Source organism: Diachasmimorpha longicaudata, chromosome 5 (genome assembly GCF_034640455.1).
Source record: "Diachasmimorpha longicaudata isolate KC_UGA_2023 chromosome 5, iyDiaLong2, whole genome shotgun sequence".
NCBI classification, from domain to species: Eukaryota; Metazoa; Arthropoda; class Insecta; order Hymenoptera; family Braconidae; genus Diachasmimorpha; species Diachasmimorpha longicaudata.
The window spans coordinates 4,825,518-5,326,361 of NC_087229.1; the positions used below are offsets into that span (position 1 = coordinate 4,825,518).

The 500,844-nt window shown below is 38.3% G+C and overlaps 72 protein-coding genes, 3 long non-coding RNA genes and 1 other non-coding gene across 141 annotated transcripts; 38 read left to right on the forward strand and 38 right to left on the reverse strand.

The window, feature by feature from the left end:
* The first annotated feature begins 5,394 nt into the window (after positions 1 to 5,394).
* Positions 5,395 to 79,259, forward strand: LOC135162343 (1-phosphatidylinositol 4,5-bisphosphate phosphodiesterase epsilon-1-like). 6 transcript variants are annotated; one of them, XM_064120690.1, is made up of 14 exons: positions 5,395 to 5,476; positions 53,496 to 53,848; positions 54,877 to 55,022; positions 60,463 to 60,658; positions 64,062 to 64,538; positions 66,872 to 67,329; positions 68,179 to 68,464; positions 68,955 to 69,160; positions 69,405 to 69,715; positions 70,287 to 70,513; positions 70,602 to 70,829; positions 71,627 to 71,851; positions 71,930 to 72,233; positions 72,563 to 79,259. In XM_064120690.1, the coding sequence occupies exons 3-14, from the start codon at positions 55,000 to 55,002 to the stop codon at positions 74,737 to 74,739; spliced, it is 5,118 nt and encodes a 1,705-aa protein (XP_063976760.1). In that variant the 5' UTR covers positions 5,395 to 5,476; positions 53,496 to 53,848; positions 54,877 to 54,999; the 3' UTR covers positions 74,740 to 79,259. The 6 variants fall into 6 exon arrangements, 5 of the variants coding, with proteins under 5 accessions (XP_063976760.1, XP_063976761.1, XP_063976759.1 ...); XM_064120691.1 differs by lacking the exon at positions 5,395 to 5,476 and adding an exon at positions 27,983 to 28,006; XR_010298943.1 differs by lacking the exon at positions 5,395 to 5,476 and having other exon boundaries at positions 53,717 to 53,848; positions 72,563 to 74,791; positions 75,229 to 79,259.
* LOC135162240 (uncharacterized) lies at positions 9,147 to 11,189 on the reverse strand. Its single transcript, XR_010298921.1, has 3 exons — positions 10,932 to 11,189; positions 10,359 to 10,767; positions 9,147 to 9,232 (listed from the first exon to the last, which is right to left on the reverse strand). It is a non-coding gene; the product is annotated as an uncharacterized LOC135162240 (long non-coding RNA).
* On the reverse strand, positions 37,126 to 43,460 carry LOC135162345 (uncharacterized). The gene is made up of 15 exons (XM_064120693.1): positions 43,288 to 43,460; positions 42,577 to 42,778; positions 42,206 to 42,285; positions 41,912 to 42,120; positions 41,529 to 41,615; positions 41,226 to 41,340; positions 40,755 to 40,872; positions 40,561 to 40,681; positions 40,007 to 40,164; positions 39,905 to 39,936; positions 39,515 to 39,620; positions 39,161 to 39,292; positions 38,546 to 38,693; positions 37,567 to 37,761; positions 37,126 to 37,308 (listed from the first exon to the last, which is right to left on the reverse strand). Exons 2-15 carry the CDS (start codon positions 42,642 to 42,644, stop codon positions 37,249 to 37,251), a joined length of 1,629 nt encoding a protein of 542 aa, XP_063976763.1. The 5' UTR covers positions 42,645 to 42,778; positions 43,288 to 43,460; the 3' UTR covers positions 37,126 to 37,248.
* A 138-nt stretch (positions 79,260 to 79,397) lies between the features above and the next one.
* Positions 79,398 to 82,242, forward strand: LOC135162352 (N-acetylneuraminate lyase-like). The gene is made up of 8 exons (XM_064120712.1): positions 79,398 to 79,543; positions 80,156 to 80,214; positions 80,291 to 80,364; positions 80,758 to 80,903; positions 81,014 to 81,182; positions 81,261 to 81,406; positions 81,648 to 81,819; positions 82,035 to 82,242. The coding sequence occupies exons 1-8, from the start codon at positions 79,538 to 79,540 to the stop codon at positions 82,184 to 82,186; spliced, it is 924 nt and encodes a 307-aa protein (XP_063976782.1). The 5' UTR covers positions 79,398 to 79,537; the 3' UTR covers positions 82,187 to 82,242.
* On the reverse strand, positions 81,314 to 83,267 carry LOC135162356 (uncharacterized). The gene is made up of 3 exons (XR_010298950.1): positions 83,169 to 83,267; positions 81,563 to 83,086; positions 81,314 to 81,432 (listed from the first exon to the last, which is right to left on the reverse strand). It is a non-coding gene; the product is annotated as an uncharacterized LOC135162356 (long non-coding RNA).
* Positions 83,268 to 83,439: 172 nt separating this feature from the next.
* Positions 83,440 to 85,096, forward strand: LOC135162350 (leucine-rich repeat-containing protein 15-like). The gene has a single exon (XM_064120710.1). It carries the CDS (start codon positions 83,440 to 83,442, stop codon positions 84,748 to 84,750), a length of 1,311 nt encoding a protein of 436 aa, XP_063976780.1. The 3' UTR covers positions 84,751 to 85,096.
* A 1,339-nt stretch (positions 85,097 to 86,435) lies between these two features.
* Positions 86,436 to 87,854, forward strand: LOC135162353 (chondroadherin-like). The gene has a single exon (XM_064120713.1). It carries the CDS (start codon positions 86,495 to 86,497, stop codon positions 87,329 to 87,331), a length of 837 nt encoding a protein of 278 aa, XP_063976783.1. The 5' UTR covers positions 86,436 to 86,494; the 3' UTR covers positions 87,332 to 87,854.
* Positions 87,855 to 88,001: 147 nt separating this feature from the next.
* On the forward strand, positions 88,002 to 90,304 carry LOC135162351 (leucine-rich repeat-containing protein 15-like). The gene has a single exon (XM_064120711.1). The coding sequence runs from the start codon at positions 88,486 to 88,488 to the stop codon at positions 89,782 to 89,784; it is 1,299 nt and encodes a 432-aa protein (XP_063976781.1). The 5' UTR covers positions 88,002 to 88,485; the 3' UTR covers positions 89,785 to 90,304.
* A 64-nt stretch (positions 90,305 to 90,368) lies between these two features.
* Positions 90,369 to 94,023, forward strand: LOC135162347 (putative fatty acyl-CoA reductase CG5065). Of its 2 annotated transcripts, none has more exons than XM_064120700.1 (6): positions 90,369 to 90,717; positions 90,844 to 91,092; positions 91,373 to 91,586; positions 92,139 to 92,268; positions 92,330 to 92,937; positions 92,997 to 94,023. In XM_064120700.1, the coding sequence occupies exons 1-6, from the start codon at positions 90,517 to 90,519 to the stop codon at positions 93,053 to 93,055; spliced, it is 1,461 nt and encodes a 486-aa protein (XP_063976770.1). In that variant the 5' UTR covers positions 90,369 to 90,516; the 3' UTR covers positions 93,056 to 94,023. The 2 variants fall into 2 exon arrangements, with proteins under 2 accessions (XP_063976770.1, XP_063976769.1); XM_064120699.1 differs by having other exon boundaries at positions 92,330 to 92,926; positions 92,997 to 94,002.
* Positions 94,024 to 94,532: 509 nt separating this feature from the next.
* LOC135162361 (carboxypeptidase N subunit 2-like) lies at positions 94,533 to 96,011 on the forward strand. The gene has a single exon (XM_064120732.1). It carries the CDS (start codon positions 94,590 to 94,592, stop codon positions 95,919 to 95,921), a length of 1,332 nt encoding a protein of 443 aa, XP_063976802.1. The 5' UTR covers positions 94,533 to 94,589; the 3' UTR covers positions 95,922 to 96,011.
* A 150-nt stretch (positions 96,012 to 96,161) lies between these two features.
* On the forward strand, positions 96,162 to 98,353 carry LOC135162360 (leucine-rich repeat-containing protein 15-like). The gene has a single exon (XM_064120731.1). The coding sequence runs from the start codon at positions 96,975 to 96,977 to the stop codon at positions 98,307 to 98,309; it is 1,335 nt and encodes a 444-aa protein (XP_063976801.1). The 5' UTR covers positions 96,162 to 96,974; the 3' UTR covers positions 98,310 to 98,353.
* Positions 98,354 to 98,413: 60 nt separating this feature from the next.
* On the forward strand, positions 98,414 to 100,024 carry LOC135162359 (leucine-rich repeat-containing protein 15-like). The gene has a single exon (XM_064120730.1). It carries the CDS (start codon positions 98,569 to 98,571, stop codon positions 99,982 to 99,984), a length of 1,416 nt encoding a protein of 471 aa, XP_063976800.1. The 5' UTR covers positions 98,414 to 98,568; the 3' UTR covers positions 99,985 to 100,024.
* Positions 100,025 to 100,174: 150 nt separating this feature from the next.
* LOC135162610 (protein artichoke-like) lies at positions 100,175 to 104,472 on the forward strand. Its single transcript, XM_064121259.1, has 2 exons — positions 100,175 to 101,868; positions 102,551 to 104,472. Exons 1-2 carry the CDS (start codon positions 100,536 to 100,538, stop codon positions 103,918 to 103,920), a joined length of 2,703 nt encoding a protein of 900 aa, XP_063977329.1. The 5' UTR covers positions 100,175 to 100,535; the 3' UTR covers positions 103,921 to 104,472.
* A 245-nt stretch (positions 104,473 to 104,717) lies between these two features.
* Positions 104,718 to 110,730, forward strand: LOC135162358 (putative fatty acyl-CoA reductase CG5065). 6 transcript variants are annotated; one of them, XM_064120726.1, is made up of 7 exons: positions 104,718 to 104,984; positions 105,068 to 105,163; positions 106,341 to 107,331; positions 107,882 to 108,130; positions 108,550 to 108,893; positions 109,456 to 110,052; positions 110,120 to 110,730. In XM_064120726.1, exons 3-7 carry the CDS (start codon positions 107,131 to 107,133, stop codon positions 110,220 to 110,222), a joined length of 1,494 nt encoding a protein of 497 aa, XP_063976796.1. In that variant the 5' UTR covers positions 104,718 to 104,984; positions 105,068 to 105,163; positions 106,341 to 107,130; the 3' UTR covers positions 110,223 to 110,730. The 6 variants fall into 6 exon arrangements, with proteins under 6 accessions (XP_063976796.1, XP_063976797.1, XP_063976793.1 ...); XM_064120727.1 differs by having other exon boundaries at positions 106,369 to 107,331; XM_064120723.1 differs by having other exon boundaries at positions 104,718 to 105,163.
* Positions 110,731 to 111,534: 804 nt separating this feature from the next.
* On the forward strand, positions 111,535 to 113,391 carry LOC135162362 (alpha- and gamma-adaptin-binding protein p34-like). Its single transcript, XM_064120733.1, has 6 exons — positions 111,535 to 111,733; positions 111,804 to 111,970; positions 112,218 to 112,329; positions 112,540 to 112,701; positions 112,812 to 112,940; positions 113,013 to 113,391. The coding sequence occupies exons 1-6, from the start codon at positions 111,652 to 111,654 to the stop codon at positions 113,192 to 113,194; spliced, it is 834 nt and encodes a 277-aa protein (XP_063976803.1). The 5' UTR covers positions 111,535 to 111,651; the 3' UTR covers positions 113,195 to 113,391.
* A 54-nt stretch (positions 113,392 to 113,445) lies between these two features.
* On the reverse strand, positions 113,446 to 116,413 carry LOC135162357 (uncharacterized). The gene is made up of 4 exons (XM_064120722.1): positions 116,215 to 116,413; positions 115,214 to 116,014; positions 114,174 to 114,747; positions 113,446 to 114,008 (listed from the first exon to the last, which is right to left on the reverse strand). Exons 1-4 carry the CDS (start codon positions 116,299 to 116,301, stop codon positions 113,518 to 113,520), a joined length of 1,953 nt encoding a protein of 650 aa, XP_063976792.1. The 5' UTR covers positions 116,302 to 116,413; the 3' UTR covers positions 113,446 to 113,517.
* A 125-nt stretch (positions 116,414 to 116,538) lies between these two features.
* Mah (mahogany) lies at positions 116,539 to 119,694 on the reverse strand. Of its 2 annotated transcripts, XM_064121869.1 has the most exons (7): positions 119,418 to 119,693; positions 119,238 to 119,358; positions 118,970 to 119,082; positions 118,768 to 118,900; positions 118,457 to 118,701; positions 117,927 to 118,133; positions 116,539 to 117,799 (listed from the first exon to the last, which is right to left on the reverse strand). In XM_064121869.1, exons 1-7 carry the CDS (start codon positions 119,551 to 119,553, stop codon positions 117,063 to 117,065), a joined length of 1,692 nt encoding a protein of 563 aa, XP_063977939.1. In that variant the 5' UTR covers positions 119,554 to 119,693; the 3' UTR covers positions 116,539 to 117,062. The 2 variants fall into 2 exon arrangements, with proteins under 2 accessions (XP_063977939.1, XP_063977938.1); XM_064121868.1 differs by having other exon boundaries at positions 118,768 to 119,082; positions 119,418 to 119,694.
* Positions 119,695 to 119,831: 137 nt separating this feature from the next.
* LOC135162912 (DNA-directed RNA polymerase II subunit RPB1) lies at positions 119,832 to 127,107 on the reverse strand. The gene is made up of 2 exons (XM_064121861.1): positions 126,948 to 127,107; positions 119,832 to 125,889 (listed from the first exon to the last, which is right to left on the reverse strand). The coding sequence occupies exons 1-2, from the start codon at positions 127,023 to 127,025 to the stop codon at positions 120,247 to 120,249; spliced, it is 5,721 nt and encodes a 1,906-aa protein (XP_063977931.1). The 5' UTR covers positions 127,026 to 127,107; the 3' UTR covers positions 119,832 to 120,246.
* Positions 127,108 to 127,395: 288 nt separating this feature from the next.
* LOC135162918 (probable glucosamine 6-phosphate N-acetyltransferase) lies at positions 127,396 to 129,656 on the forward strand. Its single transcript, XM_064121874.1, has 5 exons — positions 127,396 to 127,683; positions 128,087 to 128,213; positions 128,704 to 128,766; positions 128,858 to 128,985; positions 129,067 to 129,656. The coding sequence occupies exons 1-5, from the start codon at positions 127,666 to 127,668 to the stop codon at positions 129,301 to 129,303; spliced, it is 573 nt and encodes a 190-aa protein (XP_063977944.1). The 5' UTR covers positions 127,396 to 127,665; the 3' UTR covers positions 129,304 to 129,656.
* Positions 129,595 to 134,038, reverse strand: Yata (yata). 3 transcript variants are annotated; one of them, XM_064121863.1, is made up of 13 exons: positions 133,893 to 134,038; positions 133,672 to 133,794; positions 133,391 to 133,537; positions 133,063 to 133,191; positions 132,741 to 132,952; positions 132,531 to 132,624; positions 131,950 to 132,432; positions 131,666 to 131,887; positions 131,299 to 131,551; positions 131,052 to 131,222; positions 130,567 to 130,835; positions 130,368 to 130,476; positions 129,595 to 130,084 (listed from the first exon to the last, which is right to left on the reverse strand). In XM_064121863.1, exons 2-13 carry the CDS (start codon positions 133,783 to 133,785, stop codon positions 129,951 to 129,953), a joined length of 2,337 nt encoding a protein of 778 aa, XP_063977933.1. In that variant the 5' UTR covers positions 133,786 to 133,794; positions 133,893 to 134,038; the 3' UTR covers positions 129,595 to 129,950. The 3 variants fall into 3 exon arrangements, with proteins under 3 accessions (XP_063977933.1, XP_063977934.1, XP_063977935.1); XM_064121864.1 differs by having other exon boundaries at positions 133,876 to 133,933; XM_064121865.1 differs by lacking the exon at positions 133,893 to 134,038 and having other exon boundaries at positions 129,595 to 130,081; positions 133,672 to 133,866.
* A 277-nt stretch (positions 134,039 to 134,315) lies between these two features.
* Positions 134,316 to 139,798, forward strand: LOC135162913 (GPI ethanolamine phosphate transferase 1). The gene is made up of 7 exons (XM_064121862.1): positions 134,316 to 134,800; positions 135,981 to 136,201; positions 136,516 to 136,735; positions 137,103 to 137,388; positions 137,568 to 138,030; positions 138,242 to 138,578; positions 138,840 to 139,798. Exons 1-7 carry the CDS (start codon positions 134,586 to 134,588, stop codon positions 139,651 to 139,653), a joined length of 2,556 nt encoding a protein of 851 aa, XP_063977932.1. The 5' UTR covers positions 134,316 to 134,585; the 3' UTR covers positions 139,654 to 139,798.
* A 142-nt stretch (positions 139,799 to 139,940) lies between these two features.
* On the reverse strand, positions 139,941 to 143,799 carry LOC135162915 (splicing factor 3B subunit 2). Of its 2 annotated transcripts, XM_064121867.1 has the most exons (5): positions 143,438 to 143,799; positions 141,385 to 142,900; positions 140,665 to 141,170; positions 140,351 to 140,456; positions 139,941 to 140,241 (listed from the first exon to the last, which is right to left on the reverse strand). In XM_064121867.1, the coding sequence occupies exons 2-4, from the start codon at positions 142,892 to 142,894 to the stop codon at positions 140,388 to 140,390; spliced, it is 2,085 nt and encodes a 694-aa protein (XP_063977937.1). In that variant the 5' UTR covers positions 142,895 to 142,900; positions 143,438 to 143,799; the 3' UTR covers positions 139,941 to 140,241; positions 140,351 to 140,387. The 2 variants fall into 2 exon arrangements, with proteins under 2 accessions (XP_063977937.1, XP_063977936.1); XM_064121866.1 differs by having other exon boundaries at positions 139,941 to 140,456; positions 143,438 to 143,798.
* A 137-nt stretch (positions 143,800 to 143,936) lies between these two features.
* On the forward strand, positions 143,937 to 145,874 carry LOC135162917 (putative OPA3-like protein CG13603). 4 transcript variants are annotated; one of them, XM_064121873.1, is made up of 3 exons: positions 143,937 to 144,262; positions 144,440 to 144,642; positions 145,285 to 145,874. In XM_064121873.1, the coding sequence occupies exons 2-3, from the start codon at positions 144,501 to 144,503 to the stop codon at positions 145,821 to 145,823; spliced, it is 681 nt and encodes a 226-aa protein (XP_063977943.1). In that variant the 5' UTR covers positions 143,937 to 144,262; positions 144,440 to 144,500; the 3' UTR covers positions 145,824 to 145,874. The 4 variants fall into 4 exon arrangements, with proteins under 4 accessions (XP_063977943.1, XP_063977942.1, XP_063977941.1 ...); XM_064121872.1 differs by having other exon boundaries at positions 144,455 to 144,642; XM_064121871.1 differs by having other exon boundaries at positions 143,937 to 144,185.
* A 1,024-nt stretch (positions 145,875 to 146,898) lies between these two features.
* Positions 146,899 to 163,673, forward strand: LOC135162597 (metastasis-associated protein MTA3). 3 transcript variants are annotated; one of them, XR_010298991.1, is made up of 11 exons: positions 146,899 to 147,871; positions 149,449 to 149,516; positions 151,527 to 151,620; positions 155,146 to 155,328; positions 156,995 to 157,246; positions 157,721 to 158,454; positions 159,021 to 159,756; positions 161,087 to 161,242; positions 161,614 to 161,869; positions 161,961 to 162,118; positions 162,288 to 162,428. XR_010298991.1 is itself a non-coding variant. In XM_064121242.1 (10 exons), the coding sequence occupies exons 1-10, from the start codon at positions 147,748 to 147,750 to the stop codon at positions 162,439 to 162,441; spliced, it is 2,757 nt and encodes a 918-aa protein (XP_063977312.1). In that variant the 5' UTR covers positions 146,899 to 147,747; the 3' UTR covers positions 162,442 to 163,673. The 3 variants fall into 3 exon arrangements, 2 of the variants coding, with proteins under 2 accessions (XP_063977312.1, XP_063977314.1); XM_064121242.1 differs by lacking the exon at positions 161,961 to 162,118 and having other exon boundaries at positions 162,288 to 163,673; XM_064121244.1 differs by lacking the exons at positions 155,146 to 155,328; positions 161,961 to 162,118 and having other exon boundaries at positions 162,288 to 163,673.
* A 713-nt stretch (positions 163,674 to 164,386) lies between these two features.
* On the reverse strand, positions 164,387 to 166,034 carry LOC135162605 (stress-associated endoplasmic reticulum protein 2). The gene is made up of 3 exons (XM_064121252.1): positions 165,898 to 166,034; positions 165,265 to 165,337; positions 164,387 to 164,944 (listed from the first exon to the last, which is right to left on the reverse strand). Exons 1-3 carry the CDS (start codon positions 165,979 to 165,981, stop codon positions 164,907 to 164,909), a joined length of 195 nt encoding a protein of 64 aa, XP_063977322.1. The 5' UTR covers positions 165,982 to 166,034; the 3' UTR covers positions 164,387 to 164,906.
* Positions 165,898 to 167,823, reverse strand: LOC135162602 (uncharacterized). Its single transcript, XM_064121249.1, has 3 exons — positions 167,518 to 167,823; positions 167,226 to 167,392; positions 165,898 to 166,969 (listed from the first exon to the last, which is right to left on the reverse strand). The coding sequence occupies exons 1-3, from the start codon at positions 167,582 to 167,584 to the stop codon at positions 166,700 to 166,702; spliced, it is 504 nt and encodes a 167-aa protein (XP_063977319.1). The 5' UTR covers positions 167,585 to 167,823; the 3' UTR covers positions 165,898 to 166,699.
* Positions 167,824 to 167,963: 140 nt separating this feature from the next.
* LOC135162595 (GATA zinc finger domain-containing protein 14-like) lies at positions 167,964 to 172,417 on the reverse strand. Of its 3 annotated transcripts, none has more exons than XM_064121238.1 (3): positions 172,167 to 172,417; positions 171,925 to 172,024; positions 167,964 to 171,651 (listed from the first exon to the last, which is right to left on the reverse strand). In XM_064121238.1, exons 2-3 carry the CDS (start codon positions 172,013 to 172,015, stop codon positions 168,272 to 168,274), a joined length of 3,471 nt encoding a protein of 1,156 aa, XP_063977308.1. In that variant the 5' UTR covers positions 172,016 to 172,024; positions 172,167 to 172,417; the 3' UTR covers positions 167,964 to 168,271. The 3 variants fall into 3 exon arrangements, with proteins under 3 accessions (XP_063977308.1, XP_063977309.1, XP_063977310.1); XM_064121239.1 differs by having other exon boundaries at positions 167,964 to 171,627; positions 172,167 to 172,415; XM_064121240.1 differs by lacking the exons at positions 171,925 to 172,024; positions 172,167 to 172,417 and adding an exon at positions 171,819 to 171,838 and having other exon boundaries at positions 167,964 to 171,665.
* A 750-nt stretch (positions 172,418 to 173,167) lies between these two features.
* Positions 173,168 to 182,348, reverse strand: LOC135162594 (uncharacterized). Of its 3 annotated transcripts, XM_064121236.1 has the most exons (9): positions 182,200 to 182,348; positions 181,346 to 181,755; positions 180,185 to 180,904; positions 179,720 to 179,843; positions 179,326 to 179,476; positions 178,010 to 178,965; positions 175,566 to 176,695; positions 175,076 to 175,264; positions 173,168 to 173,926 (listed from the first exon to the last, which is right to left on the reverse strand). In XM_064121236.1, exons 2-8 carry the CDS (start codon positions 181,746 to 181,748, stop codon positions 175,104 to 175,106), a joined length of 3,645 nt encoding a protein of 1,214 aa, XP_063977306.1. In that variant the 5' UTR covers positions 181,749 to 181,755; positions 182,200 to 182,348; the 3' UTR covers positions 173,168 to 173,926; positions 175,076 to 175,103. The 3 variants fall into 3 exon arrangements, with proteins under 3 accessions (XP_063977306.1, XP_063977307.1, XP_063977305.1); XM_064121237.1 differs by having other exon boundaries at positions 173,168 to 175,264; positions 179,326 to 179,473; XM_064121235.1 differs by having other exon boundaries at positions 173,168 to 175,264.
* Positions 182,349 to 182,582: 234 nt separating this feature from the next.
* Positions 182,583 to 186,581, forward strand: LOC135162596 (uncharacterized). The gene is made up of 6 exons (XM_064121241.1): positions 182,583 to 182,819; positions 182,949 to 183,043; positions 183,186 to 183,340; positions 183,437 to 183,567; positions 183,663 to 183,798; positions 183,993 to 186,581. Exons 1-6 carry the CDS (start codon positions 182,741 to 182,743, stop codon positions 186,214 to 186,216), a joined length of 2,820 nt encoding a protein of 939 aa, XP_063977311.1. The 5' UTR covers positions 182,583 to 182,740; the 3' UTR covers positions 186,217 to 186,581.
* LOC135162603 (protein FAM177A1-like) lies at positions 186,502 to 188,307 on the reverse strand. Of its 2 annotated transcripts, XM_064121251.1 has the most exons (4): positions 188,168 to 188,307; positions 188,000 to 188,079; positions 187,794 to 187,916; positions 186,502 to 187,423 (listed from the first exon to the last, which is right to left on the reverse strand). In XM_064121251.1, the coding sequence occupies exons 2-4, from the start codon at positions 188,069 to 188,071 to the stop codon at positions 187,157 to 187,159; spliced, it is 462 nt and encodes a 153-aa protein (XP_063977321.1). In that variant the 5' UTR covers positions 188,072 to 188,079; positions 188,168 to 188,307; the 3' UTR covers positions 186,502 to 187,156. The 2 variants fall into 2 exon arrangements, with proteins under 2 accessions (XP_063977321.1, XP_063977320.1); XM_064121250.1 differs by having other exon boundaries at positions 188,000 to 188,297.
* A 25-nt stretch (positions 188,308 to 188,332) lies between these two features.
* On the forward strand, positions 188,333 to 192,059 carry LOC135162606 (DNA polymerase epsilon subunit 2). Its single transcript, XM_064121253.1, has 4 exons — positions 188,333 to 189,073; positions 189,137 to 189,680; positions 190,185 to 190,877; positions 191,541 to 192,059. Exons 1-4 carry the CDS (start codon positions 189,006 to 189,008, stop codon positions 191,814 to 191,816), a joined length of 1,581 nt encoding a protein of 526 aa, XP_063977323.1. The 5' UTR covers positions 188,333 to 189,005; the 3' UTR covers positions 191,817 to 192,059.
* A 2-nt stretch (positions 192,060 to 192,061) lies between these two features.
* On the reverse strand, positions 192,062 to 201,959 carry Hph (HIF prolyl hydroxylase). Its single transcript, XM_064121245.1, has 5 exons — positions 201,149 to 201,959; positions 199,871 to 200,529; positions 194,462 to 194,581; positions 194,142 to 194,352; positions 192,062 to 193,638 (listed from the first exon to the last, which is right to left on the reverse strand). The coding sequence occupies exons 1-5, from the start codon at positions 201,453 to 201,455 to the stop codon at positions 193,616 to 193,618; spliced, it is 1,320 nt and encodes a 439-aa protein (XP_063977315.1). The 5' UTR covers positions 201,456 to 201,959; the 3' UTR covers positions 192,062 to 193,615.
* A 305-nt stretch (positions 201,960 to 202,264) lies between these two features.
* Positions 202,265 to 204,866, forward strand: LOC135162599 (26S proteasome regulatory subunit 6B). Its single transcript, XM_064121246.1, has 3 exons — positions 202,265 to 202,422; positions 202,905 to 202,994; positions 203,303 to 204,866. The coding sequence occupies exons 1-3, from the start codon at positions 202,390 to 202,392 to the stop codon at positions 204,422 to 204,424; spliced, it is 1,245 nt and encodes a 414-aa protein (XP_063977316.1). The 5' UTR covers positions 202,265 to 202,389; the 3' UTR covers positions 204,425 to 204,866.
* Positions 204,867 to 205,368: 502 nt separating this feature from the next.
* LOC135162593 (E3 ubiquitin-protein ligase lubel) lies at positions 205,369 to 222,083 on the forward strand. 7 transcript variants are annotated; one of them, XM_064121231.1, is made up of 21 exons: positions 205,446 to 205,481; positions 205,871 to 206,011; positions 206,354 to 206,761; positions 208,045 to 208,224; positions 208,536 to 208,766; positions 209,117 to 209,571; positions 209,843 to 210,738; positions 211,505 to 211,773; positions 212,033 to 212,134; positions 212,205 to 212,339; positions 212,784 to 213,155; positions 213,497 to 213,680; positions 214,005 to 215,599; positions 216,071 to 218,662; positions 219,114 to 219,311; positions 219,551 to 219,829; positions 219,979 to 220,068; positions 220,197 to 220,353; positions 220,421 to 220,751; positions 221,479 to 221,647; positions 221,941 to 222,083. In XM_064121231.1, exons 1-21 carry the CDS (start codon positions 205,461 to 205,463, stop codon positions 221,968 to 221,970), a joined length of 8,835 nt encoding a protein of 2,944 aa, XP_063977301.1. In that variant the 5' UTR covers positions 205,446 to 205,460; the 3' UTR covers positions 221,971 to 222,083. The 7 variants fall into 7 exon arrangements, with proteins under 7 accessions (XP_063977299.1, XP_063977302.1, XP_063977301.1 ...); XM_064121230.1 differs by having other exon boundaries at positions 214,005 to 214,187; positions 214,269 to 218,662; XM_064121229.1 differs by lacking the exon at positions 205,446 to 205,481 and adding an exon at positions 205,369 to 205,441 and having other exon boundaries at positions 214,005 to 218,662.
* Positions 222,084 to 222,127: 44 nt separating this feature from the next.
* On the reverse strand, positions 222,128 to 225,123 carry LOC135162601 (venom acid phosphatase Acph-1-like). The gene is made up of 6 exons (XM_064121248.1): positions 224,700 to 225,123; positions 224,221 to 224,331; positions 223,429 to 223,691; positions 223,043 to 223,326; positions 222,674 to 222,882; positions 222,128 to 222,269 (listed from the first exon to the last, which is right to left on the reverse strand). Exons 1-6 carry the CDS (start codon positions 224,787 to 224,789, stop codon positions 222,135 to 222,137), a joined length of 1,092 nt encoding a protein of 363 aa, XP_063977318.1. The 5' UTR covers positions 224,790 to 225,123; the 3' UTR covers positions 222,128 to 222,134.
* A 151-nt stretch (positions 225,124 to 225,274) lies between these two features.
* Positions 225,275 to 227,819, reverse strand: LOC135162600 (venom acid phosphatase Acph-1-like). Its single transcript, XM_064121247.1, has 6 exons — positions 227,662 to 227,819; positions 227,247 to 227,357; positions 226,609 to 226,871; positions 226,112 to 226,395; positions 225,607 to 225,815; positions 225,275 to 225,516 (listed from the first exon to the last, which is right to left on the reverse strand). Exons 1-6 carry the CDS (start codon positions 227,752 to 227,754, stop codon positions 225,376 to 225,378), a joined length of 1,101 nt encoding a protein of 366 aa, XP_063977317.1. The 5' UTR covers positions 227,755 to 227,819; the 3' UTR covers positions 225,275 to 225,375.
* Positions 227,820 to 229,247: 1,428 nt separating this feature from the next.
* On the reverse strand, positions 229,248 to 232,494 carry LOC135163176 (venom acid phosphatase Acph-1-like). Its single transcript, XM_064122430.1, has 6 exons — positions 232,298 to 232,494; positions 231,656 to 231,766; positions 231,020 to 231,282; positions 230,202 to 230,485; positions 229,576 to 229,784; positions 229,248 to 229,486 (listed from the first exon to the last, which is right to left on the reverse strand). The coding sequence occupies exons 1-6, from the start codon at positions 232,388 to 232,390 to the stop codon at positions 229,346 to 229,348; spliced, it is 1,101 nt and encodes a 366-aa protein (XP_063978500.1). The 5' UTR covers positions 232,391 to 232,494; the 3' UTR covers positions 229,248 to 229,345.
* Positions 232,495 to 232,643: 149 nt separating this feature from the next.
* LOC135163177 (venom acid phosphatase Acph-1-like) lies at positions 232,644 to 236,087 on the reverse strand. Of its 2 annotated transcripts, none has more exons than XM_064122433.1 (6): positions 235,885 to 236,087; positions 235,582 to 235,696; positions 234,726 to 234,984; positions 234,122 to 234,405; positions 233,503 to 233,708; positions 232,644 to 233,402 (listed from the first exon to the last, which is right to left on the reverse strand). In XM_064122433.1, exons 1-6 carry the CDS (start codon positions 235,972 to 235,974, stop codon positions 233,268 to 233,270), a joined length of 1,089 nt encoding a protein of 362 aa, XP_063978503.1. In that variant the 5' UTR covers positions 235,975 to 236,087; the 3' UTR covers positions 232,644 to 233,267. The 2 variants fall into 2 exon arrangements, with proteins under 2 accessions (XP_063978503.1, XP_063978501.1); XM_064122431.1 differs by having other exon boundaries at positions 234,726 to 234,988; positions 235,586 to 235,696; positions 235,885 to 236,086.
* Positions 236,088 to 236,534: 447 nt separating this feature from the next.
* On the forward strand, positions 236,535 to 239,110 carry LOC135163173 (venom acid phosphatase Acph-1-like). The gene is made up of 6 exons (XM_064122427.1): positions 236,535 to 236,704; positions 237,135 to 237,245; positions 237,527 to 237,789; positions 237,855 to 238,138; positions 238,433 to 238,641; positions 238,786 to 239,110. Exons 1-6 carry the CDS (start codon positions 236,612 to 236,614, stop codon positions 238,945 to 238,947), a joined length of 1,122 nt encoding a protein of 373 aa, XP_063978497.1. The 5' UTR covers positions 236,535 to 236,611; the 3' UTR covers positions 238,948 to 239,110.
* Positions 239,111 to 239,572: 462 nt separating this feature from the next.
* On the reverse strand, positions 239,573 to 241,723 carry LOC135163172 (venom acid phosphatase Acph-1-like). The gene is made up of 6 exons (XM_064122426.1): positions 241,504 to 241,723; positions 241,316 to 241,426; positions 240,573 to 240,835; positions 240,224 to 240,507; positions 239,863 to 240,071; positions 239,573 to 239,781 (listed from the first exon to the last, which is right to left on the reverse strand). Exons 1-6 carry the CDS (start codon positions 241,594 to 241,596, stop codon positions 239,617 to 239,619), a joined length of 1,125 nt encoding a protein of 374 aa, XP_063978496.1. The 5' UTR covers positions 241,597 to 241,723; the 3' UTR covers positions 239,573 to 239,616.
* Positions 241,724 to 241,891: 168 nt separating this feature from the next.
* Positions 241,892 to 245,221, reverse strand: LOC135163174 (venom acid phosphatase Acph-1-like). Its single transcript, XM_064122428.1, has 6 exons — positions 244,808 to 245,221; positions 244,286 to 244,396; positions 243,957 to 244,222; positions 243,501 to 243,784; positions 242,527 to 242,738; positions 241,892 to 242,450 (listed from the first exon to the last, which is right to left on the reverse strand). Exons 1-6 carry the CDS (start codon positions 244,892 to 244,894, stop codon positions 242,298 to 242,300), a joined length of 1,113 nt encoding a protein of 370 aa, XP_063978498.1. The 5' UTR covers positions 244,895 to 245,221; the 3' UTR covers positions 241,892 to 242,297.
* A 142-nt stretch (positions 245,222 to 245,363) lies between these two features.
* Positions 245,364 to 251,319, reverse strand: LOC135163157 (A disintegrin and metalloproteinase with thrombospondin motifs like). The gene is made up of 13 exons (XM_064122398.1): positions 251,178 to 251,319; positions 250,569 to 250,629; positions 250,280 to 250,488; positions 249,432 to 249,723; positions 249,273 to 249,369; positions 248,023 to 248,152; positions 247,551 to 247,711; positions 247,184 to 247,248; positions 246,946 to 247,072; positions 246,683 to 246,811; positions 246,219 to 246,354; positions 245,931 to 246,032; positions 245,364 to 245,500 (listed from the first exon to the last, which is right to left on the reverse strand). Exons 1-13 carry the CDS (start codon positions 251,229 to 251,231, stop codon positions 245,462 to 245,464), a joined length of 1,602 nt encoding a protein of 533 aa, XP_063978468.1. The 5' UTR covers positions 251,232 to 251,319; the 3' UTR covers positions 245,364 to 245,461.
* A 113-nt stretch (positions 251,320 to 251,432) lies between these two features.
* LOC135163175 (venom acid phosphatase Acph-1-like) lies at positions 251,433 to 255,531 on the reverse strand. Its single transcript, XM_064122429.1, has 8 exons — positions 255,307 to 255,531; positions 255,022 to 255,116; positions 254,633 to 254,752; positions 254,264 to 254,374; positions 253,703 to 253,968; positions 253,151 to 253,434; positions 252,388 to 252,590; positions 251,433 to 251,694 (listed from the first exon to the last, which is right to left on the reverse strand). The coding sequence occupies exons 3-8, from the start codon at positions 254,723 to 254,725 to the stop codon at positions 251,548 to 251,550; spliced, it is 1,104 nt and encodes a 367-aa protein (XP_063978499.1). The 5' UTR covers positions 254,726 to 254,752; positions 255,022 to 255,116; positions 255,307 to 255,531; the 3' UTR covers positions 251,433 to 251,547.
* Positions 255,532 to 256,213: 682 nt separating this feature from the next.
* On the forward strand, positions 256,214 to 259,771 carry LOC135163168 (venom acid phosphatase Acph-1-like). 2 transcript variants are annotated; one of them, XM_064122419.1, is made up of 7 exons: positions 256,214 to 256,313; positions 256,962 to 257,107; positions 257,336 to 257,443; positions 257,727 to 257,940; positions 258,128 to 258,330; positions 258,588 to 258,929; positions 259,328 to 259,771. In XM_064122419.1, the coding sequence occupies exons 2-7, from the start codon at positions 257,030 to 257,032 to the stop codon at positions 259,586 to 259,588; spliced, it is 1,206 nt and encodes a 401-aa protein (XP_063978489.1). In that variant the 5' UTR covers positions 256,214 to 256,313; positions 256,962 to 257,029; the 3' UTR covers positions 259,589 to 259,771. The 2 variants fall into 2 exon arrangements, with proteins under 2 accessions (XP_063978489.1, XP_063978490.1); XM_064122420.1 differs by lacking the exons at positions 256,214 to 256,313; positions 256,962 to 257,107 and adding an exon at positions 257,152 to 257,257.
* A 143-nt stretch (positions 259,772 to 259,914) lies between these two features.
* Positions 259,915 to 262,603, reverse strand: LOC135163156 (uncharacterized). The gene is made up of 3 exons (XM_064122397.1): positions 262,268 to 262,603; positions 260,848 to 262,049; positions 259,915 to 260,549 (listed from the first exon to the last, which is right to left on the reverse strand). Exons 1-3 carry the CDS (start codon positions 262,368 to 262,370, stop codon positions 260,130 to 260,132), a joined length of 1,725 nt encoding a protein of 574 aa, XP_063978467.1. The 5' UTR covers positions 262,371 to 262,603; the 3' UTR covers positions 259,915 to 260,129.
* A 149-nt stretch (positions 262,604 to 262,752) lies between these two features.
* LOC135163180 (phytanoyl-CoA dioxygenase, peroxisomal-like) lies at positions 262,753 to 263,941 on the reverse strand. Its single transcript, XM_064122439.1, has 2 exons — positions 263,643 to 263,941; positions 262,753 to 263,447 (listed from the first exon to the last, which is right to left on the reverse strand). The coding sequence occupies exons 1-2, from the start codon at positions 263,856 to 263,858 to the stop codon at positions 262,845 to 262,847; spliced, it is 819 nt and encodes a 272-aa protein (XP_063978509.1). The 5' UTR covers positions 263,859 to 263,941; the 3' UTR covers positions 262,753 to 262,844.
* Positions 263,942 to 264,318: 377 nt separating this feature from the next.
* Positions 264,319 to 270,207, reverse strand: LOC135163152 (cytosolic carboxypeptidase-like protein 5). 3 transcript variants are annotated; one of them, XM_064122387.1, is made up of 8 exons: positions 269,840 to 270,207; positions 269,496 to 269,637; positions 268,726 to 269,012; positions 267,544 to 268,556; positions 267,244 to 267,451; positions 266,831 to 266,992; positions 265,264 to 265,486; positions 265,030 to 265,196 (listed from the first exon to the last, which is right to left on the reverse strand). In XM_064122387.1, the coding sequence occupies exons 2-8, from the start codon at positions 269,608 to 269,610 to the stop codon at positions 265,177 to 265,179; spliced, it is 2,028 nt and encodes a 675-aa protein (XP_063978457.1). In that variant the 5' UTR covers positions 269,611 to 269,637; positions 269,840 to 270,207; the 3' UTR covers positions 265,030 to 265,176. The 3 variants fall into 3 exon arrangements, with proteins under 3 accessions (XP_063978456.1, XP_063978457.1, XP_063978458.1); XM_064122388.1 differs by having other exon boundaries at positions 265,073 to 265,213; XM_064122386.1 differs by having other exon boundaries at positions 264,319 to 265,486.
* A 170-nt stretch (positions 270,208 to 270,377) lies between these two features.
* On the forward strand, positions 270,378 to 274,152 carry LOC135163161 (isocitrate dehydrogenase [NADP] cytoplasmic). Its single transcript, XM_064122405.1, has 4 exons — positions 270,378 to 270,519; positions 271,164 to 271,498; positions 272,281 to 272,921; positions 273,450 to 274,152. The coding sequence occupies exons 2-4, from the start codon at positions 271,301 to 271,303 to the stop codon at positions 274,018 to 274,020; spliced, it is 1,410 nt and encodes a 469-aa protein (XP_063978475.1). The 5' UTR covers positions 270,378 to 270,519; positions 271,164 to 271,300; the 3' UTR covers positions 274,021 to 274,152.
* A 141-nt stretch (positions 274,153 to 274,293) lies between these two features.
* On the forward strand, positions 274,294 to 276,728 carry LOC135163179 (uncharacterized). Of its 2 annotated transcripts, XM_064122438.1 has the most exons (5): positions 274,294 to 274,758; positions 275,129 to 275,486; positions 275,722 to 275,829; positions 276,095 to 276,466; positions 276,527 to 276,728. In XM_064122438.1, exons 2-4 carry the CDS (start codon positions 275,134 to 275,136, stop codon positions 276,456 to 276,458), a joined length of 825 nt encoding a protein of 274 aa, XP_063978508.1. In that variant the 5' UTR covers positions 274,294 to 274,758; positions 275,129 to 275,133; the 3' UTR covers positions 276,459 to 276,466; positions 276,527 to 276,728. The 2 variants fall into 2 exon arrangements, with proteins under 2 accessions (XP_063978508.1, XP_063978507.1); XM_064122437.1 differs by having other exon boundaries at positions 276,095 to 276,728.
* LOC135163158 (sodium channel protein Nach-like) lies at positions 276,470 to 278,980 on the reverse strand. Its single transcript, XM_064122400.1, has 6 exons — positions 278,703 to 278,980; positions 278,250 to 278,465; positions 277,846 to 278,145; positions 277,162 to 277,737; positions 276,967 to 277,079; positions 276,470 to 276,843 (listed from the first exon to the last, which is right to left on the reverse strand). The coding sequence occupies exons 1-6, from the start codon at positions 278,963 to 278,965 to the stop codon at positions 276,713 to 276,715; spliced, it is 1,599 nt and encodes a 532-aa protein (XP_063978470.1). The 5' UTR covers positions 278,966 to 278,980; the 3' UTR covers positions 276,470 to 276,712.
* A 686-nt stretch (positions 278,981 to 279,666) lies between these two features.
* On the reverse strand, positions 279,667 to 283,765 carry LOC135163159 (sodium channel protein Nach-like). Of its 3 annotated transcripts, none has more exons than XM_064122402.1 (6): positions 282,856 to 283,765; positions 282,173 to 282,724; positions 281,539 to 281,838; positions 280,249 to 280,821; positions 279,865 to 279,974; positions 279,667 to 279,807 (listed from the first exon to the last, which is right to left on the reverse strand). In XM_064122402.1, the coding sequence occupies exons 2-6, from the start codon at positions 282,409 to 282,411 to the stop codon at positions 279,677 to 279,679; spliced, it is 1,353 nt and encodes a 450-aa protein (XP_063978472.1). In that variant the 5' UTR covers positions 282,412 to 282,724; positions 282,856 to 283,765; the 3' UTR covers positions 279,667 to 279,676. The 3 variants fall into 3 exon arrangements, 2 of the variants coding, with proteins under 2 accessions (XP_063978472.1, XP_063978471.1); XM_064122401.1 differs by having other exon boundaries at positions 282,173 to 282,388; positions 282,595 to 283,765; XR_010299080.1 differs by having other exon boundaries at positions 279,786 to 279,807; positions 279,865 to 279,971; positions 282,173 to 282,388; positions 282,595 to 283,765.
* Ttv (tout-velu) lies at positions 281,483 to 291,290 on the forward strand. Of its 2 annotated transcripts, none has more exons than XM_064122392.1 (8): positions 281,483 to 281,515; positions 287,155 to 287,527; positions 288,505 to 288,706; positions 288,792 to 288,911; positions 289,151 to 289,381; positions 289,784 to 290,050; positions 290,337 to 290,587; positions 290,810 to 291,290. In XM_064122392.1, the coding sequence occupies exons 2-8, from the start codon at positions 287,208 to 287,210 to the stop codon at positions 290,988 to 290,990; spliced, it is 1,572 nt and encodes a 523-aa protein (XP_063978462.1). In that variant the 5' UTR covers positions 281,483 to 281,515; positions 287,155 to 287,207; the 3' UTR covers positions 290,991 to 291,290. The 2 variants fall into 2 exon arrangements, with proteins under 2 accessions (XP_063978462.1, XP_063978461.1); XM_064122391.1 differs by lacking the exon at positions 281,483 to 281,515 and adding an exon at positions 283,984 to 284,636 and having other exon boundaries at positions 286,333 to 287,527.
* On the forward strand, positions 291,290 to 342,767 carry Lobo (lost boys). Of its 4 annotated transcripts, none has more exons than XR_010299079.1 (8): positions 291,290 to 291,373; positions 292,395 to 292,718; positions 294,560 to 294,685; positions 336,772 to 338,460; positions 338,637 to 338,873; positions 338,990 to 339,180; positions 339,431 to 339,703; positions 339,778 to 342,767. XR_010299079.1 is itself a non-coding variant. In XM_064122384.1 (7 exons), exons 1-6 carry the CDS (start codon positions 291,290 to 291,292, stop codon positions 339,167 to 339,169), a joined length of 2,640 nt encoding a protein of 879 aa, XP_063978454.1. In that variant the 3' UTR covers positions 339,170 to 339,180; positions 339,338 to 339,469. The 4 variants fall into 4 exon arrangements, 2 of the variants coding, with proteins under 2 accessions (XP_063978454.1, XP_063978455.1); XR_010299078.1 differs by having other exon boundaries at positions 338,990 to 339,121; XM_064122384.1 differs by lacking the exon at positions 339,778 to 342,767 and having other exon boundaries at positions 339,338 to 339,469.
* Positions 293,511 to 297,926, reverse strand: LOC135163166 (protein distal antenna-like). The gene has a single exon (XM_064122417.1). The coding sequence runs from the start codon at positions 296,791 to 296,793 to the stop codon at positions 295,567 to 295,569; it is 1,227 nt and encodes a 408-aa protein (XP_063978487.1). The 5' UTR covers positions 296,794 to 297,926; the 3' UTR covers positions 293,511 to 295,566.
* LOC135163162 (putative FERM domain-containing protein FRMD8P1) lies at positions 339,203 to 341,824 on the reverse strand. Its single transcript, XM_064122406.1, has 6 exons — positions 341,694 to 341,824; positions 340,769 to 341,209; positions 340,188 to 340,642; positions 339,795 to 339,953; positions 339,525 to 339,693; positions 339,203 to 339,395 (listed from the first exon to the last, which is right to left on the reverse strand). Exons 1-6 carry the CDS (start codon positions 341,782 to 341,784, stop codon positions 339,355 to 339,357), a joined length of 1,356 nt encoding a protein of 451 aa, XP_063978476.1. The 5' UTR covers positions 341,785 to 341,824; the 3' UTR covers positions 339,203 to 339,354.
* Positions 342,632 to 345,819, reverse strand: LOC135163167 (eukaryotic initiation factor 4A-III). The gene is made up of 4 exons (XM_064122418.1): positions 345,617 to 345,819; positions 344,961 to 345,296; positions 344,068 to 344,545; positions 342,632 to 343,214 (listed from the first exon to the last, which is right to left on the reverse strand). The coding sequence occupies exons 1-4, from the start codon at positions 345,759 to 345,761 to the stop codon at positions 342,962 to 342,964; spliced, it is 1,212 nt and encodes a 403-aa protein (XP_063978488.1). The 5' UTR covers positions 345,762 to 345,819; the 3' UTR covers positions 342,632 to 342,961.
* On the forward strand, positions 343,543 to 343,615 carry Trnae-uuc (transfer RNA glutamic acid (anticodon UUC)). Its single transcript has one exon. It is a non-coding gene; the product is annotated as a tRNA-Glu (tRNA).
* Positions 345,820 to 345,915: 96 nt separating the features above from the next.
* LOC135163183 (MAD2L1-binding protein-like) lies at positions 345,916 to 347,620 on the forward strand. 2 transcript variants are annotated; one of them, XM_064122443.1, is made up of 3 exons: positions 345,916 to 346,091; positions 346,172 to 346,715; positions 347,026 to 347,620. In XM_064122443.1, exons 2-3 carry the CDS (start codon positions 346,297 to 346,299, stop codon positions 347,363 to 347,365), a joined length of 759 nt encoding a protein of 252 aa, XP_063978513.1. In that variant the 5' UTR covers positions 345,916 to 346,091; positions 346,172 to 346,296; the 3' UTR covers positions 347,366 to 347,620. The 2 variants fall into 2 exon arrangements, with proteins under 2 accessions (XP_063978513.1, XP_063978512.1); XM_064122442.1 differs by having other exon boundaries at positions 346,273 to 346,715.
* Positions 347,621 to 348,196: 576 nt separating this feature from the next.
* On the forward strand, positions 348,197 to 348,924 carry LOC135163188 (uncharacterized protein). The gene is made up of 3 exons (XM_064122449.1): positions 348,197 to 348,443; positions 348,514 to 348,582; positions 348,730 to 348,924. Exons 1-3 carry the CDS (start codon positions 348,339 to 348,341, stop codon positions 348,826 to 348,828), a joined length of 273 nt encoding a protein of 90 aa, XP_063978519.1. The 5' UTR covers positions 348,197 to 348,338; the 3' UTR covers positions 348,829 to 348,924.
* A 366-nt stretch (positions 348,925 to 349,290) lies between these two features.
* LOC135163160 (uncharacterized protein DDB_G0283357-like) lies at positions 349,291 to 355,902 on the reverse strand. 2 transcript variants are annotated; one of them, XM_064122403.1, is made up of 5 exons: positions 355,725 to 355,901; positions 355,534 to 355,587; positions 355,029 to 355,298; positions 353,828 to 354,599; positions 349,291 to 353,633 (listed from the first exon to the last, which is right to left on the reverse strand). In XM_064122403.1, exons 1-5 carry the CDS (start codon positions 355,818 to 355,820, stop codon positions 353,401 to 353,403), a joined length of 1,425 nt encoding a protein of 474 aa, XP_063978473.1. In that variant the 5' UTR covers positions 355,821 to 355,901; the 3' UTR covers positions 349,291 to 353,400. The 2 variants fall into 2 exon arrangements, with proteins under 2 accessions (XP_063978473.1, XP_063978474.1); XM_064122404.1 differs by lacking the exon at positions 355,534 to 355,587 and having other exon boundaries at positions 355,725 to 355,902.
* A 29-nt stretch (positions 355,903 to 355,931) lies between these two features.
* Positions 355,932 to 356,995, forward strand: LOC135163186 (large ribosomal subunit protein bL27m). The gene is made up of 3 exons (XM_064122447.1): positions 355,932 to 356,138; positions 356,269 to 356,435; positions 356,708 to 356,995. The coding sequence occupies exons 1-3, from the start codon at positions 356,057 to 356,059 to the stop codon at positions 356,909 to 356,911; spliced, it is 453 nt and encodes a 150-aa protein (XP_063978517.1). The 5' UTR covers positions 355,932 to 356,056; the 3' UTR covers positions 356,912 to 356,995.
* Tsen34 (tRNA splicing endonuclease subunit 34) lies at positions 356,959 to 359,289 on the reverse strand. 3 transcript variants are annotated; one of them, XM_064122435.1, is made up of 7 exons: positions 359,045 to 359,180; positions 358,845 to 358,967; positions 358,578 to 358,712; positions 358,095 to 358,366; positions 357,802 to 358,012; positions 357,446 to 357,607; positions 356,959 to 357,299 (listed from the first exon to the last, which is right to left on the reverse strand). In XM_064122435.1, exons 3-7 carry the CDS (start codon positions 358,669 to 358,671, stop codon positions 357,097 to 357,099), a joined length of 942 nt encoding a protein of 313 aa, XP_063978505.1. In that variant the 5' UTR covers positions 358,672 to 358,712; positions 358,845 to 358,967; positions 359,045 to 359,180; the 3' UTR covers positions 356,959 to 357,096. The 3 variants fall into 3 exon arrangements, with proteins under 3 accessions (XP_063978505.1, XP_063978506.1, XP_063978504.1); XM_064122436.1 differs by lacking the exon at positions 358,845 to 358,967 and having other exon boundaries at positions 359,149 to 359,289; XM_064122434.1 differs by lacking the exon at positions 358,845 to 358,967 and having other exon boundaries at positions 359,045 to 359,185.
* Positions 358,650 to 368,432, forward strand: LOC135163149 (uncharacterized). 2 transcript variants are annotated; one of them, XM_064122378.1, is made up of 7 exons: positions 358,650 to 358,806; positions 359,753 to 360,216; positions 360,633 to 360,822; positions 361,089 to 361,258; positions 362,077 to 362,336; positions 362,689 to 362,920; positions 363,290 to 368,432. In XM_064122378.1, the coding sequence occupies exons 2-7, from the start codon at positions 359,875 to 359,877 to the stop codon at positions 365,975 to 365,977; spliced, it is 3,882 nt and encodes a 1,293-aa protein (XP_063978448.1). In that variant the 5' UTR covers positions 358,650 to 358,806; positions 359,753 to 359,874; the 3' UTR covers positions 365,978 to 368,432. The 2 variants fall into 2 exon arrangements, with proteins under 2 accessions (XP_063978448.1, XP_063978447.1); XM_064122377.1 differs by lacking the exon at positions 358,650 to 358,806 and adding an exon at positions 359,305 to 359,470.
* LOC135163187 (protein transport protein Sec61 subunit beta) lies at positions 367,458 to 369,089 on the reverse strand. The gene is made up of 3 exons (XM_064122448.1): positions 368,948 to 369,089; positions 368,238 to 368,437; positions 367,458 to 367,840 (listed from the first exon to the last, which is right to left on the reverse strand). The coding sequence occupies exons 1-3, from the start codon at positions 368,948 to 368,950 to the stop codon at positions 367,753 to 367,755; spliced, it is 291 nt and encodes a 96-aa protein (XP_063978518.1). The 5' UTR covers positions 368,951 to 369,089; the 3' UTR covers positions 367,458 to 367,752.
* On the forward strand, positions 369,075 to 371,100 carry Hspbap1 (HSPB1 associated protein 1). Of its 3 annotated transcripts, none has more exons than XM_064122423.1 (4): positions 369,075 to 369,201; positions 369,660 to 369,937; positions 370,156 to 370,537; positions 370,753 to 371,100. In XM_064122423.1, the coding sequence occupies exons 2-4, from the start codon at positions 369,696 to 369,698 to the stop codon at positions 371,083 to 371,085; spliced, it is 957 nt and encodes a 318-aa protein (XP_063978493.1). In that variant the 5' UTR covers positions 369,075 to 369,201; positions 369,660 to 369,695; the 3' UTR covers positions 371,086 to 371,100. The 3 variants fall into 3 exon arrangements, with proteins under 3 accessions (XP_063978493.1, XP_063978491.1, XP_063978492.1); XM_064122421.1 differs by lacking the exon at positions 369,075 to 369,201 and adding an exon at positions 369,208 to 369,551; XM_064122422.1 differs by lacking the exon at positions 369,075 to 369,201 and adding an exon at positions 369,413 to 369,551 and having other exon boundaries at positions 369,619 to 369,937.
* Positions 371,101 to 371,792: 692 nt separating this feature from the next.
* On the forward strand, positions 371,793 to 376,090 carry LOC135163153 (trifunctional enzyme subunit alpha, mitochondrial). The gene is made up of 7 exons (XM_064122389.1): positions 371,793 to 372,052; positions 372,278 to 372,387; positions 372,479 to 372,751; positions 372,977 to 373,227; positions 373,550 to 374,733; positions 374,880 to 375,082; positions 375,420 to 376,090. Exons 1-7 carry the CDS (start codon positions 371,980 to 371,982, stop codon positions 375,621 to 375,623), a joined length of 2,298 nt encoding a protein of 765 aa, XP_063978459.1. The 5' UTR covers positions 371,793 to 371,979; the 3' UTR covers positions 375,624 to 376,090.
* A 1,319-nt stretch (positions 376,091 to 377,409) lies between these two features.
* LOC135163171 (Krueppel-like factor 6) lies at positions 377,410 to 379,474 on the reverse strand. The gene is made up of 3 exons (XM_064122425.1): positions 379,223 to 379,474; positions 378,839 to 379,003; positions 377,410 to 378,697 (listed from the first exon to the last, which is right to left on the reverse strand). Exons 1-3 carry the CDS (start codon positions 379,280 to 379,282, stop codon positions 377,774 to 377,776), a joined length of 1,149 nt encoding a protein of 382 aa, XP_063978495.1. The 5' UTR covers positions 379,283 to 379,474; the 3' UTR covers positions 377,410 to 377,773.
* A 3,420-nt stretch (positions 379,475 to 382,894) lies between these two features.
* On the forward strand, positions 382,895 to 388,683 carry LOC135163148 (UDP-glucose:glycoprotein glucosyltransferase). 2 transcript variants are annotated; one of them, XM_064122375.1, is made up of 5 exons: positions 382,895 to 383,052; positions 383,141 to 386,508; positions 386,671 to 387,063; positions 387,183 to 387,197; positions 387,357 to 388,683. In XM_064122375.1, exons 2-5 carry the CDS (start codon positions 383,141 to 383,143, stop codon positions 388,285 to 388,287), a joined length of 4,707 nt encoding a protein of 1,568 aa, XP_063978445.1. In that variant the 5' UTR covers positions 382,895 to 383,052; the 3' UTR covers positions 388,288 to 388,683. The 2 variants fall into 2 exon arrangements, with proteins under 2 accessions (XP_063978445.1, XP_063978446.1); XM_064122376.1 differs by lacking the exon at positions 387,183 to 387,197.
* Positions 388,497 to 390,210, reverse strand: LOC135163189 (uncharacterized). 2 transcript variants are annotated; one of them, XR_010299082.1, is made up of 2 exons: positions 390,082 to 390,210; positions 388,497 to 389,700 (listed from the first exon to the last, which is right to left on the reverse strand). It is a non-coding gene; the product is annotated as an uncharacterized LOC135163189 (long non-coding RNA). The 2 variants fall into 2 exon arrangements; XR_010299081.1 differs by lacking the exon at positions 390,082 to 390,210 and adding an exon at positions 389,775 to 390,075.
* Positions 388,741 to 394,212, forward strand: LOC135163165 (proton-coupled zinc antiporter SLC30A2-like). Of its 4 annotated transcripts, none has more exons than XM_064122415.1 (7): positions 388,741 to 388,882; positions 392,223 to 392,416; positions 392,711 to 392,970; positions 393,055 to 393,206; positions 393,361 to 393,544; positions 393,625 to 393,865; positions 393,981 to 394,212. In XM_064122415.1, the coding sequence occupies exons 1-7, from the start codon at positions 388,851 to 388,853 to the stop codon at positions 394,121 to 394,123; spliced, it is 1,206 nt and encodes a 401-aa protein (XP_063978485.1). In that variant the 5' UTR covers positions 388,741 to 388,850; the 3' UTR covers positions 394,124 to 394,212. The 4 variants fall into 4 exon arrangements, with proteins under 4 accessions (XP_063978485.1, XP_063978486.1, XP_063978484.1 ...); XM_064122416.1 differs by lacking the exon at positions 388,741 to 388,882 and adding an exon at positions 389,652 to 389,809; XM_064122414.1 differs by lacking the exon at positions 388,741 to 388,882 and adding an exon at positions 390,378 to 390,568.
* On the reverse strand, positions 390,825 to 395,832 carry LOC135163181 (18S rRNA aminocarboxypropyltransferase). Of its 2 annotated transcripts, none has more exons than XM_064122441.1 (6): positions 395,558 to 395,832; positions 395,328 to 395,491; positions 394,786 to 395,173; positions 392,642 to 394,574; positions 391,172 to 392,471; positions 390,825 to 390,942 (listed from the first exon to the last, which is right to left on the reverse strand). In XM_064122441.1, the coding sequence occupies exons 1-4, from the start codon at positions 395,679 to 395,681 to the stop codon at positions 394,456 to 394,458; spliced, it is 795 nt and encodes a 264-aa protein (XP_063978511.1). In that variant the 5' UTR covers positions 395,682 to 395,832; the 3' UTR covers positions 390,825 to 390,942; positions 391,172 to 392,471; positions 392,642 to 394,455. The 2 variants fall into 2 exon arrangements, with proteins under 2 accessions (XP_063978511.1, XP_063978510.1); XM_064122440.1 differs by having other exon boundaries at positions 391,119 to 392,471.
* Positions 395,833 to 395,841: 9 nt separating this feature from the next.
* On the forward strand, positions 395,842 to 400,598 carry LOC135163155 (uncharacterized). Of its 4 annotated transcripts, XM_064122395.1 has the most exons (7): positions 395,842 to 396,024; positions 396,218 to 396,327; positions 396,597 to 396,876; positions 397,007 to 397,305; positions 398,190 to 398,414; positions 398,644 to 399,153; positions 399,238 to 400,598. In XM_064122395.1, exons 2-7 carry the CDS (start codon positions 396,291 to 396,293, stop codon positions 399,621 to 399,623), a joined length of 1,737 nt encoding a protein of 578 aa, XP_063978465.1. In that variant the 5' UTR covers positions 395,842 to 396,024; positions 396,218 to 396,290; the 3' UTR covers positions 399,624 to 400,598. The 4 variants fall into 4 exon arrangements, with proteins under 4 accessions (XP_063978465.1, XP_063978463.1, XP_063978464.1 ...); XM_064122393.1 differs by having other exon boundaries at positions 395,845 to 396,024; positions 398,644 to 400,598; XM_064122394.1 differs by having other exon boundaries at positions 395,845 to 396,024; positions 396,314 to 396,327; positions 398,644 to 400,598.
* Positions 400,599 to 400,723: 125 nt separating this feature from the next.
* Positions 400,724 to 404,508, reverse strand: LOC135163185 (ABC transporter F family member 4-like). Its single transcript, XM_064122446.1, has 5 exons — positions 404,371 to 404,508; positions 403,191 to 404,296; positions 402,105 to 402,353; positions 401,738 to 401,878; positions 400,724 to 401,619 (listed from the first exon to the last, which is right to left on the reverse strand). Exons 2-5 carry the CDS (start codon positions 403,347 to 403,349, stop codon positions 401,491 to 401,493), a joined length of 678 nt encoding a protein of 225 aa, XP_063978516.1. The 5' UTR covers positions 403,350 to 404,296; positions 404,371 to 404,508; the 3' UTR covers positions 400,724 to 401,490.
* Positions 404,509 to 405,624: 1,116 nt separating this feature from the next.
* On the forward strand, positions 405,625 to 407,912 carry LOC135163184 (N-alpha-acetyltransferase 30-like). Its single transcript, XM_064122444.1, has 3 exons — positions 405,625 to 406,276; positions 406,554 to 406,735; positions 406,895 to 407,912. Exons 1-3 carry the CDS (start codon positions 406,021 to 406,023, stop codon positions 407,210 to 407,212), a joined length of 756 nt encoding a protein of 251 aa, XP_063978514.1. The 5' UTR covers positions 405,625 to 406,020; the 3' UTR covers positions 407,213 to 407,912.
* Positions 407,913 to 409,359: 1,447 nt separating this feature from the next.
* Positions 409,360 to 432,112, forward strand: LOC135163150 (disheveled-associated activator of morphogenesis 1). 4 transcript variants are annotated; one of them, XM_064122382.1, is made up of 8 exons: positions 409,360 to 409,612; positions 423,563 to 423,670; positions 426,382 to 426,690; positions 427,111 to 427,335; positions 427,416 to 429,097; positions 429,329 to 429,765; positions 429,881 to 430,179; positions 430,344 to 432,112. In XM_064122382.1, exons 2-8 carry the CDS (start codon positions 423,629 to 423,631, stop codon positions 430,608 to 430,610), a joined length of 3,261 nt encoding a protein of 1,086 aa, XP_063978452.1. In that variant the 5' UTR covers positions 409,360 to 409,612; positions 423,563 to 423,628; the 3' UTR covers positions 430,611 to 432,112. The 4 variants fall into 4 exon arrangements, with proteins under 4 accessions (XP_063978452.1, XP_063978453.1, XP_063978449.1 ...); XM_064122383.1 differs by lacking the exon at positions 409,360 to 409,612 and adding an exon at positions 415,792 to 416,039; XM_064122379.1 differs by lacking the exon at positions 409,360 to 409,612 and adding an exon at positions 417,120 to 417,625.
* On the reverse strand, positions 432,106 to 475,539 carry LOC135163164 (visual system homeobox 1-like). 5 transcript variants are annotated; one of them, XM_064122412.1, is made up of 8 exons: positions 474,697 to 475,539; positions 473,425 to 474,447; positions 461,088 to 461,126; positions 448,237 to 448,327; positions 446,440 to 446,563; positions 435,472 to 435,646; positions 434,934 to 435,107; positions 432,106 to 434,505 (listed from the first exon to the last, which is right to left on the reverse strand). In XM_064122412.1, exons 2-8 carry the CDS (start codon positions 473,882 to 473,884, stop codon positions 434,315 to 434,317), a joined length of 1,254 nt encoding a protein of 417 aa, XP_063978482.1. In that variant the 5' UTR covers positions 473,885 to 474,447; positions 474,697 to 475,539; the 3' UTR covers positions 432,106 to 434,314. The 5 variants fall into 5 exon arrangements, with proteins under 5 accessions (XP_063978482.1, XP_063978478.1, XP_063978480.1 ...); XM_064122408.1 differs by having other exon boundaries at positions 434,934 to 435,182; XM_064122410.1 differs by having other exon boundaries at positions 446,440 to 446,569.
* Positions 475,540 to 500,844: the final 25,305 nt, after the last annotated feature.

Genomic DNA, 500,844 nt, shown 5'->3' on the forward strand with positions numbered 1-500,844 from the left:
TTAAAATTGATTATTGATCTTCAAAGTCCCATCGATTAGATAAATCGATATTATAATTGTGATATACTGAATAAAATTGCAGTTGACGAGCGAACTCAGTCAGAATTTCAAGTCCCAATTAAAACTTTCCTGATTTTGACTTGAAGTACTCGAAAAACTTGAATTGCACATTGAAAAATTAAATCTCAACATTTTGAATATCTTGATATAAGATTCCATATCTTTTTGGGTGTATTCCTGTCAGACTAGGCCATATATCATCCATCACTCATCTTGTAATCCCAGAGCCGACGCCTTGAGTAGCAGAGCTCAAAGGGCTCCCGCACCATAACGACAGAAAAGTACTTTAAAATTGAAAAACAGTAAAGAAGCAAAAAGCACTGACTATCGGACTAGACAGCACAATACACCCGCATTGCACTTGTCCTCAAGTGAGTATCACACAAATGTGTGCGAGTGAGTGAGGAAGAAAATCGAAGGGCTTTTATGGTGGCGCACGCGTGAGACATTCAAATTTGGCGCACGTTCTACCTCGTTACGTTGTCCCAGTTTTCGCGTGGAAAGTGCCTCATGCAATTTGCGGAAAGCTTACCCAGTGGATGCTGAAGTGAGACCGAATGATGAAATGAGGGATGAGAGGTGACGGTCAGGGGAAGGGGTGCCAAATGTATGAGGAAAAAGCAGCCGTTGAATCAGGAATTGTGCATCACTGGTGATACCATATCCGGAAATTGAGCGTATGTTGGGCATCACTAACAGTTGTAACCATAACGAATATTTTTTATGACAAGTACGTGATATTTGTCAGACATGAAAGCATTATTCGATTATTACCCACCATTTGCTTCAATCGAATATGGTTCTTTCAATGAAAATTTATGAAGGATTTTACTGCATTACTCACATCTGCTCGGCAACTGTAAAATCTAGTTAATGGGATTTGGTGATTTATTCGAGAATCCGTGAATAGCTTAAGTTACGAGTGTGATAGGGTCTTTTCTATTAATTTACATAAAAGTTATGACGGAATGGAAGATTTGATTGGATTTATCACTGGTATAATTCAGCTGTGTAAATTTGGGGGAATAATTAATATTCATTAATACCGACATTAATGATTTGTCGGAATTTTTCAATGGACTCGGAATTCCTTCGACTGGCTGACGCAGATTGACATGGACTACTGGATTTAATAAACCGATTTCCGATTAGTTCAATTGAAACACTTTATCAATAGAAACCAGACGAATATTCAATAAGCGCGCATCAATAAATGAATCTACGTATCTGGAAATGACATCCGATTGAATACGTAATTCATACTATCGGAGTAAGTGGTAGTTTACTGCTTCATCTGTCCACTCAGCTCCATTCAATAGCATTAAAATTCCTCCATGAATTTATGGGATATTTCAGTGGTGCTTTTACCTTGATAAAAATGGGGGAAATTGAATTTATTGTTCTCTCTGGTGAATGACAACAAAAGCAATGATGGTCTCTCTGACCAAAATAATTTTTAAATAATATCGCGTGATGCGAACACTTTATTTAAAATATTCATCAGTTACTCAACGTTTTTACCCAAAAATTTTCAATCAAATAAGAACTCTAATCCTTTTTCAATTAGGATTAACTCTTTTCACGAGTGTTCACGCACTCGTCATATAAAGTAATATATGTACATATTCAACTCATATAGTCCAGATGATACCACCCTCGCACAGAGGGCAGCACTCGCTTTCGACTCACGCTGCCTCAGTACTCGAACATATTTGAGCATAATTATCAGACCACTACACATATTGCATAATATACTATTCTATTATTGGGGCTGCTAATACTCCCAATTTATGATCAAAAATACCCCAGCAAAATGCAACACAAGTGTAATTCCCGTTCGTCCTTGAGAACCGCCCTAGAGTAATATTTCCATGAGCTGATAATTCACATTCACATCGAAGCTCAATCAGATAATTTACATTATTAACTATTTCCAATATCCGTCGATGAAAAACACTGAGGAAACCCGAAATAGAGAATCACCCAGCCCTACAATTTCAAGTCAAAGTTATTCTGTTAAATTCCTTAATTATCTTCCCTGAGTGGCCATTGAATTCAATCTCCTCGCATTAGCTTTCACCGTTGGACACGAAGATTTCACAAATATTCATGATTAAAGTGTAAATTGAGCCTCAAACATTGCATAAGACTGAGTGTCTCCTTGCGAATACCATAAATATTTCATTACCGTGGATGACTTCGAATGCATCCAAGCTATGCCAGACAAGACAGCACCAGACTTCTTGCATTTAAACCACTGAGATAGTTTACTAAGCCTCGGCCTTCTTCAGCTAATCCAGGGAATTCACAGACACAATGATTACGTTGTGCATCACTCATACCAGAATCTTTATTCCTCAATTTTCTTCCCCTCTGTTCTCAACTCAAGATGGATATAATCATGACAATGTTGAAGGCTAGGTAGCCTTACCCATACACCCAATAACTACATCATCGTACTGTTACATTATTCGATACCAATCGTGGTAAAACCCTCGGGTAATTTACATTGATTTATTCTACGGCAGAGTGAACCCAATCTTCCTTGTGGTTCAGTATGTACTATATACCATTTTCTTCCACTATTCAATCTCATACATACCGTACACTCGTGGTAGATATAGTTATTCTATGAGCGGTCATTTGTAGTCACTATCAATTTTCCACTGGATCGATAAATTTTCAGATTGTAATTATCAAAGTTCAGGTAATAATATTATATAAATTCTATTACGTATAGTTGATGTAATATCGTTGAAGCCCTGTTCTGTTTCTATCGTTTGGACATTCGATATTACGATGAAGCAGAAATTTAATGAGGTTGTACAGATGGCCTCGTGAATGGGACATATGATACGGATGAAAATGTGTAAATGGAAGTCTCAAATTCATAGTGAGTTGCATTAGTGAAGCTCATTAAAATTTCGACTGATAAACTTGTGTTGATGGAGAAGTGAACATTTGGCCGACTTTGGTAGAACTATTTGGGATAACTTTGTGATGTTTTACGGTCTTAATTTCAGATACTAGGTTTCATGGGGTATTTAATCCATGAATAAGCCACTGAATAGGTGAAGATATCGTGGTAATCATCGAGTAATATTTCCTGGTGGTTAAATTCACGTGGTAAATCCATTGTATAGTGGCACCTCGGGGCCAAACGCCTCGACAATTTGATGATGGTGTGTAGATTTCTCGATTCAAATACAAGCACACATCCGTTTCATCTAATTACCTGGTGGCTACGGGTTTAATTGCTCTGTCGTGATGACTCAGGGACGATATTCACTGAACTATATCGAATTGAAACAGAATTACGTCAACTGAAAACAAGGGGATGAATCAAATAAAGTTAGAACTCACCATTTTCGCTCAACATTTCCTGTCAATAGATGATCGATCATTGATTTTCAGTTGGTAGTCGTTTGGAGTAAATTCTGAATCCATTCAAGTGTACAGCGGTGTCAGAACTTTGGCTTCTATAATTTTCAGGCTGATTTCCATTGTTTGAATATTGGGTACGTTGATTTAAACTTTCCACAGAGTCACATATAGTGACAGGGTTTTACCAAAGTTTTTTTTTATCAGATGATTAATGTCACTGAAATGTTGATGAACAGTTTAACAATAATTGTGGGTAGACGATGCCATCGACGTGGTCTTTTTCGATTATGTGGATATGTTTAATTTAGCGTTATAACAGTGTACGACTGGCCTTGGAGAGAAAAATGGAAGGAATATCTTAGCGTTGGGTCTAATATTACGAGCTGTCTATTCAGAAAATACTCCACGGAATCGGAAACATGGCCTTTGAATAGGAGAAAAGAAGAGGGAATGAGAAAGAAATAAAGTAGAGAGATGGAAAAGGACACATCTGAGGTAATCTAGAGCGCTTTGAGACGATGGTGTACAGTCTCTCCTGTACTCCAAGTTTCTTTCGCATTAGATATTCATAAGATACATGTAGATACGAAAATTTTGGTATAACCAACGAGGGAATATCATATTCAATCCTTTCTCATTGAAGTTATGTCGGATGAATATAAAAATTTTCATTGTATTCACCGTTATGGAATTCACGAATGATTGTTATCCGTTACAGTACTGACATGACGTCTTCTGAATTGTGTAAAGATTGGTGAATACCTTGGGAATAGTATGTGATGAGTATTTTTTTTCACTGTAAAATTGCACAGAACAGAGGGCATGGAGAGGGCAATTGAGTTATGATAAATTATTTCAACGAATAAACAGTTTTTTTTTCTTACCTGTCTGTGAAATGGACATCTCCATGGTGGTCAGGGTAGCGGCTTTCAGAAATGACACAGGCCCCTATAAACTCGAGAGTCAACACTCGCTGAAAGTAACAAAGGACTTGATTATAGTTGTTAGAGATCTAAAAGAATGAAGAGAATATTGTGTTACGACGAGAGTTGTCTGTCTTTGTATTCTTTATTGACTTCTGAATCTAATTTAGCTGGTGGCTTTGTCCGGAAGGGAGACGGCAAACATTAATGGTGGAGTGAATTACATGAGCTTCGTGTGGTGGCTTCAAACTGCTTCTCTCATCTTTGTGAGGTGCTCATTATTAAACATCAAGGGATGAATATCAATTAGTCATTGGAGTAAATTTTGTAGGACTTCGGATTTGGTTGTTCTTATTCGGAGGTTACATAACTGAAGGGAAAATCATGTACAATCAGTCGAGTAATATTTTCGTAGAGCTGTGGTTCGTATTCATCTTTGGATTCCATCAAAAAAATTGAGAAGTTACTCTTTTTTGCGTTCGAATTGAAGTATTGGATTCGTTGAGCTTTGAAATTTGTATTTTTTATGCTTTATCGCCCGGTTATGATTTCACAAGACCGGAAGCAATGTGATAGCAGTGGCAAAACCATTTCCCTTGGATTTTAATAAAGGAATCGAATAAATTACAACCGAGTCAGGGAAGCCCGGTACGCAATCACAATAAAACAATATACTTTCAGCGAATATTGAGAGAAACAAGTGGCCAGATTAAACATTCTTTATTTCTTGTGGCGAATAAAACGAAAATTGGAATAATCCACCAATGTATTTACTCTCAGGTGATTAGCCATGCAAAAACGTGTCTTATCGCATAGAAATACGGCAGAAACGGCAAAAAAAAACTTACTCCACTGCGTCCATGTACATTTATTTCTTCGAACCACCTCTACTCTCCGCCTTTTTTACTCCTCTCTCGTTCTCCTTTATATGTATTTTCGTTGTATTTTTTACTGTACTTACCAATGGTGTACGAGCGAATAAAAATTTGTCAGTATTGTAACCCAGTTGAACATGTGTTACAGATGAGAGGCGGCGTTCCTGAGTTGCCAACGGAGTAAGGGAAGGACCTCCGAGGCCAACCGACAAGCCACGTATCGATCCTTCATTGGTAAGTAAGAGAAATCTGCCTCCCTCTGCATGTTCTATTTTCTCTCGTACTTGCTTTTCCCCTCGTCTTCGTCGTCCTCGCGAAACGAATTCATTCGAGGAATATCTGACAATCTTCAAACCCAGAGACAATGAGACTGAAAAATTAATGCGTATGCGCAATATTCGGTGTTTAAGGGACTAGGGAATTTGATGATAAATTTGATACAAACAAAGTCGAAAAATACAGGTGAATAAACGGTTTATAAAATCTTATTTATCTTGAGGGTAAACAATTCAGGACTCTAGACGAGACTGCAAAAAGCTCTGATTGTCAATGAATATTTAGATAAATCCTCCATAAAAGTATCACATCAATGTTATCTCAAGCTCAATTGCGGGCGCATATGCGAATTAAATGTGCAGGGCTCAAAAGTGATTGACAATAAAAAAAAGAATGATAGCGGCAACTTAATTCTTGATGAGGATTTCTTTTCCAAAATAGTTAGGAGAGATCGCAAAATGATTTTGAGCCGCTAAATAACCGCGACATACGTGATACAAACTATTCACAAATTCCACTTTTAAAATTATAAAGTTAAAAATTGATTGTGATAATCCATAACGCTCAGGGCCAAAGGACAGAAGACAAATGATAAATTTCTGTCTATCAAAGAAATGGTACGATAAATTCTTGGAAAATTTCCCGGTAATAAGCAACCCGGATAAATAAGCATGTCGGCAAAAGGTCAAAGCAAAACCGCCAAGTGTCTCTCCGTTGAAGAATTGTCGGTTAAAAACTAGACCAAAAGGAAGAAAAAAAAAAGTGAAAATGGTTGAAGAAGCATTCTTTAGGTTCTGGCAAACTTTTCTAGAGAAGATGTTGGTCCGAAGTTTCCCACCCCTGAGCGCCGCAACCAGAGCGGTTAAAATGAGTTGCAAACTCGTTTAAAACGCAACGATGCCGTCAGAGAAAGAGAAGAACGGAGGAGAAATAAAAAAAAATAGACGGGGGAATATATGTGAGATAAACCTGAAACGTCTTGTTCAGGAGAGAAAAAAATTCAACACCTTTGGAGAAGTCGAGGGTAGATTGTAGGCTGCCATCGGCTCTTCTTGATTTATGGTCCTTCATTCTTCTATCTCTTTACCCTCTCTCGTGAATTTTAATTGAATTTATATAAAACCCCCCGGCGAGTAGTTTCCTCAATACTGGGATCGCTAGCGCATCGGCGATGCACTTTTTTTTTCCCGCAGTCTGATATTCTACTTTAACTTTCTCTTTCAAACTTTTTTTTCCCCCTTCGGGTGATGGTATATCGGCCTTGTATATTGATAAAATTCATCCTTGAAAGTTGCACCGCACGTTTACAGCCTCTCAAAACCATAGTACACCGCATTATTTTCCTTGTACATAAATATTAAAAACTAACGGAATACTTCGTAGCGCAAATGAGTTTGTTGTTGGAGTTTTTTTTCCTCTGTTCAGCGTTGTGGATAGTCCATTGTTGAATTTTTAGGTAGTGAGTGTACTGAATATTCGCCGATTTTTATATTCATTTAGAAAAATATTTAGTAAATGTTGAAGACCTCGCAATTTACTTAATTCGAACTATTTAATTCGGGGTACGAGAAAGGAACTTTTCAGACAGTCCTCGGGTGCCTGAAACGAGGGGTAAATATTAAAGGAAAATATAAAAAAGCTTTTTCTAATGTTCTTAACTTTACTTTCAAGAATATGAAAACATTTTCCGAATTTACAATTTCTTCTGGTCGTCAGGAAAATCTTCAGAAGAGGTTTCAATGATTCCTTGAAACATTTCTCAAATATCCTCCTCAATCTGTTCGATTTAAATGCTGCACTGCCTAAGGTATCTTTGTTTGATTATATTTCCATTGCACAAATAGAAAATAAATGAGTGCTAACATCTGGTGACCCAATTTTCTTTTCATGGAATCGATTTCTCGTGATGTTTGAAATATGAATGAATTCACAACGAATTTGTGACATTTTTTTTCTGGATCGAGAACGTGATGTTTACAGATAGCTTTTCGAAGGGGTCGAAATCATTAATAAATCATTCTCATCGTTTTTGATGAACTCATTTCTCAGGTATATTCATTAATATGTTATTATTTATGTGAGACCCCCAAGGGCCACCCCCACAACAGGGGTGGTACCATGAGCTAGGTCATGACAACGATTTTGTAGATCGATTTTTGAGAGAAATGGAGGATCTCTAGGGATAAGTGGGACGTCATAATTTTAAACCCAAGAATTTCGAGCCAAACGAATGTGAACAAATTTATCCTCTGGAAATCTTTTTTGGTCATCAAAAAGCCCATCAGAATAATCTTCACAAGATTCCGCGGAATACTTGCAAGAGATATTCCAAAAAGAAATATTTTTCCCGCGGATTACGGAAACCGGAATTCTTACGAGAAAAGAAATACAGGAAGCATTCGGATGTGATCCTTCCAAGATGGCAACGACAACGCAAATTCCGTTTAACGATCCATATACCTCCCCCTCCCATTCCCTCAATCGTAAAAAACAAAGCGAACGAAGCTGAATTCCACTGTATTTTTTCTCATCCATTGACGCAAATTACTTCCATTTTACAAACTAATCGGTTGAATTTTAATCACAAAATAATTGGAAATACCACGAAATCCAGTGATACCGCAATTTGTTTTGATGAACGAATACAACTCATGAATGAGAATATTTTGTTTTCTCTCCCACTTTCATTCCGAATATTTATTGATTGTGAATAATTCTGATGCGCGTTGAAATGAGTTGGGGTGTATCAACACTGTATATGTGCAGAATGCACAGCCTTCATGAATATGGACGTGACTTTCGTGGAGAGTCTCGTTCTGAGACGACCAAGTCGCTCCTCCCAATCTGCATAAACATGTTCAATGAACAAGTACAGTTGTATATATGACGTCTAAACTTAGCCGAGAATGTATCCACTTCGCGAAAGTAGAAGAATTCTAGGAGAGATTGGAGTTAATTTTTTACATTCAGACATTCACGAAGACATTTTTTTAATTCCAGTGCCAGGGTAATTGACTGACAAATATGAGTCAGACAAGTCGTGATTAGAATTTGTTGTTTGGTAGAGTTGGAAGGATTAAAATGCACGATTGATTTAGGGGTAATTGTTCCCATTACTTCCGCGCAAAAAATATTTTTATTGAATATGTTTCGAAAATATCAGCCATTTTTTTTTTGGAAACGACCAGGAGAGGCATTTTTGAAGGTCTTCAGAATGTTTTTTTGAGAATCGGAAATCTAATCCTTGAATTTTATTGACACTTAAATCATTTGACTCTTGATTGAAAAAACTCGATAATTCCCCAATAATTAATTACCATTGATGACTCCTTGATGTATTTTAGTGGAATATCATTGGGTACATTGAGGTAATAATTCATGAACTGAATGTTCCATTTACGTCTGAGTTTGAATCAGTCTTGGATTCGATAATGACATCAAGCTTTCCCCTATCCTGGGCCTTCCAGCCTGGAAGAACAAGACTATTTCAAGATTGGATTGACATTGGGGGGAGAATTTAAGGTTCAAGTTGGATCAATATACGATTGAACGGTGGAATCAAGACACCTTCCACTCTGGATCTCCCAGGCTCGATCTCCAGTTCTGGATCAACTTTGTTTCCTTGCGCCAATTAGCTCGAAGAGGGCGGAAAGGGCTGGAATATAAAAACAAATCCTGTTTCCTTCCGCAAATGTCCTTCGGGGATCTTTAGGGCTGTAAAATCATCAAATTGCAGATGGAAATAGATTTAACTTTATTTAATTACATTCGTTATCGGAAGGATATCTCTATCTATTTGGGTAAAAATGAGGTCTCCAAGGGATGAAGTGAGGGATGAAGGCTAATTTTATCACAAAAATTAACCTCACAAGTCTAATTTTTCCACCAAAACTTGACCTAAAAACTGGTTGATTGTCATTTTGTCCCACGATTCTTCTACCACCACCCCCTCACATGAAAGGTCTACTTTTTATCAAAAATTTATTTCCGTATACAAAATTAAATTAAACGGGATATTGAAAACGATTGTAAGCGGTATGACAATCTTTTTCTGTTATCCCTGACATTTCAACAGTAACAACCGGTGAGTGGAGAAACTCGTTAATATGTCAGGCACTCACCGGCTTCAGTGATTTATGGATTTCCAGCTTACAACGTGTGCCAGGTGATGCTATGCGAACAACCGACTACAATGTTCACGTCACGAGTCTAAATTCGCATGGTTTATCCCCGGTTTCCCACGAATACGGTAAATTGTAATTCTCGCGTCAGTGATAATCATCTGAGAATGTACTAGGGTGTGAGTGAATAGGATTGAATGACTATGTGTATGTGTTGAATCCCGGGGTAGAAAAATTACTTTCGGCCAAAGGTCTCGAAAAAATCTTCAGAGAATTTTGGGAACTTCTTCAATTGTTAAATTCTTCAGAAAATTTTGGAATATGTGAGTGGAAAAGATTCTTTGGAGGATTCTTGGAAGACAATATTTTGTTTTGCATTTGGCTTTGAAAAATATTTGTGAAAAGCTCTTTTCCGAAATTGTGTTGCTGGGAAAATTGTCTACTGGTGACGTCTCTAAAAATATTAAAGTAAATGTAAATCCGAAGACATGAGGAGTGAAGTAAAAATCAAGTCGATAAGACTGAGTTAAGCCTAGAGGGTCTCGGCTTCACACGCATTACGGTGCTACGGAGTGTTTGCTTGCCAGGGGGATGGATTAAGCCAACCAAGTCAGATGCCTGAGGGGAGTGACTAATGGTATTTGGGAAAATGAGAGTCACAGGAGTTGGTAAATAATGTTCATAGGGGGAATGAGATGGATGAGCATCGATTGACTTACAGAGTGTCGATGCCCTGTCTTGATGATTAACATTGTCATGTATTCGCCACTTGACAACTGCCATATCACTGCAGTGAGAAATCAACTTCCGGAAAATTGAAATTCTACCACCGTTCCGAATCGTTCAGGGATTAAATACACAGAGATATATATTCGGTAATCATTACGTATCTTTTCCGTAACTCAGGAGTAAAGTGACCGAGGAAACTAGCAAGGAATTTTTCCTGCACGTTGCGTAATTTTTATTTGAATTTTTTGTGAAAAATTACGCTACTGTCTCATCAAATTTCCCAGTCTATTACGATATCGTCGAACGTACCGCGAGTTCCGTAATTTTTGCTGAATATTTCTCTCCGTGTAATTTTATCCCTTTTGTCCTTTTAGCCCAGTTACTTCTGTGCTGATAACACTGAAAAAAATCACACGATTACAAAGGTTCCGGTCAAAAGTATAAATGTAACGACTCATGATACTGTTACGTAGAACGGTGGAGTATAATTTTCATCAAAAATTTCTCTTCGTGAAATTTTTTCTATCAGTATTCGCTACTTTTGTAAATCGCTCTGGACTTACCTCTCCGATAAAATCATTGATTTCAATTCTTTCTTCGCCATTGCGAAAACTATTTTATTGGATCTATCAATTTTAGTCCCCTGAAACGGCTCGTGAAAAAGTTGCTGGAGTGACGAAGAATCTTTCGGAAATCCTTTCCCAATCCAGAAATTGATTGTCAAAACTGAGAGGTATCACCAGAAAGTTATTGAAGTGGATTGTGAGTGTTGAAACTTTTGTATCAACTATCTCACGTTCATTCTCCCAGTCCAAATGAAACCAACTGATGTGATGAAAAAAAGTACACATATGGGCGGGGCAAAGTTATGGGAACACCACCGGTGGTACCTTTTCGCCTGCTGCTGGAAATTGAAGGTTTGTAAGGGCGACTACGGGACTCCCTCAAAATTGAACACGACCCTGGAGACAAAGAGTCAGAGTGTGTACAACATCGTTGGTGAAAAAACACTGTAGCAAGGATTGTGAACAACTTCAATTTCCTAAGCCAGGAACTCAGAAATGACAGTCAGGTTAGTCTGTCTCCAAATGTGTGCTCTGGGAATGTTTCCGGAATGCTGTTGTCAGAGTTTTCATCTAGTTCAAGCAAAGTGATTTTTTTTTGACAGAAGTGATAAAGAACAGTGAGGGAATTCTTATCGAAAAAGTAGGGAGACGTGAAATCGCCATTTTGAGGTGCAGAATTTTTTATGCGGGGAAAAATATTCAATAAAAAGTACCAGAAAAGAAACGTTAAAATTACGTTTTCAAATGTAATTGGCGAACGATGAGAAATTCAATGAAAATTAGGAGTCAGAAGAGAAAATGTTATGTCCCTTTCGCGTAATTTTTACAACTAGATTCAGACTGAAATTCACATTTCCCGGAACGTAAAAAAAACGCGGCAGTTTCGTGGAAATTATGAAGCGTCCGAGAGTTTTTATATTTGAAGCCATGATATTTTGACATTATTATTCAATTTTACTAGTTTCCGGGGAATTACCTACTTTAGTTTAAAAAATATACTGACAGTTTCAGAATTATTCTCTTCCATTCCGACAAAAACTAGAAATTACGGTAATTGACGCATTTAGTTGCGTAATTTTTCCTAAATATTTCTTTCCGTCTCAAATACAGAATAACGACCTTCGTCTTCATCTTAGTGAGCTATCCCCCACTTAAAATTAATTAATCACTTTACTGGGAAATTGGATAATTTAATAAGTTAATCACTAATCGGTTTTATCTGAAAAAAAATTCGATTCCTTTCAAATTGAGAGAAAAATATTAAAAGATTATGGACTCATTAAAAAAATTAAATAAAATAATCGTATTGTCAATTTCTCATTATGAAAAATATTGTTGGATCCTCCATTTTTCATTATTATTGAGATAAAAAATCCTACAAGTGGATATAATACGCGCACAGCGCTCACTCTGTTCCAGTAGAAGAGCAAATAAATAACTTTAAGCCGCTTGTCTCGCAACGACTACCTCCACCAACTGTACTACATTAGAAGTAGTGTTATCCCTTTCAGGCCCTTCCCAAATACAAATTGTTCACAAACTCCAGACCATTCAGTCACAATTCCCTCAACCACATTTCCCGCGTCAATTTCTTCTCACCGAGAGGGGAAAGTTCTGATTCAATTCATTACTTCACATTAATCCATCAATGTCGACCAGATTACAAAATGGGTATAGTTGAAAGGATAGAAACTCACTCCTCGGGTAAACTTAAATAATCAGGACGATTGAATATTCAAAAGATAATCGATAAATAATGACGCTCCAAGGGATAACAGATAGATTCGTCCGACGGATAATAAGACAGTTGCAAGTAAACCGCAACATTGTTCATTAAGTGGGACACGGTGCATTAAAAAATTATTTCTATCGATCTATAAGTCTCGAATAGTCGTGTCAGGCGCTCTTCAATTATACGATGTGAGTGGCTGTTTGAAATATTTATCCGGTGCGTTCGTTGAATATTCAATCCGTCGAGAAAAATTCATAGTCAAATTGAAAACACAAATTACACGAGAAAAAATTTTGTAATTCAACGTGTGTCCACATGGAGAGAAAAATCTGTGAAAAATTACTGTGCCGGGCACTACAATCGTGGTACAACATACTACAATACTGAAATGTATTTTACTCACACATTATATGGGGCTTCGCAAAATTTACTAAACGTCACGATAAAGTAAAATCATTTTTTATTTGAGATTAAATGAAAAATTGTTAAAAATCTTTTAAAAATTCCTATCTAGTTTACTGTGGCACACAACAATTTTTGGGTGACTCATTGTGATTGACTAACGATGAGCACCGAATACAGCCGATTATTGCCGACGTTGAACCTCGTCATGGGTAATGTTGCATTAGACTTTCATGAATTTTTACAAAACCGATATCAAAGTTTTCTTAAGTCGATAATAAAATTTTACTATGCGGCATAGTAATTGTCCTCAGTCCTGCAGTTTACGCTGAGATTGTAACGCAGCACAGTAATTTTTATCGGAATCACACTATCAAAATTGTCAGACTTTTCTCTCCCTGCAGAGAGAAAAAATGCATTGCTGCAATGTACCGTACCCCCAAAAATGATTTCTCATCGCGGATTACGGGACTAGTTCCCTAATGTTAATTGAATATTTCTCCGAGTATGCAATATTCATATTCGTCCCTGTGTGACTATATCCAGAAAGGGGAAAATCCCGAGTCGACGAGCTCGCATGTACACGCAATCCCCTTCAACCCCCTAAAAATTCCGTACATACCTTAAAAGTCTCTCCATTCTATTTTCAAAACTTCAAATTGACCTACAAAATTTTCCTGCTCCTGAGGCAATTTCACTGGTAATCCCGGAATTACCCTGAACATGGAGTGGAAATTTAAAAAAAAAATCCCAGCACGTGCGCATGCTCACCAATTTATCGTTGAAATGAGGCCAAAGCAGCGAAAGCCAGTGGAGATAGCGATGTAACATACATCAGATTTCAGCTATTATATGAATATTGCACGTCAGATGCATTTACATTGTTGAAACATACGGCATAAGCTCCAGTACTTTCCACCAAGGTTGGTGGTGTATTTATATGAGTAACGATGAGGCATACATTCAAAGTAGCTCATACAAATGGCAAATGTGAGCGAGGTGAGAATGGGCTTTGTACGGAGAGCGTGTCGTCAACCATTCATAAATATTATTGGATAGCTACTATCGTAAGAGCGATGGTATCCATATGCTTCTCCGTTATACATCGAAATTACCATTCGTCATGACGATGAGGATGAGGTGGATGATCGAACGTGTAACGCTGTTTCGATGAAAAACGTGAGTGGTTTCCATAATTTGGCCTTGTCCAGAGGGCTGTCTACACCAGCATTGAAACTTATGATCATGTCAAGTGTCTCTCGTTTATTGTAGTTAAGATTTCCTATGAGGGGTGACCATCATTTGTAACAATTAACACTAGTCAATCTGACATGAGCTCATAAGTATTCTCATGTTGTCCTCATTACGCTCGTCCGTGATACGCAAGTGCAGGACAAATTGATGATTTTTGATTAGTCAATCTCAATTGAGCCCTTTACATCCTATAATTTATTGCCACGTAGTTTTCAAACTTCAGCTCAACTCCAGGACCAACTTGAACTTATGGTAACTACCGTTCACTGAGTAAAATTATCAACTTGATGAACATTGTTGAGGGATTGACAACAGTTGGTTGAAACTTTTGCCAGTCGATCGATTGACAGACTACAGAATTGATAAAGACAGTCATCCTGAGATTGAAGTTGAAAAGCTGCTCTACAGAAGGACTCTTCAACTTTCATTCTATCGCCTTTCGTATAAAGGGTAATTGTTTGCTTTTACTCGGTCACTGGATACTTACCACGTTCTTCATCGAATGACGAGTTCAGACCTTCACCAATTTTCTTTATTCTTCCCTATTCCCTATTGTCTCGGAATGTCAGAGGATCATGATGAATGACTTTCGATATAAAAAAAAAAGCGATCCACATCAGTCACAAGGATTGTCATCCCACTACCAAAGATTCGTAGAATGGGGTGAATTTTTTTATTGGACTCCCATCAGAGAGGAATAATGCTTCGGTTCGTGAACATTGATTGGCCGTCCAACAAGATGGTATCATGGAATCCGAAGAATTGCGAATTGTCCTGGTGATTGCTCATTCGATTCAATCGAATGTTAAATTAATAGCTGGAACGATTGCCTTCACTATGACTTCAAGTGCCTCAGGCCAACCGGATTTCCAAAGGCACTCTCGTTTGTCCAATTTAATCGGTCAAATGTCAAAAGATTGTCGATCCACAGTAACTCCATACAATGTACCTGCTGTCCTCATCAATGCAGTTACTTCCCACCGTTTCACGCCCAATTGGTACTGACTATTAATTATCAACTGTAGCATCATCAGTCTGATCCTACGAATTGCAACCGATCCATAGCCACGAGCTTCACATTCCATCTCAATGCACGCTTAGTAATTGTGCATGGGTACTAATTAGGTCAGGAGGAGGGGGGGAGGGGAGAGAATAGCTAAGTTGAAACGATCTGAGCTTTAGATTTCATTCCAGTTAATGGGGCACAGATTGCATCTTATTTATGTTCAACCATTTTCGGGTATTTTCGTCTCGCTTCCGAGGAAGATTTTCGTCTATTCAACTGTCATGAAGGACTAAGAAAAATTATTGATTTTTTCCGGCAATTTAAAGTCTCACTATTGTCGACGTAATGGAGGTACTGAACGGGACAATAACTGTGTGACTTCTTGAAGTGGTGTAGATTAGTGAAGACTGCGAGAGGACCGCGTGGAGAAAAATTTCTGTCTGTCGAAGATCGTTCAAAAGTCTTCAGAAAAATCGTCGAAAGGTCTTCGAGGATCTCCGCGATGACCTGTTAAGATTCTTTTGAAGATTTTCGGAGGGGAATTTTTGTTTGGAAGAGAGATTTCTTAGAACCTTTTGCAAAATCAAATCCAGAATATCTTCCAGAATATAATTCTCATAACATTCTCAGATGATAGAGAATATTTTGAAAATCTTTCAAAGAATCTTTTTGGTTCGCCAGGGAGATCTTCCCAAGATCTTTGAATAATTCTTCTGAAGAATTGGGGAAAATCTTGAGCAGAATCAGAAGTTTTCTACGTGGAACAGGCTCGTTCGGCAGAAGTAGCTACAACGAAGAATGACTCTAGGGTACTACATCGCCGCCAATTGTCCTCAGTCCAGTTGGAAAAAGTCTGCTCTCATTGGTGTAACAGCAAATGACAAACGATAGGTTCAGGAGACACTCATTGTCAGGTTAATTCAATTCTTCAAAGCCTTGTGCACCATCTCCAACGTCATTGGAACCAGATTCATCGAATTTTCAATCAAGAGAAGGAAAATTGATGTATCGAGTTGGCATCAGTTACGGGTTTTAGAAGACGAATATCTTCCTTCATTCCGCCGTTTGGTGGGAATCATCTGAATTTGGTTTTGCAAAAGGATCGCTAGCAGTGGTGGATAAATTGATCATTCTGAGTTATGAGCCATTGGATAGGCTGAAATAGTCGAGAACATTGTATAACCACCACTCGCCATTGCTGTTCTGGGTTTCCGATGGTATCGCAATGGAAAATTAACGCCATTCATTCGCGGTATGGCGTGTCAAAATCGCTGATTTTACAGCGTACGATGGTTAGGTATTGACAACAATATCACATGGCTGGATTTCATATGGTTTCAGTGTACACAGACGTGCTAGAAGCAATTTATGGTTCCAATATCGGAATTATATCGCATATCTTCACTGATAAAACTTGGTGGTAAACTTCCTGGTTAAATTTGTTGACGTAGGATTATCAAGTTCATATTTATGAGTCAATGTTGATTATGTCTTCGTTTATGAGCGAGATGTTTTTGGGTCAGTATGTGGACTGACAAAATAGGTTGTATTGACGTAGTGGCCGGACAAACTCGATACAATCTCATATAAAAAAGGCTAAACGCCCTCGTGACCCCTCGAAATAGTCTCATCGGACATAAATGAATACTCATAATCGATCATCGTGAAAAAAAGTCACTATTCTTGATGCTACATCAATAGCTCTCCACTCTCGGGAGAAATGTCAGTGAAAATAAGTGAAAAATGAAGTAATGATGGACGAGCGTGCAAAATGGACTGAAATGGCATCAGGAAAAAATTAATTCCGGAAACATGGAGTAATTTGCATAATGGTTAGAACATTGATAGCGACGACAATATTTCCCTCGGGTGAACTGATAAAAAATCCATCCTAAGAATTATACATACTGGAAGAGCTCGTGGAAGGGCTAGTCCACAAAGTCCGTTCATAATTCACCCGGAAGCGACACGCAACTCACCGATGATTTATATCACGCTTGACAGCTTCCTGTCCCTTATATATTTTCGGTACATTTTTCCCGTCTCTTCATGAATATTTTTCGTAAAGCCTCGTTCTTTGGAAATACCATGGGATACAAAATACTTCGGCATTTCAGCGGAAATAACTCGAAATTTATACAGAAAATATCAGGCCACAGAGAACCATAAAGAGGGCATTTCAATAACCGTGGAAGAAGAAAAAAAGGATAATTTCAAAGAGTGAACGAATGAGAGGGGAAAAATAATCTTGTTCCATTCATCCCGCCAACTTTTATTGCGATATATTCTCAGGGTCGTAGAGCTTTTCCATTGGTAAGGGAAAAAAAAATTTTTTTTTACCGCTCTATCGACGCTCGTAAAATCTACCCGTTTGCCCTCGTTTTTCCCTTCGTTCATAATCTACCTCTCAACTTGTCATCAGTTTGTGAGAGAATCAATGTTGCGATGGTATGAAAGATCGTAAACCACACGTGCCAAATATTAATTTCATTTGTCAGGTGGGTAATGCCTGGTTTTTTAGATCAAACACAACCTTTTGCATTGTTAAATGGTTTATGAATTTTCATGATGTTCATTACGAGTTCTCGGTGCTTTGGGGGAGAGTATTGAGGGAGTCGTCGTAGGGGTTATGGAGAAACGGAAATGAAGCTTCATGGCCGAGTGAAACGGGAGATTCAGGGAAATTCCAATGATCGATAACCAACGACTCTGATATCCGTGGCATCGGGGAATTACGATTGAGAAACTCTCTGATTGATGAAAGTGATGAAAGTTATATGGCCGCCTGTCGGAAAAATTAAAGAGCGTAATAAAAATTTTTTTTATCGTTGAGTTATTGATTTTTTTTTTCAATTGGAAATCGGTGAATGGAGATATCGTGTTGGGGTTTCGGTGGAGACGAGCGATGCGAAGTGAATAACGATCTTTTACGGTGTATTAAGGGTGGATTGGGGATTAGCAAGTATATTGGTGAATGGCGAAGCTTCAACTGGCGGTCAGTTAGAGGTTATAAAGGTAATGGAAGGGAGGAGATTGGTTTATGTCATTCTCGAGAAAGGGTCTAAGGAGATTGTTGGGCTTTTGAGAGCCGTAAAATGAATTTTTTTTCAAGTGTACAATGAGACTTTCGAGAAGTCTCAAGTTGAGCTGTCAGAATAGGAGAAAATACTCGAGAGCTTTTCCCGAGTCCTAATGTTTCGTTACTTGAATTTCATGTGAAATCATATTTAAGGAATCGCTCGCAGTCCTTCACCCCAAATAGAATTGAAGGTTGAGTTGGGGGAGTCGATTACAATGAATGAGTTGGGAGATTATGCATGAACGCGTTTAGGAAATACCAGTGCGACTGCCCCATTTATTTTTTTTTCTTTAGTTTTTAATTGATCATTCATTAAATTTTCTCTGATGTTTTCTGAATTAACAAAAAAAAAATTTCCATTTTTTTTTTAATTTCTCTTCTTCAATAATTTTGTTTCTTCGTGTTAATGAACATACCAATCAATTATACCTGAACCTTTCGGCAGAGTCGAACGAGCAGCCTAATTTAGACGAACAGTCATACGTTGATCGTTTTAATTACGAAAATCAATCCCATGATTTTCATTTCTCCTTTACCATATGATGAATCCTCGGAGTATATTGGATTTGGTGGTGTGTTGATACTGGATATGTCTATGATAGAGTCAATGTATCGAGGAGATAATCTGTCTCGCAATGATAATGGGCTTTGATTAGTCCTGGCCTCGCTGATGAACGCTAGCGATGACAATCACCCGATTAGCGATAACCGTGTGTTAGCGTCGATGCATTGAGGTAAATCAAACAACAATCCGAATGGTGGGTATTGTTCGAATGAATGGGGGATACTGGGGGCATGTCATATTCAGGGGAAAAATATCAGTACAATCGGGAAATTGACAATGGCTCAGATTGAATCGGTATCGGAATTTTCAATTTTTTCTAAAATTATCAAGTCAAGCACACGGTAAAATGTCCGGGGAAATATTATCATTTTCCAGTGCCTTATTTTTCCATTTACCGAAATTTTGTATTCCACGTCAATCGACTGTTTCAATACGTTTATTTTCAGATATGTAACACATATTCCATAATTACAATTCTCGTAACAGAATTTATTTTCGTAACGGGGCTGACGTTTTTTTTGTCACGTGTATGCGAGCACACGTTTACCGATATTAATGGTGATCGGAAATTTCTTATTATGAGAAATAACCTTCCATTATTTTCAATAAAACTGAATAACGTGAATTTTACATTATCGTATTATTCAAATTTTCGTACATATAAATATTTGAATTGCCATTGAATTGATTCATCACCTCTACGTGTTGCTTTTATTCATATCCGCGTCCATAGCACTCATGATTAATTGATTATCGAGCGAACGCGTCCTGCAAAATGTCAATAAATTTCCGATAATGGACGAAAAAGGACAATATAATTTTTGAGAACACGCGCGTGGATTTGCAGAGATGACAGTGGAGAATTAGAATTTTCAGGGCACAACTGTGGCCCAGATTTTTTACCTACATGAAGGACGGGGCAGGGTGTGAGAGAAAAATTGTTTTAAAAAACTGCTTTTGCGAGTTTTTACGATGAAGAAAAAAAAAATGGAACGTTGGGAGTGGAAAAAATCCAGCTGGTGCCCAGTGCAGGGTAACCCGGGATAATTCCACTCGTCTAGTTTTCCGTAGTCAAGTGCAATGCAAGCAGTTATTTTTTAATGCATCGGACTAGTTTGACGTTAGAATCATCGAACGTGGAATTTACATTTTTCCACGATCGTCGGGAAATATTGGAGAGAATCTGTTCGGGGGAATGGCTGTGATAGTTTTGGAGAAGTTCGAGACGCTTCCCTGAAGGTGTCAGCCCCAGGTATGCCAATACAACTACTTTAAGAATATCTGAATAGCTGCGAAGATGTAGTGACCCGAGAGGAGAACATTTCGTTAAACTGATCAGTAATAAAAATGAGAACACACAATTCACTTACATTTTAATAATTCAAATATGAAATTTCAGTGGATTAATTTCTACTCTCATTTTTATTCACATATTCAATTTTCGCATATAATACCACAAGAGCTCCGAAATTATCGGATATTTCCCGATAGGTTCGTTGCAAACAAATGAACGTGTCAAGTTTTCCAGTTTAAAAATCACGAACGCGAAGCGCGAGTGATTTTTCTGGAAAACTTGACAAGCTTATTTGTTTGTAGGGAACCTTGAGAAAACCGTTGAACAAACGTTTGGGAAATTGATTGAATGTGGTGCGCTAGCCGTTGAGTACTTTCACTTGAAAATTTCCACTTTTACGTCAAGCTGAATATTTTCCGAATTTGCCTGAAATACTTATGAATGTCATTTACCAATGAAACTGACAATCTCCTGATACGTACGTCATGACCCTCGTCAATCGAGCAAAAATAGAACAAAGGGATATTTTTGCTACCGTGCGAGTGCGCCACCTCGTCGGTATTTCACCGCTGGCTGTCCGATATATCGATGAGAGGTCCCAAGTTCGTGAGGAGACTTTAACCGAAAGCCCACTGTTGATAATCTCCTTCGGGCATGAGTTGGGTCGAGGAACTTCCAACCAGTGCGAATTATCTCTCTAACTCCTTCTGGTATGGGAATGGAACAAGCCCTACGTGATGCGAATGCCTCATGATGTGGAGTGTAAGGGTATGGACGAGAAAATGAGGAGAGCTTGATAGTCGATAGTGGCCAGTTTTGCCACTAGGGCTCATCATCGCTTCAAATTAAGGATTGGATCCCTTACCCAATTCCAATTATCAAATAGCAACTGTAAACTACCGGGAAGGGCAGGGTAATATGGACTTTTTTCTCTTCTGTGAATATTTTTTACAAGATCTTCAGAAAAAAATTATCCTTGTCCTTAAGGATAAGTCCTTTCGTTATACGAAATGAAAAGTTCAATGAAAATTATCCGGAAATGTTGGTGATCTTGGAGCGACGCGTAATTACGCGAAAAATAATCATATGGACTCGTAATCGTTAATGAGGTGGGAGAATTATGGAAAAGTGACCGAATTTTTACGGATCAGATTCAAGTTCATTTAGGGATTTTCTTCTGAATGACATTTCACGTTAGAATTATTAAATTTTTGGGTATTTTTATTTTAAAATTTTCTCTGCGTCAGATGTTATAAAGCAGAGTAAAAAAACGAATAAATTGCGAATGCTGGTCGAGGAATTCCGAGGAGAATTCAAAATCAAACGACGTCGTACCCAGATGTCTGGATATCTGCGCAATTTCTGACGAAGAATTCTGAACACGTTTGTCTATCACGCACAGACGATATCGACTATGTCTTACCTCACCCTCACTTTAAAGCACCACTGGTACAGATATACTTCATATTGGTGCGACGTCTGGCAGCATAAATTATGCGAAATTCAGGAGGCGCTAAAAAATTCCGAGCGTTGCCCCAAAATCCCCACGACAGAAACAGCCCAGGGTTCGAGATCTACCTGTTCTCACCTGTGTCGATTGTGATCAGTTTTCCATATAATAAAATTTCATCATATAAATAAAATTTTCTAACTTGCAGTTGTAATCTTTCACTCCCGACTCAAGAAAAAAAAATCCGATTTTGTTTGAAAACAATGTGGAAAGTAAACATATCACATTCTGGTGAAAATTACCAAAATTATTATTATTATTATTATTATTATTATTATTTAACTTACACCAAATTTTATCATCCAAGCATAATTAATTTTTATGTCAATTTCAATAAAAGTTTCAGAAATTCTTTGTGAGTTCAGATAAGTTACAGAGCATTCAGTCCAGTAAAAGACCATATGAACCGTACCGTAAAAATTACGTACTTTTCACTGTCCCTTCCGTAATTTTAACCCAATCGCCAATTTCACTTGTGAATTACAGAACTTCTGCGTAATTGTTACTGAATATTTGTCTCCATTCTGCATCACTGATTCACGTCCATCTTCACAGACTAAAATCAATTGAAATTTTATTATAAAATCAAGCTCAAACTTGATGAAGCTCTTCCGGCTAATGTTATCTCATCAATAAATAACCCACAGTGTTCCGGTATAAACGGCTAGATAAGATATCTCCACAATTCCCCAGAGTCGATATATTCTTGAAGATAGCGTGCGCACAACTTTTATGTTCCACCGCATTAAACCGATATCTATCGTATTTTTCCCCTTCCACTTGGAATAAGAAAAAAAATGTGAGGAAAAGTAAAAGCAGGAGAGACTGTATGTGCATTTTTATTTCTGAATCTACATGGATACATTGAAAATACTCCACTGGCACGAGTCAGTGGCTCATGTGAAAAATCCACATCTCAATTCCTTTGCGGCCGATACAAATCCTGACCTGCACCCCTTTTTCGGCGCAACTTCGCTTCTATTCTATTCGAAAATCCAAAGAGTGGAGTATCAATGTTATTTCTATTATTATCCCAAGCATTCCCTGACTATTGAGCACTCGTTGAAGAAAAAAAAAATATCCAGTCTGATTCAATAGAAAACGTGAGAGCGGAGCGAGTGGAGTTGTGATATCCAGAATATTGAATTGATAAATACAATAGACGTGGCGCGTTCGTTTGTTTATTTATTATGGGTTATTTTTGACAGTAAAACGAAATCAATGACTCGACGGCCGGCTACCTAAAGTGAACACATCACTGAGGCCATTTTTTTCGCATTGAATTCCGAAACGTGAAATCTCCAGCATCAGAATTCAATTGAAATGGAATTGTGATCGTTTAATTCAATTTTTCAAAAACAATTATTTCTACGGGGAGAGAAATTTATAATTTCGATTCCAATGCTAGCATAGGAAAAGTGGAGCAATTTGGTGGTATAAAAAATTGCAGGACATGGTAAAATATAACATTTTCGCGAGCTTCTGTATAATTTTACCGGAAATCTCGAGAAATTTTACATTAACAGCATTAGACATGTTAATAACAAAGAGATTAGATTTTATGAATAACTGATGAAAATATTTCCCTATATTATGATTTTGTGGTTTGAGTTGTAGTTCATTGAGAACTGTTTTTGTCTGACGCAATTCACTTATTACTACTAATTTTGCATTCAATATTCAATGGATTTTGAACACACTTTTATGGAAAGATGTACGTTTCTCCCTGATGAAAGGGAGAAAAGTGAGCACTTGCCGTCCTCGTGTGGAAAGTACCACTATTGTCACGCCCTTCAAATAACAAAATGCAAATTTTCCTTTGCAGTTGAGTTGCAAAATAACACGTGCACATCGACCGCGAAAACATGATTTTCCACTCTTGATGGACATATAGCATTTCCATACGTTGTTCTTCAAAAATGTCTGTCGACGAGTGACTTGCACTACTGTGATCGTTGTTTCTACTGTTTACTATTTAATTGTATGTTTGACGGTTTTTTCAAATATCGCTGTGCAGTTGGCTCAAGGGATAATTCAGTTGAAGATAATTTCAAGTTAAGTCACTTAATTAGAAGGTAGGAATAATTCGTAACACTCACATAGTGATTACAACTCGCTCTCATCCTTGACGCCTAAACCTAAATATACACAGACTTTCAGCTGTGAAATGACACGCGAGTATCAATTACTCACTAGGCTGTTTCTAACTTGCCATGCACCAGAGCCAAAGCACTACCATGAAATTATGCATCCAGGCCAGATGCAGATGACGTTATTACTACGGATATGGGGTTGGAAATTAGCTGTCTTTCTCAACTTTGATACGACACATCAAAATTTATATGCATCACATACAGATTTAATTCCCAGGAAATAATCTAACATTTTTGGGGGGGGTATATAAGTAGTTATTCGAACATTGAGGTCCCTAGAGTTAGGAGACTTCATCCCCTTCAATATTTTCCTGTGACGTCATCGTGGGCGACATTACTTTTCGGGGAAAATTCATCAAAGTTCGGGAAAAATTGTCCTGGGGACCAGGAAATTTCACAAGAACTTTTGGGGACGATTTTTGCGATACCTCCTGAAAATCAAGATCACTATGTTATCACAAATTCTGTAATTTTTTGACTTCATGAAATTGCCTATTATTTATTCGAAATTGAAGCTCACTTGGAATTTATGATTACAGTAAGGTTCATACGTTCGTGTCTTTTGGATAAACACATTCGCACTTTACAGAATAAATAATTAATGATAATAAAGCTAAATGTTCTGTCAGTGCATCAGTAAAATTCAACTACACTCCATACAATTTTTTCATATCCAAATATTGTCCGGGTATTTCATTAGCGATGCATTTAACAAATTCATCCGCACGTATCAAGACTCAGCATAAATTTATATAATCGATTGCGTTCGATAAATAACTCGTCTTAATATCGCATAGAATTGCAAATCCGGTATTATCCACGAAGATAAAACTAAAACAAAAGAACATGATGGTAAATCCGCTTATACAATGCAGCATGTGATGTGATTTTTTTTATCGATATTATAATATCTCCACTAGTATTTCTGCACAATCTTTGCTTATTGATCTCAATCAAGGTATCGACACAACTGCTATATTCTGACAGAAAAACGTTTTTACGAATGGAATTTTCTGTTATCCTGCCGGGTAATCCTCTATGAAAAAAAAACCGTGTTATTTTTTTTTACCAATCTATCTCGTCAGAGTTTAATTAAAAATAAATGAATTATTCAATTTGATGATTTCTTATTTTTTATTCACTTATATAGATATGTTTATAATATATATATATTTACATTCATGTATACATATAATGTTATAGGCATATATATAGGTATATATTTCTTTGTTTATTTTGTATTTTAAGCTCTTACAAGCTTCAAAAAAAAGGCTTTTCAGAGACTATTTCCTTGTTGATTTTTTCGTGAATTTTTTGGTTCCAGAAAATATCGTAACCCACGAAAAAGTTCATTCTGTCAGTTTAGTTTCTCTTCGAGTGAATGTTAAAATAGACATGGTCACGAATGAGTTTATGTTTTCAAATGCATTACTGTTGAATTCTCGGTAATAGGATTATAATAGGGAACTTCATCTGCTCTTTCACGTTTTGATGAGACAAGTGAGTACTCACCACGCGTTACGGAGTACTGCTAAAGGGGAGGGTGTATAGTGCATTGAGTGTGAGAGAACTTCGGGGTAACGAATTTATATTACCGTAATTTCAGGCACCATGACATTGAATCGAGTTAGAAATCGATTATTGTACCTGTAGCTGCATCAAAGACATACATGCGATTATTTCTCCGATGGTAGTAATTAAAATCTCTTCGGAGAAATTAATATCTTTGTTTTTAGGGTAAATTCTGGAGGATTTTACTTCTCCAGCCATTTTTTTCCGGGAATTCAATTTGATTTTTTTGTTTAATCATGACATGGAGAGAAATGTTAAATATATATTACGAAATTGGTTAGAAAAAATTTCGTGATGGTATCGTAATTTTTTGATAATTCTGGGAAATTTCCCAGGAAAATTATTGTCTATCAAAGCTCTTCAAGAATTCTTCAGGAGACTCATCGAACGATCTTCGGAAGATCTCAAAAAAAAAATCGTTGGAAGATTTTCAACAGGCAATATTTTTTTCTGAAGGTATTCTTTATTTAGATTTTCGAAAGAATTTTTTAGGACCACCCGCATGATCTTCCGAAAATCTTGCGATGGTTTTTCTGGATGGCTCCGAAATATTTTCGACAGACAGAATTTTTTTACGCGGGTCCTCTCTTCTCAGGACCAATGAAAATAAAAAAAATTTAATTGGAGCAGTTGATACGCTATATAATGCCGCCAAACATCATTATTCTTTACCTGAGTCCTGCATACACTCCAACAATAGATCCTGGGGATTGGTGTTGAAGCAAAATCCCAATTGCTTCTTCTCATTATTCTCCTTTTCATTTGAAAACTTTCAGAGAGTTCCACTGGAAACTTTCGCCGTTTGTTCTTTTTACCAGTAATGAATTCTTCATGTTTATGGACTATTCTTCGTCACTAGTTGCCTCGAAAAAAAACGAACTCGTCAATTGACAACAGGTCGTTGATTTGCGTTCACCTCGAAAATTCATAACTTCGATAATAAGCTGGCCATTGACAAAGTTTGTACTAAAAAAATCAATGCAACAAACATTTTTCATAATTCCCTTTGTACGTTTGGAAATCACTACGAGTCATGGATTTCTCCAGTCTATACTGTTCACCTGACAACCGGTACCATTACTCATTTATGTGTACAGTAACCCCGATAGAGTGCAATGGTTTTCCTTCAGAATAAAAGATGTATTCGTTTATTTTCTCGGGTGAATTAGAATTTCCAATTTTGTCGAGTCTATTTGCAGATCAAAGAACAATGACGAGTGAGTTTAAATTGCATACAGACAGTTTGTGAGCGCGTACACATGTCAACAATTTCGAAAATAAATAGAAAAAATGGGGGAATGAGAGGGAAAATGGGGGAAAAGACAAAGGATTAGAGGGAATGGTGTTTTGTCACAAAATAATGCACGAGAACTACCGGTGTCTAACGATATTTTTTATCACTGTCTCCACCATTGTTATAATTCAGTAAAATGACCGATGGATTGAGGTAGTAAGGTCGTTGCCTTACATGCTATAGCTTCCGAGTTCAAAAGCCGACTGTTCGAATATACTACACTGAGCAAAATTTTAATTGAAAATTTGCATCCGATCCGAATCTTTTGAAGACAAATTTTGTTTGGAGATATGTTCGCAAGAGAGTCTTTTAGAAATATTTTCCAAAGTCAAATTCACATCTTCAGAGAGGAATATTCTCCTCTGAAAATCTTCCGAAGAATTTTTTGGGTCACCAGGGAGATCTTCCAAAGATTTTTTCAAAACGTTTTGTTCTTTCCGAACAAAATAATTTTTAAAATGACCAAAACAAATGATTCCCGAGGGAGAAAGTATTTAAGGATATCCTAAGCTGATCGAATGAGGGTGCAATGACAATTCAAAAAAATCGAGAAGCGTATCGATCCAGTTCATCGAACCATGTCAATAGTTATTCTACTCAATAAACATTTCTCCACCGTATGTTGTTCAGCGTTGAAGATAAATTTTTAGAGCTTTTTACCTTCATCTACCATACACGGGAAAAATAATCAAAATTGATCGCGACAAAGTAGTTATGGTACCTTAGGGGGTGAAGCGGGTGGAAAGAAGTGGTAAACTCTCGGGACAAATACCGCGTGCGGTTTATTTCCACCCAGGGGCTCTCATTCTTGTTATCACAACCCACCACGAAAACTTTTCTCAACCCACTTTATATGTACTTTCTTTTTCTCACTGGGTTACCTATTCCAACTCCCCTCCCGCCCCCTTCAACCCCACCTCATTGCTGCTTTCCCTCGTCTGCCCGAGCCCCAACCGTCGCAAAATGTCAACTTCATAAAGTTGTCCAAGCGTCGTAAAATTCTCGTGATAAAAAAAATAACTCAGATTCAGATTAAGACGACTTCGCGTCTTTACGATGGGCTGAATTTGTTGGTATTTCCCTCGGTGACATTAGTGATATTGAATTTAAAAATGTGAGAAGTTACGCGAACGCATTATAGTTGTGAAACTTTAACGAGAATATTTTTATTGTTTGTTTCAGATGGAAAACATCGTCCGTTTCAACGTGCGGTAAGTTTCTCTCAAAATTAGAACGAGCAATTCCAGTTCTCTCTCTCTCTTTACTATTTTTTAGTATTATTTTAAATAAAATTTTTAAAAATTTATTAGGCTTCATATCGATGCCTCAATAATCGATACCTCTCGCTAATCCCAGCTTCGAGAACTTTGATAACACTATACCAGCTCCCTTACCACTACTTTATCTATCGATGTCTACATAATCGATATCTGACGCAAATGATAACTTCGGTAATTTAGATTTATAATAAACAAGTAGAACAAGGCGCGTTTCATGCGCCCTAAAGCTTAGGCCTGATGAAGTTCATAAACATCGATTATTCTCATAACTCTATCAAAATAAAAATCGATTGATCGCACAACGTCGATAATCCAATACAATACAATCATTTCACACATTACCCTTCAGTAATATATCGTTAAATTTTTCTTTCTCTCCCTCTCTGATACATTTCGCATCGAGGTATATCAAACCTGGATTTCCCACCTGGAAAAAAATTAGACCTCTAGAGGGCGAAAAGTCGGAAATGACAATAAACCACTTTTTAGGTCAAGTTTTGTTAGAAAAATCAGACTTGAGAGGTTAATTTTTGTGATAAAACTAACCTTTGTCTTGCCCCCCGATGGTCTAATTTTTACCTAAAATGTATTTCCGTGCATCGTGCCATGCAGATCTTGACCCCCCCGTCCCATTATCCATCAGTCAACCCTCAAAAATCCCACGAGATAAATTTCCAAATGACACACGAGTGCTTCGAAAAGCAACGAATGATTCATCATCAATTTTGTACATGCCCCCCTCCCCCTTCTCCCACAGCATTCACTCTAATCCAGGCGCATTAGATGGGGTTTCACCACTCGTTGTTCACCTGAAATATCAAAAAGAAAGTCTGAATGGAGAAGGGCGGAACAAACCGTGGGAGGGTGGAGGCGTAAAAAGTATGATATAATATAATATATGAAGCCCTGGTTTGTGGATGAAAGCCGGGGGAGGTCTCACCCCCTGGGGCATAAGTGAGATAGAACGGTACACATTGAGCTAGGCAACAACGGTGGATGCTCACGGATTTATGGTAGTAATAAAGTGGACGCTCGTGTGGCTCTGAATTTTACCAGAGTCAAGAGAGAATGAGATATAGACAAACTCACTGTACACCACTCTCATGTGACTCCGGTGCCATTGCCTTTCAAGTCATTTTATATTCAGTACTGGGGATTCCTTCATCACTTATGGTTTTTTTTTCCCATTAACATTGTCCCGGACCCCGCGCAATAATTATAAATAACGTGCATTGTCGAAAAAATCGTGAAGTTTATTAGATTTTATGAAATTTATTGACGCTATCGTGTGGAAGCGACGCGCGCTGTTAACACTGGGAAAATAATTTTTTTTTCTTAAGAATATATTATGTCGAATGTCTTCGTGGAAGTGGTAGAAGAAAATAGAAGAAACTTTGTCCTGTGAAAATTCTTCTCCCAAAGACAATTTGCTGAGAGTCAATTAATAACGAAGTGGTAATATCAGACAAGTTGACGAATTTCTAATTTGAGTTCTTCACTAATATCTGCGAATGTAAGGGCGATAGCAGAATTTTTGTTACTACATTTATTGTAGTGCTCAATTTGCTCTTCAAAAAAGTTATAATAAACAATTTTCTATCTTTTAAGATATTCACAAGAAGATAGTCAAGAGTCAACTGTGACTTATTTCGTATTACCGCTTGGCTACTGAAATTATTTCTTCGGTTCGCGTGAATGAGAATTTTGACTTTTCATTCGAATGATTAATTTATATGAATGATTTAAAAATCCGTACGTACATGCCACTCTTAAAAATAATTCTCCTTTGTATTGATTATTGCTTTCCGGTTGGTGGAAGAAAATTTAATATGAAATTATCTTGACCACCTCAGGCATTTTCATCATAAATGAAATTGTGAAACTAATTTTCTATAGAGAACAGCATGAGGGAATGACTGTCAATCTCAGAGTGAAACGTTGCCATAATATACGTGATTATAATGACTAACTGATTAGAGAAATTCCAATTAAAAAATTATGATGGAATACAGTCATAATTACCCCTCCGTCTTCTGCTCTTCATAATTCGTTGTGGGGAATTCTTGGATAATTACGAATTAATGAATCCTCTTCATATGCCTTCATCAAGAGAAAACCTTCAAACTTCTGTTCAATCTCATCGTGAGTTCTGGAATAATAATGAGTACGTCGAGTAATGGAATTCACAATGGAAAATTTTCAATTACACTTTGCATAAAATATTTCGTAATTAGTGAAATGTTAATATATCATTAAAATGTTTCACTGCCCTACTATTCCTCTACGGTTTCGCTTTAATTTCTCAAAAATTTTGAATAGCTTCACAACTTTGTGATATTGATAAAAAAAAATAATTTTTAATCAATTGGTTTACATAATCAAAATATCCCATAAATATTTTGAACAGTCTACGGTATTTTAATTTCTTCTTTTCGCAATTCGGTAAAATGCGTGACCACGTCTTCAGCTCGTGTTAATCAAGTTTTATCATACATCAATATAAATAAATACGAGTCCAGCAATTTTTAACAAGAACTCCATTCAATAGAATAGATCAATTTGAAACAGAAAATCCAAGCAAAAATCCCTCTATCAAATTTAATTGAACTAAAAACAGCTCAAAGGATTCAATCTTTCAAATAATTTTCGAATCGACTTTTGGCGAATGTAATCAAGTTCAAATGAACATGAATCCGAGTGATGAATATTCTCGGAATATTCACCCTATGGGACTGGACGAATGAGTTAATGTAGAGGCTGGGTACCTGGGTAATAAGCTTGATAACGGGTTTCTGCATAGGGCAATCGAGTGGGAGGACAACACAGCAGGACCTCGAGTAGCAATATATCTAGTGTGGAGTTTCGTAGTTTAGGATGGGTGTAGGAGCCGTTGGTGCCTCCAGCGAGTGCCAGGACAGAAGGGGCCAATGTCTATCGACCGACCCACATATTACCACTCTCGTGTCAAACTATTGCCAATTAAGACCTCTTTTTTCTAGTATCGGCGACCGCAGGAACTTTGTCTTTTGATTCTCCCAATTGCCGCAAACTACATAAGAAAAATATATAAAATACATGTCTCATATATTTTTATTGTATGTCTATTCTCTATAAATTGAGAGAATACATATATCAAATGGGTAAATTGTCTACTTGCAAAAATTAAAACCTTCATATTCTCGAGAAATATCAATTTTCTGCTCCCTGTGGATTTTCTCTTGATATTAATGACCCAATCATTGATAATACCGATCTCTAAAAAAATACTATATCGCTCTTATATTTTTCCACCGATATTTTCCCTCCATTTTCGTTCTATTATGTTCCCAATATTCGACACCATAAAATAGAAAAAGGGTGGCATAAGGAAGTACACGTGGATTATGGGTTCACTGACACTCAATTCTCCTCTGAAATTCACCTCTCGTGATCCCCTCGGTCCTCGTTTTGCACCTTTCCCCCTGGATGTGTCATATTTCCGGATAAAGCCGGCAAAAAAATAGCGACAGAATGAGGATGTAAAGGACTGGATACGAAGCGCATGAATGAGTTGAGTCGTTGAGAGGAATAACCAGGAAAACAAAAAACGTTGACTCAGAAAAAAAAAAAGTTGAAAATTCTCTCTGAGAGAATACGACCAGTCTTTCGGAAATGTGAAAATGTAGGAAAATAAAGAGAGGCCCCGTGGACGGAATAAATGGGGCAAACGAGCTGCTACCGCGTGTAACGATGAAAACGTTTTTTTTTTCATTTTTTTAATGTAATTATCGTGGCTCGCCAATTCCATTTGATGCCCTTCACTGTCAAATTGCTATATTTAGAGGCGATTTCATTGAATTGCAGTCCGTGGTCATGGAAATTTCGGGGATGAACATTTGTGAGTGGTATGGTTCTTAATTTTATGAGGAAAAAGAAACAGTTGGGGGTGTGCCACGTGTTACGAGTTCATCATACCTGGAAAAGAGTCGTATATTTTTTTATTTTCTTCATTGTCCTTCAGTGTGAACGAAAGGGCGGTAAAATCAGGGAAGCAACAAGGAGACACTCGTGGGCTGGGAGAGATCGACATGGGTATAAAAATAAAATAGTATGAGTGGTTCTTACTGCGGAAGATAAAATTTTTCCTCTACCGGAAAATTATATGTTCCCCTGAAGAGAGATTTTCGTGCGTTAAATGAGCTTAGTCCATGGAAATAACGATTCCATAAGAATTGCCTATCTTTTATGGAAATTCGGAATGAAATGAGGTCGTTGAAAAAATACATATGTATTAAAATATATTATATTATATCAATTGTATAAACAATTGTACACGAACTTTCACGACTGAAAAAATTGCAAATGCAACTGATAAAAAATGTAAAATACTTAGGCGAACATTAATGATAGTGTGAATAACGGACTACATCATTCTAAACAAACAATATAATTTATACGAACTCTCCTAATGATATTTCCGATGATGCAAAACCGCTCCCAAAACATTGAGAGAAAAATAACATTTTCCCAATGATAATTTGTTTTGGACAAACAATTGTCTAAAATTTCCATTGGAAAATCCACTTAAAATTCTTATCAGAATAATATTGAATTGGCAAAATTATATATTTTTCACAGTGAACTGTCTCCATTCCAATCGCCAACTCTTCCAATTATTAAAAAAAAATTCTTCAAACAAGTAGTCGACCTCATCGTATAGTCAGCCCACAGTTTTTCCAATTTTTCATCGGTTCAGGGCAAATGAATTCATATGGAATTCACGTGTTCTCCAGTCGTGACATTTTGGCCGACCCTTTAGGGAGACACCCACTCACTCTCTACGTCTCCTTTCCACATGTACTCCCACACAAACATCATACACTCACCCTCGTGTATCGGAGACACGTGCTCAGCTCTTCTCGAGTTACTGTATCCAACACCACCACATAGATGGCTTGAATGCAATCAATGGAGGGACTAGCTACATTGGGGGAATTACCCGCAGTTGTGACTAAGCGAATCGGTTTGCCGTTAATGCGGCCATTTGAATGCATTGGCTCTATTTTCATGGATAAAAGGTTCAGCAGGCGGGTGCAATTTAAAGGAAACAATACACTGATTCTCACTGGGTATGATACTTTTGCATGACGTGATAGTTCACTGGACGTTGGCTAATCCAATTCAGTTGTTGAGTCCCCGAAATATTCATATTCGTGTGTATCTTTCGATAAAAAAATTTCATACCAGAACGCCTCGTTGGACAGTTTTTTTGGGTCCATTGTCAGTGGAAAAGTGTTTTTCCAGGGGCTTTTGAATCAATGCGGTTAAAATGTCACAGAGGAAGTGCTGGAGATCCGCAGGGAGTGATGTTTTTGACTGAAATTTAGATACTGTTCTGTTAAAATGAATCCTGCGCTGTCTTCACCGCATTGGTATCGGGAAATTTGGGAAAAATTAGCGTACGATAATTAATTTTAATTGTAGGGTAGAGAAGTTCTAGTCAGACGTACAGTAAATTTTCTTTGGGTCCAGTATTTTTTATAGAGGTAACAACAATTATAGATCAGCTGGCACACTTTATCCTACTTGTACGATAATTTCGGAGAAATGATTTTCTTCACCGAGGAAAATGTTTCATATTTCATGAAAAATTAGCACCACAAAAATAAGGCATCGAAATAATATTAATATTTTTATACTAATATTAATATTTGTCCTCTCTGTAATGCCCTTTGCATAGAAAAATTATTGTCGCCCAGAGATCTTGTAAAGATCTTCAGAAAAATCCTCGAAAGATAAAAATCTTAAATTCAAAAAAGAGAAATTATTCTTCAGGAGTTTCTCTCAACCGCTGAAAAAATTCTGATGACGCAATAATTTTATTCACAAATTTTTCCAATCACCACTCCTTCTCCATTCAACCTGAAATGCATTAGTATAATTTGGGGTCAATGACAAAAACAAACTCTCCTAGCTGGTCTCGGGGGCACTGTTCGCCGATCGATATTGCATGTAACGAGTGAGAGGACTTTACCTGCCCTCGGTTTTATTATCCTCGCATGCACTTTACGTCACTCTAATGTTCATAACAACGAATCGAACATCTCTAACCCTCCATCGGATTAAAATTTATTATTCAACGGATACTGTTTTTATATTTCATATCGGATAATGAGAAAATCACTTGCGCACGCCTGAAACCATCTACCTCTGACATTTATTCTCTGAAAACCCATTCGCATGCTACGAATGAACATCCAAGCAAACTAATATTCTCTCTAATTCACTAATAAAGTAAATTGGGCACTCGTATAAATCAGGGTATATTGAAATAAATTGCTCTCTTTCCACAAAAATACGTTGGAAAATTGCGCTGTGCGATTTGTCCAATTGTCTTTCCACTAATTCAATGGTATTTGTTTACCTCTCTTGAACACTAAAACGATATCGATATGCAGCTTTGACAATTTAGCATGACCGTCTTCACTATATAACCCTTGAAGAATTTTCGATGTTATCTCCTCACATGGAAAAAAATTGGATAAATATTAGACCTCAAGAGGATTCACTCCACCATTTTTTAGATCAAGTTTAGTTCCAGTTTATATCAAAAAATTTGAGATTCTAATTTTTGCAATAATATTAATCCTCACCCCTCCTGGCCCCTTCTGAAGGTTTAATTTTTACCGAGGATTTCTTTCTGTGTAAAAATCAATGGACAGCAAAGGTAATATTTACCAAACGTCAGAATAAAATTTCTCCCAAGTAAAACTGAAAATATTAAAGCCTCAGGATCCGTAAATTATCACAGACGGATGGGTTACACCTACTTCGCAGTTTATCTCAATCTCGATGGAGGGAGAAAATTCATAACTCATTTTTACTGAACTCTCTGGATTTGTCATTGAACCCGATTTCACTCGCCAATTGCCTCTGGGAACGTCATTTTTACGCTCCTCTCCTGGCACGTTCTACGGAATATTTTCCTCAACGTAGTCCATTTTCCCTCTAATACCAGAAATTTTCTACCCTTAATATACGTGCGATGTCCTAGATCGTCCGAAGGGTATAATAAAATATTTTTCTTGGAACAGAATTAAAATTGTCGAACTGAGTTTTATCGTTTCCGGCAAATCTCTGATTACATACCACAACTTGGCCATTTTGCCGTTTGCTCTGGATTTTCCGGTTGGAAACTGCTTCCATAGACCAGAAGATACTCAGGAAAAGGGAGAGATGAAGAGTGAGTGAGGGTAAAGTGCGAGAGTAGTCTTATTTGGGTCGGAGTCATGGTCATCCGGAGAGTCTCGTTTTCCTGCGGTATCCCTGTCGACGATGGCATGTTTTACACAAGGATATGTAGCGGATGGTCCTGGCGGGAGAGCGGCGAGAGAGGGGGGAGGGGGATTACATTGCACCGGATGCCACTGGGTTCGTGACATTCAGGATGAAGATAAAGGAAGGGAGCGAAGAGGGGAGAACACAACACCCGTCCCACACCTTTCCCATTATTTTTCCGAATTTTAATTAATTATCGCCTAGTGATTAATCAAACGACGCAGTTTCCATTGATTTGTTGGTACAATTATTCGCTTTTGCTGACGAAGTTGAAAAAAAATGTCACTCAAGTCGAATTGGCCGACTTGCAGTTGTTGAATTTCCAGGACTTTTGAAGAGAATTTTTCTTATTTTCTGTTAATTTATTTGCGTTAATTTTTTATGTTATTATTGGGAATGGGATAATGGTTAAATGATCAGACGTGTAATACCCTGGACCTGATGCCTCTTATCAACAATGGTCCCACTCATTCACCTCCGCATACATTCAGGAAAATAGAGCATACACATCACCCCTAAACTCCCTAGAATTTTCTTTCATAAAAATATTTTCTACTCTCAAGTGGAAACACCAGAATAAAGGAAATACTAATCGTTCAAAGACCCTTTCATTCCATCTGAAAATTAATTTCTGACAAACATTCGAAATGTAAACTCCAATAACTATAATCTCGTTCGTTACTCTTGATTGTCATCTGGTAACAAGAGGGAAGGGGAAGGGTTGACATGAGGTAAAAGAATGTACGTGATTCCCCTGAAATTACCCTGTGACTGTCTCCCAATAGAAAGTTCCGGGAATGTTGTCCAATGTTAATTGGAAATCTTCAGCAATAGACAATATTCGACAAATCTCATTTGTGCTCCGATGAAAATTCATCTCGTGTATCTGATGAATAACCTCCCACCTGATCTATAAATTGGAAAATTTCACTGGTTGAGGTGTCTAGCGAAGTAAATCACATGTCATTGTGATAATCCGCCCAAGAGCTTTGATGCGTGACCCACGCAATTCTTCCCCATTCGCCCACACAATCGCCAGTAATTTTCCGACGTTCGCCAGTCAGGTCGGAAACGCCTTCCTGATCGGCTCAAACAATATGAAACAATATGAGAGGGGAAAAGCATAAAAAAATGGGATTGGTGAAGCCGTTTCCCGTTCAGAATATTGTGTGTCAAAAGCAGAATTTTTCAGAAAAACTTACGCATTTCATTCTTATTTTTAGGTTTTATCCGTTTTTTTTTTCATTTTGAGGGAGGGAAATTTAACAAAAGTGTTGGCAACACTCGGCATTGTTTTTCGCCCCTGCAAAATCCGGGTAAACTCTCACGCGTTTCCATTCTGCACTGGATTACCGAGTTCTGCATACGAAATATCCATTTTGTACGGGAAAATAATTATTTCCACGTTGGGTTTCGTAAATTCACTGGGTTTTTTATGTGTACGCCCTCTCGTACACAATTAACGTTGTTTCAGGCTAGTTCATTGGACAGTTGGATGTGCAGTATTTTCGGTTGTTCGACCGATGTAATGCCTGGTTCAGGGTGTGGTAGATAATGGAGGGTCCATTATTCTTGCATAAATCGCCCCCAACGAGACCTGCGATTTAGTTTTTTTTGGAAAGATCAGTCGAATATCGTGTTCTGCAGTTTCTTTTTACTTTCATTTTAATGTTGGGGCAGATATGATGCTTATTAAAATATTTTGGAATGGAGATAAGGGCATATTTTTCTCAGACTGATAAGAAGGCAGAAGAGAGCCAATTTTGGGAATGGCACATTTTATTTTTTACGACTAATATTACATAATAATATACAGTAATATACAATAACACACGACCAGTTGAAGGTCCTAGACTTTAAACGTTACACATAGGGATCTTCGTACCGACCGGGACGCACTTTTGACGATAACAGGCCTGTGAAACAATGGATTTCATTAGAAGAATATAAATTCCAGATTTCATTGAAAATTGAATTTTAAATGTGTGAACCACAAGAAATAAGACAATTTCCAAACTATCTAATCTAATCATCTGCTTTTTTTCTGGGAATCATTACTTAACTGTTAGTTAATTATACTTGAAATTACAAATAAAACAGCTTAAGAAATTTCAGCGGCATTACACATATCGATGACTCAATTAATTCGAAGAACAGGAACAAGAAAAACTCACCGACAGTGTATTAGACTTTGACGACTTGCATATTGTCCCATCTTGAACTGCAAGAAGATGACTATTAGCTGCTACAAAACCGTTATACATTTCACAGGTTTCTTTCATTCCTGAGGGAAGTGGTTGTATCTTGCAATAATTCATCGGTGATTTGTTCTTCTCAATACATACTGCGCCGTATTTACATGTCATATGCTGAAAAACGGAAGAATTCGAGTTAGTGGCAGTTAAATGGCTCGGGTAAATTTTCCCCTGGGAATTTTTCCCATTGAAATTAATCTTCGCAAAATTTATTAGTGTACATATGTATATACTATATAAGTGAGTTGATTTGAAAAAGCAATCAATGCATGCGACTACATAATACATTGATCATTTGGCAGAGGATTGTAATGATCTAAATTTTAAACAGATTATTTATAACTAAAAATGTATGACAACAATCATCTCTGTTTTCCTTGGCGGTTATTCAAGCAAGTTGTCATTTACTAACAAATATTGATCAATATAAATTTTAAATTCAATACAATTTTATCTCCAATCATATCAGTTGGGTTGCGTATGATAATTTATAGGCCATGAATAAAATGTAAAGAATTGAAAAAGAAATATCGGAATTATGAAGAAAGAAAAATTTCTGTCAAGTTTGATGTTGATAAAATTGATTATTTTCTAGAACATATGGCCTACTTTCTCGTACATATTTTACAATATTTCACAAGTTGACCTCAATTTTGTTAAAAATATATGTGTATTATTCCTGATGTTTGGAAATTATTGACTGCCAGAAAGTGAATGTCATATTAAATAATGAGGAATTGAAGGTGCGTTCGAAAATTTATCTCTTTTAATTATTTACGGAGATCAACCTCGGTTTCCGTATTTTTATTAGTTTTATTATTTAGGAGGCTCGATGATAGTTCTCGTGAGGGGAAGAACGAGGGGGGCAATAAAATTATGATAAAGATATAGTATTTACCCCTGAGTAAGCTTTCCCAACGCGTTGTTCGCATTCTCGTGCAGGCGACTTCAAACAGTCTGGCATATTGTCCAGAAAATTACTAGGTTGATTTCCACAATTTGGCTTTGTCTTAGGACAACTGTCGAGACATCGGCTCGCCTTGTTCCTGAAGCACAAATACAACGAATCAATATACAAAAATATTCTTCTTCTTCTACGTCTTTTGCGTTACCATTTCTTCATTGAGATTATTTTTCATTACGATCACTCAGAGTTAAAAATATTTTTGGATGGGACATAAACCTTCAGTTCCTTCACTGCCTTCAGTCTCTAAATTCACAATGAAGTATTTTTATTCGCCAAAAAAGTTATCGAGTGCTGGGTTGGAATTGGATTTATTCGGTGCGAGTTTATATTCCGAGATTAATAATTAGAGCTGCAGATATTTTGATAGAATTTTTACCGATTGCCTGTGGCGATATTGATTCGATGAACCAAGAGGTGTTGTCTTCAACACATGCAATTTATTTTTTTATCCTTGACCACGTAGAAAAAATTTTGTATAACGATTTTCGGGGGGGATTAGATACGTGGACGATGCGATAAATGTTCAATATATTTGATATAACTCACCTAAAAAATTTCTGGAAAGATGCTTTGGTACACGACGACCATTTTAAATTGTCCGGAGACCCAGTCACATATGCACCCATGATTCCCAGCATTTGCTTACACGCCGTTTCATCATCATGGTCACCTGAAAGACTATTCATAAAAATTAACATTTTGCGCTAATTAAGGGAAATACGAAGGTAGAAATATGTCTGACGTCTAACATCTCATAGAAATCTTCGAAAGAATCACTGAAAAATTCCAAGGGAGATTTTCCGGAAATCTTCTGATGACTATTCCGAAAAAATCTGAAAGATCTTTTGCAGGCGATAATTTTTCTACGGGGGGAGTGAAGGAAACAGAATCGATATTTACAGATGACCAAGTTCGTGAGCACCGACGACGTAGTTCTGCAGATCGTTCTGGAGTAAAGCAACTTGAGCGCCTCTCGAAGCACATGGAACATTGACGTTTGCCACTCCTAAAAAATATCAGATTCGATAAATTAGACAACATCAATGTAAATAAATTACCCAATAATTCGTGTAATGATTTTCACGGAGAGAAAAACAGATAAACAGTATTCAAAAAAAAGATAAAAATTGTAATAACAATTATAATCCTCTTGCACAATTTTAATGCATGAGTCACTGTAATCGTTATAATCCTGAAGCGAATATCTCATGAGAAAGTTCACGAAAAATATCAAAAATATTAGTCAAATATTATAGACAATTAGGGGACTATGATGACAGTGATAATTACCCAACATCCTGTGAGTTGCATCCAGAGCAATCCTAAAATATAACAAAAAATATAATGAATCGTATCGAGATCAAACATGTACTTGATTGTATATTTCCTTACCCGACGAAACTGAAGAAGTAGTCAAATGACTCTCTACCAAATACAGCCTCGTTCTCTTTAAAGTGTTTTCCTAGTGCCCTCAATGCTTTGCTACTATCGATGTAATCGGTAACATCGCGGAAGCGGGCTTTTCTGACCCAGGGTGTACAGAAATCATCCTATAATCATCATAATTTAAATTATTGCAATATTCAATGGAAATTATTACAGAGCTGGAATTAGAAAAATTTCGATTGAAAAATTCAAAATTAAATGATTCTAAATTCAAATCAACCATCTAAGACCATCAATCAATGAGGAATAAGCAGAACTGATTTTTAAGATACCAATAATTATCGATTTTACGTCTATGTATGGTCTTTTTAGAAATGTTTCCGAATAGGAAATAATTTAAATTTGATTTATGCGCAATTTTTTTGTTTATTAAGATAGTTTTGTAGGGAAACGTTGTGAATCTACACCGCACGTGCTCTGTATGGAATTTCACACCGCGCGATAGTAGATTTTCTTAAAGAATTTGATAAAAAAAAAAAAGAATTTTTTTCTGATCTCACCTGAGGTACTATGAAGCCGGCAATATTGAGCTGCACACGCGGCTGGTGTAGATCGCTGTAGAGCATGTCTATCGCATTCCAATACGCCAAAGCCTGTCTCAGTGCTTTCAATGGATCCTTTCTACAGGACATCCAACAACATTACTATTTACGGTTAACAGATGTCTTAGTTGTGGGATATTGTATATATTTACCGCACGTCAGAGCGCTCCAGTTGCATCAATATCTGGGGATAAACAACTTCGGGAACTGGATCTATGCGAAGTCCTCGTTTGCCGATGCGATGGTCTTTTTGGCCTTTCCTTCGTATACCTACAAATAATCTGGATTACGAAATGCCAATTCTTGTTTCATTGAACAGAACGAGAAGAATTTCTGTCCACTGAAGATCATTCAGAAATCTTTAGGAGAATCATCAGAAGATCTTTGGAAAATCTGTGACCGAAGATGATTTTTCAGAAGATCGTTCAGAGATGTTTTGAATTTTAATTTAAAAAATTTACTAAAAAATTCTTTCCAGAATATATTTCTGATCAGTAATTGTCCGTTGAAGACTTTCCAATGATTGTTGTTGATCTTCAGGGACATATTTCGAAGATGTTTCGATGATTCTGTTGAATATTTTTGGATCTTCCTCAGACGAACAATTTTGAACGCTGGATTACCTTTAGTGATTGGACGGGTATAGTTTACTGGAAGCAGTTTGTATCTAGTTGCTCGTCTTTTTTGTCTGAGTTGACGATCGTCGTGCTGGAAATAATAGTAGTCCAAGAATCCCTCCTGAAATTTGAAGGAGCTCGATTACTGCACTGAGGTATAAATTCATTGATTCAAGCAGATCACGAAATGATCGAGTGACCTGTCGGAGAGGGGGTCATAGATGAGACGCGTGCCGCAGGTAGAGAGTAGGGCAGTAGACACTACCCGAAGAGGATGATACATTTTAATTATGTTGAATGTTAACTTACAATTATATTCGTCCGATGGAAGTGAACAACTGCTGCCTTTGCTACGGGATCCTGATAAAAAGTGAATTTCCCCAGCATCTGCAAGGTCTGCAAAAAAATAAGTTAAAAATATAGATTATTTATGTAAATAGAAAACCCCCAGATGAATAGTTATATTCCTATCATTGAAATAATTTTTATGGAGTCGTGAGAAAATTTCGTGAAATTTCTTGGAAAATGTCTGGACCTGTGTGAGTTTTTATCTAAAAGTGCACATGTCGGCTGCAATTTCTCGCCATTCGGTGAAGCGAATTTGTATAAAAAATCCATTCAGCGTTATTCCAAATTGCAGAACAAGCAAATGGGATAAAAATTTCTAATTGCATATATGTCCAATGATTCACCTGGTCAGTAGCGTAGGTAACCTTTCCGTCCTGCGTACTTCGAGCGAACAACACAGGAGTATTTTCATTCGCCAAAATGCTCTCCGTCGCTTTCAAATTCATACACTTTTTCATGCCATTGCTGAACGGTATGCAAATACGCTTCGTACCACCAGCACCACGTTTATGTCTTTTCGGTAGATCTATGTCGATGAGCCCATAAACTGGCTCTGCACGGAGAGATGAAAAAAATAAATGAATAAAATAAACAATAAATAAAATAGTAAGCACGTGGTAATTGATGTGGAAACATACCCGAGTCATTCCTTCGTCCAAATATATTAAATATTTCCGTGGCTGTCAATCGATCCCGCTGCCCATGGCAATGACAGATACTACAGAAGTAACAAAGGGCGATTAAAATAATTATCTTCATCACCGAATCGATTACTAGGGCTTATTGATGAACAGTGTGGATACACCAAATGATCCCAATGTTATATACCCGAGAAAAAAATTGATGTCTTTTGATTTATTCAGTGCAAACACATAAATTCACCATTCACACTGACGTCCACATTTATGGAATGAATTTATAATGATGTGGGTGAATGACTTCTTCACCCATCGATTCTCAATGTAAGAATGATAATCACGAGAATTGTGTGAAGAAAAATTATACGCACCATTTAACACACGTAGACTCCTCAATAAATCCGCTCAACGACGTCAAGTCAATGGCAGCCCCTGGCATTCCAAGATAGCCGTACCTATGTCATCACATGAATGACACACGGTTATTACATGAATAATACAATACATTACATCAGTGATATCAGTAAGTCCGGCCTTTTCATGAACACGTTTTAGTGCATTGCAAGTGAAACTCTTGAACAAGTACATTAAAACCATTGTTTTCTCTTCGCAAGTTTCATAAAAAATTACGAAATGTTAAAGTGTGTTTTTTGTCAACTATTTGTTTAATCCTCGAGTGGTCAGACAATGAGCGTTGCACCGCTGTTTTTCAAATTGATGTGATGATTACGAAAACATTGTGGATTATCCCCTTTTCAAAAATACAGTGTATCGGTTTTTAAAGCTTTTGTGTTATTCTAGCCATGCTATGAATATAAAATATATAACATATAAATCATATATAGATAATATACAATTCTTTTATATTAAACTATGATTATACTATAATATAATAATAATTTAATTTAATAATTTAATGGATTAGATTTTACAAAAATTGAGAATTTCAAAATATTAAAAATGAAATCAAACAAAATTTATATTCCATGTTCCACGCGAAAAATTTGGCGACAAAAGCCAATAAATAATAATTCGAAAAATCGACTGCTGAATATTTTTTTATTTTAACCACAAATTCTCACTGTCAATGGTTTGTGTGAGTGATCGCGCAAAAAGTTGTTTTTGAAAATGTATTAAGAAGCGATAATAATTTTACAAATTTCACATATTTCTCCTGGTAGGATGGCCTCAGGAAAGTTTATAGGTTCAACGGATCTTATCGCACTCCACGTGGCTCACAAACTCCTATGAAATTTTATGGAGTTATAGACAAGAAATGAAATTGTTTTCCTGGAAAATCGTTACCATCACGAGCTCCTCTGCCCTCAAGCAATACTACTGACAAATACGATTATTATTCACTGATTCTCTATTATTTTCTATACATTATTATTACATAATTATTACATTATCACATAATAATATGTTGTATCTACAACATATATACATATATAATTAGAAGTCACATAGATTTATCAATTCGGAAACAATAATTGAATTTCACAAAACATGATTAATGAGGTATCCTTATTTGGCTGAAAATTTTCCTGGTTAATATAAATTGAATATTTAAATATATAATTGAACTGATATAATTCATAATATGCCTTAGAGAATTACTACATGATTTATTTTGAATTCACTGGTTTCCTGAGCGAGCTCAGTTATGATTCCAAAAAATGATTACAGTTTAAATATTTTTTAGCAAAGTTTAACCGAATTAATACTTGGCTTATCCATATCTGTCATCTATTTGATTTGAGATTCATTCGTAAAGATTTGTTTTTCCTCCCTCTGATTCCTCTGAATGCTTGTTTTTCTCTTTTTTCAAATATAAAATGGCTTTGCAATTTCGATCTCTCTGTGAGCGTAATACAGCCAGTCGCGAAGTACTGAAGACAAAAGCTCCTGCAATGCATGTAAAAAGCAGTAGCGATACCTTCAACTTTGATCAAAACAGCGAATAAAAGGTGTCGAAGTCCATGAATGCGAAGCGCATCTGGGCTTCCCTTGTGTCACGATTCTAGTATGGATTAGCTTTATGATGACGTCAAACTGTTTATTCCAGACCAACTGTGTACATTGGTGATAATGACATAACCGAGTGAAATTGTGAATTGATAGTCTAGACATAATTCTCCTGTGTGACTTCAACAAAATATTATCAATATTTGGAAGTTAATTAGGTGGAAAGATTGCAGATAGAAATAACCCCTTGAAATTGGAAATGAAAATACCTGAAATTTGTTGGTTGTTGCCTGTGGATTAGGTATCATTGGGATTCAAAGATTTTTTTTGTTTTAAATTTTTGGAGAGAGAGTTTCTGGAGTTCCTGGTAGCCTAATTGGATGCGGGCCTTCAATATACATTCATATTAATAATTAATAGGAATCTCCAAATTATTTTTATCCCTGAGATGATTGAAATATAATCGAATTATCTTCCAATGGGCGTTGATAGGTTTATCAGTGAGGAGGATAAATTCTTTGAATGAATTATCATTTTAGAAAGGAAAAGAAAAATAAAAAAATGTTAAATAAATTTTTTTGGAACAATTTTGAAATTCCTTTCGAATCTCAGAAATAACTCATCATAGATCGGTTGACAAATAATTTTCCATCATTAACATTTTTCCACTACATTCATGAACTATGGAAAGAAATTTTATGACAACTGTAATCTATAATGGTGCACGAATTATTTTTAATGTGATATAAGTCGTTAACCGAAAAAATCACTTTCTGATTACATTGCCAGTGGAGCACAATGTATTTTTCATGATATCGTTATGGGATAACTACAGTGGCATACATTTCTATCATTTATTTAATTACATATTGTACTAAAAAGTATTTGATGCTGGGTCCCACGCACCCTTGAAAATGGTTTTTGTTAAACGATCGGAAATTTTAGAGAATTTTGCTGGCATTGGAAAATCAGGAGTCCATCAATCATTACAAAAATCTTTCAATTGCTCCTGTAATCTATAATAGAATATAACCAAGTACTTAATGCTATTTAATTTTTTATTCTTTTCCTAATTACCTTTTTGGTTAACAGAGAGTTCCAGGAAATTTTCCATTATCTTGTCACATTCAAAGGCGTGATAAATATTTTCCTACTTCACACTCGTTATTACCCCTTCGCACTCGTATCAAAATATACTATTTCAGGCCTAATGGCATAAATTACTTTCTCAAAACTGTCCCAGAAATTTCAATCAAACACCTATTGTTGATAGTTATACTCTTGGGTGACAACAAAATCTGCTGGAAAAATAGAAATTTCCTCCCCTTTACGTCCTCATGATACCATTCCGCTTGTTCCACTATCAGACGATGTTATTTCACTAGGACTCGAGGGATGAGATCCGGATTCTTCCGTGCGACTGACAGATTTATTTCCGGGATTTGGCTGAGTTAAATATGTGATGGGATACTTTTCTTCCTATGAGATACTCTCCATTGTTTCCGCGTAAGATTCGAGAAGAGGTTCTCGACTATGTACCTAATACAGCTGATAAAGCCTTCGGGTCTCCCCAGTGAAAACTACACGGAAAGCATTTCTTTATAAACATTACCCTACCGTTCCATAAAACTTTTACCTAAGTCGACGTTTCCGCATTTCTATACGGTAATTCAGGCAAAGTTCATAAATTGTGATACCATTTTATGGTAGTCAAAATAATTTGTTCCTGACAAGAATGAAAATTATCTCTCCGCGGGAATTAAAAAATAATAATACGTGATGATAAAATTTTATTCTATTGAAAATATTTTTTCCTAATAAGAATAACAATTACTGCGCTAGCAAAATACCAAAATTATCAGTAGTATCCGATAGTATCAAACTGATTTTTTAATTAAAATTCTTCAACGAAACGCTCGACCTGGCAAATGTTGTTTTGTTTAAAAAAAAATTACAAATTTTCACGCGATTTTTCTTCAGAAATTTAATTTTGCAGATCATAATTATTGGCTGTCTCTCAAAAATGAAGCATTCATTCATCATAAGATTAATCACAGGGCAAAATATCCATAACAAATCACTAATCAAATCCCGCAAATCATTCGATATAACGCTAACGATCGAATTCGATAAATGTAATTGAAAAGTATTTAACTGAACTCACTCAGCGCCATTAACGGATTTCTTTTGATTGTGGAATTCGTTCTAACGACTGTCTGAAGGTGATATCTTTGAACGACCGCTTAATGATTTATAAATTCAAATTTTGACAATCGGTTGCAATCGAACAAAACCGCCTCGATTTCAAGCGCTAAGCAATAATTCAAGTACAATGAAGAAGAAGAAGCCTCTGACTTTCTTCTCGCGATACTGTTGCAGATCGATCGATGTCCTGCAACGGATGAAAAACGAGGTATAAGTTATGACATTCTGATGTAGCTAACTGATGCGTCAAGGTGAGCAGGGTACGTTTTGCTAACGACTCGTCAGGCTGAACGCAACGAGTCCAGGCGTTACCACGTGCCGGGAGGGCCAGACGCTAACGATTTCGCGTCTGATTGCACCTCGCCAGTACCTACGGCCACCTCCACACCCTCCACCCCACGTGGCCGCACTATCACCTGATAAGGTTCTTATGAAATTATTGAGAAATTATCTTATTTTGATATTATCAGTTTCTCAGTGAATTACTGTAATTGATTTTTACTGATAAAGGAATTTTCAAATGGTCAAAAAATCAAATTTTTTTGTAAATACTTCTTGTTTTTTTTCATGGTAGAAATTATCAATAAATATTTGAGACTTATATATTCATATATTGTTACTTCAGGAGAATGAAAAAGTAATTTTTTTTCAATTTATTTAGCTTTGAATAAACTTTTTTTCTTGACTGCCTTTTTATCTCTTTTCAATTATCTTTCGAGATATTATTCAAATGTCATGTCATTCAAAGTAATTCACTGATAACGTGAGATATTTCCTAATCCTCGGTCGGAGTTGGGATGGGTAGAATCTGAAGAAATAACGATTTTTTCTAATACATTTTTGATAACTTGACTTTTCAAACTATTTCCATAAATCGGTTGAGAATAAATCTTGAATTCTACAAAGTGATTGATCATAAATCAAATTCGATTTCTCCCAACTGAAGTAAAGATAAACAATCATTTGATTGTATTAACAATTCAAAAGTGTTCAAGTAAACGTTGAGATTAATTCTTTCCATGATTTTTCCTTATCTTCTTTTTAACAAAATATATCAGAATACAGAATTCCACATTAGCATTACAGTTCTGGAGATCGCACCTAATATTTGGCATCGCGTTAATATCATAAAAAATATAATCCGTAACACTCAATGTGGTACATCAGTTATTTATTCTCATTTATTGAACTCTCAATGGAATATTAAATACAGAAAGAAAAATGAATAAATCCACTCTAGTCTGTCGATAATAACGACATTGTTCCTGCTGCACTGCATTCACTCAAACTATAATATTCCCACTGATTTTCCCAACAGGATAAAAATAAAAACAATAAATTGAATCGTCCAAGTGAGGACGGATAAAGAACGTTGTTTTTATTAATCCATTTGAATTGGAAAAAAATTGAATTGTCCCTGATAGAAAGGATTTAGTTGAGTGGACAGAATAAATCGGGTTGGGTGAGGGGTTAGTGAGTTTAATGGACGACGAAAGCGTTCGATCAGCTACGATACTAGCTGCTGAAATTCGATTGATGTAGCTGGCTGATACCACTGGGCATTTCACACTAATCCATCAGGACTTGGTACATTGATTAGTATTTGCTCGTTGGATAATGAGGAATACACTCGAGGATTAGGTGGAAGTGTGTAGTGCAAATTTTGACAATTGGATAATTCAAAGTAACTCTAGCCTTGAGTAAATTGAAAGATTATCGAAAACTACAAAATTTTTTACAAAACTATTACATTTGGAATCATCATTTTTCCTTAATTTAATTATCGTTCCTGTTGTTCAAAGGAAAAGTTAAAAAATCAGAACCTAACGCAGTGTCTATTTTTGGTTGATAAGAATGAAATTCTTTAAGAAATCCGAAATTTAATTTAGATAATACTGACTATTTATGAATTTTTTCGAATTTCACTTATGCAACTGGCTGGAAAAGTAGCGTATCCTGTCGGTAAAATACCGCCCTGAGGGTAGAGGTACCAGATTTAAGGCCCAGGCTCAAGATCTCTAGACGTTATCCACACTTTTTCATTTGATTTTCTTATCTGCATCGTCATTTATTGATAAATTGATTTTTAATAATAATTTTTCCCGCTGCCCCGGAAAATTATTTGCGGTACCGTTCTGCATATGGATAAATTTATTGCAACTCCGATCGTATAATTTTTATGACGATAAATTTATGTTTCATAAATTATTTATAGAATACGTTCACCATGTTTTTAATTTCCATTTTTTATCGTTTCCTCAATCCTCCGCTGCAAGTAAAATTTCTATTTTTTTTTGTGTTAGAATATTGGAGTACATCGTTCATTGTTGTACCAAAACTACTCGACAAATATTTACGACACATTCGGGGAAGCAATTTTGGGAAAAATCTCTTTTATGATCGATTCTATTCCAAAACCGAAAGCCTTTTAATCTGACACATGTTCCTCAAGTACTTCAGTAACAATTTCCCAACGTATTTTTCTCCAAAATTTTCTCTATCTTTTAACCATGAAAATTAAGCAAATAAAGTCTGTAAAATGTCCGTAAAATGCATGATAAGATGACAAAGCACATGGACATGCTTTGGATGCTCAAAAACCATTAGAGAAATTTGAATTCAAGTTGAAAATTCAACTAACGAAAATTCGTAAGTTTACGAAAGTTTGGGGGACTACCTGCACGTCTTCCTAATGAGGATAAAACGACGTACCAACAAGTGCTTCCCCCTTCTTCTCCTCACCGACAACTTGGTAAATAATATAAAATCAACAATGAAGAAGTAGTCCTCGAAGGCACGGTTGGTGAATTCGTGCAGCATTGAAACGAGAGATGTTCGGAGTAATTCACCGACCACAGTGCCAAGGATCCTTGAGTACTCGAGGGAGAAATTTTGGATATCAGTAGTGCTCTTAATTGCTGTTTGCTCTTGCGGAGTTCATCCCGAGGCCTAGGATATGGCCCTGGAATTAATGCACGACTGCTGCATTGAGCGAACGGATGAATATTACCTTTTCATTTTAGTTAAAAATTTTATCTAATAAAGTTCAACAAATTTTCATGAAACCTACGTCACGTACTAAATTGATTCATTCTCAATTAATTGTTCGTTAACTCATTGAATATGAATATTGCTTCAGTAATATTATAAATTTATGTTCTGCAGCAGCTTTTTTTGTCTTAAAAGAAAAAATATACTAACAGTTGTTCCTTGTCGAGTTGGAAAATCATAACAGCGAATGCTTCGCTCGCAGTGGATGAGCACTTGACTGGTCAGACATTAATTTTCGAGGAAAGGAAAAGCAGTCTACGACGTCACAGATTTCTGAACGATATTCAGAGACAGTTATGTTTATTTACGGGTTATTACTAAATGGGTTCATCAATAAACCTGTAGATAAATAGAAAGTGTGTTAAAATTTTTTAAAAACGTGGGAAAGAATTCTCCAGTTGCAGTGGACAAAGGGGCCTCGCTGGTTCGGCTAACTATTGGAGGAAGAAAAATACACTCCACGAGCAAAACTTAAACAAGTTTTTTATGATTTTTATTGCGAGCAGAACCACAGTCAAGAGGCGGGAGGGAATACCTGGGCTGGGGGTTGAAAATTATGCAGTGATTTATTTTCCGAGTGGTGGAAGTACCGAGGTAAAAGAAGCAGAACAGTTCATTGAATATTTCAATAGTCGAGTAGGAGAGCCCCTCCTTTCCAAATACTTCATAAATAAATATTCCAACTTCATGGCTTTCATTAGCTATATTTAGACTTCAATACAGCTAAAAAAATAGTCAATATGTCAGACGTCAACCCTGCACTGATAGTAGAATTTTGTTGATATTTTTTATTATAACTTCGAAACCCCTAACAGGCTCGATTCAGCTTAAAGAAAATTCAAAAACATATAAAAATTTTACATGACATATTTGAGTACGATAATTTGTATGAAAATTTATCTGTCGAATATCTTTCAGAAATCTTCAGAAGAATCATTGAAAGATCTTCGCAAGATCTCCCTGGTGACTCCAAAAGAGCAGAGATTTTTAAAATATTTTCGAAAGTCAAATTCATAATCTCTTCAAAAACAAATCTTGTCTTCCAAAGAATTTTATTAAGACAGCCGGGAGATCCTCTCGAGATCTTTCAATGATTTTTCTGATATCTTTTGACAGATCTTCTTGATTAAAAATCATAAATAAAATTAATGAGAACAATTGGTAGGCAGTTGCATTATTCGGAGTGTGAAAAATTCACCCGTTAAATTCTCTCCATTACCGTCTCATTTGCGTGGATAATTGCCGTTAAAAATTTCTCCCAACACCAGTCTCGGTTGAAATATATCCACCCACCTCTCCCCCCTCGCAGTGGCCCAATGAGACCTACGTTGAGAGGAGTTTGCATTGAATAAGGTTAACGAGGCACAGAGAGACCACACGAGGCAATTTATACGTTTACGCGCCCATCTGCTGAGAGTCCAAACCCTCAGAGGCTTGAATTCACGATAAAGTGACTTTTATCGATCGACCCCTCACGCTGACGCTCTTTTATACATTGGATTCACATAAAACGACTGAGCTGATTTTTAACCTCTCGAATACATTCTCGTACTTGACGTAAAATGCTGGGCTCTGCTGGTGGCTCTCAATACCGATATTTTTACGTCGAGAGCTTTCATCAGCCGTGAACAGATTTACCAGTGAACGGAGACTGACATTTTCACGATCTATTCATTTTTTTGATAGTTGTTGAGGTTGAGTCGAGAGTTGACGACGTATTTCTTTACAAACATCTTGGGTGAGAGTATTTCGCTTCAAACCTGACGCCATTGGCGAAAGCAGAGCAGTCATCCCCAGTCAAGACTTTGAAATTCCAATGAACCGATCTTAGTCAGTCATTTTTACAGAATTTTTGCCCCCGAGGCTGTTCGAGATTTCGAGGACATCAGTTGATTGTATGGCATGGTAATGAACTCCTTGAGTAATTACAAAGTTCATATGATACGGGCAGCTGATGTCCGGAAAATAAATTGAACGCAAATCGGATTGGCTAGTTATTTAACAGGTGTTTTTTCAGAATTTTCTGTAATGAAAGTCACTCGGGAAAAGGCTATTGTGGTGGGAAATTGGCTCCATACGATGCAGATAACTACGGTAGTTAACTACTTCAATAGGGCCTTTAACGAGTGTCCCCGTGTCAATTTTAATACCTCAATTTCACTCTGCAAATTCACTTTTGTTAGTTTTACCTTAATTGTTGAATAGTTCCTGCAGTCGCAAAATCATTGTTGATAATTAAGTTCTTGGAAAGGAAAATGATCCCAGCAATTCCAGGAAGAGGAATTAATTAATGGAAAATAATATAGGGAGAGGATTTTTTATTTAAATAAATGTACAGCTGGTCCATGAGCTTGTCATTTGTCTTCAAATTCCCAGGAATTCCTTACAGTCTCTTAAATTCGATAAGAATGGCTCGATTCCCTTCAAAATTTGCCGAATTCACCTCCGGGGAATCCTACTTCAAAAGATATTTTCAAAAAACCCTTCCGCATATGTCTCTGAAAAGAAATGTCCTATGAAGATCTTGAAATATTTTCTAGTCACCAGGAAGATCTTCCGAGGATTTTTTAATGATTCTTCTGAGGATTTCTGGAGGATCTTTACGATACAGCAATTTTTTACCTTGGAATTTCCTTTAAATTCCTGGCCACTCCCTGAATTCTTTATAATTTCTCAATTATTTTAGGGAATTCTCTTGAATTCCTTAAAAATGACTTGCGTTCGATCAAAATTCATGAAAATTCTTTGAGTTCTCTCGAACTTCCCATAAATTCTTTCCTTTTTTTGGAAATTAAAAAAACTCCCCTAATTACCTGCAAATATCTAGAATTCAAGGCATCAACGTCAAGATGACCTTATTAATATGCAAAAACAACCCGAAAGAATTTAATTTCCACCTAAATGCATGAAGCCTTCGTGTATAATCACCTCGAGAATCGGTCTTTCGTACATTTTCGAGAAAGATAAATGCCGAGGATGAACAAAAAAAGAATTTAGGTGAGAGGTTGAGTAACAGTCTCCTCCACAATCGCATTAACGAGGGAAACTGAACCCAAAGATAAGTTGTCGCGTAAATAAAAGCGAATGGGACATTATCGGAATTGCCAACGCCATGCCAACTCCAGGTTTAACGAAACCGGAGCCATCTGGAGTTTCTGCAGCTGCAGAATTTCTCAGCCCCATACAAACACAAAAGATCAAATACAGAAGAGAAATTTCATTGTGCTCTCATCAATTACCATTTTATCGTTTGAAATTTTGCCGATTTTTTTCTTCATGGAGATATGGAGAAAGGTTTTTTAAAGGGTCTCAGCACTCCAGAGTCATCAAATTTCCATGATATGAGAGGAGAAAATGGCGCACACCAGAGGAGTTTTCATGCCGCCACTCAACAATTTTCATGCCCATGCATATACATACATCATACATATCCTTCCTGTCTCCGTTTCCCCTTCACTCCTGGGACTTTAAGCCCCTATATATATATATCATTTAATCTTCATCGTCGAAATATCCGAAAGGCCGTTGTTCAGTGAATGCTTTATACCGGACACCAGGACCAACTTGAGCCGGATCCTGTGCTCCTTGGCGTTTATGAAACCAGGTCACGAGTCGTATCCTCTTTATCTGTCTTTTTTTTTACCCCATTGAGTATTTCCAAGGAAACGAACATTTTATTAAACTTTTTTCATGTTTTATTCAACAACGACTGAGTCGGTGTGATTCGCGATATTAAAGATGTTTAATCACGTTCGGCGATATCGAGAGTACTGAATATTCACTGCTATCGTTTGAAGAAAAAAACTGTTTCTAGATTTCAGTTCAAATTTATTAATTTTAATTGCTATGTGTCCTCAATTTTTTATTTTTCTTTGAAGGAATTCTTTGCATTCTGAGAATAGTCTCCCTTAGTACCCTTTTTCATAAAAAATAAGCTGTCATTATCTTTTTAAAAAGTAAATGTTGTATAAATTAATGAAATTATCAAGTCAATTAATTTTTTCTCTCTCAATGAAATATCATGAATATTATAGTAAAGAAACTTTTTCAATTAAATTTGTTGCAGAGCTGGAGAAACGGCCGCAGCCGCAGCAGCCTCGGAGCTCTGAGGAGCTGGAGGATTTGCACAAGCTGCTGCACTTCCCCGAGGAGGTGGCTCTCCGCTTGACAGAGAGCGAGTATCAGTTATTCTATCAGGTGCAGCCGTGCGAGTATCTGAGGCACGTGGCCCAAGACTTGACATCACACCCTAAATCCACTAAAAAACCGCCACCGTCGCCAACAACACATCAGCAATATCAGTCGAGGGAGTCACCCAGCACTGTCAACAGCTCCACCCAGACAGATGAGGAGGCACTGTGGCTGGGTGGCGCGACCTCCGCCCTCTCCGTGCAGATCCTCATCAATCGATTTAATGAGGTGATTATCCCACTTGGAAATTTTTTTTGTTCTGCTGAAGATCCGTTAAGAATCTCCAGAACAATCATCATAATCGTGGGAAGATCTTCCTGGTAACCGAAAAGAAAGCTCCGGAGGATTGTTGGAAAGCAACATTTGTTCAGATGTTCTGAATTTTCCTTGGGAAAATATTTTTCAAAAACTTCTTTTTGAACATGTCCTTAGATACGTTGCAATAACCAATTTTTAACAGTGCAAATGACCCTTTTGCTGATTTTATTTATAAGAGGATAAATTTATTTCTGGATATTCGTTATTTCATTAGAATCAGTGCCATCTAGATCAATCAAACCCAAATAGAGGTGGGATTCCTCTCATTAATAGCCTCGGGAGAGGTTTCGACTCCAAGTTATCCTACCGGAGATTTCAGTTTGACAGATGAACGAATTGAGGTCTTTGAGGAATCTGCGATTGAAAGTGACTGAGTCTGAAAGAGCTCTGTATTTTTCCTCTCAGAATTCTTCCCTTTCGGGTCAATTGATTGGATCGATTGAGGCACACAACTTTCAAATAGAGTTGATGAGAATTAGCTTTCCACCTTTTTCATCGGGGCTAAAGTCCGTAAACCGTAATTTCACGGAAATTCCACAATTTTCTATTAACAAACTGATGGAGCGGAATCGCAGTAATTACTACACCAAAAACCGAAAATTCTCGTAACAGATTTAGTTACCTTGAAAAAGTTCCAACTCGAGAATTTAAAAAATGTCCTCAAGTGTACTTAACATACTTTACACACTTTACACTCTTCTCTTTTGTTCCTTATAATGATTATTATTATTGTCTCTCCGACGATCTTCCAAAGAATTTCTTGCAATCACAACAGAGATTTTCGGAAGATCTTGTGTCGATTCCTCTACTGATTTCTGCAAGATCTTCCACAGGAAAAAATTTGTCTTTTTTTACAGGAGAAGACACAATCTGTCAAAATAACCAATTGAATGTTCGATTATTCCCACTGTTCTTCACTCGAAATTTCAATGTTTCAGGTGAGCTCATGGGTAACTCACACAATAACAAGTGGCTCGACAATCGAGGAGCGGCAGGCATTTCTCTCGTGCCTATTGCGAGTCGCCCAGACCTGCTGGAACACCGGCAACTTCAACTCGGCGATGGAGATAATCGCTGGCCTCAAGTAAGTCCCCCCCCCAGCCCCCACCCACTCACTGACAATTTCACCATCTGTGTGCATAACAAATGAGAGAGACAGTTGTTGAACCTGTTTTAGTCCTTTTCTCCCTGCAGCATTAAACTTCGAAATATCTGTCTGTATTCCAAGACCTTCTGGTACACCCTCCATCCATCCTACTGGCATCAGGGCTTCCCATACTGTTGAAACTCTGCTGGTTGAATCGCATAGTTGGGGAGGGGGAAAGTGGTCACTGGAGGTTGGACCCTGGCATCCAAATTCGTGGTGATAACTCGAGCCACGATATATCCAAGCTCTAGAATCCAAACCCCATTCCCAATGGCTCCCTCCATCCTCTGTCCTAGTCGACGTCTCGAGATGCCAGGAGGTGTTCAAGGCCAGACAAGAAATTACAGATTAAAGTGTGTGGAAACTTGCTGGCAAGTTTAGGATCCAATTGCTGCTACTTCGCCTTCAAGTCCCTCTGGAGTCTTGGAGGATCACGGAAAGTTGGTCGTACTCATGTACGTGGACGGATTTACCCCGTAGGAAGAGAAATTCCAAAAAAAAAATGCCCGAGCGGTTTCTAAAAATAGGTCATGGGTCACCTCTACCTCATTTGTACCTCGATAATTAGTAGGGAATGGGGTTGTGGGCTGTAATTTTGGCTTTAGATATTTTTCGATGAATTTTTTTATCCAGGATGATTTTTCCAAAGTTTCTAATCGCTTTTCTGCACCAGTTGTGGTTGAATCCTCCAGCAATTTCAAAGGTTCCCTGACCAATGCTGTCTATAACCCACTTCTCCTCTCCAACTCATTCCGCTATCAATTTCTACCATCGTTTCCTCAGTTGCGAAAGAAGTGGAGATAGGATTTCTGGAGAACAAAGATTCGTGGACAACGAGTGATCGTTAAACTTATTCAAGTGGGTCGGGATGGAATAGAAACGTGGGAGAGGTGGAGCTTTTTTTTTTCATCAATGACTGAGGAACGATTAAAGCCGGGTGCCGATGAGCGGAACAAACTGGCCACAGGAGGAATGAGGAACGAGAACTATCACTCGTAAAAAGTAATTCGATTCTTCCTCCGAGCGTATTACTTTTGTAGAATCGGCGAGGTCGAGCCGTGAGGGCTGTTGGCGGAAGGGGGAGGGGGGATTGAATTTTCGCCAGGGGCGTGGAATCACCCAGGACCTTTCCACCAGCTACTTTGAACAGCTATAGTCTGACATAAAATGGAAATTAGTTTTATAAAGAAATAGGTTTCTAGTTCTCATGGTGAAAAGTCTTGGTGGGAATTGAGGGTGGTGGACGGAGAAAGTTTGGCATTTGAAAATATTACTGGAGGGATGAGAAAGTACCTCGATGAACAGAAGAAAAAAAATATTGAGGGAGTTAATGGAGAAAATTCAAATGCCGGGGTTCGCGGGGTTTTTGTTTTGCAGAAAGTTTTTTTTTTCAACTTTCTTTGGAAATGAGGGAGGGAGGGGAAGTTCTGGGGGGAGTTTTCGCGGGAATTGAGTTACAATGAATCTTTCAGATGCATTATCATATTTGAATTGAGGTGGGGCTTAGACTCGTGTAGATTATGAGATTTATTGTGGGGAAAAAACGTTTTGATAAACATTATCCGAGTGTTCTAGCAAAAGGTATCATATCAGAAGGCTCCTCATTTCTATCGAACCTTTTCTGCAAACTAATATCAATTATTTATTATTTTAGTGAATTGGGATTCGCGGATGATTAGTTTATTACCGCATCGTGTGAGAGAAATAATTATCTATCGGTCAGAATAAAATTTGTCCACTTAGAATAAATATTAGTCATTTAATAACGATTTGAGAATAAAAATTAAGCAATTTAGAGGAGTGAGGAAACGGCGGCTTATGATTCACTTTTATAGAACGTCGGTTAACTCTTTTCAGTGAGTGTAAATGAGTAGATGAATCGCTGCGCGGTCAGACGCACCGAAAACCATCGTCGAGCACTTTCAGTAGAATTTCCCATGGGCGGGCGGCCAAATCCGGAAGATTTGCCACTGTATAAGTAGGTGTGAACTCGCAGTGGTCAGACATAAATCAGTATCGTACATTTTTGTCTCCCCTGCTCTAACCCAACACGTCTTTAGACCCTAGATTTCACTACAATTTTTAGCAGCACAAGTACCAGTCGCCCACAACCACCGAACAATGGGATCAACTGGATACCTAACGCAATGGTCATGCAGACTCTTCTCGAATGGCTTCGTACAATCGTCGCATTATTTTTCATTTATTTCTATTTCTCAGCGACCTATCGCAGCCGAAACATTGAAGTTTACATTATTAAACCTTTAAAGTGACTCACGCGATTTAAAACCCGTGGAGGGTCTAAGGGACGAGTAGAAAGTTTTTTTTTCCTATTCTCCTTCCAACAAGTGCACTGCATCCACCATGGGTATGTCCATTAGCCTTCACTGGCGTCCGGCGTTCGTAAACCTTTACGAGCAACCTCAATTTCCGTCTACGATCCAGACATTCTACACCGTTTGTCTTCCTCCATCCAACTGCTTCACAAATATTTTTTTTATCACTTTTTTCACGATTAATTCTTCATCCACGAGATTGTTTGTCGTTTTGACGATGAATTTGGTCTATAAATGCTGATATGATCAGAGGATTTTTTATTCAAATCATCAGACAACGATTCCGACCGCTGTCTCGGATTCGAAGTACTCCGATTAATTTCGAGAATTATCTCATTTTTTTCTGATATTCATCAAAAACTGGTCGAGTCAAAAGTCACGTCTCTCGTCTTACCGCACCGCTAGAGAAGTGAAATAGTTTATTATTTTTATTTTATAAATTTCTATGTATAGCCTACTCGGCTTTTTACATATGAAGTGAAATAGTTTTTGTTTAAATATCTTTTGTAGCATGAATACGAATAAATGTCTCATGATTACGAAAAAAAAAATTTACGGCGGATGGACCTAAATTATTTATAAATTATGATTTCCAGAAATTTAATTTTTTTAATTAATTCAAGGTTTTACCGTACAATAGATTGAGTAATAAAATCATCGCGGACCGTTTTAAAATGTCAAGATAGTTTGTCTTCAATGATGTCATTAAAATTTATCATTTTGCCAGTCAAATTGTTCATACAAAATAGAGTAATCGTTATTAAATTATTTTTTGGAATCTCCATTATGACTTTGACTTTTTTTTCTCTCATATTCCAAATTTGTTCCTCAATTAAGCTACAAAAGTATTCATGTGACGGTCTATTTTAATATAACTCGCTGACATTTTCCTGAAATTCATATTTATTGTTTCATTCCCACTGCCCAACTGCTCGAACAATTTGTCTTTATCACGTCACTAGTGTCAACGAGAACATAACTTCTGTTGTGTCCACATTCGTGGGAGTGGTCCCTTTGACGTTAGGGGGTGGAAAAGGAGAAAGTAAAAATCAGCGTGACAAGTCAGTTGTATTGGAGAATCATCTGGTTGAATGGTTTCGACATGGCGTTGTCAGACTATGACAAATCTTGATGAAATGCCGTCATCTACCCGCACCTCACACAATTTTCCCCGTCTGATTTCTTGAGATTTTTTGCCCCATAGCAATACAATAAAGGGACGCGCGACTACTGTTCGGTCGGATGAAAAATTTGGGGATGAGAGAGGTTTTTTTACTAGAAAAAAAATCACGGTTCGTGAAAAAAACGAGGGTCGCAAACGAGAACACTTACTCAAGGGTCTTTTAGGGGTAGTTTTTAAGTACACTTTGATAGAAGAATTCCCTCAATGTTACCGAATGAATTTAGTCAAGACTTTTTTTCTAAGTCCCTCAAAGAATAATAAACTTTACTACCACGTTAGACTGTTTTCATAAAAAAAACATCGAAAAGTAATCGATATTTTTTTTATTCTTATCAATTTTTCACAATCGATTGATAAATCCTAGAATTTTCTTTCTCTATAGAACAACGAAGTATTACTAGCGATACAAATATTCATGCGATAAATATGATTTGCTTGCCAGTAAGAGATACGGCGTCCGTTTTGCAAAAGCGGATAAATCTTACCCATTTCCCCTTGGCCCAGAAACGTTGGTAAAATTTATTTGACTAAATTACATAACTGCAGTAAATCTTCATAATCGAGAAACGAAACAATAAATACCATTTACCACCCACCTCAGCAATTTTTTTGGAATACCATTCCTCCCTCCCCCTCCTCCCATAAAGAATTCGTTTTTCAAGGAAGTTCTGATTTTATTTTCGTTCAGCAGACGTTTAATCGAATAAAAAAGCCGAAAGAAAAATCGAATACAGAGATTCGCGAAAAATTTCCCGAGAGTGCCTTTAACGGGCCTGAAATATTCACTGACACATGAGTGAGACTGACCACAATGGAATTAGAGTCTGTCTATCGTATACACAACTTGAAAAACTGGATAACAACACTAGAGAGGAATGGAAACAACTTTATTTCACCGAGTCTGTCCGCATATAGAGTATCCGTTTGTGTTGGCACGTGTCTCATGGCATAACACACTCCAGTAGGGAATGCATTTGAAAGGCAGCCCTCGTTTCGTGTCTCATCCAAACGTGCCACGCATCTAGGGAGAAAAGAACATTTCTACCAGCTGGAAGCTGGTTCAATTTCCTCTCTAGGTACTTCGAATACAGTACAGGGTGAAATAATTTGAGAAAATAAGGCGAGATGACCGCATTTACCATCTCCAGAGGAAAACTAAAAAATTACTGTTGAAAAATAGGTGAAACATTGTTAGGCAGCAAATTATTTACCCAAGTACATGACCGTGAAAGATTTCTTTTTGATTATATAATAAAATGTACTAGATGAAATATACTTGTTTATTTTTCAACTAGAATTCATTGAAAATTCCAGTGAACAATGAATAACCGTATTGAACGCTAAATTCGATGTAATTGTTATAAATAAATATGCGGTGGATTGATTGGATAGAGGGCAAGACCTTGAACATTACAAAAAATGAAGGGAGGGCAAAGCTCAGACCATTTTTTTTCATGAAATTTGACGTTAAAAATTATTCGTCGACAGGGGAGTGTGGAATGGAATGCGATTTGTGCCAGCATTATCTGACCAATATCATGAAATCGAATGAACATAGCGTAATTTTCATGATAACTTCTTTTGTAGTCCTTGAAATACTGCAGAAATAACATTCTTATCAAAATTCTCGTATCTCCCTTAAATTACAAGATATTGACCGAAAGTTACAGAGCGAACTGTTGTCACTAGACTTAATTCCCCCTGTAATATTAATTCTTTCTATATCACCATTATTATTATTATTCCTATTTATATTTTACCCTTACCACTCTATTTTGTCTCATCCCTCCTATAGAAATAATCATTTTTAACTCTTCATTGAAGTGGTTTAAAAAATAATAATTAACTGTATTTACAGATCGAATAAATTGAAGCCGTTCTGGCAGAGCATAAATGAACCACTCCCAGTACTGGAGTATCTCTCATCGGCCCTTCTGTCTTCCGAATATGAACGAGCGTTGTCTCGTGCCCTGGCAATGCCGGAGTGCCCGGTTGTGCCATTCTTCGGGGCCTTTCTCCGCGAGTTACGCGAGGTCATTGCCTCAGTTGCCAAGGTAAATATCTTCACACCCCTCAGTATCATCATCCCATCCCCGTTCATCCCCTAAAACACGCCCCAGTGATTTTCCACCTTCTGAGCAGTCAAAAATCAAAATGAAGTAGGAAAAAATGTCATGTAAAGTAAAATAAAAAATCACAATCGTATTGGATTGCAATCTTTGGACGTCTTCGGACGTTACCCAAGTGATTTGGCGAGTTTCCAGGTAGAAAGTTTTTGGAGACCATAAAAATCCATGGATTCCTCGCTACAACGAGTCTGGAAAAGCCACAGGGGAAAAAAAGTAACTCAAGAATATAAGAAGTATAACAGAGGTGGAAGAAAAAAATACGAAATGGAATGAGGGACGATGAGAGCCCAGGGAAACTGTGACAATGTGAAATGAGACTGTGATAATACAACTGCAAAAAGTATCAAAGCCGTTTCAGAACTGGCGCTTATGCTTTTCTTTTATTTCTCAAAATTGTACATAGACGGATACGAGATTATGGATTATCGTCAGTGTACCAAGAATTGCCATTAACTGAAATTTATCGCATCCACTCAAAATTATGATCTTTGGATTTTTCTCCAAAGGGACTTGACTCGATAGAGCCACATAATTCCAAGGAATTCCGATGAATTTTCCACCATCTGAGAATTATCATAGGGTTATGTACTTGTCCTTTTTCCCTGTCTGAATAACCTTTACGTACGATGGTCTTTTATGGCTCGTTATTCCTTTACTTTAACCCCTAGCCGGCGAAACCGTTAATCGTCTTTGTACTCCTTTTAATTGTTAATTTCAACCCAAAAGCCTTAAAAAATTATTCATCATTGAAAATGCTATTGACAAAGAACGCATTACGTAACTTTTATGGGACCCTTCGTATTTTTTATCGGACCTTTGTTTTTACTCGAGAACTTTTACGGGACTTTCGCGTAATTTTAGTTGAGAATTTCTCTCCGTCCAGAGTTATCTAGTCATCTTGTCGTTTCCAAGGAAAGATAACTATAAATTTTCAGTTCTGTTTCATTATCCCACGAAAATCTAAATTTTCAATACCAAAATATTCTGAAATTTCAATGAAATACTACACTGACAGAAAAATATAGATTTTCCAATAATATTTGTTTTGGACAATCAAATGTCTGCAATTTCCATTAAAAAATCCCCTTTAAATACCTGGCAGGACAATAATTGATTGGCAAAACGATATTTTTCTCTCCCTGTGGAACAATATAAACTGCCGAATTTTTCCGCGGAACATTCCGACAATATTCGTTAACGGTAAAGCTAAAAATTACCACAGTACAATGAAGAAAGCCGTCAATATCTCATCCTCATCATCGTGAAAATAGACGAGTCCTATTGGTGAGATGGCAACAATGCGGACATTGAGGTCAGGGGTTTCTATCGGCCTCCAGCAGCAAAGACAGTTGTAGGCCGGCGGAAACTACTTGCTCTCTTCGTCCCAAATCAACAGCTACTATTAGCGCATATCTACCCTGGTCACTCGCAAATTTAAAAAAAAATGATAATTCAATAGCAATTAATGAGGGATGCATCGATCCAATGTACTGTGAAACTGCATCATGGGTCGTTGGGTATTTTCATCGGCCCCCTTATCCTCATACCACTTGCCTCTGTTCAATCACATCCATTGTTATAACTGGAGTACCATCGGTGCTCGACATATTATGGCGCCATAATAATGTAATTATTGCTCAACGCATACAGAGGAGAGGCTTACGTTATCAAGGCTATTGTGATATTACTCTCTTTGTTGAATTTTCAATGAACGATTTATTATGTACTTTGACGTATTCACTAAGTTATTGGAGACGATTTTGCCTTGCATGGGGCATGCGACTGAATCGATATCTAGATTTTCAATAATTTATTAAAAATTTGAAAGTTTTTATTCCTCTGGTGTTTGCGTAAGGGCGAGTGGGGCAAACTGTACACCTTCGTGAGGGGATTTGGGGATTACGATATTTTTTTCTGAAGATATATGTTCCAAATTTATTTTAAAAAATATTTTTAAAAATATTCTTAAAACGTGGTCTTCCGAACACAGCCACAAACATAAATCGTCTTCCTAAGATCTTCCAAAGAATCTTTTTAAGTCACCAGAAAGATCTTCCGAAGATCCTTTGTCGATTCTTCTGAAGATTTCTCGATGCGGGGTTTATAATACGTAACTTTCACGCAAATTATTGAGAATTCATCAATAAATTTCAGAAAATAATTGCGAATTACACCACGTTTGTGTTTCCGGAACCAGGGGATGGAGTTTTCGGGTGTAATCCACTTCAGGGGACTAGGCCCTTAGCCTCATTTGCCCTTGACGTTATTGTAGAATGAAAAAATATTGTTACTACAGTTATATTGAATGGCAATGATTTTTATTTAGTTTGTTCATTGGGAAAATTCAACAGAAAAAAATATTGAATTAACTGTTATAACTGACATGGAATTGAATTACTTGTAAACCGACACGGCTGCTATCGATGCTTTTAGCTAATTAGCTCTCCCTTTGTTGGATTCTATCAGTATTTCATATCCACACGCTGCATTCCTACAACATTGTATTGTAATTGGCTTTATTGAATGAAACAATGGTTCAATACTGTACGCCGTTATCTGAAAAATTGCGTCCCCTACCGTATTCAGTATCGAACCATTCCCGTAATTATTAAATTATTCAGAGCAATTTCTCCTCTCACTGCTTCTTTCGAACTAGAGATAAATATAAAAAATATTACTGTACGTGGTAAGTATGAGTTTTGTGAAGAGTTGCAGTTTTATGGAAATAACGTGGCATTAGCAGAGAAATAGCGAGCTAACTGTGAATAATAAATGCATTACTGCGAGAGAAAGATAAATTTCTGATGGTACAGGAGGCAAGAATGTTTTCACTGTTTATTTGGAGTCAAGGGAATGAGAATGAAAAGAATTAGTTTCTGAAGTTGAGAGAGCAGCTGCAATTTCTTATTTGATTCAGGAATCTCCTCTTCTCCTTACAAGTTTGTTTTAATTATTTCCGTTGAGTGAAGAGGGAATGCAATCATCTGAATTGGTCTCCATTATCGTGAATTTGTGTGATGGGTTACGAAATTGAATTGACAGCAGTTTAAAGGGAAATACGACTTGATTTGATCCTAATTCGAAATATTTTTCCCCAATAATATTAGCTTATATTGTCAATTCATTTTGATATTTATTTTATCGGTCTTGATTTTCATCATTCGGTCATTCATTAAATGATATAGAGTACCAGAGTAATGAATAATATCAATTTGTCAATTGAAATCTCTTCAGTAATGGAGAGTTCACGTGAACTGTACACTTTTCATTTCGCTGCCAAGTCCACTTAATAAATAATAATTATAAAATGGATGAAAAATTTGTTCAGCAACCGGCAGAGAGCAAAGACAGAGAGACTCAGCGAACTAGCAGTAAGGAGGGCCCACCCCTCGAACACGTGCCTTCGCCCTCGCCAGGTGCGAGAACCGCTGTTGAGAGTAATGCCGATGCACCCTCCGGATGGAGCTCAACAGGGGGTACAAGCAGCGGCGGTGGCGGTACCAGTAAAGGTGTAATTTTTGAGTGTCCACATGACACCAATGCTGTACTTGACAAGGTTGCCCTATTCCATCAGCATCGTCACGCACGTGGAAGAGATGCAACGACAGGCTCACTGCACCGTACACTGAGTGTACATACAACAGCTATACTTGAGCAGAATTACATGACTGAGGAGTGTGATGAGAATGACTACCATCTTGATCTTGACTCGTATAAGCCGGTTCAACCCCTAGCCGCCGATCACGGTGTTGCATTGTTTCCAGTTGCAGCACCCAACAATGGAATGGATCTTCATCTTTTACAAGTGAGTTTATCTATCAATAATAATTACTGGTGTGAAGTGATAACAGGAGGTGGAGGGGGTGAAGTGATAACAGGGCTGGATTTTACTCAGTGGAAGTCTTCCCAAGATTATTTCGAAAAGACTTTTGCTCCCCCAAAAAGATCTGCAGAAGAGCAATTCGAAGGAATTGATTTTCTTCGAGAGATCATATTCTTTCAAGGTCTTCAGTCAAAGAATGATCTTTCGAGTGTATTTGAAAAAGATTGTCTTCTGAAGATCGTCGAATAGAAACCCGGAGTAGAATTAAATTTTTGGGGTAGAACATCAGTCGAGTTTTCCCCCAATTAAATTTTTTTATTTTCAACGTAATTTATCACAAGTAAAATACAAAATACATAATTCTGCCAATCGACTATTTGTCTGACGATAATTTAGGGTGACTTTTCAAATGGGATTTCCGGTCACTTAACTGCCAAAACCAATATAATTGACAAAGTTACATTTTTTATCAGCAACTTATATTTTTTCATGAAAAATCATCATCGACAGCAGTTTGTTGCCCTTACTTCTCCTTAAACCTATTCTCCATAAATATCCCTTAGAAACCCCAATAATTTATCAATCAAAATGAATGTCCCTCGTCAGCAATAAAACAATAATAATTGCCCATTAAAAAACATCCCCAAAAACTCACAGTCTCTATCCCAAACGATTCAGCATTCGTTAACGTCTATAATCCACAGCAATCGGCTGACTCACCCCATTATTTTCCCCAGATCAAGGGTAATACAGAGTGGGTGGAGTTGAAGGTTACAGACTCGTCAATGACACTGGGGGCAGATTTAGTGTCACCGAGTCAGCTTGAAATGGGATCGATATTATCTGAAAAGAAAATTCGATTCATCAAAGTTTCTTCCATTTACCTCTATCGATCTCGGAAACGGTGAAAGGAGCATTGAGTAGAATAGTTTTTCCACTGTACAAGTCGATAAAAATACACTATCGTGATATCAAAACGACAAACATCGGCTGTGTGTGAATCGCGTGACGGCCAGATGTTGACCGTGTTACTTCCGCCACTATTTCAACGATAAATTCACCAAGTTTATTTGTCTCACTCGCACACACTAGATCGTGTCCAGCACCCCTGGGTACATTCATTCGGCGTGGCTGAATTTTCCCGGGGTATTTCACTGCCACTCAATCACCTTAACAGCTCGGATAATCGACTATCATTTATCTGAATATCATAGTCTCATAGAAATTTAATTGCGAGACTGGGAGAAAATTCTTTTGCGCCGTTCAGTCGTTGGGGGAGGTCTGTGCACGGATTTTCCTGTCTCCCGTCACCCCTATCCCCTATCATGCCCTAATTTATCATGGATATTCCCGTGAGGAGAGAAATATTCAGTAAAAAGTGGGTATCGTTGGCGCACAGAGAAATATTCAATAAAATTACGTAACAAGCCCTTTACCTAATCCCGGAGCGACCTCCAGGGGAGGAGAATTTAATGGAACTGTTGCGGAATGTTGTCGATACGGTTCCTATTTTTTGCCAAAATTTGTTGTACAAAATAGCGACATCGTCACGTAAATTGTCTTAGTCACTTTTGCAATTGATAAGCGGATATTTCACGCTGTACGCGAATTGGTAAGTGACTGGGGAGTAATTGAAAAGATGAGTAAGTACTTTGAGACGAAATGTGAGGGAACCCCTAGTATAGTATTCTGTTCGAGTGAAAGAATCTGTTTGCGGAGATTTCATCTTCTTATAGTTATTCATCGTGCCAACGTGAAAGTTATGAATATTCTTCTGAAAGACAACATTTAATCAAGGCAGAGAGATGTTTCACCGGATAAAGTCAATATTATCACGCGCATATTAACTAAATGAATGTTATTTCTGTTGTAGGGAGCTTATCTCCCTACATAATACAGAGATAACACTGAGAATTCTATTACACTGACTTCATATGCGAAATATTTTTTCAGGATTAATCGCAATGATCCATTTGAGCTCTTCATACCCATTAGTTTTTTCTATCGGCACTCGTCCTGAAATCGTCCTTGAATAACAATGTTCCACTTCCACATAATTCTCACGCCTTGAGCTCCATTTCGCTCACCTGGAAGTGGCTGGCGTGAAGATATACTCTTCAAAGAAATTTTTTTATTGAGTAGCAAAAAAAATATAACAAAAGCACTTATTCTAAATAAATTTTTTTTGGCCTAGTGATGAGTAAATATACTTCGCAAAATATTTTTTTCCACAATGTGCAGCATCATAGAAAACAATTTCTCCAAGAAGAAGAAATCGTGGTAAAAAGTGTGATTCTTTTTTTTTCTTTCGCCAGGTACTTCATCACGGTACAACCCTGGTGCACTGGGACTGCGAGGGAGCAGGTGGTTCCCGTACATCTCTGGTTTATGCTCGTGTTGATCGTGCCTGTGGTACATTTGTCTGGGAGAAACCAGCCTGGAGCCCCCTAAAAACAGCGGGCTTTGGTTCAATATCAAATGAATTTACACTGACAGTTAACCCTGAGGAGAATGTACCCTCGGGACTTGTGACACGTTACACATCACCACAGGCTGACTGTGCCTCAGTCAGTTTGGAGGAAGGCTATCTCGATCTGAGTTCAGTTAAAGAAGTTACAATCGGCTGTTGTGACAAAGATAGGGAGATTGAACTGCGTGGCATCTGCAAGAGATATGGCCTTCCAGGATCAGACTCGTGTATTGGTCTGATGTATGGCTCCAATCTTTCGGACAATCGGCTTATTTTTCTCCTTGGACCACCCACACTGAGCAAGTGAGTGTAATAAATAATGCAACGACATATCTACTAATTTTATTTAAATTATTTCATTCATCTGAATTAGTCTGAAATTTTGATTTTTTTTCTTGTTGCATTTTAAGATATTAAAGAGGTAAAAATAATTTCGGCGCTAATTTCAGCTAATTGCCGAGGCGTTAATAATGTAGGACAGACAGTAGAATTATCAATATCGTATTCACTACTATTTTGAAAATTATTCCAGTTGCGATTCTTCAAGGCTGAGATTTGTTGCCATATTTTTTGATACATCGAATCATATATTTACACAAAAGTATTAAAATTTTGACTTTTTTCTGACAACTGACTTTGAAAATTGAAAATCAAAGTATTTTTGTTACTAGATACATTTACAAGAAATTAAATTATTACTAACAATCCAATGCCAATATCATGAGAATGGCTTCCTCTCGAATTATTTGCCGATTAATATAATATGGTACCATTTCGTTAGAATCATTACATCTCAATTTGTTTGAACCGTTTTACTTCATCCAAAAATCGTGTTTGATTGTTCGAAACACCGGGCTGTGTTGTTGAAAAGTATAACTCAGTCACAGGTATTTATTAAAGCTTTACTAGGCGAAATGTCCGTGGAAAACCCATAAAACAAAAAAATCCTGTGGCTTAAGATTTATTATCACAAATTTTCTCGAGGCTCTAAAAATATTCAGAAAAGAAAAACCATCGTAAAATATTAAAAATTCTATACGATACTCATAAATCTCACTTTACGTCCAAACTATTCTGGGGAAATCGATAATATAACCCAATTACAAGGAATGCTTTTTTATGGCCCATCAATATTTATTGCTCTTCATGCAGAATATGGTACATGGGACTCTGCTGGATACTGCGTGGCCTCAAACGTCAGAATCAGTTGACAGACAGAAGATCAAGATGGCTGAAAGAGAAGTATCTTCAACTTTATTTTGAGGAGGGTTGTCTTGAGCCTACTACAGCCGATGCCATTAGGGTGTTTGGTGGACGTGACTGGTCTATGACTGAGAGTATTGGTACACTTTCGCCAACAAGTACAACACTACGACGACGTAATCCGAAGGCTGGAAAAAAAACTAAATCCATTGGGAATATCCATGCGCTTACGAAGGTTTTTTTTACATTTTTTTTTCAGTAGTGAATGTCGACTTGTGAACATTTAAAAACTTCGACGGAGCAGTCATTGACTTGAATCCCTTCGTTCCATATATTAGTAAAAGCAATTTGCAATTTTTTGGATCCAATATGTGTTGATAAGGTGGCCAGATAAAATCTCATGATTTTCACTAAAATTCGCATAAAAAAATATATTTTTTCAAAATTTCCTCACGCAAAGGAGAAGAGGCGTTTAACTAAAGACAACGTCTCAATATTTATAAACCCTGCGTCGTCACTAGAGAAGTGAGGACGACAGGCGTCGTTTAAATTCTTCATGTCGCCTTATTGTCACGTTTTTCCCAACGCCCCATTCTCCAGTTCACTTGAAAATTGTCTCCACTCAAAATTATCTCACAATGAAAAAATTACATCCAATTCCTCGCGAATCTCTCCAACTTGTCCGTAAAAATGAAAAAATGTTGAGAGCTTTGAATGAATTTTAGGAACTGAGTTTCAAGCAATACGATTCATCATCCGAGAGTGGGTTAACAGCAGCACCACTGCGTCACTTAACAGGTAGTCGTGAGTCTTTAACGAGAATAATGCCAGCCTCACCCAGATCAAGTCGTGATAGAGTACCACCGCGCAGTCCACCAGGCACTGGTGAGCGGATTGTCTCATCAAGCTTGCCGTACTCCAGTTTACAAAGGTAATTTTCCAATAGCCATGGAATAGCCCTCAAACCACAAAAGCCCCACTGCCACGTTCCTCATAACCTGGAGAATTTCAATCAAATGAGTAAAAGTTGATCGCAATTGAACGTCAAGTCCTTGCAAATAACTTTATAATATATTAATACAATTGAATCTCCGAAATCCATTTATTAATACCCCTAAAGCTCAATCAACAAAAGCACTGCAGACAGTTATTCTCATCGCAATAATTTATTCAAGAAACATTTTCAGTTTACTGTGTGTAACTCGGGATAAGGATAGAAATGGCTCAAGCGTAACCTCGGCAACGGGTGAGACACCGTGGCAGGTGAAAGCCCGAGCTACTTCAATCATGTACGAGACCCAGTTGAATTTCGTTGAATTCGTGGCTCTCTTTCGGTCATTCAGCCTTCGCGCACGTAAGGACCTACGTGATCTCTTCGGACAGCTTGCAATCACATGCCGGAGCCAGAGTGATGGCTCACTCCGTGACTTCAATATGAGACCGTCTGTGCTGAGGCAAACCAGTGATGCTACACCACAACGAATTGGTTTGTATTTCACACTATCCATTCTTCTATTTTATTTTTATTTTTTCTCCATAAAAACATCTTCGAACGGAGCCGTATCGGACGAATTCGCCGGAAGACGTTTCCCATCATAAATTTAAGGAAAACTTATAAAAGTTATAAAACTGCGCAGCAAGAATAGAAATGTTACATTTCTGGGCAATCTTTAATGTTTGAACAATTCTGTAAAGCTCAAAAAACTTTCATTTCCATTAAACAAATCAATTTTGCCAATTTCGAAAAATTTGAACATGAAAAAAAGAGCTTCTTCTGAGTAAAGGCAACACCTTAGTCTTCATAAGCTGTGAATCTTGGCTAGAGAAATGGAAATGACAGACGTCTCCTGAATTCCTTCTGTCGCCACATATTAAGTTTTTTTCCCTGACCAAAAACGCCATCAGATATTTCACATCGAAAAAATTTGCCCAACTTTTTTCACAAATCAAGAGCTTTCTATTCATCTAATCTCATGCAAATGATGATAAAATCCTCATAACAAAATAAAATACCCACTCTCTTACTAACTCACCCTTTCCCCTTTTAAAATTCACAGGTTTACTCACCCGAAATAATTCCATAGATTCTCACGAGTACAAAACAAGTGGCAACCTCCACAAAAAACAAATATTTGATGCCATTGCAGCAGCAAGTATCGTCAACAACTGTTCAGGAGTTGATACATCAAAGTCGCAAGTGATAACTCTCGCAACATTTACAAAATTCCTTGAATCACGACAGCAGGAAAAATTAACTGAAGACGAGATTAAAGCTCTCATCAAGGTAATCACTTATTTGACCTAGTTCATTGACTAATTAATCATCAAACTCCAAGAAAATTTAATCACATTGATAATAAATATAATATCAGAGACACGAACCCGATCCAGCACTGAGGGTGCAGTGGTGCTTGTCTTTTGAGGGCTTTGCACGTTACATGATGGACAAAGACAACTACGCATTTCCAAATGAATACGCAATACCTTCTGACACCGAGATGCAACAGCCATTGTCCCAGTATTACATTGCAAGCTCTCATAACACTTATCTCACTGGACATCAGCTCAAAGGAGAATCCTCAGTTCAGCTTTACTCTCAGGTAAATTAGTCTTCATGCTTTACGGGTATTTCCACTCGTTCTATGTACTAGTGGTACATCCTCAGGACATTTAACTGTTGGATGAGGTTATTTAACTCTTATTTAACTCTCTCAGTGGGGTAACTTTGATGCTCACTGTATTTACTTTCACATTTTATTAATTAACTAAGCGCAGTAGAACGTCATTCTTTCATATCTCCAGCTGCATTTCTCCTCTTATCGACAGAAGCAAGTGAATAAATTATATAAAATAATTTATGCCTCAGAATTAATAATCTTTATTGAGTCATAGTCTGGGGTCTAGTGCAGGATATAAAGAAATACTGGTAAAAAATGCAGATTCACTGAAAAATAAACCAAGTATTTTTGCCTGAATTTTGTTTAAGTGGATTTTCTTCGATGTTGATTTTTTCGTCTTAATAGACTCTTCAATACTTGCATTTGCTACAGAAACGGTTTGACCAAGTTTATCCCCAAAAAAGGGGTTCAAAGAGAGAACTAAGTAAACATAACTCTTATTCGGTTGGTCAAGCAATATCGAACGCATGTTTCAATAAATTGCGGAGGTTCATTAGAAGAATTGAATTTCTTGAGCCAATTCTAAGGGATGGAAAGTATATACAATATTTAGGGGTTGTTGATGGGACAAGTACTGACTTCCTCACCACCTTTTTGCGTCATTCATCAAATCCAATTAATGCAGAGAAGAAGAAGGATTTATTAAATCTATTTTCGTATATCGACGAGGAGAGTTGAGCTTTTTATTGCTACGGAATTATCATTTATTTTTTACCCAGGTTCTCCTCACTGGATGTCGCTGTGTCGAATTGGATTGTTGGGACGGCGATGATGGTTCACCCCTGATATACCACGGTCACACATTCACAACTAAAATTCCATTCAGATCAGTGGTAGAGGCAATCGATCGCAGTGCATTCGTCAGTTCTCCATATCCAGTAATTCTCTCCATTGAAAATCACTGCTCCCAAGCACAACAAGCCCGCATGGCCCAGATATTTCAAGTAATCTCTCATTCACTTTTCAAACGATTATTCGTGGAAAATATGATTCACATTACGTGTCAATGTTTTTTTTTTCAGTCTGTATTCGGTGATAAATTGGTAACGAAGTTTCTATACGACACCGACTTTTGTGAAGACCCTCAGCTGCCATCGCCCTCACAACTTCGCCACAGAATTCTGATAAAAAATAAAAAACTCGTGGTGGATCCTACAGCACCCCTTGTACATCCGTCGATATGTCACAGGGGTAAAATGTTGATGTCAGATCGTGCATCATCCATGAAGCAAATGAGAACTGACGTTAGTAGTGCATCCGTTGTTGAATATTTCAGCGAGGATGAGGATGATGAGGAGGAGGATGATGAGGATGACAATGTTGATGGTAATTTTTTTCACTCAATTGTCGAATTAAACGAGTGGTGTGCAAAGAAAAACTAACGGAGAGCTAACTGAAAGACAGCGTTTATCATTACACAGAGAGAAATTCTTTTCAATAATAATTGTTTCATATTTTTCTCATTAAGAAATACGATTTTAGTTTCGTATCTCAGCAGAATAAAAAATTATCTCTTCAAAAAAGCGCGTACACGGTAATGAACATGTTCAAAGTCAATACATCCCGATAATCGTAAGACTAAAATAGTAAACCTTTCAGGCTCGTGTAACAAGAGAACGAGAAAAATGAACAATGAAATGAAATTATAATTTCAGATAACTCAATCTCCAGTTACGAGAGATACCTAGGTGGTAGTCAAATGCCACACGTACGTTTGAAATCTGATCCAACTGTTGACGACAAATCCCAAAAACAAAGTAGTCAAATAGCTAAAGAGCTCTCTGACCTAGTAATCTACCTCCAAGCCATTAAATTCCGCGGCCTCAACACAACCCCAGGAACACTACCCATTCCAAAAGCACGCCACCAAAGCCACACAAGCACCGTGCAGAGACACAGTATCGCTGGGATTGGTACTGGTGGAATAGCATCCTCCACTGGCTCACCACAATCCCTGTCGACATCCGCGTCTGTTGCCAGCGGTGGCAGTAATATCGACACGTTATTCCGACCAAATCGTGGCATGCCAGCGTGCTTCCAGTGTTCATCATTGAATGAGAGTGCAGCTAAAAAAATTTGCCGTAAACAGCCACTTGGTGTTGTAGCACACGCTGAAACACAATTGATAAGAACATATCCAGCTGGTATGCGAATAGACTCATCAAACTTCAATCCCGTCATATTTTGGGCCTTCGGCATCCAGATGGTGGCGCTGAACTACCAAACGGATGATGCAGCGCTGCATCTGAATGCGGCTATGTACGAGCAAAATGGCCAATGTGGTTACGTTCGAAAGCCCTCTGTGATGTGGGAAAAGAGTCACATGATGTACAGAAGATTTAATCCCTGGGACAAAGAATTTGACGGCCTTCACTCAGTTCATCTGACCCTATCAGTTGTTTCGGGCCAATATATATCACCGGCAAATCTACTTGCCAGCACATACGTTGAAATTGAACTCGTCGGTATTCCCATTGACTGTGCAAAGCATAAAACTAAAATTGTCCAAAATAATTCCCTCAATCCAATCTGGAATGAAAAATTTTGCTTCCAAGTGATGTTCAGAGATCTTGCCTTTCTTAGATTTGGCATTGTCGAAGCTAATTCACATCATCTCATTGCCCAGAGAGTACTTCCACTTAACTGCCTCAAGCCCGGCTATCGTCACGTACGTCTACGTTCATGTAAAAATAAGTCCCTAGCACTATCAACATTGTTCATTTACTCGAGAGTGGAGGAGGAGAGTTTGGACTACAACACGTGCTGCAGAGATCACAATAAAGAATCCAAACGTCCATCTGGCAAGACACCAGAGAAACTTATCAATGTCGATCCAGGATTGGGTGGTGTGACTCTGAAGCGCCGAATGTTCTTCTTGATGGTTTACGATGTTATTCCAGACGAGCCCTACACCATTCTCAAGGTCACACAGGAGAGTTCAACGCAGGAAGTTATGCTACAGGCACTTCAGAAGGCGGGAATATCTGCGGAGCATGTGGACGAGTACATTCTTGTTGAGGAAGTATCACGAGGCTGGGAGAAGAAGGATAAAGAGGAATTGCCAACCCAACGGGTCTTGGATCCAGCTGAACATCCATTGCAGGCACAAGCACTGTGGAAGGGACAGGGGAGGTTTTTACTGAAACGCGTTGGCAATGATCCCAGCAGTAGGGCTTGGTTGGCTTCAATAAGGAGTACAGCTGGCCATGCACAGTTGAATGAAAGTGGTGAAGATCAGTCAATGATTTGGGACGAGGCTGATACCTTTCTCGTTTGCATTTACAATGTATCGCCTGAAATACCGTATGCCATTCTACGTGTACCAGTTAGTAGTTCAGCTCAGGATGTTCTTGCCCAGGCATTAGTTAAAGCAAGAAGAATGGAGGATCCTGGCAAATTTGCACTTGTTGAGGAATTGGAATGGGGCGGCGCAGGCGCCGTTGGTAGTGGTAATCGTCAGTTGCGGGTACTACGTGACGATGAAAATGTGTATAGTACACAGGCATATTGGAAAACACTGGGTCGATTTATATTGAGAGAACGGGAGCAGGCGATTCCACGGAAACACCTGCTACCTGCTACTCTTGATAGATTAAGTAAGGGCTTTTCAGTTGGTAGATCGGTGTCACTGCCTGGCTCCAGTAAGGAGAAAGTACCGGTAGCCGAGGCTCTCTCCGATCCGACCTCGAGGGGCCTACGCCAGCGTCTTTTAATGGGTCGCAGACGTGAGGTACACTCGGACGGCGAAGAGTCCAGGGAATCGGACATCCTCAATGCTGCATTGCATCTTAAGAAAGTGTCATTGAGGAAGTTGAGAGCCTGGAAATCTTAGTGGCAGTCACGGGCGACGACGCTTACATCGTTGTTTGCCCCTCGGAGAAATGGTGATTAAATGTTTAAACCTTTAATTACTGCTGTGGAATTATGATTTTTTTACATTTCAATTAGAGTCGGCTGGGTTTGGAAAATTCATCTGAAGACGTCTTACTTTAAAAGAAAAAAGAAATTTATTGACTGTGAGAATGTCTTATGATAAACTCTTTCGAACCCACTAATTTTTCATGTTTCTAAATAAACGAAAAGAACGAATACTTTCATTTTATTCGTTTCGTATAATGATCAATGAACAATTGTTGCCAATTGGAGATTAATTCAACCGTTGTATTGCCAAAATTTCAATTATTGGACAATCAGTAACCAACTATTGCCGCGTGATATCCCCTGGAATTACCCCTGATTTTAATCGCATAGACATTATCGATAAATTCGATAGTAAAATGAGTGACGTCGCTCGATTGACTGTACTCCGAATAAATTTCAGTAACAACTGAGGACGGTTGAATTTGCTGGAGGAAAACTGATATCGAAGGAAGTTACACCGACAGTCCAATGACAGGTCTATCATTAGTGAAATTTTTTTAGTAAAATTCTATGAGTTATTTATATTTAGACGAAGACTGGAAGACGAGGGTGGGATGAATCAAAGAAAGATTTTTCATTGTCTCTTTTGATGAGTGATAGCCCACGTAATAATTGAATAATCGAATCATCATTCAATGAACCAAATTAAATGTGATGATCGGCCGAATCAACGCTACCGATAATGTGGTATTTATCACATGATGTAAAAGAAAAATGATAAACGTACATCGACACTGGCGACGAAGTTTTCCTGGCAAAGTTGGCCAAATAACAATAGACAGTTACAAGTTTATAATGATTATAGAATGTAATAGGATTTATTCAGTGTTCAATAAGAATTGTTAAATGAATTTTTTAAAAATGCCTAAACTTGTTTTTTGTAGAAACACTCGTGTGTGCCTGAGCTGTTTGGTCAGTGCGTGTTTAACAGAATTATTTTTATTATGATAAATAACCATGAGATTCCACATCCATTAAACTTCAGATGTAGAGCATTATGAATTAGAAATTAATCATAATTTTAATGATTATAGCTTTAATGGCTTCACCTTTGTCGAGGATAAACTTCACAGATTACACAATTTTAATACTATCCATTAATTTTTAATGAAACTAATAACAATACAGAGACTATAGAATTATAATAGTAGATGAAAATTTATATAATTAACAAATGCAATAGTCTAATCACACCAATACGGGTTCATCAGATGAATTATCGTTTTTTTTGGTTCATTATCTGTTGATCGATTGAAATGATTGAGTTAGTCAATCAATCTCGCCGCCATCAATTTTCCCGAAGTCAATGATAAACACATATTCCACATGAAATATCTCTTCGCGTCTCATTCATTTTTCCCAGTCAATTTCCGCTATTTGTGATTGTCATTCACTCCATTAGTTTTGATTTATCCATGAATCGTTCTGGTTTAATTTTTTTTTATTCGCAATCGACAGAAGCGAATTTTCAACTGAATTAATTACCCTAGTGTCAACTGCATTAATTAATAACGAATGAATCCAGATACGGCGTACGTCTCACACGTGAATAAATATTTTCACAGTCGTTCGTTTTTATTTCAATGAAATTAAATTAAAGAACAATATCACTTCAAGAGACCAAAAAAAAATTGTTTTTCATTAAAATTGATAACAAGGTAAATATAAATATGAAAAATGTTAATATCATGGCTAAAGTATTCATCAGATTCATATCTATCTAATATCGCACTAGAATTACTGATAATTCGATGTATCATCACACTCCGAAAATGAAAAAAAAACTTATCAATTGTCAATTTTTTTCGGTCATAACTCATGAAGATAATGGGGAAAGTGATTTTTAAATTGAAGGAGGTAAACTTATCACCGTATCTCGTGATTTTTTCTATTCACTGTAAAACTATTGCATTTGAAGGGTGCATTTCTAATGACAAAATAATTCCTATAATAATCCCCGCATCGAGGCAACGCATCGATCGTATCGGTGCTGGTGAAGTTATTTCAGTCGATTAATGATTTTGTAATTATGAAATTTTCACGTTGATGAGTACACTGACAGAAGAATTCGGTTGAGGTTAACAAGGTTCAGCAAATTAGAACAACTAAATATTCATTAATTGTTATCGAGAGACTCAGTTGACCTGTGATATCATAGTCATCCAAGTGAACCATTCGATAATAGTTATTAAATAGTAAGGTGAAAATAAACAAATGCGGTGATTATACGCGGGGTCGTACAAGGTTTGTAGAAATTACACGAGAGATGGGGTGTACTATTAATCTAAATTCAGCAACTATTGCCAGGAAAAATAAATCCTCGCTTGCATCGATAGAACCGGTGGGTTCATCCAACGGTGTGGGAATAGTGCATTTCAGGACGAGTGCCATAAGGATTTTTAGTCCCGTGGTGTTGTCATTCCAGCCGAAGGGCAGGACCGACATGCCATGCGAGTAAAAATCCCTAGGGCATTAGCCATGAATAATATTTGTCTGTAGTCATTTTCACTTTTTCTAGTTTGAGGAAGAGCCAGTGCCAATTCCCAAACGAGGAAAGTGAGGGTCAGTACGAAAAAATACATTTTATTGGATTGACAAGATTTCGAGTTAACTACAACGGACAGTTCATTTATACGAATTATCCCCCCCCCCTCCCTTAAGGTTTATTCACGTGCTGAATACATAATTAAAATATTCAATACTCGGCTGTAATAATTTCACCTCATTACCGAAATATATTCTTATCGGCTAGTCGTTTTGAATTTCTAGTGACGTTACAATGTAAAGAGACCTATGGTAAAATCAATAAAAAAAAATTATTATAGAAAAAAAGAACAAGATTGTAATACATAGTGAAAAAAATAATGCTTCTAACGCTGCGAAATATGAAATTACACTTAACTACTTTTTAACATTTTGGGACCATTATCATGAGATTAACCGACTTCTTGAGGTTACCACGAGCAGTATTAAGTTTCCATTGGAATATACGCGCTGATGAAAAAAATAAATAATGATAAATTATCAATCAGCATCATTGACTCGAGTATTACCCCATCGGAGAGAAAAATTTTAAAAAAAATTATGTGTAATATCCCCGTGTACATATCCGGTGGATCCGTATACGATCCCCCGAGAATAAATAATATCCAAGAACAAAGAAAAAATCATGAAAAATATAAAAAAATAGATGGACATTATTTCAGTTGTTTTGTACATCAGTTAAATCGACAAAAGCCAAAAAGTTTTTCGCGTCGTTGGCGAGAGCCCTCGCAAAGACCGAAGAACTGTCAAAATTTTATAAAATTTTAAAACGTCGAGAATTTTTTAATCAACCAGACGTTTATTTTAATTAATTAAAGGCATTAAAAATTAGGATTTGACATTGTCGACGATAGTTATTCGGGTGAAAATACCACTTTGCATCGTGTGGTATAGGTCTCTGTCCACTGTTGACAACTGCTTTGTACGCTAACGCTAGTACTTTATGAAAAAAAAAAAAAGAAAAAAAGCATTTGTACTCGTCCATTGAATTTTATGTTGCCAGGTATCTCTGACGTTTTACTCTACTTCTGTATTTTCACGCGCATTCTTTCATCTGTACATAAAATGTCACAGTTCGTTTGGAATTTTGTTTCACGTTTAGCATCAAAGGAGAGAAAAATACAGCTGACTATTGTTATTGCATAATTCTCCCTGACACATAAAGCAACGAAGATTCACTGTTATTCACATTAATTTGCATTGGCATTATTTAATGATTTTTGACAACTGATTTTAAAACTCTAGTCACACAATTTCCCCATTTATTTTTTAATCTGTTCATTGTTATTTATTATCCACTCCATTATTAATTATTTTCTGTCTTAATCGTAATTAGTTTAAACTCTCGAGACGTCGGTTCTTCATGTTTTATTCATACGATCGAATCGAATTGTGGTAAAAATGAAACATTAATGAATTGATTAATAGGTTTAGTAAACTGAATTTTTTATGAAAATTGAGGCAAAGTATCTCCGACCTTGAAGTGTGAATTTTTTGGCTCGCCATTTCATGTGATTTGATTACATAAAGTAAGTTAAGGGGATAATACTGAGGATTTAAAAAATTAATTAAATAAACAATGAAGAATGAAAATATCCTTCGTAGATACGTCAAATAATCGCAGTTGAATTGTGTAGGTCAAGATTTAATTGATGATGAAGAAAAAAAAAACATCACTTATTATGAATAGGATAGAAATTTTTTGGCGTTATTTAAATTACGTAGTTCTCTGTTCTTTTTTGAGGAACACGTGACCCAAAGCATGCGGCCATTTAGACTACATATATTATAATATAAATATATATATAAATTATTATTAATTATTATGGTAATATTGACATTGTTGAAGGATCTATATGTAAATAAACATAAAGAGCATTTTTATAATTTATGAGTTCAATTTATTATTGTCCTCAGTCTCGTACCCTAATTCACGAAAAATTTGATGAAAAAAAAAAATGAATTCAATTCGCGATCTTCTGGGTGTCTGGTTGTAGCTGATGATAATATTTATCAGGATAAATTCAGTGTCCGATAAATGACGTTAGACAGCCGACGAGTTTCTTATCAGTGTTTGTCTGCCAATGGAATTATAACAACCTCCCGGAGTCGCAAAATATCTCAGTGTTCTACAAGTTTTTCGAATTAATGCATTTGTTCTGACAATGCAGGTATAGTATTTTAAAAAATCAATTTAGTGATTATCTAATGCTTCATGGAAATTACTTTGTGGGACGAATTTCTTAGAAATATTTTCGGACTGGAGCAGCAGAACAAGGAGAAAGAGTTGATCAGCGGAAAATTCAAGTGCTGATATTAGAAATTTTATCGGAAAACACCTGAATTTTTCCCTGAACTTCGAACGTGTCGATAAATATTAAATAAACATTGCATATCTTTCCTGTAATTCTGGGACGAAATTAATTTGTTGGAATTGTCACGTACGTTCACATAAAATTATGGAATTTTTCCCCAGCATACAGTAATTTTCACCAGAATTCAATATTTGAATTCTTTTTTCTTTGCCTTTTACTCAATTGTTCTGAATTTTTCCCATTTTATTGAGTCATAAGCGGACGAAATGTGAGTTTCGCGATTTTTACAGAACATTTCTCGCCATGTAATTGCGATGACTTACGAACGCGAGAGGGGGGAGGGTGGTAATTTATAGCTCAATGTCCTCATTTTCTAATCGCTTGTTAGTCTTTCAACTTATCCATCCACTCAGTTGAAAGTCAATTACCCAATGAAGTTACCGTAATGGAAATTAATTAAAATTATAGAACTTGTCGTACACCTTCAGAGGCTTTGTTGTGCCGGTATTGACGCCGTTCACCAATGGGTAAAAGCAATATCGTATCATTATTAACTTTTGTGGAAAGTAATTAATTCGATAATTACGTAAACTCACTGCGCAGATTGGCTTTAAATTTATCGGTGATACCAGAGTATGCGAAGTTCCTGGCTGAGAGAGGTATCAGAGGAGTTTTAGGTGAGGTATTTATTTCATAATTATGAGAATGCTATAGGAATTATTGGAATATATTATCGCGTCCCTATGATTTATTTATCATTAACTTGATTTTTTAATGGTAAAAATTGAAGTGAAAGTTTGGTCTATTTCTGCAGAAATTGACGCAATATTTATATTCAGTCGTTTTAATTAGAAAATGGGAGGAGATTGACTGCCAATTTTTATATAGAATTAGAAAGTTGGATAATTTTAATAGAATTCAATTGATTTCACTCCATTTTTCTATAAAATTCAACAGCTGAGACTATCAAAGGCCCCAAAAGTTGAAATTAAATTATTCTGACAAGATAGAATGGTCATATTAATGAATATATAGACTATACAAATTCACGATGAATTAATTATTTCAAGTAAATGGCACCAGTGGAGAGGGTATGTCAATGTCAGCCCCGGAGCGCGAACATGTGGCTGAAGCCTGGGCGAATGCTGTGAAAATGACAAAGCAACATCTTATGATTCAAGTGGGCGGTGCTCCCCTCCCTGACGTCATTAGACTCGTACGTAATGAAGTGAAAATAGAATCAAATATTTGAGGAAGCCGGATGAAAACTAATTCAGGAAATGAAAAATCAAATAATTGTCAGGAATAACATTCCACTGCACCTAGGCCAAACATGCAGAGCAAATCAAAGCAAATGCGATACTCTGTTTACCGGAGTTGTACTTCAAACCGACTAATGCGGAGCAGTTAATTAATTACCTGCAAATTGTGGGCGAGGCTGCACCCACCATTCCCCTGCTCTATTACCATATACCTATGTTTTCAAATGTAGACAGTGAGTGAAATATTGGTCAAGTGTTTCTCGTAGCTCGTCAACGTCTTCGAACTATTAAATGTTTTTTTCTTTTGACAGTCGACATGGGGAAATTTCTGGAGTCTGTTGGCAATCGAATCCCTTCATTTGTTGGTATTAAATTTACAAGCACTAATCTTGCCGAGGCAACTCAGGCTTTACACGCTGATGGAGGAAGATTTGTTGTCTTCTTGGGAAGTGATCAGGTGAAGAATCGAACCAATTGCAACTACTTCAAACAAAGAAATGAGAATTGAAAGATCTAATTATTTATTTAGAGTTTCACAATGATTTTAATTTTCGTTTGACTTTGTTCCAATTCGCTACTAATTTTTTAATTGAAAGAAGAAAAGTTTATTTACCTTCAATGAATTTATCCGGTGAGGGAAATCGATGAACTGTCTGACGAAAAAAATTGAATCAAAACATTTAAATTTGTATGAATAGATAATGTCAGCTGGATGTGCTGTGGGGCTCGATTCTTTCATTCCAACGAGCGTCAACATATTCCCTGAGAAAGCGTTACAAATTTTGGCTGCTGGGATGGCCGGTGATGGGTTGAAAGCCAGAGAAGCTCAAGAAAAATTGAATAAAGCAGTCACTGCGATAATGAAACATGGTAATTTCTTCTAAAAATTATGCCAAATTATTTACGAAGCGTTTCGTAATTTTTATCCGGGTTTCCCTGAATTTTATAGGACCTTTGTTTTCACGTGGGAACTACAGAACTTCAATGTAATATTTATTGAACATTTTCTCCCCGCGAGCATTACAACGAAGGTATAATTCATTAGGGAATTAAATTCTCTCATTCCTTCGTTTGTACTTTCTCAGGTAATTGGGTCGTCACCATGAAAACAGCAATGACTCTTCTGACGCCAATCAATCCCGGTCCAGTTCGTTCCCCAATTCAGGAACTCACCCAGGAAGCAGTCGACATAATGAAGAAAGAATTACAAGCTCTTGGTTATTCCATCCAGACCTAATTAAACAAGTGCAACAGCTTTTTACAAATAAGCTGTTGCGTACCACAATATTAAAATTTTTTTTAATTCATTTCCAAGAACAAAAAAATAGTAATTTTTAAAAGTAGAAATTTTTTTAATCCATCATTTGGATTTTAGAAAATAAGCAGGTGTAAACAGCTTCGTGGGAAATTATAGAAAATATTAGACCTCCAGAAGGTGAAACGTCGGACTAAATGACATTGAAAGCTCTTTTTAAGTCAAATTCTATCGGATAAGACTTCGGAGTCTATTTTTAGCGATAAAACAAGCCTTCGTCCGATGTTTCGTCCTTTGAAGGTCTAATTTTTATCCAAAATTACTTACCATGTAATTTATCTTAAAATAATCGTGAGAAATTTTAGGAAACCCAAAGCTTTAACAACGAATCACTACTGCTAACGAATTAAAAATATCTTTACAGCGGGATTTCCTCTTCAAAAAGTTTCATCTCACCATTTTCCTCTTCATTTTTTCACCCGGCATTCATGCTTTCACAGCATAATCACCCAACCTTCCATGGCTTGTTATCACTAAGCCCGTGGGATAATAGAACCCGCAGTTACTCAAAAGTTGACCGACAACCGATGCTCCATTATCGCCTAGCGGATTTAGATTTTATCCTGTGACTGAAGTAGAAATGAACTCCTGTATTTCCTCAAGTGCGAAGGTTTTTCCGGAGAATATTCAACCTATTGTCGTCGTTGGAACGAGGGCCGATGGTTTAAAAGCCAGAGAAGGACAAGAAAAGTTGATCAAAGTCTTCATCATCATTTCTGAATACAATACCGCCTTCAAAAGTCCTCACTATCTACCACACGGTGAGTAATATTCCGTAAAAATTACACCGAAGGTCCTTAGTTCGCAAGGAAGAATAAAGATCTGATAAAAAAATGGAAGGTTCAGTAAAAACTGCGAAACGCTCCGTAAATATTACACAGCCCTTCGGCATTTTTTACTGAACCTTCCGTAACTTTTATCGGACCTCGTGATAGAGTTCTTCCACATTCACCCCGAACAAGTGACAAAATATTCCAACTGAACTCCAGTAAAAATCATCGATCCAAAAGCGATGATCAATCGTCGGAAAGACCTCAGATAACCCAAGGTCATTCTTGAAGATAGCTTCCCTCGGCCCCGTTGATAACGGCAAGACATCATAGATAATCGCATAAATAGGAAGGTTCTTCAACAATTCAACTCCAGTTTAATCAACAATAATAGACTTCGGAGCAATGAAGACCGTAATCGTAAGTTTCCTCGTTATTATCGCCCTCTCAGTGTTTGCCGACGAAGAAATCTGTCAACGCGACCAGCGCCATTTGGAAATTTGCCGAAATTCCGAAGTAATCACCCGCGTAATCCATCCCGAAAATTACGATTACGTGATCTTGGATTGCTATAGCAATACAACCGTCGGTCCCAATGCCTTCAAGAACCTGAATACCTGGGAGCTGCAGTTCGTGTTCGTCGAGCAAGAACCGCCGCTAATGCTGTCCATTTCGCCAGGATCATTCGCCGGAATCGATTACATATTTCATCTCCATATTCAATACGCAAATATAACTTACACTGGTAATCCTTGGTCTGATCTTGCCCGTATCAACGAGTTCAAGTGTGAAGGCTGTGCATTCACGAAGATACCGACTGATATTCTATCGTCTCTGCCGAATTTGGAAAAGTTGATTCTAGACAACAATCGCATAGAAGTCTGTCCTGAGAATGCATTCATTGCCCTCAATAAATTGAAGTATCTAGACTTGTCCGGTGAAAATGGGATGACCCTCGAGTCGGGTTGTTTCAACGGGCTCGAAAAATTACAAGAACTGAAGATAAACTCCAATTCTTTCAACTTAAACCCCGGTGTTTTCAACACATTCAACAACTTACCCAACTTGAACATGATGGGTTCCTTCGAGGACGGCGTCACGCTATCCGACGTATTCCGAACTTTCCCGAGTCTCAACGACTTCGCGCTGTTGCATAGTAACCTAACTCTGGAGCCCGAGATATTTTCTGGTGCCCAATCCCTACGTCAGCTTCGTTTGCTCCGCAACAACATTACTAACATTCCGAAGAATGTTTTCCAGAATCTCAGTTCGCTGGCGCTCCTCAATTTAGGAGAAAATTCAATCACAACGATAGAACCAGGTGCCTTCTCCGGAATGAAAGTTTTCAGCTTGGTGATATCTTCAATTCCAACTCTGCAAGTCATCGAGACTGGGACCTTCGAAAATCTGTCTGTTGACCTATTGAATCTGTCCCATTGCAATATTTCAGTCATAAAACCACAAGCCTTCAATGGATTGAACGCATCTTGGGTTGATCTGGAGAACAATACATTGACCAGCATTGGTCCTGAAGATTTTGCTGGAATGCAAACTGAGATCTTGATTTTGGCTAAAAATGATCTCACTGAAATCGCTCCAGATGCGTTCAAAAAATCGACGATGAAGCAGCTTGTTCTGCCGGCGAGGCTTTTAGCGACTGCTAATAAAACCACCTGGGGGCTACCTGAATCAGTGATACTTACTAGCGATGAGTGAATCTGTGTCCACCCTGACGGATCACTCGATAGCAGGATGAAGTGGTGCAGCCAGTCAAGTGTTAATCAAGTACTGATCGATCTCTCCTCAATTGAACGACTGGAGATTGACCAGCAATTGAGTAGCTAACGGCCATTGACTGGTGATTACCTTGACCTTTAATTGATTAATCATCACGTCGTCATCGATTAACGATCAGCCAGCTATTGCTCGATCGATTGACCATCGAATAGGCATCGAGCGATTCACCAGCGCATGGAAGTGTAATAAATGTAAGCCACAAACTGCTAGTAACGCAATTGTTATCTCACTGAATTTGTTAGTTTAAATAAAAATATACGACAAACATAGGTGTTTTTAATGAGTAAACAGACTGAGGATCGGCTCACACTACGAATGGAAATTACAAACTATTATTTCCCTGTTGTTATGTTCCCAGAAAAATATGATAAATGTTTTCCTTACAATAGTCCAAGAACCGGATTATCATTTTTATCATAATGAATGATGTAAGAGGACAGCTGATGGACAGTTAGATTGGGTCATCAAATATCTCTTGTCAATACATTGAAACTCGCATCGAGATTTCTGGCGGTAAATAACAGGAAAATATTTTTCTGGCTCCCCGACCCGAAAGTGCGGTCTTCCCGGCGCGATTTCGCTCCGGGAACAAGGCCTTTTGTGGCCCGCGTTACCCATATGTTTTTTCTGGCTCCCCGACCCGAAAGTGCGGTCTTCCCGAGGACTGTTGCGAGGACTGTACACAAATGTGACAGGTTCTCTGTTGGAATATAGCCTCAGTTTTCTGAGAATTAATTTTATGATTTAGTTTTACTAACATGCATCACGAACCTGAAAATATTTGATATTAATTCAGTAATTATTTGATGGATTAACGTCATTGTTTCGTTCGACTCTACTTGAATTCCAATGAATTTAAGTTCTAAACGAGAACATTTGGTTAAGTACATGATGCACCTCATGAAGTACATGATATTCCCATTGTTTGAAGAATGTAAAATGGAATTGAAATTATGTACGCGCATTAATTTAACCAATATCTGCAAGAGAATTTTCAGTCCCTGAACGACGTATAAGATTGTAACAAAGACATATCATAAAGAAAAATGAGAAAAAAAAATATTAGTAAAATTGCCTGACAATTTTACTAATATTTTTTTAGTATTTCTCGATGTGATTGTGATAAGGAGAATAATTATCAAAATAAATGAAAAAATCATATATATTTATAAATAGTCATTTTCTGGATTTCACTTTTTCTGCAGCAATTATAGGAAATTTTTTGAATGCAATTCTCACTTTTCGCCCGCCCCGACCAGCAAAACCTCGGCTTCGCCTCGGTTTTGCAAAAGTCGGGCGGGCTCCCATTGATTGTGTTACCACTTATTAAATATTAAGATATTTATGGTCTACCGCACTTTCGGGTGGGGAGCAAGAAAAATAGTATACGACACACGGCCAGGAAGTCGGATTCACTGGCGTACGTGCTATGCGGGCCTCGGCTTCGCCTCGGCCCTCTATCACGCACGCCAGGAAATCCAACTTTCTGGCCTTGTGTCGTAATATACTATTTGTTACGACTGAACTTTCTGTTCTTAAAAATGACCTCCTACTTCCCGATTCGTCACAAATGAGGAAAACTCTGCGGAATAAATACCAGCATACGACACACATTTCCATAGTCCTTTTGACTGGCTAATCCGACACAGTTGTCATTCAGACAATGAAAGCCATCATTGGAATTTTTTTGATTTCGCTGGTGCTGTCAGCACTCGGTGACAGACGACATTGTAGACTTAATAGACGTGATGTCATAGTCTGTGAAGATTCTGGTTTGGTTAGTCGAGTTCGTCGTCCTGCTAAAGACAATAATCTAGTCTTAGATTTTGATGGTAACACTGCACTTGGTGCAGACGCCTTCAAGAATGTCAACAACTGGCAGCTGAAGCTGACTTTTCCCAAGGAAGGATCACCCCATATTTTGTCGCTAAAATCAGGATCATTTCGTGGTGTTGGATACACAACCAATCTCTTTATTCAAAACGCAAACGTCACTTATACTGGGAACCCATGGTCGGACTTGGCAAATCTAGAGATTTTTAAATGCGAAAACTGCGGATTTCTGGATGTCCCGACTGAGATGCTGAGCTCTTTTCCACATCTGGAGGAGCTGTACCTGCAGAACAATAAGATCGACACCATTTCTGCGAATGCATTCAGGTCGTTGAAGAACTTGATCATTCTCAACTTGCTGAGGGATGAGTCCATCACCCTAGAACCCGGTTGTTTCAATGGACTCGATAATTTGGAAGAACTGACCATTTCATCCGACTCCCTAACATCAACGCCTGGAATCTTCGAAGGATTGAAGAAATTGGACACCCTCAATTTGGTGGGAGAACTGCGCAATGATACCAGTCTGGCTGATATATTGCTGAAAATACCAACCCTTAAGAATTTTGAATTGAAGCACAGTAACTTTATTTCTATTGATTCTGAAGGGTCCGAAGATGACCGTCACCTGCAGAGTCTTTCTTTCCACAACAATAGGATCGAATGATTCCGGGTCTTTGATGCATTCCGTCATCAATAATCATATTATGGGGGTACAACCTGGCGCGTTCTCCGGACTGAACCTTTCCAAACTCCTCCTAACACACCATTTGACTCGTGAAGGCATTGAACGTACCAAGTTTTCTGACGTAACTGGTTATCCACAGCTCTCATTATAACAAAATTACATAGTTGAAGTGGAAGACTTCCAAGGAATTGAGAGCGAGTTGAGAATGGACTAACGAAATTTCGTCCTGAAGATTTATTTGGACTCAGACACCAACGACAATCAGAAAATAATTGAAATAACGTCCAGTCTCCTCAAGAGTACTAGTTTTACTACTTCTAGTCTACGTATTCGAAGAAAGTGTCGTCATAAATTTCATCCGGAAATATCAGTCTGAAGAGAAACTAACAATTACCGATAGTACAATTCTCTAATGAGACAATTATCAAGATGTTCTGAGAATACCACATCATTGTGAAAGCTTGTCATATCTTCAATAAAACAATAAATAAATATTGCCCAATTTTTAATAGTTGACATTTTTTCAACTCAATTACAATTTGCCTGACGCATCTACAAACATTCGTTATTAATATAATTCTAAATCATATTTCCTGCCATGACTCATTAATTTATTTGGTGATGGTTCTTCATATAATTATTTCGTGTGCGATGTAATTATTGGATAAAACAATCCTATACAGTTCCATGTGAAAGCCATCACATACTTCAGAACATTATATATTTCCTTATATTTTTTGTACTCAACTAGTATTAAAAATGTATAAGTGATTAGTGACTCCACTATAGATGTATCGACTAACATCCCACTGTTCAGCCAGGTGACAACATGAATAAAACATTTTTCCTCAAGCAATAAATATTTTCCGCCAGCGAATGAGGAAACGGAGCACCTCCATATCAATTATCAATCCATGAATTGTTCTCGGAAAATTGTTCTCGGAATTTTCCTGCCTCCTTTATTATCTCACGCTTGAGATAAATTTATCTGACCACCTAATGGTACCGTACACAGAGTTATGTATAAATTATCCCCGGCGGTGACTGATGGAGAATAATTGCTTAAATTGCCCTGATAAAGACAATTTCCGGCAGTTCTCATCAGTCGATTGCGGGAATACGTACTGATAAAAATGAAGATACTCATTGTAATTAGTTTTCTCTTACTATCAGCTCTAGCTAGCAACGAAATTTGCAATATAGACGAACACGGCATCGAAGTTTGTCAAGATTCCAATGTTATCACGCGGATTAACAACACGAGGCGCCATGAATTCTGCTTCCTGTATCTGGAAAACAACACAACAATCGGTTCAAATGTCTTCAAGGACTCAAATATATCTGAACTTTCGCTGATCCTCCCTGAATACCATTCTCCAAGTATGCTGTCACTCCAACCAGACGTCTTCGTCGGTTTAGAAAACCTGACGACTCTCCAAATTACCGATGGTAACATATCCTACACCGGAAATCCTTGGAGTGAACTCAAGAATCTGCGGTCATTCAGTTGCATCAGATGTGGATTTACTGAAGTGCCAATCGAAATCCTGGCATCTTTACCAAATTTGGAGAAATTGGTGCTCGCAGGGAACGACATCCACAGAGTTCGTCGCAGTGACTTCGCAAATATGAAGAACTTGACATCCCTGTCACTAGAAAGAAATGGCGAAATGGATCTAGGCACGGGTTGCTTCAGTGGTGCCAATAACTTGAGATATTTGGATCTGTCTCACAACTCCTTTCATCTAGCGCCTGGTGCATTCGATGGACTGACTGAGCTGCTTATCCTCGACATGTTTGAAGTCTTGAACAGCGATCTGCATCAACCCAAGGCATTCCAAGGAATGCCAGCTCTCACTCGGTTGCAATTAAGCGATGGTCACCTGGAATCGTTGAATCCTGGAATGTTCGACGGTTTGGTCGCTCTCCACAGTCTTCGATTAAACAACAACAAGCTCCGTCACATTCCTAAAGGGGTTTTCAACAAACTCAGTTCATTGGATGACCTGTCCTTCACGGAGAACAACATCACAACAATCGAACCCGGTGCATTTTCCGAACTGGATCTTGAAAGATTGGACTTATCTGGCAATGTTGGACTGCAGGTCATTGAGACTGGAACATTTGATGGCTTGAGCACTGGCTATCTAGGCCTTCATTTTTGCAATATCTCGGAGCTGCGACCATCAGCATTCACCGGACTGAACGCACAAGCTCTGGACTTGGGGAACAATCAATTGAGGGTAATCGGAGCTGAAGACTTCGCGGGACTCCAGAGTCGAATGTTGATTCTGTATTTCAATAATGTCAGCGAAATTGCAAGTGGTGCCTTCAGTAATACAAGCGTGGAGAGAATCATTATAGATGAGGAACTCGCGGACAATCCTAACAAGAGTGATTGGGGACTGTCTGAATCAGTGGAGATTAGTTAATTGGAATAACGTTCATGTTTTATTAATTTATTCGTAATTTTTCACACGAAGACAGATGTTCGGGGGTTTCATAAGTAGACAATGCAATGAGAATATCAATGTAAACAAATGTCTCCTTGATTTAAATAAAAAATTGATCGGTGGAAGTGAAAAAAAATTAATTGGAAGAAATAGTTGAGAGTGAGAAGATGCACTTGAATTCCCCGCACCGAAAAATGTGTGAGAAGAATATAAAGAAATATTACTTCTTTGCTAATATGGGGGCTTGTAATTTGTCAATTTTTTTAGATTTCTTGGAAGTGATGTTTTTTGACACATTCTGAGTCGGAAAAAAACAAATAAAAATTCTAGAATGTTTTTTAGGGTAGATTAATCACATAAAAAATCACAGATCGAATCGGAGAGGTCGTGAACTGGTCGAGTTGATATGGGATGTCCCATATGCATACGCTCATTAACTGCGCCCATAATAGTTTGAAAATGTGAAAAAATTCGAAATAAAAAAATTTCTCAATTGTAATGCGTCATGGTTCTGACTATACAATGGCAAACTTTAAGGTACGTGTAAAATACAGTTTTACTGGGACAATTATCGATAACACTATCCTCGTCCGACTACACTAGTGCATTTCACATTTGCAAGTGATCAGTTATTCATAGCTTGTTTGTAGTTCGGCCAACACGACTTTTTCTTATATGTAACGATCCAAAGTAAGAACAACATCTACAACAATGAACATAGAAAAATTATCCGTCATTGATTTTTACAATGGTAAATCGATACTCATTACCGGTGGCACAGGAGACATGGGTAAGCTTCTGGTGGAAAAATTACTGAGATGTTTTCCAAAACTCGGCTGCATTTATCTACTCATTCGAGATAAAAAGGCCACTATGGCGTCGGAACGACTATCAACGCTGCTCGATTCACCGGTAATTAATAATTTTGTTCACTAAAATCACGAAACAGAAGAAAAAGTTCCGTCGCTGTTCAGGACATTTCTCAAGTACTAATTTTCTTCATTAAATCGTTGGTGCACATGGACAACTGCGAAACAGGTGTTTGATGAGCTTCGCCATTGTAGTCCCAATATCTTCTCGAAAGTCAGGATCATCGAGGGAGACTTATGTGTGTCTGATTTGGGCCTCTCCAAAGCGAACCAGAAAATTTTGATCGAGAAGGTTTCAATTGTATTTCACTGTGCTGCTAATGTTCGATTTAATGTGCCACTGGAGGAAGCAATAAACATCAATCTTTTTGGCACTCGACGGCTTCTGGAGCTTTGCCACAATATGATACAAATTGAAGTAAATTATGAATGAAAGCAGACTCATTGAAGGATTCGATTGGCGTTACACGATGAATTCAGTGTAGTTTTTTTATCTGACCCACTAGTTTGGTAACTATTACCTAATTATTTATTTGGAGGAACTCATGACACAGGTCAACCCGATTCTTTGCTAACTATTAACGAATATTAACAAATATTGTTCTACAGCTACCGGTTAATACCGTCAATCGAATTCTTCTGTCACTGTACAATACCAATGTTGAGTATTCGAATATTGTTATTTTTTATTTTTACAGGTATTTATACATGTTTCAACGCTATTTTCAACCTGCTACAAGAAGACTATTGAAGAATGCATTCCATTTATTCCCGCTATCAATGGAGTCGTCGATTTCACTCAGAATGAGGATGATGTTATGAAGGCGATACCACCGGAACTGGTAAAGAACTGGCCCAATACGTATACTTTTTCAAAAGCATTGACAGAAATAATGCTGAAAGATCTGCGAGGTAATCTTAGATTATTTTTACACAACCTTTTCATTTCCACACGAAAATTCTTCGATACCGATTAATGACATTCTGGGAGAACTGCTCTGACAAGAGACTAATTTGCAATCTGTGGTACACTCGAGAGCGTGTTTAATCCTAAATATATTCTGAATTTTCAATAAATGACTATGCCCCTTTTTGGCCATAAAATGAGGGAAATATTCAGTACAAATTACTGAACTTAAGTTCATTGACTGATTATAACAGCGACCAAGAGAATTTTTCACAGAAAATTTCGTTAAAAACTACGGAACGCTCCAAAAAAAATCCGAAACAAATCCGTACAATTTTCCTCCCCAGATATCGCTCCAGAATTATGGAAAGATAAGTAACATTTAGTTAATATTACTCTCCGTGTATTCCTATTTTTCGTTTCTTGAGAAAGTTTTCCCCTTTGTCATAGTTTTTAGTGAAAACCCGCAGTTCTCCTGCTAATAAAGTATATTTTATAAAATATTCTACTGCCTGTCAGGATTATTTATTTATTCACTTACAATCATATTCCAATAGGTAAAATACCGGTGGGCATAGTTCGGCCTTCAATCATAGTATCGTCATTGAAAGAGCCAATGCCTGGATGGATCAACAGTTTTTACGGCCCAACGTACATGATTACCAACGCAGCATTAGGAATTTTGAGGTACGTATTCTAAAATATGATTGTAACACTGAACTATTCTAAACTAAGAAGAATTTTTCAGAACTTCCATCTGTGAGACGAATAACACAGCCCATGGGATACCTTCAGACATGGTTATCAATCTGCTTCTCTGTGTAGCACCAAAAACTAAATATGAAGGAGTGGAGAAAATCGAAGTTTATAATTTTTGCACAAGCAGACAAAATCGTCTAACTGTGAAGCTACTCTTTGAAGAAACAGAAAAAATATTCAGGATGTATCCACTAATGAGAGCGATTAGATATCCAAATCACACACTCAGAACATCAGAAATCATTCATGCAGTTGTCACTGCTGTGCAACATCGTCTCTTTGGCTATGTGTTCGACCTGATTGCCTTATGTACTTTCAGAAAACCCAGCCTGTCAAGAATTTACAGTAGTTTATCAAAACATGCAACGAATACCAAATTTTTTACCCTCAATGATTTCACGGTATTCGGTCATAATGTGGAGAGACTTAATGCAGACCTCAGCGAAAGGGAACGAGAAATATTCTACTTTGATGTGAAGACACTGAATTGGATGTCATTTCTTCGAGATTATGCACTGGGTATTAGGAAGTATCTGCTAAAAGAAGACCTGATGAATTTGGGAGAAGCGGTGCCAAGGATGAAGAAGTATTTTCTTGGTGATTATGATAATAGATTACTTCCCCCTGGAGGACTGATATTATTCTCTTTCTTACAGAATTTATTGGATCGAGAAATTCCTGCAGTCATTCGTGTCCCTCACATCGCTTTTTCTGATTTACTTTTTCATACGAAACAGATGTAGACGATACAATAGAAGAATTTAGTTATATCCACCTACCGTACTCGATGGAGTGTTTTTTCTGATTGTCCTGGGTGGATTATTCGATGGCTACTCGATGATTAATCGCTTGGACATCGACTTGAGCACTTGATCAATGGCTGGTTGATCGTTAATCGATGACTGAGTTATAATCAATCAATTGATGGTCGAGTTCTGGTTGATGGGTCAACAGATGTCATTCGATAAGGGTGGTTGAAACAACTGAAACTTTAGTGATAGTTAGTGAGCTCTCAAAATGTTGCTGAATAATACTGTATTAGATTCAAGAATTATAATTCATTCAGTAAAATTAAAATGTGATTTCAAGCAAAGTACAGATCCTGTCATCTTCCATCAACATCCTTGATTTTCTATCCTTGATTACAAGGATTCCATTACTGGCCAACATTTTCGTAACTGATTCTCGCTTTTCATTATATAATTATCAATGACATTGTCGACCCAAATGCACTAAACAGTAACGACAATAGAAAGCAGGTAACGTGTGCAGAGAGGATATGAAGAGCTTCGAAATCTACCAGGAGACAAAGGCATACTTCGGCTCGAATTCACATTCGGAGAATACAGTCAGAGAATTTCAATCATTTGTAGTTACACTATAATCATGGCCACGATCATATTTTGAAATAAAAATTTGTTAATGTACCATCTTTGCAACATGTGTGACGCTCCCAGCTCGAATGATATAAATAAGTACTAAAGGAGAACCCGTAGAGTGCAAATGTCATTTAAAATCTTATCAAACCCTAGCAAATGCATTTCCACTGTAATTTCCATACATTCGGCCATAGCCTTGACCGCCAAGAGTGATAATTCAACACAAGTATCTATTAAAATGCTAGAATCAGTGTGGAAACTCGCAGAACTGTCATTGGAGACCATGAAAAACTAATGAAGCCAATTAGTTATTACAAACGATTGGATTTTCGTTGAATCTTAAGGCCCCTTTAGCTTCACCGAACGTTCATTCAACTCTCATTCATATTCACATCTACCATTCGTTAATAGTTGACAAATTTAAATAAATCGGAATAAACAAGTTATTTTATCAGTGTTGTCTTGTGGATTGAATTTTCAACATATTATAATTTTTCCCCCCAGATACTCCTGATGATTATTTTTAAAAAATTCCCCCAGAATATTTTTAATTTCCCATCCCCGTCAATATTATCATACCAAATCCCCACATTTATCAAATCTTCATATGCGAACACATTCAATGGCATCAGATTATGTATTCATGAATGCTAGACTATATGCATTCATATCTCACTTACGATTCGCATAAACAAGATAAACGAACAATCGCTGATCTGTCAGATGTTGACCCTACATTGGATAACGTGTCAATGTCATCCAAAAAATCTTCTCATCAGGAGCAATCATATGCTGACTACATAGCCGTTGTCTTTCAGTTCTACGTCGCCTGTAGTTGACAACAGACGCAATCGACCAGCAATCAGCGACATGAAGACAATTACTGGAATAAATTTGATTTTACTCGTATCATCGGTACTCGGTGAAGAAGTCTGCCGAGACGTCGACTCAGGATGGAATATATGTGAGACAGATCACACAATCAATCGTATCGAAGACAAAAACGCCATTTTTAAGACTGTCCTCCCTGTAGACTTAACGAGTGATACTACTGTCGGTGAAAATATCTTTAGTACACCAAAACTAGAGCACCTTTACCTCCGTTTTCCCTACATAAGCAAACAGAACAGGTCTTCAGCTCATTCATTGACATTGCTGCCAAATTCATTTGCTGGTTTGCCGAGGCTGGAGAAGCTAAATATCGAAAATACAAATCTCCGTTTTACTAAGGGCAATACATGGGCTTCAGTTGGATCATTAACAAAATTACATTTGAGGAGATGTAATTTATTGGAAGTACCTACAGGAATGCTGGAATCCATGCCTTCAATCGAGGAATTGACGTTGGAAGACAATGAAATAACTGCACTTCATCCACATGATTTTACACCTCTGAAAAAGCTGAAAGAATTGGACGTGAGCTCTAATAAAATTACCACCATTGCACCAGGTACTTTTGATGGGCTCAATAGGTTGAGAGAGTTGGATTTGTCTTTCAATGCTTTCCCAGCAACACCAGAACTCCTGAAAGGACTGAGCTTATTGAAGGAACTGCGTCTGTCCAAATGTTTTGATGATAATGGATTTCAACCCCACGTATTTCAGGAAGTTCCGCATCTTGAAAAACTGCAAATTGCGTTTAACAATATAACGAGACTGACTCCAGGAATGTTTGATGGTCTCTTTTCATTGCGTGAGTTATCATTGTACGGTAATAAAATTCGTGAGGTTCCAACTGGTGTGTTCGAACGATTGAGATATGTCAAAGAAATTTCTCTGGCTGATAACGACATCGAGAAGATAGTACCAGGTGCATTCGGCTTTTTGGAGCTCGATAATTTAATTCTTTCTCTCAATCGCCAGTTGAAGACCATTTTGACTGATACGTTCAGAGGTCTGACAGTTCGTCGGTTGTCTCTTGCCAAATGCCATATTACAACGCTTGAACCGAAGGCTTTCAATATTACACGTGTTACACGAATGCTGGATTTAACCGAGAATTTCTTAACCGAAGTTGGAACGAACGATTTCGCTGGACTCAAGACTAAGGACCTGGATTTGAGCCAAAACCCTATCAGGAAGATCGCGCAGGATGCATTCAAGGATACTGACCTGAAGCGACTTGGGCTTTTTGGTACTTATGTTAAGATTACGGACAGGGCTAAATTGGGTCTTGAAGAAACGGTGGAAATTATGAAGTGAGTTAGGATTAGGGACTTGTGAGCATTCGAGAATGTATTCTGCGAATGTAGTTTATATGTACTCCGAAAATATAAATTGTTTTATGGGAAATCGACTGGAGGAAATTGTGAGATCTAGACGAAACGTTCAGCACATCCTTTGGGTCTGGATCAGCCTCACAAAAAATTATACCGTCCCTTCTCGTCTTTTGTATTCGAAATCATTTTTGTCGTTACAGCTTTCACTTGCTCCATTGTCTTCAAGATTTGGTTTCAGTCTTCAAATTTCGGTGTTGCAGATGTCAAAGAAGGGAACAAGCCGAAATAAATTAGAAGATACCAGTCCTTTGGTACTGTGATAGTCTCGAATAATTCCATACAGTTCTGCGACACCGATTACCCTCTTCACGTTCTGTTTTCGAATTTTCCTCCTCAAATTCGAACATATATTCGGGTTTTTTGACGATTTATCTTGCGTAAGAAAGAGGAGAGGAAAATGAAAGAAGAGAATCGACAAGTAATTTAAATTGATAACCTGGTGACCTTCAAAGTTTAACATTTGAAAGAATCTTTTGGAGTCATCAGTTGACCCCAAAAGATTCTTTGGAAGATGCAGAACAAATGAAGATTCAGACTTTAGTCAAATGTTGAAATCAGCACATCTTCAGAAAAAATATTCTTGTCGAAATCTTTCAAAGGATCTTTCAGGGTCACCAGGGAGATCTTTCGATGATTCTGCTGAAGAATTCAGGAAGATCTGCGACAAATAATAATTTTTCTACGCTGGATCTTATGAGAAATAACATAAAACAGAGTAGACACCAGATATATGTACAATCTATAAATCAACGATTTCAATCGGGGTCAATATTACATCAAATGTCATTACGATTACATAAATTAGTGTTGATACAGTCATCAACAGAAATTGTAAAATTGAAATAGAATTCTGGTCATGAAAGGTCAATGGCAGTGATTACAGTCTCTATGAAACTCAACGATCCACCGCCACTATTTTCAGTCTTATCAGAAGCCAGTGTTGTGTGGGCTGTATGGTGCAACGAGTCATCCAGCTATGAAGATAATCATTGCAATTATTATTATTACACTTGTCTCCTCAATAACTGGGCAGCATGAAGTGTGTACAAGAGACAAGGGTTTGAAAATTTGTCAGAAATCTGCTACCGTCATTACGCGCGTTACCATAGACGACTATTCAGCCCTTGACAATGGTTTTTTATCAATGTCATTCAACAATGACACAATTATTGGCCCGAGAGTCTTCAACACTGAGGAAGTCACTCGATTTCTTCTGCAAATGCCCTGGACCCAAGAACGTAATAAAACAGCTCTTTCCACATTGACTCTCCATCCGGATACATTTATTACTTCGTCAAATAACTTCACGATCGGTATTATCAGAGCAAATGTTAACGTGATTGGTGATTCATTTAAATCTATGACACAATTGACATATTTGAGATTTATGTATTGTGGCTTCACCGAAGTGCCTATTACAATGTTACAATCAACCCCAAATCTGACCGAACTGTCATTCGAATATAATTATATAAGCGTTATTCCTGCCAATGCTTTTGCCTCATTGAAACACCTGAGAGAGCTGCATTTAGAAGGAAATGGAATAACAAATCTGGAACTTGGTGCTTTTAATGGGCTGAACCACTTGAATGCATTGAACGTTGGTGGAAATCACTTTACTGCAGTCCCCGGAATTTTTAATGGCTTGAATAAACTAAATCGCCTTGATATTGACCACGCATTTAGGTACAATGGATTTAACATTGATATTCTTCAAGATATACCCGCTGTTACCAATATTAGAATGGGAAACATCAACATAACTTACTTGCAACCTGATATGTTCGATTTTGTTCCTCGATTGACACATTTGTCTTTGTATGGAAATGCCATAATTAGTGTCCCAAAAGGTGTATTTGACAAGACAAAATCACTCTATCTGCTTCACTTGGCAGCGAATAAAATTGGCTCGATAGAACCTGGAGCATTCTCGGGATTAAATATGACAATACTATATCTCTTGGATAATATGGTTAATAAGACAATCGAGACTGGTACGTTCAGTGGGCTGAATGTGAATGAATTAAATTTCGAGCGGAGCAGTATTATAAAACTCAAACCTAGAGCTTTCGAGGGTCTCAATGCAAAGGAGATCAATTTGAGTCGTAATAAGCTGATGCAAATTGGTCCTGATGATTTCTTCGGGCTTAAGACTGGAGAACTGAATTTAAAGAATAATTATATTTCATCTATTGCACCAAACGCATTCAGGAATGCAACAGTGAAGACTCTACGCCTCACTGGAAATCCAATCAGTGCTGGAGATCAAGACAAGTGGGGTCTCTCCGCATCAACAGAAATATTGATCTAATTAATTGTGAGAAATTGTATCAAGTAAATTGAACCTGAAAATTATGTGTTATCCCTTTCATTGACGAACCCCTCACTATTTTCAAACCCTTGCAAACTCATAAATATATTTATGAAGACAATATTTTAATCAGAAGGTCTAGGGTATTGCATAATGTGTTGTTCCCATGTTATCAAACTTTATAGCTCTTGATAAAAGATCGTAATGGACTCCAGGTCAAGAAAGGTCAATGGCAATGATTACCACTCAATTAAATTGAATGATCTACTGTAATGTTTCCCAGTCGTATCAGCCACCAGAGTCGTTTCAGTGGTGTTGTACAATCAGTCTTAGAACAATGAAACTAATCATTGGAATTGTATTCACTTCACTTGCTTTTTCAACCCATGCCCAAGAGGAACTTTGTAAAATTGAAAAAAACTTAAAAATTTGTGAGAATTCTGCTGGTGTAATTGCTCATGTCACCGTAGAAAACCCTTCAGCCCTTAATCGTGGCATCTTGGAGATGACATTCGATGGCGATACAACTATTGGTTCGAAGGCATTCAGCGATCCGCGGGTCCGAGGATTTCTCCTAGAAATGCCCTACACCAACCAACGCAATCAATCTGCTCTTCCTACTTTGACTCTGCATCCAGATACCTTTGTTGAATCATCAAATATGTACCGGATCTTCATAATGCACGCAAATGTCAATGTGATTGGAGAATCATTCAGTCCCATGACACAACTGACATATTTAAGATTCATGCACTGTGGCTTCACCGATGTGCCTACTAAAATGTTGGAAAGTACTGAAAATCTGACCGAACTGTCATTTGAGAATAACTATATAAGAGTTATTCGTTCCCAGGCATTTGCTCCAGTGAAACTCCTCCGAGAGCTGCATTTAGAAGGTAATGGCATTGAGAGTCTGGAGTTGGGTTGTTTTGATGGTCTAGATCATTTGAAGGTATTAACCCTGGACCAGAATCATTTTTCCTCAACACCTGGTATTCTCAAAGGCCTGAACTCACTGGTTCGTTTGAATATCGATGATGCATTTGATGAGAATGGATTTAATATTGATATCCTTCAAAATTTACCAGCGATATCTAACATCAGAATGGGCTTTAATAACATGACGACCTTGAAGCCTGACATGTTCAGTATTTTTCCTCAAATAAGGCACTTGGCGTTGTTCGGAAATCATATAACGAGGATTCCAAAAGGGGTATTCGACAGAGCCAGATCACTCTTCGTGATCCACTTGGCCAGAAATGACATTGGGTTTATAGAACCGGGGGCATTCTCAGGATTAAATGTGTCTCTTCTAAATCTGTTGAATAATAGGGTTGATAAGACTATTGAGACTGATACATTCAGTGGCCTGTCTGTGGATCGATTACAGTTAGACAGCAATAATATCACGGAATTGAAAGCTGGAGCTTTCAACGCACTGTCCGCCCAGCAGATCATCCTAAGCTGGAACAAATTAACGCAAATTGATGTTGATGATTTCTTGGGGCTTGATACTGAGGAACTGGATTTAAGTCATAACTGTATTTCATCTATTGCACCAAATGCATTCCAGAATTCTAAAGTGAAGAAACTACGTCTGAAGGGAAATCCACTGGATCGTGTTGATAAAGATAAATGGGGTCTTCCTGCATCAGCAGAAATATCAATGTTATGAACTGGTGAATAAATATTCCAACGTCATAAAGACTCATAAACTTCAGTGTAGTTCTCTTTGCAATTTCTTTTTGATTGTTCCCTCGTGAAAATATAATTAATTGAAATTTTTAAAATCCCTCTGGGATAAGGGTCACAACCCATTTTATTCAGTGTAAAAAAATAGAAGAAGAAGAAGAAGATGGAGTAGAAGAAGAAGAAGGTTGAACCTTCAAGTACTTAAGATGCTTCTGAATCCCATCAAAACTGAATAGAAAGACCCCGAAATGACCAAATTCCAAGTAATTGCGAACTAAAAGTGATGACGACATTCTGATCGGTCAAAAGTTAATTTTCAAGTAGAACAGCACGATCGAGCTCTATAGGACGATGTAATTTCGCAACCAAATAGATAATGCAACTGAATTATGATCCAATCTTTTCGCAAATGTTAATCCCGCTGACCTGCAATACCCCCACTATTCAACAGCTATCACCAGCATCTTATAATACCGTTCAGTTCCCGATCAAATCGGTTTGGGTCGTGAATGCTGATCAGCGAGAAGCTCAAGCATGGAGATATTCATCGGCCTCATCAGTTTTGCCTTCTGCCTGTCATCAACCCGAGGGCAAGAGGAAATCTGCAGCAATGAAAATTGGGATTTTCGAATTTGTAAGAAATCTAATAGACTCACGAAGGTCATCCACGACGCACGATTTTTTTCCGGAAAAAATTTCTACAAAACCCTCGACAACATTTCCGCCATCGAGGAGGATGCTTTCACTGCACTGAACCTCGTAAGGCTTATCCTGACGTTCAACGAACCAGACAATAATGATGGAAGTCTTCTGCATTCGGTGTTCGTAAAACCAAATACGTTCGGGGGTCTGACTGGCTTGCGGATGCTGAGCATTGATGGTGCACGACTGGACACCAATGGAGATATTTTGAATCTGCCGAAGTCATTAGTGAGCTTGACATTTCGCAAATGTGGATTCACCGAAGTACCAACAGAAATGCTGACGGCTACGCCGTATCTTCAGGAGCTGTCGCTCGAAGGGAATGTCATCCGTAGCATCAAACCCAATGCGTTTGCTAGCTTAACGAACCTGAAGCATCTTGACTTGAGCAGAAATGGTGTCAAGAAACTTCACGAAGGTTGTTTCAATCAACTCAGGAACTTGGAATCGTTGAAATTAATTCAGAACTACATTGCTCCGGTACCTGCGCTCTTCAGGGGATTGCAAAAGTTGAAGAAACTCTACATCACTGATGCATTCAATATCCTGGGCTTCCAACCACATCTACTAGAAGATCTGCCAACTCTCGTTGTCTTGTACTTGGGTTTCAATCGAATATCATATCTGCAATTCAGAATGTTTGATGCTGCACGTGGCCTTGAACACCTGTCCTTGTACGGAAATCTTCTCCAACACATTCCCAGAGGTGTTTTCGAAAAACTCACGTCATTGAACGAACTATCTCTGGCTGACAATCGAATCGAAACAATCGAACCCGGTGCATTCTCCGGGTTGAACCTCACTCGTCTTGTCTTGTCTCTCAATAATATCAAGATCATTGAGGCTGGAGCTTTCAGCAATCTTAACGTCAGAAATCGTTTGGATCTCAGGAAGAATTTAATTTCAGAAGTGAAACCAGGAGCTTTTACGAAATTATCTACCCGACAGTTGGATTTAACGGAGAACAAATTGACCAGGATCAATGCTGATGATTTCGCGGGTCTCATCGCCAGAGAGCTGGACCTGAGCTCCAACCAAATTACAACAATCGCACCGAAGGCTTTCACCTACGCGATAATTAATGAAGTTGGACTTTTTTTTAATCCTATCACGGAAGTTGATAGAAAATTATGGGGACTGCAGGACTTTGAAGAAATAATGAAACGTTAATTTACTTTTTTTTGGATAAACATAATTTATTTCAAACCATATAGATTTGTGACATTCCTGACCATGTTTAGGGGTATATTTGTCATTACACACCTTTCCCGGGGTCAGTATCATCAAGAAAAGGGGGAGGGATGCTGCAGCCAATCAAATATTCCAATTGATTAGCTTATCAGCTAAAAAACCGGAAGAAGTGTTTTCCGCATGGGTTTATTTTAAAATTAGATAATCTCACCGATTATGAATCCATGAACCACAGTGATTGAACATGAGTGAGTCATCCAGACCCCGTCATCAAAGCCCCAGTGATAATTCAATATCAACCGGTTCCATCACCATACTAATCTCACGAGGTCAAGGGTGTATCAATCACACCAAAGGCTAATCCGCATTTCTTCCAGAAGAAGAAATGATTATGTTCTCAGTTTGGTACGCGCGTCTGTCAAGAGCAGATCTATTCCAGATAATAATAAACATTTACAAACACATGCGAAGAATAAAATCAATCGAGTAACGGCTGACAAGTAGATCTGGACAGATAAGACAGACGCCGATGACCCTTGACTGAATGAACTCGGTAAGCCAATGGACATCAGTTCCTTCGTCTCAATATCTTTTCATCTCATCATCCCTTCCTCTCTCCTTCATTTTCAGACCCCATCGTAACAACTGTTAATCAGGAAATTGTGACGTTATGAAAGCTGTCCTGGGAATTCATCTCGTGACTCTGGCGTTATCAGTGAACGCGAATTTTCCTTCCTCCTTGAACACTTCAGACCATACGCTGTACGTAGAAGACAACACAATCATCCGAGTTTCCAAAATCGGTTACTCCAATCGACTCAGTATGACACTCGATACGCAGCACATAGCGATCGCTCCACTTGCATTCCAGGATTCAGATGTCAAGGATCTTCACCTGACGTTCAATACTTCAACGAATTTGACGAGGAATGTGGGGAACAGCTACGGACAGATCTCGCTGCAACCAGCGTCTCTCCTTGGGTTGGATCTGGACACACTTTCCTTGAGCAACGTCGATGTCACCTTCAACAGAGACGCAATGACTCCGATCAGATCCCTCAATCATCTGAGCTTGATATCCTGCAATATCGTGGAAGTGCCGACTCCGCTGCTGATGTCCTTTCCTAAATTGGGATCGCTGATACTGTCCGGTCATAACATGTCTATCGTTCATCATAATGCCTTCCAACCCCTGGGGCGACTCTGGTATCTCAACTTGTCCTCCAATCGCATCACTACCTTGGAGTCAGGATGTTTCAATGGACTGGAAGAATTGGAAAGATTAGATCTGAGTAACAACAGCTTTACGATTATGCCCGCCGTCTTCAATGGATTGATCAAACTTATGGAGCTTCACATTCGCGATTGTCCCTATCTTCGGATAATTGATATCAGGGCATTTATCGAAATACCGACTTTGGTGTCACTCACTGTATCGCACACTGCTGTCGATAGTTTAGAGCCTGGAATATTCAATAACCTGGGGCGATTGAGCTGGCTGCAGTTGGAGAATAATAGGATTAGTCGTGTACCGAGAAATTTATTCAACAAATTGGAATCACTTCAGTATCTGTTTCTGGATAATAACGAGATATTAAGAACGGATTCACATGCATTCGCGGGACTCAATCTCCGGTATCTCGGGCTGTCGTATCAGAACCCAGGGTCCAGGAAGCAGTTTCATCCCCAGAGGGTGGTGATTGAAAACGGAACTTTCAGCGATTTGATTGCCGATATCGTGTCTATGGTGGGCACATCCAATCCTGATATCAGACCGGGGGCTTTCGATGGCCTGTCCACTGGATTATTGGATTTACGGTGTGTTGGGATAGGGAAAATTGATACCGAGATGTTTTCGGGAGTCAGAGCAAAGAAACTGGATTTGAGAATGAACGGCATTTCCGAAATTAATAAAAATGCATTCAAAGGGGTAATTGGTGATGAAGTTGATCTGTCGTTGAATCCCATTCAAATTACGGATAAAGAGAATTGGGATATTTCGGAATCGTTGTATATCAACATTTGAAAAATATTGTTGATGGAATTTTAGGTGATTCAAATGAGAAATAAACCAATCACGTTCATAAATTGCCAATTGTTGAATTATTGTCTGCCAAAGATCTTGGGGAGTTTTTCAGAGGAATCATTGAATGATCTTCGGAAGATCAGACTGACAATGTACCGAGAGAAAACTATAATTTTGTATATTAAAGATTCTTTTGAGGAGAATTTAAAGCGAATTTTCCGATGAACATTTCGGGCATTTGTTTGTTCAAAACAAATGTGATTGGCAAAATTATATTTTGTCTCTCAGGGTGGTTTTGTCTGCAGCTGTTTGATTTTGGAAAATGTTTTTCAAATATCTCATCTTCCGAAGGTTCTTTTGACGTCACCAGCGAGATCTCCCGAAGATCTTTCGGTGATTCCAGAAAGATCTTCGACAGACAAAAATTTCTACGCGAGTGCACATGAAAAAACTCAATCGAAATTCTGATTTTTCTTCGTATATGAATAAATATTATTAATTTGTTAATTGTACGATTATTACAATTTGAATAAAGACATGGAATGTACTATAGTATAGTGTAATACTATATTTTCGTGAAGGAAGGCCTTTTATTGAGAATTGGGGACAGTAACATCAAATAACGAGTAACATTGTGAGAAAACTTTTCCTTCTATAGATAATCAATACCAGTGAAATTAACTTACCTTCAAGCGTCCATTACGTTAAAATTATTCATTCAATGACATTCAACATTTTCTACGAAAAGCACTATTATTGATTATTTTATTTTCATTCCTTCGGGCGATCGTTGCGAGTAGTACTACAACTGACCATCGTCCGAGCAATAGAGTTTTTGCCGCTTTCAAGTCGTACGTTGATCCATCAAATCGGTTGTTTTACCCATTTGCCGGTAGATGTAAACTTTTGTTATAACGATAATGAAATTTATCGCTGCAACAACTCAATGAACACTAACAAACAATTTACCGAGGGCGAAAATTTTATTATCGAAAACCCAACGCTAAATCTCAACTTTAAATTCACTTGCATAATTAGAAATAAATTATAATATCGACAATGAGGTGAATGTAATGAGTTTAAATGTTTTAATAATGAATAGAGTGCGTTAAACAATTATAAATCAAAAACAGAACGTCTTCCACAGGAATCATATTCAAAATTTCAACGTTTTTTTTACTTCAACGAGATCTTGAGTTCAGAACACAGATTTTAAAAATGGATAAAAAGTTCTCCGAAAAAGGTAAAAATTACAATGCACATTGTAATCGCGTAGTGGAACTACCTTAAAATCTACGAAAATCGTTTATAGATGTGCGTAGATAAATTACTTTGGAATGTTACATAAAAAAAATATTCGAATCCTGCGCGAATCAAAATCACTACAAAATCATATCTCAAGAAAGAGTTAATACTCGAATTTTCTGATGCACTGCTCGATAGAGTAATTATTGAATTTTAAGATTGGTGGAGAAATAACCCGGAAATGCAGTAACTTTTCGCAGAAAACAAATGAAATTCATAATTCTCATTTCCTTTCTTAATGTCTTCATAAATTACGGATAAAATAACCACAGAATCACCTGCCTTACACGACCACTTATATTTTATTGTAATTTCTGTCATATTTCTCTCTTCGCATACTATTCGTTGAAATCTGGGCATAACGGCGCACTGAGAAAAATATAAAATGAAGATAACACGGAACACGAAACATAAAAACAATCATAAAATGCCCTCGACGCCCATTGCTGGCGTTTCCACACACAGAGAGATATTTCAATGATAACTACAAGAGAATAGTCAAAAATAAATGTTGCGGTAACAGTAAACAGTGGAAATTCAACTATTAAATTTTTAAGTGAAAATTACGTCACAACGTTGACGACGCTATATGCTGGGAATAAAAATGATTTCCATCAAGACTATGCGATTTCTCAGATCTGGTTGTGAATATTACACGATGAAAAGTGTCCCATAAAAACGCGAAACTTAACTCTGTTCACCGATTACGCAAGTCAATGGGAAAGTCAAAGTACACAGAGAGAAATTTCCCCCGTCTAACGTATTTTGTTACCGATCTGTTTCCCCTTAGACTAAACCTAAATCATACCTGAACGACCCAATTACACCTGAGAACGTAAATGAATATGCCAATCGAAATATTCAATAGAAATTACGTACATTGAGAAAAAAATATATAATTGGGCTAATTAAATATTCTTCTAACAAGAATTTAGCGAATTATCGACCGGAAATTTCCGCCATTTGTTCGTTCAAAACCATAATGAACCTTCGGTAATATCATGTCAATCGTCACTGAAAAATTACGATACCGTCAGGTCAAATTTTCCAGTAGATTCCGTAGTCAGTGAGTGACCTACGAGTTCGGTAATTTCTACTGAATATTTTCCTTGCAGTTAAATTGACCGTTGGAATGATCCGCAGTGCAGTCCGGTAATCATCAGTGTGTCTCTTCCTTATGTGAGTCGTCTGTTCACCTATCGCTGCATTACAAGATGATGGTGAAATGAAAGTGGTACTGCAAACGAAAGTATGCAGAAATGAAAGTTGCATTCGTGTTGCGCTACTCAGAATGATACAACTCGCAGAATTGTTTCACTTCCGCCGAGTGCGGTCAAAAGAAAAATTCTCCATCCGATTGTCTACATAGTGGACCAGTTTATCGGTGTTAATCCTAGAATCATTAGTGGATAATGATTGAGTTATAAATGTTAAGGAACATCATCGAATAATTTTCATACTTCTGGTTACGGTGTCCCAATATCGATAATTATGTGCGGATTACTGACCCAATATTCGTGACGAATGCGAATCGTGTGATTCGTAGTAATGTTAATCGTAGAAATGTCATCACCTAAATATCGTAAGTAAAACAGTACCTATGCTTGGAACTCAGTCAAGTCCTCGTAACCGAGGCAGGTGGTCTTCAGTGTATTTTCCAACGAGGGACAAACTGTCCGTCGAATAAAATATTCATCGCCATCGGCGTTTGTTCATGTTCACACAGCAATTGCCTGCCCCCCATCGCGAGTATAACGTTCACGCACTTCCTAAAAATCCATAAAAATTTATGAAGTTCATCATCAATATTAGATAATTATGGTGAAAGCTTGACGAATCCATGGCAGTTGTTGGTGGCGCGTTGGAGATTCAGTTTTTGTGAGAGTGCAGTTGAAAATTTTGAAAATGTGCGCCGAAGCACTATCCGTTGTGAATTTCTACGATGAGAAGTCAATACTCATTACGGGAGCTACAGGTGGAATAGGGAAGCTTCTCATTGAAAAGCTGCTGAGATCCTGCCCCAATATTGGGAATATTTATGTGCTCCTTCGGCCGAAACGCGGGGAAACTGCGACTGAACGAGTTTCACATTTGTTAAACATACCGGTAACAACGTGCGCAAAAAAATTGCGGGCTTTGGAATATGTTTCGCAGATCTTTGGAAGAATCTCCGATGATGGGAATTCCAAGAGCTTTTGGGTGGCTCAAAACCATCTTCACAAATCAAATTATTCCTGAGACACATTTTTTAGAGAATCGAAAGACAATTTGTTTAAAATATCTTTGAAAGACCTCTTTCCCTTAATGATCTCAAGAAAAATAGTCTATTATAGGGCATTTGATTTTATTTGGTTTCTTAGAATCTTTCAAAAATTATTCCGAAATTTTTTGTGACCCAAAAAGATCTTCAGAAGTCAAATGCTTCCAACAACAATTGATTATCGAGAAGATTGAACGAAGATTGTTTACTTTTTTTGAAATTATTAATTATTTATTTGTAAGTAACTTCTGTAATTATTCGGAAGGCTCTTCCAAAGATTTCTGGAAGATATTGCAGAGCTATTGTTTTCCATAATCTATTAAATTTAATTCAAATGGTGTATTTTTCGGGGTAAAATTACCTGAGTTTATTTTTCCATCTCTGATAAAAATTCAGATCTTTCACAAATTACGTGGTGCGGATCCGGGAATACTGTCAAAAGTCGTCATGATCGAGGGTGACTTGTGTCAACCTGACCTTGGAATTTCCGAAACAAACAGAGAAGAACTTATGAAAAATGTTTCGGTGGTATTCCACTGTGCGGCAATTTTGCAATTTGATTTGAGTTTAGAGGACGCCCTTTCCATCAATGTTTTTGGCACTCGACGACTTCTCCTGTTCTGTCATAGGATGAATAAAATCGAAGTAAGTGCATTCCCACCCGTTTCACTATTTTTATCGCTTTCTTTCTTCACCCTCTGTACTTTTAAAACGAAGAAAAAATCGTTCAATAGAAATTACATGAACGGGTGTTCAATCTAGCGTTCAAAAAACATTACATAACATTTTATCGAAGCTGTCACAATTTTTATCGACCTTTTATTGCTACCGGCACATGATTGAATTGATTGTTTTTACTTTTTTATTACTGCCCTAAAGGTACCGCTCCGCGCAATTTATTATTTTTCAAACTTATATTTTTTATTTCTACGTTGAGATAAAAAGAATATAATTCTTCGAATGAATTTCTCTTGAAAACATCTCACTTCAATTAATCGCATTGAAAGATCTTCTGAGCTGTCATTTAAAGAAATTCCTTTAATTGTTTAATTTGCATTCCCCAGGCATTTATTCACGTATCGACGTTATACTCCACGTGCAATAAGCCCAAGATTGAGGAATGCATTCCATCAATCCCAGCTTTGGATGGAAGGCTTGATTTCAGTAGAAATATCAGAGATTTTGTCGCAACTCTACCCGATGATGTGGTGAACGACTGGCCCAATACTTACGCATTCTCGAAGGCACTAGCAGAATTAATGCTGAATACTCACCGAGGAATGCTGCCAATGAGCATTGTAAGACCTTCCATCGTTCTGTCGACCCTCAGAGAACCAATGCCAGGGTGGATCGATAATTTTTACGGCCCTACTTTATCCATTTCCAATGGAGCACTAGGTATACTCAGGTATGTGAGAAACCTAACGCTGACACACATTCTCATCAGGTACACTGAAAAAAAATTATTTCAGCAAAGGATTGATCTTATTGACAGGTGAAAATATCTTTTCCAACTCAGACAAATTTTCCAGTTGAAGATCTTCTCGAACTCTTCAGAGGAATCATCAAAAGATCTTTGGAATATTGCCCTGGAGATCCAGAAAGATTTTTTAGATGATTTTCCAAAGAAATTTTTTTCTGAAAATGTTGTGAATTTCCCTTTGAAAAATATTCTTAAAAACTGCTCTTTCGAACATATCCCCAGGTCTTCCGCGAACCTTTCAATGATTCATCCGAAGATTTCTGAAAGATCTTCGACAGACAGAATTTTTCCTACGTCGAATTACCACAAATTTTCAGGAGCAAATCGTGACATTCACCATTCGTCTCTCCTTTCTGCCATAATTTTAGCCAAAAATGAGGGGAATAATTCTTTGGCATACGATTACATAACTAGTCACATACTCTTTCCGGTATTTTTCTCTCCCTGAATAGCTACGGATGCTAAAATGTCATTATTTCATCAACAGAACGGTCATTTGCGACGGTGAGAAGGTGGGAGACATCATACCGTCAGACTTTGTCGTGAATTTGCTGATAACCGTTGGCTGCAAAACCAAGTATCAAGGAACAAGTGAAATAAAAATTTATAATTGTTGCACAGGAAGGCAAAATCCAATGAAAATGAAACAGCTACTCGACGACTGTCAAAAATATGCCCGAATGTATCCACTAATGGCAGCAGTAAGATACCCGAATTTAACTCACAGATCGTCCTACTTCGTTCACTGGATGGTCTCCAAAGTCCAGCACAGAATGTTATCATATATTCTCGATTTCGTTGCCCTCTTCACATCCAAGAGAGGCCGAATGATCCGAATTCACAACACACTTGCTCGTATCCTGGGCAGTCTGGATTATTTTACACTGCGTCAGTGGGCGGTTGACGATTACAACGTGGAAAAACTCAGCAATGAGATGAGTGATAAGGAGAAAGATATCTTTTATTTCGATCCCAAGGTCGTCGACTGGAAGTTGTACGCCAAGATCTATGCGCTGGGCATCAGGAGACATCTGTTCAAGGAGAAAATGGATGACATCGAGGAGGCTAAAGCACGAATGGCCAAGTAATTGAATCAGTAATTGTTTCTCTCTCAACTATTTTTCTTCACCTAAATCATTTTTTTTTTTCAGTTTGTACTGGATGGAAAAATCACTTCAAATTTTCATGTCAGTCTCGTCGATCATTACGATTTACTACTGGATCCAATCCCGCCGGAACAGAATCAAATCATAACAGGACCAAATCTCAATTTGAATATACCTTGGAATTAGCTCTTGATAAACTCCATCAATTCAATCAGGTGATTCCTGGAGAGGCCAATGACATTTCTTCCTGAAAGGGCTCGTCATTTATCCCCGCAGTTCCGGTGTTTCTTTGGTTCCGAACGGAAGCTCTGTAATCGTTCGATTTTTGGATTTTCTTATTTTGCTTGGAGGGATGTCACATAATCTGAAACGAAAAAATATAAAATTTCAAAACCAGGTCATGAGCACATGGTCAATCTCACTCGCCGGCTGGTCAACATTTAGCAAATTGAAGGAGTAAAGGACTAAAGTTATTCTGAAAAACCTGAAATTCCGTCAGATTATAGATATTACCAAGGACTAAGTTTGTGCCAAAATTCAACTCAATCGGTCTTGCCGTTTTTTTTAGAAATTGACATCTGTTTCTGAATCGTTTATCGCCGATATCTCGAAAACGATCCAACCGATTGCAATTTTTCACCTCTCAAACATACACATACATATCGCTGTCGATGTACTCTATCCCAATAAATCAAAATATGTATACCCTTCTGTACTAAACTCTCGATATATTTCAATTCCATTTTTTTCTTTTAATTTTGCTAGCTGTCAATCACACGAATTACAGGGGGAGAAATAGTTCAATTCGCACTACTTTGGGGCAGCTGGAGGTGGACGACGATTAAAAGAACGGTGTTCTCACTGTTCCTGATAAAAACCGAAGTTAAGGGTTACAGGGGCACTGAGAAGTGTTTTTTCGGCTGTAAAATAGAGCTCTTCATTTTCTCCAAAAGCGAAAGGCCTCTGGCACCGAAGATTTCTATTTTCTTATCAAAATTAAAAATTATATTTTTCCGCCCGAGGTGCGCGTGCTATTTTTCAACGCCCCAGCAAAGAAAAGTAAGTATTTTCCACCCTAGGGTAGGATAGGGTAGAAAGTTATGACGGAATGAAATTCCCATTCTAATTAGTTATTTAATATTTAGCTCTAAAAATTGTGCTGATAATTCTTAATAAATATTCCCAATTGAGCTCACAAGAAGTTTTAATTGAATTTGACTATCGTTTCAATTTTTTTTCGCTTTCCTTTCAAACCGAATTAGTCCATTGGAAACTGTCGCATTTACTTTCTCCGGAAATAATTTGTCAACAGGTAAGAGATTAATGATAACTCGACGGTATAAATAAATCGTAATTGACGATTTCAGCGGTTTGAAGAATAATAATAAAACTCCATTACTTCACTGCGTTCATAAATTGGCGGCAAATCCATAGAATGGACGGCCAATCAGAAGTGAAACGTCACGGCTGTCAGGCGCAAAGGTATCGTTAGCTATTCATGCTTTCATCGTGTGTATTATTCGCCAGAATAACAATCCTCCATACCTGTCAATCCATTCAATAACTACTCATTGTTGATGAGTTCCCCTTGTCCAATGGATCTGCCACGTGTTCTGATTGTCAGCTCCCAAGGGGATAAAGCCATTAATTTAGCAAAAGGTAATGTCGAGAGGTTAAACGTATCAATTCTCGTGACATTGTAACCCATATTTTCCTCATTTAATCATAGATATTGGGGGAAATCTCCTCGCTGAAGACGACAAAGCGAAGTATTTTTCATGGGATATTGATAATAAATATTACACAGCACAGACACTCTTGTGCATCACTCATCAGTTACCGCTGGAGATACCTGTGGATGGGATCGAGGCGGTGATACTCTGTTATGATCCGAAGGTGCAAAATTTTATTATCAAAAACCTGATCAATTTGTCAAAGAACTCTACTGGATTTCTGTCAAAAATTGAGTGAAGGAAAACCTTAAAAAATCATTTGATAAGCTATACAAAATATTCTTAAAATTAGCCTATAGAATTGTCCAAAAACTTGTGGAATGTTCAGCAGTATTTTTCTATGATATTATTTCTGGTGTAAAGGGTTCAAAAATGTTTACCTCAATACCTGATGTCGCACTTGAATTTAGGAAACTGAACAAAGTCTGGGAAGTTACGTTGCACTTGCTGAGAGCTTGATGGATGCTGATGTCTTGCTGTTGGCTTGTGCCAGCTTTCCCGATGCTAACAAAAGAGATGAAGGTACTACATAAATTTTGCTCTGTGAAAGAACATGTATGATACACTATCATCGACAAACCTGATTTTTTGAGGATTTTTTTATGTAGAAAAATATTCTAAGTTTTCCATCGAAATTGCTCGCGAAATTCATATTGAGCCCTTTTTGTGACTCCTAAGGGCTGTTTTCTAGCGATATTACGTAACTAAATAAAGTTTTTTAAATATTTACAGCAACTGAGTGGTGCCATGTTCATAAATTCGAACTTGTGGACATGGAACTACCTGGGGACTCTTCAGAAAGTATGGAGGAGGATATCCAGCACGAGAATCATGGAATTAACAGGATCATTGAAGTTTTGCACACACATTGTTGGCCAAATAGAAAATTGAAAGGTTTGCCTATAGTATTTGCATGAATTTTCAAATTAGAAACAAAATCGAGAGAATACTCAACAAAATCTTACTCGTTTTCTTCCGAATGGATTCGATGATTTAATTTTCAGGATTAAATGGTGGCAGAATTTCGGCATCAAATGAATTAGACGTGGATGATATCGAAAGTCAGCTGGAAAATATTCGCCTACAGGCAAATCGAGATCCAGTTAATAATCTATTGATGGAGGGTGTCTTAGGTAAATAATCCCCCAAAGCCTCTCAATGAAAAAAATCATGCCTATGGTGAAATTGAATTTAATCTATTTCAGACGGTATAATGGGTGAGGAGAATGCGGATTTCGGTGAATTATTCAGTCAATTAATGGCAATGAAGGAGCACGCAGCGTCTTTATCAACAAGCAATCGTAAAGCAGCCGCTGAACAACTGGTTACAGCTTTCTGGAGGAGTATCGGTGGAGATCTTGCTGAAATTGAGGGCTTAGACTCGTAGACATCACCACAAATTCCATGAAAATAGTCTAAGAATCTTCAATTGTTCCGAAACTAATTGAAAATCGTTGTGAACAAATAACATAATTATGTAAATTATATAATCATCGTGTATGAATCGTTTCAAAGTCATTTACAGTCTCGAGAATTAATTTAACAGAATTTAAAAAATAATCAATAAAGATGAATTTCATGAAATTTCTCGAAATATCCTGAAAAACTGAAGACAAAAATTCTGACACTGACTGGAAGTTCCTATAGCAAACAAATTTATTAAAAAAATATTAAACAAAAAATAATTTTTTACTATAAAACACTGAATTTTCACTTCGTACTCTCATCAGAATTGTCTCCACTGTTCTCCAAATATGTAACATTGACAGACTGTTCCCTAATTTTCTTATACTTCTCTACAAGATCTCCAATGGAAATTCTTCTCTTACTGTCCTCCCTTTTCTCTGTCCTTTGCGGGTCAGAACACCCACCGACAGTTAGTCTGATCTCCATATTCTCAGATATTGTCGTGAGTTCACTGACAATCTCAGTGGAGTTGAAGGCGGGTCTGTCAACGTAGATCATCTGCTTGTGCCCAGTAATAGTTTCAGGTGTGGAGTTCATGGGAGCCGAGAGATCTCGGCTCAAGTTGAAGGAACTTTTGTTCGCCAAGTGAGGCTTCAAGTCAGACATGTTGTAAACGTCTCCAGCCATGCTGTTGTCAATGGAAATTGTCTTCCAGTGTCCTGGCGACGCGATTGTATTATTGTAGAAACCTCTCTTCGGTACTGCATTGAAGAGCCTCGAGAATTTTCCCTTCACTGTAAAAGGAAAAAATGTCAAATTCAACAGATGCAACACCACTCTCTTCCCTGAATCCCTGCTCACAAGGGCAACGAGGGTCACAGAGAGACTGACAATAACTCAGACTAAAGTGTCGCGAATTTTCCTGGATTTATTTTTTAATTTAAAACTGAATAAATTACCTGTGGATCCAACAGGTTTTGCAGGCCTCTTCGCTGGTGAAAATTTTTCACTAACTGTCGATGACAGCGAGTCGTCAAAATTAATCCTGGAGACAAGGAGTTTTGGTCTCATCCCTAAGGGTTTAGGAATCGTTGGTGTAACGTTATGCTTGTAACGCATGAACAGAGACTTGTGAACATTTTCCACCGGTGTCAGTTCAAGTCGTTCCGCAGCATCATATCTCTCAGACTCGTTGTTAGTATTGAGCTGAATTGTTGGAGATGATTTGAGAACTACTGACTCAAATACCTCGGAATCAAACTGGAATGGCAGATTGTGGTTTTTGGGGACTGAATTGCTCATGAGTTGAATTTTAGAGGCTAGAAGAGACACTGTCGACTGGAATGAAGAGACCAACTCGCACATTTGATTCAAATCAGCTGTGCTCGCTTCAATCTGGAGATTGCAGTCCGTGAAATCTGGGAATGAATTTTTCTGTATATCTACACGAAGATTCTTTAATAGGCATTTGAAGATGAGGAGAAGATTCAAGATATTCAGCTTGTTGTCTTCGTACAGATGGTGGACTGCAACCTAAAATAAAAATTCTATTGATTCTTCTTATAACTGCGACATTTATTTTTATTTAAAAGTAGATTATCTGCTAGAATGTAAATCGATCCTTAAATTAAATGAATGAATTAGTCCATGTAATTACAAGCGTTGCTTTTGAACAAAAACTATCGAATTATTGAGTTTGATTTTACATTCCGAAATGACGTTTACCCGACAGTCTACATAAACATAAACAACTACTTCTGAGAACGAAAGAAGAGAGGAATATTTAATTAGATGATGAATTTTCCTTTCATCTTTGTGACTCTTTTTGATCCAGAAAGTACATCGCTTGTTCCTCGTGGCATTTTAAAGCATAAAAAGAGTTCAACTTAAACCCACTTCATTATTTATTGATGTGATTTTCAACGAAACCAATAAGCAAGAATGAAATTCTCTCAGAATAACAGAAAGATCGTGTAAAAATCGTAACAATGGTAAATACCTGAGTCTCCGGATCTAAATTTCCCAATTCTAAAAGCTTTTGAGTATCAATCCTGGGTAGATTGTTAGCATCTAAACAATTAGAATCACTATTTAATACACTGTCAACAACAGCAGCAGTTCTATCACTCTTTTGTCTCAAATCCTTCAGAATATCCTGCTGGCTCCTCAAATACCCCAGACATTTATTCAAATTCTCCTTCCACATTTGCACAATTTCCATATCATTGGGTTCACCCATCCTCTTCTTGATGTCAGGATGAATCGTTGCCCCTGCCACAACATTCTCCAGGCTCTGTTTCACCTCGAACCATTCAGATTGGGCTGTCTCGATAGATTTCACCATTTCTGTTGCTCTAGCCTGTGCTCTCGTCTCTGTGCTCATGCTTCTATTATGAAGCTCTAGAATCTCTTTCTTTTTATCAGCTATCATGTTTGTGAGTAAATTTTTCGTGAGGATGTCCTCGTCTCCGGATTTTGGCGCCATGTTCAAGGGCTCTGCCCTCTGTTTTTTCAAGGTTGCTCTCAAAACAATTGTTGATAGTTTCCACATTAGATTGACGAATCGTGTGCCACTGGCGGTATGTAAATGCGAGGGAAGGATTTGGGAAAATTCAATATCTGGATTTTCAGTGGCTATTGTGTTCATGAAGTCCTTTACCTCGTTTCTATACTTTCCCTCATCCTTTTTATCGAGAATTGGCCAGTCCACTGCCTTTTTGAAACGCTGTTCGTCGTATGTTGATAATAAATAGTGGGAGACGTGGATGAAACCTACTGTATTTGGTTTATCGAACATTCCCTGAAGAAAAGAGACCATTAGTTGTTTTGGCATGAATGAACGAGGAAATGAGGAAGGGGCTTGCAACAAACGATCTCCAAAAGGTCTTAATGAATAGACGTAATTAAAAAATCCGGACGAAATCAATCAACTCGGGTTCATGACCTTGTTTTCGAAATTGTTGGGGATAACAGGTTAGGTTTGAAGGGCTTCTAACTCACCTCTTTAAAGTACTTTCTGAACTCTTTCCCTGGAGCGACCATCTGGGTCAACAAAAATACATTCCGATAGAATGATTTACTCTCCATTTTCGAAGGTTCGAATCACTGGTGGCAAATTAAAATTACATATATATTAGGGTGCTGTCAGTGATGGCAGTTAATACCTCCTGCATGCATCCCTTGCGGCTCTCTCGGCCCGATTTTCTGACCGCATATAAATTTAAATCAGAACTTCGTCATGCGGCCGCTAGCGGCACTGTTGGACATAAAGAGCGGCAAGTTCAATTTGAGAAATGGGCCAGTCTTTTTTGTCTATTGCTACAATAAGTCAAAACAGGTAGAAAATCGTCACATTTTATTTTTCGTACTGAAAGTTAATACAGCTGGAAAAAATCAGTAAAAAGAAAAATTATTTTTACGAAGAAACATTACTAGTATCGCACAAAAACCATAACTTAATGATAAAGTAATGTTTGTAATTTTTCCTCGTTCTGTCATCTACGTACAGAGAAGTCCCAAACATCTGTGAAATATATATGAAATTTTAACGTACAGTTATAAAGTTCGGTTGAACACTTTTTGCCCAAAAATATTATCCATAAAAAAATCATCTCATAAATAATTGAATTCGTTGTTTTGCCGCAAACTCTTCTTGAATTTCAATGACTTGATAAAAAACGATCGCTCCCCCTTTCCCAAAAAAATAATACATAACACATCCGAATAATTAACGATAATTCCCGCAATTAAATAACGCCGTAAACATCTCATGATAAATTTAATTAAAAAATCGACTGATTAAATGAAGTATTTGACACTTCACCGAAGTGCAAAGTACTGCCAGTAAATTACCCTCCCCCAGCATTACTGGCATTGCCAGCAGCAGCGGCATTGATAATGCACGGTGGTGTGAAATTGACAAAACGAATGGTATTCTTGATATTAATATATGTTGAGGAGATAGTGATGAGAATACCAAGAGCAACGACAAAATATCCCAGCCAGTTTATCAGTCTTTCAAAATGTACATTTCCCCCATTGTTGCCCTGAATTTCGATTGCCGATCCTCGAACGACAGTTTTTCGTCGCAATCGTCTGGGTTTAGTTGGGTCAACGATAACTGGAGTGATATCCACATGTGTCTCGATCATCTGGACACCTTCCCCGGGTGATTCCAGAGTGGCCCCTGCCTCATTCAGCGCGTCATCATCTTCGGTATCCGATACGGAATCGTCATCGTCATCATCGTTATCAAAATAGACGAAGGAGTAGCGCTGCTGATTTGTGTGGTCCTTGAAACCGTAGTAAGTGGATTGAGAGTGGATTTTTGGATCGACGAGGGAGACGGTTCCTTCCAGACGTTGAGCTGGTGATATCACTTCACGCACCCGAGGATTATCTGGAGATTGAGCTTTGAGGGCTCGTGCACGTGCGTACATTATCGGAGGGAGAACGAAGACGAGGGGTCCTGTTAAGCTCCCACCGATCAAGGACATAACTATATCGAAACGAGGAACTGACTCGCCCACTGCTACTCCCAGGAAGACAACCGCCGAACGCATTGCGCAACGCTTCCATCCAAATGCTGGAAGAAGAGTTGAAACGTTTGAAAACTCAGGTCGAAGAATTTACGAAGGGAATTTCTGTATACTACATTTTTAAGTGATTTTTTTCCTCAATGATAGTATGGGATAATGCGATAAGTTACTTACTTCTTCGCACATGGAGCTCGTCCTCCAGATGTAGGAACATCGCTGCATGGCCTATGACGCTGGAGAATATCAGTTGAATTGCTGAAACGAGTATTGCGGCCCTGCTGACACCTCCAGCTGGTGCTATTTGAAGGATATTTGCTGTTGTGCTTCCACCATATTTCCACACAGCTAGAGATGTTGTTATTCCAAATAATGCACCACTGACTGGAGGTTTAGGACCAAAAGAATTGAGAAAGCAGAATTATTTGCAAATTTGCTCTATGACATACATAATTTTCTGTACCTAAAATAATCCACAAATAGTTGAAAGCCTTCGGACGATTTCGTTAGAAAAAATCGTTAAAAATGAAAGAAAATCCGTTAAAAATTTAACAACAAACTCCTTCGACAACGAGCAAATGAAATAAATGAATAGCAAATGAAAAACATAATCACAAGTCTCTTAATGAAATGGGAATTCAATGAATTATGATGAATTTCATTTAATTCGTGGTTTTTTGCAAATTTCACAAGTTTTTCTGACTCACATAGAAATGACAGAACGACTGCTTTATTTATATCCCTAGGTTGTCTCATATCGACTTGAACAGTCATCAACGTGGGATGAACATCAAATTGAAAAGCTAGCATTCCATAACCGGAGATAAACTTATCCCATGTTGGAGATGTTGGAACTGGATCAACCTCGAGAGTTCTGTCGTCGATTAGAATGCACCACCAAACCAAAATGGCAGTCACACATACAGCGAATGTTGAGCAGATCGCTAGGGATCTTCATAAGCCATATTAGAAATGAAAATAACAAATTTTCATGAATTTATAAAGAGATAAATGTTACTTCATGTCTCGAGGACTTCCCAACCACATCAAGGGACATAGCAATACACCGACGACCAGGAGCCAGTAGCAGAAGGAGAGGTCGAATTGATTGTCTGATACTTTGAGGCCGAAGAGTTGTAGATTTTGAGATGCTAAAAAATCAAAGAATTTCGCTCGAATGTGTTCTTTGTTCTTGGGGAATGTAATGTGGGCCATCTTACCGACTAGTAAATTCGGTATTCCACATCCAAAAATAGTCAGGTCTAACAGGATGTTGATCCAAGTCCTTGCCATCGGCCCCAACGTCATTTCAGTTACAGCAGCCAAAGGATTTCTGATGAAAAATCAGGAGAATGAAACTTTGTAGAAAATATTCCATTAAAAAACTGAAATATTCCAAACTCTATTAATTATTTGTAGTAAAAAAATATGGAAAATTGATTATTTCAACAAAAATCCAGCTAAATCATCCTCAAAGTTCCTGCTCACCTATTTTTTCGCAGAATCTCCGGGTCCAGTGACGTAGCAATGATCCAGCATTTGCCGAGAAGGGCAGCAGTATAAATTTGAAACAAAACGACGACAATGACGAGAGGAATCCCCAAAAGACCTACAATGAAATCAGAATAACCACTTGTACTCTTGATTTCTGATTCCAGAAAAACCCACCGCATTGAACAATAGCACGTGGCAGAGCAATAATCGGAAATACCCCGAAGATATCAACAATGCACAGTGTTGCGAAAAAAATAGTGAGTCCAGAGCGTGCCCCCCGGTGAATCAGGGGTATCCTTTCCTGATCCATCCTTCACGGAAATATCACTCGGAACAATCCCAATCCCAAGTATCCACTACACTAGATAATCATGGGACTGCCCTGACAATATTCAACCGGTTTGCACTCCCTGTGGCATGTAACACGATACAATTGTGAACGAGTGAATGACTCAAATCCACGGTGGGAGCGACAGAAGACCCACAAGATATCCATCCACCTTCTCCTTCCCATCTCTCAGAGGAATAACAAAAAAAAAATCAATCGATCATTGGGTGATATCAGGACAGTTAAATGATAAAAGCGCATTATTCTCTTTCTCTTTATTATATACAAAAAATATATGCCAATACATTGTTGAATATTTGGATCATGTCAAATTTTCAAACACACTATTCACTCATGACATTCCACCCCCCAATGCCAATGACCTCGATGGAATAACCTGACTAATGTACGGATATATAATAACTTAATGTTGATATTATCGTATAAACGTTATTCAATAAATTTGAAAAAAAAATTAACTAGTTGAATTGCTTCCGCGTCACAGGATAAACGTGACGACCAGTAAAACAGTTGAGGAATAAACGGAAATATCTTACATCAAAGTATATTAACGTGAAGATCTGAGATAAAATGAAAAAAAAAGTAATAAATTCGATATTTCTTGTCACATATCTTCTTCTCTCAAGATTCAATACCTGACTGCATTCCAAGTGCTTAATCGTCAGTCTCGTAAGCTGGCGATGCCGGTGAGTAATTTGGACTCGTGGGTGAATACCCTGGCACAGGTGGTGAGTAAGTGGGACTTGTTGGAGAATAGCTTGGGCTCGTTGGAGTGTATGTTAGACTTGTGGGTGAATATTTCGTGCTTGATGGTGAATACTGAGGGCTCGATGGTGAATAAGTTGGGCTAGTTGGTGAATAATTTGGACTGCTGGGTGAATACCTCGTGCTTCCACCTGTAGTGTGTTGAGGTGAGCTCGGTGAATAGCTTGGACTCGTTGGTGAATACGTTGGAGATGTTGGAGAATAAGTAGGACTCGCTGGTGTGTACTGAGGTGAAGTGCCAGCGAATGATGGCGATGTTGGTGAGTAACTTGGACTCGTTGGTGAATACTTGGGACTGCTTGGCGAATAACTTGGACTCGCTGGTGAATATTGAGGGGATGAGGGTGAATATGATGGTGATGTTGGTGAATAGGATGGTGATGCTGGCGTATAATTTGGAGAGCTTGGGGAATAGCTTGGTGAAGTCGGAGAGTAACTTGGACTTGTTGGTGAATATCCGGGACTCGTTGGCGAATAACTTGGACTCGTTGGTGAATATCCTGGAGACGTTGGTGAATAGCTTGGAGATGTGGGCGAATAGCTGGGAGATGTTGGAGAATAACTGTGACTGGTTGGTGAGTAGCTTGGACTTGTTGGTGAATAGCTCGGTGATGTTGGAGAATAGCTTGGTGACGTTGGTGAATAACTCGGAGATGTTGGCGAATAACTTGGACTCGTCGGTGAGTAGCTGGGACTTGCTGGTGAATAACCAGGACTTGTCGGTGAGTAACTGGGACTCGTTGGTGAATAATTTGGACTTGTGGGTGAATAAGTTGGGCTTGTTGGTGAATAATTTGGACTGGAAGGTGTCATACTTGGAGAAGTGGGTAGATAAGCTGGTGATGTAGGTGAATAACTTGGTGATGCACCACCTGCTGGTGACATCGGATAAGGGCTCATACTGGGTCCTGGACTTCCTGGGCTACCAGGCTGTGGTGAATAAGCCGAATAAGCTGGTGATAGACCTGAAGCATCTGAAGCACCAGATGGTGAGAAGCAAGCACCACCTGGTGTCATTCCACTTCCTAATGTCGGTGACATTGCTGATGCACCATAACCTGGTGTTGCACCTGCTTGATTCCAAGGAGTCATCTGTGGACTCATACTTGGTGTTGCCGCACTACCGAAGAACATACCAGCACCACCCATAACACCAGCACCCACTGCCATTGGTATTTCAATTCCCTGTTTACATTTCTCAGCATCGAGAAGTAAATCAAAGCATCCAGTACCAATTCTTGGTAACTGTCCCATAATAATATTCTCAGAGACACCCCTCATTGGATCTACTTCAGCATGAGATGCTGCATCCAACAGAACATCAACAGTTTCCTCGAAGGAGCATCTCATCAATGCACCAGTGTCCTGTCTATTGATTCCATGACGTGTTATAGCCATCAAGTGTCCTTTAGCTGTCATAACATCACACAACAAAGCAAGATGCCGATAGTTTACGTAAAGCCCATAAAACTGGAGTACAGCATTCATTTCCTTCTCCACTGACTTTCTCACAGCCTCGATTCCCAGTACCTGGAATATCTCGCAAATATCGTTACTAAAGGTCCTCACTGGATCAACATCTCGTTCAGACAATACTTTCATCAAACTGGTACCATCAGTCTCGAGTAGCCATTCAGCAATAGCTTTGAATTCTCCAGTATCTGTGATGATGATTCTCTTCTTAGCGTCGGTCTGTGGTAAATGCATGTACACTTTACCAATGGCTTCAATTCCCTGAAGTGTCATATCACTCAACATATTTGCCTCAATACACCTCAAGAACATATCGTCCTCCATTTTATCAACAGTCTCCTCCTCAGTATCCGTGAATTTATTGTCATCACTGTTCATAATACGAATACGCAGGACCAGTTTCTCTGCATTATCATCGTTGAATATGCAATTGAGATCATCACCAAAGCCAGCATTTATTTTCTCAGCAATTTGTTCCATGGTTAATTTTTTATCGGTCATTCTCTTACGATCAAGCTCGATACGAAGCAGCCAAGGTGATATTTTTGTTGGATCAAAGTCAGGCATTTCATAGTACACATTTACGAACTCCTGATCCTCAGCAATCACAGTATTCTGAGGATCTGGATCGTAGTAAATAGCTGTATTAGCTGTTACTTTCCTCAGTGTCGTGTGTTCAAGTCTACAAAGAACATTCTTAGCCTTTTCAGCGTCCCTAGCAGCTGCTCCTGTCAGGAATACTGTAAGTGAAGGAGCCTTGGGTTTTTTACTGATGTTAATGATTTCTTTGAGCCTTGGCACACCGAGTGTTACGTTTTTCGATGATACACCAGCAAAATGGAAAGTGTTGAGGGTCATCTGAGTGGCAGGTTCGCCAAGACTTTGAGCAGCCAGGGCACCCACCATTTCTCCAGGTGCTGCCTGTGCCTGCTGGAATCTCGTCTCAATTTCTCCAATCAGCCATTCGAATGCTTCACTGGAAAGCCTAAACTCTTCGGAGACACATTTGGTACAGAGAGTCGACCTCACCAGGCATCTAAAGAGAAGTGTGGCATTCTCGTTGGCCTGTTTACTGAGCCTATCGTCACCAGCCACAATAATACATTTTTCTAGGAGATCCTTCACTCCTTGAATTACCCTCATCGGGCTGAGATCAGTGGGCGCTCGTTTATTGATGTGGAAAATCTTCTGAACGTTCCAAATCATTCTTGTCAAGTTGCAGGGGAGTACCACCTTGGATTCACCACTTGGGAATATCTCTCGAAGTACCTGTCGATCCCTATTCAACTGATCCCACTCTCTCTCAAGCTCCGAAATCACTTCTCCCGAGCCCATCATTTCCCTGACTATTTCCTCATTAAAAATTCTCCTCAAGTATCTTTCATTGGTCGGATCAAATTTGAATTTTTTCTCAAATGCCTTGTTACTTAATTTAATGGTAGGTAGATTCTGAAATTCAACAGTCTCACCACAGAGTCCATCCTCACCATAACGTAACTGAATCAATTGTCCCACTGAATTTCTCACTGTTCCATCGTAATGCACCATAACCGACTCCATAGCCTTTATCAAACGTCTCTGAATGTATCCAGTTTCAGCTGTTTTTACAGCAGTATCGATGAGACCCTCACGTCCACCAATAGCATGGAAATAGAATTCTGATGGGGTCAAACCAGCGAGATAGGAATTTTCAACAAAACCCCTGGACTCGGGACCGTAATCGTCTTTGATAAAATGAGGAAGTGTTCGTTTACGAAAACCAAAAGGAATTCTTTTACCCTCGACATTCTGTTGTCCTACACAAGCAATAACCTGGGAAATATTGATGTTCGATCCCTTGGAACCTGATACCACCATAGCTTTAAGATTATTATGCTCAGTCAATGATTTCTTAGCTGAACCTCCAGTTTTGTCACGAGCATCGTTCAAAATTCTGTTCACTTGATTCTCGAATGTCTGTCGAAGGGTATTACCAGGAGTTGGCTCCAGCTCCATATTGTGGGCCTTCTGGATAACTTCTATGACATCCTCCTTGGCCTTCTTGATGGCTTTCTGAATCTCCAGATATGTCTGAGGATCAGCGATTGTGTCGCCAATACCAATGGAATGACCCTCCAACAGCAGCCAGTTGTTGATTACAGTCTGAATGTTACCGTAAAATCTTCCACATACTTCGTGACCCAATTCTAACATACAGATGTGAAGAAGAGAGCCCGCTGACGTACCCAGAGTTTTCTTACAAAGGATTCCCATGACTAATTCACCATGTTCGACCATAACTTTGGTGTCTCCTGGGGATATCCACTTGTAGGGGCCATCATCCTCCTCGTCAGGATGAGTGGAATGTGTTCGTATCATGTTGACATTACCAGGGATAATGAGAGAGAAAATTTGCTTACCTGTCCACAAAGGTTTGGGCTTGAGAATACAGGGCTGAGGCATTTTTCCATCCCAACTTGGCAAAAACATCAGAATATTCATCATCTGCTCCTTCTCAATGAAAACATCTCTTTTCGTCATTTTTCGAACAGCCGTTAATGTATCCTGTACAATACCCATGACAGGTTTGTTGGCTTGAGGTGTAATAATTTGTCGTGGCGTGACGTGAATATTCTCCACCTCAGCTCGAGTCTCCATGGACTGAGGGACATGGAGATTCATCTCATCCCCATCGAAATCAGCGTTGTAAGGTGATGTACAACTAAGATTCATTCTGAATGTACTCCAGGGAAGAACTTTAACCCTGTGACCCATCATACTCATCTTGTGGAGTGTTGGTTGACGATTGAATATCACCAAATCACCATCTCGAATGTGTCTCTCAACTCTGTAACCACATTGGAGATGAAGATCTGAGGGTTTTGGATGAAATCTCAAATCAATACGTTCACCATTATCTCTGACGATATACTTGGCACCTGGATACTGGGAGTTCCCTCTCCTCACGAGCTCCTGCATCTTATCAATGTTGAAGGGTGTAACAATCTCCGGGAATGTAAGATTTTGGGCAATACTCCTGGGTACACCAACCTGATCAATTCTGAGATTGGGATCAGGAGTGATAACAGTTCTTGCTGAAAAGTCAACACGTTTACCCATCAAATTACCTCTGATTCTTCCCTCCTTCCCTTTGAGTCTCGCTTTTATCGCTTTCAATGGTTTCCCAGATTTCTGCATTGCCCTGGGCATGCCAGGCATGTCATTGTCAACCAGTGTGGCCACATGAAATTGTAACATTTTAATGTTCTCTGAAATTATGTGAGCAGCAGCACCAGCCTGTTCATTTCTCACAAGTTCATTATTGGATTTTATTATGTCCGCTAGCTTGTGAGTGAGATCGTCTTGATTTTTCGCTGAACCGTACATGATGACAGCTGGTCTGACTGATAATGGAGGCACTGGAAGGACAGTAACAACCATCCAATCTGGCCTAGCAAATTTGGGATCCATTCCCAGAATAAAAGACTCCTCGTCTGTTATGTGTTTGAGAATCTCCCAGGCTCTTTCCGCAGTCAATGGAATTTTTTTCTCCTGTGAGTCCTCATTCACATGTTTCCATTCAGCACTCACGTCAAGACCAGATCTACGAAGATTTGGCTGGTACCTGCCACAACCACCATGACCTGGTTTACGATCTGGTGCTGTTGATTCAGCTCCCTCCTTGTTAATGTCCATTTCGTCTCCACCCTCGCAGATATTCTTACTTTTGCACAATTCGTAGACAAAGGTGAGACGTTTACGAGGCTGGCCCTTACTCTTCATCACAATTTCTTTGATCTTTGGATTTTGGGGACTTACGAGAAGCTTGGAACAGTAGAAACACACGCAGCGGAGGATTTTTATGGTTTTTGTTATAAAACCCACGTGGAACACCGGCTTAGCAAGGTCTATGTGGCCAAAGTGACCTGGACACTCGGTCATGTTGCCCGCACAGGTCTGACAGCGGGAATTTCTGTCGATTACACCTTGACGTGGATCCATCAGTCCACCCAGCTTTGGACGACCTCCCTCCATCGTTTCCGGGAAGCGGATGCCTCCTTCTGTGACTGACATACGTCGCTGCAAAACGAAATCGTTTTTAGGGCAATGTTGTCAGAGTTTTGTAAATTTCTTCAAAAGTTTATTGAGAGAGTAGAAAAATTTTCCCCTCGATGTTCTCAATGGTTTTCCAGAAATTTGTGAAAACTCGGAAAATGAAAAAATATCGACAATAACCCCTTAAGCTTTTGTTGACTTTCGTGGAAAAATTAAAAGAACTGTAAATTTCCGTTTGATTGATCTCTGAAAATGCAAAGCAAACCAGAAGATCATCGATTAAACTGCAATAAAATAGAAATTTGAATAAATTAAAGAAATCTTATGTCCATGTCGTTTTAAGTTCTGGTATTTTACTCGATTTTCATGAAAAATTGAACAATGACACAATTTTCCCTAGCATGACCTAACCTTTAATTGTGGAATTAATTTAATACTACAACCACTGTTATAATGAATATTGCATCATTTTCCTTGGATTGAACTTAATTCTGGATTCACCACTTCTCTTAAACTCTCAAAAAAATCATGGAAATGAAAAAAAGTACTCCCAGTTGATAACTTAACAGTAGGGAAGGATAAGATTTATAACCACTTTCTTCTCTTGAAACACCACAATTCACATTTTTTATTGAATTCCACCAATCAAAGATTATATAATGCCATTAATCAACGAAAAACAAATTATTTTCCTTGAAGGAGTATTCACAACAATCCATAACTAATTTTTTGTCATTTCCGCCTTAGCAATATAAAATTCTCAGTATAAGCAGGATACTCAATCCAATAGCTACACAAAACCTGAAACCTCAAAATTCAATAAGAACAATCATATACACTTTTTTCATTTTCCCCCCTGCCCCTCCATCACTGTTAGTTACTCAAAATAAAAATGGGAAAGTGTTTTCGGAAAAAATATACTTTTTTTTTCAATAAAATTCGTCGCCCGAAGTAACGGAAACTTGGTGCTTTCAATGCAGAAGCGGCACTCACAGCGTGTTTCACAATAACCGTAAATCACGTAGAAAAATGTAAAAAAAAACTATCAGAGTAACATTGACGGGTTTTAATGAATTACTCACGATTTCATCGGGTGATATGATTCCGAATTGGACCCTTTTAACGGTCCTTATCGGAGCCTTCGAGTCAGACGTGGCCATTTTGTAGTGAGCCTGAAGGCTTCTATGGCCTTCTGCGTCGCGACTCGTTCAGCTCTGCTGCAACCGCCCGCCGTTCTTGGAGAATTCCACTCCACCCATGAAAATCACGATTGAGGTGGGCAATCTTTCGTGAGAACATGCCACTAGCGCTTCCGGTGGTGAGCGACTGCACTACTGCAATAGCGTTCTCGTTCTGCTGATTGGCTTGGGAATTGTCAGCCATTGGCTGTCATCAATGTTTAATGTGGCAGAGCATGGAGGGGATATTGCTGACGTTATTGGAGCGGGGCTTCAACCCCACGAAATTTTGAAGTGATGCATGAGCTACAATGGAGAACGTCCCTCTCGGTAAAACAGAGGTGGCTACTGGTAAACCTCTTTTGGTGACCAAAGTTGATCCCCTGTTGATACTATCAGAACTATAGAGTAGGCAATCGCCTGAGGGCAGTCGTATGTGAAAGTGCTACACTGATAAAATACCACGATGGAAGAATTTTGAGTCGAATGGTGGGAGAACTTGCTCTTTAAAATCTTCGGCTGTGTAAAGAAGAGAAAAACAAGTTTTCTCTGGAACCACTATGGTCCTGTACTGTCTTGGATTGTAATACGTAAAACTCTGAAGACGAATAACCATTGCAAGATGTCTGGAAGATTATTAGTAAGTTTTATCGATTCGAGTGACTGTTATTTCACTATCAGATAAAATTTCGAGTTTTTCATGTCATCGCGTATGCTTGCGTTTAATAACAACTGATAATTTTCATTGACACTCGACCATTTATAATCTTGTACATCATTACGACATGTAGCGGGAACCAAATTGACGTGGAATACTGCCTCCTAAATACGACATTCAGTGATTCAGATATTTGCAATCGTTATTTAATTACTAGAAATCGATGGAAATTAATTTTATTATTAATTTTAACTGTGGACTTACCAGATGACTTGCCAGATGGTCTGACCATACAAATGACTTGCCAGATGGTCTCACCATACACCCACACATCACTGATTTCTTTATTATTTTCTGGAATTCATTCTACTTACCTCTTTACCAGAGGAATGCTGTTTTAGCTGACGAGGAGAATGATCTTTTCCCGGCCAGTTTACTAGATCGTCTCCCGAATCAACGACAGGAAAATGGACTCCTGGTAAGACCCCTCAGATGCACTGATTACGATAAAGGTGAGTTGGCACCGGGGATTGATTTTACTAGTCTCCTTATACAATAACATCTATCAGAAATGCTCCCAACTCCGGATTCTTTGATTGTTAAATTTGACTCTCGACGAGAAAGTTTTCTTGTAGCATGAGGCTCCATGGCCTTGGGAAAACCATGAAAATTCAATGGACATTTATGTTGAGGGTGCCCTACGTCCAGATGACTGTTTGCAGTTCCCATTGCACTTAATATAGTCCAAAACTATCACCGTAGAGTTCGATAATGGCCACGAACTCGTTCAAGGTGTTATACCTCGTCCGGGATCCTCGCTTACTTCACTCCACCTGATATGACACCTTTAAAAGAATAACGTGCTCACAACTAAATTATTTCCCCACAATTGTACTTCTCCTTTACTATTCTTAGTCTTTGGCTGAGCAGAATGTTTCTTGATGAGAAATCGCTCTTTGTGAATAATAATTTGAATAATCGAGTTTCGTCTTTTGTTTCAAGGGTTTATCCAGTTACTGAGCCAATTAACTGATGTTGGACCTATCGGGAGAGATCAGTTTTTAAGTAAGTGTACTTACATGTAAAAAAAATGAGTTCAAAATATTCCTATTGAAAATAAAATATATGTTGTTTACGAGCAAAAATAATTTTTTAGGCAGATTTTATAGCATGAAATCCGTTGGGGGTTACTACGTCGTTGTAGTCGAGGATTTAGATCTTGAAAAAGTAATCGGCAGCTCAACTCTAGTCGTGGAACAAAAATTCATCCACAATTGCGCACTCGTATGTATTGAATTCCATCTGTCTACCATTCATTGAATACAATTTTAACCGATTAAACCGTTTTTTCTCTACCTTTTACAGAAAGGAAGACTGGAAGATGTGGTCGTGAACACATCCTACAGAGGCAAACAGCTTGGAAAATTGTTAGTAACAACAATAGCTCAGCTAGCGAAACGTCTACAGTGTTACAAATTATCTCTGGACTGTCGTGATCCCTTAATTCCATTTTACGAGAGTTTGGGCTTCAGACGAGAGCCAGGAAATGCTAATGCTATGAACATAAGAATTGAGACTGCCACTGAACAATCTCGATTATGAGTTCCAGCATATTATTATGCTGGAAATTCTGTAGTCTTCAGGTCCTGATATAGTGTATATTACTGAGGAGACTGGGACTTAAAGACTATCTATCGAATGGGATATAAACGTGTATAAGCAAAGTCCTGGACATATCCCGTTCAGCGAGATTCTCCCAAGTGGCAAGAAAGAAGATCCATGAGAGTAGATCTGAAGACACATCCACTAGGCTTCCCATAATATAACTTGTTGAGTGCAAACTGTCAGTACGCCTTCCATCCTTTCTAAAAAGCTTTGGAAATTTTAAAGAAATTTTTAATGATGTTTACACATGGAAATCTTTATTCAATAATAATAATAATCCATTAATTGCATTTGTATCATGCAGTTATTCTTGAGAATATAAATGACGTTAAATCAGTAGTCTCTTGATCCGACAAACCGCAGTTTTAACTTCGCTTCGCTCTGTTACATGGCAGTTTTTGATTTCAGAAACTTAAAATCATCATCACATACATCTCATGGTCTCCAGAGAGTTTTTCAAAAAACTTGATCCTACAATTAGCTCAAGGCGAAAATTATAATCGAATTTTCGAAAAAACGCGCTGTGGAATCATTGATGTAATTTACTGCAACTTAAATTAACTTATCAATCATTTTAAAAAACATTAAACTTTCTTAGCAACTGCTGTAGTCCGAAGTTTGGCTGCTCTTTTAGCTTCCATTTGTCTTTGTCTTGCTAGTTTCCTCTCCTCACGTTTCCTTTTTGCTTCCTCAAATTTGTTGCTAGATTCAGATCCTGCTAAAACGAAAGAAATGATCAATTATTTGAAAATTGTACGCGATCATTTGAAGGAAAGGGAAAACATGTAGACAGGTAAAGCTCATTAACTTTAATAAGAACAAATCTGCAAATGGACGTTCGATATTAGGCTAATGTGACGTTTGTTGTGATTTCTGATTATTTTGCCGCTTTTCGTTATCAACACCGTAGTTTCCAACAAATTCATTTGAAGAGAACATGTTTTTCCATCATGTTCCTTCTCAAATAATCCAAAAATGCCGTTAAAATTTGATTACTTCACCTGTTGGCTCAATAGTTTGCAAATCGTCGAGTTCTTGAAATTCCTGATCATCCCAACCTGGTTCAGAAGCTTCCGTACGATCCTGAGCTGTCTCACCAGCTTCTTCTTCCTTTAATATCATCAAAATCATAAGAATAATCATTCTCAAACATCCTGACAATAATTGATATTAAAAACAATTATGTTAATTGACTCTGACCGGTTCTTCTTCTAAACTGGTCCAATGATCGTTCGATTTCGAAATGGTAGCACACGTAGACAGATTGCTTGTACTCGTAGTCGTTGTTGTAGAGGGTTGTTGTTCCATGTCTCCCCAATTATCAGCGTCCCAGTCCCAATCTCCGTCAGAATTCGTATGCCTCGTCTGCTGAGAGTCATGGTCATGATCAGGTTCCAATGACGTCATACTCGTTGCGCTACTCGTCGTTGCAGTTGTACTGGCACTACTCTGAGAGCTGCTCGCTTGCTCTAAACGTTTAACAATTAGTTAACAAATAACGTCAGTGATGATTAACCACACATTCGTCATGACGCCGAGTTATTTAAAACTGATGTATAGCGAATCATTTATTACAAAATATCCAGATCTTCAACTATTCCACAACTCTTTTACAGTCCGTAAGTTACGAAATTGTTACAGAATATGGAAATAACATATAATATTTGAATTTTTAAAAGACTTACCAAGCGATGCAGGTTTGTTGAGTAGAATACGCGGTGCACCGTGAGGATTGGAAGACTTTGGTGTGTCCGATTGACTTCTATAGAATTTTGCTGTCATCGTCGTTACAGCCCAACCCGCCCACGTTGCAGCTGCATTGCTGAGACTCGGAGTTGCAGTATTGACATCAGCCTCTGTTTAAGAACGCAATAATTATGTATAAGTACAACATGCATGATTGTTTTTACTGTAACCATTGAAGAACATTACCCATCGATTCTCGAAGGCCAGGATCCTCAGAGACTCGTTCGAGCTTTGACAAAAATCCCCGAATAGCACGGAATGCATGATCTCTAACGCTCTTATCAACGTCAGTTGTTAAAGGACATATCGCAGGAAGAATACGATTTGCAACTGCTTGAAGAAGATAGTATTGTTGAGTTATTGCAAGGGCTGACAAACTGGCGCTCCTAGCAGGGGGAAAAGGATCTCTCGTTCCACGAATGAACGCCCCGATCAGCACCTTGAATTAATTTAGTGGTTACTTTATTCACATATTTAACGATTTATCTATTCATTTCTTTTTGACAGTGAAAATGAAAGAAAAGTCAGAAAGAAATGTGAAAAAAAATTTTACCTTTTGACGAATCTGCGGATGGAGGTGTTGAGCAATTTTTCCCAGACAAACTGTAGTATTAGTCCTAATACCTCCCTGCTCATCACTGGATTGTAATTTGGTAAAATATCTAAGGACCTCGACATTGAGATTATTGTAATCCAATTTTGGTGCTAGATGAAGCATAGACTTGATTGTTTGTTCACGAACAGCTGGGTTTGTATCCAAAAAACCACGTGCTACCTGCAATATATGAAATAATATTGACAAAACAATAAATTAAATAATTTGATGAATGAAATTACCTGAGGGAAAATAGCATCATTAACAGTAGAAGGCTGCAGATGATTTACAAATCTATCAAGCTGTTGCAAAAGTCTCAGCCTCGTCGCACGATCATTGGACGCAAATAATTTGACAACACAGGGCACAACTCGACGTTGATATTCTGCATCGGGTAATTGACTTCCTAGTTGCAACAACGGAGGTAAAACCGCACTCCCTGCTTCTCCAAACTCAAAGGCAGAGAGCAATTGCGGTAGTATTTTATATCTTCCAACTCCCTCTGGAAACCTGTCCAATTGTCCTGCTAATTGAGAGAAAAAACGACTCTTTTCACCTTTTTCCTTCATTTGAATTTCCTCGAGAAAGAGAAGGGCATCAACCAGATCATTTTTGAAGAATCCTCCATTGCTACGGCATCTGGCTATTACGTCCGCCGGATTTGGGCGGCCCTCAGCATGTGACCTCGTTAATTCCCCGTAGACGGGTAGCAATTGTTCTGGAATCTGGTAAAAATCATTTTTTTTTGTAATTAAAAAATATTCCGACTTTCTGATTCCCTGTTAAAGCAGAAAATTGAGCTTCTCCTGATTTATTGTCTCACCTTAGTAACATTTTTTAACTTTGTCGTTTGTCCTAGTAATGGCCCATTAAAAGCTTCCCAGATGAGGCATCCTAGTCCCCACATGTCAATTGAGCTGTTCACATTTTTTCATCAGACAATATTTCATTTTAAACCTAAATATTATAAGGATGAAGGATTCCAGCGTCTTGATTACAAAATCAAGTACACAAAATTACATTGAACATTTACCATTTTGTGGAGGGTTTAACATTGTCTCGAGCTTCAGGAGGACTATAGTGTTGTAAAGAGTGAGGTAAAAATGTATAAGGTGCATCCACTGACGTCATGTATTCAACACATCCCAGTTTCCATTCTCCACTCTCGTCATTCACGAATACAGAGTATAAATTTACATTGTTGTGACGAAGATTGCCATCGTTATTTAGAAAACTAAGTGCCCTCTAGATTGATACAAAAAATCACCAAATTAATTTTAATAATATAGTCAAAATTTTCAATGCATAATTTTTGTTAGGAAATCCATGCGTTAAAATAAATCAAATTCACTCACAGTAATTTGAAAAACTCCCCAAGAAAAATACAATTCCTTTTTAATGCCTTCTCCAATGTCAATTTTCTTCAATAATCTTGTATGAAGAGGCTCTACCCGTTCTGTTGCCAAATAAATAACTTTATCTGTCTGAAAAAAAACTTAAGTCACTGCAGGAATTCTCATCAGTAATGTGGACTTCCAAATTTTTTGTTTGTGTATTTTATGTTAAAGAACAAGAGCTTGTCCATAGCTCAAAAATGATCCATTAAACATTCCACTACGTAATTTAATCAAAACAATTTTCAATAAAGTTGGCAATTTGATAAGATGTCGAAAATTACGTTACCTCTAGACTGTCAACATAAGTGAGTATACTTGGATGTCTAAGCGTCTTCAATCTTTTAACAGCATTTCTGGTAATTTCTAATTGACTCTCTTCACCAGATTTTATGTCATAAACAAACACTGACACATCCTCACCTCCAGAAGTGCCCTGTAACCGAGCGACAAGTAATACTAAAAGTAATTAGAAATGCGAGGAAACCCAAAATAGCATAACGTTACCCCTCAATAGACAAATTCCTATCCAAAATAATTAAAATTTATTGCTTCATAACATTGAATTACCTTTTTTTTGGCCCTATAAAGTGTCCAAATACTTTTACCATCAAGACCATCAACAACCTCACCAATTTCATACGGAAAATCTTTGGCGGGATCTCGTGAAAACAACGACCACATATTTAAAACCTAAAAATAATTTCCAGTTGTCAATAAATTCGTAGGAACCACAATCAGTCACTTTTAAAAAGTGAGGGTTCGCACACTCACTCATACGTTCTTCGTACCTTCTCTACTCACTATCAACTTGACATCTCATTGAAGAACACGGCAACGTTGCTGGATAATCCAGGTTGGGACAGATCGTTTGCTGTCATTGGTCGCATAAACCACTAGCTTCTAGCTGGGGTCCCTATACGGCCGCCATATTTTTCAGCAACTTCAACCGCTAAATCTGAAATTGATTGATCGAAAAGGGTGGCTATAATCGAAACATGGGAGTCGATGCAAAAATGAATATCATTACGTGACATGAATAGCAATATTTTCAAAACTTCAGACTTAACAATATCGATTTGTTCACATAAATATCGAGCATTTATTTTTAAATTACCCGTCCACTTGCCTAACAGTAAGCCTGCCATCTGGACGTGGACGCCCCAGTCTCTGGTACCACTTTTTTACGCTCTCCATCATCCAGTTACCTTTCTTTAGTGTATGGCATTGACTCATACAATGGCGGCCGGCATCCAGAAGCTCAACGAATAACCTACAACTCTCGGATGAACTATCTCACCGTTTATATTAATTTATGCTTTACAATTACTGCTTATCTTGCTTCCAAATGGAAAGCCAAATGCCGTTTGTGCCGCCCTTTTAAATATTTCATCAGATAGTGACAACTGTGTGGGAATATTTCGGAAATATTTTCCGAAATATCATCATTTATAACCCTAGAGAGAAGTAAATTGTTGGAAAAAATGTCCAAGGATGATTATATTTTAGGACTATGGGGAATCGTAATGCATCTCACAATCCTTTGGGGTGTCCTAGACGTCAATTTCCATTCTCCCATAATCAGAGATTTGAGTCCAGTGCCACCAGTTGAAGGGCCTCCAGCAAAACGTTTATTCTTATTCATTGCCGATGGACTCAGGTACAGAACCTTTGCGGAGTCCACGCCCTTCTTCCTCGGGTAGGTTATCTACATTTCAAAATTTCATAATTCAGGTTTAAAAAGGAAGTTTCTCAGAAATTACTATTGGTAATCGTTCGCACAAATAAATAGACTCAAAAATTTTAGCAGAACTAGCAGGATTGACAATCACTCCCATGCTGTACTATTAAGTTCTCGATAACTAACATAAGACATTCAGGAAGAGGGAAGCAGAATCGAAGATTTCGTATCAGGTGATCCACCAGGGAAAGCTGTCATCAAGCATTCTATGGAAGTTTTCCATGTAGTAGAAGTCATGTTTTTTTTCAAAATAATTGTTCACGTGAGAACAAATTTCGGTTCAATTGATTCATGAGGACTCGTAGTTATGATTGACAAAATGAGTCTGAAAACCGCAGCGAGAAAATCGTCAGAACATATTTTTGCGGAAAAATCCTCCAAATTTTGCTACATGCAACTATATAAATGCATCTTTGAATATTGAAAGCTCATTACTTCAATTTCGAGAAGCACGCAATGGAAACGTGTCTTCAATTATGGTCAAGAAATTGCAGTGGACTTTACTACAGAAATAGTGATGACAGTTCAATATGCCGTAATGAACTCCTTCGGGATTGCAATTCCAATATCTTCCAGGCGGCTCAATTTCCATTCCTATTTATGACATCTGGATGAGATTTACCTGGCATTGTCCTTTGCGCAGGAGATCCCTGGAAGGGATATAAAAAGATGTTTTACAGGCGCCAGGCTGAAAACTTACTTGTATCCTGATGAGCAGCATCGCGTGCTCTGAAGTTTTTCGAACGGTCCCAACGTTGAACGAGTGTTTTCAACAGTGTTGAAAGAAAGCGTTGGAGTTGCAGGCAGTCAGGTCGTGTTCTCCATTGGGTGATGTCAATAGTAGGGTAGTAGAGCGAAAGATTCAGGGGCAGTCCCCTTGACGATATCCAATGCCTGTTCACAAACTTCTACATTACAAGGTGCGATCAGAGCGAATAACGTCTCCACCAGCGGACGTAATCCGACGTTTACTACACGGAGTAATGGAAAAACTGTAATGCGTTTTCAGATAATTTCCAATTGGTTTCGTAAAATATGTCCTGGTGCATATATTGGTGCAATCATGAGGCACTTGGAGTCTTAACTCTAGTCTGGTCAGCATTTTTAAATAACATCGAAAATTATATTAATGTTTTAGAAATATCAAAAGGAATGAAGGAGTTTGGGGGATTTCACATACTCGAGTTCCAACAGAATCACGTCCTGGAAACGTTGCTATCATGGCTGGAGTCTATGAGGATCCCAGTGCACTTTTCAAAGGGTGGAAAGAAAATCCTGTAGATTTTGACTCGACATTCAATAGGAGTACGGAGAGTTGGGCCTGGGGGAGTCCTGATATAGTGCCTATGTTTGTAAAAGGTAGTCTCATGCATACCCTTAATAATATCTTCAAATGGGTTCAATGAAACTCGGTTTAGAAAACTCCAAATTTTGAATTTTTCTTTAAAAATTTCGCTGAGCTCTTGAAAATATTTGGTTTTTGGTGTTGTTAGATCACAGAAATCTCGTGAAATGCGATAGGCCTCTACTTCTAATTTAGTAATTAGCACATCATGAACAGTCTTTTCAATGAATTTATATGATTAATTTTCACGAGCTATTTGAGGTCAACGAACCGTTGATGCTGCCAAAATTGTAAGCAAAATGCTTCACATTTTATTTTCTATGTTCAGGTAGTCATGGAAATATTCACGGAGCAACTTATCCTCATGACTGGCAAGATTTTGATAAAGAATCAAACTCCCCCCGACAATTAGACGAGTGGGTTTTCAATAAATACAAGAGTTGGCTCAAAAATGATGCCGAAAACGTTCGTAATCAAAGTGGAATTATCGTGTTCTTTCATTTATTGGGATGTGACACTGCTGGACATGGAAGTAAACCAGCATCAAGGTATTCATACTTTAGTAAAAAATATTCTGGAAACAGAAGGTCCCGGGTTCAATCCCGCTTTGAACTATCCATTTTTGTAAAATCTTCGTGCCTATCTCATTCAAAATCCTATCCAAGAATTTCCTGTGACGTTACAAGATGTGGACTACTCTATAAATGTTCTATCTTTCACGTGAAGAACTTATAAAAATATTCTCAACAAGCGGCTTGTTTTATCTAAAGTTTATCTAAAAAAAGTGGATTTGATAAATGTTGAAAACTGATAGTGATAGTGATCTCCACTGGATCACTGGTTAATCGAATTAGACATTTTATGCCGTATGATATCAGTGGTAACATTCAATTTTTTTCGGTAATTTTTTCATAGAGAATACCAATCCCAAATGCAATTTGTTGACACTGAGATTGCAGAGGTAATGAAACAAACTGAGGCCTTCTTCGGGGATAAATTAACTTCCTATATTTTTACCGCTGATCATGGTATGACTGATTGGGGATCACATGGTGATGGATCCCCAGATGAAACTGAAACACCATTCGTTGCCTGGGGCGCAGGGATTGATCAGATGAATTTACGACAAGACATCAACCAAGCTGACATTGCCCCCTTAATTTCCACTCTACTTGGTATCTCCATTCCTACTAATAGTGAGGTAAGAACATATTTAAATACTTTAAAATAATAAAAAGTTATTTATTGTATTACTGCTCTTATTACTAAGGCATATATTTAATCATTTTACTATAAACAATATTGGAATATGAAAGGATTCGTAGAAAAACACTTAGGTTTTCCACCGATGAATTAATAAATCTGTAACTTTTTTTTCAGGGATTGTTACCAAGATCTTTCTTGAAGAAATCCAACGAGCAATTCGGCCTAATCGCAGTATTGAATAATATTAAGCAATTAATTATCCAAATAAAAGCTACACGAATATTTACGATAGGTGACACACCCAGTCTCTCTGAAAAACGCGAACAGGAGCTGGCCGCATCTGTTAATCGTATAGAGACTTTCCAGAGAGAAAATAAAATAACTGAAGCACTCAAGGAAGCGGACTCTGTAATCGTACAGAGCAAAGAGACACTCTATTATTATAGACGGCTCCAAAGAAATCAGTTAATATTTTATTTGACACTATTGTGGATCGGATGGATCGCACTTATGATTTTCAAATTATTTGGTACTCAACATCAGCCAGTTAGGACTTCAAATAACAACAATTTGTATCTCACATTGCTGAACGCCGCATTTTGTATTGTGGTGATTTTACTCATAATTGAACATAAAGGTAATGTGCACTTTTATCTATCAATTGAAGCAACTCATTTCCCTCTAATTAATTAAATTTTAGAACTTCCTCAGATCAATGGTGATTTGACCTTTATCGAATGCAAATGCTTCCGAATTTTCATATCTATGGATGATTTTTCTTCTGAATTCATATCAAATTATTATATTTATTTGTATTCTTTCATTTCACTCATCTATTATTCTTTTAGTTTCAGGGAGAGGTGATTGGAGAGTACTTGGTTATGGGACCATCTCTTTCTTTTCTATTTTTTTGGGCCTTCGGAAAGCTCTATCTAATTCCCTTCACTTCAGAACGACTAAAAATGTTCATTGGAAAATAGCAACTGCCAGTATGATCTTGTTGATAATGAGTATATCAGCTGGGGTGATTGATAAACGCTTCTTTAGTATAGCTATGATCATCGCAGCCCTCATGCAGTACAAACTAATGCAAAAACCTCACAGATTTCTGGTGCCTAGTGCTTTGTTGCTGGCAGTGTACCCACTTCTTCCAGCACCCAAGCCTAATGTGGATTTAATTATGATGTAAGTTGTAATGAAATATCAGGATTATCTCCAGAGTATAATCTAAATCGATTGTTCTATTCGAATGATATTTTTAAAAATTCAATTTGATGCTGGTATGGCCCATCATTCGCTCTCGTATCAGCCCTAGCATAATTTTTTTGCTTAATTAAGCATCTGCTGCCGAACGATCATTTTATTTTTTCTTCTATCGATTGTATTGTTGAACTTAGTTTTATGACATATATCAAAATTATATCAGTAATGATGGATTTATTTCAGAGTTGCAGCATTTATCATAACTCCGTGGCTTCTCCCCAGGCCTTCCAGAGGTCTTATAACTCTCGAGCTGGCTCGAGTTTTCCTAACAGGGCTCATAATGAGCGGAGTGATCGACGGAAGAACCGGAGCCTCGTGGCTTATTCTGATTTCTAGTCCTTTGTCTATTCTTCTTTATCCAACCCAACCGGCAGAACTCAAACTGACAGGAGTCATTTTCGCTCTGCTGTGTCCTCTAGCACTCTTATCAGCTTCCTATGAACCTCAAGTGTTCTGTCTTCTTGGTGTTCACTTGATCTCACTACTAAAAACAATCGATAATGCAAATGAACAATTGGACATCATGAAACCTATAAAAACGAGTCTGGACCTCAAAGATATGATAACAGCTGTCTACTTCATGCTCTACATTCTATTGTCATTCTTTGGAACTGGAAATATGGCCAGCATCAGCTCATTTGATCCCATGTGGACTCGCCACTTCATTACGATATTTTCCCCTTTCACTATGACTACTTTAATTCTTCTGAAATTAGGTATTCCTTTGATACTTATAGGATGTGCTAGTCATTTTGTCATCTCCTCATCTACTTTTTTAGCTGTTCTACTTTTGGGCGATTTATTATCACTACCTCTGATGTTTAATGTGAGCTCTCAAGGAAGTTGGCTCTATATTGGAACTACTATCAGTCGTTATAGTATTTCTATCACTTTACCTTGCCTTTTTATCATTCTTTATTACATTTCAAGTCCGTTGATGTCATTTAGGATTACTAGACATTCGAAAATTCGGTTTGAGAAGGATCATTTAATATAACAAAATTAGTACAAATCGTACTAAGCAACAATCCCGTAGCTCTAAGCGAGCTTTTTCAGTTCACATATTATCATTGACTATAGTCAATTTTTATCATACAATTTTATAGTTATTGATAACAAACAGGATGCGATAAAGAGATTAGTATTGCACTTATTTTAGTTTGAAGATTTTTTCAATTTTCAGAAAATAAATGTGTAAAACCAATTGCACGGCGAAGCCGAACATTTTAGGCGTCATATAAGGATGAGGCAAGTATTAGTAATTAATTATAATTGTACAAAAAAGAAAATTTAATACGTGATTTTTATTATCAAAGTAATAAGAAATATTTTCGTTAATAAAATGAAATATTACAAAATTTAGCTTGACTTCAATTTTTATAATTGAGAACTCAATCTCAAATCACTATCCTTAGTCCCGTTTACGTGAAAATCAGGGACGTAATCTCTGGGGAAGAGATAGCAGAGTGGCATAAACAACTATTGCAAGGGGTTTCCGAGCTCGTCGAGAGAACATTAGTGTGCTTAAAGAAGCAGTGGAAAGGGGACTTGGGTTCTGTGAAGATCCACGCGTGCACTCGACCTGCTATTCAATTGGTTTGAAAATTTGTTGATAAAACTCGAATGGTTAGATCGGTAGATAAAATTACAGCTTTATTCGAGAATATGATTCTTTGCCTTTTCATGTAACTTACAATGTCTTAAACTATATCTGAAAATAATGCAAAAAATCTAGAACTTGAATTCCTTATATTTCTTAGCAGATTTGCTCTCTTGAGTTTGCTGTCGCTTTCTTTTACTCTGAAACAAAAAAAAAACGAATTGCGATGAAGAAAACAATGTGAAGAAATCGTGTCAGTTTTCATCTTCATTCATACTCGTCACACAATTAGCGAATCCCTATCGTTGTCCGATTTTTTCGCTTCACGCAAAAAATTGGTGAGTGAAAAATTGCTTCAAAACATTGATTTCTGTACATTTGACTACATACTTCACTAGCAATACTAACCTTCTGTCGTTGTACATGATCTTGTAGTAAATCTGATACATCCTCCCTCCTAAGATGCGCCTGCCTAGACCTGATAGTTTCTTCGTACCTCGAGGCCATGGCTTCCGAGTCCAGATCTAGTTCACTAGGATCTAATGCCACTTCAACAGTTCCATCTTTCTCAACTCGAGACTCTCCCCCACTTATGCCCCTCCTGGCAGCAATAACAGAAGGTGGAGCCTGTCCTCCAGCTCCAGTCATATCGTAAACATGAGTGCTGCCCATCATACTACCACCGAGTCCTTCGGTCCTCCTCTCCTGAAGTACAGTGTAAAGGGCAGCTGGAGTATCTCCACCCTCCATATCACTCTCGATCTTCTTCTTTCGCAGTTCAATTGTCTCAGGAGTTTCCAATCCAGCAGGAATGGATGTCATACCACTCGGAGTTATTAAACCTTCGGCTCCAGGTGTCACCAGGCCACTGGCGTCTCCATCCATCTCCTTTCCATCTCCATCGACATCGCCACCTTGAAATTAATAGGTCATATTTAGGTAATGAATGAATGCAACAACTTAATTACTTGAAGACAAAAAACTTCTCGGGGAATGAATCCCCAAACTTTTTGTTACAGAGAATTTCATGAAAATACAACGTTCCGTATTTTCCTTTTGACTAATTTAATTGTAAAAATTGGAATTTTACTGATGACTAAAAGTACTATCCAGAGTAATATCGCTCACCTTCATCGCCTTCTTCATCTTCATCCTCCTCTCCAGAACTCTCAGACTCCGGCTCTCCCCACATTCCTCGATCCACATCCTCATCCATTACATCGGCACCAAGAGGTCTCACCACGCCGAAGACATCCCCATAGAGTGGTCTACCTGTTTCATCAACGGGAGGTTTACCCCAACCCCCGGCATGATAACCAAATGCACATCCTTCAGGGATTGGTGCATTCAAACCAGGAATCTTCAAATTGGGATAACTAGGAGGTGGACCATATCTTTGCATGGCAATGAGCCAAGGCGGTGGCACCTTGTGACAATTAGGCCCTACTGGCATTCCCAAGGCTGTTCTTAATTCATCGGAGAGTTCACCAGGCTTTTTCTCCTTGAGCCTTGTCTCAAACTCCTTCCCCTCGTAATATAAATCCCCATGAATGGTCATTCTAGGTTTTGTTTGCCACTTGAAGAAGGCGTCATGCAGCTTTTGATAATCTATATCAATCTTGCCTAATTTAGGCCTCGCCCGCTCCCTCATTTTTGCTTTCAGTGTCTTCGAGTCGTCACGCTCCTGCAAACTCGCCCTCATTTCGGTGATTCCAGTCCGCTTAATGAAATCAGGAAGGTCAAAGGGCGGTTTTTCAATTCCTCTTTTCCCCTGCAAATATTTTCGTTTGAAGCACCAGTGTCTGGGAACTGGAACTGTGTTCCTATGAGCTTTCAATTGAACAAGAAGCTTTGGATCTCGAGCTGTTACATCGTGCATTTCCACGACATCAGGACGGCCAACGAGTTGTTTCAATTCAGCTACACTGAGACGAGTTAATCGTTTTAATTTCCTTTTTGATAGACGAGGAGCTCCGTTCTCCGTTGTGGAAGGCTGAACTTGTCCTGCATCTTCGTCGAAGTCATCGAGTACAGGGACTTTACTGGGAACCACTGGAGTAGCAGCCAGTGGATATTGACCGATCAGCTCTCGATCTTTTTCTATAGATTCAGGTTCGATCAATTTGAAGGCTTCGAAGACCCGAGCAAATTGACGATACATTGGTTCCAGGTCAGTGATTCCTGGTGTTTCCTGAATGTACTCCACCTCTGGCAAGTCCTCTTTAGTAGAAGATATATCAGAGTCCTTTTTCTTGTTCTCTTGGTCTTCCTTGGGATCGACTGTATGACGTTTCTTCTTCTTCTTTTTCTTTTTTTTCGACTTTTGAGATTTTTGATTCGAATTGGAATTGGAAATTTCATTTGGAATTTCGAGGGTATCCGCGGAGAAATCAATTCGAAGGTCTGAAGGTGGATCAGAAGGGGAACTGTCTGGAACGACTGAGATCTCATTGGGATCTGTGCCAACTTCCTTGGCACGTTCGGTCTTGAAAGCTAAGGCTTGTTCAAGAGCTGCTGGGAGCTTGACTGAAGACGGATCCGTGTCGATCTCAGATTCCTCCATTGTCGGCTGATCCAAACCCGGCGGCACAGAGACCTTCAGGGTGAGGAGACTGGGAAGTGGTTTTGGAGGCTCCATTTTTTACTTAAAAATGGTAATAGTTAAATAAATGCAGGAGTATACTCGATATTTAAGACAAAGATTCGAAACTGGCAGTGGATTTACAAGACTGAGAAATATTTTTGCCAAATATTCATTTACTTGAGAGAAGTATATTTTTTCGTTATATTTCTCTGATTGAGGCATTCCCTGGAGGGCCTAATCAGGTTTCAATTATGGCAATTTTAGTACTCTTGGCTATGACTATGTAGCATAGCATCTCGAATCCATTCCATTTATGATTACTCTTGTTGATTGAATGTATGATTTTTCAAAGAGAAGAATTTCGATAATTGTTTCAGTGGTCAGAATTAATGAAACCAAATTTTGGGTTACTAAAGCTAAAACCCACGGCTTAAGTGAGGTAAACTGTAATAAGCTGATAAATATATGCAAAGTTGAATGAAATATTAACCTTCAAATTGACTGATTTTTTGTTATTCGTCTGGGATTGAAGTAGATCTATCACAGTAATAACAGTAAAAATAACATTTCCTGCAGAAAATAGACTTGAGTACTCACCAGAAAACCAATCAATCCCTGATATACTGAGATAAGTTTTTCACACAATTGTTGATAACCATGTATCCTTATATTCCCAAATAAAATATTTACTAATCCGCTATTACACTTACTGCGATATTATACGGTATATTTTAATTAATTTTCAGTTTACAAGAAGGAGGTTATAATTTGTTAATAAGAATGCACAGGTAATCGATTTCTCTAGAGTCCAACCATGGCATTACTGTTCCTAGATGCCCAGCAAAGTTACTAGGAAAGTTACTAGACACGACATAATTAGAAAATAATTATGATGATGATGATAGTTCCCTTAATTTAGGTGCATCTAAAGAGAGATGGTAGAGAATCGCTCGCCAATCAATTTGCATTGCCGGAGAATATTTATTCTCTTATTAATTAAACACTTTTATAAGGCACAACTGCGCCCCCATTGGCGGTGCGCCCACCATGTGAAAGACTCCATTATATTACGTCACATCCGTAGCACCACCTGATATTCTTTATTCAATGGTTCCAATGTAGCCCTCTTCAGCAGAAATTTGTCAGTTTACAAGTGTCCTCTCGAAATCTGCCTCCAGTCAACCAAAGTAGATTAATTGTTATCGTCACCAGTTGAGACACATTGTTATTTTGTTTTCGTCGATTGGAGGAAAAAGGATCACTAATGTTGAAGAGAAGGCTTTGAATCACTTGGTTTTTGGAGAACAACTATGACGCTTTTAGTGTCCTCAAAAATATTCCCAAGGTGAAAAATGTTACACAAAGCAGCTGGTTTTTGTGATAAAAATCGTACAAATATTCTATTTAAAACCGATCCAAGAGGTACAGGAATTTTCATTTCTATGATTTTTTGTGGTATATTTCAATGGAATGTTGGTACATCAAATTACGTGAAAAAATGATAAGTAATCAGTTGATATTGCGGTCAATGCCAATGTCTGAACATTTAATAGTCTCTGAAGTAGTTATAGTTGATTAATTGTTGCTGATTGTTAATAGGAATTGGTGTCATAGGTTTTCAGGCTGTTTCACTAAATACTCAGACAAGTGAGGTGTCAACATGGCAGTTGGAGTATTCCCTGCTCTCAAATTGGGAGTTCTGTTTATGAAACAAATTAGTAAACCTCTTGCCAAAATCATTGTGACCAATGCCAAGAATCATCCGGTTTTCAGAAATTATTTTATCATCCCACCTGCCCAATGTAAGTTGATGCACTGAGAATGTGCAAAATAAGTAGAATAATAGCTGATTGGTTAGTTCAGTATTGAATATTATTAGAGATTACTCTTTAAATAAGTTAAATTCTAAAATTAGATCGTTTAAGGCTCATTCAAAGATTATTTGAAGCAGTGAGAAAAAACCTTGACCATCAAATCAATCAAATAAAGCCCATTGCTAGTCTGGGTAAAATGCCTTAGAACTTAACTTTCATAGAAAGAAAACGGCAAAATACGAGATGTTCAATAGCTTATCATCCTCCATACTATTATTACAAGCAAAAAATTGTGGCATAAAAATGCAAGGAAAGTTTCAAATCATTCTTCTGAAGGCTGACACCTCGTAAACATAGATGATGCTCAATGAACGCTTAGTCTCCAATTAATTTGAAACCTAACTTGAAAAAATTTCGCAACAAATCAAATTTTAAAAAATGGAAATGCTCAAAAATTTTGTCATTCCACGAAACTTGATCTGAATCAGTTGCAAACTTCAAACTGTCAAACATTAAATACTGCGTATGATGAAAAAAAATTAACCATGTTCAAAATCACTGAATTTGAAAAAACTCATCTCAGAATGTACTCATCAATTTGTTGAAAGTTCTATTTTATTCTCTTGCTAGTCTACCACTGGGCAGAGGTGAAAGCAAAGATGTACTTAATGAATTTGGGAAAACCCACAAAAGTTGCAAAGCTAAATGAGCAGATGGCTATCGAGCTTGGTGCAAGCCTGATGGGCGAAGTCATAATTTTCACAGTAGCCGGCGGTTGTCTCATCCTCGAGTACAACAGACAAGTAGCCAAAGAAGCCCGAAGAGAGGCCGATAGGCAAGCCCAACTCCAAAAATTTACCGACGACATCAGTACCCTTCACACCGTCTCTCAACAACAAGCAAAGCAACTGGAGTACCTGACAAATCTCCTTGAAGAGATGGCACGGAAGACAAAGCAGGGAATCAACCTTGACAAATTAAAGTTAGTAGGAATGTCTTCAGCTACCGGTGACTCTAGTGAATATCCGAACAAACATACCAGAGATTCTGTCAGTGATAATAGCAGCAAAAGTAACAATAATCATAATGTTAATGACAGTGATGATATGTCAGTTGTACATCGAGCGATAATTTATTATGAGAATGATGTTAAAGGAAAAGTCAGTTGAAGTATTCTTCGTTCAGCTGTAAATCATTAAAATATAATAGAATAGGACGAGCATGATTTTTCTCTTTTTGTTAATTATAATGATTTTTGCGATTTTCTAATTTTACTGGAAATAATCCCAATATTTCTGTCCAATCGGCTTCTACACAGTTTATTTTTAATTCTGTTCAGTCGGATGTTTACCTATTAGAATGCAATACATTGATAATCATTTGCTAGCTTCACTTCTAGGTTAAATTTGGTATAATTTTAGCCTCAAATCGCATCTAATGAATCTGCAAAGAATAGAAAACAACAGCTTGTTATAAAATTCGCATCGATTTTGTGGTTCTGCTTCGAATTTGCCATAAATTATCCATCCAATTGTGACTGTAAATAGAATGTTTACGGAACAATTGGCAAGAAATTACGGATAGATCTAGTCCTCAACCTTAAGACCGATACCTGCCCATGATGTCAATGGATGAGGAGGGCTACAATAATCGAAGGGTGAGAAAGGTAAATTACAATAATCGAAGGAGAATTCCTCGTCCTATGTGAACATAATTGGCGCTTAAAACCGGAAAGCTTCCCTCCAAGCCGTTGAGATATTCATCACAAGTCGCCCAACCGTTTTAATTCTCCCTACTTTTTTTCATTTAAATGCTCCCTACTTGCGCGGTTTCTATTATTCTACGCCATTAACGATATTTGCCTTCGCTTTCTACTTTACTCGCACGTATCTCCTTAACGCCCTGCCTTATCTACAGGTAGGGCGGCACAATTAGTTCACACATCGCCGCTAGAGCTTGATCGTGGCACTAGCGTTGCTGGGTCATTCTGGGGGACAAATGACAGCCAATCAGCAACGACGTTCTTGTTCAGTATTTTTAAAATAAGCATTCCCTTTTCCGTATTTCAAATAAGAGAGAATTAATAACAAGGACTGGAGACGAATTTGATCCAGAAAAGAAAATATCTGCAAAAAATCACCCGACGCCTTTAGAAATAGATATTTCTAACTTAACAATGCTATTTCAATCCTCCCGGCACTAGTAAACTTGATGAAGAACCAGTGGGGGCGCTCGTGTCGCCGCCAAGCGAAATGAAAATGGCGGTGTTTCCTTAAGCGGAATTGCTTCGAGGACAACACACACTTCCATTTTCACCCTTTACAGTCTGTACAAATCACCTACAAAAACTAAATAATCAATTGTGAAGTTACTAATGGGGATAATCGTGAAAAAAAGTGAATTCAAGTGATAAATATAACTCGTGGTGATTGATAAACGAGAGTTTTGGTGTGAAGTTGTGTTTTTTTGTCGCGGGCGCCGACGAGTGCTGGTCAACCGACTCCTCCGGGCTATTTTGTGTATTGTACTGAGTGAAAAATTTATCAGTGTGCTATACACTTCTATTGTTTATTGTGTGTGTGATTTTTCTACTAATGAATTTCAAGAGGTTAAGAACGAACGCAGAAACTTTTTGGGATTTCTAGATTCAGCAACTTTTTTACTACTGTATATATAATAATAATAATAGACCAATTTATCGGCGAGTACTCTGGCCTTCAGGAGGCTGGTGGAACCATGGCTAAGTTTCATTTGTTCAACGTGACTAGAAATATATAATGGAGTGTGATACAACAAAATATTAAATCTCCATGCCAATACTACGGAGTAGCTGAGTTTTTGTGAGCTACTGAAGTTTACACATTTGATGCACGCGTTACAAACTCATTCAATAGTTTGTTTCATTAATTAATCACCTGCAACATCGGTGCAACATTAAGTTACCCAGAATAATTGAAATAGCACGGCATTAAAATTGACAAAGGGAGCGAAAAGAACATAAAGACAGAAAGAGAAAGAGAGAGAGAGAGATAGATCGCCAGCGATAAAAGTGTTGGGCTGACTGGGTGGTGAAGGTGGTGGGGGATACATCCCATGCCGATGCCGGCGGAATACCACGAGAGCCACGGGAACCACGAAAGTACAAATTTCGGGCTCGCGGCCACTGCTGCTGCACAGGACGCCAGCAACATGACGGCCAACATGTACCGAGTGGGAGGTAACCTTCGCCAATGGGCCCTTTTTTTTTTTAAACATATTCCCTTTTCTCGTGCTAATGACCAAAATCATTAAATTGTGTCCTGTCTTTTTTTCCAGTAACAATAATTGTATATTGTTCGACATAGCGTATACAATATCAATTTATCATGAACAAATTGATATTCGCAAATGGCATCACAGCGGCGTCCCCTGTCCCCATTCTCCTTTTGCCTTGTCCTTCTCCTTCTGTACTCGTTCTATATTCCCCTCTCACTTTTATTTCTCATTTGGATCTTCCCTGTCTATGGCTCCCTCTTTCTCCCTTTGCTTTCCACAAATGCGTCTTTCCCCCCCTATCCCCTCCCCTACATCTACCTCCGTTCATTTCGTTCTTGGCGTCCCGTGCTGCCGTCCGTTCCCTCTGAATTTTCCTATATCCTGCTGTGGACATTTGGCAAAGTCCTTTCAATGCTAGGTCATACCAATTTGCTACACAATCATTTCATGGAATGGTGTAATTAAAATTCCATTAGGAATGATAATTTTATTGCCGGATTTTCATTTTTAATTTTGCTATGATCACATCGTTAACTATATTCATTGAATGAATTGGGCAAAAATTTATTTAAAGAAATTAAGGAAATTTATAATGAAAAATATAAACAAAGGAAACTGCAATAAACAGGCCGCGTAGAACTCTTCAGCAGAATCCATATGCTGTTACTTTTTGCTTTCGTTATATTTTCTGGCTATTTCATTGATAATGAACTTCCGAGGGAGGTAATTCACGTTTCCAAAATGACTAATTAATTGATTTAGAAAAGTCGATTATTAACAAATTAATCCTAGTTACGCCGTAATATTATGAATTGTTTTGCCGCGTAATTATCAGAGATGTTAAAAAAATATTTTTGGAGTAATTACTATTTGTCGATAACTACAGAGACTATTGAGAGGGAATTACACTCACAAATACTCCAAACTAATGCCGATTATAATTTAGTAAAAATTTCAAAAATGAACCCACATAATTCAAAGTGTATAGACACATTCTCTAAGATCATACTTTCACAGTTCATGATATTCTCGATTTCCGATCAAAATTATGAGATCGGAAAAATAATCGGTCAGGAGACTTCAATCCGGAACCAAAAAAAACGAAATAATTATTCCTGAAGTTGAAGTTTTGGAGTCATGAATTATGCATTTACTCTCGCACTAATGAAAGAGCTTCCGATACATTTTTTTGTTTCTATAGTCATTCTATAGTCCTACGAAGTAATTCCAGGATCACCCTCCCTTATTTATTGTATTTCGATCACTCACATCCGTGAATTAATTTTCGAACGGTCATTATCATTACTGCAATTCGATAATATAATGGTAACTTATGGATCAGTCGAAGGAACTAGTCTGTTCCTTTTTTACAATAGATTCCAGTCAATAACTTCGACTGTTGTTGCTTTCAAAATATCAAGGGGGTGATGAAATGGGGGTATTTTTTGGCTCTTCCGGGTGTTTCTAGTAATGTTAATTTAGAGAAGCAGTGATCGCTGAAAATTATCATACCTACTTACAATTTATTTTTGGTTACAGATTATGTGTACTTCGAGACATCATCCACGTCTCCTTATCAAATACGAAGGATAGAAGAATTAAATAAAGTAAGTTTTTGATAAACTTGACCAGAAATTTTCTGAATTTTATTATATTCATCAATAATTTATAGTTGGGAGTCATGGATTGGTAAACAAGTCTGAACATGATTCGGTCACTAGCTGGGTAGTTCTTCCATTATTAAGTACGTTTTTTCATCGTGGGCGGATCTATATTTTTACTAGGTTGTCCTCTTTCTAATCACATTTTTAGGAATGTCCTAAATTCAATCTAAATTGTAAGAATTTCCTCAATTTTGAACTTTCTAAATCGTCCTCAAACGCTGTTTAAATTTGCCGAAACCTTATCAGTAGACTTTGTGTGTTTAGCAAGCCCCTGATTTTTCTGAATATTCAATTAATTCCTAGAATTTCTTTGAAACTAAAAAAAATCATTCCTTCGAAATTCCTAGAAACTTTTTGAGTTCCCACAATTTTCATTATGTTGACAAACTTTATTTTTGGAGGATTGACTTAAGAAATTTTAATATTTGATCATTGTCATTTTGAAAATTACGCCTGAAGAATTTCGACGTAGAATTAGGTACTCGGGGAATTTTGCCGTGTAACCGTTGTACCTAGCCCCCCAAAGCGACAATGAACCAATTGTAACGTGCCTACCACTTGCCACGTTACCTGTGGCCTCTGAGTGAAGAGACCGAAATTCGAGTCAGGGGATTAAATATCGGTCGTTAAGTCAATGGGTAGTCGAATGGAAAATTTGTTTCAAAAAGGATTTCAAATATGAATTATTAAACCCTCTTTACTCAAAGGTTTTTCAAATATGATGTTTACTTAACCGTCGCCAGGACCTTAAAATTCTTTAGTTACCAATATTAATGCCCTTCCAAGGAGACATCGAGCATACAAAAACAATTCGACTCTAAATGTGAAAAATTGAAGCAAATTTTATGTGACAAATATATCTTGAAAAGACACACTTCCTTTTACAAGTTCTTTCAACAAATAAACTATAAAGAGGAACTCGGAGTACGCAAATTCCGGGAAGGATAGACCCCTCGCCAGCATTTGGGTATTTCCAGGCCTCTGTACTGAGCATTGTCACAGGACCGCAATAAAACCATAAAAGGTTTGTGTCGAGAAACGGGAATAGTGAATTTTTAATGACCGTGCCCTAAAGTGCAATAAACATAATGGAAGAATTACCTATTAATTTTCACCATTCAATATGCTAGTTTATACGAACTACTAAACAAGGAATTTATTCCAACAATTATATATCACAGCAGGAAGAACAATTTCAACTGAAATTTGGACTTTTCGTTTATTATAACAGATTTCGTTTATTATAACGAGTTAGCTGATTTTCGTTAATTAAAAATATTGAAAATTGCAACGTCATTGGCAGTTGTGACAATGTTTTTGTTTATTTCTCGAAGATACAGTATTACGACGAGATTGGAGGTTCTTCATGAAATATAAGAAATTCAAAAGACAGTAATTTTAGAAAAATTTAGAATCTCCATAGGGAGTCATTTAGGAATGCTGGGTATGATATTGATATAATAAGGTCGATATGTCGAAGGAATCGACATTCCTCTTCTATATCAATATTAATAATTCTTTTAAATGAAGTAACTCAAACTTTCATTGGCATCCTGTCCAATAAACAATTGTGAAAAAAATTGAATTGTGAGAAAACGACATAACGCGCGTCACTCGTTGCTAAGCGATGACATTGACGTTAAGGGAGGACATCTCGAAGAGTCCAACATGGGGCCTTACCCTCACCCTTACTTAGTTGAGGGACTAAACTGGGAAACAGGGGATACTCGATATAACAGCTTTATTTCACCAAAAACCCAGTTTAATATTTCTTTCATGATATTTTTATAACCTTGAATAAGTAAAATGTGGACCATTATTTCCGAGTCGCCATAATTAGGTAAATTATTTTTATGATGAATGAATAATTGTCAGGGGTTAATTTTATTGAAAATAATTATTGTGATTATAATGGTTTTGTTAATACTTATCGGCTTATCTGTTTATTTTTAGACGGCGAGTGGTAATGTTGAGGCAAAAGTAATGTGTTTCTTCAGGCGAAGGGATTTACCGCAGACTTTGATTATGCTAGCTGATAAACATCAGTGTAAGTATATTTATTTACATAGCTTTAGAATTTTGGTAAATTTTTTCAAGTTTGGGTTTTCATCACTAACATTTACTTCCAAATAAAGATGATAGTTTAACGAGGATCTCGAGAATACATTTTACAGACATTAAAATTTTATTGAAAATAAAATTTCACTAGGAAATCAATGAATAACGTCTCAATGTTTAGAAATTGGTGTCTGTTTCTGTAATGATTGCCCACCGTGTCCACCATTAAATATTTTTTTTAGTCAATCGGATAAATTTAAAGATTTCTCTATAGGCTCTTCACCATAGAACAAGTTGAAGTATTTTGTCTGCACTTCAGGACTGGAATCCTGAGTGGATTCAAAATTAGATACTGCAAACAAAGAATGAATTTTCGAGATTCCGGTTGGCCGCCCAGACCTTCGCGTTGTAGATTGAATGAGTCAGGAATTTTCTGTCTTATATTTCTGAATTTTGTGGAAGTACAAAATTATCAGGAGATCATTTTCCTAGGATCAGCCATACGAGGCAGCTAGGATAGTAATAAGGTCTTAGTAGAAGAGGTGAACATCCCAAAAAACTATCCTAGAGTTAAATGGGAGAGAACCTGCCGATTATCCCCTTCGATTTTTCATCATTCCATTTTTTCATTACTTGTCCTGGGTAGCTGACCCTTGCAATTAACCAACTTTCAAAATCATCCTATCTGCCTCTACTGGTTGATCCTCATGGTCGTTTAACTTGTGGCCAAATTTATCACGCGTGTCTAGATTGTTTGACTCTTCTAATCGTTTACGAGGGTGAATAATGATCCGGACAAAGTTGGACTCGCGGGAAAACAATCCTATTAGTTCTTAATGCTCCTAAGCCATAATTATTGAGAGGAATGATTCTTGTGATGTTTCAATCCTTCACGAGCCATGCACCTAGCGAGGTACAGGATGTTTGAGTATAAGTTAATCCCCGTGACATTCAACGTTCCCGACTTTTAACATTTTTTTTATTGTCACTTACAAGACATGATCTATATCATATGAACTACATGGGCCATTCCACCAATTCTCAGCACAATTTTTCAATTGCCATTATTAATGATTTAATCCGATAACTTCATTAATACCATCGGGTTTTTACCAATTTTCTTATCTAAAGTCCTTCCGTACAGAGGAACTACGGAAAATTGTTGGAATACGAGAAAAAGAAAACCCTTTTCGCGTTTCGTTTTTCTACGGTGCAATGAAAGAGATAATGAGAACAGAGGATGTAGGGTTGAGATCGTATAAGTAAAGTCGGGGGGGCAGAGGGTGGCGGAAGGGGGGGCGGGCCGGGGGTGAGACTTTTGGGAGGGCAAGAGGGGATGGCAGATGAGGATAAGGGTGATATTTGGGTAGGGTGAGTACGAAAGCGGAAGGGTTTGTATCGATCTGCTGGAAGAGAAGGATAAAAGAGGGAGGTACACGCCTACGTATTTCCCTGAGTTCCAACCACTCACTCACCTCACGTCCATCCCTGGTTTTCCACCCTTTTCACCTCACCTACCCATCTACCCCTTTCCACCTCTCTTTTCTCCTCTGGTCTGAAACTTAATGAATGACTGGAGCAGGATTCACTATGTATATATATTATTCAATGTATATACATATATATATATGTACGTATTTTGTACATACGCTACAATGCAAATGAAGAACCCTAGTATCTAGTATACACGGTGTCCCATAACTGCGCACTCTAATTCAAGAGTGGAACGAGCCTGAAATTTCGGATTGAAAATTTCTATTCCACTTTGATGTGCGATACATCCCTGAGGCGTTTTTCAAATTTGAATTTCACATATCACAGCATTCCTGGGCACATTGGATCATGTTCTGCTAGCAAAGATGAATTCATCATCAGTTGATTGGAATTTATATCCATCACTTCAAGATTGGGAATTCTCAATTGACCTTTCATTCACGATCTTGTTATTTTATTAGTTGAAGATTAGCAGAGTTTTTTCGGAATTAATTTTCAGGAGAAATTCAGAATTTATTTTAGTCTCATGTTGACTTTATCTGGGATTGATCTCAATAATAGGCCAACAAGCTTGACAATAGGCTTAACAATAGGGAAATAGGCCTGGCTTGATCGCAGATCAACCTTATCTTGGCCATAAATTACCCCAATGGGTTTGGCTGGACCACCAAAAAATCCTATGACACCAGTGCCGGTCTCCGAAAGAGGAAAAATATTATGAGCCGAATCCTATTGATTTTCAAAAAAGGGTTTTAATTATTTTATATGGATAGCAATATCGATGGTGATACGTATTAGGCGCCAATTTAGTGCAGGAAAGGTTGACAAAGTCGATTCCCCGTGGTAACAAATTTTTAAGACCCCGGCGATAGGGAGATTGCCAGCAGACGAGCTACGTCTGTCGGCACGGTTTTTCTGTGGTTTCCCCATGCTATTGTCATGTTTTATGACAATGCGAATGAGGTGTAAAGATCAAGTACCTCGTCCAGTTTGTTTAGTTGTCAACTTTAGTAGCTGTCTGACCCGTTTCCAATAGTTCGTAATAGCACACCTTTCAGCTCGGACGAGATAGAGAGCAGAATCTTGTTCGTGATTTTTTTCATTACGATCTGGATGTTGACCGTTGTCCAAGATGTACCTATGACTTTTTCAATTGGGAATTGGTAAAGAAAAACATTCTTGTTCTCATTGCCCGTTGAAATTTTTCCGATCAATCTTTCTTTGGGCACTTAGCGAACAATTGAAGATGTGTTCATGGGTTGGCTCGTGCTATATTGGAACAATTTGCGTGAAGCTCATCTTCCTACTTTTTGTGTCTCCCATTGCATGTAATAGTTTCGACAATGCTGCTTAAGTAACTCCTGGCAGAGCTGCGAGTGCTTTTTGGGTTTCCGTTAAGTCTGTCAAGTTATTTCTTCAATCAGCATTAGAAAAAATCAAATGGTGGGTTTCAATAGTTTTTTCGTACTTATTGGAATTCATCGAGAATACAGTGGTGTGGAATACGGTTTTGAGAAATTATATAGCAGGTCCAGGCACCTAGCCCACTAAAAATAATGAGATAAAGCACTCAATGAAAAGGTGGAGAGATTGAGTTATACCTATCAATAAGATGATCTACTAGGACTCGTCCCAATTTGCTGAATTTAGTAATGCGATAAATATTATAAAGAATACCGTAAAGCAAAAGAAAGTTCATTTGATCACTGAATTTGGAAGAATTACTCCTTTGAAAAAATAGAATTCATCAATTGAGCTGAAATTTGGCAGAAGAGTGCTTGTAGATTATACCGGTTAATTGTCAATTTTTTTTTTCAACAATTACTTTGGTCTCTCCTCTGTGAGTATTTATAAAACAAAAACAAATGTGCACACATACGGATATAAGTCATTTCCAAGTAAAATTGTAGAATCACAAAAGCCATCAATTACGAAGCTTCCATTTGGAAGCAAAAAAAAAAAAAAACTGATGAAAACAGAAAAATAAGGAGGTTCGGTTTTTTTTGACAAACATTTGCAGTGGCAAGCGTGGAGCAGCAGAGGTCAGAATCTCCTGCAAGCACGCAGAGTCAGAAAATCGAGAATCAAGATTCGACTAAGGAAATGACTAGTAAAGATGGGATTGGTCCGAAAGTGATGAGCAAAGGGGCTGGGAAAGGTGGATGGCTCAAAGCCCCACTATCAGAGGCCCACGAGCCCCATGGTGAGTGACGCTAAAAAAAAACGATTAGAAAAAGGTCGAGTCTATTGTCAATGAATGCGCGAATTCCGCTTCCCTTAAGGTGACGGTAGTGCCAACCATATATTCATCGTTAAATATTTGTAGTGTTGTATCTGTATTACTAATAGGACATTATTATTTTTTTTGTTTGTTATGCATAAACTATTGATTTTGTTCAATATTCATCGATCCTCTGTTTTTCAATCATCGATTTATTGGGAATATCGTTCCCTGCTGTTCCGTGATTACTCCCAGTGCTGAGAAAGCTTGGAAAGTTATGAATGGCATTGGGGTGTGAATGTCCTCAAAACTTTGTATGGCTCTGATGGAAAAGTGTTCTCCATCGTATGCTCGACATTCTGAAAAATAAATGTTTACGCAATGCTTTCTTTCTTCATGTTAAAAAATCGATATTGACTAGCCGACAATCGTTAACCAAATTTATCAATTCGTGTCGTCATATTGAGCAAAAATTTTGATAATGATTGTCATCCTCACTACAGCTGTTGCAAATGGATGTTGATACATTATCTAGGTTCAAAATTGAACATAAAATACTTTCCGACTATAGACTGTAGTCAGTAACAAGCGATGAAAAATTTCCAAACTTGTATTAGTTAGATCAATGATGAAATGCCAATGATGATACAAGGCTTCTGAATGAGCAGTTGAATTGAATAATTCTTTGTAATCTTGATGAATACCGACAGCTCAGGTTGAATTCATTGTAAGGCCAAAGAGATATAAAATCAGCTGCTGTTGAACTGTTGAAACTTTAAGTTTTTGTTTCAGGTGTTCAATGAATGGCTGTACATTTATTTTAACCCCAAATACATGGCAAAGCGTGAATGTTTGGCTCAAGTTGGAATCAAGTTTAGGGATTCGAGCTAGAGTCAATTATTTATGATGCAACATGTTATAGAAAAATCATCAAGTTTTTTTTTCATTTGAATTAAACACTGGATAGATTTTTTTATTGGCCTTTCCCCTACTATTCAGCTGCATTCAGTGGAGATTCTTTAGTAATCTGAGGCATTTCTTCTTCAAATTAATTGTTCTCTTCCACTCAAATGGAATTTCCAATAGTATATTTTCAGCATAGTTATATGTGATTAATATTTCATTAATTTTATTGTCTGTGCATCTAATATATTTTCATTTCATTTTTTTTGTCTAGAAGTGACAGAAAGTCGATATAAGTCAATTATAGTTCCATTATTCTGCTATGATGGAAATTATTTTGAAACTTGATTTTGAGACGAGGTGTTGAAGTTTTTTTTAACGTTACCAATGGGCATTGCATTTATTATTATTTACGTTGGGCACTTCTTCTAATTAATTTCTGGCCAGTATCGTGATTTCTTATTTTGTCATTGCAGTAGGTCCATTACGTGTTGCTCTCATGCATTATAACAGCATGAATAATGATGATTAGAATTTTAGATTATCATTGACTACTTGAAAGAATAAATTCATAATTTTGCAATAAAAGTTATCTCCATTTTTTTTCACGTAGATTATATTTGTAATTATTTAAAATTATATATTCATTATTTGAAGTTAGTGATTTTTGAAGCATGACATCGTGCATGAAATTCGACATATTGAAAAAACAATTATTAATCCTTCTTATAATTCTGTTAAATAGGGATGGAGGAAAGTGTCGTAGGTGCTGGTGGAGTGTCCGAACTAAGTACAAAGCAACGGCATCAGATGAAACACAGAGAGCTTTTTCTGTCTCGTCAAGTTGAAACTATGCCTGCCACTCACATCAGAGGAAAATGCTGTGTTACTCTACTCAATGAGACAGAGTCACTCCTCAGTTATTTGAACAAAGACGATTCGTTCTTCTATTGTCTTGTTTTTGATCCTGCTCAGCGTACACTACTTGCTGATAAAGGTAAATTGATCATAAAATAAATTATTGCACCCCCACCCTCTGATCCGACCAAAACCAAAATTACCTGCAGCAACGATAGTAAAAGAAAAATTGCCAGATATAAAAAAGAAGGGATAAAAACTAAAGAATTTTCTGAGGAAAAAATGATAAATAACAAATTTAATAAATAAGTAATGAGTTCATGAGAACAAAAAAAATTTTGACAACAAGATTTTCTATCATAATCACAAAGAATATATCTTGTAGAGATTTAGTTTTGTTATTTAATTTATTAACCGGGGAATACAAAATTTATACTCCAATAGGAATGATAGAATACTTCGGTGTTTCATTTGAAGAAGAACTTGAAGACTGAAAAAGCACCACATTTTGAGAAAGTACTTTCCAATGAATTTAGGTGGAATTGCTGGGCTAGATTATATGGACCAAAAGCATTTAGGCAAAACTGGATAAACAACATTTCCATTCTTTCAGGTGAAATCCGCGTAGGCAGTAGATATCAAGCCGATGGTATCGCACCATTCCCTCTAACCCAGTGCGAACGCGAGGCCGATCCTCGTCGCCTCCAAGACTTGGAAACACTTATTTGGACACCTCGACACTCCCTGACTGATCGTCAGATTGACCAATTTCTAGTCGTCTCCAGATCAGTTGGCACATTTGCACGTGCCTTGGACTGTTCCTCGTCAGTGAAACAGCCTTCCCTCCATATGTCGGCAGCGGCAGCCTCCAGAGACATCACCTTGTTTCACGCAATGGACACACTTCATCGACATGGCTACGATCTTGCCAAAGCTATGTCCTCTTTGGTTCCACTCTCTGGTCCAGTCCTCTGCCGAGACGAAATGGAGGAATGGAGTGCTTCAGAAGCAAATCTCTTTGAGGAAGCTCTCGACAAATATGGCAAAGACTTCTCAGACATTCGTCGGGATTTCCTTCCCTGGAAAACATTAAAAAATGTTATTGAGTACTATTATATGTGGAAAACGACTGATCGTTATGTGCAGCAAAAGCGAGTGAAAGCAGTTGAAGCTGAGAGCAAATTGAAGCAAGTTTACATCCCGAATTACAATAAGACACCTCCAGCTGCTCCCACAGGTGGAGCAACAATAATACCTTTAGGTAACAACAATACTAACGGAAAAGGCGTTAGCATCTTAAATGGCAGCAGTAATGGCAACATCACTGACACAAGCGGAATGTTAATGGTTTGTATTGTTTCGATTCTATGTAGTTTGTAATTGCCCATTTATCTTATCACGCCCATACGCTTTTATTTTTTTTCTCTATTCACATCTCATATGTGAGGTATTCCACGTCAAATTATCAACTCGTTGACCCTGTCGCTATTGAAATCTCGCTGTCTATTTACATATTGCAATTTATATTTCTAAATTTACTTGTTGTTTTAAACGCCTTTGTATTTTTCTATTGTGAAAGGGAGGGAGGGGACCAAAGTCTTCGCCGAAACACCAAATCTGTTGCGTCGATCAATTGCGCAAGATCTGATCCATCAGACTATTTGCCGATTTCGCTTCAGATGGTGATTGATTGCACCAGGCGGGAATAAAGCAAATAAATTATAAAATAATGTAAATAATAGTGATTGATCAGGTCAAAAAAAAATATGGCAGTTTACGGAGTAACTGACAGTAAGGGTAGAATTGTATCGACGTGAAGGGGGAATAATTTATGTGTAATCATAGATCCTGTCACAAGGATACCACAATTCTTTAACATTCACTCTGAACCTCTTTAATTTTCATGTTCATAGGTTGGAGTTAATGGTAAGCCTTGTGAGAGCTGTCAGTGTAGTCAAAGTTCTCAGTGGTACTCCTGGGGTCCATCACACATGCAGTGTAGACTCTGTCAATCTTGCTGGACTTACTGGAAAAAATATGGAGGACTCAAAGTACCTTCGAGAATCGATGATTCAGATTCAGAACGTAAAAGAAGTGGAGGAGGCTCTGATGAGGAAAGTAAAGGAATGAGTGGAGCTCATAGGCCTCATCGTTGTTCGATTCCCTCTTGTGGAAAAGAATTCAAATTAAAGGCTCATCTCAGTCGTCATTATGCATCTGCTCATGGGGTAGATTTACGAGGAAGTGGAGCTAGTGGTGGAGGAAGTGGATCACCTAGGCCCGTTATGAAGACAAGATCAGCTTTTTATCTTCGTACGTCTGCATTAGCTAAAGCTGCCAGACGTCTTTGTGCTGTACAACTCAGAACTCGGCATGCTGCAAGAGCTCCCCATCAACCAGTTAACGCAGCACCATTGAGACATCTCTGTGCATCACCACAATTAACGAGTAAAAGTTCAGCTGAGCTGAGGATTTTGGCGAAAGCAGTGAGACCGAGGCCACGTCCCAGAGTTACAGATATTGCGACGAGGTTGGGTGATCATCCAGTGCCCCGGCAACCTGGCGAGTGGGATTGGCTGGTGCTTACTGCCCCGGGAATGAGAAAGCAGCCGGATGTAGTGGCGTTCCCGAAACCCCTCAAAGCTGCAGGTATGACTGATTCTCACTATGTTAAAGATTTCATATTTCCGTCACAGAATGTCTTGAGTACTATTCGTCCGATTGTGTTTGGTATGAACTGATTACAAGCCAGAAAATTAGGAAAGAAGAGAAATTGAGAGGACGAGGAGCATACCGATAGCTTAATTAGACCGATATGGTTCTCGTTGGGTCCTGAAGTTTTACGTTTACATATCTCCTTATCCAAGGGCAAAAAAAATGTGTGGAATACGTTTTGAAACGTAATTTTGATCCTTTTTTTCGGTAATTTTTAGGTCATTTTCCCTACAGATGTACTTTGTGTTTATTAAATCATAAAGTCTATGATTCCATACTTACATGGACTAATATTGATTTGCGATTGAGTATCAATATTAAAAATCAAATTTACATAATTCGCTTTTGAAAGCTTTTCTAGAAATTTCAACGAAAAGCGACTTCGCGAAGTCCACCATATCGAACAACGGCGCGCGCACTGTGCTTGACATGATCTTCTATACATTAACCATACGAATGGCGTAACGCTTTTAAATTATTTCATGGTATTCACGTGTTTGAAACCATGTAACAGACTTCCTCTTAGCCTTCTTCCTTATAGTTTCGCCTCTTTTAATTTTTTTATTCTTCAAGTTCTTTCATTCAATTTATTCAAATCATTTCGCGATTACGTGTTCGTCCACGTTTCGCCATCTTGTAGTAATGTACATAAACCGACATGCTTTTCGTATAGTGCACCATTACTCTGATTGCATGAATTAATTACTTCAGTTGATACATCCCTGAAATGTAAAAATTTAATAGTTTGTCTTGATAGAAAACCTGCTTCAGAGCCTTCCTTATTTGGATAAATTATGGTACACTGATACAAGAAGCTTGAATTTTTGCAGTTTGATTGAAAAAGTCAACAATGATTTATGGAAAACTTGTAATGCTTTGATAACGAAGATTCTTGCGGAAAGAAGAATTTTCTACCAAAAAGTGGTTATTCAAGTAAAATATGTGGGGTCTTCAATTCATTCGATGGACAAAATTTCCTATTGAATGGAAAGAAAGTCTCTATCGAATTTATGAAACAGTTTGGGGAAAAAGGAGGACTCCAAACGATATTGCTACTATGCGTTGTTTTTTATTGAGCAATTCCACGAATGTTGAAGGAACCAAAGAACAAACAAAGAAAGCGTAGATAGTCAACAGTATTTATTGCCTTCCTTGGGGTTTTGGAAATTGCTAACTTTTCTCATCTTCATAATATACATCACTGAAATATCAGCCTTCAACTGATGTGATATAATAATGACCAATGCATTTTCCTAATTTGCAGATGGTAGTTTGTTATACGACAGAGTGCCAAATAAGCCAGAGGTAGACAGATTGCCACCAACTCCACCACAGCCTCAGCCGCTACCAGTAGTCCAGCCCCAACAAACGATATTAAAGCGGCCAAGGCCGCCATTGGAAGAAATCAATGGATCAGATGGTAAATGTTGAAATTTGCTCAAGAAAAATTATGTTATAAACTCAAACAGAGCCTATTTATTGAAAAATCAGAAAATATGAACAATAACAAATCTTTCAAGTGTGAAATTTGTCCGGAATAATATATATAACTTTTGAGTTCGATGGAGGTCGTCTCCAAATGTTCTATTAAAAATTAAAAAAAAAGAAAATTGCCCCCTTAGTTAATTGCTGGTTCAATTTTATTTTTATGAATAAATGAATGGACATATAGTTCAATCAAATTTCTCTTAGAACTAGCAGAAATTTGTTTTGAATAACTCTGATTCGTTCTTGATCGTTTTATTGGTGATTTCATTGAATGAGCAATAACTTTTTGTAACTTTTTCGTAGGCATTGCTCTGAATGCGGGGCTTCAAGGTCCACCAGCAAAACGCGCCCATCATTCGCAACAGTTACATCCAAAACACACGATGGAACACGCATCACCAACAACTGTGCCCCTAGCACCACCACTGAATGGTAGAGCGGTACATCCTCATTCATTTCCTCATGGGGTACCAATGTCCAGAAGCAATGCACGTAAACAGGTCATTTCGTGGATGGATGCACCCGACGACGTTTATTTCCGTGCTTCAGATCAGGCAAAGTGAGTCTTGCACACCACAAACCGAAATTATTGCTTAATAATATCTCTATATTGAACATCATAAATCAAACAGTTTTTTATTATTATTCAGTCCAAAAGAGGTGATTCCTTACCTGAGTGACCAATGTGTTATTCGACGAACGATAAAATGTCAATTAAATATCAATTATCATGGGGTGTGATAAATACAGAAATGAAAATGATGTGTGATCGAAGAAAATTATGTGCACAATATGCTTTGGAAAACATGTAACTAATTTATTTGCTAAAATATCTAGTTATGTAAAGTACTGATGAAATTTTCCTCTTTTTAGTTCAATTAGCAAGTCACATATATACTCGAGTGTTAAAAAATTAAAATAACAAAATATCCAAATAATTACACATATTAAAATGCAAATCTACTTTAAATTTGCAGGAGACTGCGGAGGACCTTATCCTCGATAGAATTGAGAAGAGCAGCCCGCAAACCCTGGCGTAGATTGCCCGTACCGGTTATGCATCCACTTCCCCAACAACGAGCTCCGGCCTCTCGTGTAGAAGATCCACGAATGGTCGTAATTCTCGACTGAACTGACTGTAAAAATAAACGAGACATTACATTTGAATGTTATGTGTTCCCCCACTATCAACGAAAAGAAATTTAGAGTGAAAAAGGCAAGCCCTCTCCTGTTAGGTGTGGACTCATTTTTACAAAAAGAAGAAAAAAAAATCAACTTGAAATAACTTCAGAATTTTTCAATTTGAAGTTGAACATAAATTGCGAAAAAGTTTATCACCAACAACAGAGACGATAATCCACAACAAATATTTTTTTTCTTTTCATGTCAAACTGAGAAGTTTTTACTTCGAATAATGGAACACAAATGAATATTAAAATCGTGGTTCAGAGAGCCATGAATCTGAAGTGTTTGAAAATCTACCTGAAGTCATCGGAGGAGGAAAACATTCTCCAGATATGAAAATAATGAGAAATTAATGATAAAGTAAAAGATTTCACTGGCGTTGTGTGTGAGGGTACCTGCGTTTTTGCATGGTGTGTCACTTCATTGAAGGAACGGGATCTGGATGATAATGATAATAACAAATGGAAAACAATTTTAAAGCATCCCGCAACTGACATTGGAAGGAACATTAGAAAAAAAATGAATCAAGTCGCCGTGAAATCATGATTTCCTGTCGGTATTAATTAATTATTGTTGTTATTAATAATAATAATTATTATTAACTGAATGTACATAAAAACTATAACATAATATACAATCACAAACACGAGGTATACACGTAGAAAATCCACAATTAAATGATTTGAAGTAAAATTTACAAAAATTGAATTGTGAAAATGCAAGATTCGTATATAAAATTGATTATAATTGCATTGTCCGATAAAGAACGGAAAATCGAGATTGAGGACAGAATTAATGAATAAAAATGTGCTCATGTGTGTATTAGCCACGATACAAAAAATGTTAGAGAGTGAACATGTGAGTGAGAAAGAAAAAAAAACAATTAAAATGCTACGAAATGCGAATTTCCGTTGTTTCTATCCTTGGCGCAAGGCGTGATTCGTGGCTACTGCGTGCCACTTTCCCTTCTTCCCTTCAATCCTCCCTGTAAGGACAGAATGTGTGAAATAATTGTCTGAGATAAATCAGTGAATGAAGGAATGAAAAAATGATTAAAATTACCAAGAACGAACGATAATTTCGAGGGAATAAGAATGCTCACTGTGAATATTTTTATTAAATTTTCAAGTTTGATGACTTTCGTCGCAATTAATAAATAAATATACGCATTGCTCGGATTCCTAGTTTTTTTCTATGTTAATCCTTCGATTTCGAAGATTTTCACATGTCGATGGGGCACATTTTGCTAACAGATTTGGAAGGCTTATCGAATTTCAACTCTCGAGTATTCTAGATTCTTCCAGAAAATTAGTAATAAATTTATCACCGCAGGATTTTGTTTTTAACAATATCCGCTATCCGTTTGGATACGTGTTTTAGTGTCGTTAGAATTCAATCGCACAAAACCTTGTGAAATCCCCAATTGTTCTATCTTCTATATGGGACATTCCATTAGCAATGAAGATAATTCTAAGGGAGTTGTAAGTTCCACTAGTTCAAGGACTCGATGTTAATCGTGAAACAAAACAGAAATGAATATCCGTATCAACTGTATTCAAGTCCAACAGATTTATTTACTTAACAGCTTTCTGGTACCGATAACACTTGGTTTGAAGCGCTCAAATTTTCAGTCGTGATAAGTTGAAATTATTTTAACTAACTGTTGCTGGCGGGGAAATTCTTCAGCGTAAATTTTCGTGAGAGATATGCGGGATACAATTCTATGATTTATGAAATGTTGGGGCAGAGGGGAAAGGGTGGATTCTATTAGTTATTACGGACTAACAACTATCAGAAGCTTGAAGAAAAAAGATTGTTTGTTGATAATCTGGTCAAAATTTGACTAGGGAAAAAAGAAGAAAAAGAATGGGTATTCAAAAAAGGTAAGATATTTGTGAATTATTCAAAAGCATATATATTTTATTCATTTACAATTATGAACTTCATTTTCATCAGTGGAAGAAACTCAATGAATTATTCATCTCTCATCGTCATAACTCTTTCTATAAGTATGGAAATTCACTACTGCAATATAAAATTTTTCGTAAAAAAGGAACATGTTAACGGACTAAATTGCACAAAACGTTATAACGCTCTAAATCTCCTGAGCGCATCTTCCATTGATGGAATAGAAATAATTATGACTATTGAGAAATCATTCTTAAAGAGATACTTAAAAATTAATGTTACATTGATTATAAAGTTTTCAGTTTATGCACAATGCAAAAAAAGATATATATTTATAGTTCTGGAAATTGTAGCGATTCAGTAATTGTTGGTGGACAAGTGTCTCGGAATTTGTCGATTCATGCTGGAAATAATTTTCCAGTCAATAAAGTCAATATGGAATTATCTGTAAATGGGTCATTTTTTCCTTAAGTTACAGTAATGCGGGATATGCAAAAATCTGCCTACGCCATCCGAATACTTTGGATTATTTGGAAAACAGCTGGAACAAACAAAATCATTACATCATAAGTTTATAACGTTACAGTTGTTGTGAGTTGTTCAGCAGGGATTTCGATCCATATTCGAACGAAAAATTTACTAATTATTTCTATCCTTTTGTATTACTGAACGACAATAGTTCTAACTTGACTGATGTAAAAAAGAACATAAAATAAAAGCTCACGACTGTAACTAAAAGGTTCGGAAGGAACAAGAGATTTTCTCCCGCGGTTTTTTCTCACAACTGTGTCAGTTTGAATTCTTCATGTTCTTTTTATTGACTTTGAGTCAGTTTACCGCTTTTCCGTTAAGAGTATTTACCTGATCCACAAACAACAAATATGAATAAAGCCAGGAGCCAGGGTCCAACTGGGGATCCTTCTTCTGTCGATTTCTGTAATGAAAAGAATGTTCTGGATGTCAATGGTTTACTCCGGAATTTGGCATTGCTGCCTAATATTTAGGTACCTCAAGCTTTCTTTACGTTACAATTTTTGTTAAGAATAACGACTCAACTTGGTTGGACTTTCTACCGATAATTTATATTTAATAATCAGAGTATTCGTGCATCTAAAAAATAGGAACATGCATTTTTGTGTCTGGACACAAATTAAGTACTCAGCAGTTGATACTTAGTATTTTGGCGACTAATTAAAGCACCAACATACTTGGAATTACCTACTCCTGCTCAAGATCAATAAACTAAATAATCTAATAGAACCTATCAAAATCCAACCTCCCTGGTTGAGCTTAGGAGTAACAGATGGTACAACTTTAACCTTGTATATCTCTAGAAATTGTCATTCAAACACTTGAAAATTAAATGACTAATTGGATAAAAATACAATTAGAGTTGAGGATGTTGCATGCACCAAAGCCTGATCATATCGCAATCATTCAGAAGCTGATATTTTGGTTAAAGCAAGGATGTGTTCGATTTAAACAGAAACTTACCGATGACTTTGGTACATTTCCCCTCAATGTTATATTTTTGGTTGCCTTCTCATTGGCAATACGCATTCTCTGCTTTGGTGCCATTTTAACGATCCAATAGCTTCTTCGTTCCTTTAAATCAATGAAGTAATCCTCGAATAATTTGGCGATTCAACAAGGTAAAAAGTGTACGTGTTACTCAACGTCTAGTCGCTTCCAATCTGCGTTGACGTAGACTCACTCACTGTGACATGTGAATATAGCACCGCAACACCGGCCAAACGCACTCCACGTTCACACCCCACTGGTCAAAATAGTGTCTTTATTGACTTATCCTCCATGTTGGCCAACATACGTCCCAAGCTGTTAATTGATTCGTTCAGATGGCAATTCCGTGGCCCATGGAGTGCGGGATTATTCGAAGGTAAAGTAGACAAAACAGCAAGTTCATACTGGCATATATTATATTTAATTAATTTGGACTTGTTAATTATATTACAACAACGATTTCATAAACTCTTGAACATAAACTTCAACTGATTATCGTTCTCCAACTTCTCACGTCCACGCAGGTGGCTGATTTGCTCTTACGTTAACTCCTAAATTTATTCTCATTCTCGCTCACTAGGAAATTTATCCCATGGAGGAGTATCAAGCTAGGAGTAACATAGGAACGGTCTTCGTCGCTCACATATGGCAGTTCGGTTATATTTACCATCACTCCAGAAAACAATCTTGCACGAATGATTTTGCTAATGATTGAAGTGATGAAATAGTAGAAGTAGAGAAGAGCCAGAAAATAGTCAATCATTTCTTCGTAATATCACGCTGGGTACAGTGTAATGGTGAGAAGTGCTTGGAGTAGCAGACCGAGTACGAAACCGATTTCCCTCGTACTCATTTCCGCAGCTGTACCTTTTCCAGTGTTACAGAGAGACTTCTCACAACATGCTGTACAAGCATAGAGCTTCGTTCTTTCTCCAATCACTATACAACCAGGTTCACATTTGTTTGTGCAGTTTCGTTCTATCGCCCACATCATGGGTTCTGATGTCGAGTTTTCTGTACTTGTGGTGAACGAGAATCGTTTCACCTGCACAATTAATGAAATTAGAATGCGAAATGCAGAAATAATCATGTTTGTGTTTGAAATGGTGATTTTTGCGACCAGACGAGGCAGCATTGCAATCGGTCTATTGTTTGGATTTTGTTTAAAAATGATGCAGAATGGTTTGACACATAATAATATGAAGCTTGATCGACACGTTCTTTCAAAAAATCATCCAAACATGAGAAATGTAGAAAACTAGATGACTATTGTCAGTGGGTAATTAGATTGAGGTACTTACAATGCAAATTCGTTTGTCATCTTTACACTTCTTCATCAACGATGTGTGATTACCAGTCAAATCTACACATTTTTCTCCATCCTCCATCGTATCACACTGATAACACCATAAATCGTTGGCTCGCTCAGTAGCTGCATGTGTGCGATGTTCCTTAGTTAGTAATTGACCTAAAATATTTTTCGAAATGATAAATTTTTAATCTTTCAAGATTGATTCGTAAATTGTGTTGGCACTAGAAGTCAACAATTTGGCTATAGGAATATAAAAATAATTAATAGAGAAAAATTCTTACCTTGTGCTGCACGGAAGACAATCCCCAGGATAATTCCCAAAAAGTGAACTCTAACCTTCCCTGCCATATTTCTTCCTTTTCGCTCTCCAATTGAAAATAATCAGATAATCCATGTGCGCATATCCTTCTCAATTCCTAATCATTCACCCGAATTCCGTGAATAGTATGTTCGCTAGTTATACAAACCAAGTGGTTCGTGGTAGTCATACGCACTGCTGGCACTAAAAACTGTCATGCTGATCATGGCTAGCGCCTGCGTTGAGGTAGAACACATTACAGTCTTTCTGGGAAAATCGATATCATCCAGAATATCAGGAGAAGAGTTCTCTGCTTTTATCCGTGTAGGATCCCAGGATGTAATAAAGTGATACCATAATGTCTTCTTCCCATTGCTGATTCAAAATTTAGGAATAAAAAAAATCCATTCTTAAGTTGGAAAAAACCACTTCTAATATCTGAAACAAATTTATTTGAAGCAAACAAAACTTCTCATTTCCTTCCACAAGTTCACGTCTCTTTAAAATTTATCATTCTTCTCGGAAATTAAGTTGAAATAAATTGAAGAAATCAGTTAAATTATTCTTTATCTTAACTATGAAACTGTCATCTTATTATTCTTTTTAACATTTGTTATCCAGTAACTGGCTGTTTACATCCGAATGACCGACTTAATTCCATATAATTATATCTATTAACCACCGTTAATTGAGTCAAGTTAAAGACACGAAAAAAAACATATAACTGTTAACGTAAATTAATTGTACTCCAAAATGGGCTCCATCAGTTTGTCCGGTTCAAAGGGAATATTATGAGTGTTACCAGCTTGTAGCATGGGTACAACTTTGATCCTAAATTGAAAAGGTAAAAAGTCGTGACAAAATCCATGGAAATCGTGCCTGGTCTCAATTATTCCCAATTGAGCCATTCTTCTCAACAAACTTATTAGTTCCCCCTTGTAGTTTTCGTATTTCTTTCGCCTCATAATGACAGTCATTGCTTCATTGAGTTCCATGATAAATTTCTCAGACTTGACTCTGCATTGCTCTCCAAACTTGGGTTCCATTTTCTTCCAGAGAAATTGATAAAGATTGTGGGTAGCCCAGGGTTTAGGTCTAGGGAGTTTTGGTCGTTTGTAGATCTTTCCATTTACAATATAAGCTCTATCTAGAATTTTCTCCGGCTTCCTCGGTTTCTTCAACTCCTTGAATGCCTTCGCCATCTTCTTTACGTTCTCATTTTTCTTTTCAGTTCTCTCACATTCAACTTCATTTTCCTTAGACCTCATCCTTTCCAAAACTCTCTTGCTCTCTTTCAGCTTTTTCTTAAACTCCTCCGGATTGAAAGGAGCACTTAAAGTCCAAGATTTTTCAAGGACCTGCTGTTTACTACGTCTCACCAGGATGTCCTTCTTCAATTGTCTAAAATTACTCTGGTGCATTGGCCAATCAACTTCAGAAATACTTTCAGCCTTCCTCAGAACTCCAGATGAGGGTGTTGACTCTATTTGCGCGTTCGTTGGTATAGTGTTTTCATCCTCTTGTGCATCAACACTAATCAATTGAGGTATTGGATGCCTTGGAGATTCTGATAAACTGAGAGATGCCGATAGAGACTTCTTAACCAAAGGCTGTTGCTCCCTATCATCAGATTCTGGACGCCCCCATTTCTGTTTCATCGTGGTCATGTGAGAAGTTTCATTGACAACAAGTGAACGTTTCATCGATTTTGTCAGTCTTATAGAAGATGTACTTGCGTGATCAGACTCTGATAAACTGACCGAAGGACTTCTCTGCTGAGGGGGGAGTTCATAAAGAGAAGGATCAGATCTCCTGAGATTTTCGAAGTCACGAACTTTTAATTCCGCCTCCTTAATATGGTCATTTATTTCTATCGATCTTTTGGAGCTGTTCGACAATTTTGTGGTCGCCAAAATTGAACTTTGAGATGCCCCAAACGATCCAGCACTTGAACGTCGCTGGATTTCAATCTCTCCTGCTCCTTCAGGATTTTTAGACTTTGTCAATCGCAATTTATTTGAAGACATTTCTGAGAAAGGTGTTAATGGGCTGGATGAAGAATGATGTGAAGTGTCGCGATTCTTATCACCAGTTGATTTTTTAACTCTTGATGTATTAGGACTATGAATGTGCTTAGGATTATTCAAAGAAGCGTTGGAGGCTTTACTATCAGCAGAATGTCTAGTAACCCGCATCGTATTTTTACTGGCTTCTCTGGGTGTTTTTTCATTTGGAGCGACAAAACTGTCTGTCATAGCAAATCGGATTTCCGATCCTGAGGCGTCATATTTATTCTCAGAAAAGATTAACTCTTTTTCACTGACTGTTTCTGCGTCTAATTCACTGTCAGAATTAACTTTGTGTTGCTCGTCTTGTCCTTTCGGGTGAGAATGTCGATTGCTAACTGGACGATTAGTTGGACTGTGAATGATATTGGTAATCTCTGCGTTATCAGAGATCGATGCAACATTTCTGTGATTTTTTGAATTATTCATCTCAGTTTCAGAATTCATTTCTTCATAAGAATTTATTTCCTTCTGTTGATGATGTCCTTTTAATTGAGGATACGCCAATGTGGCTGACCGATCCATCTGACTTTCATTCTGATTACTACCTTTCGTCTGATGTAATGAAAGTTCTCCCCTTGAATTTTTCTTGCTGCTGATACGTGATCTTCGTGTACCATCTCTTTCATTCGTTTTCATAGATTCCTGAGGACGTTCGCGTTGTTCTACATGTTCGGATATCGATGGAGAATTTATTGGAGATGGAGAATGTTCTGATCGAACAGATTGAGCCTTCGATATGTACGTAGATCTGTTCACGGACTTCGAAGAAGTTTCCCGCTCTCCGGGGTCGTCGATCGCCCCTAAATTAAATGACTGATGGACTGAATTTTTACTAGACTGACTCCATCCTGTCCGTCCTTTCGAGGTCTTCGAATCATTCATAATTTCACCTTCAACAGAACTGCTCTTTCGAAGACTATTTACTGTATTGTTTGCATTTTCAGAAACTTTTCTATTCTTGGATGTCCTGGAACGGTTCTGGTTATTTTTGGATTTGCCGATTACTGTCTCTTGTCCAACAATAGTATTGGCTTCTGGATTTTGAAAGCTCTGGCCATCATCTGGATCTTTCGTCGATCTACCAATTTTCAATTCTTCTGAAATACTCAATTCTGATTCTTCATCATCTCCACCTGAATGCTTCTGAGAATGTACGCTCACTGAATTTATCTGAGACGCCAAATTCCCGGAGTCGCTATGTCTAGTCTGGCTTTTGTTAGCCTTTGAAGAGATCTCAACAGTTTGGTTTTGGGGTTCACTGTCATCGAGAATGCCAACGAAGGGGTTCTCGGATACTTTCAATTTTCTTACTCGTTCAAATTTCTTTCGAGGTAAGAATATGGGTTCATTTGTGTCACTGTCACTAGCACTGCGTTCTTGAGGAGTTCTCTCCTCCACCAGGTTCGATGTAGAATTTATCTTCTCGGAAGATCTATTGAAAAAGGTGGCCCTAGGTTTGATCCTGGTTCCTCTGGATTCTTGGGACGGCAGGACAACAGAATCGTCGGATATAACCATACTGTGGCCTACTCGCTTGACCTTTTGTTTCCTGAAACGGGGACGTCTTTTCTCGACCTTCGTAGATTCTGAACTGTTCATTGAATCCGGCTGAGGTGGAGATTTGCCTGGAAACGCTGGAGAATTGTGTGATGGTGAATGAACGCTTGGTTCTACTGCAGACTCCGAAGAACTCACAGACAGGATTTCTTTTGCCTTTGGTTTCCTTGGTGGTCCCAGGAGGGGTCGTTTCTTTCGTACTTTCACGGAGACTTCCTCGTCTGAAGAATCTTCAGGGGAATTTTCACTAGCAGCATCTCCTTTCTTTGATAGTTTTGATGAATTTGCGGGCAATTGTTGGAGTATATTGTCACTGGATTTTCCAAGATACTCCCAATGTGTAGTTGAAACAGTGGAATCCATCATGTTTGAGTCGGGATCGAGTACTGCGGTAGCCGCTGTAATATTTACTCCTGAAGGTGGACGAGAGTTCGTTTGGTTGAGGTAATGCCAGTAGTCGTCGTCTCCTGACCAAAGACAAAGAGAAATCCCTTCATTTTTTATTCTTTACAACAATGAATGGGATTTCATATTATTTTTAAAAATTAAACAATCGTGGGTAGTATCACACGAGCTTGAAAAATTATTAGGTCCTTCTCAGGGTGATAGATTATTCTTTACGTTTGAATCAGGGAATCCGGGGGGTTGACCTACTCACCTCATATGTAAATAAATATAAATAATTCCGGGATTCTTCATTTTAATGCCACATTAATGGAATCAATGTTTGTCTCACAGGGGAAAATCATGAAACTGAGACTCACCCTCGAGAAAGTTTGTGTCATCATTCAGAATTGCCGAATTATTTGTTGATCGCCTGGACCATCGTCTGTTCATGCTCCGTCTTTTAGCCATTTCAAAGTCCTATACATCAAAAAGTTAGTTACTTGATATTGCTGCAATATCATTGAACTGCTCGAAGTAGACGTTAAACATTTGTTCATATATCTTTGCGTATACAACAACAATTCGGTAACCTCACGTAAACTAACCTACAACTATTTACCTTTTGATTTCAGATTTAAAAAAATTGTGATGAACTGGGACAATTAAATTTCTTTGATTTTTGCACTGAGCTCTGGCATTTGGATTCCAGAAATAAATTACGCACACGTTCAAAACGTTTTGGAAGTTAATAAACAAAAATTATAAGATGATACGGCGTACAGCCATTGAACAGCAACTTTCCAACGATTATGTTAGTTAACGTCTTAACGACAACATTAGGGATAGTCCTGGCTTGGCTTGGCATCCCCACTCTCGCGAATTTGAGTGCAAGTCCACTTCCCCACTCCTCAATGTATTTCCGTCTTTAGAGGTTATGCATCCATATCGATACTTCGGGACATCGATATTTCCTCATCGCGACGGAGTGAGTATCGATATTTTCCGTTATCACCATTTTTCGGCGGGAAATGCATCTTCCCCTCCTTTGGGACTTTTGGTTCATCAAGATCACCTTGTCGACTAGTATCTGACGAGCCCCAAAAACAAACAGGATATTGTGTTTTTTTCGGAAATGTAGAATTTTTCAAAAGTTAATTTCTACTAATATGTGGGTAAGCCACAATCCGGAGACTTCGGTGTAACTGAGTTGCTATCAAATGTAGCATATCATACAAAAATTCTAATGATTATCATGCCGATGAGAAGTTAGATTAGCCCCTCTTCTAATGCGTTTGTTAATTTAACGTAGCAAGAGTAGGTTGATCTTCGACGAGGTTTCCAACATGAATTCTTCGGAGCAAATTGGCTATTGCCACTACCACAAAAAATCTAAAGAAGCGAAGATCACGTTCCCTAAATAAATATCTGAGCTTCGTTGACTCAAGTTTAATGATCCTGACGCAGCCAATATATCAAAACATTTGTAGAATTTGTATCAGAAAAGGTAGGAAACTGAGGACCTTAAAATATCTTAATCAGGTAAGATATAACGAACGTATTGTTAAGTTTGTGTGATTGAAATTGACAAATTTGTGTCAGAATAGACGGCAAAGGAGCATCGACAGTTATTAGAATTTATTTATTTATAGGGTTCATATACAGTTGTACGTATATTGCTTAAACTCGTTGGGGAATTATAATTAAAAATTTTGAATACTAGACTAAACTGCTTGTTTACGATTTTTCATATTTTCATAGGCACACTGAAGAATTAAAAAACGTGTGTGCATGAATTTTTTTTGTAAACAATAGTTGAAGGCCTATATTTTACATTATTCGAAGTTACGAATTTTCTTACATCATTATGTAACATATGCAGGATTTGTTTCTATGATTTTTTTTCAGTACAAAATATACTTCTTAATTTATAATTCAACACTTACATTTCTTGTTGTAGTTTTACGCGAGTTGGATTCATTGCGTAAAAATAAAATCCGTAGTATATTAATAATAGTAGATAAAATACAAAAATTCTGATAAGGATTTACAGAGTATTTCACTGCTTATTCTGCTGTATTAAGAGAGTATTGAACTTTAAAATGAAATTGTTTTTTTTTTGTATAAAATGTTATCTACAGAAAGAACCCTTTTGAGATATCCTCATGGAACTGATCGTTTCCTTGCACTATTCGTATGATCATAAAGAAAAATGAGGCCATTCATCTGTTTGTTCCATCCTCATCTTCACATAAGACGAAATTGAGATTTGGTTGATGATCCAGTAAAACGTATTTCCATGAAGCTCTTTTGATATTTCTCCGTACACCATTTAGATTGAGCAATATTCACCAAATAATCGATTGGATAAATTCCCACGCCCTTTATCATAGAAAAAAAATTTTTTGATAAATTAAAAAAATGAACAAAATCAACAAACATAATGGAGAATATCTTTTGCAATTTCTTCCTTTCAAAGGCGTAAAGTTTGGAATCGTACGAGTGCAATGTAAACCAATCAATTTGAAAGTGTGAATGACCATTACACGGTGGATAATAACAATAAAGTGTAATAAAATAAAATCGAATTTTTCGCAAACAAATTGACACGACTCAGAATTTTCTTTAACGTTCCGATGTTTTAGTTTTTCAAGCATAAAAGATTTTCCGGAACCAAGGATATTGAAGTAATGAAATTGTGTAAAAACTAAGTAAAAAGAAAATAGAAGCTCAATTAATTGTTATCAATATCGAATAGATAAAAAGGAATAGGAAATCGTCGAAGAATCTTCCAATGATAGAATAAACCCATCACAATTTTGGAGAAAAATATCTGGAAACTCGTCGTTGAAATCATTTGAACAAGAACTCAGAATTTTTTCCCGAGACCTTCAGTAGAAAATATTTCAAATATATCGATGAATTTCCGGATTTTTTCCAGTAAAATCAAGCCACTGAAGAGGGCATATTCTAACACATAAAATGATAGTCCACTTAACTCTATCATTTTCTCTATTCAACTCTATCTACAATTTATATAGTTTGATTTTCTGGAATAATGTTATTTCGAATCAATTTTATTTCAAGACTTTATTCAAACCCTTCTAACTGCACTATTTTTCTTTTCTAACTGTAACAATTGTTCGATTCAATGTAGAAAAATCTATGAGTCGTGCCACGGTAATACAAGTACTATCTGGCCCATGTGATAATAATACTCGTACCCAACTCGTATCATGATATCACATTTGCCTGATGGGATTTTAATTGCCTGATAACATAATTACTTTTTTGAGAGAAAAACTCGGATTATTCCAGTACACGCTATTCCAAATTCTGTCAGTTTTTTTTTCATACAGCATATTGTAGTGTGAAATACTCGACAAATAATAGTGTGCGATATCTATTTAACACGTTCTTATTCGGTGGATTATTTACATTTACCACGAACTTAATTTTTCACAACGAATTGATAACATTTGAGTACTTATATCTGTTTCTTTCTCGTGTTCAATCTTCGTCACAACTCACTTGTCAAACACTTGGCTAGAGTGTATCACTACGGCGATGTGTTATCCGATATGCTCTGCCTCCAAGTTGCGTGGAAAGGAATCTTCAGTATTTTTACCCTGGTCTCGGGTAATGCAGTAAGTAGTAATTTTTGAAGCTGAGGGAGGGAAAGAATGTCCACTTGTGGATTTGACACGTTTAATTGCTCCTCTGGAAATAAATATATGAGAATTAGACGAGTTTTTCAATGGGAAAAATTGGCGCATAAAATGTGAAACTCAGTGGCATTTGCTCATCCCTTGAAAGTTAGGCAGTTCATAGAAACATAAATGAACAGAAGTCAATGAAGGCAAATAAATGAACAACCTATCAAACCTAAATGATAGGCAAATAATAAACGCTAATGATTATGTAGAAAGTCTTCTGGATCATTACTAATTAATTAACGTCATTAATTCTAAGAATTATGAAAAAATCATGAAATTTTGTAAGAAAAAATAGAAGAACAAACCTTTTATTGCATCCGGATTTCCCTCACCATCTTCAATCAGTTTCAAACAAGGAACTGGTTTAAGCACAGGAATGGAGTCCCCAGAAACGTGTTTATGCATCTGATTACACTGATCGACAAAGAGTTCGGTAACTCTCAATAACTCCAGTGTAACTCCCCATACAAAGTGCGTCAAAGTATTGCTCAACTCAGTAACTCCCCCCAGAACCATATTATTCGAAGTAGCTGATTGTGAAATGTACGTTGGAATAATCAACAGTCTTTTAATATTCTTGCAGTTAGCTAGATACTTATCAAATCCATTTTTCACATCAAAATTCACCAATTCAAGTTGGTGGAGTTTCTCCATTTTTGATACTCCTTCGAGAATATCGAAAGTGCAACAAGAGCCCTGTCCCTTTTCCAATCTCAATCTCTCCAAATTAATGAGCTTTGAAAGTACATCAGTTCCAAATTTGTCGGGAAAATCGGAGCATTCTCCAAGTTCCAGAGCCTCCAAACTAACCAAATCTCCCAGGACTTCAATTTTTTTCTTTCCAAGTTCTTTAACTGATGTTAAATTCAGTTGTGTCAGTTTTTTAAGCTCACCCAGCGGTGAAAAATCCTCCTGAAGTGACATTCCACTGATAGCCTTTAGTCTCAATTCCTTCAGATTTTTCACATTCCCTAGCGACTCGATATTAAGTCCATCACATTTTATCGCCATTGCACTCATTACCTCGAGCTGGGGACAAGATTTAAATATCGCTTCGACAACAGATGCTGGACATCTGCATAATTCCAAGACAGTTAAATTTGGAATATTGGGCAGGATGGAAATAAATTTCTCCCAAAAATTGTCCGACTCTCCAGCAATTAACATTTTTCTCAAGTCCAAGTGCTGCGTTCCATGACGCTTTAGCGATGCTGCCAGTCCGTCCCAATCTGTCACCTGACTGTTCTTCATCCTCACTGTCTTCCAGAGCGCTGGATGCGCTGCCAAATCCCTCCACATTCTACAAACTCTAGCCGCACGAAGAAGTTCCTGAACCTTCAGATATTGAAAGACGCGAGATAAAGCGTGATATCCTGCACATACTGACACCATAAAGTACTGTCTTGGGTCCACCTCCATTGGAGGAATTTTCTTTCTGCAAAATAAAAATAAATCATATTTCCTTAGTATTTTACTGTTTACGTTCACAGATGAATTGGCAGGGTGAACTTTTCCAATTTTATTAACGATCGAACGACGGAAGTTTCATTAACTTATTCATTCATCTGATTATGGAGCATGATACAGAACAGAAGAAGGAAAAAATAACTGTCAGAATGTGAAATAGTACATCTCGATCGCGAGTGATCCTGAAAGACTCTAGTTGGTAGTGTTGAACCTAGTGTACTGGGCTGCTGCAATGCGTTTTTGTTCGGTTTTACCGAAAAACCGAATAAAAACATATATTTAGCCTCCTCATAGCAAAAATCATTTGGTCGAAATTTTGTGATGGTAAATATTTAACAACAATAATTTTCAAGCTTCCAAATCGATCGAACAAAGAGAATTTCTACGGCCAGAAGTATTTAGTATCAGTTTTAAAATTCATCATTGCGTCTTCAGAATAATTGAGGATTGATCCACTATCTCCCATTTTGACTATGTATTTCTCTCTTCTTCTTGTATTGGAGGATTTGATAGAGGGGTTTATAATGGCGGAAGGACATGGAAATTTGGATCAGACCCTGTTGGGACACGCACTGACTCAATTTTCTCTACAATTTTTTTTCTGTTCAATAAAAAAGAGTTCTTTTTTGCTATTCTGGCTCGAACATGCCTTTACATCTGTAAATATACAAAAGTAAAATTTAATTAGATTCTCATGGAACACAGTAGATATTAAAAATTTTCATCCGAAGCCAATTCGATGAAGAGACAGAACAAAAGCGAGAGAAAGCGAGAGAGAGAGAGAGCAGTATGTTTCTACTACTAAATTCTAATGTTCATTTAAACATGTGTAGAAGTTGCTTCGATCATATAATTCTTCAAAAAATTGGCCCTGCAGACAAAAATCTAGTTTTGAAAATTCAATATCGAAAAACTTTTTGGAATTTTTTTTTGAGATTCCTTATTGCTGAGATAGTAACACGATCAAGACTGGATAATTTCAATTTGTTTAGAATTTTTCTATAAAAAATTGTTATTTACTCATATTCATCTTATCATTGCGATGATAATTATTACGAGAAGATTTTTGAATCATTAGCTCGGCATTACGGACTATCTCCCGTAACCCTCTAACCTGATTATTAGTTTTCCATATCTTCTCGACGTTGGAATAGGAAAGCCTAGTTATACACTATATGGCGATCGAAGGAAAAAGCTGAGTCAGGTAAGAGGGTTATAGATAAATTTCAAAAAGTCCATGTAAGACGACACGAAGAATATTCAACAACATGTATGCACTTACTTAGTGCTGCTGTCACATTTTGTGATATAATTCTCAACTTGTCCGTTTTTCGGATTCTCAGGAGGCAGAAGTGGTGTCTCCATTGTTTGTTGAATTATTGCCTCATTATGATTTTCTAATTTTTCTCTTCTTTCATCAGCCTTTTCACTCTCCACATAATTTTTATTTGTCAGTACAATGGTAGGTTCAACCTCTGGCGGTTTGGAACTATTCGTGGATTCAACCGGTGGTAGACGTGAACCATCTAACCATTCACTTTCCAAATTTTTATCCAATTCAACAGCTTCAACATCCATGTGTACTTCCATTGTCTGCACAGTAGGTTCAGTTCCACTGCCTTTTAGCTCAGTCGAATGAATTGTCAGATCTTTGTTGATGGATACATTTAAAGAACTTTTAGCCTGGATTTCTTCAGCCATATTCTTGTTTACTTTGTTCTCTTTATCTGGCATGCACTTGACAGCCGATTGAGAGGATCTTCGACTGCTAATTGAGTCCTCTGTACTCAAATTTATACCAACGAGTGCATTTTCACGAATGAAATCTCTCTGATTTTCTAAGGTTCGATCAGATCTGATGGGAATTGCCGGTTGTACCGCCATGTCATTGTTTTTGGGAATAACAATATAACGTTTTCCCCCCATTTTAGCAATATTCTGGGCAGGCTGAGGTTTACATCCATCATGACTGCGAAGATATTTTTTATCAGGAGGAGATAACCAGGAACTCAGGGAAGTATCCACTTTATCCATCACTGAGGTAACTCCTGATGTATTTGACACAGGAGCTTTATCTTTTAAAGATTCTTCAGTCTCTGTCTTTGATGATTGGTGGGGCTTGGGGAGCTTTGATTTTATCGTGTGTGAGCCTAACATGCTTATTGGTATCAACGCTGGTGGCGTTATCGGTGCTTGTTGTTGGAGACGTTCACTTGGTTCTAACTCCATTTGACAATTCTGAAGCGGAAGGAAGTGGAAATTTTACTAACGAGGTTCACATGGTATGAAGATAGAATGGTAGAATGGTAAAATGGTTCGTATTTACTAGAAAAATTGGTCCAAAGATTATCAAAGAGCCTTTTAATTTCATTCCTGAATCGAAGGAGAGGAAAATTGATCTTCTAAATTTATTTGATTTTTCCTAAATTTTGGCTAGAGATGGCAAATTGTGACTGTGCTCAATACTGTCTGAAACCAATACGGCTATAAGTGAATGGGGAAACTATTAATTTTAAAGGCCATTTTGATACGACACCATTCAACCATTTCAACACCTCCATACCAAAGTTTGATCAATTTTTTTTTCCTCAATAATACCTTGCAGACGTATTTCTCGTTAGGCATTATAGCCTTTCCACCAACACACTCCGGATGATATAAGCACAGACAAATGCGACACTGAAGACTTGGTATGAGACCCATGCTCATCGAACATCGAATGCTGCAGGGCTCCTGGAGTTTGGCTCTGCTGGACGTGCGTTAGCAGGGAATGGAGGAGGATAACAAAAGTAAAAACAATTGACTTTCCATTCCTTTTACTAAGGAGAGGAGAGAGTGGAGATGGGAATGAGGCGCTCATCAAGTCAGGAAAGTGAAGATAGATTTTGGGGAATACTTTAAACATCGATTGGATATTCGAATCACTGATGGTTGTGCAAAAATATTTTCCTGTGGGAATTCTGAAGCGCAATATAGTAGGAATATTACTCACCTCAGTATCCTCTTATTTTTTGGAGAGGTAACTTTTTCAGCAGTCGCCTGATGTTTCCTCGTTACGGTGTGAGGGCTCCACTGGGGTGTTCGCTGTTCAGTATCTTTTGATGATTTCACTTCCTCTGTGATTTTAATGAAAGAATTAATTAGATATAACTATTCACTATGACTTAACTGCCAAATTATAACGTGGAAAAAATGAATAGGAGGTATCATTATTTAATTATGAATAAAATAAAATATACAAAAACAATACAAACAAAGGCGGACTATGTTAAGATTGAGCCTGAGACGCCGAATACAAGGTATCTGAGTGGCTTTATGTAGGACCATTTTGAGAGGCATTAGGTCATAAGATACAACTAGACGGCATAAATAAAATTATTTTCTTTGGAATATGACAATTCTCTTGGCTTTTTTTTTCAGAAATATTTGAAGGATAAAATTATAATGTAGTCCTTACTCTTTTGAACTCCTCGCTTGCTTGCAACTTTGACCTTGAATCCTGTAGGAGTCGTGCCCTTTGTAGCTGCAACCTTGGCGGTTTTTGGTGGACACGGAGATGGCGTGAGTACTTTTCTCGTGAGAGATGAGCGTTTATTCATGATTCTTTTTGCAGGGGTGGCTTGATCATCTGCAAACTCTGATCTAAGTCTCTTTGCATCCCTGATCACTTCCATGGAAGGATCGTCAACACCAATGGGCTCTTTATAAAACGTAAAGTTATCTAAAGAGAGTTCCTTTGTTGTTAAACACTCTGCAACTTCTCGAAGACTTTTAACTTTCTTTCCTTTAGGTGAATAGTAATAAATGTCTGCTAAACGCTTTGATGGGTTATCAAATCCACCCTTGTAAACCATTTCACGCTTCCAACCAAATTTAAAAGGCTCTTTATAGAGAGGATTTGACATATCGACATTTGGATTGTTACTGGGTGCTCCTTCAGTTTCGAGATTATTCACAATATTTGAAGAATCCACGACAGTGGTGTCGATTTTCTCGGATTGTTTTTCATCTTTTATTTTTGGTTTTTCTTCTGGAACTGTTGATATACTTTTATTATCGTCAGTAATTTCTTTGTCGAGACTTTCAGCAACTTTTTTCGATTCAAGACTCTTCTGGGGTCCTTTCGAAGGTGTACGTCGTCGTTTTATAGTATTCGCTTCTTCCAATTCTGCCTCAGCTATTACAAGAGAATGATTAAATATTAGATTTCTATTTTATCATTTCATGAGCATTTTCTTGCAGAATTTATTTTTGATCTCAAAAAATTCCTATTTTGTTACTAGAAGTTCCTAAAAAATCCCCCAAAAATCTTGAGAAAATAGCAAGCTCATTTCAACTCCCCCCTAGTGGGCAATTCATTGAAAATCGCTAAAATGCATTGTCTATCACGAATAACTGTTTTAATTATTAATATCCATTACATCCACATCTTAAAAACAACGTAAATGACTCACCAAGCCTGAACAATAATTGGTAAATAGGTGCACATCAATTAACTCTTCATGTTTACATGAAGTTTACGTCTGTCTCATTCTGTTATTGAGACTTTGATGTGCCCTCGCCATTAACCTAACCACACATTCAATGAAAATATTGAAAAGTTTTATTAAAATCTTACCAATAAGTTTCTGGAGAATTTCCAGTCCAGTTTCAATGATCATTAAACTCTCCGACGAAAAACCAATGAACTCCCCAGAGTCATCATCATTAATAACATCAGGTTCTAGCAGTTTTCTTTTGACTCCCTTGGACTTAGGCTTGGCGTCAGCTTCCACACTACTAGTCGAATTTGACTTTGATTTACGCATTCTTCTTTTCACTGCTGACTCTAACTTTTTTCCAATACTTTTATCCTCGCCATTTACCTCATCTTTGTCCATTTTTCTTGCACTTTGTGAATTATCCGAGTTAAGAGTTTGGTCTGCCATTACCTTAGTGTCGACCATTTCTTCCAGGTTAGGTTTCGTGCGCGCCACCTCGGCGTTCCCGCCATTTGTATCACTGACTTCTTGTACATCCATAAAAATTCTATTGTTTTTTACAAAAAAAATATATACATATATACATGTAACAAATGAAACATATCAATATGTAGTTATATCGAAGCAATAAATTAATTTATGAATAGAAAGACCAAAACATGCGTTCAACTAATGACCGACCACTGATAATTATGGAATGATCTATGCAAAATCAATGGAAAACTAAATGCTTAAAATTCAGCAACTGTTGTGATTGGTATTGGCTACCTCAACTGGGCAATCACTTTACAAAGTCAATAGTCTGTCTCATACAATTGTTAAGTTTTTCTTTTCTCACTTGTCTGGAAAATATATTTTTCTCATTGACTTATTCTATTTTGCCAAACATAAAACGAATTTCTTGATTGCACATGATTTCTTGTCGACTTCACGTGGTCTTCCTCAAGAATCAATGAATTTTATGTGATAAAAATAAGCAATTTCCACTCACAAGAAACAGGTCTTCTGATTTATGAAAACAAAACTAAATAAATCGGTGAGGCTTAATAAACTCAGTCCAATTTTTTAGAGTTCTCGGTAATCACTGATAGCGTAGACCAACTTACAACAGTCAGAAACAATCATGAACTAGTACTAAAGTAGAGAGATTCAGCTAGTGTGTTGGGAGAATCCCTTGAGAAGTTAGCGACGAACACGTGGTTAAGATCTGTTTTACTTACGGCTACAGACGTATTCTCTTTAGGTCAGTTCATGGCCCACCACTTCAGTTTAGTTTAGTTCATGCGCCACCGCAACGAACATTTTTCTGGGGGGGGACCACCCCAAAGGGGTGGCCATTCTTTTTTACGTGCATACATATCTCTATGCTTCATACTCTTTGGTTAAATGTAATTCACTTGCATGCAGAGGGGCAGATAGTTTTTGTGGATATAAAACAAGTGAAATTTCTGCTGACAGTTGGATGGAGATTACTTAATAGTAATGGAAAATCAAACAAATTGCAGTTCAATAATTAAATCGGTCTATTAGCAATGCAAGACATTTGCTTAGATTTACGAGCGGCGATTGATCGCGGGCGTACTGATATCATTCGGATATTAATCGGTGCATGTACGTATACAAATTGACATAACTATCATTAACGGTGAAACTTTGAGCTAATTAGATGCATAAATCCCCCACATAAATCGATTGATTTCTCGAACATTGAATAATTGAGAATTCGTACAACAATAATAGGTGACAATGAAAATCTCGGAGAAGGCATCACAAGAGAAGATATCCTTAACCAACCCTTTCTGGAGGAGGGAACATTCCTTTCTTATGCTTCCAAGGTAAGATTCACCTTTTTTCTCTGCAGGAAATATAGACAATACTGTTCCCATGAGTAGAAGAATGATTTATTCATTATGGAATTCATTGAAGAGATCGTTTTCTGAATTAAAAAAGAAACAATTGTGACTTTTTCCATTGTAGACGAATCAAGTAGACGTTGTTCGAACCCTATTGAAGTGTGGAGCTGATCCATCAATTAAAAATGCACATGGACATAACGCTGTTGATGTAGCAGCTAGTGAAGTAATTCGCTTGATTTATGTTGAGGAATTATTGAGAGCAATTGCTGCCTGCGAGTAAGTTGCCCATATCTCCAATGACTGTACATTACTTTCGACTGTAGGAATGATCATTACACATTGTCTATTTGTACTCTCTTTCTCTTTGTTTAGAATAGACAGAGTTTTACAGCTCTTGGATGCTGGAATTGCCGTTAATTCTTGGGACTCCGAGGAAAGTAAAAATACACCACTGCATTGGGCAGCATGTTACGGCAATAAAGAAATCATTGCCTGTCTTATAGGTTTGTCATGATATTTTCTTTTCCCATCGAATTATTCAATTTCAAACGATCGAACTTGATAGACGAAAAATCTGACTGTCATTTTTATCATTTAGATCGAGGAGGCAATATCAATGCCCAAAACGGCTGCGGTGTAACACCGTTACATGAAGCAATGAACCGTGAACATGTGGAAATATGTCAGGAACTCTTGCAGGCAGGTGCTAATCCTCATATTCGTGCGATACAAGGGTATGTACAATTTTTCTCAGACACTTATAGTTTTAAGTCTTACATATCTATGGCATTGAGTTCTTTCTTTTAATTTGCTCGATCTCTATATTCTGTTTACACTTCATTTCATCTAAAGAAATAATCGTTTGCTTTACACTTTGGTCAATGCCCGTTATCAATTGAGGAACTAGTCTATGTAAATTATTTTACAGACCATTTGGTGGAAAGACAGCCGACGATCTCTCCCGCTATATACCCTCGATGAAGAACGTGATACAGCGCTTCGTGTCAAACTTCCCCTCAAAAGAGCCTGAGGGTATTCACAGCCCAGTAACATCTAATCCAGATACCAACAGCTTCAACCAGAAGAGTTTATCCACAAACATCAGCCAAATCTCCATAGACTCTGCCAAATCCACGGAGCCCCTTTTTGACTCCACCACTGTGCCAGTAACCGACAGTCCTGTTCGTCTCCAGAAATCTGGACGCCATATTTGGAGCCTTATATGGCCCCAGCCGAAGAGCATTCAGGAACTCGTTGACTTTTCCCCTCCATTCATTGCCGGAAAAGAGCTGTCCATCTCAATAATCCAAGGTAGTGAATCAATTCATGATATTTTGGACGTCTGGGAGGTATCTCGAAGTCACCTACTAGAGCTTGGCCACGATGTTAAAGTGGGAGAGGTCCAGCCAGGCTCAGGTCGTTGCACAGGAGACAACAGAATTGAATGTATCGTAAACAAAAAACTTTTCAACGTCGCGGAGGGCTACCAGCTTCACATTTCCCAAAACTCCATAAGAGTCAGTGCGGGAAGTTTATCGGGCCTGCACTATGCAGTGTGCACTTTTGTACAAATTCTCCGTCTCAGCAAAAATGCAGGAACTCCAGGAGTTTGCGAGGTAGAGCCTGTCATTATTAAAGACGAACCTCGTTTTGTACACAGGGGAATTCTCCTCGACATTTCTCCAAGAGGCCGTACACCCACATTAGACTATCTCCTGCATACGATAGACCTCTGGTCTTCTTTCAAGATCTCCCACTTGCATCTTTACTCGAGACTCACTCCGAGCTGTGACTGGCAGTTATGTTATTCAAGGCTGGAGATGGTGACGTTGGATCGTTACTGCAGAGATCGTCATATAGACATGATTCCCGCTCTCGATGTAGACCAGAACGTTAGCCAACGTCATCTTAATCAGATGTGGCCAGTATTCCAGGAAGTTCTCGCAACATTCCCTAGTTTATCGTATGTACACGTTGGTCCAAGACTAGCGAGTCTCCTGGTGCAGCCAGATAATTTGGACTATAGTCTGGGTACCAATGAAACTGTTGAAACCGACATGTCAGAGGTGTTCAAGTCCTATTCGTGCCTCCAAGAACTATGGCACATACTTAACCTTAATTCTGATACAACACTTCTATTGTGTTCTAATGGGTTACATTCAAAACCAGAGTTTAGAAGTATTCCTACCAATGTTATTTTGGTGGAATATGGTTTTCAAGCTGATTACGATTTCTCTGAGTGGACAGAGACATTCAAAACAGCTGGTGGTAATGTTCTACCTAGTTCAGGTACTGCCAGCTATAATTCTCTTGCTGGATGCCCTGCGTCAACTTTTGCAAATACTAGAAATGCAATAAAAACAGCGTTGGAACAAAATTCAATTGGAATAATCGTTGCGCACTGGTCAGGAAGTCATCATCTTACGCCTCATCCTTTCTCGTGGTTGGGGTATTTGGTAGGAGCTGGATTGGCATGGAATCCAGAATGTGATGTTGAACTTGGACCTAATGATCCTTTTGATCACGATCATGATATGAGTCCCAATGGAAAATATCCAACGTTTCTGACGAATATATTGAATGTTCACGTTTTCCGTGATGCGGAAAATAAAGTGGGAAATGCCATTCTAGAGCTCGGGAGGGTGGACACACTGGTGCTTATATTGTCCAAGAATCAGGGATGCAATGATCTTCAGCAAATTCCGGATAATAGAGGTTCAACACTTTATAGACTCTTGACTGATCCTGATAATGTTAATCTGGAGTTTTTGAGTGCTGATCTATTTGTGAAAATGACGAAGCAGATTAAACGTGTGACTCATGCACTTTATGAAGCTAATGTAACGTCGCAGTTTGGGGCTATGGAAATTCAAGAGTTGCAACTTACTGCGGATCTTATGCTAACTGCTTGTAAAATTGGAAGGACATTGATTGGGGTTGGAGTGAATCCTAATAGCAATATGGGGCTTGCTGTTATCAATTTAGGTGTCAGTAATCTACCACCAACTTTTAGGACTGACATTGCTAATAAGATGCTTGCGCATATTGAGCAATATAAGGGCGCCTGGCTACAAAGGCATCTACCTCAGGGATTGCAGACATCTTTGCTTGTACTTAATAGTGCACTCAATCGGTTTGTACCGGAAGCATAATTTTTTGTACTCATCATTCTGAAAGAGGATAAGTACATGCAGTTCATTGAATAACTGCAGAATTTTTCATTAACGCAGCCTATGAAGGTGATCTATAATATTCCATAGTATTCCTTATCGAAGACTGTTAAATTTTAATTAGTTGATGAATAAATCCAACACCATTTTATGTATTGTGTTATTAATGCTTATTTCAGTTCAGAGTTATTGTTATTTTTAGACACCATGAAACTGACACAATTAGTATAGTGTAAATGTGGAAGTTTTCAACTTTTAAAAACAGGATGATTGTATGGAGGTTTTTATTTCAATAAAGCTACAAGATGAGTGCTTAAGACAGCACCCCAACATTTTTATTCAGTAAACTATTGACTCGAAAACTTCAAATTTCGAACTACAAAACTAAATAAATATTATGAAAACTATAGGAAAAATTCAAAGAAACCACGGCTAGGATGGACCGATTTGGTCTTCAATTTGTTGTTGAACGATTGTATTAGCAATTTTTCAAGGCCTCTATAATATAGTGATGGTTCGTTCGCAACTTGTTAATTTGTACAGTCATCAAATTTTGGTAGATTTAACTTTTTCACGTTTGAACTTTCTTCCCCTTTTATTATTTATTATGGAGAAGAATTTTTTTTTACACTCGGATGGTACTGCAACTCGGGCAGCTGTAATAGTGAAAAGTAGCTCGAGACGCCCACCCTGAAAATTTTTATATTACAGACCTTAACATTTTGTTTTCAATGTTAAAACACTAAAAAAATCCGATGGGTGCAAGGCTACGGACCGAGGAAGCTTCGAATATTGTAATCAAACTCATCAGAAATTTTTGTCGACTGAGTGACGACCGCAATTATTCCTCACAATGGCAGAAAAAGGCGTTTCATAGGCACGAAGTGTCGAAAAATAATGTTTTACGGAGAATGTGAATAGCCTATAGTCTAGTTACGGGTTGGCTGGTTTTTATGAGATCTTCCCCTTGTTGCTCGGTCCATCCGGCCATCTGCAACTGCTCTTTTTCTCTCTCGGCAGTAAGAATTCTCTGCAGTCTATTATATTCATTGATCTCAAATTGGTATTTCGGCGACGTTATTCCAAAAAAGTCTGCCAAGGCTTCGCCAACGTAGTCACAACTTTCTAGAACTTTACAACTAAAGCACGTTGTCTGATGCCAGATCCACGGAATCCACTCCAGAGTTTTCTACAGTCGTGAAATAATAATAGTGTTCAAAGTAATCTGAGCTGGAATTCAGAGATTAAAATCGAACATAAATTTGAAGGGAAAGTTATTGAATGTCCATTCAAGTAGCGAGTTCTGATAGAACTCACGTGCAATTGATTGGATAGGGTTCATAAAAATGAAAAAATTCGGAAAGTTTTGTTGAAAAATGATAGAAATCGCACACAAATTTGACCTCCAATATGAAAATTATCGTCAGTTCTAATCTGGTGCCGCGAATAACTCATGTTATTACATACTACGTTGAGATACAAGAGAAACTCCAAATTCTCCAAAACCTATATTCGACTATTAATCAAATAATTATCGAAAAAAAAAATTTGTGACTCACTGGGTCGACTACTACCGTTTGACCATCCTCCTTGGAGTCATCCACTTCATCATCATTGTACTCTACGAGATCTCCGTCCGAAAAGTGCAAAACTTTTTTTATTTTGCGTTGATGTCCTTCATTCTAAATTTAAAGTATGGCATGCGTTATGAATCATGTTATTGGATTAATTACTTTGTACTTATGGAAATGAGATAATTGCATACTTCGGTTTGATTATCTTCATTCACTTGGACAATAACTTTTGATACGTCACAGTTATTTTGCTCAACTGCCATTTTTGGTTCTGTCAAAATTGTATTTTGGTTATTCGAAATTTCAGAAAGTTAATTATTTGGATATTTTCTATTATTTCTCCACTCGTAAATATGTACATAAAATTTGAGAACAGATCTGTCGTTAGCACTGTCGTAGAATATTCATTAAATATTACTATTATGTTATTCTTGCTATTATTATTATTTATGTCGTTCCACAATATAGTTGGTGCATAATGCTATTCTGTGATTCTGTCACTGACTCCCACCAAACAGGGGACAAGACAAGTACCTCCAGAAGCCGAGAGTAGTGCTGTATACCGCCCCTTCTTCTTTGTGTGCGCCCCCCTTTGTTTGTTAATTTTGTTTTTAATTTCTCCCAAAAAGGCATTGGCATGAAAATGTGAAAATTATGGAGAAATCCATGAATAGGAGAAGGATAAATGATGATTTCTATGAGACATCACGATAATGCACGTCTATTCATCACTTGATAGATTCTCTATTCACTAATTAACTACTTACAGTCAGTGCTAACCTTGTACAAATCATAGAATTAACTCATTTTGCGAACAGCAATCAGCTGTTGGCTGTCTGCTATACGCAAATTCAAGGATGCAATTTTCGCTGCATTAAAATTCTACCTCTGTCGATATATGAGGGAAGGTGATTATCTGTTTGATCGGCCAAGTTGCACACGAACCGGAGAAATGAGCGGGAAGGTGCACGACCTAGTAAACAATGAGGCTAACAATGTGAAAATAATTCTACTGCTGGATTTCATAAAGTTTAATTAGGTGTTTTTGATATTACAGTGTATTTGTAATAATTTTTTGAATATTTAAAAGCTAATTTTGTAATTGAGAATTAATTTGGCGACTGAATGAGGTTAGAAAAACAGTTTTCAATGAAGTTTGATTGATCATTCTGAGGGATTATTCGTTGCTTTATCACTATGGCAGACGATAAAGCAATTAAAAATGTGCAGAGCACATTCTCCATGTACGGATTCTCCATCACGAGGTATTGTTCAATGAATGATTCATTTTATCAGTAAAAAAACATAATACAACAACTATTTTCTAGGAGTGTTGCGACGTTCCTAGTAAAACAGTTGCTGAGTGTTGCCCCGGACCAGCGAGAGCTCTGGCTGACGAGAATAACAGATAAAATTCTGGCCCTCAACCTAGTGGATCCCCACGTCTCCCTGGAGCACGTGAAGCACGCCATAAAGGAGTGCGTGAGGCCAGACGAGATTCTTGACGCGTCCGAAACGATCTTCAATGTCCTTAACTTCGAGGACATCCCTCAGGTCGTTTACGACCCTACCATGAAGAAGTTTGTCCTTCGGAAGGTGCCGCGGGACTATTTCCCCGAGCCCCTGCATAAGCCCAACGTCTTCAGGGACAGGCTGACTTTGTTGAGGGAGAGGACTATGCGTCAGGAGCCCTTTGCACCCAGAAAGTTTGGAGAGAAGAACAAGGAGAAGAAGGAACTTGTCCCTATTGAATGTTTATTGACGGATTCTAGGGAGGGAAATTTATTTGTTATGGGGATCCTATCGCAGCTGGTGGACGGCCAGTACTTCCTGGAGGACACTGGAGGGGCTGTAAAAATCGATCTCACGAAGGCAATATCCTTTTTTATCAAAAATCTACTTTTCCGGGGAAAACCTTAAAATCTGAGTCTGGCTTCTGCCAAAAATTTTTTATTTATCTTTATACTCTTCTATTCTGGGGATTTTATTGCCCTCTAGGGATGGCTTAAGACTGAATGGATCTTCACATGACGGAAAAATCAATTTTGCCTGAGAAAAAATGGATAATCTGAATATGGTTCCGGGTGAAACAAAAATTTTGCTGCTATGCTTTTATTCTCTTGATTCCAAGGATTTCATCAGCATCTAGGGGGGAAATTAAATAATTACTGACCATTGATACCTCTTACTCTCTTTCGTTTTATGTCTTTTTCTCCCTTCGTTATCTATAAGACCGTCAACCTCATTCCATTTGAGTTTTTGACTTATTTAACCCTCAAACAAATTGAATATTTAATTCCGATGTTGAATTGATTTTCCATTACACATCCACCTCCAATGCCTATCAATGCTGCAGCTAAAAAAAATCTTTAACAGAACCCCCAAGTCTTCGACGAAGGTCTGATAACAGAAGGTTGCATAGTGATAGCCCAAGGGTACTTTGAGGACGGCCTCCTGGAGGTCAAGAGTATCCAGCTACCGCCGATCGAGCCTTCGGCGAGCTCTCGTGCCGCTTTCGGCACTGAGAACACCTTCGGCGGCCCTCATAAGACGTCTCTCAAGTGCTCCGAGAAGCTCCACAACCACCAGGAGGCCCACCACACAGACATGATCGTCATAATCTCAGAACTGTGGCTGGATAACGCCGAGGTTCTTGAAAAATTCCGAGTTATCCTCGAGGGCTACTCAGAAGCTCCCCCCATTGCCTTCATCATCTGTGGCCACTTTCTCTCATGTCCACCAAACGTCACCAGTGGAAAAAAGCTCCAGGAGGGGTTCAGGCAGCTCTCTGAACTCATTGAGAGCTATCCTGACATCAAAAACACCTCGAAATTTGTATTCGTTCCCGGACCTCAGGACCTGGGGGCCCCAAAGATCCTTCCTCGTGGATCTCTACCCAGAAAACTCCTCGAGGACTTCACTAAGAAGATCTCTGGGGCTGTGCTTGCTGGAAACCCCTGCAGGATTCAGTACTGCACGAAGGAAATTGTTGTTTTTAGAGAGGATATGATCGCCAAAATGTGCAGAAATACTCTTAAATATCCGGAGCGGGGAAGTTTCTATGATCATGTGAGTTTTTTTTAAAAGAAATTTAATACGAAATCTAAATTATCATAATCAAACATTATCTCTCACTGAAAATAATTATCATCACAATAACTTCTGTAATGAAGCGATAAAACGAGGTAAGTTGACTTATCTCCGGCTTTGATTTTGTTAATCAATATTGTAAAATCTAAAAACAATCGAAGCTTTTTTGTAGAGCTTTCTTTTCTTACGATAAGGGTTATTATGAAAATTGGGGGTTTTCTTTACATTTTGAAATATTTATCAGGAAACAAAATTCACTTATTTTATTTCGCTACTTCACTACAGATTTTTGTTCAAGGCTATTCTTATTACAGAATAATAATAATAATAACAATTTTAAAGCTTCGATTTAAAAAAATAGTCAGTAAATGATGACATGATTTGAATTTAAATCATTGGCTATTGTCGATGATAATTAAGGTCATGGTTCTTGGATAGAGACGTTTTCATTAATTTCCCCAACTTGATAGTTTTTTGATATAGTAATTTTGAAGTGAACTAATTTTTATTGAATTTCGCGAGATTTTGTTGGGAATCTAATTTTCTCTGAAAGAAGGGGATGACGGAATTTTTTTACTCCAAAAAAAATTATTATTCTTCATTTCATTTAATGAAACAATGCATTTTAAAAATTGTTTTCAGTATGCGAAAACAATGATTTCTCAATCTCACCTAGCCCCGATGAGCTTACCAGTGGTTCCTGTGTACTGGAGACACGATCATGCCCTCCAGCTGTACCCAACACCAGACCTGATAATCACAGCGGATAATTCCCAACAATACACCACAAAAATCGGTGAATGTCAAGTAGTAAATCCGGGCACATTCCCGCGGAATAATTTTTCGTTCAAAGTGTACAGACCAGGAACTGACGAGATCGAAGACTGCGAGCTCCCGAATGACACCGAAGACGGGTGAATAAATCCGTGCGTTAATAACTGGCAATTATTTCTAACCTGAAGTGATTAAGCAGTGAATGACTAATAAAATGTTTCCTGATTATCGATTTATCTCGGTAATTACTAATTTTACCAAAAATCGTCAAATCAACTTTTTATCGGAAATGTAATTCTCCACGGAAAATGTCTGCTGACATTTTCCTCTAAAGTCACTGATTATCGAGATCATTATCAAAACATGAAATAAAAAAAGTGTAAATAATATTCTCTGTACAGTATTTATTCAATCGCTCGTAATAAAATCTGTTCTATGTTCAGTTTTACAATACTCTGTTGAGGCATAACTTCCTTCCATAACTTAAGTAATTAACAACGTTTTCTTTACAATTAATTGAGTTGATTAATAATATAATATCTGATTTTTCACAAATTTCTTTTGAAACTGATCAGCGAAAAACTTATACTTCATCAATAATTTAAACATTTTTATTCTACCGGATACTGAGATACTTTCAGCATGAAAAATTGTGTGTCACGTGAAAGGAGATAAATGAAGGGATAAATGAAGAGAGAGTAGTGCTGAAAATACAAAAGTATTCATACAATAATCATTAGTGAGGTAAATTTGATGTTTCTACCATCATTAGATCACTTCAATGTGTCTCACTGTACAAAATGAAAATCTTTCGTTCCACCACTCGATTCACATCAGTCTGTGGCTCTCGATGACTAATCGACAAGTTGTTTAACATTGGGATTCAAAAAGTGCAGTCGAAGCAATTATTTTGTGATTAAATAAACCAAATATACAGGAAAAAATTGATAAATTCTGTCGTTTTACACCGGTAATATCTCGATAAAAATCGGTTTTATAGAAAAAGGCCTTAAGACATTTTCCTTAGAAAATGAAATTCTCAGGAAAAAATGTTTCATAGAATTTACCTATGAACCCAACAGTTCAGGAGATATTTGAAATTTCAAATCTGACTTTTTGCACAATTTCTAGTTATTGACACTTCTCCATTGAAAAATCGGTTTTCCCTATTTTACAAACTCGTTCTGCTGTTTATTCACAAAATATAGTCTTCTCCCACTCGACAACTATAAAATACAAGGGATATTTCAAATTCGACACTTCTAATTAATTAATTAGTGAATTCCCCTCATTCGCCGTCAAAAATTAAATAATTGTATTAAAATTGTGGGGGAAAAATTATTTTACTGGCTCAATACTCATTATTATCATTCCCTAAGGTGAGTTAATTGAGGAAGAGCAGTGATTAACCCTGCACGTGTGAAAAAAGTCATATATAAATTGCCTACACTGCCTGCAGAATTCTCCTAGAATTGTCGTAAACAATATTTGAATATTTTTACACCATAACTTCATTTATTTTTTTTTTATGATTATCCATTAATCCGGTAGAGTTATGGCCTTTCTCTACTTTCTATTTTTCCCTGCAGAACTTGTCGTATGAAAGTAAAAAATTATGAATTAATTTTCTGTCTAATAATGATCGTATAAAAATACTGAAATATCATCTACAAATATCCCACAAAATTTCTGCGAACAGTCTACAAAACAAATCTATACAATTTTATCCCACGTGTAAGGCATTGCATTTCCATTGTTTATTCAACATTGCACTCAGAGTCGTTCGTTTCAATATATAATTAATACGTGACATTTATGTACCAGTGCTCCATTTAATGAATTATTTATTTACAAAACTTGTGCTCCTACCTCTCGTGAGGAGCACGCGAGGGAGGGAGGGAAGAGCGTATGAGATGATTTTTATGTTGAGGTGATACTGCATTTCATGATTGTGGTGCCACTTCCCCTGCAAATAAAAAAAAAACATTGTTTAGTTATTTATTAAAATATTATCAATTTCAATGATTTGCCCAGATTTCTCAATAATTTCATGACTTGATGTTTTTCATGACTTCTGGTAATTGTCAATTAATCTTCCAATAAACTGAAGTCACAATCACGAGTCCAGTCGGCTCTTCTCGTTAATCATGTAACTATCGTATAAAATGACTCGTTAATGAGATAGTGCCATAAATTCACTTCGTTCCGAAGATAATGAATCAAATTATAATATCCTATAATTAGTTGTTAGATAAACAGTACGTCATGACCTGACAAATTAATCAATTACGTCAGTGTTAACTAATTATTCATTAATGATTAATAATGGTAATTAATTGCGTGTAATAATAATTTGCTGCAGTATTGTCTACAGAAGAAGCAAAAAGAAGAGAAAAAAAATGTCCTCAAGTAATTAATTACGAAATTATATCTATTGCTATTCCTGAGTCACCAAAAAAATGTACATACGTTCTCTCTGATATCTTAAGCAAGCCTGGCTTCTCTCCTCAGCGTCGAAATACCAGAGCGTAATGGCATATCTCGTTTTATAAGCTGGCTGTACCTCGTGAGGATTCCTCCTGTCAGACCAGAAGAACAAGAGTCTGTCGAAAAGAGGCTGAATGTCAGCGACCTGATCCCTCCAGCCCTCCGGGAATATCCTCAAGAGTCCTCCATTTTTCTAAACAATTAAACCACATCTTATTATTCATTGCTACAATTATTTTGTTGTTAAGGTTAAATTCTTACTCTTCATTTTAAACGTAATAGTTCTAAGCATTTGTTTTTACCTTTATATCCCAATCTTTGTTTAGGTAATAAATAGCTGTGATACATCTTCCATCACGATTTGGATTATCCACGTGCTTAACATAATGAGAGCCATATCCTGGGTAACATGCGACCATTGCCTGCAAAATGAATGACTCATATTAAGTGATATCCTTGGCAGTCACTCCCTCCAATTGCCAATCCTCCTGGGAACCTCTCAGACTTTTTCACGAAGTCCAACGATATTGGATAACCATCGTCTGAGAGATTAAATAAACCATCCCCTCAGTCAAATAAGTTTCTTAAAGACTTGGATGACTGACACCCAGTACTTTAAATGAACTCTGTTAATGATCTGTTTTTTTTTCAATTTTGGATTTCCCAGAGGGAAGAATTTTGATTAATTTTTCGATGTTCGCAATTATTGAAGGGGTTCACTGAAAGTTATAACTAACACGATGATGTTTGAAAACAATATAATTAACATAATTCACGGCTAATGATGATTGTCTAGTAATGACTGGCTTGGAAAAATACCAATAATTGAAATAGAGGTACTTAACAAATTTACTTCTCTGAAGAAGACGAATATTTAGTAAAAATGATTTTTGTAAAAAATCATCACCTGCCAATAAAGTAATTCTAAAATACTCTGCCCACATTTCAAAGAACTTCGTACTCTATAGTAGATCATAGACTGGAAGGACTATCTACAGTCAAAGATATAGAAATAAAAATAAATGAAAATAAAACGATAAAAATTAAACATCTTCAGACATTGACTCCAGAAAAGTTTCCCATTTTTTTACTAAATAGGTTTCGTGTACTAAAATAGTATAATGATTTTTTCTATCAGAATGCAACATCAATCTACAAAAGAACAAAAATTCGCTGAAGTTGACTCTTGAAATGGCATTTGTCATCAGCTGCGTTGGATTGAGAACAAAACTTCCTATCAAAAAATTGAGCACCAATCTCGTAGACTGCCCTTGTCGTTCTATTTTCATTCTATCTAATGCGCATGAGTGATTTGGACTACGTGTGAAAATCCCCGAATTAAGGACTTTCACTGGGTCTACGTGCTACCAGCCACACGTGTCCCATTACGTCACTCCCAGCAATTTTCCTTCGCCCACAAAATAAATGAACAATTTTTAAAGGTCTATCAACACCGTCTGGAGGGCGATCTTGGGAGTGGATTTGCCGTGACTCACATAGAATTTATTCGACAAGTGACCAGAGGAGACTGCCTGCCCCTTGATCAATAAAACACGCCAGTGACTCATGGATCTGACAGAAAAAGTTTTGAAAATGGAGGTGCATGTCCCGACGGTTGAGACTTCAGTCGAGACTTCGAACAAATCCCCGGCTATAATTATTTTTCCTTTTTTTTTAAACGCATCAAATCAAAATTCGAATGCAATTTCAGTTTTGAAGATTCTTCATTTCAGGTGTTTGCCTCGTTTACTCGTTAGGCAGCCTAAATTATCTTGTTGATGGGTGGTATTAGCAGAAAATGTCATAGAACATTTTTTGCAGAGAATTAAATTTCTAGGGAAAAAGATCTTATCGCATTTTCTCCTAAAATCACTCCTTCGGGACTTGAACGCGCAGTTACGAAAAATGTCGAATGGGAATTACTACGTTTTTGGAATTCATATCAGGAGTAGATGTTATCTGGCCACAAGGATTAGATGCGTCAAGGGATTCCTATGCACAGCAAGAGGGGAAGGCCACGCGTCGTCGTGAATCTTGAACCTTGACCCAATTTCCGCTGCAACCTTGATGATCCATCTGCGTTTCAAATATGAATATTCACCTAATCTGGCGAAACTCCTGATTATCTCATTGATGAGTGGTTCTAGGAGAAAAAGTGCAGAGAAATTTGATGTAGAGAATGAAATTTTCTACAAAAAATCCCTACGACGTGTTTCGATAAACCCAGTGGCTAGAGAGATAATTAAGGATTTAACGAAAGAAGAATTTAATGAATTTGGATCGCTTCATGTTAATTAGGTCCTTATCTCCTTAATAAAAGGTTGTAGAGAAAAATTTAAAATTAGAGAAGAGTTTTTTGTTTGGAATAGAAAAAAATAAAATGAAAATATTTTTTCACCTCCGCGTGACCGAAAACTTCTCCATCTTCCGACGAACACTGGAACATTTTTTTATCAGTTAAAATTGACGACTGGCCTACGTGCAGTTTTGCATCGTCTGGGAGTAAATAATGTGCCCCAAAAACACTTCAATGGTGTGTGTTCAGACGAATTAGAATGGAGTGGCTCATCACCTTTTCTACTCTTAGCACTTCTCATTTTTTATTCCTATTTAATAATAAATGTCACCTTCAAGGAATAACTGGCATCGTTACATCAGACACTCAATTAAAATACTCGGTAATGGTTCAACTGCTTCAACTGAAGATGAGGAAAAAAAGCGATAGCTTTGTAAAATGAAAATGTGAATATTGGACTCTGCCAGGAAAACTCATGAGGAAAAAATTATTTCGCTCAGCTGATAAGATAATTTGCTATGGTTTGATGGATTTCCCGCGACACTTTTAGCGTTAAAAAATATTTAACCTACTAATTTAATCAATTAAAGCGCTTTCTTGTATGTCCCCTAGATGTACTCCTATCACAGATGATTACCCTTTATGAATTCACTCACTAAACAAATTTTCTTCAAGAAGAGGAGAACCCTTTCCTTGGTTTTTTCGATTATTTCGTGAAAGAGTGATTTTGGGAGAAAATGTGAGCACTGATTTCTTTTAGTTGAGGAAATTCCTGGCAAAAACGTCGCATGACATTTTCTCCTGCACCCACCCCTTCCCCCGATAATAATCGAATAAGTTGACAATGGAAAGCGAAGAATCTTCGAAAATAAACAAGAGAAACCGTTTGACAACTATTGGATTTATCTCAGGAAAAAGTAATTTTAAAAGAAAACATGAAAAATAAATTCCTTTAGTTAAGGAAAGTCTTATCATAAAAATCTCACAACATTGTCTCCTGGCGCCATCGCCTCCGGAGCTACTAGCTCTCAAAGAAAAATAAAATCTCTCTTATATTTAAATTCTTTTGCTCTTGAACAAACATCTATCGCCAAATGGGGACGTCTGAAGGTTGCGGATTCTAAATTGACGATTTATGAATGAGTGACCTGCCTCAATGTCACCAGTGTTCTTCATCTCAGCATTCCTCCCCGTTCTCGACCCCTTCGGAGCCCATAAAAACTAAAAAAGGGAAAAAGAGATAAAATCCTGAGGATTATCTGCGCCGAAGAGAACACGAGGCGGGGTATTCCCCGTGTTTTCGCACAACTATCGCCTTTTCCTGCAGCTTCTCCTCGAGGTCGTGACTAATTTTAAACTAGTGACGTTGTAATGCGAGAAAGAAATAAAAGCGCTAGTCCTCTCACTTCCTCATCAAAATATAGAGCAAAATTATTTATTGCCCTCAACCGAATTCCCTGAACGAATCCCTCGATCTCTTCGCCTTTCATCTTTTGGGTGTAAACATCATGGCGATGTTCATCTAACTGATAACATTGGATCTAGTGTCCTCGCCCTGGCCCAATCAATTCACTCTTTCATTTTAGGAAACTTTGGTCATTCAATACTTGTTTTGTGGTCATACACTCCTGATTTTTTCATCGAAAGTAGAAGATCAAAATCGAAATTGAATGTTATCATTGTTTTAGGAAATGAAACTAAATGTCCAATCCAATTATTGCATTGTCTTGACGACCAAGAGGAATTCCCAGAGCCTTACCACATCACTAACTAGTTGCAATCTAAAGATGAAACCGGAAAAAAATTCATCACTTTCCAGACATACTTCACTACCAAGACAATTTTTATAATGAAAACTTCATTTTCACTTATGAAGAGTTATCGTTGTTCAGGGCTAATGACATTCACGATTGAGGTCTGACTTTTTATTGTTTTGTTTACGAACGACTAATTAGCTCATTATAATTATCGAATTTTCTTGGTAATGACAAGAGATTTGAAAGTTCTTCGCAATTACGGCGTTCACTGATATCTCATTAAGGAGTTGAGAACATTTTCTAACTGGTAATGTTGTAAGTAGGATTTATTTCATCCACAACAAAGTCTCCCTCAGAGTGAAGAAAATTCTCACCCCTATGAGAATTCCTACCCTGCAAGGGGTAATTTCAAGTGAGAACTTGGAACAAATATCATTGAAAAAGATAATAAATACCAATATTCTCCACTTTTCGCAAGAGCTTGTGTTATTTTGATGTCCACAAACGAAGCTCCGACGGAAGATTTAAGATTGTGATGGAGGCTCACCCTTTTAGACGATTTTTTATCCACTTGAGGTAAATTCAGAGGGTGCAAGAGGAAATTTCGTGGACGACGGCTAACCCAGTGCTCACATAACCTCAAAAATTAACGTCAATTTGTAGTTCTACCTGGAGAACATGCTCCTCTGACTTGAAATAGTAGTGATATGTCAAGAATCATCAGATTCTTCTCTCTTGAGAAAACGAGAACAAAAATAACAAATAGTAGCCACTCGACGATAGAAACACGTGGGTTGGCTGATCCAAATGACCGGTGGATGCTCGTAATACAGACATTCAAGAATAAATGTTCAATGATGCAAGGTGACGAGAGAGGCGATGAGGGGAAAGACGGGATAATGGCGTACGTGACTGACGGCACTTTGTGGGTTCGTTGCAACTATCAGGAAAACGAGTAGGAATGAGTGCAAATGTGTGTTTGCCCGAGACAACTGTTTACATACAAGGTGTTTGGAGACATTTGATAATAACTGACGCCCCAAAAAGACCGGGGCTTCAGTCATTAAATTCCAGATGGCACAAATTTCCCATGAAAATGGAGGGCATTGGGTGATAAGCGATGGCCCATTAAAAAGGTGGGAAAAATTCCTCATTCAAAATACCACTCACAAGATCAAAAAGCGGAAAAACTCGTCCCTTAAGGGTTGAAGGAATGGAGATCCAAAGAAAGAGAAATATTTACTGGCCCTGAATATTTGGGGCGATGTCCTTGATAATTTCTAGCCGATTCTAGCCCTGATAAAATTTTCGTCCTAATTTACTCCAAATAAAGCCCTCACAACCCCTCTCAACCTGAAGAAAATCAATTCCCGAGTCAGAGAAAAAATATTAAGAAATACAGAATTCTGTTCTGAAAATGTTGACAGGTTTCTAGCACAAAACTGTCATTTTCTCGACAATTATTGGAATCGTTCCGACAAGTTAAAAACGGAATGAAAGGTCTCCAACCCCAGGTTGCTTGAGAATTAAAAAATATGTCCTTGACTCAATCAAGGCTTCGCAGTAACCCTGGTTACCTCTCAACTACGCACCAAATTTTCTTTTATCCTCCTCAACAACAAAAAAATGCACAAACAAATTATTAAACGATCAACTACCTTCGTCCGCCCATTGATGTTATAATTTCCCATTTTGCCATTGCCATCCATCTTATTTGCTCTCATGACAATGGCATCGACCTGAGAAATGAGCATTCCAATGTTGGGACACTGTCTCTCCTTGCCATCGAGCCACGTGATTTGATCACCTCGAATGGTCTTCAAGTCTTTAGCACCACCTTTATTAGACACCAACTGTCCATCCTTGAACACACCAGCGCTGTACATATTCAACACTTCGTCCAACACAGTTAAACACTTGTCAGCCCCTAGAAAATCGTCCACAACACACACACCGTATTTATCCATATCTCTGATGACATTTCTACAAATGTCGTCGATTATAAATTCCTCAAAATTGTTTCTGTTTCTGTGGAGAAAGGGCGGAAGAAAGTCGTCGTCACGACTGAGTGACACCTCGGGAAAGGTTTTCATACCGTTGTGATGATGGGGATGATTGTCAATGATTATTTCCTCGGTGTCAGTGGCACCGAGGGTTGGATTCAGGGATTCAGCTCTTGCACCGAGAATTGTGTCCTCTGCACTTCCCTCGTAGAGAATTGGCGAGATCCAGCCACTTTTCGAGGCTCGCCTGGAAGTTGAGCGGGTGTCTTTGGGAGAGTCTTTTCGAGTGGAGGTCGAGTGGCACTGCTTTGAATCTGTTGGGAAACCAAGAAGGACATTTGATGAAAAGGTCGTTCGGAGTGATTGCCTTATTTTTAGGCTGCTAGAGAGTTGAATGAGAAATATGTGGTGATAGGACGATGCGATTTTCATGAATTAGGGCTCATTTTGACGGGGGAAAACAGAATTTTCTAACCAAACTTGATTTTTTCAATTCTACTCAGCCAATCATTACATATTGGAAATTGAAAACTAGTGGTAAAATAGAACGAAACAATTAACAATTTCTAACCTTCGTCTTGGTTCAGTATCTTAAGAATGCACGTAAAAATTATTTCTGAGGGAAGCTTCAAGAGTTACAAACAATGTTTTAACACAAATTTCTGTCTTCCACTTGAATTGTGAGAAACTTGGACAAATCCGTGTTGGAGTCAAATGAACATTCTTCGCCAATTAAAAAATATCTACTGGGATAATACGGATTATGGCCAGTTGAATGGAATGCTTGCCCATCTGTAGAAAGTAAACTTTTTCGCTGGTATATCCCCGTCCTCGAGATACTTAAATTTTTCCAAAACCAAAACATCAAGCAATCAAAATTCCAAGATGTCTCACGAAACATATGAATGAAGAAGTAATTAGGAAATTGCTCACTGTTTTTCTCGTGCTTCCTACTGTTTCCCTGTATCCTCTCAATCTCCTCGCCAATGTTATTGCTTAGGTTAGAAAGTCTACCGCTGAAGCAGGAAGACGTATCACCCGACAATTCATGCTCGTTATTTTTCTGGCAGTGAGCTCGATGTCGCTTCCAATCCAATTTCTGATGTTCTTTGGTGCAATAAACAACACTTTTGCAACGGGAACACCTCAACAATCTATCTGAACAACCACATAAGGCGCATTCAACACTTGACACAACAACGCTGGTCGCTTGCGCACGACTGACTGTTGGTGCTGACATGTTTTTAATGCCCCAACAGCTCCTTCAATTCTCCTTTTTCCCCACCCCCACCTGTCTATTCACTTCCTCGAGCACTGGGACGACATTTTTACGTATCACTGGGTCACATACACCTCGTCATCCCCACCATACAGCAGCAACGACCACCTTTTTACAATTTTTTTTCGATCATACAATTTTCTTCAGCGAATTATCTTTCGTCTTGCGCGGCTTCACTCGATGACCTTGAGATAATTTTCGCTGACTTTGTAATTTTCGTTCAATGTCAGATAAATTTCTCGGGGATTTGAGGTTTTGTCAAATTTTTTAGGTTAGGATTGTTTTTTTTTTTTATTAACCCTTTTCGAGGAGGCGAGGGAGCCAAGGTGATGGGGGTGGAGAGTCCCGGGGGTATGAGAGAAGTTCTTGACAGGAGCGAGTGGTTTTTGGGGGTTTTGGAGGCTCACTTTTGAGGGTTAATTGACACTGATGGTGATGGTGCTACTTTATCGACTCCCGAGTGATCGGGGGACTGGTCCGGTTGGTACATTGGATTTTTAATGCGGTTTTCATCGGCGTGGGGCGCCTCTGGTAGTTGTCACTTGCTTTATCGACCTAGAAGAAAAACCATGAACATTGTAAAATGTTTTTTGGTAATCAGAGAATTTTTGCAAAACAAACGGAGGCGATGGTAGGGTCTTAACCTTTTCGCTTGTTAAATCTACTGGAAAAAATTTATTGGGTTCACTCAATTTTCCCTGCAGTCAGTCAAACAGCTACGACGATATCCTTCGTGGAGAAAAATGAGAACCTTCTTACTGACAACGGGTGGATAGCCGGCATATCGCGAGTCGTGGCGTACGACGATTGTCTGCCGTCACCCTCCAGGTTTTTGAGAGTCATTCTTGAAAACCATTTTCAGTTTTTGACGGGTTCACGAGATTGTTAGCGAAAAATGGAAGAAATGAGTGTCATTGTGCCTGACAAGGTATTTATGTGCAGTAATACCCCATTTTCTTACCTCTTAATCATTTAATTTACTAAATTTTTGAGGAGGAATTCATCGTTTGAGTGAAGAACATTAGTTTGAGGTTAAGTTTTTGACTTATTAACAAAGATTTCGACTATGATTGTTGAAGGAAAATTTCGGTCCGCATATTTAACGGTTAGTTTATTCCTTCACGAGAATGTCTCCTCAAATTTGTGAGGATCAAAAACCGTCCATAACAGTCGGAGAGTTTGAGGGATATGTCAAGGAAAAATTGAACAAATGTGTCTCATTGTACCTTACAAAGTGTTTATTTACGTTCACAATTCATTTTATTATTATCTTCTATTTTAAACATAAATTTATTGTTAATTGGGTGATTAACAAAGATTTGAAGGTGATTCAAGAGACCTTTATCTATAGATTGAATTGTCGTTGTTGTTTTGTAAAGCAAATGCCCTTTTATTCCTTTATTCAATCAGGATGTGTTGGAGTTGGAGCCAAAGCCAATGGTGGGACATTATTCCTCGGGGGAAGAACTGGATGTGGAGGATTTGTACACAAAATATAAGGTGAGACAATTTTCAGTGCATAAATAAAATATCGAGTGCCAGAGATGTCTTTGGACTCATCGTCAGCGTGCTGACCCTATAACCAAAGCGTCCTAGTAACGTAGGCTCGATTCCCGGTGATGAAAGATGAAAAGACCACAGAGGTCATATCATCTGTCACCACCCAATTTATTAATCATCACGAATTGATATCACCTAAGAAAAAATATTCATTAATTAAATCATTTAATCATTTCGAGGTCTAATTGAAGTTAATCAGTGGTAGATATGTTTCATAAAACAAAAATCTCATTTTCTATCATCTCCAGAAACTTCAAAGAATGCTAGAATTCCTGAAAGTCCAAGAAGAATACATTAAGGACGAGCAGCGAAACCTCAAAAAGGAGTATCTTCACGCCCAAGAGGAAGTGAAACGGATCCAGAGCGTTCCCCTGGTAATCGGTCAGTTTCTGGAGGCAGTCGATCAGAACACTGGCATCGTGGGCTCCACCACAGGCTCCAACTACTACGTTCGCATTCTGTCGACCATTGATCGTGAACTGTTGAAGCCCTCGGCCAGTGTTGCTCTTCACAAACACAGCAATGCTCTCGTAGATGTGCTCCCCCCAGAGGCAGACTCGAGTATTTCGATGCTTCAGGCAGACGAGAAGCCCGACATTTTGTACAGCGACATCGGAGGGATGGACATGCAGAAGCAGGAGATCCGAGAGGCTGTCGAATTGCCATTAACTCATTTCGAACTTTACAAGCAGATTGGTATCGATCCACCCCGTGGAGTCCTCATGTACGGTCCCCCAGGATGTGGTAAAACGATGCTGGCGAAGGCAGTCGCTCGTCACACGACAGCAGCGTTCATTCGTGTCGTGGGTTCGGAGTTCGTCCAGAAGTACTTGGGTGAGGGTCCCCGAATGGTTCGCGATGTCTTCCGCCTCGCTAAGGAGAATTCGCCAGCGATAATCTTCGTCGACGAGATCGACGCAATTGCAACGAAACGATTTGACGCACAGACTGGGGCCGATCGTGAGGTCCAGCGTATTCTTCTTGAATTACTGAATCAAATGGATGGATTTGATCAGACAACAAATGTTAAGGTTATCATGGCGACCAACAGGGCTGATACGTTGGATCCAGCACTCCTGCGTCCTGGGAGACTCGATAGGAAGATTGAATTTCCGTTGCCCGATCGTAGACAGAAGAGACTTATTTTTTCGACAATCACTGCTAAAATGAATCTCAGTGAGGAAGTCGATCTGGAGGATTATGTTGCACGTCCTGATAGAATATCAGGGGCGGATATTAATGCTATTTGTCAGGAGGCTGGCATGCACGCTGTCAGGGAGAACAGGTACATCGTCCTCGCCAAGGACTTCGAGAAAGGGTACAAGAATAATATCAAGAAGGATGAGTCTGAGCATGAATTCTATAAGTAAATTTGGATGTCAGTGGTTTGGAGTGAAGGGGGAAAGGGTCTGTTATCTTGGGAATGAGTTGGAATGGGGGAAAATGAGAGAGAAACTTTTTGTGGGGAATTTAATGATCGGTGAAAATGGTTCTTTGATGTTTTTGGATGGAACAACGCGGTAACGAGATATTTGCTAATTTGAGGGAATTAAAATTTTGATGGAGGGAATGAGGGCCGTCCGCGGCGAGTGTGGAATTGTCGTGGGGGGAGGGGTATGTGGGGAAAATGGCATAAAACTCATTTGTGGGATAATTTGAAAGATACATGAACCACTTCACTGCAGAATCATGATATTTGCTGCTCTTCATTTATGAATTAATTAATTATATCATTTATGTCATCTTTTATAATTGAGGATTCCAGTTTATTATGTACTCATGATATTGAATAAATAATAATTGATGGATAAATTTTGATTCGGTTATATTGTGCGCATTTAGTTGAATCCGGATTTTTAATAATTAAATCTCTCGAATCCTCTCGATTCCTCGGAATTTTCAGAGAATGTGTTCAGTAAGTGTTTGATAATTTCTTGAACTTCGTGAATATTTCTCTTCACCAGAAACCTTTTTTGTCCCTTTGAGGAATTTCTATGAAACTTACTTAAAATGATAATCTCACCCTCTCGTCATCGGCTCTCCAAAAAAATTAAGCCGCAATTTTATTTCTATTTTCATTAACGAGTGGGTGTGAATCAACAATACCCCGACAACTTCCGTATAATAAAGCCCCCTTCCTACCGTCCAAACATGATATTATATTTAAAATATACTCTCGCACGTCTCGGCATTAGAAAGCCGAAGAAAAGTGGGCAATGATCCAGAGCTGTTCAGCAAAGATCCAAAAATAGATCAGATTTTCGACGTCCCACTGGCTTCCTCGAGCCTCTTTTCGTCTGCAAGTGCAGTCGATCCCCAGTGGGAGCATCATCACCGTGTTATCATCGTCCAGTTGTTATTTCACTGGATTAAAACCCGGCATGAGCGTGAGTGGACCCATAAATAATGAAAAAATCATCTCGATCGGTAAAATATAAACAGCTGAAAAAAATCTGCAATTACTCGACTTTTAATTTCTCCGCTCGCGATTGAACCTCGATCTTCGATACTTTGATGATTTTTTTGACTCGAAATCGAAGGGGGTGGTTTGTGTTTATTGATGGAGAAATGGGTGCAACCAGGAAATGTATGTGAATTCATAGAAATAAACTGAGTAGCGCACGCTTGGCGATTTATTTTTGGAGATTGAGCAGCCGATGGCTTTTCCTCAGTTTCACAAATAGAATCGACGATCGACGCTCTCACCCTCTCCATCCCCCTCCGTGAATTGTCGAATATTTGTGCTAATAATGATCGAGATGATTTGTTTATCATATTCGCGATTTTTTAATGGGCTTCCGGGGTAATTTGTCGAGGTGTTTGGTGGAGTTGCTGATGGTTCAGTTGTGGGGAAAAATGTCTTGCAGAATCCCGGGCCGGAGAAGTGGCGGCCAATGGCCATTTCTAATCCGTCTACCAGATTGAGGATGGCGAGGACAATGCCCCATTGGGTCATGGTACGTTTTTTACTCCAGTGGAGCCTACGACTCTCTTTATCTAACGCAAAACGGAACTCCGGTGTTGTTATGACTTTTTTCTAGAAAAATCCCAATGATATCGAAAATTGCCGATTGAGCTTTTTGAGGAAAAAAAATAATTTTTTTGGAAATTCTTCCAGTGCCCGTTTTACCCTGAATGTCCATATTGCCCCACCTCCTCCTGTTGCTATTACATTAGTAGAATAACTCAATTGTAGGCGAGACAACGGAAATGTCCCATTTATTTCACGTTATTTTTCTCGATATGGTGAAGGACTCAAATAAAGCTCATTTATACTTTTTAAATCTCCCGCGAACTAGGCACAGGAGCAGCAGAACCCGTCGTCGCACCCTCGCGGTCCCCCAGCCCCACCGAAGGTCCCACCCCCATCGCTGACCGGCGACTGCGGTGATCCGGACTACGAGGTGATCGAATTTCCCCCAGCGAATCGATCGCAGAATAACGCCGGCAATCCCCAGGCAAAAAATCCCCAGAAATGCGCACTCTGCGGTGGCACAAATCTCTTTGCCCGTTGTGACGTCTGCAGGGAGAACTTTTGCGAAGCATGTGATGACATGAATCACAAGCATCCGAAGAGACGCGGCCACACGAGGAGGAGAATTTTCCCTCAGGAGGTACCCTGCAGGGCCAGACCCCCTCTGCCACCCAAGGGGGAACCCCAGCCGCCGCCAGTGCCGCCACCACGACGAAACCGTAGAAATACTCAGGTAGGCTGCGCACTGGCCTGACAACAGCCACCACTTAACACCATTTCAGGAATTTGAAAAACGAATGTCTGCGCTTTTTTGTCAGTTACAATCGTTGAGATGGGTTTTTGAATTTCGGAATAATTGACCGGAGGTTTGGGTGTGATATGAAGGGGCGAAATGTGGGGGAAACTTGGGGAACATTTTTCAGTTTTTCCAGACTTATTTTATTTGCGTTTATTTAAGTCACCGCAAATGAACATTTCAAAAAAATCGAGTTAGAGTATTGCCGGATATTTTTGTAGAGTTTTCAAATTTACTTTGAAAAAAATTCTAATACCGGCACTGGAATTATTCTAAAGAAATGCTGTCCTATTATTCTGAAAACTCCGCCTTGAATTTTAGTCAGGAGAGGGTTGAAAACATGTAATGGATAACTTTGAAACATGGAAAGAGCCTCTTTAGTGCTAGTGTTGAAACTTCAAAGATGGCGGGACTCCATTTCGCATTTTAAATATTTTTAACAATTGTTTCTTCTTTCCAGATTAGACTTAACTGTCTTGATTTAGTTTTTCCAAAATGAACAATTATATAGCGATTTTTTTACCCTCTCCGGCTGAGAGTTTAAGGCGCAAAGTTTTCCCCGCATTTCCAGTAGTTTTCCCCCCTTGAAACCCCTTCATTTTTCGTGAATGTTTCAATGGATAAAAGGTTCACCTCGCCGCTCAGTCTTCGGAGGAATATCTCCGAATCTAAGGAAGATAACTAAATTTTCCTTATGACCTTTTTTGTAGACGAGTTGAAGGGCTACAAAAAAGTCCTGACAAAAATTTTGCTATCAGCCACCGGTTTCGAGATATCCATTGAAAACTGGTCGACAGTTAAAATCTCAAAATTCTCACATGTTACAGGCCCTGATAAAAAAATATTCTAAAAATCCAAAAAATCGACAAAAAATCAAAAATCTTTCCGCGATTTTCACAAAATCACAAACACTTGCAGAACTTCGTACGAAAAATAAATAATAACGTAGATTAAATAATTGAATAATTAAAGAGAAAATGTCACACCGAGGCGTCACAGTCTTCACACATATATTAAAAATATAAAACTCAATGTAATGAACACTTTAAAGTGAAATATTACAGGGAGAATACTCTATCCGACATTAGTTGCTTTACTTCCCACCCCTCCTATCCCAAAAGTGTCCCGTAGAAATAATTTGTGAGGAAGTAGAGAGAATTCGTCATGAGGGAAAATGTCAGTTCTGTGGGGATAATTTAATTTGAGGTTTCGGGCCCTAGGCGAGGGCTACGTTAAATCAGGACACCGGTGTTTTGCTCGGGGTGAAAAGAAACATCAACCATCAGGAGAGACCTTTGCCCTCGGCACCTGATGGCGGTTTCGTCAATCCTCGAGGGGCACAATCACATTCAGCTTTGGACACTGTGGGCTCGGGGATGGATAAAATGTCAACTTTACAGGTGATTTATCTTTGTGATAATAAAATTCTCGAAACAGAAGTTTGTTTTTCCGCTGAGAATATCAAGAATTAATCATTAAGTATTTATTTATTACTAATTAGATTAGATATTTCATGGGTTAAAAAAAATTGGAATCAAAAAATCTTTTCAATTTTTTAAACGATAGTAGTTCAGGTTTCAAAATTTTCAAGATTTGTTCTGAACCACAAAGTTAATCATTTTACAATTAATTATTTTTCAAGACAAAATAACAGATTGAGTTCAATCGAGTAGATGAAAATTCAAATTCTGAGGTCTAAATCATGTTTTAGGAGAGATATCGCAGATATCAGGAGGCAATGAGGGCTCAGGATGCTGGGCGCAGAAGATTAAACACCCCCGAGGGCTCCCGAGACGGCAGTAGCCCCAGACCCCTGAGTTTAGGCTCCTCCCGACCAGGTTTACTCACACCTCCACCCCCTCCGCCCCCCAGGAGCATGATGGGATCCTCCAGCGTGTCGGATCTCTCGGCTCAGCACCTGTGGAACCCGGGGATGCAACAGGTGAGTCATTCTCATTCCAGAATGAAAATCGCGAGACAGAAAGTTTTTTTTTTTAACAGTTGGAGAACAGGATTTGCTAGAATTCTTTAGTGCTAAATGTGCCTCAATTATTGCTGAATAACTCGTGAATAAAAAGAGATACGAAAATTTTTATGAATACCTTTTTTGTAGAGCGATGTGTAATCTAAAAAAAAGTTAATAATCAAAATTTTGCTATGTCCGCTCATTGTGAAGCTATTCATCGATAATTGGCATTGATGCAAGTTCACTTACCCTCGTTCACAAATTCACTAGAATTTTGCAGCCGACCCCCAGCCGAATTAACCGGTAACATAATTAATTATCCCTAGGCCCAATCAATGGCCCACCTGGGTCCACGAGGTGTCCCCATGCTGTGGTACCCCCCAGGAAGCCCTTGGGACTCGAGCTTGAGCGGCTCGACGATGAGCCTCAATCATCCCGCGATGTGGGCCTACCCCATGGGCTACAATCCCCAGGCGATGCTTCCCCCTCAGTATCCGGGGACGTTGTCCCGGTGTCAGAGCCCCGCGAGGAGCTACAAGTCCAGGAGGAGCAGGGCGCCCTCACCCTCGCCCAGCACAAAGTCCAGGAAGTCGATGGCCTCGAGGTCGAGGTCGAGGCCTCCCTCGGATTCACCAAGTGACGCTAGTTCTGAGGAGTCTGATGAGTCTGATTTCGATGACAGATTGTCTCGGTGCTCCAGGAATATGAGAAGGGGAAGTCTCAACAAGGGGAGGGGATACCACGATGATGACAGATCGAGTCTCTCGAGGGGTCGAAGGAGGTGAATCTCCATAGATATATTTTCTATCATTCTGTTCATATTTGACGACAACGAGAGGAAATTGTGGTTTATCACTCTCTATTTAATTTTTTAAATATTTTTATTGAGTGGATTAGTGATTTTGCATGAACTCGTGAATTTTTATTGCTCCTGTGATCCTGATATTTTCACCGGAACCTTCACGTTTCGAACATGTACTCATTATTTACAGTAATCAAAGCAAATGAATTTAGATTTTGCGAAGAATAATGACGATGTTTATTGATTTCAGCCACTGGAGATCAGAAGATCGAATAGCGTTGGCGCCAGCCCGAAACCCGGACTACTCAGACCTGGAGACTCGCTCCTACTCGTCTCGTCAACCGTCCGAGGCCGAGGAAGATCGCAGATCTCGTCGAGGGGGTTCAATCCTCCGTGAGGACGCACGTCGTCGTCCCCAGGCCTCTGAAACCGACGAGGATCGTCGCAGGAGTGTCTCCAGATCCCTTCAAAGGCCCAGCGTCTCCCGACCGAACTCCGAGACCGACGAGGAACGACGAAGGGACTCCCGGCGAAGACGATCCCAGTCCATCAAACGATCGGTCGACGAAGACAAAATTCCCATTAAAAATGCGATAAAATCAAACGGAATGAGAAATCACCGGAGATCTAGTACCGATCAGGATTCGGACTCGAAAATAAATCGTGAAGTTGTGAGGAAAGTTCAAAAATCCGCGAAGGATAGGGAAGAAAAGGCGGAAATGAAAAGTGAAGAAGAAAATTCCTATAAAAATCAGGAAAGCTCGAGGAAAATGCCGGAAAATTTGCTGAAAAGTGCGGAAAATTCGAGTAAAACATCGGAAAATTTACAGAAAAATTCAAAAAAAATTGGAGCCAACTATAAACTAGAGCAAAAAGTCGATAATTCCCTTGACAAAAAAATCACGAAACAGAAATTATTTACTAACTCGTCCCGAGAAAGAGGAACTGTCAATGAAGAATGGGCCTGTGAGCACTGCACATTCATAAACGATCCGAAGGTCAATGTTTGCGTTGTCTGCTGCAAGACACGGAAGTGTGCGTTGCCCCCGAGTCCGAATAACGATTCTCCGAGTCCGGATGGAGAGAAAAAGCGCGGGATCCGGGTATCCAACAGCGAGGAGAGTGATTCCCCAGCTAATATCAAAGGTAGAATGCGAAGGAAAATCAGTTTTTCTTTTGGAACTAAAGTTTTCAAGTAATTTCCGAGGACTTGGAGGTGATTTCACAAAAACTATCTTCGGTTTCTGAGTGGATTTTCATTTTTAATTGGTGGTGGAATTAAAAATTGAAGAGGAAAATTTCCAGAAAAATGAGGAAAAGTCGAGAAAAATTATCAAAAGAATCAGGGAAACTCGCAGGCAAGAGGGAAAAATTGATAATTCCATTGATAAAAAAATTATAAACTAAATTAATGATTAATTCGTCTAAGGAGAGGGCATTTGTCAATGAAAAATGGATCTGGACTTTTATTTTTAATTGAAGGGGAAAGCGCCTTCGTGCGCTAAATCCATTCGCAAATTATTTCAGAAGAATGGAGTGATGGTTTCTATGGTTTTTATGAACGTTTATACAATCTTGTGCATTCTTGTACTCTTGAATGAATAATAAAGGATTTTTAAATGAAGATGTTGAGGTATTCAGTTGAAATTTTTTATTATTCATTCAGAGAAATTTGTAAGGATGAAATTTTCTAGCTTTCGACACTTTGATTTAATAGAATTTGCATTTTCGATATAACTTAGTCTGTTGAGATATTTTTTGCAGAAATTCCTTGCCTCTAATTTTCCAAAATAAAGTCAACAGTTACTCACCGATATGCCAAAGTCGTACACAAATAAGTGTTACATAAATTGAATCATAATTAAGAATCAATTTCTCTCAATTCATTTACAATTTTTCTAATTTATTCTAGAGGAAGGAAATTCTAATGATAGAGTTGAAGAAGTTGAAGACGAAGACAAGGAGAAAATATGTGAGGAGACGACGCTGAAATGCACGTCAACGTCGACGTCCCCAATCAGAGATTTAGGAACAGAACCACCAGAACTGATAAAACAGAATTCCTCGTCTGCGTCTTCTGCTCCTCGGACCCCCGTCCCTTCACCTGCGCCACCCTCTGGAGCTCAGGGGATCTCCATCGAAAGGGGAACCTCCCCCCCACCTCAAAGTATTGCCACACAGGTGAAAAATAGAATATTAATCAGGAAAAAAATTATTTTGCAATTTTTTGTCTCGTTTCAAGAAAATTTGTAGTATTTGAAAATACGATTTTTTATAAATATTCCACATAATCAATTTCATAAAAAATATAGATCGAGAATATAATATCGTTACATAATATAATATTGCCTGCATTATCATTTTTAAAGACATTAATTGGAAGTAATTGAAAAACATTCTAGAAATAAATATTTACTGGAAATTATTTTAAAATTTTTAGACCTACGAAGCTCCCCAGGACGTCAAAGCAGCCATCCAGAGGAAATCGAAACCGACTCCAGAGCCTCGTCCACTATTTTGCGATGAGGACAGTGATCTAGAGGTACGAAAAAGCCCCGAAAGCCCACAAATCCAAATCTAAAACTGAGAAGGCGACTGAGACTCTGTTCTAGGATTCGCTGATGTACACCAACAGCCCAGACTTGTACCCACGTGTCCTCCCGCCCCACTACATCGTCCAGCCGACGTCGGCCCACCGATCTAGGCGAAATTCCATCGATTCTTCTCATCATTATTATCGATCTAGGGTAAATCAACGATTTTCCCCGGAGATTTCGTGATTGTTTATCATTTTTTTCGCTTTTTATGGTTTATTTTTGGATTTGTTTATTCATTGTGGAGCCTCGGTGTGATGATTAGATGTAGATATAATTAGAATTAGTGAAATAAACAACTGCAACCGGAAATTGTACTGGAATTTTCGATTTTCTAGTTATCTTGGAAAATCGGCAATTCATCTCTTGCTAATTTTATTTTGTAAAAAAAATGTTATGAAATAATTGATTAATTCTCTCCAACTCAATTGATTTTTAGACATTAATTTTGCAATGATAGATCAGACTTTGAAATTTTTCAATTTTTAATGGTTGTCTATTATTTAAAAATCATTAAAAATTGAAGAATATTATTTTTCTCTTTTTTCATACCCAAACTGATTGAGCAATTCATTGATATCAAAAATTTATTTGAAGGAGCCAAGTCAGTCCAGATATCGCGAAGAGTCTCCTCATCAGCCGCCATCACCAGGTCTATCGACTCTGACTCGTCAGGGTCTGGAGATTGTGGAGATGTTGCGAAAGGCTGAGAAGCAAGGCTTCTCAGCAGACGATGTCCAAGTAGCCTTGGCCCAGGGTGCAGCAAATCCAGTGGAGTGGCTGACCCAACAGTGGCCACACCTCGTGGAGACAGTGCAGGTCCTGGTGTCCACGAGGGGCAGGGAAATGCCAGATGATCGAAATGACATTGGAATATTGTCTCCAGATGAGGCCAGGGAGGCCCTGAGGAGTTGCAAGGGTGATGTCTGGACTGCTGTGACGAAGGCCATTCAGATGAGACAGCAAAAGGTGGGTTTTCTGAAGCCCCTTCGAGATCGTACCAGGCTTATTGTTCAGTAATATTTCGACAGATTCAAAGTAAACAGGTGGATTACTACTACGGCACATCAATTTGCATATTGCATTTTATTTTTGAAATAAAATTATCTAGTCGTCATTCATTATTTAATGTCTTTCAATATCACCAAGGAATCATAGGAAACTATAGGGAAATTATAAAATCATTAAGCTTTCCGATTGATGAGGGTGAAAGAAGAAGAAAGAGGACCATCAATGGATGAATGCACTTGTGAATGACCCTAATTTTTATCAATAAATTGGAAATCAAATTGTTCCTTATTATTTTCCAGTGCGCAGGGATAATGTCAAAAGGTAATTTTCCACTCGTGGAGGTGGTGAAATCCCTGAACAGTCGTGGAGGTAACGAAGACCTTGCACTCCTGGAGCTCCAGAAAAACCAATTGAAACCATTTTTAATGCGCATTTGGGGACCACCTGTTGGGGTTGACAACGACGAGGCTGCTCCCCGCGTGGGTAAATAATTCATATAATAAATACCTCGAGCTGAATGAAAAATAAAATAGACGAACCAAAATTGAAATTGATTTCTAACTCAATTAGTCAACCGCTTAAATTTATATTAAATATCTCTAGTAGTTTAATAACTCGTAATTAGTATAACTGGATTCGTATTGATTGGTCCTTTCCAATAGACATCAATTATTGATTAATTTCATTTAATTGATAGAAATGGATGAGTGTCCTTTAGAGAAAGCAGTTGCTGTTTCCTGTTTATTTTATTCTTTCTCTAATTAATTGATAAATAACGATAATCATGATTTTATATTTTTAATGCAGAAGTAGCCAGTGCGATCGATTCGTTGGAAGTCGACGAAAAATCGATGGCAGCCGGATTGGGAGTGGAATCAAAGAAACAGGTAATGTCAGAAAAACTCACTGATTTCCCAGAGTTGCAGGAAGAAGTGCTGAATAATCTCACCGAAAACGCTTCAAAAATAGCGAGAAATCCCCCTCTAGAAGGTAATAATGCAATCGATTTATCCAGCAGTTGTGAAGGTCCACGAGACGAAGTAAGTCCAAAAAATAATGAAACAAAAACAGTGAAGACAGAGCAGAAGCAGGAGATCCCATTCGATGGATTGGTCCTCCCTGAGAGCCCCAAGTCCCCGATAAAAGATGAATCCCTTCAGCCTGCAGCCAACAAATCGCTCAACCCCGAGGATAAACCCACTGAAATCGCACGGAATATCGAAGTTAATCAGTCCAACGAAGTCAATCGATTGATGGGAATTGATCAAGACGATGGATTGCATACGTCAGAAGCAGTGGAACAATTTCTCTCGGCGATGAAATCACTTCCTGAGCAATTTCTGGGGCCCCTGACAGCTGCGTTGCAAGGACTCTCTAATAAATCACAGAATGAGACGGAAAATTCTGACATTGGAGCATCAACTCCTGTTTACGAAAATGTCGAACATTCACAGGGGATTCTGGAGACTTCGTCAGGGGTCTCTGGATCTGAGGCAGCACCAGGGAGTCTAGTTGTTGATCCATCGCCTGGAGCCATTGGAGAGGATTCTGATATCATTAAAATCCCTCCGGATATATCAGATCTGCCCGTAGGTGCTGAGGAAATGGGACAAGGATCTGGGAAATTAACAGAAATAGTGAAAAATGACGAATCATATTTTGATCGTAATCTGATTGCTGGACAACCTGGAGGAAAATCGAAGGAAGAAGCAGAAAGGGACCAATTAGTTGGAGAAAAAGTAATTGTTATCAATGGGATGAATGGGAGTGATAGAAAATTGGAAGATATTGGAGCAGAACCATTGGAAAATACACAATCGAAAATTCAAGGGGACAATAAATTAGGAACTGTGAAAAATGGAGAGTCTGGAGAAACGCTGGTGGAAAAACAACTTGTAGGTGATAGGAAGGAGGAGAAATTAGCAGAGGGAGAGTTTGGGAAAGACTTGAAAGTTGTGGATGAAAAAATTGAAGTTGAATTCCCGAAAATATCGTCGAATTCACTTGGATCTCCCGGAGGATCTGGTGAAAGTTTTCAATCGGTCATCCAAGTCCAGAAAGAGGATCAAAATATTGGGAAACATGGGGAAACTCCTCGTGAATCTCCACAGATAGGGGCATCTCCTAGAGAAATTCGTGGGAAAATTGATGAGACTTCAAAATCGGCGATCGAATTCCAAAAAAATGGAAATTCTGGGCCAAAAAATGCAAATTCTGGGCAAAAAAATGGAAATTCTGGACAAAAAAATGGAGAAACTTTGAAATCAATCCTTAAAGTCCAAAATAATGAAGAAAAAATGGTTAAAAAAAATGCAACGACTGAAGAACCTCCAAATGCAATAACCAAAGTCCAAAAAACTCGTCAAATTATCACCGAAAAAATGGAATCACCATTGGAAGGGGTACGTACACAGTGTGAAGTTCCTCCCGTGCCTGAATCACTTCACGAGCCATTGCCATCATCGCCAAGCATGAGCACTCTGAAATTATTAAAATCTAGATTCTCAAGCATGATGTCAAGATTTCCATTGTCGAAGTCCATGATAATGGGAGTAAGTGAGAAGCCAGATTCCCTCGCTACTAATAAAAATTCGAAAGACGCGAGCAAAGAAGACAAAATTTTTAACGCTTTTACTGATGCTCCAGGCTCTGTGTTATCGGCTACTGTTAATGGCACAGATGACGGGACTTTTTTGGTGATAAGTCCACCGGAGGACTTTGGCGACGACACAAAACCTCGCGACTTTCGCGTTTTGGGGAGGAAAGAACATGATGAACCTGAGAATTTAAGCTTTGAGAGTGATTTTACGGGTGCAGGGCAGGTCAAGGTCATGCGAAGTACTATTTACATTCAGCCTTTGTGTTTTTCTAAGGGAAGACAACATCGGGAAGACGATGTTATAGGAAACAGGAGTGTTTCTGATGTTGAGGAAGAAATAAAAGATCGAGGAAGAAATGAAAAAATGGGGGAAATTGCGCGCGAGATGGAAAAGGACGAGGCGAAAGTGGAGGGTGACGTGAAGACTGCTGAAGAGAGCGAATTGCCTGAGGAGTTCTTCGATAGTCTGGAAGAGTTCGTGACCCAGGAAGTAGTTCAGGAAGTTTTAAAAAATGTTGACGTCGAAGGAGATGGGAATTACTGGGGAGAGAATTCTGGTGAGGGAATGGCACCGGAGACTTTTGAGCTGATGATCAGAGAGCCTCCTGCGATAACTGTAAACGACGCGGCGCCGATACTGGGGTCGCCGGTGGTCCAAGGGTCCCTGAGGATGAACTTGGTGCGATCGGGAGAGGGACAGCAATTGGTGGCACGTGATTCTGGTGTAAATGACGGTGATCCTGCGGCGGTTCCTGTGGAGGAATTTTTGCAGGGAAAATCGAGAAATATTGGAGACAAAGAGGACGTTCAGAGAGGCGGTAAGAACTTGAATACGAAGAGAACGATGAAGAGGATGAAGTCCCCGGTGAAGCGGGGGTACGCCAGGAGAATTCCTGGGGTGAGGTCCGCCAGAAAATCGTTTTCTCCGCCGAAAAAGAATTTCGGGATTTGGATGAAGCGATCATCCAGGGGCGGAGAATCGATCGCAAGGACTTCCAGACCGATGGCTCCTGAGAACAATAGAGTGGAGACAAAAAATATTGGTAATGGGATTGTGGGAGGGGAGATAAGATCGACGAAAACTTCTGCGGAAAATGAAAAAAATTCTGTAGACATTTGTGAGGGGAGGATTTCGGTACAAAAATCTGGCGAAAAAGGAAAAGTCGCAGAGGAAGATTCAGTGGAAGAAGAAGATCATCCAGAAGGAGATAAAATTACATTACAAACAGCAATGGAACATAAAAAGAATTTCGAAAATAGAAATTTACAAAAACCTCTGGTGAAAATGTTGAATGAAAGAGAAGAATCTTGCGAAAATACAAGTTTATCAAAAAAATCCGTTGAAACAGAAAAAGTTCCTCCAATTCGTGCTGAAGAAATAATTGTGGAAAGAGAAGAAAATGGGTTCGCGCAAGAATGTGACAATAAAGAAATTCCCGAAAAGATAACTTCAAAAACCTCAACTGAAGAAGAAAATACTTCAGGTAAAATTCCCATCCAAAAGGAGAAAAATCCACAAGAGGAAAAATCGCGATTTAAAATGAAAATGAAACCAACAAATCATTTAGAAAAAAAATTAGATATCGGTTTTGCACAAAAAAACCCTGTCAAAGAAGAAAAAATTCAACAAGAAAAGAAGCCGCTATTGAAAATGAAAATGGAATCAAGAAATACATCTGACAAAAAAATAGAAATTGACTTAAAGTCTAAGTGTGAGACTGACTCGTTGCAAACATCAGTTCACATAAATACCCTGCTCGTAAATGACCCTAAAGTGAAGCCGGAGGATAAAGGACTAAGCCTCCTCGACAGGCTTCGAAAATCTCCGTCGAAAATTCCGGTTTACCAGAAGAAACCTCAAACGATTTCGGTAACGAGTCAAAAAATCATCGAAGTGAGTTCCTCGAAGCCGGCGAGGGCGGAGATAACGCCTCCTGTTCGTGCTATTCCAGTATTATCCCCCATAACTGCTGCAGTAAATGTAGCTCAAGCCCTGGAAAGCCCTCCAAATCCTTCGCCTGCAACGGGTGTTTCGGCTCTCCAAGAGGAAGAAACTGCAGGAAAACTAAATCCAGAGAAGCAGGAAAATACTTCAAAAGAGGAAATGAAAACGAAAGCAACCGAGGAACCGGGAAAAACGCTTGACAAATCGGTAGGAAAAGCAGAAGAATCGCAGCATTCCGAGCCAATTGTCTCTTCAGATTCCGAAGAGGAAACGGAAGAAGAAGAAGAAGAAGAAGAAGAAATCGCAGGAGATGAAGTTTCTGAAGAGGAGGTTGAGCTCGAAGGAAGTTCAGACGAGGAGGTGATCGAAATTGTGGAGGAGGAAATAACTTACTCCAGCAATTCCTCCTCCTCGGGCTCTCAGAAGATCCCAACAGTCCTCGAGAGGCGTTCGTCCTCAACGGAGGAGCTGACAGGAGCTGAGCTGATGCTGCAAATGACTCTAGACCGAATAAAAGCGGAGCTATCCAACTCGGAATTCGACGAGGATGAGGACGAAGGGATGATGATGAATTCCAGTGATGACGATGAAATCTCGGATATCCCCGACTACAGTCCCTCGAGGAATTCGATGATTGGTAAATCCCCGGAGCCACCGCCACCTCTGTCTCAGACTCCAGGAGAAAACGACGATCAAGAGATTATCGTCAACATTAAACTAGACCCCAAAGCCACGATAACATCAGCTGTAGAACCAGAGGTGGTGGCAGAGCACACGGTGATCCCCAGAAAGCGTTTCTCAATTGTTGCGAGTTATGTGCAACAATTCGAAGGGGAAACACCAAAACGCGAGAGACGAAACTCGAGGGATGTCTCGGGGGACGTTCAGAAACGTGAGAGGTCGACGGTTAGTGAGAGGGAGGTCAGTACAATAAGAGAAAAAATTATTTTTGCCAAATATTCATTTGTCTGGGAGAAATATTTATTTTTGCAAAATATTATTTCTTCGATCCCGCCATTGCCCGGGGCCAGGGGGGGGGGGTAATTAGGTTGAAATTATGACAATCTAGTAATCTTGGGGATAATGATGTTGTACATGACCTTGAATGAATTGCGTTGACCCTCGAACCGTCGCGTCTTGACACGAGTGCCGTCATTTTTATTATTTTCTTAATATACACTAAACCATTATAATTGTGAATTACAAACTAGCTATTCAGCAGTTATTAATATATCATATTCGCATAAAACATGGTTTTAGGTTTTTACATTCGCAGCATATTTTTTTATTCATTTTTTAATGGAGTGAAGTTATTGAATATTATCGTTTGATAAAAATCGTGAGGTCTTCTGACGATTTCTCGATTCTTCAGAGAACAGCGAGACGCTTGTTGGCAGAAGGTAAAGTCTCCAGCTATGACGAGGCAGAAATTGCTGCTAGTCTAATCACCTTAAAGTTCGGAGACGATGAGGCTGTTCATGCAGCCAAAGAGTGCGGGAGTGTGGAGTCAGCTATTGCTTTTCTTCAACAAGAATGCGAATTGTGCACTGGAAGATTCGCCGTCAATCAGGTAGGCAGAAAAAATTGCACAAAATTGATAATTTAATTGATTGATTGATTGGTTTATAAAAATTTTCTAAATCTTGAAAAACAGTCTACACAATTTCCTTGAATTTCGATTAAAATATTCTGTAAGAAAGTGAACGGAGTTTGGTTTTTCTTTGCACTTAAATTTGGCAATAAAAAAAATTATGTCGCATTTAATTAAATCGTTAAGGGGTTATCACAAACTTGTTTACGGTCTTTCAGATGATCTCGATGCTGAAGTGCATCCACAGGTGCTGCAACGACTGTGCGAAAAATTACTTTACGATCCAAATAAGCGATAGGAACATCATGGACGCTGTCTGTCCATTCTGCAAAGAGCCCGACCTGAAAGACGCGAATGAGGATGAAATTCTCGAGTACTTCAGTATTCTCGATATTCAACTGAAAAGCCTTCTCGATGCCCCCATTCACGAGCTCTTTCAGAGGAAATTGAGGGACAGAACGCTGATGCAGGATCCGAATTTCAAGTGGTGTGCACAGGTAACATAATACGATCTCCATCTATTTCATTATGCACTTCAATCCATTATTTACAGTCCATAAAAAATATGAATGCATTGTTTAGAGGGGAAAAAAATTCTGAATAGGTACATACTTGTTCTTTAACTGAGAAAAATTTGTTGTTTCAGTGCTCGAGTGGATTCTACGCAAATCCAAATCAAAAGCGGCTTATCTGCCCTGACTGTAGATCTGTGACCTGTGCATTCTGCAGAAGACCCGTGAGAATTGTCATAAATAAATTTGCAATAAAATTAATTCTATAATTTTTTATGGCGAGAACTCGTCCGATTCAATTCACTTTTATCAATGAAATCTGGCTCATGACAAAAATCTTCGTATGTCCCAGTGGGAGAAGCAACACGAGGGAATAACCTGCGACCAGTTCTCCGCCTGGAAAGACGAGAACGATCCGGACAATCAGGCAGCTGGTCTGGCCCAACATCTGGCTGACAATGGAATCGACTGCCCCAAGTGTAAATTCCGATATTCACTGTCTCGTGGAGGTGAGCCATTGAAACTCAAATACCATAATTTCCCTGACGATTAATTACTAATGTGCAATTTACCAAGGCTGCATGCACTTCACCTGCAACCAATGCAAGTACGAGTTTTGCTGCGGCTGCGGTAAGGCCTTCATGATGGGTGCGAAGTGTTCCACCAGTCCTTACTGCTCAAAGCTAGGCCTCCACGCCCATCACCCCCGCAATTGTCTCTTCTACCTGCGCGATAAAGAGCCCGCACAACTGCAGGAGCTCCTGAGGGAGAACAATATTGAATTTGACACGGACAATCCCAGCAACGATCAGAAGTGCAAGGTTCAGCTGCAGAAGGAGACGCCGACAGGTGTTGTCGATGCTGTTTGCAATTCTGATGTTGTGGAAAATCACGCGGGACTCTGCAGGTAATTAAATCAACGAGTTGACTGATGATTAAGATTTTTTTATTAATTGTTGAATAATTATTTTTGTGTGATAATAATCGAATTCAATTTTTATTTTGCAATTGTAAGTTTCTGATATTTATGGTAAAAAAAATTAAAAAATAAATTCATTAGTGTTTATTAGTCATTTATTTTTTAAATGTATTTTTTGGATTTTTCATCCTATTAAAAAACAAAGACAGGAATTAGATTAAAGTTGTTTTGGTTATTATCGAAGGATATTTAACAATTTTCCGGAGAGATAGATTTTTTTTCATTTTTTCACTTTTTTCTCGATACCATTTCTGTCTGTTGAAAATTGAATAATCACGACTAATTAATACACAATTAACATAGTTCATGCGTAATAATTTCGAGACCGCGTTTTTCCCAAAATAATTTAATAAAATTGGAATAATTGACCTCTGCAACGAACTCTTCGTGACTAAATATCTAAAAAAATTGTAAATAAATCAATTGTGTTCAGGATTCACTACGTTGAATATCTCGTGCACAAAATACGTGTCTCAAAACTGGAACCACTGTCCCTACTGTCAATTGATGACCTTGAAACGTGTGTTAAACGTGCAGGTATCAGTTTACCACCAAATTGGTACAGACGAAATCCCGATGACTATAGAAAAGACTTGCTGAAGGTAAATCAATGATTGTTGAGTTATTATTAAAATACCGGTGCTTTTCCCCGCAGGCAGCACTACGTTGAGTACCTGGCCGGCCTTGTGCTCAAGGCCAAATTGGATCCTGTGGAGATATTTGATTTGAACGAGGCCAAACAAGAGTTGCGCCGACGGGGAAAAGTGCCGCCTGCTAAAGCACAGGAAATGTCTGAGATGGATTACCTCAAAGTTTGCATTCAGGTGAACTGAATTGCTTTGTTAACTAGCTAGAGAGAGAGAGAGAGAGAGAGGGTTCCAGAGAGCTCGGATGATGATGATGATAAAATGAATAAAGTGAAGAAATCTGTCTTTCACACACCTCAAAAACGCCTGAAGAAAGTGAAAATTAGAATTTTATCTTAAATTTTGGAAGAAAATGTTCAAATCTTATGAAAAAAAGTTTAAATCTCTGCGAACTCTTGCGTTAAAAGGTGTGTAAAATTCAGACATTTGTTGTAGCTCCGTATTATTGAGATTTTCTTTTTTTTCTTCAGGTGGTGCAAGAGGAGATTCCACTGGAGTGAAAATTCCAAACGCGAATGCTTCGGGATTATTTATATCCTCATTTTACCTATTCGATCGTTTATAACACAAATGTTTATATTAGAGAATAAAGAATGTGAAAAAAGTTGTAAAATATTACTAATAATTTCAGAATATTTCCTCAGGATTGCGATTTCTGCGGCAGTTAGCATGTCATATCGTCTTCAGTCGGCAAAATGTTCCTGTACAACTCCACGAATTGCTCGAGAGGACATAAGTTTGCGCATCCCGGAACGGTTATGCGCGTTTTCCTCGGGGGAATCCCCAGGTAATACCATATCTGCAAAGTAATGGGAGATGGAAATTCGAACAAATTTCTCTAGTAATCGTTCTGTTAACTGATCTCGACCGATTATTTTGTCCTGAAATCACCGGAAAACGCGAAGACAAATAAAAGTCTGGCGGTGCTGTTACTGGTCATCTTGCAGAGGGATCGCATGATCAAATTGGCTTTTCTCATTAATAAAACCACATTAATCACATCTAATGAATGAAACCATATTAATTACGTATAATTAATGATGTTTAGATTTTGGAAATTAGAGTTAATCAAAACCAACAAATTGTTTACTGTAATTAGAAAAATCAATTTGATCAGGCGATCCCTCTGGAAGACTCCCCTTCATTGGAATTTCTGGAGTTCTGTCGCCGTTGAAAATGTAAATTCTTCGAATTAGCACTCACACTGATGTAATACTCAGTCTCGTCCTCCAGTAACTCAACAAAAATGGCGCTCGCATATTCCGGCACATGGGGTTGGTAGACACCGAGGGCATCAAGAAAAGACGTCAGATTTATTTCATGTCCACTCATCAGCATCATTCGCGGTTGAGAGGTCCAATTCCCCGTGGCAACTGCCAACATGTTGTCGGTGAAGGTCTTCAGGAGCATTCCTGGTGGAATAAACATTTGTACTGAAAATCAAGAGGAAAATCCGGAAAGAAAAATTCACGAAAAATCGGTCGGTTTTACCTATAACTACAAAACCTTCTTTTTAATTGCAGAACTTTTACGTAATTTTTTAATGAATTTTTCTTTGTGTTTATTGCTGACCTCCATTTAACGTCTTCATCCTCTGATTCCAACTGTAGACTCGGTAGTTGAGAGTTGTACAATTTAATAGCGGCCCGTGGGGAAAAAGACCCGAGGTCCAGGGGGGTAGTTCGAGTCCCATGGAGTACAACCCCATTAAACCGTTGTAAAGGCCGTCGCAGTGCTTCGCGGAGACGATCGGCTTGCCGGACCATTCCGTGAGGTTCTTCATCATCTCGCGGTACTGACTGAGTTCTTGTTGCACCTCTGGGGAGTCTTCCACGAGTTTGAGTTCTCTCACAAATCTAGACATAATAATTTATACATGACATCTTGTCTTGTGACATTTTACTCGTAGGATAATCAATCTAGGGTTTTAAAAAGTGCTGAGAATTGGGGTAACATACTTTGGGCAGTAGTACGGATGCAAAAGGACATCTTCTTCCTGCGGATAGCTGATGACGACTGGCTGCCAGTTCAAATTCCAATTCCAATGTTGTTCCGATGCGGGAGGGAATAATCCTGCCATCGTTGCCAACAATGACATTTTCGTTCTGTCCGAGTTTGTACTCCGGGTAATTATGACACTTGGGTGATAAAAGTCTCCCAGTAATTCGCTGTACTGATTGCGGATGTAAACACCGAGGTCGTACACGCGTTTTTTTCCCATCTGAGAAAAATAAGGAAATTACGAGGAAGCGAAGGATTTATAGTGCATAATGCGAAATTAATTGAGAAATGATAATGGTAATGAGAGACTTCAGAGCAAAAGTCGACTTACCTGAGAATTTTATAAAGATTTCCATTTCTCTTAATCCCTGTTTCAATTTTTTATTTATTTATTTTTCATTTGAGATTTTAATTTTTTGTGATAATATTTTAGTTCATTAACTGTAATTTAATTTAACAGTTTGTTTAAAATTTCCAATGCTACATTGAAAGCTTTTTGAATTGATTTATAAATTTGTAACAATTCGATTCTCTATTTTTTTGAAGGAGGAGATAATTATAATCTATAAAATGAAATTCCTCAGGAAACATCACGTGAAAAATAAACTATTAATAAATTTATTTAGTTCTACTTTTCATTAATATTTCAATTTTTGCAATTATTCGTTCTTCTGAGGTGATACTTTAAATGAAAAATTTCAATTTGAAATGAATAGTTAGAGAGATTGTTTAATTATTAACTCACTCACATTTGTTAACTGTCCAGCTCCGTTGGGAGGGAAAGTCGAATTCAAGTACGGACTAGTCGGGAATGGTTCGTCATCGTCGTTTAATGGGGCGCGATCTCCGTGTCGAAAAATCTGGAATAAAGATTTATCAGTCTCAATCAATTTTGAGTCGAGCTGAATTTTATAGCTGTGAACTGGTCTCCTTTTGTAATTAATAACGGAGTTTAAAGGATTGTCGACTACATCACTTATCAAGGAATTCTTTCATGAATTTAAAAATTATTGACGGAAAGAAAATTCATATTAAATTGATTTTTTTTTCAAACTCACTGAAAATCAGTGAACCTTAATAATTTCCCAACATTAGTAATTTACAATTGTAACATCGAACCTTATAAATCGAGAAATAAATATACACAAAGATGATTACTTTTATTTGTTTGAATTTATTGTTTATTTACTGACAATAATTAAATTTCCAGAAATCCTGAGCCACTCACCACATTAACAAATTTGTACTTCAGCCCCAGAACTATCTGAAAATCGACGAAAAACACCAGCACAATAACGCAAGAAGAAACTCTCATCATAACGAGTAAAGCTCACAGATTAAAATTCCTGATTTTATCCGAATAACGAAGAGCTTCACACGTTCGCGAATATCAGACTGCGATACTCAAACGAAGCGTCACTTGTTCATTTACCTCTCATAAAAAAGTAATCCAATAAAATTCGATAAAAGGTGAGGCTTATCACAGTCATAAATGGATTTGTGGGGACTCGCATTCGTCCAAGTCGCATCAGTGGGAGATATTTTTACAATTAAATTTTTTCAATTCAGTGATAACGATTAACTAGGGGCTGAGATCCGTCCTAATTAGTGACTCCAGTCACTGAACATACTGAACATTGGAGATGCGTTAATTTCCCTCATTTCACCTTTTCCCATCATAATTATAAGAAAAAAAATTCGAAAAGTCATTCAGACCCTGACGACGTTTAGTGTAAATAATTAGTTTTATTCGTATATTAATCCTAAGTCAATTTGCGGAAAATCATTCAGACCCTGACGACATTTAATATAAATAATTAATTTTATTCGTATCTTAACCCTAACGCAATTAAAAATTCCTATTACAAATACTGAAGGTAAAAATGAACAACAACTTGTCCTCTTTATGGCATGCAGTTGATATCGTCCACTGAAGGCAGAACATCAGAGTATAATTGTATAAACCTGTTGAGAGGACATATCCTCCCACACCTGGGGATGTTTATCTGCGTTATTTCCTGTGGATCTCCGAGATAATAAATTATCTGAAGCAGAAAAATTTTGATTAATATGGATCGGGCGAAATTGTGATTATTCTTTTTGCAAATTGTTATCAATGTGAAGGTCGTTCTTACCCTGACAAAGTATTCCTTACGCTCTTCTAATAATTCAACGAATAAGGCACTGGCATATTCCGGCACGTGCGGGTTGTAAACTCCGAGGGTCTCCATGAGGGCGGTCAGGTTAATCTCGTGACCGCTGAGCAGGACCATTTTTAACGGCATCTCTTTCGCGGCGGTCGCAGTCAACAACATATTATCGGTGAAGTTCTTCAGAAGCATTCCTGAATAATTTATTTATTTTCTTTGTAATAATTTAATTATAATAATGAAAATAAAATGGGCTAATGGTACGGTCCCTAGAAAACTTCCACAACGTCATGTATTGGATGTGAATAATAAAAATCAGGAGATCCGGAGATCGAATTACCTAGTTTAATCATTTTTCCTGTAGTGGATTATGATTGCTTGGAAGAATATAAATAAAATATTTCAATTTTGAATCTTTGGAACCTCAAAAACAACTGTTCATTGCGGATATTCTGACTATTCTCTCATGTTAATCTTAATATTTTCTCACCTCCATTCAGCACTTTCAGTCTTTCACTCCAGCTCATGACCCGATAATTGAGAATAGCTCCGTCATGCAATTTCCCATAAGGAAAAATCCCCGAGGTCCATTCTGGCAGTCTAAGTCCCATGGCATTCAACGCCTTCAGACTATTGTAGAGGCCCTCCATGTCCAGGGCAGTCTTAATCGGCTTTCCAGTCCACTTGGTGAGGAATTCCATCAGTCGTTGGTACTCTATCAACTCTCTCCTGAAGTCTACGGATTCTTCCACAGTCCTGAGCTCTTCTTTAAACCTAAAGTGATGATAAACTCATCAATTTCAGGTCCAAGGAGACAATTGAGATTAAATCTCACTGATTAATAAATTAAATCAGAATTGTCAATTGAGATTTAATGAGTGAGAAGAAGCTCAAAAAATGTTCGAATTTTCTAGGGTTATTTTTTATTCTGATTTTTTTTTATTAATGTGATGAAGAGAAAATCTACGACCATCGGCGTCAACTCACCTCGGACAGTCCTGAGGCCTCAGTAAAGTATCGGGATATGGAATGTAGTTGGCGATAACCGGTTGCCAGTTGAAATCCGGATGCCACATTTGCTCGGGTGCAGGTGGAAACATCCCTGCCATCACCAGTTGAAGTGACATCTTCGTTCTATCGTAGTCCGAGCTACGAGCGATAATCGCACTCGGGTGATAGACATCGCCTAGGAAATCACCGTATCTTTGGCGGATGTGAACACCAAGATCGTAGACACGTCGTTTTCCTTGCTGAATATTTTACAGACGATCAGTTATTAAATTTCAACTAACAATTTTCCGAAATGTTAGTACCACGACTACTAAACTCCACAGGGAGAGGAATATTTGATAGAAATTACGTATCTTTTCCGTAATTTCGGAGCAAAATGTGGTTGAGGAAAATTTTACCTTTTTCGAACTTTACGGAATTTTATAGAAATTTTTTCACAGAGTCCCGTAATTTTTATCAAATAGTTTTCTTCATCAGGAGTTAGATTTTGTTGGAATTTTTTAAGATCATTTCTACACGATTATTCGGTCAAATTTAGCCAATCAATCAATTAATCTCATGAGAACTATAATCGGACATGCGGTGGATTTAAAAAAAAAGAACGATGTACTCACATTGGTCAACTGTCCCAATCCATAAGGATAGAAAGTCCAGTTAAGGTATGGACTAGTTGGAAAGGGTTCATCAGCATTGTCCAATGTGGTCCTGTCTCCATGACGAAAAACCTGAAACATAATTTTTCATGAAACTACAAAACATCCACTCATTTCATGTCAATCGTTTTGTCAAATTGTCAACTCAATTTTTTAAACTTCTATTAGAACGTCTGACAGATTATAGCCAGCAAAAAATGCCAATTAACCTAATCACATTTTTCATTCCATTTTGTTTTCGTCTCTTCCATCAGGAGAATAAAAAAAACTAATTCCGTAATTCGAACTGCGAGTTCGCTCAGCTTAAAAAAGTTTGCTATCTGAATCATTGAAAAAAAATTTCGAAAATAATCACTAAATAGTCAGAAACACATACCACATTTACAAACTTGGTGTGCAATCCCCCAATGGCGTGCACCCCAATGACAATCAGCAATGAAATGACTTGAGCATGAAGAATCCTCGACATGATGAAGATCTATCCAATCACTTCCCAACTCCGCGGCTAATGTTGATGTGCCCAGGAAATTCCCTGCCATCGCATTATATACCTCAGGGTTCATCAAGGATTAATAATTCTCAGCTACTGATAAGGAAATGGCAGAGCAATTAATATAAATTTACAAATGTGTTGTAGTACGCACGGGAGCCGTTGTTTTCCCGTTGGTTTTCCTATGGCAATTGCCGGTAAACCTCGGCAAAAGGAAGAAAAAGCCCGCAAGGAAATACATCCGACTCGGGTCATTATGCGATGCGCGTCATGCCAGTTGTGTAATGATGAAGAATGATGATATTTTTAGAACTTTTTTTTACAGAATTAAGTCGTTAGCCGAGCTGTCATGTGCATATTGAATCATCCGTGTCTGATCGATTTTCCCGCAATTCGAAGTAATCCGGCCTTGATGGACGGATGGAATCCTTGACCATTTAGTCGGATTCTCATTCAGGGAAGTCCCAAAGTTATGATCAATAGGTGACTTCTCGATAACGAATGATTTCGCTAAGGAAAAGGAAAGTGGTGCTCCGAGCCGAGAGACTTATGCCATAAATAATCCATTTTTTCCTGGAAATAATCACCTGGTTACATATCTCTCGTATGAAAATTTTCTCAGCAAAATATTCTCGGAATAATGGTCTACGAGCTGTTTCCTTTGGACGTTGAACTTGAGGCGAAAAAATGTGACTTCCGTTATTGAGAATTGGAAAACACAAAATTAACTGGAATAGATTGGGAAATTTACACGTAATTTTGATAATTCTATGGTAAATATTGGAATATGGGTGCAAGCGAGGGAATAAATTTTAAGAAACAGTTAAATACTTTGTTTATTACCAGTTGAAGCCGATGAGCTGGCCAAGAACTGTTGTCTAAAGGGCGCACATACCGAGGAGGACGTAATGGGGGTGCACATAGACTATGTAAAGGATATGATAATTTTGTCTTTGTTTTCTAATAAATAAAAGTCTTTTAATCAGTAGACAATTATATATTTTTATAAACTCATTTGCAACTGTTCCAACATTGCTTTCATGTTACGACTAATTCAATATCCTTATCGACTATCAATATCCTTGTGAGGACTCCACTTACCCAAATACAAATGTAGTCCTATTCTAACACTTTGACTTTTTCATAAGTTCGGAAAAAAATTTTTTTCTAGTAATACAGAATGTTCATTTTTTTGTTGCATTAACATCGTCGGCTGTGTCCGGTGATTACTGACCTGTCAAACGATCTCGTACGTCATTAGAAGTGAAAGGAATTGATGACCGGGGAATCACGATCGTCTCGGGATTCTCCTCATTGATATATTTTAATTACAACGATTACCATCACGAGGGCATTGATCAATAAATAGGTATAAATTATTCAGTCTAAATGTGGCACGAATGTATACATTAAGGAAACATCTATTTATAGCAGGAAATGGGTCTAATATATCTGCAAAGATAAATAAACTATTATTATTGTTCAATGTAAATGCGTTTATTAATCTCAATCAACTTAAAGTAAACATTCTTTGACAAGGAATACTGATGAGGTATCTATTTATAATAAATTATGGCACACAGTTTACATCTTCTGCCGAGGGGAAGATGTCGGAGTACAATTCGATGAACCTGTTAAGAGGACATAGCTTCCCACACTTGGGGATGGTCACTTGGACTGTCTTTTGGGGAATCCCCAGATAGTACAATATCTACAGAAAATCGAGAGAATAAAATTAATTTGGAGTTATTTAAATTAACGATCATTCGTTGGAAAATTGATGGATTTGGCGATTCTTACCCTGACGTAGTATTTGTTATTATTCTCTAACAATTCAACAAACATGGCGCTGGAGTACGCAGGCACATGGGGTTTATAAACTCCTAGAGCGTCCAGAAGAGCAGTTAGATTGATCTCGTGGCCACTTAACAGCACCATTTTCACGGGGGATTCATTCTTCAAGGTGGCCGCTAGCAACATGTTGTCTGTGAAGTTCTTCAGAAGCATTCCTGCAATAATTTCAATGAAATTTCACTCGTGGTAATTTTTCCGAATTAAAAAAATTGTTAACGGAGTTATTTAAGGATGTTCCAGACCCTTTTTGTATAAAATTCCGTTGTTTCGATTTTCTAGGAAATATACAATGAGATTAACTTGACAAATTAAATGTATTGATGTTTGTCATTATTCAATGACAATGGAACATTTTCCTGCGTTTTTTTTCTAAACTTTTAAAAAGAAACAAAAAAATATCGAAAGAAGGGATCAAAAAAATCCCTTAACGTTACATTTTTTCGCGTCGATCTCATCATTAATTAAATAGAAAACAAAATTGCAAAACGCGAGTTATGGGACAACGAATGTGGATCATTCTCAATGGATAAAAATCGAAATAGGGAAGTTGGGGATTTGATTCTGTTTCAGACCTCCGTTCAAGGTTTTCATCCTCTTGTTCCAACTGACGACGCGATAGTTGAGGGTTGCGGCTTCATGCAGGAGTCCACGGGGAAAAATTCCCTCTGTCCACTCAGGCAGGGGAAGCCCCATGGAGTCCAGTGCCATCAAACCGTTGTACAGTCCTTCCACATCTTTGGCGGTTTCCATTTGTTTTCCGGTCAACTCCGTGAGGTCTTTCATGAAATCCCGGTACTTCGAGAGTTCCAGCTGGACTTCGGGTGATTCCTCCACAGATTTCAGCTCTTTCTTGTATCTAGAATTAATTTTAAGTATTGATATAATTTTTATTATTGTACTAATATAATTTCAATAACAATAGTAATACCGTAGACTACTAATCTGTACCTGAAAATTTTCAAAGAGTCACGACGGTCACGACTGTGGAAATTCAATGTCTAAAATCGAATGGCGAACATTCAGTTATGTTTGACCCTCGCGATTCTTATGACCCTTAAATTGCAAATTCAAATATTCATAAAATCGTTTCATCTTGAAAACTCACGAAAATTGAGCTTTTTCGGGTAAACAATTATTACTTTTGCAATTAGAGATTAAATTTTCACACTCTGATTTTCGTGACCCTTAAACCCCCCTTCTATGATATAATATAGACATATAATATAGTTTTTTGTCACTACTGCTACGTTCAGCCCGTGTCAAAAAGTGCCTATCGCACTTGTATCAAAACATACTATTTTCATCTCCTGCTAATATTTCTTCAGTTCCATATAATTTTTTAAATTAACGATCCCTGCATCCCCTTTGCATTGTCTTTAACTTCACTAACCGTGGACAGCTCATAGGCCTCAGAAGAGAGTCAGGAAATGGCACATAATTGGCAACCACTGGCTGCCAAAGGAGAGCGGGGTGCCAGCGTTGTATCTGCACAGGTGGAAACATTCCCGCCATCACCAGCTGCAGGGACATCTTCGTCCTGTCATAATCTGAACTCCGGGCGATAATCGATTTTGGTACGTAGATGTCACCGAGAAAATCACGGTATCTATCGCCAATGTGAATACCGAGGTCATATTCACGTTTTTTTCCTTCCTGAAGGAGATAGGGATAATTAATAATTTTGTAAAATTACGGTTCAATCCCCTTAGGGGGAGAAAAGTTGGATAAAAATTATCGAATGAGTCACCTTGTCGAGTGAATTTGATTTGATTTTTAGTATTTTTTTACAGTATGTCGAGGCCGAACTGTGAATTTTCTTTCGCTGGACGAGGAAATTTACTGAATGCGACTGTAATTTTTCTAAATACCAGTCTTCCCGTCAATTTCATTCAAAAATTGCTCACTTATTATTTTGTTATTATTATTCAGAGGTCACTATTGCGTTTGATTTATTTATTGCAGTGAATAATTTTGTTAGGTGATTTTTATCCAACTTTTATCATCGTGAAAAAGGGTTTCAATTTACATTAGTTAGCTGGGCCGATCCGAAGGGATAAAACGTCCAATTCAAATATGGGCTGGTAGGAAAGGGCTCGTCATCGTCGATTAAGGGAGTCCTGTCGCCATGGCGAAACACCTGGAATAGTTTTTTATAAATTTCATCGTTAAATGAGGAATATTTCTATTCTTATGACAAAACATAGTTCATATCTGTCATTACATCATAATGAAACAGCACATTTCATCACGAGTGAGGAAAATGGTCGTATCGGAAAAAAGAAATTATTTTTGCCAAATATCCATTGATTTGAGAAAAGTATTTATGTTTTTGTAATTGTATTTGTCCGGTCTAATGGCTGCCAAGGGGGGCCGAGTTAGGTTTAAATTGCGATAATGATATTACTCGAGAGAAGAAGTATCTTGTATGTGATATTGAACGAACTGTATTAATAACTATTTAGTTTTTCTAAATTTGTGATTTTCTTGAGGGAAGAATTTCGATGAATTTTTCAATGCTCATAATTATTGCAAGAATTCACTCAAATTTATAATTGACATGATCATATTCAAGAACAATATAATTGACGCATTTTCCGCACTCGTCCGGAAAAATTCTATTTCACAGTTAAGAAATTTTCTTTCGATTTTTTTGCACATATTGACTCACCACATTCACTAATTTGTACTGCCACCCAACAATTGTGTGGAGTCCAACCACAAGCAGAAAAAAAATTATTGGATAACGTGAGATTGGCGACATGTTGGCAACAATTTGACAAAGGACTGAGCTACCACCATCCGAACAAGACGCTTATATAGACCAGGATACGCTCCAATCTACATCATATCCTTCAGTGCTCATTATTGGTTTACGTTTGTTGCCTTAATTTATGGGATAAATGACTAATTATTAGCCTCACTGCACAACAATGATGATGATTATCCTATTCTTTTCCTGCAAAGTTTCTTTGGAAGGAAAAGAATGGCCAACGCAGAAATAGAAATTCGAATGGACATTGTTGGTACATGAATTTTCAGAGGATGTCGCGTGAATGAATGGGAGAAAAAAATCTTTCATACACTGCATTGAGGAAATACCTGTCAATGTGGAAAGGAATTCAACGTTCGATTGTAACGAGTTTTTTCCTTCGCAATCAGTCACTTTAATTATCAATAACTTATTAACAATGATCTATGGACTGTCACCTTTTCATATACCACGATTTTGATTTTTTTTATTTCAATTTTTTTTGGTTCTTCGTCTGATTTTGTTCGAGGAAAATTTGGGGAAAATTTATTGTGGTTTTTTATCCTCATGGGAGTCATATTCGTTGGAATTATGTTATCTAAAAATATCTAGAGTATTTTATAATTTTGATTCATTGATTTTTAAAGAATTTCATCCCGCGAAAAAAGTAAAATGAAAAAGTTATAAATTTCGTTTTGAAAAAATTCTAGTTTTTAGGATTTTGATTTCATGATTTTCTAGAGGGTTTATCACATAAAAAATTAAAACCTCCCATGCAATGAATGAACTAACTAATTATTACTGCATCACCATCGATAACTTCTATAATTTGTTAATCTGCAATCGCTCGCTCTGAATTTGATGAAATTAGTTTCACAATTTGAAATTTTCAGCATTTCACGTCTTCCTCAGTGGGGAAAATGTCTCTGTACATTTCCAGGAACTGCGTAAATGGACACAAGTCCTCGCATCCAGGAATTTCGAGCCTGAGGCGCTCTGGGGGGATTCCCAGATAGTAGAAGATCTGAAATGATAGATAAAACGAACACCAGTACAGATTAGTATCGACATAGTGGTGAGGAAGGGCATTGAAACGCATCTGCATAAAAACGCATCCGACTTACGCTGACATAATATTCACCGGCATTTTCCGATAATTCAAAAAATACTGCGCTGCTGAAAGCCGGTTGGTGCCTCGTGTAAACTCCTAGAGCGATCAGAAGAGCAGCGATATTTAAATCGTGGCCACTCAGCAGAAACATTTTTACTTGCGATTCGGTGCCCTCGACTACTGCTTGCATACTCTCCGTAAAATTTTTTAAAACTCTACCTGACATAAATAATGCGAATGAAAATTTTGAAAATCAAATAACTCTGGATTTTTCAGGCTGATACAGGGGGAGAAAATTTTTTGAAAAATGATGGGCCTGTTCCGTAATCTGCCAGTGAGAATTACGGTTCAATTACGCAATTTTTCAATGAACTTTTAGAAAAAGCTCTGAACCTTCAAAAAAGTATGGAACGTTCAGAGAAAAAATTGGGATAAGTTTCGCAGAAAGAAACTCTCGGAAAATATAATAATAATAATATAATAGTAATAATAATAATTTTGAAGGTCTTGAGGTATTACTACTGAATATTTCTCGGCGTGTAGGGTGCTGCCCATCAATTAGTAAAATCTGAATGAATAAACAATAGAAAATTAGGGATAAATAATGCGTTATTACAACATTGAATTTTCACCTCCATTCAGCATTTTCAGCCTGTGAGTGTAGCTGTAAACACGAAAACTTAAAGTTGCGAGGTCAAGCATCTCCCCATCAGGGAAAATATCGTGGGTCCAGTCAGGCAGCTTGAGGCCCATAGCGGCTAATGCACTGAGGTACCCGTAGAGATCTTCAAAGTCCTTTGCTTTCGCGATCGGTCGTCCGGTCCATTGGGTGAGATTTTTCACTAATTCATTATGTTGCGAAATCATCTCCTGGACGTCAGGCGATTGCTCTACGATCTCCACTTCCTCTCGATATCTGGGGAGACACGAGTTTCGTTTCCATAATTTATGTCATATTTATGTTGAGAAAAAATTTATAGAATTCAATTTTCTGGGAATTTTTCATTTATAAATTAATAATAATTATTACAAATTGTTCGCCTAAAATTTCCCCATTTTTTTTAAGTTTCGGTTGGATATTTTTTTTGGAAGAAATACGCCGTAAAAATTCGGAGATCTCATGAAAATAATTAAATTCTCAATAAAAATTCGACAGAAATTGAATAAAATATTGGGTGTAAAACGCATTTTTTTGCTGCACAGAAAATTGAGCTCTTGGAGTCGATATTCACTCACTCCGGACAATTGGTGTACGACAGGAGTGGGTTTGGATACGGGAGATAATTCACGATAACTGGCTGCCAATCGAGGAGTGGATTCCACTGCTGTTCAGGTGCGGGAGGAAAAAGTCCTGCCATGACCAGCTGCAGAGACATTTTCGTTCTGTCAGTGTCAGAACTATGAGCGATGATGTTCGCGGGGTGATAAAGGGGTCCTAGGAATTTATCGTATTGTTGACGAATGTGAATACCCAGCTCATACTCCCGCTTTCTTCCTTCCTAGATAAATGAGCGCAGGTCAAATTAGAATATTTATTACTTTTCTCATTTGCATCACCTATTAAAGGTCTCCACCTTTGCATCACCTATTAAAGGTGGAGACCTTTAATGTTCTCATTAACGTTACACGTGCGTGCGAAAAGTCGAGGACTACAAGACATCATTTTTTTCCAAGTTACATGAAAAGAAATATTCTATAAAAATTACGAGAGTCAAAGTCGCCGGCCACGAAAGTGATGAAGAAAATTTACGTGACGGTATCGCAATTTTTCACGGAAAATTGAGATAAAAAATATGGAACGCGCCGAAAAATTCACTAGATATCGAGAAAAGTCCACTAGATGTCGCTCTGGAATTACGGAAAAATATATCAGTTTTATTGAATTTTTCTCTTCGGGTATCGACAAAAATTACCGTAAAAAGCCCCTCCCCTACACAATTGCCCTTATTTTACTGTAATTTTTGCTACACTGCGCGTAGCACGGAGTGTTTTACAGTAATTTTATCCCTCCGCGTAGTATGAGAATAAGTATACAATAAGTAAGTAAGGTAAGGTAAGGTAAGTAAGGTAAGTGAGTAAGTATATGTATAACTTGCATTGGTCAATTGTGAAGGACCATAAGGTAGGAATTGTGAGTTTAAATAAGGACTCGTGGGGAATGATTCTCCGTCATCAGCCAGAGGAGCCCGATCGCCATGTCGAAAAATCTGGAATTAAAAAATATAAACAAACAAAAAGTCTTGGAAGAGTCTTCTCTGGAATTTTCATTGGGGAAGTTTTTAAAAAGTTTTCTTTTGAATTGAAAAGTCTAAACAAATAAAATTCTTTGATTCTTTGGAATTGGAAAATATAAACAAATAAAAATCGTTGATTCGACTCCCACAATCGTACGCACCACAGTCACCAATTTTAGTTCCTGACCCACCACTTGCTGAACTCCAAGGAGAATTGAAATCACAATCAGTGAAAATTTAAGGACTTTCATTATGCCGATGTCATAAAATTTGAAAAAAAAAATTCAGTAAACTTTGTTATCAAGAGAAATTCAGAAGTGCGAGGCTGATAGTACAGGTGAACACTGACAAAGACACAGGCGAAGGCCCTCGTTATGTAAATAATGTTTCGTAAAATGAATTTTCAAACGTTGATAAGGAGACAATGTGCACCGTCGTATTAATAAATATTTTCGTTAAGTAAAATATTCCTTCGCACCCACCTTGTCGTACTATTTACATAATTTTACTGAACATTCCGTAATTTTTCGAAGATCTTTATTCTCGCTAGTGAATTACGGAACTTTATCGGAATTTTTACTGAATATTTCTCATCGTATTCAGCCATTTTTATTACAGATTTTTAGTTGGTGGTGGTAATAATGTTCTTAGCAGAGAATCTCGTCAAGAATTCTCTAGTTTAAGTTCCAATCAGGAAAAATACAAAGTTATATCACTAATTCAAGTCCACAGGTCATGGGCAATCGCTTTCCATTTTTCTCTACTGGTCGTCATTAATAACATATATTTTTCTCAATTATCAATCTGCACGAGGCTCGTCCCTCCGTAGCTTCAGTCGTCGAAGTAACACTGACACTCAGTGAAATATTTCAATAATTTTTTTCACTCATGTTTCGAATAGTGAATTCAGTTGCTCTTTGGGTGTTTCTTTTTCTGGGAATTCAGGCGATCGCCGGACTGAAGCTTAAGTTCCTGAATGTGGTGGGCATTACCCAGATTAAATCAGAAGTCATTTCCGGTGGGATGGTTCGCAAAGATCACCACAATCCTCTAGAGATTTCTATCTGAAAATACGGGACGAACAGAATTTAGCAGAAATTACCAGTTAATTTGGAAATTGTATGGCATTCTGAGCTTTCAGAGGAAATTACCGCACCCATTTAACAATAATTACCTAACAATTGGTCTACTTTTTTGAGGGATTTTTTCTATAGGAAGAAAATTTTTAAAAATAAATTCTTAGACTAATGGAGATGAGGTTAAATGTCATAGAGAGGAAATTTTTCGCGGACGACGAATTGCCATTTATTAAGTTTTCGTAGCAGAATTTTTCTGAAAACCTTTGACAATTTTTTGTACTATTTTAACTGCTCTTGATTTTAGATAATAAATCAAGTATTATGTTGAAAAGATATTTCGTCATGGGGACAGAACTCCATTGGAAAGCGGAACCGAAGTGTTTCCCACAAATCCGTACGCAAACGAGACCTTTTCCCCTTACGGGCACGGACAATTGACCAATGTAAGTTGCACAAAAATATTCTTATCTGTGATAGTGACCTAAAATGTATTCAAACCGAACAAAATACATCGCAATAATTCTGGCAATTTTCCAATAGAAATATTTCAAATCTCAACGGATTAAATAATCACTATGATTATCAAATTACTATTTTTTACAACAAGAAAAGCAAATTGTAAATCAAAATGAAGAGTGTAAATTTTCAACTTCAAATTTGGATAGAAATTTACATTTTACAATTTTGAGTTTTGTAATTTTTAGTGAACATTTTTGAATTACAGCAAGGGAAGCAACGCAGTTATGATTTTGGTCTCTACGTTCGCCGACAGTACAACGAATTCCTGGGAGCCACATATCATCCAAAAATGGTGCGGGCCCGGAGTTCTGATAAGGACAGGACTAAGATGTCCCTGCAGCTAGCGATGGCAGGTGCTTTTCCTCCTTCCCCAGCGGAGCAATGGAACCCGAGCTTACACTGGCAGCCAGTCATCACCAATTACGTGCCACGGCCCGACGTTCTCATGATGCCCATCGAGTGTCCCCAGTAGGTGTCACAAAAACAGGCTCATTGACTCCGGAATATGGGATCTGTCAAGATTTTACCTTTAGGTTTGCAGCGGAGTTGGAGAAGACACTGCAGCTGCCGGAGGTCCGGGAGGCGGAGGCGAAGTACAACGATTTGACGAGAAATCTTACCCAGTGGACCGGTAAATCAGTAGTTGATACAAAGGATGTTGCTGGCATTTACACCAGTCTGAAATCATTGTATTTTATGGGACTTGAACTGCCTCAGTGGACGGAGGGAATTTTTCCTGAAGGGCTGCTGGCCGAAGCCGCTGTCTTTCATTTCCGCATGGGCAGTTATACGAAGAGACTAAAAACCCTAAATGGGGGTAAGAAAATATTATTCTTGAAAATATTGGGGGAAGTTCCGCCCGCAAACAATTTTTCAGTTCTCAAAAATAATAAAATTAAATCTTAAAATTTTTGTTTTTATTATAAAAATTGAAGCCAAAAGCGCCCTTTTTAATACAGTTTTTTGAGTTGGAATTTTCAGTTCTATTTTAATTTTTTTTCCAAAATTTTTTTCTAGAGAAAACATACAGTTGAAGTAATTTGTTTTGTTAAGTACTTTGATTTGTTATCTCGTTAAAAAGAGGACTTCAAGAAGAATCGCCTGTTTTTAGGCATTATGCTGAAGAACTTTACTGACACAATGTCATCGGTGATCAGTGGAGAAGAGCCTGATCTCAAAATGAATTTCTACGGAGGTCATGACTACAACATCGTGGCATTTCTGGAGATATTTAATCACATTGAACCTCATGGAGCTCAATATTCCAGCGCTATTTTCATTGAGTTACTGGAGGATAATGAGTCAAAATATTATGTCAAGGTGAATTTAAAATTATAAACAATATCAAAAAAATCATATCGACCTCTGCATTCATCAACGTGAGGGATAATAGTACTACTGCAAAATCCATTATTTGAAATAATAACAATTCCTTTCATTAACTGAGGCTAATATTTTTTTCAGGTGTTTTATTACAAAGGAATTCCAATGGTCCAAATTCCGCTGAATATTCCAAATTGTGGGGAAGTATGTCCCTTCGAGAAATTCGTTAAATTGTTTGAAGATATTTTTCCGACTCAGGAAGATATTATATGCCCAAGAGATAGAATATCAAAAATTTTCTGACATTCTCCATTGTTTGTTAATTTCTTGGAATTCATCATTGATTATAAAATGCATTGAAAAATAGCAAACAAATTCAATCGACGGATAAAAATGTTAGTCAATTTTACTTTAATAAATGTATATTATAATAAATAAAATATTTAAAGAATTGTATCAATCATTCCACCAATTATATCAACATAATTAATTCCGGTTCAATATGAAATTTGTCTCATCGATACGAGAGAAAGTTTGACGAATGGGGGTGAATATTGGCATCAAATACGGGCCATTCTATATGGATCCCATATACTAAATACCAATGTAGCTCCAACCCACATGGGGTAGCAGTAGTCATATCGTTGACGAAGACTTCATTCCCTCATTTCCTGGGCCTTCAATTCAAGTTTCGGAATGTGAAACTTCGAAACAAATAAAAATAATTATCATAGTCAGCATTCTCACGTAGTACATCATTCGACCCTGAAAAAATGATAATGCGATTTCCACTGTTGACTAAAAAATTTTAGTTTCCACGCTGCAGGTGAAGCGTTTTGACGAAGGATAGATGTGTTTCATACTCACCATCTTCAACAATAGGTCATTCAATGAGTTAAAAAATAGAAAACATTGCAGACTAAAACACTCACTCTACAATTCTCTTTATTATCACGATGAAAAGTGAGACAATCATTTATACATTTTCACCATATTTTCCTTCGGACATTTCAGGTCCTCCTCGCTGGGGAAAATATCACTGAACAATCCGACAAATTGATCGAAGGGGCACAGTTCTCCACAGCCCTTGATCTCCACCGGCACTCGCTCCGCAGGAATTCCCTTATAGTAAAACACCTGCAATAATCAATGGAGGAGTGAATCGCGGGAGGCCAGCGTTGAAGATAAAATTGAAATATTTCTCAATCTCATACTGACCCTGACGTAATACTTGCGTTCCTCATCCTCTAGTAGTTCAACGAATATGGCGCTGGAATATTGGGGTACCCAGGGCTCGTAAACATCGAAAACATCAAGGAGTGAAGCGATGTTGTAATCGTGAGCTCCGTAGAGATTCATTTTTAAATCAGGCTCACCTCCATTTATCACCGATGACATGGTGTCGGTAAAGTTCTTCAGCATTATTCCTGGAAAGAAATTTGTGTAATGTTGGCCGAATGTTGGCACTATGTCGGCACTGTTGGCGCAAGAGCGACCCTTAGGAGGGGGGGGGGGGTTGTATAGGGTTTTATGACGGTCACAGGATCAATAAAGATGATAATAAGATAATTATCCTCACCGCCATTCAATGTTTTGAGTCTTTTTGTGTAACTACAGAGTCGGAAATGCAAGAGCGTGGCGTTCAATAGAGCTCCTTCAGGGAAAATTCCCTCCGTCCATGCAGGGAGTTCAAGGCCCATGGCACTGAGGGCCTTCAAACTGTTGTGAATACCCGCAACATCTTTCGTGTGAACTATAGGTTTACCCGTCCATTCCGTAAGATTTTTCCTCAGTTCGCTGTACTCTGCAATTTTCTCCTGGACCTCGGGGAGTTGCAGTGTTTTTTCAAACTCAGCTCCAAATCTGCAGAGAAAAAGAAGTGAATTAAATACTTTGAGGACGAAAAATCAATTTTTGATAACACCTACTGCGGGCACTCGGTTGACATCACGAGAACATCTGGACCTGACACATAAGTCATGGCAACAGGCTGCCAAAGTAAGCTTGGATTCCACTGTTGCGAGGATGCCGGGGGAAAAATTCCTGCCATTGCCAATTGCAGAGACATTTTAGTTCTATCTGAATCGGAACTCCGTGCACGCACCATTTTTGGATGATATATGTCGCCTAGGAATTCATTGTACTGCTGACGAATGTGAACACCAAGGTCATACACACGCTGTTTTCCTTGCTATTGGAAAATATGCACAATTGTCGGGAATTATCAATCGAGGAGGAAACCAGTTTGTCGCTAGATAATTGCAGTTTAGTGTACGAATATAGTAAATCTTCGATGAAGAAAATGTAAGGAAAGTGATTAGGGAAATGTTGGCCGACGGTCGGCGCAGTGTTGGCACAAGCTAGACTCTTACAGGAGTTTATAAGGATCTTATGAGAGTATTATATAGATCATAAAGGCAATTGAGATGATAACAATAGCAAATGTTTGATGAATGAAAATAAAACCGGAGCCAAACACTTTCTAGATTTTTAAAAAACTAGGAACAGCCACTGGCCTCTCTGCATTTGATGATGGAATAGTTTCTATCACCTGAAGCTCACGTAATTTATTGAAGACATTGTAAGTTTCACACATGACAATTACTTTGTTTTCTGAACGAAAACCTTGTCACAGTTTTGTAGATAAGACTATTGTGCATGTACAACTTACATTAGTCAACTGACCCTGACCATAAGGGGGGAAGGTCTCGTTGACATACGGATTAGTGGGAAAAACTTCGGTGCCACTTCCCAGTGGAGTCCTCTCCCCATGTCGGAAGATCTTTGCAACAAAAAGTTCTATTAATTCCCCAAACCGAGCCCCCAAAATTTCCCAAAAAATTACGTTACGATACTGACCACATTCAGGAACTTCAGCTTCAGTCCAGCGATAGCCTGAATGCCAATGAAAAAAATCACCAAAGCAACACGTGAATCGAAAAATCGTGACATGTTGATCGTCAAGTGGAAAATTCTGCGGATGTCTGAAAAATTCCGCTGCCTCGTCTACCGATGCCACAGGAAGACTAGACTCCTTCCATGCCGGTTAGCCACACTAATGCTAACCGGTTTGATCCCGCCCCTTCATCGCCTAGAGATTGATCACTGAAGAAAATATATCTCAATAACACTGAGGAAGAGGGAAACTTGACAGCGATTGCACGTGACCTGTGCACTCACAGCAATTGACATAACTATCCACTTTTCCTTATCGTGATTTTAATGGAGGAATGATAAATCAGACAACTGGGAAAATCACTTCTTTGATATATTATCAATAAATAACATTATCTTATTGTCGTTTTAGTAACAATACTTGGGCTTATTTTAACTACGATCGAAAAAATTTAATAGAAGAAAATTAACTGGAGAATTCGACTGGATTTCTGCCTATTTTCAGTTCAGATTAAACGTTTTAGTCCTTGTTCAGACCGATTTTTTTTATATTCGCGTAGAATTTGTGATTTCATGATGTTTTTTAGTTGCATTGTCGTACGACCTAAAGAATAAATTGAAAAAAAAAATCATGAGAATTTTTTACCAAATATTACTTGATATAACGAAATATTCTCTATTTTTTCACTGAATTCTCCAGATTTTCCCTCAAATTTTCTCGTCCGTGCCACCTCCGATGAACAGACAATTCCTATTTTCTAAGATTTGTTCGGCCCCTCGCATGTCATGTCGGAGTCAGTGGGGAGCACATTTCCATAAAGTTCCACGAATTTCTCGAGAGGACAAGGCTCACTGCACCTAGGGATTACTATCCTTCTCCTGACGGGGGGGATCCCTAGATAATAATATATCTGCAATCATAGTTAAGGAAAATAATGAACATTCGCAATAGAAACAGCAAGTCATTGAGGCAACAGTGGCACTCACCCTCACGTAATATTTACTCATTTCCTCGAGCAATTCAACAAAAATTGCGCTGGAGTATTGAGGCACGTGGTGATTATCGTAGACCCCGAGGGCCAGTTGAAGAAGAGCAATGTGTATCTCGTGCCCACTGACTATCACCATCTTCAGGTCAGAGGGTCCATCTCCATTGATTTTCGCCAGCATATTGTCCGTGAAGTTCTTCAAGATCATCCCTGAAATTTGGAAAAATTGTATTATGTTGTACAGTCGAGTAAAAAAAATCGATGCAATCTTTCGAGATCGTACCTATCAAAATTCTACTTCAATAAAAATTACGTATCTTTCTGATGTTTCCGGAGTGAAATGTTGTGAAGAAAAATTTTACTAAAGTGTTACGAAATTTTTTGGAAAGGGCTCTTAATTACTAATTAGTTTCCTTAATTTTTTTTCTACGACAAATTTTCATTCTGGAATCTGTGACGATTTCAGTACATAAATTTTTTTGCCGGTAAGCAATCTTGATTTTGGTAATTTTTGCTAAAATTCCTCTCCGTTCGATGAGTGTGAGGGTTGATAAAGTTTGAAAAAGCTGCAGACAATATTTATTAATAACTTTCGTTCAAACATTCATACCGCACGTGTTTCGTATAAACTTTTCCATTACAATCGGTCATGTAAAAGAGTTTTTTGACTCGGAAGAGTTTACCGGCATGAGTATTGAACAATTTTTTCACCCCCTCGAGCGGAAAAGGGATGTGCTGCGGGAAATGTCCCACGAATGTTGCGATACTTTCTCCTGCACTAAGAAAACTATTTATCTCACTGTGAGAATATGATTTTGTCAATTAAATATTTTTCTGACAAAAATTTTAAGTGGATTTTCCAATGGAAATGGATTGGCAAAATTATATTTTTCTCTCACTGCTCAACCAGCAAGAATTGCTAATTTAGAAAAATATCCGCCTTAACAGGAACCATCACGAGATAAATATTACCTCCATTCAAAGCTTTCAATCTGTCGTTATAACTCAAGAGTCGATAATGCAAAGTGGCTACGTCTAGTAACGATCCATTGGGAAAAATTCCATCTGTCCATTCGGGGAGTTGGAGTCCCATTCCTTGGAGGGACGTCAGTCCATTGTAGAGGTTCAAGAAATCTTTGGTTGCAGAAATGGGCCTTCCGATAAATTGGGACACATTTTTTGCTAGACCACTGTGCTTCGCGACTTCAGCTTGGACTTCTGGGAGGGCCAAAACCGCTTGAAACTCTTTTAAATGTCTAGACAAACAAACGGAACTGGTCTACACTATAACTCCTATCATTTTTTGTGTAATTAATTATTCATTCCATTTATACTACGTATTTTCGTATATTATCTACTATATTTCCACAAATAGTATATTAATTTTAACTATTATTTTTATTTATTTATTTTTGTTCATCTACTGACTTTGGACACTCTATCCCGAACAGCATCAAATCCTCCTCTCGTTTAAGATAGTCACAGACAATTGGCTGCCAGCTCAATGTCGGGTGCCAGCGCTGTTCAGGAACAGGAGGATATATCCCCGCTAGGACCAGCTGGAGGGACATTTTTATCCGATCCAAGTCCGAGCTGTGGGTGATAATCTCATGGGGATGGTATATCTTGCCGAGAAAATCATTGTACTGCTGACGAATGAAGGCCCCCAGCTCGTATGCTCGTAACTTTCCTCTCTAGGGAGATAAATGAGTTTCATTCGACGCGTAGCACATTTATGGCAAATTTCAACTACTCACATTGTTCAATTGTCCAATTCCGTGGGGTGAATAGGTTGAATTCACGTATGGGCTAGTTGGAAAGGATTCAAAGGGATCTTCACTGGGCGTTCGGTCCCCATGACGGAATATCTGAAATCCCCATGAAAAAATTTTCTAGAAAAATTGTAAGACGTGCAGTGCAAAACATTACAATCCATCAGCTGAGAAAAATTCTAGAGCTGTTGCGGTACAAAATTAAATTTTGAAGTTAAATACATTATAAGGAGTGAAATTCAAGATTTTTTTTCTTTCAATTTAAAAATAAAATACAAAAATTAATATTTTTGGGGATTACTGAGAATTTTTTGGTAAAAATACAGAGAAAAATTCACAAATTCCCCAAGAAACATTTCTAATCCCTGGGAATTTTCCCTGGCAGTCACTTTGTTTTTTTTCTCGAGATGAGATTAGAATTTTTCAAACAAAAATATATCCGCCCTTCAACTCCATTCCCACAAACTCGGCGCAAACCCGAAAAAATTGATCTTTTATTCTACTCACGATATTCAAAAACTTCAGCTCCATTCCAATACTGGCATGAATAGAGAGAAAAACAATAATAAACGCTGGACGAGTGATAAACAACATTGCGATAAAAAATATAACTCAACGATGCACAAATAATAAGTATTATTTCAATAATTAATGAAAATTAATCAATGAAAAGTTTCGATGTTCACTTCAAAGTGACTTTTCAGTTACAAAACGGATTGACTTTTTTTAATGGAATGTATTTATCAATCAATGTTATTCGCGATATTAATACTCAAGAGTGAATATCGCGGGACTTGGGAGATCTCGTGGAATTAACACTCCCACATGCTGGTCTGTAACGGACTGCACTCAGACTTCGTACTTGTATCAAAAGTGCGCTGAAATTATTAACCTGACATGGACAAATTGCAGTTGTGCGCAAGAAAATTGATAAACCAGTGTGGGTTATTGCCTAAGAGCGGAGGCAATCTTGAGAGACGATAGCTTATCTGTACAAAGTCACTAACGACATTTATATTAATAGGAATCAGAAGGATTGAAGAGGGAAAATGAAAACAATTAATCAGTGATGTAATTTTATTATCAATAAAGTGTGACGTGTTGCCACAAAATAACAGCAAATATTTGTCAATCTAATTGGAGAACGTTGGCTATTCGTCATTACAGTTCGAGGGCAACGCAGTAACCGCTTATGCAACTCTGAAAAAATATTGTATTTAATTAGATTAATTCCAGGCGGTTCTCATGATTTATTTACTTTTTAATAAAAATTGAGCGGATTTTGTCGATCTATTTTGTCAAGCAGAAATTCTCGACCGGTCAAAACAGAATATAATTACCAAACGGCGCAGTAAATTTTACGGGATTTTCCATTAAATTTCCCAATCATCGAGGAAAAATTATAATTATATTATATAATATTATATTATGTAATGTAGAAAACGACTTGTCCCCGCAGCGAGCAGTTGCCGAACGGTTGATAGAGTTTAACAGACAGAATCGTAGAGTTAACGTGGCAGTTCATACATTTTCAGTTGCGAATCAATTTTGTTATTTTTGGAAACGGTATTCTCATGTTTTTCCAGTGATGTTTATTGTATTGTATTTTATTATACGGCAAAGTTTCTACCTTTCCTGGAGCGCATATGGAGCCTTCAGCAGCTGCTGCCGATCCTAGACAGTCTCGTTCACCTTGCACTCTACATTGCAATATTATGCACGGACTTCTATCCTGTAAAAAAAGGACGATATAAATTTTATGAAAACCCTCCAAACCGATCATTTCTGATTTATGAACCGATTTATTTCTGATTTATGAACAGCCGAATGCTTGAGGAGAAAATATTAAGGGATGAATTCCATTCTTATAAGAAATTAATGACAAAAATAAAATTTCATATCAATTTTTTTGTTTTACCTCGCACGCTGTTACGTTTGTTGTACCCGCGTATTTTGCACACTGTTCATGAAGAGACTCAACTCTACCAGGTAAAAGCCGGATGTTTTTTTTTTGTTTGGGAGGTTCGTTCCGCAGACATTCCGCATTGTCAGAACTGCACAAAAAAAATATTAATCGAGGAAACACATGCGACAAATCAGGGGTGAAATAGTGAAGGAAGAGAACTACTTCAATAAAAATTAGGGGAAAGTTCCGTAATTCTGGAGTGAAAACGAAAGTGGGATAAAAATTACAAAGGGACCAATAGAAAGTACGAAACACTCCGTCAAAATTACAGAACTCGCCGCATCTTATTTAGGGAGTGTTCCCTACGATTTACGGGCCCTTTTCTGTTATTTTTATCGGATGTTGATTTGCGTTTCCCAATTACGGACCTTGCACGTAATTTTTACTGAATATTTGTCTGTGTGTGACGCCAATACCTGAGAAATTTCCGGAAAGATTCCTTACTGCAATTCGACCACAGGAAACTACTCTCGTTGTAGTGGAGTGAAGGTGACATTATGAACCTGCCCTCTTCGCACTCACCTTCGTCATGGGGCACACCGAGTCTAAAAAAATTCAGCAAAAATTCAACGCAGAACAAAATTGTGAATTAATTGCATCCCGTTGTTCACATTAATGTAAATGGATTCAATTTTTTTAAACTAATTTAAAAAACCACTCAATGAAAAAAGTGTCTTACAAATGCGCCAGTTCGTGAGTAGCTGGAAGGATTCCGCTGTACCCCCCATTATCCTCAACGAGACCCAGCGCCTGCGTCATCTGAAGGACAGAACTTGTGTTGCAGGCTCCGAGATCATTTGCATATCCTTCGCTCATGCAATTAAAAAATTATTGAAAAAGAAATTCAGAAAGTTCATTCACAAGATCATTCTAGGGAGGATCATACAAGGAACTGGTATTTTGCTTGTCAAACTCACCACGTGCACTGCTATCACAATACTTCGTACCCCAAGCTGATATGGCCATGTTACAGATATCCGCGCTAATAATCAAAATCGATAAATAAATAATGAGAAAAAAATATTTTTGACGAAGAGTCATTTTCTTGGGAACAGAATTTAGTTGTGGGAGTATTACCGCAGGAGAATACATCTCTTATGACGAAAATTCATCTCCAAAATGCAGCAATTACGTCGAATTAAGCGATTATGAACATTTCCTTATATGGAAAATTAATATGTCTTTGAAAATTAATACGATTTTTCAAAGCTATTTTAAGATGAGGCTTTCCATCAATGAATTTCTGCTGTTGTCATTTTATAACTAATTATTTTCATTCATTACCCTGTCATAATCACCACCACGTCGTGATTCGGTAGATTGTTGCCATAATAGAAGTGTTGTCCTCCGCTCTTCAGAGCTTTGTCTGCGTCTATTCGGACCATGTAATTTGCCATAGGCTCGCGAACCCTATTGTTGTCGAGGTACGGATTACCACCTTCGTCCTTTAATAAATATTAGATCATAATTATTAGATTGAGAATGATGTGATAAACAATTTCTGCAGGAATGTTTCCACAGGAATTTCGCTAGCATTTTCGAGGTCGTTTTACGTGAAATAATCGAACCAAATATTCAAATTTCCGATTATTTAACTAATAATATACTGCGCGTTAGGAATTTGTCAATCATTTCTGCGAAATTGATTTATGAGTGTGCTGACACTCGAGTGATTTAATTGAACTTCATAAAATTGTTAAATAATTAGGTAACCGTTCGTTTCGCTATTGATAGACCAATTAATTATCCTAATTACCTCGGCGATTACGATTCCGGCAATATTCAGTCGAATCTTAGGATTCGTCATCGATCTATATCTTAAATCGACAGCATTCCAAAATGATAATAAATACAGTACTGCCTTCTTCACATTTTTATCCTGAGTCCTGGAATAATAATTCCAACAATATCAATAATTTAATGCAAATAAATAGCTCCTTATTTTTTGCAATTTTCATTCAATATCCAGAACAATTCTGCAAAGTTGAAAATTTCTACCTTTGCACGAAAACTTTGGAATAATTGAATAACAATTTTTTCAACTTCTCTGAAATTTCTCCTTATTTCAATGAATTAATTTTATTCATTAATGAATCTCGTTATAAACTGGTAAAAATTTAAATAGCATCAATGGATGCCCGTCCGTTGATAGACAGAAACAAAAAAACTATAAGAATAGCAAACTAAAATGTCAATAAAGTCCACGTGTGCCACAAAATGCGATTATCTATTTCGTTTTATAGCTTGGGGAATAAAAAAATATCAACCTTTTATGGCCCAACGCCCAGGAAATTGTTTACCAAAGAATTTGAAGGGGTATAAAAATTATATTGATAAAAGGAATTCTATTCTTGAGTGTTATGATTATCACCATTCTTATGATTAATAAATATTGCTTACCCTCAATGTACAAAGTCTATCCAACAAAACAAAATTTCTCTGTACCGTGGGGACAGCAATTTTCATGCGGTTAATTTTTTTTCAATTTTTGTCTACAATTTGTTATCTTTGTTCTCATCCCTGATATTTACTGGATAGAAAAATCATTGATTCTCATGAAAATACCCGTAAACTACGTAATTCTTTGGGGGAACATAACACAATTGTAATTATGACAGGCGGTAGGCGAGTAGCAGATGATTATCAGGGGAAAACAAGAAAAATTTCCGATTTTGAGTCATTGCAAGATCGCCAAAAATATAGATATATATTTTTTAGAAACTAGGACGAAATAGGGAGCATTTTTAGACCGCTTTTCTCATAAATAGTTTTTATTCCGTTTTAATTCCCTGTAATTTCTAGAAATTCAATAAACATAGGATTTTATCAAACAACTATCACGTTGCGTCGACAGATATGATAAGACGCCCCCCCCCCTCATGATCAAACCAATTTAAAAAATCAAAATGCGAAAAAATCGCCCGATTTGCGAAACTAGCACACCGTCCGATAACTACTGATCCAACGGTAATTTTTTTTTGAGAAATTACTGTATAGAATACATACGCGAACAATCTGTGGTCCATTACAACCAATATCTCCGGATATATCACTGCAGGTAAATTTCTCTCTTGCGAAGCTGCCGAATTTTTCTGGAAAGAATCTAAGAGAAAACAACGTCCGTAAAAAAATTAAAAGAAATAATTTTCGTCGCTGAAGACTTACTGGAAACCCTGGATGTCTGCGAACCATTGACTTTAAGACTCGCTGCCCTGTAGACGATGTCACTGTAATCGTTGATCGTATCATTACCATAACTGCTACCAAGTCGCAGAATTTGGTTGCGAGGGTGTCCGAAAAGGAGCCCGAGTAGTCCAGCCGTTACCGGTTCTAATCTCTTTGGTACAGGTCGGACCTGAAGGTTCTTCCTTGCCCCAGAGCGCCTGGAGGTTTTCTGATTGATAATCAGGACCAGGCTATCGTCAGGATTTGGATGAGGCACGAAATTTTTCAATGCCTTGGGAAAATTGATAAATTAATTAGGTCAGACAATCTGATTAGAAATTCTGCAGGGGAAAACATTCAACCGAAAGATACAATTGAAATTGAAGTTCTTCGCAACTTGCAAAAATAAATTTGCTTTACATTTCAATGTAAATAAATAATACGTAAATAAACTCTGTAACATAATATACAATTTTATCAGTTCCTAGTGCGATTCAATGGCGGAATAATTTATTTAGCATCTGGTAATTAAAACTATAGAAGATCAAAACTATTGTGACAATAAAAAAAAATGGTTTTAAAGGAAAATCCATCGATTGCAAATAGAAAAATGAATTGAATGTGTTACGCTAAAACAAATATTTAAAATCAAATAAAAATCACATAAACGACAGAATAAAATGAAAGAGTATTGAATTATAATATTAACGTAACGATTCAAATCCCCAATTTTTTTTCATTTATTGTTTTCACGGAGAAGCGAAAGACAATGGCATTTTCAAAATTTGCTTCGCTTATGGCACCTTAAGGCACCTTCGTGAGAAGTCTACTATATTTGTCATGTTCACCTGTTTTACTGGGACGTATTCAACGCCAGATGGTAATGTTTTATTAGCTTTGGCCAAAAAGACTGGAGTTTCTATTCCGCTAAAAAATCCATCCGTAGGGTTCAAATACGCGTCAATATGTTCACCGGTTGTTCGCATCGCTATTTTGTCGGCCTCTTCGTTACGCCGTTGGAACCAGGTACGAGTCGAAGTAACCCTGTAAGATGGCACTGAAATTAAGAATTGCGTTTCAGTGATAAAAATCTAAAAATGTTAATAATGATTGCATTTGATTATTTGTTGTCTGCACCTTTACTCCGCTGCACATGGAATATCTCTGCAATCTCGGCATCTGTCATGTAATCGTGTAACTAATGACATTGAATAATCAATTAATTCATGTATCTAATTACTTCATTGTATTTTTAGAATTTGTTCCTTTAATAAATTATGGTGTGTCAGTTGAAATACAAGAAAAAAATTATTAGTGGTTTTTTCATAGATGATTTCATGATAATTGGTTCTGTCAAAACTTCTATAACATGACGTTTACTCTCTCCCTAATATTCGAAGATATTTATTCTCGCAAGACCAATTAATTGAATTGAAGCAAAATACAAAAGATAATTGCAAGGGCTTTCAGCTGCGGAATTTAATCCAACTATTTTCGAAATTATTATTCAATTATTCGATTATTTATAAAATAATTGATTTAAAAATCTATATCGATAACAATCGATTTGAGAGCCAAATGTTTTCATCTACACACATAAAGAATTAACTGATATTCGATTATTTTTCTGATTAGAAGGAATCCATAGATTTAATGTAATTCAATTTGTGGCTATTTGTAAGAATTACTCATAAAAGGCTTTGATTAAATAACAATTAACTGCATTAATTGCAAACGCTATTTTACCATCGCAGACTGAACCGCCGCAAGCGAATAAAGTAAAACTAAAAACGTCAACATTTTGACAAAAGTGGATGTTTCAACTTGTGAAACTGGACAGACAAAAGATTCGTGGTGTTGCTTTATATTCCCGCGAAAAGGCGGAAAAATTCTATTCCTCCCATCGCCTAATGTAGTTTTAACGATATTTTTATCATAACATATTCATTTCATCCCATTAATGCGATCCCGGAAAAAAATAAACCATGCACGGGTGCAAGCTGTGCTTAGTGGTATTTATTTACACTTCCGTAAACATTGTGACACTAATTTGATGCTACACTATTTAATTTCGAGTTCAGTGAGGCTGTAATTATAGTATTAATCTGTCAGTTCGTCAATTCTTTTTCTGACACATCAGCTCCTCGTCACTGGGTAGAACTCCAGCCATTAGATTCAAAAACTCCGGGAGAGGGCAGAGCGGGTCACATCCGGGAATAGCTTTGTCGACGACACGAGGGGGAATTCCCAAATAATATCGAACCTGAAACATTAATTATTTCCATTGAGGAACTCATTGCGTGGTCAGTGAAAATTTGTTAAAATATCTGAAAATTGTCACGACAGAAATGTGCAATTACCATTTATGCATAATTCTTCTGCAATCTTCAATGCATAAAACAGTTGAATTATTGATATTCCATTGAACCTCCTTAATTACTCTAGTCATCAGGAAATTACAATTGTCATAAACTATCCGACATTAATGGCGCCATTTTTTATACATCAAAGAAGGGTTTCCAAAAAATCCCCAACATTTTAATTTCCTTTATTCCACTTGATGACCCCATAAAGCACTTAATGAGAAAACTATATAAATTTTTAATGAAACGATTTCGTTATTTCAGCAGTGACTCAGCGCCTGATTTTTCTACTGATCTAAATATCAATTTACCTAGTCTTTCATTTGGATAAACACCAATCTCCAAGATAAAAAAGAGTATTGACCATTGACTTGGCGCGTCGATTTTACAAAGTCAAACAATATAATTATATGACTCCGTTAAAGACACAGAAAACGACTAAAAGCATTAACTGATAAGACATCGGCAGAATGATTTCTAAGGGCTCACGATGAAAGATGCCTGTTATAAATCAAATTGCGTTGCGATAGTGCATCATCCCATCTGGTCAGGGGAAGAGATAACTGCTAATCAAGATAATTGAATTCCCTTACCCTGATGTAGTGTTCTTCGCCATCGTCGAGTAACTCGACGAATATCGCACTGGAGTACTCGGGGACATGTGGGTAATAAATTCCAAGTGTTTTGAGGAGAGCAGCAATATTGGTCTCGTGGCCACTGAGCAGGGAGATTTTCCTCTTATTGGTACCGCTGATAACACTCGTTATAGTATGCACAATGTCCTTCAGGAGCATTCCTGTCCGATAAAAAAAACAGAATGATTTTTGATGATTACTGAATAAAAAGTCGAGGGGAAATTACTTTCATCAATTTATATAATTTTTTAACCCTTCCAAAGGCCAATCACACTTTTTTGGGGACGCCTACTTCAAAAGTTGCCGTCTGAAACTATATTCCATGTCCCTTTCGTTTTTCGCACGTCGTGTGGAAAATTCAACGAGCGTTTGAAAAGCTGCATTTCACCCACTCGAAATTTTTTACTCGAAATTACTCACGACCTTGAAGTTTACGCGATCCCTGCCAAAAAAAATAATTCACTCACTCCCGCTATCGTTTCGAGCAGTGAAAAATCGTGATAAATAAAAAGTGTTTCGCGGGCGTACGAAAATGTTATTCTTTACGCACTCGTATCACAATACGCACTATTACGCACAGCTGTACTTTACGCCCGTGACATTATTTCGAAAACTAAGTTTTTGAGGACAGTAGCGCAACAACTGTGTTACACGTGCGTGCGAAAAGGCTTTTTTTACGCACTAGTAACGGAATATAAACGAAATGAATAATCAATGGTACCTCCATTGAGCCTCCTCAGGTTTTCATTGTAGCTGACGATGTCGTATTCTAGAAGAGTCCCATTCAACAACAGACCCTTGGGGAAGATGTCAGTCGCCCACGGAGGCAGCGCAAGACCCATCGATGACTCCGCCATCAGGGCGTGGTAAAGGTTGAACATGTCGTTGGCAGTCTTCATACTCTTCCCAGTCCAGAGTGTCAAATTCTTCAGGAAATCATGGAATACACTCAACTTCTTTCGCACTTCCGGTAGGTTTTTTACTCTCTTGAATTCTCGTAAATATCTGGAATCATTCGGTGACAATTCAGGATTTTTTTTCCCTTTTTTCTCAATTAAGAAAAATTTTACTTTTTTATACGAGTGCGCAAAGTAACGTTTTAGGGATGCATTGCCTGAAACGTCTATTTCGACATATTTTAGTGAAAAAAATGGTGGGTAATAGTTGAAAAAATGTCTTTTTCCTCATGTGATTACGTCACAAGAAAAAACATAAAATATATTTCTTGTAAATGTTTTTTAGGAATTTTTCCCGGTGGAAAAAAACAACTCACTGCGGGGACTCTTCAGGAATCATGACGACGTCCTCGTTAGCCGGTACGTAATTAGCGATCATCGGTTGCCACTTGAGTGCAGGATTCCACTCCTGAACCTTAACAGGAGGAAACAGTCCGGCGAGAACGAGTTGAAGAGACATTTTCGTTCTCTCGTAATCGGTGCTGCGGGCCATGACAGAAGATGGAACGTAAATATCCCCCAGGAACTCGCCGTAGAGGTGTCTGATCAATTGTCCGAGCTCGTATTCGCGTATTTTTCCCTCCTGAAGATATGCAAATACTACATCCATAATATTTAAGAAATTTTTGCGCAACTCTAACGTAATTTTTGCTTAAAACAACGGAATTGTGGTCTAAAATACCGAAATTTTTGGCGAAAATCCTGGATTATTTTGTAATTGCCAAGTTTTTATTCAAGTTATTTTAATAAATTTCATAGATATTCCTAGATATTGTATCATTAGAAAAAAAACAATAAAAATTATAACAAAACAGGCAGAAAAATTACGTTTCGATGCGTAAGAGCAAGCGAATTTTTAATTAAATTGGGGTCATTACGTTGGTCAATCCTCCCACTCCTTGGGGGAAAAAATCATCCTGCAGGAAGGGATCATTGGGGAATCTTTCAGCACCGTTGGTGTCAGGGGCGCGAGCTCCATGACGAAACACCTTGAAACAGAAACTGATCATTTATTCGATATTTTAGACTCCTAAGGATGTATTACTCTTGCATTACTTTGCGCGTCTAATTATTCAAATTAATTATTAATCGTAATTGTTAATACTTATATAGATATTTATTCCTATCATTAATCCTCTATATTTACTAAAATATTTCCTAGAAAAAAATCGATAACTGGTGTTTAATTAATATTTTTCTTTAAAAGTTGACTGAAATAAATTATTTTCTTAACTGGCGAAACTTACTACCGTGACATATTTTAAATGCAGTGTAGGATTTGCCCTCACGACGATTAGACTGATGATTTGAAGAAGAAATAACTGCAGTAGAGTTGTCATGTTGTTTCAAATATATCTCGAAAAGTCCTGCGAATATAAATAAACATCATTCACCTCGCAAAATTAATCCCCGATTATTCATATGTTGACAGGTCTTCGAATAATCCAGTGTAAATCAACTCTACCATTGATAATTTATTTTTTCACACAATTTTGTCCACGTTAACGATAAACATTTACTCGCGTTAATTTTTACATCAAAATTATCGCAGATATTCATCTGTGATGGAGGAGTATGAATTTTTATTGCCAGCAAAAATGAGTTCATGACTTTAGAAAGAGAATGATTTACTCACCTGAATGAATGAATTTTTCGATTGTCTCTTCACAGATTCTCAATTTTCCATGGCATCCGAATGTTTAATTGAAGACAATTTATTATTTGAAAAATCTGAAAAATAGGTCGAATAATTTTCTAGTAAATTTCCATCAAATTATTATTTATTCCTATTTTTTGTTGCCAGTTGTGCATTAAAATAAATTGAAATTCCTTGAGGCTCATTCCTTTTTCATATTTCTTTATTTTTTATCAATAATTAAATGTGAAAAATATTATTTTTTCAAATAGTCAATAATCAGACCTGTAAATTCCGACATCATGTGGAGATGAAAACATGATATCGAGTTAAAAGAATATTCCAGAGAGATGTGACTGGCGGTTGATCAAACGAGCTGGAGATTCATTGAGACCCGGAGTTACCTGTTGACAGATTCCAACTAATGTCCCGTGGTGATAGGTGCGCCAAGTTCTATGGCTTATAAAAACAACAGGGGCGAAACACGTGGAAATCACGAGCGAATGGCAGCTACTAAATGTAAGATAACATTCTTCTATTGTGATAACAGACAATTTTGATTTCACTAGAAATTTCTGACCATAAAAGAGATTTACGCAATTTTCGTTCGGTAATTGGGGGGCTTTCGGTATCTGGGTTCTTGGTTACTATTGCTCTAGACTAGACATTTTTCTAATATTTAGTTATATAAAAAATATTTTGCAATATTTAATATATAGTCGTTTAACAATATTAGACATATTTGCCAGTAATCAACAATTTTCGCGGAATGAAACGAAAAAAAAAATCATAAATATCGAAAAAATTATTGAACGACCGAAAATTTGTTATTCTGACGGCACGATGAATTGCAAATATTCTGTGAAATGTAACTTCTTCGAAAAAAATTGCATAATAAGCAACTTGTTTGAAGATAGTGCTAGAAAATTTGCTTTTTCAATAATTTACGAATAATTTCGGAATTTCCAAAAATGTGTTTTAAAAACTGAATTCAGTTTTGACCCGTAAATAGTTTGACTGTCATTGTAAATTGTCATTCTGCCGTTCTTGTTACCGCAATTCGAGAGTAATTCAGACATTCTGTCGCAAAGGTAATAAAACACATGTTTAATCGACAAATATAATTAAAACTGGTGGGGGAATGATGTGACAAAACTTTAAACCATTTGTTTCCCCATTCCGATAAGAACGAAAAGTTATTTTCCCAGTGAGGATGATGATGTTACAGAGTGTCTCGACGTTATCAAGATATCAGACCGGAGTGGCTCAGTTGAATAAAACCTCTAACACTGGTATTTATTAGATAATTACTAAATTAATTAAAATTTCCACCAGAAACCAGAATGCACATATTTTCATTTGTCATTATAATTAATCATACTTCCATCATCATTAGACCTAGTTAACAGTGATTAACCTTTGTTAATGGCTCACAATTAATTATTTCCTTAATTAATTACTTAATTAAAAATCCATACGTTATTGTCTGGCGTTATAATTAATTACAATACCATTATCATTAGCACCAATTAACACTGATTAATCACTCTTAATCAAACACTATTAATGAATTAATGAAATAAAAGTTCAGCTCTCGCAAAGAAACAAATTTTATATTAGTAACTATTACAATAATTTAATTGTAACTTAGCCAATCCTGGGTAATCGACCAATAATAATTAATTAATCAATGAATTGATGGGATGAGTGATCGGGTCTTGAATTGTCGACTTACTGAGAAGTCTGTAATGAGTAAACTCATACAGTCCTGTGGACTCACATTATCATACGTAATTAATCATAATTAATTGGTGAATGATTGATGAATTAGCCTTTATCTTTGAGAATAACAAAAAATTACGGTGACTTTAGAATTAATATTTTAAAGGTAAAATACTCATCATAAATGAGACAAGTTACGTGAGCAACATATTTTTCAGTATGAGGTCATCATAGGAAAACTGTCGAGCGATCAATCGAAACGTCTCATTTTTAGTTCTGCATAAAAATGTGGAGAGTGAGTTTCCTCATGCTCCTCGCTGCACCATCCGTCCTATCGACGCCAGAACTTCAACTTGTTCACGTTGTAAGTAATAATTTTTACGGCATGAGTGGAATAATTCAAGGCTTTAAAGTGTTCCGCGAAAACAGGTGGTTTCGATTTTTTTTGTGCATCGCCGCAGTCACTGTTGTTAACAAATTAGCAATGTGATTTTTTTTGCCAAGTTAAGAAAAAGTATTTATGGGAAATTAGTGTATTCAGGAAGCAAAAAAGTATTTTATTTAATATAATATTTTTTAAAATTCATCATAGGTCTTCTCGCATAAATTTTATGCCCCTGTGGAGACTAACAATGGCACTATTTTCCCGGGAATCCTGGACTACCAACATTTCTTGGAGCAAACATTTGACATGGATAATGTATGTTTTTTACGAGGAAAGTTTTCTTTAGGAAAATATTGTGGATTAGAATATTGAGGAAGAATATTTCCGCTTCAGTCGGATTTTTCAGAGATATTATTTAAAATTTTGTTGAGAGAGACTTTATCAAAAAAATTTGCAAAAACTCCCATTTCCAGCAATGATTGATAGTAAATTTCTCAAATTTTCCACTTACATCACAATTAAAATGTGAAAAGAAAGAAATAATTCAGTTTTCTGAAAATTTTCGATAAATAAAACGATTGTCCATTGACCTTTGCAGAAGGCGAAAATGGACTTGTTCAATTTAGGTGTATTTCTTCGTAAGAAATACGACAGCTTTCTCGGTAAGATCTACCACCCTGATTTTATGAAAATGCGGACGTCGGAGTATGTCCTGTCAATGATATCTGGAATGTTGGTTGATGCTGGGCTGTGGCCACCGGCTGAGCCGCAGAAATGGAAGCAGGACCTCGACTGGCAGCCAATACCCACCGGTAATATCTCATTATTAATTATTTGTTATTAATTTAGTGAATCTAGAGGTGTGCAAATAGGGAAACTTCAAGACCTTCATGATGAAACGATACTCTGGCGATTGTGGGAGTTCTATCGCTATTTAGGGGGTGAATCCATGTGTATAATTATTGATAAAATAAAATAATTGTTCTCTTTTCATTTCAGAATATGAGCCCGTAGAGAAAGACACTCTATTAACGGGTTATTTTTGCCCGGCATTCAAAAACGAAGAGCAACAACTGAACGCCAATGTCTCATCAGTTATAGCGGAGCACAGTGCCTTATTTAATTACGTAACTAGACATTATGGAAAAAAAATAGAGACACCCTGGCATATAGCCCTGTTGTATTCGTGCTTCGAGACGATCGTAAGTCAGCCCAATCATTCATTCAATTATAAGAATAATTTTTAATAAAGTGCCCTTAAGCAGTTTTGCGAAGATATCATTAAAATTCGACAACTTTAAACAAACAATATTTTGCAATAAACTTGGCCCTTATTTCGCTATTTTTTTGTCAACGCTTTAAGACTTTCTCTAGGACACCTCATGTAATTCAATTATTTAATTATAATTAGTCAATTACATTCATAATTTATCAATTCTTTTAACCATTCGTCCTTCAGGCAGCTCAAAATGTCTCCCTCCCACACTGGACCAACGACATCTTCCCCAACGGTGAGATGCAGACCGTAACTCTCAAGGCTTACGAGAGTCTCTCGATGACTCGTCTTCAAAAAACACTGAATGGGGGCCCATTGTTGAAGAAAATTCTCCACGACTCACTGGAGCATCAGAGCAGCAATGGAACAAGTAAATTAAAATTACTGATGTACAGTGGAGAGGACAGAAATGTCATGGCATTGCTGCAGAATTTGGGAGCCTGGAGCCCTCACATTCTCCAACAAGGAGCCGCAATCATCTTTGAAGTCTATAATAATTCGAACTCCCTTGAAAATACGATCAAGGTAAGTAAATACATATTTTTTTGATGGAGAATTGTAACACGTTTTTGTAACTTTCCTGCCAATTTCACAATGTGATTGACGTTAAAAAATACAACGTATTTGCATTTTGTCATTATCCGATGACTCACGAATTCTCAAGGTGATGTGAAAATTTTCCTCCTTCTTTACGAATTTTTAACAAGAATTATAAAACTAGAACAAAAACACAAGAAAATGATCACACCACCTCGAAATTTCGCGAGTCATAAAATAATATTTTGACGCCAATTAATTTCTATTAATTACACCGTTAATTTGTCTTATCAATCCATTATGCATTTTTCAATTGTACTACATTCGTCAATGCATCGGTTAATCAATGAACCAGTTAATAATAATGTTTCTGTCTTTATTTACAGATGTTCTATCTCACTGATGTTAATTCCTATAAATTGACTCCTATAAAATTGACGGATTGCGGAGAGTATTGTCCATTAACTAAATTCGGTAATATCCTCAAGGATATTATTCCGATTGATGAAAGATCCATCTGTCATCAGAAGCAAGTCCCTCCCATAAAGCCACCGTCATCATCATCATCACCCAATTGTCATTCAGCGTCACTATTGACATTCGCGATTAGTGTACCTGCTGTGCTAATGAGTCTAGTACTGACTTAAATCGGATAATCGTCTTCGAGTCCAATTATTCCATGTTTTTTTCGCCAATCTATCGAGATTGCAGGAAGGAAAATGAAAAATTCAGAGAATTTTCTTGAACATTCGTGATTAAAGGGAAATACAAATAGATTATAGGAATTTCTAATGAGTTGTAATAGTGCGAATAAACAATCATTCACAATTGCGTAATTACATAATTTATTTTACATTTATGCAATTTATTCAGTAATTTTTTGCACTTATGGTTCTATTGCCCTGATTTATGGGAATCATTTAATCAGCGCAACTTAATTTTGATTAAAAAGGCAAGTGAGTCTATGAATGTATTTAAACAGTAAAAATTGACTCGTCATAACACTATAGATAATAAACAAATATTAACCATTATGTAATTAATTAATTAATTAATTAATTATGAAAAAGATATAATTTAATAATTCATAACAAATAAACGTTGTTTACTCCGGAATTGAATTATTTATCATCTACGGATGAAATTAGATCATTTCCCTTTTAACGAGTCATTAAAATGATAGTCTATTTAAACTTCACTTGGTTTTGTCAATCGAATCTTCAGATTTCGAAAAAGATTCTGCAGAAATAAAGCCATTGAGGGAGAATCATTGAGGCTTTTTGTCACGAAATCTTGTAAATGCATTTCCCACGAATGCAATAATTTCTCCCCTGGCTGAGCCATATCCGCATGGAAAAAATTAACAGGCGACTGGACGAGATTTGAGTTCATAATCTTAGCGTATTTTTCCAGTGTCATGTAGAGAGCGTCTACGATGAGACATTTCTTTGATTGGGTTGAAACGAGTAATGGAGATTCCTCTCCCGTTGACTCTTCCTCAGACAATTTTGATAAGGACTCGAAGAGGTACGAGATTATATCCTCACAAATCGCTCGACAATTGCACAGCTCAAGGACCGTTGTCAAGTGATGATATCTTTTCACGTCCTAAAGATATGACGAAAATAAGTTCTCAACATTTCATGATTTAATTATGTCCAAAAATATAATATGTGCATGAAAACTTATGAATCATTAAACCTGACGCTCAGAACTGATTAAGAATACAATAGTTAAACTGAAGTTAATTACTCAGTTTGGAAACGAAATAGACATACGGAAGAACGAGCAAATTTACTGTGGATTCATGGCTTGTCAAGTATAGCATTGTTTATTTCCTATTTTCTGTGCTGCCATCTCGACAAATTAATAAACAAAAAAATAGATGAACCATCAAATCCCTCACCACATGTGTCCTTCTGGCACACCTCTCGAAGATGCTCACAACAGTCTGCACCGAGCATTTGACAAAGAAATCCAAATACCCAGGATACTTGTACTCCTCCGTAGCGACAGTATCGATAAACTCCAAGATCACCCTGACCGCCCTCAGGACAATCGTTCCCTCCCTCCAACAGTACTCAACCGAGTCCTCAGCTTCCAGAGCTCTTAATGTGCTCCTGACAATCGTCAATATCACCGAAATGATGGGAAAATCCTCGAGAATTCCCGCCAGCTCCACCGACGAGATCGCCTCGTTCGCCTCGATCTCTTTCACCAACTGAATGACTTCTTGGAAATCATCGACGTTCAGATCATCTCGAAAACCCGGAGGCAGCAGCTGCGAATCGCCACAGCCTATAGTGGAGCCATTCCACTCAAAAGTCCCCCCGAAGCTCATATCAGGAGTCATCTGACTCGCCTCTTCGTCACTGTCAGGAATCAGTGCCTTTCTCTTATCGTCTTGGGGGATGTTCTGGGTGAACGAGTCCCAGTTTCTGCCCGGAGACTCCTCCAGGACAACTGCACTGTCATTGTCCTCCAATCTTCTTCTCTTCACTTCATTCAATGAGTTCTCAGATCCTTTTTGACAGTTTGTCTGCCCTAAGAATACGAATTTCTCCGAGGTATTGTGTTCTCCAGCTACTCCCGATTTCTTTAAGTCCGCTGACACGTCCAGGTCCATCCTCTCCAGAGGAATCCTGTCCTTGGCTCGATTTAACGTCGATTTTTTGGATTTTTCGAGATCCACTGGTACTTGTGGGAATCTCTGACTCCTTGGAGACATCTCCAGGATCATCGTGAGGGCAGGGGGGATGGAAGGCCCTTCCCCTCCTGGTGGTGCTTCTGGAACTTCCACTTGGGGTGGGAGACATGGGGGTGCGTTCTCCTCTATCTCCACCAGGGCCTTCAGAATTCTCCGCACCTCAGTGATTGGAACACTTGGTGAGGATTTTAACAGAGACTTCAGCCAGACTACAGCATTGATGAACTCCAGCTGTGGCTGGCAGCTATTCAAGGACGACAGGAGCGGCGTATGTGGATACTGGGGGAAGTGGGGGGCCAGGGGAGAGGTGCAATGGGGACAGTAAGGGCAGCCAAACGTTGAGGAGGGCGAGGGGTGCAAACTTCGCCAGAGGTCGTTGATCGTTGGGGAGGAATGGGAGGCTGGAAATTAAGAGATGAGGTTGAACGAGAAAAGCGTGGACCTTCACGTTTACGAATTCTCGATTCAGTTCTTGTTTCCACATGGAAACACTGTAGTCACCACAATTGAATGATTTTTTAGGTTATGTCAACATTTTATGATAAAAAAGATACGTAAATGATTATCTTCTTATCAAGTTTCTCCAATACCTAAATAATGAATCCGGGTCTGTACTTACGCAAGAAGTCATTTTCTGACCTCTTCATCCTCTTGGTCACTTCGTTGAGCTTTGTGAGGAGCTCACGATACATGTGTGGGGCACAATTATTTTGGTGATTCATGTCGTTATTGTTAATTAGAGCTGAAATTTCAGTCGGTGGGATTTTCGTCTCTTCTATAATATATGTATTACATAAAAAATACAATCTACATGATCTATTTCTTCCAAGTATGTAATTCCACCCAATTCAAGGCAACCCCAGCCCCTAAATGAATTCGAATCGTTGCTTTGAAAGCCTTTGTCGTTACATCAACAATGCGAATTGCTTATCTAATTGTGACCAACTTCAGTCATTACCACTTCAGCACTTCGACGTAGGGGACACTTCATCGCCAAAAACATAGTCGTTAATTAATACCTCATATTTTTCCAGGGAATTGACTATTTTTTATTATCGACTTGTTCCATCAGGTGAAGTTGAAAAATAATCAGTAACAGAAAGATCATTTCAAAGAGACTTTGTTTAATATTTACAATCAATTTCATTTTTCCAATCAAGGGAATCAGGTTCTAATGGACCCCATCTTCGAAGAAATCAATGAATATACCGGTCTTTCATCCTCGCCTCTCGTCCCACATTCCTCCCCCTGAGGACCATGTCATGACAGGGCGACTTGTGAACGTCTTCAGTGGGTTCGTCATCAGCAGCCCTGATTTGCGCCAGGAACATCCTGCGCGGTCTCTCCGACAGGTTCAGGTAGGAGCCGTGCAGCAATAAATACGAAAAAATAACAATCTCCCCCTTTTTGGCGGTGACGGGGGTGGCCTTGTTCAGAGGATACTTTTCAGGATCCACATAAAAAGTTGTTCCATTTTGCTCATCGTGAGAGGTGTGAGGCTTCAAAGGGCCGAGTTTGTGGCTCCCTGGGTAGACGGCAAGACCTCCGTTCTCGGGGGTCGTGTCGTCGAGGTGGAGGAATACCGCGAGCATCGAGTGCTTCTTGAAGGGAAAGTACGGGTAGTCCTGATGCATCAGATAAGGAGCACCTGTCTCAGGAGGCTTTAGGTGAGCCTTCGTGTGGTGCAGGAGAATGTTGGGGGTCTCCATTATGTCCTCCAGGGCGTCGAGGAGCTTCGGGTTCACCAGAAGGCGGGTGAATACTGCGCTGTGCAGCTGGAGGGCGTGAACTGCCTTTACCTGGGGGATTTTATTGTTTTTATTTCATTATTTACTTCAGTTTATTTTTATGTTCCACTTAACAAATCTAGTCGGATATTTATTAAACGTCTTCGTCCACACCAGTAAAAAGAACACTTTATGAGACTGATCTAGAAAGGATGAGTCTGAATTTATTGTTCTAATATGACTGATGTTTCTCGTCACGTTAATTACCGTATAGTCTCTATTTTCCGCCAATCTCTTCATCTCCTTGCCACCCCAAGAGCTTTCCATCTCCGCCACATGTTCCTTTTGTTTTCGGGTAAAAATATCGTCATAGGCGTCAGAAATTTCCTGAAATTCTTTGGGAGTAAAAACGTTCGACAGCTTGACGTATCCGTTCTCCTCGTAAAATTTCTTCTGCGTGGGAGTGAGGAACTTCAGGCCCATTGTGAAAACTTTATTAATTAACAGGGATAATCACTGACGATCACTTTGCACGTTGGGGCTGAACTAACTGGCGGGTTTCGATGTCAAGGGGATTTCAAGTACAGCTATCTTTCAGGGAATTATCAATTTTGACCCCAAACATTTTTTTATTATATCGTTATTAAATGTGTTGAGCATGATAATTGCACAAACCAACAGCGATTGAGGAATTATTTATTCTCGTGAGATCTATTGATATTGTAACATTTCCATGACGCTTAGTTGAACTTGGAGAGTGGGGCAGAATGGATTTTTTTGATAGCAGCTGTGACTCGATATTTATTCAGTGGTTGCGGATATTTATAGACATTTCAGGGTATTTTTTAGGATCTTTAAATCAGATCAAGTTTGTTAGGGTAATCTTCCTAACGAAAAAAACCGTAAATATTTATTAGAACAGAGAAAAAACAAGAAAAAAATGTACTCAGACGTCACTTTGTTTCGTTTTAATGAAGAGATCAGTACAATGGTTCTTACAATTGAAAAAAGTTTTTCAAAATGACATGCAATTTGCGAAAAGCTCCTCACGCCAGATGTGACTGAAAAGTATCAATTCCTGTGCATTGAGTGGTATTAAAATTTAATTAAAAAACGTGATTGAGTATCCCCAAAATTCCTAGAATCTAGTCACTTACGTCCTCCCTCTCACGATGAAAAAAAGTAATCCAAGACGTTTTTTTTTCAATACACTCAACATCCCATCTACTCTAGCCCCGTGACAACCCTAAAATTTCGGACTCCCCTGCTCTCAAATTCATTCTACTTTTCAATTGCAATTAAATCTATTAATTTAATATTCCAAATAGACTATGTGGAAAGGATTATGAAACGTAACAATGAATCACTAAATAGGTATCACAGAGTACTCACATATAAAATCTTTCACTCGACTAATTTTCAATCTAAAAAGTCTACACAAAAACCGAAGAAAAAAATCAGATTCCCCTTCCCCTCGAATACTGAAAACTCCATTGAGTTTTTCTAAGTTAAATTCAGATTAAGCAGTGACAAGCCTAGAACTACTTCTTCAAAATGCCTTTGGAAGAGTTTCTCTGGGCATTTTTTCCATTCTTTCGGATCCTCTCGATGGAATTCCCCTTGGGCCGTCTCTTTCCCTCGTCAGTGGACGATTTCGACGACTCACCGACCTCGGGGCGTGTCTTGATGACTCTCTGTATGACTTTGAGCCTCTTGGTGCCGTGCTTGACGATACCAGTCTGCTCAACAACCTGACAGGCCTTTTTTCCCACGATTTTATGAAGCACTGGCTTGAGACCCTTCATCGTACGTCGTGAGGATCTGATTTTAGAAACCATCTGGCCAGTTTCAGAATTACTCAAACGTTGTTGATTCTTCAGTGACTTACGATTTGTCGACAGCTGGCGGGAGCTCCTTTTGCCACTTTTTATTCGTTTAACTGCTGTGTAGAGTGAGGCCGTTCGTCTGACGATACGAGATTTTGATGGGCCCGTTGGATCGATCCTATGACTGGTATTTGGATCGTTTGAGGGACTGGTCATGGTGGACACTAGGTCCTCGAGGCAGGGGGGCTCCTTCGGGGGCCCGATATTGTCGTGTGATGACAGTGGCTATGCATAAAGATTTTTTTTGTTAAAAATTGGGGGGGCTTTGACAATTTAATTGCAGATATCATTTTGCCACTTCATTTAAAACTGGAACTAATTGTTTTATATTCATAGATTTAACATAAATTACTTTGGCGGCTACAAGAACAAATTTAGGATAGTTCAAACAATTTCAATTATTCATTTTTATATTTATTTAATTTTCAACGAAATTTGTTGTAAGTTCAGCCAGTAATACGATTATTCATTAATAAAGAATGATAAAAAAGAAAATTCTGTGCCAAACGTAGTTTGAAATCAGATCGATTTTTCATCTATTTTCTTTTTGCCACAATTTAATTTATAAATTTCTACGGCACCAAAATTGTTAAAGATACTGTGATATTCAAATAGTTTACCCTTTCAACACCGAATGTTTCTCATCTTACGCCTGAAATCGTGAAATACCACAAAAGCCTCAAAATCTCCGAAATAAAAAATTGCATTATTTTAATGAAAAGAGTGTGTGTTATTGAAACGAAAAAAACGCTGTACTCATCTCCACATTCATCAACTACGTAATAAACCAGCTACTCTGAATCTAATCCATTCAAAGCCTTTTACACCGTCAATAATAATTTAGTTTAGTCAACTTACCACATGTTCAATGCGATTGATATTATCAAAGCTGTACAATTGTGCTCAGTGGGACATGGACTACTTAAGCAGGAGCGAAAATAAAATAAAATAAATACAAGCAAAGAAATGTTCCTCTGTGTGCTAAAAGACTTTGAATTTTATTAAGACATGTCATATATTTGTCTCCAATTTTTTTTACAATTACACGATTTTTTGCGATTACAATTGAGTTAGCTCTGGGTGAAATGAAGTGAATGATTATCCATTTATTTCTTAATATTTAGTTGATGATAATGGAACACTTGGGGGGGGTTAATCCCACAAACTCACAGATATAGTTGTCTGTTCATGCTTAATCACCTCGTAATCCAAAATATATTCATCTAGAAATTGAAATTCACTCGTAAAATTACGAGGAGACAAATAAAAATCATCGTATCAATATAAAATCTGGAAAATTCAACAGGAGTCTTCACCACCATTGGTCACCCTCTAAATTCAACCTTTTCAATACAATAACTAATGATAAAAAATAAGCGTAGTGCATTGACTGTTCAATTCCAATAGAATTAAAATATCTTACAAAAAATAAGACTTACTGTCGAGTTAAAAATGTGAAATAAAAATTTTTTTCAATACCCATTGGCATGGAAAATTTATTCAAGACAGGGTACACTGCCTTATTTCGATATTATCAAGATCAATGAGATTTTTAGTGCTGTCATTTACCTTCAGTCGTGGCCTGTGAATCGTACCAGCTAGTGAGTTGACGTATGTAAGTTTCAAATATGATTTAACACCCCTTAGGGAACGATACTGGCTATTTGGTAAACGACTGTTTGGATTACTGTTTGTCAAGTCAAGGATGGAAGGACCCAGTGCAGCACCCACCTGAAAATTATTTGTACATTCACATAAAATGTACAATTTCATCAATGCAATTTTCAAACAATATTTTTCATCGCTAATTTATTGCGCAAACGGTAACTCTGATGAGTGTAAAGAACCAAATTCACTCTTTAATTATTTTAATTGTTATTGTTCACCACAGAATATAATATTCCTACGACCTAAATAATTTTTCTCATTTTCAAAGGAATCTTCTCTGTGTTAATGATTGATCAGATAAATAAACAAATTACCTCTTCGAAGACTGTTGGCGTGTATTTGGGAGGAACGAACATATGCCCCTGGGGCTTTCCATTTCCATCTCTGACCCTCGCTGGGACAGTGTTCACCAGTCTTCCAGAATTGTAATTACACTCCAACGTGTAACTGCGAATTAGTCCAGTTAGTTTGTAAACCGCTACCCTTCCTGAACCCTCCCTGGACATTCCATCCCTCTTGTCTCTGAAAAAATGCCAGAATCAGCCAAATAAAAAATGTTATCAAAAAATATTCATTTCATGACCAAAAAATCCCAAACACCTGAGAACACTCACATGAGATACATATTTCGTTCGGCGAAATTGCAGGAGGTGAAATGAAAATTGGGGTTGTTGATGGACATTAATTTCGGCAGCAGCATGCACATGATGGTGTCATCCGGGTCATCAAAGTAATTTCCATACATGAAGACGCCCTTTTTGGAGGCATGTCCATGAAGATCGATGTAGAGAAAGAGTCCAGAGTCCTCGGGGCCCCTGTCGACCTTGTCCTCCTTGCACCTGAGCCTCTCCACCTCGTGCCCAGAGCCCCCAGAAGTGGCTTCACCCTCGGATATTTTCTCCTTGTCATCCAAAGTCATCAGACTCACCGTCTGATTCCCATCCTCTCCCCCAGGGCAGTCAATTCCCTCGTCCGTCGTCTCTGCCTCAACAACTTCGTAGAAATGGTGGTAATAACTGATGAGACATTTAGCAGCAAAAATTGTGGGATGATCGACAGCTGAGGGACTCAGATACACCCTGTTGAGGTTCACCCCACGTGTGTCAACTCTGTAGTGTCCCCTGGCGACTCCATCAGGATTGAGCATTGGCACCAGTTTGAAGACGTAGATACGCCGGAGGATCATGGCAATGGGATCGTCACGATTCAGTAAAAAATTCAGAAAACCATTGAACACGAAGCTGGACGGTGTCTCACCAGGGTGAACCCTGGCACTGACGAAAATTATTCTCTTTCCCCGAAATTTCCTGGGCCTCTCCTCACCCTCGACCGGAAACATCCCCTTGAGCTTGTCCTCTCTCTCTGGGGTTATGTTGTGGTAGGAACTTATCGTGAGGACTTCCAGTCGACGACCCTCCAGCGATTTTATTGCACATTCTCGATGGTAGTAAATAGCGTCGGCATTCCCATAATTCTGCTTTTGCATTCGCGCATCAATTCGGTTTAAATACTGTTGAAGGTCGGCGTAGGTGAAGGGATAGGTGAATGCCACGTAAGTTATGGCTTTGGGGTTCTCCGGAGTGCGAATCGTGAAAGATATTGTGAATTCACTGCCCTTTTGGTCCATCTGTTGATGGGAGATATGTGAGTAATAGATGTCTGTCATTTGTCTTACTCTATTGGCATTTCTTTTTGAAAATGGATGCAGTTGAGAGCATTAGAAGTCAATGACAAATATTAATGAATGAATAAAAAAAACTAATTTATGAATGAACGAAAAAATGAAAATTGTTTACTGTATAAGTCGGTTTATCTCGAATTCTCTCCCAGTGAGGATGTCCAGGTACAATTTTGAACACTGGGCACATCCCCTGACTGAACATCTTTGATTGTCTGTTGAGATTGACAACATTAAGTTTGACAGAAGCCCCCTGGGCTGGGGATTTGATACCAAAGTAGAACCACGTTCTGTTATTGTTCTGGAATTCAGTGCCATGACAGTCGTGCTTTGTCCACACGTTGAACTCATAGTCCGGAAGGGCTTCAGAGAGCTTGCAGGGCTTCCTCTCAGTCTCACAACCATCTGATCCATATTTTATGGTTAAAAGAATGTTTTTGAAGATTGAGAGGACATTACACCGTATTTTCAAGTATTTTCATTCATACAGATTTAATTTTTTCATACTAGTCGTTTTTCATTCAATAGTCTTCCATGAAGATCTCGAAATCCAAGGACGTTGACAAATTTTTGACAAAACCTTCTTAGCAGTACTTAAATCACTCTGCAAGAAAGATTGTGACAGAAAATTGGATATTTGCCTTGGACTCCAGACCGCGACCGTTTTTGCTGAACAAAAGAAGAGTTTATGGAAACATGACTTGAAATAATTGACTTTTCCACCTTCAATAACTCAATATCGACAGAGTTAATTTTCCCATTTTTTTTTGTTCAAAGTAGCACTCCCTCTTTCAAATGAGCCTTGATTCATCAACATCCAATCACTATTTCACGAAATATCACTGATTGTTTGAAAGATTCTAAACATCCAAATACAGCTCCGCTTACCTTGGCTGGATGTGTTGATAGCGGTGACAGGCTCGACCCTTGCCAAATTGGCAGAGTCAAAATTATTATAAAACAGAAAATTGCCACATGTGATACCTTGACCCGTCGTTGCCATACTGAAGAATCCTCACAAAACAAGGATCTATCGAGAAGAAGAAATGGAAGAATGAATAACTCCCAAAAAGTTCCATTGAATCACCTGTACAAGATCATCCAACTTGTCTGTGACAGCATCAGCCCCCAGCAAACAAGGTCAAATCATCTGTTCTTTATTTACATCCAACTCTGTTCACACTCATCAACTCCCCTGATTCCCCAGAAAAACAAACCGAGAAAATTCTCACCTCAAAATCCATGGCTGCTCAGTGTCTCCCCAGCCTCCCCAGCCCCTAAGAAATCACAACGGTGTCTCAACGCTCCTATCACTGATATCCTTTCTCAACCCCAAAATCATCTCCCCTTGACTTCAATTTTGACACTTGACATAACGTTTTCTGTCTTTTTCGCTTTTGACGGTCGACACGGTGCACAAAACCCTGTCGCAATTGTCAGTAAAAACTTCGCAGACTCACCGAGGAACGTCGCAGGGCGCATGCGCCTTTCCTCATATGCCGATCAAACTAATCGAATAAATAAACAAGAATAGAAAAACGCATCGAAGCAACGAGCAAAATTCCCTCGTCATGAGATTCCATGAAAAATCGTGTTGGTTCGTGATAACAGACACAATAATTCCAATAATTCTTATCTTGTTCGTATAAATAAATAATCGGTAATCACTGGGCCTGCGATAGGAGAGTCTGACGATATTTGTTGACGCTCAAGTCCTTATGTAACACTCCCATAATAATATGCGAGGATACTTATCGTGGAATATGTCCCAGTGGACACATGTTAGCATGGAATCATCGTCAGTCATCAATCGTTCACGAAGAAGGACACGAGTAAAGAGAAGCTGATTTTCAAGTTGAAAAAAGGCCCAGAATCATAAAAAATAACCTCAAATTTCGCTCTATTAAAATCGGTAAGACGATCCGGTATCCCCTGAGATTTCAGAGAATTTCTGCAAATTTAGGGGAGTGGCCGAAATTTTCGATAAAATCTTTGTAGAGCGAATTCCCATTATAAATACGATTATGCCGAAAATCATGACATTTGCCTTAAATTCCGGACTATTCATTAAAAATCGGAGGTATTTGAACCTTCTATGTTGAAAAAAATCCCCCTGCACAAACAAAAAACACTTAATCCAGAGTAATTAACTGAATATATCGATTTTTTAAAAATGGAAGCTCATTTCCAAGTTCGAGAGAAGCTCTGGAAGCTTTAAAAAAATGATCGAACGATTCATGTGGACGTTGCTACAGCTGACACTTGAAGAACTATCTCCAAATCTCTGGAAAGTTCAATTTTTTATAATTTTAATGGAGCAAATTGAGCTCAACAAGAAAGTGGTAGTAAAAATCGCATTGACCGGCGAATAATCCCCGAAAATAATCAACTTTCCTTATCACCTGTCAGTCCAAAGGTGCGTGAAACCCCGGAATGTCATTCCTAGACCGTCCCAAAGTGCGATTCCGCAGCCTTGAAGCAGCTCAATTGAGTTGAATGTGTCGTGACCCCGAACAAACGAAAGAAAAAAATCATGAATACAATTTTATAACTCAGCCTTCCAGTCGCTGCGTTGTCACACTCAGAGTGGGGAAGGTGCATAGTGGGACGGGTCGTCAGGGAGGCGAGAGAGAGAGTCCTAGGGACAATCGGTAAAGTCAAAGTGAAACATCGAGCCGGCAAAGTGGGTTGCCATGTCCCTCTTGCCCCGTCGATTCGTCGTGACGAACGTAAAATTCATTCGCTCGGCTTTCCCTAGACGATTAGCCGGTGCACCGGTGATTGCCGAGTCACAAGTATCAAGGCTGTTGGATACCAGACGTTCGACAGGCTTTGGAGATTCATTTGTACGAGGATTTGGCGTATCTGCTGCTGCAATGGCTAAGATAAAGGTGAGTTAACAATAATCGAGGCACACCCTTCAAAAGTGACGTTCATGGCTGGACGTTTTTAAAACAGTGGTCATTCCATAGATTATTAGCATTCTGAGTAATAATGGATGGGTGAAGGAGAATTAACGTTTATAATCGATATTTGTACTTGTGTGATTGCTTTGTATGAATGGGGATTTTTTCAATCGATTCTATTTGAAGATTGTAATGCACTTTCTATCATTGAGATTCGACCAGTCGACCATTTTCTAGAACCGCTTCCACAGATTTTTTTGCTACATTATTCATCATTACTAAGGACATGAGTAAAATTGCTCAATATGGATGCTTTACAATGACCAAAGACATGTTTTTATGGTGGCAAATTCATTGCTTGTAATCTTCATTTCAGTTTAAAAAATATTATTTTGTGGATTTCTCTCCAAGAGTACAATTTTATTTTCTTCAGATTTCTCAAATGTTTTCTGATGATTTAATACCGAGATTAAAATTCAGTATAAAATATGCACAAACTAAGAGACAAATGGGACATCGAATAAAGTTAATTAAGTTAGAATCCTCGACTACTGAAATAGACAAACATTGGAGTGTACCAAATTATCCAATTAAATTTCGGAGAAAACTTATTTATTGTCCAGATTTTTTTCTCTCAATAGTTGTGTGTGCGCTAACTAGTTCATAAATTTATGGTACGAAAAATATAAAATTAGCTATTCTCTTACACCATTACTCGTGAAATTCTTCATTTCCATAATAAATCTCACAAAAAATTATTCCCTCAGGCGGGACCTGTTGTTGACATCCTGGGTGATGAGATGACCCGAATAATCTGGGACTCAATAAAGAATAAACTAATCTTCCCCTACTTGGACATTGAACTCCACACGTACGACTTGGGGATCGAGCACCGGGACGCCACATCCGACAAAGTCACCGTTGACTGCGCCGAGGCGATAAAGAAATACAACGTAGGCATAAAATGTGCAACAATAACCCCAGACGAGAAGCGAGTCGAGGAGTTCAAGCTCAAGCAGATGTGGAAGAGTCCCAATGGAACAATCAGGAACATTTTGGGTGGAACGGTGTTCAGGGAGGCCATCATCTGCAAGAACATTCCTCGTCTGGTGACTTGTTGGAACGAGCCGATAATTATTGGCAGACATGCCCATGGTGATCAGTACAAAGCAACTGATTTTGTGGTACCTGGTGCTGGAAAACTCGAGATCACTTGGACTGGCACTGATGGCAACAAAATTCAACATACAGTTCACGAGTTCAAAGGGGCTGGAATAGCTCAGGCACAGTTTAATACCGATGAGAGCATCAGGGCATTTGCCCACAGCTCACTTCAGTATGCACTGTCCAGGAAGTATCCTCTGTATCTCTCCACCAAGAATACTATTCTGAAAAAATACGATGGAAGGTTTGTATGGCCAATTCATGTCTAGAAGTCAGAAAAGGGCGGGGTAATACGGACGTCATTTTATTTTCATGGAATTGGCAAATTTAAAGTAATCAAAGCGCTGTTGGAAGTTATTTACTTATTGTCTAAGTAAATATGCAAAGCTGGGTTCAGAAAGAAAATCCATGTTTTTACTTGTTTAACAGCGCCACCAACTTAGCATAACAAATGCTGTTTAAGGACAGCCTAGGATACTTTCAAATCCCATTCACAATTAGAGACGATCATTAAGAATTTTGTGAGTTTTTCGGGAATCCCATTTGCCAGTCTATCAGTCCACTAATTGCCAAATACTTCAATTCTTTATTTATTCTTATTCATATCATCCCAACATCCCTTATATTATTTATCCATTTATTGCACCATTTTTTAACGTAAGATCTCCTTTTTATTTGTTTTTATTGTTTTTCCTTTATTCATGAGAGAGACATTGTCTATTTTATTGTGTAGCCTCCTCGCCTAATCATAAATGAAAATTTTCGTCTGCAGGTTCAAGGACATCTTCCAGGAGATCTACGATGCCGAGTACAAGACGAAATACGAAGCTGCCGGTATTTGGTACGAGCATCGCCTGATCGACGACATGGTGGCGTATGCTATGAAGTCAGAGGGCGGATTCGTCTGGGCCTGCAAGAATTACGATGGAGACGTCCAGTCAGATTCCGTTGCTCAGGGCTTTGGTTCTCTGGGGATGATGACCTCAGTCCTCATCTGCCCAGATGGTAAAACTGTCGAGGCTGAGGCAGCGCATGGAACTGTCACTCGCCACTACAGGCAGTATCAGCAGGGTAAGGAGACCTCCACCAATCCCATTGCCTCGATATTCGCCTGGAGTAGGGGTCTTCTTCATCGTGCTGAATTGGATAAAAATTCAGAGCTGAAAAATTTTGCTGAGACACTCGAAAAAGTCTGTGTGAACACCATCGAGGATGGCTTCATGACCAAGGATCTTGCTATTTGCATCAAGGGAATGAACAATGTCACCAGGTCTGACTATCTGGAAACATTTGAGTTCATGGACAAGCTCGCTGATAATTTAAAAAAACAACTGGGAAAGTAGGGGAATTTCTGATGAGTCGGTTGTAATGGGGTCTACACATTTTTAATAATTGTTCTATTGTTCATTTTCTACTTTCTAATCGATATTTGCACTAATGTAAGGAATAAAATTTGTAAATTTCATATCAAGAAACCATTCGATTCTTCTATCAAGAAATTTTTTAAAAATGATAGAACCGCATCCTCTAGTAGGGTTCGGAATGATGCCCTAATTTAAATATCTAATTTCAATGGAAAAAAAAGCATTTCGGTGACGCAGAGGACTACACCTCCATTTTTTAACTAGTCCCTCTGATGGCGGGACTGCTACTGAGGGAGTCTGTTATTCCCCTTCTATGTCATGTTTTCTATGGTCGACCTTGCAGCTGATAGTGCCCCCTGTGTACCACATTTTCCACTTAACCAATAATTAGACAGAAGTAAAGAATTCTCTGTCGATATGGCGAGAAACTATTGAAAATTATCATTTTTTCCAACCTTTCGGCCAAAATCACATTGGATTTTTAATTATTTATTTTTAAATAAATGAGAAACTAACAAAACATTTCAAGCTGAGTACAGGGGTGTACAAACAATAGGATTAGTTCATTTTACGAACAGCAATCTCCTGTCGGCTATCTACATACCGAATAATAAATAAGAGTTTGAGATACACACGTGGGTCAGTTCATCGATTTCTGGTGCACTGCAGTATTCTGGATTGGTTATTGTTTTGAATATTGTGTTGCTGGAAAAATTGGTAAGTTGAAGCATTCATTTGTCCTTTAAATAAATAAATTTCAGGGGCGATAGCTCTACTGTTCAACTTCAAATTCGGGACTAGTTGCAAAAAACAAAATATTAACCAGCTTCCAAAAAAAGGAGAGACGATATTTTCTTTATTTCATAATGATAAATAGAACAAATTTAATTTTTGCATGATGTTTGTTATGAATGTCTTGGATCAGAATGATTATTTATAAATGTCAGGATTTCAACAATTGGAGACGAATAATCCGCTATTTTTTTCAGATACACTTCAGAAATTATTGGAATATCATTTTGTTCAGAACAATAACACGGATTTTTTTAATAAGGTGGGGTTATTCTATTTTTTTTGTTACTTTCAGCAACAATGAAGGTCGGAACAGCTAAAGAAATGGAAGAAGAGCGGCTAAGAACTCTCTACATTCGTCTGCCCCATACAATAAAGAACATGGACGTCATTCGTGATCTGGTTTTTGGTGATGTTGATATAAAACTGCCCAGACAATCAGGAAGACACTGTCACGTTATTTTCTCGAGTGTTGAGGATAAGCTTAAAAATATGAAGGCCCTCAAGACGAAGCGCATCGACAATAAACCCATCTTCGTGAAAAATCCCAAGGTGCAAGATCCTGAGGTTAAGAAGCAGAAGCAGAAGAAGATGAAGAAAATTAAACCAGTAGTGGTGTCCAAACCAAAGGCCCCGGAAAAAGTCACCAAGATGTGAGTATAGTGTGCATGAAGACCTCTGTGTTATTTGTCGTTGTGAAAACTTATGGGGTAAATTGAAAAATCGCGAACAAAAATTGTTGTTCAATACTGAAAATTAAATGGTATAACAACAAATGATTAATTTAGTCATAGGAGTTTTAAATATGTAATAATATGAAACGGTATTTTTTTTGCATTGCGTATCATTCCAATTTCATATAAAGTAAATGACCGATGTCTGTTGCAGATGCTTTCTCCACAAAGTCCCGAAGTCAGCAACGGTTAAGGGCCTCAAGGCATTATTTCCAGAAGCTAAAAATATTTCTATTCTCTACAAACAGAGGCTACACGATGAGTAAGTTTTTTTTAATTTCTTGGTGAAAGTTTTTCCATCAGTTAATAGTGATGCAGTCTAACATGAATTATTTACACGTCCGTTGGAATCTTTTTATTCTAACAACATCTCTAGTTGTTAAGAGGTAAAGAGGCAAACGAAATATTCTCCACTTGGTATCATTCCTTTCAAACCGGAGTATCTGCTCTACAAATTTCTCACATCATTCATTTCACATGCCTTATTCATCAGATAATTCATTCTTAAATCTCTTTTAACTTACTAGTATCACTGGAAGAACTGCAATCATTAAGTTCAGAGACTTGAAAACAGCAGCTGCCTATTTAAATAAGGAACGTCCAATGCCTCTCTGCAAGGGAGTGCAACTTGAAATTAAATGTGACAAAAGGAGGCAGAAAAATAAGAAGAAGAAGACTGAAACATTGAAAATTTACGATGGAGATGGTGTTGAGACTGAAGTGAAAGAGAAAGAGGAAGCGAAGAGTAGGCCAGAGGATGAAGACGAGGTCAAGAGTGAATCAGAGGATGAAGATGAAGTCGGCAGTGAGCAAGAAAACAACGAAGAGGAGGAACCAGCTGGGGATGATGAAGATCCTGACCAGAGTAGCGGGAGTAGTGAGGAGGAATAATTTAATAGGTATTCATCTCTTTTACCTTAGAAAGTTTTTGTTTTTAAATTAACAAAAACATTGTATAGTTATCTTCCAGTACTTCAGAGTTTGTAAAAAAAGAAGAAAGGAAAGAAGAAAAAGATCGAGCGTTTAACGCAAAGATAAAAAATAACCAACGCCTAGAATAACTGTTTAATTTTCTGTATAATATTGTATCTTTTATTTTTCATAATGTTTTTCTTTCATTCTAACATGTAGACATGGAAATAAAGTTATGCTCTTTGTAAATTTGTTCCTCGACTCTTTATCACTTTGATTATGTAGTACACCATGAAATAGAGAATTTCAAACACTGAGATGAAACTGCAGCCGAGGAATAGACTAAAAACTCCCCCCAGTGAAGCTGCAAACAGAAGCATTTACATTGAATTTTTTAATTACAGAACAATAAGTAGTCTCATTATTTAATCATTGAAACAACAATAAAAGAAATATTTTATTACCATCTTACTGACAGTCTACTCACATACTAAATTAATCCAAGACAGAACTAAATCTCGTCTGAATATCATTCCAGTTTGTCGGGGAAATGTAATATGAATCGCCGTAGCATTTGGATACTTCGTACCAATCTGGTCGCTAAGAGAACAATAACTCGAATTAATTTATTCACCAGAATACAATCCAATTAATATATTTTTTTTTATCTGAAAATATTTACTAAAATGGCGATGGACTGTATTTAGCAGCAATCATAGGCACCACAGTCGTGACAACAGTAAAGCTAGTGCCATCGCAAGTTGGAAGACAATTACACGGTTTTTCCCTGATGGGGGTCTGCAAAATTCGCGCTTTCACCTTCGACAAGCACGAGATATGAGTGAAATTGCAAACAGTCTCCTTCTCCTCTATATAAGATGCGTAATATGGGACACAATTGCAATATGATCTGAAGAGCTTCTCATGACAAGCGGTCACGCAATTGTCAAGTCTGTAAATGCCATCGTCAGTTTTAGCAGAGCGACAATCCCGTTCTTCACGTGGCAAATTTAATACTTCGGGGCTGACTGTCAGTACATGACCATAAATATACGCTATCATTTCACTCCCTTGACGTGCTATGACTTCACGAGCCGAGGGCCCAGGATATGTGTGAGAATCGTGGATGAGGACACGTACTCCATCGCCGTAAGTTAATCCTGATATTCTGTCCTCTGGACCAAAACTTTTCAGAATAACTGAGAAAATATAGTTGTTACCGAAAGAGTGACTGTATGCTTCCTGGTTTAGGATCCATCTAAATATAAAGATTATGTCATAAAAATTGTAAAGATATAAATGTTTAAGTTTGAAATCAGCAGTAACAAAATGGTACACAATTAATGAATATTTTCACATCAGTTACCTCCTGTATCCTTTCCCAAAAGCGTAATTGAACGAACAACAAAGGCCATAAACCGTTCTTGAAATTCTGACAAACTCATCACAACCTTTGATCTCATCATGAACTTTACACCGGATGAAAAAATCGTCACAGGGAGGACTCAGTATTGTGAGAAATTTGGATATGGTAAGATTGTTGTAGACCATGACCGTGTTGAGACGAGCCATCGAGTTCTGGAAGTGATTGGTTGGGATGTACATTTCCTGGATGAATTCCAGATCCTTCATGAACTGTTCCAGCTTTATTCCATAAGGCATTTTACTGAAATTTATCAAAGAGATCGCCGCACAAGTAAAAAGTAACTTATAGATTTATTCCGTAAAAACCCTCTGTTGGTGTATTTGGATATTTCCAATTGAACTCACATTGTTTTTCCTTCATTCTGATACTGCTGCAGTCTGTAGCGACTCGCGACATTCGGATGACATATTGTTAATGCTGGAAGAGGAATTTTCCACGCTGGATACTGACTGGATATAACTAATGTTCTCATCGTTGCTTGCTTATGCCTCAGGTAAAATTTCTGAGCCAGTACACCAGCTGATATTACTGACCCGGCGATAACCAACAGCCAGAATATACTAAGGTAATTCAAAAGATTGTTGCAGAAAAAAAAATGGAAATTCAATATTTAACTTCCAAAATGGGAAGACTATTCTCGAGGTCAGAATGTAATTGTACCCAGTTTGTGAGACTGTGGCACAGCCATAAGGGTAAAACAATTTATTTTTCATGCCAATTACCTACTAACAATCATAAAAGACCGAATAGGCTCTGCCTAGCAGCATAAATATTGAAAATATTTCAGTTGCACTCACCGTCCTAGAGATGATTTATGCCGTCCTGTGTACCTGAGTCCATGTATCGAACACTCATGAGTGAATTCATTGTATACGTCAGCTAGTAGGTGACATGCATTCCTCAACCCCCGCAAATCAGAGTCTGAGATCTCAGGAGACTGCAGAAGTGATTGAGCCTTCCAGCTTCTTCTGGTCACCACGTTAATGCTGTTTCCATTACGCAAAGAGATCCTCTGTACTTTCGGAGGGTTCATGGTGGAATAAGATTCGTGAATCTTCATTTTCGTAATTCAGAACGATCATTCGGGTTCGATGGAAGCGCGTGTCCCTAACATTTTCGAGGGGCTTAGATCCATCATGTCCATGTCACCGGACAAACAATCCGCTATTCATTTTTCCCAGTTATCCGATTAATTATGAATAGTATTTATTTGTTTACTGTCTTTGGGGTACAAAGCCCCATCGCAGGGGTGAAAGAGTGTAGAAATATTAAATTGCGTGTGACAACATAAAAATAATCATGTTGATATGAAACAGGACTGCTGACAGTTGTTAAATGTATGAACCTAATTTAAATGTCAGAATACTTTAATTCGTTGATTATGTAATTGTTGTCTAAACTTTTTGCAGATCAGTAGCGCTCTTTAAACTTTGAAAACAATTATAAGATATATTTTCAACCGAATGAGTATTATACATAATGTGATAGATAAAAATAATGGAAAATTTCTCCAATCGAGTTATTGTGAGATTAGTCTCTCATTGGATTTAAATTAGGTGAATTATATTCTAAATAGGTAATCACTAGTGAAGCTGATTTAACATTCTGTGTAACATACAAGCATCTTCGGGGACAATACATCATTATAATTGAGACTTAATGAAGTTCGCTTGGGAATATCGAGGATGAACAATTTTAAATAAAATACTCCTTTCAAGTAATTAACTATTTCCCAAAACTATATTTTGTCCTCTGTGTAGGGCTTAGAAGGTCATGTTTGCGGTAGATATGTGGATCGTCTTTCAATCACTTTTGAGATGTAGTAGGTGATAAAGTAAAGGACCTCGACAACTGATATGAAGCTGCACCCGAGGAAAAGACTGAAAACTCCGCCGAGGGAGGCTGTGGAGAAGTGTAAGTTAGTTGAATTCATAAATTATTCCTTCATTCACTACTTACATACTAAATTGATCCAAGACAGAACTAGATCTCGTCTCATCAGTGTCGCTGTTTGTCGAGCAAATGTAACGTGAATGACTGTAGCATTTGAATATTTCGCTGCAATTCTACTGCGAAAAAGATTAACACTCGACAATTTTCAAAAATTACTTGAAAATGAATTAATTGATATTAAATAAATTCAGTTACGAGGGAAATTTTGTAATGTCTCGTAATTTTTTTGTAACCACAAGGATATCAATAGAATTGACTATAAATTTATGATTTCTAAAACTCATTGTATGGCATCCGTCGATTAGTTTTCCGTTAAATCCAATAGATTTCAAGATTAAGAGCTAATTTTCAAGATTAATGAAGTAATTATTTTACGATAAAAATCTTTACTAGAACTTCGATGGATTATACTGCAGGGCATTCATATGCACGTGAGTGGTGGTCAATGGATAGCTAGTGCCAGAGCAGTCCGGAAGACAATAGCAAGGATATCCCCTGAAAGGTGTTCGTAAAATTCTGCCTCTCACTCTGGACATACACAGCACATGTGTAAAATTGCAGATTGTATCATTCGCCTTTACAATCGACGCATAAAAGGGTACACAGTTGCAATCCGACCTGAACATCATCTCATGACAATTGGCCAAGCAATTATCCTGTCTGTAGATATCATTCTTCACTCCACTGACCCGACAATCACGTTCCCTCTGAGACAGAGCCAGCACTTCGGGGCTCGCTGTCAATTTACGGCCACGTATAAATGCTATTACTTCACTCTTTTGACTTGCAAGAAATTCACGAGCCGAGGAACCTGGATAGGTGTGACGATCGTGGATGAGTACCCTCACACCATCGCCGTAGGTCAGTCCTGATATTCTGTCATTGGGACCGTAAGTCTTCAGGATAACTGAGAAGATATAGCTTTGACCGAAATTTGGACTGTAGTATTCCTGTTCGGATGATCTAAGTGAAAACGATATTATCGAATTGTTATAAACTTATGGTAAACTAGACAGTATTCGACAGACAGTCGATTTACTGAGTTATGATGCTCATTCAATGTTGCCTCAAGCTTGTTTGTTCACTTTGCCACAACATTGGCAGTGCTGTCCATCAAACGGAGAGAGATTTTCAGTAAAAGTTATAGAGCTGAAGTTTGCTCACCAAATAAGGATGTAATGAGGAGAATTTGAGTGGTGGTGTCGTCGCCTTTCGAAAAAATTCAGATAAATATTATCGAACACTCTTGAAAAAATCAGTAACAGCTCCGTAAAAATTTTCTTGCTTACATTTCGCTTCGAAATTACAGAAAAGATACGCAACTTTTATTGAATATTTCTCTCCGTAAATTAACATTGGATATTGGAAAACAAAAATTTAATATTTAAATATACATGGGAAAGTGAACAAATTTGACGGACAGTTGCTTAACTGATAAATATCGTAATAATAGGATATAAAAGAATAATAAAATATTTTTAAAAACTGAAACTTTTAGAAGAAAAAAATCGTTGAAACGACACTGCATAAGCCACTGCGTCATAGCTGACCTTCTCGCAACATTAAGGAGAAATGAATATATTGCGATCAGCCTCATCAGCTTAGGTACAAAGTGCACATGCGGCATTATGGCAGTGTTCAATTTCATCGATAATCGGTGAGTGTTAACACGTTAATTACTTTTGCTCTGTGAACACACGGGCGTAGTTTGCTGAGCAGCAGGGTCCGTAAGCTGTGTTGAAATTTTTAAGATAGTGACTGCAGGGCGTTATCTCACCCTGGGCTTCACACAGGACAATGTAATCGTTACAAGATGGGCTCACGATTCTCATGAATTCGGTTATAGTCAGGTTGTTGTAGGCGATTATTCTATCGAGACGGAGCATTGCATCCTGAGAATAATTTGTTGGAATGTATAACTCCTGGAGATATTGCAAATCATTGAGAAACCAATTCCATTCCAACCCTGGAGGCATTTCTCTAGAATATCGAAAGGTCAATTGAGATTACAATTCACATCGATACCTTCATAACAGACCGACCGATCAGGATAGGGAGCAGCATTTTCTAAAATTTTTCACTGGAAAATCGGAATTTTACTCCGATTTTTGCGGAAAATTTTCCACCGGGAGATAAAAAAAATTTAATTCCGAATTTTGACAGAAATTGCTAACAGATGAGATACAGAACAGTATGATAATAATTTTTTCTGGAATTCAATTTTCGAATTGAAAAATCCTGACATTTTTATCTAAACAAAAATTCCTGTCTCACTTTAACAGAAAAAATAAATTTGTATTTCTATTAAACTTACAGCTTGTGTCCCTCACTTATGTATTTATTGAGCCTGCTGGTACTCGCAACAGTTGGATGACATATTGTTATTGCTGGAAGAGGAATTTTCCATGTGGGATACTGATTCGATACGACTAATGTCCTCATATTCGCTTGTTTATGTCTGTAATAGAATTTTTGAGCCAGCACTCCAGCTGCCATTACAGACAAGATAATCAGGAACAGCCATAATACCCTAATAAAAATTTTAATAAACATTCATTTTACCGAAAAAATCTAGAAATCTCAGTATTTTCTGACAGAAAGTGTCCAACAGGAAAACTTGCAGTCAAAAACTCTGTATAATTTCATACTCTTATATTTTCTCTGTTAGCATTCCTTGATAAAAATTTCCACATTTTGTATCTCAACTATTTTCAGTACCGAAATTCATCTACAAACCGTTCTGCAATCGATTTATTTCGTCCTGTGTACTTGATTCCGTGGATCGAAGACTCTTGAGCGAATTCATTATACACTTCACCTAGTAAATTACACGCATCCCTCAAACGCCGGGATTTCGTCTTTGAATCTGAAGAACATATCGGAATTGATTGGATAATGGGACTCCCTTGAGCTTCAGCTCGAGTGCCAGTCCTATTGTGCAACGAATTCCTGTGCAGGTTTCGCGAATTCATTGCGAAATGAAGCAGGCGATTGTACCTTTTCATTGTCAGATAGTTGATAATTCAGGATCGATCGAAAGTATTTTTTCATTTTGCTCCAGTAGAAGTCAGCGATTACTGTCCAGGGATTTACATCCATCACGCACGTGTCCGCAGACAAACAAGTCGCATTTCATTATTCATCTTCGTTGGAATGAATCACTTTGATCCATTATTCAAATGCAATAAATCGTTATATATTTTTTTATTGGATGATCCAATGAGTGGCTTCCTTCAGCGTTTTCATATCTTTGGCCACAATGGCAGCAAAAAAAATATGAAACGAATTTTTCTGATAGATAACTGGGATTTCCACGATTTTTAAAATCAGATAATATTATGAAAAGGAGAATTTTGCTGGGAAAATTGAAATGATTAAATTAAAAAAATGAAATAAAACTCTCCAATAAGGTACAAAGAATTTTAGAATTACTTGTAGTGCTAATGAACAACAATGTCTATAAATAATAAATGTGAATGCAATATAATTATATAGTGATATAAAATTGCGACCCTGCACTATTCGAGGTAATCGCATATGACCTCAAATGCCATACAGACACTATAAATAAATAAATAAATATCTATCAAGGGAAAAAATCAATCAATACTAGGAATAGATAACAGAACTGTAATTTTCTAATAGAACATATGTTTTCACGTATATTTCTGTAGTCATTTTGCGGATAAATTAAGTGCTCAAGTAATCAGAGTGCGAAATATTCCACAGATATGGTTTTCATCCCCACCATAATTGCCAAAAAAAAATCTCAAAACCAATCGATCTCCCAAGGCCACTGGCCAATGCTAAAAATAAATGATAAAACAGTGTCCCTCGAGGAATTACCGACAGTTCGCCCGACCAGAGCCGAAGTCCCTCGAGACCTTCGGGAATCTGACGTCCCATTTCTCTCCATCACAAACCCCATCTCGTGTTCCCGCGCAGCTTGCGTGGGCGTAGAATTCACAGAATCTCTCCAACCCTCCGCCATATTGTCCAAGTCCCCCACTTGTGCAACGTGCGCAACAGAGACCACTCGATCTGCGCACAAGTGTCCAAAATATCATCACGTGTATATCAGTATGAGCTGTCTCTCATCCCCAACGAGCTATTTTCCAATCTGTAACCGGAATGTGTCAGTGCAGTGCCTGAAATTGGAGATTTAAAACCCCAATTATTCATTCACTTGCGTCCAATGACATTGTCATCGTCCTGGACGTGCGCTAAACTACACAAATCGTCTGAGATACCATGAAACACCAGTGATTACGGAATGACTGGTGTCTCTGCACCTCCACCGGTGGATTCTTCTCAATACGCGTTGTCAGAAACTAACCTAGAATCATCACTAGCACCAAGAAAATCCATTGGCTCAGCTCATGCTGCTTATTTCTGTGTCAATACCTCAGTGAATATAAGTTATTATATAGGACGATGAGTTTGATGGTGGGTGCACCAGTGACTAGTGATGATGATCGAATTGTGGCGTCTGTCACTGACTTTCATGACTGCTGATCTTACACTTTTTTTTTATCCCCTTTGTTGCCATAAATGATGAATTTGAAGTGTGCCTGGCATTCCTGATGATTCAATTGAAATAAACTGATGAGTTAGTGATACGTGGCAGGTGGAAGGGATATAAGTGCAGATTAACAAGTGCCATTGGGGGTTAATAAATTCATCATCAACTGCTCCATGAAGCATTCTGGAGATACCAACAGCCAAGCACGTCGTCGACGGCGAGTTTTTGCTTGGCTATCTGCACCCATTTTCCAAAGGTTGGTTTTTGTTTTATTTTTCTGGTGTCAATGATGGAAATCTTAGCGGAACTTTGAGGAAAAATTGAGCTTAGAAATGAGTTCTTTTTATAGTAATAGAATGTGTTGAGGACTGAAGGAGCTCTTTCCATTTTATAAGACATTTTTTGAAACGTCAAAATGAGAAATCGTTCAATTTAATCGGTTCGTTTTATCAAAAGGTATTGAGGGTTGAAGACAAAGTCATCAAACCTCAACTGAAAGTCAATTAAATTCAACATTTGTAAGGAAAACTGTGAAAGATTAGGATTAAGTCAGACTGAAGGTACGATTGGTTGACATTTTTGCAAATATTTTCCCTGAACTGAACTTTAATTTACAGTTTATGTCAACAGGAAGTCAATTCAAATTTTCTGTGGTCCATATCCCGGAAACCAAAAAAATGGACAAAAAAGGTCTTAACAAGAATATTGTTATCGTCAATCAATTTCAATATCCTAACACTGAACAAAACTACAAAATAATCGGCTTTGTGTGTTTGGATGTTTGAAATTCTAAGAATTGATCAGAAATTTGGATCGACTCAACTCATTACCGTTCAATTACAGAAATAGCGAGTTATTTGTTAACGAAATTTATCAGTTACCACAAAATGTAACGGACAACTCCACCAAAAACTTTCAGTTGTAAAATTTACGATTCGAGCCATCGAAACATTTTGACAGTTCAAGTTTTCAACGAAAAATCCTACCAATTAATCCATCAAACGCATTTATTTTCGTTTTCAATCTTTATTTTGCTCATCACACTAGAGTTATGAGGAACCTGTGTTTATGCAGTTCTGATGTTTACAATTGGTTATGAATAATTTATGGATTCTTCATGAATAGTACGTGCTCCATCGGTCGGAAACAATCTGAAATGCAAAGCATTTATGAATTCTTTTGAAGACTTTCCGATCAACTTTTCGTAATATTTTCACGGTTCGCAAAAGCTTTTTTATGGTTGAAGAAGATCGATGGGTCTTCCTCGAGTTCAATTACTGGTGCACTCTACTGAAACCAGAAGGGGACAGGCGATATAATTCAATTCAATTCGTCTTTTTCTTATCTCCACTTTTTCATTCATCCACTTCAAAAACAATAAAACTACTCTCCGATCCTCTTTTTTATCTTCTGTTCTGTGAAATAGCGGAGAGAAATCAGTTGGTGAATAGATGCGCAGAATGAATCGTCTCAGCTATTGAACAGTTCTCCAACTAAGATAAAATTGAATAAATTAAGCTATTCCGGATATGCAAATCTTTGGGCTATTTTTTTACGATTTCCTCTTATTACTGAACATTTTTCAAGAAGTTCATCATTTCTAACGTCGTCATCTCATAAATTAATTCCTTGAAATCTGATCTTTCATGTGCCCAATCTACAGCTAAATTGAAAATTAAATTCTTGAAAATTAATTTCTTTCTTTTAAAAAGCAACTGGACCGATCGAGGTACTATCGTGCACTGAGCCAATCCCTATAACGATTTATCATCTGCCAAAATTCCAATCAACAAATTATTTTGCCCTATTATTCAATTAATTTAAAAAAAAGTATCCCCTAATTAAAACTAAAAAATATGGTAATGAGTTGATTGCAAAGTTTTTCTTCGGAAACAAAAATCAAAGAATATTTTCTAAAATTGTAACATCTTGTTATTTTTCATATGTTGCAGCAATATTCCAATGGAGATGGTTATCTAGTTGCCCCACCTCAATCGCCATAAAGCCCATCCGCTGAATTGCCATAAAAACAAATATGAAAAGTCTATAAATAACTTTAAAAATATATATATCAACGACTGAGTACCATTTTATATTTAATCTTAAAATGTTTTTAATAAATCCAAAAACTAATACCACAAATATAATCCCCGCACGCCGAAGGAACAAGCAAAAACGGGTGTATGAAAAAAAATTACCCAGTTAAAAGCGGCAAAAAGAGGAAGAAAAATAAAAAATCTAAAATTTGAAAATAAATAATAAGATGCAAGCCAAAAAGCGTTATTTGTTGCTATTCGTGACATGTGCATTTCTTGGCTACTGTTACTTCGGTGGTTATCGTTTAAAAAGTTCAAACTGGACAGAGGATAAAAAATTATATATAAATAATATGCCATCATATTTAACGATAAATGAAAATTTTTATGACAAAGATATACGTACCAGTGGTCTTAACACGCTGTTGTATAATACAGTGATAAATTGTCGTATGGATACGTGTTTTGATTATACAAAATGTAAAAATGGATTTACAGTGTATGTTTATCCAGTTGAGGATACGATAAGTCCAATTTACCAAAAAATATTGAATGTTATAACAGAATCACGTTATTACACATCGGATCCAGGGAAAGCATGTTTATTTGTATTGTCCCTGGATACCCTTGATCGTGATCCATTGTCCATTGAATTTGTACGTAATATTCCGACAAAATTGATGAGATTGCCATACTGGAATGATGGAAGAAATCATTTGATATTCAATCTTTACTCAGGCACTTGGCCAGATTATTCAGAGGACTCGTTGGCATTTAATATTGGCTATGCCATGTTGGCTAAAGCCAGTATGTCTACCTCACGTTTGAGACCTGAGTTTGATGTATCTGTACCACTTTTCTCAAAACAACATTTGGAGAGGGGTGGTGAGCCTGGTCAAGCTAGTGAAAATAATTTTCCAAGTGCCAAGAAGTATCTCGCTGCTTTCAAAGGAAAACGATATGTTCATGGTATTGGATCGGAAACCAGAAATGCACTTTATCACTTGCATAATGGGAAGGATCTGGTTTTTGTTACAACGTGCAGGCATGGCAAGAGCTGGCGCGAACTGCAGGATGAACATTGCCAGCAGGATAATCAGGAATACGATACGTGAGTTTTTATTTGACTTATCATTAGCGTGACGGGAGGGGGCGGAGGGATACAATGGATCAAATAAACTGGGAAAAGAGTTGAAGTTGATGGCAGCGAAAATCATTGATCATAATTTAGTTTTTCAGCTGCAGGCAACTTTTGCGAACTAATTTGACGAATTTATCGGAGCAATTGCACGGTGATAGATAATTTAATTTTTATTGACACGTGTTCCTCTTAAAAGAAGAATTATGTTGGGGGTGGTGTGACGAAATAAAACACGAAGCAAAGTGGAACGATCGTAAATTTTTGTTTTTAAGGAGTATTGTAGGACAGCTTTCGCCTCTCGCCGTGACGACCAACAGCTCGGTGATAATATCATTTGCGATAATAACTTTATCGTAACTGCTGTCTTTGAAATTCGTAATAAAAAAGATCCTTATTGAAATTCTATAATCTCCCTACGGTTACAAGATATTAATCAAGCGTGAAAAGTCGATTGTCGTCACTGGGCTTGGCAATTCTTTTTATTTAGCGCAAAAGATTCAGATGCATTTATATACGTGCTTACATATATTTTCACACATAAATTTTACATAGATTTAGGTAATCAGTGGTCATTTTAGTACATGGTAAATGACGATAGTAGAGTTTTCAGATTTTCCTTAGATTCCGCGATAATGAAAATTGAAGACTAAACTGCTGTCACCGATAAAACTCAGAATTTCTCACTTTTGAGCTCAAGTTACATGAAATTCAATCTCCCAACAATTTCATTTTGCCTCGCCCACACATTGCAGTTTTCTTCGCTTAGCCCACATAAATGAACAAAAATGGTTTCAGTACGCAAATACATCAGAAAATTCAATGAATTTGTTCTTCTCTTGATCGATTGAAAGATCATGCTTGGATTCATTTGAAAAAGACAATTCCCATCGTTCTGTTGTTTGTAGGATATAGAACTATTTTCTGATGCACTTTTGCCTGAAATTTAGGTATGACTATGAGGTACTTTTGCTGAATTCAACGTTTTGCCTGGTACCACGAGGTAGAAGACTTGGTAGCTTCAGATTTCTTGAGGCACTTAGAGCTGGATGCATTCCTGTGATTCTAAGTAATGGATGGGCATTGCCATTTCACGAGAGAATTGACTGGGCTCAGGCTGTTATTTTCGCGGATGAGAGGCTGTTGTTACAAGTAAGTACAGATCCAGAAGTTGAATTCATCTTTGGATAGTCAATGCCATTGATTAATTTTGATTGATCTCGATTTTTCCCTACAGATACCCGATATTTTGCGATCAGTGTCGAATAGTCAAATACTCCAATTGAGACAACAAACTCAATTTCTATGGGAGAGATATTTTTCGTCCATTGAGAAAATCATCTTTACTGTTTTTGAGGTGAGAAAAAATTGTTAAAATATTTTTATCATTTTTACCAAGAAGTGCCAAACGATGGTTATCAATTGCTATTGAGTAATTGATGAGATCATCCTTATTTGTATGACATTCATAACGGTTTATCATTTTATCGTTTTTTTTTCATTTGAATGTAATTTCAAAGTAATTGCATGAATAATTATAAAGAAAAAATATTTATTCACGGATTTTAATGACTTCATCTTACTTATGATCGGCAGAACGTACGAGAGAGATTGCCATGGGAGGGCAGCCGTGAAAAATTAACATGGAATACATATCCTGGTGCATTAGCCATTTTACCACAATTTGCTGATAGCCAGCAAGAGTTACCATTCTCAAATCATGATCCGGGCAATCAGTTTACGGCCATTATCTACTCCCAGCTGGGGTCAACTGCTGTTCTTTATCGTCTATTACGAAGCGTCGCGAAGAGTAAATATTTAGATAAGGTACGGCTCCAAGTATTCCTTAAAATATTTTTCATCGAAACACTTTCACTCAAACTCAGTACATAAGAGTGCCTGAATTCCAGGGATTCCACAATTTTTATTTACTGAATACTCAATGATATAATCTTGAAATATTTACTATGCAGTCACTCCTTAAATAGTAAAAATTTTAATATTTAATATGTGTTCCATTGTAAATATTAAATATTGTTTTGTTTAAGACAAATCCTTGTGTGAAATTAATGAGTAGTATTTCAATTAATAGATACAACAAATCAGGAACGTGGTTTACCCTTGAGAGCCTTCTCGACCTTCTTTACGATCTAACCACTCGGTTATAGCGTATTTAGTATTGAATTGATTTGAGTATCTCATTTGATTTTTCAATTACCATGCTTTCAGATAATTTTAATGTGGAATTCTGACATTCCTGTTCCGAGGAGACCACGTTGGCAGGGAATAAGAGCATCGATCCATGTCATTGTTGCTAATGGCATCTCTCAGCGGTTCTATCCACATCCACAGATCAAGACTAGTGCTATATTATCACTGGACGAGGATGCTACGCTGAATACTGATGAAATTGACTTTGCTTTCGTCGTGTGGCAATCATTCCCAGATCGTATCGTTGGGTATCCAGCTAGATCGCATTATTGGGATGATTCGAAGGTGAATTTTTCCATTAATCAATCCTTTTCAGGGAAGGGACTAGAGGAGTGAGACCGGGCAAATATTGCAAACGATTTCCAATCTCATACTTTTCTGGCGTTATCAGAAGAAACGTTTCTCGTAACCCAGATTTTTTTTAGCGAGCAAGAGTGGTCTAAGATTTTCAAAATATTGAATTAAATTCATAAAATATTCATATTACATTTTTGAAACAATTGAGCAGTGAATGGTAGCCAAAGATAATTTTCCGAGAGACTTCCCGATCTCAAAATTTTAATTATTTCAGCGATCATGGGGTTATACAAGCAAATGGACAAATGACTACAGCATAGTCCTGACAGGTGCGGCATTCTATCACCGTTACTACAATACTCTTTATACTGAGTTACTGAGCTCAACACTTCACAAAACTGTAGAACAATCTCAGAATTGTGAAGATATACTCATGAATTTTTTGGTGAGTCACGTAACACGTAGACCTCCCATCAAAGTTACCCAACGGAAATTGTATAAAGACACAACAGCAGCTGGAATAAGGTAAATTTAACCATGGACTGTTTATTGTTGCAGTGTACCCTATACTTAAAGCCACTCCGTTGGCGCCATAGTTTTATTCTGGAGTGGTAATATGATGAGCGAATTCTTGTTTATATTTTTCGAATTGTTAAAGACTGATTTAGACTCATCAAGTCGTACGTCATGTAGGGCAATCTTATATATTAATTGTACCTAATTGTTCTCATTTTTCTATAATTTCAGGTCTTCGTGGAACGATCCAGACCATTTTATTCAACGTCAAACCTGCATGAACACATTCGTAGCTGTTTTTGGTTACATGCCCCTCCTACGTTCAAATATGAGACTGGATCCTGTGCTGTTCAAAGACCCCGTCAGTAACATGCGTAAAAAATATCGACAGATTGAATTAGTCAATAATTAGAATGTTTTTCTCCCATCACGTTTTTACAAACGATGAAGATGAATTTATTTTTGATCTATTTTTTTTTTTACAAAAACTTGTAAATTTAATATGAGTTAGTGGCGCCATCGAATCATTTCGTCTTTTAAGAGATTTTTTTCTTCGATTTCTTTTTGGTCGATTTTTGATCGTATATTTTATATGTGTGGAGAGAAGTAAACGAAAAAAATTACGAAACGGTGAATTAATTGTCGTCGTGTTGAATTCAATGTACATAAATCGTTTCAAAGATATTAATTAAAAAATTCATTATTTAACAGATGGTGGCGTGGACCTGTCCTCCTGTTATCCTGATCTCAAACATTTTCCTGTCCTCACATCCTGATCTAGTTTATCTATTATGGGCGAGTATTCCTTCCAAGATATCTGAGTGAAAAAGACTCAAATATTTATATGATATTCTAATATTTTCGTACTTATTTATAGAGTGGATGTAAAATTGTGTCCTTTTTCCGATTTTCACATCTTTTCCTTTCCATGTGTTTACTATTCTCGTACTTATTTACCCCCAATTAGATGGAAACGGAATTCAAAGAGAATGAACAATGTTTTCATTGTTTACTCCTATTTTTCTCTTTTGTTAATGTCTAAATCCAAATTCACAATTTTAGAAAAATAAAAATTGCCAAAAAAAGATTAATTGAATGACAACGTCAGTCTGGAAAATGAGATGATTCGAGATACTCTTGTTTCTCACTCTTTTAATAAAAGCATAAAAAATCATAGGAAATTAGAAAAGTCAAAACTTCAGTGACTTTTTCACCGGCGATCTATGTTATTCCATTCTACAGCACGATAGCCATTCCGACTTTGTCATTCAAATTTAAAATGAGAATGGTGCTGGTATCGGTCGGCGTGACACCGCACTAAAAATTACCACTGAAGAGACAATTACCAAAGATATCTGTACTACCGAGGGCTGTTTAGCCACCGCATCAAAATATCAATCGGAGATAAGTTGTTACCATTTTGTCACGTCCATCTATCTGTCTCAGTACAAATCATTCCATCGCCAGCGTCCCTAGATGGACTCTAAAAGACAATTTATCCATCTGCGATTGTATAAAAAAACTCTATGCAAAAAGTCATACCAATTGAAACTACTCGAAACATTTTCACGAGTCCCGCTCACTGGACGGTGGTGCCGCCATCGTCAACCCCACCAATCTCATTCTCAAAATGGCGTCCCAGCGTCTGTTGAGCTGTTGAGTGCGTATTGACTCCATGGCAACGTTTATTTACGGTCGAGCCGTTACCCTCATGATATTAACAAAGCTACTTCCAACACCTTCATAACCCCCAGTAAGTCATCCTCACGCTTCAAGCCCAGAAATTAAAAGCTAAACTGTCTTTTGGACAATGCAGACGATCAAAGAGGACGCAAAGCTCTCTACCGAGTATCTCGAATGTGAGGCCAGTGAGGAGCTTGTGGAACGTCCTCCGAAATTCGGACATCAGTACAAAAACCTCGCGGACGTACAAAAGGTCCTCGGCCTCGTACGATTATCCTGGCCGGAAGTCCAACTAGCTGATGAGAGGCTCGCATCTCTGCCACCCAGTTATCGAACAACAACCGAGAAGGAAAAACTTTTACTCTGGTACGCAGAAAACTTTCGCAAACAATTCCACGCCATCTGCACCGATCGTCGACCCCTCCTCCTCGCCTGCGACAATGAGTGCGGTATCCAGGTACCCCCTCCACTTAATGTTTTCAGGGTGATTAATGAGGGCGATTGAACTTGAACTCGTTGAGATTGAAAGACGTGATTCGAAGGGGAATATTGTATTTTTGGAAAAGTGGAGGGATTTTCTTAAGTATGAGGGTTATGAGAGTTTTTTTTTCATGAGAAATTCTTCTAATCTGGGGAGTTTATTCCCTCAGGGATTGCGATTATCTGGCATTTGTAGACAATTGACTGTCTGACTAAATTTTTGGCTTATTGTTCTGACGAAAAATCGATCCTTACTAATTAATAGTTTTTATTGATGGGTTTGTCATGTGTAAGGGACAATGGTGAACGGTTCAATTGAAAATAGATATTGTTAGAAGTTATTTTAAACAATACGAGTAGGGGTTGTTTTTAATTATTCGGGATCTAAGGTCAAATATAACAGTTTTTTAAAGGGAAGTTTAGGAATAAAAAGGGTTGTTTTCAGAGAAATCCTTGTGTTAATTCATTTCGAAAGTTAAAATGCCTTGGGGGGGACATGTTGATAATTAACGGTATAAAGGGAAGACAGAAGCACGAATTTAAGCAGAATTAAAATTAAAGTTCTGTTTTTATTGTTCTGGGATTGGGATTAGGTATAAGGGAGTCTAGAGGAATTGTCTGATATTTTTTTAAATTAACCAATTTGTCGAAAAGAGATTTAGTAAAAGTTTTATAAGAATGAAATCTTCAATCAAATAGAAAAATAATCAGATAATCCCTCAAAACTACCCGAGAAACAAAAGATGTATCATAAATAACAAAACAAATGTTGGATTTTTGTTTTTTAATAACTCATAGTTGATAAATATTCAATTAAATAATTATCAATGACTTTCAAATCGTACAAAGGCATTTTCGTTTATAAAAAATTTAATTGAAGCCAAAAAAAATAATGAAACGACCGAAAAAAAAATTCTTAAATTTCTGTTTTGCTCTGTTCAGTACAATCAGGTGCAAAAAAAACTAAACATAACGAAATAATCGAGGATTTACAGGAATGTTTGAAATAGCATAATATCATTGAGACTCAATCCTTTTAATTTTTCATTAACACACGATAAATTTAACTGCAATTCATGAAAATTTCATCTATTACACTCAAACTCTGAACCATTCCCACTAATTCATTTTTTCCTTTCTAAATAATAAAAATAAACTCCACTATACATTTATCCATACATGCCTTTATATGTAACTACAGTATGTTATGCGCATCGTGTTTTCTTGTCATTTTAAATTACCTAATTCCATCGTAAACCACTTGAATCCTCTTACTCAATGAATTTAACGAGCGCAGTCATGCCTTTATGTACAACAGGCCATTCACGCTGGCCATCTATCATCGCTTTGGTTTTAATATCAATTATAAACTATCTTTAATCATTTAAACTCTTAAATTTTCACTCTACGCCGGTTGTCAAGTGTCACAGTTATTTACTCGCGCCCTTGTTAAACTAAAAATGATGAAGAATTATTTTACATAATCGATTTAAATTCTGGTAATTGCATTTTGAGACACGATTAATAATCGAGTGACACGAGCGACCAGTGTATAAAATAATCTCGACGTCAATACTCACTTTGATAAAGTTATATTAAACTTTTTGTTTATTTTATCTAAAAATTTTCAAAGCCCATCACACGAACGCTCGTTACATTATTTACATAAAATATTATCTTGCGAACAACAATTTACACTTTAGGTAGAAGTAATTCGGCGTTTAAGCGTTGAATGACGTCGAGGGTCAAATGAGTTTTCTTAATTGCTATGACGTTTAATATTAATTAATTACATTGGTTTGATTTTTTTTTGTTTAGAAATTCGTATCGACGAACATAAAACCGAGCACGCTGCCATATCCGCAGCTACACACGTGGCTGGGCTGCGCCAAATTTGTCAGCGATCATCTTGCCTACGAACCGCTGAGCAAACCCCTGGCACTGGTGAGTGACCCATTGAGGAGTTTTAATTATCTCGACGAGAAATTTCATGTTTTATTTTGGCCCTCGGTTGTGATGCAGTTTTTCTTATTTCGGGTAGTTCTGCATGTATGCGTGTAGTCGGAGTGTCAACTAGTTTGTTTGATGAAATGTTTCCTAGGTGGCTCTCCGGGATAAACATTTTTTTTTCGTATTTTTTTTCAAACCGCAGAAGTGAATATTTTATTGTTTTTAAAAAGGCGAAAAAATCCATTTAGTTTGCCGATATTTTAGCTTAAAATCATCTTAAAGAAAATTTTTGGAGGGATAAATTTTTTGTTGATAATTTTAAATCATACATAGTCTTGGCGCCATTTTTTGAAACTTCAATAGCTGCCGAAATATTTACAAAAAAAATGAGTAAAATTTGTCACTTCTAGTTGAAAATGAGAAATCTAGTTCGATTCCATCTGAATAATTATGCGAACAATTTTGCAAATGTTTCGTAAACGTATGGAAAAAAAAATCTGAAATCGTTTTGAAAATCGTTTTCGAAATCCGGAAATTGACAATTAAAAGTTCTATTCCAATAATTTTTAAAATCCCCCCTCCGAAATTGATAAGAGCCAGTTAAATTATTTTCTGTTCATCTGTCTGAAAAATTTCCATGAAAATCCCAAGCATTACTTTGACATCTCCAGAAATCGGAATACCCCCCTCCCCCCTCCATAAATTACTGATATGCCCCAGTACGGCTCGCCTCATCTCCTCCCGGGCCACTGTAGATGTCAAAAGGGCCCCAAAAAACTTTTCTCTCAACAGTGCCACATCTCTCCGAAAAATTTGGTATATAATTTTATTTACAACTATAAGTAATCTGACTTCCTCCTTCCATCACAGCGCTCTTACTTCCTACTCTGTTTTGCCGTAGTATTCTTCTTTCTGCAGGCCTTGAGATTATCAATAAGATATTTAAACTGAATGAGCTGCACCCTGCTGACAGCGGGTTCACTGCATTTCTCAAGCCACTGGACAAATTTCTCTCCATGCTCGATAGCCTCCTCACTGCTGATACCACTCTCTCTCTCGTCACTCTCCTCTCCCACGATAAAATGATTAACATTTTCATTATTATTATTACACAAAACACTATCAAGTAGGGCTCTCGTTTTGCTTGGTGATTTTTTGGCAACAGGGGTGGCTGTTTGTGGTGGAGATGGATAATTGTACTGTTTGTACCATTGCCAGAACCACGACCCATCTCCCTGATTATTACTGAGATTGAAAGCAGCTGATTGTTGACCGAGTAACTGTTGTTGCTGTCTCAACCACATCCAGAGTGTTTCATCAGCCCTTCTGTTCTGATGATTCTGATAATTTGGTTGATTATCTTTTTTCTCTCTTGTAGTTGTATCACTGGTCTTCCTCGGTGATGTAGGTACTGGTGTGTGTGGTGCTTCAGCAGCTGGTGGAAGACTTTTTCTCGATGATTTAACAGCTTCCGTTTGGGCAGGTGCTATTGCGGATAGGCTGTGCCTCTTGACAGCATTAACAGCATTGCTCTTGGTGTATTGAAGGCCATTTTCAACAAGTCCAACTGCACTGCTGTGGGGCACCATTGGCATATTCAGCAATCCCTTTGCCAATGGATTTGCACCACCCGAAAGTAGACTTAATTGTTGAAGCAATAGTGCACTGTTTTCCGGTCTCATTCCTGCCATACTTGTCATCAAATTTGTCATATAATCAATTCGCGATGCTTCACTCATTCGTGCATCGTTCTCCGAATTTTCATTCGTATAAGAGGAACTTGCGGGCATCTCCACTTTTGATCGTTTGGCACAGGGTCCCTCCTCTTCGCTGGAGTGATTATTGTGGGCAATTGTCAAATTTGCTGCTGATGAAATTGGTGAATGCGCCTCACTGTCTGGGGTCGATGAATTTCTCGCCATTCCACGAATCTTTTGCTCTGATTTACACCAACCACGGAGGGTTGATTCTGGTACACCTATGTCACGGGCCACTGACGCTTTACTCTCACCCTCATGTACACGCTGTATCGCTTCCATCTTCTCCGATGCTGATAAAGCACGTAGGGGACGTTTCCCCGGACGCGCTGATTCACCTCGCATTTTAGTTATTTTTTTGACTTTTTCTTTCTGTAGAGTATCAACCGTTTTATCGAAATTGTTTATTGTGGTACTCGAGCCGGTTGAGAGCCCGTGGAATAGCACATGCGCCGCCGTAATAAAGAGTTTTTTTATGAATGAAACAACCTCCCACTACTTCAGTGGAGGGAGAGGGGGGGGGGGCACACACCGACTTCCGCGCGGGAAAATTATTCGTTGAGATTTTATTCGGGGATTGATGAGTTTTTAAAATTCCAGAAACTGATGAATTCGAAATACTTCACTGATTAACTGTCACTCAACACTGATAAGATTGTCAATTTTATTTAGTTTGTTGTGTATTTTTTTCCCCTCACTATTTTGTTGTCTTTGGCGGGGAATAAAAGGAAAATATGTATTTATATATATATATATATCAAGTTGGAATTATCTTTGGCACTGTTGATCACTGCGCTACTCAGCGGTATCTCCCACTTGTATTCACTGAACTCAGGATTAAATATCCACAGTGATATTAATTTTCCTCGTGCACTACACACAACAGACACTGAGAATATTTTTCAACTGTTTGATAACAGGTATTAACAGGTTGAACTTTATTATTTATTCCCAATGTAGTAACTAAGGGTATGTTGCCCCGACGGCTGCTCGACCTCAACTGAAGACTCCAACAGCTCCCTTCGCACACGTTTCGGCACGTAAACGTGTTCTACCCCCACCACACACTTATTTTTCACTGTCCTCTTGTCCCCCTCGCCGTGGCCAGTCGTACTCACCCCCTCCCCGCCTGTACTCTACGGGTATCGGCAAATCACTCGTCCAATCCCCTTATCCCCACTACTCGCTTCTCCAACCCCTCTGTTTCATCCGTTTTATTTTGGAATTACACGTGAAATATTCAAGATTTTTTTGACTTGTGCCCTTATTATTCTCATGCGGTGGGAAATTTTTTTTTTTGTATCAATCAATTTTTCCGCTAATTTGTCTCGATGGGCTTGTTGCTTTGCAATTATTAATTTTATTTTTATTTTAGTCTTGAAATTTTGACATTTTTTATTATCGCGCGTAAATTGAAATTAGACCCTCACGTGACGAATCGCGACGCTCAACTGTGGCCGAGAGACGCCAGCTTTCCGCGGACTCGCGACGCCGTTCGCCGCCTCAATTCCACCGACACGCGGGCAGCAGAGGGAGTGAAAGGTGGTGGTGGGTGGGGCGGGGGGGGGGGCGATGAGGTGAACGAGTGGGTAAGGGGAAGGGGGTTCTCTTCTCTTGTCGTCGTCATCGACTCGCATTCTCGATCTCTCTCTCTCTCTCTCCCTCTCCCTCTCTCTCTCTTGTTCCCCTCGTTTGATGGCTCTCGTGCGTCCGAACTGGCCTTACCCCATCCCCTCTTGGACGACTCCCTCTGGGCGCTCTCTGGTCTACGTGTTTATTCTCCCTCTCTGTCGTTTCCCGTCGCGTTCTAACCCCTCGTTTGTGCAACGCCGTCGACTCGAATCCGTCTCCCCTAGAACCCCCCCTCACCCTCCGTCCCGCTGGTTCGCGCTCCCTTATTTCTCTTACACAACTGTGGGTCCGAGAGGAGCCTACGTAGCACGACGCAAACCTCTCATTCTCTTTTATTTTTATTTTTCGTGGGAAAAAGGAATTGAACCCGAGGTACCTAGGTGTAATTGATGGTTCGTGGAAAATGGAAAATTATGGTAAGCAATATTTTGGGAGATTTGAAGGTTGAATAGTGGTTGCAGGGGGGTACAATATACAGTAATTTTTGTCTGGATTTTCCTTGACGAATTCCGATAACTGTTGTCGTATCGGAATCACGCGGAATTTTGAGACAATCGGGGGATTGCAAAATAAAATTTCGTGGGAGAATTATACAGAACTTTCAGTTTTCGCTTCGTTTTCCCGGAAAATAAACAGAAAACGAAACGTACATACGTTTGGGGGAGAAAATGGGAAATTTTATCAATGCCAAGATAATTTCATTTTTTTTAACTGTTTAGAATGGGAAAATATCCAGAGAAATTTTTAATGCCGAGGAGAAGTTAATTGTTATAGAGCAGATTTCCACAAGAAACATTTAATTGTTGAGTCATTTATTTAGATGCCTTGTAATCTTCGTTCTTGCACTTTTACAGTACCTGAAAATTAAATATGAAATCTGAACATCGTGGCGTCAGTTGAATGTATATTTTTTTCATGATTTCTTGGTGATGATTGATAATTGAATACCTATCCGGCAACGGTAGCATTGAAATTTATGTTTGTCAGCGTAGGTTTGATGGATTTTAGGGGAAGAAATGTAACTGTGGGGAATGATCGAAAAAAGATAGTATTTTTCAGAACAAGTATCGTGGTGTTCGCCACGCGGGTGGAGTTGGCGTCCGAGCTTGGGGCCAGTAAAGAAAGCCATGGCACTAGTGGTGGACGATATTTTACGAGGTTGGGAAGGGCCAACGTCGAGTCCCGGAGGGAAAATAGGGAAAATGGGTTTTTCCCCAATCAATTTTGGAGACACGAAAAATTAGAAAGTTATGATGAAGGAATTTTTCTAAAATTATGTTTTTTTTTCGGGGAAATAAAGTATAGAATCGGAGGAAATCATTCTCGCGGGCATCAGTTGATGCAAATGAACGTCAGTGGTATCGTTTAAATATATCGTAGCTCGATATAAAGAAAACTATTCGAGAAACTAATTTTTTTCCTTTCACATGGGCGAATTTCAGATTTAATTTTTAATTTTGCTCGATCAATTAGGAAATTTGAAATCAGAACTATTTCAAAACCATTGATAAGATTCTTTAAAGTAAATAGCAAAAATGTAATTCTGCTCTGCTGTTTTTTAAATTTATTTTCATTTTCACTAATGAAAAAACCGTTCACTTTACTCCGGTTTTCCTCATCTTCATGTTATTGACATGCATCTATTGAAATTTGCAGATAAATTTCGTTTAAGACACGTGAAATCGACGCGATTAAGTGCATCCAAACGATCGTACATGATTTCCTAGAAAAGTGGAAATTCTACGAACATCCGGAATTTTCCGAGAAGCGGAATAGAACAAGTTGTTCAATTTATTCCACTTGGTGGTGAGTTTATTGGCAGAAAGACTTTGGTGATTTTTTTTAATGGTCATTGTATAATGTAACCCCTGTTGCACGTGCTCGGCTCTTATTTTTTCGTTCTGCTTCCTCCCCTCCTTCCTGCGAGGGTGGAAGCCGGATAAACGGTCCTTTAAAAATGGCCTGGCGAGTTGAGTATACCCCACTCGTAAAATGTTTTCAATGAAAAAAAAAAGAGGAAATAAATAAGTCATAATGAAATAGATGTTTTGCGTTTTGTGGGGGTTGCGGAGTAATTTTTAACTTCCGGTTTGGGGTGTGATTTCATTTGAAGGGGAATCAACGGTGGGTAGTTTATTTATTTTTTTCTGGGATTTTGGTAGATAATCGCGGGGAACGTTGATTTTTCAAAAGAGTGAATGGAACTTTTTCGTTTTTGTTGTAGGAAAAATAACCCCCGGAGAACAATGTAGACCGTTCGAAAAAATTATTACATGAAAAAATTACCACGCTGAAAGAAATTGCGGATAAAAATTTGACCTTTAGAGGGCGTAACGTGGAACGAAATGACAATCAACCACTTTGTAGGTGTCAAATTTTGTTGGAAAAATTACACTTGGGAGGCTAATTTTTGTGATAAAACTAACGTTCATCCCTCGTTTCGCCTCCTGGAGATCTAATTTTTACTTGAAATGTCTCTCCGTTCAGTAAAATTATTAAAAATTATTAGTTAACCACCACGTAGACCATAAAATAACATGAAACTCTATTGGCCGGAATTTAGACAGGAAAAATAATTGTTTTACATTCCTCAACTTTTACATTTATCGTTCAACAACATCACAAAATAATTAAAATTATTTGTCTAGTGGAGACAATGCTAATCGTAGTAGGTTAGTCCTCCCGATCCGACGTTTTTGTCTCCTCTATGGGGAAATGTGGCGCGTATTATCCAGACAAAAGGGCTGCCGACTCCACTCTACGGGGGTCGAACACCTTTACCATTGGTATTACCTTTCATTTAATATGGGAAACAAATAATCCTCCCCTTCGAAATATCCTTTTTTTCCAGCAGTCGTAAATATTATATTGATGTAAAGCATCCTAATTGTGTAGACACTAATGGGATTTTTTTTTTTTAATTTTTTCCGAAGTACCCATTATCAGGAATTCATTAAAAATGCGGCTCAGCGACGTGTCCCTCATAGGGTGACCATGCGCGATTACACATTCATTTCATAAAAAATAATACGTATACGACATCAAGCAAAATCAATTTTCCCCTTGCCCAATCAAAAAATCAATTTCCAATTTTTTTTCATCCATATTTTAGTTATTTATTTATTCATCTCCCCCAACAAATGAAAATGAATGAACGAAAGTGAATTTACAATGCGTTTCCAATGTATTTCTTACGAGTGAGTAACCACAGTACTCTAGTCCAATGATCCATTCACTGTTTCCGTTATCTCATTCATATCTCGAAGAACCGTTTCGAACGATACGTCCAGAGGTGGGGGAGGAGTGAGGGGCCGAGGGGAGGTAGGGGTGGGGAGTTAGAGGGAATAGCAGAGAGGCAGAATGAGAAGTAACTCGATACGTTACTGGGTTACTTCCGAATTGAACTCTTGTTGTATGTCTTTCTCCAACAGCCTCAACTCGTTCTCTCATCGCTTCCTCTTCTGTTCCATTTCTGCAATAGATTTTTCTTCTTGTTTCAACCTTCAAAGTTACCGCTGGCGCTACTCCTGCAGTCGATCTTGTACGTTTTCCCTGTTGAGGGGGCGATTGGGGGGGTGGAAGAGTGGCGAGGGGGGGGGCGGGGTACCCTTTATACTTTCAAGATCAAGGTCTCGCTAGTTTTATGAGTTGGGGAATGTTACGGGATTTCTATGTGTCGGAGAATTTGCTGGTGTGATTTGGCGAATGAATTTATTTAATTAGTGATTTGATTCTCTGCGATTTCACATGAATGATGTAAAAATTTTAATTTGATAGTCGAGCTGATTTTGTTTATTTTATTGTGTGAAGAACACTTGAAGAGATTTATTAAGAATTGTTCACTTATTATGGAGGTAATTCGCGTAATTCCTTTCCCCCGACCTCGTATGTACGTGTTCAATCCTCAATTAATTAATTCACATTGATACCTGCGAGGTCGCAATCAGTTCAATCTTTCGCGGAAGTGTATATAAAATGATCCAAGTATTACGAATCATACATTGCACATGTATAAGCCTCTTACGGGGTTACGTATCCTCCATCATTAAATACATTTCGTCGTTCCTCCCGAATATTCCGGTTAATCCGCCACAACAACTGAACGAATGACTAAAGCCCCTCATCGTTCCTCATTTAACTATTTACATATTCCAGTTTCAAAATGAATTTATTTACTATTCATTTATCGGAGGAACTATCACCGGAACTAGTACGTGAAATAATTTCTTGCCTTATTCAAACACTCAATTAACCAATTAGACTACAAATTATAATTATCTGTGTTTATCATTTTTTTAGCTATATAAACTGATCAAGTTTCATGTCAACTAATTGCAAAAAAAAAGGATTTATTAGCCGATTTCAATAAATATTGATTTCGGCCCTTTTTATAAATTGAATCTTTGGGATAGTAAAAAAAAAACAATTCAATTACACCGAATTAGTAAATTTTTTTGAGTTTCCGCGGCACAATTCAATTGTTCGGCTATTTCGCAAAGTTAGTGAGTCCAGTCGACTCGAAAATCTAATGCAAATCAATGACTAACTGTGGCCAGTGGTGGGACAGAGAGGGTGGAACAAAAAAATGATCAAATTATCCAAGCAACACGTGACTGTTAAACCGGTCGCCTTCTGATATTAATGTTCACCCCATTATTGTGCATCAAGCGAGCGTGAACGATTGTCTGCGATACGCTACCCCCCCTCCCTCTCCCCCTTTTATTCACGGTTTTTTTGTGAGGGGAAGAAAGTGATACTGGGGTTTAGTGGAGGGGGAATAAACAGGAATAATTCGCATAAGATTTAATTTTATACGGGACTGAAGAAACCTGCGGTCGAAGTGCGGTGAAAAATTAGAATTTGCCAAAAATCGATATTTTTTATCACCAAAAGCCAAAATCTGAGTCCAGGGACTAGTGAAAAAATGTCCTTTTTGTATAATTTTTATACTTTTACAAATTCTGAAAGGTTGATTGGTATGTAGGGGGTTGATCGAAGCGCAGTAACTATTCACCTCCCAATTTTCAAATTATTTGAATGTCCAACTAATTCGAACTATTCACCCATTAACCGAATGTACCAATTCTAATATTTAATTCGAATTTTGAATAAACTGAATTTCACGATTTAATTCAATTCAATTGACCCACTGGTCACATTTCGCTAATTTAAATGCATCAAGTAATCTGACACCCTTTCCCGGCTTACCAACTAATTAACCCCAAAATCAGTCTCCCTACAGAAACAAAAAAAAATCTAATCAATCGGCACAACCCACGCACCAATTAACCTTTTTCATTCCAAAAATTCTCCTCATAAAAACCCCTCCCAAAAAATCGATAGCCCTGGCTCACTCGTTCCAGAAAAAAAAAAAAACCCCCTAAGATCTACCCTAGACAATGAAATCCACCCTCTCACCAGGTCGACCCTTCCTCTCGAAAATTTACCGTAGCGCGTAGTTACGTAAACTTGCTTAAACCCAGTCCTTCTCTCCCCCTCGCGGCATCTCGCGAGCACAAGGGGCGCCAAGGGTTCTTCCAAGGAAGTACCGTGAAACGTGAGTGGTATGAGAAGAGAAAGGACGCACCCACCCGCACACCCCCTATGGCCGGAGCCCTGCACAAACGAGAAAACGGAATAGAAAGGAAACAGAGTCCAGTGGAGATGGTGAGTCTCTACTCGCGGTGGAGGTGTGAGAGAGGAAGAGGTAGATAAGGAGTGAGTGAGAGAGGGAATTGGCAAAGGAGGTTGTATTCCGCAGTAAACGGCCAGGCCTGCGGACCCTCGCATGCCCTGCAGCTGTCTCCCAAGGGTGTCCCTTTCTCTCTCTTTCTCTCCATCACACACGCTAGTGCACGGGTTGTGTCCTTGTCGGCGTGTCCGTGCGCGCGTGAACCAGGGACAGAGCGATGGCAAGCCTCTCCCTTTCGCCCGGCAACCCTCTCGCTTCCTCAAACGCCACCCCACAACCCACCCATGTAATGTAGTAGGTACGCGAGGCCGAGAGGAACTCACCCCCTGTGTAAATACATAGACGCGATGCCAAGCTGGAGCGTGGTCTCTGCTGCTGGTGTTTCCCATAGGTTTTATGTATGTGTTGCCAATGTATATGTACCTATGTGGCCATGCGTTCTCAGAGACTGTGGCTCTTTGCCCATCCGGTTGGGAGGGAGGAGTATGTATATGGATGCAAGGGTAGCTAAACCCCGTGGAACAATCGTGTGGGTGATAATTTTTGGGTGGGGATTTTTCGGGTTTTTTTTTGGGGTGGATAAAGTAGAGTTGAGGTGTTGACTGGGAGGGTGGAGAATAAATTTAAGAATAAAGAAAGAAAGAATGAAAGTGTCATAGGGATTTCTACTCGCGTGGCATGTCATGCGTGACAGTGTCGCGCGATTAAAAATCCCTAGGGCGCTGGTCATAAAGGATATTTTTTGCGGTATGAGGATAAGTAGGAAAAGGATTTTGGCGGGGGGAGAGGGCGGGTGGAAAGTGGAATTATATGAGGGGACTTCGGCGCGAGCTGTAAACCCTTAACTATTTTTCGGGGCTCATCGGGAAATTTATTGGAGAAACTGTATTTCCGCAGAATACTGGGTTAATTGGTAACTGAGGGAATGGGAAGAACTGAGGGTTGAGGGCTTTCAGTGATAAAATTGACACTTGGGGGTATTTAACTGGGGTCACTAATAGTGAAATTCGTCGGTTTTAATATTTCTTATTTACCCGGTTACACTCGACAGGGATTCGGGGAACTTTTGGTGGACCCCCAGGTGAGCAATTGTCGCCGTTTTACATACCCTACCCCCCAAAATCGGTTAACAGTGTATTTACACTGGGCTCGCTGAATTAGGGACAACTAGAAATATGCGGGGGGAGGAGTTTTTCCGGGTTTATGACGATGACCGTACCCCAACAGTTGATGACATGATTATTGTACCTTTCAGTTTCTAGACAGGATCATGTCTAATGATCCCTTTTAAGCAAAGTACATTAATGAGGAATATTATAATGCTCTCAGCGGGCGGAATAATGTAGCCCTAATTTCGGTGCCGAACCCGACGAAAAAAAATCCTCCAATCTTCAAAAATAAATAAGCTAGATAAATGAAAATAAAAATCGCTGAGAAACTCCCCAAATAGGGGAGGAGAGAGATAACCGAGAAAGTGGGAAAAATAAAATAGTGTCTATAGACTGAGCCTCCAGGTGAACCCAATCCCTGGAATAACAAGCAAATCGGCGTGGGGTAGAATATATGAGGGGTTAGAGTGCGAGTCCTTCTGAGATTAGCCGGTGAGCCGCGGGCACAAGGCCGAAGCCTCCGTATACCTAGAAAAGGTGTTTCGAAAAACCGATGGGGGGAGGCAACTTTACCCCGCTATCCTCGGAAAAGGAAATACAGCTTTGTGCTGAGTTGGTATAACCGTAAGCCAGCGCGAATTTGGCCCATGACTGACCATGCATTTTTTCGTCCTGCAATTATCCTTGAGACGCAAAATATATTTTCACAGTGGGGAAAAATCTATTTTATTGGAGGAGCAGAAAAAAAATTTTCTTGGGCGCGAACAAGTGGAAATTTACAAGGAAGAGGGAGCCATATTTTTATTCCATTAGATAGATAACATCATTAAATAAGCCCTCATAAGCCCTAAATTTCTTCCAAAATCCACTTCGAATTTATGTACTGCCGAAACTGTTGAGTCGATGGGGGGAAATCGCAGACTAAATAACAGGAATTATCCACTAGAATTTCAGATCTACTGTTATCATATGTCTAGTTATCGATACGTCTGTGATTAATCGCACTTTTTGCGATATTTTCTAAGAAGATCATAACTCAGGAATTATTGATCTGACTGAGATCGAATTTTACCTCGACGTCGACCAAAGTGTATTTCCCTAATGTCAGCCATATTCCAAAATTTTGACTTTTCAATTATATTATTGTCAGAGTTAGCTTTCCATTCGTGCGCCTTCAGAGGGCAGCAGACATTTCCCCAAATTCGTATAGCGATCTTTCAGGGATGAAAGGGACAAATTGAATAGCGAATATCAAATCTATAATTTATCATTATATATAATTGTTATAATTATGGATTTTATATATTATACAAGCATATAATACATATATATACATTCTATGTGTAATATGATGCATTGAATTGTTTAAACAAGGATTTAAGATAATTCCCAGACGAAAATAGTCATTCGCAGGAGGGAAAAATGTTTATCAAACCGATAAATCCCCGAAGTAATGGACCTTCACCGGAAATGTCCCGGCTGAAAATTAAATTCCTGGGGAAAAAAAGAGGTAGCAAGGGGGAGGAGTGAGTCAGTCCATTGAAAAGGTTGAAGTTCCACGGTGTAGCTCTGCTAAAACGAGTGAGACGTGAAAATACCCTGGGCCCCCCCTGTATACCTGACACAAATTTTCACCCTCGAAAAATGCTGGCTGTGTACACGATGTCGCGTCACAGCATTATATTACCACGTTCGATGATGGCTAGTCGTTGCGATTTTCAAGCTGGCACACACCGGGTGGTCCCCCAAGGACGAAAGAGAGAGCCCCAGAAGGTTGGGATTTTCGCTCGCGCTGGTTTCAACGCGTTCAACGAATATTGTACCGGGGGGCGGAGGGTGGTTGGACAATGTCGGGCAGCAATATTTTCGGTAAAAGGTTTTTCTTTTCCTAAATGACTGGGGGGCGATTATGGTGAAGGTACGTGTGACCCATGACTTCAATGGAGAGGTTTTCTTGACTAGACTTCCCCTTCAGTGGTCACGACGTGGGGGATTTTAATTTTGCAACGTTCATTAGTTATTTTATTTTTAAAAATTGTTTAAACCATGTTATAAATTTCATCCCATTAGTTTATTTTATTGGTAAATAAAATTAATTAATTCGAAAAAACTTGACTTCTCTCGTTCAATAGTTTACGTCGTACTTCGAAGATATATTGAAGCGCCAGTGAAAATTTCCCAAATTTCAATTTTCCATCTCTCGAAAATTTAACTGAATGTCATTTTAAATTTTTATAGGGGATGAAAAAATTCAAAATATCATTCAAAAATTAAAGGCACTCATTTGCAAATTTTGAATAATTCCCACTGTCAATTTTTATCCAGTATAATCACCAAAATTTTCCCCAAGTATTTTCCACCGCTCAGTACTCGCAATTGAAGAAATTCAACTCTGGTAAATAGGGTCTATTATTACCGTTTTCCTCAACCGGGCAAATCTGTGCGTCAGCCGGGCGGCCCAGCGACCATTAATCCTCGATCGGTTTATGATTCTCGTCGGTGGGCTCACTGTAATCCCCACTTGAATGGGCAAGCGGAGAGACAGGCGCGCACAAAGGGACAAGATGAGTGTGAGAGAGACAGAATGAGGGAGAGAGAGAAAAAGAAAATTTTGTGGATAAGCAAAAGTAAAACGAGACTTTGGGTCAGGTAGTTTCCGGCATGTGAATATGTACAAACGCGCAATCCCTTGTCCTTGACAACTGCAGAAGGGTTCAGACAGTTGTGTTAAGTAAATACCCATCAACGGAGTGAATTTGGGGGGGGGGGGAGGTAACCGATGGAAGCATTACTGGCAGAACATTGCAGAAAATTAATTTCACAATTTTCATGATTGGAGATTAAATCATTTTGGATAAGATTTAGACTATCGTAATTAAATTTCAGTTAAATTATGGGTGTATAAATTTAATTGATTTTATGGGAGAAATTATTGTTAGTGGTATGTGTTATACATATATATGCGCCCGGACGTGATATTTTTATTTTAAATAATTATCTGGGTTATTATGACACTTTGCTGATGAAAGAAACGATTTAAAGGGCGATTTAAAGGGGAAGGGAGATACTGGCGTGGGGTTTGGGAAGAAATAAGGAATTTTTCAGAATTAGTTTTGATTAGTATTGATCGAGAACCTGCAAACGGTGACTTATACTGTCACCATATTTATCACAATTGGCTTTATATTCGCTATCATATTATTTGTTTATCTTCATTTCAAACCAAAGCTTTCTAACAAAAATATTTGCCATAAAATTGCCTACTGCGTACCCGGTTCGAAAATATCGCAATAAAAATAACTTCCTCGTTCTCATTCTCGTGCCCAAGAAATTTTCAAATGAGGAGGTGACATTGTCCCGTCATCAGCACTAAAGCCCGCATCTCCTAGTATTTCGGTTACCTGTGAAAAATTACGGTATTTCCACCCAGCAGGCACCTCTCTCGCGTTTCTTACCTGGGTATTAATTCACCCGGGGCCCGATATTTCCCGTGAGACGGCAATCGCGGTTGTCGGATATTCACCGAACGACGGTAGGCGAGACCGAGGGTAACCAGAAGAGGGAAAAAAATATTTAGGGAGTGGGACGGCTCAGGGGGGTCTACGAGCCATCGAGGGCCATCGTAAAAGTAGGGGAGGGGGTTACGCTCTTTGTTCGACAAAAGCTGAGGGGGAGGGGTACGACGCCGCGAGCTCTCGTTTCCTGCCTTGCGAACCGCGGGGCCCTTTCCTAATTGACGGCTCTCTTCTCTCCGCGAGATCTTTAGCCAATAGCCCAACCGTCCTCTCGAACCTGTATGGCTTCACTTGATTATATGTATGTGGAGGAGAATAAAAACGAAGGCTGAAGAGTATTCAGGCGATTCGTGAGACATTTAGCATTTCTTTTTTTGCAAAAAGAAATTTTATCCTTTATTGATTTTTTAAAAATAAATTATAATTTTTGGCGTACATGTCACTGGGGTGAAATTTATTGATTTTTATTTGGAAAGATGTCAGTAATTAGATTTTTGAAGAAATTTATGAAAAATTATAAAACTGAAATCGAGACACTTTTTTTTTAGTAAAACTTTATTATTTATCTCTTCATTTTGTAAATTTGTATTTTTAGAAAATTTAATTATTGTTATTATTAGTAGTATTATTATTATTAGAGGAATATATTCAATAAATTCTTTCAATTTCAAGAGAAATTAATTATTTTAATACCTCAGCTACTGTTGGACTGAATTGGGGTCGCTCTTATGTAATTATTAGTGAAAAAAAAATAAATAATGATTTTTTTTAGACATCATTTGATCAGGGCAATGACGTCAGTCAACTTCAGAAATGCGTTATATTTTGAAAAAGGCAGAATGTGAAAATAGAATCCTGGAAGAAAGGGGGAAAAATTGGAATTATCGATCGAGGGCGAACGAAGGCGTAGAAATCGACGACGGGGGAGAGAGAATGAACGCGGGGTGTTATATATACGCCCAGGGATCGGCTCTCGAGGGGGGGAGGAAAAACGCGAGGGATGATCGTCACGCACGTATGTACAAGGTCCGCGAAGTTTCTACTCTCCCGGTTTTTCCCTTTGGCCTTATTTTTTCCCATTTCCAGCCCCTCGCGTGCGCATTATCTGCGACTCAATTCCCCTGCAACGCCATTCATTTTTACCACGAAAAACGTGGGAGGGCGAACTACGCACTTCGTCCAACTTTCTTCCCGGCGAAAAAGAAAATAACGCGAGGGAAAACTATTTTTTTTTCTCGGGGAGAACTCGAGATTGAGAATTTTGGGGGAGGGGGAGATGATGGCGAGGATAATATGAGAATAAAATTCTAAATAGTAATTTGATCTGTAAAAAATGAAGGTTTGGTGTTGTTTTGAAGAGACGGTTTTGAAAAAAAAATGACATTGATCTGTTAAACGGAGTCATTTAGACACTTTTTCCTTTAAATTTGACAGAAGTTTTTGGAAATCTCATTGAAAAATCGAACATTTCACTTGTTTGTAATTAAAATTAATTGACAATCAATGAGATATGACGTTATCAGTTGAATTAATTTCTGAAAAAGAAAAATATCATTTATCGTCAATTTATAAATTAATTCTGAGACCGGTTTAAGTTAATGTTACAGAGCTTTTATCAACCCCAATTTTTCGTAGTTCCAATTTATGAGAGACCATGGCTGTTAGTGTCTCGTTGACAAAACAACAAGTCGATTTTTGAAGAAGATATTCTTATCTCGGCATTTGTAGAACCCAAAGTGGAATAGGTTTATGAGCGTGGAGAATGTGCCACGTCCCGAGGAAAATTCGGTTGACGATCATAAAATATTTCATGGCTAGCAAACCCTTGACCCTTATACCTGGACTCTGGGTCGGGAAAATTTTCGACGGATTAGAGTGCCGCGCAGTTGGCTAGATGACTTTCGTCATCATGGCTGCGCTGGCGCTGTGAATACTCGTTCCACAGACCTGGGGCTGTGCAGGGAGAGGGTATGGGGAATAATAAAAATGGCTCAATATTTTATGTTGTTTTAAGGGTATTTCTGCACAATTTCCCGAAAACTTAAGCCGGAAGTTGTTCGTCTATTGATAAATTCTCCATCCCGGAGAAATTTATTTCGTTTGTAATAAAACATGATTCTTTTGTCATTATTATAGTGCTACATTTTTGCCATTTTTGTCATGACAAATAAGTTTTTAATTCAACCATAATTATTGATAATTTTTATTACAATGACAAATTTTATTGAAGAACCGGCATTTACTCATCTTCAGACAGTCTTGTCTCACCGGAATCTCATCGGAATCCCCGAACGTCTCCGGACACTGGCGGAGGCTTTAAAGATGGCGGTGGCTCTACCTCGCATTTTAAAATACAGAAAAATCTATTTCTCCTCTTCAAATCATTCTGAATTTTCTTTATCCAATTCCTACGAAGTGAATAATTCTCCTCAGCAAACCTTCAAATTTTCCCTTTCTTTTTTCGCAGAGAATTGTAACGTAAAATTTCAACCGTGTTTTGGTATATTCTTTGCTTTCAACTTTACACCTCGCGGGAAAATCCAACAAAGGTGTGACGCCATTATTCCATTCCTACGAACATATTCACCGGAAATCGTGAAATTTTACACATCAAATTTCGCGAAATGGAAGCAATTCACTCGGATAATTTCTCTGCGATAAAAAAAAAACGCTGGAAATATAATCCAACTCTTCCTCTTCTTTTCCTCACCCTTTATTTTTACTCCTCCTATGTAGTTTTTTTTTTCTTTTCTCTTTACCTTCGATCTGTCTCCCGTACACTTTGGTACTCCCCTTGGTCGTATGTACACCCGTATATAGACGGAGCCGAAGGGGCTTCGGGAAACTCTCTCGCGCGCCAATCGATTTCGGTCCTGGCGAGTTTCTCATACTTAACCGTCTCCTCGTTGGACGCGACGAAGTCTCTCCCCCTCTCGCCCCTCACCCCACGAGGGGTCCGGCGTTCCTGATTTCACCGAGCCTTCAAAAATCCCGAGAAACCCTCGGCAGTGAGTCGAGAGGAAGAAAAAAACCAGAACTCCATCATAAATAAAGGCCTTCCCGCTGCATGTTGCCCTTTTTGTCTCTTTGCATCTGTACGAGAAGTGAAATAGAGAGAGAAAGAGAGAGGGAGAGAGAGAGAGAGAGGGGCGCCTCGCTCAAGATCACCGCTATTTTTCGTCTACTCGGGTGACTGTTGGCGTGAAAAAATATATTGCCGGAGCGGTACCGTAACGCGCGGATAAATGAAGGATGGGGGACAATAGGTGATGGGGAACCAGGTGGAAAAAGTATCGTAAAACTGGGATGACGTAGTAAAAATGCGTGTAATCACTTCTGACGAATGGAGGAGTATGAATGGACAAATTTTCGGGGGCGAAAGGTTGGTTGCGTTGTTTTGAGAATCTGGAGTATCGGGGGAGGTAAATGGCAGGGAAAATTCTCGTGCTTGGCAACTGAACCTAGGGAAACTGCCAATATTCCGTATTTTCATTCGACACAAATATAAAAATTCTAGATTGACAGGAAAATTTTCCCAAGTTCATCGTTCATTCATTTTTAGCAAGAAGCAGGAGAAAATTTTCTGAAGTGGCACTAGAGTATTTTCCCAAGGCGTCAATGGTGCCGGGAATTTCGTAGGGAAATGGGGAGAAATTTTTATAAATTTTTGACAGCGTTAGAAATTTTATTGTGCTATCCGGGATTTTTTCCTCACACGGCGAGAACTTATTGGCTAAATATGAATTTTCCCCGAACTTCTGTGCATATTTTCCAGATTTTCCCACAATCGAGGAATTTTGATTTCTTCCAATACCAGAATTTGTACATAAAAGTTTCCTTCAAGCAGTAGAACGATCGCCTTTTTCAATTATACCGAGTCAATACAAAATTCTCAACATTCAAACTTAATTCTTAACGATAAAGAAATAATAAAAAATCCAAATATAAAAATACTAGGCTACCAACTCTCATTTCCTCTTGATAACCACGATATAATCCCTCGGTTGAGCCCAATTCGTCCAAACAAAATCATAAAGTCACAGGAAAAACGTCTCCCAAACTCGTAATCATCTGCATGCACTATAAAACTCCCAATTTTCCTTTTCCCTCACAAAAGTGCTGGACAAACACACCCAAGAAAACGTGATCACGTGAACGTGAAGAGGGTTTCTCCCTGGTGCACACGTCGACGCGAGTAGCGTCAAAGGAACGAGAGAGGGAGTGGGACAGAAGGTAAATGGGCGAGGGAATCTACCGAGCGTTGCTGACGAGGGGCTACAAGAGAGCCATAGGGTGGTGGAGAGGGTGAGGAAGGTAGTGGGGCCCGGAAGGGCGGGAGGGGGGGGGGTTACGACGCCGCGGGGTTGGAGTCGAAGGGCTCTGGAGGAACGGGTGGCGAATGAGGAGGTCGAATGGCCCAAATGTGTGCGAGTGAGAGAGAAACAGGGCAGGCCGTTATTTAGCTGCGCGTCCCTTCGCGAGCTAACTCACCTCCCTACCCATTTACCCACCTATCCAACGACGTTGCTTGCCTAGCGGCTATCTAGCGTTCCTCCGCACTTTTGCCACCCCCACCCCTTCCACCGCATCACCCCATCTCCACGAGCCGTTGGTAACACTCGCGTTCGAAGCACACGCGGAGTGACGCGGCCTTAGGGGTGGAATGGTGAGTGGGTAGGGGCAGGGAGGAGGGGTGAAGGCAGGGGGAGAGACTGTGTACGCTGGAGGAATACATACACAGAGCTGGACTATCCGAGGGTGTACATGTTGTCTTACGGAGGAAATTTTAGCGACCTCGTTTCGAAATTGAAGGAGCGGGGGTAATTAAAGGGGATGAGTAGGGAGAGAGTTTTTGATTGGTGAGTGGGTGAGACTGGTGGAGTTATTAGATTGGTCAGATGGAAGGGTTGCTCTTTCGGGTGAGTTGCACTCACAGTCCTTGGATGTTGCGATTTTAAATAAAAAATTGGAGATTTGTTGGTCTAGGTGGCATCTGCCGTGGAAAGGTCCTGCGTTGAAAGGAAAAAGAATTGTTGGAGTATTTTTGAAACACTTTTGGAAGGAGATTCTAGTCTCCTGAAGATTGTGGCACTAATTGGATCCGGATGGTTTTCATTTCAATATGGTTTTGTCTTCATGGCTCGCCAAAAAGATCTTCGGGAGACAAGTCTTTCATTTCGAAGAGACTTGTTAACAATTTGTTAATCCTGGGGGAAGGGGCTCTTCCAAAAGAGTTGTGTCGCGGTAGGGTCGGAGGTGTTTGGATTTGAGTCAATGGAAAATATTCCGTAAGGGGAACCCTTGTGGGAATTGTCGATTTAGGAGAGCTGCTCTTCCAAATGAATGAGTCACCCGCGTTAGCTACCCTTCCAAGTCTCCTCTTTACTCCAAGTTGGTCATCCTCGGCGATCCGATGGCTTAGTCACCTTCACGAGAAAATTCTTTCCCCGTTATTTGAACGAAACCATTGCCGAAGGCACTTTTCAGTGTCCGAGCGCGTTCAGCGAGTTTTTTTTTGGCAACGTCGCATTTTCAATTCACAGCAATTCATGAAAAACACCGGCCTCCGGCGTTTTTCCCATAGGGTGACTCATCTGGTCATCGGGAAAATCTTCCGGAGATCTTTAAACCATTCTGCTGATTTTTCAACGACTAAAAAATTTTTCACGCAGGTTCCTTGCCCTCTCCTGCAGGAAAACTCAAATATCTCGTGAATTGTCCAAAGAATGACACTCTCACATCTCCCAGAGTGTAATATCATTCCAGAAATAACCACAATTTCCTTAATCTCAATTCTCCCCCAAAACATTCAAGTGATTAAACACCTACGTATTTTATCCGCCAGAGTAAACATCTGGATTGAACATAAGATATTCCCAATGAAACAATCTCCCCTCACGTCATTTACATCCAATGTCCAACGCCACATATCGTCAAAGTTGTCTCACCCCTCCCACCCCCTCCTCCTCCTCCTCCTGCTCCTCCTCGTCCCCTTATTTTATTTCCTTGAAATCTAGTAACGTAACAGGATACGTTATGCTACGACTCTACGAAATGCTCTGCGAGTTAATCGCGAGTCGCACGCACCTTCCCAGCTCCCCCTCTATCGTTCAATAATGGTCTCAAGAAGACCCCAGACCGTACACAGGGGCTTTGAGAATCGATTTTCGGAATAAGGTCAAAATGGTCAAACTCGTGGGTGGAGAGAAAACTAAATAAGCTGGACTCCAGAGGTGTTGGTGTATGGCTTCGCGGAAGTAAATAGAGCTGACAAACATTTGATTTCATTATCACATATTCAACGGTCAAATAAATGACAAAAATTGATGATGAAAATTTTTGGGAAATTTGACATGAGGAAAATGCCTGAGTAGCTCGACATTTTCATTGTATCGTTGAAGGCAATTGGAGCGGTGGTAGTTGGCCGGGTTAATGTGGTGGCCGAGGTAATTAAAATATTTCCGGAGGTAATGAGAAATTTGGCGAGCCACTGAAACCTTTGGCGCCACTCGGCGTAAGACACGAGGACCCAGGGTTGGGAGGAGATGGGGGTCCGACGATAAAAGGGCGGTCGGGCCTCGTTCTGGGGAGACTCGGCACCGCTTGACTAACGGCACCAAAATTAACGCGTAATCTCGGTACTTGTCTAGGTCTATACGTTGGGAGATAATTATATTACAATACTCCAAATACATACTTAGGAATTTTGAATTACTTTATTAGTACATAGTTGAACGGCTTAGACACACCCGAAATTTACAAAAATTTTCAATTATTTTTAAATGACATTTCTTATCAGACTAAACGATGAAAAATATATTTAAGTTATACGATTCTATTTACTAAATAAATAAATAAATACAACGATTTTTATGCCTCAACACAGTGCTCACTAAAGACGTTGACCTATTTTTTAGTAAACAATTGTCATAAACAGATAGACCGGAAACAATTCGAAAATCAAATTAGAACAATTGGAAAAGTCCCTCCCCCTCTGGAATAAAAAAAATTCATCTGCAGAGAAAAAAAAATTGATTTCCATCCTCGTCTCAACGTCTCCAGTCCTGTTTTACCGACTGTCTTCTCGCAAAGGCGAACGACTTTGCAGTAAAAAGTGAGTGAGTGAAAGAGAGAGGAGAGGAGTCAACGGCGCACTGCTCATATTACAGAAGCGAACTTTTCAAGTTCCCGCGACACTGACCCACTTTGGCTGGCTCCCTGATACTTCCAACCAGTAGTTATATATCCAGGTCTGTCTCCCACCCCCACCCCCTACCATTCTCTTCCTGGTCTATGAATGCGGCATAAAGTACTCTCGCTTTCATTCAAAACATTTTTCTCATGACTTTATTTCACTCCCCCCGGGCTCCAACGGCGTGTTTTATTCATGAGTTATGAATACAGCGTAATTAAAATATCATCCCTCTCGAGGGTTAACCAGGGAGAAAGTATTTTTCGGTAATTAATTGGTTGTAATTTTCGCAAATTAATCTGACAGAACGATCGTTTACTGAGCTCAGAATTATTTTCTCTACAAATTTTTAAAACCACTAACTCTGCTCATTAGTCACATTCTTCATAATGACATTTATGAAATAAGAATAAGTGTCTTCGGTGCTCAGTTCTAACCGCAAAAACCGCACAAAAATTACCCAAAATAATCACAAATTAATTCCTCAATTACAACTCTCATTTTCCCCTTAATAACCGGGCGAATTGACCTAACCCCCGGTGACCTCTTTACCAATTTATTTTTCTACCGTCTCACCTCACCCCTCGAGGAAGTGAAAAATCCACAAATAGCTGTTTCAAGGCATGAGGTGCTCCCGTGAGACAGCAGGCAGGCCCTCTCATAAGACAGCCACGGTCGGCCCCATCAAGCCATCCCCGTCATAGAGAGACAGGATGCAAGGGTCTGGCCGCAACGTTTCGCTGGAATTACGCGGCCGCACACTCTCCTCCTTCCTTGGCTGGCTCTTCACCGGCTGGGTGTCGGCAGTTCGCGATAAAGTATCCCCGAGACGTTTTCGTGTTTAGCAGTGTGCGTGGTATGTTTTGTTCGCCCGTAGCGAGGGGCGGAGGAGAGGTTGAGAGATAAATTTTCAAAGGCGCGGAAGGGAGACAGATGCGTTCATAGGCCCCCAGGTATACTCGTCCCGCACCGCATACGCCGAGCAATTCGGGGCCTGACGCGACGTGATGCTTATAACCGCGCATAAATGAGCGGGGTGAGGAGGAGGGTGAGGGGGGAAGGGGGGTGGTGGTGGCGGGGAAACGTCGCACTCATGGCGGAGTGCGTGCGTCCGCTTGCTTTTGTAACGCTGCGGAGAGAGGGAGAGAAATAAAAATGAAGAGAAAACGCGCGCACAGCAGCTGGCTGTCGATGGCGGAGAGGAGAGTGTGCGGTGGGTTTTGTTGTCTCACTTGGGCTCGATGCGACACTTCGCGGAGGGCCCGCATGCCACGAGATCCGGTAGATCCTCCCTTGGTGTATTTTTTTTTTTTTTTTCTTTTTTTTTCGTTTCATTTTATGCCCACCAACGCGTTTTACTGCGTTCAACGTACTCAAACGGTTGCGTTTATAATCGTAAATATTCCCGTTTATTGCATTTCCAGCGCATTGAACTCATCAACCGTTACGTCATTACTATCACGGCATCCATATCAATTAATTTTATGCGCGTGGATTTAAGTTTGGGGGAAAAACGCAGGAAGAATTTTCTCTCCGCGTGTGTAAAAATTATGGTATTTACGGCTAAAGTGAATTCCATAGAATTCCGATGTTTTTATCAATCTACTGATGACAAATGGATTTAAAAATCCACGAGAGCCTCCTTCCCCCTTGTAAGAGAATCCGTACTTTTAAAAATCCTTAAACTACGATTTCTACATTTTCATCCAGAAACATTTCTTCCCCCCATGCAACTGAAAACGTGCGTCCAAAAACCACAAATGCCAATTCTCTCTCTCCAATTAAATGGATATTCAAAATTGTTCGCCGCCTCACGCATTCTTATCACCCACCTCGAAGTTCATCCACCAAAAAATGAAAATGCACAATGACTTCCTCCTTTGCGCCCATGATCCGTGCGTTTCAAAAATATCAAATTCTCATCTCTCCAATTACATCGAAGCCATATCTCCCAACGATGTACCCAGTGTATTCTCGTATTTTCCGCTCGACTGGATGAGGTGTCTCCAGACAGGTCTCCTCAGACCCCCCGAGAAAGAGAAAAGATAAAGAGAGATTCAAGCGTGTCGTGGGTACGGCGGCTTAATTTGCCAGAAATATGCGACGTCCAACGTTGGCCACCGCGTTTTACCCTTCCCTCCGTTCTCTCCGCGCTTCATCTTAACACGCCTCGTTGGACGTTTCATATATATTACATTCATTTTCGGGAGGGGGGGGGGAGGGGGAGGAGGAGAGGAGGCTTAGGGCAAAGGCGGAGAAGATGGAAGTTGTGTAGGTGGGTTAGCAGTAGACGGTTACGGAGTTGAGGATAAAGAAAAACGGCTGGAAGACAGAGAGAGAGAGAGAGAGATAAAGAGAGTCTCTCTTTGGGAGACCCTTAACCCTGCGGGTGACGGTCGGTCGGGCAGACGAGCCCGTCAGACAAAAGGGTTTTATCCAGAGGGGGAGGGGCGGGGGGGGGAGCAGGGGGCAAATAAGAGAAGTGAACGTAGGCAGTCGCGTACAGTGCGGAGCGCAACGGACGCGGCGAACTGCGGAGGGAGTGAGAGAGAGCAGGAAAAAGGAGGGAGGACCCCTTTGGAACACCCAAAAGGGGGGAAACACAAGCAGGCAGGAAACTCGCGATGCGTGACTCACCGAACCGAGCAAATGGAGAGCCGCGGGTTCGCGTATAACTTCTTCTCCCTTTCCCCCCACCCCCTACCCCCTTTCTCACTGTAACCCCCCTCCGCCCCTTCGCGTGGATGCTCTACGCACTGCAGTCGCTAGTCACCCCCTCCCCCCTGCCGAATCATTCCATTTTCGCTTCTCGCGCGCATTCAGCCTTTGTCCTCTGGATGTGCCCATCGCGTTATTTCACACACCCTCGCCCCCGCGCACAAACGAGAATATGTGGACGTGCACGCGCGTGCATATCGCGCGGAGGGGGGGGGCGTTCATTATTTCGAGAGGTTTTTTTTTTTTCGCTTTTTCGTTGGGGATGTTTTTTGCGTTCTGCTGAATGGGGTTGTTAGGAACTCCCCTTTGGGAACACGTGAGCCGGGGGGTGGCCGCGGGAGTGGAATGGGGTTTGGGATGTTTTTCGCGAAATTATTGGGGGGCGATTTTAGGTTTTTTTTTTTAGAAAAATATGTTGAATATCGATATTTCTATTGATTTTTCGAAATGCTGCGAGGATTTGTTGGATTTCTTGATAGGAATGGGGAAACGCATGACTGAGTTGGAAAAATATTTATTTAGGGAGAAAAAAAATGAACTCTGAACTATTTAAATGAACTCTGTGCGATTAAAGCAAATAATTTCGCCGCGTGTAGGAAACTATGATAGAATTGCCGTGATAGGTCAGGTTGAAAAATCATTAATTTTTTCACATCGTTGAGAATTCTCAAGTTTCATCCCCCAATTTAATAGTAGATAACTTTCATTTTCATTCTATAAGCATCCAGCCATTTATCCACGCCCGTGGTCTTGCAATATACGCGTGAAGCATCCGCGCACTCTCGCCTGATGTAATTGCGGTAGTGCTTATGCTCGGTCGCGCGCATCAATTAGGTCCTCAACGAGATGTACGTGGAAATCCAGTTTTGTACGCACGTCGATGACGCGACTAACATTACCGAATATCTATTCTGAATTCTTCGAGTGACAAATGAGCCCACACGAGCAGATCAGCTCTTTTTTTCTTTTATTTCAAGGAAAGACATAATTAATTGCGATACACCTGGTCATCCTTGTCCCTACCCTCATCGTCTCCATGAAATTTGGCCCATGTAAAACGCCGCCTCCAAACGTCAACAAAATCCCTAAAAACCCCGAAATATCCATTTCCGTGTGAATTTAGGGTAGTGCACGGTGGACTAATAACAAAGAGCAGGGGATACTGGGCACGTTGCACAGAGGGTGGAAAACGCGACGAGGGTGAGGCAAACGGAGGGGGGGGGCAGGGAGGAACTCAAAATACGATGGTCGAGCGCGCGAAGTGGCCGGAGGGGGAGAGAAAGAAGTCCGAGAAAACGAGCTCCAGGGGAAAAAAAAAGGAGAAGAGCGCGGGTGTGCAAAGTGGACGAGTGAAAGAGTCGATGAGTTAAACAGGGACAGTGCATGGTAAAATAGGGGCGAAACAGAGATGAAAGGAGAACCTTTGGACGAGGGAAGAGGCGGTGACCCGCGGTGCCTGTCTACTGCTGGCCGCGTTTCCAAACCCGCAGCAGCTAGCGCTACACAGCGCCACGGGGTTGGTGTATACCCAGCGACGCCGGTCGCCGACAGAGGCAAAAGACAGAGATGGCGTTTTGCTGAAAAGGGGCATTGGCGAGGAGTCGGCAGGCGGGCGGCCAGCGGGTCGAGGGGGTTGGGTGGATGGGGAGAGGGAGAGAGAGGGAGAGAGAGAAACGAGAACGCGCGCGACAGGAGACGGGGGTCGGAGGGAGGACGGAGGTAATTTGAGCGTCACACGCTGAGCTAGCGGCAACGAATGAACGCCAGGCTACGTCTATGTGCTACATAAAGAGCCTCGCCTGCACACCCCCTCCCACCCGGCCCCTTTGCACCCCTTGTCGTTCCTTCGTCGCCCCTGTCCGCTTATGTATCCAACTCATCGCGGAACCTACGACACAAGCCATGTATAACGCTTCCCGAAAGTCCTTTAGTGGAGCCAATGTTTTTCTGGGTTTTTTAGGATGGGGGAGAGAAAGTCATTTGGGGGAGGGTGAGGTTTTTATGGGTGATTTCTACTCAGCGAGAAATGACGCGATTCGTGGATTAGGGAGATTCAACGGGAAAACGTAACGCAGGATGCGTGGACTCGAGAAAAACAATCAATCAATGGTTTTCAATTATTTTGGAAAATGGTGGTGCGTCTTTGAGGGAATACGAAAGCTCCACTGATTTTTGAGGACATCTGGAGTTTCTGAATTCAGCGCTAAATTTGATAATCACATCCAACTGCATATTCATTTAATGGGAAGTTACGAAAAGTTGGGGTTCCGATTAAGACATTATTTAATGGATTTGTATATGACAATTCCATTGAAATTTTCAGAATTCAACTTATGTTACAGTAACAAAACACACGAACAGTGCGAGTGAATGTATTTATTTGTTAAAAAATATTGAGAATTGTCAATGAACACTTGATAACCATTTCCCAACAGTCGACCACGATAGAATCTAATTTTTGATTTTGAACCCAAAGGGCCAACAATAAAAATGAATTTTTACGATCCCCAACAAATCGATGGACATCAACTCCAATTCTTCGCATTCCTGAAACATCTGATCCAAATTTTCAAGAATTTCCACCTCCCCAAGGTGTTTGTTTATTTTCTCAGAATGTTTTGTTTCGTTGAAGTGCAGAAGTGAGGTAGATAACGATGAGATATGAAAGGACCTGCGGTACACTCTTGTTAGGTCGAGAGTCTCTTCCCGTTTGTTGCTGGGATTCAAATGTCACTTCCATTGTCCTACGTTTCTCCACATGTCTCACATATGTGTGAAGGACGAATGTTCGATACAGGTTTTAAAGGAACACACGAGGAGTTTCGGCAATTTCTCCTCCCCCCTCACCTCTCCCCCTCCCCCCTCTCTGAAAAAAACTTGCACCCATGAATGAAAGCGAAATGGCTTGTTTCTTCGGCCACGGTTTCTCGCTTCTCTCCTTTTCTTCCAGCTGTATTGTCATCCATTGAAGGGAAATATAGTAACCTCGGGGTGGCCTCATCCATTCCAACTACGCTGGAAAATATTCAGTAACAATTATGGAATAATTCATACCATTTGTATCTTACAGTATTCGAAGAAAAATGAAATTTCATGGACGGTTAACGATCGATTTTCAGTCTAGTGACACTAAACATCGTGTAGGGATTAAAAAATTACTAAATATCAGGGTTTACTGAAAACACTAAGTGTGATTGGTGAGGCCAAAGAGGATACACTATTGTCTTTGGTCAGCCTATGAGTGCAATGACCCCTAGTGTGGTTTTTCAAAAATTACTAGGAATTAACTGATCGGAAGGATTAAAAAAAATAATGTTTCCAATTAAAATGTCAAGAAACCTTTTAGGACCCGCAGAGCAACATCATTTTAGGAATACCTGGAGAAAAAAGTTTTTTCCCCTCGGGAAATTATTTTTCCCTATGCTAAATAACAGTGCACGGGATGCGACGTTGCCGGAAATTCGGTAAACGCGCTTGGACCCTGTTGAGTCCATTCGACAAGGTTTTCGTTCAAAATAGCAGGGACGGCATTTACCTACGGAGGTGTGACAGAATTCCCAAAATAAAAAAATTTTAAAAATCGTCATTTCTATTTGAAAAAATTTATAATTTCAACTCTTCTCATGGTGCTTTAAAGAATACATTTTAAGAATAAAATTTCATCCCCCAATAATACTCTCGACGATTCCCGAAATGGGGGGGTTCAATTTTATTAAAAATTGTTCTCAACGCTGAACCCACGAATCCCAAAAATTCAAAATAATAAAATTATCTTTCCCAAAGAGAACTTGTCACCCTTCAAAGAACACATCCACTAGTTCCGCGGTATTCCCCACCCCCTGCGAAGGGAAAACTCAAACGTAGAAAAAAAAGCCTTCCCCTCCCAGCCGACTAAATCCGAAATTTTCGTAAATCTCCTGGAAACCTCGGGGTTTGGGGTAGATAGGACATGTACTCTCAAGAGTGACTACGTCGATGCGGTATTCGCCGCATAAACCCGTAGTAAGTGCGAGAGGCCACACACCGGATCCAAGCGAGATACGGTGGAGGATCGAAAGTACCTTCCCACCGATCTCTCCTCCTCGTTCGATGCCAAGCACGTCTGCCTTTTGGGGCTAACTGTATATACCTATCTGCTTATGTGCAAATGTTGTACATGGACCTGCACGTATGCACGACATATACCTTCATACCACACGGTCACGCACACCCCGGTGCTCGTCAAAGGCGCGGATAGCGCGCGGGAGAGAGGGAGATACGAGATCTCGCCATCGGTTGAAGAGAGAGAGAGAGAGAAGTGAAGTACCTACCGCACCTATACCTTGGGTACATACCTAGGGGCCATGTATCCGCGGTGTGGTGCACACGGGTCGCCATGTACACCGTCAGTCCTCTCCGCGCGCGGCCATGTATACAGCCGAACTGCAGAAGACGAGGAAATGGCGATGGGAGAGGGAGTGAAAGAGAGAGAGAGAGGGAGAGGGTGAGTGGGAGTGGGATAGAGGGGGGAAGTGGAGTGAGGCGCTTCTGGCGAGACCTGTGGGTCACTTATGTATACAGAGCCCCCACCCCCCCGGGGGGTTCACTCGCGGACCAGATCCATAGTTAATTACCAAGCCTAATCTCTATTCGCGATTGCCCGAAACCGCTCGTAAATCCCTATCGGCTCGTTCTCTGCACGCATACGCCGAAGGGGAAACGCAGCGAGACGTCTTTGGAACGGAGAATCGTAAAGCCTCGTACCACTACTGTTTTCTCATTCCGGTATGGTAGCTAACGGATGGGGGATGTCTTGATCCCTTTGATTTGTCCTCCTTGGGTGAGAGGAGGATCGATAGTCTCGCCGGTTATTGCGTTTCTTATTCCACCGAGTGGAATACGGGGGAGGAGGTATGGGGTAGGACGGGCTTGGTGAGGGAAACATAGGGAGGGGAATTATGAATGGATTATTTAGCAGGGTTTACGGAGAATTGAGATGAGAATGCGGAGGTTATACGGGGGTGGTTTCGGATGATTGTACTAGGTACTCGACGATTTTTATTCATATCTTTTAAGGGAAGGGAGATAGGAAAATTTTTGAATAGGCCTTTTTTCTAGCCCCTGACTCGCTTTACAAAAAAGCTTTCCACTGAAATTTTTGTATCTCCTCGAAATTCGGAGTTATTTGGAATTTTACATACAGTGATTTGAAGTGTCCAAGTAATTTAACAATTTTCTTCCGGTGGAATTTTTTTTTTCGTTAGAATTTTTTAGTTAAAAATGATTGTATTATTCAAACTGTATAGGTTTGAAATCAAATACCTATAGTGAATTTGAAAATTTATAGCAAAATTAGAGCGATAAAAATGTGAAAAAGTTGACTCATTAATTAAGAAATTGAAGTTTCTTAATTATGAGATTTTAAAAAATTTATTTGAACAAATCATTTGGAAAATTATGAATGTCAGTGTATTTGTGAGTGAGCCACCCCAAAAACCCTCGCAACGCCAATGAAACCCCGACAAATATTTTCCGCAATTGAATAATTTGCCCATAATCATCCGAAAACCCGCTGCCGTATAATCGCAAAATAATCGTACAGGACACATCGCCGGGCGAACGTGACAATCAGAGTCAGCACATAGGTGTGAATTCCACTCTCCCGATAGCCCGTGCAGATGAGCCCCGGCGCATGTAACACATCAGGCTGATAACACTGAAATTGATAAGTCAGGCTGTTCTTCTTCTAATCCAAGTGGCGTTAACCTTTCACTCTTGCCGAGGCAAGTGCCAATTGGTTTCCAATATCTGTCTGCCTTTCCTCACCAGTTGTCCGATGAAATATCGTTTAGAGGGAATAGTCAACAAAAACAAGGGAAATTTTATTTAATAATTTCATTTTTATTATTTCAAACAAGACTATACGGATATTACTTATGATTTTACACAATACTAGGGCTCTACCAGGCGCGCGTCGACCTTCTGATGATCGCTGTAACGCACAATGATTTTAAATTTAAAATGAAACGACTTATCAGGTCAGAATACCAATTAATTCGTGGTTACCCCGGCAACGTTTTGAAATAAGACTCAATGTCTATTGATACGTACAGCCACTATACAGGACTAGTTTGCATATTGGAATAAATTTTTTTTTTATAACCCGATTAAAACAATGCGTTGGACAAGTCTTCAAAATTCTTATTATTATTCAAAGTGTTGCAATCTCTACATAACATTTACTTACACAATCAATTTAATATTGAATTCTTAACTTACATTTCTGTAAATATTGACAAATGATTCCTATATATTTAAACTTCCGTTTCATTTACAAATTTATTCGTTACGAAGGAGTTTTCATGGAAATTTGAATTCCTAAAAAATAAAAGAGGACATGATCTTAAACATTTTAGCACTGGAATTCGTAATCGTTTTGAGAACTGTGAGTTCCGCCATTTTGCCTGAATATTCGTGTCCTTGCAGCAAATCAACTAGAACCCTCTGAAGGCACTCGAATATTACTGAAATAATCGCGCCACTGCGTTAGGATCGCTCCACTTTAAAAAGAATACTTTAAAAGCCAGAGGGTTTATAACGGGCCAGAAAAGTGGAATGGCGCATCAAGCGGGGGAGGAGGAGGAGGACGAGAAGGAACGGAGGGTGTAGCTGTGGTAGAGAGGGATGGAGTGAGAGGGAAAGATAAAATATATAGGACAAAGTATAGTATAGGGAAGGAAGAACTACATATAGAGGTGTAACGAACAGAACTCGACTCACGAACTCACTCCCAGTTTTTAGTGGCAACTTGTTGCTCTATGCCCATTCATACGGCCTCTAACTCCCATTACGTCACCGTCACATCAACTTATAATAATGGTAAATGACCTGATAGTCGTATCCATTGCGCGGAAAACATTGATAACTGCGGGAGGGAGAGGGCTTGGATCGATGTGTGTGAGTTATGTTCATTGATTGGTTCAACACGTTTCGACAGGAAATATATACGCCCCCTCGGTAAATTATCTGACGGGGTTATCGGCACATTGAAATCATCGCAATGGATCGTTCTTTTTTTTTTCACGGAGAGTGGAATGTGGTGTCATATTCTTATCTTGGGAAACGCGAAATGAATTTTGAAAATGTCGGTGTTTATTTTTGGTCGAAAAAGTTGGGATGAACAGTTATATTATTTGTAAGAATAATCCACATAATAATCCATTCTTAATTAATACGAGATGACGGAACACAATGTATTGAATTACTGTATTGAAAAGACAAGTGACAAAATCATCAGCGAAAAAACGTTAATTATATCAAATATATTAATTGTGTAAATATATTATCACGATTGTTTTTTAGCTTCTCATGTTGGCCCGTGTTTGCTGGGTATGTAACGGACAAATTACAGAACAATTAGCGTAATGCGCACTGGTGAATCATTTTCCAGTTTTTTTTTCGTAGGAAGAGAAGGGAAAACATCTGAAACGTTCAGAGTACTCTCAGGTCCTTCCTGCATTTTTTATATTATTTGTTTAGTCATTTTTACTGAATACTTCCCTGCGCGTATTCCGTACAGATTTCGACAGAGGGAATGATTTTTTTTTTAACTAGATATCCCCTTCTCTGAAGAATTCAGCTTTTTGTCCGGCGAGATAAGGGAGCGAACTGAGTGAGAGAGAGAGAGAGAGCATCCCGCATTCTTCACTTTATGCGCTTGTTCCGCGCGCAATTTTGCGCCGAGGGAAAAGTCGACAATCGACTGCATGTGCGCGATGTTAACTCCAACTCTTCGTCAGGAGTATATTGGCGCCGTTGGGTCGCCATTTCTCTTCCTCCAGACTGCGTACTACTTCATTTCTTCGTGTTCATTCGCACTCATCCCCCTGGGATCGCCTGATCCTCCCGGATTTGCGCAAATCTCGTCGATTAAAAAGAAAAGGGAAAACCCAAGCGGTTGAGTGAAGACAGCTTTCGGTGTCTCGTTTGTAAATAAACTAGAGAGAACACGCCCACTGTGATCTTTCCCCTCGTCTATGTGTGAGAAGCCCTCGAATTTGTCGGATATATCAATACATTTTTTAAATATCTTTTCCAATTGACAGGAGCCAAAAATTTTCGCAATTTATCCCGGAAAATTCAGAGAGTATATTCTCAACAGTTCGGGGTAATTAGTGAACGACATTGGCCAATTGATCAGTCAGAATTGTGGATTATCTCTATTTCGATAAATTTCGTACGCAAAACGTGCTTCCAACGCTGGAATCCCATCGATTAAAAGCGGAAAAACAGCGGGCGAATGATCATTTGGCGCCTTGTTTGTAAATAAACAGAATATCGTCCAGCGAATTTAAATGAATTCTCAGCCTGTACTGGCTGCTTGCCGTGTAAATGCCGTGGTTTAATTTGAATAATAAGCGCGATTACGTTAACGGTCCCTGCGGCAGCTCAGCCGCGCACTGACACACTCTCGTTCTTTCTCTCTCTCTCTCTCTTCTCCACTGCACATCAGTAGATTCACCTTATTTTTTTCCCCCGCGTTTCATTTTTTTTTTCGTCTCCCCTTAATCGTCAATTCGCGGGCTCAGCCCACACTCCGGCGATCCTCTCAAATGTATATTCCGGCATCGACCTTGAGTGAAACCCGCGAGACGCGCCTCGGGGTCGAGGAATCGTCGAACGCAAAAATTCGCCGCACATCCCATTGCTTCCTTTATTCATTTTTTTTTCTCTCTCCCTGGCGCGCTTTTTTATTTCATTTGTCCCCCCCCTGTCCCTCCCTTCCTTTTGTCTTACCGCGTCTCGCGTACGTGACCGGAACGTCCGCGGCTCCTCGACTTCTGGTGCGCAATATTTTTATTTTTTTATCTTCTCATTCGAACGACGAAAAATAATCCGCCGTTACGTTCGGTTTCCTGCATGAAGACAGCCTTTATATTTTCGTTTTTCTCTTATTCCCTCGTACACCCTCAGGGTGAGGGGGGGAATGAAGGAGAAGTATACAACTGCTGATGCGTCAAGGCATTTCTCTATCGCTCACCCAACTGCCGACTGTAACGCCCCAGGGCCTTTCTCGGAATTAGCCTCACGCGGTTTTTTTCTCCGGACGATAATACGCTTGAATAGGCAAAATACACGCGTCCGTTTTGTCCTTGGAGTTCTAAAAAGTCGCGTATAGCGGCATGGAAATAATTCCGCGCTTCATTTTTTTTTTCCGAGTTAGCGCCGATTTTATCGGAAAGAAAAGAGAGAGGACGTCGACCTGAGGCGTCGCGAGACAGTATAGCTGGCGCGCGAAATGGGTCCCCGCGAGGCGTAACGTAGAACGTTTTCAGGGAGGGGTGAGGGGGCCCCGGGCAGGGCAGATAGGAGGTAGTTAGCGGAGGCAGGCTCGTAAGACTATGCTTGTAGTGGTGATACCTATATATGCTTCATCCTGTCCACCCTGGCTCGCGGTAAGGTGCATTCACAATGACAATATCCTGTTTTCCAAATTTGTTTGAAAAAACCGGTGGAAAATTTCTAATGATGACGTTGAAACATTCGAGACGTCTCTCTGACGATTGCTAGTTAATTCAAAGCATCAGAACGACTTCGTGCTTTTAATCTCATGCGTTTTACGGACATGAATACCTAGAAATAGAAAAATTTTCGTGGTATCAAAACTGGGAAAAATTGCAGCGGTAGCGGGGTGAAACGGGGGTTGTTTAGTCAGCGAAAGAAATTTACGTGCGGGCACCAGAATTTTTTCCCGGATTTACTGTGAATTTTTCTGGATTAGGGTAAATAACCCTATTTTATCGTGTGGAACGGTAATTTTCCTCGGTTTCTGTTCTCCATATGGATCTTTATTAAAGTACCTTCACACCTTTTCCCTCTATGAGCGACAAGTTTCTAGAAGACCTCCATGATCAGATCCTCACAAAATTCCTTGTTAACCAATAGTCAATCAGCACTAAAATTGTATAAACGCCTGTTACTCGAGCCCTTTGTTTACGCAATATCAGACATCTGAAACGTTAAACGTTAAATGTTTTACACATACCCTCAGTACAAATATATTAATATCTCGCGAGAAATAAGGGAGGAAAGTCCATCGCCCTAGAGGAACCGGCAATCCTATTCTAAGAAGAACATGCACTCAATTAAAGTCCCTAACTATCAATATCTCGAAAGTCCCTTCAGCCTATTATTCTTCCTTGGCTGACAGCTGTCTTGAGCGGCTAATTTCAATTCATCATTTAATATTTCAATTTTCAATCGATCATGATTCTCATAGTTCCACTATCTGAGGTGCGTATTTGTTCTCGTAGAATAAATATTATTCACTTCAATATGTCTTTCGAATTTAGTGTGAGAACTCCTTAATCCATCGAGTCGCCCACCCGCGCCTCGCAGACACGAGAGAGGAGCCCTGGGTTTCTCTTCAGTGTGTTCGCGAGGCCACGTTGCACACGTCCGTGACGGTCGTCTCCCCCTACCCTCACCCCCCCGTCCCCCTCCACCACCCGCCTCGCATCCCCCTCGGGCCATTCTCCCCGTCTCTCTCTACTCCTCTACCCAACCACCGGGTCTTGTTCCTCGTTTTGGACCTGAAGACCGAAGGCACACAGATCGATCGTACGATTTTCCTCCACTGGGTTTTCCACGCTCAACGGTCACCCTCTCCCCCTCCCCCTCCCCCCTGCAAAAGGGTGAGTGAACACAGGAGAGTGAGAGATAGATGGGGGGGAGAGTAGGGAGTGAGAAAGAGAGGGACTGCTGAGAATTTTGTGCCTCGCGATTCCTCAACATCGCGAGTATTTTCCCTCTCCACCCATCCCTCATCCCCCTTTGCTCTCTTTTCGCCCCGCAGCATCGACGCCATCATGCTCACCTCCCCCACCCCACACTCTGTCCTCTTTCTCTTTTTCCATGGCATTTTTTTCTTCCTTCTCGGCTCGTTTCGGACTTGAACGCCGAAAGACCAGATCGATCGGTGAATTTTCTCGTTTTTTTTTTCCTCGAGCTACTCTCGTTGTATACACTTTTCCGTTATTTTTTTTTTCCATCCGCCTTGCTTTCGCGTCTCGTTGCTAACCACCTGATTGTGCTTTTTGTCTTATTTCGGTTCTTGCGTTTTGTACCTAATAATTTATGGCGGAGGAATGGAGTCCATTAGGTAATGAAAGATGGGATGGATCGAGGATCGATGGGAATGAGAATTGGGGTGGGAAAGGGGTGAACGGACTGGGGTGGAGGATCAATTGGGATGGATGAGAATATGGAAAGTGGTGATGAGCGTGGAAGGGTTCGGGGGGTGGTTTCTAGTATTAGGTTATGTCTTGGGAGTGTTGAAGGAGTTGGATTAGAAAAAAGATAATGTTGAATAATTCTTCAGAAGAATAATCACGAGTTGAGGATGTTTTAGGCTCTTTTCGCCAAAATTCATACTTCTCCATTATTTTTCTGGCAAATTCATGATGCGGGTGATGTGAAAAAATATAACTTTTGTCGTTATTTAGTGAATCATCAAGTTTCAACGTGATGCGAGGGGTTTTTAAATTAAACTTATAAAAAGAATTACAAAATCGTGTGAAGAGCGGATTAAAAGAATGCACCGTCGCGGAACTTCGTGACCCATTAAATAATGACAAAATGCAAAATTGGTATATTTTTAGCGTTAATTCGGTGGATACTTTGCCTGGGGAATTGAAGAATCATGGATTTTGGATGAGAGGGTGTCATTCATCATTAATGAGCTCATCCCAATATTCTCAAATAACTAGATTCAATTTCGATTCGATTGTGAGTCTGTCATCAGCAGATCCTATTGAAATTATGGGCATGAAGTCGAATGACTTCAATAAAACATGTCGAGTTGAATTAAAATAATTCTCTTTATTGTAGGCTTTTCACTCTTTCTCTCCCTCCAGGAGAGACTCTTTAACTGAAACTATAATTCCTTATCACCAAGTGCAGGCCAAGGGCCTGTTGTTCATATCTCTGCGTTCGCCCACAACATACGTCACACGCCCATAAAAATCCAGAGTACTGAGGTTCTGAAAAATGTAAATTGAAGCAATCGAGCAATCTTCTCCCTTTTCAATAGATTCTTGCCATAGACAAAGATTGTCTCTGAGCTGAAAATCTTTCTAAATTGTTTATCGATACATTTCACTGCGAAAAAAAACATTTTGCTAATTATATTTGTTTCGCTCAACCAACTGCCTCTGCAATATCCATTCGATAACTCCCTGTAAATTCCTAGACGAAGAACATTTAATTGACAGAACAACATTTCTTTCCCAGTGCTCATTTCCGATAAATACCTTCCCGCATGATGAAACAATTACTCGACCCCACCTCTACAACCCCTCCGTTTATTCAATCCCTCAGTATCACTCCTCCACCATATCTCCCGAATAATCGTTATCTCCCATTACAACCATTCGCAATTCGCCATCGCTCAATCCTAAAGTTGATACACCCATCCACCCTGAACCAGAAATATGAATAACATTCTCAGAGTTCACTGGGTCGACACTCCCTCAACAACCCCCTTCTCACCCAAAAACAATAGCCAACGCAACTGAATAAAAAAAAAAAATCCCAACCCAATCCCTCTCATTTATATTTCGCAGGCCTTTGCGAATCCGAGAGGCTAGGCCACTTTACCTATCTTATGTACACTACCCAGACCCTTTCCACATAGATGTACCTATATACGATGTACATGAGCACCGGAGGGTTGGAGGACCGTCGTTGATGGCACAGAGAGACCTTTCTCTCGCTCACCAAAGAGAGAGACACACACAATCAACCAAGTGACATGCCTCGTGTACGTGTAACTGAGACATATATATAGAGACCGTACCAAGAGGGTGGTAGGAGGACTGGGAGGGTGAGGGAGAGGGTTTGGACGCGAGCAATACGATGCCAGAGGGTGCCCAGAGGGGTTTGAGTGAGATGGAGAGGACGGTCGACGCCTTTGGAAACGCGTCGGTTGTGCCCTGGCACTAAGTATAGACATCCTCGCGACGCCGGCCGTCAATATACCACCCCTAACTAACCTCCATCCCCCCAACACCCACTCCCCACCCCCCCTTTTACGTTCAATCGACGAGAGAGAGAGAGGGAGAGAGATGGACGTGAGAGTGCGAGGGGTAAGGTCAGAAGTGCAGGACAAAGGAAATGTGCGAGTATGGAACAGAGAATTACAAGTGAGGGTGAGAGGGAGGAAGAGAGAGAATCCCCTATATCCCGATATGCTATATACATGCAATCCAGTTGGGTTCTGTCTCCGTTTTCAGTGCACCTATATATTCACGTGCTATATATTCCTGGCCGTTACGCTCCACACGATCTAGCTTAGGGCTAGTCGCGACGCTTGGGAAAGGGCGCGGGAGGGCTTCCAGGCATTCACGAAGGGTGGGAGGGATTTTCAGAGGAAAACGAGGCTTGCCCAGGTTTGGTAGGACATTGCGGATTGGTGGGGAGTGAGAGGGAGAACGTATACCCAGTCCTTCGCTACGGCTATTCCGCGACGTAATCAGCGAGAGCGCAAACCCAACCCCCCCCCACCCACCCCCTCTCGCTCTCTCTATCCCCCGCCGCCCTCACAGCTAACCGTAACGCCTGGTCTCACTCTCCCTTTGGTACCCTCTCGTCCCCCGTACCGCTCCCTCCAAACCCCCTCATCTCGTTGCAAATAGTGTCCCCTGGCGTCTCGCGTCCCTTACGGATTCTAGTGGCTTTGGCTGTGAGGGAAGCTTCGTTGGGGAGGTTCGCTGTGTCGAGTTGGTGATGTGCGATGCACTTGGGTATGGGAAGGAAGGTTGGGTCGAAGGACGGAGGGATTTTTTTTTCCGCTCTCGTGACGCAGGATTTTTGGATTTTCGGAGAGGATTTTATGGTAATTGGGGTGACGGAGGCCGCGGGGAGGTGATTATTAGTGAGGGGCGAAGGAGGCGGGGGACATTCTATGAACGCATTTCGGGATTAACACGATACTTGGGATTATCGATGGATATCTGGCAATTGTTGGGGTGATTAGCTGGATAGTTGTAAACTAGCGACCAACTGTCGTTAAGGGGAAATGGAGACCGTCTCGGGTGGTTTTTGAATTTGTTTTTACGGTTGTATATAATGTAAAAGGTTCAAATTTTGAACAAGTGTCTAGAGCAATTTGAGGATTTCTATTTGTCTATTATTTTTGGCTGTAAAAAATGGAGATAAGTTAGCGACGCAGTTGACAATTAATGAGGAACATTGGCAGATCAGTTCATTAATATTGATGATTCCACCGTTTTGATTGATTGGAATAGGGGATTTGACCTACGTCCGAAATTAGGGATTTTGGAGGATTGGGTTTAGGGGTGAAATCTAGGTCTTGTCATATTAAACTTGAAGCTGACTGATGTTGACCTTAGGCCAGGCATGAACTAACATCGGCCGAAGGGTTAATCCCTTCACGTTATCCAATATTGACCTCTGACGCTGAAAAATGCTGAATCGAAGGCATCGGTGAGGAATTTCTGGTCTTCAGAAGCGGGAAAACGCGATCAACAATCGATTTTGTGTCGTCACTTGGCCAATATAATAGACAAAATCACGTGATTCCTTGGGGTAAAACTGCTGTCTCACTGGGGTTGAGTGGTGGGGCCTGTGGGCCCAATGCGTACTACAGGATTACAATACTTTCTTTGTCGCACGACGATCAGTTTTCCTGGAAAGTCTGCCGAAGCGATTAAGTGTGGAAAGGTCTTCAAAATTAATCTGTTAATGTTGAACTTATCCATTCTATTGGATTGTCACGTCTCCCATCCCTAATTCCAATGTCCCATTTGCCATTCCATGATCCATTCGCTGGGGGGTATTAAGAATGCTCTTCACTCTTTCCGTTAAAATTTCCTTTTTTTTCATCTTCATACCAAATTTACGGTGGGGTTTAGGTACAAAAATATAATGTTTTTGTACTCTGTCATTATTCAATGATTCACGAAATATCCAGATGGTGCGAAAATTTTTCTACGTTTTTTTCTAAATTTTTGAGAATCTGAAAACTAGAAGAAACGAATGAATGATAAATCGCAAGAATCGCACATTTTTCGCGTCAATCCGAATGATAACTTGTCAGGAAAGTTTTAAAATCGTGAACTTTGGCTGGCAGGATCCCGAATATCCGTAAATCTACCTGCTCATCCAAATCGCCATTATAATTACGCGTTGCCTCTCAGAAATACGGGAAATTTCTCTTAAATAATCCGCCTCAGAGCCACTAATTACCCAGAGAACTTCATAATTATTCAAATGCCGATAAATCAGCTTGACCATTTTACGACATCTCCACCTAAAACAAACACTCGAGTTTATTCATCCCCAGTGAATGAGCAGATTCCCAGTAACTGAAACCCTCATTACGACTCATTTGCATGAACGCCTTCATTCGATTCGAATAAAGCTGTTAACTGAGTTGTATCTGCGTTCAATTTAATACCCTACCGTCTCTCTATTCAAATAAACAACCGATATTGATCATATCTTTTCCGCATTTATCAATGTCATCACCAGAATTTCAATGTCAGGGAAATGTTAACTGGAACAAAACTATTGTTTCATTGACCGGAGACATTGCTCCCGAAAAAATGCGGTTAAATTTAAGGTGAAAAAGTTTTAAAAGTTTGACAATAAAAGACAATAAAAGACATACAACTAAACACGTAAATGAAATTTTATAAATCGAAGTAAAGACTTTAGAAAAAAAAAAATAGTCAATCAAAATAGTTTATTCCCTAACAAGTCCGCAAAAACTACTTTTGCGTATAACCCGATGAAACAGTGAGTTTTTGAATGTCAAATTGCCGGAGAATACTTTCCTTCTGTTCATAGAATCGCTAGCGAAAACTGGGCAAAAATGCGAAATTGGAGATTCGAAAGTTCGATCGGACTATTGTTCAATATATGAGGGAAACATAAAACGACCCCGTTTCGATCCATTTTTTCACCAAAGCGAATGAGGTCCCGATATTTCCAAAATTCGATGTTCCCCTCACCATCACCAAGTGTATCAAGAGCGTCGCGACGCGGCGGATTTGACCATGTACCACCGTGAACGCCCAGTACACCGTTACCACATACACACAGATAAAATATATAGTGTATTAGTGATCGCGACGCGAACGCTTATGTACACGACGGTCCGAGGGGGCTTATATACAACTCTCGCGAGAAACACCTATGTAGCCTTACCCCCTGCAACTGAGTACATAGGGCCTAGATACACCTAGCCAGTATCCCGGTAATACCGTCGTAGCTATACCGAGGAGAATAGCGGTTCGCATATTCGGAGATGTTTCGTATATCCGTTTATACACAGATACAATATGCCCATCAGTTCCACTGGCTATCGCACCGAGAAATTCCGTGGAATAAAAAAAAATAAATTCTGTAAACAAAAGTGAGCGAAAGAATGAGTAAAAAAAACAACGGCTGACACGTTTGTCCTTCACGCTCGATTGGCGCTTATCGCGATTAAAAATGAAACGCGCGAAATAAAAACAAAATGAAATGTCTCAATTTTCAATCCATCGCAAAACAAAACGTTCGCGAGAAAAAAAAAATTGTGTAAATTTAAAGCCACTGTATCTGACGCACGTGTATGCAACGGAGACACAATAACCACGCGATATTCCCTCCATTTGCGTCGGTCTCCCGAAACGGATGAGCGGAGAAAGCGCGTGGGGGTGAAGGTTGATGAGAGAGAGGGGGAGAAACGGACGAAAAAAAAGGTCTCTATGACGTGCACTAGAAATCGGTGAATATTCCAAAGGTGAAACTGAGAACCACTGAACGCAGCTGCCGCGGCGGCAGTATCTCCGCGTTGTCTGCTTCCCTCACACCCTCGCTTTGTGTGTCCCACGTGGTTGACGGTCGAAGGGGTCGCACGGAATGAGGGTGACGCGAGTGAGAGAGAGAGGCCGAGTGTGATATAGGGGAGGAGGAGGGCTAGCTTAGCAGAACGACCGGGAAACGAGAGAGGGACAGGACAGCCGGTTGGTGCGAGGAAGACGGAGGAACGAGCATGAGAGAAACCGTGTCGTGCCTAGGGGTGTGTGTTTGTGTGAAAGATAGGAGACGATGGGAATAGGGCCGTCAAGGGGACTGGTGGGTCGGAGAGAAGTGAACTACCACCCACTGGCCATCTACGGATCCTCGGCCATCTCCCCTATAACTTCCAGACCCCCCAAACCCCCCGCTGCCACCCTCTCGCGCCACCTACGGCCGCCCGTCGTTTCCCACCCTACACTATCACGGTCTCCAACGTGTTTTCGCTGGGAAAAAAAAAGAACTGCGTCTCGTTGCAAGATTCTTTAGGGCTTGCGGAGCGAGGGTGGCACTCGACTGGACAGCGTTGTGGAAAATTGCGGGGCTTTCATTCTTCTCGGGAGCTTGAGGAGAATGGAAAGGGCGAGTGCAAAAAAACCCTGAAGATTCTCCGGGATTTTTTCATTTAATTGTGAATTAAAGGGGGCATCGGTGAAAACCCGTCATCGGGGGTATACGTAGGTCAAGATTATCGGTAGTGTCGGGGAAGCACGTGGTTTCTGCTCGTGTATTTCCACGATTGCTAGTTTTACAGGGGGTTATTTACTACCGGGTATTCTGTCTCTTTCTATTAACCGGTTATGGGTGTTATTATTCTGTCAGAAGAAAATTATTGCTTTGGAATTTGGTGATTGACGGGTGGTAAGGTAGATCCTCGAGGTGCCTCGGTCGGGGGTGTGAGGGTGTCATAAAACCGATGGGCTCAAGCTTGCGACAGGTTCAAGTTATCGACAAGAGTATTACCGGTGGTGTTCATTAGGATGGTAATTCTTACACCTGAAGGCTTCTACGTAGTCAGTGGAACAATTTGGTTTTGGTGAAAGGTCATTTTCCCCGGGAACAAATCCAATATCGGTACTCTGGGATGGGAGTTAGAAGAATTTGTTTTTCGATTCTTTCCTGAACTCTGCATGACCTGCATGAATAACTGAGTACTTGAACTGTAGGCCAACTTTCAGGTTCAACAATTACACGCCTAACGAATCGCTGTCGGTAAAAACCTGGTTGGTAAGTCGAACTTGTCGGATATTCGACTTCTTCGGTTGTATGACCCTCACCCGGTGCAGCCTTCTCTCTAGGCCGCGGTAACTGGGGGTGAGTTATCTTCCTTGATAATCACGGAAATAGGCATCATTAGCGGTGAAAGTTATTATCAAGAAGGTTATTAACGAGAGAGTTTCCTCATTCTTAAAATCATTGAAATGTTCCCGATGATGATCCCGGCCCCATCATCAAGAGATTGATATTAAATTTACATAAACTATTACGTAGAATGAACGAAATAAGACAACTAGATATAATCTAATGAGAAACACAACGATCACATAAATCGGTGAGGTGGGGTACGCGATATTCCCTACCTCCGGAAGTTATAAATTTTGTCTCGTGAATTATTTCCAGCCCGAACGCCTCTGTTCTCCAACATGGCTGCTGACCACCCAGACCGCCAACAGTTTCGAGTACTCCACGCTCCTGGTGTCTCTCCTCCTCGGTCAGGGGTACAACGCCTACGTCGTCAGTGGTTACGCTTCGAGAGAGCAAACTCTCTGCGACATGTCGATGCGCTCCTGTCCATATTTACCCACCACCGACCCGACTCCCTCCCAAGCTAAAACCAAAAGCTCCCATCGGTACCAAATGAAATCACCCCCGGATTTCCGGAGCAAATTATTAATGGAGATGGAAGAGCTGGAGCGGAAGCGATTACAAGAGGCAGCCGATCTGCAGGAGAATGAGCGTCAAAGACTTATCCTCGAGCAAGAGCGACCCCCACCTGACAGATTCTGGGGCCACAGGGTCCACAGCTGGGTCCTAATCCTCCCAAATGATCCATCTGAGACAACTCGTTATGAGGAGATCAAATCCCCTCTCTTCATCGAAGCAACGTCAGGGAATTTCTACCACCTGGACGATCCTGACACTCGACTTCTCTATCACGGCATCGAAAGTGTCTGGAATGACAGGAATTATTGGGCTAATATGCAGGTGTGCACCGATTCCTGTGGAGCCCTGAGCTGGGACCTGGACAACCCTCGCTACTGGGAGCACCTCCTCCCGGGCGAGCCCGCACGATTCATCATCTCCAGCGAGAAAGAAGAGGACTACGATCCCCTGCAGAATAAACACCTCGACATGCCCGTCTCCTACGTCAACGAGATACAAATTTCAAGTCTTGATTTTGAGCGATGCTACCCCAACGGCCGAAAGGTCATCTTCTTCAAGAAGACCAAAGCAGAGTTGTTCGCTCCTTACGTCCAAATGGACGGTCTCACCTCCAAAATTACGGAGTTCGATGATTACGATTATCAATCACCCATCAGAATTTTCGAGAAGTACGAAAATCGCGGGGACAAGCTCATAAAATCTACCAAGGATCTGATCTCCGGGCGTGTGAGTGACTCCTACGAGCGGGGACGTCCGGATGCTTGCAAGCATCACACGTACTCGTCCATGGGAACGAATTCAGTGGACGACGAGAGGTCTTTGGAGTTTTTCGACGTCATTCGAATCGATGGACTCGCAAGAATGGAAACCAGTCAGATTCGTCTAACTCAGCATTACGTAAACAGGAAAGATTTCTTGTACTACAGGAACGTTCAGTTCTCCCCGGACAATGAACCGATTCCTCAGCACAGTCATGACAGGAACATCTCGAAGATAACAGAAATGTTTGGAAGAAACGAAACAGTCGAGGCGAACAGAGACGTTGCGATCAGGGAATTCTGCATTGATGATAACGAGATCAGGCTGAAGTATCATTACCGTGAAGATGAGGTAACCCGAGCTATGAGGACTTTCGTCAAACCACCGGTCGCTGAGAGGGGCGAACGTCTGGTATTTGATGAGAGGATGACAAGTGGGTATGATCCTGATTCTTCAGCAGTACCACCAAAATCGTTGGAGCTGTTTTATCTCCTCCAGACGCTGCTGAGAGATGAGGTCATAGCGATTAACCATGTCAGAGACGCTGAGAAGGAGATATCGGTGTTCTTAAAGACCAGGAAGAGGGAGTACTTCATGCCTAAACTGGTGGTTTCAATGTTCGATAGAAACAGGAACGAAGACGCCAAGGCGGGAATGTTTGCTAAGGTATTGATTTCAGAATGATGATATCATTAGCGGAAGAGAAAAATGGGATGCGTTGACTTGACGGTAAAGCAACTTTCCTCATTTTCTCCCTTCACTATTTGGAAGAACCATCCTCTGTAATAGATGTCCTAGAGTAATCCATAGGGTAATGAATCTTAAGGTGAATACATTTTCAGGAAGAGTTGCTTCGTGCGCAGAGTCAAAGAGAGATCGATGCGAATGTAGATTACTTGCGTCCTTTCCTGGCAAGACTCGGTAATCCCAAAAGTCTGACTAAACAGCAGGCATTTGAAGTGCGTCAGGAATGCCTGGATGATCTCAAGCTAACGTTAACGAACCGAGCCAATGATATCTTGAGGCGATTTGAGGATTGCCAGAGGATCTTACAAGGGCTCCAGCAAAGACTGGCTGAAGTGAGTCAAGAATCGTATTATTCTAGGATAATTTTCATCAAATGATTCTTCAGCATTATTGATAATGATGATGTATCAATAGTTTAATGTATAACTGTAATTATGGTCGTTTGCAGGACGAGGGTCTCCTCAAAGAAGAGAAGGAGAGGCTGAATGAGGAGGCCAATGAAGTCAGCATGACAATGCACACTCTTGACATTCGTCGTAAACGTCATGTTGAATTATCCTCGGAGCGTTATCGAACTATGGTGAGGATTCTCAGTGAAGATGAACGACTGTCAGAATTCAAGGATTGATTTAAAAATGAGTAATCCAGTTTTTTCAAATAGTAATTTAATTAGACAACAGTCTGATTTGTTCCTTATTTCTTTTTATCTCGATGAAAATACATTCTCGCGAAAAGTCTTTTGTCAATATCACGATTAATACTATCTCTAACTTTGGTCATCAACACGTGTGCACAGGAAAATAGGGTGTAATATCATTGAAAAGACCAAGAGCCCATTTGTCCGATGCAGCGACCTGAAAAGAGGATAAATACATTTTTTTATGTGCAGCAACCACAGGAGTTGAGAATATTTAAAGTCAATCCAAATGTTAATCACATAACGCGTGTGTGAATATGGATATGTGGAATTCTTATGAAATTACCTTGATCGTCAAAAGTTGCCAGAGTGAATTTACTAAGTTTGTTGGTAAAACTACCAGCATTCATTATCACAGAGCCTTCGGTACGATTCTGATTGGCAGCGTCAACAGTTTCTCCGTTCAATCGACTCTCCTCGGCGAAACCGGATATCAAAGTGTCCATCATTATTGCCTGGAAAAAAGTAAGTAATGAGAAATTGTAAATTGTCAAGCGGTATTTGCACGGATTGATAATGATATCTGAGAAATGATCTAGGAATTTCGTAGACTCACTTGCTTGGAGAACACTTGTAGAATTTTGTAAACTCTCGTTCCATTCTCACGAACTGGAAATTGGAGGAATAGACATGGTAAACAGTCGGGATTGTTTTCGTCCGAGGGCTTTGCCATCTCCCAACTTAAATTTGGATACTTTAGCCCCAGTAAGAGACTCTGTAACACAGGCGACGTATCACATAGATGACGTCATAAATACCACCCAGTGAGGAATAAGTATAACAGAACTCAAATATTTCCGATTCAATTCGAGTTTTGGGATAGGAAAAATTGTGATGGGAAAAAAATCATCGAACTCCCCTGAAAGATGGATTTTTTGGGCCGGTGGAATGACATAACTCAAAAAGTATTTGACACTCATAAAAAAATTGCCTATTTTGCATGACTCACACATTGCGCGTCATCAACGACGTACACTCCAGTTGTATTGATGGCAATCAATACCGACATGTCCCTGTTAGTGATCCAGGAAGCCAATCCCCGAACAGGACGTTCAATCTGTCCCTGGAAGAACGCCGAGCCATAACAGGGTAATCCCCAACAAAACTCTAGATACTTTCTCACTAGTTTCCGCGAGTTTGGTGTTGTACCCGAATGATTGGGTATTCGTTTGTACTGCTCAAGTAATCTCGCCTCTGGTGCACCCTTACCACCAACCAAACCCAGACCAAACCCTAATCCAAATAGAAAACCCGGCGATGTGTAGTGATGCGGAAGAAACCTGGCACGATGCTTTCGGAAGTAAGCTAAAGTGTGAGTTTGAGGATTGTAGGGACCCAGTTCTATTCTCGCTTGGAGAGCACCAAGACTTGCGTACCTCGCTTGACCCTCGCACGGGTACCTTCCTGCAACGTTCACAAATAAATAATTTTCGTTAAAGTCTTATGCTGACTAGATGTATCGATAAATTCTGAATATTCATTTTATAATTGAGGTACATTAAGGAAATTTGAGGGGGAATCGATTATCACCTTCTAAAACATTATGCCTTGCTTCAGCATACAACAGCTCAAGCATTTTGGGATCCTTGATCATCTCCTCGTCTCTTCTCGACAAAAAAACATTTCTCCTGAAGTAGAGTAACGGCTCCTCGTCACTCTGTTCCCTTGTACCGTACTTATTAACCAATTTACTCCACTTTGAAGCAAGATCTATCGGTCTATGATTTGGCCTCAACTGTAACTCCAGTTGAGATGAACACATCCAAATTGCAAATACTGTTTCACCAGTTATCTGTGGCAATCTTGACATACCGATTTCCGGCTCTGTCTGTACGATTGACTGAATTTGTTGGGCTGTTGCATTTCTCTCGATTTCCATCGTTAGAAATACACCTGACATCAAATACACCGCTATTCGGACACTTTGACGGGTATTCTGAGATACAGAGTCTACTTTTGACGATTGAATATCTGGAAAATACAGCGATTAAGTTCTATTAATGCAGAAAATGTCTTAGACAGGTGTAAACTTGATATTTTAGTAATTCGATATTATTACGATAATGGCAATAAATTAATAAACCGAGATGAGTTGGATTCAGTTCTCAGTTGAGTCGTCAAGCAAATACCTTCGAATCTAAAGAAATTATCGGAATTTTTATAATCATATTTATTGTAGGACCCAATTAGCTCTAAAAAAAATACATAATAAAAATTTTGCTATTCCCTGCAGATTCCGACATGTTTATCAAAATTGGGCAATAATTATCAGTGACTCATCTCCATTAATCATTGCATTAATAATGTTTTTTTTTTCACATTGATTCAGAATTTCAACTCTCATTTTAAGACTCATAAATAAATCTTTCAAAACATGAGATCATTCACTGATTTTGAATTTTTAAAAATCATATAAACAAGATTGAAATTTCCAAAAATGTGAGAGTCAACTCACGTGGAGATGCATGCGTCTCGCGTTTCCCGGAATTTGCATGACGTCTTCCGGGAATAGCCCTTCTGATACTGCCCTCCTCCTGTTCCATCATTCCCTCACAATTTGAAAAACCCCAGAACCCGTATCTCTTATGATATCCTTTCGATTTCGCCACTCTGCACGCCTTCGCATCCCCAAATCGTCCGCCCTCTCCCGTAGTCCTCAGATTCCTTCGCTCTACACCACATGCTATTCCTCTTTGTCATCAAAAAAACACTCGCTGGTGTAACCTCTCACCCCTGATTATTCTCAATCAGAATAGTTCACGTCGTATCAGCACTCAGTGGACAAGTCTTTACGCATGTAACGACTTCCTTCTATCCCCCAAACCTGACAGTTGATGATTTTTGTTGTCCTTGATTGTCGAATATTGATGATTTAATTCGAGCGAAAACATTGTGTCGAACTATTTTGGAGGTGGACTATTGATTTTTATGCCACCATCGGTGGCTGTGATACTGACCGAGCAGTGGGGCTATCGGCCTGCGCAAACTCCTTTTTAAATTCACAAATTGGCTGCATGTCATTTACTGCTCGATAATTGAGTCTAAATAAATTCGTTTCTGTAATACAAACCTTTAAAAAAATACCCTAAACAATTTGGATACCATAAGAGAAAAGGTTATACAAATTCAGTCAGTACGAAAAATTTTTCGCACAAATCTCATTCATTAAACTATACAATAAATATTATCCGACCCTAATAAGGATTAGGAGCCTAACCGGTATTGGGGCCGGATAATTCAAATGATTGGAAGCAATATCTGCACAATCCACCAACTAAGTTGACAAAAGTTGAATCTGTCTCTTTCTGAACTGTCTACACTGAAAGGTCTGAACGAGACTATTTTTCTAATTGCACATAATCATAGAAAGGATAATTGACATAAACACAAAGGTACTGTTTATTAAAGTCAATGTATTTAGTATTCACAAGTGGTACAAGAGTTATTTCATAAATATCTCTGGAATAAGGATGCGCTAAACTTCATCCTGAAGTTATTTCGAAGTGAACAAAATGCTTGTGAAAATATAATCAAGGATTATTCTGATCGATCGAATGACGAGCGCTTCGAGCTGTAAGTAATTATTCTAGAATAGCAAGCTAACGTCATAAATATTTGAAACGATAGTTTATCAATGGTTTCCATAGAAAAATCAAAGGAAAATCAATCGGCTGATAAATACATTCTCTTTCTAACTTCAAGTACTTGGATTATTTATTTTACTTAAATCAAATCAGCGACATTCATGGGCATCTCGTCGATCTGTGTCGAGTAATACTGTTCGATGTCCCGGAGAATTCTGATGTCGTCTGTCTTAACGAAGTTTATAGAAACACCTTTGCGCCCGAAACGACCTGATCTTCCTATTCTGTGGATGTACAACTCTCTGTTGTTGGGGAGATCGTAGTTTATCACCAAGGAGACCTGTTGGACGTCTATACCGCGCGCCCATACGTCTGTTGTAATCAAAACTCGACTGAAATGAGAAAAAAAGATTGATTTTTAGAAAAACAATATTTATATTTATTAATTTTAAAAAATATCTCCTGATCACACCTGAAATTTTGTTTGAATAATAAAATTTTATTGGACATTTTCCAAATCATAAAAGATATTTATAGTAATAGAAAATTTTAATTGCGATAAAGTGACTCATTACATTCATAATTTTTAATCATTTCCAAATACTAAATCGCATAAACAATCGCGCATTCGTTGGATATTTTTGGTTTTTCTGGACAAGTTTTTTTCCTGAAGTTACCGCCCACTTCTTAAACGGTTTTAAACGAACCGCAGCTATATAATCCGGTATGGTCTAGTGGCTTATGATGTCTGGCTTTCACCCAGGAGACCCGGGTTCGATTCCCGGTACCGGAATTATATTTTTTTTTCTTAGATGCTTTAATTAATGATATCCATAACTAGAATCTTCGAACCGATAAATATGCTCATGTAAACTTACATCACGAATTTTCGATTCATGAAATGCTACATTTAGTGATTACTTTATAACTAAAAATCGAAAACGACCGGAAATTTCTCGTTTATCGAGTACAATGTTTCAAAATAGGAAAATTTGACATTTTTTCAAAAGGTCCAGCAGTTTAATAATAAATTTATGAGATGTTATTGAATTCTGTTCATTTTCTCTTTTATCGACTAGCTGATAATGTAGGAAAATCCGTCTCCTCTCTGTCGGGACCAATTATTTACTAACAAAAGAATAACATGAATAAATCAAGAAAAATAAAATGAATAAAAAATAAAAATTAAATGAAAAAACAATAACTAAAACAATCAGCAAGTGAATAAAACTCTTCAATGTTTACCTTTGTCCCGATCTGAACTCCTTCATAATATTGTCTCTCTCTTTCTGTGGCATATCACCATGCATCGAGCAAACGGTGAAATTGGCTTCCCTCATCTTCTCCGTTAGCCAATCGACCTTGCGTTTTGTGTTGCAGAATATAACTGCTTGTGTGATCGTTAGTGTATCGTAGAGATCACAGAGCGTATCGAATTTCCACTCCTCTCGTTCAACAGCCACGAAGAACTGTTTGATACCCTCCAGTGTCAACTCATCGCGCTTGACGAGAATTCTAATGGGATCAGTCATGAATTTGCTTGTCATCTCAAGAATTTCGTGGGGAAGTGTGGCAGATACCAGGACCACTTGGGTCGCTGGTGGTAGATAACGATAAACATCGTAGATCTGTTCCTTGAATCCCTTGTTCAACATCTCGTCTGACTCGTCGAGAACAAGCATTTTAATTGCTCTTGTACGGAGAACTCGCCTCTTGATCATATCTGCAAAAAAAAAGAATCAATTAGGCGACGTAAAGGAGAAATTTTTTTCAAGACTCTTCTCCAAAGCCAATAATTCCGAAGATAATTATAGTAACAAAAAATGTGAATGAAAAAGTCAATAAATTAAAAAGTGCAACCAGCAATCAGTTTTTGAACAATATCTTCGAATCTAAGGGAGATGGCAGAATTTTTGTTATTACCTCTCTTGTAATACTCATTTCGTTCCACAAAAAAAGGCGATAATAAACATTTTTCTATCTTCTTCAGATTCCAAGATATTCATTAAAAACTGGTCCACAGCCAGCAGTCGCTTCTCATTTTATCCTTTTCTTACGGAATAAACTTTCGTTCAAATATTTTAATAATTATTTTTCGTTATTATTTGAATAATTTTGGGAAAGAGTTCGACACCTACCGAATACTCTCCCAGGTGTCCCAGAGACGACATGTTGCCCATAGTCGAGTTTCCTGATATCCTCTCCCAAATTAGTCCCCCCAATGCAAGCATGACACTGTACGTTCATGAAGTCTCCAAGAGCAAGAATGACCTTCTGAATTTGCACTGCCAATTCTCTCGTCGGCGACAGCACGAGAACCTGAGTCTCTCGGACTTGTGTATCCAAAGATTGGAGAATGGAAATGGAGAAAGTTGCAGTTTTTCCTGTTCCTGACTGTGCCTGGGCGATCACGTCCCTTCCTTTCATTATGGGCTTGATAGAACGTTGTTGAATGGCCGAAGGCTTTTCAAAACCTGAGAATGTTGAAAAGATATCATCAATAATTGAATTATTCAGTAATAAAAACAATAATACAAGGTTAAGAAATCTAGTCTTCAACTTGAAAAACGACCCCCAATGTGAAACAAGAAAAATCAACAGAAAATTAAAAAAGTAATCAATTAATATCCTATCTTCCTATATTCACAGAATACTGACATCTGGGTTCCCCATTTGCATCCCCAATAACATAAAATGTATCATTAAACTTCTCTAATCACTTGAAAGTCGTCCAAGATGTTGACTTTGAGGTTAGAATCTCCAAAACCCTTCTAAGCTCCACAAAAAACCTTACCGTAAGCATAGATTCCTCGAAGAAGCTCATCCCTGAGTCCCATATTATCAAAAGTCGGAATAACTTCAACATCTTCACTGGTTTCAAACTCAACGTTGGATAAATCGTCACTTTGCGCGACGCGACGTGATTTTCCCTCTGCCATTTTGAATTAACTGACTATGACTGAACCCACGAGACTGAACGATGAACGACCAGTGATAACTAGCCCGTTTCACAGTATTGTTTGTAGCGTGAGGGGGAGGGGGTTGGCGTGGACAAGTGGCTCCACCAACCGAAAACAATTCTCAATTCTTTTATTACCCCGAAAAGTTATACCTGCTGGCACAATCACTTTTTAATTACTTCAAAATTTTCAGTAAATTGACCAATATTCAGCAAAATTGTAATCCTCAATAAATACTCATCGGAGGAGCGATTGGTCATGAATTATCAGTTAAGCCCATGATTTTTTTGGGGGAATTCCCTGGGAAACGTGAGTATAGGTTCAACTCCAATAATAAAATAGTTAATAACAATTAAGGAATGAAATAACCCTTGCATTCTCCTGAAAAGCCACTACTAACCTGTGATGCTTCTCCAATTACCCCATAAAGTCCAATGGAAACAAGAGTTTTTGCTGGAGGAAAATTGAACAATTTTTCTTTATTCAAAAGGATAAGTGGATAAATCCAGTGAAAATGTTTGGGAGAGCAAAGAGCAAGGAAGTTCCGATTCACGTGGAGCTCGAGGAACGATTGACCAGTGATTCGTGTGCGAAAATCATCACCGAGTTGATGAAATACATTCTGTACCAGAAACAACAAATTCCATTCTCCTGTGACTCACTGGTGCAACTCCAGACGAGATTCAAACCAAATGACAGAAATTATGGCTTTACGAGGAACCTCTTCAGTGCCCTGGAGAATATCTCAGGAGAGTTGACTGAGCAGCTGCATCTTGCAGGCTGCGATGTGAAAGAGGTCGTAATTATCATTGGGGCGACAACAATATCTCCCAAGTTTTTGGTTAGGGTGCAAATCCCAGGGAATATCTTGAGTAGTCAAAGGCACATGGAGTATCAGCACTCGTATAGGAAACCCCTGTTAACTTTAATGAGGTATTTTACAGAGGATTAATTAATTATTTTATTCATTCATTAACTCATTGAATTAAGTAAATGACTAGACAAATAAATGAGTAAATTTGATCAAAAATTGTTTTTAGAGTATCTAAAGAGAAATTTTGTTGTAAAAAATGGCCACAGCTTATGCTCATGAATGAGGAAGATTTATTATTTATATTCATAAATAGAAAAACCATTAAATAATAATTGTTATGGACTATATATCTTTCTGATATTTAAAAACCATATTTTTATGCATAAACAAAGGTCATTGGGTCTGATTAAATTCCATATTTTTTTCCAGGACTGTAATCGATTGTCAAGAGTTTCAGGAAGCCATGACAGTCCCCCTGGGTCCCACGAACACTTTCGTGCTCCTTCAGAAGAGTGACTCGAATTCAAAATCCGATTTTTTCCTCCCCAAGCCCCAGTACGCCCCCAACTCCCAGACCTTAAGTTTTAGCATTAAACTTCATCACAAGGAGATCATTGCGGACTGTCAGTGCTCTAGCCTCGTCAAGCCTTACTTTGACAATCCCAAAGACCGGCCACAAGATATATCTGACGATAAACAGGAGATTGTTGCACCCTACCTGTGGTATCAGTCCAGAGAAATCGTCAAGGGATTCAAGTACCAGAGATAACACTGAATGATCATTGGAGTTTATGACTGTCCTGATAATTGCAATCTCACGTGATACATTTGTTACATAGAATTTTCCAAGTATTGAAATATGTTAATGTTATCGGAGAACTAAGACTTTTCTTTATTTTAAGAAATAGCGATTGAAGTTGATTTAACATATTATTTTTTTGACGAGCTGATTGATGCGTCTGCTTTATGGATAGTGTGGATGTTGAAGGAAGTAGAAATAATAAAATCTTTTCATGAGAAATCATTCATTTTGTCTAATGCTCGGAATTTTTTCAATTTTATCGTAAAAGCCCTCATGGGTTCACGGAAATTCAACTTAATAGAATAATTCAGGGGTTATTTTCATGATTATTTGTATCACTAATGTGCCATTAGTGGCATGTGTCACTGCCAAACTTACGCTGGATTTTCTGAATTATTTCCTCAAAAATCAATGAGAAATTAACCAAACACTTTGCTCAGTATAAAGCTGCACAAACCTAAGTACAAGCGATAGAATTAGGTCATTATGCTAAAAGCAATCACCGGCTATCTACAATGCCTATTTACATACTAATGTAACAGTTTATGCAAAACTATTTTATATTCAATTTTTCACAAATTCATTCGGTTCACCAAAAAGGACAGGTAAATGTTGGTTAGCTTCATTATTCCCACAATTTTTTAAATAATTTCTGAACTTATGATTAGAGGTCAAAAACCTCACCGTTAATTCGTCATTTATATCAGAAAAGAAATTTTACTGACATTTGAAAATCCCTCGAGTTAGCCCGACAATGGCGCGGCCAATCAGCGGGGGATATCCCTCTCCAGTCGGTCCAGTCAGGAGAGGAGTGCACTGCACACCGGCGTGGCAGGGCAGCGTGCTCTTCTATTGTGTTTTTCGGTGAATTTTTGAGAACTCGATGAAATAAAAATTCAATCAATTGACACACCACCCTAGAAAACAAATAAAGAAAGTAATGGATTCGATTCAAGCTGGTGCATTGTCCGGTGCTGACAGAGAAGAGTTTATGCAAGAAGTCAAACAGCAAATTGCTGTCGCCAATGCTCAGGAGTTACTCACGGTAAGGACGATTGTTGCATAATTTTTTTTTCGAAGAGGATTAACCTAGAATTCTTGGCTCATGATCGTAGAAAATCACCGAAAAGTGCTTCAAAAAGTGTGTCACCAAACCCGGAACATCCCTGGATAGCTCAGAACAGGTGGGTGATTACTTTAACCTCAAATGTTAACAGTTATGGAGGCGATTTAAATGTTTAAACGATGACGTTACTTTTCTCGTTTGTTTTTATGGAGATCATGAATTAAGATAATTGAAATGGACATTTTCGAGGATTTATTAATTTCAGAAATGTGTTGCCATGTGTATGGACCGATATATGGATGCATTTAACGTCGTCTCGAGAGCATACAGCCAAAGATTACAGAGGGAACGCAATCGAATGTAAATAGACAGAATTATTGCCTAACAATTGTACTGGAGTTAAGAAGGGACTGTTGTTTACTATGGAGATTGAATAAAAAATGTTGAGTTGTAAAAACAATGAATCTACCACTGCCAGATTCTGTTAACTGCCAGATTGATGCAATTTATTGTTTACTTTCACCATTACGAGCCGAATGATTCGGCAGACATAAAAATAGTGACGTAAATAATTTTTCAATCTATTTTTATTTTCATTTGGGTCTTTAATTTATTCATGTTTAGCATATGTGAATAAAGATTGACAATAAATTCCGCTCATTGAATGCAATTCATAGTTCTTCACACACCCTTAGTTTTTATTTGTTTTATTCAGACAGTTCATAACAAAACGCACAAAGGGAACAATAACCTTGGAATATTTATGCACTTTTGAATTAGTTATCAATACATAGTGGAATTTATATTGAAAAATTGGACAGTTGAATTTATTTGTAAATACACTGTTTTATTTCAGCTGTTGAAATTACAATCATTACAATGAGCTTTACAATTATACTCGTAGGAACAGCATCGTTAATTCTACCAATTGTTTGCACACAAATTCATTCACAAATTCGTTTAATATTTTTTCTAGCGTTCACCCTTTAAAAAGAAAATGAAAAATTCCTGAAATCGTCCTCAATGGCCAGATAAACTGAAATCAATGGAGTGCTATTCAATAGACGATTCATTTGCTCCATTCTTAAATATTTTGATTCTATAATTTTTTATATTAACACAAAAACAACCACCAAATTGACTGAGATGAAATAGAAAAAAAAAGGAAAGTCTATGTACATGAAAACATTCTTAAAAGTGCAATTTCCAATTCTTAAATATACTTATATCAATTAAATTTAAATGAACGATGCAAACTGTTAAAATCGAATGCCAAAATTCATCTCGAATCGTGAAAATTTACACTTTTGTTTTATTCATAATGTGGACAATTAACGGTGAATTGAATTAAACAATTCCACTTGAGTTACTTAATCGCAGTTTTCACGTTGTCTTTATGATTAAATATTTCAGAATCTAATAGGCTAAAAGGCACAATATAGCTACCAATAATTCAACGTGGTTACAGTATGATCATCCCAGAGGAATTTAATCCGTCGTATTATGAAAAATATCGCCAACAGTGATTTAATACTTGAAAAAAAAAAAAGAAATTCGTGTAGAAATATTTTTCACGAGCGCGTCAGTGGTCATTATCAACATTGAACAGAAATCCAGTAAAATTATCATCGTAAGTACAACAATTATTTATCAGCAATTAAGTGTCTAAAAAATCTAGGAAGTAAAATTTTAAATATCATAATAAATTACGCAGAGAAGCTCAAGCAGCCTAAACAGCCCAATTTCCAAATGACGACGATTTTTGTTTATTTAATATCAATCTACAGAAAAAAATTAATCGCATGAGACTAATAATTGATAATCATTAATTATGACTCGTAATTAATGATAATTAATTATTATTAAGAACACTAAATTTCTATACACGATTCAGATGATTCACAAGTAAAATCACGAGTAAAATTTTCGTTTTAATATTTGAGGAATATTCTCATTAGCAGATAGTCCTTATACTGCGAAGAAATGAGCGACGAATGGTACCAAGGAGAAAACTGAAAGCCAATCGTGCCACCGAGTGACAAAAATGTTATATAATATATATTTAAGATACTTTTACTAGAGCAAAAAGGAGGTTTCAGATTAGATATTGTATTTGTTGCGGAATATTAAATAAAAAATAGAAATCATCTGGAAATTGATCTGTCGACTCTAGTTTCAGCTTGAAAATCACTTCATCAGAAAATTAAGTAATTACTTTCTAACGAAGCTATTTTCAATCGTCCTATTCAATATTTTGACACTTCAGAAGCAAAAGAAAATCTTAAGCTATTAATTTTACTTAGAAACTATCCTAAAAAATACAATCATTTCGACAGACGTTTAGTCACGTCTATGAACGAAGTGGAGGGTAAAATCGTATTGGAATGTACTGCCTTAATGCCTAGAAAAAATATACACACATACATACATGTGGGAATGTGGAAATGCAGTCCTGAATATGTTCCTTGTTTATTGTTTTTTTTTCTATTTTTTTCTCTCAATTATATTCCGTTTTCTGTAAAAATAAATGACTGATTGTTTTGCTATTTTATGGTACGGCGATAACGAAATGTAACCACGCTGATTGGCCAGGAACACACCTGTTCTTTCACTCAGTTTTAGTTTAATCAGTGATTATTTGTACATCAGCAGTGAAGGGATGAAGATCTTAATTGTTCTAAAAAAATTCCATTATATTGGCTCATGTACAACAAAGGGGTTATGCTTCCCGTCAATTCATCTACGCAATTCAGAGAAAATTTCATTTTGTTTCTTAAAAATATCTAGGGTGCAGTTGTACTCTCAATAGTTCAATCATTGTTACTAACAATCGCGAGACATAACCTCTAAAACTGATGAGCTTTCACCACTTCACTGCCGAATTATTTTTCAGGAAATAAATTGGCATTTATCGAAGCTCATTCATTGTTTCTCCAAAACTGTTCAGCGGGTTTTTCAAATAAAAAATTGCAGCCTTGTATGAGACAATTGAATTTCACATTCGAAGCTTGAACGTTGCCCTTAACACTGACCAACGAAGTAATTCGTCATTCTCTCATTAAATTACTCGTTTTTTTGATTATATTTTCCAAGTGGAATGAGGAAATTTATGGAAGTAACTTCTGAGGAGGAGTAAATATGACTCAGAACTTTATTTCAAATGGGAAATTTACCGAGCTCTTCGGTGAGCCCTAAACGTGTGACAGAAACCAAGAAATAGCGATTTGATTTTTGTTTTAAAAAAATTCCCCATTCCACTTTATTTCGTAATTCATCATTCGATTGTACTAGTTTCATTAATTAATTACTCTTAATATTGGATTGCCCAAAAACTCAATAATCCACAGTTAGCATGAACCCTTATTATTTTTGTTCACTCATCAATTGTTAATTGTTTCAAGAAAAATAGATAAGCACTTAACTCAACTCTCATAGACAATTTTCATTAAACCTTCAAATACTTAGCACCATTCAAGAAAAAAATAACCACTAGATTTATTATTTTTTTGTTCATTCAAAAACATTTTCGTCATTATTTCTAGGCAATCCATTTTCGTTAGACGGATAATTTACTGGTGTCCTTGAACACCATAGCAGTTAACTTTTATTCATCTCAATGATGGAGTGACAGAACGTAATTTTCAAGTACAATTTGATTTGACTTCTCATGTGTGCGGTTATCTCAATAGCAAGTGGTTTACCGGAAAATGTGATAAGGCATTAATTGTAGATCATCAAATTTCCTACAAAAAAGCTTAGGAGACATTTTCTCGTAAAACCCCTGGTTTTTGAGTAAAACTCAACATTCAACAAGAAAAATATTTAGAAATGGACTAGTTCTGTTTTGTTCTGTTACGTTTCACCACTTCATCACCGATTTATTTACTTTTTATTTAAGAAATGAGGTAATACATATAACAGTCGTAGGATAATATGCATTATGGTGGAAATGGTAATAAGTTAACAAAAAAAATGCATTTGTCGACATTTTTGAGTCTGAAATTCCGTTTTTATAACTCTTATCATAAAAATAATAATAATCGCCTTTAAATTAAACAATCAATACAATAATAGTACTATACAGTAATACTAGACGCAATTCTAGAAGAAATGCAGAAAGGATCCCCCAGCGTTCGATATTTTTTCTTGAATTCTAAAGTAACTTGATAAAACGCAACTTCAAATCCGAATTTTAAAAAATTCGGATATATTCGAGACAATGAACTGTTCCGGTCGTTAAATCACTTCACTCCTGAATTATTCTCTTAAATATTTATTTCGTGGCTTTCGGAAAAAATAGTTTTATTGTTTTTATATAGTATCTGTTTCTTAATACCTAGAAGTCGTGTACAAAAATATTTCGACAGGTTTTTCAATCTCCGGAGTCACATTTTTTTTTTATACTGTACAAATATTTTGAGGGGAAATTATCCACTGGGAAATTAAATAGTCGGGGCATACCCTTCTGCATTTATCCTATGCGCAGATAAATTATTAACGATTATTGAGCCACATCTGGCAGTGTCGTATCTCCAGTATTTCAGTTGTTTATTTTTGATTGAAATGCAAAAATTATTCTCTCATTAATACGAATTTTGTGTTTTTCTTGGAATTACTGAAAAGAAATTTAATTTCCCATTCGATTCATTGATTTTTTTGACTGATGATGCAACTTTGATATCGAATAATTTCCATAAATTGACCAGTTAGTTGAAAAATAGTTCCCAATAGTCGCGCATTTCATGGGCTTTCCTCCTGAATAAATTTATAAAAATGAGAAACCAAAACATGCAATCAGTTATGTCCGAGAAAAATCCAAAATTCGTAATATTTTATCTTAGGGAGCATCATGGCAAGACAACTCGACAAAAAAAATTGACAAGGACTAAAATAGTCCACCTGCGACATGGCTCATGAATGCATGAAGATAATTACTTCAAATGACAATAGGATCACTCACGCACGAGACATTGGCGCTGAGTACCTCTTCGTCGATCTCCTCGCTGATCTCCTCACTCCTCGCACTGATGCTCTTCTCCTCCTTTTGATTCTGAATCTCCGGGGACTCATTGGCTTTTCTCTCACTCTCTTTAGCTGGGCTCGCTTCGTTCGCACTCCCTGACGCCGAGGAGACGAAATCCTCTTCGTAATTGTCTACATTCTCGCCAGCTAACAACATAGATCACCATAAAGATTGTAAATTTCTGTTTCTTCTTTTAATTAATTCTACTCACTTCCTAATGATCAAAAATATCAATGAAATTAATTAATTATTTTGGATAAATAACAGAGAATAAAATGAATTCTATGGATTTATCGGCAAAAAATTGAAAATTTAAAAAAAAAAATCAGAAATTACTCACCTAGTCCCATATCCATAATTTTCTTCAAATCATTGATATTCGTCTTTTTCCCATTCAGTGGTGGCAAATCACCAAAGATTGAATTTCCCCTCGCTCCAATCGCCGGCAAATCGCCCAGCAAAGACCCCTTGTTCCCTGCAGGGTTCCCCACTTTCTCCCTCTTACCATCGGCAATGATTTCGTCGAAGAAAACACTCTTACTAAAATTATTTTCACCATCGATTTTTCGTCTGTTTTGAGCATTATTCGTATTCTGTAATTCAACATCCTTTCTCGCTTTTGATTTACTAATTTCTTCGTTACGTACACCTCCACTATCTTCTATTGTATCATCAAACTTAATAAAATGTTCACTGTCATTCAGTGAATTTGACGTTGATTTCGTGTCGTTTATTGAAGAGGGGTTAGTATTTTCATTACTCTCAGCATCGTCGTGATTATTGTTACCCGTTTTGTCGTTTATTTTCGTTAAACTCGTGCTATCCCTCGATTCATTACGCAATTCACAGCTCGACGTTTCTGTCATTGCATTAGTGGACGTTTTATCGATATTTTTATCAGAATTGTTGACTTTTTTGTCGGTTATTGTCACGTTTATTGGCATGTCCTGGCTCATATCTGAGACACTCTCTCCTTTGTCTGATGAGTCGTTGTCGTTTGAGAATGACACTGAGTCTTTGTGAATGATTTTTGGTGCTGTTACCTCGAATGTTGCGTTGTTTAGGGTTGTTGTCTCACTTGTTTTATTCAGTCTGCTATCGTTTGAGTCATTCTGAAAATGAATTCCAGCTTCCAGTTCATTTTTTTCCGTTCTTTATCAATTTGAAATTAATATTGCTTAAACTTCATGAGATTCTGAATATGCATAATAGTGTGACGATTTAAAACTAACAATTGTTTTGGTGGATAGTTCATTGCTTTTAAACAAGAATTCCGTAGTGACGTGCTAAACCGAGATAAGTGACTTTTGACTGCCGACTATTTTTTGAATAACTCAAAATCTAAAGAAAAGAGCAAAATTTTTCCAACTTTTTTTTGAGGAAGGGCGTGGGTACTGCAACAAATGTCATTACACAAATTACTCAATATCTCTTAGATTTGGAAATGTCGGTCAAAAACGCAACTACCACTTCATAAGAGAATTGACGACAAATTCCAAATAGAAAACATAAATGTTAAGGATGACAACGCCGTAAAGTACCTTATCAGAATTACTGAAGGCACCATTGATGCTGGTCTTAAGCAGCTCCCCGAGCAATGGTTCCGTCGTGCTGATCCCTAGCTTCTCACACAATTTATTCCTCCCAACATAATTGTACTCCTTTCCCATGTAAGTCTCTGGATCGTAAACTGAAATCGTATAATCCAGTCCGAAGTATTCTAAAAACTCTCTAACTAACGAAAATAGTAGTTTTCCTTCCGAATTTGACAGGTACTGTTTGACTGTTTTGTTGAGAAGTGGCTCAGGATTCTGAAATTATCAAAAACAGCTGGTGACTTGGAGCATATCATGTCCCATACTCATATGAAGTTCAACACTGAGAATAATTGTAAATAATCAATTAAAAAACTACTGCTGCATCTGCAGGAGAAAGAAAAAATAGTAATCAGCGAATCCCAAGTTCTAGAAAATTATTATCTAGTAATTTATTGTTATCCTCTTTCTACAGGACTCGCGAATGGTTCTAATGATATTCATATCTTACCGCAACAGACTCCTGCTCCTCAAGCGCCAGGAAGACACTGGCCCTCAATTCCGCCTGAAAAATTATCATAAGACTCATCAAAAATCCCCTGGAACCCAATGTAACGATCGAATGCTGGGTTGAGAGCTCAAATGTGCCTGTTCATAACCTCAAACTGAAAAACAATTTTTTAATGGATCTGGGGTACTTACTCGCACTTTAGCGAGGACTCCGTTGTTCTCCAATGTTTGCACAACCAAATCCCTCAATTCTGTGTCCTCCTCCATTGATATGTTGCCGTCTATCATTTTAAAAAACAAAAAAACCGCCTCGAATGGTGCAAACGATGTAAATATTTTGGCTGCCTCAGGCCGCCTTTGTAATTAGCTGAAAGATTGCCGTATGGTTTTTCGAAGCTTTTCATGAGAATGAGACCTAGAGTTAAGGTTCTCCGAAGATCCAAAATATTTTCATGTTTTCTTCGGGGAAAAATTGATTTTTCAAGGATTTCTCAAAAGCTTCGGTGAACCATTTCGAGGAGAAGATGTCGATAACTTCACAGTTGCTGGCTTCAGGTGTCAGCGGTGTTAAATCATGTCTTTTGAAGGCTTCGACCGAACAAATTGGTGAGGTTCTGTTTTGTTAGGTTATTTATTTAAGGATGAGTGGAGCATACAGGACAGATGATGTAGGGACTAGAAATTCACATGCATATCATGTCATAAATTAATAAAACCTATTGTTTCACTGTGGCAGTCACCGTGAGGAATGCGGCGAAAAAGGCAGGAACCTCGACAAAAAATCGAGGGGGTAATTGCAGACGACCTAAGCATAGAGGGTGGAAAGTGCAGGATGGACATTATGTCCAAGCTGGAACTCTGTTAGCAACCCAGTTGACTACCAGATTTCATCCCGGTCTTCACGTGAGTTCTCCTTTCGTTTCAAATTTTTAATCTAATTTCTTCAGTAAAGAAAAAATAGAAAGTGAAAATAAAAGTATCTGATCATAAATTTTAGGTAACTTAGTTTGGATTCCCTAGAATTGTTTATCAGGCGATAGCTTATTCTCTATTTTAAAACATTGTGTACCTTTCTACGTTCGCGATCTCGTTCGCTTAGCATAGAGTTGGACTTAGGCTTTCATTAAAATATGATAAAATATTTAATTAAAATCGTATGTATCGCTTGTGAATAGGTGGGTTTCGGAAAAAATGCAACATTATTCGCCATTGAATCTGGACGAGTAGTTGTAACGTGTGAGAAAGTCGACCTCAACTGGGATCACACGTGGATTCAGAGGTGCTACAGTGGTCGTGAGGGCCAATCCTTCTATAAAAAACACTTTAACGTCATCCCAGAGAAGCAACACGATCGTTTCAAGCTTGTTGACGCCATTTAATCCGTGATAATTATGATAATCCACTATCAACTATTAAATTTGTAATTAGGATCTAAATACAATTGAAGTCATCAAAATTCCAAATTTTTTCTCGCTTCATATTTCCACCACACAATTTATACAGTATACATTATCAAATCAATCAGTCAACATATATCGTGAATAAATTTTGGGATTTGTTTAAATTAAAATGGATTAGCAACTGCGTTCTCCCAGAAGAACGATTGGTATTCAATATTCTCCTCGTCTTCGGATAAATAAGCGAGAACACAGGTCTTCCTGACAGTAGTGGAGAGACGACAATGCCCGGTCAAATCAAGAATGGCTATTTCTTCGTCCCTTTTCCTGCAGTGAACAACGAATTGCGAGTGAAACAACAGGGGATCGCCTGAAAATTTATCGTCTATTCAGTTATGGCTTAAAATATTTGAATTGAAACAGTAAAACCCAAGACAATTTTCTCGACTATATTAGTTATTGACAAAATATTCTCAAAACTATTGTAAATTTTTTCATAATTTTTTTTATCTGTACCTGCATATACGAGAAAGTCTCCACCGAATTTTTCACCACCAGTTACGTACAGTCCCTTGGACCACAGATCTGTGAATACTCTACACCTGAATTTATCCTCTGGGGTCAGGGGATATTTCCATTCAGATGGGGGGATTTCTTCAGGTGCTGACCAGGGATAGGCTAAATACAAAAAATGTTGAATTTCAAATTGTTGTGAAAATGAAAAACCAGAACAATAAATGCCATACATTGTGACTGAAATCAGCATAATCAGAACTCGAATGGGAGTTTGACTAGATTTCACATGATTTGATTTTAATAATTTTTTAATCAATGTTTCTTTTCAATTCATGAACACTTAATTAGTTCCTCACCTGTGTGTGTCTGAACAATCTGTTCTGACGGCGCCAAATCTTTTATTTTCCCCACCTCCTGAGCGAATAGTTCGTCTCTATTCATATCAATTTTTTTAATTGCCTCAGATGTGTCTTTATCCAAAGCTTTTTTCATTTTCTTCTTTGATGTGTCCAGTCCATACAACTTCCTCCTCTTGCCTTCGATGATTTTGTCCATTTGGAGTTCAATCTGTATTGGAAATGAAAACGTCAAAGTAATTCAATTGATTGGGAATGATTAGAAAAATTAACAGAAAAATTGATTGAACTACCATTTTGATTCGCTCCTTCTTGAGGCACTCGTTCTGCTCCCGGAATAGTTTTTCTCGATACTCCTGCCACTTGCTCACCACGGCTTCATTGGGCTCTTGCTGTATGCAGGAATAAGTCACCAGTCGGGCGATTTTCTTCTCCAAGAGGAGATTAGCTTCTTCTGGGAGAAGGAGAACAGGCAAACCCAGGAGGACTTCCTGTCTGGGGACTTTGGAGAGACAACCCACTAAGTTTCCGATTATTCGATAATTCTGTCTGAGGGTTAGCCAATCTAAACAAGCAAAATATCTCTATTAATTAATTTTCATTAAATCCAAGATTTCAAAAGGCTTTCTCCGGAAAAAAATCATTAAAAAATTAATCTCTGGGAGAACAACTTGTTTTTTGTACAAAGTCAATATTCAATTATTGTTGAGTGTGTAAATGAGAAAATAAATTTTGATTTTATGTGAATGTTGAATTGAATTATTGTAGTTTATTACCCTCAGCGCTCCAGACGTAAATCTTTCCTTTCGATAACACGAGATCGATCACTCGGTCGACCTCTTGATTGTTGGATTCAACTCGCAAATCCATTGATGGTGTTCACAGTTTATCAACAGTATCAAACAAGAAATCTTGAAAAAATTAAGTATAAGACATTGATTTTGGGAATGTGTATTTCTGGAAAAAATCTTGAAAAATATTTTCCCAAAGCTCTTCATTAGTAAGGTAACCTCAAGTTCAAAAATACTTAGTTAAATCATTACATTTAATTCGTCCCCAAACAGTGAAACAAAACATTTCTCAAGTCATTGGTATTTCGAGACGGAATGATTCAATTCTCATATAAATCAGGTCTCATTGTTAGTTCAGTTCGATCTAATAAATCTCTTGCAAGTAAAAAAATATTATTCGGTTTCATTATGCCACCCTCAAATTATTCGTAGTGAAAAATAAGTAATGTTACCTTTTCCTCCCTTAACTCACAATACTCCCGAAAAAAATGGGCAAATTTTTGCTCAGGTGCCACAGGCCTTCAAACCATTTTCCAACACTCGAAAGAATACAAACCACATGTGACTCGTGGCCCTCAAGCAATGCACTTCAGCGGTCGTTGACCAAACGCCAAGAAATCGAACAATCTGATAGAAAAATCATAAATCCAGTCTCGAAATACGGTTTACAAGCCATTAAAACCTATCAATGGACACTTGCTAGTCCATTGGGTTATGGGACATCAATGAGGTTCGCACCATTACGTCACGTGTGTGTTGGTCTAACTTTGTCGCGTCGTTCTTGTGCGCACAGCAGTTGTCGCCTTTCAAAATGTTTAATTGATCAAAGATATTAATAATTCATCGGTAAATTCGATCCAGCAAAATGTCTATCATCGGTACGTAGGATTTTTCAATAAATTTGCGTTTTTGTTTAGTCTGAGCATTGGGGAGACGATATTTTGTGTCACATAACCTCAAAGGCCTTTCAACAATTAGGAATTTGGGGAGGTGAAGAGTGATTTTTTTGGAGGATGCTAGGAGCGAGAGTGTGGGTGCAGCTAATAGTCTCGTAGAATGAATGCAGACCTTTGTGACCACAAAAATTTCGAGGCCTTTCCTCTTGAAGAGAATCCGTATGGTATCTTCTATTCAAATTATCGATGTTTTGTCCTCCGCAGATGATTCAGAGGCTATTTCCTTCGAAGTAGAGGACTTCCAGGTGTTGGACGAGTGTGAGGGGGAAGACGAGACTCCTCAAAGCGATGAAATCCCTCTGAAATCATACGGGAACGCCTCAAACATGGAGACTGTGGACAGCGAAGAGATAGACTTCACAGCTGATCTTAATCTGGACCAGCTGAATGATCAAGACGTCATAGAACATCTGAACGAGATTGAGAACATTGTCCTAGACCCCAAGAGCTTTGGTCTCGATACGAGTGAGGAGTATAAATCCAAAGATAATGACGAAAAACCCGCTGATAGTGCTGATGATTGCCCTGATATCATTCTCCTTGAGCCCGACAAATCTGATGATCCTGCCCTTAGCGAAGGAGGCGATGACGAGGGAAAAGATGAGAAAAGTATGAAAAAGAAGGAGGAGGTGGTGATCAATCCAGAGTACGAGTGGTACGAGAAAAAAGTGAGTAAAATTTATGACTAATCTGGGGAGAATGGTTCAAATTCAGTCAGTACTGTGATCAATTTTTACGGATTATCTCCGTGTCTGAGGGAGATAATATTTTTGCAAGGACCTGTTTTGTGCGGCAAATTGACGATTGGATGGTTGTTACGATAGACATTTCGACGTGTTCTTAGAAATTTCACTTCACTTTCTCCACGAACGTAACCTCAAAATTTGTTTTTTTTTTTTGCAAATGACAACCAATAGATTTATACAGTTTTTCCTTTGAAAATAAATTATAAATAAATATTTGTCATTAATTTTATAGCATAGTTTCGGAAAATGTAAGACAATTTGAATGCACTCTAGTTTTTTTTAGCTAATCCATCCTTTTGTCAAAAACGTTTTTATCAATGTTTAAATTTGTCTGAAAGCTCGCCATGAAGGTCGAAACCGTGAAGGACAGGCTAGCAAAGCTCGCTAGAGTCCTCGAGCACTCCTATCCGTGCTACAAAGGCTATCTCCAACAGCAAGCGAAAAAAAATTCAACAGCTGTATGTAAACTAGATCCTCCTCGTCGATGTCCCCTGGATAGGCCCCACACCAATCGTTGGAAATTCATATGTGAGTCAATAGCATCCCATTTTATCTACTAACACTCCAGTAAGTCTCCACTGTATAACAAATTATCTAATTTACCACGATACCGAGGTACAAGAGCGTTTTAATCAACAAAAAATGGTTCAAAAAAATACGAATGACGAGTGAATTTTCTTGAAGCATCAGAATAATCTTTATTTACGTTAAATAATTGAATTGCGAGCGATTGAATTGATTGGCGCCAAATGTGAATTATCGAATTATTATAAACTATAATCCCGAATGTTTAGGCACTAGAAAGCCTCTCGAGGAAACAGGCGATACTAAGGAGGAGTGCAAGGATGACAATACTGTTACCAAGATTGTTAAAACAGTATGGCGATTGGCAGCATCTGGTGATTCGATTTCCAATGCCAATGCATTGCAAACCAATCCACCATTTGTTATGCATGCTGTTAAGGTACAATTTCATTTTATAAATTATAAATGAAAAATAATTTCACAGCAATGCAGAACAATGAGAATTTCATAAATAAATTGAGGGGACAGATGGGACAGAGAGTGAAAAAAACTGACAATATTAATGGAGGATGGACATAATTAAATGGAAATGGACATGATTTGATTGGACGTATGAATTGAAATTCAGAAGATGAGAAAGTCATTTCAATTTATTCAGCAATTAATTGATCTGCCAAAAACTTGAATGTTTTTTGAGCGGAAGGAGTCAGTTGTTGTCGGCGACATTATTGAATGATAATGACAACGACGTTTTGGAAATGAAATCATTTTTAGTACTTGGAGTACTAATTCTAGTCGCTTGCTAGTGATGGAGAACGACTGTTGTCTTCAGGAGAGGATGTGCGCAGCTGATAAACAATATTGCTGGATTATATGATTTCGAATCTATAAATTTTTTCATGGATTTCCATCTGTCCCTCAACGATCACTTCATCTTATCAGTGAATGATGAATATCATTGATGAAATTCGAAAATCAGGTTGAACAAAAGCGATAAACGACACTTTTAGGAATTTTACTTACTCCTCTGGAGGAATAAATCGACAGTAAATTAATGAATCAGTTTATAAATCGCGGAAAATCGTTGGGAAATCAGCATTGCGAAATTAATTTCAATCCTGTAGATTCCTCTATCGATTTATTTGTTACATTTTTTTATATTTATTGAATTTTTAAGTGCAGTTTTATGAAAAATGAAAAGAGTGCAGTTAATGGTTGGTGTGAGATCATTAGGTATAATTACGATTGTCCATGCAGATATTTGAAGACTTCATCAACACCGAGACAACAAATGAAGATGATAAAAAAACAACGGGAGATGAGAATAAAGAAAGTTTAGATGGAAAAGAGACGTGGCTGTGGCTGCTTGTACGTAGCAATAGCAATGATGAACTCATGCTCTTTGCTACGGGTAAAGAGATATCTCAAAGTAGGATGGAGGAGCTTAAAAGAATTTTCGAGAATGGCGAGGGGCGGGAGTGCAAAGTTAAATCACTGTACTGCAAGACTACCTCCAAGTAAGTAACTTATAAATTTTTTTGGGGGTTTTTGGGGTTTTAGTGAAGTTGAAACAACTTTGGTTGAATATGTTTTTATTTGTCAGACATTTTTCTTGACACTTAGAGATTTTAAAAGAACATTTTCCATTAGAGTTTTCAACAAATGGGTTTAATTTTTTTTATCTAGACTCATTCTTCTGTAAGATTTTCACTGAGTTTCAGTGACTTGGTTTTTGAGAAATTGAAAAAAATCACGATTTCAAAAATATTTTTCGTTGAAATTCCTTTCCTAAATTAATTTTGACTTCACTGAAAAAAATTTATTCACATTCTTCATGTGGACTTTTGACTGATGAAGTATTTTTTCTAGAGTCGATAATTCAGTCGCCACTCAGACAATCTTCCTCTCCGGTGCTGAGGCACTCGACGAGAAAGTCGGTGATTTGAAGATTCAGTTGGCACCGAAAACAAATTTTTGGTCCAATACTACTGGGGCTGAAGAGTTGGGAAAAGCAGTGAGAGATCTTTTGGATCCGTCAGCGGACACAACTGTTATCGACATTGGATGTGGATTGGGCCTCATATGCCTTATGCTAGCTTCGGTAGTTAATTGCTTGTAATTCTCCTAGTGTGAAGTGGTAAAATTCAGAATGGTGATTCGCTGCAATGTTCCTCGAATTCTCTAGATTTTACCACTTCAAAGTGAAAGCTGGGTGACACTACTATTTTCGTTACTTTCTAAATACTCATAACGTACTGATATTTCTGAATCGGAACACATGACACATGAGTGAGATCGTATTTGATTTTTTTTCTCTTTTTGAAGAAAAATTGAAATTATTTCAATTGTATTTTTCATTTCATTCGATTCAAAGTTTGAAAATCAAAAATTAAAGTTAAAAAATTCAGTGTTGTCCTCAGCTTTGATCCGGGCACTCCTCAGAACCCAGACTAATGCTCTCCCTTTGCAGAAATGTGGAAAAGTCATCGGTATGGATTCTCAATCAGAAGTAGAAGAGGCGGAGATGACCTGTGACTTGAACAAGATAAAAAACGCAACTTTCATAATCGGTGATGCTCCGGACTCCATGTCGAAGCTCCTGAAGGCAGTGGACAATCGAAAAGCTTACGCAGTCATAAACACCAACACATCAGCAGCCCGTAAAATCGATGTGATATGGGGCTTGCGCAAGATTCCCACCCTTCGTCGAGTGGTGATGGTGACAACTCTCGCTAAGCCATCAATACGTTCAATTTTGGAGCTGATAAATCCTTCGGTACCGGTACTGGGACGTCCTTTTGTTCCCATGAAAGCAATTGTGGTCGATACATTTCCAGCTGGTCAGCACTTTGAGGTGGCAATACTGATGGAGCGTCGGCCTGCGTCGTCGTTGATCCATGTGAAGCCCCTCAACGCGAATTCAATGCTTGAAAAAGCGAATAGATCATTCACAAAGGGTGATAACAGCCGTACCAATCAGAACTCGCCAGGCGAAAAGCCAGTATCAACGCCAAAAGCTGGCAGTTCACAGTCGGTAAAACGATTTCCACCACGTCGTACTCAGCCTGACAAGACCCTCGTCAAGAATCCCTTCCACGACAAACTCTCCCCCAAGGTCTCAGCCAGGCCCTCACACTCGAAGAATCCCCCTCCCCCGATTCCTCGTGCATCGCGTCCCCCGAAACCGATCCTGAAGAAACCCCTCAAGAGGAGTCACAATGACTGTGAGAACTTCAAGATTTCGGTGCCAGCCAAGCAACCACGCACCTCTATGACTGACCCCAATGACCTCAGATCCCGTCTGAATCATCATCGTTCAGAGCCAGATCTGGCGCAGCAGGTGAGGGACCAGCAGAAAATTTTGGAGGCTGCGAAAACTAAGCTCGCATCGAGCTCTGATCCAACGACAGCTCGTCAACTGCAGGAAATTCTCAATTTGGCACTTGAGCAAACGAGTAATATGCAGAATCAACTGCCAAGATCGGTGTGGGACAGGATAGCCCCTCCAGAGGCTTCGGCATCTCCCAATCATTCTCACAATGATATGCCATTGAAGGGGAGTTTTGTAGAGGGCAGAGGAGGACAGGACATTGTCATCACGACACCAAATGCTAAATTCAATGACTCAGGATTGAGAAAATTTGATAATCTAGCACCGGCGAATCCCAATCAGCTGATGCCCAGTGGCTACACTGCTATGAGGGACAGGAAAAGTGGTGGTGGAGAGAGGGAGGGAAGGGAGAAGCTCTATAATAGGTCTGGTGAAAAATGGGGGACTGGTGGGAGGGGTAGACCCTCCAGAAGGTCGGATCGGTTTTCACCGAGACGTGGGAGCTCACCTAGAAGAGGAGCCAGTCCTCGTAGGGGCCTCAGTCCACCCAGGAGGGTCTTGAGTCCAAGGAGGGGATCGAGCCCCGCTCGGAAGACTTATTCGTCATTAGAGAGGAGGAGGAGTCCACAGAGACCTCATATGTCACCGCTGAGGAGATCCTCACCGCGGAGGCCGATGAGCCCCTCAAGAAGATTTATGTCCCCCTCCAGACGGCAGCTGACTCCTAGACGGGATTTCGATGGCCAGAGGAAATCGATGGCCATGGACCAGACGGAGATCATGAGGAGACAGCTGTCACCGAGGAGGGGACTTTCACCCCCCCAGAGGGGATTGTCACCTCCTCGGAGGCAACCATCACCCGCTAGGAGACAACTGGCAACGACCATCACACCGATGTTTGGGGATAAGTGGGATATACCAACTAGGGGAGCTGTGGAGCAACAGAGCAACTGGCAGAGGCAAAATGAGAGACAGGGGAATGCTGGTTGGAGTTTTCAGTCGGGCAATGATGGCGTCAGATCGGGACAATTAGATAGGGGTTCTCTTGATCGGGGAGTTCTCGAGAGGGGCCCACTAGACAGAGGGCTTCTAGATAGAGATTTTATGAATAGGGGGATGATCGATAGGAGTCATATGGACAGAGGAAGTCTAGAGAGAGGGGTTTTAGAAAGGAGAGCCCTAGAACGGGGCCCCATGGACAGAGGAATTTTAGACAGGCGGCCCATCGAGAGGAGATCTCGAGATAGGGGACTTCTAGAGAGAGGTACTCCAAGTAAGGGACCCCTAGAGAGAGGCGTTCTAGATAGGAGACCCTTGGAGAGGAGTCCTCTAGCCAAAGGACCTCAGGAAAGAGGAGTTCTAGATAGGGGACTCATGGAAAGGGTGCCTCTCGACAGGGAGCTCCTTGAAAGGAATATGATATCCGGTCCTTCAGCCAGAGCTGACAACAACTGGAACACCAAACCGAGTTTGAATGAAAATAGGTGGAGTGGAGAGGGAGGCCCTCCTAATAATAGTCTCTGGGATAATAGGGGAAATGAGAGCTTCCCCAGTGGTGGAGGCGGGAAGATGTGGGAGGGAGGCAAGGAGGATTGGAATGATCTCCCCGAGGATGCTAGGGATCCCTGGGACGATGGGGGGAATAAAGATAGGTGGCAGGGGCCAGGGAATACCCCAATATGGAGTATGCAGGGAACAACCGGGAGCGGACAAAAGTGGAATCAGGGGCAGGGGAGTCAGGGAGGACAATCTTGGACACAGAAATCTAATTCGTTCTCTGGGGGATTCTCCGGAAGGAACCTCGGTGGTTTTAATGACGGTCGATAGGATGCTAGGTCCCGGAATGGGGAGAGGAATTCATGTTTTTTTTTGATAAGTTTGATGGAGTTTTGGAGATATTGAAGATATTCTAGTGAATAAATAGGACGATTGTCTTCTCGGATGAATCGTTTTTGATTTCTTGGACCTGTCGAGGGTGAGATCTCAACAAAAACTAATCCTTTAATTTCAAACCTCCTAGAGAGGTTGTACAGGGTTTTGGAAGAATGACAGAAAGACAATTATGTCTTCCTCCCTGCACCCATGTTTTTATAAATGATGGAAAAACTCGGCTGGCATAGGGGGCTAGGGGAATTTGAAGATTTTTTTCAATAAATCGATTTGTGGACAGTTTCTGCCAATTTAAAGACTTGAAACAACTTTCGACGAATCGACTAGTTTTAAAGTACTCATGAAGATAAATATCAGTGCAATTGTTCATTTTTGGAGGAAGTAATTGATCTAATTTCATACAATATCTGGAAAATTAATCCAGGGGTTTTCAATTAATGGAGTTCCAGGATCCGGAGAATTCCTCTGAGACTGTTGAAGATTAATTATAAAATCCTCTCCGACTCACCTATGAGAATGAACTCATCTGCTTTGTTATCAATACAATCTGTCGGGTAGACAGTAGTAGATGTTTTGATTTGGGTCTTGAATGTATATTTTTATTTCTCAGTTATTCTTTCGTTTTCATATGTAATTAATAAATGTTCGTTGAATATCCCACTGCATATCAACGATAATTTCCAGTTAAATATGATTATTCTTACATTGTTGTGAGTTTAGTGGCAATTTGGTGAAGTGTTATTGAATGGTTTTGGGAAGATTATTCCAGAGACATTTGGAGTCTAGAGTTCACAAATGTTTTGGCTTCTGGGGAAAATCTGAAACATTTCTTGCAATCTTCTTCAATGCTTCATTTCCGGGGAGTGCCCATCTTCAGAAGTCTTTTTGACAATTCTTCGTAAAAAAAACTATTATAATGATTGATTAATAAGGATTAATAAGTATGGCTTGATTTTATAAATTTTTATGATTTTTAAATTATTCGTGCATTTGCATTGTTGGTTTTGATTTGAAGCGAGAATTTTAAAAACAATGTTTTGAAAATAATTTCCCTGAATCGTCCCACTCTCTGATGACTGAATTTTTTTCATGAGTATCACAACACCAAAGTAATCAGCAACTACCAAACTCTTAACGACAATCAAGATAATAAAATGCCCAAAAAGTCAATGAATCGCTTGATTAGTTAAATCTTTATTTAGCGAGAAAATGTCAAACAATCTTCGAATCCCCACGAATATCCTGAGCAATGTGATAATTTTCTCGTCCACCAATCGACAACTGGGTAACATCGTAATGGCTATCCAACTCGTGAGCTTACTATTAAGTTCTCTTGATATTACTTCATTATATTCTTGAGGATGGTGGAGATACATGTACAGGTGTCATTGATCAATAAAGATTTTCCCACCAAAAATAACAGAATTATTGATTTATTATCAATTATGCAGTTCAAATGACATATCAAAATGTTGAGTTCTATGTTTTACAGTGTTTTTGTTGATTAAATTAATACAATTTAAATAAATCCGTAGATCTGCAATGGACACCACCAACTTCACTGATGAAACACATTTATGGAAATAAATGCAGGGATTTACTCCACTAACTGAGATATCGTGAATTTTTTTTTCATGCACTCGGTGCAGAATGGTGGAGATTAAACATCACATAGTCTTCAGTGTTTGTTTATTTTTTTGAGCTCTAGGTGTTTAGGATCTCGTGTATTTTCCCCAGATGTGGAGCATGAATACGGATGCGATGAAGAGGAGAGACATTACGAGGACTGGAACTGGTCCACTACAAATGACAAAAATGAATTTCTTCGTTAATTCAGCAATTAGGCATAAAATTATGTATTTGAAAAATTCCCTGGAGATTTCCATAAGATAAAAATTGGTGTTTTTGATATTTTAATATTCACATTTCTCATGATTTTACCGACGCTGGGTGATGAGACGATAGTATTTGCATGAAAAATCACGTAAAGTGAGTGACAATTATAGAAAAAATATTAAACTTGAATCAGATAACAATGAAGTGCACTACATTCTTATTTTCATATTAATTTTGGATTTTTAAAGTCGAATTCTCGTGACAATCATGAGAAAATGAGTTCTTTAGCTACAGAAAAGTCTTAACGTTTTTTGGAGAAAGGTTAAATTACTAATATAAATTTGCTAAAAATTATTCTTACACTTTAATTCCAGGGGAGTCGTCAGTGTAAAATCTCCACATGCCCCCGGAGCTGGTTCCAGTATTTCTATTCCTAGCGGATGTTGCAACTGTCGTTTTTCTCTGTCTGACAGTTCCAGAGCCACTGGTTCTGGGTGCAGCAACAGCACGACTTGGAGATTTTCCTCCAGAGCCTACTGAGGTTGCACTTGGAGCTGCCGGCTGTTGAAGGAAAACGATAAATTCATTTTACAATCTTGAATCGTCCCAATTCAACACAACGATTCTCTAATTGTATTAATTTTTTCTCCATCCTCTGATATCTCCACATATACTGACTTTATACTAAAATCTGACAATAACTTCTTCAATTCACAATCTCTAATTAATTGTCCCAATACTCATATATCTTTTACTTTATTACTTAATTCATTATCGACACACAGATTGAAAAAAAATCCAAAGAATTCATCAATTGTCAATATCTCCTGATTAAATGAATGGATTTGAGTGAATCTGCTCTCTTTTTGAAATCTGCAAAAATATCTTCAAAACGACTCAAAACTTTTCGGATTTCACTCTGCCAGTATCAATCAAAAACAGCAACCCCATTCACCCCTTGGACCAACCAAAAGTCCCAAAAATGTTTCAAGTTCGCCAATTCTACCCAAGTTTCCTCAATATCATCAAGAATTTAACCTCAACTCATCCCGACACGAGTCCTCAACTTACCATTTTAATTATCTATCAAAACTTTAATTAACGAGGACTGGAAAACTGCTGGCTTGTGAAGCACCTTGACACTTGACTATCCGACAAACTGACTGACTGACGGGCCTACGTGGATTTGCCGTTGTACGGGAGTTGAAATTCTCAATAAATGGAAGCTACGTGTTTACCGATGCGTACTGAATGGTTTGTGGTAGTGGTGCGACGTGTCGGGGGTCTATGTCCACGTGGTATGCTGCTTACACGTCAGCATCTGGGTGGGTTCACATGACCAGCATTTCTGGTCCAAATTTTTGCCGGTTGTTTTTGTCTCGAGTCACTCCAAAATTATTTGTTTACATTCTGTGAGAGTGATGGGGGTTATAATGAATGTTTTTCGGTATGTGTACATTTAAGCTGAGATTTCTCAACAATGGAGACGCAAAAGCCAGCACCTGAATTATTGAAACAAGTAATTTTGGACTTGCAAGAGCCCATAGTCTTCAAAAACATTATAAATAATGATTCACAAGAAAGCAGATGGAGTTCCCTGGGTCTAGAAAAATTGGGAAATGCCCTGGGGGACATGAAATTGAGTTTCAGGAGAGGAAAAAATTCTAGAACCGATGTAATTTATCAACTTACTTAATCAATGTGTTTTTTCTTGCTTAATGACGCATAGTTTTTTAATTTAGGACTCATTCTCACAGTATTGTCCATCATTTTGATGCTTCAGGAGCCCCAGTGGGATCTCCAATGTCCCTTGGAACACATGACAATCAGTGAATTCATCCAAAAAGCCGAAGACTCTGACAACTGGTACTACTTCGATTATAAATACATGTGCGAATGGTTCAGCGAGAAACCCGAAGTCTTATCAGCCGCCGATTGGAGGCCGTTTGGCTTCGATAAGACTGGAGAGGACTCAACCCTCTGGATTGGCAGCAAAGGGGCGCACACCAACTGTCATCAGGACTCTTATGGTTGTAATTTAGTCGCACAGATACATGGACAGTAATTATCATTGCTATTCTCTCTGAAAAAAAATTGATTTCACTCATGAATGGTCACATAAATCTATCCACCGAAAAACTAAACCAATGAGAAAAAATATATAAATACATAATTAAAAATGGATCCATTAATGATGAAAAAAGGTCAATTCATCATATAACAAATAGTTAGATAACCATAAATACCATTTCTTCAATGTTTATGCAATTGCATTCCAGTAAGCTGTGGCTTCTCTTCCCTCCGGATTCTGGAAAAATTCTACAGGAAACCCGAGTTCCTTACGAAGAGTCCACGATCTACAGTAGGTTGAACTTCTTCAGTCCCTCGGAATTAGACGAGGAGTCACTCAGGAAAATCGATAAAAATCCAATGAAAGTTATTTTGGAACCTGGTGAGGTCTTATTTGTCCCCAGAGGCTGGTGGCACTTCGTCGAGTCTTTGGACTTGAGCATTAGTGTCAATGTCTGGCTGCCACTGGCGTCAGACTCCGAGGCCAGGCTCAAAGAGGCTCTTGTGAAGCTCATTATGGAGAGAATCGGAAAACATGTTCCTGCTGTAAAGGATGAAGTAATTTACAACCTCGAAGATCTAGGGAAACTGGTAACTGTTGTTTGAGATCATTGAAATGGTTTTCTAGATTTTGTCAAAGAGTCAAATAATTGAGAAATCAGTCGTTGATTAATAAAAAAGGAAATTTTAGGTTTACATAGTTTTGCCTTAATTGTGAACGATTTCATTATTGATAAAATGTCCTGTTAATTCTTCATCTTCTATTCCTTGTTAGTTGTATTATCGATAATCAATTATCATTTCAGATTGAAATATGTGTGCGGGACTGTGCAGAAGCGAAGCATAAAGAGTCTGAAGAGGTGATTCAGAAAAAAATGAGGAGAACCCCATGGACTGCTGAAGAATTGTCCCGAGAATACGAAAATTTTGTGGAAGCAGTAAAATATTTGAGTGATGAGGAGCTCAGGGTGTTCCTGAGTCATCAACGGGATCGATTTCCAGAAGAAAAAAACTGTAAAAATGATTCGCCTCAAGACTACAGTACTCCAGAGTTAAATGCTTTGAAAAATGTTGCTGATACGCTTTGTCATTCAGATGTTATTAACAAAGTTGTTGAAATGTTACTAAATAAAAAATGAATAGTTTAGTGTCAATTTTTATTTTCAATTTCCTGGTGAACCCAAGAACTACCGAAATCGTCACCATTGTGGACTTTCCTTAAACGGTTCAGGTTTGGGCTGATCAACTCCAAAAATGTTCACCGGTAAAATAAAAAGGGATTCCATACCCAACTACCGAGTTCACTTCTACCATTTTTTAAAAACTTTTTGACAGAACAATCGAATGCTTTCTTGATTTCTTGATTAGGGCAGACACCCTAGCCTCCAGCATTGCATGTAGCGCCCTGCCTCTCCTGGGGTGAAGTACTACGATGCCACTGAGGTCACTCGAACCCCCAGAACAGAGCCTCTACGTTAGTCAATCCTCTTTGATTAATTTACCAATGACAACTGATCAATTCATTATTTATCATTGACTATCCACATTCTTCAAATCATTTGACGTCGGCTGGTACCAATTTCCTTTTGAAAATATGTGACAGAGGGGTTAAAATTATTTTTCAGATGAACTTCTTGAGAAATGCAAACAATAAAAAATATTATCTATCAAATATTCTTTCACATGTATCCATTTTCTTCAAAACACCTACAATCGATAACAAATGGGAAATTTAGGAAATATCAGAATTGAGGAGGGGGAGGGGGTAATTAAACGGATCTTTCAATTGATGGCGAATTCCGAAGTCAATCCTCATCCCCTGCTACTGAAATGTGAAACTACTCTCTGGCTGCTAGCTGTGTAAAACCGAGAACTGCCGAGAGCCGACTCCTGGTGTCCATTGCAGTGTTGGAGTGGGGCTAGCAGGGCAATGGAGACCCGAACAGTGCCGAAGAGAGTTCCCTGACCAGTGTGCCGATCGGGTTTAGTCAGATTGCACTTGTACAAGAACATTATCCAAAAGTAGTTCTAACATGGCCAGTTTAAGGATTTTTGGGGCTCTCAGAAGATTTCCCCGAAACAATTATGAGTGCGTTATTAGATCAGGTGAATCAGTTTATTTGTCATCGTAATCACTCTGTTATTACTATCACATTTGATCAGATAATAGTCTGTTGTCTTAAAAAAAATGCACACCGCCCTCATCTGAAAATTAACCTTTGTACCCGACTCGAATCTCTTTAAAGATTGTTAATTCAAAACGCTGTTTCATTACCTATCTTGCATTATTCAGCATTTTCTAATTAGATTTTTTTTTCTCACATTTGGAAGGCCATCAGACCTCTCTTAGATTTTTAGCAACTTCAGTGTCCAATAAGCATACAAAATACAAAATCGTCGAGGATGTGGCTGTTATCACATTGGATTCTCCAGGTGTCAAGGTAAAATTCGTCCAGAACATCCTTATCCCAAACATCCTACTATATGTGAAAAATATTGTTGACACATTATATCATTAAAATATTATTTCAGGAGAATACCTTGAACGCTGAACTGGTTCAAGAACTGCAGGGTCATCTCGAACAAATCGAGAGTAATTCTGCTGTTAAATCTGCGGTCGTAATGAGTGGCAAACCAAACAGTTTCGTTGCTGGGGCTGATATCTTAATGTTGCAGAGTCTCAAGACAGAAGACGAAGTTTATCAAGTGGCAAAAGAGGGTCAAAAAGTTCTGGATAGAGTGGCCGCCAGCAAAAAACCTTTTGTTGCTGCTGTTCTGGGTACTTGTATGGGAGGTGGTTTGGAGGTAACATGTATATACATATTTTTCCTCTGGTCAATATATATATACTGCTCACTCAAAATTTTTATAATTCCTATGTGTGTACATTTATAGAACATTTATTCTTCCAAGAATGTACACAAATATATTATTTGTTTTTATTCATGCTGTACAGTGGTTTTTGTTATTGAGAATATTTTATGCTGTTATAATTATGATCTATTGATGACTCTTTTCGTCAAACCATAGCTGACACTCGCTTGTCATTATCGCTTAGCTGTGAATGACAAGAAAACACTGATAGGATTGCCAGAGGTTAAGCTCGGTCTCCTACCTGGTTGCGGAGGAACTCAGAGGTTACCCAAGCTGATAGGGCTACCACAAGCCCTCAGTATGACCCTCACTGGCACCCCATTAAAGGCTGATAAAGCTAAGAAGTTTGGAATAGTTGATTTACTAGTTAATCGACTCGGACCAGGTGTTAGTACAGCTGAGAACAAGTAAGTTAATTTTCAGTCTTTATGAGTCTTTTACAATTACCTTAACAATGTTACCGCGTACAAACAATGGCTTGAGTTGGATTCATTCTCTGGTGAATTGATAAACTGGTGACAGTAGATTTTTTACGTTAAATCTCAGATTTTTTTCTCGAAAAATATTTCATTTTCTGTCATCTATGCGAAGAAAGTTTTCTATTCTCAATTCCAGTGTGCATAGCACTGCATTAAAGAAATTGAAAAGAAAATTTTCGAGATTATGTCAATGAAAATCACAATTTATTCCTCTCAATCAGCAACAATAAACCTCAACTTTAATTTGCAGTACACTCAGATACTTAGAGGAGATAGCGATAAAAACAGCGAAGGACTTGGCTTCCGGCCAATTAAAGGTGAACCGTGGTCCCAAATCCATTGTACAAAAAATTACAAATTGGGCATTAACTTTGGACATCGTAAAAGATCAAATATTCAAGAAATCTAAGCAACAAGTAATGAAAATGACGAATGGTTTGTATCCAGCACCTTTGAAAATTATGGACGTGATTCGTACAGGACTTGACAAGGGTTCGGCAGCTGGATTTGAAGCAGAGGCCCGTGGTTTCGCCGCTTTAGCAATGACTCCAGAGTCCAAAGGCCTTATAAACCTGTTCCTCGGTCAGACTGCATGCAAAAAGAATCGTTTTGGAGCTCCTAAAAACCAACCGAAGAAGCTTGGAGTGATTGGGGCTGGATTGATGGGTGCAGGTATTGCCACTGTTAGTATTGACAAAGGGTACATTGTGGCATTGAAGGATACCACTGAATCTGGACTTTCCAGGGGCATTGGACAAGTGCAGAAAAAATACGAGGATGGGCTCAAGCGAAAGCGCATCAGTCAGGTGGAAAAGGGCCGAATAATGGCCAACCTCATTCCCACGTTGAATTATACTGATTTAAAGGATGCCGATATTATTATCGAAGCAGTCTTTGAAGATTTAGCTATCAAGCACAGAGTAATTAAAGAACTTGAGGCCACTGTCCCTGAACATTGCATTATCGCCTCAAACACGTCAGCTATACCAATCACTAAAGTTGCTGCCGGCAGCAGTCGCCCTGAAAAAGTTATTGGTATGCACTATTTCTCACCAGTAGATAAAATGCAACTTCTTGAGATCATCACGCACAAGGGAACATCCACAGAAGCAATAAAAACTGCGGTAGATGTTGGATTGAAACAGGGAAAAGTTGTTATCATTGTTGGTGATGGTCCTGGATTCTATACAACTAGAATTCTCAGTACTATGTCAACGGAAATGTTGAGATTGCTTCAGGAGGGCATGGATCCCATACGTTTGGATAAACTTACAAAGAAATTCGGATTCCCTGTTGGTATTGTGACACTTGGTGATGAGGTGGGCATTGATGTTGGATCACACATTGGTGCTGATCTTTCCCGAGAGTTTGGGCCACGGTTCCAAGGGGGCGACATTGGAATCATGAGTGACATGGTTAAAGCCGGATATTTGGGTAGGTCCTCTCTCACTCTTAATGATAATCCATTAAAAAAATGCAGGGAAATTCATCTGCAAATATTCGAAATATTCTTTTGTGAATGATTCCCCTGGATTGTAAATTGATCGACTTTTTCTCATTGTACCATTAATTTTTATCAGGCCGAAAATCGGGGAAAGGAATTTATGTCTACGAAGCTGGTAAAAAAGACCGAGATGTGAACCTTGGAGCTTTGGATATTCTGAAGAAATATCACCTCGAGCCGAAAGGTAGCACTACCGATGAAGATCTTCAAATGAGGATGGTCACTCGATTCGTGAATGAAGCTGTACTGTGTCTTGAAGAAAATATCCTGGCTAATCCTGTAAGTTCAACTATTTTGCGTACGCGTATTTCAAGTCACCATACAAGTTGAGTCTCATTCTAGAGCTATTTAATTAAAAATTTTTACTTCTCGAAATTCAGAGAACTTGGCAAAGATCCAGGACAGAGCTCAACTTGTATGGGGGCTCAAAATACTTGCTTTGATTATTATGCATTGGAAATTTCTCGAAAAAGAGATTAAAAGAATTAAAGCTGACATCATTTTTTATTGATGTGCCTTCTTTCCGGCATAGAATGACTTCATTCTATTGAATTTCGTATCAAAATTCTTTTGAGTCGTTATACGCTACTATTACTAATTCGTCTAATTTTTCTAGCTTGAGGGAGATATTGGCGCCGTATTTGGTCTTGGTTTTCCACCATTCACAGGCGGTCCATTTAGATGGGTCGACTCCTATGGGGCCGCTAATATTGTCCGGAAGATGGAAGAGTTTGCTAGCCATTACGGTGATGCATTCAAACCCTGCCAAACCCTGTACAACATGGCAGCAGATTCAACGAAAAAGTTCCACTCCAAGTAGAGAAGAATATTGAAGAATTTATAGATTTTTACAATTTCTAAGAGAATTGCCGGCAGTGCGGAATTTGACGACTTGATAAAAGCTGTTTAGAAAGTATTTGAGATTTTCTATGAATCAGCGCTAAATATATTTGACTTAGGGATCTTCGAAATCCTTTCAATGAGTTACAGAACATTTTCGTTCAGTGTATAAAATAGGCGTACCTCAAAGGTAATTAGTCAAAAAGAGAAGAATTCCCTGTCGAAGGACTCATTCAGTCAACTCGTGTGTGCTCTTTATGAAGAATAATTGCATTTTATACGGGAAATGTTTACATTTCCATATTTTCTAGGAATATTGAAAAATTGTTATAAATATATTTTTTGAAGAATGGAAGATGTTATTCTCACATCCAGAGAAATGATGAGAAACCATAATGTAACAAATTTTACACAATGCATAAATGATTTCATTACTTTCCATTATTATTCCAGCATAATATTATTTACTCCCGCCCTTCTTTCAATGGCTGAGCACTACAGTCGACTTTGAGTAGACGATCAATGCGAAAAAACGTGAATGAGATGCATTAATCAATTCATGGCGCCTTGTCGAGCAGATCAGAAAAAATTGACACGTTCCAAGCTCAATGATTCCACGTCAGTATTATAATTTGTTTAACAAATAATTGTGTTAATAAGTATAAATCTTCGTAATAGAATAGGTATCTTGCGTCATTTACCGGTCCAACACTCCCAGTCTACTCGTCAATGGCATTTATTGATATGAAAAAAGAAGGCGGGGTCCTTGGGCTGATGCAAGTATACGAGAAGTTTCATTGACCAGGGAAAATTATTGCAGAAGCTTGATTAGCTAATGAAAATACCCATTTTCACTTGGAAAAATCACGACCGGTCAATGATTCCTTAAAATGATCTTTCAATTATTTTTCGGAGAGAGATACCGTGAAATCCACACCAATTCGGTTTTTCTCGTGAATTTCTATCGGGATCCGAACCAGTGCGAAGCAATCTTATGCCCAGTTGTTTGCATTTGACAATAACGATGATGTAATTATGAATAAATCATCGAATTCGTAGGAAATGATGAGGAAATCGTGGTGCTCATTGCATGTAACTGAAGTATGTGGTGGAATAAATTACGATAACACACCTTTCGGCTATCACTTCTTTCTAGAAATTTCTGATAATTCTCGGTGTATGTCGCGTGCGTAAAATGCCCTTTACCGGTCCTTTACCGGATGCTGATATCTTAATGAGAAACCGAGATAGAACTTCTTTATTTTTTTACGACGTGATGTGCGTAATGAGGACTACGCGCCGGACACTGGCCAATAGATTAACAAATTTGAGTTTGACGAACTAGAAAACGAAAACAGGTCGAAGTCCACCCCGGGAACCTTGGCGCGTTTACCTTCTGACCCCCCAGTGTATACACTGTGTCACAGATCCGTTCGGAATATCTCACAAGAATCTTTTTTAAGGCCGATAAAATAATGGAAAAGTTCAGCCTTCTTATCAACAAAAAAATTGGCGAAACGTTTCCTGTCGCACATCTTTTCGACAGCAAAAAATAAATTCTCGAGTTAATTCAGTGCGAAAGCCTTCTCTAACGACGACTTGAAATACTTTAATTGTAACAGTAACTAAAATAAAAATTTGCAAATTTAGGCTTTGAAATGCTTTTTCAATCCGTTACTATGAGCACTTGAGAATTGAGAATAAAATGGTCCCAAAACATTCTCATAAAGGAAAGCAAAGGGGATATGGATTTCTAAAAAACTCTGTTGTTAAGAAAGTACGGAAGTCTATATTGATCTTTTATATACAATTTTATATTACAAACAAATAATCCTAGGAGGAAGTCTTAGCATTTGAACATGACCTATTTATACAATATTTCAATCTCGTTTCGGTCCTCACGGATATCTCATGTCGATGTTTTTTAATGTCTCGGCCATGAGCTGTTTCTTCATTAAACACATCAGAGATCACAGACACACTTACATTATTAATAATTACTCATTTTGTTCGATACGTAGAAATTATGATAGAATACATAGTACGATTTTTCATTTGCACGAGAGTTCTCATATGAAGTTTGAACATAATTGTTGAACCAAAGGGACTAGAAAATTAGTGATGAATAATTTATGCGGCAAGTTGGGGAGGTATTAAGTTTGGTAGGTGGGTCAGTCTGGACGTAAGAACTGGAAGTAAATTAACTGTCACTGGTCTCTGTCCTATTTGCGATTGGCTCAAACTGGTTGTTCGTGGAGGTGTTGATGATGTGCTAGGGTGAAACGTATCAGTCGAACTTTTATCTCTGACATGTCTTTTGACGTGTTTAGCCAAGTGATCACTTCGCATAAATCGTCTTTGACAAACTGAACAAACGAATTTTTTCTCCCCGGTGTGTGTTCTCTTGTGGCGGGAGAGTTCATCACTCCTTGAAAATCTCCTGCCGCAGTCGTCGTAAGGACAGGGGAACGGTCTTTCTCCGGTGTGTGTCCGTGTGTGGGCTTTTAAATGCGATGATTTAAAATAATTTTTCCCGCAGCCAGGATGCTCGCACTCGTAAACTCGTCTTCGTGCTCCAGCATCAGTCGAAGCTGCTTTTGGATTTGTAGTGACTGCTGATGGTGTTGTAACAAGGAGAAGAGGTGTCCGGGGTAGCACCATGGGTGTTCCAAAGATACCTGTCACTGGAACCATTGTTATCTGTCCCATGGGCGCTGGTTTTGGGGCTAATGGTTGTAATTTTTGTCCTTCAATTTTCTCCGTTCTTATCATTTCACGATCCGTGTTCTTACTGTTGATAAATATTTCTTCTTTGCATAAGCTCATTTTTAGTTGGAAATTCTTCAGAATATTTTCCGGCTCCGGGAAATTATGGTGCCTCAGCATATTTTCTTCTCTGGTTACCAATGAAATTTCTCTTCGGTGACTTATTGGTGCTTTCACTACGGAAATTGGAAGGGATGCTGGACGACAGGTGCCATCACGATTTGCATGCATTATCACTGATGCACGAGCTGGCTCTGGACTAGGTGGTGGTGTGCCATCCAGCAACAGCTACAACAGAAACGTTTAAGATAAGTTTCTTTTCCACACATTGTAATGGAAAACATTTTCGTCCTTCGAAAACGAGTGAAAGTTTCTCGGCGATGGTAAACATACGGCACAATAGCCCCAAATATAAGTCCATGAAATTACCTTGGTCAATTCACATTGCTGCTCTAAACAGCGGCGTTTACGCGCCGGCTGGTCATCCTCTTCAGTGTCAGATGATTGGGGTGTGGGTGGCAAATCCGGCCGGACATGTACCGTCTCCTTTCTCAGCAGAGCCTCAACACTAAACGATGACTGCAGAGGTTCGACCTTAATTGAAAAAAAAGTAAAATTATAGTATTTTTCCACTTCCAAAAAAATTCTCTGATCCCCAGTTTTTGAAAATTTCGCGGGCATCGATGCTCCGCGCATTCGAAAGCGCGGCCTCAATTCAAATCACCGTAATTCACCTCCATAATTTTCAAAACATTCAATAAATTCTTAAACCCTCTCCCCAACAGACAAATCAATCAATTCCATAATACTCACATGAACTTGTTTCAACTGAGGGGATGCGGGTGGTGAAAGTGGCACTTCGCTAAGATCCATTGTTTAAACAATAATAATTGCAATCGAAGCACTGACCGAAATAAAACGAACAATCACTCAATGGTCGAAAAATCAAATAGAAAGTTCATCAGTTGAGTAATAAAAAAAATCCTCTTTACATCGTAGAATAATAAAACCATTAAAAAATAAAATGCAGAGTAACGAAGGTATTCCCTGGGCGTCGTGTCCAGCAATGAAGCCTTCTGAGATCGTACCTTGGTCGTACGGCACGATGTGTTATTGTCCGATTGTGTTGGTGATCATGCGGTGTGCACTCGCTTCTCCAATGGAGTAAAGGGGCTCGCTCCTCTCCACCAATCGTCGTTGATCCATCATTTGCTTGTCGCGTGATCGCCATCGTGCTGTTCACGTGCTCACAGTCTGACTGAGGTCGTGATCGTGACGTCAGTGTGCGTGTTTAACTCTCCGGTCGATACGTCATGGCGTCATCGTGGCACGGCGCGCCTCAAGCGTCATGCAACCTGCACTGCTGCTCCTTTCCCTCTCTCGTGCCTCCATTTTTATGGCTGTTTAAACCAGTGACATGTACAAAATACGATACTGCATGGAGTATCATTGGTCTTGGATTTTTTTTTATTTGAGTATGTGACGAGCCAAGTTGATTTCATCTTTTTTTTTTTCATCACTATCTCGAGTGGAAAATAAGCCACGGCTTTGAACATTCTATTTCCATTGGGAATATATCGAATGTTTGCTGGACAGAGCGTTCATGGGAGACTGTTGGACAAGGGGTCAGCAATTCATAATGTTCAGAGATGATAAATGTTTTTTTTTTGTTTATGGCCCCTGTCTACTTAAAACTAACGCTCGTCTGTTTGTATTATTAACACAGCTCTATTTACCCCGTTTAATCGAAGATATGCACGTGCGACACTCCTGGGCTGCATACACGGTGGGCTCGTTCTTTGGAGATCTAGCGTTGACAGAATTTTAGTTCTACGATTATCGTTCTATGGGGATTTGGTAATTTAGTAACAATGAGCAAGGTAATGACTTGTTGGAAGACTTTAGGGCTCGACAGTATATGTATATGATTCGTTTTCGAATTGTGTCAAGGTGATTTGAAGAAAATTTATTCCTTTTGATTCCAAATCGAAGGTTTGTTACCTTTTATTTTAACAGGCTTTCAACCGTGAAGATATATTTTTAGGAAATTGTTATAAATCTTCACGGAAAGAGGACTGAAGCTGAAACTGAAAAAACCGTTCCATACTTTAAAAAAGTACGCAACTATTCTGTTTACTAAATTTTCACTGAATACTATTTTGACTGGCAGATTACGAAACAGGCACGCAATTTTTCAAGAATTTTTCTCTCTGCGTATGAGTTAATTTCTGATTAATTTCATTTTGTTCGGTTTGAAGACTATCAGTTATTCATTGATAAATAATAAATGTTTGAACAAATAATAATCCTATGTACAATATTCTTTTCGTTTTGTTTCCGTATTTTAATTGATAAATTTGATGGTGAAGGTGATGGAATCTACAGGGTGATTCAAACTCAACTGTAAAAGATACTGAGATATTCTCAATGTGACGTTTCATATTATGCATAAAACTTGAAATAAACATCTGACTCTGAATGTCAATTAGTAGTATTGGGTCTCATCCGTATATAATTTTTTTTGTTCATTCATTCAACCTGTTCTGTTATAGAATATTTTTTTCAAAAATCTTTTTTTATGGAGTGGAATGTCGTCACTCTATCGATTATTTTCTCGTCTCAAGTTTATTTTCGACTTATTTATTTATTTGTTTCAGGAAGGAACATCATCAAAGAAAATTTCGACTGTAGTAGTATCGGGAGTCCTCGATATACAAGTTCCTTCTTTCAAAAGAGTTCACACATTTTACCTGTGTCCTCACTGGATTGTTACGACACGTGTTGATGATATAAATCCGCAAGAGCCTCATTGATACCGGTTTCGCTTCTCCATGTGTTTCTCTCTCAACGAATTCGCTCAGGTTGTTATTTCTATTTTTGAAAGATGGGAGATCTATAAATATTCGGAGTGGAAAATAATGAATGACTCGAGGGAGTTATCTGAAGCTGAATTTTCAGATTTATGGTAGCATTTGATTGGTCAATATACTCGCGATATTATACTGACAATATCAATTGCGCTTTAAATATTTGCAATCGCATTGTAACTATTGTTTTATCTTCAAACGTCGGACTTGAAATTTTTCGACGACATCGTTACAAATGCATGACCGCGTGAATAGATCATCCGTTTGCGACGTGAACACAACACGCAGTTACGTATTTTATACGTGCCATCCTCTTGTACATTATCACTGATTGTTGATTAGTTCGTACAATTCAAAATCCGTCTGAAAATGAGAATTCCGATCAGTTTTATCTTCACGAAGTCTCACAGTTTTCTTTGAGTCGCATTTTTGTCAACAATAAATTCGTTATTACTATACGCGGATTTGCAGTTTCGTTGATCAATTCAATTTTGTCAATGTCCTGTCGGCTCTTTGATTTAAGAAGCCTCAGTGTTACTCTCACTGCGCATAAGAAGAAATGTCTTTCAGGAGAATTTTTATCAATGTTTTATATCAACCGCCTCAATGACTTCGAATAAAACCGTGTGAATCGCTTGAAAATTCAGCAGTATCTATCACCGCCGATTGAAAGATAATAGGTCACCACTTTGAAAATAATGAACGTGATTGCGATTACGATATCGTTTGTACTCGGATTAAAATGATTTTCTCCGCGTCTTTTTTTTGCAAGATAGCGGCATAAATTATTCTTTATGCTCTTAATTTACACCCAAATGATCATGAAACTGGATCACATAGACCTGACGGTTGCAAGGATCACAAGAGATCACATGAATGTATATTTATGCTTTCGTATTTATTTCTCCAGAGCTATCCTTTCAACTTGAGCAAGGTTGACGCAAAGGTGCCAAAATCTCTACTCCCATTTAAGATTATCGATAGTAAAATTAGTGCTGAAATTCATTTCGATTGTTCGAACAATTTCCAACATATGCCAATTTTTCGAAAGCTTTTTCCTGATATCCGCTGCTCAGGGGTATCAAAAATGACATGACACATTAGTGACCGGTCATATGGCACAGCGATGACAATCACGTGATGCAAACAATTAAGACAGTCTGTTATCATGTGGAAAAAACGTGATTGTTTTACGACCTACCATAGCCCTACCTTACCTAAGCGCACTATTCCTACTAATGTCTACGTATTCGAATTCCATATAAATAGTAATTAACCACAAGTGTATAATTAATGTGCCCATATGAATATATACAATTTATGAGTCCGAGAAAGAAAAAAAGTAAATTTTCCTCACGATCTACTGTTCAAATATACTACAATCGTTTGCCATATGATTTAATGTCGGAAAAACTGATATGAATACAAACTATACCAATATTTTTCAGAAAGAAAATATCTGAAAAGTTCAAAAAAGCCATTCAAATATTCCCCCGTTTTTATCTGTCAATTAAAAGGTCGGTCGTCTGTACCGACAGCCGATTCCCATCTTGTTTGCATCTGGTACCGTCCGAAGGTTATTCATGTGATGCTTTGCGTAACTCCAGGTTCACCAAGCTGGCATTTCCTGCCAGTGTCTAGTATTTTACGGGGTAGAGTGGCAGCCGGCACGTGCGATACATGGATTGGTTGTTGTGGATGGATTACCTCGTAGATTGTGCATTTAGTGATTTACAATTTTGATATTGAAACATTTAGGATATAAGAGACTCCAAGGTAATGTTGAAAATTCAGGCAGTTAATAAATATCGCGATAGCTGTCCAAAATTCATAATAAAATTTCATCAACATATTGATTTTGCAGATGTGGCGCATTGCTATCGTCTGTTTACTGTTGGTATCCTCAAACACAGCCAGTCTTGACAAAAAACGCAGCAAATATGTAACAACTCTGATCAATGCTAATTGGAGGGACACTCCAATTATTTTAGAAGCAGCTGAGTATTTAAACGATAAGAATCCCAATTATTTTTGGAAATTCATAGATACGGTATCACGTCCTAATGATGCTAATGCTCTTGAAGCTCACGAAGCAACAGATAAAGAGAGATACGATAGATTAATTAATCATACGAGTCATTTTCTCACACCAACAGAAAATGCTCTCCTCAAATTATCGTTATCCCTCAGGACTTACTCCGCTCGCATTGAGATGTTCTCTCAAATGGCAGAGAATCGAAGAACTGACAAAGTGGAAACTTGCAATAATTTTGTTGACGTTCATGGACAGTTGACTTGTAATTCCGATGATGTGGAGAATTTGTTAGAATCCGTGGAAAATAGAATTGATAGTGAGGACGAGAATAGCATTGTGTATTCCCTGGATCATAAGTATCCAGTACCACTGTCAGGTCACTCAGAATTAGGGGGAAAGTCTAAAGTGACTGGCAAATATGTGATTCTTTACGGGCAAATTGGGTCCGTTGGCTTCAGCAGTCTTCACACCAAATTAAAGAGTTTAGCTGATGCCAAAAAAATAACCTACGTTCTTCGACATTATGTAAAAGATCGTGCAGAGCATCGTCTGAGGTTGGCAGGATATGGAGTCGAACTGCACATGAAATCAACAGAGTACAAAGCAACTGATGACTCGGATATCAACGATAATTCGGGAAAAGAGGAGTATGAGAATGAAGGAGTGGAAGAAATTAATGGAATTAATTTTGGTGTACTGAAAAATCTTTATCCAGATAAACAAGCAGAACTTGATAGCTTTGAGAAACATCTTCTTGAGACGAGTGATGAAATTGGGGCTTTGAAAGTCTGGCAGTTCCAGGAACTCAGTCATCAGGCAGCTGAAAGGATCATGAAGTCACCATCGCAGGAAGCGATCAAAGTTCTCACAGATATTGCTCAAAACTTTCCAATGCAGGCGAAATCATTGATTCGTACGAAAGTCAGTACCGAGTTGAAGAGAGAAATAAAGGGAAATCAAGAGTTGTTCTTTGCAAATTTGCATATCCAACCAACTGATACAGTGCTATTCATCAATGGTCTCTTCTTCGATTTAGATACCATTGATATTCTAGGATTACTGGAGACCCTTCGAGCTGAACTTACAGTGATGGAGACACTCCACAAAATTGGAGTGACCAGCAGTAAAATGGAGAAACTGTTGGCCCTAGACCTATCTGGCTCTCAATCATCCGATAATAATCAAGACTTTGCCATTGACATTAGAGACTCGGCGATCATTTGGGTGAACGATCTGGAGAATGATTCACGATACAATCGATGGTCTCCAAGCTTAACATCACTCCTGCGTCCAACATTTCCGGGAATGCTGAGAAATATTCGCAGAAATCTGTACAATTTGGTTCTTGTCATAGATCCCCTGAGTTCCCTTTCGAAACCCCTGATAACGACAGCAGAAACACTTTATGCACATTCGGCACCGATCAGAGTTGGATTAGTCTTGAAGACAAATTGCGATTCATCGTTGACTGGACAAACTGATGCCAGTGTTGCTGTCAACAACATCTTTCACTATTTACTTGAGAATAAAAGTCCCAAGGAGGCTGTTTATTTCCTCTCAGTTTTACTAAACGACATTGAGAAGAAGAGATCTGGCAATGCTGATAACGATGTCCTTGATAATGAGGTGCAAGTATCAGACGTCATAAAAGCACTGCGATCGAGAGATCCATCAGCAGACGTCAATGCTATATTGGATGAAGATTCAGAATACGATGCAGGAAGGATGTGGACTGATGATTTCATCAAGAGGACGGGTTTCAAGGTTTTCCCCCAGGCATTATTAAATGGTGTACCACTTGAGGGTATCTCCAGTATTATGGACGGTGAGTCCCTTGAGGACATCACCTTAAAAATGATTTTTTCCCAGACACCGATGCTGCAGAAGGCAGTTTATAAGGGCGAAGTTACTGAGGGAGATGATATCGTTGATTTCATGATGAATCAGCCCAATGTTATGCCAAGATTGAACGAGAGAGTTCTCAAGAATGATAAATCACAGTGGCTAAACCTGGTTGGGGAAGCACCCACAACACAGGACGTATACTCGTGGAGTCCTGAAGATACGTCAGCCTGGCTTATCCAAAATTCCAACTACTTGTACATACCAAGGAGAAAAAAAACCCAGCATCTTTACACATATTGGATTATAACGAATTTAGAACGTCCAGATGGTAGGCTGTTACTTCGCGAAGCTTTGGAGTATCTTAAATCCAATGGCGATGTGAGACTCGCAGTAATTTTCAACAGCAATGCTGATCAAGATAAGACTCATATCGGTATAAATAAAATAGTCCAGTCGGCATTAAGCACTAATTATCCAGTGGAAAATCACAGTAAAATTATTGAGTACATTCGAGACTTGATAGCTGAGAAAAATGTTGGACTCATTGAAAATGGCGAGTTTGATCGTGAAAAATACCGTGAACACGTCGGTGTTGACTTCGACGAGAACATAATCGATAATGAGTTTAGGCTCAAGGTTCATAGGCATTTTGCTCACGTTGCGCTGAGAATGGACGAATCCTCGACGACTCAGCGAGCTGTGATATGCAATGGAAGGATCATTGGACCCTTCGACGAAGGGGAAATATTTGCCAACCAGGATTTCGCACTGCTGGAGCGTTTCAGTCACAGCACTTATGGGGAAAAACTGATGACCAATTTGGAGAAAATTCATGCCAGTGATGATGAGGAGGATCAAGCTATTTCGGATGATGTTATAATGGAGATAGCGTCCTTACTTGTACCAAGACTCCAGACACGCAGCCGATACAATGTTCCTGCTGGTGGAGAGAAGCACAGTGTTGTCAAAATATCTGCTGGTAATCCTGATGAAGTTGCTTTCAACATCATTGCTATTGTTGATCCAGTGTCTCGTGGTGCTCAGAAACTTGGGACTATATTGAATACATTGCAACAGGCGCTCAATTGTAACATCAAAATATACTTGAACTGTGTCGATAAGAACAGCGATATGCCATTGAAAAATTTCTATCGATTTGTCTTCGAGCCTGAACTTCAATTCAATTCTGATGGACAACTAGTTGGAGCCAGTGCTAAATTTACCAAATTACCGACGTCATCACTTCTCACACAGAATATTCATGCTCCTGACAACTGGATGGTTCAGGTTGTTAAGAGTGTTTATGATTTGGATAATATCAAACTGGATAATGTTGCTATTGGGGTTCACAGGTAACTTTAATTATTATTAATTTTTTTATAATCATTGCCAAATTCCTCAGAATTTTCTAAGTTTTGGTTGTTAAAACAAGTTGAGAATTACGCTGGAAGCAATTGAGAATTGCAATTCCAAGTCTGTAATGGTGACTAAAAAACTATCCGATATTATTCCAGTGAATTCGAACTTGAATATCTTCTGCTCGAAGGCCACTGCTTTGAAGCCACCATGGGAAATCCTCCTCGAGGTCTTCAAATAACCCTCGGCACTGAAACACAACCAATGGTTGATACCATTGTGATGGCAAATCTTGGATATTTCCAGCTGAAAGCAAATCCTGGTGAGTGGATTCTCCGCCTTCGACACGGTAGATCAGCAGAAATTTACAACATAACTTCGGTGGATGGCCATGACGTTATTCAGAATGGTAACGGTGTCAGCGTGCTCATTAGTTCATTGAAGAGTCACGTTCTCAAATTGAAAGTAACGAAGAAATTGGACAAACTTGACATGGATCTCCTGGCGGAAGATGATGAGAAAAAATCGGGCATTTGGAATTCAATTTCGAGGTACAGTGGATAAAGATATCTTTGGTATCGCTTTTTTCCATTCACCCCAATGATTTAGACTGTTGTACCTCCAATTATTCAAGAAAGATAAATAGCTAAATAGCTATACTTTGTTCTAGCTTTTCCGACTATTGGTAAGCTTTTTTAATTATCCATTGCAATTTATATCTTTTTATAATTTATATATTTTTTTAATAACGACAGAAATACTCACATATCAAATTAACATAAATTAGCGCGATAACAGTAAGTTCATACGTAGGCGAATAATTCATAATGTTGTAAATCCTCAGGACATTGGGGGCTGACGATGGAGAGGAACAGGAAGAAAAGATCAACATATTTTCCCTGGCGTCAGGTCATCTGTACGAGAGATTCTTGAAAATCATGATGCTCAGTGTATTGAAGCATACCAAGAGTCCAGTGAAGTTTTGGTTCTTGAAGAATTATCTCTCTCCAACCCTGAAGGACTTCTTGCCTCACATGGCAAAGGAATATGGCTTCGAGTATGAATTGATTCAGTACAAATGGCCGAGGTGGCTTCATCAGCAAACGGAAAAACAGAGGACCATCTGGGGATACAAAATTCTTTTCCTGGACGTGCTGTTCCCCTTGGATGTTAAAAAAATCATCTTCGTGGATGCTGATCAAGTAGTGCGGGCAGATCTGAAGGAGCTCGTCAATTTGGATCTCGAAGGGGCCCCCTACGCATACACACCTTTCTGTGATAGTAGAAAAGAGATGGATGGCTTTAGATTTTGGAAACAGGGGTATTGGAAAACCCACTTACAGGGTAGAGCTTATCACATCAGTGCACTTTATGTTGTTGATCTCAAACGATTTCGTCGTATTGCCGCTGGTGATAGATTAAGAGGGCAGTATCAAGCTCTCAGTCCAGATCCAAATAGTTTATCAAATTTAGATCAAGACTTGCCAAATAATATGATTCACCAGGTGGCTGTCAAGACCTTGCCTCAGGAATGGCTTTGGTGTGAGACTTGGTGCAATGATGCATCAAAAAAATACGCAAAAACCATCGATTTGTGTAATAATCCAATGACTAAAGAAGCCAAGCTTCAAGCAGCAATGCGAATTCTCCCAGAATGGACGGGCTATGATGAGGAGATCAAGGCGTTACAACATGCCATTGAACATGAACATAAACATGCTGATAAGGAAGAGAAAGTCGAGTCAGACGATGAGAAGAAGCATGAAGAATTGTAAATCTGCGAAGATTGTAATGTTTCAAAGATTGAGAAGTCAGGAAAGAATCTACGACGCACCAGGTATGACGGTGCATAGTATTCTCATACTGAAGTCACGAATGCTGCCATCAGTTATTTCTGTTAAGTCACACCAACAGGAACATCTTAATGTATAGGAAAATATAGGAAAAAATCCAACATTTTTCATGTTTCTCAATTAATCGTAAGTTTTGTTATCAATTTTTTTTGGACTCTCGGAGTTGCTGCTCGATCTATTTAACAGTTGTAAGAACCTCTCGCTTTGTATGATAATTGCAATATTATCCTTTTCAACAGGTCAATCAATTTTGTGATGTACATCAATTAAATCCAATTGTATTTGCAGTCGAGAATTTAATTAAAGTGATAATTTGGATATTTTTCTATTTGTGTCATTATATTTGTAGACACTCCGGAGATAGGGGATTCATAGTTAGTCGATAACTGTCAGTCGTGATCGGTCGTTTGTGTAGAAACCATTCGTGGGACAGAATCTCCCTCGTCGATATGTGCTTAAACTCTTAACGAAACACTTTGTTTGCTATGATGAGCCAGCGTCGCCGTATTCCTAATAGGTAGATAACTTTCTGCTGTGTCATTAGATATTTTAGATGCATCGATATTTGTGAAAAATGATTGGCTCAGAAGAAATTTCCGAGAAGAGCCGATAAATACCGAAAATATTTACTCAATTGTATTTTTACGTTTGACGGAAGTTGCCGTATTCTTTGTGGTATTATTTACTGATTAATCCCGATCTCATGGTGCCCCAGTAATTTCGAGAAATGGCTGGTCAGTGTTGCTAAACAGCGTTGTTGCTACCAATAATGTCAATGCTCATTTACCGTGATAAATTTTTCTGATCGTTCAAGATCTTGTTTTTACCCTTAATCTATTTCAATAAATGAGATCGTATTTTTCCTGGTGACAACGTTACAGTCTGTTTAATCGAGAAGAATCATCTATTCATCTAATCAATATATCAGGTTCGCGAAAAATTACGCGATAATTTTATGCCACCTGATGAGTAGCTGGAGATAAGCAATCGAATCGTGAAGATGTTCAATGTGACACGTGAATCCTTTGATTTCGATGGATTTTAGCGATAGAAAAAAAAATCTAGAAACCCCACTCCTAAATGGTTTCCTTATTTTCTCAATGACAGGTCATGGAGAATCGATAAGAAAGAATCAGAATATAGGTATATAATTTCGGAATTTGCTAGTGTTGCAGCTTTTATTTAGTCTGGTAGATCTGTCTTTTTATCGATGAGAGCAACCGCCGGAATCGCACTAATCGGACATCACTAGTGCTGCAGCGTATAAAATGTGTTCCTATGTTCATTGTTAGCCAGTTGCTTGTGATCTCTCAATCCTCCTGGGAATAATTCCACCTTCATAACAACATAAAATCGATTAATGATGAATCGAGCATTCTGTTCTGACGAAATGTAACATAATTAATTACTTGACGGAATAAGTGTTGAATATGGAATTTAAAAGGTAGGTATTTATCTCCGTGAGTTCATTAAAAGATTTTCAATTTGTCAATTGTCATCTCCGTGAGCTTTTGTTCCCTGTTTGTCTTGGATTCTTTTCCTCATTTGCAATGACTTAGACATGACAATTATGCGATAATCCCCATTATCGTCGTTTTCATTCTGCAGTTTATTGACTGAGAATGTCATGCAATTGTGGAGTGGTTGTCCAAACAAGATAACAAGAGAATCTTCTAGATGTCCACGAAAAAAATTTGTCCCTCAAAATATTCTCACCTAGTCCACGAAAATGTTGTGTGATAAGGACTCTTAGGTTCCCCGGTGGCGTATATCACCCTTTAAAAACATCTCGTATCAATTAGATAAATTGAGTATCGATAAGAATATAGAAAGAATGTGATAACGTTTACCGAGAAGAGAAAAATTATATTTCAAAGAAGACTGAAACGACTTGTGGGAGCCAGTTTCCAATATCAGGAAATTCTGAATCATTTTTCTTTTTTCATTTTATTTTGCTCGGTTCATTCGCTTACAGTGAGGAAAATCCAAACAGTTCTGTCTTGGACTGACACTGGGGATTACGTATTTAGGGACGATTCATGGCAATAGCATGACATCATCGAAAACTCCTTTAATTAGTGTTGTGTACTTGTTGTATTATTATCGCGCCTCAGTTGTTGTGTATATCTAATTTACATAGTCCTTTGTACACCGGCGTGATTGAGATGGCAGGAAAAACCATTGATGAGGAGCATGTTCGACTGTAAGTGTAATTTTTTTTGCCTGAAAATTATACATCTCCAGACAGGTATTCAAAATTGACAAATATATTTAAAAACAATCGAAATATATCGATATTTTTCCTGGTAACGTCTGGATGAAAAAATTAGTTTTCTGTGAAGATTCAATGGGTCTGAAGTCCTCATTTAATGTAGATTGTATGAAGGTCAAGGTCATAAATGGGATAGAATCAATTTTGAAGATTTAGACATCTCAGGTACGAAATGAGAATTTAGGAGTTACCTGCAACAAAGGCATTAGAAGCTGAAGCATGTTCCTGGTGCATATCAGGATTTTCTGTGGAATTTTTTTGCAGCTTGGTATCAGAAACTATTATATACACGTTGTTAATGACCCCTGAAAACAATCAAATGGTATGTTGAGAGTGGTGTACTATATATGAAGTCAATCGTTCAGTCGAATCCAATAATATATAACACAGTAGTCGACTATATCTTGTGTTTTGTGAATAAACCGCTGGCTCTTCTCATTTCACAATTTGTCGCCACTTAACATTCACAAAATTTAATTACCCATCGAACGCTAGTCCATTGGTGCTCCCAATGTTCAATGAAATGAGTCTCACCTCAGATTTACGAGAGCCTAAACAGATACAAACACTCGCATATTTTTTTTTTGCAGGCGTAGCTCGAAAGAGATTTTTAATGTGTACATGCCTCGGTGATTCCATAATGTTGGGAGCTGGTGTTGTACAGGAAACCAGTTTTAGATAAAGAGATTCCATATTCCATCTCTATAATTTCGAGGCTCGAGAGAAACAGCAGTGTGCGACGGACACTATTAATCATTCAAATTTATCTTAGTAACAAGTGCTTTTGTACGGTGTGCAATACAATGTCGATTCGTTGATCATTTAGAGCATTAATTTTGTGGTGAAGTTAATATAATTTTTTTCTAAAATGCCGGCTTATTTAAAACTGGTTTCAGAAAATAATGGTGGGATGCGATCCTCCTACTTGCGAAAGAATAAAAAGTGTGGAAATGATGACGAGAGTGAGGGCGAAACCATTCATGCGCCGTTGGTATTCAATAATTTTATGAAATTGTCTACTTTGTTTGAATGAAAAAACATTGTTTGAGCTTTCAATGCAATGACAATAATTTATAAAATTCGGGTATTTATCGCGCAATAAAATATCTAAATAATTTCTATCTGATGGATACTAAAAGGATCATCGAGGCTGAAGTTAACAATTGTCTATAAATCCAAGAATTTTCTGCATTTCGTTTCAAAACATGACAAGAGTTGAATATAGTGAGACGTGTGGTAGATAATTGTTTCATCAATTTCCGGGATGATTTCCGAGTATTCATGGGTGATATATGTGATATGCACGTGTTATCAAAGGCTCAATACGCATATCCTGCAAGTGCGTTGTAAAATTCCGGAAATAATAAGTTTTCCAACTGTTTATTATTCCAATATTAATCCAATGAATTGGCAAAACTCACGTCAATTCCGTTCCATGTCATCCGCTTGATACTGTAACATGTATCTGAATTTTAGGGATTTTTTCCTTCAAATGTGTCAATTTCATTCTTTTTATCAGTAAAAAAGTTTCAATGTGTTAAGCAATAACCATTTATCACTAATTGATTTGTATTATTGGAAATAGTTTTTCAGACCAGGCAGTATTTGGATATGGTACAAGTATCCCACCCAACAACAACGAATATGAGGGAAATGATGCTTCCAAAAAGGTGATCTTCTGCGTACATGGAAAACTCTCAGGATGTTGTACGGTTGTCAAAGGGACAGGTCTAGACGAAGAAGTTCTGTCAGCCGATTATCAGCAGAATATCGGCCAATGTAAGCGCGGAATATTGGTCTTGACCTCACGAATTCCAAATTATGTGCTTTCCACCTGGGAAAATTACCAATTGAATTATTATTAGTAATAGTGATTAATTATCATCACTATTATCATTATATTATCAATTTAATTTGAGTTTAATTGTCGGACCCTTTAAACCTTTATCTATATCGTTAGCAACATAATGAATGTAAATTTCATGGAAATATCTTGTGGCTCACCACAACAGAAACCGGAAGTCCATGAGCACCAGAACTGTTTAGAATAATGAGAGATGCTTGTTTTCGCAGTTGAAGATCACTGTCACAGAGATCGCAATGAAGCCACTGATAAGAAAGCCCGAAAGAAGCTGATCATAGCCTGCGTATTGTGTGTTATATTCATGATAGCAGAAATTGCCGGTGGTATATTATCAAATAGTTTGGCAATAGCAACAGATGCAGCCCACCTGCTTACAGACTTTGCATCATTCATGATATCATTGTTTTCAATATGGGTGGCTGGTAGACCAGCTACTAGAAAAATGCCCTTTGGATGGTACCGAGCAGAAGTAAGAGGACATTGTCACACTCCACCCGCATTTTACCTGACCGATATATATTATATTACTACATATATTATTTCTCATTCACAGGTAATAGGTGCACTCACGTCTGTATTATTGATATGGGTGGTAACAGGCATTCTCTTTTACCTGGCCATCGAGAGAATCATTCATAAAGATTTTCAACTCGATGCTGAGGTCATGCTCATTACTTCTGCGATTGGAGTTGCTGTTAATTTAGTGCAAGTATTGGTTTATTATTTAGCTTAGGACAGGTGGTAAAAATGTCAGGAAATGAGTGACAAATAGTTTTTACTGGACAAGTTTATTTGACAATTTGTCTCCTCTCGTTTGGAATAACGTTCAATAGATAATTTTCTTCGATTTGTATTTTAGGATGGGACTGACACTCCATCAACATGGCCACAGTCATGGTGGCGGCCATGGTCACAGTCATGGACATGGAAAGCACCAAGGTGATGACAAGAATATAAATGTCCGAGCAGCTTATATTCACGTTTTAGGTGACTTCATTCAAAGCACGGGCGTCCTCGTTGCAGCCTTAATTATTTATTTCAAGGTGAATCGTAAAATAAGACTAATAAGACTCGTGTTTTTGATCTCAATGAGATAATGATTAATAATGATTTTTTGTTACAGCCCTCTTGGAGTATTGTAGATCCAATTTGTACTTTCTTGTTTGCTATTCTAGTCTTGTTCACAACAGTGACCATTATCAAGGATGTGATGAATGTTCTTATGGAAGGAATACCAAAGGGCTTTGAATATTCCGCCGTTGAAAATACCTTTATGGGTATTGAGGGAGTCGTCAAAGTGCATAATTTAAGGATTTGGGCATTATCACTTGATAAAACAGCACTCTCTGCACATCTCGCTATAAGTAGGACGCTTAAACTGTTATCTGTTTGAACACTGAGTGGTTTACCCCCAGTATCACCTTACAAATGTCTTGAAAGCTTCCTGGGATTTTTCTCACATGTTAATGCATTTTTCAGAGACAGATGCAAGTCCACAGGAAATTCTTCGGACTGCAACAAGAAATATCCATGACCACTACAATTTCTTTGAGATGACTCTTCAAATTGAAGAATTTAACGAGAAAATGGAAAACTGTAAACAGTGCAAAGCATTACAGTAATTTCATTTTTTAACGATGCCGCACACTGGAATCGCTCTTTGTAATTAAAGATAAAACTGCAATAGCATTAAAAAAATTAAATACAGTGATGTTCAGTCCCAATTATTTTGATGATATATTTTACCTTTTTAAGAGAAGTAGCAACAATGCGGTGATGATATTCACATGAAAACAGAAAAATCACTCTGAAAATGGTCGTCACATTCTCAATAATTTCAATAATGCAAGCGAGTCATTTTTATTATACATGTCTGGCTCAAATTTTCATGCGATAAATAAGACGAAGTTTTCGTATAAAATCTGTCGTATAAAATCTGTCTATTAATAATTCACTAAGTCGTTGCGGGCATTTCTAGCGGTTTATCATCGCTATCAGATTTATTTGCGTTTTTGTTGTTCTCTTCTTCACTCTCACTTTCACTGTCCTCACTTGGTGGAAAATCTGGTAAGGCTACAGAAAATACATTCATGTCAGTTTAAAATGAAATATGTAGTGAGTAAATACAAAAAAATGGCAGAATATTCTTCGTTTCTTATGGTCTTATCATAAACGGCGGAAAAGGGAAAATTTTGAAAAGGATGAACCAGCCGTTACTTCATTCACCAGAGAATATTCAAAATAAAATTCAGAAGAATAAAATAAAAACGAATAACGACTATACCTTGCTTCTCCAGCCTCTCTTGTCTTGCATTTGCCAAAAATTTCTCTTGTGCTTCAATAATTTCCTCACTAGTAGAGCAGGCAGCGTAAGCAGCAAGTAAGTCAGCATTCAACTCTAAAAATGAGTGACCCCAGGAAAATTTTCCTAGATAAAAATTGGCTTCATCTGGAAATCCAGTTATGATCATCATAGCAGCTATTGCTTCAACACAACTCAATTGACAAGGCTTTCCGTAATTTATTGGATTGGCAGCTACAAGAAACGGGAGGAGACGTGGGTTTGGACTTCGCATTCTGTTGAACGGTGTGTCCTCGAGCTTTGCCCAGCTACAATCGACCACAGCACAACCGTGTTCCTGTACTATGTCACGATCAGTTGGTGCAACACACTGCAAGGACATACATAAGAATCGATTGGAACATTTGCATAATTATGGTCAGGGGCCTGAAGACGAGCTCAGTCTCGTAGTGAATTGATTAATGGATACAAAAGCTCTTTATAATGTTTTCAGAAGACTGATCTCCCAAGTTCCTAGGAAATACCTTATTCGCTACAGGTGTTAGAACTATTCCCGAAAACCTGGTATTCAATCGTAAAGTTTTGATGAGTCCATGTCGGGATAATTTTCGTCCGGAGCATTTTTTTGGATCACAGTGTTCAAGGTCCCACATGGCGACCGGGAACGAAACTAGGGATTCTTGTATCTCTAGAAGGAAAATCCTTCGATTATTCGTCTTCTGATTTTTCCTAAATATTTAAATGCTCCTCTCACCTTCCTCAACCTCATCATCCTGATCGGACATATCCCCCTGCTGTCGATACTTTTCTTCTTTACCCACTACCTGTCGCTTCCTCCTTTCATGCATTTTTCCTTTGCCCTTCTTTCTCGCCGACATTTTTGTCCAAATTATAAACCCAATCTTCCAAACTAGTGAGTAATGTCAATAATCGCAGAGTTAGAAAGAGGTTAGCAATCGGAATGTAACAGCAACGTGATGAGTTGCACGTACATGACACAGCTGATAATGGGGACGCCACTGTTCCCACTGTCAATCCTACGATTCATTCGCAGCTGATCAATCAACTGATTGCACAACATCATTGTTGTAGCTCCGACAAAAATATTTCCTGGTATGTTTGTTAATTTTTTAAGTTTTTTCCTGTTCGTGAATTATTGACGATGTCACCAGACAAACCCACCATCCAAGAGAAGCCCAATTGATTGATCACGAGATAAAGGTAGGTAAACAACTAATATCATTAGCATTAATCATTCAGCACCATCCTGGCTATTTGTTTACAATTTTCAATATTTTATCATTAGGGAGTGGAATAGGGTATAGGCGATCGGAATGTCATTCCTTGGAATAACATTCCGATAACATGTGCTACGACCGTAAGATTTTTCTTATCATTTTCCATTTCATCGTAGGGCAGTCATTAAATTATATGCGTAATACCCCGTCACGACTTCTACGTTGATTGGTTTGTTGTATTCTTTGTCAATGTTATTTGTTCATGCCGCAAGGATGATGGATCCAGGTACAATCCTCTCAATAAACTACCGTAATATTTCGGTGTCAACCTGTTGCTATTTATTTTCAAGGATGTTTATCCCAAACCCGAGGAAGATTTTTTTTCAAAACTATTTTGCATTGATTCTCATGTCCAGAATGATTTTTCTACCGACACGAGCGTGAAAGAAAATTGATTTTTGGAAGAGGGATCACCATCTTTAATAACAATGCCCCCATTGTCGTAGAGCTATGCTAATTTCTAATTGGTGATGTATTTGTGGACTGGTATAATAGAAAATCTAGGTAAAGAGGCATTTCTGAGAGTGGCAGCTTGGGTGAACAAGCTCCGGAAGATGAAACGACGAGGCGGACCAATACAACAGTGGGTTGATTCAATCGCAACCCCAACAAAATCCGTGGATATACAAATCCATTGTGATAGCCATGACCTAACGCCACCATCAACCCCAGAACATTCCAAAGATGTGATGTACACCAGTACACCAGCCATGACTATTTCTGCACAATCGTCAGTGCCTTGCTCATCAACCATAACAATGACAAGTGGTCTAAGGTATTCATTCTAATTTTTTCTATTGATTTTTAAATACCGAATCTATATATTTTTCTAAATTGTAGGAACACTAGAATTGTAATCATAATTGTATGGACAACCTGGTTATATATTTTTTTACGACTTCTAGTTGTGGTCCGCACAGCAGATTAATGAGAGACCCAAGTCTGCAATCTGACAGCAGCCATTGCAGCAGTGTCGAGAGTCTTCTGGAACTTCGCAGGGCGGATCCCGAAGCGATTCTCCTAGGTCTTGGATTCGGTGGATGTCCCAAGGCTTCTCAGGATAATGGACCACTCTCACGTATTCCGAAAAGATTTCTCCAGCCGTCAAAATTGAAGGGCATAACACTAGATGATTTCGTCAGACAGCAGCAAGAAACTACTGAATCGATTGATTCAGCCTCACTGGGTTATCGTGGATTAACAGGTAATTTTTATTTCTTTTTTCTCTCTTAAATAGTAAGAATGTCTGAAAATTTTACGATCGTTTGGTGGAAGCGATATGGGAAACGATAAACTACGACATGAAAGAAATATAATAACTTAGTCTGACATATTCTTGTGAATAATCATTTGTAAGCTATGTGATGATGTGAATTTTATAGGTAGCAACGACACGCTGAGCGTGCCGAAACGCGTATCACGTCGTAGATATTCCGGGCCTAGTGACTTAGTAAGTCCATGCTGCGATTCAAAAGTTTTACGTCTAACACTGTATGAATAAATACTGTGTTTCACCTTTTTTTTCGGTTGCGTCTTTTCTGAAACTGAACGAGACACGTTTCATTCGCGTTCGTTTCAGAAGACACGTCTAGTATCGTTTTATTACCTTTTTTGTGCATGTGAATTGTGATGATTAATGTTTTTTTAGTGTATACACTGACAGAAAAAATAAGTTTTATCCAGAGAATTTTATTTGAACCAATTGCCATCTTACTGTTAATTTCAAATGAATATTTCACGGCGAATATTGAACTTTTGGGTAATTGAAGTATTTTTCAATTTCTGAAATAACGGAAGTACTTGAAAAAACATTAGGGTCTCATGATAGAATTTTAAATTAAATTTTTGTGTTGGATACGTGTGACTTGGTGTGTCAAGGACTCTTTTATTTGACTCAAGTAAATCTATTTTAAGAAATAGTTGTTACTCACCGTCAGCTTTTATTTATTTGAAATTGGTTCAAGTATATAACGGTTATTCCAAGCAAGAAATATCTCAATAAAAATAATTTTTTCTATCAGACTAGTAATTAATATAGCCATTTGGAGCTGGGGCTGTATTTATCTTAATGAAATTTTAATTCGTTAGGATCACCATATGTGGCTCCATCAGAAATAGTTCAAAAAATCATGGAACGTTTACGTGAACATGAGAGTCATGAGCTCGATGCTTATACGGCATACAATTCTGAAACCTGTACTACACCTCCAGTACAGCAGAGTGGACTCTCGGTATTATCTCCCGATAATCGACAATTTCTAGACAGACAGCGATCTAAGAGCCCTGATATTTGCAACAAACGTATGATCATAGGTAAGCATTATGAAGTTTTTATGAGGGAATGAGACTTTTGTAATTGAGGGTCTTCCAATTGGCTCTTTCAATTGCTGATGTATTCTCAGGACAAGGGAATGTTGTTTATCAATTTTAATAGAGTCAAAAAGTAGTGACATTATTATTACCAATAATTTTCCTTGTATAATGCCGTAATAATAGTTTCAGAGAGGGCAGTTACTAAGATTATTTTTCATTTAAATTCTAGGAAAAAAATCATTTGCATTCAGTTGTGACGGTGATTTAATCGAGATAAATAATCCACCAAGTTTCAACATTCCAAACTATCATGATCGCTTTATGAATCGTTCTCCTCTCGAATCCATGAACGTCGACTCCACTAATGGACAGTGTCGAATCGTACCGGAATCTTCAATAAACAATAATATATGTCCCTGGAATTCATCTTCATCAAACTCTGACCCCAGCAGTGACCCTGTAATGGAGCCCAATTGTCAATGTGGGTCAGTCGATAGCGAAAGTCCCATGGCTGACAATAACGTCCATGGTGACGATTCACCGAAGACCATTGAACCTTCCGTACCAAAATATCATGATAATGACATAGATTGGACTACTAATTTACAATGTGATATTCCCCCTTGCCTGGATAACCCTAGAAGAGCGAGTGACAGTTCTTGTGCAGCCCAATCAATTAGTTCTTACGACGAGGGGCGTAGATTCAGTGATGGGATCATGAGAGAAAATCCTGACAGATGTAAAAGAAAAAATCAGGGCAGGAGGATTCTCCAGCGCCAGGCTAGAATAAGAGAATCAGATACTAATGAACTACAACTTCCAGATTCCCCAGATTCTCTACAGATGGATAAGCCAGACAATTTCGATGGTGTTGTCTCCGAAAAGGGCCACGAAATAGATGTACAAAATATTCCCATAGAATCTCAGAGTCAGAGTTTAATGAGACCAAACACGAAAAGGACATATTGTGATCCCAAAAAACACCATTTGTGTTGTAAAAGTGATAATCAACAGATATGTATACACGAGGAGAACTGTGAGGAATGTTGTTACTACAAAGGTACGAGGAACTACTGGCGAAAAATGCACAAAATCATGAAGAAGAACGAAAAATTGGAGAACATGGTAGCCAAGAGCAGGCAAGAAATGGCGGAAATACGAGAGATGTTGAGCTCTGTGTTGTCAGTGAGAATGGAGCCAGGTTTTTGATTTTCTCTGATACCTGAATAATGATAATCAAAATGAGGATGCAATCTACATTCCTAGAGAGATAATTTTAAGTGATTACTCATGGCAATATTTATGTAGAGATATTCTACCTAGTGGCTAGTGACATTCCATTCAGGAATAATTTTAGAGTCTCTTATTGGTCCTAACCAATATTTACTGATTACTCTTCCTAATGCAAAGAAACTATTGAAGAAATCTGATTGAATTTGATTTTTATGATCCGTTTAAAATGACATTGAGAAATATTTTTCATATAGGCTCAAAAATAATGAGAATGATTTTTAGTCAAGCAGGTTTCTGCTGTCATACCAATGGGACCTGGATTACGTCATAATCGTAATTCTTTTATTGTAATTATTCTCTGGTATTGAGCTGTTTGCTCAAGCTGCCATCACCGCCAAACATTGGCCAATATTTTTTATTCCGAGTAGTTTTACATCTACTCTATAATATAGATTTTGTTATCAATTTATTGGTATTTTCACCAGAGGTTTATTGTATGTACTAGTATTAGGAACATGCGTTCTCGAAATGTCTTGCAATTTGTTTTTATCATGACCACACAGAAGTACAGTGACCTATTCGAAAAACCTTGCGACCAATTCTGTCTATTAACTTGCCGGTCGTGCCTGTCACAATTGGTAATTACATATATACCAAATTTGAACGTTCTTATAATATTTTTACTCGAATATTGTTCGGGTCTGTGAATAACGAATACGCTCATTTTATATAGTCATTCAATTTTTTGAATGTTTTTATTTTTTCTTGAAGAAGTGGAAAAGACTCGTATTTTTCCCCTCCTGGGATATGCATTCTCGAATTAGTAAATGCGATTTCATTAAAATATGAATGACGCATGTAGGGGCTGCCCAATCGTACTTGTTCTTCAATGTATTTTTGTTTTCCACATTTTAGAATTTAAAATAAATAATTGCCATAAAGAAAAACCAATTATGACTTTCATTTTTCGTGTAATTCCGTTTTGACGTAATACCTGCTCACATCTACTTGCACATTGATTCCTCAGTATTAAGCTATATGCTTTCGGTGTAGGAGAATGAATGTACGCACAGGTATTCACATTTTCACAGTTTTTATTCCAATAAGAACGGAAAAAACACAGGAGATTATATTTGTTCACTCACTCGATGACTTTGTTTTTTGAAACATAGAAAATAAATCCATGTTGAGTCATATACGATTACCATAATGTTACTGCTAATTTTTTAAAAATGATGTTATCATAATTGATCATGATATAATAATTGAATACACGGATGAAAACAAATGGTAGGTTCCTCAAAATAATAATTTGCATCAGTAATATATGACACAATTTGGAATACACATAACATTTGTGATATTATTCTTCATTAACAATAGAACAACTGTGTACCTATGATATTTCGAGTATCATTATCAGCAATGAATTAATAGGACATTTCTGTAGGAATTTTGTCGAGCAACATGTTGATGAAAAAATTATCAACAAAAAGTTTTAATGTTCCACGTCACCGTAAATTGGCATTCACTTATTAAATATCATGGGGGATTTTGTATCAAGATTGATACAAAAAACATGAAAGTGCGACATTAATTCCTTTGGTATAATCGATGTATCCAATTGTTGCACCAAGTAGAACTTCAAAAGTAAATAAAAAATGCGAGATGATGGGGAATATTTCAACAATATGTACGCTTCCTCATCTATCCAGAAATAAAAAGAAGAAATTATTCGAATACGGCATGCGAACGGCCAATTTGAACATGAGTTATGAAATAGTCAAAGAACACTGATGATACGTGGTTCCGTTTTCTTCCGCGTTATTTACTTCTCAAAGGCTTACTTTACGCTTTCTTGTTGCTGTTGATCAAGGTGAAGTTCAACGACTGTTTCGTTTCTGTTCTGCACTTTGAAGGTAACCTGTGCCGCCAAGTACTTGTCTTTATTATTCGCAGACCATCCGGAATACTGAAGAAATAGAAAATTCATTTCATTAATATGAATACAAAATAGTAAATTAGTGAATATAAAATCTATTCTGTAGATCATGTCCACATTGAAATTTATAAATCGATAAACTCATTACCGTAGATGTGCTTTTGTAAAGAGTTTTTCCTTCTTGTTTGAATGGCAGATATTTCTGTAAAAGAGCCTTTCCATCTATCCTCCACAGAGTCGGATCGATGTCACCTCCAACATCTGCTTTTGCGACGACGAATGCTCCAGACTAGAAAGAAACGTATGAGAAATTAATTGTAAGTCGTGAAATTAATTCGTTTAAACTATAGCATCGGGCCAGGTATGATTAACATTAAAACTAAAAATTGTTCATGCATAGAAAACGTCAAATGTGACCCCCTATATTCTGTCACCACCTAAATATGATTGAGAGCGCAAATAGGATCAACTGATGGGGGGATATAGACCATGATTTGTGGGTTGAAAATACATACAGTGTAGTCTTTAGGTGGAATTCCTGAGGTATCATTGAAATTGTTATCATCAGAATCATCTTCGTCCTCCTCCTCCTTTTTAGAGCGTCGTTTTTTCTTAGGTTTCTTCGCGGAATCCTCCTCGTCGGATTCCTCGTCTTCCTCTTCATCCTCCTCATCCTCTTCCTCGTCCTCTTCTTCTTCTTCCTCTTCCTCTTCAGAATGGTGTCTTTTTTTGGCTCCCCTTTGTGTTCTCTTCTTCGTTCCACCCTAGAAATCAGGAGTAATTATACATTGAATACATTGAGAAGAAAATAAACAAAAGTTACATAACAATATTCATTTCATCATTCCTTTCACATAAATTAAATACTTTCTGCAAGCAAAATGTGTGTCAGAGCATTGAGTAACTAATAGCAGTAAAAATGAATGAATGTGGTTACATGGAATTAATAGTAACGATAGTTTTCGCACAAAATAGTTAAGATAAAGATAATTTGTTACACAAAAACTTTGTTTTTGAAAATACTGGATTAATTTTTATAATAAAAAATGTTCACTCCCGGCGCACGCTTACCATGTTTGCTAGAAAAAAACATCTTCGACAATTTCTGCAAAACTTTTTTCTCTTGCACAAGTAATACTTGTTTGGAAAGTCTACTTGTTTGTCTTCCCGTGTAAGTTCATTCCCGCCAATCGTAGATACGAACACGTATACCGGCGAGAATCTTATTCCACGCAAAGCCATACATTATATACGAACGATAATGATTGGATAACCAATTTATTCATCTCCACATATTGATTTTCTGCCTACAACAATGAAAAATATCCCTTGAATAACCGGAAAAATGGGAGTAAATGATCAAAAATGGTTGAATCCATTGTTCCGGCTCATGCGAAACATCACCACATGAGAATACGTAATAGACCGCTAATGTCTGACAGTGGCATGGGGTATTTTTCACTTCAACAAGTATCGATAATTACTGTTCCATCTCGAGAGAAAATAAAAATGTATTGGAGCACTCTTGATACATACACCTCAACATTTATCCATTGATTGAGATAAATTTATAATAAAGTATGTAAATTTGGGCTGAATACCTCGACACCAAGCTCAGGATTCCAATCCTCCTCTGATGCTCCCTCGACTTCCTCGGGATCGTCCGCAGAGTACTCGTCCTCGTCGTCAGACACGTCCTTATTCTTCTTCATGTTGATTTTGTGGGAAATTTTGGATTGCTTGCTTTCAACACAGAGCATACAACAATTACGACGAATATTGTGTTTTTTTCACTGAGTAACTTTTTATTGACGCTCAACAAAGTTGTTCCTCCACCGACGACCGGATAATCGAAGCGAGGAATACGCTTTCCAAGCCGCGCGGTGTTGCCAGCTTGGTGATATTACAATTCTGCAGATGGCGTGGCCAAGATTGCGGGAATGTTTCAAACTGGATGTGGGTTCTTCCCCACAAATTCGTCCGGGTGAAATGAGGTAAAATAGAACACTAAAATATTTTTAGTATTTCTTTGAGAATTTTCCTGTGGAAATTTCTGCGGAAAACTCGGCAATAGACTCTTAACACTAGTACTGCTTCATAAACAATTACATGAGTTAAACTTCAAGTCAGGTAGTTTCATGTTACCCGTCTTTTAATTAACAACATTTTGTAATGAACAAAAACTATATGGTTATCATTTATTGTATGTTAAAATCACTGTCACAAATTTTAATCACAAAAAACATGTCCTTTTTCATTTGAATCCAATCGAGATTTACGTGAAACTACTGTACAATATAATTGTGAGGAACAGCACGTTGATCGCCCGTCAATTAGTTTAATCAATCGAATGTTATTTACTCAGATTTTTCCAGTAAGCATTCGATTCAGTAATAATTCTTAAAGGGTTGGAAAAATCTGAGAAATGACACGTAAAAGGAAAGTCAATAGAAAAATCTAGTGCTGTCGGTGAATACAGAATTGTACTAGAATTCTACTCTAGTTTTTATTTCTATTGAAAATATAATATTCTTTCCAGGTATTGCATTACATAAATAATTGAAAAAAATTACTTTTTTCCATTAATAACTTATCCTCTTGCAATTGTCTATTTGCCGCCCAATCGAGTTGGTAGGTGATCGTACCCATCCTTTTCAATGTGCTCCTTGAACTTCAGGTACTCTCGCTTCCGATCAAAATGTTTTACCTGAATAATCATAAACAAACAAATGTGACACCCGGATTTTATCCTTAATAATGGTAGCTTAATATCTTACCCACTGGGAGGGGCAAAATTTTTCATATTGTTTTCTAAGTTCTTGGCACTCCGACTCGGACTTTGCATCATCCATACACTTCCAGTATTCGTCCCTGAGGTCCCAACAAGCCTGACGATCTTCCTTATTAATGAATGACATGGCTGGAATGCATCAAAAAAATTATAACAAATAGTTCATCACGAAAAAATTACCTCGAGCCATTATAATCTGTAAAGTCTGGCATTATAAGGTTCAGGCCATGTAGGAGCAAATAAATATTACAAAAACATAATACTAATAAAAATAATAAACGAGATTGCCTGCGGTTTATGAACTATTGAATATATCAGAGTTTCTTTTACGATTGACATAATGCATATGAAAACATTTCCAGTAAAAAAAAGAGCACTCAATGTTTTAATAAAAAAAAATCAAACAAATACAACATGTTGAGGTTATGTTTCCCTCAGTGCTAGCAAGCGATCATTACAACTCAGTTGTTGCAAGTTACAAGTAGGGAACCGTCGTACTTTTAATTGGGTATAATTCCTGCACGATTGTGTAAAAAATAAACCTGACTAGAATTATTCATGTAGAGTAGTTGACTAACCTTTTTAGAGGATAGAAACTCTAGCCAAGTAGAAAATGTATTTTTCACTGCGTGACGTGTTGATTTTACGTGAAAACGTCTGAGACGACAATTTGCGACGCCTCAAATAGTCAAAGAGATGATTTATGATTTCAGTGATGATACGATATGTATAGAATTATCATACTGAAAAAACTAAATGTCGATTGGATGTTTTCCACCATATATCTGTACAACCGACATCATGCCCAGGTTGGTTGGACTAGACTGGAAGAAAAAAAGAGTCTCGAAGCCCCTCAGCAGGATCCATTCCTGGACATGAGTGTGAACTATATTATATCAATTCATCATGTGTATAAAAATAAATTGTCAGTAAAGAATAAAAATAACTGTTATCATTTCGTTCAAGTTCTCTATGCAGATTCACCCATCTGTTCTTAAGGTGCAAATATTTAATTTAATTAGCCTATATCTGATTAATGGCATAATCTCTCAAAATATTGACAAAAACGGCAGTACACATAGTCAATGAAATTATGTAACATTTAAATTTCTGGGAAGAGAACATTTGTCACTGGACTAGTTTTATTTTTCCCGGGGCTTTAACGATCGCTAGCCCTCTACCGTCTCCATCATCGTGCTGAGGTATCAGAGAATTGTAAAGTTATTTCATCTCATGATCGCTGTACTATGGACAATTGTGCAAGTTGGAGTTGTGATGCACACGAGTAAAAAAAATATAAGATCTAATATGGTAGCCGTCGTGTGTTCTGCCTCCCGACGGTTTCCTTTACAAGTTCTTTGTATTTGAAGTTGGAGGGTTAAAAAAATAATTTGTAAGGTGGTGGGAGACATCGTTGCCCCCCATCAAATATGAAAATTCGGTTGAAACCGTCGTGATTAACGTGAAAATTTTATTTGTCGTGTTTTGAAGGACAACTCAGTTCAGAAAAATAATAGTTCATCACATCGAGTGTCACGCGGAGGATGAAAAATTGGTTATTTGTCTGTTACAAATATTCCAGATCAGTCATCCGGAATTTTAATAATATTAATTAGCGAGTGTGAAACGTATAATTAATTATGGAAAACGACGTTCTGAAACGTGAAGACAAATCACCGAAGGTCGAAGGCGAGACCTTGACGGTGTGTGAAGTACCTGACATTTCGGCTCTTCATATAAAATCACGACTGAGCTCGCAAACAATTTGTGAAAACACTGAGGAACCACGTGCTAATGGCCTACAGCAAATTAATGGAGTTTATGGCCCTCCCAAACTCAATTTCGATTCACCGGACACACCTAGAACTGTGGACACTAGTCGTTTAAGTCAACTACGTAAGTGTTAGTTTGGCAGATAATAAATAATAGAGTGAGTGGAGGTGCTGTGCACTTCTTCATCATAATGTTCAAAAATAGATGATTAATAAGGATTCTAAGGCTTTTCCACCAGAGGGAATATTCTCTGTCTGATAGAATTTTCGAGAATATTTTTTACACTCAATTGTCTGTCCATCATGATATTGCTAATGAAAGAACATCCACTCTCTATCCTCCCCATCCTATCCCATCATTATTATTGAAGACGATTTTTCAATTATTGATATTGTTTCAGTTCCAGATGAAAAGGAAACCACGTGCATAGAAAATGAGGATAGTGACATAATCTATGTTAGCTATAGTAGCGAATTACAAATGCCAGACATTATGAAACTTATTCAAAAGGATTTGAGTGAACCCTATTCAATTTATACGTACAGATATTTCATCCACAACTGGCCAAAATTGTGTTTCTTGGTGAGTACGAGAGAATCGAATTTATTTTGTCGTTCCACCAGAGGGGGCACTGACAAAACAACGACATCATTAGTTAGCTTATTGGTTGTTACCCTTTGCCAATTAACAAAAGGCCAACTGCCCCTCATGATTTTATCAGAATTTCTTGCTTATTCACAGGCGATGCACGAAAAAGAATGCATTGGAGCAATCGTCTGCAAGCTTGATATTCACCGAAAGGTGATAAAACGTGGTTACATCGCTATGTTAGCTGTCGATGTTAACTACAGAAAGCGCAAGATCGGCTCAAGCCTGGTGCGCCGAGCAATACGTGCTATGGTTGAGGATGACGCTGATGAAGTAGTACTGGAAACTGAAATAACCAACAGGCCGGCATTGAGATTGTACGAGAACCTTGGATTCGTTAGAGATAAAAGACTGTTTCGTTACTATCTCAACGGTGTTGATGCGTTAAGACTGAAGCTGTGGCTCAGATGAAATTCATCCATGTGTTCGTGTCAATCAGTTAGACTTTGAATAATTAGTTTTTATTTGGTATGAAATTCTGACTATGGTGGGAAGGGAGGTGGATCTTCTGAAACATTTTCAACTTTCATATAATTGTTGGGAACAATGTTTTATGTGGAGGACTACCTACGTCTGTGGAGTTATTTCTTCGGAGCGCGATTAAAAAATAATCCAATAAATCAGTTTTGGGCCTGCAGTGAAAAGAATTTAGGATATGAATTCAGAAGTCGATGCACCAAGTTGCTATGCAATTTGCAATGCTTGTGAATGCTACAAGTTGATAATGAGGAGATTTCAAGGGCTCTCTCATTCAGTGAAGGACTGTGACTATCGGAGCCAGCACGGAATTCGCAGTTAGATCATTTTGAAAATAATTACTACGGTGTCCTGTACTGGTCAATGAGATAACAACTGTAAAGCCATGAATAGAATGAAACAAACAGGCAGGAAAATTCTGATGAAACTTTTCGACAATTTTGAGAGCCAGAGGATCATATATTGCGATGGAGGAAAGTGAGTCTGTGAAGTAGCTCATCCATTCGTTACTGTCAATGTAATATATTTTTTGCAGAAAATAATTAAATCGAAGGTCACTGAAACTCCGGAAATATCGTAATGTAATAAAAATAATATCTCTGAAAATAATAAAAAACTAAACAGTTTTTATCCACTACTGTGTCATCAACGTTTCTTGAAAAGCCCCTGATACGATGTTGCAGAAAATATGGAATTTCAAATTTATAAATAGTTAGAGCTGTAGAAAAATCATAAATATTTATACACTTCCATTCCGTGGAACATCATGACGACAAAAAATTCTCTGAGAATTAATCAGTCGACTTACAATTTGATCATTGATCGAATGCATGAGTCGATCTTGTGCCACGCTGGAGTAACCACCGTTCGATCTGGGTAAGTTATCGCGGGGCTCTTCATGGCCAAATGTTTATCATCACTCATTGGTTCCTGATTGCATAGTATTTTTTGGACCAAACGATTTAAAGGGATTTCATAGATTTATTTTCTCACTCCACGATTTCATCATTTTAAATGGTTTCAAATTCTTGATTTCACTTATTTGCACAATTGCCTCAGGGCTACTGGGTAGAGTCAGATCGGGTGATGAAACAAGACCTTTTGAATTCAGAGCACGTTGCCACGGGGGCTTCATTCCACGGGGGGCTATCGTAGGAGTCTAACGAGGGCGATAGAAAACTTGAGCGTCAAAGGATCCTGAGGGTTAAACAGATTCATTATATGAATAATTCAATTCCATTTTTTCCTCGATGTTATAGTAGTGTATTGGGGTACAAATGCGGCAAAGAACTCCCGACGAGGGTGAGGCTGGAAAAACGAGCGGCTCGCAGGTGTTTTAATCACACGAGTGAGTAAATCCTGCCTAATTAACATAATATTTAATCCTCAACTTTTATAAATTTTTTATACATTTTAATTCCAAGTTTATTAGTCTATTCTCCGTCTCTCAGCAACACAAAACACCCTCGGGTATGAGACTCGAGGAAATATTGCGGCTCTCTTTGTTCATAATCGGCAACAAGCTGTGATTGTCACTTGGCGTTGATTGACATTTGTAGTCCGCATGTGTGGGGTACTGAAATGGTAGGTGACAAGCTGTAACGACGCGGTACAATTCCCTCACATTGGACACAAAGTTAGAAATTTCAAATATTTGAAATTTTCAATCACTCTGCGTCTATTTGCCTGTCTTAGCCCAAATTTTTTAAAAAAATTTGTGTATCCGACCCGCATTGACTTTGACAGCTCGGGCTTTAGTCTCCGCAGAGGCGCGCTGGACCCGCTGGTCCGAGCGGTCACATCCGGAAATGAAATATGACTGAGTAGAGCGCGTTAATCCCTTCCAATTGAAGTCCATCGTGCATGAAATCTACCAGTACATTTGGATCAATCGCACTGCGCTGCCATAAAGAAGTGATGAGAAATGAGAAGACCGAGACGAGAGGAAACAAAAAATTGAACCAGACAGTAGATAGTGTATGCGTCACCTTAACGACGCATGCGACCGTCGAGCCAACGGACCGGCGCAGAAGGCATCGTTTCAGGAAGAGAGACAAAACCGGGTTTCTCTTCAGTATGTGCCTAGGGTATTTGTGTGTAGTAACTTCCCTCGAATTGAATCCCCACATCCCCGTCGTTTCAATGAATAATCAAAACGTCAAATCAGGATTTTTCACTTAGAAACAAAATCCACTTCCTGATGGCTGTGATATTCTGCTGATGCTGTGATTTCTTAGAGAGAACTGGAAACATGTGAACTTATCATCTATTGATCTGCGAGACCGGCACAGCGCTGTGGAAGATTTTCGGATTCCCTCGCCGGCCGGACCAAGAGTAAGTTTATCCCCTCAAAACTGCCTATTATTTTTCATCACTGTATCTGATTGCCAATGGAACTCGCGCCCCGTGACACGATTTTCGTTATCACCCACTTGCTGCCAATTTTTAAGTAGTAAGCTACTATATTGATCGGACTGTTGATTCTGCGTAGACATTGGGGGTTGTCCTCGTCAGCGTTAGTGATTAACGCCTGCATTCCTATTGTTCTTCGGGACGATAAAAAAATAGTTTTGTCGGAGTACAACCCCCAGCGCCGGCGAATTCGCGGTCAGAAAAATATCAACTGGATCAAAAGAAGTTTCCAATAATCGTAGCACAGAGTTTCCGTCTTTCTCTGAATGATCTCCATCCATTGAATCCTTTTTTAATCGATCACTACTGGAATTCTCGCAAATGTCTTACTGAACTTTTTTATGTGGGGGAAAATGAGCCCAATACCTGTCCCATCCGCCTGGACTGACTAGAGTCCATAATTGAAATGTTAATTAGATACGTGTTATTTACTGGACATTCAGAGAGAGGAGGGAATATATTGTGTTACCGACTATTCGTTGTTGATGGGTTTCAAGGGCGTTGAGTTTCGACGGGATAATCCCCTGGAGTTGGTCCGTTTGGACTGTTATCGGCTACATATCGAAATGATGATAATAATTGGCGTGTGAAACTGATAATTAACAAATTGCAAATGTGTGAGTGTTGTGAATGTGTGAGGGCACTTATTGTTCCAACTATTGGAATTCGTGTGCTTTGTTCCACGTGGATTCCAATAGTTTGTGAATTCTTGAGGACTCCACTACTTTGTGTTCATTGAAAGTGAGGAGGGAAGCTTTTGTGCTTTTCCGTACATACTTCAACGTTTTAATGCCGACTTTTTCCGTCACCACGATCGATTGCCTCGCACAGCAAACCCGACCTTTTGTATAGATTTTTTAACATACAGCCGGAGGAATGGTTTGTTTTTTACTGAATGGTTTGCTTCATATTCATTAAAATTATTTGACGCTTGTACATTTTTTTTTTTCGCTGAGAAGGGGAAAAAGTTCTCGCGAAAAATTATACGCTATAATTTTATGTTAATTGTGTGTACTTAAAGGGGAACTTATGAATTGTCAACGCCAACAATTATACGCTGATGACTACCATAACGGGGTCGGTGAGGAAGAATTATATGTAAATATTTAGGACAGTGAGCTGAACTTCTCGCAATTCTCATTTTGACGCGCCTTCCAGTCTGTTGCTCCAGACCTTGCGATTACTCTCTTTCACGCGCGCGGAAAACTATTTTCGATCTCAAGTCAAAATGTATATATGGGTGTACACATGTATCCTTGTGTTCTCGAGTTATATGCATCCGGTGCGTACACTAATAACATGACAAATCAATTATACGTTGTGGTGAGTTCAATAAAGATTACCCGAAAAATTTGCAACTCTGGAGCAAAGTGAAAAAAAAAATTGCCCGACGAATTTTATTTTTAAAGTTGAAGTAAATTTACACTCGACCCAATGCCACAATTATGTAGTTAATGATCAAGCGAATCAAATGATTGTATCGATTAGTCGACAAACAATGACTTCTTAAAGTGAATGAAATAAAAGGTAATGACAACGGAGGGGTAAACTATCCAAATACAGGAATTACCGATCGGCAGTGACCTTGGAACCTTAAAAAATCCCATAAAATTTGTCTCGGGGACTGCAGTACTCCTACAGGATCCCTCTAAACGCAGATACTATACCACTGCAGGAAATATATAATACTCTTTTGAAAAACTCGGGTGTTCAAATCTGGCTCGTGCTAGTATTCTATACAGTTGGTTAAACCCAGTGAAACTGGAGGGGGTTTCGACAGATGTTTGGTCCACAGTGCAGGGGCTCCAGTACCCTATGGGGTGTCGCGTCAGAAACTACCCTCGGTATATCCTTTGAAGGATAGCCGAGGCCATGCAGTGACGCTGGGGCGCCTCCAATCGATCCACTTATTTTTTGAGTTTCCTTCCGCATGTGTGGTACAACGTGCCCCAATAACGAGTGCATTTAATTCACACTATTTTACACCGGTGACGGCCGTCAAAAAAAATATACAGTTCTACAATACCGTAGATATACGTCGACGTAGATGACAGTGATGCGAAAGTGTAATTGAATTCGGCATGTCATGAGCTTTCAAATGATTTCCTCGATCGGTTACGGACTCAACTGCCATTTATCCAAATGGGAGAGAGGAAATAAATAATGTTTTGCAATCATAGCATCATCACACTTCCGGCTCTGTGGTTTCAGGCAAAAGTCATTTGTTGATTTCCTGATGTGCGCTTAAGGTAGTCCAAGTGATCCGGAATGTTATGCAGTGAATTACCCAATGACGAATATCGTAATGGTTTTTTTTACAATCAGTAGTGGATTTACTGTGTTGAGGAAATGTTGAGGAACTGATTGATACGCATGTGAACACTTATGAGGACTCAAGTGTGTGCGACAAGAAACGTGAAGTATGTGAGCTGCCATTCACTCAATTGTCGCTTCTTCATTTCTCGCTTTAGTTGATGAAGTGCAAACGAAAAAAAAACAATATTTGCTGGAATGGAGTGACGGTGAGTTTTGAGGTTTTCCAAATACTTATTGGGTACGATATTTTTAGGGGAGAACTACCAGTTGGGGAGGGATTATTTTCAATGCTGTTTAAGAGGTAAATTCAATGGGTGATATTGCGGTCGGTGCCAAACTGTAAAATATACTCGTGAATATGTTTAATGGGCTCACTCATGAGCCTAGAAATGGGGTGAGTATTTGCTCATTCTTTCTACTCGATCCCGTGCCTCGGAGTATTAGTGAAGGGTGAGTGGAGCGGGGGTGAGTCACTTCCACACAGTCATGAGATGGAAGGAGTCACGTGTGCCGTCAGATGACGGACATTTGGATAGAAAAATTCACATTCTCACTTCGGGTCATCTGATTAGTGCGATTGCGCTCCAATTGATCTGCCTCATCATGTTCTAACGACTCTACCTTCCGTTCACCACAGACATTTGAATTATCTAATAAACTAAAATGTTGAATGTGAGATTTCCAGTCAATTTTACACACCCCACTTGGGTGGTAATCCGTAACCGCGAATTTTACAACTCAAATAAAACAATTCCGAAATATTTTCACTCCAATTTTGTTATTACATCTTACGACTTTTGGATCAATATCAAGATTTATCGATCGTATGCAGTAATTCTCACATTGTGATCCAGATAATATCGGGACCACTATCTCACTCCCCCTCCAACTACCGTTCGAGAGACAAACGTGCCAAGAGTCGTGATCAATAGCGACGAAAAAACGTGCTCGGAATGTTGTGTTTCTGCAACATTTGTCCGACTGCGATACATACGTGTTTAATAGTTGGATTTGGGGTGATGGCTTGTCCGGCACAACACAAGGAACTCTCCTTCGGTCTACCCCAAAGAGGCCTGACACGCTTTGCATGACAATTTGACAGAGTACATCGTGGAAACACACTTATGACAACTATCACTTGTGATACGTGTTCAGGAGGACAAGTGTAAAATTCAACGGTAATCATTGCAGGTGAATATTTTATTCGCCCCTGAGTAAGATATCCGGTGTTTGTCGTTTAAAATTCTCTCCTAATACTGACAAGAAAAAAAAAAGCACATCAAATAAATAAAATGGAATGAAACGTGGGGTCAGTGGGTCACCATTATCAGAGTACCACTGGATAATTCCAACAATTTTGATTACAATCATATTTTGATGTGGAGTTAGAGATTGATATGCGATAAGGCAATGGCCGAACGTGAGAGTACTGTGGAAAGGTCACGATGGGAGATCTACTTATCATCAGATAACCACCACAAAATGCCGGTATACAAATGAAATCTTTCAACACATGTGCGAGAAAATGAATGAGCCTACGCACCTTCGGATACTTCAACTCACATGTATTTCACTATAATCATAATCTCATGTGGTAAATAGTGTTGTCTACAAATCTTCCTGTATGTTTTCAATGATAGAATTGAACGGCGAGGGGGAGAGGGGGGAGAGAGAGAGGGGAATATACCGTATAACGGCTCTTTTACTCGGAGTAGGTCGATACGTGCAGCAGTTGACACCGATTAGAACATCGAGGAAAAATATACTTTCAGTCTTTTTTTTTCTTTCCTTTTAGGTTTATCCCTCATTTTTATTTCCGTCTTTTCCGCTTTTTCCAATGCATATTTTTGGATTTTGGGTGGTCCATGGTGGGATTATTCACATCGGCGGGCACAAGCCTCGAAAGTTTAAAGAGAATCATCGGGGGAATTTTCGACATTTATCCATTAAACAGAATGAAATATAACCAACTCCCACAATTTCATGTATCTTGATCGGTTGAAATATGTGACGCTGGCTTCACGTATTTAGTTTATGTGCTGAGTATATAAAGAGATGGTTTTTTTCGTCTCAAAGAAAATAGTGTTGGAGGAATACCGAGTTGAATCGAGGGAAAAGCTTCAATGGTTTTTGATTTATGTCAAGATCCAATTTTTTGGGGACAAACGTGGAAATTCGATCATTCGCATGAATGTTCAAATGATAATTAGTATTTGGTGATGATGATCGTTGGGAAAATTTTGGGCTGAGGGACTTGGTGAAATTTCTCGGATTTTTCTCGTGACTTTGTGAATATTCGTATCGATCATTTGAGGGAAAATGTTTGACGGAGAATCTTGTGATAAGATTGTTATTGGGGCCGCGTCATCGGGATTGAAAGATTATCATATTGGGATCAAACTTGTAGAGCCACTTGTAGCACGTGATCAGGTGATTGCTATTCCACTTTCCTCTCAACATAATTGACTGTGACTTGGATTAATCGGTTGAAGTTCCACTGATGGATGTGAATTGAATGAGATGTCATTTCCATGGATAGGGACTGAATCTTTCCATATAATTTTGGGATCAATGGTCTTCTTTCGTGGGAGACATTTCACAATGGCATATGCGCGGTTATTGCACGGGACTAAGTCGACTTTGATTTGATCACTTAATCAATTGAATTTTGATCGATTGCTCATTATTATTGTATTTTAGTTTTTTAATTTTCAATAATTGAAGGGAAATGCACAGAGTTTTTTCTGTAATCGATTCCGGCGAATGTTCGCGGATTCGCGGCGTCTTATTTCCTGAAATGAAAATCGAAAATGGTTTTCATGTGGGTGGTATTGCTATCTAGGAGCCGTTAGATGATTTCAAAACATTAGAAATCCCCTTACAACGCTTCCTCGTGTCGAGTGTGACAGCTTAGCAAGTTATCACCAACACGCGCATTCTTCCGATGGAAACGCACCGCAGTTAGATGTATATTATATACTTCCAGTGGATATCACCGATATATCGGATTGGAGATGCCGTCTCGAGGTCGGGTCAGGAGGACGTAGAGCACCGGTAGATATTCTTACTGAATGAAGGAAGTAATGATAGAAACTGCGGCGAATGGTTTTCGAAATTTCTGTTATGGTAATGGAATAGATAAACAGCATTATGTATGGTGGAACAAATTTGTCAAGTATGACATTAAGAAATCAATCATTGCAGCCCATTCAGAATGATTCATTCGAATATACCAAAATTGCGGAGCGAGAAGAGATTTCTCCAGAATATTCCTCTCACTGGATGTTCCACTGCTTTTAAGAGCCGATGGTGGGAATTGGATCGACGTCCGGCCCTTGAGCTTGCGCTCAAAAAGGGAAATTGGGATTTTTTTTTAATTTCTACGTTCTAATACTGCGAGGAATATTAGAGCTGCAATTTTCGATGAATCAGCCCTAATAAATACATAACATTTTCCGAATTGATAGAACAAATCAGGTTCATGACTGATCAAAGCACGAATTTCTCTGAGCGATAATGTCTCCTTTTTTGGAGACTTTAAAAAAAAATTTCTCTTCAGACAAATGATGTCACGAAGGAACTCCTGGTTATGATTTAGAGGAACGTAATCCACCGATTACATATTTAGTGGTGCTAATATATCTACGGCGCATGAGTCAAGGCGCGAAGTTTGAAATTAAGAAAAATTGTATCGGCGTGACTTAATTGTAAAATCATTGAAACATGCTCCACTTCTCGGTGGTAATAAAAAATTATCAGCTTTCATTAGCATATAGGCCTATCCCGACTGCAGGACGCCAGAGCACTTGGAAATCGAGGTTGCCAACACACCGAGTTCCTATCAATGTAACAAGCTGTTGAACACTCATGTGCGCTCGCACACGTTTCTCTGTCACCGGGTGGGTTCGTTTCCGTTTTGCATATCTTCCGAGATGTTTTACGACCCGCTTGGAAACCGACAACAGTGAGATTTAATGGTCCTCTCGAGTAGGTACACGAGATCAACTCGAAGGCATCCAGTGTACATCATGAGGTGAGTGAACATCGTCTCGAAAGAAAGAAAGTTACCAGAGTACACATGAAGTTTTAATACCGGCGTAATGTTCTGCACAGTGAGGAATGACAAACAAGGAATTGCGTATTTTTACTTTTTTTTTATTTTTTATCATTTCAATTTCCAGGGAACGCGGCTCGCAAATAGAAAATGTCTACCATGCGCTGGTTATAGTGAGGGACTACATCCGCGGCAGTTATTATGGATTATTCTATTATGAAAAGTATGGAAATTAAAACGTAATGAGTACGGCTGTGTGAAACGCATGGAAAATGAAAGAAACAATATTATGCCATTACTTTCACTGCTTTCATGACTTTGCTGGATATGGAACCATGAAGTTCCTCGGAGTTTTTAATTGCCGTAGGATAGTTTGGAAATTTAATGAAATTTCGAGCTCCAGAAGGATTAAAAAAAATTTTTTTTAGACTGGGTTATCACTGTCGTGTTGCTTGAGCTCCAGATTATCTTTTGCCAAGAGTATTCACTTGCCACTAGTAAGCCCATGTAAATATTCCCATAAGACATGCTAACCCCAAGTAAATTCTCTCAGAGTTGGCAAATATATTTGACAAACAGAAATTTTTTGCAGTGCATGTCTAATTTGTCATTTTTCCGGCAATTTGTTTTAAATTTTCAGCTTACTTGAGGAGTCGATCCTGGCATCAATAAATAAATAAATAAAATCGTGCAAAATAATCAGTGATCTTAGTAGTATAATACATTTACCATCATTTGCTAACTTTCATCGAATAATCAACCCCAAAATTAACCTTTATTTTTTCATCGCGTTGTGGATTTTCAATTACGAAATTCCCCGAAATTTCGGTGGAACTTTCACTTGACAAAAAAATCCCCGAAGTGTACCAAAAATTTAAGCCATAAATTTTTAACAGTTAATTTGGTTATTTTCATGTGATCGTTAATCGCATCTTTTGTTAGCTAAAAAAGGTTGTACAGTTGTGTGTACTATCATACTATGGATTGCCAAGTAGCTCCCCCTTCTTCTTGAACCTGCCCCCGTGTACGAGAGAAGGTAGACCGCACACCGGGTTGCACCTGTGCGCGGCCCGGAGTCTTTCAACCGGCGTGTTGTATTTTCACCTGGCAGTCGGTCTCCGAATCGCGAGCAAAGAAGAGCCTCAATCACGGGAGTATCGCTCGCCCTCCTCCTCCTCCACGTGTGCCTAGTTACTCATTTTCATCACAAAATATTCCCATTAAAATATATATATCATTAACTTTCCACCCGCCAAATCATCGTGCGAATGTTCCCACACTGTGTTGTCCATAGATATCAGTGAAAAGATGTTTGTGATTTTTTATGACAATAAAAAAAAAAGTTGGAGGATTTCGGTGTCGCGGTAGTGAAAAAATTCGGGCGAAATAAATGAGCCGAAGGTGTCGCACATATCGCGATACGGAAATCATCACACGTGTCACATCACTCTAGAGGTTGATCGACACCGATTAAGTTCGATATCACATAGGAAAAATATTACTCAGGTCTCCGAGAAATTATAAGGATGGATACCATACTGGAGAAAATGGAAAAGCTCAATTTGGTAAATGGTTTATAATTTTGTAAAATCGCTTCTCGTCAGATGGTTAAATTGGCCATAACTCTATCTCATAACGGAGTCATTCATCTTCTCAACGATTTCATATAGGAGTTACCCGTTAGATTTTCTTCAATTTTGTCCATTTTTCAGTAAAGTACATCTATTCTCCGATGATAAGTTGAACATGTCTGTTCTATCTCGTTTGCTTTCCTGAAACTGTAAACTGTGAACTGGAAGTGATTGCGACTGCATTTTTTTCGATTTTTGTTTGGGCAAAAATTGAAGTGGATGGGGAATAGAGGGTGATTTGAGGGAAACCGTTCTCGGAAAAATGATAATTGAATTGAAACCATTTTACTTCATCTGAAATGAGTCAAAAGTTTTTTATACCATTTTTTCTACGATTCGGGGCTCGAAAAGCCCCCAATCTTTTAATTACCTTCTGATTTTTTGATATTTTTGAATCGGATAATTGTAATCCGAATCAAGTAATTGGGTCATTTCAGTAGATCGTACAAGTGGCTTCATTAACACTTGAACTTGAATTTTATTTCTGTTTTTACTGACATGAAATCAATAGTCTATTTAAAACAGCGAAATGGTTTCGTGAGCCAAATGAGCCTTTGATTAGTTACCGATGAAATTATCGTTTCGACGTAGCGACTGCTTCATTCGCTTTTAATCGAGGATTGATGTCGATTTGATGAATTATTAATTCCACATAATACAAAGACTTCATTGAAATAAATACATGAGCTTGTGACTTTCCATCAGTGTTCAAATGGAGGAGAAGTTGGAACAAAGTGTGGAATAAAGATGAAATAAATAAATATTATTTAGCAGTGAAGTGGTAAAACGAAGTGAGTGCATTTGTAGAAGTAGTGGTAAAAAATATTTTGTAATAATTACTAGTTCCCTTAATTTACAAGATAATCAACAGAAACTTGTTCTAAGCCAAATGCATTTATCTCCTTTTACCACTTCGTTAAGTTTCAAGCTCGATATAAGGGTTAATCGAGAACCGAGTCAACTTAGTTTGGAAAATAATGAGCTACTCCCTGTGTACTCTGTTACCTTTTAAAAATAATTGAAAATACCAGTGTTTGTGATGGCGAAACTTCTTAACAATGGACAAAGAAAAATCAACATAATTATGGATGGGCAATCCTATATAGGAGACAGTGCGAAAATCCGGCCTTTGAATTATGAACACATTTCACTTATGGGTGCTCTTTATCGATTATTGAAAAGGCAAAAGGAACATCCCCTGTAATTGTCATTAACAAAATCGAAATCGTCAATTTTTTTTTGTGACAATTCTTCTTCATTAACGTGGAAATTGGGAGAGAATTCTGCCCTGTAATTCTTTATCTGAAATTAATCGCGATGATTTTACGCGGAAAGAATATATCGTATATCGATATTTGACGGGGATCCCCCATTGTATTACCGTAGATATAGGACGTGGGCAGTAGGCTATCTGTAATGACCCGGTCAAGAGCGGTTAGGGGAGGAAAATCCTCGGAAAGAATTATCCCCTCACCACAAGTTTCGAAACACTGGGAGGGAAAATGTGCGTGACTGTGTCATTTGGGTTGGCCAGTGAATATTTTATTTGCGTCTACTAACCCAAAAAAATAATCCGTTCCAATTCTACCATTGAATTTAATTTCAATTTTTCAGGGATAAACTTTTTGTTGGCCAAAGTACATCACCTCGCACCTTGACTCAATTAACGTTGACATAATTGCTGTAAATTAATTGACAGCAATTCATTAGTTTAATCACCCAACAGTTTTTAATTCAATAACAGTTTTCATTTGGAATTAACAAAATTTCAGTACGGAATTTTTGGAATGTTTATTTAAATTTTATTTCTCATGAAATTTGCCACAAAATTTGTGACTGCCTCGGGCCCGAGGGCCTTCAACCTGCATTTTCAAAAGAATTTCTACATAATAAAGTCAAATATTTTCTCAGCCTCCGCACAATACCAGGGGAATTCTAAGCTCTGCAGTTTAGTTTAGAAACTAGAAAATATTTCTCCGTGAAATGATAATCGGAGATGATGGTAAAATTACCGTCCGCATTTTCACCCGAATTAATTTTTATCTCAAGAAACTTTGAAGCAATAGAAAGTAAGTCAATGTTGAGCGAATTCAGTGGCAACGAATCGCAATAAAATCGAGACAACCGATAGCTCTACCGTCGTTTCAAGTGCAAAATGTAATATCTTCGTTTTAATGTTTTCAATCGTAAATTTTGATAAGCTCTTCGGCCGGTGTTGAAAGTTGCCTCACGGTTAGTATTTTGATATGTTTCTGAGTGCATTTCTCTTCGCGTTTTTATCGGCCTATATGGGAGCGTCCGGTCTGATTATGAACACAAGCCAATTCATCAATGAGGTGGGGAAATTTGCTTATCGCTTGAGACCGGGCCCGGCCCGTAGCGAGTGGCTTAATAGAGAGTCCACTGTAAACTGTATATGTATATAAAACTTATCGCCAATGTCTTTAAATTAAGATTTAAGATTATATATAGGAGTTGGAGGTAAAATTGGCTCCATTTGGTCCCGTTGGAAATAGACGATTGGATAGAAATGAAAAATGAAAGTCGAAAATTTTTACCATCATCATCATCATCATCATCATCATTGCCAGTGTAGGATGGCCCATATAACGAAAGAAGGGAAACAAATGAGAAAGAAAAATAAGTGATTTATTTGGTCCTCCGAACACTCTCACCGAAGATATTTAACGCGTGAAACTGGTGGCCACTGACTTCACCTCTCCCATATCAGTATGTGTATATGTATATTCTTCTTCCCATTCTGGTCCTGGAAAATTACCATACAAACTATGCGATCACGATACATTTTTATGTTACCTCAAGGATGTTTTTTGTCTCTCATGATTGGTCAGGAATGTGTCTTTCACAATTATGATTGTCACATTTTTACATATAAAATTACATTCCATTCAACTTTCTCTTTCATCAATTTCGTATTCTATTCTCGTTAATTACATTGTCAGCTTGTGCAGCTGTGAATTGATCGGTGAATTAATCAATCGAAGGTCTTGCGGTAGCGCTATCCATGGAATTATTGTTTCTGATCCTGTTCGATCTAGATGTTATGAGGAAGTCATAAATCAGGTGACACTTTGAAATTTTAACTGAGATAATTTTGCACTCAAAGTGGGGCCAGGACTTCATTTTACTATTCATTATTTCATGTTATTAAAAAATTACTCGATGAAGATTAATGATGCAGTGGGAAAATCCATTTTGGGAAAGAACTTTTTATGACCGTCTGGACTCTGAGTTTGAGAGCGGTTTAATCTGAAACATGTGTTGAATTTTGAAGAAGGGTTTGGCCCTCTGGAGTCATAAAATTTTCTTCAGGTTCTTCTGTACGGGTTTCCCACATTTTACAGTTCAGGCTTTGAATCACCAAAATGAAGATGTATTTCAGGAGAATTATTCGGTGTTACGAATACATTACAATATCAATGATTACCTGCCTTGATTCTTCTCAGTTGAATGATTGGTTTATTTCAATATAAACACCCAAATTACTTGACATAAGTGGCTCGTCTATTCCAAATAAATTTTCCGTCAGAATGACGCGGATAATTTATTTGGTCTGAGTAAATGATTATTTATGTGTCAACTCTAAAGAAATTAAGTCTTCATGAAATAACGGAAATATTTATTGGCATTGGGCTTTTATTGATCTGAAGTGACTAAAAAGGCGACCTATAATCAAGTTTACGGTTGGATAATGTCTTCGAGACAAGTTATTCGAATAAATCGATTCATTTCATTCAAATGGAGTCCATTTAATTCAAATCAGGGCGTTTTCATGGGTTACGATTGTCAGCCAATGCATGTAAATGTGTTTATGGGCATTCGTTGATAAATTTTACACCATTTTATTATCAGGTTAACACGAGACTTGGAAATTGGAGCGGAATTGGTTAGAAAGCTTGGAAGATATACGGTGTGGAAAACAAGAATCATTGACAAACTATTTCAAAAAATGATTCACTCCATTCAATTATATTGTTATCTAATGATCGATCTTGATAGTATCTGAATATGTGCTTAACGATAATGGTATTTTTTTCGTGTGGAGAAGGCCTTGTCGCCAGTATTCTCAATCCTGAGAGGTATAAAAATTGATAGCGATCTGAAAATCAAATCGACCAAGTGGACTTAATTCTATACAATTATGTAAAGGAGAGTTTCTAGTTTTTGAAAAGAATCTTTCAATTTTATAACCCGGGGGGCAAAAGTAGCGAAAAATCATTCGGGTTGAATGGACACGAAGAGAAAAGTTGAATTGAGTCTTAAATTTATTTAATTCGACTGAGGAAATTAAAAAACTATGAGATGATGAAAACGAAAGTTGATAGAACTTAACTTTCGTTTTTCTAATCTTCCAGCCTTCAAATTCCCGCATCATTTTTCACATATTCAGAACACTTGAAATTTATGAAATTGGGAGATCATTTTTCATTCGATATTAAGATTATATCTATACGAGGTATTCACCGGTAAATGAGTAAATGACTGACGTCCCATCGATTTTTCGAAATTCAATATCATATTGTAAAAAAATCACTTGATATATGTTTTGGATCGTAAATGGAAAATGGTGACGTGTCATAAATCAAAAAACGTCCAGCTAAATAATTGGGAGATAATTTTTTGATTTCCCCAATGGTAGAAAAATAATTGAACTCAATTTCCAGAGGATATCGCCCTTCCTCTGCGACGCATTGAATATATCACAAGGACTTGATAACTGACTACTCATATGAACCATTTGCAATGATCATTTATTCGTCAGACTGGTTATGCATGCAATAGCACAGGCAATCAGCTTATGGTAATGAAGTGCATGTGCAACCAATGTCACGATCACGGGGACAAGTAGCCCTATGCAACAGGTGTCTCATGAGCGAATCAAATTTTCTTATTATTTCGTGATGTGCGATCATAACGCTGAGTCACATGCTGACACCGTTGATTTGCTTCTTTTCTATGGTTTGTCGGAAACATCATGAGAGATAATTCTCAACGAAGTGTGAAGTGTCATATAATCAAGGTGAAAGTCAATTGTCTCAAGTGGAAATTTCGTCACGCGAATATTGCATTAGTTCTATCCAGAGACCCAGGCAAAGCAGGCTTTTCCCGCTCTGAGAAAATTACACGAGACAAATTGCATTTAGTCTCTTAATGATCAGTCATGATAATGATATACCACGAAGCCTTATTATTATTTTTTTTCACTGTTTTGACAGATCGTCAAGCTGTCAGAGAATCTATTACCATGTTTGCGCAGTCGAAATTTAGGAAATTGTGAGGACTCCGAGAAGTTTTCTTGGAAATAAATATTCACTTCTTATCTTTGTCTTTTAATAGAATAGAAAATTTAAAAATATTTTTCTTGGAAGTTCTCCGAAAATCGGTGGAAAACCCAAATTAACTGGATCAAGATTTTTTTTTCTATTTGCACAACCTGAGTACAGCAGTTAGATAAGAAAATCAAATACGATAACACATTCATCAGATAAGTTTGTTGAATATTTTTGCATACGAGATTAAAATCTTTAAAAAAATCAGAAGATAACGACAACATTTGGGATCTCGTTGTAGCCTCACACTCCTGGTATTCCCTCTGTCGAGTCAGTGACAATTAATTACGTGAGCAGAGATCAATGAGAAAAAGTGAAACTGCTAAATAATTTTATAAAACAGTGTCTGAGGCGACGACAATTATCATCTGAGTTACGTAAAGATCGCAATATCGTTACGTCAACGATGAAATCATTAACTCGATTGAAAATGGTACCTTCCGCTTTCCAGTAGCGATTAGACGAGATGAAACTAACGGAGTTGTCATCCTCGTGATATTAATTTTCTTTTATTTTCCAGAGACTCCCGAGCTGTCCTCGAAAAACTCCTCAACCTGTGAAGGACTTTGTCGTGCACTGTCAGACAATGCCGTCGAGAGTGAAGAAATCGTTTTGCGGTTGTCTCCAGGTAAATTAGAAAATATTGACGACATAAAATGGCCCGAGTATTTTAGAAAACAAAAGTCATTTTAACTGCATATCGCGTGTTTGATGAGTACAATCATTGCCCTGAGCTGCAGTCGCACGAACATCAGGTGCTATTTTCACTCTCAATTTTATTATTATTCGGGGTAAACAATGGAAAGAATATTCATTTCTTATTCTGAATGGAATGAGATTATTTTCATCGGTACATTAAGAGTAAGAAGATGCTTTTGAGTGATGACTATCGCTGGATTATGTGTTTATGCACGTCAGGGAAGAGCAGCATCATTTGTCTTATCGATGGGGAATCTTTTATCGATGATTCCTCGGGACAGTAGACATGATTGCAAAGTTGGATTTATAGTGTGGGAGAATTACAGTGAACAGTGAACAGTTTAATTATGGAAAATTGATTCAATGCATCACGATTTAATGAAAAAAACCAGGAATTAGTCAGTTGATTAATTTTTATTTATTAAAATTCTTTTATTCATAGGACTGAAGAGCATGATAATTTTCCATTAGTCATTTAATTTTTCTCCCCTCCCTTTCATTCGCTATCGAATACCACCAATTAATTTCTCGTGTATCTAGATGGATGCAGACGTAGGATTGATGTGGGAAGTAGGAAAATTATTGCAAACCTTTGCACCCAGAGATGAAATGACCGAGTAAACAACATATGTTCAACAGGTTACTCGACATTCCAACAATACAAACTCGTAACGATCTCCGAGTACCGGAATTCATACACTTCATGCGTATTAGTGAAAGAAAATATCGTACCTGAAGATTTGCCCTTCGCAGAAGTGTCTGCCCTCATAGAATTTATTGCCATGTCTATCCTTCATTCTTATTTTTGAATTGTCATGCGATGACTTGGTGGATTCTGAGGAAGATTGTGATCAGACTACCACTTCTATGAAGCCAGAGTTGAATGGTTGAATGGTTTTTGATGAATTACCCAACAGGACACGTATTTGATAGTTCAAATAATGAAATCTCATTCGTGAACAGCCGGAATAGCTATTAATATGGCAATTCTTCCAAAATAATTAGCAGAATAATTTAGCTAGGAAGATTGGCTACAGGTGCTTCCAGGAAATAGATTTTGATTATTCGCCATTTTTTGCGAATATCTCGGAATTAAAAATCTGAAGGAGATGGAACTTTTTAGTATTTGGTGCTGATTAATTTTTAGTTGATGTCGAAGAGGATTTTTTTTCCGCGTAACTATCAAAATGCGAAATAGGGAATAAGTAAAATGTTGCTAGGAAATTTCGAATGATTCAGCTGAAATGATAGGGAAGGGTCTTTGACATGTTATAGACCTATCCGAGCAGCCGATACGATTAACAAGGGGATACTTGTTTCTGTAAGAACAACATCTTCACCTGCATCCAGTTAACCTTGGTCCCTTGGGAGTTAGAGACATTCTCATTATCTTAGTCCTTTTAGTCTCTCCTCCACGTCACTGGTGCGACTCTATTTATATTATCAATTCTGTTGGGGTCATTCCAAATATATAAGATCCCCACGTTGGAATATTTTCCAGTTTTTATGATCTCTCCGGTACGGGAGAAGCCAGGAGGAGATTAGTCCCAAAAGTCCCTCTCCAAACCCTCCAATAAATTTCTATTTTTATCATCATTGGTCTTAATATATGTGCCTTTAAAATCAACGAAAAAGTCTCCAGGCATCTCAGTTAGAGTTGGCAAACGATATATTCCAGATTCACCAGACAAATGCGGTTTCAGGATTTTTTTTTAAGAGAAATTTGGGAATTTCAAAACTTTGCCGCACTGAAATCTGACGCGCAACAAATTTGGAAGATTATTTAAACTTCCACATATTTTAAGCTAATCTTCCCTCAAAGATACAAGATTTTTCGTTTTACTTTTTAATGGCTCCTCTGACTATGATTAACAAAAGTCGAGAGCCGTAAACCGTGACTTAACTTTGAAAAGTTAAAAAAATTATAATGACAATTTCGTGCGATATATTTTAGACGCGATATTCGTTAGTCATTGAGCTCCAAATAATTGTTGCATTCATTTCGAATTGATATACACCCTCACTAAGTTGAAAAATTCATGAATAATTAATTGAATTTATTGAATTGGAAATTCAGGCGGTTTACTTTCTACAGACACTACTGCAAATTTTTTCCTGCAAGTTCTGAACTCCCTGGAATTTTCTTCTCGTTGAGATTTCACATAATTTCGTTATTGAGAACATTGAGTCTGCATTAATCAATAGCCAGTTAAATTTCACCGAATAGTTTTCACCGTTTGTCATTGAAAGAAGGATTTCCACGGACTAGTGATTGCATGCAATCGTTCGTTCAACAATATATGTACCAATCTTTTGAAAGGGCAATTTCCTAGTCACGTGTGAAAGTACCTGAGGAATGTCAGCGGCCCAGAGGAGAGCCGGTCGGTTGACCTTTGGTGATGCCGGCAATCGCAAGAGGCAAACTGCCATGATGTCGGATTATCTTCCTCACGGAGTATCTTCCGATGACAATTCCTTGATTACTTTGCAATTCACTGCACACAGCAGATCGGCTGTTGCTAATAATCCATCGAAATGATTGATTGTTCATTTCTTACTGTATTTTTTTATTTCACGAAGAGGTATAACCGGTTGTAAGCAATTAATTGAGCATTTTGTATTCTCTATTTTATTTGAAAGGATGACGAACCGCCGGAGATTACCTACTGCGTGGTGGAGCAAACGGGTACGCTGACGCTCCAGGCGATGACACCGACATTGCCGATGCCGGCTGATGAGGAATTGAACAAAATGTTTTTGGAACTCGTTGATGAACTCGATCTCACGCAGGCTAATCGTCAAGCTGTTTTGGCACTTCCAGCTAATAAGAAATGGCAGATTTACTGCTCACGAAAAGGAAATGATAGCTTGGACAATGGGGGATTACGGACCACCGATCTTAGCGGGGATCCTGAGGACTATATCAATAGAGTGCGGGTGATAGCTAGTGTAAGTTCTTTATATTCATTAGGGGGAGTGTCTCCTGCGGAAAAAAAATTTGCCTCTCATCAAAAATAATTAGTCCGACAATCCATTTTTGTTTCTTAATTTCATAAAGTGAGAGAGAGAGTTTTGAATTGTGTCTCTTTGAATGTTGAAAGCCCGTATTTCTTTATTTGTTATCTCTTGAGCAGTGCAGTACCGCTAGTTCGCATTCTTTTTACGTGCTGGGAGTGATGATAAACTTTCCCCGAGGAAATGATGCGGGCGATCCTCGTAAAAAATTGATGTCACATTTGGATCAGAAATGTATTGCCTGGGGGATATCCTAAACCTTAGGAATAAGGATAATCTTTACTCCCCTCTGATACACCTTAATGAACTGATAGAACACTTACAATTGGTCCTAATCTTGGTTATTATTTGTAGACACCTTTTTCGGAAGACACGGAAGAGTTAGCGAACCAAATGCGACAGGTGGAGGCGTTGAAGACTGCGCTTAGGACTCAACCACACAGCTTCGTCCTAAGATTCATCGAGCTCGACGGTTTGAATGCTCTTCTTCAGGTCCTGGGCACAATTGACGTGGAGGCCACACACAATAATCTGCACACGAGTGTCATAGGATGTTTGAAAGCGTTGATGAACAATTCGGTAATGGAAGCTTCCTGTGCTTCAATGATATTTTTTGAACTTTCTCAATTATTTTAGAATGCGATTGATTAAAATTTCAGAATGGCCGAGCCCATGTGCTAGCTCACCTGACAGCAATAAATACTATATCCCAGTCGCTGGCGACTGAAAACATCAAAGCAAAAATATCGGTGTTGGAGATCTTGGGGGCGGTTTGTCTGGTCCCCGGTGGTCACCGCAAAGTCCTGGAAGCGATGTTACATTTTCAGCAATATCATTCCGAGAGAGCGCGATTTCAAAGCATAATCAATGATTTAGATAAGAATTTCGGTATCTACAAGGATAATTTGTCCCTGAAAACTGCTATAATGTCGTTCATAAACGCAGTGCTGAATTATGGACCCGGTCAAGTGACATTAGAATTCAGGCTGCACCTGAGATATGAACTATTAATGCTCGGAATACAACCGATAATCGAAAAACTTCGTAAATACGAGAACGAAACCTTGGACAGACATTTGGATTTTTTCGAGATGGTGAGGAACGAAGACGAAAAGGAATTGGCTAGGAAATTTGAGAAAGAGCACGTTGACACGAAGAGTGCAACAGCTATGTTCGATTTGTTGAGGAGGAAGCTCAGTCATACAGCAGCTTACTCTCACTTTCTCAGTTTACTTGAACACTGTTTGTTGCTGCCCCTCGATTACGGCTCTCAGCCGCAGCACTGGTTGCTCTTCGATCGAATTGTTCAGCAGATAATCTTGCAATCGGAGAGCAATGAGCCCAGTGCAACGAAAAATCCGGACGTTGCTCCCATCGACATCAATGTCAAGGAAATAGTCCATTTATTGGCGAAGGAAGAAGAACTCGTGGCGGCCAGAAAAAGAGCCGATGAACTGGAACGAGAAAATACCGATATGTCAACGAAGTTGGCGAAGAAGGAGCAAGAATTGGATCTTAGAACACAGGAGAAAGAGGACATGGAGGCAAGTCTGGCTAGAATCAAAGAGCGATTGGAAAAAGAAACGTCAATGCATATTGAAACAAAACAACGAATTTCTGAGTTGCAAGATAATGTTGAGACACTCTCCCGGCAAATAAATAATGAAAAACTGGAGAGGAAGAGACTGGAGCAATTGGTGGCATCTGGTAGTTTACCAGATGACGCCAAGGCAACAATTAAAATTGTTGATGATGAAGTTGTTGAGAGAGTTGAGGCTAAACCAACACCACCACCACCACCACCTCCACCACTGGCACCTCCTCCACCGCCGTGTCTGATGCCAGCAGCACCACCACCGATGAAAGTCGAGATTATAAAGAATGTACCACAGCCGAGTAATCCTCTCAAGTCATTCAACTGGTCAAAAATTCCAGAACAAAAATTACAGGGAACTATTTGGTCTGAATTGGATGATTCAAAGCTTTATCATGTTATGGATTTGGAATCAATTGATAAAATATTCTGTGCTTATCAGAAGAATGGAGTGCCAACTGAAGGATCTATTGAGGATCTTCGTAATCTGGGAAAGAATAAAAGAAGTATGGCGGTTATTGATTCTAGGCGAGCACAAAATTGCACGATTTTACTGTCAAAATTGAAAATGTCGGACAATGAAATTACACGGACCATTTTGTCAATGGATCAGCAGAATATTCTTCACATTGATATGGTGGAGCAATTGTTGAAGTACATACCATCGTCGGAGGAAGCAGCATTGCTTGACATGAATCACAAGGACCTCCAAAGCAGAGCTGACTGTTTCCTCTATCAAATATCAAAGTATGTGATTAAAATATTTAATTACTCTATAGCCCTTCGGCCTCCTCTGACAATTGACAATTATTGCATTTACGAAGTGTAAAATTCCGTAATGTCGAGTTTTCAGGATTTTTTTTTTTGCAATTTTCAGTAATCTTTGAATTTACCGTAAGGGTAGAACTACTGTAATTGGGTACAAGTGTTATGCATGTTGGTTTTCATAAGTGACACTTTTATTTTTAACAATTTCAGAGTGCCGCATTATGAGCAGCGTCTCAGGTCGCTGCATTACAAGAAAAAATTTGCCGCAAGTATTGCGGAATTAACACCTAGGATGAGAGCGGTACTTGAAGCAAGTAGGCAGGTTGCGAGATCACGAAGACTGAGGAAGTTACTCGAACTGGTTCTTGCACTCGGAAATTACGTCAATCGGGGAAACGCCCGGGGCAATGCATGTGGCTTTCGTTTGGCCTCGTTGAATCGGCTCGTGGATACAAAATCATCGTGTTCCAAAGGTACAACTTTGTTACATTATCTTGTACAAATGTTGGAGGCAAGATTCCGCGAGGTTCTGGATATTGAAGAGGATATGCCGCACGTTAGAACTGCGGCTAGAGTCAGTATGGCAGATCTGCAAAAGGAGGTGGCTAATTTGAAGAATGGCTTGCAAGATGTTCAACGTGAAATTGGTAATGAAGAATTTCAAATGTGTACTTTCACTTGAGAAATTTCTCAGAGTCTGGGAATTTTTTTTATCCAGTTAGTCGCTAATTATTTTATTTTACTTCATCTGTTGAACATTAGAATTTCATCGGGGACAAGTGCAGGTACTCCAGGGTGATATGTTTTTACCGTCTATGAGGGATTTCCAGGCGCAGGCCACTTGCAGATTAGCAGAGGCTGAGGATCTGTTCCAGGATATGAAAACACGATTCGATAGGGCCGTCCGACTATTCGGGGAAGATTCTGCGGGCATTCAACCGGATGAATTTTTTGGAATTTTTGAGAATTTCCTGCAGGCACTCGTTGAGGCGAGATCAGATGTTGAGAATATGAGGAAAAAGGTGGAAGAGGAAGAGCGAAGAATTAAACAAGAGCAAGAGGTAAGACTGATCATTAAAATGAGGTCCAGTACCTGGGGATGTTTTTCAAATGTTCCATTTATTTAAGTTTCACGCAGTTCAAGAAAAAAACGTTTATTATTTGTTTTGATTATTGAAAATACTCATATCTCTACTTAACAGCGAATTATGGATATTAATTTCAGTTGAAGAAACGAACAATGGAAAGGAAGAATTCTCGGGAAGGCATCCTGAACAGTATTTCGTTGAACAAAAAGAATGAAGCCAATGCCAACGGTACAGGGGATAATAAGGGAGAATTCGATGATCTTATTTCGGCATTGCGAACGGGCGATGTATTCGGTGAAGATATCGCTAAATTCAAACGATCTAAACGTCGTCCAGTTACCCCGAGTGGTCAAGAACCCCGTCGGCACAGTATTCATCGTGAAGACTCTCGCGAACGCCACTAGATGACGACGATCCCTACATGTACGACAATCGGTACTTCATTCGCTGGTGACCTATGATCTTCACAAGACCGAAACGATGACCTACTAATTAAGTTTACGAAAATTGACTTTTATTTACCAGAAAGTATACGGGGAAGAATAGGGTAAAGCGGACCTATTATCTATTTGATTAAAGGATAACAACGACTGACGATGGTCGATTTTACAGGACTCTACTTTAGTAGAAAAATAAACTTTATGTCACTAGGTCAGAAACCACAATTTTTACGCACTATTTCTGATGTCATGTACGGGGTATCCTCACTAGTTTTTGAGACAGGAGAAACTGATAATGCAACGGATATTTGAAGTAATTGTTAATTAGTCCGTTAATTAAGGAATTCCTCCTAAAATGAATTTTCTCGTATCGGAGCAGGAGTTCACAATGAAGTCCACTTCAGGTGAAAAACTCAAATAATTCCTCAGAATAATGAAAGGACTCGTAAGTTCTCCAATTAATTTAGGGCTTGCAGGTAATTTCTAAAGATTTGTAGAACTTGCGATGATTTTTAAGACTGGAAAACATTTGTTCAAGTTCAATATTCATCAGGCAAACAGTTGTAATGTGATTGGTTGGAGGTAGAAGTTGTGAGGAAGGAAAACGAACATATCGAGATTCATTAGCATCAAAATAACGAGCTTCGAGGGAAGGATAGTTATCCTCTCCCTCAATAATGTATTTCGAAATTTCGTTCCATACCGAGGGAATGAAAAATACCAGGAGATTTGGAAATGATAAATTGTTTTATAAAAATAATAAGAAGAGGTACATCGTAAAAAAATACAGTTACACTGTAATAGATTAGATATATATGTATAGAGAGAAGAAAAATATGATCCAAGAGTATATAGTATATGTGAAAGGGTTGCATTCATTCATTGATAATGTATATAAAATCATGAGCATATTTATTCCTTCTTGCATTCTCCATGTCACTCATTAGTCATTTTAATATTGGATCGGGGGAGGTTTTGGTGAAAGTGAGGATTGAAGTTGTTTATGTGAATTTTAATAAAATTTTTTGTAATATTTTACATTGAATCAATATTGGACGACTTCAAATATTTTATATGAAGTCCCTCAAGTTGATCGTTTACCATAACAAAGGCCTACATGATGTGACAGCTCCAACGCTGTTTTGGAAAACACCAAGTCTGACTTTTTTTACTTTATCAAAAGTTTATGAATGAGACAAAAATGTCGCCCACGGGCTGATTCACTCGGCGGTTTAGCCAGTCGGAGGACAGAGTAGAAATCAAATTCATATTACTGTAGATTGATGTGTAGGTACCGACAGTTAACAAGCTTTTGTACTTTTGTAAATATTTAATAATGATTCAATTGATATTCCATTTGAGTACATGAAAATGTTAAGCTTAATATATTGTTCTCTATGATTAGAATCATATGTAACGAATGCAGTGGAGGGGCATCAATAAATAAAAATATAAATAATATTGAACCATTGGGTGTTAATGATTGTACAGCCACAAGGTGGATTTTTTTTTCAGAAATTTTATTTGTTAAGTACACTAGCCGACTACTACGCATGCGGCAGAGACATTTAATTCGCAAGAAAAGGTAATCGTTGAAAAATCGAGCACGAAAGTGTCTACGAATGCAGAGATCTATCGTTTCGTCATGAATTATCGCCTGATTGGTTATACAATCGTACAGTTCGTAGAAAATTTCCTGCCTGATTTTTTCAAACTTTTATTAATCATTCCCTTTCTCACGCAATGACATCTGTCTCTTCAATTAAGTAATATTTGCATTTTTAAACTGTTTCCATTGTTTGAATTCTCTGAGAACATGTCATCATTTCCATTTTTTTTGTTTTCACTTTTTTTTTCCAGTCATTCAGTTATTTAAATAATAGGGCGTTAAATTACGTGGTCTAGTCTAGTATCAATTCGCGTCAAAACGTTGAAATTCTCGCGATATCGAATTAATACACTGAATGATTCGATAAATTTTCACGTCTCCGGGAAATTTCTCCATTTCATCGTTCTCATTAATGTAACATACAAAATTTAAAAAAATGATTTGGTTCAACAGTTTTTTGTCTTTATCAATTTTTTACACCGGGCTTTTTGGAGAGGTCTTAAATTTCTACATCAATGAGGCTTTTCCATTCATCACGATTCGTCAACAGTATTATAGTTGCCTTAGCAACATATAAAAAAATAAAAACCGGAGAATTGCGAGTCTCTCTCTCTCTCTCTTTCTCTCTCTTCCTCGCTTGCCCTCCCTAATATTTTTGTAGCCAGTCTAACGTTGAGAATAATCAGGCCGTGGTCCAATCATTCATATTTCATTACGGCCAGTGATGATTTGAATTACTCATTCACTTTTCTTCGACAAAGCCACGAGAACCTGTCCGCTCTGACGCGTTTTTTTGAACCACATATATTTTTCATTTATTTATAAATTCATATATTTATATATTCATTTATTTATTTATATTTATTTATATTTATAATATATTTATATACAGTGGGCATGGATTATTCTGAGGCGGGTTTATTTATAGGAATTGAAACCAATGGTAAGCAAAACTAGTTTTGCCCTTCACTCGTTTATTTTTCTCGAGCGAGCTCTTGTTTTGACTAACAAACCCATAGATCATTAACCATTACCTCATTCCATCCATTTGGGGAATTACAATGATGCCTTAATGCGCTAAAAAAAACTTATATCAATATATTGCACTTTTGACAACAGTTACGTCTTGGTTAAGTACTTGGGGTACAGGACTTTCAGCCCTTGAGATTTGCACGTCATTCATTTACATTCTAGTTTTTGTTCATTCAGAAAATTTTCATTATTATTTGAGCCCATCCACGATAAATCACCACGACAAGAAATCGATGCTGGGAATTTTTTCACTCAGAGTACATTAAATGCCCTTCGAAATGAGACGCAGTGTAATACTCAAGAAAATTATTTCTTGTGAATTAAATTGACTAAAGCCAAATGGATAATTTTTAATTTTTCTCTTTTCACATTTTATTCTCTAATTTCCATTTTTTAAACAATGAAATGAAAATTCCCAGCACGAACTTGGTTAATCTATTGATTTGACTTGGATCTGTTCATCTCACTTTTGAAATTTTTCTGCCAATAGCCCCTGAAAACATTTAAAAATAACCAGATGAAATTATTCGATGTATTATTTTATGATCTTTCTTTCGTTAAATTCTGTAAATTCGTTGCAAGTTACGTTTTCGAGAAAGCGAAATTATTCAAACAATTGTGTTACACAAAGAGTTTCATTATCATTCGTTCGTCAATAGGCCAAATGATGAGGAATTATATAGTAGGCCTCATTTTGTAGACCCTTGATTCGTTGATAATAATAATAATAATAATAATAATAGTAATTCAAACAGTACGGATGAATTTTCCACGTAATGAATTGACGGTAATTCGTCGGTACGAGAGGGTCACTGGTATAACCGATAAAATTGTGAAATCATGCTAATTGGTGAAAATGTCATCCGGAAATATAAATTTACGGCTCTAGATGCAGAGTCGATTATCAACGGAAATTAAGTAGCACGGATCTCCATTGGTAATTGAAATAACCGGGTTGCAATACATCGATGGTTCAAGCACTTAGTGGGTGTAATCGGGAGATGATTATACGAATAGTGTTTGTGAATTAAACTGAGGCGTGAAGCGTATTGCCCGGCGGCCCGGTCGGATATGACGTGCTTCCGGGTGCGGAGGTACCAGCATTCGCTGTTGAGGATGATGTCGGTTGGAGGCTCAACTGCAGTTGATGTTGTTGGGCCTTCGCTCGCAGACATGCGATACTCTCGTTTCTCAACTGTTCTGTGTCTTGAACAACACCTGTCCGAACAAATGATTAATTATTTTATTAATGAGAGAGCACAATAATATGTGTTTTGACTTTTTCATGATCGTTTTAGTGCTCTTTTTTTAAATTTTTCAAACTGCTATTTAGGTATTGAGTGATTACGTTCAATTAATTCTGATTTCAATTAAAGTATCGATGTTTTTGGTATTCGGTAAGATAATTATCTCGTAATTTGCTATTTGAATCCACGTGATTTTGCTAATGCGCCCGATGCGGGGGGAGGAAATACAAAAGATAAAAATTAGAGTATGTCATTAAATCCACGATTTAAATATTTTTTAGCGCCGGAAAAGTGTCTGCTCAACAACTATTTCTCCATAGATCAATGATAATGAGTAATTGATTCAGAAAAAAGTCCGAGGTACGGAAAAATAATTCTTTATTTTTAAGTGAAACTCACCTGTCGATGCGCTGCCCATTCCGTCTTGACTTTCCTGTCCACTCTCTGAACTGGTCGGCCCACCCTGATGATGATTGTGATGTGGACTACCACTGCTACCAGCGTGATCGTTACCACTATCTTCCCCACCAGATTTAAGATGCTCCGCTGCTTCGATCGACTTTCGGTGCATCCCTACGGGGCCACAGTCAATCATTTCTTGATTAGTTTCGAAATCTTGACTAAAGCCGCTTGTCTTAGACGATTGCGCTGATAGAGAACGAACAGAAAAGATTTCCGAAATTTACCGCATGATCTTGAAATTTTTTTTCAATTTTTTTTTTCCTCACTGATTCAATGTTCTCTCTATTATCTTTCTCATTAATTTTCAGTAATTTACTTTCGTGTGAATTTTCTCTCTCTTCTCTTATTCAAACAGGCGTGTAACGAAATGAATGCAAATGGCCACATGCTCTAATTTTTTTTCCTTCTCTGTGTTTTATAAAATTTAATGAAAAGTGTATGAATTTTATAGCACAAGAGTTACAAAAAAACTTACCGAGTAACCATGGTGCAACTGACTCATTCTCTTTTGCACTCTTGAGAATTGTTTCTGGAAGTGGTAGAGAGTGCCGTACCATTGCACCATATAAACCGTACTCCGCCATTATGGTACTCCTACCCCAGCACTTCTCAGTTTTACGCCACTTCGCTCGTCGATTCTGGAACCATACCTGCAAACCAACATATTGAGCAACTTCCAGGGTCTGCCATAACAACAATCTACACAAAGACAAATTTTATGTACAAATTCTGGAATTGGTACTTGAAAAAATCACAATCCTTCGGTTCTAAAAAAAATTAATACCGCTGTCAATATAAATTCTCTCCGCCTTTTAATTTCCATGGGGTTGATTAAGTTTTAAAAAAAAATCCTCACTCATTGTATATTTTACAATTTTGTATTGAATAATTTGAAATTGAATACTCAGGACCGAGTCTCATCTCCGTAACCGAAAAAAATAGTTATCAGAGCTAACACTCATTACCAGCCACCCGTGGTTTCGTTGCCACGTGTCAGGGTATCCAAATTGTTTCACTGTCAACGTAAAAAAGACTCCCCTAGGCGGAACTACCCCTAACATACTCTGTGAACGCTCGGCCAATAATAATTAGTCATTAAGAATTTTAAATATTACTGATCTTATGCGGATGTGACGAGTCGCCGTCGATGGTGAATTTTATTCAAATAACAGAAGTGGGAGCGAAACATTGAAAGAGTTCAACATAATATAGAAGAAGGGTGAATAACGGACATGGGATGAAAAACAGGCGTATTGCCCGACGGGGGCCAGGGCGTGTACCAATTTGTACCAACAATGCTGAAGTCAACGGCAGAATAGCGAGGCTGTAATTCGCATCAACGGGAAACGCGTCGTCCTGTCAATTTGTTCACACCAAACCTGGAATTATCTTCTTATTAAAACTCCGATTGAAAGATCCTCACGGGATTTTATTATTTTTTACAATGATTATCGTAACTCGAAGGTAATTGACATTGTCTAGCCTTTCCTGTTAACGCGTCACTTGCAGAATTGCTGTACTTTTTCTCGATTACGACACTGGAAAATTCATTCTGAAATTTCAAGTTTTTTTAGCAATTTCCATCGCAATAGTTATTTTGCACAGTATATTTAGCTGGCCGATTATAACTGCCAAATTACCGATTTAATTGAATCCACTTATAGAATATGGAGTCTCATTTGTAAGAACCAGGCTGATAGCAAAGTTTGGAACATGCGCAGTTGGCGTATTATCGATCAGACCAGCTAGTGAACTATTGGACCAAAACAACAGAATGAGAATGGGAATCAGGAGTAAATTGTCGGTACATTTTGCATGAATTACTCGGAGTTCCTTCTGAATGAGGAATCCATTCTTCCGAGGTTATCACTCCATAGAAAGCAAGCTTCTGTAGAAATATTGCATTACGAGGATTCAATGCAGAAAGTAATTTGTATTATTTTTGACAGTTAAAAGGTCCAAGCAACGATAATACGTCAGTCCATAGACCCAACAAGGCAATATAATTCCCCTCCCGTCACCTGATTAAATTGTAATCGCGTTATATTCAGACAGTTCAGCATAATCTGTCGGACAAGTGGAGAAAAAATGTTGAATATTTTTAACTGAACGTGAAGTTGAAGTTTAATGAGAACTTTGTTGAATATTATTGAAGAGCGATTATGGGGTTTACAGTGAAATATACACAGGTGACAGGTGACTTCTGTGTCATGTAAAGCGATAGGGCTGGTCGATTCATGATAAAACAACGCCAAATGTATTAGGCGCTTCCTTGACTATAGTCATGAATCAGAGCCCAGGCCTTCACCAATATCAGGTTTCAGTGGTGTGGGAAATATGTTAAGGAGGATCAGATAGCTCTCATCTATCACTTCATCAAGAAAGATTATCTTAGACATCTGGATTTCAAGATGTAACGTTTGTATTATTTTATTAAACAGAATTAATTATTCGAAGTATATCTCCGGGTGTTGCATTCAGTTATCCATCACGAGCTGCCAAAATAATCTATTGTTTTTACAATAAATTATGGAAGCACTCTAAATAAGTGAGATTTTTTAATAAAATTTAGTGCTCATTGATTTTTACGAGTGAATTTTAATTTACGTTTCTCGAAGAAATCGGTTTCTTTACTAGAAATGACGCGGTAATTAGAATGAAAACAATCGACATTGTGCTGTTTAATTTCCAATTTCGCTTCACTATTGTATTACGTTACACTCCAATAATTGTTGGGTGATGGTTGATACAGCAAAATGGTTAAATATAGAAGTCTAGTTGATGATCGATGAATGGGTTCAGTAGCAGTGTAATAATATGAAATCACATTGAAAGCGATACAGACTCCAGTCTGATTATACATATTCCCACAGACGTACGGTTGGCTCCCACTAAGTCAATTAATTCACATAAAATGAGTAACGAGTACGTATCGGCGTTATGCACTACTTATTTACCACATCATGAGCAATAGAGTCTTCTTTTTCCTGCGTGTGTAAGCCCATGTGTTAGTACTGGACTACTGATGGGGTCTCACTGGGTCTCCTGCTGTGATACGGCACGCGTCCGGAACATCATTACGTGGGACACTTGCCGATGCTGCCCCAGGGGTAGTAACACGTTGATAAACCGTCGGTAACTTCATTATAAATTAGGGAATTTTTATTTTTTTTACGCTCAAAAATAGCAAGTTCTATTCGACACTTGACAAAAGTCGGAAATTCCCTTGACCTTTACCCCTTAAATCGACTTCAACCCCTTTTTCCCGAAAATTCGGTTGGATTATTGACCAGTGGTCGTTTGAGGTTCGCAAGAGACTTTACATTAAACAGCTTATTTTCTAGTTATAAAAAATAGGCCTATATTTTTTACTTCTCCCCTTTGTCGGGAAAATTGTCTCAAAATTTAGGGGAAATATTCTCCCCTAAGATTCCCAATCTTGTCCCACATGTTCTCTACTAAGATTGGGAATCTTAACTCCAATTCAAAACTTTCTCTCCTGTGCTCTCCTAATTTTTAATTTTCTCAGAATTCAATTACAATTTACCATTGAAATTTGAGAATTGATTTTGATGGGAGTTGTTGAGCTCGGATGGGGAATAAAGTAGGTGGAAAGTAGGCGGGGCATTCTCGACAGTGCACCAATGTATCTACACGTTAATTTAGTTACTCGAGATTTATATCCTTCCACTTGGCAGTGTACATCAGCCAGTGGGTTTTCTTCGGTTCTCCACAGTGGTTTCCCCACCCGCTGGTTTATTAGGATTTACAAGCACTCGATTTTTTGCGTCTCTACGATTATTACATTGAGACGCTCCCAAATTACTTGGCCTTAAAATGTTGGTGGGCGATGTGAATGAATATCTCAGGCTCGTGGAGAAATTCAATGAACTGAAAAGCATTATTTATGTTCACTGTGTGTCCCTTACGATTTTTCCCTTGTTCAGTTTGATTATATATATATATATATATATATATCTATCAGTGGCGTTTATTTTTTTTTTTCGGATAATTCTGGTTGGGGACATGTCGATAGCCGACCACCCGGAATTCATTGCTTTGTGCACCAGTCCAGCTCTCTTTTTACCCAATAACTGGGATGAAAAAAAAACAGTTTTTTTTTGGTTTGTCGAATCGATTGGATTGTAATTTAAACACGACTGTACAGTGCAAAGTTAAACGTGTATTTTTGTTCATACATGGGGCTTACTCCACTGTCAGACCGAAACGAATGAAAGTGGGGCTTTAGAAAGCTGAAACGGTGCCTATTAATATAAATAATAAATGGGCGAAGGGTCGAACGATTTTACCCTCGATATAAAGGGAGTCAAATGCCATTCGTTCACCCTCCTTCTTCTGAGTGTTGCGGGTATCATTCAATCATTCTCGGTAGGAGGATAGACGGAGATAGTGATGTGAGAACGTGTCGAAAAAATTCATGAGACCGCACCGACGTGCCTCATGAGCCAAGCAAACGAGCGAATGAGATGCTTCCATGATGACGTGTGTACACATGACCCTAACTCAGTGAGTATGACACTGTCACCCCTGGACTCAACGTACAAACTGTGCGAGCCATGAAGATGAGTCGTATCCTCGATACGATAATTCCATTTTAATTTGACAATACCACCCGCGGTTTCTTTTATCTCATTATACTTTCGTACGAGTGGTAGGACGAAACAATGACACACTCGTCGATAGATTTAGAAGGGGGGATGGGATGAAAGTGGAAAGTTGGGGGTGGCGGGAGCGGTTCGACTTTGGTTATACTTGCGGGGATTGAGGTGGTGATGAGGAGACAATCCATTAGCTGTGTCTCACTCTGTTGTAAAAATTTTAATTAACTTTTGGCGAGGAAAAGCTGGTGCTAGGATTATCAGAAATGTCGTTCTGGGTAAAAATAAAAAGTGTGGAATGAAGGGTCAGAAATTAAGTATCAGAGACTAACGATCGCAGTGGTCACAATAAGGGGCGAAATGAGAGTCAGGGATCATGTGGGGTTGGCGAGCCGAGCAACACCCCAAAAACAAATTTAAATTTCATCCAGCTTTTGCTGATATTTTTCATCCTGGAAAACATCTGAATGAAATGTATATTTGTTTGAATTTCAGATGAACAAGTAAATTATTTCATCTGAACATCGTAAATCATATTAGGGGTCTGAAATATTTTCCTTGGTTTTTTGCGGGTATATGAGTAAAATATTACATATTAATACTAATTAGTAAGGAAAATAATATCACAAGAATTTCGTATCATTTAAATTAAGTAAAAATATCGACAGAAGACGTATTTTCAAAGTAAAAAAAATAGTTTGAACAATGGGACAAAATTGTGAAATTCAAAATGTTTTTTACTGTTTTTACATCCCACCGTGTATTAAAAGTCGCTCGATGGTTCTCTCTAGCGACCAACGACTTTGATGGTGCAGAAACTTCCTCCCTTAATACTGCACGATTGATGTTCATTTGAAAATGAATTTTTTTGGGATAAGTTTTTTTCTTCATTCACTCTTATGTGTGAGTCGAAAAATGCAAACGTAAGGCTGTTTGTGTGTCTTCAAAGGGACAAAAATAATGGGAAATTTTCATTCAACATTTTACCTTTCAAAGACATCAGGAATATTGTGGTAACACCAAGGGTCTCGTCGGCATTTAGACGGGAGACAATTTTTTCTCTCTTGTCAGTTGAAGAGCTGTATGCAGCTCTGATGTACATTAGAGTGAACGAGACCGCATAATGTGCGCCACGCGCGCTATGATAATTATTTTCAGGTTGAGTGAATTTGAGTTTTGCGCCCACTTCAAACGACCAATGACGAGATGAGGTCTTTTGCTAGAGAGAAATCAACTGGACAGGAGATAATCAATTACGGGTTTCTTAGGCTCCTTCGAGTATTGGGATAAATAAATTTGCATTCAAATTCACATTTCAGGGATCATGAAGTAATTTAAAAGAAGAATTAGTGTGAGTGCTTGATATGTGTGGACAAAAATGAATCATCATGATGTCCATAGCTGCTTTCAGTCCACCTCAGTATGTTATAGTTTTTATAGTTTTTCTCCAAACAGTATCGAAACGTTTAGAATAGTTTTAATAAATAGAACAAGAGAAGAGACAGAAAGAAATTAATGAACAAGGGCCTTTTGTCAAACGGGTCTAGAGTGTAAAATCTTTGGTCACTATAAGAGTCAGTTGATCTGGAGACATTGTACCAGAAAGATATACCTTCTGCGTGCGATAATAAAAAATTAAAGTTAATAGTTAAATCGTTTTTATATTATTGAGACAATCCCTATCAATAATCCAATAAGAACAACGCATTGTCATTGTGATTAATTCTCGATTGGTAATGTATTTGGCACCTACAACTGTCCGCCCATTTTTCTAGTGTTATTCCTTTCTGACCACATTGACAACGAAATTGGTTATAATCTTCGATTGAAAGATGTTCGGGTAATCCCCTAACGATCCTTAAATATGATAATATTTATTTTACCAGACGCCAGCAAGAGGGGCTAATAGTCTCTACAGAGACCTGCCTCGGTTGGTATATTTACATAGGCTATTACAGTTCTGTGACGTTGTCTTCAACTCAAGAAGATTTTTGAAAAAACGACGTGCGAATGATGGTCGGGCTCGGGGTGTCACGTTAATCCTGTATAAGAATAATCGCATTGGGCTGAGTAATTTGTCGGGAGGGAGCAGGTGAAATAAGGAGTGGAAGAAGCTCTTTCAATATATTATCGACCGTTAGCGGAATAGAATAACATTCACGGATCGTTTGTGTCGCTTCCAGGACGTTACGTCATTACTTGATACGGGAAGAGGTTTTATGTAATAGAAAAACGACAGAATTATCAAAAAAATCTGACCTATCTCAAAAAAATATTATTCCAAATGATCAATTACCGATTCTTTAAATTCACCTTTAGAAAATCGGTCATAATTTTTAGAAAATTTAATTAAATTCAAAACAATTAATTTCCAAACCCTAACTTTTCATTGATGCCGCTGGAGATGTGGCCTGAGATGGGTCTACTCATTTCACATATTTTTAGTTTTAATTAACCAAATTTTACAGATTTACTGTGTGAAATGGAGTAACCACTTCTTATTCTCAAGGCAGATCCCACAGGAAGTCGTTCTTCTATTCATTTTTTTCCGAGAATTGGCGCTGGCTCTGGTCCCAACTCATAAAAATAAAAAAACAAGGAAAAAATATCGTTTAGAACCAGTGCCATGATTTTTTTTACCCACAAGGAGTTGGCGTGCCAGAGGAAGGTGAGGACTGGCCAAAGACATCAGTAAGAGAAGCTTATCGCACTCATACTGAAATATACTAGTCTTGAAATCCCATACCACTCTACAAAATATTATTTTATAAATGAGGTGACCAGTTTGTCCTTCGGAGTCGCACGTCACCGTGAACCCTTTTATCCCCGATGATTGATTATTTAATGAGCAGCATATTTTCTCCATTTTCGGTCGCTCTCATCCCGCCTAATTCAGACGGTTTGAGCAGTCGTAAGGTTGATATGATAGTTGGTATGAGGTAAGATGCCTACCTGGAGTACTTTAACGAAATCTCAATGGCGCCACGCGCTTAAATCTACCGCAACAATGGGGCCCATGTTGTCAGGGAGCGAACCTCTCTCTCTCTCTCTCATTTCTCCGTAGGTAATCATTGCTGACGAAGACTTTGGCGGGCATGACTTGCTCCAACCAACGCCACTTGACGGCAAGCTCATCTCTTTGTGTTCTTCTCCAACTTATTTTTCCTTCCTCTCTCCTTGAAAATTCTTTGCTAATAGGGGACTCTTGAAGGGATACAGCTCGCTGGCAGGACAGCCCAGCTCGTTTTTTAATAGTCGGATGATGGGAAACGGATAAAAATCATTTTTACCTTGAAAAACCCGGTCTCACATAATGCTACTAATTTCTCAGCCCAAATTATTACCAGATTAGCCACATAATTAATTTTTCTGATCGAAATAAACTGTTTGTTCAACGCAAAAATTATAAAATCACTCCAGGACAAAAATCCATATTCCTTATTCCTTCCGAAGTTATATATATTTACACGGGCACGTACACAATAGGACAGATATGCGCGCGCAATCACATACATCTATTTTCTCCTAAACCATCACGACTGTGTCTCGTCCTGGAAATTGAAGTAATTTCCATTGAAAAATGACTGAATGGTGAATTTTTTAAATTGACAAAGCTTCCGTTTGGACGCCAATGCGAAGCAGTTCTGGGAAGGGTGGGGTGAAGTGAATAAACATTGAGACATTTCTGGTGGGGTGTTGCACATGAAATATTGAAAGGCAATTCTGTCAGGGACATTTCGATTAACTACACCGCAGGGGTTCATTCTTGCGCTCGATTGAGATCATATTTTCGATGCTATTTGTTAACAAGTTAATTCAATACACTTTTGCATTACCTCGCATTGTCCCATTCAATTACCTCGGTATATAAAGTACAAACTGTGATGATTCAGTAAAACGATATAAATTTCCCCAGGATAATGTCGGACAGTATTGATCCCTCAATTTGTACTAAAAATTTCGTTTTTTTTTATGGGGTAATTATGAGGTAATTCTAGACGGATGTGGAGCGCCATCGAGACTTGATCGAATCTTATTTGGGACTATTCGGAGGCCACCATGACAGCAGGGCTTGCAGTCCCTCCAATTAAATTAGTAGCACAGCTGAATCACATTTTCTATTCGATAAAAAATAATGAGTCAACAGTTTTTCAAGTATCGCCATAATTTCAATTACTGCGTAAGGCCTGCGATGCGATAAATTCGCTGTAGAATATCCTTCAGTCTCTAGGTAATCGATGATACACGTAATCAGCTATTAATTCATCATTACGTGCTGAATCTGCGAGTTTTATATCTTATAGACTTCCCATTTCCCCTCTTAGTCAGGGAATTAATAATCCCTCATGAGAAGGAGAATAAAAATAAATCAATAGTCCTCTAGAGCTCAGGAGCATGAGCATTTTCAATCGTCACAACATCCCTGGACCATATGCAATACTTTGGCGAGAGGAAATCAATGGTGGGAAATTAATCGTGAAGTTTGGCAATGTCTTTTCAATGTGGTACTTATATTTGCGAAGAGAAATCTATGCAGATTATTAAAATGAAAGGGTATTGGGCGTGGATTGCCGGTAGCCCGCTGCGTCTACTCTCGAATTTGGGTGTGTTGATAAGGGGAGCTGGAGCGGGTGTTACCCTCCACGGATCGTTACCATCGGTTTTTCGACAAATCGTTAGGCCCAGCAGTGCACAACATTCTGTCCAATGCATTTCCACGGCAAAAATTTTCCACAAAAATTCTAATATTTAATGTTTTTTCTCGGCAAAGCGACTGACAAATGAGCCCAATTCCACAGGATCGAGCATGAAACCAGACAACTGTTCTGTGCGTCTAAAAATCGCGGCTCGACAATTGTAATGGAAAGTTAATTAAACGATAATTAATATTCGGTCATTAATGGAATGCCTGTAATAAGAGGAAATAATACGATGATTAATTATTTCGCATACATGTGTGGATGGAGGGGAGATATCAAAGTTATAATATGGGTATATTCTAGCTGAACAATTTAATAAATTGATCGTCCATTACGCAGCACCTGTGGCGGCTTTCGCATTCGATGATAAACAGAGAGGTAGTTGATGAGTGGAACCCCCATACGTGATAGAATTTTTCATCACCGCACCCCTAGAAATTTTCTATACAATTTTTTTACCACTCTCTACTAAATTTCGGGGAAGAAACGAGGAATCGATGGCTCCTTCCACGTGTTTATAGAACGCTAGGGTAGTTTTTAGAAAAGCAAACCCTCCCCGAACAGTTTCGATGGACTAAGCGCGCCGGTTTGATTCCGTCACTCGCTAAAAATTAGTAAAAAGCGGATAATGATAACTGGGAAAACACGTGAACACTGGTAAAAGATTGTCCCGCCGTTCTAAACAATCGTAACCGGCTTCGGCCCGAGGGTTCAGCCCTCGACGCACATAAATATACGTTCGTTACCCCATTATTCCTAGTTCTACCGTCGACAGAATAGTAAGGTATGGAGCGTAAACAGTTTTCAGATAATAAATGATAAAAAAAGACACCCCGAAAAGGAAAATGACGGAAGAGAAAGAGATGGAATAATGAGCAACCTCCCTACAAAGGTCGCTCCAAGGAAGTGAGACAACGTCGGAGTGAGGGATGATAGTGTATAGGCATACAAAAAAAAAATGAAAGAGAAGATACAGTGGTTCACTATGAAAATATAGCCGTTAACGATTATATATACGGAATTTCCCACCCCTTTGGCACCCCACCTACACAAAATATCCCGGATTTCTCGTTATATTGTGTCCCCTTTTGAGCGCAATGTGGGCGAAAGGGAGGCAAGGGGATCCTTTGAAACAAAAGACGTCGCGAAGGCGCGCCCTGATTGGCTCCGTGGCTCGCGTACTGCGGTCCTGATTGGCCCGCGGAACCGCACCCACCCTGCAATGGCTGCTTTGTCAGTGTGTACGCGCCAGTACGTTCAATGCGCACCCCTGCACGCGCTTTCTATACCCCCCATCTCACCCGTCCTCGTCCTCGTCCTCCTCCTCCCCCCCCCCGTTCATTTCATCCACCCCCTGTACCCTCCCTTGCCGTTCAAAATCTCCTCACACTACTCACCATTCCCTATACCCCTTCCGCTACCATTACCAACTAAATCCGAGTTCAACTCGACGAATGCCTCTACTCGGCGATTATTTCAAAATATACGGTAAACCCTCCTCTTTTCACTCGAAATACTTAAGCTTCAATGTACCCGTTGATGTATCCATGTGTTAGTTTATTTATATATCTGACTTTACGTAATATGTCCGGTTTTCAGATGTTGGTGGACCTCAACGGAGTTGTGTACATGTATGAGGATGATTCTGGAGTTTTGTAAATATATTTTACTGTACTGTATACACATTGTACAGGGAGAGAGGTAAGAATGAGTGTGTGGGCGGTGGAAAGTTTCTTACGGAGGGGGAAAAAGGGAACCTTGTTCCGGTGCCGTCGAGCGAGAACTAACCAGCGAACTTGGGGGACAGCACACACTCGTGTCTTTTTTTTTTTTTTTTTTTAATTATTTCCCTTCTCCCTCTCCGCAGTCATTGAAATTAAATTGCAAATTATTGAAGCTGTTGGAGGTGTATCGCACTCACACGAGGGAAAATATTCGGGAAAAATTACGGAGGGCGGAGAATTTAATGTGGGGTTATCGTAATTTTTTCACTGGTGTTTTAGAGAACATGAGGGAATCCAGAGAAATTTCGTGGAGGTTCGGATATTGTGGGTTTCGGTGGAGATGAGTGATAATGCAGTGATTGTGGGTTTAGTGATGTTATTGATCGAATTATTCTCTTACCTGTATTCTGTCTTCGGGGAGATCCGTCCTCAGGCTGAGCATCTCACGGGCATAAACGTCGGGATAATGAGCCTCTTTGAATGCCGCTTCCAGCTCCTCCAGCTGTTGAGACGTGAAGATCGTCCTGGAGCAACAACCACGTGAACCTAGTTATATGCCATTACAACATTTGCCTTAAGGCTAGGCGTTATCCGAGTATTGATTATTTTGGTTTATTAACGGGGGAAATAGAAATATGTAGGCGGTCCAAAGGGGGGGAGGGGGTGGTTATATTCTCGAAGTGAGGAAATTTTAAAAAATACGGTCAGCAATTTTGGCAATTTTTTAGAGAATTTTTCACAGATTTTCTCACGTAATTCCTGGGAAATTGGAATATTTGATTACTTAATTGCTATCAGATCTGGAACAAGGGAATCGAGGATGGCATCAAGTGTACTTTATACTTGACTCTATACTCAAGTCAAGGATATTTCTTGTCCGTGTAATGAAGTGATACAATAGCCGTAACTTTGACGTGATAATTTGACAGGGAGACGTCCAATTATCTGTGAGAAGGCGTATTTTTTCAATAATTATCACGGGCTTGGCCAACTGACGCCTCCATTGTTGGGTATTATACTATATATACCATACCAAATAACATCCTATGAGATAGGGAACGAAATAATATCCAAAATTCAAAGTCATTTCCTCGGGTTAGAGTTCCACCGTTGTACAGGTGGTTTATACCAGCATGACGTGCTAAATTTTCAATCCTCTCTATTCCCTAAAGTGTTATAGGCATGTAATTATCTCGTTCGTTGAATACACAGTAATTTTCGATTGTTAATAACGTTTTTTCGCGTTTGAAAAATTCAATTAAAATATTTCAAACAAATTTATCGGAAGGGCACAGTAAAATATGATGGAACAGTCTCTGTGACTCACGTCAAATTTATTGAGTTCTCTCAACGACTTGGAAATTTTTGAAAAATTTATACGAATTGGGACTTGAAAATTAATGGAATCAGCGAGTATATGCTATGGTATATGATCGTATTAATGGTGGCTAATATGTATTTTCCTCAGGTCCTCGAGTATTTGCCTTCTTTCCCCACAGACATAGCTGTGTCATTCGTTCGACTGACAGTCAACACGTCAAGATCAGGAAAACACATAATCAGACGACTAGTTGAGCATTCAGTTCACGGCTCGATGGAATCTAGTTGGTGTCTTTCGGTTGGGTGGCTAATTATCCGGAAAAAAACCATTCCGTCGGGTGTGAAATGACTCTGTTAATGTTTCAAACATCACCAGTAAACCCACTTATTTCGGTTAGACCGTCGTTTTCATTGTTTGACATATAAAATACTGCATATTGCAGGCTGATAATAATATTTCTCAACTCATACGATTTCCATCGAGATTGTATTCCTCAAGAAATACTTTCACCAGCTTTGTGAAGCCACATCCATATACTTATGCACTACCGTACCTCTTGTGTATTACACTGTCAGAAATTAATCGAAAATTACGTAACAATTCGACTTAAATTCAGAAAGCTGTGAATCATAATCTAATTTGAGATGAAATCATTAATTAAATTTCTCCCTTAAAATTATCACACTATCGAATATTTTCTGTAGTTTACCAATTTTTAAATCACTAAGTTCATCAATATTTTCGTTAAATCATTGTTTTGTGGTTGTTGAGGATTTTAATATTTTATGATGCATTTTTCTAACAGTGTAATCGAATTATCCACTTACAACGGAGATTATACTATAATAATTAAAACAATTCACGTCAGAGACTCACCTATGACGACGTTTCTTTTTTTTCTTTTTGCTGAAACCCGATAATCCATCTACCGTGAAATCTTTTCCAGCTTCGATATTGTGGCCGATACCTGAAACAAATTTCATTGAGTCAGTTGGAGGTGATCGATAAAAATCTCTTTTTTCCCATTGCGAGATATTTAGGGGAGAGGGGGGGGGGGGAGGGATTTAATCATTGAATAATCTTTAAAACAGATTGTTAACTCGGAACTAGACTAAAAAAATCACGAAACCCGGAGTCGCGAACGATCTTTTCGATTTTTAGTTGCAAAATAGAAAGAGAGAGAGAGACTCACGTCTCTTTTTTGAGAATGGATAACGATATAGTCAAACTATTTGCTAGTACTTTAATGAAATTGTCTTTATGCGCAGCTGAAGACCCTCGGACAATTATTTTCTTATTTTATTCCTATTATATAATGTCTAGTGCTTTATGCCGTCTGGAACTCATCCTCTCGTTGTCGCTGAGTTTGTCCATTTTGTCTCTTCGCAACTCTGCCTGTCCCCTAGTCTGCTACTTCATTTTGCCTGATAGAGTCATTGTCGGACAATAAAGAAAAACCTCGAGATTTACGTCAGGGGTCCATTTCGCCCTAGGGGTTCGTTTCTCTCCACGGTTCATTTCGCGCGGCCGGGAGAATAATCGGGGCTGGGGTGGTGAATCTTACATTGTAAAAACGTTTCGATTTTACTGCATCGTTTAGCTCAATACACTTGCTGTTATGTTAAGTACACGGTAAAAAATTTATCTCTTGGCCAATGGAGTTTATCTGCCGTTAATTGCAAAAATTACCTGCAAGCCAATCAAATTTTTTAATCCAATACTGAATTATTTTCCTGGCAACTACTTTGCGCATCTTCTTCCGCGGTAGTGCCAGAATGTTTGTCGCAGAAATATGTCAACTGCAAATGTACCTATTTGGACATTTCAAGGATTATGTGACCAGGGACTTAGAAATAATACCAGAGGGAGCGATTTCCATTGAAGAATGAGCGCCATTCTCCGAGAAAAAATTAATAAGCTGCAGTTTTAAAAAAATATAAGTAGAAAATGGAAAGTATAACAATAAGCTGTATAATTGAAAAGATCGGGTTTCAATTATTGAGAATGATCCATTCACATCCAATCAGTGAATCAATGAATCTTTTAGTGAGTAATGGGAATCGTAAGCGGTCATTAGACAGTTAATGCATTTTTCTCTGTAATTTCTTCCCATTTTCCCCAGAAACGAAGCATTACGTTTTTGCACAGCTGTTGTCTCCTCTTGAAACGTAATAGCCCAGCGATCGAATAATTGTTGTCGTTCGTGAACAATATCCGAAGACTTCGATACATTGCATTGATTCTATTCTCGATTTCCGTTTCAGTTCGCTCTTGATTTTTACTTCAAAAATTCCACGTTTTTTTAGACAAAAAATAATCAAAACGACTTTGTATTTCCATTTTGTATCTATTGTTTTTCTGATTATGATTGTAAAAACAATGGATAGGTGATCACGTCGACTCGTCGATTCAATGTCAACTCGTGAAATAATAGTCGCTTTTGGGCCAGGTATCTCCCATTACCCCTGGGTAATTTGAACTATTCATTTGTTTGAAAAGAAAAAAAAGCTCACCCTCCACGAAATGAATGAAAATGGTAGTGCTCATCTCATCCTTTTTGAGGCAGAAATGGGCATAGGCTTTGTATCAAGAGTATAAATGTAGAAAGGAAAATAAACCCTGGAAATGTTTGTGGACGTTTCCAGTGTCAGGCGTTTTCACGTGCATTGAAGAAAACTTAAAATTATTACCTACAAGAGAGAATAAAGGAAATGCCAACCTTAAAATTCTCATGGATATCGAGAATCATTCTCGACTTTTTGATTGGCACATAATGGGGGCGTTGAGAACTCAAACGTCAAAATGGTTGGTCCTTCAACCAGCTCAAGCCACAACAAAGTGAAAATTTCTATTTTAATTTTGTTAAGTGTATTCAGTAAGAGAAAATTGTATTTTTCTTACAACCGCAATATCAAGAGAACTCTCCAACTGGATGACCCAACGTCCAAGATACCTCCTGGACCAGTGGCTCATGGGGGTTCTGAGAGGCAGCCCAAACCTGGCTCTATGGAACTACCTGAAGGCATTTTACAAGGCAGCTAAAACCAAAGAAGCAGAGACAGCCCAGGCAACAAATTAAGGGGAGGGGGAGGGACAGTCAATCGATTTTTTGGTCATGTTTTTTTAGAAACATTAGACATGGGAGACTAATTTTGGGATAAATTAACGTTTCGCCCCCTGAGATCTAATTTTCACCTAAAAGTTCTTTCCGTGTTTGTTGATTATGTTGTTCTAGAATGTGATCATGATAGTGATAGCTTTAAGTGAATTTCTTCGAAAATTTAGTAGTAAAGATTTCAGGGCCATTGGCACCTGCGGCCCCCTGACGACGACGGTAATTTCTCCTCAATTTTTCTCGTCATATATATCCCTCCAATGTGCATCTCAACCGCAGCTCATTATTTTCCAAGATCTCTGTAAGTCTCCAGCGAATATAATTGATAATTATACGTTTCGATATATGAGTTCTCATACATTGTAGTATCAAATTACTCATTATCGTATAATGGTTTGACTGGTTGATTATCAGTTTCTTGTGGAGGATCTCTTGTTTTTAATGAGTACTTAAAACTTTTTCACTTACTACAGTTGCAACAATTATTCTGTACATTCATTACGTGAAAAACTTTGTACTCGAAAAATCATTGTCATTAGCTTTCAGTTGGTGGGTCCAGGCAAAAGCTCTTTACTCCGAATTTTGCAAAAGTGAAGCGCAAATCGATCGAGGAGTCAATGACAATTACGGAGGTATTAATATCGACTGTCACGTCAGCTGAATATATTTGCAGATTCGCGATTCGTCGCAAATACCGGGCAATTTAGTGCTGGATATTCGTACATTTTATTAAACAATTGAATTTGACTTATTGTCTTGTTACACGACTTAAACATCATGGAATTCCACGCAGGAATATTCCCATCCGACTAAAATGTGTGAAGTGAAATTTGTTTTCAATTGAAATCCACTGAATTATGAGCTGAAATCAATTCTGCTCTCCGAACCCGAAAACCGTGATAATGACGCGGTTGATAACCACAAAATGGCCGGGAGAAATTTCGTTTTCCTCATATTCATCTCCTTCAGGATTTTCCTCAGGAAGTGGACAACTTTTCAATGCATTTTCAAGTGATGAACATAACAATCATTCACCAAAATAAGATCTTGTTGCATTGTTTTTGTGTCACTACCAACTACCGATAAATTAAGCTACAGTTGCATTTGAATTTACATGTCAAATTGCTATTCAGTCTCAGTTTGAATCGCTCCCGGAATTTCCATTTCAGCTTGGAAATCCAACATAATTGGATTTTCCATGTTAGACTATCACTGATACTTTAATTACACGTAGAATTTCCAAATTCATCGTAGAAATTGAGCCCATTCCCCTGAGTTCCGAAATTCACTCTCGCAACGTTACAAAGTTCTATCCAGAAAAATTGTTAAATATCAGAAACCTGTACATCGATATAATGTACAAAATTGATATAAAAAAATATTGAGGAGTTAGTGTGCATAAAGAGAAGTAAAAAATATGAGGGAGTAGAGAGTAATGGAATGAGGGAATGGTTGGGCATCCCCGGGAGGGTAGCTTTGGTTGTGTTGGCAGTCGTAACTGGTTACTAGGCAACCAACGATGAAGGAGCGTTGGATAGCCAATGGCGGTCCTTGAAATGCCCCCTTCGTCGAGCATAGCTTGTTTTTCGTGTTTAAGAGCGAGACGGAGAGGAGAAAGAGCTTTTGCTTTAGTAGCTGTTAAGGACTTAAGTTTTGCCGGATCTGCTTTCATACTCTTCTGTATCTCAGCTAACGAGATAATTGATATTCTAGCGTCTTCATTAGAATATTCCCAGTTTAATAAATAATTTCAGTCCATTCGATTTCGTCTCGACATGAATTTAAAGCGAATTTATCAGAACTCGGTGGGCTATGAAAAATGAAAAACATTGGTGAAGGGGGGAGGGGGGAGAGAGGAGGAGAAGGGAATCAGTGCATTTGCGGTTGTACATTTGTCTATTTTGCATCGAACTGAGATTCATTTCACTTTGTAATATGTTTCAATATATTACTGGCGTCGTTCTGGTATCAACACAAGCAGTTACACAAATGAATTGAATGTAGCTATCGGTATACCACCCCCTGGCCCGGTATACAAAGATACAGAGGCGTAGTACACCCTTGGGATATCTTGCCCGACGCCACTTGTACGCATTAAAGCCCTCGGGGCACTAATCCCGAAATTTAATTTGAAAATCTTTTGAAATCCATGGCTGAATTCACCGAACAAGCCCACTACATATCCATTCGCATACACGAGAAGATTTTTCGCGTTGGGAATTAAACTTTTGTATCGGGTAATTGAAAATTTCCTTCAATTTTGATGTACTTCCTTTTCGTCTTGTGCAATAATAAATAAGTGAAAATTTTTCCCCGTTGCTTAATGTTTTTTTTTCCTTGGCCATGGAAAATTTAATAACACAGGTTTATGGGAGATGACTTCGTAATGCTGTGTGAAGAAAATGTCTGTAACAAATGGTGTATATTCAACTACGTAGGTAGTGAAACATAATATAGCCTAGAATATATTTAGGTGTTGAGTAGGGAACGAATGGAGCGTATCAAGAGTGCACACACGGTCTCTCTTTTACACTATCCCGGGGGATGTTTCGGTAGATTAGGGATCCCCAGATCCTCCACACGTTACATCCCAGAATACAGTGTAAAGCACTTGTAGTGAAAACCTACATCAGGGTTAGGACACTGACAACGCAGTTGGTCGTGTTTCTTAAACAGGGGGAAAACACGAATCAATTTTGGCCAATTTAATCTTTCATTTCGCTGGACAATTTCATGCACTGGATGAAATTATTCACATATTTATTTTATGGAGAATTGTCTAGGCTAATTAATAAAGTCGATAACATGAGGATTTCCTAAATTTTTTTATAACGTACGTAATTTGTTAATAACGTACTAAAAGGCTGATCAAGAGAGGTCATTTTCCTCCCTCAAACGTAATGGATTGATACATTCTGCCTTTTGTAGAGGTGGTCATCAGAGTGAGGATCTTGATCATGTCCTCTGGAACTCTCCTCTCTAGGAGCAGTACAGATATCCCATGATCCACGGTCTTCTATCGCTCGGAGACTTACCACCATACCCCAAATTAAAAATTTTTAAAAGATCTGAATAAGGAATTTTTAATAACTATAGACAATTTTCGCGAACTCCAAATTACTTCTATAAATATATGTTTGTAGCTTAATAAACCCATAGGTTTCAGCAAGCTTAAATAACAAAAAAAAGAGATCATTTCACCTCTCACCTCACCTCTCTATCACTATCACCTCTCACTCATTTGCAAATGAACTTCCAATGAAATTAGTAAAAAAATAGGAACGCGAACTGAATTAATCACCGAACGCAAGCCGACGGTCGCAACGTGTTTTCTTCACTGTAATGGCATCCTTGAACGGCCACGGTGGCCATATTTGTAATATGAAACGAATACGAACGGTGTGAATATTATGATGGTCAGGTATTGAGGTGCCACCACCTAACAATGGACGAAGTGTTGATTACCCCAGCAAAAACAAGCCTACTATTTTACATTGGGACTCCAGGGGCCAAGGGTCAACGTCTTTGTTCCAGCGCTCATCTACTCAGAAGGACCTCATACATGCCACGAAGGTGTCCCAGGGAATTCAAACCGCATTCCACGATTTTAAACATGCTCCACATTCGCAGCAGCAGGTTGAACGACAATTGGAGGTTTTTAATTAAATAATAGCAGTAATCGAACAAGATAAGGCCATCCCTCATAAATTTTCGAAGATAAATAATCAGACTATTCGCTCAGTTCATCCGTCAGGCCCAAAATAATCCAAATAAATGCGCCCTCTAGTGTGATCCATCATTCCCAAAGAGCTACTGTCGCCTGGACGAAATACCAATCACTACCTTCAATAAGTTCGTGGCGTTGGCTATTCCCCGTTCTATACCGCACTATCAAACCATCATTTATTGAATAACAACAGCTTTTTCAATAAAAATTCACGTTTATCCGGCTGATGAAATATTTTTTAATCCACTTGCACAGTAATTTTCTTTATTATTAGCGTAAAAATTCTCCAGTCTAGACTAAAATTTTCTGATCATGTATAAATGTTTATAAGGGTTGGGGTGGAAGTGAGGTACCGATGACTCACGGTATGTGCTCATGAAATGGTAGGGTAATTTTTATGGAAAATTTTCTTTTGTGTTGTTGCTCGTTACTTTCGGATTTGGGAAATGAAAGCAACGTCGAGTTACTACTCACTCATCTCTAATAATTAGACACAGCAGAGCTTTCCCAGTTCCCTTTTTCCATAGACAGAGAGAATCTACTGTGCCAGTAATAGTTGGACTACAGGGGTGTGAAAGGCATAAGTCAGGAATTCCTGGCGCGCGTTATATTGCGCGGGGAGCAGACCATGCGGGGGTGGGTGTAGTCGGTTATAAGCTATGGCCTGTGGGGGCATGAGCATGCATAGCCATTTACTTCATTATGTCATTAAGCTTAATGGCCCTGGCCCTAACGCGAATGTCCTGGTCTATAGTCACTTCTACCAGTCCGTTTCCATTAACTCCTCGATCCTCTGTCCCCAACCGTTCCCTGTGCTATCCCAGCGTGTTCAACATAGGACAATGAGCATTGACTTTACGATGGTCAACGCCTGAAAGTTTACGTGAATGTCAATTTTCGAAATTCCCTTCTGGAGAGAGAATACCGTTCTTCACCAGGAATTCAATGAGGTGCGATATTTTTCGTTGCTTTGATTGCTGTGTTCAGTAGTGTGATATTGATACAGAACGCGACTGGAGGTACCTCAGTTTAGTCTGTGTATTTCGGAATTGCTCTACTGGGAGAGTCCTTTGGTTGTTAACGAAATTTTTATGAAAATTAGGGCTAAACTGTCCATGAAACGCCAATTCTTTTTCAAGAGTAATGCACGGAGAGGAAAAATGTGATGATTTTTGTAGTGTGATTCCGATAAAAATTTTTATGGTGCCTTACAACCTCGGTGCAATCTGCAGGGCTGAGGAAAATTACTATGTTAACTAGGAAAATTTCTTATTGAGCTTAGGAAATTTCTACATCGGCCTCATAAAAATTTAAAGTCAGATGCAAAATTCCCATGATGAAGTCCAACGTCGGAAATAATCGGGTACATTCGGGGCTCATCGTTAACGAATGACAATAAGTTACCAAAAAATTGCTGTGTGGCAATAAAATAAATTGGCCTACATAGAAATGATTTCCATCAATTTTTCATTTAACCGCAAATAAAAAATAATAGATCTTCAAATTTTATAGTGCTCTTTCGTAAATTTTACGAAGCCCATATCATTAATTAGAAAATTTATTTTTTGTACGTGTGAGTAAAACATGTTGCAGCTCGATTCTAGTGCCCGGCACAGTAATTTTCAACAGACTATTCTCTCCGTGTGGGTGCCCTCAGTTGATGTCTTAATAGAGCTACTCTGACATCCAAGTGTGTTACGAAAAAACACGTGTAGCCTTTCAGGGAGGTGTCGACGCGAGGATGTTTGAACAGTAACCCAATATTACTGAAAGCATCAACGTACCACATCGCTGAACACTCATCCTGGCGCCAAGCAACTGCAGCATCCGAAGATAGACCTCGAAACTTCACGGTAGAAAGAATGTGCATCTGTTTATTTTTTAGTTTCGTCGTCTTTCGGTCAACTCTTGAACGATCAGGCCTCTTGATTTTATCATGATATATATATATATATATTTATACATACATATTTATAATTATGTATTGGAGATCGAATCATCTATACATATAAATTATCCAATGGAAAAATTTCCTTAAAATGTGTGATTCTTTTCTCCTAAATTGCATTGAGTGTCATTCAAATTTCAAATTTCAAAATAGATTAATTTTACCTTTGAAAACGAATAAAAGTGTTCATCTCATTCTTCGCGACAAATGAAAATAGAGGTAATTATGTCTTCTTTCCATCATCTACACAGCTTTTGTTTCGAGATAATAAAGGCGAAGAGGCGAATAAATTGTCTGTACAAACATGAAGGCTGCTAATATGCAATGTTTCACAACACAATAGAAGAAAAACTGTTCGTTATATGAATGGATGGGAAAAAAAAATCTCCCGACTGCTGAAAATCATTGACGATTATTCTAGTTGACGTAATAAACTCATACGAAGGGCAATTAGTAAGTCCCCCGACTCCACTGCAAACCCAGCACGACCGTGAATTCTTTAATCATTGACAACTTATCCATCTCATAACTCGTCTGAAAATCTCCTAAGAACGTCATTGAACCATCATTCCCTTTTTTTTTCTTTAGCATCAATATGAGAGATATCGATGAACGATGGCTGATGTGTAGTGAAAAGTGAGTAATATTTTCCCTCGTCTCTTCGCCTCCTGCTTCCGCTCAATAGGACATTTGTGAAAAAATAGCGAGACATAAGAAAGAGTGAAAGGGTGTCAATCTTCCCCGGGTGAAAAGCTGACAATAGCCTATAGTAGAAACTCATACATACAGTGAGCTGTGAACCCACAATGCGTATACTGCAACATCTCTCGGTCGTCGAGAGTTGAAATTTTTCATTCTTGTACAACCCTTGGATATTGAAGAAGAAAAATGGAAACTCGAGGAGAGGATTTGTCAGCAAAGTGATGTACACTTTTACACCGCATACATCGAGCTACTTAGATAATAAATTTTCGTTTACAATTTACAATCCAATGTACTTGCGCTCCCCCATGACGTCCTTATTTTTCTATCAGGACTCATTCTCGTTTCAGACGTTCTATTGATTGACTATCACACAAAGGAATAATTAAAATTAGTATCTCGTAAAATTAGGAAAAGATTCATCAGTTATTAATGTCACGTTTGACTATTCGTTGCGTTCACTACTAACAACTGGATCGCACAAAGGCCAGAATTTTTTTCTGAATTAATAAGGAAGTCCGCCTATAACGCCCATCTACGTCAAAATATTTCTCTTAAAGGGGTGGGTACGAAAAAGTTTCCACCTCCGGTTTACAGAGAATGAAAAAGGGGTATGAGAATTCCTGCATATGCCTTGAAGGTCCTTGGAAGTGAGGTGAATGCTTATAACCCACCTTTCCATTGTTTGTTATACGAGTGCAGTACGATATGGTGTCGCAATAACTCTACGGGGCGCTTTGTTGAATAAGACTGAGAGTCAAAATGGCCGAGTATGACGTCATAAGTGCCACTGAGACACCCACAAGCAATTCGGTTATCCGGAGCAATCGACGATTGAGACAAATTACTCGCGCAGGCGCCGCGGATTAGCAATGTCGAGAGGTGAGTTGGGGCGATAATTCGATTACTCTCGCTTCGCCTATTAGATAAGTAGGGTTTGAATGATCTTCTCATATTGTCGGCTATGCCACGGCAAATTTACAAGAATATTGACGTCATGGATTTCTAAATCCAATCGAGACGGTTCGATTTTTGGATTCAACGATGTTGATTCAAACTACTGATTATCGGAAGAATTGATCCACTGGTTTGAGACGATTGATCAGAGGTCGGTGAATTGTGTGATGAAACAATTCCGTCACGATCCGTCGCCTCAATAATCCTGAGATGATCAGAAAGGGGGAAATTAATCAATTAACACTATCCGAGACTTGGATGAGACATTTGCAGAGAGCTTCGGTAATTATGAGACGATTAATTAGGAATTCACGGACAGGATATGATAAATTGGATTCAATATTGCTGTTGTGATAATGATAATGATGTTTTACCTGAAATTTTGAAAAATACCTGAGAGCGCAGGGGAATATTGAGCGCGAATGTGGAACGTGGAATATTGTGAGAGATCTCGACTTCTTAACAGACGAGCTTATCAGCATATCACTTATGCTGGTCTGTTATTAACCCTCTTGCACACTACGGCCTCCCACACCCCTTCAGATTATGTTCATTCATTTACTCGCGCCCTCTGCGCCGCTTACGACGAAGCATTTCGCGTTTTGCACTGGAGATTTGTTGTAGAACATCTTAATATTGACCTCGTGGGTACCGAGTTTTCCTGAGAGAGCACTTTGTACATTACGCCTTTAGGTACGTTCATTTAGGCACACTTAACAAATTCAGGGCGCTCAGGCTAACATTTTAACAGGTAATGAGTTTCCCTGTGGCTTATGAATATAATTGAAAGTACACGTTTACAGTGGAGTCTTTCAAAATTCTTTTTCCTGGGAAGTTTTCTATGTGACGTTGAGGAAGGGATGCAAATTTATATCAAGATATTCATGAGGTATTTTGTTCTGAATGAGCCACTCGTTCATTACTACACATCCGAGAGATAATGAGCTGGAGAGTCACCTAAGCATAATTTAAGGGGTGGTTCAGTGTTACGAGAAAAAAAATGAAAAAATATTTATGAATTTTGGATGGAACTGGCTTTCGACATAATTATTGTAAATAGAGTGCGAGAATTTCGCTTTCTCCGTTTATTTATGGTTTATCCATTGAAAGGTGAAGCTTGACAGAATGAGGGAATCAGAGGGCAATTAAAAAAAAATGAAAATCAATTGCAAAAAATAAGAAGTAAAACAATTTAACGCTTCTATATCTAGATCTATCTCTTTACCCTAATTGCGACAGCTTTTTATCCTGCGATTGGACTCCCATACACCTCTAACTCCTCATATCTATTTCCAAAGACTGCAAAACGGATCAGGGAAATGGAGGTAAATCGTACCCGGGGAAATGAGATGATTGAATTCGGAGGTTTTCCCTCTCGCCTTCGGGACTATCGATCTCTCCAGCAATCATAAATATATCCGATGATAAGTTCATGACTTCTTTATCCCCTTGTAATTCGTCAATTCCGAATAATATGAACGATGTTATTTCCTTTTTTCCTCTATTAGCATCGTCGAGAACAGACTCGTCGTTGTGGTCTCGCATTTCAAATTTTCAGCCTCTCGATTTTCCTCTCGTCGTGCTCTCAACAATATTCTGTGGATGTACAATCAGTCCTCGATGCTGCCATAATTCTCTCTCACCAAATAAATTGAGGTAATGTCATCGTTAAATTAGGGTGACTCCCAATTGTCCCAGGTATATAATTGAAAAGTATTTTTTTGCGCATTCGTCAATTAAAAATTACTCCATTTACCACGTCCTATGCGCAGCAGATGATCTGCAAACATATTTTTTTGACTTTTTGTCGCTTGACTACAGATCACAAGGTTTAGAATACATTTAAATTTAATACCTCCACTTTACAGAAATAATTGGAAATCCTAATGAGAGTAGACTGATTTGATTCATAAATAATTTCAAAGATAAAGCCACCAAATGGATGGAATCCTTGACAGCCGAAGGAAGTGGCCTCGAATTACATGAAAAAAGTCTCCGGTTACTCGATTAGCGTCTCAATGCAATGACGAGGCCTCTCAGCCTGTATTTTGAGCATCGCAAGAAACGGCTTTTCCATGACAATGTTTTGACAGGAAACTCGAGAACCAATCGAAAGAATTCCAATAGCAGATCTTTAGAAAATTTAAGGATTTTTTATTCGGCATCTAAAACGATGTTATTGAGTATTTATTCTCATTCTATTGTGTGTCACATTCCCCCAATTAGGTAGAGGCTATTTCAGTCGAAATTATTTGTCGTAGTGACCCTACGAATTTTTTTAATGTACATGATTGTTCCATGAAAAATTTTCTCATGACATTTATGATGATTTGGACTGTCCCATTAACAAATTGAATGCCCCTGTCACAAAAATACAACCAACCTAACGTGTAATAATGACTCATAAAAATGCGACGATTTTACATGTATTTTTTATCCAGCCATGAAGGTCATGGTGAGCAATCTTTTTCCAACCTGTCGCAACTTGTTTTGAGGAACATCATTTTCACATGGTACCTCGGTAATGCAGTAGTGTGGTTTAATGGTGCGGAAAACATCGAAATCATCGCGTATGAATACGAAATGAGTTTTTCCACCCATCTATGACGTAACTCGGAGAGTGAACACTGGGGTACTCGTTGTTTTTTTGTGGCATCTGCATATATGCACACCCCACTGATGGAAAAACCGGTGAGTACAAAAGGAGAGAATAGAGGGAGAGAGAGAGGAAGTTACAAACGACATTTTTGAAGGCACATCTTTCTTAACGAGCGTTTAGTATTCTTGAATATGCACCCTCTATCAAAAATGCTGAATGTTTTTTTCGTCCATTGATTTTAGCTTATGGACGTTAGGCAAGATAGCGCAGCATCAAATTGCCAGAATCGTGAAAGCTCTGTAAAAGCTGCGCTCATTAAATTAACTGGTTCCCCTCTTCAGTTCTTTCGCGGCGGTTGAATATTAAACCGGGAAAAATTATTGATTCGACTGAAGTAATATTTTTTTATTAAAATTAACCAAAAAAAGGCACTCAAAGTTCTATTGTACTAACGAAATATTTTTGTTATAAAATCAAACTTTTATAATTGTGGTCAAACAATTTGTTTTTGATTTAGACTGAATCAGTGTATCTTATTGAGTGAATAAATTGCTTGTTTGATTTAGTTGAATTTTATTTCTTGAAAAGAGGAGAGGAAAATGAAAAAAAAATTATTTCAGTCAAAGAAACCGTTTCTCCCAGTGTATAACTATAGTAGAGGTATTGAATAATCGCTCACCAGACCCCGTCGAGAAGGTGCTCTTGGACTGTGAGAAACCTAAAAATACATAAATAAAATACCTCATTAGAAAATGAAAGCAATGGAAAAACGAGTATTTACAAACTCTTTTCGTGTAATAAAAAATACAAATAAACTTGAGTGGTGGCTTTGGGGATAATTTTGACGAAATTTTTAGGCTACAGGAGGGTTATGATTATCTCCCTTTCACGGAAGGGGATGGGAGGGTAGTACAGAACGAAGGAAGGAAGGGAAAAGTTAAAGCGGTGCTACGAGTTATATTAAGACGTTTTTCGGTAGCGGCCGTTTTCTAATAAAGCTGTCGACGTTAGTAACTTTCGAGTAGAGGGAAAAGCCATTGGGAATGGAATGAAGAAGAAGTGGAGTTGAAAAAGATTCCTTCGGCTTTCTCGAGGAAGTTGTGTAAAGAGTATAGAATCTATGCGTATATATATGTATATATATATCTGTATATATGGTGGGACTGTATATGGAGAGCAGAGAGCTGAAACTCCCTTCCTCTCTCTCCCTCTCATTTTCCTTTTCTCCTCTCGTCTCTTCCATTCACTCCCCCACCAGAGGTAAAATGTCTTTAACGAGTCGGCATTTTATAAAATGAGGGCTCACGACCCTGTGAGTTTGCGCACCGTTTGATAAATTAACCCAGAAATGTGTACGAATATACTCATGGATTTTGTCCTTTTTACATAATCTACAGCAACACTACCTAAGCTACTACTCGACTTCACAGCTTTCCTCCTGTGAAAATAATGAATTCTCGTATGTGTGTTTTATAGCACACCCTTTAACTCTGATGATTTACTAAAAGCCACACCGTTGTCATATATTTCCATACAAACTCTAGAGGTCTAACAAATGTCGAAACCCAGGCGAAAGGGTGTGACAAAAAAAAAGCAACGGAAAAAAAAAACAAAGAGGGGATCTCAATGATCATTTGGAGACTGCGGTAGTACAGGATTAACGCTTGGCTGGAAATATTTTTCCCAGATAAAAAACTACGAGGTATGGACGAGACTGTGGAGCAATCGATGTATGCAATAATTGGACATTCATGTTCAAGTAACGATTTAATTTTTTTACTGTGTGAAAGAGTTGTAATCGGTGGAATTCAAGTTTTTGATTTTTTCGGGTAAATCGAGGCAGTTTCCTGATGGGAAGTTTTTGAATAATGAAAAATTGAAGGAGAAGAAATTATGAAAGTGAGTAATTCAGGGTAAATGGGTTTATTTTGGGGAAATGTTATCGATATTTCCGTGAGAACGAGAATTTTTAAAGTGAAATTAAACCTCCATTTTCGTTAAATTGCCAGTTCAGACAAATTTTCATAATAAAATGCGTAAAAATTTTTGGAATTTCTTGAAGGACGTGCTCATTCGTTAATTGGCATGCGCCAAAAATTTAATCTCTGTACCGAACGGGGGGTAGATTTTTGATGAAATACTACGCCCTGTGCCCTGTGCTGGTAACTTAGACCTCAATCATTTAGTTCCTTCCGTTTGTCGTTTTGAGTGGTTTCACATTTTTCGTACAAAAAAAGCATTGAATAATAATACGAGGATCAATGATATAAGAAACCGTGGGGTTTTCAAGTACAAAAGTACCAATAAAAGGACACGAGTGAGAGGCAGTAACACCCATTGAGAAAATCCATGTCCCAAGTTTCATGTTACCACGTTGAGTATTTTGACAAGATCGCATTGTCGCCGAAGACCAGCGCGCTCTATTGAACCTATTATACTTCTATTAGTATTATACTAGGATTTGCGGTTTTACTTCACGGATAAAGCACTCCTCCTCTTGCCTTTGACTCACTCTTTTTTTTATTTTTCCATCCTCTTCCGTTTTTTTTTGGGTAGGTGCACGTGGGCGCGCCTTGTGGGTACATTTCTGATGCTTTCCAGGACATTTCTCATGTGAATAAGTGTTTTCCCATCATAAATATGCATTAGGGGGTGACTAATTGCGAAATCTGGCACATCAAGTGATTTATTCGTCTCCCTCATATTCACGTTTCCATCTAAACATTTTCTGCATTTAATTGTCACCAATTATTGTTGATTTCACAGTAGGATTTTTTATAATTTCGGTTCCAACTCACATTTTTTAAAATCCCAAATGTTCTCCCGCGGGTAACATTTCAAAATATAAAACAAACTGATTGTGTTTATTTTATATTTTCGTTTCTGTGTAATGATTATTCCGGAAGCTGTATAAATGACGGATGGGAAACTGTCAAGAATCAATTAACCATTTCAATAATTAATCGAGAAATTCATCAAGTTCGAGTTCTGTGAAATAGGTGAGAGAGATTGGTAATCAATGAAAAACCGGCAATGAACTTCACAGGAAAATTATGGCAAAGGTATGTATTATATAGTGTTCGGGTGGTTGACCAAGCAGTTCACTATAGTTTTAAAAAATCCAGATAAACCTGTATGTTCATAGGAGGGTTGATCTGCGCACGCAATTCCGTGTAATACGGATTGATGAACGACAGACGGAGAAGCTCGATTTATGTAGAGTGTCCCAGGTAGGAAAAAACGAATGGGCCAACCTTGGTACAAGCACGGCCGCCGAGCTGCCGTAGCTCGGCACCCGGGCTCCAGCCAAACTCGCGCCGAACTTGGCTAGACCCTGGGATGATAACACGGGGCCAGGCCTGGGACCGAACTTTGGCCAGACTTCGGTCGCCGTACTTTGGCCGCACTCTGGGCTTACCATTCGGCCCGAAATTGGCCCAGGCCTGTTGCCGAACTTTGGCCGCACTCTGGGCTTACCATTCGGCCCGAAATTGGCCCAGACCTATTGCCGAACTTTGGCCGCATTCTGGGCTGACCATTCGGCCCGAAATTGGCCCAGATTTACGACCAGAGCTGTGGCCAGGCTCCAACCGTTGCCTGTATTGGGTTCAGAATCACCAATAAATATATGAACGGTATATCTGATAAGCAGACATGTATTTATTACCTTCAACATTATACAGAAAACAGTTTTATTATGTGACAAAACTTATATTTAAATTTATTAAATCTATTGACAAAAAAACTCAGCCAATCAAAAACTTTTTTCCTCCTATCGACATAGTACATGTTTTCATCCGATTTTGGTTGAACAGTTAAAGATATGCAGTGTTTGTATCTCCAATTTTCATGAAAGATAATCACAACTATGAGATTTTTCCGCGAACAGAATATGAAAACTCAAAAAAATGATTGCAGGTATAAATTGTAGAAAAATCTTTTGTGGATTATTTTCATCCGCTTTTAAAATAAATAATCTACGTAGATCATTTGAATCCGAAATTTAATACGACATACCATATTAAGTCTTAATAAACTCTCTCTTACAATCTAATAATATTAGCAGTCAGTCTTCAGAATTCGAAGATTGTATTAACAAAATATCCAACAAAATAACGCACCAATGTTATTTTTTAAATTAGTAGTTTAGAATTGATAAATTATCGTGCTTCAATTCAAGCATGAAAACAGTCATTATAATAGCAATATTATGGATAATTTATTCCGCTATGGATGATAAGAATTAATTCTTATATCCATAGACAATTGCTGATACGAATTATCCTGATAAGAATTATTTTTTCATCTCGGAAAGACGTCCTTTTTTTACAATAATGTCTTCTCCATCTGCAACTCCGGAACACAGAATGATATTTAGTTGCATTGATTGTGTGCTAGTTCTATATAATATTGCTTATTATATTCACTCTTTCAAACAAACTTAGAAATATAAAAAAGTCTTGGATAGGATTACATATAACTAATTAATTTCAACCCTTAAATTTGAAATCTTTGGGGAATATGGACGCAGTCCGATTGTGAAACTTCAACCTTATAAATATTATTTGACTTGAATCACCAAATACTGAAAACAGCTCTCAATGGCTGAAATTACTTTCATTAGAATTTTTCTTAAAAATTAAAAATCCACTTATTATTTTTCCCTTTAAACTTTTGGACATAATATTTAATCCCTGAACCAACAACGGATATTTATTCCCGTGATCTAACTTATGAGGAAATGACATAGAAAATACTTTATTATGCTAAGATACATCACATTTTCCAATTGTTATTTCCATCTTCTGGATTTCCGACCTCGCCAGGAGAAATATAATAAATATAATTAATACTTCAATGACAGCCGAATACTAAACAATATTCATATATTAATATATATTCTGCCCAATGAAACGCCTCGCGATAAAAATATATTGATAATATAAACTTTTCCTATTAATCGTACCTTTTATCAAGAATATCACAACTAATACAATTACGAAAATGAACTAATGGAGTCATATTAACACAGTGATTTTACAATTCCATTTATCCCGGAAAAATGAAGTATTATCAACTATAAACCCCCAAGAATTGGTTCATCCCTGTCTCCAACGCTGCTATTGGATTCACTGATGCAATCATTAAGATGCTTATACGAGCCACAATCACCATCACCACCCGACCAACTATCACCACAAGCACTAGCATTATCATCGAGATGTCGAACATCGACATCTCCACTAATTTGATCCACAATAGATCCACTACGGATAGTTATTTCATTGGCTGTTGGCAAACTAACCTCTTCCTCATCGGCATTATTGCGTTCACTGTAATCCGGAGTTTTTTCTTTAGCGCCTTCTACGTTTACAGATTCTTTTTTCTTCAGTTGATGAAAATGTCTGTATTTTTTAACCCGTGAATATGAACTCTGAGACATATTACAATAGTAAAAGAGTAATATTAAAATAATAAATTGCCGCACACGACACTCATGTCTACTGCCACAATCAGACTACTCAACACGCCATCTTACGGGCTGTTGTCATAGAATGTGTGGTATACGGTGATATCCACGCATATTTTCCCCTGAAATAGTATGTTCAGAAGAAATAATGGTACCTTCGGAAGAAGGAGAATCAAAGGACGAAAAATTTAGTGAAGGAACATTCCCCATGAGAATTCAATTTTTGGAATGCTGTTCCATATGGGACCCAAGCCTGGCAAACCATGCCCCTTGTCTGCCTGGCCATGTCTCGGGGCAAGCTTGGTGACCCAAGCCTGGCAAGCCATGCTCTTTACCAGTCTGGCCATACCTCGGGTCAAGCGTGGTTGCCCAAGCCCGGCAAACCGTGCTCTTTGCCAGTCTGGCCATACCACGGGCCAAGCTTAGTGACCCAAGCCTGGCAAGCCATGCTCTTTGCCGGTCTGGCCATGCCTCGGGCCAAGCTTGGTGGCCCAGATCTGGCAAGCCAGTCTCGTGCCAGACCTGGCCCGTTTCGTGGACATTGGCATTTCCTACCTGGGGTGCGCGGTGTGCATACCAGTTTGGAGGCGTGAATTCATGTATACTCGAAGAAGTACTCTCCAACACGAAGGACAATGGAGGTGTTGGACTGGAAATCCATAGCTGTTTGAGTGACTTATATGTGGCTCTCACTCGATCGAGGGCGACTGAGCTCACATAGATGTGGATTTTACGCATTGACCTTCAATAACGCGCTAGTGTGCACTACTGATTTGTCTGTGTACGTATATTTTAATTATGAACGTTCATATACTTCTGGCTTGAATATTAAAAAAGGAACGAGCATTGTCCCCGGCAAGCTGGTGACGGTATTAAAATAATTAAATTAAAATTTCAGACTGATTACGATTTAAAATATTTAAAAAATATGAATTATCGAACCTGTGCTGGAGGGAGTTGCGGTGATTTAAAATTGGCGCCTCAATATTGAACCGGATTGGGCCGATGGGATTGTAGGGACGACTACAAGTGATTTAAATTTCATTCGAGATTTACCATTCGATAGTACCATAACGTAATGAAAAATGCAAACTAATTGAATTTCCTAGAATTTCTAGTAAATTCATCAAAGTTTTCCACTGCACTTTGTCCTACGTAGACTATTGGATTGTGGATAGGGATTGTCTCGATCAATAATATAAAAAACGATTTAACTATCAACTTTAATTCTTTATTATCGTACGCAGAAGGTAGACCAATGTGATTTTTAGTTTTCCCTTAATCAAGGGATGTTAGTGGGCTTGAATCGTCCTTCAACAATAAAACAAATGTAACTGCATAAAAATTTGAAGTTCTCTGCTTTGGTTCGGAGTGAACCGCACTGCATTATCATTCTACTGAACTTTCCGTAAATTGCCAGCCGCTCTCTCTCTCTCCCCCTTCTCCTTCTTCTGCCAGAACGATAATGGACATAGTTTGCTGGTAATGTCCGGGACTAATTCCCGTGTTATTTCATTAACGTCCCACAGGTCCCCAGGGGTTCAGCACCCAACAACATAGCAAGCTGAATTCACCGTAGACTATCCCCACGCTCCCCCTAGACCAAGTTCCACTGCCACGATGCGTGTGTCCCTCTGGAGTTGCATTAGGCGCGTGTCAAAGGGGTAAATGATAATTTACGAGGCGCGAGGAGACACTGCCGAAAGGCCAATTGATAATTTGTGAACTACTCCAAGTAATGATTATGTGTTCGGTGGCCATACACCGAGAACAATGTTGTTTTTTATTCAATAAGCATATTTATGTATTTTATATTGTTCATTTCGGTCAAGAATATTTTTTTATTACACACGGAGAGAAAAATCTGACAATTTTTATAGTGTTATTTATATAAACAATACTGTGCTGCCTTACAGTCTCGGCGTAAGCTGCGGATCTGACATAAATTACTATGTTGTATAGTAAAATTTGTTAATCGGCTTAGAAAACTTCTATATCGGCCTCGTAAAAATCCGAGTTTGATGTAACATTCCCCATGATGAAGTCCAACGTCGGCAATAATCGGCTGTACTCGGCGCTCATCGTTAACTGATCGAAATGAGTTACCGAAAAATTGCTGTGTGGCAATAAAATAAATTGAGCTAGATAGGAATTTTTAAAGAATTTCTATCAATCTGTCATTTAACTCAAATAAAAAATAATAAATCTTCAAATTTGATAGTGCTGTTCAGTAGATTTTACGAAGCCACATATCATTAATTAGAAAATTTATTACAAAATTTATGGTGTTGACAGTAATTTTTATGAGTGAGTAGAACACATTCTCCTATTCTAGCGTGTGCACCACAATTCTAGCGCCCGCACAGTAATTTTTCACAGACTTTTCTCTCCGTGCAGACCCAGTAAATTTTAATTTTCAAAACGTCTTTCGTCGTTCCCCACAGCGATTCGGATTTTTTCGGACACAACATGAGGTAAGATAAATCCTAAATATATCTGCACTCCCCAAAATTTTTTCAAACTCACTTATATCCGCGCGCGACTACTGAACCATGTATCTATTAGCCCCCGCCCCCACCCCATCGCAATCCGCACTCCACCGTAATATCGGATAATCCCCACTCTTTCCGCCCTGTATTTCCGGTAATCATGAGAATTAATTTTCGTCCAAACGATTGATACGATGGTTTGATTTAGTAACGAGTGGATAATTGCTCTTTGTTCTAACTTGGTGTATCATCTTCACGAATAAATTACCAATTAGTTTCCAAGTGAATGAGACTTTCGCCAGACGAATAAATTCCGTCACTTGGTCGGTACTAACTAATAATATGGTGATCGACAGTTCGAGTATACTAGGGATTATTCCCCAAGCTGCCCTGCAAAGTTCTGCCTGTTCTTTTCTTCATTGTTTTGTTATTGGTGGAAAAGGGAAAAACGCGGGAAACGTGGCTGGGCCGAAATCTAAGGCTAACCGGAATTGATTGGTCACTGATCGGATTACGCGATTATGTGGAGAAAAAAGGGAAGTGAGAGACATGGGAGGAACGTTCCAGGGTATTGCTCATGAGGGTTGGCGATATGATTGACACTGTCGACAAGAACCCTCTATCAGAGAAAATCATTTGTGACTGAGGAAAATTGCGGGATGATCAGTCAGTTTTGTGGATAAGTGGGAAGGAACGTATTTCACCCTCGTTTTCCGATCCAACTATGAGATTATATGAATCCAGATGCACTGGCAGAAAAAATAGAGGACAGTCGTGAGGGATTAATTACCTGGAATGGTCAGAGCTTTCACTTGACTCTAAGTGTAAAGAAAATTTCATCGGAAAATATGTAACAATATATGCACATTCCCCTACTTGGACGATTGGTCTTAGGGATAATCAGAATGGTGCACTGAATAAAAGAACTAATCTGAGGGGGCACTTTCATAATAGAAAATTGGTAGAGTTGAAAAGAGATTAAAGTGATAGGCAGAAAGGAGCGTGCAGTGGAGGTGTTATCCAATTATTCCAAGTTGTTAAGGCGCGTCAGGACGTTCATGCGACTAAATTAAGACATTCCACGCGACAAATCTCCCAAGAATCTCAATTAACTTCCATACCGGTTTCTCACTGTGTACGCTCAGACTCTAACTGTTTAATTTCCCTCAATTTCTACTTCAGAATCAGCACAAGGACATTTCATTCCCAGGTAACTTCGTTCAAATATATGCTGAATATTTAAAATATTTATACTATCAATTTTCCAACTTTCACCTCTTGTGGAAGGCCAGAATCGTGGAATAATGCAGAAAAAAAAATGGTTGCATACCGATAAAAAAATTCTATTAGCACTCAATATACTTAAGATGCTTTGATTCAATCCGGCTTCTATATACGTCCATGGCACTTGTGACCACAGAAATATACGAGGGGTCTGCAGATCAATTGTACAATAATTTTCCCCATTTTCTCCCTTATTATACGAGAACGAAGCCAAGTGGATTTATGATCTGTTAATTTTTTTTTTCTTGTTCTTGTTTCCATGATTTTTTTTCACTTGAATGGTGTACACACTCCAGTTGCTTTCGTTTTTCCACTTTCTCCCTCTCTCTCTCTTTCTTTCTCTCTCCTTCGCTGCGGTTAATCCATAAAACGCTTTTTTGTGTAATGTTGCTTTGAAGTACTAATCAGTATCGAGCTGTGCATAGCCCAGACACGTATTAGAGTAAGCTCAGGGTATATTGCAGTACTCACATCGCCCCTTTATATACCTACTGTAGAGAGGGCCTCCTACGCCATGCCTCCATGTACATACAAATATTCGTTATGTACTAACAATATGTACAGATACGCGCCGAGCATCTCGAAAGGGAAAATATTTTGAAGGAAGAAAAAATAGAGATGGAAATGAAAATGCTGGCAGTGAGAAGGGTGTCGAAGCGTCTCCATGATCATCGAAGAAGAATCCCGGAGAATGAGAGGGATGTATATATACGAATACATATACATATATATAAAATCATGGCAAGGGGCGACGTCAGGGCTTGATAGGCAATCTGGTTGATTGCCAACTTCAAACGGACCATATAGAGACGATTCCCTATGCAGTAGTTGAGATGAACAAAAATGCGGTGAATGTTCACATGAGGCTGAACATAAACATTCCAACGCCTCTAGCAACAATAGCCATTTTCATTCGCACACACCGCAATAGCGGGAAAATTTGATTTTTTGAGTTCGTTTGTACATTTTTATCTTGAGACATAATTATACTGGAACTTGTTGTTTGGAATTATCATATTTTTAATCGAGTAATTTTTTTTTCGTATTCTCAGACTGGCCTGTTACCAGCTGAGTATTGGATTCTCATCCCACAAGACTCCGAGCAGGATTTAAGACAAAACAAGATGAAGGTATACCACGAACGCGTGAGGTAAATACTAGCAAAGGTGCCGGAGTGACGTTTGAATGGACAGGGTATGGGTATTGTATGGGGTCTAACTGGTAATATGATACCTAAAAATCGTTCTCAAAATACCATTTGGTAGACGTATTCGAATTTTTACATGTTGAGTACGTGCTCTCAAATTTATTTTCAAAAATTCTTAAATCGAGCTGTACTATTTTGCCAAGATTACCCTGACGCACAAAAAAACTATTGTGTCTTGTTGAATCAGGGGGGGATAGAAATTATAAGAGTTGGAATTAATAAAAAATCCATAGTCTTAAGACGGCTTAGGGTAATGATAATGGGAAGTTCAGAGAATTATCATGGATTTGACAGAAGAGCAGTGATTGAGCCACGCAAATTGACTCATTTTAAGCACATTAAGCGAGTCTTCCCCAGTTGGAAAAAAAGGAAAGGGTTGAGAACAGTGGAGCCATCAAGCGCGCGGCCATTTTTCCGTTATTGTCGTGACCTTTTGTGTTTTGGGTGCGAGGCACAGCAGCCCTGCCCAACACTCAACTCATTATACCACTAATTATTCCCAACGCCAACGATTATTTGTGAACATAAAGTACAAACGATTCATGAAGCGATATATTGCTCACATTGCCTCTGGTTTTTAACATGTCCTACATATCTCCTGCTTTCCATAGAGTCTATCGCCCAATCTGTGCTATTCTACACCTCCCTGGAAGCTTAAAACCATCGAATAATCGAAGACGAATGTGCCGTTAGCCTCAAATGATTTTTTATCACTGGTTTTTCTCTCCAACTAATCCCTTCAACCAATTTATTCTTTGACATGTTGTTAATTCGATCAACAATCAGACTTACCCTCACCACGGGGTAATTAAAAGAGTTAATAAGCTTTTCCGCATTGAACGTATTCCTCAAGGCATTGAATAATCAAAGTACATTGATGTTGAATGATGTCGTCCAAGTTACTCATCAATCAACAGGATCAATAAAAAATCATGGCTCTCCTTCATTCTCTCCGAATGGCGCGACTAAAATTTATTTATACTACTGTAAGAACAATTTCATTCTCACCAAAGCAACGCGAGTGTCTTGATTAAATTCAGCTCATTCGATTTTCCTCGAAATTCGGTCCAGTAGTTTTCAAATTGTGAGGGAGTAAAACAAAATTTTAATTGAGAAAGGTGATGGTAAAAAAAAATCGCCAAGTCGTTGAAGCGGCTTGTTCAAAGGATCGCACCCACTTCAACCCACCCGTATCAACGCCCAGAAATTCAGGCGCGAGCGACCAGCAGTGCACCTCCGGTTAATTTTATTTTGTCTACACGTTTCGTCATCAGTTTTTTTTTTTTCTGCACTCCAATTCTCTTCATTAACGTTACGACAAAACCCCGTCGATTGGACGTAGTTGTATACCGTAACTCTACTGTGAATCAATTCAATTGCAGGAAAATCATTGCTTCCAGCTCGGCCCTTTTCCTCTTTTTATTTAAGGGAGAGAGAGAGGAATTGTCGTACAACTGATAACAGCAGTGATTCGATGTCAATCCTGAACTCGCCCAGTTGATGATATATAAACAAATGGGAAAATAAGTCTTTCTCACGGACCACTTCTTCTCGACTCCCTCGTTTTTCATCTGTATACCTTTTCATCGGCAACAATAGAGGGTCTGAAATACACACTATACCATGATACCCACCTAAAAACCCTCGTGTGCGAAAACGCAATGAGACGTGTATCGATTTTCGGTAACACAATCTTGAGTGGCTCTCTGTTGAGCGATAGTCACCAGTACGACACTGTTAAGTGCTCGTTTCACACCTACTAGTAGATACGGCTATTAATTCACTTCAACATCGAATCAAGGAGGTATGAGGTATAAAGAACGCGAATGGAGTGTGGGATGAGGTGATAGTCTCACACTTGCTCCATTAATCCTCCCGCTAACAATGATGATAATTTCGGGCTACTTTGGACCCTGATGAAAGTGCAGCAGTTGATTGACAATAGAAGCCCTACTCATCCCAGACAGACTCCAAAAATCAACAAGTTTGGACCAAATCAAGGGGATTTTATATCGAAACTTAATTACGAACGTATTTTTGCCTTCAGAGGAAACGATACTTGTTGTAGGTGTGGAATTTAAAAAAAGTTTTCAATAATTGAGTCAGTGTAGTGTTGTGTTGGGCAGTGCGTGGAATTTTTTGGGTTCAGAAAAATAACAACTATTAGCATGAGGTGCGTTGAGAAAAAAAAGAGGGGAATTAGTTTATACGAAAAGAGAAAGTTCTTAAATCAATTGATTTTTACGTAATACGATAAATGGATTTCTGATCATCTGGATATTCTACTTGTCTTCAGGACAAATACAAAATTTATTGGCTGAAATTGTCTATCCTCTGGGGCACGTGATTTTACTCTTGAAAATTTCCAAGTCTCGAGATGTTTCATGTAAATAAAGCATTACTCCCCAAGAAACTTTGTTTTTCTCACCGCAAGCTGAAAGCCTTCAAAGTGTGACCAGTCGCAAACATCTTGCGCACAAATCCAGTTAAAAATACAATTCAGGAACTACAGAAGTCCTACAAAGTGGTTCAGGTATGGAATGTGCAATATATTGTATGTGCTTACCATGGTTGGATGAGTGCTGATGAGTTGGACTGTGCTGATGATGATTGGAAGATGCAGCAGCACCTGGTAATACGTGTTGCGCATGAGCAGTTGCTGGATGTACGTTGATTCCGGGTGATGATGGTAATTGACCAGCCTGATGCACCTGGTGATGGGCAACATGATGAGCCGGATGGGGATGTGGAGGTGGTAAGAATGCAGCAGCGACAGCTGCTTGGGCATTCAAGTAGGCCATCCTTGAGGCAGTTAAGTTGCCAAGATTTCCCAAGTTGCCAAGATGATTGGTTAAACTTGGCATGTAGTCCCATATTTTATGATGTGGTGTTGTTGGTGCGTAAGAGACAGCTGATACACCCACTGGTGGTGAACTCTGGGGTGATCCTCGATCTGTACTACTTGAATTACCTGTACCATTCAGACCCAGTAGCTCCTGAATGGCGAAAGGCGATCGCTGCGGCATCTTCGGTTATTTTTTTTTAAATTTTCTTTGGAGCTATTTAATATCTCATTGCCATCACTCTTTCATCTGGTTGTCATCCAGAGATTTTTCTCAACATTTGCATCTACAGTGTTCTGTTTTTAAGAAATAAAAATCCTTGTTTACGTTCATCAGCGGAATGTAAATATTTGTTTCACTGTAAATGACAGGGAAATGGCTGAAAATGATTGTCTCTCTAACTAAATAGTGCCTTGTACATCAACATCAAGAGTTCTCTATTGTGTTGTTTACAGCGACGGCCTGTGGATGAGAATACTTGAGCTCTTTCTCGTATTACCATCCGACGGTTCGGGGTTCTCAGTCTCCACCAGCTTCAAGTTTTTTCTTTCATACTTCCAAATTTACTGCGCTTTATATTTTAGAATTGTGCTTAATTCAATAGACATTGGAGGCCCTTCAGTATCGAATCATTCGACGTTGAAAATTCATTAGAATATCATTTCCACGGAGATAGAAATGTTTTTCATTTGACGACGGCAGCCTCAACACCCACGCAAGCCAATTACGTGAAATTATGGTCACACCTTCGGCAGATAAATATTTGAATAATTAAATGACAGCTGACAATGGAACATTTTAACTGAGTTTAAGCAATCGCCCGATACAAATTTTATTGAAGAACACGGTGGGCGCTTGGGGAAGCCGATCACCCAGTGTTTCAGTGACTGAATCTTATTTGTTTATGCAGTCCAACAAAATTGCGTTAAAATAGTGAATGAAACGCTCAACGAGACGTTTGATGTAATTTTGTATAAACGATTATTTGTACTCACTGAAAAGTCCTCGTATCGTATTGCAGGTACTGAACCTTCAGTCTTCTTGAATATTTGTTCTTCACCCTTCAACCCTTCGCACTCCTTTTCTTTTCACTCTTTGAGAATAAACACTTCTTTTTTTTCCACTGATCCACTGGATAATTTACCATAATGCAGAGTTTTCGTTATAAATTCGAGGAATATCTTCATTCAGAACGATCAACAAAACATTCTTTCACAATTCTAGCTCAATATCAGCGTCGCAACAGTCAAAGTCGAACATCAGAAAAAAAAATCTGATATATATCACAATGTATTGTTACACGATTTTCAAAAATATTATTCACTTATTTCACGGAACTAGGGGGTAACGAGTGGTTGGAAATCCGCGCGATCCGGTGATCATAACAGAGGACGCGAAGGAGAGAATAATTGAATGAGTTCGTAAATCCAATGTTTTTTTTTTGTTTAATTGATGTAAAGCCCATGTGTCGTGTACCGTGTCGTCGTCGCGGCGATCGGGAACTGAATCGTTGATAGGGGTGACTCGTGGAAGGAACGTATGACGAAAAGCAGGGGGTACTACTCCGCCAGGGGTATAATGCGAAGGCTGCAGATGTAGCGGAATGAGCTTCGAGTGAGCGAAAACGGAGGGCGGTGGGCAGGACCCACCCCCCCACAAGTTGTTAGATTAAAGAATGGTAGGTGGGGTAGGGGGATGTCGTCTACCATCAAGTGCTGTACAAAAAAGGGAGTGCGTTGCCCCGTCGTGGTATTTCATCCCCGCGACAGTGGCCGTCTCGCATCGCGGATTGGTCGGTTTTTTGAGACTTCCATCTGGGTAGACATAGCCCTAGTTAGCGAGGGGAGTGTCAACTCGAATTGTACACGCCCTTAATGGACAACGCCTACAGAAGACCGTTTTACACTGGGTAAATTCTTATTAATATAATTATTTTTTCTATTCATTTAAAAATTTTTTATTGACACAATTTTTATCATTTTCTTATATTTTTCTGAATTTTTTTTTAACGAAACCGAAATTTCGGATTTTTTTTTCTTTTTAGAATATACAGAGATAATCGACTAGTAATATAACGAGATTGTGGACTTATCGATAGCTGAAGGGCATGTAGACCTGATGGGGGTTCGAAATGTTTTTTTGTTTATAATTTGAATTTTTTTTTCAATTTGTCTCGTGATATCCGACGAAAATAATTTTCGTACTGTGTGAAACTGTCTGTCATTTCAAATGTCTGTTAATGATGTGGGTGTGGTCTATGTATGAGCCAATCCCGAAGCGCTACTTTCGAGCCTCATTGGCTGGTGCGCAAGTCGATTTATCACTTATCCTTCTGGCCGCCGACGCACGATTCTCGCCCTTATTCTCACTGAATGTTTAAGGGCGACTTTTGCGTGCATCGGGAGTCTCGCACGCTACTAATTCAAAATAACGAGAATTGGGAGTAGTGGTAGAGATGAGCGAGAAAAGGCCAGATCAAGGGATGAGGGGGTGAGGAGAAGAAGTATAACTAAGTACGTAAGACTAAAGACAATTTGTCAAAATGTGATTTTTTGTTTCTATTTTTGAAAATTAAAAAATTTTTTTCACTTTGCCGTGTCCATAAAACGAATTTAGGAGTTTAATTTTGAAGGAAATGGTTTAGATTTTTTTTGATCAGCTACACTTTATTGTATTAATATTTTTTGCAAAAAATGCATTTACCTTAGGCTCCAACAACTGGACGAATTAATACAGTTTTATAAATTACAGCAAGTAAGTGGATGATGATGTGATAAACTCCTGGATTTTTCAAATTTATGATATAATTTTCAGTTGAATTTTTTTTTCATTTTTAAAGTAAGAATTATCATCAGACTGAAATAATATGCGACTCCCGAGAAGAACTCCATTTGTACCAGATGAGAAATAATAAGATAAAACAAGATATTTCATAATTTTTAGTTCTGGAATGAAATTGAGGAAACGTTTTTAAGGAAAATGACTGAAACAAAATACGCATATGGAAATTATTGAAAATTGTAAAATATTTGAGAATATTGCACCGATATTATCCAAATGATCTTCCGTCCTTGTTTACCTCTCCTTTCGTCGAGAGATTATTGTGTGGGGATTCGCATACGTTGCATGCACAGCTCAGACAAGAGGATACTTTATCACTCGTCTTTTTTAGGGGTGATTTCCCGGAAACAATCACCATTAAATATTCCAGCAAGAAGAAATAAAAACCTTCAACAATGGAGGGAAGAAACATTATATTATTAATAACGTAAACATGGAGCATTTTTTATTGTAGAGTGACTGACAATAAATTTCACACGAGTAAGAAAATATTTCACTCACCTCTGGTGTGTTAGAACTGAAAATTTACTGTTTCACATAGTAAACAGCACTTTTGCGAACTATCTTTGCGGACGAAATATAAATGTGAGGAACTCCCCAAAAAAATCACTGCTAAGTATAATTAATTGATCAGTTAACAGAGAATAGCATTTTCTGCAACTAACCTAATTACCCGAAATTTAATTATTAATTTTTGTAACAACCGAAATAGTAAATCAAGTCATAACGAACGAGTTTTTGAATATAACTTTTGGGCGTATTCTGGAGAACGCTTTTTCATCACACGTTGAAAAACTCCTCTTAATCGTAAAACCAGAATAAGACGCATCACTTCTACTCTGAGTATACTCATATATGATAAGAGAGAATATCCGGATACATGGCTAAAAGATGAAAAGGAGAAAAAAGAACCGTGAACGAATCTTTTATCTCTACGACCCCTTCATAGTGTAATGATACTTCACTTGGATTTGTTCGTGGCAGGAGATTTCATCATATATGTTACCGGTGGAATACTCCTGGGATGACGTGTATTGTATGATGTACGTATTCTCAATTATTCTGAAGACGATCATACAACGGCATTACAACGACTCTGCCAAGTCTCTGCGACGAATTGACTCTTTTTCATTTATTTCTAGCACCGCTGCAACTTTCTCAAGAAATTACCATTTCATAACATTTCCATCGAGGACTTGGTCAATTAGCGCACTTGGATCTAAATACAGTCAAATTTACTGACTATCGATTTTTGGAAAAAAAATCATTTAATAACTTTATTTATTGCATTTACAGTCATCATTACCTGCACTAGGGAAAAATTTATTTTTCAAATTTTTGAAAATTAACTCAGAGACGCTTTCACGAACTTTTCATTCTTTTCGGTAGAATATTTTCCGAAAATTGACTGTATTAGAATTTTTCATAGACAAAACACTGAAAAATGCCGGAATTTTCTCAAAAAATGTCATCCTACGGGATAAATTATTCTGATGGACTAATTCTTTCCGTGTAATATAAGTTTACTACAGGATAGGCCTACTCATTCGTGTAATTCATCAATGATTCGGCTCTTAATGAAAATCTCGTTCAATTACACCCGAAAGTCGACCATAGTTCACGCTATCTCTTTATCTCTCATCCTCTTCTTCAAGTTCACGTTCACCATCATCTCCGTCTTTTACGTTCTTTGTAAGCGAAAATGCTCAATTTGTACGATAAATTCAATTACAGTATCTCTTGATTAATAGCAAGTATCCGTATCCGTATCCGTATTCCCAAATCCAGGCAAAAGTACGGCATTTTCTCGTTTGGATGATCAAATTCATTCCCTTCATAAATATCCCCATCATCTCACCGTCGTCACCACTTTATTGTCCCCTGAAATTTCATGGTTAATATCCGTTATCGGGAAATTGCTGAACAGCGATACTAACCTGGTTACTTAAGCCATTCAATGGCATTATAGCATTGGATACATTGATTTTCACTGAAAATTGTTACGCTAGTGATTAACAACGTGTTGTTGAAAGGATTTTCAATTCTATTCCACTCACAAACAGAACAATTTATAATCCCTATGTCATATTTATAATAAATATTATTATTTTACAATATAATTTTTTTATAGTGTCGACCTCACTAAATACTTTACTCGCACTTTTTCAATTTGTCCCAAATTGATGTTCTTAACAAATAATGATTTTTCTATTAGTTGAAACCTTCTTCATTAGGAAGAATCGCAGGCCACCCACAGAATCGTAGGGGATACGACAGCATAATTTCAGACTCTTGAAATATTCCCTTCGTCATCGTTTCTAACTGGTAGTCTTTCTTTTAATATGCACTTGAAAAAGATGAAGACCCTCAGTCTCCACAATCATAGACAGTATTTTTTCAATGTTAAATCTCCATTATGGAGCCAGGACATTTTGCTCGCTACGAGGAAAAAAAAATTAACGAAGAGCTATTAATTAATACAGCAAACAATTATTCGGAAATAATGAGTGATCCTTACTTGAACGAAGTTCAAAGGTCACCCCAGAGATGGCAGTAATAATGCGGTCGGTAATATTGAATGTGCTGCCGTCTGCTAAGAAAACGTCAAACTGAAAATTCGGTCAATATATGTACGGCGCAGTAGTTTGCCTTTTAATATCTCAGACAAGTGAGGATAAAAAAGGGAAAAATTTGTTTTTAATTTACGAATATTTTTATTGAAAATCGATAGGTTATAGGGGTTTCTAATGTGTACACTCGTCATTGGAAAAAGTATAATTATTTTATTGTTTGGAATCAAGGAAAACAGTTGAGTGAATATTAATTTAATTTTAGACAGGACCTAATAAATTGAATTCTTGGATTTTCTGAATTATCATTGTTACTTAAAATTACTTAAATGGCAGGCTTTCTTTTTTCATGAGTCATTGTTGTCCCTAAAGATCGATATCTTGCGTCCTCAGACCAGGACTGCAATTCGATGGGTAAATATATTTATTGATACATCTACTAATGCAATGAACACGTTCATGTGCACAATATTTTATGACTACCAGGAGAATCAATTTCAATGATTCCGTAGAAATTATTCATAAAATCATAACGATCAATAAAGGTAATTGTCAAATACTCAGTTTACCGCGGTAATGGGAAGTCGAGCACCAACGGTATCTAAATTCCGATCATGAAAAATGTTGTTAGTAACACGATCCCGTAGGGTGAAAAGCATAATTTTGGTACTGATCAAAGCTTGAGAAGCAGAAAGGTTAATGATGAACGCAATACGACTTCAAACAAAATCCTCGTTATAAATAAGAACGCAATATTTTTGCGTTTATATTGGTTATACATTTTTATTTATATTTGTTATACATTTTTCATGTGACTGAATCTCTGCACACGGCACCTAATAATTTGGTACTAAGAGATCGGTGATCGTCTTGTTCGTGAAGTATCGAAGATATTAATGTCGAAACTTTTTTTCTTTCAAACCGGGTGTAAGTTGAGAAAGAAGCGGCTTTGGAAATGGAATAAAAGTCAGAGATACCCTCAAGTTGGGGAACAAGGGGATGATTGCCCTGATTAAACGGTAACGTCAAATCTTGGTCTAAGCACGTCCGGTATTGGCTCGTGCACATCGCGTCATTTGCTCGTCACGCGATCCAATTATGGTTGGCTTGCAATAGGGCAACTGTCGCAGAGTTAGAGAGTAGAGGAGTATTGGTGGTAGGGATTTACGGTGTCTATTAGCCATATCCACAGACAACGCGTACCCATAGGATGCCTCCGGGTTTCCAGAGTCTCCCAAAATTTCTCTCTTTGTTTCTCGATAGTTCAACAGTCACGATTTCCTCGTTAAGAAATTTATCACTGCCCCTAACGTTTGCCATCGAATTTCATTCCATATAATTCTCTTTCACGTATCAGAAATTCCGAGATTAAAATAAACACCAAAGCTTTGGATTAATCAATTCAGGGAGATTAATTTTAATTTAATTGTATCTAATTTCTCCTCTTTACCCACCTGGGAGCCTCCAACCGAATGAATGGAAAATATCTATATTAGAGGTGACAGAACGTTTCCATCATCGTAAATCATTTAGAGTAAATTATTTTGAAGATTGTTAAAGTCGTTATGGGAATTATCATATCTCGGATTTTATTGTAAATAATTTACAGTAAATTATTTTGGAGAGTGCTAAATTTATCAAGGGAATCATCATGTCTGGGGGTCTATTGTAAACCATCATACCTGGCGGTCTATTGTGTAGAGAAAATGTGAAACATTTTTATTTTATTATTTCGAGGGATTTTTCAACTATATCTCGAGGCTACAGAAGATGCAACAGGCCTCCACTAACAAACTCAAGGAATTGGGTACTTCGCATGTCGAGTGGTCTCTACGCGTGTAGTGTCCTACATGACAAGAATACTAGTTAGGTAGATAGGAGAATCACGGAATTTTTATTCAAAGAAGAAACCTCAATATAACATATAGTTCACAGAACAGTTTGAGGGCTACACTCGGCGATACAATACTGAAAATACTTGAATAATTTTTTTCAAAATTTTCTGCGCCTCTTTTTCCACACTAGTATGAGAATTTTCATTAAAAAATCCCCCCCCCCCCCATATTACCACTTCCACTATCATCTCTATGCATAAGGGACAAGTAAATGTTGGAGAATGCCTGACATTTCTGGAATTTTCCCCGTGCGTGTTCTCCACTTATCGGAAAGCCAAGCAAGCTCAAGAATTATGAATATTAACGTGCTGAGTCCGCTAAATTCTCGAGTCGTTCCATCACCCAGCTTTTACAACATGAGATTAAAAGTCAATAGACACTTTTTCCAAACTGCCAATGCAAATGCTCGCAAATTGAAATTTTGATATAAAATTTTCGAGCGGCTCTCGGTGAATATAAATTTACAGCAATTTGAACCATAAATATACTGTTTCCTTGGTATCGTATATATCGTCACAGACATTAAGGAATTCTACTTATTATTATGCAGAAATGGGTGGTGAGAAAGTACGAGAGTAAAAGAAAGAAGGCAGAAGGGATGATGCTAGAGCGACGTCGAGGGAGACAGGGGAGTGGTGAATCCGGATGGGAAAAAGCGCGAGATAGTACGAGTGGATGAATAAGGGAGATGGTACAATTCCAACGGGGAAAGGAGGGATACTCGTCAAGAGGCTACATATAAAATCATAAGGCACGTGGCCACGCCCAGCACCCCATAGTATCAACCAATCACCAGTGAGTGCATTTAAATCGCAACCCTCAGTGCATTGTCGTATTTTTCTTTTGCAGGCGGGATTTGGAGCAAAGGGCTCCTGTCAATGAGAGGGGAAGCGCAACTCATGATTCACGGGGGGATATTCATATTCGTATGTACACATTCCCCACCCCTTATTCCCAGCATTTCTTTCATTTTTTTTTTCTCGTTCAGCCAACCCTCGCGTTGTACGTGAGATACTATACCTTTGAGCAGGCTTTGCTCTCTTTTCTGCGTTCAATCTTCCTTTTATTTTTACTTCTCTTCTCATTTTTTTTTTCACACTTTCTTATATCACTTTATGTGCACTTCACCGTGAATTTCGCTTGCTTATTTAGATCTTCATTCATCGGAGGATAGGCTATGATCATCTGAAAATTGCGCAGTGCTGTGAAATAGTTTAGAATCATGAGAAAGTGTCGTATCTTGGAAAAAATATTAAATTACACGGAGGGAGGATAAAGTTAAATAAAGTTACCAGAAAAATACGTCGAAATAACATGTCAAAAGGTAACTAGTGGGGGAAGAAAAATTCACAAAGAACTGCTGGTCAAGACGAAAAACTAAATGTTTTTTTTTTTAATTATTCATTAACAGAGAGAAGAATTTTATTTTCAAAATTTTATATCTTCGATTGGGTCAATCACAAGGGGACTTGACTACGCTGGGATGAGAGCAATCTTAGCAGTTTATTGTTTATTTATTTTTTATAAATTTATGTAGAGTGGCTCATTAATTTCGCTGCAAGCGATTTTCATGATGAGCAATTCAACGTGAAATGGCCATTCTCAATTTGACACTTTTCCCTCCCTCGTACAAAAAACTGGCTTTTACCATCGCCATCCTCGCAGTGAATAAGATCCTTCTCGGAGGGGACCATCGGTTACGGGATCTTCGATTTCTTCGATGAACGGAAATGGTTGCGCAGCCATTCGTGTGAAACTTCCGACTGAGTGAAAATAGGAATGGAGTCCTCAACAGCTTCTGGGGAGCTCGGTAAAACTGATGACGCGTGAGAATCGTTGTGAGAATTCCCCTCTTGACGAAAATTGATAATAAATTGGATAATGATAAAGAGAGAAATACTATCAATATTGGGGGGACCAGGAGGTCAGTCCTAGTGCTAAGCCCGTACCACTACCCCTAATACCAGTCCTCCAGTATGGTAATTTTCCTCGAAAACCCCGAGTACAATACAATTACCCAATGGTCACGTAATTTCTAGCGAAATTTTGTTAATATTCGTTGGAAATTCCTATTTTTTTTCCAGCTCACACTTTTAATCCTCAGGCCCTGTCTCATAGACAGAGGTACTGTACCCTCTAAGTCTCATAATTCGGCGAGCACATCTTGATGCTCGAGTAGTTTTTAACGATATCTAAACTTTCTTTATTCGCAGAACTTGCGCATGATAAATCTTATCGGCCTTTGTGAGGAGCACTGGGGGAAGGATAAAATGGGAGCCCTGAACGAAACCGTAATGGCTTTACTGTTTGCAGTCAACGGAGCATACAGCCATTTTCTATCAACAGTTAGCTCGTTAGTGTTGGATGTAATTGCATTAGCCCTGATTCACGGTGCCTAGCAGCCCCTTGGGGGTCTACCCGTTTGCGTGAGTCATTTTGATTGGATTTTGAAGAATCAAGTCTCGGCCAAAATGGCGTGGATTTCAAGGGAGATTCACTTTCATTCTTATAAATGGTTTTCAGTGTTGAAAAACTGCCTCGAGACATCGCCAAATGACTACCAGGAGAATGATTTAGAAGGGTGCCTAATAGTTTCCGTCATTATCGCCGTTATACCTTGTGACATATTCACCTCCAGAGGATTGAGGGGAAACGACGAAATTTCGACTTTTTCAACCGGATAATTCATCAATAATAAGTCGAGCGTATGGATGAGTGGGTAATGTGTTTATCTAGTTTCCCAAAAAATTGGTAAAAATCCCTAGGGGATCCTAGTTCGCTGCTGGGAAATTTGAATTTCCAAAAATCATTTTTGAACCTGTCAAAGTCTGGAGGAACCCTGACCTCTGGGGTCCTAGAGATGATTGTAGTAGAATTTCTGCTGAAGATGGAGAGAAAATCCTTGAAAAATTACGTGCCTGTTCCGTAATTTGCCAGGTAAAACAATATTCGGTAAAAATTACGGAATAGTTATCCACTTTCTCAGTGAACTGTCAGGAAAAAGTCAAAAAGTATGGAATGTTCAGTAAAAAAATGCATAACTGTTCCGTAATTTTGACCGAATGCTGTTTTGACTGGTAGATTACGGAACAGTCATGTAATATTTCAAGAAATCTTCTCGTCATGAACGGAGAGAAAAGCCTGTGAAAAATTACTGTGATGGGGACTAGAATCGAGGTGCAAGATGCTAGAATTTATTTTACTCACACATAAAAATTCCTGTCAATACCGTAAATTTTGTAATAAATTTTCTAATTAATGATATGTGGCTTCGTAAAATTTACAAAACAGCACTACAAAATTTGAAGGTCTATCATTTTTTATTTGAGGTTAAATGAACAATTGATAGGAATCCTTTAAAAATTTCTCTCTAGGTCAATTTATTTTATTGCCACACAGCAATTTTACGGTAACTCATTGTGATTGGCTACGTTGGACTTCGCCATGGCAAATGTTGCATGAGGCTGTGAATTTTTACGAAAAAAAATCGTATGTCGTTATGTATTTCGTTTTTCGTTAAAATCAATAACAGTAATTTTTCATGGTAGTGGTATGAAAATTCTACACAATACAATTCCAGGAGCATTCACTGTAATCACTGCTGTAATTCTTACCTTATAATTGACTCCTCGAGAATGAAAAATCCATTTAGAAAATTACTGAATCTTCGATTAGAAATTTTACAACAAGACGAAAGGAGTCTTTTTTCACGTGGGGAAACGGATAAACAGAAAATGAGAAGGGGGCGGCGGATCCTTTCTCATCGGTAAAAGGTCCAACGTAGAAAGTCGTTTCGTTCAACCCATTGTAGTTCGAGGGAGTGCGTCTCAGCGAGAGATACCTAAGGGACTCTGTTGGATCTATTCTATATACACATTTACCGATATATGTATACACTTGCAACTCCCTTTTCACAGAGGAAATCGCAATGAAGGCTTCCACTGAATGCTTGTCAAGACCAGAAGACATCTTTTGTAATGGGCTAGTGGTCCAGAAAAAATTGTTTCATACATTTCGATATCCCATACGAATAGCGAATGTTTTCTCTCTTGTGCAATTTTTTTTTTGCATTTGCTTGGGATTCACGGAGACATAGACAGTGCTTGAAATAACAGCCGGGGTGACGAGTTGAAATGCACCGGAGAGAGAATGAATCGTGTCAATTTCCGGAATTTTTAATGATGACAAGAATCCGGAGTGATTAAAAATACAATTCCGATCTAACGGAAATTTTTTAACAATTAATGTATCGTCCTCTCTTCATCCATAGTTTAGCTACTAAAATAGACCTTCGTTTTCGCATGAACTATTAGACCAAATTTGACCAGCAATTCCAACGAAAAAACTGGAATAATTTGTGACTAATTAATACCACAGGAGCACTGGATGACACTGGAATAATTTTTTTTAACCCGAGATATTCGAGTACCAAAATATTCCAAAATTTTCGTACCGATAAGGAACTTCATGCCGTCGTGTTACAAATTTATAAAATTCGCTTGTTGTGACTTTAAAATGATAACCCCATTATCAGAAACATTAGTCCGAACATTATCATAATCTTCTCACATTGAAACGCCAAACAAGAGGCCAATTACACCCAAATTTCGCGCGAATGAATTTCTATAATTATCCCCCTCACAGGGAGCCTATGAGGATTGCCCTCAGAAGTCAAAAAGTGACCCCCGATAATTGTTAATCCGTTCGTAAATTTTTCCACGAGAGACTGTCCACCAGTCAGCTACGAGTAATCCGTGAATTCACCCCGACATATCCCGAGAATAACATACTAAGGGTGGACTGCTTCTACCCGCTTACATCCCAATACGATGATCCTAGATGGATGGTCGATTAGAAAGGGCGGGGGTTAACCCTTGAAGGTCCTGGTTCTCACGCTGGCACTTTGTGGTGCTTTCCACTCTCACGGGAATGAATAATATTGACGAATTGTCTTGAGACTTTCCTTCAGTTGAAAGGGATATACCAAGGAGCCATTAAGAACTAATAACATTATCGATATACCGATGATAGCCCTTGATGAACCAGCAGATCGATTGGGGGTAACTATTGAAACTTTATAAACAGATGCGCGTCGAATTTATACGCAGATGCAAGTCAAAAAAAATGATAAGGTACTAGACTTACTTTGTAATATGTAATCAGACACCTAGGACCCCTCCTCCCCTCCCCACCACCCCCTTGTTGATTTTTGACACCTAGTACATGTTGGCTTGCGAGAGATGTGATTGGAAGCCTCGTGATAATGGAACTCGTTCCTATTGTCATGAGGGTAGCGCTCCGAATTTCTGAATGGACAGTTCCCCTTTGGTAGCAGCTCACCAAACTCACCCCCAATTTTAAATGATTGATAAATAGACATTTTTACAGCGGAAATGTGACTCTACTGTCGTATCATAGAGAAGGATTGAAGGATTACGTTAGAGCGGGTTGTAAATGCCAGCGAAAAATAGAGAAATTAGGGAATATTGATGATCGAGGGTCGATGGGGAAGGGGTGGGGCTCGAATGGAAAGGTCAGGGTAGAAACAGAAGAGGGCGTATGTTGAACTTGTTTATTAATTTTGATAGAAGAGCGAGTGGATTAGTGATAAAAAATTAGTGAGATTGATCCATTGGTATTGTGTCAGACGAAAGACTGGGGAGCAATAGCTAATGGCAATTTCTTTAATGAAGAAAATTATTTAATTAATGGAGCAATGAGCGAGATTTTGGTAGTTTCAAGTGTCGAGGAATAGGTTTTTAAAGACAGGTGAAAGGGTGAATATCAGGACATTTGTTTGTGCCTTTGCATTTTTAAATGAGAAAGGACAATACAAAGTGTTTGATTGAAAATGTGAGAACTAAGAGAATTTGGAACTAAGTAACTAAGTCACCTGGGGTACAGTACGAGAACTAAGTAACTAACCGAATGAGTCAAAGGGCACAGTCATTAAAATCCGAAGGGTGTGTCAGAAAGACGGGGTCGTCAGCTCAAGGCAGAATTTCAAACTTGGTAAGTCTATCCATTGAAGTAAATAATATCCAAGAACTTCATCTTCACTCACGTCAAAAGCTAACCGAGGATCACACCCTGGATGTGTCTCCTGGCAAGAAACTGCATCCCTTACACAGCCGGGCGGGCCACTGAAGATGGGGTGGGATTGATTGCGTGAAGAGAAAAGTTGGATAAAAATTATTGATGAACTTCGGTAATTCTGGGACGAAATGTCCCATGAAAAAATAAAAAAAATAATAATAAATTATTGTCATGTTCGATCAAACTCGATAAATATAAGGACGAGACAAAATACATCTCCTGTTATCTCATTTAGATGCTAGATAGATCATTATTTGTCAGTTTCCTCTCACCCAAATAATTTCTCCATTAAATTTAATCAGGCAGCGCAGCCATCTTACTCAGGCTTCCTACCACAGTCTAATCCTGTCGAATTACAAAAGTGTATGAATATTTCAATAGAATAATCCTCGTTTTCGCCGCCACTCGCTAGTCGCCATCTTTGCGTCCCTCGGTGATATTCACCCATCGACGAAACGAGTCTTTTCATTTCCATCCAACTTTAAACTAAACATTTTAAAAAGTCTCATCCAATGAATTCACCCATCCATGTACTCACTGTACATAACTTGTAAATTCGTAGTTTGATACGTACGTCATGTACATCCATATTTTCATTGCAGACTTCATCGCTTCAAGTACAAATACTATACGGTGAGTTATGACGAATGTCTCCACCTCCAGTTTTCATATTCCCACCCATTATTACACCCCCGAAGGGCTGGTAACACAAAGCACACATCTACCCCATTACAGTACAGTTCGCTGAAAAAGCTAGTGCCAGTTTTAACTCTCTTACGGGGTGTTGCTAATACTTTTCAACTGTGGAAGTAAAAACAGATATTTGTGAAATTCTTATCAATTTAAAAAAAACGAAAAAAAAATTATTTGAAAAAATTTTGCGTCATTCACAGTCGTATAAATGTCGGTAGGCGGATCGCAATTTCTTCGGGTACTTTTTGTATTAATTAAAATCTCCAGCCTCCGGCTTACTAGTCGCTACGGCCATCTTGGCTCGTGACACGCCCACTTTTCTTTGTTGTGGAATTTTTCTTAATAATGTCACCTTTGAAGCCTGGGCTGAATGTGCGTACGTTATGTGATAGGCACTCCCTCTTTTTTTAACCCTTCTCGGCAAACGATGGGCATTAGTGTTTAGATACTTTCATTTCTCTCAACAGTCTGCATTCGTTATTACCGCGTAGCCAACGCCAATGCGATTTTGTGTAAAAATTTTACGTTTAAAAATTCACTTAATGCGAAATGTATCATAATCTCACGTTTAACGAATTAATTTTTTTTATTCTTCGAGAAAATCAATTATATCTTTCGTGTAGAGCATAATGAACAGCTTTCCAATAATTTGGGACTGGGTCCAGTCTGTAAATTTTGGATTAACAAAATTGAGGGGAAACCTACTTGTTTTGACAAACAAATATTTGACGTACAAAATCTTTATATTTTTATCATTCTTTGCTTGAAGAAAATTTTAATGAAATTATATTTTTTAATTGGAATACGATACAGCTGATGTAAACGCAATGAAGACTACTAAAAACTTTTAGGAAAATTGTCTTCGAAAGTTGATATCACTCTGGTCAATGATATCGGCGGAATGATCGCAATATCGAAAATTTAGGCTCTAATTAGTAGTGACCTGTTGACGGCCTTTCACCGAAATCACAAATTGATGTGCGCTATAATGGTCTGAATATCGTGATTGAACATATAGGTGGAATCGCATGATCATGAATCGAAAACGCAGGAGTAGGATTTCCTGGTCGGCCGTTGCAAATGAATATTCCAAGTTCTCAAGAGAACTGACAGATCTGATCCATTTCGGGAAAATGTGATAATATCCTGATCAAGCAAAATCACAGCATTAATTTCCAAATTAATTATTCTATTATTTCCTAATAGACTATTCGAAAATTCTACTGTATGAAAATCCCTGTCGAATTTTGGCTATAAAACACTCGCGCTCGCAAGGGAAAAAGAAACTTTATTTGCTTCAAATAAATCACGTTTCTGGCTGTGAGAAAGAGTAACTGAATTTCTGGACTTAAAACCGATTTATGCAGGAGTTGAGACGTCCATTCTATCATGAAATTCAAAAAGTTCCATTCCCATGATGCAGTCGTACCATTTTCTTCTTTTTCCGCCGCGAAGAAACCTCAGCGTCCGACAGTATTTGAACACAATCTTGCACAACTTTTGTCCGTCCGACATTTGAATGTCGATTTTTTTTAGCATCATCTACTGTCCAAATCCCGAGAGAATGGTACAGAATATTTTACATATATAAATACATCGTCACGTTTGTGTATATACCGAGGAACATTTATGTACGTATATATATACTGCAGAATGATCATGAGAATACGAACTAATTCTTATAAATAAAAAAATTGGAAACTCTCTCTTCAAGGGATGTATTGAAACTCTTTGGACCCGAAAATTATAATTATTGGAAATGAAGAATGACTCTGAGACAAGACGCCGCTGACTGAAATACTTGTGTCTATCATTGTTGGTCAGAAGGTATTAAATAATAAATTTATGATTATCATATGATAGTGATTACGTTGGTTACGTTTTTAAGAGTTTAAAAAATTCTTGTTTCCAATTATTAGCAATAATCTCAGCAATCATTTTAATTTGGTTTTTTGTCGATGAAAATCGAGAAATTATATCAAATTGTTCATCCTTTTATTAAATTATTTTAATACCATTTAATTTGTACAGTTGAGTAACTCGAAAATTCTAATCACTCATAAATTTCGAATATTTGATTGTCACTGGGCCGCCATGCGACGGGCGGGAATATAATAATGATACAATAATTATTACAATCATTATCTGATTATTCTGCTGCACCTGCCAAGTGGTCATATCATCCTAAATTTGGGGATTGGCTCGTGATTGGGCGGTTGAGGGGAGGGACATGACCCGGGGATCAATCAGAAGAGAATCAAAATGAGTATTAAAAAAAAATATTTATATAAATATCCACGATTACCGAATTGGGAACATTTTATGATCAAATCGACTAACGAAAAATCATAATGGTTTTGGGTATGAATAGCAGGGGAGACAGACCGCAATGTGAAGACCAGGGAAAAATGTCAATGCTGGAACTGGCAATTTTGTTCAATGCGAAAATTTGTTGTTTTTGTATAAAATTTATAAAAATTCCGAGCAGCTCTTATAAACAGTACTACAGAGTTTTAACAGAATTACACATTTGGCTAAAAAGCCGTTCGCTAACTATTAATGATTTAATATTTATTAATAATTACGGAATCGTTCGTTTGTGAGGTAAAAATCTCGCGAAATAAGACTTTTTAATTAAGTATGTTAACTGTTGTTAACTCTGCGATTGTCATACCCCGGGGTTTCTCCATATTTATCCGATAAAAAATGTTAGAAATAAAAAGGCCGTCGAATATATTTGTTCAAAAGGGTTGAAATAGAATAAGGGATATTTTTTAAATTTCTTTTATCTCTTCAGTTTGAAGTTGTCTTGATAGACGTGGACGTGTTCAGACAATCAAGACTCTGCCTCAACTGAATTATATTAAATCGTCGTCAAGATCTTTACAGATTAATATTAGAAACCAGTAGGTACAGTCTAATGACCCTGTGAATTTCGTGTCGCGACGGATCTTGATTCTTACTCGCCGCCGACGGCAGGTGCATGGCCACCTAAGCCATACGATAATATGTCGCCTGAAAATTCACCCACCAATTGCAGTCATTGAGAAAATCTATAAATTTTATTAAATCGAACATTTATAATTTTATTCTCTGACGTATTTACGAAGGTTGTCCTCTGAAATGTGAGGCACATATGTACAACGAAAATTAAGATCATATGCTAAAAGAGCTAAATTATAAATTTATAAATTTAATGACGGAATGGTTTAATATTCTGCTATAAAATATTGCTTTTACCTCACGTTTTTATGGAGCCATAAATCATTAGTTGGATCAGCCAGGCATTTTACCTGTGATCTGAACCTATGGGGTAGTCATAGTATGATAATCTTTGGGAATAGACGCAGATATTTACGGGTAGATACCATTCTTATCGTAGAACCTTGACAGAATTTTTCAACTTATAAAATCAAATGGAAAAAAAATTCGTCTGAAGATTTTGGTTTTTTTCACTGGAGTCCAAATGTTTCCAACTGAACAATATAATTGGATTAATTTTAGGATACACATCGCAATTATGAATAATAAAACAAGATGTTTGAACTGAGGGAGAGATAATAAAGAAATTATTTTCAGTGAAGGTTTTCAAAATTTTTGAGACGTCAGACCGAGTCATTTCAGTGACTGCAATGCGTCATAGTCAGACTAGATAAGTATTTATCAGGAATCGGACAGATTCTTTAGACAACAGCAAAAAACATTGTCAGTTGTTGTAATACCATGTTTATTGATAGTATATAGTAGTCACCAATAATTTGTAAAAAAAATGTCAGTGTTTCAATTGTTAATAGGTGAACATTGAAACATTGCACCGAAGACGCACATAAATCCTTCCATCCATATCGAAGGATTTCAATTTTTTAAGGCAATTAAATTGAGTTAAATTAATATAGTCTATTGTCAGTTAATCTACGATATTTTCCACTAACTCTCCCTGCAACATCTGTCATTTGCAGGAATAGTTTTGTCCGTCGGATATATATGGCGGAACGTCGGACGTCCCTGATGTGATGAAAAGCAATATAAAAGTCTACCTGTACGATGATAAATTGATTGTTTATCAATTACTCATAGAACATTTTAGAAATTGAATTGAAGAAAAAAATGTTATCGAATTCCGAAAGTTCTAGTTTGAAATTGTGAAATAGTTAGATTCAAAAGTTGGGAAATTCTAACGTGTGATTGGAAGAGATAAATTAAGATTTTGAAAACTCTCAGCTCCAAATTTTGACCCATTAATTGATAATTTTTGACAATTTTATCAGGAAACCTTCGAAGTCATGAAATGCAGCAATTTTTTTGAGCCCAGAGCTGCACAATAACTGCAATTGAACATTTTTATTGCAAAGATAGACTGAGTTTCTTCACTGGAATCTTATTCCCGGTGCAACCAGGTAATGCAATTTCCAGCACTACTTCTTCGTTATCCGATGCTTCCATTCGTATTTTGCTCCCGGCAAACACGAGTGTTATACGAAACGAGGAAGAGTAGTTTGTCGTTTCAACTATTCAGTAATCGCAGGTAAGAAATGAATTTTCTGAAAGTGGTTTTGTAACTTAGGGAATATATCTCTTAATGAACAATATATTCCCTTTATAAAAATATTTTTTAGTCGGAAAGGACACCATCTTTTACGAATTATCCACCTCCACTTACGAAAAAAATTACTGGAAGAGCCCAGCGAATTCAGTAAAAAATTCGACTTGATCTAAAAATCAAATCTATTGCTGTATTTCACCTGAACACATGTCAAACATTTTTTCTACAGTTGAAATTTTTTAATTAAACAATGGTATTTGTCCCTCCTTTCCATCATTTTTCTTGTCCGACCTGCCATATCAAATCCATTGTATAAAATTCTGTCAGGTAAATATGTTCATAAATTCAGCTTTCTTGCCAACCGTTTTATAATCGCCTTTTTCACGTTTAGGCTAATTACAAACTGAGGTTTTGAAATTTGAGGCACCTCTTTAAACATTTCTCTAAACATAACACCCTTATATTTGTCTGCACCTTTTGTCACCTACGACCTAAAGATCCTTTCAATGGCGCATGGGTCAATTCATAGAAGAAGATGTATTTTGAAATCTGAACTCACCATCGGACGGTCTCGCGATTTCTGGACGAATGTTTTCTTTGATTCAATTGTCACTATTTCTTTTCATGTTTTTCGAAAAAAAACTGTCCCTCTAAGTGTCGATGAAGCGATTGATGCATACCATCAACTTGAAAACATGACAAATCATAACTAAACCTCGAGCTTCCATAATGCCGAATACATGAGTGAGGAATACAATAGCATGTGAATCTTTGTGATGGAGACCTTGTTGTTTTTTCATATAGTCACACGAGAAAGGACATATCGGCATTAAAAAAAACGAAATTTGATAATTTTAATATTTTCATTCACTTTTCTGCGAAACGAAAACATTCTCATTCATAGATGAAGATTGAGCCAGGGGAAAACAATGGATCTCTTGTTCACCCTGCCATAGAATTTTTTTCTTTTGCTCTTTTAGTTCACTTTTCAACTACGAAGGTCATCAAGAATAGTCGACATTTTTCCTCGTTGTTGTTGTCCGCACAACTATAAATGGCACATATTTTGTCCACCCTCAGGATTAGGATGGGGTAGAAAGTCATCCACGGAGGGAAAATCTGAATAAAAATTACCCAACAATTTTTGTAACTCCAAAGACTTCTGAAACACAATTTTTAAAAACTATTTGTTGTCCCCGAATTTTGATGTAAAGAATTTCGACAGTTTGAGAGCCCCCATTTTCACCATTTCTCAATTTAAATGCCAAACCATAGTGACTCTTGACATTTAACTTGGCCCAACTCGTGACATTTCTACTCTCGATTTAGAAATTAGGATAATAGAATTTTTTTCTGACACTAAACCTCGAAATCTCCGATAGATCGGCCACCAGAATTTCGAATGATTTTCTCCATTTTATTACCCACCCAAAAGGCCTCTCAGCGCCCGTATAATTAAATTACAAATAATTAATTATGTTTCGCCAACATCCTATCAATTTTCAACGATCAATAAATCAGGCCCGTCAATCAACTTATCACATTACCATTCTAAACACAAATCATCTCGGCGTTCGGTTATTCCATCCAATCAAGACAGCATCGTAAAATGGCCGAGAATAGGGACAAATTAATTTAATATTTTTCACGTCAAACATTGACGTACGGGAATGACTAAGGAGTGTGACGTAATTCTATGAGTACGAACGATGCATAAGAAGAGAAAGTGGATGTATGTATATTTGCGGGAGAGTTGTTGCTGCGGTTCCGTCGGTGGAGCTCGTTCGATTCTCAATGTCTGGAAATAATTAAAGGCACCCTGACACGGGTGTTGCCACGGCAACCGCCAATCAGAGGGCAAAGAAAATCTTTTTTTTTTTGCCTCTTATAATCTGAATTTTTCTGTACCCGGGCATCCGTACACGCTCGCCCGCAGGGAGATAATGTATGCAACGACACGTCGAAATACACAGATGGAAGAACGAGTATACTCCCACCCTCCTCACCCACCCCATTCACCTCCCCTCCTCCTCCTCCTATCACCCTGGCCATAAGTCGAGGAGTTTTGCATTGAACTTGTTTAAGGATATGGAATTTTGTCCACAACAAGTGAGATTTTTTTTGCATAATATTTAATATAAGGGAGGTAGTGGCTGTAAAGCTCATGAGTAATATCTTTCACTCAGCTATTGTCACAGCCACTAATATTATTTATAATTTTTGCCTTTTAATATGTAGGAGAAAGTCTAAAAGTAGTTACCACAAATATTGCAGTCTTATGGGGGTGAGGGGGGAGGAGGAGGAGGAGGATATTTTGCGCTGGTACTCTGCACTTAGAAAAAAAGAATATTTTTGCCAAATATTAATTTATTTAAGAAAAATATTCTTTTTTCACAATTATCAATTTCATTTCACATCATTCCGAGGGGGTCTAATTAGATGCAATTATGATAATATTATGACTCTTCAGGATGATCTAATAGTTGATCTTCACTCTGGTTGTGATCAGCGTCGCATCTAATGAGAGATCATTTGTATATATTAGATTTTAATGGTTGATATTATTTAATAAACATTCATCGGAGTTTTCGTCGTAAGAGAACACAGACGGCCTTTCCAAGCAACAATCACCTCATAGTGTAAATATAAATTTATATAGGTCTGTAATGGGATCATATTGTTTTTGCTCTTTTCAATAGTATAGTTCTATCTTGGCAGGAGAGTAATTAAGTGATTCTTGTGAAGGTCGAAAGGAAAAACAATTGTAGTCATTGGATTAAGTTTATTTTGAAGTGATTAATTTTTTCGTAAAGTCAGGTCTAGATTCTTTTCCTGGAAAGTCCTTGCGAAAATTCTTTAACTTGTCTCTTGGTGTAATAAAATAAATACATTGCACTTGTTGCTATCGGCGAATCATGGATTGGCCGAGGAGTCGTTAAATAGTGCTTCTAAGTTGGAAACAAGTAAGTAGTGAAGTACTGGAAGATTCCAAGTAGATTCTGTGTTAATTGGGTAGGCAAAGAATATTCTGGAATCTGAGAGAGGCCTTCTGCTCCTGCATTTTACGGATCCCTTTTTTCATAACTAGCGACCACTTGACGGATTTCAAATTCAGGCGGAGAAAGTTAATGAATAAATTATCGAATTTGACACGGGATAAATCTCTGGTGTATTGAACTTTGGTTGAAGTACTTTAGTCGAGTCATAATAATCCCTTCGGTTCAGTAATGACAGCCAAAACTGAACGTCGGAACAAGAGTCTCAGGAATCAAAAAATCCTAGTAAAGAATTACTAAAGATTCACATGAAGGATTTATCTCTGAATTTCATCCTCAGGAAGTACGATAGCTAAATCGAAATTTTAATTTGTCTAAAGTTTTTTCGAATTGGCGCAATGAGCTTTGCCTTTAACTCGGAATAACAAAATACTAATGACCCGCCATTGCCATAATTCCGTAGGGCATTCGTTCAGTATTTTCTACTCATTTTCATTGATTCTTCCACGAAATTCCTGAAATGAAGATTTCGATATTCACCGTCAATCTCTTGAATGGATCTTATTTTGGTTGGGCTGTACAAGGCATGTCTTTGTTTTGGCACGACTCAAAGGCTTACCTGTCTTGATTAGTTCATTCACTGAGTGCCTGACCGAACATGTATTGTCATCACTTCAGGAAGCCCCAAGCGGATGATCCTGCTCGATTCGTCTTTAAGAATTATCAAAAAATCTGGATGGGCAGGATATCATCAGAGATGGAGTAAATAAAATTAATCATTAACATTAATTTCCATCTGAAGTAATATTCACTTGTTAGCCATTCAACAATTTTCTCATTCTCTAAATTATGTTGATATGATCGGGAAGAGTTCAACATCATCAATTTATATTTTTAAATTTCTAAAATGCATAGTTACGGCAATGATTACCATTGAATCAATAGTTGATACATAATGAAGACACATTTTCAGTAAAAATCAATGTTTGCTTGTGAAAAAAATCTAATAAAATAAAATAAAATAAAATATAGAAAATCGGTAAAAATTCCCGGGACTTTGTAGTAAACTTTATGGGGAATTCGATAAATTCGACAATAAATTCAGCAATAAATTCGATTCAAATGAATTCAATTTCTAATGTCAGCGCCAGAATTTCTTCCGCCGACAATGTTGCGCCTCCTGTCTCATGCTATCGTCATAATTTTTCCAAAAAAATGCTTTCTCCATGATGCCATGATCGCATTGATTGCTGAATGATCGAAAGAGAGACCCTGACTGTCGGTTAAAATTTTTTGGACAAAATTTTTCCACCTGCTCCAGAGAGGCTGAAGAATAACCTGTAACTTGACACGTATCCCTTAGCTGCCACACGTGGGAAGAAACGACGATTGTAAATACACTCATAGAAATTGAAAAATGAGAATGAAAGGGGTGTGTTCAAAATATGTCAGATCCAATATGGGTGTTGAGCATCGATCTATCCTCTCCGGCTCAAACTAAATGCCGTGTTGATGTTTTTTGAACGAAATTTTCACCCCCAATGTCCATCAACCTGGCGTTTCTATTCTAGTCAACAATTGAACGGGAAGTATTCGATGGCTCTTTGCTTAAAACACCACCACTTCGAGCTCCTAAGAAACCATCATTGGAACTTTAATCTTCAGAAAAAATGCTTCAAAGATTCATCTGAAATGAAATCTCAGGCTGAAATACTCGAATTACTCAATCACTGAGGTGAATGTTTTTTTTACAGTAAAACTCAATACGCTCAGGAGGATGAGGGGATCTCAATAATTACACTGGACATGTGAATTTTTCACAAAGCGAAATTTTTTATTCATGAATCATTGACTGGCAAAACCAACCAAAGAAATTGCTTGTAATCAACAGTAGACGATCAAGCGACGTATAAAGGACGAAGACTAAAGCACACACCAGGCTGGAGAATTATTATTATTATTAATTATAAGTAAATCTCTTGAAATCCGCATTTTAATTTGAGATGTCAGCGAATTTTCAGGGAATTTCTTGAATTTCTTAAAAGTTTGAGACACTGGACATTCATTTTTACTCGAAAAATCTCTAAGAAAATTTGAGTTTTACTAGAAATCTCAGGATTAATTCAAATTAATAATAATAATAATAATTCGAATTACACATTTTTGAGGAAACTGAAAAATGACCGAGAATTATTTTAAAATTTATTACAACGACATAATGTTCCTTGACTCAACGAAATTCCTTAGAAGAAAAAAAATCACTGGGCTGTATCCAATTAAGTCATTTGAATGTGTCAGGTTCCTGTAAACATTATTAAAGCTAAAACGGTGCTTATCATAACCAGCGATCATGAACGGAAGCTAGTATCTGATAGGGATCTAGATCTAAATCTAATGTTTGTCAATGCATGGAAAGAAACATCTGCTCAATACTTCTGCATCATCGCCTATTGCAGATAAAAATCAGTGACGGTTGATGGAATAATGTACAGCGTTTCTTTACTCGATAATTCAAGAGAGTGATTAGGGAGAAAAATGTACAAAGGGATAGACTAACAACCGAAATTAGGAATTGAGATTTGCTCTAACACTCGGAATGATTTTCGGACCATCGAATGGAGGACGAGGTACAGGAGTATTTCTAGAGTACGTTCGTACGGAAAATATCCCCCGAGTCCTGGAACGAGATTGGATGAGAGATATCGTTCCATTTAAATGAATCCGGTCATGTTTATGAATCGGCTAGCCGATCCAATTAAAACTATCTAATTGTCGTTGGAATTATTCCTCAATAATTTTTTCCTGATAATTGAACTCTTGATATCTAAAGTAGCACAGCATAAATGGATGTTTTAATGAGGTTCGTTACTCATGAGAAGCAAAATCAACATTTTGTTTTATCATCGTAATGACATTGTTACTGAGGTGGCATTCCCACTTCGAAAATTCGGTTTTTAGTTGAGGCACAGTTCTCCCCGTTTATCATAAACAGGGAGGAATTTCTAAAAAAATTTTTACGCTAAACTAAACTTATGTACTAAACTCTTGGATTCTCAATAAATAAATTTTGCACACAGATTTATTGTTAAAATAAACTGATATTTTAATTGAGAAACACTAGTTAGTCAACAAAAGGGTTGACAGAGAATTTTGGAGCCTGGAGTGACTACCTTGCTAGGTGACAAATTAGAACTAACTTCAAATTTAAGGAATCCTCAGTTTTATGTGTCTGAGGATCTGTGGAGAAAATGGAGGGGAAGGTTTGGAGACATGTGTTGTAGGGTCTACAATGTTTGGAAAATCACCAGCGGATTAGGCTTTATCGGAGGCAATTTCATTTAAGGTATGCATTTTTCAGGAGGATTAGGAAATTACAGAAAATGTGAATTGAAATATTGAGGTATGCAACAAAATGATAGAAAATGATTCAATTCAACACTTGACTAAAATTGAAATTCATTAATTCTTTAAACTCGAAAGTAGCGAAAAACGTTACGCGTTTTTTTCACATAAAAGAACAAGAGACTTCTGTCTTCACGAAATTCCTTCAAACTTGAATGATTCATTTGTAATTTCCGTTACCCTGGTTTTATGGTGGTAATAATAATTTCTCCCACTCGACTGAACATTCGATTGACACCGAACCAATTCGAAATTTAAAAAGGACCTCACTGGGAACACATTTGCCTGTTCTATGATTTTTTTTTTTTTTTGATTCTGCACAATGGAAAAGTTACCTCGCAATGCGATAGTTTTGTCACAGATGGATTTTGTTTGCCAACAATAGTGTAGAACAAATGTCCATAGGTAACAGTGTGCTGGGGAAAGACACCATTTTGATTCGTTGGTGCGTTGGCCCACTTTTTAGGGTGGGTTTGGCTTTCGGAACGCGTTTCACTGGTTTGTCCTGGACCACCCCTTGATACCCCGCGTGACATTTATTCAACAAGGTAACGTAGTTACGTTGTTCAGCTAGATTAGGGGAACACCCGATGCGCCAAGCAAGAGCTTAACGACCAATAGAATTGTCCTCTACAATGAAAACGTTTATCGACAGCCGGGCTCTATTCAATAATATAAAAAATCATATGTGACGGACCTTTTGTCCCCCTACTTTGCTATAATTCCCGGTTATTTTCAGCCATTTGATTTTGCAATAATTGTGGGATGTGCTGGAACATGAGGAGAGATTGCGAGTAAAAATTATGAATCTCATGGTTCACTCCCGTTTGTGGAATTAAAAAAAAAAATTTGAGTGATGATAAAAATGACAGAAGACGAGAGGAAGACAGGGAAAATTTGCAAACTTCAAAAACATAGAATTCACTCTTCATTTCAAATAAAATCTCGATTTGAAGAAGAAATCGCATAGCTCCAGAATAGCGAAAAAAATCCGAATTTTTCCAAGTTGAACCCATCACGCTATGACACCTAATGCCGCCATTATGAGGAACAGTAACGCAGCTGTCAATGAGACCTGATGTAATGCTCGGAATTTACATCCCTAGTGTGAAGCGAGCGCGGGGTAGTCGTCCCTCATTGGCCGGGGCGTCTGTCAAGATTGAATTAGGCCGGTTCGAACCCTCCTCCGATTGGTCCACCCCTCAACCGTCTACGTGACGTCATTACCGATTAAAACGTTGGAAATCATCAACCTTGAGGAACTTATCATTAACTGATGAGAAATATTTCGGACGGTTGTCAGTAACAAAAGGCGAATCAATCTCGTTCGGCCTTTGAGATTGCAAAATAATAAAAAATAATAAAAAATTGTGCACTACCCGATTACTCCGTCCTCAGGAAATTCTTTGCATACATGTATAAGTCATGATGTAAATCAGGGTATAAACACCATTCCTAATGATGATATTTTCAACTTTATCAAAACAATGAGATACCGCAAGGGAATTTATAGGGGAATTTTTTCAACTGAATAATAATTTTTTCCTGACACTAGAAGAAACTCTGAGGTCTGGGGTAAGTTATTCACGATGAATGTGGATATTATAGGCAGGCTAAAAGATATCATTATCATTTAATTTTCGGTCTCACGTTTTCACCTTATATTCTCCGTCGTTAAATTCAAAATCCGATATAACAATCCTCTTCTATGTTTATCGGCGGTGGAAATTTAAATAAAATGTACACGGAGGAGAGCAGGATATCATTATAGTTGTACTTCGTGTAAATATTTTTTTTTTCAATTTTTTGCTGGGTTCAGTGATTGAGGTTCTTAACTATACCTAGATATTCTACCTTGCACACATCATTATAAGGTTAAAAGTCCCCTGGCACCGCGATTGGAGAGAGGAGAGAGGAATAATCGATGTACTTGGCATTTATTCGAAATTTTGGATTCTCCTCAATTTTCGCTGTACGATTTGGGGAAGAATAGGGTAGCAGTGAACACACTCGCATCATTTCCTGTATTCAATGATGCAGAATGGACGGGGGACCGATGTGGACTTATCTAGTGCGCGTCCCAATCATCGCGGAATCTTTTGTAACA

What these genes read in the sequence shown, in the direction of transcription:
- LOC135162345 (XM_064120693.1), bottom strand. Translation starts at nt 42,644, where the DNA reads ATGCCAGGGGCTGCCATTGACTTGACGTCGTTGAGCGGATTTATTGAG. An exon ending in TCCATCGGACGAATATAATT is followed by an intron (nt 41,341 to 41,528) that starts GTAAGTTAACAT and finishes TTCAAATTTCAG; the next exon opens with GAGGGATTCTTGGACTACTA. An exon ending in TTGGGAAAGCTTACTCAGGG is followed by an intron (nt 37,762 to 38,545) that starts GTAAATACTATA and finishes TCCGTTTTTCAG; the next exon opens with CATATGACATGTAAATACGG.
- LOC135162343 (XM_064120690.1), top strand. Translation starts at nt 55,000, where the DNA reads ATGGAGATAATCGCTGGCCTCAA. An exon ending in ATATCCATGCGCTTACGAAG is followed by an intron (nt 68,465 to 68,954) that starts GTTTTTTTTACA and finishes AATGAATTTTAG; the next exon opens with GAACTGAGTTTCAAGCAATA. An exon ending in GCATGGCCCAGATATTTCAA is followed by an intron (nt 71,852 to 71,929) that starts GTAATCTCTCAT and finishes TTTTTTTTTCAG; the next exon opens with TCTGTATTCGGTGATAAATT.
- LOC135162352 (XM_064120712.1), top strand. An exon ending in TCTTCTTGGGAAGTGATCAG is followed by an intron (nt 81,407 to 81,647) that starts GTGAAGAATCGA and finishes TTGTATGAATAG; the next exon opens with ATAATGTCAGCTGGATGTGC. An exon ending in CACTGCGATAATGAAACATG is followed by an intron (nt 81,820 to 82,034) that starts GTAATTTCTTCT and finishes GTACTTTCTCAG; the next exon opens with GTAATTGGGTCGTCACCATG.
- LOC135162350 (XM_064120710.1), top strand. Translation starts at nt 83,440, where the DNA reads ATGAAGACCGTAATCGTAAGTTTCCTCGTTATTATCGCCCTCTCAGTG.
- LOC135162353 (XM_064120713.1), top strand. Translation starts at nt 86,495, where the DNA reads ATGAAAGCCATCATTGGAATTTTTTTGATTTCGCTGGTGCTGTCAGCA.
- LOC135162351 (XM_064120711.1), top strand. Translation starts at nt 88,486, where the DNA reads ATGAAGATACTCATTGTAATTAGTTTTCTCTTACTATCAGCTCTAGCT.
- LOC135162347 (XM_064120699.1), top strand. Translation starts at nt 90,517, where the DNA reads ATGAACATAGAAAAATTATCCGTCATTGATTTTTACAATGGTAAATCG. An exon ending in ACAATATGATACAAATTGAA is followed by an intron (nt 91,093 to 91,372) that starts GTAAATTATGAA and finishes TTATTTTTACAG; the next exon opens with GTATTTATACATGTTTCAAC. An exon ending in GCAGCATTAGGAATTTTGAG is followed by an intron (nt 92,269 to 92,329) that starts GTACGTATTCTA and finishes AGAATTTTTCAG; the next exon opens with AACTTCCATCTGTGAGACGA.
- LOC135162361 (XM_064120732.1), top strand. Translation starts at nt 94,590, where the DNA reads ATGAAGACAATTACTGGAATAAATTTGATTTTACTCGTATCATCGGTA.
- LOC135162360 (XM_064120731.1), top strand. Translation starts at nt 96,975, where the DNA reads ATGAAGATAATCATTGCAATTATTATTATTACACTTGTCTCCTCAATA.
- LOC135162359 (XM_064120730.1), top strand. Translation starts at nt 98,569, where the DNA reads ATGATCTACTGTAATGTTTCCCAGTCGTATCAGCCACCAGAGTCGTTT.
- LOC135162610 (XM_064121259.1), top strand. Translation starts at nt 100,536, where the DNA reads ATGGAGATATTCATCGGCCTCATCAGTTTTGCCTTCTGCCTGTCATCA. An exon ending in CTTTGAAGAAATAATGAAAC is followed by an intron (nt 101,869 to 102,550) that starts GTTAATTTACTT and finishes ACTGTTAATCAG; the next exon opens with GAAATTGTGACGTTATGAAA.
- LOC135162358 (XM_064120724.1), top strand. Translation starts at nt 107,131, where the DNA reads ATGTGCGCCGAAGCACTATCCGTTGTGAATTTCTACGATGAGAAGTCA. An exon ending in ATAGGATGAATAAAATCGAA is followed by an intron (nt 108,131 to 108,549) that starts GTAAGTGCATTC and finishes TGCATTCCCCAG; the next exon opens with GCATTTATTCACGTATCGAC. An exon ending in GCTAAAGCACGAATGGCCAA is followed by an intron (nt 110,053 to 110,119) that starts GTAATTGAATCA and finishes TTTTTTTTTCAG; the next exon opens with TTTGTACTGGATGGAAAAAT.
- LOC135162362 (XM_064120733.1), top strand. Translation starts at nt 111,652, where the DNA reads ATGAGTTCCCCTTGTCCAATGGATCTGCCACGTGTTCTGATTGTCAGC. An exon ending in GCCAAATAGAAAATTGAAAG is followed by an intron (nt 112,702 to 112,811) that starts GTTTGCCTATAG and finishes TTTAATTTTCAG; the next exon opens with GATTAAATGGTGGCAGAATT. An exon ending in ATTGATGGAGGGTGTCTTAG is followed by an intron (nt 112,941 to 113,012) that starts GTAAATAATCCC and finishes AATCTATTTCAG; the next exon opens with ACGGTATAATGGGTGAGGAG.
- LOC135162357 (XM_064120722.1), bottom strand. Translation starts at nt 116,301, where the DNA reads ATGGAGAGTAAATCATTCTATCGGAATGTATTTTTGTTGACCCAGATG. An exon ending in ATTTAGATCCGGAGACTCAG is followed by an intron (nt 114,748 to 115,213) that starts GTATTTACCATT and finishes TTTTTATTTTAG; the next exon opens with GTTGCAGTCCACCATCTGTA. An exon ending in AAAACCTGTTGGATCCACAG is followed by an intron (nt 114,009 to 114,173) that starts GTAATTTATTCA and finishes TTCCTTTTACAG; the next exon opens with TGAAGGGAAAATTCTCGAGG.
- Mah (XM_064121868.1), bottom strand. Translation starts at nt 119,553, where the DNA reads ATGGATCAGGAAAGGATACCCCTGATTCACCGGGGGGCACGCTCTGGA. An exon ending in ACGTGCTATTGTTCAATGCG is followed by an intron (nt 119,359 to 119,417) that starts GTGGGTTTTTCT and finishes ATTTCATTGTAG; the next exon opens with GTCTTTTGGGGATTCCTCTC. An exon ending in GAGATTCTGCGAAAAAATAG is followed by an intron (nt 119,083 to 119,237) that starts GTGAGCAGGAAC and finishes ATTTTTCATCAG; the next exon opens with AAATCCTTTGGCTGCTGTAA.
- LOC135162912 (XM_064121861.1), bottom strand. Translation starts at nt 127,025, where the DNA reads ATGGCCACGTCTGACTCGAAGGCTCCGATAAGGACCGTTAAAAGGGTC. An exon ending in TCATATCACCCGATGAAATC is followed by an intron (nt 125,890 to 126,947) that starts GTGAGTAATTCA and finishes TTCGTTTTGCAG; the next exon opens with CGACGTATGTCAGTCACAGA.
- LOC135162918 (XM_064121874.1), top strand. An exon ending in CGGGAGAGATCAGTTTTTAA is followed by an intron (nt 128,767 to 128,857) that starts GTAAGTGTACTT and finishes ATAATTTTTTAG; the next exon opens with GCAGATTTTATAGCATGAAA. An exon ending in TCATCCACAATTGCGCACTC is followed by an intron (nt 128,986 to 129,066) that starts GTATGTATTGAA and finishes TACCTTTTACAG; the next exon opens with AAAGGAAGACTGGAAGATGT.
- Yata (XM_064121863.1), bottom strand. Translation starts at nt 133,785, where the DNA reads ATGTGGTCGTTGTTTTCACGAGATCCCGCCAAAGATTTTCCGTATGAA. An exon ending in TTTATAGGGCCAAAAAAAAG is followed by an intron (nt 133,538 to 133,671) that starts GTAATTCAATGT and finishes GCTCGGTTACAG; the next exon opens with GGCACTTCTGGAGGTGAGGA. An exon ending in TGGCCTTCGAGAATCGATGG is followed by an intron (nt 131,223 to 131,298) that starts GTAATGTTCTTC and finishes GTTCTTAAACAG; the next exon opens with AGGCTGATGTCAATACTGCA.
- LOC135162913 (XM_064121862.1), top strand. Translation starts at nt 134,586, where the DNA reads ATGTCCAAGGATGATTATATTTTAGGACTATGGGGAATCGTAATGCAT. An exon ending in TCCACGCCCTTCTTCCTCGG is followed by an intron (nt 134,801 to 135,980) that starts GTAGGTTATCTA and finishes TTAATGTTTTAG; the next exon opens with AAATATCAAAAGGAATGAAG. An exon ending in AATGTGGATTTAATTATGAT is followed by an intron (nt 138,579 to 138,839) that starts GTAAGTTGTAAT and finishes GATTTATTTCAG; the next exon opens with AGTTGCAGCATTTATCATAA.
- LOC135162915 (XM_064121867.1), bottom strand. Translation starts at nt 142,894, where the DNA reads ATGGAGCCTCCAAAACCACTTCCCAGTCTCCTCACCCTGAAGGTCTCT. An exon ending in AGATGAAGAAGGCGATGAAG is followed by an intron (nt 141,171 to 141,384) that starts GTGAGCGATATT and finishes ATTAATTTCAAG; the next exon opens with GTGGCGATGTCGATGGAGAT. An exon ending in ATCATGTACAACGACAGAAG is followed by an intron (nt 140,457 to 140,664) that starts GTTAGTATTGCT and finishes TTTTTGTTTCAG; the next exon opens with AGTAAAAGAAAGCGACAGCA.
- LOC135162917 (XM_064121873.1), top strand. Translation starts at nt 144,501, where the DNA reads ATGGCAGTTGGAGTATTCCCTGCTCTCAAATTGGGAGTTCTGTTTATG. An exon ending in TATCATCCCACCTGCCCAAT is followed by an intron (nt 144,643 to 145,284) that starts GTAAGTTGATGC and finishes TTCTCTTGCTAG; the next exon opens with TCTACCACTGGGCAGAGGTG.
- LOC135162597 (XM_064121242.1), top strand. Translation starts at nt 147,748, where the DNA reads ATGCCGATGCCGGCGGAATACCACGAGAGCCACGGGAACCACGAAAGT. An exon ending in GAAACCCCTCAAAGCTGCAG is followed by an intron (nt 159,757 to 161,086) that starts GTATGACTGATT and finishes CCTAATTTGCAG; the next exon opens with ATGGTAGTTTGTTATACGAC. An exon ending in AGAAATCAATGGATCAGATG is followed by an intron (nt 161,243 to 161,613) that starts GTAAATGTTGAA and finishes ACTTTTTCGTAG; the next exon opens with GCATTGCTCTGAATGCGGGG.
- LOC135162605 (XM_064121252.1), bottom strand. Translation starts at nt 165,981, where the DNA reads ATGGCACCAAAGCAGAGAATGCGTATTGCCAATGAGAAGGCAACCAAA. An exon ending in GAAATGTACCAAAGTCATCG is followed by an intron (nt 165,338 to 165,897) that starts GTAAGTTTCTGT and finishes TTTTCATTACAG; the next exon opens with AAATCGACAGAAGAAGGATC. An exon ending in ATTTGTTGTTTGTGGATCAG is followed by an intron (nt 164,945 to 165,264) that starts GTAAATACTCTT and finishes TGTTTGTTCCAG; the next exon opens with CTGTTTTCCAAATAATCCAA.
- LOC135162602 (XM_064121249.1), bottom strand. Translation starts at nt 167,584, where the DNA reads ATGGCAGGGAAGGTTAGAGTTCACTTTTTGGGAATTATCCTGGGGATT. An exon ending in TGTCTTCCGTGCAGCACAAG is followed by an intron (nt 167,393 to 167,517) that starts GTAAGAATTTTT and finishes AAAATATTTTAG; the next exon opens with GTCAATTACTAACTAAGGAA. An exon ending in ATGACAAACGAATTTGCATT is followed by an intron (nt 166,970 to 167,225) that starts GTAAGTACCTCA and finishes TTAATTGTGCAG; the next exon opens with GTGAAACGATTCTCGTTCAC.
- LOC135162595 (XM_064121238.1), bottom strand. Translation starts at nt 172,015, where the DNA reads ATGGCTAAAAGACGGAGCATGAACAGACGATGGTCCAGGCGATCAACA. An exon ending in TGACACAAACTTTCTCGAGG is followed by an intron (nt 171,652 to 171,924) that starts GTGAGTCTCAGT and finishes TAAAAAATGAAG; the next exon opens with GGATTTCTCTTTGTCTTTGG.
- LOC135162594 (XM_064121236.1), bottom strand. Translation starts at nt 181,748, where the DNA reads ATGGATGTACAAGAAGTCAGTGATACAAATGGCGGGAACGCCGAGGTG. An exon ending in CAAGCGAGGAGTTCAAAAGA is followed by an intron (nt 179,844 to 180,184) that starts GTAAGGACTACA and finishes TTAAAATCACAG; the next exon opens with AGGAAGTGAAATCATCAAAA. An exon ending in ACGAGAAATACGTCTGCAAG is followed by an intron (nt 178,966 to 179,325) that starts GTATTATTGAGG and finishes CTTCCGCTTCAG; the next exon opens with AATTGTCAAATGGAGTTAGA.
- LOC135162596 (XM_064121241.1), top strand. Translation starts at nt 182,741, where the DNA reads ATGCAAGACATTTGCTTAGATTTACGAGCGGCGATTGATCGCGGGCGT. An exon ending in TCCTTTCTTATGCTTCCAAG is followed by an intron (nt 183,044 to 183,185) that starts GTAAGATTCACC and finishes TTTCCATTGTAG; the next exon opens with ACGAATCAAGTAGACGTTGT. An exon ending in AGAGCAATTGCTGCCTGCGA is followed by an intron (nt 183,341 to 183,436) that starts GTAAGTTGCCCA and finishes CTCTTTGTTTAG; the next exon opens with AATAGACAGAGTTTTACAGC.
- LOC135162603 (XM_064121251.1), bottom strand. Translation starts at nt 188,071, where the DNA reads ATGGCAGTTGAGCAAAATAACTGTGACGTATCAAAAGTTATTGTCCAA. An exon ending in ATGAAGATAATCAAACCGAA is followed by an intron (nt 187,917 to 187,999) that starts GTATGCAATTAT and finishes CTTTAAATTTAG; the next exon opens with AATGAAGGACATCAACGCAA. An exon ending in AAACGGTAGTAGTCGACCCA is followed by an intron (nt 187,424 to 187,793) that starts GTGAGTCACAAA and finishes TCACGACTGTAG; the next exon opens with AAAACTCTGGAGTGGATTCC.
- LOC135162606 (XM_064121253.1), top strand. Translation starts at nt 189,006, where the DNA reads ATGGCAGACGATAAAGCAATTAAAAATGTGCAGAGCACATTCTCCATG. An exon ending in TACGGATTCTCCATCACGAG is followed by an intron (nt 189,074 to 189,136) that starts GTATTGTTCAAT and finishes ACTATTTTCTAG; the next exon opens with GAGTGTTGCGACGTTCCTAG. An exon ending in TAAAAATCGATCTCACGAAG is followed by an intron (nt 189,681 to 190,184) that starts GCAATATCCTTT and finishes AATCTTTAACAG; the next exon opens with AACCCCCAAGTCTTCGACGA.
- Hph (XM_064121245.1), bottom strand. Translation starts at nt 201,455, where the DNA reads ATGTCAGCACCAACAGTCAGTCGTGCGCAAGCGACCAGCGTTGTTGTG. An exon ending in TAGGAAGCACGAGAAAAACA is followed by an intron (nt 200,530 to 201,148) that starts GTGAGCAATTTC and finishes GTTTCCCAACAG; the next exon opens with ATTCAAAGCAGTGCCACTCG. An exon ending in ACAAAGATTGGGATATAAAG is followed by an intron (nt 194,353 to 194,461) that starts GTAAAAACAAAT and finishes TTAATTGTTTAG; the next exon opens with AAAAATGGAGGACTCTTGAG.
- LOC135162599 (XM_064121246.1), top strand. Translation starts at nt 202,390, where the DNA reads ATGGAAGAAATGAGTGTCATTGTGCCTGACAAG. An exon ending in GTGTCATTGTGCCTGACAAG is followed by an intron (nt 202,423 to 202,904) that starts GTATTTATGTGC and finishes TTATTCAATCAG; the next exon opens with GATGTGTTGGAGTTGGAGCC. An exon ending in ATTTGTACACAAAATATAAG is followed by an intron (nt 202,995 to 203,302) that starts GTGAGACAATTT and finishes TATCATCTCCAG; the next exon opens with AAACTTCAAAGAATGCTAGA.
- LOC135162593 (XM_064121228.1), top strand. Translation starts at nt 205,461, where the DNA reads ATGAAAAAATCATCTCGATCG. An exon ending in GAAACCGTAGAAATACTCAG is followed by an intron (nt 206,762 to 208,044) that starts GTAGGCTGCGCA and finishes TTCGGGCCCTAG; the next exon opens with GCGAGGGCTACGTTAAATCA. An exon ending in ATTTCAAGTGGTGTGCACAG is followed by an intron (nt 219,830 to 219,978) that starts GTAACATAATAC and finishes TTGTTGTTTCAG; the next exon opens with TGCTCGAGTGGATTCTACGC.
- LOC135162601 (XM_064121248.1), bottom strand. Translation starts at nt 224,789, where the DNA reads ATGATGAGAGTTTCTTCTTGCGTTATTGTGCTGGTGTTTTTCGTCGAT. An exon ending in GAGCTGGACAGTTAACAAAT is followed by an intron (nt 223,692 to 224,220) that starts GTGAGTGAGTTA and finishes TATTTTTCTCAG; the next exon opens with ATGGGAAAAAAACGCGTGTA. An exon ending in CATCCGTACTACTGCCCAAA is followed by an intron (nt 223,327 to 223,428) that starts GTATGTTACCCC and finishes TATTATGTCTAG; the next exon opens with ATTTGTGAGAGAACTCAAAC.
- LOC135162600 (XM_064121247.1), bottom strand. Translation starts at nt 227,754, where the DNA reads ATGTCGAGGATTCTTCATGCTCAAGTCATTTCATTGCTGATTGTCATT. An exon ending in ACACCAAGTTTGTAAATGTG is followed by an intron (nt 227,358 to 227,661) that starts GTATGTGTTTCT and finishes ATTATGTTTCAG; the next exon opens with GTTTTTCGTCATGGAGACAG. An exon ending in GATTGGGACAGTTGACCAAT is followed by an intron (nt 226,872 to 227,246) that starts GTGAGTACATCG and finishes TAAAATATTCAG; the next exon opens with CAAGGAAAACGACGTGTCTA.
- LOC135163176 (XM_064122430.1), bottom strand. Translation starts at nt 232,390, where the DNA reads ATGTCGCCAATCTCACGTTATCCAATAATTTTTTTTCTGCTTGTGGTT. An exon ending in GATCGGCCCAGCTAACTAAT is followed by an intron (nt 231,283 to 231,655) that starts GTAAATTGAAAC and finishes TATCTCCTTCAG; the next exon opens with GAAGGAAAAAAACGTGAATA. An exon ending in AGGCCTATGAGCTGTCCACG is followed by an intron (nt 230,486 to 231,019) that starts GTTAGTGAAGTT and finishes AATTAATTCTAG; the next exon opens with ATACAAGAAAGAGCTGAAAT.
- LOC135163177 (XM_064122433.1), bottom strand. Translation starts at nt 235,974, where the DNA reads ATGAAAGTCCTTAAATTTTCACTGATTGTGATTTCAATTCTCCTTGGA. An exon ending in TTCACAATTGACCAATGCAA is followed by an intron (nt 234,985 to 235,581) that starts GTTATACATATA and finishes TTATCTAGGAAG; the next exon opens with GAAGAAAGCGGGAGTATGAG. An exon ending in CCGGTGAATATTATGTCAGC is followed by an intron (nt 233,403 to 233,502) that starts GTAAGTCGGATG and finishes CTATCATTTCAG; the next exon opens with ATCTTCTACTATCTGGGAAT.
- LOC135163173 (XM_064122427.1), top strand. Translation starts at nt 236,612, where the DNA reads ATGTTTCGAATAGTGAATTCAGTTGCTCTTTGGGTGTTTCTTTTTCTG. An exon ending in AGCTTAAGTTCCTGAATGTG is followed by an intron (nt 236,705 to 237,134) that starts GTGGGCATTACC and finishes TATGTTGAAAAG; the next exon opens with ATATTTCGTCATGGGGACAG. An exon ending in GGCACGGACAATTGACCAAT is followed by an intron (nt 237,246 to 237,526) that starts GTAAGTTGCACA and finishes TTTGAATTACAG; the next exon opens with CAAGGGAAGCAACGCAGTTA.
- LOC135163172 (XM_064122426.1), bottom strand. Translation starts at nt 241,596, where the DNA reads ATGTCACGATTTTTCGATTCACGTGTTGCTTTGGTGATTTTTTTCATT. An exon ending in AGCTGAAGTTCCTGAATGTG is followed by an intron (nt 241,427 to 241,503) that starts GTCAGTATCGTA and finishes TTTGTTGCAAAG; the next exon opens with ATCTTCCGACATGGGGAGAG. An exon ending in AACGCAAGTATTACGTCAGG is followed by an intron (nt 239,782 to 239,862) that starts GTCAGTATGAGA and finishes TGATTATTGCAG; the next exon opens with GTGTTTTACTATAAGGGAAT.
- LOC135163174 (XM_064122428.1), bottom strand. Translation starts at nt 244,894, where the DNA reads ATGTTGTTTATCACTCGTCCAGCGTTTATTATTGTTTTTCTCTCTATT. An exon ending in GAATTGGACAATTGAACAAT is followed by an intron (nt 244,223 to 244,285) that starts GTGAGTAGTTGA and finishes TTATCTCCCTAG; the next exon opens with AGAGGAAAGTTACGAGCATA. An exon ending in TGAGTAAATATTACGTGAGG is followed by an intron (nt 242,451 to 242,526) that starts GTGAGTGCCACT and finishes CTATGATTGCAG; the next exon opens with ATATATTATTATCTAGGGAT.
- LOC135163157 (XM_064122398.1), bottom strand. Translation starts at nt 251,231, where the DNA reads ATGTTGACGTTTTTAGTTTTACTTTATTCGCTTGCGGCGGTTCAGTCT. An exon ending in CGGCGGTTCAGTCTGCGATG is followed by an intron (nt 250,630 to 251,177) that starts GTAAAATAGCGT and finishes CAATGTCATTAG; the next exon opens with TTACACGATTACATGACAGA. An exon ending in TTGTGATAGCAGTGCACGTG is followed by an intron (nt 247,073 to 247,183) that starts GTGAGTTTGACA and finishes GCATGAGCGAAG; the next exon opens with GATATGCAAATGATCTCGGA.
- LOC135163175 (XM_064122429.1), bottom strand. Translation starts at nt 254,725, where the DNA reads ATGACAACTCTACTGCAGTTATTTCTTCTTCAAATCATCAGTCTAATC. An exon ending in ATTTAAAATATGTCACGGTA is followed by an intron (nt 254,375 to 254,632) that starts GTAAGTTTCGCC and finishes TTCTGTTTCAAG; the next exon opens with GTGTTTCGTCATGGAGCTCG. An exon ending in CCTGAGGAGGCTCAATGGAG is followed by an intron (nt 252,591 to 253,150) that starts GTACCATTGATT and finishes TTTATCGGACAG; the next exon opens with GAATGCTCCTGAAGGACATT.
- LOC135163168 (XM_064122419.1), top strand. Translation starts at nt 257,030, where the DNA reads ATGTGGAGAGTGAGTTTCCTCATGCTCCTCGCTGCACCATCCGTCCTA. An exon ending in CTGGCAGCCAATACCCACCG is followed by an intron (nt 257,941 to 258,127) that starts GTAATATCTCAT and finishes TTTTCATTTCAG; the next exon opens with AATATGAGCCCGTAGAGAAA. An exon ending in ATTCGTGCTTCGAGACGATC is followed by an intron (nt 258,331 to 258,587) that starts GTAAGTCAGCCC and finishes TTCGTCCTTCAG; the next exon opens with GCAGCTCAAAATGTCTCCCT.
- LOC135163156 (XM_064122397.1), bottom strand. Translation starts at nt 262,370, where the DNA reads ATGAATCACCAAAATAATTGTGCCCCACACATGTATCGTGAGCTCCTC. An exon ending in GTCAGAAAATGACTTCTTGC is followed by an intron (nt 262,050 to 262,267) that starts GTAAGTACAGAC and finishes CTTAATTTCCAG; the next exon opens with CCTCCCATTCCTCCCCAACG. An exon ending in GTGCCAGAAGGACACATGTG is followed by an intron (nt 260,550 to 260,847) that starts GTGAGGGATTTG and finishes TCATATCTTTAG; the next exon opens with GACGTGAAAAGATATCATCA.
- LOC135163180 (XM_064122439.1), bottom strand. Translation starts at nt 263,858, where the DNA reads ATGGGCCTGAAGTTCCTCACTCCCACGCAGAAGAAATTTTACGAGGAG. An exon ending in CGGAAAATAGAGACTATACG is followed by an intron (nt 263,448 to 263,642) that starts GTAATTAACGTG and finishes AAAATCCCCCAG; the next exon opens with GTAAAGGCAGTTCACGCCCT.
- LOC135163152 (XM_064122386.1), bottom strand. Translation starts at nt 269,610, where the DNA reads ATGGCAACGACGGGTCAAGGTATCACATGTGGCAATTTTCTGTTTTAT. An exon ending in GAACGAAATATGTATCTCAT is followed by an intron (nt 267,452 to 267,543) that starts GTGAGTGTTCTC and finishes GCATTTTTTCAG; the next exon opens with AGACAAGAGGGATGGAATGT. An exon ending in TTCACAGGCCACGACTGAAG is followed by an intron (nt 265,487 to 266,830) that starts GTAAATGACAGC and finishes CTTTATGCATAG; the next exon opens with CCACTGTCATCACACGACAA.
- LOC135163161 (XM_064122405.1), top strand. Translation starts at nt 271,301, where the DNA reads ATGTCCCTCTTGCCCCGTCGATTCGTCGTGACGAACGTAAAATTCATT. An exon ending in CTGCAATGGCTAAGATAAAG is followed by an intron (nt 271,499 to 272,280) that starts GTGAGTTAACAA and finishes TTATTCCCTCAG; the next exon opens with GCGGGACCTGTTGTTGACAT. An exon ending in CTGAAAAAATACGATGGAAG is followed by an intron (nt 272,922 to 273,449) that starts GTTTGTATGGCC and finishes TTTCGTCTGCAG; the next exon opens with GTTCAAGGACATCTTCCAGG.
- LOC135163179 (XM_064122437.1), top strand. Translation starts at nt 275,134, where the DNA reads ATGAAGGTCGGAACAGCTAAAGAAATGGAAGAAGAGCGGCTAAGAACT. An exon ending in CCGGAAAAAGTCACCAAGAT is followed by an intron (nt 275,487 to 275,721) that starts GTGAGTATAGTG and finishes TGTCTGTTGCAG; the next exon opens with ATGCTTTCTCCACAAAGTCC. An exon ending in AAACAGAGGCTACACGATGA is followed by an intron (nt 275,830 to 276,094) that starts GTAAGTTTTTTT and finishes TTAACTTACTAG; the next exon opens with TATCACTGGAAGAACTGCAA.
- LOC135163158 (XM_064122400.1), bottom strand. Translation starts at nt 278,965, where the DNA reads ATGAAGATTCACGAATCTTATTCCACCATGAACCCTCCGAAAGTACAG. An exon ending in CATAAATCATCTCTAGGACG is followed by an intron (nt 278,466 to 278,702) that starts GTGAGTGCAACT and finishes GAATTACCTTAG; the next exon opens with TATATTCTGGCTGTTGGTTA. An exon ending in CAGAATGAAGGAAAAACAAT is followed by an intron (nt 278,146 to 278,249) that starts GTGAGTTCAATT and finishes GATAAATTTCAG; the next exon opens with TAAAATGCCTTATGGAATAA.
- LOC135163159 (XM_064122401.1), bottom strand. Translation starts at nt 282,863, where the DNA reads ATGAAAAGGTACAATCGCCTGCTTCATTTCGCAATGAATTCGCGAAAC. An exon ending in ATAAGTGAGGGACACAAGCT is followed by an intron (nt 281,839 to 282,172) that starts GTAAGTTTAATA and finishes TCGATATTCTAG; the next exon opens with AGAAATGCCTCCAGGGTTGG. An exon ending in GTCTTGGATCAATTTAGTAT is followed by an intron (nt 279,808 to 279,864) that starts GTAAGTAGTGAA and finishes ACTTCTCCACAG; the next exon opens with CCTCCCTCGGCGGAGTTTTC.
- Ttv (XM_064122391.1), top strand. Translation starts at nt 286,644, where the DNA reads ATGCAAGCCAAAAAGCGTTATTTGTTGCTATTCGTGACATGTGCATTT. An exon ending in ATGAGAGGCTGTTGTTACAA is followed by an intron (nt 288,707 to 288,791) that starts GTAAGTACAGAT and finishes TTTTCCCTACAG; the next exon opens with ATACCCGATATTTTGCGATC. An exon ending in ATTATTGGGATGATTCGAAG is followed by an intron (nt 290,051 to 290,336) that starts GTGAATTTTTCC and finishes TAATTATTTCAG; the next exon opens with CGATCATGGGGTTATACAAG.
- Lobo (XM_064122384.1), top strand. Translation starts at nt 291,290, where the DNA reads ATGGTGGCGTGGACCTGTCCTCCTGTTATCCTGATCTCAAACATTTTC. An exon ending in ACAATGAGTGCGGTATCCAG is followed by an intron (nt 292,719 to 294,559) that starts GTACCCCCTCCA and finishes TTTTTTGTTTAG; the next exon opens with AAATTCGTATCGACGAACAT. An exon ending in TCCAGCAAAGACTGGCTGAA is followed by an intron (nt 338,874 to 338,989) that starts GTGAGTCAAGAA and finishes GGTCGTTTGCAG; the next exon opens with GACGAGGGTCTCCTCAAAGA.
- LOC135163166 (XM_064122417.1), bottom strand. Translation starts at nt 296,793, where the DNA reads ATGCGAGGTGAATCAGCGCGTCCGGGGAAACGTCCCCTACGTGCTTTA.
- LOC135163162 (XM_064122406.1), bottom strand. Translation starts at nt 341,784, where the DNA reads ATGATGGAACAGGAGGAGGGCAGTATCAGAAGGGCTATTCCCGGAAGA. An exon ending in AAGGCATAATGTTTTAGAAG is followed by an intron (nt 340,643 to 340,768) that starts GTGATAATCGAT and finishes TGAACGTTGCAG; the next exon opens with GAAGGTACCCGTGCGAGGGT. An exon ending in TACAAGTGTTCTCCAAGCAA is followed by an intron (nt 339,694 to 339,794) that starts GTGAGTCTACGA and finishes ACTTTTTTCCAG; the next exon opens with GCAATAATGATGGACACTTT.
- LOC135163167 (XM_064122418.1), bottom strand. Translation starts at nt 345,761, where the DNA reads ATGGCAGAGGGAAAATCACGTCGCGTCGCGCAAAGTGACGATTTATCC. An exon ending in GACACCTGGGAGAGTATTCG is followed by an intron (nt 344,546 to 344,960) that starts GTAGGTGTCGAA and finishes TTTTTTTTGCAG; the next exon opens with ATATGATCAAGAGGCGAGTT. An exon ending in GAGTTCAGATCGGGACAAAG is followed by an intron (nt 343,215 to 344,067) that starts GTAAACATTGAA and finishes TTCTCATTTCAG; the next exon opens with TCGAGTTTTGATTACAACAG.
- LOC135163183 (XM_064122443.1), top strand. Translation starts at nt 346,297, where the DNA reads ATGTTTGGGAGAGCAAAGAGCAAGGAAGTTCCGATTCACGTGGAGCTC. An exon ending in CCCCTGTTAACTTTAATGAG is followed by an intron (nt 346,716 to 347,025) that starts GTATTTTACAGA and finishes ATTTTTTTCCAG; the next exon opens with GACTGTAATCGATTGTCAAG.
- LOC135163188 (XM_064122449.1), top strand. Translation starts at nt 348,339, where the DNA reads ATGGATTCGATTCAAGCTGGTGCATTGTCCGGTGCTGACAGAGAAGAG. An exon ending in ATGCTCAGGAGTTACTCACG is followed by an intron (nt 348,444 to 348,513) that starts GTAAGGACGATT and finishes TCATGATCGTAG; the next exon opens with AAAATCACCGAAAAGTGCTT. An exon ending in CCCTGGATAGCTCAGAACAG is followed by an intron (nt 348,583 to 348,729) that starts GTGGGTGATTAC and finishes TATTAATTTCAG; the next exon opens with AAATGTGTTGCCATGTGTAT.
- LOC135163160 (XM_064122403.1), bottom strand. Translation starts at nt 355,820, where the DNA reads ATGATAGACGGCAACATATCAATGGAGGAGGACACAGAATTGAGGGAT. An exon ending in AGGAGCAGGAGTCTGTTGCG is followed by an intron (nt 355,299 to 355,533) that starts GTAAGATATGAA and finishes TGATAATTTCAG; the next exon opens with AATCCTGAGCCACTTCTCAA. An exon ending in AATTATGGATATGGGACTAG is followed by an intron (nt 353,634 to 353,827) that starts GTGAGTAATTTC and finishes CTATGTTGTTAG; the next exon opens with CTGGCGAGAATGTAGACAAT.
- LOC135163186 (XM_064122447.1), top strand. Translation starts at nt 356,057, where the DNA reads ATGTCGATAACTTCACAGTTGCTGGCTTCAGGTGTCAGCGGTGTTAAA. An exon ending in GGCTTCGACCGAACAAATTG is followed by an intron (nt 356,139 to 356,268) that starts GTGAGGTTCTGT and finishes TCACTGTGGCAG; the next exon opens with TCACCGTGAGGAATGCGGCG. An exon ending in GATTTCATCCCGGTCTTCAC is followed by an intron (nt 356,436 to 356,707) that starts GTGAGTTCTCCT and finishes GCTTGTGAATAG; the next exon opens with GTGGGTTTCGGAAAAAATGC.
- Tsen34 (XM_064122436.1), bottom strand. Translation starts at nt 358,671, where the DNA reads ATGGATTTGCGAGTTGAATCCAACAATCAAGAGGTCGACCGAGTGATC. An exon ending in TTACGTCTGGAGCGCTGAGG is followed by an intron (nt 358,367 to 358,577) that starts GTAATAAACTAC and finishes TTGCTTGTTTAG; the next exon opens with ATTGGCTAACCCTCAGACAG. An exon ending in GATTGTTCAGACACACACAG is followed by an intron (nt 357,608 to 357,801) that starts GTGAGGAACTAA and finishes TTTTGTATTTAG; the next exon opens with CCTATCCCTGGTCAGCACCT.
- LOC135163149 (XM_064122377.1), top strand. An exon ending in CAATCGTTGGAAATTCATAT is followed by an intron (nt 360,823 to 361,088) that starts GTGAGTCAATAG and finishes CCGAATGTTTAG; the next exon opens with GCACTAGAAAGCCTCTCGAG. An exon ending in TACTGCAAGACTACCTCCAA is followed by an intron (nt 362,337 to 362,688) that starts GTAAGTAACTTA and finishes TATTTTTTCTAG; the next exon opens with AGTCGATAATTCAGTCGCCA.
- LOC135163187 (XM_064122448.1), bottom strand. An exon ending in GACTCCCCTGGAATTAAAGT is followed by an intron (nt 367,841 to 368,237) that starts GTAAGAATAATT and finishes TGTCATTTGTAG; the next exon opens with TGGACCAGTTCCAGTCCTCG.
- Hspbap1 (XM_064122421.1), top strand. Translation starts at nt 369,357, where the DNA reads ATGGAGACGCAAAAGCCAGCACCTGAATTATTGAAACAAGTAATTTTG. An exon ending in GAAAAAATTCTAGAACCGAT is followed by an intron (nt 369,552 to 369,659) that starts GTAATTTATCAA and finishes TTGATGCTTCAG; the next exon opens with GAGCCCCAGTGGGATCTCCA. An exon ending in GTCGCACAGATACATGGACA is followed by an intron (nt 369,938 to 370,155) that starts GTAATTATCATT and finishes ATTGCATTCCAG; the next exon opens with TAAGCTGTGGCTTCTCTTCC.
- LOC135163153 (XM_064122389.1), top strand. Translation starts at nt 371,980, where the DNA reads ATGGCCAGTTTAAGGATTTTTGGGGCTCTCAGAAGATTTCCCCGAAAC. An exon ending in TGAGTGCGTTATTAGATCAG is followed by an intron (nt 372,053 to 372,277) that starts GTGAATCAGTTT and finishes CACATTTGGAAG; the next exon opens with GCCATCAGACCTCTCTTAGA. An exon ending in TGGATTCTCCAGGTGTCAAG is followed by an intron (nt 372,388 to 372,478) that starts GTAAAATTCGTC and finishes ATATTATTTCAG; the next exon opens with GAGAATACCTTGAACGCTGA.
- LOC135163171 (XM_064122425.1), bottom strand. Translation starts at nt 379,282, where the DNA reads ATGGATCTTAGCGAAGTGCCACTTTCACCACCCGCATCCCCTCAGTTG. An exon ending in CTCAGTTGAAACAAGTTCAT is followed by an intron (nt 379,004 to 379,222) that starts GTGAGTATTATG and finishes TTTTCAATTAAG; the next exon opens with GTCGAACCTCTGCAGTCATC. An exon ending in AGCAATGTGAATTGACCAAG is followed by an intron (nt 378,698 to 378,838) that starts GTAATTTCATGG and finishes TTTCTGTTGTAG; the next exon opens with CTGTTGCTGGATGGCACACC.
- LOC135163148 (XM_064122375.1), top strand. Translation starts at nt 383,141, where the DNA reads ATGTGGCGCATTGCTATCGTCTGTTTACTGTTGGTATCCTCAAACACA. An exon ending in GTTGCTATTGGGGTTCACAG is followed by an intron (nt 386,509 to 386,670) that starts GTAACTTTAATT and finishes ATATTATTCCAG; the next exon opens with TGAATTCGAACTTGAATATC.
- LOC135163165 (XM_064122413.1), top strand. Translation starts at nt 391,506, where the DNA reads ATGCCGGCTTATTTAAAACTGGTTTCAGAAAATAATGGTGGGATGCGA. An exon ending in TTGGATGGTACCGAGCAGAA is followed by an intron (nt 392,971 to 393,054) that starts GTAAGAGGACAT and finishes TCTCATTCACAG; the next exon opens with GTAATAGGTGCACTCACGTC. An exon ending in CCTTAATTATTTATTTCAAG is followed by an intron (nt 393,545 to 393,624) that starts GTGAATCGTAAA and finishes TTTTTGTTACAG; the next exon opens with CCCTCTTGGAGTATTGTAGA.
- LOC135163181 (XM_064122441.1), bottom strand. Translation starts at nt 395,681, where the DNA reads ATGTCGGCGAGAAAGAAGGGCAAAGGAAAAATGCATGAAAGGAGGAAG. An exon ending in TAACACCTGTAGCGAATAAG is followed by an intron (nt 395,174 to 395,327) that starts GTATTTCCTAGG and finishes ATGTCCTTGCAG; the next exon opens with TGTGTTGCACCAACTGATCG. An exon ending in AGAGAGGCTGGAGAAGCAAG is followed by an intron (nt 394,575 to 394,785) that starts GTATAGTCGTTA and finishes TATTTTCTGTAG; the next exon opens with CCTTACCAGATTTTCCACCA.
- LOC135163155 (XM_064122393.1), top strand. Translation starts at nt 396,291, where the DNA reads ATGTTATTTGTTCATGCCGCAAGGATGATGGATCCAG. An exon ending in GGGTTATCGTGGATTAACAG is followed by an intron (nt 397,306 to 398,189) that starts GTAATTTTTATT and finishes TTAATTCGTTAG; the next exon opens with GATCACCATATGTGGCTCCA. An exon ending in CAACAAACGTATGATCATAG is followed by an intron (nt 398,415 to 398,643) that starts GTAAGCATTATG and finishes TTTAAATTCTAG; the next exon opens with GAAAAAAATCATTTGCATTC.
- LOC135163185 (XM_064122446.1), bottom strand. Translation starts at nt 403,349, where the DNA reads ATGCTCTGTGTTGAAAGCAAGCAATCCAAAATTTCCCACAAAATCAAC. An exon ending in ATCCTGAGCTTGGTGTCGAG is followed by an intron (nt 402,354 to 403,190) that starts GTATTCAGCCCA and finishes CCTGATTTCTAG; the next exon opens with GGTGGAACGAAGAAGAGAAC. An exon ending in TTTACAAAAGCACATCTACG is followed by an intron (nt 401,620 to 401,737) that starts GTAATGAGTTTA and finishes CTATTTCTTCAG; the next exon opens with TATTCCGGATGGTCTGCGAA.
- LOC135163184 (XM_064122444.1), top strand. Translation starts at nt 406,021, where the DNA reads ATGGAAAACGACGTTCTGAAACGTGAAGACAAATCACCGAAGGTCGAA. An exon ending in TAGTCGTTTAAGTCAACTAC is followed by an intron (nt 406,277 to 406,553) that starts GTAAGTGTTAGT and finishes ATATTGTTTCAG; the next exon opens with TTCCAGATGAAAAGGAAACC. An exon ending in GGCCAAAATTGTGTTTCTTG is followed by an intron (nt 406,736 to 406,894) that starts GTGAGTACGAGA and finishes GCTTATTCACAG; the next exon opens with GCGATGCACGAAAAAGAATG.
- LOC135163150 (XM_064122379.1), top strand. Translation starts at nt 417,587, where the DNA reads ATGGATACCATACTGGAGAAAATGGAAAAGCTCAATTTG. An exon ending in GAGTGCGGGTGATAGCTAGT is followed by an intron (nt 426,691 to 427,110) that starts GTAAGTTCTTTA and finishes TATTATTTGTAG; the next exon opens with ACACCTTTTTCGGAAGACAC. An exon ending in AAGCGTTGATGAACAATTCG is followed by an intron (nt 427,336 to 427,415) that starts GTAATGGAAGCT and finishes TTAAAATTTCAG; the next exon opens with AATGGCCGAGCCCATGTGCT.
- LOC135163164 (XM_064122407.1), bottom strand. Translation starts at nt 473,884, where the DNA reads ATGCCGCAGCGATCGCCTTTCGCCATTCAGGAGCTACTGGGTCTGAAT. An exon ending in AAAAAGAAACGTCGTCATAG is followed by an intron (nt 446,570 to 448,236) that starts GTGAGTCTCTGA and finishes ACGTGGTTGTTG; the next exon opens with CTCCAGGACGATCTTCACGT. An exon ending in AATGGGCAGCGCATCGACAG is followed by an intron (nt 434,506 to 434,933) that starts GTGAGTTTCACT and finishes TTGTTCGGACAG; the next exon opens with GTGTTGTTCAAGACACAGAA.